We start from the raw sequence: 441,245 nt of genomic DNA on the forward strand, positions 1-441,245 counted from the left end.
CACCGAGCTTTATCAATTATAGTTGCGCCCCTTCTCCCCTTCTTACTTTTTAATCGCTCCCACTGGGTCACAGGAAGAGATGAGAAGGACAAAATATGTTTCCATAGACACAATACCTACATCTTTTCTTGTTTATTCTTTGTTACCTACCTATCTTTTTAAAGCCATTTGCATTAAGGTGAAGAAAAACATCGTGAGGGAACCTGCATGCCTAAGTTTTCCTTCTCAATTAAACCACGCTTATTCTGAGAAAAGCTCGAACCCTACAGTGAACTGTTAAAGAGTTTAAAAAAAAAAATTACTATGTTTACAAATTTTGTAAAACTTTAATTGTTTATTGAGTATCGCTGTAAGACATACCAATAGTTCCTTATATATAACAATTACATTAAAAGCATCACGATACACCGCTCTTCCATGCTCTGAGATGAAACTGAGGGGTACCGCTAGTAGGTACCTAGTTCATTAAATAAAAATTAAATAATTTTAGCTTGGCTGTGGGTGTACGATTACCTATAATATTGAAATAATTTATTGTTTACCTAGATAAACCGTAGGTATAAGATCACCATAAAAAGCAAATGAAACTTTTAAGGGTAATTTACGTGTTCAATGTGAAACCGGTTGGAGCAAGCTTTGTTAAATAAACTTTATTTTGGTAACTTAATATTCGAAGCAACTTTAACGCCACTTAACGTATTACAGAAAATCTAAGGTTTAAGAAATATTTAATGCCATCTAGCGATACCTTTTAGAATTACATTGTGACCTCGAGTCGAATAATCTCAACTCAACTCAAATTGTTTTGTAAATTAGACGAACGTCGGTGTGGCAAGATAAGTCACACAAAAATGGATAGACAGCGACGTTGTAGCAATGTACCCACTAAGTTCCACGAACTGTACATAGATGTCACTAAAACAACTTTTTACTTGTGGTAAAAAACAAATAAGTGCAGTCTATAAATGTTAAATTAACTAGTGTGACATTTAATTTTTTTACTACAGTGTGGTTATCCTCTCCCTAACAGAATGGATCCGCTTAGTATGTTTTAAATTTAACTACTAAAAATATTTTTTTTAGTCACTTCATTTATGTTGTGAATTCAGCGACGTCTAGCGAATTACCAAAGAACTAAGTTTTAAGAAACATATAATGCTATCTAGCGACATATTTGAGTACTACGTTGCGAGCTAACAGTAGAACGACTGCCACAAGCCTCGAAACTCGAACCTTGGTGTTGCGACATAATTCTCATAAAAGTGCATAGATGGCGCTGTATCAGAATACCCACTAAGTTCTTTCGACTGTAGATACATGTTAAACATATTACAAAGTTTGTTATCAAATAAAACAATATACCATCTATATAAAATTAAATAGGTAAGTGTTACTTTTGAAATTTTTACCACAGTATTATTTTCCTTTCTTAGGTACTTCTTGTGAATTACATTCAAATATTTATGAATATTTTGTTAAATAAAATAAAATAAAATAACTTTTGTTCGAAAAGTGTGAGCAATAAAGTAACACTAACGCGGAAAAACCATTTCAAAATAAAAATAAAGTGAAACGCAGTATTAGATGTATTTAACTATTTACCCATCTACTCGTACCTATAACTCGACAAATGCGTTCGTATATTACAGGAAAGTAGGAATCTCAAAAAGATAATTAGAAAACCAAGAAAGGCATCGCTAATTTACAAGTGTAGTATTTTTTTTAACAAGAGTTATTCCCTCAAAACATTTTTATTAACAAGAGATATTCGCTCAAAACACTGGCAAGTCTGAGTACACTCAACTTCGAGTGGCCGGCGAAATGAGCAAACCACTTAGACGTTATAACAAACCACTTTGAAAATATTAAAGCGAAGATATTTGAGCTTACTTGCTTCCTTGTACCTATGGAGATTTATTTCCAACGAATTGAAATATTCTAATCTACCTAGCTATATATTTAAACTTCCAGAAACATATAAATGACATGTGAGATGGTGATCACAAAATAGAAAAAAAACACGGCTAACTTTGTTGTGGGCTTCTTCTTAGACCAGGACACATTTGGAACCCTCGTAGCTTTAGTTTTAAGTTTACGAATGTGGTTATCGCCATCATCTCACTACCGTGTAATTCTTATGTACGCATCCTATCCATCCTAGGCCTACTTGAACAAAGATATTTTTGGCTTTGACTTTGACTTTGACTATACCTACTTAGCTAATGTTTTTAATAAAAAGTTTCGCACATATCTACATTTATACCTACAATCCAAAAATATCTGGTTCTAAAAAAAATCCGAAAAGAGTTTTGCAAAATTATTCACTTTACACATTTTAGGAACGTGATTTACATCATTGATAAATATATAAAAAAAACACAGTTTACTGTTATAGACGTTTTATCATAATAAAAAAAAATACTTATTCAATACTTTATATCAATAGTTTTAATATTTCAACTAATAGTTTTTAAAATAAAAACAAAATAGCAAACTATTAAAAAATAATTTTAAAAAATATCTAGTTTTGGAACGCATCGCTTACGGGGCGGTTCGGGGCATTGACCTTTTAGAGTTCAAAAGAGGTTTAATAACTATTATAATATTTATCAATCAGCCAGTACTTTTTCTTTCACAAGCACGGACGGGACGGCCTTAAATATTTTTAAAATAAAAAAAACATCAACCTAAAAATATTTCGAATTCGTAGCCATAGAAACGAAAAAAATCGTGAAAAATAATAGACGGCGTCCGAAAAAACGGAAGTTTGACGTGCGTGTGTTTTTTGTTGAAAAATAATTGAAATACAAACAATCAATGATGTTTTCCGACGAGGAAATAAAAGAGAGCAGTCTGATGCGGCCTGGAGATGAGATAATAAGGTCCGATGTTCATTTATTTTTTAAGATGAGCCTACCTGATTATTTGTTTTTAAAAAGGAATATTGTTTGTTAATAGATCAATCTTACTACCTACGTGCTTACAACAGATTTCCCAGTGGAATTTTTCAGTTCTAAATAGATTAGGTAGGTAATTGTAAATCTCAGTAGATTCAATTAGATTAATCTAGGTGGACTTCTACTTATAGGTAGGTATTTGCCAAGCTATGTTTCGCCGTATTTTCAATTTGTTTTTTAATTCAAAAGTTTAAAGAAATGTGCTTTATTTTTTCTGGCACTAGGTCCCATTCCGGCTATAAAAGAGGTGTTGTCTACACGGTCTGTGTCCAAGACATCGAGCACTCAAACAGATGGACAGATTGATCTTTTCTTTTGTATGGAGTGTTTAGTCAGTTTCTGAGCTAGTATTCATCATCAAAATCTTTAAAACCTTTTTATGATTCGCTGTTGGGAATTAAGTCAAGCTATAAACATTTTTTTTACTTCTTATCTAATCGATTTTAAACATCATCCACAGCCTATTAACGTCCCACAGCTGGGCACACGCCTCGTCTCTCATAGCAGACACGGTTTTAGGGCGCAGACCCACCACACTGCTCCAATGCGGGTTGTCGGGCTTTAACTACTATTACCACAATCAAGTGATAATATCCGTGACTGACGGTTGTAAGTGCTTTGCGAGGCACGAGGATTGTCACCGGCAATTTCCAAACTTATACATTTTTGCCCGACCCAGGATTCGAACCCAGGACCTCGTGATCGGTAGTGGAACTCGCTAACCACTAGACCGCCGAGGCAGCGATACATAATGGGCCTTTAAATCAACTGCCTATTTGTCTAGTCGATAACATGTTCAACTACGGTTTATGAGACAAAGTGTTCGATTCTCAGCCTTGTGCCTTCAGAGAGTACGTCCGTCAGTCCCACTTTTGATAATAGCCGCTTATTGCCCAGCAGTGAGACTGCTTACCTTAAAAGCGGTTACGTGTTCATCCCTACAGATGATTATCAGCTATCATACGAAATAATTTTGGCTGCAACCATTCAACAACCTCATACAGTACTGCAAAACTTCTTGACAACAAACAACAAATTGTTTGTGATTGGTTTAAATGCTTTGGTTTACATTTACAGCTTACAGACATTTATATTAAATCAATGGTTTACATCGATCAACATCATCATATCAACCCATTTGACGACGGACTGGAGCAATGGGCAGCACTTTAAAAAAAACAATCAATGTTTTTTAAGTTTTCGGGTGTTTATATTTATATTATAAGTATTTATGTACCCATAACAAGCTACGCTTACTATGGGGCTATATGGCGATGTGTGTTTTGTCGCAGTATATTTATTAATTATTAATATAATTACCAGCCCGGTATTAGGCACGAGTCCCAGAATAAGGAGTGATTTTAAGGCCGTAATCCACCACGCTGGCCCAGTACGGATTGTGGTTACATCGATAGTAACGTATTAAATAAATTGTTTACATAGACATGTTTCAATTTAACTTCCACTAGGAGACTGTGCGATCTAAAGTATATCAAGGTGTTTAACAAACAAAAATAATAGTAGTAACAAAAACAATATCATCATCATCATATCAACCGATAGACGTCTACTGCTGGACATAAATCTTTGGTAGGGAGTTCCAAATTCCACGGTTCTGAGCCGCTTGGATCCAGCGGCTACCTGCGACGCGCTTAATGTCGTCTATCGTTGGGGATCGACAAACCCCAACGTCCATCCTTTCTCCGAAGTATGTGCCCGGCCCATTGCCACTTCAACTTTGCGACTCGTTGAGCCATGTCGGTAACTCTAGTTATTCTTTGATCGCGTAGAGATACTCCAAGCATAGCTCTCTCCATCGCCCGCTGAGTGACTCTATTCCTTCTTATGAGGCCCATAGTTAACGACCATGTTTCAGAACCATAGGTCATGACTGGCAACGCGCACTGTTCGAAGACTTTCGTCTTCAATATATAAAATAATAAAACAATATAAAATCCCTACCGCTCCTGTTTTACTTTAATTCAATCCCTCAAATAAATGATTACTAAAGTAAGTAACCTATATTGTATCTCAATGTGGTGTTTTTTTTCAGCATCCGCGAAGTTTGCCTGATAGACAAGTATCACAAAAAATATTTAGAGCCTCTTCTTTCTAACTCTGGAAGGAATGATGTAGGTACCTCCCTAAATAAAACTCTATTTCACAATACTTATCACAATACGTTACATGAAAATCAAGCATACCTTACACGAAAAAACAATGTCACATTCCCGGAACGTACTTAGTGTTAAATTAAAAAGAAACTAGTAAATTTTTTTATAACTTTTATTATAACAAAAATAAGAGTACAATAAGTGTATTTAAAATTAAACAAGTAAATACGCGAGAGCGTTGCCATAACGGTGTAAGAGAGCGTTACGCCATTTTCCGTGACGGCACACAGGTCGATTTTACTGCCAAGGCGCACTGCTGCGCTTACACTTTGCGCATGTGGTGACGTCGTATCAAAATTGGGACCGAACTTGCTAACGTCATCTTTCATCAAATCACAATAGTCACTCAAGTCTTCAAGCTAAACAGCACCTGCACCCAAGCAACTTTTAAAAAAATACAAACATATACATTTACTAGGTACATAGAATAATATTTAAACAATCCTAAGTTGGTACATTTAGGTTTTTTTTTGTAGTTGGAGATGCCTCGTCTTTTCCGCGACGGTTTCTTCCCCGAAGGCGCTGAGCAGGCCAGGTTCGTGTGGACTGAGGAGGATGGAAACATCGCATCCTTGATTTCTGAACCAGGCTTCGGCACAACGGGACAAACGAGCTTCGGTAAAGATCTGGATGCGGCACTTTGTAAGGAAATGAAGGTACTATATGTGAAAGGACTTATACTTTTTATTCTGAATTTCTGTTTTGCCTCCTTCTTCGGTTTTCGTAGGGCGAGTTTTGGTCAAAATGAGCTACGAGTATCTTGCTTTAAAACGATTATTGATTACTGATTTCGCAATATACAAGCATATATTGCATATTCTACAATTTTTAACCGACTTAAAAAAGGAGGAGGTTTTCTCACTTGTAAGACTACAGCGCTGACCACTGCCAGGGAGGTCGTTAAACACAATTTAGGTGAACGTTAATCCCATAATTTCTCAGGCCTCATCACAATCTGATTGTAACACAAAAAACAATTATCTTAGTTACTTTTGTGGATTTTTAGGATTTTACTTACAAAATCGTATAGAAAGAAGGAACTTATAATAATAAATTACGTAAATATATATTTGACAGGAAGCCAACACCCTCTCGATATGCGAATCTAAAAATGGGCTGATATTTGAAAGGAAGACCTATGTGGAGCCCAGTCTTGTATCATCGACTTCTGCTGATGGACCGAGTTCTAGTTAGTAGCTTAATTTTAATAATTACAACGAAGAAACATCGGTTTAGATAAATTCCTTGCTTCTGTTAGGATACTCGTAGATGGATATGAACGTTTTGCTGATCACGCTGTCCCAGTACAACCCAAATTATGGCTGGTTATAATATTTAACCCAGATTTTGATCGCTGACACTCTGTGTCCATCAATCTGTGTTTTTTACTACACAGCCAACGATGCTCTTCAGACCAGCAATTCCATCGAAGCTGCTTGCTGACAGCAATAATAATAACCTACTTACTCGAATGAGCTCTTGACAAAAAAAACTCTTCTTTTCTCGAGGTTTTATTGAAACTCGAAAATAAATAGTTTTTAATAGAAGTTTATAAGAAACTAATACTTTGCCAAGATGTACTTACAATAAGTATGTTTTATTTGGCACAATTCACTTAAATGTCATTACGGCAATCATAGACAGGAGACGAAAATTTTATTCCCTGATTATATCCAACGGGATAAAATTTACTTTTCCACTGGCACGCACGGCAACAGAGCAGTGGCGTGCACTTCATACATGCACAAAAGCACTGCATACCCTAAAATTGAAATATAGCCCGTATAAGAGGAGGATTTTTTACATTTTATGCAATTTTCCTGCTGTATGCATACCCTGGCAAGAAACCCAGTGCACGCCAATGCAACAGAGGAAAAGATAAGTTACACCATTTAAATATATAGTTTGGAATATCCAAACAATATATTTTAAATGCGCACACGCTCGGAGGGTAGATAAAACTGAGAGAAGAACAGTACATTTTGTCATGTCCCGTGGATAAAATTTCTCCAGCTTATGCTAGCCGTGCAAACATATCGTCTAAAATACGCTCAGAGGAACTTCGAAATGCAATGAAAAGGAACATTTCTTGCAGGAGTGAGGCCTAATGAAAATTATTATGAATTTCAATGTACGACCTTCTGTATGTAGGTTAAAGATTGTAACTAAACGAAAAAACTGTTCATTCGTATAAAGGTACTGCCAACACACCGATAGGCCGCGCCACTTGCAAGGTGGACAAAACCGATCCACGTTCGAGGTACCACTATGTGAAGTTCGTCAACCGGCATGGAAGAACGGTGAAATTGTGGGAATGTGGGATATGTATGTATTCTGAATATACCCTATTACCCTATTATAGCGACCCTGCTCTCAAAGCAAGGAGGGTTTCAGAGCCATTACGCTGCTCAAATGCGGTTTAGCGGTTATTTTTTTTTATTCCACTACAAGTTCGCCCTTGACTGCAATTACACCGGGTAGTGAGTGATGATGCAGTCTAAGATGGTAGCGGGCTAACCTGTAAGGGAGTATTTCATACCCCCTAGTCGGTTTCTACGCGACTTCGCACCGGAACACTAAATCGCTTAGCGGCACGTCTTTGTCGGTGGTAACTAGCCACGGCCAAAGCCTCGCACCGGACAAACACCTCCACCACACACATAAGTGATAATAAACGGGACTTTTAAACCCAAAAAACAAAATCTCGTATTACTAGAATAAACTAGAATAGACTAAGAATTTTGACAGAAAACTTTGGTTAGTTGACTTGAGACCAACATAATATAGCTTTTATGTTCTTTTGCAAGTTAAATGCTTGACTGTGAGTTGTGACATCAGTTAATGCTAAAAAGGCTTACGATAGAAACACGAGCAAACTTTGGAACTCAGTTTAATTGAACTTCTGTCCTAAATTGTTTCTTAGGTTTTTTAATTATCTATCGTACTGAAAGTAGATCTTTGTCATAGGTTGTTAACTAGCTAGTAGCTGCAGCGAACCGATTAAGTACTTAATTGTAATAAAATTTAAATTTCAAATTAAAAAAAAACCCCATTTTTTTATATAGTGTACGTTATTCTACCAGTCAAGTATTTTCATTTTAATATTACCATATTTAAGGAGTTGTTAAACAAAATATATAAATCACTATTTCGGGGTGGCTGCCATCTTTGATTTGTAATTTATTTTAGTGTATCTACTAGTCTAGTCTAGTCTCGTAGTTTAGTCTCTACTAGTCAAAGCCTTTCATTTCATAGCCATATTGTAGGAGTTGTAAAATCCGCCATTTTGTGGCGGCTGCCATCTTGGACCTTTTTTCATGTAACGTATAATAATAAAATAATAATGAATAGGTAAGTTTATTAATCTCTATGTATCTAAGTAAGTATATGAAAATATAATAAGTAAGATAAAAATGTATATAACATTTTTATCTTTTACAAAATAATAATAAATACAATGCCACAACCGACATACACACACACAAGCACACACACACACACACACACACACACACACACACACACACACACACACACACACATTTATCAATTACATTTTTAATAGGTGGTCGGGACTTCCAACATCAGTACACCCTGATGCGTCACCTGCCAACTCACACGGATGAGAGGAACTTCCACTGTGATGCGTGCTCTAAGAGTTTCAGGCAACTGTCCACGCTAAGTCAGCATCGCGCCATACATTCCGCTGAGAGGCCGTACTCTTGTGAGGTAATACATACTGTACGCAGCCCATCGATCAAACGTCTCCATTCTCTAGGAGCTCAAAATAAAGCAGACACGTGGAAGAAGATACCATTGCACATAGGCTGGAATAAGGTCAAGTCGAAGGCACCCGTCCACGTGTGTCCGATCTTAAGCAAGATGGACCGTTTCAATCTGTTCCGACACTTATTCCCACAATTTCAGCCATTAAGTGTTCTCGCAATGCGTCCAATAGACGCCGGTGTAGAGAGAGCAAGAACCACGCAAATAATATAAACGACGATGATGCAGTCTGAGATGGAAAAACTACGGAAATAAAATCATATATATTTTACTTAATAGCCCAACTCTTGAGGAAGGTTATAAGCTTTATAACATCATGTAAGGACAGCAACATGAAAGAAGTCCTGAAAGCACGCTTAGCGAAACTGAGTAGCATGAGAGGGTGCGATGAGCCGTAGTATTTCGGATGAAAGGGAAAAAGTTACTTATCAGTTGTACGCGGAATAGAGGCCAAATCTTTTGTCTAGTCCACGCAGGTAATTGAAAATTAATACTTTGTTCATTAAAGTAAGACTTATTCTATTCAGATATGCAACAAAACATTTAACCGTGTGTCAACTCTTATATCCCATCGGAAGACGCACTCGGACCAGAAACCCTACAAGTGCAACATTTGTCCCAAAGGATTCCACCAAAAAGGTTGTCCTATTCATATCCTTTCCTTATTTACCCTATATCCAGATTATTTGATTAAAACATTTATATTATTAGTATTAATAGGTATCATTGAAAAATAGCTTGGTGCCCAGCCTTAGTTTACACAATTTTACACGAAATGTTGTACTTGCTTCTTATCCAACTCTTGTTTATCAGTATTGGTATATTTTATTAAAATATCACCATAAGTTTAGTAGTTAAATGAGCAAAATAATATAACATACATTAAAGTATAACGTAAGTTCTATTTTTATTTTGTCTCACACAAGAGTGGTCAGAAGACTAACTCTGGATCTGGGTCTAGAAATTAAGCAAATATTCTGTCAGAACTAAGGTTCACAGGTGCATTGAGATAAGAGGAACCAGATTCTTAAAGGCAAGCTGCGTGAAACATAATCCTTTCTAAAAACTGCTTCATGGCTTGTCTAGTGTTAACAAGTCTAACTAGGGCTATGCTTCGGGACAGATTCCCGAGTCGGATCAATAATTAGAATGCACTAAATACTTTGCCCAGCAATTCCCCGACTATGTTGACTTCACAATGAAAAATTGTTAACAATTATTCATTGTAAAGTCTACATTTACTGAGGGCGTTCCGGTGTGAGAGCGTAAAATACGTTGATATTACATTACCGGAGATCTTTTTGGTGTGGAGTATAAAGACTGAAGAAATTATAAAAAACACCAAAGAGATTCCTTTGCTTTTTGAAGAGTATTGCTATACTTTTCAAAAAGCAGTTGACATTAATATTCTGAGGATGACCATGAAGATTAATGAATTAGTATTTAACGGACTTTCGGCGTTTGAGTAGATTTGGCAGTAGCCTAGTTTTGGGGTGGGGCATATAAAGGCTAAAATGATTGATGATTTCAGGCAACCTGCGTAATCATCTGTTCACACATACCAACGAACGCCCCTATCGTTGCAACATTTGTATGAAGGGCTTCAATCAGCAATCAAATCTAGTTTGCCATAAACAAAAGGTAGGCAAGGTTTTCTCATCCGAATATCTTTAGCATAATTTATTTCATAGATCGTAACGGGTGATATCAACTTAATTTTAAATGCAAAAGTGTGTGTGTCTATTTATCAATTTTATATCTATCAAGACAAAGCCCAACAACTATCTAGTACTGTTCTTAATGAATGATACATTAATCGTGGAGACGCCTATGTATTAACAATACTTTTTATTTCAGGAAAACTTACGTTGTAAAAATGACTTCTTTCTATGCTTTGTTTTATTGAAATAACGGTTATATTTTAACGGTTTGCTTTTTCAGTATATGAGAGAATGAGGGGCATGCAAACCGAACCAGGCTACACTGTAGTAGATTATATTTACATTATTATTTTTTTTTTAACTTTGTCTGCGAACGTCAACAAAAGTGCAGCATAAGCATTACTATAACATCAATGCGGCATATTTTCAAAACGTTTTCTGAAGAACGTAGTGCTTCTTTAAATTCTGATCATCATCGTTTATCGCTTCAAGTTTGTACGTAATACAGGCACATCCGGATGACAACAGCGCAAACTCTGTAGTCGGTAGAAACAGAACGACACCTCTCGTTGCACCTCCACCAGCTCCACCTGCTCCAGAAATGAAACTTGAAAATTCTACAAGGTAAATGTTCTAGTTTTACTGTTACAATAATTTGTATTGATAGGTCAAACATCAACTATTTACACAAAGCATATAAATCCTCAGAGCAATTTTCAGTTAACTAGAGGTTCTTCCTCCGATCTTCTCCTCTCATCTCAGTTATAAGTACTATAGTTCTACAAAGAGACTAGACTTCGTCAAGCCTCACAATGGTTAATAGCTTAGTGAGTTGGACTTGAACTTCACCGCTTTCGGGTTGCCGTGTTCGAACACCAACATGCACCGCTACCTTTGTTGAGTTACGTGCGGTTTAAGCATTAAATATCACTGGTTTTAACGGTAAATAAAAACACCGTGAGGAAACCTGCACGCCTGATAATTCTCCGGAGCATTTCCAAAGACATCTAAAGTCCACTAATCCGCACTTGGCCAGCTTGTTAGACTCCGGCCTAAATCCTTCTCATTCTGAGACCCGTGTCTTGTAATGGGCTGGTAATAGAAAGATGATGATTATGGTGACTTCAAATATTAAATCCATGATATATTATGTAAATTAAGCTTAATTTTCTATACTCCGCGAAATCCAGGAGAATCTGTATAGTGTAATCCTTGTACTCCACACCAAACAGATCTTCGACAATGTTTCACCCGAAACCGGAGCATCAATCAATAATACAATTATTCATTGTGAAGTCAACATCTCCTGAGAATGCTTGCCGAAGATCTGTTTGGTGTGGAGTATAAGGATTGAAAAATTATAAATCACACTATACAGATTATCCTGCTTTTCGCGGAGTATAGCAAATGAAGCTTAATTTTCATAATATATGATATCGTGAAGCACATACGAAATAAAATGGTAAACAGCTGTTCTGCTTTCAGTACACAATCTGAACAATGTGAAGTTACGTCCTCAGTTGGACCATACTTACGACCAATAGAACGAGCATCGTACAACCAACCTCAATGGGAAATAAACGAAGACCAAGGAGAATTGTGGAACGAAGGCTTATGGGGAAGCAATGGCGTTATCGTTGACGCTATAAAGACTTATCATATGGGAGTGGCTATAGCGACCAGACAGACGCCATTTGCTTTGCTGAAGTCTGATAATGAAGCTCCAGTTCTTGTCAAAGTCGTTGATGCTAAACTTCCTGGTGGCAAACAGGTTAGTCTGACTCAGAACCAAGTTTTCTCACTGTTTCATTATATTGAAAGCTCTGCTTGTTGGAATTTTTAGTTACGGTAAAGCAAACGAAAAAGGTTTGTCAAGTTTAGTAACGAGTATTTCAGAAAAAATCCCATAATCGAGTTATTTTTTTTCCAGATGCTTGTGCCTGCAACAGCAGAGGACTTGAGAGTTGGCGGGAAAATAATTGTAGGAAACGATAAAATTTCTAATGAGCCTCCGGTAATTCTCTTAACTTTATAAAGTTAGAATGCTTTCGATAGTTTTAGACGTATCTCGTTGTAAGTCAATATAAAAGCTAGTTTAATAATTTGTTCCAAAATTTAAATTTTTTTTTGCAATACACACATCGCCATCTAGCTCCAAAGTAAGCGTAGCTTGTGTTATGGGTACTAAGATGACTGATGAATATTTTTCTGAATAATATACATAAATACTTAGAATATACATATAAACACCCAGACACTGAAAAACATTCATGCTCATCACACAAACATTTTCCAGTTGTGGGAATCGAACCCACGGCCTTGGGCTCAGAAATTAACCATTATGTTACGTATTACTCACGTACAATCACCTTATTATATTATTTACCTTATTTCTGCTATAGGACAACTTCTAAGTGCATACTTTCGCTCAGATTACTCGCTCGCTCAGATCGATTTTGCCTAACAAAGTTCGATTCTTTGAACGTATAATATATATAAAAAAATAATAACGATATTATAGTATTGCATATACAGGAGTACATTAACGGCTAGCATGGGAAAGATACATATTTCCATGGGGAAAAAAAAAAAGGTTTTTTTTAACAGTTTTATTATAGTCAACCGCCGATTGTCAACCATCGTACAGGGTAGACGTGCTGGAGCTATATCTATTGTATTGATTAAATATGATAGCTATCTAGCGTATTGGGGATGTCTGTGACTACAATATTATTATTTATGTTTTTCTTAAACAACTTTGTTGCGTAATATAGGAAACACAAAATGGCCGCCTTCTGCACATAAATATATTCATGTGCAGAAGGCGAAATCACTAAAAGTGATCTCTTGCAGGCTACCTTAACTAACAAAATAATATATATTCGTATTTTTTGCATATAATTAGCTTTTTAGCCGGATAATTTTGGGTATTTTTGATTTTAATTGCATTTCTCAGGAAGTAGACGTGAAATCCACACCAGATGCTAGTGGTGCCGTTCAGATTAGAGTGCCAGTAGTAGCGACTGTTGTCCCGAAGATCAGACCTGGTGGAAGACTCCTCTTGTCTGTAGAAGAACCACATTATGAATATCTCACTGCGATGTCGTCTAACGGTAAGTAATTCTTCAAAAAGTACCGAGTAGCTTATTATTTGTTCAACTACCAACATTCCGGAGAGTATGATATATTTTTTAAGTAATGGCATATCCTATCACTTTGTCGGTGAAAGAAATATAATAGAAAAATACGTTGTTTTTTAATTTTCTTGAGTGACTTGTACAGTTAAATCTAATGTATTCGACTTTCTGAGATGCTCTCTTGACACACACTAACACATACTGCGTCAAACACTCGCTTCTAAATAAAGCTGTAAAAAATGTGTGTTGCCATGTCACCTCATTATTACTCCTTATAACATAAACCTTATATAAAGATACAAATAACGTCTATAATTAAATGAAAATTTTTAGAGTATTTTATTTACAGGTGGGAAAGTAAAAGTAGGTCCATGTTCCAGCAATTCCTGTTCATCGTCTTCGATTCCTGCAACTTTGCCACGGCTGGAGCCCTTGAAACGTGTGGAAGTCAGTGGATTTGACGTTCCAGGCAGAGAACCGAACTTGACACCTGGTAAAAGGAAAATATATATAGACTACTGAATTATCTTTACGTATTATAAAAAAGTCGCTCCCCTAGTTTGTTTGCTTAGTTCCTATAAACTACAAGACTATAAAAAACGACACCCGTGGGAACCAAAATGTTGGTAACTCCTGGATTCTAATCTGTCTGGCTTATATATAGCATACATAGTACGTACAAAAATAACGATATGATAAATCATCATTATCAACCATTAAGTAGCCCAGTAGAGGGCATGGTTCTCCTCCTACAATGAGAAGGGCTGTCCCGTGTTTAGGCTGTCCACCACGCTGGCCTAGTCCGGATTGGTGGACTCCACACGCCTTTGAGAACATTATGGTGAACACTCAGGCATGCAGGTCTCCTACCGATATATTTCGTCGCCGTTGGAGCAAGTGATATTTTTAAGCCATAATGTTCTCAAAGGTGTGTGGATACCACCAAGCTGGCCTAGTCCGGATTGGTGGACTCCACACGCCTTTGAGAACATTATGGTGAACACTTAGGCATCTCCTACCGATATATTTCTTCGCCGTTGAAGCAAGTGATATTTTTATTACTTGACAAAAACATAGACTTAATTACACAAAATGACACTATACCCTTCATAACCTTAAACACAGAGGTGCCTGTGATTTGCCTTTTTGAAAAAAGAATATTTGATTTGATTTTAATTAGGTGCCGCGGGCTTCTGTGAGGCTGTAGCCTCTGTGGCTAATTCGAATGCAATGCTTTTTTTGTGAGCAGGTTTGTGTGCGATGCCGCCACCCGCCCCGTCTCCGCCCCTGGACTTCATTTCTCTTGATTTATTCGAATCAATGGGCACTCTACCCTTAGGTGAGATCGAGCATTTATTCAAATTGGTACAATAATTATAAATACTTTTTGACGAGCTCCCTGGCGCAACGGTGAGCGCTGTGAATTTTTGAAGTTAGCCCGCTACCATCTTAGACTGCATCATCACTTACGACCAGGTGAGATTGCAATCAAGGGCTAACTTGTAGTGGAATAAAAAAAATATCGCAGTCATTATAATTATCTCTTCAATGACAAAAAAATATTTTTATATAAATATGTTATTACTCACATCGCGATCTAGCCCCAAAGTGATCGTGGCTTATGTGTTATTGGTACTAAGATGACTGATTAATATTTTTATAAATAATATACAATATACATATTTACTTATAGTACTACTGTACTATGTCCAGTAGTGCAGATAAAAACCCAGACACTGAAAATCATTTGTATTCATCACACAAACATATTCCAGTTGTGTGAGTTGAACCCACAGCATTGGACTCAGAAAGCAGTGACTCTGCCCACTGCAGCAATCTGCCCTCAGTATAACATTTAAGTTTATGTTTTTATAATTTAACAAAATATCTTTGGAGAAATTCAAATATTGAAGATCTAAACTCATGTTTCATTCATATTGATTATATGAATTATTGTAAAGGCAATAACTATTTTCAGGTCCTCAAATAACAACTGTAGATAGCATCGACCAGTCACCGCCATCCGAAGATTCAGATGTATTTATTGGAAAATTTGAGGTAAGTGGCTTCAACAGTCTATCAACTAAAAATCCCAAACTCCTTTTTACCTGTTGTATCGTGGTTGACAACATCGATTTGATCTTTTTAGTAGTAAAATAGAGCTTTCGTGTTCGTCTGTGGAAGTACTATCCATGCTTCTTTCTGTCGCCAAGCATTCCTGTGTTCCGTTTTGAAGGGTGTTATTTCCGGTGTAATTTGCATATGAGGGTAAAAACCTACGCCTCAGGTTGCCATTACATTGGTGTCCATTGCATGTCCTGCAAAGTGTTACTCTGATTAAAAGCGATGAAACTCTGATTAGAAGCGAAGCTTCATGTCATCAGGTCGGCCATTTGGTTGGTCCAACAATTATTAGATACTGTTAATAAAATTATAAGTAATTTTTTTAGCTTTGGTTAAGTCTAATTATTGGATACTATTAATTAAATTTTAAGTAATTTTTTTAGCTTTGGAAAATACTTTTAATAATTCATCTACCAGCAGTCACTAACGACAAAATATTCACGAAATAGAATTTTAATTACCTATAAAATATAATAAAACTCGGTAACGGAGGGTCACCTATTAATTCAATATTCAAAATTTCTTAACTCATATAGGCCTATCACAGGCACTTATGAAGCGTTCATACATATATGTTTACATAATTGTAAGCAAACATAGTTGGCAAACAACTTAAACCTGTTCCAAACGCGCCGTGGTCTAAGAGCCCACAACAAACTTAGCCGGGTAATTAGTTTAAAAGTAAAGTTTAATTTTGAATTCCAGGAAAGTATCCCGCTGTCAGATTCCGACTAAAAATTACAAAACCTTGCATGCGCATGTTATAAGAATAATATAAATACATATATACCTGTGTTTTAAATATGAAAAAGTGTTGTATTCTCGTTTATATTCTATGTGTTAGTTTTAAGTAAAGTGTTTTCTAAATCGAATACAAGTTGGTGTTTTTTATTGGTTGATTTAATTGGTGCAGTTTTTTTAATAAAACTTTAACGGCGAAGGAAATCATCTTGAGGAAACCTGCATGCCTGAGAGTTCTACATAATGTTCTTAAAGGCGTGTGGAGTTCACCAATCCGCACTGGGCCGGCGTGGTGGACTACTGCCTTAATCCTTTGCATTGTGGGAGGAGACCCGTGTCACTACAGTAACCCGGTAATGGGATGATATGATGATGATAATGATTAATGAAAATTGTTATCATCACCAACCGGTCTACATTTTATCATAATTAAATAAGTATCCCATAGCTAACCATACCTAATAGCCACTATGGCACTCTCAATGGGTTTTTTTTGGGCTCTTGTTATCCAATTTCGAATGCAGATTCTGATGATGATGACTGTCACACCGGTGAGGGTATTTCTACACTCTTTTCACCATTTGCCATGACCAACTAGTGCGGTGAAATAGTCTGGAGTTGGAGCCGTGTTGGAGCAACGTGGTGGGTCTAAGCTATATATCCCTCTATCGAGAAGGCTTGCGTCCAGCAATGGCACACTTATTTACTAAGGATGATACTAATGCCTAGTTTGGTTTCATATGAAGACAAACTTATTATTATTAAAATAAATAATTATACTAACATAAATGTAATCTATTATTACATAGTGTCACTATCACCCGTAGGTAATACACCTCGCATCTTTGACAAAATTCCCAGAATGTTCAACAGTTTTTTCAACATCTTTAAATCAGTTTCTTTGCTTAATCGGTTACAGCTATCACACTAGGTTTGAAAAAAATAACAAAATATCAAGCGAATTATGCCTAAATCTAAAACTTAAAAAAGTAGCAAAAAACTTAACTTTATTTAAAAAATTATAGTCTTAGATAAAATGCGTGTCACTAACCAAATATAAATAACAAAGGATAACTTCTTCGTGTCTGTGTATTTATAAACAGTTTTTTCTTTGCTTTACTTTCATAACGAACACATAAAGGGCATGGTGCAGGACTCTTGCATCTAGGCTAAGATATATATATATTGTATCAGATCTTCATTGGATTGGGTATTATAATAGTTTTCTGCGCATTCTATTATTACATTTATGTAAGTATTTTTTCTATGAATTATCCAGCTATTTAAATCTCCCCTCCTGCAAGAAGGCAATTTCCTGTCCGCAGTGTAAATAAAACGATATTACTATGATGTAGTGATGACGTGCCTATTATATCGCTTTAATATCGCCGTCGTGTCTCTTTGTGATCGCCACGTGGACGGAAATAGGCGCTTTGGCTTTTTGGGGTCAGCAGTACAAGAAAATGTCAACAGATGGCGTTAGTAGACACCATACAAAACAAAGCTCGGAATAAGGTTTCATCATTTGAATTATACAAACGGAGGAAATAATATAAATGATTGAACTTATTATCTATTGAATTAACTATCAATAACGTATGAGGCGTTATTTTATTCTTAACATACTTCATAACAATAGTTCTGCGTATTCAAAACAGATGGCGTTAGTATACTCGCCAAACCGACTATAACTGTAGTACTACAGCGGCTAATAAAGAAGTGCAAAAATAATTTTATACAAACCATATATCATAATAGCTAAAGTGTATCTCTTTGATTTGTCTATAAATTATTGTTATTACGCCCAAAAGATTATAACTGATCACTTATCCTTACACTTTTATTATGGAAAACAAAGCACGAGATATAATAAAAAATTCATAAACAAATTATTGTAGTGGCATTATTGTACAATGTGCTAAGGGTTAACCTTAATATAGTATATAAAAATAGATATAAACCATTTGCAAAAAAACGGGCACCCAAAACTTTTCTTACTTACTTTTTAAAAACCTCTTAAGTTTCGATAGTTGTACACTATGGAAATCTCAAACAAACATTCTCACCCTGCCTTGAAGCGTATCGAAAATGCACCAGTATTTATATCAAAATACGCACGGATACTATATCATGAACATTGATTGTGAATCAAATATATTTTAATTATTTATTGAAAACTGTTTAATAATTAAACAAGAATTACCAGCATGTAAAATATCTGGGACATATAAAGTTATAAACTTCATTAAAATTCAAAATAATATATCAAAAGTGACAGTTAAATTAACCAACTATTTAAAATTACTGTAATATAAAACTACAAGAACTAAATCCATTTAAAATTTAATTCGAATAAGCTTTGTTGGCGTGGTGGGTCTAATATCTACATTTCCCCTTATCTAAGACATAATGCTCAGTAGTGGGAAATAACTTAGACTGATGTTTATTAATGACCATTGTAAACTTACTCATCCGCTTACCATTCGCTTACCATTCGCTAGTCAATGCATTTTAACACTAACAATTTTACAACAAAGGCTCAAACGAGACTCATTTCAAAATTACTGTAAACTCCATTTTCCAGACCGGTAATTCCATTCAAAACCGGTCAATTTACAACTAATTACATACGTGCTATAACCATTAACCGCACAAAAATATAAGAATTGCAGACGACATTACATTAACAAGTAGAATGCGACAATAAAATGCGAATTACGCGCGTCCAGTTTTTTACCAAAGGCCAACGCGTGTTAGCCACGTGCCTGAAAATATTAAAACTGGTGTTAGATCTGACACGCGGCCTTTCCCACCAATAAATAGAGAAATCTCCTGACAACCCTATTGAGTTAAACCATCAAAAACCCTTCATGGCAATTTGAACTTTGTCTTTACCAGCATTTATGTTACTTTTCTTTAACAACGTTGACAACTGAATAATTACTCGCTGTTATTTAAATTTGTGCTCTAATGTTGGGGTGCATGGTTGAAATTTAATTGATGTGTGTTAGAAAAATTAGGGTTGTCGTCAATGATCTAAATACCGCCCCCGACGGTTATCGAATAATGCTACGGCACGTGTGGGTCCGTTTTTTATCGAATTTTATTTTCGTGCGAATGCCGAAGTGGCGTCTGGTGCAGACTCAACCTTACAATGGTGAATAGCTATTGTGGGAACGACTTAAAAGATCTCCGATATAGAATATAGGCTTTTTTTGGTACAGAATTGATGGTGAAATTGCTTATTTACTAAGGTTTTTGGCGTGGAAAATTACAGACAATTTATGGTTAAAGGAGTTGCGTGGGCTAAAGATATTTCTTACATTAGTGATAACGTTAGAGAATGAATTATTACAAAATAATTTGGATCTATAAGTCATTTACTTCTTTCATATTAAATCCCGTTTACAGAAAACGGATTCGATATTGTTTATATTGTTATTTGTGTAAAAGTATTGTAAAAAATATTAACTATTTATGTAATTCCCTGTTCTTAAATAAAATAGGATATTCCGTCTATTTTAGGTATGACTTTACAAACACATCGGCTTTTTCAATAACTAATGAACATCTTTTTACCGTGGACTCTTCTCGATGACTGACTGAGCCGGTAGTATATCGAAGATTAAAGATAAAATTATGCTTTTTTTCATTGGAAATAAAAAAATCGGACCAACATGAGCCGTTACATACTCAGATAAAGATTACGTTACAGGTATGATTACGGATAAGATCAGCAATCGAAATCATCAAGTGTGTTATAACTTAAAATAACACATGCATAGCTTCTTTATCATTATCGCTATATCAAACCATTACCGGCTCACTACAAAGCATGGGTCTCCTCCCACAATGAGAAGGGGTTAAGGCCGTAGTCCACACGCTGGCCCAGTGCGGATTGGTGGACTACATACACCTTTGAGAACATTATGTAAAACTTTCAGGCATGCAGGATTCCTCACGATGTTTCCCTTCACCGTTGAAGCAAGTGATATTTTTATTACTTAAATCGCACGTAATTTAGAAAAGTTAGAAGTCCGAGTTGGGATTCGAACTCGGCCCCCCGAAAGAGAAGTCGAGCTCCTGCCCAATGCGCTATCACCGATTGTATATGATACAATGTAATAGGAAACTATTGCGAAAAACCTGGGACGATTAGAAATAAAATAATTGGAAGTTATCTATTTCTAATCGTATATTAACCTTTTGATTTCCTTATCCTAAGGTTGCCTGGAAGAGATCGCTACGAAGCGATAAGGCCGCCTTTTGTATTGTTCTTGTGTTTTTATTATTCTTCTGTATTTTTATTTGTGTGCAAATTAATAGTATAAATAAATAAATTAATTACAGTTTTTGCATTCCGTGCCATGTAATAATAATACCTATATAAGCATTAATTACTTACTAATCCCTTTACCCTGGCTAGCTAAGCTAACTCAAGATTTAAGTAACGAAATTCAGAAATGAATTCCATTTGTTGCTCAGTTTTTAGTTATACACTCCCTCACTCACTTTTTAGTTATTCACTAATTGTTGTCCAATTTTCCTGCGATATAATATATGATTTTTTTTTACTATGGTGGTATTTTTGTAAATTATATATTATTTGCTTTTTATTTAATTTAAACATATGTTCATTATCAAATAATTAATCTATGTACCTAAATAAAATCTTAAACGTCTTAGAAACCACCGCAACGAGGCATAGTGCCAAGATACTGGCAGGATCGCCCCTTTGAATTGCCAAACTAATTATTTATGCAAGGTAACTGCCAGCATAGGAACACCGGTAGTCTCTTTACCTTTTTGACAATTTCAAAAAAAAACGGCACAGAAAAGAAAATAAATAATTATAATAACAATTCTATAAATTACATAATTTCAAAGTCGATTTCCAATAAAAAGAAACCAGTTGAATACCAGCCAGATAGGAACAAACAAGACGTAACCAAAAACAATTTTAACATAATAACAACGTAGTACTATGTGTCAACAAAATAAACTATCAATTTCACTAAATATCATTCACAAACAAACATACACCCATAGAGACCCTAATCCCTCTCAAGGGTGCCCCTAAAATTCATATTTTGATTATGATATCAATGTCGCCCACTGCTTTTTATGTCCCTTTGTCCTTTAATACACGTATTAAACCATTAAAAGTCGTGTGCCGACATTATATTGCATTTCACACGTATAATATTGTATAATAGAATATTTTTTATTGATATAAATGTTTTTTATTCACTGAATGGCTTACTATATTTAATTATTGTCACTTTTTTGTGAAAAGTTGATAAGATATTTTGTTTTAATAAAGAATAACAAAATTTTAATATAGTTATAAAAGTAAAATTGTAGGTTGGCATCATACACAGCAACCAAACCAAGAAAGAATAGACGTCAAAGTTTGACCCCACAAAGTAAAATATACTTTAATACCTAGTTTTTACCCGCGTTTGTTTGTGTTATTCTCTGACCCCTAAACCACCAATATGCAAAACAACTTGTTGAGTCGACTCCATAAAAACCGTAAATGTATCCAAAATAAAAAGTAGCCTGTTAGCTATTTCAGACTATAATTTGAGTATCCATCCAAACTTTCGCATAAAATATAAATAAGAAAGCCAAATCAAAGCAAGCAAATTCCAACTCGTCTTTTTAAGCATAGAATTAGCTATGTTTTAATTTCTTGAATGGTAATTATCACTTGAATGCAGGTCTTTCAGTTTGTATTTTCGACTATAGACTCCAAACTCTCAGGTTCCTCCAGCACCCAGAACCTTGCGATCCAGATTTTAAATTCTAACCAACAAGCCAAGAATATAGTCTAGTTCTTATTAGTTAATTAGGAATACATAATATGCCAGGTGGATTACATTTAGAAGGTGCTGTAAGTTAAAGTCTGACAAAACTATTACGGCGTTATGCCACTATTATGAATAAGACCCTAGAATATTGGTTCCTAGATGTGATAGTAATTTTCGTACGATAATTAACGTTAAATCTAATGCACGTGTTTTGTTTTAGCAAATAGATATATTAGAAGGCCCGAGTTTGCAATAAGCAATGACGTCTATTCCATTGTATACTTGTGACAATAATTAACGATGTTCAGCAGCACGCCACGCGTAGGCCACACTTTGCGGATTATGCCAATTTGACACATCGCGCGGATGTCTTCATCGACGAGGATTTCGTTATTGTTACAATAATATGGTGTGACATTGGCATTATATTTTTAAAACAGTGTGGAGAATTGTAGGCCGCGTGTTTCTAGATAATTTTATCGTTTCATGTAAGTACATAGAGATCAATTTGGGGGCATCATCATTACCATATCAACTGATAGCAGTTCCCTGCTGGACATATCTAGGTATTTCGCAGGATGTCCGAATTGCAAGGTTTTGTACCATTTGCGACCCACGGCTCCCTGCGGCGCGCTTGATGTCCGGGGGTCTACCAACGCTGGGCATACCAGAATCCAACCCATACGGCATTCCAGCATCTTGGAATGATCTGGATATAAGAGGGAGGATGTTATCAGGATCCTTCTAAATTGCCAACCTCACCTGCCTGTGGTGCAGGCTGCAGAACCGATGAGGCTCTGGCGACCAACTGGTGGTAAATAGAGGGCTATAGAATTCTGAGCCAAATCAGTTTTATTAACCCCCGAAGACGGTGCCGTAAAATCTGTCTGTGGCATCAGAACGCCCGAATGGATTAAACGCTTTGATTTTGTGATTTTTCTTGGTGCAGTCGAGGGCGTTCTTAGCTATGTTTGACATTTTATTTTTCACAACTCCATCAATGTGGGTATCATATGAAAGAGTACAATAATGTTAATGTTTTTGAAAGTAAGGGGTTTTTTCCCCGCGTATTTACTTCCGGTTAGGATAGAGACTTAAAGTTTGGAACCTCCAGAATGTTCTAATACAAGTTGGCAAGCTTTTACTATTATTTTTACAGTTAAAGCAATCGTCTCCTTATTGAATACACTAATAAAAGGGGTAATAATAGTTATAACAAATCTTTTATTTGAGAAGAAAAAAACAACACATAGGAATTGACATATAGAGTACACGCTACACCAAAAACATATTCATGAGAACATAAACAATAAAAAAAAAAAGATTATTTAACTAAATAAAATTAAATAAGCAAACAAATATAATTCTATGTTAAGTAGACAAAACCAATAACCTTATTTACAGCTGGTATTGAAAACTTGATACAAAAACCCAATAACAAATCTTTGGGCTGTCTTTGGAACCGAACTCAGGATTACCACTGAAGCACTTTTTATTGTAACTAGCACATAGGCCAATTATACATTATTCTTCTCCATATTCTACATAGTGTATGTTGTGTCGTTTATCACATAGTTGTGATAGACGACACAATATACACTATGTAGAATATGTGTCGTTTATCACATAGTTGTGATAGACGACACAACATGTTTCCTTCTGTCATTCGCTTTTATTAGCAGCCATTTCACTATCTATTTATTTCACACGCATATCCTCTTTCACACAATCCATCTATCTTTTCTTTTATGTTTCTCTTCTAGTTTAACTTTCCATATATATTTTAACATTCTTCTGGTAACATTATCCTCTCCACATAAAGAAAGAAGAAAGAGATAAAGGTTACTTCTAATCTGTTGCTACCATTAAACTACATGTACATTATATATTAACTAGCTGACCCGCGCAACTTCGTCTGCACCAAATCGTTTTAATATCTTAAAAAAACCTAGAAACTAATTGTAGCGCTAACCACCAGGTCCATTTCCAAACTATGTTTTCATCCCGTTTCCCGGAAAAACTTATTGTTTATCGCGATAAAAAGTATGCTATATGTTGACCCAGAATACCAGCTACCACTATGCCAAATTTTATTTAAATCCGTTCAGTAGTTTTCACGTGATGCCCGGGCAGACAGAAAGACAGACAGACGGACAAAAATTAAATAAAAATCTGTTTTGGACTCAGTATCGATTATAAAGCATCCCCCGATCAAAATTTTCAAAATATATTAAATGTACAGAAATCTTCCAGTTACAGTTTTATTATAAGTATAGATAATTTAACTTTCACACAACAATTACAATTATACAATTATTAGTAGTAAAGCTTTTTGTTATAGAGCTAGTCCAGCAAAATACTAAGATTCTTTTTGTGGCTAAGCAGCATAGCTGTGCTCTTGACTGCAGTGTGTAATAGCAGGCATATGAGGCTTAAAACCTACGTCTCAAGTTAAAGGGCAAACATAGTGCGAAGCTTTGTGGGACGTGGTTTTTGGGTGGGCCATATGCTTAGTGCGTCAGTTATTACAAAACAAAACAGTCGCGCATACTTTTCTCTCTTCTTTCGTGGTTTATTCATAGACATGATTTTCGTTGCTAAAAACTAATAGCTATTAAAAAATTGCCTATATAATAAAAAATTATATAATCTGTTCATTTAACCCTAGAGTCTGTGATGATGCTACATAATAATGCAAAATGTTCGTACTTATAAAATAACATTTCGAAATTACACAAACTATTTTACCATAACAATATCCAACCAGAAAGCCAGGGGCGGACTTAAAAAATCAATTGTAGAGGAGACGGGGGCCAGATTGTACAGGCATATATCACGCATGGCCGGAGAGGCAAATTGCTCGCTAACCTGATTACAACTGCTAGTTCCACATTGTCTTTACCCCCCTTTTCCCCTCCTTGAAACCCCACGGTGCACTGGAATCGCGCTCCGGGTTTCTAGATATGGTAAAATCTATGTTATGATTATTTTAAGACTACCAAAAAGGTTGCACGTTACAGACGTTTTTATAATCTGAAAACTTTATCCAAATATATGACGTCTTTAATGTTCCTTTCTTCTCAATTTTCTCTTTTAATAGATAAGTACGATTATGTAAGGAAATCTTACTTATTTGACACCTTAATATACGTAGGAATTGTATTTTGGTTACCTTATATGCCTTTTTACCCCTACTATTTCATGGACGTAGCATCATGTTTCCATAACAATTTGGTAATAACGGTTCACGTTACCAAACGGAAAAAAACGCTAATCACTGTTTTTAGTTCTTAATGGTACGGTACATTCGTAATTTACTTCTAGCGGTTCACATTTAGGTCTTCATTAGATGGACAGTTTAACACAAATCGAATTTGCAGCAAACGATTAACAACCAATCGCGTTAATTAACCTTCCATCTGTAACCTTGCACAACTGCAATACAAATGTAAATTTTATCAATAAATTATTAATTGACAAGTCTTGCTCATAAAATGGATGCAATATTTAAAACGTGGAAGTGAGATAGAGTTTAAAAATGTTAAAACATCACTGTGATTCCAACTAAAAGTCAGTGTTGCATGGTTTTACAAGAATGTTTGAAATGGCATGTAGCACAAAGCTAAGATGGAACCTAACTTTACGCTTCGAATATTTAGGCATCGGAATCAAGTGTTCAAGAAGTGGAAGTACCGCATTAAAATAAAATTTCTGGCCATTCACTACAATCTCCCCTTTTGGTAGATAAGTTATGATACAATTTGAGATTGATTTGATGATTTTAGCCTATCAGGGGTATGGAAGTTACAATAAACGCATGCTTAATCGGTTTTTACGTAGCATCGAACCGGAACTTGTTATTGCTGAGAAGTGATAAAATACCACAATATCTCTGCTGGGGATCGAACCTGGGACCTGCCGATCGAATTTTATGAGACCACACCACTCTCCACCGCGCTAAACAGTCGATGATAAACAGAAAGTTAATTAAAATGTGTTCTCTCTTACTCTCTTTTAGTAGGAGACTCTTTGTTATTTATTTCAATTCAATTGCATCTTCTTCAAGTCTTTTCTAGCCCATAGTAATCTTTAATAGTAAATTGATAGATTTCTCTATAAATTCATTACGGCGACCACAATGGGGAAGCTTTTGGTAATTCAATTTCAACGTGGTCGGGGAGGGAATTGAATTTGCCTTCACTGAAATGACGTTTGGTTTTTATATCTTTATAATTAGAAATTTAATAAATATAGATTCTTCACCTTATATAGCCAGTGTTACGTTTCCTCCTAGATTTAGTTTTAAGTCTACGAATGTACGAGTTTATGTTATGTATATATAATATATGTATGAACGCTTCATAAGCGCCTGTGATAGGTCTACATGAATAAAACCGCTTTTAATTTGAATTTTGAACTTTCCTGGTATCGGAGTGGTTACCTAATTAACTGTCCTAATGATGACGCCATTATTATTGTCAACAACCAATTTATGGTCCCACCGTTGATGACGATGGTATGACGATGACGTTGAAGACGGTGATATAAGTCACGTTCGCTGAACTTAGTTAACAGTGGACTGTTTATTCTTTATTTACAGAAAAAACTTCAGTTAGTGTGCTCAGAAGCTTTACAATCTTATTCCTCCATTGTCATTCTGCAGATCGGCGAGACACCATTAGCGGTAACTTATGGGCCACCGCTTATAATAAAGGTCGATAAATGAAATCGTTTCAAAACGTTTTTTGTGCACTTTTCTATTACTTACCTGGTGCGGATTGTTCTGACGGCATTTGTATTTTATAATACTAGTATTAAAGTTTCTTCAATGCCAGAGTAAAAATGCATTTTTAGACAAGCGCGCTCCAACCTAATCCCAATTATTGCTTTCCATCAGGCATAATTGTTGCCAAATGCAAGCCTTTTATTTATAAAATAATGATCCCCATTGCTCGCATAGGTTTTAAGTTCCGTATTAATAAACCGATTTCGGAAGAAGAACAGGTTCTCAAGTACCGATCTATCTATGCTGAAGACAGAATTTAAAACCAGTTTTTAAGAGTCTGTCAGTTTATTCATACAATCCTTAGTCAACGAGTAGGTATCATAATAGCTTTACTAGTGATAAAGGCAGATCAACATAGCCCGAACCACAGATAAGAGGTAATGAGAGGTGAGGTTCCAAAGTTATACTGACCCAGTTAGCAATGCCCGGTACCTACCAAAGCGGATATATGCCTTTTTCAAATTAAGATTTTTCCTTACTTTAACTTCAGTGGACATACTTGTAGTTAAATCGGTTTCTGAAGATGTGTTTTTTAATCTTGAAGCGAGTCGCAGGAGGTACCCTTTGGTTGTTGATCTCTTTTACTTCCTGGAGACCTAGTACTCACATCATGTAGACCAAAAGCTTGCCAGACCCTTGATTACGCTGTATAGACCATTGAGGCCATCCTCATCAGTTATTCAGAAAGAAAGAGACAGGTCTAAGCCGTTTATAACAATAAACATTATGGTGAAATACTGGGAAAATGGCAACAATCCAAAAGGAAAGTAAGAACAAGAAGTCGTTGGGATAATAAAACTAGTGGCTACGTAATAACCATCAATTATTATGTACAGTCTCCCTTACGGTCTCGCTAACCCAATAAGGGTCGGCGAGTCTTTATGCAATAACTGGCTAATTTGATTTTTATTTTGATCTCGTTTATGTGGGACCCCTGATTGTCCCCGCGGGCTAGTTCATTTTGGCTGTCACTTGTTTTGTTTTTAGCCCCCGACGCAAAAACGACGGGGTGTTATAAGTTTGACGTGTGTGTGTTTGTAAGTGGTTGTAAGTGTGTGTCTGTCTGTCTGTGGCATCGCATTTCCCGAACGGATGAACCGATTTAGATTTTGTTTTTTTTTGTTTAAAAGGTGAATCAGTCAGGTATTCTTAGTTATGTTTGACGAAAATTGATAAAAGATGGCCGCCGCTACAAAATGTCGGATTTTATACTTTTTTACAACTTCCTTTAGTATGGGTATCATGGGCAGGGCTTTACTAGTAGAATACAAACAAGATTCCAATATATTATCTAAACTTAACGTAATGGAGTTAAATACTTGTACGAACTATACTTTTCTTATATTATAGTGACATTTGAAGTTATTTTTTATTAGTTATCGTGATAGGCCTATTTGAATGCATGTTATTCGAGCCCAATTATATAATACACGGAAAGGCGTTAACAATGATGATACGAAGCTTAATGTCGGAACGGTTGATACGGAATACGGTTGATTGAATTGGGCAAATCACACATATATCCGCCGCTCCAAGCAGTACGAAACCTTATATTCGCTTAATATTATTTTCATTTACAAACCTTAGATTGCTTAATCGTAGATGTACAATTCGTTACAGGGAAGCGTAGTTTCAAGAATAGATAATAATATAGGTTTATTGCTAACAAGATTTTTTTATACGCCAACTATAAAAAAATATTTAACTTCTAATTGGTGGCACAGAATGCAATGCGTCTTTCTGTCTAGTACAGTTAGTTGACGATAAAGTAAGATATGAAATCAATGGTCGGGTATGTTCTGTAAGTAAATTCAAATTAAAAAAAAAAATTGGTTGCCTGTAAAGTCGGTATACGGGAGAAAGTTTTACGTGACAACGACTTTTAGTGGTAAAATAATTTTAATGTGAATATTCATTCGTATAGTAGGAAGAAGGATGAAATAATAGTAACAATTTAAAACATTTATTTATACAAAGAATTATATTTAAAACATTAATTTATACAAAGAATCTCGCACTGAATTTATTTATTTATTAACAAAATTTTATTTTTACCTTTACACATACATACGTATTTATATACAAATATACATACAATAACTTGCAATACATTTGCGTACAATGAAACAGCGTTTACTACAAAGGGACGCGTGCCTTTCACTTTTTATGTCTGTCTCTCTCGCTCTTAGGCGGGCGCGTGCCTCTCACTCGCTCTCATTGTGAGCGCATAACGTGAGCGGAGCGTAACGCAGTTTCTTGAAGTGTCACCCGGCAAACCAATTTATAAGACGTTGTCACGTCAATATTGGTTAATAGTTTTAATCAATTCTCATCGTCATTCAAGCAAAATACACTTGTACACATGCTGTGTCAGTGTAGTGACTAGAACTTCGGCCAAAATTTTGGAGGAACCGAGTTCAATCCCCGTACTGTTCATATATTGTGAGATGGAGATAACAAAAAAAAACACCCGGCTAAGTTTGTTGTGGGCTTCTTCTTAGACCGGGACGCGTTTGGAACCCTCGTAGCTTTAGTTTTAAGTTTACGAATGTGGTTATCGCCATCATCTCACTACCGTGTAATTCTTATGTACGCATCAAAAGTGCCACCTGTGGGCCTACTTGAATAAAGATATTTTTGACTTTGACTTTGACTTTGACTATATCATGAGGAAACCTACACCACTATTCTCTATAATGTTCTCAAAGGCATGGGTATACTACCAATCCACACTTGACCAGCGTGGTGGACTACGCCCCAAACCCTTCTCATTCTGGATGGAGAATCATGCCCCGTAATAGACACGTGATGGATAAATAATAATGACCTATTCTCTATGAACACCACTCTTTTTTAAAATTAAAATTCATATTCTGTGTTTAATGCTTGTCTAAAAAGTTGATAGGTAAATGACTTTGTTGCATGTTAATTACGAGCAAAAAGCTAATTCAAAGAGCCAAACTTAAAAATCTAGCGACGCGACGTCGAAAATACCTGCCTTTGTTTCACAAAAATACTAACAAAGTATTCTTTGATAACGTTTTTGTATTTTTCACCTTCCGTGTGTTAAGCAATAACATCCTCTATCTGCTTTAATTATAAGGCTTTAACTTACTCGGCGCGCTTTTGACGTATTTCAAGAGCTTTGTGGAGAAATGAAAACATAATTATGTAAATAAAGATGTGGATACAAAAGGGCTCTTATTTGTGATATTTTGCTCTTTGCTTTCAGAAGTGTGTTCTTTGAATGCATTTGTCATATATGTAATTTTTTTTGTAAATATAACCGGTGACAGTTATTTTGTACATTGGCAGCCCTTTAAGCTGTCCAATCTACAGCATCTCTACTTAACATAGTGTAGAAAACTGAACAAAATATATTGTTATTGTTTAGTTATCTACACTATGGGCTTACAAGTAAAATTCACATAATTTTGGAATAGTTACGCAGAGTTTTGTCATACTTCAACTAGCAGAACCTTTCAAAACATCAGAGCGTGAAAAAACACTGCGTTACTATTCCGACGTTATGCCGAGTTCATTTTTAAGGCCATTTACATAAATAATAAGTCGTATCAATATAAGAAAAAAGTATTGAATGAATATAACATTAATATGTTTTTGATTGTCGTTTCTTGAAATTATTCTATGATCCTTAACGTCTGGAGCAAACGTAAATCCGTTTCAAGCCCAGGTTTAGCAAATTTACTAAATTTTAAATCCCCCGCTTTCTTGGGAAGCTCTATGCATATTTATTTCGTACGCACGGTCTTAACAAACTGCCGTACCTAGTATTCCTAACAATCATTTTTCATAAAATGGTAAAAATAACTTATAATACGTGTACAAAAATAACATCCTATTTTAGCTTTATTACTTCTATTCCAAAATATATTTTAGTACTGACGTATTCCGCATTGCTACTACTATCGTAGTAGTTCTGTTTAATTACAATTTTACTTCTGGTCCTTAACTTTACTTACTTAATAAATATCATCATTATCATCGTTATTATTATCGTTACGTTATCGACATCTTTGAGGTATGGCGATTTCTCATAATGTTAAACTAGAGGTTCGTGATTGAACTCTGTGTCTCCCAATTAGGAGGCCAAAATCTCAACCTCTCGGATATTGCCGACTCCTTATTCTTATTCTAGTGCTACTATTTACCCATCGTCCTCCGATGCAGTGTTTATAGAGCTGTCAACCAACTGGTTGCCTGGAAGATCCTCCAATTATTTTACTTCAATTGAAAATAATAATTGTATTGTCATTTTTGATATTATCTTCCCCATAGTATAAAAGTGTATTTTATTCATGCTAACGAAAATAGCTATTTCATCTGTAGCTATGGGTACTTCTTTTGGAGCCTTATGGAGTAGTTTTGTATTCATTTGGATTTTTTGTAACCATAGTTATCTTAAAAAAAATAGTTAGCATTCTTAACTATACTGATAGGATATTTCTAAAATAAAACGCGCGTAGTAGCAAGTAGCAACAAAGTATATTTTGCTTCGCTCAGTCCTCATTTATTTGACTTTGCGAAATCAAAATATAATTAAAGTCAAAATAAGTATAAATTCTTTTATAAGAAGTAGTAAAATTGTCTGTTAAAAAAACGCAGCAATTTTATAGAACCAGTGCGTGATATCTACTCCGTTGGGGCCTGAAACTGAATTCCCAACGAAGTCACGGAAGGGTTACGTCACTTGCGCGTGGCACCTTGTTTGAACAAAGGGGTTTTTTGGGGAAAATTGAGCCCCAAACCCGACGGGCTCTCCCGTTGACGCGCTGATTGGATTATTCGATTTGAATCTAGATCACTTCGATTATGGAATTTTGGAACGTATTTTATTGAGGTAACTTTAAAGCGTTACGACTTTGACCCAAATTGTTCAGTGCCTATGTATAGGATAAATTCGTCAAATAGTGCGTGCTGGCATGTTTTAGCTTGCTGTTAGTCAAATTTTTCCCGAAAATTCGATACTTAATCATTCAATTATTATCATTTAAGAGTTGTCATTAGCGGAAATCAAAAATAATATGCAAAGTGCAACAATTGTGACATAGCCTCAACAAAACCCACATTACTTCCGCCACACATTAAAATTCGAAATTGCCCGAACAATGGTCGTTACGTGATCGTTACGTAGGTACAATGAGACCCCACGCGGCCCTATTCTGGAAATTAAAAACGAAATTCGCATCGAAATCGTCGCGGATTCCGCACGAGCGGCCGCCGAAAATGGAAACTTAACAACCGCGGTAAATAACCACAAATCACCGCTTCCTAACACCCGAGGCGAGATTTAAATTCACGCGCGAATGTGGCCATTGGATTTTGTTGACTGTGTCCATTGTACGGCATGAACGACATTAGATTAAATCCTGTACCTACTAATCATCATCATCAATAGCAAATCCCTGCTGGACTCACCAATTGGAAGAGTGAGTGAGTCCAATTGGTGAGTTTACCCAGATGATGTTGCAGTAGATGGTTATAATAATAATAATCATTTATTGCAATAATATAATAAATATATATATATAAATATTGGTAGTAGTATCACAGAGGACGCTGCTACCCGTTCTTCGTTATATTCCCTCGGACGACACCCATGACAAAAGGAGGGGTGAATTGGACAAAATTCTGATCTACCGTACCACACGGGATACTCCAAGTTACAAACACAATCCATAATAAGGTTTACAAATAGAATAGAATATTTCTTTACAAACATGGTATTTAAACGATGGTAACCGAGTTCAGCGTTCCTCTCTGGGCAAGCACCGGCACGCACCTCAGACATTTCGGTGTTATCTTAAATCTCACTTGGTTAAATGGTCAATGAAAACGGTCAAGCAGCCGCGCTAGCGCTTAAACCGTTTGCATTCTGACAAGAGAACCTCGAGCTGTAGTGGGCCGGTACAGTTAGTGCCGCTTTGTCATCAAGCAATGGAAACGCACCGTACATACTCATCAAATCCAACATACGACCGTAGCATGCATTACGGTACACTGAATCAAAAAGACAGAGGGACTGAGCAATGACGTATTATTATTTTTAAATTCATACACCGCGTGTTTTCGGCCAGGAATATTTTTTCTTCGACTACCCTCAAGCGAATTTGTCACCTATTGCGTTATGTTAAAGTTTAATATAATACGTGTAGTTATATTAATAATGGAGGTAGTTTAGTTGTTAAATGACGTCATTGTTGCACTTGCGGCGTGGGTAGACGCGGTCGGTGCGTTTCGAATTAGCGGTTTTTAGAATTTGAATGAGGTACGTATCGAATTTTCCCTCCGTGTCGAAAGGGAGTCGAGATCTTTTGTATTGGTTAACTGAATGGGTAGATATTAATCCTTGATGAAGGAGCTGTGGATAATTGAACAGAAGTTATAATGATGTATGATTTTGTTTGGACCAGTGAATCTACTATAATAATAGTCAAAAGAGAATCATAAGAGTCAAATCTAATTTAATTATTCAATTCGACAGAAACATATCATCATGTTTTTATGAAGAGTTAGAACAGTGATAGCCTAGTGGTTACGGCTTCGTCTTCCATTTCGGGGGCACCTAGTTACTTTACGTGCTTTTTTAATATAAGCAGTTAAAGATCACTTGCTTTAACGGTGAAGGAAAACATCGTGAGGAAACTTTCGTGCCTGAGAGTTCTCCATAATGTTCTCAAGGGCGTGTGATTGTACTATATATAATTTGCCGGCGCGCGATACGACAGTATTCGGCGCGTCTCGGCTTGTGATACACGATGTATCAATTATAAATGTGAGTCGCATTATCATCTTTTATTTCGAGTACTCCCTGTGACACCCCAGGCATAGAGGGTATGCACAGGGTATGCAGATGATATAGAATGAATAAATTCTCAACAAGTCTAGCACTTGGCCAGCGTGGTAGACTGTGGCTTAAAACGGCAGAAGATTCGTGCCATGTTGTAGTAGTGAAGCTCTTTGTAGAGTACGCCTGGGGAAGTACTACCACAATTATTTCTGCCTCCAAGCCGCATTGTTGTGAGGCTGTGCTCCGGTCCGGGCGTGGATGCCGGGGTCATTACAGGCACATGGGATTTAACACCTCCTCGCCTCAGGTTGATTTACACAGTGCGGCACGTTTACATTTGAAATTCAAATTCAATTTCAAGTAGGCCTACTTTTTAAGCACTTTTGAAACGTCAAGAATGTATGTTTGTAGTGACTCCACCGTTTCGGAAAGCAGATTCTACCGAGAAGAGCCGGCAAGAAACTCAGTAGTTGCCCTTTTCCAAAATCAACATTTACAATCATTTTGCTATCTTGCGGGAGATGAGAGCGAGTCTGGCTGGCTTCCAATCTACCTTGTCATTGAGGAATTCATCAAATGTATAGTAACCTCGCTGTACTAGATGCGTTTTTACACATTTTTTAAATGTATGCATTGGTAGGTCAAGAATTTCCTTAGGAATCATGTTGTAAAAGCGTATATTCAACCCCACAAAGGAGTACTGCACCTTTCAGAGACGATATGCAGATATCACTAATTTATGTCCGTTTCTGGTAACGTTGCAGGACGTGTTCCTCGCATGCCCTGCAGTCGCCGTCGCCTATAAACAAGTGTCGCGTTGTTTATAGGCACTGGTTTTCCTCATACCTAAGTTTAGCTAAGATTAGTTAAGGGCGGCATCTGCTTGGTCCATCTATTATTACTATATAGAAATAAAATAAGCGGCCTACTTGACGACAACCGAATGGCGCAGTGGGCAGCGACCCTGCTTACTGAGTCCAAGGCGGTGGGTTCGATTCCCACAACTGGACAATATTTGTGTGCTGAACATGAATGTTTTTCAGTGCCTGGGTGTTTATCAATATATTATAAGTATGTATTATTCATAAAAATTATTCATTAGTTATCTTAGTACCCATAACACAAGCTACGCTTACTTTGGGACTAGATGGCGATGTGTGTATTGTCGTAGTATATTTATTTACTTACTACTACGGTAATAGGCTGATGATGGTGATGAATTAAAAACGTATTCGTATAGTTAACATATTAAGGCTGTTGTGTGGAATCCTCTTCAAAATTAAATGACGGCTTAGACCTCTTCGGCACAGTGATGAGCGCTGTGGATTTAAAAATATTAGGTTCCGGCTTCGAGCCCAGGTAGGGGTGATTTCGGAATTTACAATTTCTATTTGGTGGTTTGATGGGAGGCTACGGCCGTGGCTAGTTATCACTCTACCGGCAAATATATGCAGCCAATCAGATTCACAGATACATATCAACAAATGACAAACAAAATTACTAAGAACTTGGTCAAGTGCTAACTTGAAGTAGCAAAAAGGAAAAACTAATTTACAAATTAATAAATAGTAATAGTTAACATTACTAATAAAGTTATAGGATAAAGGTTTAAATAAGATTTTTAGTTAATATTTTAATATTAAAATATATTTATAGTACCTACCTGCCTAATTACTACCAATTTTCTACCTAATTATATTAAGGGAATTTTATTTATATGGAATATCTTGATTGATGAGTTATATATATATTGAGTAAGTAGGTGGGTGTTAATTAATTTCTTTAGATGTTACCTTTTGTCGACGGCACGGTGGTGTACGGTAAAATTCGTAAAAATTTATGATTACACCATAATAGTTTTAAGTCTACTTGTGAATTTTGGTTAATAAATTTATATATTATTATTATTATTATTAATGGTTTCATTATCAGAGATTTATAAGGATATTGTTTCTTTCGAAAACTTTGGCTTAAAGCTGATTCGAATAATATAGAACTCCGTAGAGCGCAGTGGACAAGGGGATTCAAATTAAATACTATTCACTGGCCCTACCCGGTATCGGACCCGGGACCTTGTGATCTGCAGTCGTACATGCTTACCACTAGACCAAAGAGGCCGATATTATGTACTGAGGTAACAAACTTTACCTGGTACATAAACTTAATACTCAAATTCCAAAACCGAGCGCGGTGCTCCCTGCAGCGACGTTCGCGCCATTACACTAACGCGGAAGTGACGTCATAATGTATGGGACCTACTTCCGGCGCGCGCGCACCGCATCCGCCGGCCAATGTCGCGGACATATCCGAACGCGATTTACTAGCTATTTGGAAAATATTGCGGTTAATGGACACAGTTAATGGGTATTTGGTTTAGTTTGATGATTACCATTACTTCTAGCGTTAATAGTGTTCGGGGGTAGTTTATTAACTTATTTATAGCCTCGCTGAATTACTACTTAGCTTACTAGGTTACAAATCTTATTTTCTCCAGGAGTCTCAGTTTAATGTGTTTAGTGTCGGGCCAAAAAATGTTAGTTATTAGGGTTTCCTGACAACAAATTTTCCTTACACTAGTACTAGAGGTAGGAGGTTGGCATTATCTAAAACCGTACTTAGGAGAGAACGTTAAGCGGCCTTCGGCCTCATTCAAAATTATTCATTCAACTTTTCAAGTCAACATCTCCTGAGGATGCCCCGGTTTCGGAGCGAAACGTGCGTAGAGGGTACATTGCCGAGGATATGTTTGGCGTGGAGTATAAAGATTGAAGAAATTATAAATTACACCATACAGATTCTCCTGCTGTTCGCGGAGTATAGAAAATTAAGCTTAATTTTCATAATAGTTACATTTGTGTTATTAATCGTTACAGCCATATTGAAACTGCATGCGAATGGCATTTATCTCTAAAATCACTAATTACTATGAAAACGTCATAGTCGTATAAAATCACTAAAGACTTGTCCCCAGTGATTGAACATTAAAAATCTGATGATTACGATGCATAATAAATCAACTCATTCTCCTTTTTTGTAATTATAGCTTACAACGTCCAGGTATACAATTCTAGGAATAGGATCTCAATTTTATTGCTTCACCAAATCTATCGAGAGCTTGGCCATTTTCGCTATCAGAATTAAACAATTAATAAAACATCTAACTAACTATCGTATATTTTATTATACACCAACAAAAGTTATATCAAGCGGAAATAAATTACATACTCTTTGAAAGAAAGAAACAAAAATCGTCTTTATTATCACACATTTGTGTAAAATGTTACATTTGTGTCATAAATTTGTTAAAGTAAAAATTTGTGACAAAAGAGCTGGCTCAGTATAGCTGCATACTCAAAAGGTAAAATACTGGTTTTCAACCAGCCCCATTATCTTCGTCGTCACTGAATCCTCGCGACTAAACAATAACAAAATAATCGTAAAAAAGGACAATAATATAGAATATGATATATAAACAAACGAGAGATATTTTTACATTAACACAAAGCTCTTGTAACCTTGATACCTCCATTGAATCTAGTTCCTCTTATTTTACGATTTTTCTATACGTTGCTATCACTACTATGCTAACTGACAAGTAAACAGAGTTGTTTAAACAATTTCAATAAAGATTTAATTTCAAATGTAAGTACATTCTCTCTTCTGGCTTCTGCTCTCATCCGTCGTGTTAATTGTTTAACGACAAACTGTATTTACACTAAAACTTACATCTTTATTTACACGTACAAATTGTAACAATAGGTATTTTATGTAATGGGATGAACATGTCAGCAAACGGGCTTAGGCCTGCCGTAGTTCATTAAGCAACAGTTAAATAAACATTGAAATATTATTGTATAACTGGTCGGCATTATGCATTATTGAATCACTATATTTACTCATTTTTAAATAGATGTTAAAACTTTTTAGTTTTTATTTCAAATATCTTTTGCGGTGGTTAGGCGGTCTGTACGTACCCTGTGTGCACGCCCCTAATGATGCCATCATCATACCAAAATGTCAACTTCATGCGTATCCGGCTTAATAAAAATATACTTGTTGAATCAACACTCATTTTTTATCATCGTTATAATTTATATCAATCCATTAACGGCCCACTACTGGGCATGGGTCTCCTCCTACAATGAGGACGGGCTAAGGTCTACCACGCTGGCCCTGTGCGGAATGGTGGACATTAGATATTTTGTCATAACTATACTAAAATCTAATATGATTTTAGTATGTCGTTAAGGAATATAATATATGTATATAAAAATCAATAGGGTGATGATAGAGGTTTTTGTAATGTAATTTTCCACAGATAAAATCAATACAAAATAACAAACAATTAAAAATACCTTGGCCAAAGAATTAGTTTGGCCATCCAAATTTACAGTTCCTAAGATGCTGGCAGCATTGCCAACTGTGCCTCGCTGCGGTGGTTTCGAATACGTTTTAGATTTTATTTAGTTTTACATAGTTTATTTCAGGTTATGTTTACAAAAGACATATGTAAATAAATAAAATAAAATATTAAAAATTAATTTAAACAATGTGTATTTGTCTGTTGTGCTGTTTATGTTGCATACTATCATCCAACAACCCTACTAGATTAAGAACGCTAATCAGTGAGGGTGCAAAACACCCCTTACCCTACACAAAAGGGCCAAGTGTTAAAAACACAATAAGATTCCAAAACTACCCCATTAAGTCACTTGAATAACCGATTGCTTATCAATTTTGTAAACTATCCTAGTTATAATAAGGGTCACAAAGTTTTACAGTGACGGTAAAGTTATGGTGGTCCCATTCTATAATTCGTAACGCCTTCAAAGTGTCATATCATTCATAGTGAATATAAATACATATTTTTCAATTGCATCATTTTATGATAGCGCTTTAAGAGTAATAAATACAGTAGGGGTGCAATTGGTACTTTATATTTAATGTTGTTAATATTCATTTCAAAAATTTAAGTACTTACATAAATTATTTTTGATAGTGCATGAGGATTTCCTACAAAACTATTATAATATTATAATAACCTAAAAGCATTTGTTTAAACTATGTATATTTAGTGAAGGAAAATTGTTAATGCTCAGGTACTTTTTTAAGCTGTAGGTTTAATATAACCGAGTAAGTCTGATAGTTATATAATACTGTATATTTTTAATTGATAATGCTGTATTCCATATTGTAAAAATATAAGCAAAACATAATTTCCACACCAATATTCTATCGGCGGCCGATTTGCGAATTTTTTAGCAACCCTGCTTTCTGAGCCCGTGGTTCGATTGGGCCCGTGGATCGCGGGCCGTGGCTTCGATTCCCACAACTGGAAAATGTTTGTGTGATGAGCATGAATGTTTGTCTGTGTTTGGGTGTTTATATGTATATTCTGAGTATTTATGTATATTGTTCATAAAAATATTCATCAGTCGTCTAAGTACCCATAACACAAGCTACGCTTACTTTGGGGCGGTGTGTGTATTGTCGTAGTATATTTATTTATTTATATATTTATTCTATATCTTACGTCTGCAAAAGTGCGAAGTGCATTATAATAAATAGTGTGTCTACAGAAAAGACGTATAAAATTAGATACGTAATTATTTTAAAACTTGCTTGATTTCTTGACCACACAGGGTTGAAACCTAAAATGAACAATTTTTACTAGATACATTATTGCACAACACTTTTTCTGCTTTTTATTTTCGAGTTAGTTTTTAACCGGATTGGTCGTTCTCTGAACCAATGAAAAAATTTGGTGGTTCTCTGGTGGATACCTCTCTTTATTTGTACATTATACTTATATGCCATAACATAAGTAGGGAAGCGATAGCTTGGAGCGGTGATAATCCAGTGAGTAGGACCTCGACTCCACTTTCGGGGTGCGGAGTTCGAATCCCAGCACGTACCTCTAAATTTTTTAAGTTATGTGCGTTTTAAGTAATTAAAATATCACTTTCTTCAACGGCGAAGGAAAACATCGTGAGGAAACCTGCATGCCTGAGAGTTGCATATAATGTTCTTAAAGGTGTGTGGAGTCCATCAATCCGCACTGGGCCAGCGTGGTGGACTAAGGCCTTAAATCCTTCTCATTGTGGGAGACCCGTGCCAAGAAGTGGTTGCCGGTAATGGGTTGATTTGAAGATACTATTATAAATATTTACATATATTTAGTATATATAAATATTTATAATAGTATATACGTATATATTTTTTTCATACTTAATATAGATCATCTTAATTATTAATAGTACGCACTTTAGAATTTAATTTATTTAAATTTTAATTCTAGATTTTAATTAATTACTGTTTTTTTTCTTTATTTATTAATTTTTTAAAATCTGAGTGTCTTTTATATTTATTATAAATATATATGTTTGTTTATATAACTATAAGTCTAAGAAAAAGGTATCTTACTAAATATCTATTTTTTTTTTAAGTCAATCTCTCAATTTTGTATATGTGTCCCCGACCTGAATAAAATATTTTTTTATTTTAGAGTGTAAATTTATGTATTGTTTTGTTGTAATTGCGATTTGCCGTTTCTTACGTGAATTTCTTTCGTTTAGGTAACCTGAAAGAGATCACTTTCATAGTTTTTCCTGTAATACGCAATAAAGAAATATAAATCAATAAATAAATAAGTAAATAAAAAATACTTATGGTAGCTATAATTTTACAGAAGTCGTGAGTCATGAGGTATGATAGATATGCAAAATTACCACTTTCACAGAAATTTCAAGGGTCATTATTTAAATTCTTCATTTGGTAATGTCTGGGCTATTTGAATGACAATACCATGTTCGGGCAGGGGTTTCGGGTAGACTGCCTACTTGTACCTTGAATAATGTATTAGTATATGAAATCTAATAGTAGTGCAAAAAGTTTTTTTATTTTTATTGATCAACTTAGAGTAAAACAATTACCGACGACTAGGTAACTCGCCTCGTCTCAAACCGCGCAGGGTTTATGTGACAAGGCATAATGATATTAATTTACTTATGAACCCTTGCTATACAAGTATTTTCGATGAAATGTAATTGATATGTAACCCACGCCAAATTATAACTTTCCATTACTAAGAGTCTCTGAGCAAGGAACGAAAGAACAGACTGACGTACGGACAGAATGCGCGACGTTAAAAGTTCCTTGTTTACTACGTAACCTTAAAAAAATCAAAACAACTATATTCACCGTTGCCGAATAAACCTAACTCTCTTTAATGGCCGCTTAAGACCACTGATTAATAATCCCCCAATAATTTAAATTGCGTGTTTAAAATGCGATACAAGCGTGTAAGAGATGGCATCCGTCCATCTATAACGGGTACGTTTCCGACATGCCACGTGGCCACTTTAAAATATATGGCCGTTACAGTAAAAGGGGGCAAAATAAATACTTTAAACCTTATTTTACTTTGAACTTACTGTACCCACGATTCCATACGTACTAACATGTATACAAGTATTTCAATATTGTTTAGTTTTACGAGAAAACTATTATATTCCTCCAATTATTATTATTATTTCTGAATTTTCTCTGGTGTGGTCTGGTGGAAGGCTTTGGCCGTGGCTGGTTACCACGCTACAGACAACGACGTGCCACTAAGTGATTTTTTGTTCCGGTGCGATGTCACGTAGAAACAGGGGTTAATGAGGGGTATGACTACCATACTCCCGAACAGGTTAGACTTCATCATCACTTACTACCAGGTAAGATTGCAGTCAAGGGCTAACTTTTAGTGGAATAAAAAAAATTTTTTATCGGGTTAACAAAAAAATAATTTTATATTATCATGTAAGCGTCTTAAAATTGACATAAATAGTAACATTTTAATTTTTAAGCGATTTGAATGAAACAATATATGTCAGGTGCAACTTACTGACTGGAAACCAAATTCAAATTGGTGTATCCATTGTGGAAATTACAGTCAACAAACGCTTAGATGGAATGTATGCTATGATTTGGTTCACAATCCCCATTGGGACAGCTTAAAATGTCTCAGCTATACGTAGATTTTAAATACACTAATTCATAGATTTTGGCCTATGCAAATATGATCACGTCCGAGTTTGGACAAAAACTCAAGTGGCCTCCTATACGTCGTCGCCGGGATCTGCATTTACTGTCGCTTCCGTACCTACTATGTGTCATTTCATTTAAAAACTCCTTCATACTTAAAAGAGATGTTTGTTTTTCTTGAAGGGCAATCCAGTCTGAGATCGTGTCGTGCCCTGACACTGAGTATGCCTTTCCACAAAACAAAATTTTATAAACATTTACCGTACAAACAATCGATTGTGGAATGCGCTTCCTATGAACATACGGCAGTCAAAGTCACTGTCGATATTTAAAAAAGCCGTTTAAAATAATTTATTTACTTTTATCTACGTATTTATTATATGTTAAATAGTAAATTATTAGTTTTTTTTTAATACATATTTATTATACGAGTATGTTAGATGCATTTGTATTTATTAGTATTTTTATTCGTATGTATTAATTTTATATTTTGTACCACCTGCAGTTTGTTCTCCTCTTTTTTTTCCTAATTCTAAGGTTGCCTGGCAGATATCGCTACTAAGCGATAAGGCCGCATTTTGTATTCTGCTTCTATTTTTATGTATGATTTTTTTCTTGTATAATTCTTTTACTTCATGTGGTGCACAAATAAAGAGTAATTATTATAATAGGTACGACACAAAATGATATCTACCTAAAGTGCCTAGTCTGAGATTTTTTACCTACGTCTTCTAACATCTTCTATCTGCATAAGTCTTTGGTCATCTAATCATCGACTATCTGCTTCCGGGGCCCGAGTTATATCCCATGTTTTTCTTTTTTTTTTGTTAACCTGGTTTTATATTTGTATGTGCAATAAAGACTTTTTCTTCTCCTCTATTCTTTCTAAATTTTGTGCAATTAAATAAACTTTGCTTTAAGGATGAGTAAAGACTTCGTGAGGAAACTTGCGTGACTGAGAGTTCCCCATATTATTTTTAATAGCATCTCTTCCACCAATCTGCGCTAGGCCAGCGTGGTAGACAATTACCCAAGCCATTCTCACTCTGGGAGGAGTACCGTGCTTGCAGTGCGCCAGTAATGGGTTGATACGATGTCGATGATTTTGGTGGAGATGAGGCTGAACAACCACGCCTCAGGCTGATGGAGACAAGGTGGCATTTTGTAGGACATGTTCCTCATATGCTCAGTAATTTCAAATACCTACCAAAGCTACTTTTTTATTTATTCCTTTAGAACCGTTCGTAGAAATAAGATTAATCGTAAGTTATCTGGTTTCTCGCAGGATTCAAGAAATCCACATGAAAAAAAAAATGGTTGCCAGAGATCGCTAATAAACAACAAGGCTACCTTTTGTTTCCCACTCCTATCTTTGTATTTCAGTTCTTTATTTCCTTAACTTGCAGTGGTGTACAAACAAAGAATAAAAAAAATAAGAAACTCCCGAGGACCTGTGGCGGGCATTTGTAAGCCTGTAAATGAAGAAACACTTGTAAATCACGGAATGGGAAACAACGAGTTCTCGCAGACTAATCCGCGGGGTAAAAGTAAAAAAAAAAATGGACAAGAATCTTTTCATTTCGTACAATAATGCCCCGACAGAATGGCAAAAGTACAATACGATTGAAACGCAGTGGAGCGCGCGACGCCGCGCGATGGGCATTGTATTATTCCTAGTATTATGGCCGCCATTGTTATTAAAATGGCTGGATTATTAAGCAATGATGGAAAATGGGGGTGTTTGAGATGTGGAAATTAATGTTTGACATAACATTTTCGCAGTATTTAACTAGAATACTCCCTGTTCGTTTATCCTAAAAAACGCAAACGGCCATATAAATAAAATGAAAGAGTCTTCCTGTGACACTGGTTTATAAATACCAATGTATAATAATAAATAATTAATAATCATTTATTTCAGACGTTTCCATCCATAGATTGTTAGTATATTAGTAACAATTCTTCCTTAACCAATAAGTTAGTATAAATTAGTTTAAATAATAAAAAAATAAACAATACTACACTCGCCCGATTGCTAGAGTGGCATAGTATATGGCAGTCGAATCCGGCAGCAAATACCTTAAGAATGCCGTTTTTGCTGGTACGTAAACGCTGTAGGAGAGTGGCTGCTTTGTTACGCATTATGGGAAAAAGTTCATTTGTTGCTGCATCTGCGAACTGCTCATACACACTCTTTTTGTCTGGTGGGAAGCTTCAACCGGAGCTACCTTCTACTTTCCACCTCACTGATAAAGACGTGATGTGCCACCAAGCAATTTAGGTTTCGGTATGTTGTTCTGCAGATACCCATGTACCTTTAGGCTTAATATTACTGCTATACCTAACCCCTAACAGGTTAGCCCGCTAAGTACCAACTAAAACTGCATGATCAATTAACTCCAAGTCAGATTGCAATCAAAAGCTTGTAGTGGAAAAATAATCGCTGCGGCCACACGTGGCATGAACAAATGAAAGCCAGGCTAATGTTCATTTTTAAAATGTTCGGATTTAATTTATATAAGTATTTATATAACCTAAACTTGGTTAATATTTATTGCTTATAAGCTTTCTTCCTTTCTTATTTACCATATCCCTGAGTCACATCCTAACACTTCATTGTCTATGTTTTAAATTACAAATAAACATTCTTTTTTTTAAACTCCTCGCTACTTTACCCCGTGCACTTCGATAATGAAAACAAAGCATTGACACTTCTACTTATTTTTTATAAAAAAATTGCATTAAAAGTTTATTGGCATCCTAAAAAGGTTTCTAAAATTGTCCATCAAGCCGGACCATGTAAAAAGAAACTCTTAAACCATAACAGATGTTCACACTGCGCGATTCAACGCAACTGATGCGATTTCCTATCACACTTCGTTACACGCAGCGCAAATTATAATGAAATTGGATTCGCGGCTACAATATTAATCTTATTTTCTATTAATTTATTCTACGTGATCGCAAAGAAGTCGGTCTCGCTATATATCTTCCTTATTGCTGCTGATCGCATTTTATTTCCTTCACTGCCTTGGACCTTGTGAGAAACCAGATTAGTACTTAAGATTAAGCTTATTTCTATAAACAGCTCGAAAAAAAAAAAATTAGTAGGCTTTGGTAGATAATTGAAATACCTTTTTGTTGCTTTTTTTATTAACTTTAACTTCGTTATCCTGTATGTAATCTGTGACCGGAGTATGAAAATTTTATCTTAAATAAAAATAGGTTTAATGTTATTATGTACAAATCTTTCTTTTTCGTTATACCGTTTATCACTCAAAAGTAAGTTTTATTTCATATAGCCTCCTTATTTAGTAGTTAGCATGATTGAATGCTCACCTGGTTTGATTACTGATCGGTCTATAAATAATTAGGTATCAGGTTTTTCTTACAAAAAAGACTTTTGTAAGAAAAACCTGCAAATTGGTATTGACTTTACCTCGGATAGCACGTTGAGCTGTCTAGTGAATCCTAGATATAACAACTAATGTGGGATAATGTTTAAGCCCATCAACCCGCATTAAGGCAGCATGGAGGGTGCAAGACATGATGATAATATCGAAACCTACCTAACTTATTTTCAAACTAGTAGGTTTTAGGTACCTCTACTTTTAGGTTTTAACTATTACTAGGTAGTCGTCTAACTAACAATGGTTGTTCATTAAGTCTGAAGCACCTAATTAGCGCTCCTAACGTATGAAAGCTGTAAAGAAAAAAGGAAAAATATCGGTGTGAGGAAATCAGAATGAGAAAGGAACAAATTTTCATAAACCTGTGAGTACTTTTGACTGACTTTAAAAGGGATCTCTCGAATAGTATAAAGAAAATAAAACTGACAACACGAAAAGGAAAAAAAGGAAAAGTTTAAAGGACTTAGATGCTGTTTTCTACTTTACGACGTAGTAACGTTTTCTATGTTCGGTTATCTATCAAAGAAAGATTTACAAAATTGTAAATAACATATTACAGAATAGAATATAACTTTATTATTCACTGTTTACACTTGGAAAGGCAATTGACAAGGCCTACAAAAGCATTCAAAACAGTATAGCCACAGTCGGGCGTACAACTACAGTTATAAATAAGTAAAAAAATTACAATGTAGAATCAATGTCAAAAACATATATATATATATATATATATATATATATATATATATGGTTATTAATAATAACTTTTGTATTAATAATTAATACAAAAGTGAAACAATCAAAATAAGAAAAAAAAAATCATTGTTATACAAATAAATTAAAACTAAACAGATTCTTATTTATTTTTTGGAAATTCATAGGGATGACTAGCAAAGTCAGCAGAATAACAGTCTTCACGTCAAAAGTTATCAAAAAAATTTAAAGAGTTATATGGCTTTAGCAATCAACCAATTATTAAAAACTGTTTTATTTTTGTATATTATGAGGTTCTAAAACGGGTAAAGAAATTTTCAGATTTTCAAGTAAAACAAAAATTTACATTTATTTAATATACCGTGGTGTGTCTTATTTTGATAGTAATGCAAGAAATATAGAACGATTGCACCCCGTAGGTTAAAAATTCACAGCCCCAGCTTGTTGCGATTTTTTTTACAAATGTGCAATTTTATATAAAAAATTATAATTCTTGAAAAGTTCAACCCACTGGTTTCTTGGATTCTGAAAGTATTATAATTGCCAATGTAAGGTTGGTTGTAACGCTTTCACGCAAAAACTACTTAACCGATCCTCATGAAACTATGTGCACAATATGTGCACAAAGTTGGAAAAAAGACTTGGAAATGTAAGAAGTAATATAGGATACTTTTTATGAGAGGGGATGAAAGTGTTTGACGATTTTACACCATGACTCCGACAAATTATAACCGATTTTATAATTATTTTTGTATTATAGAGGTTATAGTATGTATTACATTTTGCCCAAACTTTGTGTAGCTCTGGTTGGAGATAGAGGACAGAACTCCTCAGCGGAAACAGCAAACCCCTCATTTAAGGCTTAGCGATACTGAATACTTTACATTTTTAGAACTACAAATAAATTGAATGCCACATCAAAAAACAAAATCAAACGCAGACGAAGTCGCGGGCAACAGCTAGTATAATTTTTCCGTTTCTGGAACAGCGTGGTTAATTTTAGCCCTATATCTACCTATTTCGTATTAGCCTCCGGCTACAGGGCACGGGTTTTAGAATGAGGACAGGCCAGGGGCGGATTGGTGATACGGCGATTATGGAGAAGAATAAGGCATGTAGATTTCGTCGCGATATTTTCTTCACCGTTAAAGCAAGTGAAATTTATTAGAAACGCACAAAACTCTGAAAATATAGAGGTGCGTGCTGGGGGTCAAACTTGGTCTCCCCGGGACTGAGGCTGAAGTCTTAACCAATAGGCTACCGCTTGTTATAAATAATATTGTAATATTCCTTAATGAAAGATTTTTACGTTTTAACAGTCGTAAGATAATCATAATGAAATGTACAACACAGTTGAACTAATGTAACTTTGTTGGAACAAGAAGGGGTCGTTTCGGACTCTGTTGACGCAACCCATTACTGTGTTACGCAAACCAGCTTATGAATATGGTCCTAAGATGGGTTTAAAAACAGTTGAAGAAAAATTACGTGTAAGCTTAACCATGCAATATATTCCAATGTGCGAAACGTTGAAATCTTTAGATCGTAGTAAAAGAATACCAGGAGAAGTTATTTCGAAACCTAGAAAGATAGACGAACATTTCATTTAGAATCCACATCCAGACTGCCATTAACCTAAAATCCGACGACAATCTTTCAGCCAAATCCTTGCTAACTTGGAATCCGCATCTTACGGAATACCATCTGCATAGCAATCTTGAAAATGCATTCTAAGTAGGCGGGGCTCGAATCAGCCAATGTGCACTCAGGCGATATATAGTGCACCCACCTAAACTAGACCTACCTTTCCCCGCTATTTTCATACAAAATTGATGTAAAAGGAAAACTGCTTCGTATTTCCATAGTTCAACTTATAATGGTTAGGTTTAACGCCCCGCCCATCGGCTCGCTTGGCCGATTTTCCCGCACGCCAGACAGAGATGGTATATTAAATTAGAGGGATATGAACGCAGATTTTCTTAAAGATAGTTACCAGATATAGCGCGACATTGTGGGTAGGTATATAAGAAAGTACGACAATGTGTTGGTATGTAAATGAGGAGGTTATTTACGATTGGCCCGCTGGTTCCTCACGCAAATTGGCGTCAAGTCTGAAATATGTGGAAAGTTGAACGCGTGGTGGGTGTCGCGCCCTGATGCTGAAAATAAACGCGAATATGCCGTCACTTTTTATCTATCAATACACATTTATTTTTACACTTACTGCTTATTTATCGTATCATACCCGACAGGGTGTGAAATTATATCATACTAGCTGTTGCGCCCGACTTCGATCTACTTTCTTTTCGGTTAAATAAAATTACGGAGGAAACGTTTACATGGTGTAAGAAACGCATCATAATATTATGACTATATCCAGACCTTCTACTCGGGCTTGCATAATTATTTCAGCGAAAATTATGCTGTGAAGCCATGCAAACCTTACAATGGCCATATTTTTTAAATCTTACACCAATGTTTCAATAAAATAAATTCCCCATGTCAATTTTCAGGATGTGTTTCAATTTTTAAACTATATATTTGCTAAATTTCAGCATAGTGCGGTATGTAAGCTAAACATACAAACAAACAGACGCGCTTTAATAATATACGTATGGAAATACGCACTAACTATACCTAAATATATAGCAAACGTGTACTTTTTACGTCTAATACGTATCCTTAATTCCTAATATATGATATGAAAATACGAAAGTAGCTGTTCTCCGGTAAATTATGGACAAAACAACAAAATATCATATCCAGGATACTGCTAATCCTTATACAGTATTTTATTTGAAGACTTTAATTAAACTTAACTTTGACGGCCGATTGGCGCAGTGGGCAGCGACCCTGCTTTCTGAGTCCAAGGCCGTGGGTTCGATTCCCACAACTAGAAACTGTTTGTGTGATGAACATGATTGTTTTTCAGTGTCTGGGTATTTATCTGTATATTATAAGTATTTATATGTATTATATTCATAAAGATATTCAACAGCTATCTTAGTACCCATAACACAAGCTACGCTTACTTTGGGGCTAGATGGTGATGTGTGTATTGTCGTAGTATATTTATTTATATTTATAACTTAATTGCGAAGTGGCATCAAATTCATTCGCTCAATAGCATGTCGAGCTTTACATCAATCCTGTACGAACATATCTCAAGTAAAAGTATCTTATATCACCAGTAATTCGTCCTCTGCTGCCACGTAAAGAAAACAACAAACACACTGTCGCATTTAAAATATTAGTCGAAGCAGACATTATATACAGAGTATAAAAATATATTTCTTGATACATTTTTCTCTTTTCTTTTGTCAAGTGTATATTTTTAATAAACCTTCTCTTTTGTGGAACAATACTCAGTTATTCTAATTAACAGTTAACTAAATTTAAAAAGACTGCTATGTATGTTTTAGTTTCACTTATGTATTTATTAATGAGAAAAATAAATATAAATATGTTTGGGTCCTCTTTTTATATGATTTGTGGATATATATTTTTAATATAAAATTAATATGATTTAGTCTTTTTTTTGTTGTAAATAATTCACGATGTTTTCTCCTTTTGTATCTAATCCAGTTACCTATTGTTCGATGATAAAAGATCATCATCAGCATCATATCAAGCCATAACCGGAACACTACCGGGCACGGGTCTCCTCCTACAATGAGAAGTTCTTATGCCGAAGTCCATCTCGCTAGCCTAGTGCGGATTGGTGGAATCCACCCCGCTTTGAGAACATTATGAAGAACTCCCAGATACCCAGGTTTCCGCACAGTGATATCTTTCACCGTTAAAGCAAGTAATATTTTAATTGCTTATAATACACATAACTTAGAGATGCGTGCTGGGATTCGAACTCGGCCCCCCGAAAGTGTAGCTAAAGCGCATCCACTAGGCTATCACCGATAGTAGATCGTTAGACATAAATAGTAACAGTCTATCAATTACCTACTGTTAACAACATTCACCCCTTTCTCGATTGCCAAAATGTGCGTTGGATAGAGCGGCGTCATGTATCCTGCGTTTGGCAACGCCGTCGACTAAACATTGTGCGTTTGACAAGAATAACAACCGCACTGGTTCACGCATCACAGGTTTCGTTTGCTCATACATTGAACCCACGATTTTGTATTATATATGTATAGTACAGCGCGAAATGCATTTTATATTAGAACACTTTGTTGCATACAGGGAAATAATACATGTTACGCAAGGAAAAAATTAAACAAGTGTGTAAAGGCGCTCTTATTGCAATAGCCATCACTCATACACAAACTTTTACAAAAATTACTGGCTAAGTTGCTTAAGAATATATTTAATAAACATAAAAATTTTACTGGTCTATAATATAAAACACGTATAAATACATACTTTAGAAGAATACACCTATAAACTTTTAGCAATAGATGATTTGAGATTTTTACGTTCGTAACAAGTAAAGTCTAGTTTCACGAAACCCAATATTTCGGTTACCAATTTTAATTCTCAATAGTGCGTCCTCAAATAAATATATCGGCTTAAATTTTACAGCAGTTAGTTGCGTTTAATGCGAATACTTAATGCATTTATCTATAATTGAAAACTACCTCCTTAATATCAACATTTCGAGTGCCCGCATTAAAATATATTCACATTGAAATTCTCCCTATTGCTTTTAAAAATATTCACGTACCTACGTCCGGAAAAAAAAATCTTTCGTATAAAAGTCGACCCCATAGTGCTGTAATCAGAGAACCGGAAAAATCATGCCTGCCCGGCCCGTTACAGCCTGTATATACATTTGTATGTATGTTTGTATATTTGTTCCCACATTTACATGTTTCAGAGGGAGAAAATAGTGCGGCTTATGGTACAGGCCAGTGAAAAGTGCAATTAAAAATTTGATCTTTAAGCACTGCCTGCAACTGCATTTTAATTTTCTCGTTCGAAGTTAATTTGTATAAAACTAGCTTACTAGTTATTTTACGCGGCTTCACGCTTATAAAATTATTAACCTTCAATAACGTTTAATGTATAGCGATATCTGCTATCGCCATTAGTAAAGTAATTTTAGATTTGGCCGTGTATCAACAAACGATGTATTCTTTATGAATTATATTGAGTCCATATTGGAAAGGTATGCCGGTCTCTAGAGAGACAATAATATAGCTGTTAATTTGTAATTGTCTGGTTCTTGCAAAGACTGATGGAATCTAGCAGGGACGTCGGAGAGTATGCACAGGGTACGCAGATTATATAAAATGAAGAAAATATAAAATGGATATGCATTGTAAGAGTTATAAAAAGTGTACCATTAATTATTTATAACTTGTACTGGAGATTTTCTTTATTTTATATCATCTGCATACCCTGTTCATACCCTCTATGCACGCCGCTGGATTCTAGAAAAAGTCGTAAGTTAGAAAAGGAGTTTTTTATATGATAAAAGACATGTTGGCATGATATTAGTAGTTAATACATCCTAATGAACGCATCTCTCTCAGATTCTAGTATGTTCTCTGTACGTATATCATGGACTTTCGCAACGCATTGCCTGTTTCTATACATCTGTAATACGTAGCTTCCAAAATTAGGTTTTGGCTCGTCCAGTGGTTTTGAAGTGTATTTCGATTCCAATTCCGTGCATGCGGCGTCCGAGCCGAGTAGATGCAGACTGTCCGCACTTTGCATCGCAGACGTGCGTCGCCTGTCGAATGAATCACCACTTGTGAACACCTACGCATTAACTAGACCTGACCTAAGTTGTTTTAACTACTTACGACACTACCCTACTCTCCACTTTAGAACACAAGCCTACGCTTTCATAGGAGAAAGATTGAAAATTACAATGAAAAAGTTTAATGACACCAATAATAAAGCTGGTTTGGTACATAATATATTAGGGATTTTTTTTTAACGAGTTGGTAAGTTTCAAAGAATTGAATAAAATAAAATAGAATAGAATAGAATAGAAAAACTTTATTGCAACACAACACAATAGGAAAAACACAGGGAAAACAGTAGTAGTACTTAGTGCTAGGGCTACAGATTATTATCACATGTTTAAAGCCTTCTCTGTTACATTTGTAAAAGATAACACTTCTTGTACGAAACTGTCTCAACTTAAGTTACGAAATGTATTTTGTAAACAATTAAGTTTCAAAATCACAATAGGAAGCTAAAACAACTCATTCCCAGCCTTCTGTGCTTTTTAAGTTTTTAACTCTTCGTTTGAGTTATGGACATAGGGTAATCTTATACGGTATACCTATAAGATAAGTCAAGAAAACAGCCTTAAAGGCACCTATAAATGTTAACACGTTCGTTTTTGATGACCTCCTTGACGCCGTCGTGAGCGCTGTAGTCTTATAAGTAAGAGGTCCTGGGTTCAATCCCCCGCAGCGGCAATTCAGGTGTTTATAATTTCTAATTTTTTTCTGGTATGGTCTGGTAATAGGCTTCGGCCGCTAGTAGTCGTTTGGCTCGTTACCACCCTACTGACAAAAATGAACGATACGATCTCGCGTAGAAACCAATCCTGTGTAATGAATGTTATATAACACAGGTTATACAGGTTAGCCTGCGACCATCATATACTATTTTATATACTACGACAATCGACTCATCGCCATCTAGCCCCAAAGTAAGCGTAGCTTGTGTTATGCGTACTAAGATAGCTGTTGAATATTTTTATGAATATAAATATAAAAAAAAATACTTATAAAATACAGATATACACCCAGGCACTGAAAAACAATCATGTTCATCACACAAACATTTTCCAGTTGTGGGAATCGAACCCACGGCCTAGGGCTCAGAAACCAGGGTCGCTGCCCACTGCGCCAGTCGGCCGTATAAATCATAAAGCGCATCATGTCTTAAAAAAAGACACCATGTCTATGCATCCTTAAGCCAACAACCAATCTGTTGACCGCAGGACACGTATTTTATGGTGTTGTGCGCTCGCAAGAGCCATTGTGAAACGCTCCAGACTCCATGGCTCCTCTATGGTTAATGGAAAAGCCTATGCTAATGTGTGGGATAATCACGGATGATATGAGAGTAATCCTGTTGATTATCTCTATTAACGTTATTACAATAACACGGAACTGTTGAGGCTGCGTTTTTATATTATTTTACTTCAAGTAGTTACTGTTTCTAAGTATTGTAACCAGATGGCGCTCTTTCGATTCCATAAAAATTGGAGTTAACTTTCACGCGATCGAATCAGTAAACTTAACTTACTAAACTAAACTTTCATTACTAACACCGGGCACTCCAATGGTAAGCGATGATGTAATCCAAGAGGTAGTAAAGTTACCTATTTTTTTTTATTGTAGTTTAGTAAAATTAGATAGCAAAGTGGTTGTGTTTACCAAACCGACATCTGTAGCATTTCCATTTTAGTAAAACCTGCTTACGTTATCTACTAACTACTGGAACATTTTTAGTTTGTAACACCCCAGCTATAGCTTGTATTTGTTTGATTGAACGTGCTAATCTCTGGAACTACCCGTCGGATTTGAAAGATATTTAATGCATCGTTTAACACAATTCTTGACCAAAATTTAAGCTACCTAACCAAACCTACCAAATAGTATGAGAAAGCACGGCTAGACGATGTGACGCGGTAGGTTCTAATATGAATATGTGAATAATTAACCTATATATTGTATCGCCAAACTTGTACTTTATATCACACGGTAAATGTAATCATGATACTATGCAAAACAAACACAAAATCACGATCTCAATACAAAATGCATGAGCCTCTTTAATTGGCTATTCTGTTCATTCAAAATTACATATTCACGCCCGAAGCGGACCGCGGTCAACATAACTAGTGTTGCTTGATACAAAGCAAACATTAGCTCAGCCATGCAATATTGTCAAGCACAGAGGCACTATGTCGTTACACTAACCTAACCTACATCCTGCCGATCTCCAATTTAAAATAAACTCTATTGTTTAAACATTAAAGTTACTATTTGATTGGTTAGTGCGATGGATTTAAGTCGTCTGTTCACTTGTATGTATTGTGTATGCATCCAACTGGCAAGTCGCAACGCACCGTTGGTTAGAAGCTATGACAAAGATTGGAGTTGGTTGCCTTTATTAATAAAAGCGTATAGCACCGTAAACTGACTACAGTCATCAAATCAACGTTCTGAATATACTCGTGACTGTGTTTTGCCTTTGTTTTGTGTATAAAGGGAAATGTGGATTAAAATCTAGTTTTAAAATTAGTTCATACCGCATTCGACATAGAGACTGAGTTGAGTCATTGGACTATAACTCCGTTGTAAGTAAATATAAGTAGAAGTTCAAGACAAAATACAGCCACGAAAATAGACTGGACCGGCTAAGTCTAGCGATTCAAAGAGGCAAAAGCGCCAGCCAGGTACCATGCCATAAGTGAACAGTTAGACGGCTTATATTTATTGTAAATATTAATTATAGTTTGTAATTATTATTTATTTAGAAAAACATATTTTTAAATATGGTTCAAACTAGACTGTAATAGATAATAAAACAGCATACGCCAAAAAAAACTTCGTTGGTCTAGTCACAGAATCACAGTTTTCCGGGTCGGGCCGAGATTTGTAACGTATTGGACCTTTCTACAAAAAAATACCAACCCGGAGTTAGAAAATTCGCGGTTCTCACCCCTGTGCCTCGCAGATCACGTTATCTAGGGGCCATTTATTACACACTAACATGGTGAAAAATATTATGAAAGCCCGCCATACCGCATTGAAGCAGCGTGGTGAGGCAATGCTCTATGAGAGCCTGCGATCAACAGTAAGACGTTAATAGGCTGATGATGATGTTGATGACTGCAACCGCATAATTCAGACACCTGCTTTAAGCATAATGCAATTGGGTACTGGCCTTCTCACATAAAAAAGGAATATAAAGAGTTTTTTTTATTGTGGCAAAAACAGTTAATACATAGAAGTAATACATATAAAACAATCTCATTTCCATTGCCGAAAATTAGTAGAAATTGGATGCATTGAGCAGAGCAGTAAGCAGTATGTGGTAAGAAAAAAGAATAGGTATCTACATAGTTATGAGAAACAGCAAGCTAGAAAAAGAGATAGTTAAGGATAAAGATAATTATGAGCGTACATCATAGGTTTTTTTAGAAGATGTAGTTTTGATTTTCTTTAAGATCTAAAAAATAGGTCCAAGTCAAAGTCAAAGTCAAATATTTCTTTATTTAAATAGGCACATAGATGGACTGTTTGGCGGTGAAAACAAATTTAGTTTACGATTGGGGCGAGTGGTAATAATGCAATCCACGCTGCTCCGATTCGTTATTTTTTTCTAGCTCCAAGGGTGCCTTTCAATTGGAGCTGTGAGTTTTAGCTAAGATGTCAGCGAGGTCAAACCTAGGTTACGAAACTATGTGATCGTTTCTACTAATGATAAGTTGTATAACGCTCTCAACCTTACATACTTTCCTCCCATACTTAGCAAACATCTCGATACAAAAAACTTAGCCTATTTAACTGCTTAAATAAGCTAAGCTATGGAAATAAAAGTTGCTTATTATATATCTGATATACATCCATAACTAACTGAACACGTCTCTGGTGGAGAATTAGAATAATGCCCCTTTTTCACTAAACCAAAGCATCGCCTACATCGCCGATGTCTACAGGAAAAAAACATTTCACCATCTCTTAGGTGATAACTATTGGTATGCCTAGGAATAACCTGAGATTAGGCTTTACTTATTAAGGATTTGCTTTGTTTGTCGTTAGTGAAAACGGCCAATACAGTTATTATTTTAACCATAACGTCATTGCAATTCGTATTTCTGCTGAGAGCGGGAAATAGTTAGGTGATTATATATTTATTTGATTTACTTATCAATGATTGATTTTATAAAACAAACGTTGCAAACAAACTATATATATTGAATGTAATTATTTAATGCAATAAACCAAATTTAAAACAGCCCTGTCGTCGGAAAGGAACTAGTAAAATTAAAATAAAACGCGAATTCAATTTCATCTTCATAAATGAGATTTACCTTAAATCCTGCCCAGTGAAAGGGCAGTAATAAGAAAAGACGCATTCAAATTGAACTATCCGTTTGAGCATACATACAAATAAACACAAAAAGTTGTGAATCTTAATATTATAATGTAGTCGCTAACATGCGCCTATATCATAATTCATCATATGGCGCATGTCAACGCCTATTCAGAATTTCTACGCCGTAGATAATTGAGTGTCAGTTATCCAAAACTAAATTGCTACGGCATGTCTACGCCGTAGACAATTTAGCTTCAATTTTGCAAAGGCCGGTGCATACTAACTAAACTTCAACTATTTTCCGACCGGAAAACAAGTTGCAGCTAACGTACCTTGCATAATGAAGTCAATTTAAAGCTACCTGTTCCCGGTCACCCCTTGCCCCGCTGAGCACGTTTCACGCCAACTAGGCACATGTGATCAGTCGCTCGACGTTTTACACTTTACGCGCATTAGGCCTACGATCGCCCCTTTGTCAGGGCATTGGCTCAAAATTGACTTATTTTTGCAAACATGGTTTTTTTCATTCAAACTACCTTATGAGTTTAGTGTTTAGGCTACATGGCAATGGATCGCAAGGTCCTTGGTTCAATTTTCAAATCGGGCCATAAGTTTAAGTTATCGGCTCTCTGAATTTGAATTCTCAGTAATAGTCCACAGTCAGGACGAATGTCCACGTGTGTCAGCACGTCCAGCCAGTTCCGTTAGTAAAGTTTTGACAAAGGCTTTGAAAGTATCAAAGATTTTAATCAAGTGTTTTGTTTGTTACAATTAAACATTTCTGACTTTAAACTTTGAGAAGCTTTGTTAAAGCAATAACTAAAAAATGATAGAACTTTTCAATACATAAACTTTTACTGATTAAGGAAAATCTCCAAGATGTCATCTGGTAGTATAAAGGTATAGTTTTTACTTCTGTATTTATTAGTTGTATACTTTGGATCTTAAGGAAGTAGAAGAGTTCAACACCAAGCATACAAAAAAATATTAACATTCAGGGCCGTTCTTTCGATCCGATATTATACGATATTACATATAACAGCGGTATAAAATACGTCACTCAAATGGGTTGTCCTGTGATTTCGTGACGAATGTTTCTCGCCAACCAAAACAAACATACGAGTAACGCCAGAGTCGGAGGCCGAAAACGGGTTTTTTGTCCCCAAGCTTCATCCTTCACCCCGGAGGATGCGGGCTGGGAACCAATGAAATAATCATATATTTTAAATATTACTCATGCTATAGCGCGGCGTAACCACTTGTTAGTAAAGTAAGGTAAAGAGCTGTTGTATAATTCACTTAAAATGAATAAACCAAAACACTCTTATTGCATTCCGAACAAAAGTACAGACAGAAAAAAAAGTTTGGTTTGGTGAGAGGCTTCGGCCATGGCTAGTTATCACCCTACCGACAAAGACGTGCCCCTAAAGAATTAAACGTTCCGGTAAGATGTCGCGTAGAAACCGTATAGGAGGTATGGGTTAAATATAACTGACATACTCCCTAACAGGTTATCATCTCTTACTACCAGGTGAGATTGCAGTCAAGGGCTAACTTGTAGTAGAACTTAAAAAACATGAACACGATTGCCAATACGCGTATTAAGTTATCTAGCCATTAAAAGAATAGAAATAATTAAAAAAACTAACGTTCTTAACAATAGGTACAAACAGTCGGTAGTCAGTTATCTATACTTGTATTAAAGTTGCGATTTTTTTCTATATTTGTACATGCTAACCTACGTTATTATAAGAAACTGAAAGTCAATACTTATAATAAAGCTTTACTTTTTTATATATTTAAATATGCTAGTCTCTGGACTACCAGTTGTATTCGAGAAATCTTTATTGAATTTGATGACCAAATTCTTGAGAAAGGTTAGACTATTCTGCACGACGCTACGACGACGTAGTAGCCTAATAAACGAAGTAATACCGCGGCCGGCGGTGCGACGCAGCGCATCTAGAATCTGGATATGCCTATCGTGTGGAATGGCGAGTAAAAGTTCGCTAAGGAAACATTTCCTAAATAACACGCGAGCGAAGTCTTATTATAAACGTTTTAGGAATAATCTTTGCTAAATATAATTTGAACACGCATAGCTCGCTTATAACAAGGCTGGAATGCCTCGGTGTTATCATAATAACATAATATACACGAAGCTCGTGCTCAACTCAATTATAGAAGTGGGCAGGCGATGACGGAATCAACCCGTCAGCGCGCATAAATCCAATCAACGGCAGCGGGCCAGAGAGACCCGTACGATGCTGCGAGTACGTATTTATGTGTAGCTGCAATATGCCCGATGCATTGATGCAGCATCATGTGTGGTAGGGTTGTACAAACAGACAAAGAATATCTCAAACCTCTGTATATTTCTTCAAATAGAATACTGGCGCAGGAAGCAGAAAGTTGATTAAAAGCTATACTTTTAAAAGATGTCGAGTATGTTTATTTTTGTTTGTTTATACGGACTAATCTCTGGAAATAGCCGTCGGCTAAGGGTCTTGAGAAAGACTATAGGCTACTCTATGCTTCATCACGCTACGGGACGCCAAAGCTTTTCTTAACAAACAAATTAACTGATCAGAGTTGTATACAAACGTATTATCAAGGAACCGTCGTATAAAAAAAACGCATATATATGTCTTTAGAAAATCTTTGATTTTTCTTGGCCTTAATATAAGATTTCTTTTGATTAGGAGAAAACCATACATCCAAGATCACTGAAAAACCAAGCATAGTTATTGGCAGGATCGGACGGAATTAGGTATAAAGGACCGATAGGATTAATGAACGAATACACTTTTATTGTACACCAAAGAAAAAAAATAGTTACAGAGATATAAATATCAAGAGAGTACAATTTGGTGGCCTTATCGCTACATAGCGATTTCTTCCAGGCAACCAATGGCGTAAAAGGAAAAAACATAGTAAAGAGGTAGGTGGTGCAAAAAATAAGATTTAAAATTATACGATATTACATATAAATACAAATAAAATATATAACATAAATACCTATATAAATATGTAACATATAACATCCTGAATTCTAGGATATTGAAGAAGTCTAAATTCTTAGACGTTTTGAACAAGAGAAGCAGATTTCATCTCCACTGGCATAAAAAATATTTAGGCGGCTGCGAATAAAATAATAATACCAACATTATCAATTAATAACACTATGCGAGCCTCGGGAGGTATGACGAAGGAGGGAGGTATCCAGAAGGAGAAAAAAAAATTAATTGGTTGTCTTGCGTTTTTTTACACTATATTGGTGGATTAATGTGTGTTATTTTTGGCCCTTAAATATTTTGTATACAAGTGGCAACCCTACCGCTGTGGAGGCAGGTACCGTGGCGAAGTCATTAGCAGTAATGGCTGATCCAGCGCGCCGTCAGATTTAGTGCGGTTATCCATACATCTGCATTATGTACTGCGAAGAGCATTGGCGTCTATGTACCTACATACCTACATACAGCTCCGTTAATAGAACTCTGCGGTGTTTTCGCTTGACTAAATATAATAATAATGTCATGTTGGATACAATATTATAGAAATTTACTTCATATAACTAATACACGTAATAAAATTCACAGCTTAAAATAGTAAGTGCTGATGCATGTTAAATGGTAGATTACTATAATAACGTAGGTGTGCAGGAAATGTTTAAAGGGACGCTTTGGCCGTTGCTTTTTACCTCCCTGCCGGCAGAGACGTGCTGCCAAGCGATTGAAAGTTTCGGTACGTTGCCGCATAGAACCATATGTATCAATCAGGTGAGATGCAGTGGAGTCAAGGACAAAATCTCAAATCGCTTCTTCTTCGAATATTTTGATGTTTTCTTTCCACCTCCTGAAAGACATTGGGGTAGCAATGACCACATAGAAAAACTTAATGCTATGTTTTCCGGTATAAGTTACTTGATACTCAAATGTCTTTATTAAAGCTATGTTAGCACATAGCTTGAATAAACGTAACCAAGGGTTTTCTACAGATCTCGTTATCTTTCATTTGATCACGTAGAGGACTATCTACGTGTGGAGTTCGTGTATGTGACGACGGCGCGGAGTGTAACGATAAAACTTTTTTTGTATTATTTTTGATTAAATAAATACATTTTAAAAAGGAAATTTATTGTATTACACCTTAAAACCGTGCCCCTGTTAAAAGACCCCGGATTGAGCAGCGTGGTGATCTTATTCTTTAAATCCTGGGCCACCGACTCGGAGGATCGTAGCCAGCTGTAGAATGTTGGAGACTGAGGATGATGAAGTGAAATTAAAAAATACGACAACTTCTCTTTCTTAGAAGAAGCATATTTAAATATGTGGCTTATACATAAACATCTTGAATAGGCAATTAATCTAAACAAGACCTCTAAAGAAGAAGTCCCGTTTTATAGCAAGTTTCAAACAGATACTTAATTGCCGTATACCCTCATTTTACAAGAAAAATATTACAATTCAAGAGGGGTGCATTTCCATACATCCGAAAGCCGGAGAGAGTTGGATAATGCAGGCAATAATAGTATTTCATTCGTGTCGTAAAAACTGAGTAAAATTCAACAAAGAACGACAATGGAAGGTCTTTTCAATGTCTTTTGTACCTATAAAATTAAAGAATTGTGTTTTGAATGGATCACTCACTATTCATAAATGGAACAACATAATATCATGTACTTATTCACTGTACAGTACCTAAAGAAAAAACAAACTTTAATATTTATTTATTTATGTAGGTCCCTTATTTGGCACTTTTAAAAACACTTCAAAAACCTTTTTTTATTCTTGTTGGGATTGGAGACATGTAGTTATCTAATTAACTGACTTAAATATTCTTATAAACAACCATAGACGTATTTTGAACTGGAACACTAGATTTCTTATATTTCGCCAAATTTTCGGTGGCATTTTATTGTTGGAAAAGGGGCATCGTATTTTATAAGTCTTAGTGAAAAATATGACTTAAAGAGGGTCGGGTGGATACATCCATACGTTCTAAAAATAGGGCGAATAGGGTAACGCGGCCATAACAGTACGTCATTTGCATTTTGTGTCACAAAATCTCCGCCAAATGTTGTGATCGAAGTGATTTCGTACTTTGTTATAAGTTCCAGGTTTATAGCAAAAGATGTATCAGTGCCAATATAATTTACAGACATGTTTGAAATTTGGAACATTTTTTATACACTTTATAGTGTTCTCGCGGTGTTGACACCAAATAAATAGGCTATATATAATTAATAGGTCTATTATCTACTGCTTGCTTACGTTTCATGAAATTATATTTATATATTAGCCTAATAAATATGCTTATGCAGTCGTAGGAGACCCTTACATATTTTTAATTTTAAGTTGTGTGTGTTTGGATTTATTATTAGATTTTTAAGATTTCAGTTTTTAGCCTGATTAGTCTAACCTATATTGTCTTAACTATTTTTAGCAACAGTGTTTGTATTGGATATTATGTCTAAGATACCATAATAAACAAAAAAATACACTACAGTAATATTTTTACCCGGATAATTTTAAACATAAAAAATACAACCGTATTGAAAACGGCCTCCTTTTTTGTAAATCTGTGAATAAAATGTTTTGTATAGTATGTGAGCTTTTTTATTCCAATTCAATATGGCGACTATATTTTGGTATAGACTACCGATATGGTATGGTATTTATGTATTTATATATATATTGTTCAATAAGTTTTTTTTATTCTGTATGTGCATTAAAGATTTTCTATCTATCTATTTAACTATACGGCTGCCACATATCAAAACACCGTTAAGATATTTTTTTTTCGAAAATAGCTTTTTTGCGTAATCCTTATTCCCATAACAAGCCCCATTGAGTTCTAAAGACACCTACTTTAAAATATTGATAAAATGGACATTTTCATATCTCTAAAAGATAAATATATACATTCTATATAAAAAACCTACTAAGCCGCTTTGATCATTTCAAAACCTAGTAAGTCCATTTAATAGTGCCCTTTTCTAAAGAAAATTGTTTTCACTGTTCGCAAGTCATGATTTTTACTTATTTTAAATAACATATTTTTAGAAAATAACCTTTACCTATATAATTCTAATAACTTATTCGTGCTCATGTTTCAATGTAAACTGTCGTGATATTAACATTGGGGTTCAAATATCACGAATGCCACCACTGTACCGCAAACCGCCAATTTGACTTGCAAGTGTGATCAAAGACGGGATAATTTTCTCCCTGCTTCGATATTTACGTGACGAACTATTTAGTAACGCCTGATATTACCTTTATATGTAACTGACGATTAATATATTACTCAAACTATTACTAAGTACTTCTCTGCTTAGTTGTAAAAAGAAAGTCTTTTTGTTGGGTTATCCTTCTCTTTTTAAGCAGCAAAAGAATAACGGATTGAGCGAGATTTAAGATTTGACATTTAAGATTTAAGAAAAAAATCGTTATGCATCCATGCGATTTGTTGGGTTCCGTCTGGCGTAGTTCGGATATTATCGCCATTCTTGTTTACATAATCGTGTTAGTTCAATGTGATTTTTTCCAGATAGTCAGTACAGTACAGAGGCCATAGCTTAGCAGTATTATTCTAATAGTTTTGGTTTTTTGTTTTAGAATTATATCCTTATTCTTCGGATATCAAGGAACGAAATATGATAACTGTTGCCAGTTCCACCAGGATTTTTTCAGGATAGAAAATTGGCGCTATTCTATTATAATAATAAAATTCATACCACACTCATGCCAAAATTATTTGTATTTGATTTTTAGTTTTTTTTTTTTTACCAATTCAATTAATAATTACCAAATTTTCGGCGTTTGAGGTCCAGATTTCAATTCGTGTCAGGGGCAATTTGGGAATATATAATTTCTTAATTTTCTCTAGTCAGATTAGGTGGGAGGCTTATGCCGTCGCTAGTTACCACGCGTACCCCTTTACCGACAAAGACATTCCGCTTAGCGATTTAGTGTTCACGTACGATGTCGCATATAAACCGTTTAGGGGTGTAGGTTTAATATAACTGCAATTCTCCCTAACAGGCAAGCTTCATCATATAGGTATTGCAGTCAAGTGCTAACTTGTAGTGGAATAAATCAATTAAAAAAACAAAATCAAAAATTTATTATTTGCAAACATTAAACGACCTCCGATGTTCCCACACTTACCCTGTACCTAGCTATCGGTGCGTGAACATACGCTGTCAGCAGCACTGTCAAAACCACGTCGCCCCGCGTGACTACCCGAACTCACAAACTATAATCCGGTCGCTGGAATGGGTTCCTGATGTCTGCCAGTTGGTATAAAGTAATAATAAATAGTTGACATAACCTCGTTACATTGTTTCAATGCTGTGTTCCGGTCTGAAGGGCGTGGTTTCCAGTATAATTACAGGCTTATGACGACACATATACTTTCGGCGGAACAAAATCGAATCCCAGCACGTACTTCTAACTTTTCTGAGTTATGTGCGTTGTTAGCAATTTAAACATCACTTGTTTCAACATCTTGAGGAAACCTTAACACCTGAGAGTTCTCTTTAACGTTCTCAAAGGCGTGTGGAGTCTACCAATCTGCACTGGGCCAGCGTGAAACCCGTGCCTTGTAGTGGGCCGGTCTCACTCTCTTTTTGTGCCTCTCCACTACTGGAGGTTGGCCGTCAGCTCAGCGAACTTCTCGCGGTCTTGTGCTAAGCGAAACAATGTTTCCACGCTTACAATATTGGTCGATTCACGGATGTTAGGCAACCATGACTTTTTGTCATGACTGGGCCGGTAATGGGTTTGAATGATGAGGCGCGTTGGATAATATGTCATGAGTAGTGTTGCTCTGTATATAAAAAAATCTGCTTTGTTGTGTTGTGTGTTGACGGCAGATAAAAATGTAGTTGTAAGCACCCCTCCTCTTCTCGCAGTGTTCTAGAAGGCGACTGAAAACTGGCAGCAGCTCTCTCCGTGTTACTACTACAATCTGTTACCATGCTATCACAAACCCGTCTGCCCAGCGTGGTGATTATTAGAAAACCTTCCTGTTGGAAGAGGCTTTTAGTCCAGCAGTGCACTTTTATTAGACAATTGATGAATTTAATGCAAAATTGTAAACAAATATTTTAAGTTGATAATTTTTCATTGGAATCATATTGAAAACGTTATAATTATAGTATTAAATGCATTTATTTTTTTAGTATTTCCAGTTGTAAGTTACGGCCCGTCAATAAACTATTATTTCATTACAGCAAGGTTACTATACAATTGATGAATTTCTTAATGACAAGGTTTGGAAGCATCCGGCTCCGTTTTCATCTCTCACAACATAGAAAAAATAATTGTAAAATATAAATTGTTGATACTCGAAAAGAGCAACTGCTGTGTTTTTTGCCGGCTTCTTCTCGGTAGAATTTGCCGTCCGAACCGGTAGTAAATTCACTTCACACAGACAGACTTGACGTTTCAAAAGTGCTTATATTAAGCCATCGATAAAGCGATAAAGCCATCATATAGTTATATCTATATAAGTTATAGTTATATAACATGTTCTATTGTGTTTATTTTTTCTATATGTTGTCTGTGGTGTGCCATAAAACGTTTTTTCTTTAGTTTTTTTTAGTCCAATACAAGAAAAGACCTGCTGGACATTAATTTGACATAAAACCGCGGGAATCCCTAAAGAGCTAAGTCCAGCATTGGAAGTCCTTGAATTAAGATGATGATGAAAATAACTCTAAGTAATTTGCAAGCCGGTTCAATCCCCAGCCGTCCATATCAATCAATATTCGATTAATCAGACGCAGGACGCGCGCGCGCAACCGCGCGGAAAATCTTACAAAAAACCGAGGGCGAGCGGGGAACGAACTTACGCACTAGTGATTTAGGCGCAGAATAAGAGTGCTATGGAGTGGCTGTGTTGTCAGGTCATTCATCTCATAGTTTTTGTTGAATTTCTCTTACTATAGACGTGAAAAGTTATTTCGCTTTGTTGCAAATCTACATACCAAGAACCCGATTAAGTTATGTGCCTAAGTATACCTGCTTGTATTCTCTTCCTAAACTACTAATATAAGCATTAGTAGCAAAATAACTAATCTATATGATGCATATACATTCTTAGATATATATATTTTTTTAAACAATTCCTTGTTTTGTAAAAAGAATATATAGAAGAATTGGTTTTAGATTCCCGATTTCAAGGCAGTTAAATTTTAATTTTTTTCGTAAATTTAATGTAACGTTATAACTTATGCCAGTTTAAGATTAAAATATGGAACCTTAATACATTCATAAGTTTTTTAAAAGTACTCATTTGATTGAAAAATTTTGAGAAGTCAATGATTATTATTTACATTCACAACCCGCGCCATTGAAGAAATATTTTATCGCCGGTTATTACCTACTATTTAATAAAATAATGTAATTTTTGCTATGTTAGTTGGCGCTACATAAATATTTGTACTAACAAGGCGACTCTATTATTTTTAGCACATTATTGAGAGAAGGGTAGCTTGTCGATAACAGAGAACTATAAATCATTGCGAGCAAATGTCTTGTCGTTGGTTGCAGATTTGCCTGCCCCGCCCTTGCGCGGTGCCTACTTACAAGCGTTTAGTTGAATTATTGATTAATTGTAAATTAGGTGAAATGTTAAAAGTCTACTTGGCAAAGTCAACTACTGTGACTAACGTTATAGGAGAGCATAGATTTAGGATGCTTTAAACAATAACAGACGCGGTGAAAGTAAACGTAAAAAAAATATAATTATCACTTCAGTAGAATTACAATCTGTGTAACCAGTTTTAAAAACACACAAAAAGAAAAATTCTAGACCGATTGAGATTCAAAGTAGGTCACAAACTTACCAACCAGGTTACGTAGAACAATTACAAAACGTTCAATACCAGGTAAAAAATTTACAACGATATATCGCCGAAATTGTATTTGAGAATTAATTAAACGGACCAACAGGGCGTATGAATTTACGGGCTGGCGTGGAACAGACAGACATGCCGGCACGCGTGACGTCACACGGCGTAACATATTAAATTATTTGGGGATGCCGAAACCGTAATTTGAGATGTTACTTGACTTTTGAGTTACGGAGTAGATGTATTGTTACGGCGTATATTACTTTGAACATTCCCCTAAATGTAGCGCTGTCCTTTTCACACTGTAGCCCCTGGAATAGGATAGCGGTATTTTTAGAAGTGTCAATTTAAATATTTGGTTTAGAAATGTATGTACATCAGAATTGTAACTTAAATTTTTTGATTTTCGCTACAAGTTCTAGAAATAAAAGAAAAATAGAAACAAAGATAGAAGCTGTGATAGCCCAGTGGGTAGGTGCTCGACTTCACTTTCGGGGGACCTAGTTCGAATCCCAGCACGCACTTCTAACTTTTCATAGTTATGAGCGTTTTAGGTAATTAAAATATCACTTGCTTCAACGGTGAAGGCAAAACATCGTGAGGAAACCTGCATGCCTGAGAGTTCTCCATAATTTTCTCAAAGTTGTGTGGAGACCACCAATCAGCACTGGGCCAACGTGGTGGACTACGGCCTTAACTCCTTCTCACTGTGGGAGGAGACCAGTGCCAGGGCACGGTAATGATTGATATGATGATGATGATATAGATAAAAGAAGAGGCTATCTTATAGATTTGTAAGATTCGCAATAATACCATTCCAGTAGTACATCTTTTTACTGAGACACCACACAGACATGTTCAAAATATTTTTGTAAGTTTTTGTATATTTTCTATAGTCTTTGTAGTTTGTAGTCTTTGTCAAATGTTTATTACCGACCAGTATCTCTCACATAATCAGAATTATGTTTTGAAGACAACTCAACGATCTGGTTTCTTTTATTAAACAAAATGGCTACAATCCATATTATATTAAATTAAGGGCCAAGCTAAGCCCTCTTGAGCCCTTACAATTTGTGAAGGGAACTTCAATTTGCGTTCAGAATTGTCTCATGTTGTATTTTGAATGGATTCAATAAGGATAAAACATTATGTAATAAAACATTTATATTAATTATATGTAGGTTAAAAAAAACATTTTTTTTAATTTATACTGATACTATGATCGTTCGGTCTCTTGTAGAAATATCTCGATCTATAAACAACTCCCTACAAGACATGATATTCCACTTGGTGAACAAATAACTGCTTACTAAATCTTTATATGACACGTGGCCGATCCTTCGAGGTCCAGATAACCTTGCTCAAAGAAAAAAACTGATAAACGGTAACTCCGTACTAACGTAACTTCATATTATACTTTCATAAATAACGTTATCTAAATACAAACATTCGAAATTAACACTATTTGCCTTACAGATAAACACGCTGCTATCTTAGACTGCATTAATACTACAATTAATACGTGTGTCATTAGGCGATAATGCGATAATGCAGTAAAGGGAAAACTTTTAGTGGAATAAAAGCAAAAGCAAACCGCTTAAGGCAAAAATACGGGACAGATTTCAAGATAAAATTTGGCACAGAGATATAAAGAATATAGCTTACTTTTGGGGAGTTATATTATAGGGAAGAAAAGTTTCTTCGGGATTTCGAAAACCTGAATATATTATCTTATCATAACATTTAAAAAAACCCGCTGTAATAAAACACATTTATTACAGCGGGGTGACCATGCAATTAATGAATTTTAAAATTTATTCATTTATTAGCTTTTCAAGGGAAAGGAACAGTACTATAACACATAAGAGTAGTCAGCTCTGTTCTCATTCCCGCAGATAGAAAAATGATTCCAAATGTTGTGAAGTTGAAAAAAAACAAACACTGAAATTTTTGCCGGCTTCTTCTGTGCTTCTATTGATATGGTAATGATGATGCCCCCAAATTGATCTCTATTTACATAAATTTCGATTAATTATTTAAGTGCTGCATAACTAACTTTTAGTTGTCGTAGATTAAGTAAAAATACCTAATCTTTTATGACATATTTCCAAACACTAATCGAGCTAAAGTGACTGTTTCCGTAAAGTAAAAAAAATATACCTACTAGTTCAGTTTGTAGGGCATAGAAATTGCGAGAACATTTTTAAATGAGATCTTTCGCTTTATAGTTATTTTTTTTTTTGCTCATTACTATAGCGGTTTCCCGTTTTTTTGCCTTTTTCCGGTGAACGAGATAAAAAATGAAGATGAACTGGCGAGGTGCAGAGTAAATACGGGGTCAGCTAGTGAAGTCCGAAATACAGCATATCGATGAAAGTTATGTAATCAAAAAATAGGAAGCGATATATATTTTGGAAATCGAATCATCATTATCCTCGCTTAAAACGGTGGGCATCAATTGTAGGCATGCTTTTCATGTAGGAATTTTAAATTCTAGTCTCAAGCGGCTTAAATTTTAAGCCGACTCTTGTGTGACCTCGTGAGAAACAGAAGTCAAAATATCGAACTTATATAAATATGACTCGATAAGTTGTTAAAAATATACTTTTATTTGAACTTGTAACTAGCATTACGAAACTATATTAGAAGTTTTATTTTATATCAGGAATTAATATTTTATTGGGACTCAAACTTAACTAGCAAACTTATTATAAGTATTAATATTTGTACAGAATTGTTAATTTGTTGTTATCTTATTTAACTAGCTTATATAGCTTTGTAAAGAAAAAAAATTTCAAAAAAAAATGTTATTTGGTATTTTCAGATATACAGAAAATTTGTAGGTACATTTTCCTAAAACAAAAGTAGATAGACACTACACAATGCTTTAAAATTTATTTGTTTAGATCACACAATGAAGTTATGAGACCTGTTAGATTTCCATTGCACATATTAAGTACATTAATATTTTCATCTCACAGCCATTGCCAATTGAAATATATACCGTAAACCCAAAATTTTAGTTACCGTAACCGCTATTAAATAAGTAGTAATGTTATTTTTTATTAAGTTTTTATGAAATGGAACATCGATAGCTTAGTCCAACCCTACCACCGGCCGCAGACCGCACGGGCCGATAAGCACGAAAAGTCACTCCCAGCAAATATATTAGAATATACATTACCCTACGTGACTTTAGCGAAATGAATAGCTCGCCTTCTACGCGTATATTTGATCTACCTTTATGTAGACTACATTTCTATGTAGGTACCTTTTTATGTAGGATTTCACGTAAGCCATGTAAATTGAATAGCTGGCCCACATACGATATTTAATATTTTATGGACTTTTTAAATTGAATGGGATTTTTATGCAGACCTGGTTTTCATACGTGAAACTGGAGACCATTCGGTTCAGTATTTAGAGTGTAAGAAGAGGCAGTAGGTGTGATCTTTTGTTGCATGCATTTTAATGTATTATGACTTTATATTTTATATATTTCCATGCAATATGTTAAAAGACGACGGCATATGCGTATGGAGTAAGAGTCCAATGCGTGTTTTTCTTTGGGAATTTGACCGAGTATTGACCTGCCATTCTTTACTCAATAAATGGGCTATCTACCGCAATATCGTATTCGGAGTCTCCGAGGGTATCACAACATCAAACATGCAAACTCTTTAGTTTTATAATAGTGTTAGATTATAAAACAAAGTATGGAGTTTTATTTATCTTCAAGGCTAGAGTGAATAGGCTTTTTCTAGGCAAGCGTGCTCCAACCTAGACCTCATCATTGCTTTCTAACGGGCATGATTGTCGTCAAACGCTGGCCTATCGTTAATAAAAAAAAAAAAAAGTTACGTGAACGCATAGCTTCATCATCATCGGTACATTAACGCCCAACTGCAAGGATCAGGACTTCTTTCTCATAGGGCTGAGAGTTATAAAGAATAACCTATCAGGCTGTTCCAATGATACCCGTACTGACGGACAGTGCACAAGATTATTGACCAGAGTAGGCATAAAGCATTAAAATGGCTTAAAATGGAAAAATCCTCTTCCTATTCGAGTTATATGAAATTTTAAGGGTAGGCAGTGCATTTGTGGATATATAAAATGCACGCCATGGCAGGGCTTTACGTGCTCTCCATGGCATAGAGGTAAACACCAGCAACTTTTATACAACGGGCTGATACTGAGATTTTTTAATAGAAATATCCAATACCCTGTATGTTCTTAAGACTGTTTCGAACCCAAAACCTCGAGACCTACAGCTGATCTTGCCACAAGGAGGCAGTCCATGATATTTATCACGATGGACACAGGGCGGCGCTTTTGGACAAGTTCCTTGCATGCTCTGCGAAATGTTTAACTAACCATCAGGTCTGTCAATTATTACTGTAAAAAAACAAATGAAATACTATTATTATTATTAGTATGTATGTTTTACTTACCCAGACAAACGATAAATCTTGGAGAAATATATTTCCAAAGTAAGAGAAGGCAAGTCATTGAATTGCGCGTGACTTAAAGCCAGGGAAGCTTAGGGAAGCTGGATATATAGCCACCTCCACCACCTACACCACCTGTGTAGAAGAAACAGACAGACACTTTTCACAAAATCACATCACTTTTAAAACTAGACTAGCTAATCTATTTTTGGTTAAACTTTAAAGAAGTTAAGCCACCAGATGTCAACACAGAACTGATACTCAATATCTCCAACCATCCCTTATATAAGACGTGTTCCCGCTGAAGCTGAAACCTTCAGCCAAGCCGAAATTTTGCATCACTGGGTGCGCCAGAGTGGGTACGCCCCTATACCCTTCAGTGAACGCATTTTATCATTCGTGTTAATATAAGTTAACATACCTCGTTTATACCTCAAGTTCATTATATGGGAGATATACAAGTAAGTACAGTAAGAAGAAATTTGATTTTTTTGTTTACTTAATGTCTAAGTTGCCATTATTGAAATTGGCCTTCAAAAGGTGTAGTGTAAGTGCATGTGTACATTTAATTTTTCAATTTTTTTTTGATAGTTAAACGTTTTTAAATTTGTATGGGGCAATCTTGAATCAGAATTTCAAATTTGTATTACTTACGAAATTTTAAGAGGTAAATAAATAAATAAATATACTATGACAATACACACATCGCCATCTAGCCCCAAACTAAGCGTAGCCTGTGGTACTAAGATGAATGATGAATAATTTTTAATGAATAATATACATAAATACTTATAATATACAGATAAACACCCAGACACTAAATGAAATTCATGTTCATAACACATACATTTTCCAGTCGTGGGAATCGAACCAACATATCGATTTCGGAATTTTATTAGGTATAACCAAGGATAGAGCTTGGGTGGAACACATATCTAACAGGGATAAACTTTACTCTTTAGATTATTACGTTTTAACATTCATGTTTGTTATCAGAGTTAGAGTATAGAAACAATTATTAAAAAAAAAATACAACTTACACGTAGCTGTATTTTAAAAGGCAGGAACGTTTATAAGTTGGCAAATAACATAAATGAAAAACAATGAGATTTCAATTATTTTTTTTTAGTTTTATAAAGATTACACAACCTTGGTATGAAAGCAATGAAAAAATTTATGAACTCGCAAACTTTTATTTGGCTTCATTCCAACATTCATTTTCTCTACATGCAGGCTACACTGGTAGTCCTGTTTCACTAGCCACATAATACACTCGTAAATATAACGGTTTTCCAAATATATAGATAACACATGACCGCAATATACCTGACGAAATCATGTCTAACAAAGTAACAACTCAATTATACTGATGATACTGATATCCAATATTATTAATCATTATTTTTTTAACAGTCCATTGCAGGACTAAATATTTCTTCCAAGGGGAGGGTTTGCCTATAATCACCACCAAGCATACGTGTTGTTGATCGCAAAAGATAAATAAATAAACATACTACGACAAAACACGTATCGCCATCTGGCCCCAAGTCCCAAAATAAACATAGCTTGTGTTTTGGGTACTAAAATGAATGATTAATATTTTTATGAATGATATAGGTACATAAATACTTATAAAATACAGATAAACATGATGAATGAACATGAATATTTTGATGATGATGATCATTTCTTGTGCTTTTTGTCATTTGATGTTTGTCCAGTCTATTCTTAAACTGATTCAGTTATACTGCAGTCACTACATCTTCAGGCAAGACATACCACATTTGTACAACTCTATTGCTAATAAAGTGCTGGGAAGGATTAGACGATGCCTGCTGTAATCCAAGTTTGAGACCATAGCCTCCTAATCTGGGGTTACTCTTTTGTTGTTAATTATTAGGTTTGCAAAAATGTAATGTACTTCTGTTGTGCGGACAGAAGTACTGAGTGGGCGAATATAATTGAGCAAAGCGATAAATAAAGTGGTTTTTACGCTGACTAAAATGTTCAAAAGGATAGCACAGTTTTTAGACTTTTCATTGTCAGCTGTCAATTTCATTTCATTGTCAGCTGATGTAGTATTTGGCAATCAATTTGGGTTGTCCTTTATTAAAGTAATATTACGATCCCTCGGGATTATTACTTTTTGCTGGATGAAAATTATGATGTCATTTTCTGTGGGCCTGACTGCGCCCACAGAAAATGACATCATAATTGATCATAGCGTGAATTAAGTAGGAACCGAGACAGCTCAAAGTAATAATAAGCGGTGCACACGGCAAGTTGGGGTCCAAAGGGGCTGGAATGGCCATCTCGCACCGGTAATCGCAGCGACGACGAGGTGGACAGATGTGATCAAGCGAGTATCAAAGTCAAAGTCAAAGTCAAAAATATCTTTATTCAAGTAGGTGGCACTTTTGATGCGTACATAAGAATTACACGGTAGTGAGATGATGGCGATAACCACATTCGTAAACTTAAAACTAAAGCTACGAGGGTTCTAAACGCGTCCTGGTCTAAGAAGAAGCCCACAACAAACTTAGCAGGGTGTTTTTTTTTTGTTGTCACCATCTCACAATGTCATTTTAAATTATTAGAAGAGCAACCTGGTTAGAGCAATAATTTACACCCAAGCTTTTTTATCGATTACGTAGTCCTTTATACTAATATAGGACTTTTCAATAAGCTTACGTTTAATACAAACTTTGAACTTTTTAAGAGACATCTCCAAGATGTCAATTGGTAGTTTATTGTAGAATTGTATGCAATTTCCTTTAAACGAATTATGAATTTTATGTAACCACTGCATTCATGTTGCACAAAACCGTGGTATTTGTAAGTGCTGGACATCGGTCTTTTGTAGGGATACAAAATACCGATTTCCAGCAGGACTTCCATTGGTTGAAATGATGATAGTTATGATGACAACATATTTGCAAAATTGAATGATGAATGATTGGGTAGCTAAGGCGTGAAAGCGTAAAATAACAAACAAACAATTAACTCACATTCGCATTTATAATCTAAGTTAGGACGATATTAATGTGTTTGCAAACTGAACAAAATTTCACAGCAGATTTGGCAAAGACCTGTTACTCGTCAGCTTAATGCAATAAGTCGAAATTACATACAAGTTTACTAGCCCGTGAGCATCGCACGACTCGAGACGGATTCATCAAGCACTAGTTCGCAAATACTTGAGCAGTTAGCTCGTATTAGTACAGGGCAACACGATTACTCAATACCACACCATTATGAACTTAAATTATGAGCGAATAAAGCTTATTTTGTAGTGAGGTGGCCTCATTCGTGGTAAGGAGTCCGGGTCGATAGTGAAACAGGCGTAAGAATCGTCTTTAGAACTTTGCCGTAACTTTGGAAGCTACATTATAGCTTATAGCAGTTCTAGTAGGTACATCAAATACGAGCATTAAAATAAAGTTAAGTAAAAAAAAGTAAACTTATTGCTTAGTGGGATATCTAAATACTAATAATATTGTGTAGAGTTAAGTTTTTTTGTTTGTTTTTACCCACAATGGGCTCCGACAATACTGGACGGATTTTAGGCTTTTTTTCGCCAAAAGGAAGCTAAACTGCTATTTAATTTAATATAAAAAAAAAAAACTGGAAACCCTTAAAAAAATTGTTTACGTATAAAATTCATAACTTGGCGTGCGCAGCGAAAACTATTGAAAAATAACAGTAGTAGTTTATGCTTAAAGTAATTATTATTACCTACAAAAATGTCTGCGGGAATATTTCTGTCAATCACAGTTAAAAAGCAATAGCAGGTTTTCTGTTTTCTAAAATTGTATCTATCGAAATAAACAGCTTTATCACCAAGGGTATAGTATACAGCAGTAAAATGCTTTTAAATTCATTCCAATCGGACATTTAATGTAGAAATTATCGCGAGTTTAAAAAGTTTAAGGACTAGGTCCACCCAAACCAAAAAAGGTTATTTATAGAGGTACACTAAATTGGAAAAAAGCTCTTTTTAGAAACTAAACCCGATTTTTTTACAAGAGTACACAACTTAAAAATATGCTTTTGAAACTAAAACAAACGCGGATGGAGTCGCGGGCAACAGCTAGTAAGCTAATATTTGTTACTTTGGTAGAGGTAAAAGCTGCTCTACGAACACCAAGTCACTTACGTACCTACTAGCATCCAGAGTGCCTAGTGGTAGGTTTTCGACCTACCCGATCGCGTAAAAGTTAATTGAACCGAATGAGCGAAAACAAGTTACAATACTGAAAAAAAAAATGTCAGTAGATGTCGCTGTTTCGATTTCATACAAACCAGTTCCAATGTATGATGAAGAAAGCTTCATAGCACATAGGAACTACTTAAGAATTCCATAATAGTACATTTCTTTTTTTCGTATCTTTTTAGTAACCCTCTCCAGACTTCAAAACATTCTTGGCAACCATAAGCACATTACGAATGGCATCTCAAATACTCGGCGACATCTTGGGGGAAACTTTGTGGTCTGTTTTGGCTATATAGCGACGTTATTTGACATAACCCGCCAAAACTTTGTCGTTGTTGTCGGGATTTACGATTTATTGTTACCTATAGATATGGCAAATTCAGACTCAGTTATAGGCCCTAAAGTCAGGGTTTTCCTATAAGTTAGGGTATTTCTGCTCGTTAGGTACTTATATGTTACAAAAAAAAATTAATTTAAAAAATGAGCCTACATTGCACACAATACAAAAATAGAGAAAAAAGAAGTACCGTGACTTATTTTACGAATCAGTGCAATAATTAAGTTAAGAGTTGAATTGAACATATGGTTAGCGGTGATAGCTCAGTGGTTAGGACTTCAGCTTTACTTTCGTGACCGAGTTTGATTCCCAGGACGCACATCTAACTGTAAGTTATGTGCGTTTCAAGCAATTCAAATATCCCTTGCTTCAAAGGTGAAGGAAAACATCGTGAGGAGACCTGCACACCTGAGAGTTCTCCATAGTGTTCTCAAAGGCGTGCGGAGTCCTCACTAGGCCAGCGTGGTGGACTACGGCCCTTCTTATTGTGGGAAGTGATCCATGCCCTATAGTGGGCCGGTAAGAGATTGATGTGATTATAATGATGATGATAATGACGCCTGCAATCACACAACATACTAGCCTAGAAGACGCCAATTATTTTTATACTCTCAAGTACCTACATTTACAGTACACGTGCACACAATCGTAAAGACACGCTATTTCCAATAATAACGAATTTTACCGAACAACAAATGTGTACTCATAAAATAATATTTTATATATTCGTTGGGTGTAAAAGAAATACGTAAAACAGCGTTAGGGTTATTCGTTCGAGAAACAGCCTATAATATTTCCGCGGTTGGTGTCTATCGTTACAGATTAAATTTTCACCTTCAGCTAACTGAAAAAAATCCATTACTTCCGCCAGATGTCACCAAAATCAAATGTCAGCGGAACAGAAACGGCATGGAGAAACCTTCTTTAACTCACACATTTAACTGTTTGTATTTTTTGGTAAAATAAAATAAATATTTTTTTTTCGAACTGATCTTTAATTTATTAGTTCTGACATTGATTTTGCATAGACCATTTGTCTATTACCCCTATTTTATTATTTTATCATCAAAAACTAACAGACTCATGAATATGAAAACACTGTTCATATTATTTATTAGTTTGTTTAATAATTTACCTTATTTTAACTTATATGTTATTTAAATTAGTTTAACAAAATAAACAATCAATTTTGTACGACATTTTATAAATAAATACCTATCCATTCTTTTTTTATGTACTTTTTGTGGTGTTCAATAAAAGTATATTTATTCATTCATACATTTTACAAAAGTCTCATCTCTAGGACTATGCTGACTTAAGTAGGTATGTGTAGGGAAATATTCATAGAAGTACCGAAAGTATAGTAAGTAAAGTATCGAATTGTTATATTAAAATGCCCCTCCATTGCTTTGTCTTCTGAGCGTATCACAGAAAACAAAGTTTTTTTAATCCATCTAGACAGACAGACAGACATTAATCAACGTCGATCAGGAGCAGACGTCGGAGGAAAAATGGAATATCACGTGATTGAAGAGGGTTAGCTCCCATTGTCTTGTGAGCATAATTAAGTGTTTATTGATTGATTTTTTTGCTTTTGATTTGGATTGTTTTGATATTCATTTTTATAAGTTTAATGCCAGAATAATCTAATCTAATTATTATCTATATGCTCATAAGTATTTATGTATGATTGAGTATATATTAGTTTATTATTTAATTTTTATTTGTTATAGATTTCTTATTCGTGCAATTTTGTTTATGTATTTGTATTTAGCCATTTCAATGTAGGTTTATAATAATTTTACACCACCTGTCCGCTCTCGCTCGTCTTGTCCTAATGCCTGGCAGAGGTCGCTACTAAGCGATAAGGCCGCCTTTTGTATTCTACTTCTATCTTCGTATTTGTATCGTTTTTTTTCCTAACTTCATAGTGGTGTACAAATAAAGAGTTAAATAAAAATAAATCTTTTTATAAATAAAAGAGTTGCTATTCGTTAGTATCAGTAAAGCGAGAACGAATAGAAGTAATAGGTCTTGAAATATTTGTGGAAGTTTAGGGAAGGTATAAGGTAACTGTTGCAATAATACTAAAAATAATAATATATATAATTCTTCTGTACGTATGTTTGTGACCTGAACATTCTCAGTCCTCTTTAACAGCTGACCGATTTTGATGTAATTTTATATGTATATTTCAAGGGGTTTCTGGTTAGTTTGAAAAACGATTAAAAGCGCCACCTAACGGGCGTAGGATGCGCTGCTTTAGCGGGCAGGAGGACGTCTGCTAGGTTCACTAGTACATAAAAGATATTTTATTAAAACCCGGTTTATATTTGGACAGCTGATTGGCGCCGTAAGCAGAGACCCGGCTTTCTGAGTCCAAGGCCGTGGGTTTGATTCCTACAACTGGAAAATGTTTGTGCGATGAACATGAATGTTTTTCAGTGTGTGGGTTTTTAAATGTAGATTAAAAGTATGTATGTAGTATATTATATTAATTATAGTCTGTATATTATTCATAAAAATATTCGTCATTCGTCATACGTACTACGCTTACTGTGGGGCTGTGTGTATTGTCGTAGTATATTTACTTATTATTAATTATACTAGCGTACCCAGCCCGCCGAGCTAGATGTTGCTTTATTTTATTAAAACAATAAACTTACATCATTAAATTTTTAATTTAAGTCTCATAATATATTAAATCATTTATTTCTCTCCGTATTAATTATCTTCTATCCTCTTCTCGAGCGGGTGAAGATCGTTATCTAGTTCAAAAATAGGAATGCTCCGATCGTCACCAAACTTTCCAGGATTACTTGCCAAGTCAATCCGGAGATTCCCTGAAAGTTTCATTGTAATCGGTCCAGCCGTTTCGGAGCCTATACGGAACATACCCACACACTTTCTCTATATGTAGATAGATAGATTGATTGAATATTAATCAATTACAGCGGTGACAGCCTGATGCTTCGGCTTCAATTTCGGGGGACCGGGTTCGATGCCCGGCACACATGATAATATATTTCTGGCATTAAGTTAAAATGGATATAATTCCGTGACTTCAAGAAAGCATACATATAAAAACTTTTAAGTCAGTTGAAAGTACCTCTAGGTATTAGTACCTACCTAATAAAAATATTGCTGCTAGGCTGATTCTGCTGACAAGAAGCCAGCAAAAAACCCAGCAGTTTTTTATAAGAACATAAAATGTAGCCAAGTATAATATCAAAGCTAATCTTTGTCAGATTATCATTAATTAATCCAATTTCCGAGCGCAAACCGCATTAATCATTCAATCTGAAGTCACCTCTTTAAGGAAATTAACATTACCACGGAATCCACGGGAGACACAACGAACATAAAATTCAATCTAAAATTCTAATTACCCGGGCGTTGGAATTAAAACTGGTTCCGCGCAAAATCAACAAAATAAGAGACAAACAACCTTTGCATATTTCGCTATTAATAATTAGGAATCCTCTATAGCGAGAAATGTAATTTATTCCGATTTTCAGGTTCGAAAATCTGGAACGACTGATGGAGAAAATGCGGGAAATTTGACTGTGTATTTTAGAATCTTAGTTTTACGTAGCTTTATTTTATGGTTATATGCGGACATTATAATGTAATTAAGACACCCTATAACTGCAATGATTTCTGTAAGAGTTTATACGGTGTCCATGAAAATCAACTTTAAAGTCCTATTATAGTATAAAGGACTACGTAAACGATAAAAAAGCTTGGTTGTTTATATTATTGCTCTAACCAGGTTGCTCTTCTAATAATTTAAAATGACATTGTGAGATGGTGATAACAAAAAAATATATAAAAAACACCCGGCTAAGTTTGTTGTGGGCTTCTTCTTAGACCGGGACGCGTTTGGAACCCTCGTAGCTTTAGTTTTAAGTTTACGAATGTGGTTATCGCCATCATCTCACTACCGTGTAATTCTTATGTACGCATCAAAAGTGCCACCTGTGGGCCTACTTGAATAAAGATATTTTTGACTTTGACTTTGACTTTGACAACTAAACATAGTAGTTAGATTTAAATCATCTTCCATTCTTAAATTTAATCAAAAAGGTTGTACGATATTTTTGTACTAAAAATAATTATTTCTTAACATAACTATTGCGAAAAATAGTTGTACCAATTTATTAACAGGTTATATAATTTTGTGTATTACACTGTATCTTAATAACACTACATATTTTATGTTTTTCTTATTTTACTGTTACTTTTCTTTGTTGTTGATTCATTATGATATTGTACTGGTAATAATAGTTTTTAATAATACCTATGTTTTTTTATGTAATAAATGATTGAGTTATATAAAATATATATTATATGGGTTTGCGTAAATAAGCACCTAGTGAAGGTTACGCCTTTGGTTATCAGTAATAGATTGCATGTATGATGCAATATACTTGTGCTTATTTAAAGTACATTCATTCATTCATAGATCAATACTATCTAAGAAATTATTACAGTACATAGTGGTATACCTGCTAGATTTACCATATTAGCTATATGGAACCGATTAAATAAAACGTTTACAAGGTAATATATAATAAGGTAAGGAATGTATAATAATATAATAAACTTATTCCCCCGGGTCCCAAAGTCGGCAATCCTTTCAGTAAATCTCTTAATGCGATCTATTCAGTGCGCGGGCGCAGTGGCGCGTGCGGTAGACGACAAGTCGAATACGTAAGGAGCTTCAGTAGAGAGGTGGCGTGCTTTCTCTTCGTAATTGAAGTATTTGACGTAAAAATCATCAAAATATTTTATTCTTCTCTTACTTATTTCACCAAAGGAAATTTTGTTAAATAAGACATTGTCACGGTGTAGGAATAATGTTGAATTTTGTGGTTACGGTTTGATATTAAGTACTGAGGGTTTTCCAACCTATCTGATCTAATGTAAGCTGGTGGGATTTAACGATAAACCACAGGTAAATATAATAACAATTATGTAAACAAATATGTATGAACGCTTCATAAGTGCCTGTGATAGGCCTACATGTATAAAGAAATTTTGAATTTAAATTTGAATTTGATAACCATCGCGACCGCGCATTTTCACCAGTGGCGGAGTTTTGATTTTGATGTTTTTGATTTTTAAAGTGATTTAGGACATGTTTAAATTAAATTAGCCTTATTTGACCAATGGAATACCTTATTTAGAAATGAGAGTGCGTCGCAAACCCGATCGCTCACTCGCAAGGCCACCATGTAAGGTTGGTCGTTAAAGCTAAATAAGACGACATTACATCACGATAGTTTAGTATGTTCTGGCTCAAGAATATGTTGCTTAGAATGTTTTATATTTAACTAACATCTCTACACTACACAGTGGACAGCTTGAATTGAACCTGAGGCGTGACATTTGGTTAAATTTACGATGCCCCTCCTAAACGACAAATGAAAGGTAGATTTATCCTTACAAACCGGTGACTCTACCAGTCACTTTACGGTAAAGTACGAAAAGTATTTATAGCCTACTTGAAGTAAACGAAATTTTGCATCTACTCAGTTTAAGTGTATATAGTACCATCGCTTCAAGCAGTAATACTTCAAGAATAACAATCCTTGTTATTGGGACAATCATGTATATCATATAAAACTGACACTTTAAAATACTAATTTAAGCGATAGTAGTAAGCCCCAGGTTTTTAATACAGCATTTGAATCTGCAAAAATACTTTTAATCATCATCATCATACTTTAACTTATAAAATAATACTTGATTAATATTTATAAAATGTTATTTTATAAGTATTTATCAGATTAAATAGTATCGTAGACATGGGAAATGTATTTCTATACTTTACTAAAATTCTTTATAAATTATTCATGTTAAATGTTCCTGCGGTAAGGTAAATGCAAATGTCACGAAAGGCTAATAAAATCTCCGTAGAATGCTTGGTAGCGCAGAGCTACGAAGCCAACTTCTGGTTCAGGACACTGATAATAATCGTATTAGTTTGAATCTGAATTTTAACTTGCTTGTATTAAAATCAAGCCTAATGAATTTTATCCATTTTATAATAATTATTATTAATTTGGTAGAGTAAAAGGTGGCGATTGGCGAAGGATGACGATTCTGTCAGAGTTCAAAGACCTCAAAATATCAGGATCACGGATTCTCTATCACATACCGATAGTAACAAATTCAAACTTTTTAAGGACATGTTAGCGTTTGTTTTTCTAATTATGCATTAATTCCACTATATCTTTAGCTCTACACACTATTAGCGGATTGTGCTTTTCAGTCAATGTGGATTTATTAAAATAATGATTATAAAAATATATTATTTCATCCTTCTGAAACGGTATTTTGTTATGTATGTAAGGTTCAATGGTACCCAACCAATGTCCTTTTTTTTCCTTTTTTTGTTCCTTTTCTTCCGACAAAATTCTCCACGATACTAAAATGCGAGTCATACGCACTCCATTTCTTTTTTAACTTGTAAACGGAAGTAGAAATACATAAAAAGAATGCCAATTTGACGTCAAATAATATGTATAAAGAATCATTTACATATTCTTTGACGACATAAAGTATCAGAGCTCTGATTTTAACTTTAAGACTATCTCTCGAATCAAGGCATAAACTATTCAGTGACGGTATTTCCGAACACCGCATGTGCAAGGCGTGTTAGGAGTTAAGAACTGATGCAGAATGACACGCACTTGAAACTTTGCACGTATGTCGAATATTTTATTAAGTAATTCAATGAGCTGTTATTACATCCTATAATTGATATGTTTATAATACTGTTTAATAATTTACGATATCCGTAGAAGAACCAGGGTAACCTACATAGCTCAAAGAGTCACGAAGCAAACGGGGCTAAGGCGGGTCACATAACTCGAAAAACCGATGGACAATATAATGTTTTGTCTCTTGCCGGTGCTAGCCCAGCAGGGGGTCGCTGGGAGCTGCTGGACCAAAGCGGCACAAGCTGCGGCTAAAGAACTCCCCACAGAAGACCTATGTCCAGTTGTGGAAGTCCATCGGCCGGCATTAAAAGTGGTAAATGCCGCCATGTAATATAAAAGTAGGTACCTATATTAGAATAGAAGGGATAGTTGTAGATTTCTCTATTAAAAAAACCAAAGTTATTAATATAATATAACACTGAAAGAGCAAGAACCAAAATACAAACACGTGGACCACGCCAGATGTCTCGCAATCACGTCATATATTTGTAAATGTTACAGCAACTCCGTATAGATGCATCTGAAATCAAATCGCGGAGCAGCGACGCGAGAGGGCGCGACGTGACGACTTCCGCCCTCTGAGGGAACCGCACGTTTGCCATTTCATTTATTTTATACCTACTTATATAACATTATCGCAGCTTCATTATATAGTCTTGTCTACAAGTTTATTGCAAAATATACTATTCTGTTCCTGTGCAAAATAAAAATTAAAAGACAATTTTGCCCATTATGCTGTTCCTAAATCGCTATACTAAACTTCATACGTCTAAAAGTTGTGTTACCTTTTTCCAGGTGGTACCAGTGTCAAAAGCCAGCAGTACTTTTTGTTAATGGGAGATGAGTGTTTATAGCACAACTCAACTATTAGACCACAGCACAACGGAAAACAGAAATATGGACACACAAATATGAACGATTTAAAAATTAAAATATGTATCACACACACACACACACACACACACACACACACACACACACACACTCGCACACACACATACACACACACAAACCCATATACATACTCACACATACTCACACACATACATACACACATACTCTCACACACACACATACTCACACACACACACACATAGATATGAATAAGTCGATACTAATGTAACTTACTTTTGTTTCTCCCGGCGATTTAATAAAATTTTAGAGCACAATAGCTGCTATTGCAGCTTAACTATAATTCATAGTTAGATATATTCTCTCGCGAAGTTTGTGTATTATCAATACTTTGCTCAGAGCACGCAAAGTAATGAATTTTATAGGCAATATTTTTCTACTTTCAGTTACATTATCGCTTTTCTCTTAAGGATCTCCTTTTTTTTTGAAAATGAATTATAGCCTATGTTACTTCGTGATAATTTAGCTTTCATTTGTCGAAGAAGTGGTTTAAATCGGTTCTGTACTTTCGGACACTATTCGGTACAAACAAACAAACCAAAAAATCTTTCCCCTTTATTATATAAGTACGTTTTCCAGTCAATGCTCATATCAAACCATATCACATCCTACCACGGTTCACAAATAAATCCAGAACGTATTATAATAGAAATCCGAACAATAATACCGATGTGGTGGTGCACCCACCACCCGGGACACAAAAAATAGGATTTATCCCACCGTGATGACAATTCGAGCCAAATCATCCATCCACATGAGAATCGGAACCTCATTTCTTTTTAAACAGCAGTGGCGGAGCGGCCACCGTGAATGAGAACTCTTTAGACATCGTGAATGTTTTTTTTTTATTTATTGCAGGCTTTTTTTTATACCTCTAAAGTGAACCCTTGACTGCAAGCTCATCTGGTGTAAGTTATGATACAGGTTAAGATGATAACGGCTTAATCTGTTACGTAGTATAGCAGTTTCATTAAAACTATACCCCTAATCTGTTTCTACGCGACATCGCACCGGATCGCTTAGCAGTACGTCTTTAAGTATCTTGCAGTGGCAGACCTAAGTGCCTTTAAATACCTACTAGAATATGAAGAATGATAATTTGAGGTTTGTTTGTCCTACAATTAAGCAGCAACAGAGAAACTAAGAGCAACTTATTAAGGTCTCAGGCAGCCAAGAGCGCTTCCTTAACAGCCTTGAGGGTTAGTTTATGAACGGCTATGTTGGCGTTACTCTTACTGACGTTACTTTGTGGTCTACTCGCGACATGACTTCACCGTCAAAGACGGGCTTCCTTAGTTAACAGACCGAAGATAATGATGATACAACTAACAACACCATGACATTAAGATAAGGTTGATTGATATGTTTATATATTATATATATATGATATGGTTGATTTTAAATAGCGTGACACGGGCGTAGCGCTTTGACGTTAGAGGACGATTTTTACCGCAAGCCGCAACAATATAGGACCATCCATAAATTGTGTACTACGTGTATTTATTCTTTTTTATTTTATTTTTATCGGTTTGATCGTAACAAAATATTATATATGTATACCAATCTTTTATATTATTTTAATTATTTTTACACATTTTTCTCTTATTTTTTTTAATTATATAATACTTTTAAATTGTATTTTATTTTACCCATAGTTTTTAAGCGTCGCTCTGTCAGTGCCTACCGTCCAAACGTCACGTCTGGCTTCACGGAATATCAGCGCTGTGTCTTTAACAGGCACTGCAAACATGTTGAGTAAAGACCATTTTGGGATATTGGAATTAAAAAAAAAAATTGCGTTTAGATAAGGTACCGATTTACGTACCGATTCCGTTCAGTGAGTACAAAACATGGCTACATGAACAAACACAAAGGGAGCATTCCCAACTTTGGGCCAATGCAAAAGATTGTAAACAAACCAAAATAGCTTTCCCTAACCTAAACCATCATCTTACTAACAAACTACTCCGCCTGGATGGAAGCAAACTTAGGAAGGTGGTGGGACTCATAACAGGACATAGCTCCTTAAACAAACATCTTTCCATTATAGTGGAGGTGGAGTACTGGAGTGCACGGGCGTGGCAGAGCAACGCGAAATCTACCTGGGATCACCAGCCACTATCCCAGAAGTCCTCAGCAACCTGGGCGGCATGCTGGGATTCTGGAACGAGCTTGGATGGCTGGAGCAACACTGGGAAATTTCACGTACAACAAGCGAAGCGCTTACGTGCGGAAACTGCCCAGAAGAAGAAGAAGAAGAAGAAGGTACCAATTTTATTTCGATTTTTGTCCCAGTTCGCGGCCTTCGTTGTCTCATAAACAATTTCCTTGGCAGCGGATCTGGTATATTCGCTTAGAAATATAATTTAATCCGAACACAATAGTCGCATTGGGAGGCGGTCTGCGTAAACGATCGGGGACTACTTTATACCGACCTAGGAAAAAAAATTACCCAAAGATAGACATACTTACATATTAGTTTTAAGTTTACGAATGTGGTTATCGCCATCATCTCACTACCGTGTAATTCTTATGTACGCATCAAAAGTGCCACCTGTGGGCCTACTTGAATAAAGATATTTTTGACTTTGACTTTATTATAAATTCTTGGATCCCCTGGCGCAGTGATCCTATGAGTGGGAGGTCCCGGTTTCGATTCCCGGCTGGAGCTATATGAGACTTATTATTTCACATTTTATTTGATGGGAGGTGATTTGGTAACTGGTAACTTACTAGCTAGGAGTCTCCCGGTTACCAAGTTCCGATACTATGTCTCCTAGACACCGCTAACCCGGTATTGGTTAAATTTAACAGCCGTAACACTTACATCTTAGACTACACTTACCATCAAGTGAGATTGCAGTCAAGAGCTAATTTGTAGTGGAATACAAAAAAAATGTGGGTATGTATTTTTTTACATATTCAGTCCACCCACAACACAAACCTTGACAAAATTTGCCACAGAGATAGTATACATAAAGGATACTTGTTCAATTAAAATAAGAAGTCTTTTTCTCTAAATAAAGGAATACATATTTTACTGATACAAAGCCCACATCCTGAAGACAGACACTACAAGACTTATAATCCCGGAATGACAACTAGAAATCTTTTTCGCAGGATTAAAATTGAAGATTATGCTACTCTTGAACTTGAAACTCCATGCCAACTAATATATAATATATCACCTGCTCCAATATATTACAAAATTGTGTTTTCTAGACCTCACTAACATGATAAAATCTTAGCAAGAAAAATAAGAGTTCGAGGAAAGGTTAAAAAAAATCAGACGACATCTTCCAATTGTAAGAAGCGCAATAGGATTTCAGATAAGCATGGTTTGTATTCAGCGAACTTGCCAGACCTCAACAAGGATTGATAAAATGGAATAAACGGACACGCCACTTCATCTCATCTCACTCTTCACTTTAACCGTTACAGAACTCAACACACCTTTGAAAGTTTCCTTTGTTAGAGTGCACTATATTTTATCTCAATGATTGAATCAATGTTTGGGAAGGCACTGGCCCCTAAGATACGGGATTTCCTAGTTTAGGGCTCAGGATTCCAAAGAGTTATTGTACTTATTATAGAGTTATTCTAATAAATATTTTCTAAATTTAATTTCATAAATTAGGTATATATTTTTCATTTTATTCCTCATATTAATATTATTAAAGTGAAATCGTATTCATTGTGAAATTTTATTAGCGTATATTCATTGTTTTCCAATCATCAAATTTCAATGGCTCGCAATTTCATTAAATGCGCGTCCATGTTCTATTTTTAAAATTATCTGTATTGAAACTGGGAAAGAACCAATGAAAACCTAAAAAATACGTATTCCGCCTGAAAAATCATAAATTTATTAATTTATATATATACCTATTATTTCCGTCTTACATTATTACAATGTCGTGTCTACCTAAAATCGCTAGCACGCAACTAGACAGAAAATTTAATTACTCTCGCGATTAAATTTCTCGCATGTTTAATTGCTTACTGAAAAGCTCTGATTAACGTTTGTTTTATTAATGACTAGCTGAACCCTTTGCTGTTAGTCTGCTATTAAATAAAATATATTAAAATCATATCTACCTTGAGTACATAAAGTCAATCAAACGGCTTTTTTTTGAGTTTTGCGAATAATAACTTACGAAAGCTAAATTCTTTTAAACTAAGATAGACTAGTGTGTAAGGCAGACGTTGCCCCGAAACAAAAATCCTGGAATAAGGAGTTCAGTTTCATACGCACGTACAGAAGTATCCATATTCATGCTTATATTTATTTATTTATATTATAATTTCAAAAGTACTGCTTATTCAGGCTCAGTGGGCAGCGACCCTGCTTTCTAAGTACAAGGCCGTGGGTTCGATTCCCACAACTGGAAAATGCTTGTGTGATGAAAATGAACATTTTTCAGTGTCTGGGTGTTTATCTGTATATTATAAGTATTTATGAGTATTATATTCATAAAATATTCATCAGTTATCTTAGTACCCATCACACAAGCTACGCTTACTTTGGGCCTAGATTACGATGTGTGTATTGTCGTAGTATATTTATTTATTTATTTATATTATAATTTCAAAAGTGCTGCTTGTTTGCCTGTTACCTTTGATCAGGTCAACCACTTCATCGATTTTGATGAAATTTTGCACACTTATGGCTTGCATCCTGGATTGACATAATTATAATTATTATCCTGGAAAAACACCCAGGCAAAGTTTCTTGGGAATAAAAAAACCTTTCCTTACCTAGGCAGGGCTTCACAGCTAAACCATCTTGGCAAGATTTAGATTCCAATCTCAAGACAGGCATATTATAATAAAAATATTCAGCCATGACATTTTTTCTTTAGACTTTCTTTGAAGCAATTTTAGTTGTAGCAAGTCGGATAAAAATGTTATTGCGGTTTAAATAGAAAACGAAAACATCATGTTTTTAAAGTACAAAAATATCTATTATAAATATCCCATCCAATAATTTTCCCACAGCCTAGGAGAAGCGCACGTGACGCTGTCACGGCTTTCGTTCACCAGCTTCACATATAAACCGGTATATAACCAACATATGACCGAATGTGACTTGGCGTATTGTCATCGCACAATAGAAGATAATATTTTGATCCGGTAGGGTTCGCAAACCGTAATCGCCCCTAAACACAGCCTGAATTCATATCAGTAAGCTGGAGTTCTAAGAGGGTTTTATATGAATTCTCAATATTGAGTACATTCTTCACTCGGTTTGACGGCCGATTGGCGCAGTGGGCAGCGACCCTGCTTTCTGAGGCCGAGGTCGTGGATTCGATTTCCACAACTGGAAAATGTTTGTGTGATGAACACAGTTTTTCAGTGTCTGGGTGTGTATATGTGTATGATAAGTTTTTATGTATATTATGCATTAACACATTCATCAGTCATCTTAGTACTCAAACACAAGCTACGCTTACTTTGGGGCTAGATGTGTGGTTTTCGTAGTATATTTATTTACTTATTTATTTATCTCAGTGACTAACTCAGTGTGTTTGTTTGTTTATCTTTGTTTTAACCCTAACTAAGCAACCGATCGACTTGAGTTTTGGCATAGAGTTAGTTTAGAGGACGGATAGTAACATAAGCTACTTTTATCGGTTCCCACGGGACTTATAAAATTCTGTAACAAACGCGATTGAAGAACGCGGGCGTCAGCTAGCGTAATATCTTATAGTCGTTGAAACTTTTAAGTATGACATACATGACAATTTTTTTTACAAATAGCTACCATCCCGGAAACATGAAATATAGTGTTACAGGGATCCTCGAAAACGAACGCGAGAGAAATACCAAAACAATAGCAGTAGAAGTCGCGTCCAACAGTCACTTATTCCAGGTTCATATCACTCAAACACTAGGTTTAGGTTATTTCTTAAAACTATATTCTCCAGAGAATATACTGCTCACTTACAAGATAACTTAGAAGTAATAAAATTATTATTATTTTAAACGGTTACTCGGTGATAATTAATTAGCGAAAAGATTACAAATTTTGAATCTGTGAACAAAAATCTTTTGGTAGATTTAGTTACAGTGCAACTATATTTTAATATTAAATCTCAAACTGAATAGTTTTGCTTCAAGTCAGTTCGTGTCTTAGCTACTTAATTTGTTTTTTTTTTGGTGCAAAATATGTATATGATCTAGTTTTAAAAGTGATTTGAGTAAACCACTATTCATTTAAAAGTGTTATTTATAAAATATAAATAGTTAATCATCTTATTATGTAAGATGACATAACTTATACCTACTTACCTATTACGTAACCACCATGCTTAGACGTATCGGAGCAATTAAGTTTATTGCGACGCCGGCAGCCCTTTGATGTCACTTCGTCTTTGAATATAGCGATATAGCGTTTTAAGGGAATCTTTGAGTTTAGTAATAAATAGCTCCGGCAATTAATGGCATTTGGGTCGCGGGTTTCCTGAGAAAGCCTTCACATGTCTAATATGTCCTAAATTAAACTCACCTGCTAATTAAAATGTATCTCTATAGACTCCAGAAAGTACCAAAAGTATGTATATCATAATTAGTCATTATTAAAGTCATTAGTCATAGCCTTATCAAATCAATCAGTGGAGCTCCACTTCAGTCTTTTGTAGGTACAATATTCAAGGCCTTGTGCCATTTGCTTACAGGGTCTCCCTGGAAGCAAATGCAAAAGCAACCCGGCAAGGCGCTTGATGTCATATACGGTAGTGCTTTCCAGTGCGGGGTTGTTAGATTAGCACCTTGGAATGTCAACCTTAATCCATAGATATCTTAATAAAAGTCATGAATTCCATGGTCATTCAATTTCACGACTGTTTAATTCTTCAATGGTTTTTCTACGGATCTCCTGATTTCTGAATAAAGTAGGCATAGCTCTCTCCATCATCCACTGAGTGACTGAGCATTTTAAAACGGCTTTTGCCATACCCGCTTTTGTCCTGTTAGTAATGCAAACAACTACTTTGACTTTTCATTTGCAGAATAATCAATCATTACGTACCAATATAACCATTTCTTTAAAGGCCAATTTGCGCAGTTGCTAAGATGACTATCTTAGTACCCATAACACAAGCTACGCTTACTTTGGGACTAGCTGGCGATGTGTGTATTGTCGCGGTATATTTATTTATTTAAAGTCGTGAACATAGGGTTTGCTAAAATATAAAGTTGTTACTATATTACAAAGTCACACAATTTGTATCAGATTTTTAGTATTTCGGTAGCGGAATCTTATAAAAGGGTTTCTTCAGATTCCAACACCGTACGGCAGTAATTACGTGCTAATTACGGCCTCCACGCGAGCGTGAGCGAAGCCTTCCGTGCTATATATTCCAATTAGGTGTGATTCGTGTAAACGAATTTCAAAATACAGGACAGTAACCGGGATCGACGACTGTAACCCACGTTTAAGTTTAAGCTTTAGTTTTAAGTTTACGAATGTAGTAATCGCCATCACTACTCACTGCTATGTACACTTTTTTATATATAATCAACTGATGACCCGGGATAGTTCACTGCTCCCATCTTCTCTTTTATTCATTTTTTATGATTTATATTTGAGGATAATTATTTATTTTATATATTTTGTTTAATATTTAATCTATTATATTACTATTATTATTATTGTAGTTATTTATTTGTCTTTAGTTACAAATATTGTTTTTTTATATATTATATGTATATATTTAATTATATGTAACGAAATATGTATTTTATATATGCACCACCTTACTTTTTTCTGTAACTGTTTTTTATCTTCGCCATTGGTTGCCTAGAAGAAATCGCTATGTAGCGATAAGGCCGCCATATTGTATACGTTGTTTTGTTATACTTTTCTTTTTGTTGTATGTACTTTTTGTGGTGTGCAATAAAAGTATATTTATTCATTCATTCATTCATAATTAACGCATCAAAAGTGTCATCTACGTGCATATTTGAATAATGAAATATTTGACTTTGACTCAACGTGCTCTCACTGTCACGGGGGTGGATATATTTATTTATTTTTTCTTTGATCCATACTTGAACATACAAACCATTACACCAACGTCGCAGAAACGATACGCACGTTCTTCTCCGTTCTCTGACTATGTTACCTTTGTCAAATTGACAGTCTTGGAAATAAATAATAATAAATAAATAAATAAATATAAATGTAGTAAAATGTAAGAAAACATAATAAATATTATTTGTGCTGCCGCTGGGACTACGCGGTTTGGAACTTCTTTTTAATAGTCGATAGTACCTGTCAGTTGCGTGCACTTCATACTCGCACAAAAGCAATACCTACCCTAATCTTGTGTAACTCAAAAAGGGGCAGGATTTTTTGCCATTTTCCTTCTTTATGCATCCCTGGTCATAAACCCCGTGTACGCCACTGGTACCTCTATATTCATCTTCATTGAAATAAGAACACACAGAATCCTTTTCAGCTATTATTAATCGTATTGCAAAAACAGTGAAAACGACCCAAGCACGTCTCACTTTACAACCGCGGAATTTTGCTAGTTCAAAAAAATTTTCCCATTTTCCTATTTTATGGTGAACGACTTAAAACATTTGACGTAAAATCAACAAGCAAGTGATAATTTCAATTAGGCGTAGGCTTTATGTTTTGTCTTTCAATCTTCTGACATTGAAAGACAAAACATAAAGACATAAATGACTGTCAACTGCAAAATGCAGTTTGTTCGAGTAACCAATCCAAAGTGAAGCGGGTTTTGTTGCTTCAATATTAATCGTGTACACGGCTTTTATGTTCTTAATTGTCCATATTACCTCAAATTTATTATTTATTATTATTATTAAACTCTTTATTTGTATACCACAAAATTAACATATATACAAAATATAATAAAAACAGAAACATAAAGAAAGAAGTAGAATACAAAAGGCGGCTTTATCGCTTAATAACGATCTCTGCCAGGCAACCTTTGAATTAGGAAGAACGAAGAGGAGAATAGACTGCTGGTGGTAAAAAAAAATTAAAATACATACATGCAAATAACTACATACTAATACACAAACTAGTGTAGTATAGAGTGTGGAGAGCCCGTCCAAGATATTCTTAGTATAAGTCTATAAGCCCAAATCTCGAAAGCTTCCAGTTTCTAGAAATGGATGAGGCCATGTCCAGGATTTTAGTCAGTGCGGTTATATTAAAATATTGTTTCTTAAACTATAAAAGCAATGCCCGTTTTCACTAAACCTAGGTATCGCCTAAATCGAATGCCTAATGATTAAGGTGATGCGTTTACAAAAAAACGTTTCACAATTCTTAGGTGATAACTATTGATTGGTAAACGGTTGATGTATGTATAGGGATCTCCTCAGGTTAGGCGCTACTTATTTAGGCATTGCTTTGTTCGTCGTTGGCGAGAACAGGAATAAACTGTAGTCAGTTCCCTCGGAGTACCGACAACACTCTTAGGCAACTGCCTACCTACTCGGTACTAATTATCACGCTCTTTACGCATATGTTATCAAAGGCGACTGCTTCCAAGTGCCTCCAATGGCACTTTGCTTTGTCTTTGAAACACATGTAACTTTCGTAGTTTTAATATAAGATAGTCCTAATTATAACGTAAAGCAAAAGCACTTCTGTTGGAGCGATATGAAAATCCGATAAGAGGCAATTTTGCGAATGTAAAACACTGTAATAACTCTATTAAAGCAATCGTTTGAGAACCTACCTGTAACTACTCGTATGTCAGAAGATTGAAAGACAAAACATAAAGCCTACGCCTAATTGAAATTATTAACTTGCTGGTAATTTAGAAATAGCAATTATGTGTTGGGGAGACTTGAGGCAATGTTGTTCGTAGTATTTAATGTCTACTTTTGTCGATTCAGTTCTTTATTTGAATATTTTGTAAATATATTTAAACGCACACACATACACACACACACAAATTGCATAAATTTTATTTAAATACTAAGCATATATTTACTGATTCCAATAAAGACTTACCTATTAACAAAAGTGCAGTGATTTTTAAATTATAAGATTATAAGTGACGGTTTCATTGATCGGGAAAAAGTTGTATTTGGGTTACCTTTGTTATTCTCTTAACCCTGAACTATACTGAACTATACTAAGTGTCGATTTCTTGCTCTGTCAAAAGTAATCTGTCTATCGCACGGAAACAATACTTTTCTCTGAGATAAAAAGCCCACTTGCCTACGTCCTATTCCAATCTATAATCAATCTATGTGCTAAATTCAGCCGTTCGGTCGCGATTAATTGACAAACATCCATCCAAACTTTCGCATTTATAATATAAGTAAAAACTAGATTTTGCTCGCGACTTCGTACGCGTAGGTATACTAATTTTATTATAAAGCGGATAGAATTTTTGTTTGTTTGTACTCCATAGACTAGTCATTCTAATCGGACACTTAATATAACTAAATGTAACATTTTAGAGCACTTCGCTTGATTTCGTCCGTCCACCTAGCCAGGGCATTACTGACGCGACGCTGCGTAAGTTTAATTTCGTAGCAATTTTTCTTTTGTGATTTCAAAGCACACCCACATATTGAAGAAACACCTACATATTTCAGGTACCTACTTATCGTTCGGCTAAGGATAGTACATCCTATGGATTTTAAATATATCGTCGGAAACTTATTTCCTAGGCAATATTTCCGAGTGGTCGCGCGGCAAATTTCTCATCAGGCGCAATCTGATGATCGCGATCGCTGGCTCGTGTGATCGCTCTCCCTGCACTTGGTAATTGCAGCGTTCGCTCGCTGAGAATTTATCGGAAATAGCTATTAAATAAGGGCTCCATCCGAATAAGGTGCAGGTTTAAAGATAACTTCGACGTATCATTATGCTAACATATGGGCATAAGAATATTTATTTCACGACGACACATATTGGCACAACGGTGAGGGCTGTGAATTCAAGCAGAAGGTCCCGGTTTCGATTCCCCGCAGGGGCAATTTGGGAATTCATAACGAACTTTCTCTGGTCCGGTGGGAGGCTTTGGTCGTGGCTAGTTACCACCCTTGTGATAAGCCATCCCCATCCATGTGATAAATAATGTTGAAGTAAACGGTTGATGTATGCCTAGGAATCCCCTTAGATTAGGCGTTACTTATTTACGCATTGCCTTAATCGTCGTTTACATAACTACTTGCAGTATTTATTTATTTATTTACTTATTCCCATCTTACATTTTTGTAATTACAGGAAAAAGTTGTCCTAATACGACAATGCAGCATGTTATGTAAATTTTAATAATATATATAACTATAGTGTATATGATAAAATCTTAACTTTGTTGCACTGATGGGTTGTAGATTCGATAGATAATTTAATCCCTGAAACCTACACTGTAGGAAAAGGGACCTAGTAGTAACCAATAACCAGTTAAAATCGATAAAACATACCTAAATAGTATTTGTTGAGTTTAAAAAAGAACCACTACTAAATACTTACACTAATTAATTTGTCTTACTAGAATCTCTTTCCAACCGCTGGTAATGCATAAGAAATAGACAGATTTGACGTATTGTTAACTGTAGTTCTTATAAAGTACTGACTGACCATAAATGACATTAAAGAATTTCCTTTTCTTTGGTTGATAAATTGTACCTATCTACTAGGGACGCAGAAGCGAGTCTGCGAAGTCTGTCGACTCCATTATGACACCTAACCAAGCGCCTGAACAAAAATGGTTTACAGTTGCACTATTTCAGACATTTGCAATCGGCCATTAATTAAAGGTTTATTGGGAATAATTATTACTTTTACCTTTTAACTCTTTTTTACTTTGTTAAAAAGGTTAATTGCTGTATTCAAATGAAATAATTTAGCTTCTGTACTTAACTAATCGTGAGTAAGCCAGTTAAAAAACCATTAGCTTATTCGGTGCGAATCGGTAATCTGTAACTTTTACGTATATTCGCACACTAAAAATAAAATTATCTAGTAACTACCATAGTAACTACCTATTCGTTTTTTTTTTAGTTTTCCTAATCCTTAGGTTGCCTGGCAGAGATCGCTACTTAGCGATAAGGCCGCCTTTTGTATCCTACTACATTCTTCATGTGTTCGTTCTTTTTTTTTCTCGTTTTTCTGAGTGGTGTACAAATAAAGAGTATAAATAAATAAATAAATAGTAGTTTTTTTTTTAACTACACCGCCTTGTGTTTGGCTATTATAATGCCTGGTGGAAAGCAATGATGAGGTTTAAGTTAGAGCTTGCCAAGAAAATACCTATTTACTCTGCCCTTGGAGGCTTCCCAAACATTAGCGGTAAGTATCAGAAACGTGGATAAAAAGCGCCTCGCCACCGTTCACGGCGTCTCGCTATTCTATGGTAGAATGATGCCCGAGGAACTAGATTATGAATTTCTAAAGTAAATGCAATAGAAAACCGATAAACAGATAACATGACGCCGCAAATAAATAAGTTAACCTGTATTTGCCCAACCCTGAAGTAAGCTGAATTTCTGACTTATCCCTATCCCTAGTAATATTATAAATTTGAATGTAAGTTTGTTTGTTACGCTTTCTCGCGAAAACTACTGAAACGCTCTTCATGAAATTATATACATATTCTTGGAGGTACCTATTAGAAATAACATAGTATTCTTTTTATTGGAGAAAAAAAAATACGTAAGATAAAAAAATGTTTGTGTAGACTATATAGACTATATATATATTACATTACGCTGCCTCCAAAAATTACGCGGGCGAAGCCGCGGGGCATATTTAGTAAGATTATAAATTATTGATAACAGATGGGAAAAAAATGGAAATAAACTAACGTAATTTTTTAAAGATAAAGAGTATACGTAGTCTAACTGGGGCTACTCTTACCTTAGTGTTGGAGTACGTGTCCAGAAATACCTTAGCGTTGAGTTTCAGTGGAAAAACTTATGGATTACCAAAATTGCTTCTCTCTATACTCATCGGGCTAGCTTAGTTCATTTCAAACTAACAAATTAAATAAACTCTTTCTAAAACCTTATAAATTAATTACCCAGCGAATTAAGTACCAGCCCAACGCCATCTATCGTGTAAGACTAATCGAGCGTGATGCGGGCGGGATTAATAAATGATGCTTAAAACTCAACCTTTTTTCGGCTGAGCTAATGGCGCACGAGTAAATAGCAGCTTTTTATAGCGGCTAAATGTGCCACGAGATTTATTGTCGGACTTTTGGTTGACTTTTGAATAAATTACATGAAAATAAGCACAATGTAACAATGGTTATTTGTTATATCCGATGTTTCATAACTTACTAAACTTTACGATTCATCTTTTTACTCGTGGGTCGCTTGTTAAGGATTACAAGACCCTGGGTTCGATCTCCGGGTCGGACTCAAGATGGTTTATATTTTTTAGAAATTGTCGTTGTAAACTGAGGATTTATTCTTATGAAAAAATGTACTTCCCAAGAAATTCTTTTGATTCCTACCCATTAAAACTCCCTTGGTAGGCACCCTCAGCACAAGGGAGCTTCGTGGATTATTATGTTAGAGTTCTGTTCGGAGACTAAGGTAATTTTTTTTTAATAAATATACTACGACAATACACACATCACCATCTAGCCCCAAAGTAAGCGTAGCTTGTATTATGGGTACTAAGATAGCTGATGAATTCTTTTACGAATATAATTTACAAAAATTCTTATATATACTGATACACACACTGAAAAACATTCACGTTCCTCACACAAATATTTTACTAGTTGTGGGAATCGAACCCACGGCCTTGAACGTAGAAAGCAGGGTCGCTGCCCATTACACCAACCGGCTGTCAATTAGACAACAATAAATTTAGACTACATTTTGATAAAACACATTTCGAATAACCACAGACTATAATGATTCTCGTCTATTGTGTTGTTGAAAAACAATAGCTACAAGCACTGACGTATTCCTTATTATGTCCGTGCCCCGTGGCTACAAGTGAAAAAGTTATATTAGTTATAAGTTATTCTGTATAGTGTAGGAGTAACAGCAAATAATAGCAATATAGTAGGTATAAACGAAGCGACGTTGTTATTAATACACTATAAATCAACATCAGCCGCGGCAAAACCTCATCATCAACATTTCAACAAATGAACCTCCACTGCTGGACATAGGTATTTTTGTAGGGAGTTCAAAATTCCACGGTTCCGCTTGAATCTAGCAGTTCCCGGCGACTCGCTTGATATCCGTCCACCTCTTCGGGGGGCCAACGACACTGCGTTTATCGGTGCGAGGTCGCCATTCCAGCACCTTTAGACCCAAAAGTCAATCGGTTTTCCGAGCTATATGCCCCGCCCGTACTTAAGCTTCTTTGAGCTTTGCCGGTAACTCTGTTCTTCTACGAATCTCCTCATTCCTGATTTGATTTTCTTGCCGGCTTCTTCTCGGTAGAATCTGCCTTCCAAACCGGTGGTAGAGTCACTACAAACAGACAGACTTGACATTTCGCAAGTGCTTATATTATGCCTACTTGAAATAAATGAATTTTGAATTTTGATCACGTAGTGTAGAGCTATGCTTTATGTATATCAAGCATAGCTCTCTACATTGTCCACTGAGTGACAGTGAGCCTTCTTATGAGCCCCATAGTTAGCAGCCATGTTTCAGATTATAATCATAGGTCAGATTTAGAGGTCTCTCACTCTCATAGGAGAGATGGTTTTAGAGCATAGACATATCACACAAATCCAGTGCGGGTTGATGGGCTTAAACGATTATTGTGACAAGTTAGTCATAATAACGTTATTACGCTTAACGTGCTCTCCGAGAAACGGGGGTGGACACAGCCAATATCCAGGCTGATTCTGAAAATCCTTTAAAAGAAATAAACATTCATCATTTTCATCATTCTCAACCTATTACTGGCCCTACAAGGCACGGGTCTCCTTTCAGAATGAGAAGGTTTATGCCGTAGTCCACCATGCTGGACAAGTGCGGATAGGTGGACTTCACAATTATTTGAGAGCGTTCTGTGACCAACAGGCTATCACCGCTTGTAGTCCCTTCTGTAGTCGAATAAAAAAAACACATGTCGCTTCGCTTCGACTTCGCGCCAGTGTGAATTGAGCTTTACAGGGTAAATACTACAAGCCAAAGCCTTCCACTACCATTCTCGCATAATAATACACAAAAAAATATTTTTATATATTTAATTATTTATTATAATCATAGGTATGTACATTCGTTTGGATATCAACTACTATAGTATAGAATAGCTTTACTAATATAAATAAAAGATAGTTAGGTACACAACCAATATATTTTTTTTCTATATATATATATAATAATTAGGTACTTAGAAGCGAGTTTCAAAGATTTAAATAGTTGAAATATTAAAAAGCATGCGACTTTCAGAAGATAGAGCTATTGGAGGAAAATATAGATTGCAGATTATGAGCTTGATTGTGCTTTTGCTGTGAGCATGAGCGAACTCAGGGTGGGTATTGACTGCAGTGAAGGCTAGATTGACCAAGATGAAATCCAAGATAAGTACCTATATTGTACATATAAAATAAGTACTTTTTTATTTCTATAAAAACGAAAAAAGAGCTTCCAATAAAACAATTGAAAAAAATTACACTACATCCCAATAAAAAAAAACTTGGTACGCACAAGGCAACTTTAGATTTATATCGATGGCTCAAGGATAATAATATTTTCGTGGGCTCGAGCAGATGGCGCGGCTAACTGCGTAAACATGGTCGAGCACTTTCCCACTGTATTTAAATAACGTCCTTATCCAATACAAATAGATTTGTTATTAGTATGCAACAAGAAACATAAGTTCGGAGGGCGAAAGCGCTTCGGTGATGGTATGTAGTGTTGTACACTTAAAAATTTTATTGAAAAAAAGACTATCTTTACGGTGCGAACATAACTCGGCCATGCTCGCGCAGTTAGAACACAGCCTACTGTAACCTTTTATTATGAAATGAATTTACACAATATAAATATATAAAAAAGTACACGTTAACTATATCATGAACTTCATTATGACGGCAGTGAATTTTTTGTCTCTTGCAAATCACAATTTATATAACAAACCAGATCATATTACTGCGATTTATATACTAATTATTCCTATTATATAATATGCAATATGTATCCTAAAACTCTTTGGTTCATTTTTAATATTTGTTTTATAAAATATCTTCTACATATTATAGCTACCTTATGAAATGAGTATGACGATCATAATTCCTACATAAATATTTATATTTTTTTTATATTTTAGGCGATAAAATTGTTCCTAATACAAACCATATTTGTTTGAGTATATTAATTGTTAACAAAAATTCTAACATATTTTTATTGTGTTAAAGTTATTATATTGGTCGGATTTTAAAAACAAAATATTTGGTTTTTCGTAACAACTAAATTATTATTGAAAAAAATACTAACCATGTTACGTTACCTTGTTATAGTGAGTTGATAATTCAAAAATATTTATTAATTCTTTAATTTTGTTTAGCGTAAAAATATTTTTTTAAATAAGCAAATTCTATTATTTTTTGATACAAAAAAGAAAAGTCGTTATGTAGTACCTACAATTGGCGCATCTTACCTGTATTATTGCAATTTGGCACAATTCGTATTTGCATCGATATTATATTAATATAATAATGATAATATAATTATATTATAGATATTATAATCTACATTATATTAATCAACATCAATAGATACAATTTATAAATTTTATATTATTGAAAACCTCATATACCACTTCAACATTATTATTACATATAAAAGCTGTGCTACATATAATTTAAATATAATATAAGCAGAAGGACAAAGAACTTTAATAAAAGAACAAAGTCATTCGAATATTGTTTTACTCTTATCACATGGATTACAAAAATTCCAACTAAATTCAGACTTTATTCACAGAATTAAAAATATAAAAAGCAAAAATATACTCCTAGATAACAATTTAATTAACAGAATTACAATTTTGAAAACATTTTTATTTTTTGAGCAAATTTTAAACGGATGAGAGCAATTTTGGCGCGTGTGTACAATTTAAAAAGCATAACGTGCTCAATTCGGCGATTCATAATAATTAGTCTCATTTCTAATGACCGTTTGATGATACTGATATGAAAACTGTAAATTAAATGTCTATTTAAATTCATCTTATAATCATTCAGCATCTGACATTAAAAAAATTATACTTTAAATGAACCGTCCAACTAAGCCTTGATATACTTACTTAATCTGCATTTTTTTTCAATCTAGACTCATTGATATTTATAATAAAAACATCACTAGTGCTTCAATATAACTCATACAAACAATAATTATACGTGTGTGCAAAACGTTGTTTTTGTCATTAAGACAATGTACGCAACGAACATCAGCTTTCAGTATTATTATTTTAATGAGTAAAATAACATGAGTACGTCTTAAAGAAGTACAAACAACAAAAAAATCATCACATGAGAAGCGCCTATTACTGCAATAACGAAAAGCACGGATAGTACCTAATGAAATAGCTAAACGATTTTAACAATTTGCTGTACGAGTTATTGTGTTAAAAATTACTATCCGATATCCGTACAAAGATTGATTTTAGGAATTAAAGGAATAACATACTAGCAAATATTATTCGTGGTACTCCTATTAAAATATTTATAGGTATTATATAGAATCTCCAGATAAAACGGAGTTTTTTTTTTTAATATGGTCGTTATTATTATTGAATATTAATATAACAATGGTATGATATGTTTTATGTACTATACGTTAAACGAACAATTCATGGTCATAAGATGTGGTCATATTAACAACTCATTGTATTTACGCTCTAGGCATTCTTTAATAAACCTACATACAACAATACGACATTGATATAATGGTAACGTATAATACGATATTTTATACAGACTATAATATTAGGCCAATATTATATTATGACTATAATATTCTAATATTCGGCCAATATTGTTAACCAATAATTTTACAACAAAGCCAAAAGTAACTGGGTTTATTTTATAGAACGCCTTAATTTAAATATTTCCTAATAATACCATTATTAAAATACTAGTGTATGCCCGTGATTTTGTCAGTGAAATGTTATAAATGTCATAGTGATTGAATATGTCTCTACACTATACTTGCTATTCAGAGGTTTTTGGCTTGAACTAGCAGTTACATATTCGACACGAATCTTCAGTGTACATTTACCTATAACATAATAATTACAATATTTAGGTACTTTTAATAAAAAAAATACATCAAAATAACTGCAATAAATGAACCAATTCCTTGTCTAGAAATATATCGAAGCGTACCTTCTTTTAAAACAAAAATATACAATAAAACTACTATAAATATAACAGCCGCTAGAATTTTACTATTCCATAGTAAAGTCCCCATTTACCTAACTATAGTAAAAAATTTAAAAAATGTAAACAAGGTTACGGTTCTTAAAAGCAGTGTCAAAATTTCATTATTTGTAACGTTTTTCGTATAAATACATCAGACGCAACACTCACTGAATTGACGAAGCTAAAAATGTACATCTTTAAACATAGAACATATTATCCCTTACTTATTGAAACTTAAATTTTTCCCCTCACTATTTCGTATCAGAAAAAGATGACTCTTTTAGACCTATCAAATTATAACAGTTTAAACAATGTGTCACTATCATATTATTTCACTTTTTTCTACAAGAATTACAACACCGAAACACTAAAATTTTCTTATTTTTTAAACATTTATTGGCTCACTATTATTGGTAGTATAAGTGATTTTTTCAATAATCACAGTATCTCAGCAACACGTTCTTAATTTAAAACTTAGTTCAACACCTAAATTCACAGTGATTTAGTTTCGGAAGACAAGTAATCTTCTTTAGTCATTTTTTTAGGCCTGAGATATTTATCATATTAATTTTAATTACACATTGATAGCTAAACAATTAAAAGCAAGACGACGAAAATCTTTAAATATTCCTTGTTTAAATAATAATATATTTTTATGGAATTATGCCACTCTTTAGTTTTTACTATCAACAGATCACTGTTCAATAATGCTCTGAATAACATATTATTGCATTGTCATTATTTAAGATATTGATAATTGTATCTTTTTACTGTATTAGTTTATATCAAATATTTAACATTTTTGAGAAAAAATAATAACTAATGAATATTTAACTGATTTTTCATTTTGTATTTCGAAAATGAAAGCTTTAATTTCACAAGATACACCAGCTAAATATTTAACTATTATTATGCAATCAATTTTATGCTTATCCATTTTATTACACACTATATAAAAAGATTCACCAATAGTTATTTGAAATATTTAGTTACAACAAAGCACGAATTTTTAGAAGTATTTTTGCTATAACATCTAATAACTTATTGTTATATCATAAACATTTTCCTACAAAGTAGAAATACGCGTATTATTTCACCAACACATTGAAACATTCTAATCCTATTTATGTCGATATATCAGTTGATAAGACCAGCATTAGAAAATAAATGCGCAAACGAAACTTTTGTTTCTGTTTTATTTTAAATATTTTTCAATAGCAGTCCAACAAAATTCAGTGAACGTTACCTTTGCTTTCACAATTCTTCAGTAGAAGCTATCGGAGCTTTGAGGAGCGGTGTCCTGGGGCTTTTAGAACCGTCAGAGTTCTTGGAAGACTGGAAATCTTCATTAGATAACGAGGCTGGAATAGGGGCGATTTTCAACTGGTGACCATTTAATTTGATCTCTGTTATGGAATGTGATCTGCCATGGTTGACATTAGGTTTCTCTTTATTGCTTGCGGTTATGGGTTCGTGTGTGGGTGTCTTAGCTACGGTTAGAGGGACGCGGACTCTGTTCGCTTGTTCTCGTAACGCCATTTGATAAGCAACTTCGAAGGCTTCTCCCAGTGTGAGAATAACTTCTGTCGCTTGATCCTGAAAATAAATGAAATTATTTAAAACTCTAGAAACGTAGCTAACAAAACATGCAATGTCAGCAAATCAAATAAACATATTATTCAATTTGCTAACAATCAATATTTATAAATTTATTAGATTTATTACATCTTTATAATAGGTATCTTTTAGTAAAATGTCTAGTGCCAGAAGAAAAATAAAGAAATTATTTCAGTTGAAAATGACGTTATCGAAATTCAAATTAGAATTACGTGAATCTGAGTTTTTCATAGGGATATAGGTTTGTGTCGCTATCGTTCTCGCATTCTTTTTTTTTATAATTCATAAAGATAAATTATTTAGGGAGCCATTATCACTTACAGAAGCATGATAGATAGGCTGGCTATTTTTTGAGCTTTGAGGAGCGGTGAAAAATAGAGGTGAAATAATTACTGCCAACTGCTAAATTACTAACAGTTTGTTCGAGAAACCTTTCTAAAGTGGAGTGGTTTTTGATTGTTCACTAATAGGTTGCAGTCTTCCAAGAACTCTGACGGTTCTAAAAGCCACAGGATACCGCTCCTCAAAGCTCTGATAGCTTCTACGGAAGAATTCTTCAATATTGGTTTATGTAATTTCTTAATTCTGTGTGTACAACCTAATCCTATAACCCAAATGTTTTCTTGCAATTGTACCTGCATGTTATGTGTATTATCGACGGAGAACGTGGACAACAGCTAGTAATTATATTTATAAACTTAAACAAACAATTATGCTATTCAAAGGCGGTCTTTTTGCTAAAGAAATATCTTAAAGATAACCGTTGCTAAGCTTAGCTAAGCGTAGCTAAAAATCTTAGAGCAAACATTTTTTTTTTTAGATATATATTATAAATATTTATTTCTTATAAATATTTACGAAATAAATATTTGTTTTATTTTGTTAAGTGTTCTATGCACACGTGTGCGTCTTTCCCCTGAATCAAATATCATTTTACTCACCATAGTAGCAACCCTGAAGACATGACAATAATGGCTTTTGGTTGTATGGTCCTTCGTGATGTACGCAAAGTGTGTGAGGTCATCTGCATCTTGGCACGCGCAGTGGATGTTTCGAATTTCATGCTCGCAGACTAACTCCTAGTGGAAAAAGAACCTGGTTATATGCTTCAATTAACAGTAAACATAAAACAGCAGGGCTAGTCTCCTAGTACAATAGTTGTGTTCCAGTGGTCGGTTACGAATGACACACAAAATATATCTACATATTACTAATAAAATAAGTTCATTCGGGAAATACGATGCCTCAGACACACACACACACACACACACGCACAAATATATACACACACACCCACACACACACACACACATACACACACATACACATACACACACAGACTCACAACACACACACCGCCGTTTTTGCATCGGAGGTAAAAAATTTAGTACCAATAAACAATTACCACACTAGATGAGCCAGTAACGTTTTCCGTTTTTTCATTTTTTTTTAAATCCCACTACAAGTTAGCCTTACACTGAAATCTAACCTGGTGTTAAGTGACGATGCAGTTTAAGAAAGTAACGAGCTAACCTGTAAACCTATTTTCAAGCAGGTGTGTCGTTACGTTATTACTTACAATAAAACTTGCAATAAATTTGTACAAGAAAGTTACTTTTTTTATAACAGATAACGCAGTTTTATACTTTTACAGTGATTATTTTTCATTTATTATTGCTTATAATATAAAATAAATTTCATTTCATTACATAAATCAAGTCACATCCATCATGTCACATACATTTAAACACTTACACACACACACCCATTAACACACATTCATGCTGATGTGATTTTTAGCATATTTTTTAACTGCACCTATAACTTAATGGTCACATTTAAGATTTGTAATCTAGAATTCGCCTTACTTTAGTATTATGATAAACCCATAACCAAACTAATTTGTAATGCTGTTTTATTACTAATAAATCAATAAATTACAAAACAAGGTATTCGATTTGAAAATTAATTAAATATATTAGTTAAATAGTAATAACTTTATTAGTTAAATAGTAAATTCTTAGAACCACTGACGTAATATAAGAACCGAGCATGATAAAATAGTTCTATAAATACTTTGATACAATTTTACCAAATTGAAAAATATTTCTTCAACAACAACGTCGGAAAATCATTACAAAAGTCAAAAGAAAAACGTCGGAAAATCATAACCAAAATTTTTCACTTCATATATCTACATATTACTAATAAAATAAGTTCATTCGGGAAATACGATGCCTCAGACACACACACACACACACACACACACACGCACAAATATATACACACACACCCACACACACACACACACATACACACACATACACATACACACACAGACTCACAACACACACACCGCCGTTTTTGCGTCGGAGGTAAAAAATTTAGTACCAATAAACAATTACCACACTAGATGAGCCAGTAACGTTTTCCGTTTTTTCATTTTTTTTTAAATCCCACTACAAGTTAGCCTTACACTGAAATCTAACCTGGTGTTAAGTGACGATGCAGTTTAAGAAAGTAACGAGCTAACCTGTAAACCTATTTTCAAGCAGGTGTGTCGTTACGTTATTACTTACAATAAAACTTGCAATAAATTTGTACAAGAAAGTTACTTTTTTTATAACAGATAACGCAGTTTTATACTTTTACAGTGATTATTTTTCATTTATTATTGCTTATAATATAAAATAAATTTCATTTCATTACATAAATCAAGTCACATCCATCATGTCACATACATTTAAACACTTACACACACACACACACCCATTAACACACATTCATGCTGATGTGATTTTTAGCATATTTTTTAACTGCACCTATAACTTAATGGTCACATTTAAGATTTGTAATCTAGAATTCGCCTTACTTTAGTATTATGATAAACCCATAACCAAACTAATTTGTAATGCTGTTTTATTACTAATAAATCAATAAATTACAAAACAAGGTATTCGATTTGAAAATTAATTAAATATATTAGTTAAATAGTAATAACTTTATTAGTTAAATAGTAAATTCTTAGAACCACTGACGTAATATAAGAACCGAGCATGATAAAATAGTTCTATAAATACTTTGATACAATTTTACCAAATTGAAAAATATTTCTTCAACAACAACGTCGGAAAATCATTACAAAAGTCAAAAGAAAAACGTCGGAAAATCATAACCAAAATTTTTCACTTTTGTTTCACAGAAGCGTGCTGCTAATTATCTAACCTAACTAACCGTGAAGGGTTCTGACATGAAATTCGTCGAAAAATAAATAAAAAAACAATCCTTCCTCCGTAAGAAACACAAAGGATAGGCGAATGGTCCGATGAAGTGTGAACGATGCTCCATAATTAAAAATCAAATAGGCAAAGTCAGGGGTTTCGCAAAGTCAAGGGAGTCACCGGTAGGGATTTACCCCTTATACGCTTGATTAAATTTCAAAGAATAACCTTTCTTTCTACAAAGGAATATTCGAGGAATATAAAATAGGAGAAAAATATCTGTGGAATTATGTGCTGAAGAGACTTTTTGATAAAAGAGAGTTTAACAAAAATATCTTACTAGGTTTACCCCGCGAGTTCACTTGCATTTAAAAATGTTATTAACATCGTGTCCCAAAAATTGGTCATGACGTCTGGTGAGCCCTAGAGCTAATTTAGTCCAACGGATAAGTCTAGCAATTCAAAGGGGCAATAGCGCCAGCATTTTGCTTATATTTATTGTAAATAAATTAATAATTTTAGTTTGTAATTATTATTACTTATAATTACTTATAGTCTGATTTTTAACTTAGATGAAAATTAATTTTACAATAAATCGTAATTAAATATGATAATTATCAAAATAAACCTGCAATGGTAAAAAAAACATAGCCATTACGAAGTGATGTTATAGCTATATAGCTTTTTGCAACATCCGTTCAATAGTTTCAAACCTTGACCTATCAAAAATTAAGGATAACATGATTTTATTATATAATCATTAATAAGCTTACCCTAGTGATAGTATTTAGGAACTTGACGCCTCGGTAGCTTATAGAAAGGATTATATCAGGAGAGTCTCGTGGTTCTTTGGCAGATTTCTTCAACTTCTGAATCGATTTCTTCGTAGATTCTGTCCCTCGAAGTTCTTTCACAACCGTTGATCCTAGATACTGTTGAAGAAAGATTAGAGTGCACTCAATGTTTGTATGTCCCCCTTGGTATAAAGCAGTCTAGAATCACAGACCTGTGTATGACTTACCCAACGGTAAGTCATACACAGGTCTGACGAAAGTGTTCTACACTGAGCTATCGTGTAATACGTTCAAGGTCAGCCTTAATGGCCTCAACAGTAAGGGTAACTACATATCCTCTGTCACGACGATGTCGGCTTTAACCACGAGATCAAAGGCGTCGGACAACTGTATTTCTTCGTTATACTGTGCTTAGGATACTCCAAAAGTCTTACCAAAAACATAGAGTCCTGGCGATGTGGGATATCGAAATTATTTAACAACTTTATTTGAAATTCTAATAAGGGGAATCTCCATTTTATTCCCAATGTTTTACAACTATGCAACAGTTGTTTCGATCTGCCGTTGTATGTTAGATGTTTAACATCAAAAACAGTGATTACGATTATAACTCACGTTAGCAACATAAGTTACAGCACCGGTAACCAGTACGAAAGGCTGATGCTTCCACTGCGTCTTCAGAGCCCCAGGTACTCCTACAAGTAGCTCCGACGGCGCCCTGATCTCCAGATCTGAGGGTCTAGGTGGCTGAGGAGCTGGTCTGTTTTTCTTACTACGTTTCAGGGTCTCGCCTCCAGGAGGCGCGAGCGTTGGAACGACGGGTGGTGGAACGGGTTTCAGATTTTCAGACGGTGGTAATTTTTCTTTGATTTCTTCCTTCAATTGTTGGATATTGCTTTTCTAAAACAAATAATTTAAGCTATAAAATGCTTTAAGAACCTATTTACCGGTTGTCGGGATTTAAGATTCCGGTTGCTATCCCATGCTAGTGATATTAGCCGTAAAAAATTGGAAAGCTTTGGCTTTACGTGGTATCTGAGAAACGGTGGTGGACAGCGCCTATTTTCTAACACTGGCAGTGGCAGTTTCGACTTCGGTAATGACTAAAGTCACTAGTAGTCGAAATATATAAAAAGAGACGAATCATATAGAAACTGCGAAATATTATCATAAAGTCATTTGTTGTGCGATAACTCTATCGGAACGAAAAAGTATAAACACGTGGTGTCATTGAAAAAACGGTAAGGAAATATAGCTTCATAATCAAAAGACCTATAGGTACACTTATACTTACATTCACGTAGCTCTATATAGGTGGTTTATGTATGCTTTTCAAAGGTATAGCCGAGACCTTTTTTTAATTTCACACGTCGCTAACCCTGTATGGGTAATTAGTGCTCAATTCGTCTATTCAGAGCGCTATTCATACCGAGTGAGCCACTCTACCTTGGCTGCACAGCCCTAACTACTGGTACCGTGAGTATGTAGCAGTACATAGGATTTCATGAATGGATTATATATTTTTAAAGGAATTTTATTACTTGAATACTTGCTATTTATTTATGTTTATTTTAAAATTATAACTATAGTGAGTGGTGCTAAAAAATTCAGCTGTACTCGCGCTCCAGTTTTGTCGTTATACGTCTTTATTTTTAGCTATTATTGTTTTTAAAAATAGTATATTAGTCGTGATGCAAAACTAACTAGAGAAAGAAGCATGGCTTAAATCTAAATAAAATATGAAAAGTATACTAAAAGTAACTACAGATATATCAAACAAGTGAGTAATCAAATATTGTAAAAAAATATATATATATATTTTGTTTTATTCTTGCTATGCATCGAGCAAATAGTAGCAACTAGCGAGACCAAAATCCATTACACGTTGAAGTTTATCGCATCAGAAGTTTATCTATCGAAAGCACACGTCCCATACTTTACGGGTAGGTATATGAATACAACCACCCCGAATTTTCTATAATTTTTACCACAACAAAGCTCTCTCACTTATACATATTAATAATATTGATATGTATTTATATCTCTCTTGATATGTATTTATATCTCTGTAACTACTTTTTTTCTTTGGTGTACAATAAAAGTGTATTCATTCATTCATGCATTCATTCATTGTTAGTTAAAAAAACCTTGAGTTCGGTGTATTGAGAAAATAGTAACGACTAAACTAAAGGAAATCTTCATCGCACTAGAAGATTATTGTATTGAAAAATAGGTCACAGGTACATCCGATATATTATTACGACTACCTGAGTAGCTAGCTTAACTTCCCATCGCTCTTATTACTATTAAATGATACTCAGCTATATCAAAATATACTAAACCTACGTTTAGCTCACCCTCGTCACTATAAAGAAGATATCCTTCTTGAAATTACCAGAGGAAGTCTTTGAAAATTGAAATCAAAAACGAGGTGCCTGATTGCAGCACTGAGTTAAAATAGGTAGTCATAAAAATGAACATGATAATTATGTTCATTATCAATCCAACGCAGGTCACTTCTCAGAATGATATAAGCCGCAATTAACCACGCTTGCAAAGTGCGTATTGGTAGACTTCACACTCCACTGTGGAGAACTCTTAAGCATGCAGGTTTCCTCACGATGTTTTCCATCATCGTTGAAGTAATTGCTTAAAAACGCAAGTATCCCCGGAAAGCCAAATATGCAATGCAATTTAATTATTTATTTGCAATATTATTTGAATGCTTTCAGGGGAAAAGTGAATAGGCATTTCTAGGCCAGCGCGCCGCAACTTAGACCGCATCATTGCTTTACATCAGGTATGATTATTATTTTTATTTAAATAACATTTTTGTTTTACAGAACTAGGGATTAACATATATTTTTGCAAAGTGGTAATTTAGGGTTCAGAATAATATTGGTATACACATCTAAATTTCACGCGACAACTACTGGTAAAATATAATCTCGAGTCCGATGCATCGAGCAAATAGTAGCGACTAAGCGAAACCAAAATCCGTTCTCCTATTGAAGTTCATCGCAACGGAAGATCATTCTATTGAAAGCACACAACCCATACATCACGAGTACCTAACCTACGTTCCCTAACTTCTCTACCATTTTTTATCACCGTCAAATGACACTCGTCAAATTAGTTGACACTGTCAATTATATTCCTTTTGTGCCGCTGTAGAGGCTTAATTAAAATTTCACGCTCGTCGTACAACACGTTTTTACTTCAGCCTTTTTGTTTTACACTTCTGAAGTGTGAACTTTGAATCGGTACGCGTTGTTTTCTTTTCAGGCACTGCTGGGCACTTTTTGATTTAATTAGCGCTCTTTTTGTGTAGCTCCTTTGTGACTGTTTTTTTTTTGTGATTCGATAGGTTATTATTTTTGATGTACGGCGTACTGAGCTTTATTAACATTTCACAGGTATCAGAAATTACGCGACGAATGTCAAAGGGATGCAAATTACAGACAAGAAGCAAAAGCAAATAATATTTATTTGTTTCAAGTAGAAAATATACCACTTCAGGAACGTCAAGTCTGTCTGTTTGTAGAGACTCTAATAACGGTTCGAAAAGCAACTTCTACGGAGAAGAAGCCGGAATCAGCTGTTTAGATAATGAAATGCTCTGTTGCCGTATTTAGTTTGTTTTAAATAACTTATATCTCGGCTGTCCTTTTGTACAATTTAGGACTAACTGTATTTTAGGTTCCAAAAGACCAATTTAGATCAAAGACAGAGCTGTATATTAGTCACACTACATGCTTTTTAACCGCGAAACATGTCGTCCAAATCGGGATCGTTGGTTTATGCGTGATGCAAAAACAAGCATAAACTTATATTTAAAATAGTAAGGGAAAAAAGATTACCGAAGCAGCATGATCTCGTTTGGACCCTTCATGTTTTAAAACGCACGTGTCTTTAATCTCACCGTCACTTAAAGTTTATTAAAAGTCCATCGGCGCATAAGCCCCGTGTTGAAGCGATCCCCTAAATTGCTCATTTCGCGCTAATCAACGTGTATCCAGGCAACACCCCAGGTGTGGTGACAGCTTAACGCAGGTGGGATGGGATGGATGGCATACACGATGTTAGAGACAAATTACCTTCAAATTGTTATAAGACGTATATTTTACGGTGTTTTTGATTGATTGTGCCGAACTTATACCATTCAGGAGAAAATGGTTTATTGGGCATACTTGGTGTTACTTGTTATAACACGTATTTTTTATCTATATTGTGCCCAAATTATACCATTCACGAGAAGAAGAAACTAAAATTAGTTTTAGAGGACTACCCTCGAAAACTATTTTAATACTATGTGTTGCCATCGTCCACCTTTATTGCAGTTTTCTACAAATCCCGTGGAAACAGTTTGTTTTCCTGAGAAAAAAAGTAGCCTAACGTTACGCTGAGTCCTTTTAATTAAAGCTATACCAAAAATCAAGTTGATTTGTTGCTTCGTTAGGGCGTGAAGGAAGGACATACAAACAAATAAAAAGGCAAGCGCATTTTCGTATTTATAATATTATTAAAACTTAGTAAGGATTGTGTTTACTAGAAGAACTACTTGCATAAAAGTTGTCTTTTTTATTCCTCTACAAGTTAACCCTTGACTGCAAGCCCACCTGATGAATAGTTATGATGCATTCTTAGATGGTAATTTAAAATTTCGAAATTTCAAAATTAATTCATTTATTTGAAGTAGGTAGGTAATTAGTAATATAAGCACTTTTGAAACGTCAAGTCTGTCTGTGTGTAGTGACTCTACCAATAATTGGCTAACCTGTTATGTGGGAATTATATGAATGCCATACTGCTATCGGTTACTACTTGATATTGTACCGGAACGCTAAATGGCTTGGCAGCACATCTTTGTTGGTAATATGCCAAGCCTTCCACCAGACCAGAACAGAGAAATTGTGAAATTTTGAATTCCGAATCTGTCCCTGTCGCAGGTTTGGTGGACCCCCGATAAGACGGACGGATAACATCAAGCAAATCGCAGGTAGTCACAAACAAATTGTGTCCTGCAGTGCACGACGTCAATTGGTTGAACTGGTAACTCTCACAGCCAGGGATCGAATCCGGAACCCAGGAACTCATAAAGCCACAGCGCTCACTACAGCGCCAGGGAGATCGTCGCATCACTTATTTTAAATACCTGCCCGAGAATACTTTAATTCGAATTAACAAATTATCTCGCAACTTAATCAAAAAGCCATCAGCTTATGAACGTTTCATATTGCTCGTGTCGCGTTAATTAAGACTCGTATCCCGGCAACACCCCGAGCGTGGTAGGTGCTTAACAGATTTTAATATTGGCGTTGTAATAATAATGAGTCGACATTAGGCAGTTAACTGTAGAGCGGTGATAGCCTAGCGGGTAAAACATACGCTTTCCTTTCGTGGAGACAGTGTTCGAGCCCTGGCACAAACCACTGACTTTTCGGAGTTATGTGCGTTTTTAATTTAAAAAATAAATATAATTTGCTTAAGCGGTGAAGGATAACATCGTGAGGAAACCTGCATACCTGAGTGTTCTCAAAGGTGTGTGGAGTCCAACAGTCCGCACTGGGCCAGTGCGATGGACTACGGTCTTAACCTCATCTCATTGTGGGAGGAGACTCATGCCCTGTTGTGGGCCGGTAATGGGTTGATATGATGATGGTGATGATTAAAAAAAATACCCTTGCCATTTGAAAGTTTATATTTTTGGCAGAGCGAATTTAGTTGAGGTAAATTTCATTACAATTGCAAGTGGTCGCTCAATGACAAATAGTGTGTTTTGGAACCTTGGACTTAAGAGCTGATTGAAGTCTTAGTAGAGTCATCAGTTTTCTTGTTCCAGATTCTCAAAACATAACTCGTAACAATTTTATTATATTCTGGTAATTTAATGATGTTATCGTGTTTTATATATTTATAATAATGTAGTCTTTGTGAGACAAAATATTACTCTTTATAAACAAAAAGCTGATATTGACAATCGACTAACCAGAAACGGACATAAATTAGTGATATCTGCATATCGTCTGCGAAAGGTACAGAACTCATTTGTGGGGTTGACTATACGCTTTTACAATATGATTCCTAAGGTAATTCTTGACCTACCAATACATACATATAAAAAATGTGTAAAAACACATCTAATACAGCGAGGTTACTATACATTTGATGATTTCCTTAATGACAAGGAAGATTGGAAGCAGCCAGCGCTCTCATCTCCCGCAAGATAAAAAAATGATTGTAAATGTTGATGTTGGAAAAGAGCCACTACTGAGTTTCTTGCCGGCTCTTCTCGGTAGAATCTGCTTTCCGAACCGGTGGTAGAGTCACTACAAACATATGTATGTTTGTAACAACTTGACGTTTCAAAAGTGCTGATAAAGTAAGCCTACTTGAAATAAATGAATTTTGAATTTTAAAATTTTGTTTACTTCTTAAAATCACAGTACTTTATTTTTTTTGTTTTCATTTACAAGGGTTTTAACGTTTAGCAGATGCTTTTTAATCTATGGATTTGACAGGGATCTGATCAGGGATCAAAAGTTTCGTACATGCAAAAATGCACTGCCTACCCTAAAATGTTTGTATAACTCATACATGCGAAGAATTTTCCCATTTTATGGCATCTTCCTGCTTTATGCATACCCTGGTCAAAAACCCTGTGCACGCCATTGCCGTCACTGGACTATTTATTTAATGATTGTTTGTGGTGTAGAATCTGCAATCGTTTTATCTTTCAAAGAGGTTATATATAAATAAAAAATTGCATTCAATTGAAAAGGACAACCTCAAGGGTGTCGTTATTTTTTATTCCACATAATTTGATACACGATTAAGCGCATTTATATCCATTTGACGTGCATGTGAACACGATTGGCCATTGAATTCATTTCAAACAGGACGTCCCTTCCCCGTATTATTATGAGTGCGTGTAATGACGTCCGCTTTGTATCGAATCGTAATAGTAAATTAATATAATAAAAATGTGTTAGATATCAATCAACTTGCAAGTGAGTCTTTTAAACGCCTTCCAAAAGAGGAGATTATCAATTTAACGTGTATAAAATTTCTGGAAAAGTTACTTCGCAAATCCGTGAAATTGGATCATATTTGGAAGTTTTTTAAAATCATACTTTTATTGGTTAAAATCAGTGATTTTGGCTGCCGATTGGCAGTTTGCAGCGACCCTGCTTTCTGAGTGCCGTGGGTTCGATTCCCACTACTGGAAAATATTTGTGTGATGAGCATGAATGTTTTTCAGTGTCTGGGTGTTTATATGTATATTCTAAGTATTTATATTTATTATTCATAAAAATATTCATCTGTCATTCTTGTACCCATAACACAAGCTATGCTTACTTTGGGGCTATATGGCGATGTGTGTATTGTCGTAGTATATTTAATTTTTCCAAACGTAAAGGACATTTTGCAGATGACCTACCATGGCGTTAATAACCTAAGAACAATGAAATATAGTTGAGAAATGAGACTATATAATTTTTAGATAGAATAGCGGTGATTTAACAAAGTAAAAAATTTGGTCTTTCGTGAGCAGAACTGTATTAAATCAATGATCAACATAATTTAAGCAAAGAGTGTAGAATATAAGAACTGCTTTATTTTTTACGTAAGAAATATCAAATGGTTCCGATACGACTTAAATCCAATCAGCGCCTCCTTTAGATTTAAGTTAACACGCTCTTCCAACGCCTCAATGACAGCACTGTCATTTGCTCTAGAAGTGGTCATGTACCTTATCGTAACGAAGCTTTTATTTGCGTACACAAAGATAGCGATTTCAGTAGATCTTTGTTGTTCAGCAGAAATGCGGAGAAAACAGATCCATGTGTAACAATGGCATTGGCAGGTCAAACTAGTAGCCATCAACACCTAAGCACTCGAATAAAACCTGAGGAAGCTGCATTGGCCAGCGGAATTCCCGTAAGTCGGGAGCGTAGGTAGAAAACCGAAGTGATATCAAAGGAAACGGCTCTATACACAAATAGCATACACTGATAATCACCAGAAGACCTATGCTTGTTTAAACCATATAGTCTGTCAGTCGATTAAGAGATCTTTCCTTCTGAGTTACAAACATAAAAGGAAAGATACTATACTTATATCTAACCGAAAACCTATTGTAAGACTTGTTTGCATTGTTCTTAACTCTATTCCGAAAAGATTAGAGATAAGAACTATGTGCTACAACAACCTCAATTGATTAGTAGTCAACATGTTCAACTAAGGATCCCAAGATCCCAGGTTCGATGCTCAGTTTGAGCTACAAGTATTCGGCACCAATACTTGTAGCTCAAACCGGGGAGAAAGTAAAGTAACGATAATTATTATCACTAGCAGATTTTAATAAATATCGAAAGCCAATAAAACGAGACATGACCATAATCCAACAGGTAATTTACTACAACAATTCAGGCCCACCTGTATACATATAGTGTATTTTCCCTATTCATAATAGTTTATAGCGAAAACATAACCAATATATTGTCTCATTTTTCAAATAGGTCATCACATTAATATAGTATCAATGTAGATCTATCTTCAAATTATTGTAATGAAAGATTAGCTAAGTAAGCTAACGATGTTGATGAGACATACTCGACCATTGTCCTTCAAGCGATTGCCAATTCTAGCTAAATGGCACGATACATATTCCAGACATGCGGTAGGTTCTACACGTACGGGTTCCGATACACGCATGCTTATAGGTAGGTTTATTGCTTCCCAGACAGGCTCGACGTAGTATTGCGTATATCGCGTAACCGCAGTAAAAACCGTTACAATGAATCTAAGGATTTAGGGATATTAAAGCATTCGGACCCCGGGCTAAAACATTGGATACTTCGTTTAAAAACTTCAGTATAACAACTCTAAGTGCTATTAGGATTAATTAAGCCTTGTGCAGGAGAAAGATTTTTTTTTATTGTTCTATAGTTTTCTTTTAATTCTTTTTTGTGTTTTCTTATCTATTCAAGTAGCCAGTTATGTGTAAAAAGAACAAACTCTCGTTAATTTTTAAAATACGATCTGTTATTTTACGTATCGTAAGATGACTCCGTAAAACAATCTTCAACTCCAATAGTTTTAAGCTTCTTATCATAAGTGAGCCGGAAGCCATAGTGACTGCTATCCTACTACTAATCCGCTTTTTAAACCCGATTACACAATAGATAATTTGTTTGAGTCTAATTTACAGCCAGTTGAAAACTAACGGTCAAAACTACACAAAAGAGTTCTGATACTACACAGTAAATTATTAATGTTTAAACTTTTAGAATTTATATCAATTACATTATTATTCACCGAGGACCTAACACACTTGCTAACGTAACTTTTGCTTACAACAATATATTGATTTAGCTTTAACTATCACATAAATATTATTTCCTTCTTGGATAACTTTCTGGATAATTTCAATTTTAAATAATTCGGTTTTCAATAAGCATATAATCTTAGTTTAAAATAAGCTTTAGCACTTACCAGATTATTGAGATCAGCATTAATATCTTCAATGTTATTCGCAGGACCATTCTGTTCACCGGAAACCGAACAAAGTATTCTCTTTCTGTGCCCGGCTTTATTAATTTCTAAAACTGCAGTCAACTCGACCTCCCATATTCTTCTTACTCTATCCATATCTATATATAAATGTCTTCTAAACGTATCACTATATTGTTCTAGGTTTATTGTTCTTAACCAATCATCTACTGACTCGTTTTGGTTTTTACTTATATTATTATTGTTATGGTTATTGCTTATTTCTGCTATTTTAAGAGGTAAATGTTTCGCCGACTCCAATAATTTTTGTCTATCGTTTTCTTCTATTCCCATTTCTCGTAGATCAACTTCGTTTAAGATACCGTTCTGGAAATGAAATGACTGTTAATATTGAGGTTTTTAAAGATATTGACAAAAAGTTGTTACATTATTAACAGTAATACTTAATGGGTATGTAAAGTTATGAAAGAAAAATTCTCATTACATATATCCGTTACAGAAATGTTATTTATCCATTGAGTAAAACTAAATCTCATAAGATATCAATAATGACTTTAAGAAGGTAAAGATAATGTACGAATTTAGTTTAAAGAAATTGATTTTATTTAAGAAGTTTAGCTTGAATTAAATGAAATAGATAAAGAACGTACAATAAAATCGATGTCATCGAAACCGCTCTCCACGAAGAGAGATTCATAATCGTGCATTCCAAGTCCTGATAGCCAGAGTCCTAAACTTGAAGCTACCGAATGATTAAGGCTGGACTCAGAACAGCTGAGACCGAGTCTTGAAGTGAACTCCTGCTCCAATTCCGAGACGAAAACTGATTCCCGGACAAGTTTGCTGCCGAATGAGGCCATTATCTCGGAGATTTTAGCCCACTCCTCCTGTCAGACAAAAGAAAAAAAATTACAACCAATGCTTTATGTACCTAACGACCTTTCTGGAGCTATCTTCTGAGTTCGATTCCTGTCGAGAAAGTTTTGGAATTAATTTTTATTTTTTTATTTTTATTTATACACTTTATTTGTAAACTACAAATAGTAAAAAAAAAAACAATGCACACAACAAAAATAAACTTAAAAAGTAGGATACAAAGGGCGGCCTTATCGCTTAGTAGCGATCTCTTCCAGGCAACCTTAGGATTAGGAAAACCAAGGGAAACCGATTGGTGGGGTGTATTATTATTATATACATACTTACGAACAATTACACACTAATACTTATCAAGATTACACACATAAAATATTAATAATAATAAATATAAAAAAATAATAAACTAATATATACTAAAACATACTTAAATATGAGTAAGAGTTAATCACTGTCGTCTTTATTGTTCAAGATAATGGGCTTTAACAGCATTTTTGAATATGTCTAGTGACCTTGACTGTCGTATGCTTATTGGGAGTGCATTCCACAGTTCAGTAGCTTGAACAATGAATGAATGCTTATAAAACTTAGTTTTATGAAACGGCATGCTCAAAGTCAGCGTACGACAAGAACGTATATCTGACTGCACTCCAAGAAAATTAAATTTCTCCTTTAGGTAAGAGGGAGTTTTAGGGTTAAATAACACACAGTACAGAAGCGACAGAACATGCAGATCCCGGCGACGACGAATAGGGAGCCACTTAAGCTTTAGTCTAAATTCAGATACATGATCATATTTGCGTAAGCCAAATATGAACCGAATAGCGAGATTTTGAAGACGCTCAAGTTTGTTCAGTTGGTCCTCGGTCAGGTTAAGATAGCTTGCGTCCGCATAATCAAGAATAGAGAGAATAAGAGAATGTGCCAACATAACTTTGGTCGGAATTGGAATAACAGAACGCAGGCGACGCAATGACCTAATAGTCGCAAACATCCTCCTACTCAATACGTTGACATGCACAGACCATGATAGTTGTTTATCAAGATGTAAGCCTAGATCTTTAACAGTATCACAGTAGGGAATAGTGACACCGTTGTATACAACAGGAGGGAGATTCTGCCAATCAACTCTAACACCCAATCCCGGGCTGCCAATAATGATAGCCTGAGATTTTACAGGGTTAACCTTAAGTCCATACTGCCTGCTCCACTCAGAAATGTTAGATAAATCACTATTAACTGCAGAAACAGTAGGACCAAGATTTCCAAGGGTAGAGTGACGATATATTTGAATATCATCTGCATACATGTGATAGAGAGAAGAAATACGATGAGTAATTGAGTTAATGAAAATAGCAAAGAGTAGAGGAGACAACACGCCACCCTGAGGTACCCCAGCCGCAACATCACACCAGGACGATGAGGACTCTTTAATGTTGTTGTTGACGACCATTGAGGTAACTCCGAAACCATTCTAACACCGATGGAGATATGTTAATCGAGCGCAGGAGACTCAACAGGATGTCATAATCTACTGTATTAAAAGCATTACTAAAGTCAAGTAAAGTCAGTACTGTGAGTTCCTTGTTATCCATCGCCCTTCGAATATCATCGGTAACTTTTACTAGTGCTGTAACCGTACTATGACCAGGGCGAAAGCCAGACTGCAAAGGACTAAGAATACAGTTTTTATTAAGGAAAAGACTAAGTTGCTGGTATACTAGTTTCTCAAGGACTTTTGAAATAAACGGCAAAATTGAAATCGGACGAAAATCGGAGAAAGATGCAGGGTTGGCCTTTTTAGGAAGAGGGATAATTTGAGCCTTTTTCCAGGCTTCGGGAAATTTGCTAGTCATGATAGAATGATTTAGAATATGAGTTAAGACAGAGGAAACAACATCAAGAATAGGAATGATCATATTACGGCTAATGCAGTCAGTACCAACAGCATTCGAGGTGATGGACAGTATGCTCTTCTTAACATCACATTCAGTGAAAGTCTTGAAGGTAAAGGGCAAAAAGTCTGGAGTTGCGTACGAAGAGAGAATACTAAGGGTACGATCTTTATCGATGCTATCCATTGTATCGGAAGTAGAGAAATGTTTATTGAGGAGCTCGATATCAATGTTGACGGAAGTCTTATGGGATGATTTACCAACTCCAAGTGACTCAAGAAATTTCCACGTTTTGGCTGTATCACCATTTTCAACTGACTTATGGATGTGGCGTCGTTGAGCATCTCTACACAATGTATTACAGCGATTCCGTGCTTTATGGTATTTTGAACGGTTTGTTTCGGAATTTAATACTTTATATTTGAATTTTGCAGAGTTCTTTTTAAGCATAGAAATTTTAATCTCTTCTGACAACCACGGGGCTGGTAAGTGCTTCATTTTAACAGGCCTTACCGGAGCATGTGTATCATAGAGTTTGGTGAGCAGTGTGTTAAATATATCAACCTTGCGATCAATAGAGTTAACATCCGCTATAGCAGCCCAATCCAAATGTCTGGCATCATCACAAAGACGATCCTTGTCAATTCCTCCAAAGTTACGCTGCAGAAATATTCTCGATTTTGCTTTAGGAGGACGTATTTTATAGGAAACGTAAATCAAATCGTGATATGAGAACGCATCAGCAGGGCATTGACCATGCTTGAGGACGAATTCAGGAGAAGAAACTATAATTAAGTCAAGAAGAGAGGGCGTACAGCCGGGAGAGTAATGCGTTGCAGCAAGGGGCAGGACAGAAAGACTACAAGATTCCACCGAAGTCAGTAATTTCTTGCTACGATAGTCGTCTTTGAGTAAGCACGTATTAAAATCTCCCATAATTATAGAGTGGCTATACGAGGGGACTTCTTTCTCTAACAAGGTTTCAAGAGAATGAAAGTAATTAGAAATAGTGGGCGGGCAGTAGAATACCCCGAGAAGGATTTTCGTTTGGGATAGGAGAACTTCGACCAGTAAGTGCTCAGCCGTATCGGGAGGAGGTGGTTGAGCAGACGAACTAACAACAGAAAAAGGAATATAAGATCGCAAATAGATCGCTACTCCACCACCTCCCCTACCAACACGATCATTGCGGATTAACCGAAAACCTGGTAGAGAATAGGAAGTTGAAGGTAAACAAGTTTTAAGCCAAGTTTCAGAAACTAAGATGGCATGTAAATTACGAGAATCAAAAGACGCAAGCATATCAGGAAAATGAGCCGGGATGCTTTGTGCATTAATATGTATGACATTAAAGGTTTTCAGGCAATCTGAGAAATAAGAATCAATAGTAAGGTTAAGTGGAAGGAGAGATGTACTGTGGAAACTATCAAAACTAGATGACACAGACAGAAAAAGATCACTATCTATACTGTTTGACGACATAAGTAATAAAATATAAATAATATAAATAAACTAAATATACTTAAAAAAAAAAAAATAAAAAAAACAAAAGTTTTGTATAAATATACTAGTGTTGCCCAATCCGCCAGCTGCTCAGGAAAGAATAAAAACAGAGTATAGAATATTTACACATAAACAAATAAAACACATGAAATAAAAAAAAAACAGTAACGAATTAAAAAAAAAAAAACGACCAGTGTGCTGCGGGCTTAACATGATAAGTAAATTTCCGAACGAGCTGTCAAATGTCAGACTAACAGAACATTGAGAAAAACTTCTGTCAGTGTCAATTGTCATTAGACGCCAGATTAAAATCGAAGCATATCAGAAAATAACATTCATATACATTCAATTAAGATCATAAAACAAATACAGAATACAACTTACAACAAACAGCACACTGACAAGAAAAGTAAAACAATTGTTCACGGCAGCTATTAATAAATAATCTAATTTGTTTATAGTCCATCATGGTACACTTACTAACTAAAGTAGTGTAATTCCAAAATATTATTAATCTTGCTATCTTGCTATAATAGGAAAAAAACATTAAAAGTTTGGTGCTAATGTTTTGTTAAGAGATTCCAGCATAGATTAAATAAAATATTCATGGCGTAAATTGGTCCTCAAATTGAACCTCAGTTTAAGAAAACAAAGAACTATGACATGTACTCGTAGTTCGATTTCTCTGTAAGTTTTGTCTGTACTACCCTCACATCACAAAAGTAGGTAAATTATGCTGGTAATGTAATGGGTGATATATTTAAACCAAAACAAGTAACGATTTTCTAAACATCTGTGCACAAACAGAAATAATGAAATCAAAACTGACTAAATTGAAGTGGAGACAAAGAAACATTGACTTACCTAACTGTACTACAGTTATAATAAGGCTACAGTATAAAATATAAGTAACAATGAAAATATAAGCTGATTAGGCTTAATGCTAGTGTATTAACATAACCCATTAAAATTTAAACATTCCATAACTTACACAGTATAGCACGGCGATAGAGTACCAAATACTTGAATTTAAACCATTTGAATTTAAATCGTGAACAATAAAATCTCTTAACAATGGTGGTGCCAGCCAGGCCAACAGTCCCCGAGTGTCTTGGACGCCTCGAAGAATACATCGTTAGGTTTCCACGCGTCGTTGACTCACAATTCGTTAAAGGTAGCCCGTTTTTCGTTTCCGGTGTATTATCCTATACCTTCAACCAGGAAAACCGCAAAGTTTTCGAGACAGACATGGTACGAATGTCGTTTACTAATTACAAGGTGCACGTCTTAAGAGCACACTTATCGTTCACTTGAGCAATAATTTTAATCGCCTAAGATGTATTTTCTTAAAAAGCGGTAAAGCGGTGATAACTTAAAGGTTAGGGCTTCGGCTCCCTTTAACTTTAAACGTCATAAGTGACATTTGAAAACAAAGATCGCAAGATTTACGAACGACTGAAAGATACGAAATAGATCGACCGGACAGGTTCTATTTCGTATCTTTTTCATAAACTCCTTTGAATTGAACAATGTTTTAAATTATCCGCTTTAATGTGACAGATACATACCGAGAAATGATATTGTAAAAGCAAACGTATATAGTAAGTGGATAAGCAGATGCTCGCGAAGTTATTTGCATCGACAGGTGTGTTCATATCGTATGTGCACCTTGAGGTTTTAGTATTTGCAAATTAATTTACAAGACAATAATTAAAATGTAATTTCGATGTAATTATACTGAGAGTAATTAAAATGGTGCTGTATCAATTTTAATATTCTTTTAATGTACCTAAAGGATAAGTAACTTTGATTTGCCGAATATCCCCAGGTACGAATAACCTGGGGATATTCGGTAAATCAAATCTGTTTATATATTTAAAAGTCGTCTGAAGAATAACCTCTTATCTCGCTAAGTTTATATAAGTATGTTTATCAACATATATGTAATTTCAGTTTATGGATGTTTATTTGATTGTATATAATCTCAATATTTATGATGATTGATTAAAGGATATTTTTTAATAAATATTATGCATGTATTTAGGGTATAAATGTAATTTTATGGATGTAAATTGTATGTTTTAAAATTTATAAATCGGTTTTCTTTTCTTTCCTTTTTTATCTTTATCCGTGCACCAACAACCAGTTCATCTTTGTTATCTCAACCATTAGTGGTTGGCTGGAAGAGATCACTACCATAAGGCTGCCCTTACGCTCACAAGTTTTGTTTCCTGTACCTATTCTTTTTTATTTGCTGATATAATGTAATTTATTTTTTATTATCTTTATCCTTACTAATATTATAGATGCGAAAGTGTGTTTGTTTGTATTTCCTGGCGCTCGGCCCTAACTAGAAACAAATCAACTTGATTTTTGGCTTCTTTTATTTCAGGAATACAAGCGATTCCCACGGGATTTGTAAAGAACCGAAATAAACGCGGACGTAAGCGTAGGCAGCAACTAGTTACTTTAATAAGGAATGAGCATACGATATTTTAGGGTTCCATACACGAACGGTTCCGCCGAAACTCTATTACCAAGCCTTCCGTCTATCTGTCCGTCTATCCGTTCATCCCTCAGAAGACATTTCATGGATAGTATAAGTAGGTAGAGAGTTGAAATTTTGAAAGTTGAAAGAATGTGTATTTCTATTGCCACTATAACAAAAAAACAACAATACTCCAGATTTCAAAATAACATTTTAATTAAAAGTTTTTCGTCTTAGCTTCTATTTTTAGGTAGGAACGTTTTTGTAGCATAGATCTCTTTTTTACCTTCAAACTAAGGCCACAAACACAGTATGCTATTGTTATCATTAGAAATGACAGGTTTTCAGTGGTTTCTGTGTCACGGCTGGCCTATCACCCTTCGGCATTGAATTGCAATGAACAGTCTTTATTATCCATTACAATTTAAAGTACCGACACACGTCCCGACTCTTTCAAATCCCATCTTAACACCGTAAACTATGATATCCCTATCAATTAAGCAATTATTTGTTTGAATCATTATAAATAAGTGTAGGTGACATTATATATATACAATTATCAATAGCATTTTCTCCTACTGCTTTGGTTGCCTGGAAGAGATAGCTACATAGCAATGAATTGTAGCCGCCAAATTGTACCTTCTACCTTAATACTCTATTGAATGAATGAATGAATACGCTTTTATTGTACACCAAAGAAAAAAGTAATTACAGAGATATAAACATAGCGCAAGGGAGTACAATTTGGTGGCCTTGTTGCTACATAGCGATTTCTTCCAGGCAACCAAAGGCGTAAAAGGAAAAAACATAGAAAAGAGGTAGGTGGTGCAATAAATAAGGTATAATATAATATTTATATATGTAACATTTAAATACAAATAAGATTTGAACATAGTTGAAATAACATTACCCATAATTAATATATTCTACTAAATATCATATACAAAAAAAAATATCTCTGATGTATTTATATCTCTGTGGTGTACAATAAAAGTGAATTCATTCAATCATGCATTGACTAAAAATTTTACGAAACAGTCTTTTTTTTTTATAACTATAATATGATGCAATAGTTTTTATACACGGCAAGCCAAGTTTGATTAACTGAAAATTTGTTTCCTCAAAGAGGTATTTTGTCGTTAACAAATTTACAACAGTGTGTCTGTTGTAAATTTGTTAACGACGATTTTGAAGTTATGCTGTTTATTTAAAGTCGCCTTATATTTTTCCGAATGGATTTGCAACTTCAGCACGCCTAGCATGGGCAGGAGACAATTATATCCCCGGGGAAAGGATAAAGATTTATCTTCGCCGATAGCTGTATAAAATCTTAGAGCACAAGTATTAAAAACATTAAGCGAAAACTCAAAGAATACTTTTTAGCGAAGTTAGTCGGCTGACTCTTTTTTATCTCGTATAGTTTATGTTCATTTATTTCGGTACTTACTACTTTTAAAAATTAAAATTTACAGGCTTACTTAGTTCCTATCGTTCTACAATGTAGCAGTATGTTTTTCCCACAGCTGGTTTTATTCTTCTAATTAACACCTTAGGTAATCGTTGCAGATAGGCACCGAGGACAAATCTCTGCGGTTTTTTCGGTGCTTTTATACTAACCATTTTATTGTAATTGTTTTATTTGATAAATAAAAAAAATATATTATATAATATATAAATATCCAAATAATATATATGTAACAATGAACGGGGTAAACTTCTCCTATTCCATGTTCACGGGCTTTAGGAGGTGGACACGTCAATTATATCCCTTGTATATTATCGGGGGATATAATTTTTATCTCCTGCCCGTGCTAGCCCTGCTGATAAATTAAGCCAATGATATACTCAAATGTTTTCTTTTGTAAAAACTAAGGACTTTTTTTATAGTTAATAATTGATAGACCTAATTTTAAGAGGGAACCCGTCGCTCGCCTATAAACGGATCAACATTTCGCAGGGCAAGATAGGAATACATCCTGCAAAGTGTGTATCGTACTCTTTGTTCAACTACCTGAAGCGTAGCTGAACATCATGTGCCCGGCACCCACGCCCGGATCCGAACACAGCATTAGCTCTTGACGTACAATAATTCTAGAAGTATCGATGTCAAACAAATCCCGATGTGATAATTTGGGCTGATACTGATTTCAATTCTACACCATCCATTCAACCTATAAGGAAATCTAAAAATGGATTGCAGGTGTACTAATAGTGACCAATAATAGTAATCACTTCCTTCTTAAGGTAGAAACATACTCAACATACTATCGCGTCTGTCTGTCTTTGCTGTTACAAACATTTCATTTGTACCTAGTTTGTTTCTATCTTTACTGTAACACATTATTAGTTGCACAAATGATTAATTTGCGTTAACCTCCCGTTACTGAGCAAAGGCCCACTCTCTTATAGGAGAGATAGTTTATAAACCCACCTCGCTGATTTAAGCAGTTTGGTGGGCTTTATCAAATACCGTACGTACGAGGAGTTACTATGTGATCTAAACAGAAAACTCCAACTTCTGATAATTCTTGGCCCGACCTGGTAACCGAGTCCAAAACCTCGTGATCAGTTGTTGAACTTGCTAAATAAAACGAGGCAGTTTAAACGGATCGTATAGTAACACCATAACTATGACGCAGGTGTTCTAACAGGCTGTAACCGCTAATTTCCATTGCTTCCTGCCTTTGTAGAGTTTCATGGACATTCAGATAAATTGCACATCTGCATAATGCAGGTGAGGTTAAAAAATACGATAAAATAAACTAAGTGATTCACAAATGAAAATTATAAAACGTTCCTTGCATCAACAAATAACATTTTAACAGATATACGAATGGTTTTATTATCTTCAACAATAAAGAAGTTAAAATAGCTGTTTATCTTCTAACTAGCCCCGCAGAGTTCTTTGCTAAAAGTTTTTTTTATCTCTCGCAAACAGAATTTACCCTGCGTCCTTTGTACCTACTCTGGATAATGTGTTTGAAAATTTCATGATAATCGGCTAAGTAATTATGGCGTGATGGCGTTTTTACAAAGAAATAAACTCACGTTTGCATTTTAAATATAATTGTGCATTAATAAATTTATATTGAAAATTATTCATTATTATCTTATTATTGTTCCACACCTTACCTTACCTTACCTAGCCGATAAAGAATGACTGTTTTCGTTTTGCAAGGTTTATACGATACTTATTTTAAATTAATAAATTGATTTAGTTTATAACTTTATTTTATTGTTTTAACTTTGTTTCAACAATAAAATATAGTTATAAACTAAATCAATACTAATTAATAATATAATTACGAATTAAATAAATAAATTTAGAAAAAACCTAAAGCGAGCGTGAGTGACGCGTTACAGTGGCGATATCAATCAATGTGCAAGGCATTCATTCAATGAAAAGAAATTTTTCTGTTTTTCAAATGTAACTGTAGGAATTTAACCTGAAAGTCAACATCAAGGTAAATAATATCTTTATTCAAGTAGCCCCATATATGGCCCATATATGTCAAAGTCAAAGTCAAAGTCAAAAATATCTTTATTCAAGTAGGCCCACAGGTGGCACTTTTGATGCGTACATAAGAACCACACGGTAGTGAGATGATGGCGATAACCACATTCGTAAACTTAAAACTAAAGCTACGAGGGTTCCAAACGCGTCCTGGTCTAAGAAGAAGCCCACAACAAACTTAGCCGGGTGTTTTTTTTTTTTTTGTTGTCACCATCTCACAATGTCATTTTAAATTATTAGAAGAGCAACCTGGTTAGAGCAATAATTTACACCCAAGCTTTTTTATCGTTTACGTGTAAGTGTTTTTTATGGCACTTATGATGCGTGCATCCTATTAATGTCCTGTATAAATGAAATGGCTGAAGATGTAAGGCGATAAAATTCATCTTTAAATTAAACTTGAAGAATGATGTAGGAACTGTGAAATTATTTAAGAAAAAGTTACCTGTTCATCAAAAGGACTAAGTATTGACAGCGACTTATCCCCGCTCTGCGTCGAACTGGTCGTGTTACTTCTTCTCCTAACTTCTTCTTCGACCCCGTTCGTTCTTTCTGTATTCGTTCCATTGCTGCTTATGTTACTACTGTTCACTTTTGCCGGTTCTGTCGGAGACGCGTCGTAAACTGATTTAAGTTTTCGTAACGTCTTCGGCCTCTCGGCTGGCATTGGCCGGAGACCGATACCGTCGAGAGTGGTAGTAGAGCCTTTGAAGAGGCCTGTGGACAAAGGAAAAAGAATTAAAAAAAATATACTAGTATATAAATATACTACGATAATACACACTGAAAAACATTCATGTTCATCATACAAACATTTTCCAGAATCAAACACGCGGCCTTGGATTAGAAAGCAGGGTTGATGCTCACTGCACCAGTCGGCTGTCAAAGTAAAAGATTTATTTTCCACATTGTCAATATTTGTGTAAGAGACATCTTTATTGCCGAACGGATCAAATTTCAAGAGTAAACTTCATGATCATCAGTAGTCCACGGGTAGGCGCTGACGCTGACTAGACGAATTGCTGATCGCAGTAAAAGGTAGTATCAACACACACTACGCTGTTACCCATTCTCCGTTATATTCATTCTCCGTTATATTCAACTTGCGGGAAGACAACTATATTTCAGTATCAGTCTTATTTCTTAAAGACTTGACTTGAATATGATGGAGATGTCAATTTGGAGGTATTATATAATATTTCGCGGTTTACAATTCCGATGTTATACTTAATTTATACTTAACTTAATTAGTAAGTTATCGTATCTTTGTAATGACAATAAAAAGTTTAACGCTATTAGAACTGTAAAATGAGAGAGTAGTAATTATAGCCCGTCGACCACCATTCATTGGTTCAGCGTATAGACCCAGTATTGAAAGACTCAAAATGATTGTTATGATAATAGACGACTCCAAAGCTCTCGTAGCCATAGCTCGCGATAGCCATCATCTCTAATAGCATTTAAAATTTTATTTTTTATATATGTAACATGTAAGTAAATCCGACCCTTCGGCAGGACGGAAGTTATGTGGGACTCCCTTTCTAAAGAGGGTATACCCGAACTAAAAACTCCCACGTCATGGCCCTCCTGTCGGTTTGGTTGGACGCCCGATGTTGAATACTTTTCGGACGAGGTCAATTGGACATAAATAAGATGTGGTTTAATGATGATACCTATAGGTAATTTTACAGCATTTAATGCTTAACCTGCTTTTATATATATATATATATACATATATATATAAATACAATATAATATATATAACCTTAAGTTATTGATATATACGTAAGCCTTGTAAGTAAGTGTAATAATGACGATCTAGCTAAAGTGGATACAATCTGCAAGAAATAGAACGAACTTCTTACAATCAGATGGGTAGGTAGGTATAATTCTGACGATATATTGTGCGACAGATAATTTTGTCGTTAACTTTATCAGCGATGTGAATATGGGACAGGAATAAATAACCTAAAGACACTACACTATTTAGTTGCTTCGGAGAATTATATTTATGTAGTACCTAGAGGTGGAAGCGGTTCTAAGTTATTTGCGTTTAATGCAATTAAAATATCACTTGCTTCAACGGTAAAGGAAAACATCGTGAAAGTTCTCTATAATGTTCTACCACACGCGCCCAGCGTGATGGACTACGGTCTAAATTGGGTTGATCTGATGATGATGATGTTAGTACCTAATAGTCGATGGACCAATCAGATGGTCCATAAATTAACCAATCAACACGTCCTGCAATATGCCGCCCTGTGTCCATCAACCAGACGCGTAGGTGTTAAGTCCAGGGTTGCTAGATCGATTCTTCCTGTTATCTGGATCAATAACCGATTTTTCGGGATTTAGGGCTTTGGTCGGGAGAAATAAAAAAATAAGTTAATAATATTACTTATACATAATATATTAAGCAAACAAACATATTTTTGCATTGCACTGTAGATATAAGAAAAAAAAAATTTGGTAGGTATTTGTAACACATAAGATAAGAACCGAATGAGCATGTTTATTGTTTTTGTTCTTGCCATAAGTATTTGTCATTTTTTTTTGTGTGCTGTTTGCACATTTTGCTTTGACGATAATGTGAACTTAAAATTATCGAACTTGTTTTTCGGGAGATTATTTGCTTTGTCGGGAGTCGGGAGGACATACAAAAATTCGGGAGAATCCCGCCAATTCCCGACCGTCTCGCAACACTAGTTAAGTCCCATGTGCCTGTTATTATACCGGCAAACACGTCCTTCAGACCGGTACAGATCAATGCTGCTTAACTACAGTAACAAGCATGGTAATAGTGATAGTAGTTTGTTTTAGCTGTCACGAACAGCTGTAGAGAGCTGAAGAAAATATCAAATTAATATAATGATGACGTCACATCTACCATTAAGCCTTATGCCTGTAACTGCAGTCCGGAACACAAAATAAAAACAATGCTTCTTAACGGAATAAACAAGGTGGTAGTACTTTCCCGGTCGATCTCATTCACTAAAAGTTCTACTACTACTTCTACTCGTTTTATAATATACCTACTATTAGCGGTTTCAGCTGCTTTTTATACCCTCCTAAATACAATCAATTCTCTTACTCGCAATCTTATAAACAATTTTGTACCACCCATTACAAGTTCACATAAGATTAGCTCGGTAGCTAACATGCAAACTCTTAGTCCCTTTATATTATATTATTAATATGAGTATATATAATTTCTATAGACGTTGATTGATTACTAAACAAGTGAAATCCCGTAATTCACTGAACAACGATGTCACGGGCGGTAATTATTGGTAATTTGAGCCACCGCAATTTGTCAATCATAAACTTGTAATAATCTAAACCATTTATTGTGACATCGGCATAAGAGGAGATAGATTTTTGATGTTGTACTTTTTCGACGTAGTACTAACTAATTCTCCATTCGAACAAAAACCTTAAATCCGTTCGTGCGCAACAAAGCCACACAAACGCACGCACACACACACACACACACATACATACACACACACACACACACACATACATACACACACACACACACACACACACAGACACTTTAAAGTTATAACACCTCGTCGTTTTTACGTCGAGGAATGCCTGTAAATCAATACTTGAAATAAATGAATTTGATATAACCCTAGTCCATATTATAAAGAGGTCACGTTTGTGAGTTTGTGACGTTGTAAGGGGTAATCTAAAGGAACCGATTCTCAAAATTGTTGCACCAATAGAAAGCTACGTTATTGTAGAGTGTGGCTATATGTTAAATTGCAAACTGAAAACCTTGGGAGTCGGATTTACAAAGTAAGTCGGAGAAAAAACGGTCGATCGAAATCTTTTCTTACGAACGCTGTCTCAACTATGAGACATATATGATTTATTTCTATGGAAATGTTGTAGAGCTTGATAATGCCTAAAAAAAGTCCGCAATAGCATGTGTATAACTATTATATAATATAAAATTGAAAGTCCTGATTGACTGATATATTAACGCGCCGTCTACACCGCTGCAGCTAGAATCTTAAAATTTTGACAGAAAGTTCACTTAGAAAAGGTTTTCTGAAAATCTCACCCCAAGGGAGCTTAATAGGTACACGGATGAAGTCACGGGGCACTGCTAGTAAATATAACTATATTTTACAAAACACTATGGTTTTCTCAAGTCATATCCATCGCTGATGCAACGTCAAAATGTTTGACATTAATGTGTCGATAATGATCTTTAAATGTGACATTTGCAAGCCTCAAGTTACAGTACAGTTACAAATGTGATTTTAATGCGAATTCGTGTAGATACATACAACATAACATTTACATAACGTCAGGTCTAAGTTAACATAGCTTGGATATGAACCATAGGCTATAGCTTATGTACCAAGATGTTAATCTTAGAAATGAAAACTGAACAGATACTCGTAGTATAAAGTTTCCATTCACAAAAAGAAGACAACAAAGATTAAATGAAAAAAAAAAAGACAGCAAGACAACAAATTAGTTGGGAGTGTTCTCGACTGTTTTTCATTGACCACAGCTAATTTTGGATAAAAACCAGTTCAAGATGGCCGCCGCCACAAAATGGCGAATTATATATTTTTTCACAACTCCGTCACTATAGGTATCACATGGAAGGTCTTGACTAGTAGAATAATGTACACTATATTGAAAGTCGGAAGATATTTCAATTACTACAGGACACGGGTCTCGGGACGGATTAGACCGTAGTCAATTAGGCTGCCAAATGCGTATTGGTAGATGCATGCACTTTCATCACAATGTTTTCCATGCCGTTGAAGCTAGTGATATTTAAATAAATAAATAAATTGCTTAAAACGCACATAACTCCAAAAAGTTAAAGTTAGGATTCCCCAGAAAGGGAAGTCGAAACCTTACCCGCTAGGCTATCACGGCTTCATTTGTGTTATTATAATATAATGTATCTAGTGATTGTAATCGAAATAAACCTAAAATTAATACAAGCATGCGTTCACCATAATAATAGCGCTGTCGATCTGTAAATTAGATCAACATGAAGGAATGCTTTGTTCAGCGCTCGAGGCGGAAACATATACAATTTGTACCAATTTAGGCTCAATAAAGCGTGTGATACCAACGTCAGCGGCCGGGTAAGAATTATTTCTATCATATCTCATCACTAGTTTTATATGTGGCCTCACCTTGAAAAATACATGATGACACTATGTGCATTTATTCTTCAAGTTTAATGTACAATTTTTCGATAGTATTGTTCATTTAATTTTCTCATTATATACATGTAAAATGAAATTTATCCCGCTAGAAAATATTTTTACCTGGCTAAGTTTGTTGTAGGCTTATCTGAGAGCTTTAGGATTATGTTGGTGAACGAAGTTATCACGATTCCCTTACAATTATGTAAACATATATGTACGAACGCTTCATAAGTGCCTTTGATAGGCCTACATGTATAAAGATTTTTTTATTTTGAATTTGAACTCTGCGTAAACGCGAAAAACTCAAATAAATACTTCTGTACGGATTTTCGTACTTTGTTTACTAATAGACGAATTGATTCATAAACAAGCTTTTATTTTTAATTTATTTAGATTTTAACGAATTGTCTAAATTATGATGATAATTGTTGAAAATATCTGAAAAAATCATGCAAAATAACAATGAATTGATCCGGCCCAGAAATCGAAACCGGGAACTCGTAGCACGTAGTTAATCTATACTAACAAGCAGACCAACGAAGTGCTAACAGGTAATTTACCTAATAGTGCAGAAATACGTAAGTTCTAATAATACAGAGTTCAGAACCCACTCGCATCCGCAGATGCCAAACAATTTAGGCCAATTTAGATCAGTATGCACCGTTATTAGCTTCAAAATCTGGGTAATGCATACCACATACTTGCGGGAGTTTGTTATGCAATATTTCAGTTATATTTTACGTGTTTGCATTTTCATTCAGGTCTTTCAGATGTGGTGTCAAGTTTGTTGATCTGTTTTAGGAATTACGTAATAAATCTTGAGTTGTTTCAAGGCCGAATCTGAATCTAATGTAACATTAAAAATAGTATACAAAAGTATACACCATATTCCTATTTATCTGTATAGTTTCTCTTTATGGTTCCTGGCATGCACTAATAAGAACTAATTAAGTCATTAAATATCACTTGCTTTCACTGTGTGTAGGTAAAGGAAAACATCGTGAGGCCTTAGAGTTAGGCCTGATGTTCTCAAAGTCCACCAATACACACTGGCCCTTCTCATTGTCAGTCTAAATACTGCAATTGTTAGCTAAATTCCTCTTTATTTTTTTTAATAACTTCAAGCCCAAATAATAATGAATCTCCAAGCCATTCATAGGCACGGATAGCTCTACATACTGATAAATGATATTTTAACCATAACAAACTCACTTTCACATCCAAGAGTACAAAATATGTACCTACTCGTTAGTAAAGCAAATATACCAGTAAAAGTGTATGTAGCAACTTCGCCAGTCGACAGGTCCCCGAACAATGGCCTATTGTGGTGGTTACGATGAACCGTGTCGTGACGGTAATCGGCCCTAAATAGACGTTATCAGGTCAATATTCATTTTTTCCTTTTCTACTATACAACTAGCCCTTGACCATAATCATACCAGAACTTCTAGTTTAGAGTAAACAAAAATCTGTGAATTAGTACCTATAACCAATTTCAAGTTATCCTTATAAACAATATTCATTTTTTTCATTTTCCAGGTACTGGCCCTTCGTTGCGATGAAGTTTGTGATTACTAATAGTGATAGCGCATTGGGTAGGAGCTGGTCGCACATCTAACGTTTCTAAGTAATGTGCTTTTTAAGTAATTAAAATATCACCACTTGCTTCAACGGTGAAGGAAGTGATATTATTATATATATTAATATATTACTGAAAGTTCTACATAATGTCCTCAGAGGTGTGTGGAGTCCACCAATCCGGACTGGGCCAGCGTGGTGGACTACGCCTTAAACCCTTCTCATTTTAAGAGGAGAACCGTGCTCTGTAGTGGGCCGGCAATGGGTTGACGTGATGATGATCTACTATTTTTTCAAAATGCTACTTTTGTTTTGGGGTCATGAAGTGTCACTTCTTCTGTCGAAAAAAGAGATGACTCGTTTTCTGGGCAATAGCCTGGCCATTCAGCACAGAGATGCAGTCAGCTTCACTTGTTATGAGGACCTTACCAAGAGTGCATCGTTTTACGAGCAACTTGCAGTTTATGTTATGTTTCATGTCATTTATAAGTTATGTTGTATATTTTAATTTTTTTCCACTTCAAGTTATCCGTTGACTGCAATCTCACCTGGTGGTAAGTGATAATGCAGTCTAAGACGGTAGCGAGCTAACTTGTTAGGGAGTATGGTAGTCATACCCCAATTCGGTTTCTACGCGACATCACACCAGAACACTAAATGGCTAAGCGGCACGTCTTTGTCGGTAGGGTGGTAACTAGCAACAGCAAAAGCCTCCCATACCATAGGAATTTTAATTTCAAAACAAAAACTAGAGACTTAACAAAAATGTTTCGGAGATAGAAATCGTATACGCTACTACGTTCTATAAATAGATGACATGTCAAAGTATATAATTGCATAGATTCATCGTTTACGGAAATATACACGCAAAATTACATTCAAATCGCTAAACGCCCTTGGGAGCATTATGGAGAAATCAAAGGCATGCAGGTTTTTTCACGTTTTCCTTTGCCGTCAAAACAAGTAATAGCCATGTTGGACGGCCGATTGGCGCATTGGGCAGCGACCCTGCTGAGTCCAAGGCCGTGGGGGCGATTCCCACAACTGGAAAATGTATGTGTGATGAACATGAATGTTTTTCAGTGTCTGGGTGTTTACATGTATATTATTATTGTATACATGCTTTAATGTATATTACTCATAAAAATATTCAACAGTTATCTTAGTACCCATAACACAAGCTACGCTTACCTTGGGACTAGATGGCGATGTGACGTAGTACATATATTTATTAATTTATTTAATTGCTTAAAATACTTTCCGAAAATTGAGAGGTGCGGGCCGGGACTACGTCTCCGTAAAGGGAGGCTTAAGTGTCCGATCACACAGACCAGCTCGGACCGGAGAGCAGATTTTGATAGCGATTTAAATAGAGTGTTGGATAGTTGAAATAAGGTTTATTTTTATATATCCACTCTTTTGTTATTAAGAATGCCGTAGAGCAAATACGCGATTAGGGTGAAAAAATAAAAGGAGCCGACCGGCTACGTATGATTTCTGATGACGCGCTCTTCCGCTCTCGCTCAGCCGAACAGCTCCGTTTGCGTACTCTATGTGCTCCAGCAGGTCTATGTGAAAAAAAGCTTGGTCGCTGCGGCCAGTTCCAACGCGCACCGGAGGTCTGTGTGAAAAGAAGAGCACCGTCCGATTCTGTCCGAGCCGGTCTGTGTGAACAGAACCTAAAGCGTAAACATTAGTCTATCACATTAGCTTTGGCATTAAGCACTAAAACATCAGCATTGACTAAGTATAAAAACTTAGCAGAGTACAGTACGCCCAGACAAGTTCCGTATTCGAAGCATGTGATACAAATTAGTTCTGCCGCTCAAGTTGCACATGTTTGTACAAGTGAGTGCATTAAGCTTCGTTAACGTTTTGCATTTTGTAATACAGAACCAACCGTGGCAGTGTTATTAGTCATAGAATATTGTGTCAATATACCAGCTTTGCGATCAAGATATCTTGGATTCACTTCCAGCAACATTAAAACCCTTAATATCATAGGAATCAATATAAAGGTACAAAATACATATATATTTCTTAAAACTTTTACTAGAATTAATATGCAGCCATATATTATGGCTTGCGAATTTCCTAAAAAAAAAATTACTTTACTTTTTTTTAATCCTATTAATACTGATTATTAAGGCCAAATAATGATTCTGTTTCATATTTTTTTTATTTCTTTATATTTTTATAGTAATAACTAGCTGTTGCCCGCCACTTCGTCTGCGTTTGATTTTGTTTTTAAAGTGTTCAGTATCGCTAAGCCTTAAATGAGGGGTTTGCTGCTGTCCCCTGATGAGTTATGTCCTCTATCTCCAACCACATTTATCAGATCTACACAAAGTTCGGGCAAAATTAAAAACATATAGCCTCTATAGTGCAAAAATATTTATTGAAATCGGTTATAATTTGTCGGAGTTATGGTGTAAAATCGTCAAACACTTTCCACCTCTCCCAAAGGAACCGAGCTTAATGTCGGGATAAAAAGTATCCTATATTACTTCTAACACTACCAAGAATGTGTTACAAAGTTTCATGAGGATCGGTTAAGTAGTTTTTGCGTGAAAAGCGAACCAACAAACTTACATTGGCATTTATAATATTAGTGGGGATTGCCGGGCCAAGCAAATCCTTATGGTATGTGGAAATCCATCGCCTATATACAGAGCCAACACTTCATAGCGCATGCAAGGAGCACGTACTGCAACAAGCTACCCAATTTGAGGCGTAGGTGTTAAGCCTCATGAGCCTGTAATTACACCGGAAACCACGCCCCTCAGACCGGAACACAGCATTGCAACAATGCTTCTTAGCGGCATATAATTCATGCCATAGAGTCTTAAATACATTTAATTTATAGGCATGTTTCGTTTACGTAATCATAACGTTTTCAACTAAGGCTTTGTCTTTTTTCGATTTATTTGAATGTTATTTTTGTTTGGTCCGAAGATATCGCTAAAGTTGCCGGCATAAACTGGATGCAAGTAGCCAAGGGTAGAGACCGGAGGTCATCTCTGGAGGAGGCCTTTACCACATGAGAGGGGTTCTTGCTAGAAGACATATAACACCAGATAATAATTATTAATTCTCTTTAATGCAATTTAGAACCACTTGTTATTTTTTTTCTGTTTATTTTTTATTTATTTTCTTTATATTTAATGTTTTCACGTAAAATCATAATATGTATCGCAATATTATCTATATATTGTAAGCAAGAATTATTTTTTTTTATTTTTTTTATTTGTTAAGACATTGGTTTTTAAAATAAATATAAGGTTTCAAGGTTACTCGTTTTGAAGGTCGAGTTATGAACGTGACAAGCAAAAGCCAATCACCGCAATTAGTGATCCGTACCTATACCTATAGTACCTACTCATATGGATGGCTTTGTTCACAACAAGTTACGACAAACAACTTGTTTGTTTAGTCTACGTATTATTTTGTGTGTTTGTTTATTAAAAAATAAGTTATACATCCATATCCAAAGATTGCATTTACACATTCGTTTCGGGAAAAGGAAATGCCTGGTTTTTTAAGATTGCATCATCGTTACTAATAAAGCGATCAAAAACAAAGCTATTGTAAACTGAAGATACGGCAATACTAAAATCTACTCACAATTTCCCATCAGTATACAAATCATTTAATATTCCAATGCACTTAACAGCCGTCATCTCTGCATTAGTCAGATTTATTTTGAGAAACACCGATTATATCATTCACACAATTTAAACATTTCCATAAAATTTCATATTTATTCTGTTACTGAACAACTTTCACACAATTCAGAACTGTAACTCCAATCTTTCACTTGTCACATCACTGTTTTGAAATTGATCGATTGTTTTATAAATATAAATGTATATATCGATGTTAGTGATGACACATTTGAAGTTTAAAAGAATATGTACGCTCGATTAGACGTCCGCGAGGACACTGTCGGCAAAATTGCAAGTGAAACAATATTGATAAGAAACCCGTACAACGACAAGTCAGTTATCGAGTCACTTTATTAATCTGAATCAATTTATTCATGGAGACAATTGTGAGACACTTTCAGTTGATGTTTGGACACGGGATTGCAGATTGGCCCAATGAATTTAAAGTACGTCGGACTGTCTATCAGAGGCGACTGTAGAGTTTTTATTTATTAGTTTAATTAAACAACTTTTTGCTGGACATTCCATTCGAATTCTTTCTTTATTAAATATTTTTGCGTTGCAGAACCATAGATTTCATCCGCTCTTTTGGTGCTGCGTAGTTTATACAATACCAGCTTATACCTAACTGCATATGAATCCACCTTGACTCTTCACCGACTTCCTTGTATTAATTTTAATATTATCTTTATGGACTCTTATAAGCAATTGTATCTGTTATTACAACGTGTCTTACCTAAATCGGATTTTGATAGACTTTTAATTACAGATAACTGTTACATCTATAACTGTCACTAATCTTAATACAAGAAGGCCGATCTTTTGATTTGATGAAAAAATCACTTTGATTCTATCAGAAGAGAGAAAATATAAATTAGATATTTAGATTGATGATATATTAGATTATATGCATGCCATTATTAGTATTTTTGAAGACGTACACCTTTCGAAAAGCTAGTAAATGTACTACTACTTTATTCTTTATTTATATGACAACGTCGTTTTCGAACCCAACCAATTGACACGTTTGTACTAAATTTGGACGTCATGGTATATAAATGCCACAAAGTAGCAGCTTCAAGCAATCATTCAATACGAAGGCATTAAATATAAGATATTCAGACCGAGATTTCCAAAGAGATGCTGGTTCAAATCCTGCCGAACCCGAAATTCTAATGCGTTTTGAATATTTGTAATTAATATTAGTGCCCAGGTCTAAATTAGTTTTAACACTACGCTTTATTAATTTTTTTGTTGTAGTAAAGCTTTTTTCGACAGAGTACGTCCGGAGAATTACAACTGGCATGCTTATTTCTGCCAAGCAGCATTGCTGTGTTCCGCTTTGAAAACCTAGTTGCCGATGTAGTTACGGGCCGTAGTTAATATGAGGCTTAAAACCTACGCCTGAGGATGGACATATGGCGGTATGCAGGTCGTATTCCTTGCATGCTCTCTGTTTCTCTGTTTATAGGTTTTGCATTTACCATCAGTGGTTCATCTGTTTGATATTCGATACTATGTAAAGGTTTGGAATAGAAAAGTTCACTAGTTGACCTACCAATGATTAGTTTCAGATTTACATATAAATTAAAAAATAAAATAACTTGTACGTACGATAACGTTATTACGACCATTAATCAACTGGCCCGGGTTATCATCCGACTTCGTCGTGTCAGTTGAACGGATAAACTAATTATAATAGCTATTAATAACGACTTTACATTTTTTAGATTAGTTCTTGTTTACTATGAAAGAACGCGTTTTAATGGTAGGTAGTGAGTTACTCGTTAATGGCAAGTATTAGTAACTGAGGTTGTGGTGGGAAAGAAACTGCCTCCATTTATCGACTTCGTGGTCTGTCTCACGGTACGATCTTTAATAAAAAAATTAGCTTTTTAATAGCTCTGCTACGAATATCCCTTTTAGACAATAGCAGCTACTGTTAAGAAATCTCTTATAACAGTAAGTACAGTTTAACTTCTAAGTAGTTAGTTAGTTATTAATTTAATGATTTGTTTATGTATTTTGGTGTTCTTTTTCTGTACCTTATCTTCTTTTTTTGATTGTTTGTTTCCTGCTGCTACAAGTTGGTTGCTGGAACGTTTATAAGAAATATGGGTATGGAACTGCCTCAATTGTTTAATGGTAAGCATGTTCGACTTTATCATCGCTTGGTCTTTAATAAACTTTAAAGCCCGCCAAGGCCTTACTTAGAAGCAGGGTGGAGGGTCTAAGCTTCACGTCTCTCTTTCCTATAAAGTCGAATTCGGTCCCCCGACAGCGTAGCCGAAGTTGTAACCACTAGACTATGATAGGTTACATTTATGATTCACATACTCGTAACAAAACCATTATTTTTTGCCAAACGCTTAGCTACACAGGCCCGTTTAACAGCATGTGTTTTCGATTAATGTGATCATATCCACCGTAGGAATGCCCGACGGATGCAGCTTTGACGTAAATGCTGATGTATTAGATGCAGAAGGGCCCGATGATGGAAGGAGGTACGACGAGAAATAGGAGACGGTTATTAACATTAAACCGACTTCAAATAGTCCCCTTACGTAATTTTGTCATAGGCATTTTGGCTAATCGTATCATGTAAAGCTGGATTTTCTTAGGCAGTGTATAAAAGATGCAATCTATCGTTTAATATATTAACTTTTTCTAGCCATTATTTTTTATATCAAATTTGATGTGATAAAACTCGTATTGTTTACTCTAAGTGAACTCTACCAAGGTTGGAATTGCAATTCCTATACAGGGAAAGGAATTACAAACAACTAGTTTGGTTAAATGTCTGTCATTCAGCTATTGAGTTCTGATAAGCTCTGCCCTTGGCTTCTTCTACGTTAACTGTACCTACCAACCGACACATTCATCACTTTTATAATATTGACGTTTATATATCTTTATATATATATTTCTTGTGTGCGTGTGTATGTCACTGAACTCCTCCTAGACGGCTGGACCGATTTAAATTAATTTTTCGGTATGCGTTTGGGTGGCACCCTGGATGGTTTAGATTCACAAATCAGCCCGACAGATGGCGCTGGGGTCAGCTAGTATTATATATAGATTTTATGTACTGCATTAAACAAACTTACTTAGTTGTTATTTTATCAATATTTGGGTGTTCAAACACCAAGGTCAATGCCATTTAAATAGTATCTTTAACTTTTTATCGCTTAGTATTAGATAATATCAACCTCAGTAAATATCATAAATGGTTTGACTCTTGTGAATCTGATTCTATCTGAAGTATTTTGACTAAGAAGCGATGATAGTCTAAAAAGCTTCTTACACCCTTTCAATAAATCATTGGAAAATACCTGAAACAATTATTTTACGTATAATATGCGAGTGCGTATGAACGTGTGTTAATTATTGTTTTAATATAATAATAATTATCTAAGAACAAAAATTTAAAGCAGCTTATGGTATGGTTGTCAATGAGTATCTACTTTTATTTGGCACAGTCATTACTCTAAAACTATCGATCTCAGAAAAAAAAATAGTTTTTTTTTTAATTATTATGAAAATAATACTCGATCCGCTCAGTAGCAACTAAACTTAGTTTATAGGCTGCCAACCTGCATTTGTCTCTCATATTAAGCTGATCATTCAGATCATCAGACTAAATATGTGTAAGTGGACGGGTGGGTCGAACTCTAAAATAACATCGACTTACATAAAAAAACGTTTGTAACGTTACACGGGATTCTTAAACATAAAACCGTCAAACATTGTTGCCAGATCAAATAAAAAACCTAATTCATCTACACCAGAATAATCAAACGTATTTAAGAGAGGATAAGGTTTTTTTCGAGTTGTAGGGTTGAAAAGAAATTAAGATATCGGTAGATGTAACATAATAGTTCCAGCGTGGTTACTGTTTTTGTTCTTTTAAAAATCGCGATATATAATATTGTTAGGAACCTGTTGCGGTTCCCTTTTTTTGGAAAAACGGATACCGTGGCTTTACGGCTCAGTAATTCAGAATAGAATGGTAGACAATGAAAATAATATTAATTTTAGACCCGATTTATAACTGATAACATAGTTAAAACTGTAAATATTAAATAAAACAAAATGTAAGACCTAGCCTAAGAATCCAAATTCCATCCCAGGCTACATTCTTTCAAGCCAGCTTATCTAAATAACTCCAGCATCGTATAAAGATCGACTCTAAAAACATTAGTATTTCGCAAAGTACTTATCCTGTATACGTCTCACTCGCTCGAATCTCAGATACAGACTGAGCGATGCGCTCTACTACTCTACTCTACCTTTTATGATTAGAGTTAAATCAAAATCGGTTCATCCGTTTGACAGTTACACCGATAGGATGTACACGAGTTAAACTTGTAGGTTATGGCCCTTGCTGTGTGTCGATGTTTAATAATATTATAATGATCTAAAAGTAGATAATGAATAGAAATGGTACATAATTTTAGTAGTCGGAAAACTTATTTAGCGAGAGTTTCAGAACATTTTCCTCAAAGTCATAAAGTAAAACGAATCTGCGTTGTTTTTACTAGAAAGACTTATTTGTGAAGATATGTTTTCTGGTCGATAAGAGGGCTTGGTTTTGAAGTTTGCAATGATGATTGTTTGATAGGGAAAACCCGATGAGATACTGGTTATGATTTAAAATTATCATTCTTTAAACATAACCCGTGCGTCACAATTTTAAGCGTTGTAAAAAGTTACGCAGGTATTAGGTTATCACCGTTTTATAACAATGCGTTAATAAGAAAACACCTGAACAAAAGCCTCCAGAGGCTACAACTATTTGTAGCCTCTGGAGGCTTTTGTTCAGGTGTCTTTTGTGCCTTTTATCAGTTTCATTGTTATAACTTTGTTCTATAACAAAGTTATAACAATGAAACTGATAAAAGGTATAAAATAACGTACTGAAAACTCTTGATTGCTAAACATATTCTGCCCTCTCCCGAATGCAGGTTGGCGGTCTTTTAAAGCTTTCCATCAATCAAATTATAATATCCAGTACCTTCGATGACTTACCGTGCTCTCTGAGGCAGTGAACAACGCCACTTATATTAGGAACAATTTTTTGCTCAACCCGGATTTGAACATGCTAACCACTAGACAGATGAGGCTTCATAAGTAAAACCCTTCGCCTGTAGATATGGGTTATCTGAATTATCGAAATTACGAGATTTTGATAACTTGTTACACTTATCCTTAAGTTTTATGCGAAATTTTGCAGAATCATCAGATAACGAAATCATCGCATCGAATGACGTTGACTCAGCGACTCCGAGTAAATGAGTCATGCGTTACTCATACGCGGTAAAAAACTAAACATTTGATAATGTCGCATTTTATTACGAAATGACCTTGCGCTGTGTACGATAGACGCTTTAATGATAATTGCGTAAACACAGCCATAACAATGTGTTGATAAACGCATAATTCGAATTGCGCATTATTTTTAATATATTGTTTTGTTATTGCATTTTCTTTAGGTACTACCATATCTTAAATTTAAGAATTTGTTGAAAAAATGGCTATTGTTTTTCATTTAATTTCTGCATTCTATGACCTTGTTATCAATCACACATTTTATTTCATTTATAAATTTCTTTATATTTAAATATGCAAAGATCAAAAGTCACACAGCCGCACAGAGAGAAATAGGCATATGCCTATTTCTAGACTTAATAAAACTGTTTTCCTATTTCTTAATAATTTATTCACTTGTATTTATTTTTTAATTAATTATTATTTAATATTCGATTTATTATACCTTTGGTGCCAAATCTATAAGACAGGTATAGAATTAATTCTTATTTTCTTTTTTTAAATAATACATTCACCAATTACTCAAACACAAATAGAATGCAGCCTTTTAGTATTAAAAATAAAGTACCGATGGTGCAAAGCTCTCATTTCATAAACCAAAATGTAGGACTTTTTTTATCCATCGCCGTGTGAAATAATATAGTTTTCATCTCACCAAATCGTAACGTGAACCTTATTACATCGGCATAAGTCTCATAATCTAAACAAGTGTATCTTTTTTTTAAAGTCCCGTTTTTAATACCAAAAGAGTTTTTTAGAGGTTAAAAATAGTGCGCATTTCATCTAATAATGATATGATGATTAATTAACGTTTAAATTGATCAAATTATTCATAATTCATAATGACTTAAGTTTTTTATTACTTATAATAGAGGCTGTATGCAGCAAACGATACTGGCTGTATGTAGGCTTACCTTGGCATACGAAAAAAACCGTCGCGCCATTTTCTGTAATTAATATTTTGTTAATATTTTCCCTTTGTGGTTTATTATTAATAATTTAAAATATCCAGTTCAACTTGGAAAGCAGAGCAATAATATATTTCATTCCACCGGGAATAATAATCGAGGCACAAATAAGTGATAACTTGTTTCCACCAAAAAATAATAAAAAAGCAAAAAAGGGCCAGTTATTTTCTGAGAAAGTTTTTCGAAAAGTTGTCTGTTTATTCCCCGCAATTGTGATGAAAAACGTCGTATGAAACGCGTATGCATTGATCGTCAAGCTGAAAGCATACTCGTAACATAAACTACTATAAGACGTCAAATTTGACACTCACACCTGTTAAGATTTGCCAACTCATCTTACATTAAATAACAAGATTTGCAGTTACTGAGGAGCGGGGAAAAATAATGATTTACCTTGTTCCATTTTTTAAACATGTGATACATGTACGTAGATAAATAATATAGATTTGGTCAAGGTTTATGTGACATGCTGTTACTTTATTGTATCAAGATGTTATCAGATGAAATAAAAGCCTGAATAACTATACTTGCGTTTTATGTGGTAGACAAGTATGGGATATTAACAATACAAAAAGTGTCGTAAAGATTGTCGAGCGTTTTCACAGAATGTATTTTTTATTAATGTAATGATTTTTTATATAAAGCATCTAATTCTTTGGGTAGGAGGTCCTTATAAAATTTTCCAAATAAACTCTGCAATACAAATTGCAGGGTTTTTGTATCACGTTTTCAGCTCTGGAGTACAAAAAAAGAAATAAAAGAAAATAATAATTGTGGAAGGCTTGATGTCAATTGTTTTAACAATTTAATTTTAACAATTTGATTAGATATTGGTAAATGTAGATTAATTATGCAAATATCTTTAAAAGCACATGTAGATATTTTATACTTATACTTATATTTAAAAATGAAAACACTACAAAAATTTAACAATGGAGTTTCAATGGCATATAATTAAACGTCAAATAACCTAAATACCTAAGTATTTAATAGTCGTTACGATTCTCGTCGGTAAGAAGAATGAATTGTGAATTTTGTACTACAAAGCAGCCGGTATTTAAATACAGAATTCCCATGCATAAATCACGTATTACCCTAGTTGTAAAAATATTCGTGTCAAAAAGATTAAAAAAAAGCATCGAATGCAGCACTTTCTTATTCAAACGCTGTTAATAACTCTAAAATACAATAATAAATCTTTTGATTGCGTTTTGTTTGTGCTGTAAATATGAGACGCTAGCAATAAAATTGCGTTCACCATATACGGGACAAAGAAGGTTCGATGACTTTATGACAATTCGGTTCCATTATTAAATACGATACTCATGATCTAAGCTTTTTATGTTTTTATTTTTATTTGATTAACGCTGCGACTGTAATCTCACCTGATAGTTAGTGTCGACTCAGTCCATTATGGTAGCCCGCTAATTAGGTAGTAGGTATATGTAAGGCTTTTTTCTTTTCCTTTGCTGGGTTCCCTTGCAGAGATCGCTTTTTAGCGATAAGGCCGCCCATTGTTTCTTTGTGTTATATGCTGTGTCTACTATGAAGTGTATCTTCATTTCATTTTACTATATTTTTATATGAAATTATATGATGTTTGTAATGTCTTATGTAATACCAGCTTTACCCGCAGCTGTAATATTCGCGACTACCTATTGTCTCTACTTTCATATTTAATGTCATAATCTCAATGTGTTTGTGTGAAAAAAGAAAAATCTGAGTTTTTAGATTTTTCTTTTTTTTTTACAGTTTTTTTTTAATTACTTAGGTTTTATAGGATAAAAAGAATGCGTATATTATTCTAAGAATTAAGCTTAATAACATCAAAATCCATTCAGACATTTTAAAATGAAAGCCTACAAAAATTTATTACGCCATAGGTAATTTACCAATTTATTATAACTTATCGCGTTTCATGAAGCTGAAGTCATCAAGAAGGACTTACCAATAAACAAACAAACACACTTTCGCATTAGTAGGGATGATACATAAATATAATATTGTAAAGCCAACAAATTCCCAAGTAATATTTTGTATACTTTATTCTAGGAAAGTAGGTAATTTAAATTCTCAGCGCAGCTTTTTAAAAGCTCTCCCGGCTAAAGCATAGGCAAGTAGACTTTTACGTTAGAACTCGTAAAAGCCTATTCTATTGAAAGCTCTAATATTTTTACGAGGTAAAATTTTACTGTCCCAGTTTACCATTTCCAGCTTACCGCGACGATGTTATAGGTAAATAGGTCATGAGACTAAAGCATTTATTAAAATTGTGCTATACCTTAGGAAGTTTTACTCGATTTTTTGATCAGCTGTTGGTTATAAAATGACAAGATTACTGCTGCACCAAGAAAAACCAAAAGTCGCATGTTTTTTTTCAAATTGAGTTAATACAAATTCGTTATACTTATATGTTCATGATGATATTTTTAAGAACCAGCCTTTGGTGATTGTGATACTTTAAAATTACTCGTTTATTTGCCTTTTTTCACGGGCTAACTTGAAAATGAAATCAAAGTAAACTCAACACATTTCTTTATTCAAATAGACCTATAGATAATAAACTTAGCAGAGAGAGTTTAGAAAGAAAAATTTTATACAGGTAATAGTTTTAGCAACATACTTATTAAAAATATAAAGGTATTATGAAATTACAGAAGTACTCATTGGGCATACTTCGTAATGGCAGTTTTCAACATCGGTATAATAAAAGTGCCTCAATTAAAGATTATTCTTTCGAAACTCATCCTCACTGGAATCTGCATGTGTTAAGAAAGTTAGACCATGTATTTGAGTGTAAACGCTTCGTTATATCTTTAACTTATGTTAACATACGTGCGTGTAAAAAAACCTAAGTACAATTGATTTCAGCACATTATACTGGCCTTTGACATATCTTTGTTTCATTACAAATTAACTCTCAAATGTAATATTGCTTGACGGCAAGTTTTTGTCGGTAGGGTGGTAACTAGCCACGACCAAAGCTTGGCACTACAGCGGACCAAAGAACATAAACTCCAGAATTGCATCTGCCGGGGATTAAACTCTTGTCGTCCTATTTATAAGACCTCGGTTGCGCTCACCTCTGCGGCTTAGGGTCAGTAAAATTGTACAATTCGAAGTCAAAGTCCAATATTTCTATACTGTAATATTCGACTAGGCCTACGAAATAGGTTAATACGTAATAGGCTTATAAGGAAGTCCTGTTTATGCTTACCTAAATACGATTTTTATACGGTAGGGAGATAATAGTAATAAATAATAAATATACTGCGACAATACACACATCGCCATCTAGTCTCAAATTAAGCGTAGCTTGTGTTATGGGTACTAAAATAGCTGATGAATATTTTTATAAATATAATACACATTAATACTTATACTATACAGATAAACATCCAGCACTGAAAAACATTCATGTTCATCACACAAACATTTTCCAGTTGTGGGAATCAGACCCACCGCGTTGGACTCAGAAAGCAGGTTCGTTGCCCACTGCGCCAGTCGGCCGGCGTAATAGTAATAACTATATTTATATGAACTTAAAATTTGAAATATTAAAATCGTCTGGCAATGGAAACGCACAATAAAGTCGTTGCACCGACCCTGCAGAGCCACCTGCTAACCTTGTGATACCATAATTCGCTTGCAGTTAGCGCATGGGCGTCTAACTTTGTTTACCGACTGCAATACGAATAGTTTGTGATTTAAAACAAATTTTCTTTAACCTCCCAGACACTGTGGTTAGCCCACATCTTATAAGTGGCCTCCTGGGTTCAACCCCTGTAGGGGCAAAAAAGAAATTTAAAACTTCACAATTGTTCCTAGTTCGTCTTTGACCGTGGCTAGTTACTACTCTATGGACAAAGACGAGCTGCTATGCGATCTAGCGTTCCAGTACGATGCTGCTAAGAAACCTATTAGTGAAGTGTCAGTTCAATTGTAATGATATATACCATACGAAATGTAGGGTAAAGATATGTATATATCTATCCGTTTCAAGAGACCGTTGACAGCTAGTGAAGTTTGTGAAATGCTATTAAAGGATAAGTAGATAGAAAGTTTCTGCTGAACTCTAGTAGCTGTCTATCTACTAAATAAGTAAGTCAGTAGATAGATAGGAATCAGAGGTGAGCAGTAACTTTCTATCTATCCTTTGAAACCATCTCCTATCATCTCCTACTGCATCATTACTTACCACCAGGTAATATTCCTCCTAAATTTCCTCAAAGGTATATTAGTTACTATGTCCCACTAATTCATTCGCCTACTACTTATATAACCTCTATAGTACAAAAAATATTATTTAAATCGGTTATAATTTGTCGGAGTTATGGTGTAAAATCGTCAAACACTTTCATCCCCTCTCCCAAAGGAACCGAGCTTAATATCCTATATTTAGTATATTAGAAGTATCTAACACTTCCAAGAATATGTGTACAAAGTTTCATGAGGATCGGTTAGGTAGTTTTTGCGTGAAATCGTAACAAACAAACTTACATTGACATTTATAATATTAGTAGTTATAGGGATTACCGGTCCACTACAGGGCACAGGTCTCCTCTCAGGAGAAGAGCCGTAGTCCACCACGCTGGAGGGCTACGGATAAGTACGAGTAAGTATAGATAAACAAGCATGTACGGCATGCAAGTTTACTCAAGATGTTTTCTTTCACCGGAAAAGCAAGTGATATTTAAATAGCTTAAATTTAAAGTATTGAATTAAAGTTTAAAACGTTTTACGGACACCCTAAAGGTTTAGATGATTTTATTTGAAACCATTCTTTTTCTAAGAAACCCGACAATTTTAGAACCATTGTACAAAACAATGGAGAGCTTGAGACCTCTTAAAAAGTTCTTATTGTTGCATATTTAGTTTGTCTAGCACTCCGCGAAGGGGTTTCTCGAGTTTTTATGAAAGGCGTTCTTATGTTTTTACAATGAGCACCTACCTTAGTAATAATCCTTTTGTCTTAGCCAAGTAATAATTTTTTATTTTATTTAAAAGCTTAGTTGGACGTCTCCATTATAATATTGATGCTCAGCCAATTCGTAACCCACTGTTGGACACTAGGATTAAGAGCTTTGTCCCAATGATAGACCTATAAGCGGCCATGTTTCGCAGTCATCGCATAAAATATATCCTAATATAAAATCATTGTTAGTCAAGTGATGTTTATATTTAATGGTCTTAGAAAATATAAATTACGGGGATCACGGATTTGATCCCCACTTATAGACCACAGCACTTTTCACTGCACCAGTGGTGTGGTGGTGCTTTCAATACTAATAATATAAATGTAAAAGTTTCTGTTTGTTTGTAATACCTATATTATGTTTGGCTCAACTAAAATAAGCACATATTTAGATTGCAATCTAGTGACAGGTATAGAACAATTTCATCATCATCATCATATCAACCCATTACAGGCACACAACAGGGCACGAGTTACCTCCCACATTGAGAAGGGGTTAAGGTCCAGCACGCTGGCGCAGTGTGGATTGGTGGACTCCACACACCTTTAAGAACATTACTGAGAACTCTTCGTCATGCAAGTTTCCTCACGATGTTTTCCTTTACCGTTGAAGCAAGTGATATTTTAATACTCTTCCTCAGAAAACTAACAGTTTTAAAACCCGTGATAAATGCAGACGAAGTCGTAGGCAACAGCAGCTAGCTAATTATTAATATTATCAAATGATAATAGTTTATAACGCACGTTTTAATGCAATAAATGCTTGTAAATTTTAGTTTAGTCACGTTTTTCATTTAGTCCGCATAATTTTGAAGAGAAATTTTGTAGCCTTCAATTCGTAGCTCCCATAGTAAACGACTTTCTCCATAAAAACATTTCATATGAAGAGTTGAATTCTCTGTGAGATCTACAAAGTTACAGCGTACCTAGATTTACACGAGTAGGTTCAAATTGGACGTAGTTGGAATTAGAAGTAAATAGAACGTTTGGTGAAGTTTGAGTAAGCATCGATAAAACACAGGCACTTATTTTTCATTTTACTTACGGCTAAGTCTAGCAATTTAAAGGGGCAATAGCGCCAGCATTTTGGGTACCATGTGTGATACCATAAGTGAACAGTTAGACGGCTTATATTTATTGTAAATATTAATTTTAGTTTGTAATTATTATGACTTATAATTTAAAGTCTGATTTTGAATAGAGAAAGTTACGTTTAATAAATTACTGATAAAAAAATTTAAAACCTCGTTTAAGGGCAACATACAATTTTTTATTTCCGTTTAGCCTTATTTCGCACTTCGAAAATATAAATACGGAAACTTATTTACTGGTGGTTTTGGCCGTGGCTAGTTTCCACCACAGATGACAAAGACGTGTCGCTATGTTATGTGCCAGTAAACTGCCACGAAGAAACCTATTAGGGTCATAGGTTTAAAAATAGATCAGAAACGCTTGGCTTCTTACCAACGAGTTTAGACCTCAAAAGAACGAACCGTTATAAAATAACTTCTGGTTCATAAATCATTTAAGAATAGCCACACCTTTTCACTAATGCCCAAGTAAAAATGTAACCCACAGTTTCCAAACGTGACCTTCTAAACTCTAGTACCATGCAGACGCGAAGGGCCAAACGAAAGTGATTTCTAATCATCGATAGAACCTTGTATCGCGAGACGCAACATTTATATTTAAGCGAATATTCATTTATATGAATAGGCGCGGCCCGGCCTGGGCTCGCGCTGGAGCTGCCTGGCTCTCAACGTGGCGGAGCGCGTGCACAAGCGCCGCATACACATACAGGTGCCACTACAGTGCCGTTGCTGTGCCCCTGGTAGTCCCAAGTCTGCTATTGCTGTTGCGACTCAATTTATTTGCCTCAGTCAAACATAGACTATTTTTCCCCAGGAAAATCAATGTTTCACACGGGATTTGTAAAAAAACCATAATAAACGCGGACGAAGAATACAGGCATTATATTTATTTATTATGACCGTTTTTTATTTTTTTTTGGTTAGTACAATTTTTTTATTGATAGACCACTGAAATATAATATAATAATGTCAAGGGTGCCTGGCAACTGCAATTTTCGTATTATTTAGTCTTTGTCATTTTCCTCCATCTTACATCCATAGTTAATATTTTATTGACATATCGAAATGCACAATTTATCTTGTGCCTAATAATTTGAAACCTTAATTTTATAGTATAAACATATTCATTCCCAATATCATGTACAACAAATGGGCAACTGTTGGAAATAGATCTGTTACAGAGATTTCGAAATGAAAGGACTTAGACCGCTTGTACCTATACACCGGCTTCCCTTGACTTCCCCATGCATCTAGTGGGAGGGTCTGCCAATGCTGCGTTTACTGGTATCGAATGGCCATTCTAGCCCCGTATTATCACCATCATAATCAACCCTTTGCAGCCGGGCTATTTTAATTGCTTAAATTTAAACGCCAAAAACTCCGAAAAGAATGTTGGCACATGGCTCTAGACGAAAAAGTAAAAAGCACTAGTGCGAAAATACTATCTTTCCGAGCGATATGCAACCCTAAAAGTAACCTACCACTTTAAGACAACCTGTATTAAAAATATTATTACTCAAATCATATCTGACGGTGATAATGGTATACGTAATGGAATATTGCATCTAGCATGCTTGCATAGTCAGTATTGTGATACGTGACATTTACCAAGTCACCTAAAGTTTATCATTTACTTTCAAGAATAAAGAAACCACTTCTTCATGAATAAAGAAATAATTGAGAGTAAGCATTCCATACGAATAATGACGTACTTTTTGGTGTGGTTTAGGATTGTAATTTTTTTGTGTTTTTAAAACCGACAGAATGAATTTTTTTTTTGGTTACCATGAGTAGGTACATAGAAGATACCTATGCGGTTTAAATCTATATACCTAACTTAAGGATCATCCACAGTGGAAACCAGTCGTCATTGTGATCTAAGTAGGCAAACAATTCAGATGAGATGAACACAAAATCCATTTTGAATAAAACAGTAAGTATCTGATCAAACTTTTTACTTGTGTGTAAAGTTGACAAATACCGTAAAACACTATTTATGTGCATGTTCCGTTCATCAATGGAGGAATACCGGATGTTGCAGGTACTCTGCTTCCGTTTCGTGCATTCAAATCTGGAACGACAGGAAGTACGTTGTACCTTCTTCGTGATTTATTGGTTTTGATTGGATTCATAGTTTTTATATAGGTGAAACGACATGGGTGACTAATGATTTCAGATCACTCAGTATTTTATTTTACTAGCTGAACGTGGTCACGCTTCGCTGTAAGTTAGCCTGAAACCCAAAAAGATTAGCAACCGGCTAAGTTTAAGTTTGATTTGCAAACGAAGGGTTCTGCACCAAATTGTAGTATTAAACAATACATTGTAAATTGTAATTGAATTTATTAAGATCATGCATAAATAAAAAACAGAACATTTTTTCATATGGGGTATTGTCATTATTGTATTTTGTGCAAAATGTTGCCTCCATCCATTTTGCTGGTATGCCTTACATAGGTAATAATCTTTTTTTTGTTAATCCCTAAGGAAAGGGTTTTTACCCGGGATAAAAGTCTATATCCATCTTCAAGCTATCTCTATATACAAAATTCTGTATAGATCGGGGCCCTGGTTAAACCAAAAATAGTTAGAAAACAACTAAACATACTTTGGTATTTATTAATTTTAAACTAAAAATCAAATCACGGCTACTAGTAGAAAACTTTATTAACTATAATAACAATATTAGGAAAAGCATGAATATAACTAGAAGGGTAACGTATCAAAAAGTTATTGTCAAAAGAGCAAATAAGTATTACGGAAAACGAACGACTAACTATCTTGTACCAAGACTAATTATTGGCTGCTTTTACAACTTAGGGATTCGATCACCGAAAAAAATATAAAGAAAGTTTTCAAAAAGTATTTCCATAAATTGGAAGAATATTGATATCGTATTCTGGGAGCAACCTGTATAAGCCTATGCGCCGCTTGACAGCTGGCATGGCGGGCGGTGGGATTGCATTATATGATGCGGTATCTCGATCTTCTGGCGGCGTATTTATTCACCTACCCGCTTAAATGTAAAATTTTGTTTAACAGCCTCTAAGCTTGTGCAATGTCCATACAAACACAATGAAGTTTCAGGACATCAATTCACCTGTGTATACCTAACTATGATTGTAAGAAAGAAATAAATAAAAAATAATAATATTAGTTTGGCTTTAATCAAGATGGGTAAACATCTCAAGAGCGTGTGTTTACTACTTGATGACCTTCAACTGTTAAAGAAAATAATTATCTAACGCATAGTTTAGAATAGGTATGAACATAATTGCAAATAGGAATATTATCTTTTAAATGTATATACCTACTTTACGGGCTCTTTTGAATAATCAAGAAGCAGTGGCGTGCATATCCGGTTTGAACAGGATATGCAGATGATATAAAATGAAGGAAATCTCCGGTAAGAGTTATCAAAACTTAAGGGTAGGCTTTTTATGTCGCCTTTTATAGCAAATTAAGCTTAATTTTGATAATTTTGTAACTCGTACTGGAGATTTTTGAATTTCATATCATCTACCCGTTTAGTGCATACCCTGTGCATGCCCTCAATGCACGCCACTTTCGAGAAGGTAGGTCGACGACCTTATGTCTGTCTGTTGTGACTCCACCACTCGTTTTGAAATTAGATACAACAGATAATAACGCAAGTAAGTCGACAAAGCACCCAGTAAAAACTAAAGATACCAATAGGTATTTTCATTTTAAATTTATTTAAAAACATACTTGTTTAGACAAATGTTATATTTAATTCAAAACAAACCGTATCCCCTTGTAATAATGACAACTTTCAATGTTTAATGGCAACAAAGGATTTTTTCAATTCAAGACACTTTGTAGGTACGCGACGTATTCCCATTATTTATTTCGTGGTATTAAAACACAATGGCCATACAATTTTACACATTTAAGAAGTTTATTGTGACACAAATGTGTCTCGTATTTTAGTTGTGTATCAAATTCAGAAGGGTTTTAATTTAACTGTCCTTTATAAGTCGTGTATTGTATTTTGAAACAGATAAATATCAAAAATGTTACTTTAATGCCATTTTATTTAGTAAAGGCGGAGTTTGCTGTTGAATTAATGTTTACCAAAGGCTATCCCCCGATGATATCCACTCACAGGGTATAAGAATTACTTGTCCAGCTGCCAAAGAACAGATAAAGGGGTAAGGATAGGTTTGCACCCGTTTGGTTTGTTTTGGATAAGTATACCTTACCTAGAACTAGAACAAATTATACCTAATTTTATAATAAAATACCTATACCTATAAAAAATGTAAGCTTATTCAATGTATTAAAAACTACATTAACTTCTTATATATTAAGTAATACCAAAAAATTTTAAAACGAATACATTCAATGAGTGGATATTAGTAAAATTGAATTTAGCTTAGTCTAATGGCGAAGTGTATTCATTTATTATACAAAACTTAATTTTCTATAATAAATGAATACACTTCATTAAACATTTCGCCATATGAAAAATGTAAACTCATTCAATGTATTCAAAACTAAATAAACTTCTTATATATTAAGTAATACCAATAAATTTGAAGACGAATACATTCAATGAGTAGATAATAGTAAAATTGAATTTAGCTTAGTCTAATGGCGAAGTGTTTTCATTTATTATAGAAAATTAAGTTTTCTATGTAAGTGACTTAGGTCTTTTTATGGGAATAACTGTCTTTATACCTAAACCTAAACGTATATTATTTCCAACATGCTCGCAGAGTAAAATAAGGTTTTAGCCACTGTCTGTAAAAAAAGGTTTTAGATTTATCTTCAACGCAGCTCAATTACATAATCAGAAGATCCTTGGCTCAATTCCATGATTGGGGTAAACATTGCACGTATCTTTAATATTAGCTCATATTATGTACCGACTCCTCAATAAGTCTGTAAATTTTTGTTGTGAACTTGTGTGGGTATATAATGTTGTTGTCACTATTTATACCATTATCAAGGTAAAGACAACGCTTTGAAAACACCTCCTCGAGCAGGTTTATAAACAAAATAATCAGCTTACCCATTTGCCCCTCCGATGGCTCGTAATCCGGAATTTTGAAGACAACACAAGCTTTTCACCAAATTTCAAAAAATCACTAAGTATTTTGTTCTTATTAATTCATGAACAGTTATTAAAGTAGGTGGGTATAATTGATCACAGTCTTACATTTGCACTCATTTTGAACATAACGCTAATGGGAAAAATCACATCGCTAATAAAACAAATGTTTACTAAGTTTTGACGAAACTTAAGTTAAAAGCAGCCCACGATTAACAGAAACATTAAAGGTATCCTTTTTATCAAAATTACCTACTTAAAGCAAATATTACTAAGCTGAGTATTAATAAGCAAAGTATGGAAGTATGGAAGTTACATATTATATATTATGTATTTTGTAGAATTTTGTGTGCGTGAAGTCTGAGCAAGTCACGCCTGAAAAACTTAACTGATTTCAATGAATTAAAACATACCTACATACTCATACATACATAGTGTATACCATCATATCATAGACTAAACGCATACTTTTTACTCTGCACAAAAGGTTTTATAGAATATCTGTGGCGGAAGAACAAATATTAAAAATATTACCTACCTACCTATAATAGTTCATTGTACCTACCTATTTACAATGGTTCATACATGGTTAATTTAACTTTAAAGTTAAATGTAGAACATGATCTAGTTTACGTTAGGGTTAGCTGTTATAAAAATGCGCAAAAGTCTTTAAGCTATAAGCACTCAAGCAATAACAATAACTGAAGGCATCGTCCGCCACTCCAGAGTTCACTGTTCGAGAATAGAACCCGTTCTAAATATAAACCGGCCGTTAGCGATGCACCGCGGGAACTGGCGTGCTAAATTAAAACTTATTTTTAAATTTCGAATCCCTGTCTTTTTGTCACGTTCAAGGTCGGATCTCCGTCAACGGGCACATTCGAAATGAGAACGAAGCACGAAGTGATATTTTTATTTAGGCATGGTCCATTCAAAAAGACTATATTGAGTGGGAGCAAACGTTATTTTAACAAAAATCTATATAAAATAATTTTATTGCAGACTATACTATCTAAAATAAAATATGTTTAGGTAGCCAAAGAAATAACGAAACGTTAATGATAATTCAGTAGGACCTAACTGCGATCTTAAGATGAAAAGCGACGATTTAACCTATGCTCTTTATCAGTTTATTCGCGAAACTTATCGTAGTGCCACGGTTAAACCCTTAATAATATTTCGGCTGATACTACGTTAAGTGTAAACTTTGCCTTATTTCTTTTTTTATAACTCAAACATCTGGCAAAGGCACCGGTTCTGTAAGGATTTGTTTGACTATTAAATTGGGAATTGTTTTCATAATGGTTTTTAAATGCCAGAAATGGTCATTTAGTTTAATTTGTTCTCATTTGTACTCCATGCTAACCTTGGGCGACGATTAAGGAGCGTGTGGGAGTTTAAATTAAATAATAGGCCTGATTGCTACCAAGTACATTACAAACGCTTCTGTAGGTTTGTACGTCAACACATAGGTAGACAGGTACGGGATAGACAGAACTAAAATGAATAAAAATCAAATAGGTAGGTCAAAATCCTGAAACTTAGAGTTAACAAATTCATTCTATTTATTTTTTCACTCACTATTATTTTCAAGAATTTAGTATTTTTTAAATGATATTCTAAGTACAACCTCCCTCGATGACGCAACGGTGGGCGCTGTGAATTTAAGTAGGAGGTCCCGGGTTTGATTCTCGGCAGGTGAAATTTGGGAATTTAAAATTTTTGAGTTTTCTGGTTTCGGCCGTGACTAGTTACCACCCTACCGACAAAGACGTGCCGCTAAGCGATTTAGTATGCCGGTGCGATGTCACGTAGAAACCGATTAGGGTTATGACTACCATACTCCCTAACAGGTTAGCCCGATACCATTATAGACTGCGTAATCACTTACTACCAGGTGACAGTCAAGGGCTAACATGTAGTGGAATAAAAAAAACTTAAATATCTATTCACAAGAAAGCATACCTTTTCATTTATTCATACTTATAATATAAACGCAAGTGTGTCTGCTTATTTTTTTTTTTGCCTTTTTTTCAGTTTAGCCCAAACTTGGATTTCACAAAATTTTGCACATATTACATTTAGAGCCCAGAAAAAAAAACGGATACCGCTGCCGAAACAGGCGAGGACGAAATCGCAGGAAACAGCCAGTTATCTATTAATTGCGGGGGTAAATAGACAATAGAACCACATAAAACTGTGATTCTTGGACTACATTCAAATAAAAGTTAAAATAGTCACTTTGAAATTCCAAACCAATATAAACGTGACGGAAACGCAATCTAATCTAGAGGGAATTTTAAGTCCAAATATATTTCTATCCTGTTGACAGACTGACAAATTGGTATTCCAAAATCCCCTCACGAAATTCTATTTCAAGTCCAATGTATTTGTTAATACGGGTAAGTAGGTGGATGCCGACTTTGAACTAAGTCATTTCATCATAAATATCACCATCTGACCCGTTGCTGTACACAGATCTTATGTGGCAAGTTCCAAATTTCAAAGACTTGTATTGCCGTTTGCGTTCAGCAGTTCTCTGCGATTCGTTTGATGCTGTCCGTTCACCTAGTTGGGGATCTACCAGCGCTGTGTTTAGGTTTAAAGACTCTCAAAAGAAACAAAAGAGAGATAATCAAAAGAAAGAATCCCATAACAAACGGTTTCAACTAATGAGAAATTTAAAATAAACATAAATAAGCGGCAATATATTATATAGTTAGTGTAGTGTAGTTCTATATATTCCCTACTGATAAAAATTTAAATAATGACTCTGACTTATTCCAATTCAATCATACCCTCATACCTATCTTACTAGTTAGGTACCCTGATAGCTATGGCGAAACCAAGGAAACCTCACGTACCTACGAGTTGACGTGCAAAATGACCAATTACAAGCGCGCCGATCGGAGTACAAGGCTTGTGATTGGTTGCAAGCAGGACACAAATAAATACGACACTGCGTAAACTGGCTAGGCGTCTTGATTATATATATATGCATTTGTTTTCAAGTTTTCATTTCTGTAACATTTTAGTTTATGCAAGCCTCTGAAGGACTTCAGAATAAATATTATCTATCATGTTAAGTACCAAATTTCTACCTCATTACAAAAAAAAACGTGTGTGTACTTATGTACACGCGTTAGAAGTTATATTCCTTTGGCGTAAAGAGATAAAATTTTGAAACTTTTCAAAAATTTAATCTTTCCCCTTATTCTACGTTTGTAGAAAAAGGTATTTACTACATTCAAAGTTTTATTATAACGCAATATCAGTTAGTGAAATAAAGTTTATTTAAAAATTACAAAAAAATATTTCTATATAAAAATATTTAAGAAATGGACATAATAAACATAATTAAATTTGGAATACTGCGCCCGCAGACTTTGACAATTGAAAGTGTTATAGCTAACTTGTGTGGGTGTGGGTTTTTTGTGACGGTGTGCGCGCGCATCGTAAAATTTTCTCTCATAATTTTTCCCTAAAGCGCCAAAAGAAGTATAACTTCAAAAAAAATAGCAGTTCGCTGAAATTGTAATTTGGTAAGAGCAGCATTTTAATATACTGCGAAGGTATCGGTCATTTTCTGATATACGAAGGTAGCCGGTGCACAAGTTTTATTCTGAAGAAAAGACATAAAGTAAGTCGGTACTTATTATAAAATAAACTATAGGTAGATAAGTTTACTCGTGTAATAATGTTCGTAACAATGAGTAGAACTAAATAATCTAACAGACCACAAATAAAACACTCCGTATCCCAAACCCACATGTTTTTTTTTTCATTTTTATAACAAGGATATTGTTATCCGTGCCATTTGTAAACAAAACACAGACACAGGCCATTAAATTTCCAAAGCCGGCCACGTGTGCCCCAAAATTATAGCAGCTGCTTTGTGTCAAATAAATTCATCCTTATCAGTCCCGTATGAAGGTCAGTATTTCTGTTTATGGTGTAAAAACTTCGTAAACACATTGAGATACCACAATTACTTTAACTGAAGCACACTGTCGATTTTCGTTGAAGGATTATGAATGTTTTTAAGCCCGTGCTACTAATTGTTTTCTACATGGCATCGTATCGGAACATTGATTCAATGTGTTACTATGGAAGGTCACACTGCATAACTGTTTGACTTTGCCGATAGGGACTAGGTATTTTAGAAAAGACGCGAGACTCTTTCTCGCGTCCTTTCGATACGATGCAGCCTCTTACTAAACAAAAAAGTAGGCAAAATTTTAATCCAAATATTTTTTGTATCACTCATGCGGGGAAAGTAGTATCTTGACGCTCGTTGTTGCGGTTGAAAAAGAACCGTTTGCCCATTTTAAAATTTGAGTGCGACAAGTTTATTTGTCGCACGTAAATTATTCTTGGCACTCGCAAATTTAGATAAAATTGCTAAAATAAAAAAAAAATAATAACAAAAAAAAACACAATCGACATATTAAAACTGAATTGAGGTTGACGCGTCTGACAGTTTATTTTATTAATAAATAAAGTTGTAATTAAATTAAAATTAGTTTAAAAACTTTCCCCGCATGAGTAATACAAAATAGTATGTGCGACTAGTGCGACGTTGTCGCACTTGTTGCACAATATACTATTGACAAACCTTAATTGAGGGGACTCTAACAATTTTTATTGACAACCTCCCTGGCGCCACGATAAGCGCTATGACTTTAAATAGGAGGTCCCAGGTTCGATTCCCGGCAGGGACAATTTGGGATTTTGTAATTTCTGAATTTTCTCTGGTATGGTCTGACGGGAGGCTTTGGCCGCGGCTAGTTACGACCCTACCGACAAAGACGTGCCGCTAAGCGATTTCGTGTTCCAGTGCGATATCACGTATAAACCAATCAGGGGTATGACCTCCATACTCCCTAACAGGTTAGCCCGCTACCGTCTTAGACTGCATCATCACTTACCACGTGTGTGAGTGTTACTGCAGTCAAGGGCTAACTATATATATAAAAATGTTACGTTGGTTTGTGTACGCTTCAAAAACTCAAAAAGTTCTGCACTGATCGAGCTGTAATTTTAGCATGATATATATTACGCATCAAGGATTGTTTTTATCTATTTTTCTCAACCATTTAATCACAATTTGCCACAGCGAAGCGTGGCAGGGTACAACTGGTTATTAATAATATTCCTAAAATATGAAATATATATGAGGAAATCAAAACGGAAAGAAACAGGAAGCATAATCGACCACCAACGTTCCCAATGTTTTTAGAATAAGCAATACTAATCAAGTGTTTTCTTAAGTGGTGCTTATGTTAGTAAGGAATGTTTGGGAAGCCACCCACTTAGTATCTGTTTGTTTTCTTGTACCTCGACTAGCTCAAGCTTCAACTTAACTTGAGGTTTTTGATTTGAATGATTAGACAATCACAAACTATTTTGAGATAATCTGTATTCATCTTTATTTTAAGAGCACATTGACTTCGCTAATACTAAAAACCTATTTGGTATAGAAAAGGTACTCAGGCTGTTTAAGGTGCGAGTTGCTGAATTATCTCTTTATAAATAGTAGTAATAGCTACGTGAATGGAAGAACAATGATTTGATTTTAGACGTGAACCGACGATACCCTTCAGACAGACATAAATTGAGTACTGGACTCTGGACTGAAACTGGACCAGTTAAACGAGAAAATATTATATTGGCGTTGACAAATCAAAAAGGACGATAAGTTTATCGGCCTTTTCGTTTTGTTTCGGGAGTGTGAGTTTAACATCTTTTGCACAATAGGAGGGCAATTTGAAAGCATAAATCCGAATTTTAAAAAAGTAACTAATGATTGAAATAAAATCTGTTTCACTTATATGAAAATAAGAAAATTCGACGCGGATGAAGTCGTTGAAATGTAATCAGAAGACAAGCAAGGTATAAAAGACCTACAATGTATAAATGTGTATAATTCTCACGAAAGAAATTGCAAGATTAAAATAAGTGACATGTAACTTGAGCATCGTGAAGAAACATTGCAGACCAGTTTGTTACGAACATTTAACCTTTTTATTAACGCCTTGTGTTGTCCTCACTCCAAATGGCCTAAAATAAAACCAAAAGACGCACGCAAGGATAATAAAAACTGCCCAGAGTTCACCGTTAAGTACTGGCAGCAAAAAACAGTAAATGCAATTGTTGACTAATACGCGCTACTAGCCACAACTTTAATTTTATCTTCAGCAATTAACAGTACTTTTTTTGAAAGACAAAATTAATGACGTTATTCAGTGGTAACGACCCAGGAAAGCAATATCTAGACGAAGTTTAAACGGGAAGGTCATCTTCGAGTACTATGAAACGAAGTACTATGAAACGAATTTACAATTTACATTAGAGTGTGCATGACCTACTTATTTTACGTTAAGAGGTCTAAGCTTTAAACACTATTTTCACTCGATTCGTTAAGTACGCACTATGCTCGAAATGCTCCAACATTTCGCGCGGTCTCTTTTTTTAATAATATGATTGCTCAGCACCAACAAATTGATATATTTAAAATAAGTTTAGCTAAGTTCCTAAATTATATTCGGACAAATGAACTAATATTTTTGTAATGACGATCGACGGCCGATTGGCGCAGTTTGCAGCGACCCTGCTTTCTGAGTCCAAGGCCGTGGGTTCGATTCCCACAACTGGAAAATGTTTGTGTGATGAGCGTGAATGTTTTTCAGTGTCTGGGTGTTTACATCTATATTCTAAGTATTTATGTATATTATATATAAAATATATTCATCAGTCATCTTAGTACCCATAACACAAGCTACGCTTACTTTGGGGCTAGATGGCGATGTGTGTATTGTCGTAGTATATTTATTTATTTATTTATTTATTTTAATGTATATCTGTAACTGACTTAGTATACGTTTTGGCTAGCTGTAAGTATACTAAGGATATTCATAAATAAATAAATAAATAAATAAAAATCGAACATAGAAAGTTATGGTATAATAAATATATATTGAGACAGGCAAAGTCTGACTGCGTGCGAAGTTGCAGGCAAAGGGCTGTGGAGTTGGAAATCCCTACAAAAGACCTACGCCCAGCAGTTGTATTTTCATCGGTTGAATTGATTATGATGATGAGGATTATGTGTAACTTTGGGCAATGGCCATTTTGTAAAATAACACTTGAGGTCTTCATATAACAACAACTGTTAAAATTTACTTGACTATTGCTTGAAATCATTCACACGATATTGGCTCTGTATCATGACACATGACAAACAGTACAAAGAATTAAGATTTTTTTATTTTGTAAATAGTGTTGCATGCTATCTGTACATTTAATTGGCCAGGACCTATTAACGGGACGCCTGCGCTCGCGCACGACTCTTATTAGCATGTTTGATGTTACGCAAACCGGACAGCGGGCCCTCGATATTCGGTTTCAGGGCTCAAAAACCAATACGTCTGATAACCTACTGGAACATATTACTGAGAATTATTTATTCTTGCATGGGGCTTAGTTTCACATCTACTTTTTACACATATTATGACTGTTTCTTAACGCCCGCGTAGACTATAACTCTATTATGAGCAATTCTATCAACTCTTTTTGGGTTATGTGTGGACAATAAGTGGTAAAAGATATACTCGCTTGCGAACAGTTGGCAGTTTAAGCTTTCTGGTACTGCCAACAGTTTCGTTTGGATCCCTGATATATTTTTTTTTAAATGTTTACAGTGGCATAAATATCAACAATATATGAATCTTTGACAGTCAACCCTAGGTTAAGGCGCCACTTGCCAGGCGACTAGTCGCTCTAATACGCCTACTCCTAAATCGTTGGCTGTAATCGGTAGAATAACTTAATCACTGGAAATACTCCAACTTATACAATAGCTGAAAACGTGTTCGAAATAAGTTCGTTTAAAGGACTTTGAATGTTGTAGTCCAAAATTCCAAATAGGTACAGTAACAATTCTCGGATAGAATTAATGAACAGCATAGTAAGTTTAACAATTAACAAAATAAATAATAAATCAATATGACACGAAAATACACACATCGCCCTCTAGCCCCAAAGTGAGTATAGCTTGTGTTGTTGCTACAAAGATACTACTGATGAATATTTTAATGAATAATATACATAAATACTTACTACATACAGCTAAACATCCAGAGACTGCAAAACTTCCATTCTTCACTCACACAATTTCATAAAAAAAATTCCAATTGTGGGAATCGAACCCACAGACTCAGAAAGTCAAAAAACCATCACTACCCACTGCGCCTAGCGGCCGTCAAAAAATTGTCGAGTTATTCCAGATTCTAGCAGTAACAATTTACACTGAAATAGGGATTAACTAGACTAACCCCAAATTCAGTTCACGGGCTTAGTCATAATCTCGTTACAGCGTGACTGTCTGACTTGGAACTTAACTGGACTCGTGCGTAACTATGACATGAACAAATTCAGATCACGAAAATGAAAACACTAAATCTACGTAAATTTTATTCACAGCGCTACCAATAAAGTTGGCCTAATTTAACAAACGTGTACTTCAGACGCGTGTAACGACACAAAAAGAGAACCTGCGCAGGCGCCGAGACGCCACGCTTATTTATCTTGCGCTTGGAATTCCTCGTAAAAGCGCAATGCAACGCCAATCAGTGCTTACAAGATTTATAATCGTCCATGCTTTCTTTACGTCGTATTGGACATGAAATAAACCAAAAGGTTTGGATCTGAGAACCTTATTGTTGCATTATAACATTTTGGTACTTATTCAAAAAAATGGTCTGTTAACAGGGCAACGATAAGCAACGCATGCAAGTAACATGTCCTGCCAAGTGCCGCCCTGTGTCCTTCAACTAGAGCAATAGGTGTTGCCTCATGTACCTGTGAATACCCTTCATACCGTAAAATTATGTTAGACAACTTCTAAAATAGACAATAATTTGGTGAATTACGGTCTAACCTAGCACAACAGCAAGCTTAGACGATTCAAAACCTTGAGCCAAAATTAAAATGGTTTGTTTTCTTTGTTTTGATACCTACTCTAAACAAATCCTTTTCATTCTAGTCTTCTCGATGATAGCTCATTTTGAAATGAAAATTTTCAAATGTCAAGTCGTGCGTTAAATTTATTTTATTTTATTTATTTATTTATTTGGTATACGCACTACACTATAACATAAATAGAATAATTAAAAACTAAACTAAATTAAAAAAAAACTTACATCAAATATAAAAAAGCAACAAGTACAAAAAAAAAAAAAAAAGAGGAAAATGAGAAAGGTTTATAAGATTTATAATTGAACAAGATGCTAGGTGGTGATTTCTTAAAACAAAGTTGTGTCGTAAAATATGTATGATTTAGCAAACCATTACGTGAATTAGTATAGGATTTAACAGGCAAAATAAGCCAGTTGCTTGACTTAATAGGTAGAATCATTACCAACAGACATACTTGCCGTTTCAAATGGTCTTATTAGTTATTAGTGCAATTATAATTAAAATAAATTATCTTGAATTTGAATTTAATATTATGAGCGACTTAATCTAATTGTATGTAACAATTAAATAAAACTAAAACGGTCATTTTTTGCCAACACCTTAAAAGTGAGAGCTTTTGAACTAGTTCACTAACATACGCTGCTGAAACGTTATAACCAAATAAATAAAAATGCCCAATGACACCACTTTGTCCAATTAATTGCTCTTCCAGAAACAGAATTTCAAAAAAGTCAACAATACTATCTATGGTATTAGTGATATCTACTACTGTACTACATTAGCTAAGATTTCAAAAATATTTTGAATTCAGATTATTGTTAAAATATTAATATATGATAGAACGTGTTAAAATTACGTTTGAAAATTATTTCACCAGCATATTAAAGATTAAGATGGAATCATCTTATTCTAATAGAGCTTAAGGTAATTGAACTTCTAAAAGTGGATATAAACAGTCGACTTACAAGAAATGGTCATAAATTAGTGACATCTGCATATCGTCTGCGAAAGGTGCAGAAGTCATTTGTGGGATTGAGTATACGCTTTTATAATATGATTCCTAAGGTGATTTTGGACCTGCCAATGCACAAGTTTAAAGAATTTGTTAAAACACATTTATTAGAGCGAGGTTACTATACAATTGATGAATTTTTTAATGACAAGGTTGCTTGGAAGCATCCGGCTCCGCTTTCAGCTCTCACAAGATAGAAAAATGAATGTTAAAATACAAAATGTAAATTGTTGATGTTGGAAAAGAGCAACTGCTGAGTTTCTTGCCGGCTTCTTCTCGGTAGAATCTGCCTTCCGAACCGGTGGTAGAGTCACTACACACGGACAGACTTGACGTTTCAAAAGTGCTTGTATTAGGCCTACTTGAAATAAATGAATTTTGAATTTTGAATTTTTGAATTTTAAATAGGATCCATCTCACCGGAATTACATTTTACTGCAATTAAAGTATGTACTTTTAAATGACTAGGACAAAAGTATCTCCATAAAGGAAAAACAGGATTACATAAGTTATTCAAGCGCCTCTACTACCATAAAACGCCAAACCACTATAAATATAGCCAACACCTCGTAGCAACCTACCGTGCGTTCCGAAGACGTCAACGGTCAACGAGAAATTGCGTCACATACTTTTGCTACTATTTGCATAACAACTTTTATTGCTCTAAAAAACACTACAAGTGGATATAGTAGAGACATGAAGTTGAACCTGCCAAATTATTAATCATTCCATGAAGAAAGTATTAGATCAATTAATTATTTCGGAAAAATCAAGTTCTTTAGGATCTGTATCCTAAAGAACTTGAAATCTCCGAAAGTTCATTTTTTATTAGCTATGTCTTAGGTTTTTGTAACAAGTACGTTTATAGATTTCTTAAAACGTTTCTTTGTTAAATTTACTGTTACTGTTGTAGTTTTCTTAATTAGTACGAGACTATAGCCTGTAAAAACTATTCCTGCAGAAGTGAGAATAACGATATTGTTTAAACTGTACATAGAGAAGAGCATGCATTCCTCACAATTGTCATTAATTGTAGTAATCAAGCAATTGTCAGTAGGATTACACTGCTGATATTAATGTTCATTACAACGTATCTAATGTTTTAAGGAAAACTAGACCTTAGAAGGACGTGTATAAAGACGTAATTTACATGGATAAGCCAAAACAAGTAGTATGTAGTAGTATAAGTAAATAGTCATCTAACAGTGCATGACCTTCTAAGAAATAATAACTTTTGCTTTTGTGAAATTTTTTGCTTAACAGAGTCGGTACTTTTCGTCTGAGGGTACTGTTTATTGTAGGTAAAACATGGATATTTTCAGCATCAACGTACTGTTATTGTCCAAATTTTATTAAGGCATCTTGAATTACCTACGAAGTAAAATATTTGTCACAATTATTGTATTTCATGTTTTTGTATGATGAGGAATTACAAAGGGTTATAGAATATTCCAACGCATTTAAAAAATACATAAGTCAATCGAGTTGCCAGAACATATTAATAATAATTGTAGCAATTATTATTTCGAGTATTTTTATTTAAATTAACAAAGTGGATGCTATATGTTTTGTTTAACACACTTATGAGGACGATTACATTTTAATGGGATTTGATTGAATTAATAAAATTGAAGCCCAAATCTTATTAAGAGAGAGTAACAAGCATGACTAATCTCATTTCATGATATTATTAATGCTCCTCTCATTGACAAAAGCGGGTCATAGCTGAAGGTCATTGCGTTGATGATATCACATTATAATAATATGAGGCCTCTAAAACTATTAAACAATGAACCATTAAAAGAATCAAAGGGATGCCATCGTTAGCATTTTAAAATATTTACCTTGGTTCAAAGAAGTTTTATATTTAAACTACCCTAAAATTTTTAACTCTGTGATATTTCTTAAAACCTTTTCTCAGCAAATATAACTTAGAAATATTTTCCAAATTCGTATAATTTTGGTAAAAGATTTTTTTCTCATTGGACTGTGCTGTTTATACGACAGTTATCAGTGATGAATTATCATAATTCATCACCATTCAATAAAAATTGGTAGGTACATTATTATTTTGTATCGAGCTGATATGTCACCACCGTATAGAAACTGTATCAGGGATCCGGTTTACCTATGTTTCTCTTCCAAACTTAAGAGATCAGATTACGCATTTACATACTACCTAAATGGTTATTTTTATAAACCTTACCACACCACACACTTTAAATATTATAACAATATGCTAGTGAGAATAATGCTCTTATTTAGTTCCACTTTAATAATGTAATGAATCACATCATCAAAACACGCAAGTTTAATATGACCTTTAGTGCCATAATTTCAAGTTATTAACCTTTTTTTACTAAATTAGTTTAAATATATTAGGTTTGAGACATGGAACATTTTAAAAGTAGATATAATAATGTTATATAACTCTCGTGTGCTGTAGTGAAAAATATTAGTTGTGGTGAATGCAATTATTATGCTACGCGTCAAAGCTGAAGATATAAACACAAAAGTAAATCACACAAAATCAAATCAAATCACTTTAAGTAATCAGGTAACCGCAAAAGTTTAAATAATAAATAAATATAAACACAAAAGTAAATCACATCAAATCAAATCAACTCACTTTAAGTAATAAGTAATAAACTGATCAAAGTTAAGTTATCAAATGACATCAAATCAAATCACAACAAATCAAAAACACCTGAGCTTTGACAAATGAATAACGAAATAATTCAAATCCTGTGTTCCATAAATAGTTGTAGAGTTAAATGATGTTGTATATGACCATAAAGTAATGAAAGATGGACTTTTTGCTTGCATATGTTAATTTGCGCTAATCTGGCCGCAAAAACTGGTTGACTCAAAAACTAAGTAGTAAAAAAAATAAACGTGATTCACGAATCATGATAATTGTGTGACAACATACTTTTTTGCGTCAATGACATTGTTTCTAAAGAATAGAATAAATAGGTGACCCTACGCAACTACACGATGAAAATTGAAACAGTCTACAGAAGAATATGTCATAATATTTGTTTTTAATTTTTTTTCTCTTACTCCATTGAGACTGCAACCTCAGTAATGATGCAGTCTAATATGGTAACGGGCTAATCTGTTAGTGGTATGACTGTTAGTTATATTAAACCCATGCCCTAAATCAGTTAATTCAGTGTACCTGGTTTCTATACGTCAACGTACCGGAAAGCTAAATTGCTTAGCAGCCCATCTTTATCTGTAGGGTGGTAACTACCGCCTGTGGACACGAGCACAAGATCCGTTTTTAAAAATAATCACAACTGCACTTACTCCACAGATTAGTTAGAGAATAATTATACAATAGCGTTATTGGTTCTTATTAAATACAAATATAAACAAACTGATTATTTGTTGTTATGGCAGAAATACTTATGTGATAAAAATTAACACTGCCAGAAAGGAGATATAAAATAATTAGACCGTTATAGTAACCGAAAATTCTTATGCTAGTATTTGTGCTTGTAAAATGGAACGCAAAATTTAGTTATACTAATAGATAACGTAGTTGTGGATATTACTTTGTAGCCCATAAGTTACACTGTAGCAGAAAAAAATGAAAAATTTTCTTACATTAATACCTCAAAAAATGTAAATAGACCCTAGTTTTCAACGAATAGATAATACTGGGGCCCATGTAAACAAATATCATACCGTTATCGCGTGGTAAAAAAAAGGCCCTTCGGATGTTTGCGCGCTACCTGGCGATGCGTTTGTTAGCATCCGCTGGCGAAACCCTGATAACGTTGCCTCACTGGGCCGAGAAAATAATGTAAATATGGCGTAACATACAACGAACGCCTATTGAGAAATTTATGGCTGAAGATTACGAGCAACATTGGATTTCGCGTTCCTAGAGAGCAGTTAAATTATTATGTACTTCCTACAATTTTCCCGCACTAACTAAATTAACAGTCAAGCTGTAAGTCTCTGAAGATACAAATATTTTAAATTTGATGAGGATCAAACTTCAAAACTTTAAATGGCAATCATTGCGATCTCACCTACTAATGAGTAATTTCCACCATCAGTCCAATAATAAAAACGCGTTAATCTCTAGAGGATATGGGTATGAGAACTGCTAAAATGGGATATCCCGGATTCTAACACTAATTCCCTTGGCGTTTAAAAAGTGCTTTAAGAGCATGCCTAGAATTATTAAATGGAATTCATGATAAAGGAATACTTAATCGGATTAAACAATAACAAAACATGGTTATCGAACCTGTGATACGGGTTGGAACTCATAATAAATGATAACGAAACAACTACAATGTGCTTCTGTATGTGGGTGTAACTATCGGCTAGCTGATAGTAAATACCTAATATTATTATATTAGGTACTATAATATTATTGAATATGTAATACGCAATATAATTATGAACTCATCTCCATCAGATTATATCTAAAAGCTATGTTCTTATGTTTTGCTCAAACCAGATATAGTCGAAATTGTAGACAAGACATACCTAATACACACGGCCCAGTTAGTTGGGTCTTGTTTCGTATAACAGGTAAATCCACAAATTCTTCTAAAATGTGTAGGCCGCAGGAATCTCTGAGATTATTTCATCTAAGATCCCTAAGTGCCTTAATTAGTGGTAGCCTTTAGGTCTAGTGCTAGTGACCAGTGATATCTTATACCTCCTGAAAGTACCACCTATTACATAGACAAGCGACAACAAATGAGTCGCTGAATACAAGCAGCAAAAGAACAGGCAATTATAATACTCCTACAAAATATTTTGGACTATCATTGCATATGTATAATACAAAATTCTACTTCAACGATTTTCGATGACCAAAATTGGTTTGCAACCGCAATAGTAAAGAAACTTCCCGGTTTATGTATCTTACAGCTCATAACGCTGAGTTCTAGTAGTGACTTCAGCGATACACAGAATAAAATAACATTAATTTACTGTTTAACATTAGTAACAGTTTATCACTTTCTTCGACTTCTACCCAATGGTCGCCGTGTATCTGGTTACAAAGACAATCACTCATAATACAATGTTATTAGACTCGCTTGTCATTTTTCTGCTGATAAAGAGAGTGCCTTCCGAGTTCCGTTTGTATTTAAATGTCTTTCATTGTCTAGATATTTTGACAGGCATTTTCAAATAGCTCCTTCCGTGTATGGCGTTGAATATTTTTAATCATTTTACTTACATTATTTTCATCTACGATAGAGCTGGTGGGCATATGAAAATCTCTCACCTACGAGACCCTGTGTCCATCTGTGACTCGTGTACAACAGAGTTGCACTTTAAAAAAAGAATATTTGTTAGCCAGTTAAATAAGTAGCTTGTTATTTAGTATGTGACGTGAAATTTAATTTATTTGTATATTCGTCAGGATTTTTTTTCAATTCCCGTTTTTTGCAAATCTGTTCCAGGAAGCTTAAAAAACTGACTTTTCATGAGTCATGAAACTTCACAAAACATTTTACTAAGCGGGTCGAGTCGTAGTCTTTAAGTCATCGCCCCAAAGAGATTTAATTTAAAACAGTTGCGGCTCAGCTTATGTTTCCTTTTATAGAAATGTGAGTTTTTGCTAATATACTAGTCACAGTGAATGCTTAAGATGTTTATCTAGAATTACATACAGTCATATAATATTGTTCAAGCAATTATGGCAATGAAAGTTACTTGTATTCTTTAATAAAAACCACGTTGTTAATTTTTGTTTAGCTTTCATTTTTATTTTATTATTTTAGGTTCTAAATAATATGAAAATATGCACATCACGACTTATAATACAGGAACTGCCTTCTTTTTTGATAGAAGAGAAGATTTGAGAGATTTGACCCACAACGTTGCTCGAAATTCTGATCAGCTTAACAAACAATTTGCTCTTCAAGGCACTCGAGTGAACTAATGAAATTGAATTCTTGAATCTCCACCTCAATTGCTTTTGTACCTGTTAGAATTTGATCAACAAACAAAAATCACATAATTATTTACATATTCCTAAACCATAAACACGGTTGGTTCTCTAAAAACTTTTGATTTGTGACTTCGTATTAATAAAATCATCGGGTCTTTTCACTTTGCATAATAAAGACATTATTTTGCAATTAATATGACCTCGCCGTGAGTGAGCCCAAATCCATTTTTTGTAATTCAATAACAAAATATAAATCCGTTATCGCAATACTCCTGCCTTATAAAGTATCGAAATGTTAAAGATCATAAGCCAATCAATATAATTACGCAAGCTTATTAAGTTGTCATTGCACGTCATGGTTTTATAGGAAACATGGATAAGATTCGATGAGATCGACCCTTAATCAGTATTCATTCATTGCTTGACTTAATTTTTTTTTATAAGATATCATTAAGAATTATTGAAATTATACTAGATATCTATATTCCAAGCAAATAATATGGTGAAGTTTGATGATCAGCGCAAAACTTCTCCCAATACCATGCTTTAAGAATTAAGAATGATAGTCAAACTGGATGTTAAAAGGGCCTTAAAACAATTATTTTTTATTCCACTTTAAGTTAAGCCTCGACGGCAATCTCATTTGATGGTAAATGATGAAGCAGTCTAAGTAGGTGGCGGGTTAATCCCCAGGTTAGCCTGTAGTTATAATAAACCCATACCCTAAAACGGTTTTAACGAATGACAAATTCCTAAATTACCCATCCATTGAAACTCCGATTATAAGACCACATTACTCGCCACGGCGTCAGGGTGATCGCTACAACTACACACTAAAAATTTAAACTGTGAGAACTAAAACTGTCTAAAAGTAGTTTCCTTCATTGTCTTATGACCGCAGATAACCCAGCTTTTTAGGTTTACGACGCACCGTTTTAAGTACGTTGTTTGGCAAATTTTATTACCACAGTTCTACTAGAAATATGATCAAACAATGTACAAAATTAGTTCAAACTATTCTGCGATTCTTGTACTACTCGCCACTACAGTCTCATAATTATATTTTTTGCTACCCGGCCCCAGCTGAGGGTTTCCAAATTAATCGTTGCCATCCGGCAGTTCTCGAAAGCCGGAAGTTGTTTTGATAACGCTAAGGAACAGGGTATCAACCGTTAAGGTGCCTTGAAGTTTTTCTTGGATGCCGAGATAATATTCAAAGGATCTATATGCGTTGGTTATGAGGTAACATAATCGCCATTCTCGTTAGATATGAAATCTAATAGTACGGGTCCGTTTCACTAATCAATTGGAAGATAATTTTTGTACTCTTGCTAAGAACACGTAACTGCCTCTGCACATAGCTGTCCTGAACTCAATCCCTGGATGGGGCCAGTCTTCACATATAGGGCTTTTCTATCAAGAAAGTCTTAGTACCATCTCACCTATGCCCTGTGAATCTTTACGACGTTGAAATCTTTACAATATGCTTATTAAAAACGTTTTGATACCTCAGTATCTAATTTGATGTACGAAAGTGCAGACGAAGAAATTCAATGTTAAACATAAACAAGCGTGAGCGGGTAACATGATTGACATCGACCATTTTTCTAAATACTAAAAAAAAAATATTTGTAATAATTCCGGCTCACTTAAGTGACCTCACTTAAGCGGTCATGGCGCGGGTTAGCCAAATATTAGTTTGAACAATAACCTAAACAAATATTGGCTAAGATAAATACTGATTCATATTCCTAAAGTAAATATGTTTCATTAATAATGGATAATACTGAATGAATTATTGGGCATCATACACCTAAATATTACTATAACCTAGATATAAACCAGTGCCAGGGCTTATAAAAAGGGGTAAGTAAAGTTTTGCTTTTTAGAATTCTGTTTACTTTTAAATCGAAAAGTTATAAGTTCTTAAGTTAAAAAAACGAAGATTACAATACGCAGGACTAGTTTCGAAGTTGCTGAATCAGGGAGGGAAAGAAAAATTAACGTCAGAAACATAAGAAAACGTAGGATATCGTGAAAAATTCAAGAAGGAAGAAGACTTCGTGGATTGCCTATTAGATAATGGACTGGTGCATAAGCATGGCATTTTGTTACACGAATGCATACACTACTGTCTATTGGCTAAAATACTAGGCAGCATGCTAAAATGTTGAGAAATGATAATCATTCAAGTTTTATGATTCAAGTTATACACTGAAACCATTTGATAAATTGATAAGTATGTATTCAAAAGATTTGAAACAGCGTTCAGGAGTTATTGAGAAGGATCAGCATTAAGGATTCGAAAATTCAGAAATGATGTAAATTCAAAAAGGTATAAAGCAAAAATAAATATATGTAGAAAGTTTAATTGAGAGTAATAATGGATGGAATGGATGTTCTTAATTATACTTGATATTAGGTGCGAAGTAAAATCATTTTAGTATTTCCACTCAGATAATCTATGCAAGTAACCCTAAAAGAATATTATCATAATCATTACAACACAAACAAGTTATTGATAGTTGATAATAAATATATTAACATCTATGCGCGTTAAACGGCTGCCAATGTCGAAAAAATACACAATCATCTATCCGAAACTCTGAGTCAATGATTGTGATGATTATAGTCACTGTACTTACAAGGTAAAGATAATAAGTGACTACAAATTAGGAAGCTTCTGTTTTGAAGACTTCAAAGAAGGAGGAAGTTCTTAATTAAAACCATTCTCCGCACAATATTAGATTAGCTTTCATTACTGACTTTGTATGTTACAGTCGTACGAATAGTTATAATAAAATATTATTAATAAAAGTTTTATAAGATTGATAACCCTTCTTAAACAAAATTCTCATGTTATTTACATGAACGTTGTTCATATTCTATTCTATAAATCTTCAAACCTCGGTCAAACGTAACAAAACTTTCGTACGATTAGTAAGTAGCGTTTATTACAAACTTAAGCTTTGGTAAAATAATGACATTTTATTCATAATCTGTGGGTTACCTTTTGGTTAAGAATGTTAAATAATCCACTATCACTCTTATCTCTACAATATAGAGAAAATACACAAAAATGACTACCGATTGCGATAGCAGACCGCTTATGAAAAAAACGTCCGGTATATTATTCACTACTTGTTAATGAACTGTTGATAACACTAGTAATAACTATTTGATCACAAAAAGAGGGATTTTCTTTAACGATCGATACTCTACGCGTCGCAGTACGATCGATGCGCAAGAACAACTGACGGAGAAAACAGAAAAACATGCCATGCGCCGGCGCATGTAGGTATAACCAGACCAATTTAGAAGAACGCCTCTCCAGAACAATTTGTTTAATGCGAAGCTATTTTCTCTGGGGAGGGTAAACTAGTGTTTATTCACCGTGTAAGTTGTAACCAGTATATTTTTAGTTAAAGACAGGGGCAGGTAACATCGTCTAGGGCCAAGGGCTTCAATTACTTTATGAGCGATGAGATTTACTGGAAGAACTTTTTGTCATATTTATTTTTAAATCTTCATCATAGAGAGAAGAGTTCTTTGTATTTTATATATCTGCTTGTGTCATAGTGACGCAAATGAATGCATATTTTTTTAAATTAGCTATTCCAAAAAATTAGGGATAGCACATTGAATTTTTATGTAGGTACTATGCAGTAGTGATAAAGTTTATCTAGGCAAGCGAATCTTTATACCACTCGATGAGACTCTACAGTCCAACTGAAGACGTAATTTTTAAAAGGAAACATGTAACCGATGTTGTATATCGAAGAAATATGCCCTTTTTGAAATTTATTTTAATGTTAAAAACCCATACATTTTGCAAAACATCTATTAACGTAGGTTTTAAAACAATAAAATATTAATATTTGATTTAATCCCTTGGGATAACAACAAAAGCAATAATTTGGAAAAGGGCACTCGCATTCTGTGTTATTAGGAGATGTGCCTTTTCCGAAATTATTTCTGTATACGCTATGACGAACATGCAGGGAATCCCGTAAAACACTTTTTTTGTGTTAAAAATGTGTTGTTAGCTAAATATGCGAGATGTGCCCTTTTTTTAAATGCATATTTAACTAATTCTAAAATTTGAACAAGAAATCCAGCGCAATCAAATTAGACATTCGACCTTAGAAGCGTGGTAAAATTCAATTTCCTGCAGCAAATAAGCTTTTGAACACTAATTTGTCGTCCATATTATCTGCAGCATTTTACTGTTCAGGTTTCGTACATTTGTTCAATTTGTTACTACTGATGTAACCAATCTATCACTTTGAAATTTGTATGCAGAAAGATTTTGCTAGATTTTCGTTCACTGAAAATCTTGTAAGTACATGACAAGTACAAGCCGCTGTTTATATTATGGTTCCCTTTACAAAACGAATGGCTACAAACTGCAGGTCAATGTTTTATTCTAAAGCACAGGTGGTTTGCCTTGAATGGCATTTGATTGAATAATTTGACGCGCATTATTCAGTAGTCTCGAGATATGACTATATTTTATTATACGACCTCTATTCGACTCGTTTTTTGCATAACAGAATCGTTTTCTATTATTTTTTATCTGTCACAACCGTCATTCTTAGCCATTTACAGATTAAAACTAATTAAAATATTCTACCTTATTTTAAGCCGTTGAAATTAATTAAGTATAATACTTTTAAAGTCAATAGAGTCACGTAACTGTGAATTAATTAGATTTAAATAATTAATAACTTAACTGTGAACTAGTTCCCGTTTTTGTTTGAGTATAATGGATTTTGACAAGTTAGTCAAATTAATGCTTAATTAAAAAACCGTAAACGTTAAATAATATAGTATTAATTAATTGTTTAGTATATTTTATATTCAAAGGAAGTCAGACAGTATGACTCCAGCAATAATAGGGTTATTTATATACCTACCTGAGTACATACTAGAACACCTACTCGTACCTTCTATGAAAAGTAAGTATAACTAATACTCGATTTAGAGAAATTTATATTTGTGAAAGTTGTGTTAGTTACACTATTTCTAACTCAAGAACGGCTGGACCATTTTTTTATGATATTTGATTTTTTGGATTCCTCTTAGACCGGAATAGGATATTCAGTATTAAAATGAATGAATACACTTTTATTGTACACCACAGAGAAAATTTACAGAGATACAAATACAACAGCACAATAAGGTAGAACGTACAATTTGAAAATATAACATTCATAAAAAAATATTCCTGTACGAAGTTCGCCGGGACAGCTAGTACATTATAAAAGAAAGTTGTGTTAGTTACACCATTTATAACTCAAGAACGGCTGGACCAATTTATATGATATTTGATTATTTGGATTCCTCTTGACGGGAATAGGATAATAAATTTTAAAATATAACATTCACAAAAAAATTACCCACGGTACGAAGTTCGCCGGGACAGCAAGTTGTAAATCAATTCAAACCCTAAAGTATGGATTTGAATTCAATTAAAGAAAATAATCCATACTAATACTATAAATGCGAAAGTATCGGTTTGTTAGTTTTTTACCTTTGTTCGGTTCTACTACTCCATCAATCTTTATGCAATTTTGCAAAAAAATAGCTTCCATCCTTGAAACGTGCCATAAGATACCTTTTATCCCTAAAAGGATCATGGCAACTTTCTCAGACAAAAAAAAACCCTAAATAACAAAAGCAATTTACGCTAAAGCTAAGCTAAATTCTGCATAGATATAGCTTTTATCCACGCGGATAGGATACTTTTATCCAGGGAAAACTTACGGTTCCAGCTCGATTTAAATAACTGAAACAATCGATATCGATATCCAATGATGATGAAATCTACAGCTAAGCTATGGTATTTAATGCATAAAGTATTGTTCTTTGTTATAATTGTAGAACAATCGTTTTTAATTTGAATGAATATCTACTTACCTTAGCTTAGATCCTTCCCTTTCCAAAATACGTTTTTAAAAACTTACGGTTTTTTTAAATTGTATAATTGTTTAGGTTCATCACAGTTTGCTATTTTTTTGTTTCATTCGCATTTTCTGTCAGTTATCGACCACTGAGACACAATAGCAATGTCAAAATTTAGTTATTGGATAACCAAAAGCCTAAACGCACTAAATAAATCAATCATTGATCTATTTCTGGCGAGGATCAATAACACGGAAGGCGTTGAACGCGCGGAGCACGCGCAGCCCCAAGTGTCAAAGTAATTGACCTGGTATGATTAGTCACTTCACTTGTTGACAGCTGGTCTAGCCAAATTTTATGCCTACTAAGAATCCATATGAATATTGTTAATTCTAGCGGTTGCTAAAGTTTATTTAGGGTTTTTTTAGAAATCCTTAACTTACAGGATAACGTATCCTATGGTCGTCTTCAGGATGCAAACAATTTCTATACCAAATTTAACGACAATAAGTTAAGCAGCCAAGCCATACATTAACGATGACTCCACGGGAAAAACAATGAATGTCTGTATTTTTTTGGGAAACTAGCCTTAATGCCACCTCTATGTGTATTCTTTTATATATTAAACCGAGCCAGATTTTAAATAGACGAAGAATGTGATAAGAGTTCGATCCAATATTTTTTTTAAGTATCTCAGATACTTACTTCGACGGTGAAGGAAAACATCGTGCATGCCCTGAGAGTTCTACATTATGTTTTAAAGGTATGTGGAGTCCACCAATCCACACTGGGCCAGCGTGGCAACAATTACGGCCTTCACCCGTTCTCATTGTGGGAGGCATGCCCTGTCGTGGGCTGGTAATAGGTCGATATGGTGATTTCAGATAATTATTTACTAGCAGCTTCTTCGGGATAAATATTATCCTATGCCTGTTTCCAGGATGCAAGCTACACGTGTGCCAGATTTGTATGGATTATTAACCAGCAGTTGTCGCGACTTAGTCCGCTATTATAATATTTCGATTTATTTAATGGGTAAAAAATAAAATATTTGATGCAACGCCTCTGGCCGGTGGCAAAGTCTGGCAAGCCCTGGCCATATTTCATAATAAATCCTTAAGGCGCTGTTGGCAATCTTACTATGTTGCCAAGTGAACGCGAAACCTTTTTTTTTACTTTTTTAGGGAAATTAACTAGCTACTGACGTACTTCATTAAATATCAAAATTTGATATCCCTGAATATACCCTTAGCTATTGTCAACACCGGTAAATTAGGGATGACATCGGATAAAGTAGCGAGTGTTAACAAGCAATTTGTACACGCGGATGGATGACCAAACCGTTATCTGTCATAATATGTAATGTTGCCAAGTGTCGAAATTAAGCTTGCTGAGTCAGAGCGAACCCTTTTTTTACTTTTATAGTATAGGAAATGAACTAGTGACATTTTGGCATCGCAGTTGAAGGGCCGACGCCGAGGTGACGCGACGACAGCGGTGCGTCAACGACTCGACGCTCAGACGACGGGGATTGAACGGCCTACTTAATTATATTATTCTTGTACGTTAGGCTGCCCGCACACAGTCAATATTATTGAATTTTTTTTTTTCTCAAAACTAAAGTTTTTAGAAAGCGCCACGCTTCCGTTTTCTATTATTAACAATATGCAGAATCTTGTCAATAATGGCGACATGTGTGCGGGCAGCCTTACGATAGTGCATACAATTATCCGGTCCGTTTTACTTATCGGATATTTAGCTCTACTGGTTTAATTTTTGTAATAACTATTAATATTAAAGTTGTTAAAGATTTTTTTTAATACTCGTATAGCCGTTGATCAAATACTTAGGTACTGATATTAATTTATTTAACTTAATTGATAGTGATATCCCGTTATCCGGATTTATAGAGGTAATAATGTTGTATGATTTACAGAAGTAGTAATGTATAAAATAATCAGATGGCCCATCTGATGGTCAGTGCAAAACCATCGCCTATAGCAACACTGTTGCTTAGCGGCAGAAATAAGGGCCTGTGAACGCCACGATCTTGCGTCGTTGACGCGCGTTTTAGAAATGTGTGGCAACGCGGGCACGTTTTATCCTACACGCGCGTTACCATCGCATTTGTACCGATTCAAACGCATATAACGCGTTGTGAGCTGTTTTTCGACCAATGAGCATTGTTATTTTCTAAAGTTGTGCAGGTACAGTCTAGTGGCTGAATTGTTTTTCTTCGAATATAACTTACATTTAATAATTATTGTAAGCCCGCCAACCCGCATTTGAACAGCGTAGTGGTACTATGCTATTGCTCTAATACCATCTCTTTTATGAGACAGAAGAACTGGGCCCGGGAGTCATGATTAAACACATTATAATCTAATAGTTACGTGCCACTGTAATGTTAAAAAATTTACGAAATTCTATTAATTTTAATTAGTCTTTTTTTCTTACGAAAATATTTAAACTTTACCCTTCAATCACCTTGACGTTTATTTGTTGTCGTTCAATTAATTGGGTTAATTATTTAAAATTTGGTGAATTAAACTTTTCCGCTCACTTTCAAAACAATAAAAACGTATTTTATTGATCAATTAATTAATTTAATTAATAACTATTATGTATCTGAGCAGCGGCGATAGCGTAGTGGATAAGACCTCGTATCATCAACATCATCATCATCACACCGAAGTCCACTGCTGGACATAGAGGCTTTTTTAGGGAGTTCCAAATTCCACGATCCTGGGCCGCTTGCTTCCAGCGGCACCCAGCGACTCGTTTGATGTCGTCTGTCCACCTCGTTGGGGGCAACCAACGCTGCGTTCACCTGTGCGGGGTCGCCATTCCAGCACCTCGGTACCCCAACGTCCATCGGTTCTCCGAGCTATGTGCGCCGCCGCCCAATTCCACTTCAGCTTTGCGTCTCGCTGAGCTATGTCGGTAACTCTGGTTCTACTACCTTCATCAGATGCCCTGATTTGATCACGTAGAGATACTCCCAACATTGCTCTCTCCCTCCCTCATTGGACTCCCTACCGGGGGAACCGAATTCAATTCTTGGCACGCACCTGTAACTTGTCGGAGTTATGTACGTTTCTATAACGGTGAAGGAAAAAGTCTTGAGGAAACCTGCATGCCTGAGTGTTCGAGTTAAGTCTACCAAACCGCACTTATGCAGCGTTTAGTACTACGATTTAAGTCATTCTCATTGCGAGAGGAGACCCGTTCGCTGTAGTCACCATCATCCCATTGCCGGCCCACTACAGGGCACAGGTCTCCAGAATGGAAAGGATTTAGGCCGTAGTCTAACCACACTGGCCACGTTGGATTGGTAGATTTCACACGCCGTTGAGAACATTACGGAGAACTCTCAGGCATCTGATTTCCTTACGATGTTTTTCCTTAACCATTTGGTTGGTTTGCTTTGGTTGGAGGTCTGTGCTAGGATTCGAACTCGGCCCCTGAAAGTGAATTCGAGCTCCTACCGACTGGTTTACCATCGCTTCGGTCTCATGTGCCTGTAATTACACCGGCAACCACGCCCTGCAGACCGGAACAAAGCATTGAAATAAACATGGCGATAGTACTTTCCCCTTGAGCAGACGAGCTCTTTCGCAAAAAGCTCTACTACTACTGAAAAGCATACAAATCATAGAAGGTTAAGACGAGGCTACTATTACGAAGTCACAGTCAGACACATCAATTTTATTTACTTGTATAGACACGATACGATGGACTGGCATTTTCAATTTTAATTAATTAACTCTTCCACAATTACAGTCGCTTTTATTGATTGCAATTAAATTACAAAACACGTTTCGCTGTGGTGATAAAATTATTGTCAGACATTCCGCAATGAAGGGCCGGCGCAAGTTCCTTTATTTAATTGCATCAAGTTTTTGTCACTTGCGCATTGAGTATTTCGTTTTTATTCGTGTTCGCTGACGATATTGACAACACCTTGCTTTAGAATGTGCGCCACGAGAGAGATATTATGTCTACCCATGATTTCGTCTAACTCTATCGAAAAAATACGACTAACGGGTAGTGATAATTATATCGTGACGCGCATGCTAGCGCTACAGGGCACTGTTTAGCTAAAGTGTTTATTGCCAAATTAGCATTAGCACCAAACTGGCGCCAACGTTGGCAATTTGGTGTCGAATTTTGAAAATGTGAATAACAATACAAAATAAATGTTAACCCATACTTATTTGCGAATCATTCAAAAGTTGCCGTGCATTAAGAGTACCTATGTCTACCCCTTATTTCGTCTAACTCTATAGAAAAAATACGAGTAACGGGTAGCGATAATTATCTCGTAGCGAGCATTCTAGCCCTACAGGACACTGTTTGCCTAACGTGCTTATTGCCAAATTAGCATTAGCGCAAATACTGGCGCGCCAGGCAGTTTGGTGTCGATTATTGGAAATGTTAATAACAATACAAAAGAAATGTTAATTGATACTTATTTGCGATTCATTCAATTGTTGCCGTGCATTAAGAGTACCTACCTAAATACGTTAAATTGCATTACTGTGCAATTCCGCCTATTTTTTATGTCATTCACAACAAATTATGATAGGCAGGAGGTTTTGTAAAAGCTCTGAAAGCAACTTTGAAATTAGACATCTTATACATAGGCTGTGCGCAAAATACCCAACAGTTATCTCCATCATGTAACGCGTGTTCCAAGCAACGTAAGCAATGTTTTGTATGTCATTACAAGTTAGCCCCAAACGAATGGTGATAAGTGATGGTACTCTAAGTAGCGTATTAATGAACACGCTACTTAGAGTATACCATAACTTGTGGTGTGTAGCAGTTTTATTGAACCCCTAATCGGTTTCTACGCGATATCGTACCGGATCAATAATGATAACTGAAGAAACCGAAACCGAAACCGAAGCCGAAGCAGACCAGACCAGAGAATATTTAGAAATCATAAATTCCTATATTGCCCCCACCAGGGATGTAACCCAAGCCCTTTAAAACCACAAATCTTATATTATTTCGGAAATAGAAAACCGGAACCAAAAGTTTAAAGTTCACAAAGAACATTGCTATACTCCGCGAAAAGCAGGAGAATCTGTACGGTTCAATTTATAACTTCCTCAATTTTTATTCTCCACACCAACCAGATCTTCGGCAATCTACTCTCTCTACGCACGTTTCCTCAGGAGATGTTGGCTTTACAGTGAAGAATTGCTGGATTATTTGCGTCGGAGCGAAACGTGCGTTGAGAAGTACACTGCGGAGGATCTGTTTGATGTGAAGTATAAAGATTGAGGAAATTACGTATTACAACGTACAGATTCTCCTGCTTTTCGACGGGTATAACAAATTAAGCTTATAGTTCATTATACTTATATCATGAATTTCCGAAAATTCCGCCTCTACCTAATAGTTTGAAGTTCATTACAAGCAGTGCTGTATGAACATAAAAGCCTTTGTCCCTGCTCCGATGCAAGGGGGGTATAGCTGAAACCCACAGCACCGTATCAATACGGGTCGCCGGGCGCTTTATGTACACGTAAAGCCAACTACCATGACCTAGTGTAAGTCACACTCTGTTGACAGAGTCGCGACAGTGCGACGTCGGGACAAAAGCGATAAACTTACGCTAGGTTCACCATGTCTTCATTAAAATAGCAGGTCACCGTGGTTTAGACCGCTTAGAATTAATTACTATCGTCGCTTATCTAGTCACACCGCGCAAATCTAATAATATACACAGAAAAAGACGCTAAAGTCGTAGATGGGGTATCTACGGCCACCGAACTACCCTCTGATTTTATTTACCATGGTCCATGGTATATATCTGTACTCGTGATCTTACTGGGCTAGGGGATCATAATAGTTATCGTTTATGGCGCTGCTTCAATGTGGATTGTTTGCCAGACTAATTATTGGATTACACACAAAGTTAACTGACTTATCATGACTTTTATTAAATAAATAAATAAATATACTGCGACAATACATACATCGCCATCTAGCCCCAAAGTAAGCGTAGCTTGTGTTATGGGTACTAAGATGACTGATGAATATTTTTATGAATAATATACATAAATAATAGCAATATACATATAAACACCCAGACACTGAAAAACATTCATGCTCATCACACAACATTTTCCAGTAGTGGGAATCGAACCCACGGCCCTGGACTCAGAAAGCAGGGTCGCTGCAAACTGCGCCAATCGGCCGTCTATTACGCGGCAATGGGGCAGAAGATCGATGTTTTTTTTTCAAAGAAGTAATAAAGATGTTATATTCCATATTTTTGTCTCAGTATATAAAATCCACGCTTGCAAGAAGATATTACAGGTTATTTAAGGTATTATAAGGTACACAATACTACTAATGTCGAAAGTCTGTATATTAGTGTGTATATTTGTAACTCCTTCACGCCAATACTACGGAACCAATTTGACTGAAATGGATATAGATTATACCCTGCATTAAAGCATAGGCTACTCTTTACCCCGGAAATATTCATAGTTCTCGCTCGATTTTTGGTAAGCTGAATTAAATATCGGTGAATCATAACTTTAGCCACCTATAGTTTCCCATAACAAACTTCCAAAAAAATTGATTTATACCACGTGCGTCCCGCGGTGTTGCCCACAGTGAATAAGTCTATACAAGTGATTGCAATAAAAAAAAACAAAATTGTCCCAGAAAACCCGTGATATTGGTAACCCTAACTAAGACCCGTTGTGCATTAAATTGTCCTTATTGTTATGCACTTAAGGACGTCTGGGTGATAAAGAAATTGTTTAAATTATAAAAAAAAGAAACAAGGTAACCAAAAATACCAAATCACCCGATTTGGATAAAGGAAAAGTACGCGCCCCTATAAAATGATGTAGGTTGTTTCTTAGCTTTTTGTGCCCATATACTTCCTCAGTTAGTAAGAGTATTGACCCACCACGCTGCTCCATTGCGGTTTGGCGCGCTTTAAGAACAACTACCACACGTCAGTGATTACAACCGGGAACGACTGGTTGTAATCGTAATCGTTGCAATCGTAGAGTGCTCTCGGTTGCACGGGGGTTGACAGTTGACACCGCAAATTTTCTAACTCCAGGCTTGTAATGATATTTTTTAACAGGCAAAAGACAATACTTAACAACTTTAACCGGCTTTCGAACCCAGGCCCCGGCCCCAGGAAACAAACAAAACTTATGACGTCACAATAAATATAACAGTCCAAAAAGGACAAAGCGACGCGCGAGCGAATGGCGGGCGCCAAAGCGTCGCGTCACCGATTTGCGGCCTTCTTATTGTCCTCACACGTCTCACGCTTTAACGCAGCGTTACAGATGGGCAGCAACAGTTACAAAGAGTGCGGTGATGTTCTAAATTCAAACTGCTCGACAATCCCACATTTTTAATCTATATCATCATTGTCAAAACATTACCGGCCAACTAAAGGTAAAGTACCTTTGCTCCGTCAGTATAAGAAGGGTTTTGGCTGTAGTCCACAACATTTGGTAAACTTCACTCGTCTTTGAGAACATTATGGAGAATTCTTAGATGTTTTACGTCACCGTAAAAGCAAGTGATATTTTATTGCTCTAAAAGAAGTAAACCGCCGAATACAACTCTGGTGGCCAGCGTTATGGATCTGAAACGTGGTCGCTTACTATTGGCCTCATAAGAAAGCTCAGAGTCACTCAGCAGGCGATGGAAAGAGCTATGTTGAGCTCTTCGTGATAAAATGAGAAATAAGGACACGTAGAAGAACTAGAGTTACCGGCATAGCTCAGCGAGCCGCAATGCTGAAGTCTAAAACTAAAACATAGCTCAGAGAACCGATTGACGTTGGTGTTCCAAGGTGCTGGAATGGTCGCCCCGCATATATAAACTCATCGTTGGTCGGCCCCGAACGAGGTGGACAGACGACATCAAACGAGCCGCAGGGAGCCGCTGGAAACAAGGTGGATTTTGGAACTCCCTACAAAAGATCTATGTCCAGCATTGGATTTTAATCGGTTTTAGTGATGATGATAATGATGATTTCGTTTAAAGTTTAAACGCCCATCGATTTTACTACGTAGGTTCCTCCGTGGTATTTATAAGCGGATGGGAAGCTTTGCGGTGGACCAGCTAATATGTTTCAACGTGTAAATCGCAGCTATGAGGAAGCCGCGGTTTGTGAGGTGAGGTTTAAGTATCCTATAGCGTTCAAAACATTGGCTCGTATAACATAATATTATACTAACCACCTTGAATTTTAAGATACACGAAACTAAAATGCTGTCCTAGAGGCGGTGATTGCGGTGGAAATGTAGATCAAAAATTATTTTTATTTATGTATGTCGTTTTTTTTTAATTTTTTTGTGTTGTTCTTTTTTTATATTATGTATTTTAATTAGTGTAATTGGCTTGGACCGTTCTTATCTAATAATAAATAAATAAATTATATTAAATCATATTAGGGGCCACATTTAAGGGCCATCCGTCGCAGCGATCTATTGCAAGCGGACGTGGAACGATAAGTTAATGCGAAAAAAATGCCTCAGTTATTTCTGAAGATAGCATATTTATATTATTTTGTATTAGTCGGGCTTTGTGAAAAAAAAACTAGTACATCTTATTTGCTGGCTTTCTTATTCGTACCGCCAAGCAGCAGCTGAGTTCCGGTCTGAATTGCGTGCTTAAAACCTACGTCTCAGATTGGTGGATACTGCCCGGAATTTTGTAGAAAGAGTTCCTTGCGCGACCTACGAAATGTTGCTCTGTTTCTGCTTAGTTGGTGTTGCTTAACGTTGTGTTATTTGTCGCTGACACCAATAACTCGAGCATGTAGCCTTAGGTTATTATGACAAAGATTACTACTTAGTACAAATAAAGAGTATAAAGAGTTTATACGACTTACTCGAGTATAGGTACTTGCAGGACAAAAACGCCAAAAATTGCATGCAATTTCCGAAATCCTAGAATATGGACATTTGACAGGCGCAATCTTCATAATAGCAACGGATCACCCCGTATATGGAGACCTTTAAAAATATAATTCAGACACACGATCATACGCACACACAATGTGTAGGTATAAATGCAATTTAAAATCATTAATCAGGTAATCATTCTGGCGCTACGGTGCCACTACCAGACACACACACACACACACACAAACAGTCACGTGAAACTTATATCACCCTCTCTTTTTTTTGCATCGGGCGTTAATAAAATCTATTAAGGCATATTAAAGTTATATGATAGAACAACAAAGAAACTCACATGTACCTACATACATCTTAATATATATAAATCTCCTGTCACGATGTTTGTCCGCGATGGACTCCTAAACTACTTAACCGATTTTAAATTAAATTGGCACACCGTGAGCAGCCTGGTCCAACTTAAGAGATAGGATAGCTTAGATATTTAATTATAGTCGCAATTTTATTTTATTGCAAGTTATTTGTCTATAATTAATTGACAGTCACATGTTATATATATACTACTATACTCATTCAAGGCTTAGCGATACTGAATACTTTAAAAACAATATCAAACGCTGACGAAGTCGCGGGCAACAGCTAGTGATCTATAAAAACATAATGATATTTTGCGTTTCTAAAATGTAGATAAGTTGCTTGCATAAAAAAAAGCAATAGGTACAACATAAACACTAAAAAATTCGCTTTCTAAAACAAAAAGTTTACGTAGCTTACCGCGTAATCAATCAAACTATTATGGTGGAACTATTATACTTACTTTCACATTTTTTACCAATAAAAAACTACATTGTTTCAAATGGTAATAGATCTATTGCCATGATTTATTACACTAGGGTGTCTATCTTCTATAACTTTGAAGGCTTTGTCCTGAAGTACAGAGAACCCACAGCCCAAACAGCTAAACGTTTTATATTAACAGATGGTTATTCTTTAAGCGTGCCCGGCAGTGAAGGCAGATCAGAATACAGTTGTCACCACACCTCCCCTTTCCGCGGTTGTCGTACGAGGCGACTAAAAGACAATATAATGGAGACTGAGTAGCAGCATTCTCTGTGCTACGACTATTATCTATTGCGATCACCACGACGTCTGATCAGCCTGGTGATGATAAGCAAACCCTCCTTTTGGGAGAGTCCGCTGCTGGATTAGTCCAGCTTGGACTTTAATAAGCTATTAATGATAATGATAAGACACCGTCGAAATCATTGGACACAATTATGACATATTAAACAATCTATAACTTTTTGCTAAAGTTAGATATACAAGACGGAATAATATACTCGTATGCGTACTACCTAAATTTTGACTTCATAGAATCTTAAGGATTCCACGATACCAAAATTCATGGCGACTATACTGTGCGGTTACATAAATAAATATAAAATATCATTTTAGTACTTCGTTCGTTTTCTCTGCAATCAACTAGACATAAATCCTAATGTTACGAAGCACGTGAAATAGCCATAACCTAAATAGTAATAAAGTTATCGCAGACTGCCTCATGCTTCGATCATTAGATATTTAACTTGATATCGATGGGTTAAATTATTCAACGTGCAGCGCCCAGTTATGTCACCCTATTAATGTTTCTAGCCCACTGATTGGCACAGGCTTCATCTTTCATACTTATCAGGTGGGGAATTAGAAATTTCACCCACCACGCTGCAACAGTGCCGGTTGGCGGGCTTTAACAACTACGACACGATAATGCTCACAAGAGCTCTACGGCGCGGAGGACAACGCCATTTTACCTACTCCAGGCGATACCACGATTTTCTAAACGAGATAGAAACCCAACAGCAACTTTACAATTTTTGGCCGACCCAGGAATCCAACCCGGAACCTATAGTCGATTATGCTAACTACTAAACCACTTGTTTCAACTTTGTTATATATATATATATATATACTCTTGTATTGACACATTAATTATATATTAATATATATATATATATATATACTAGCTGTTGCCCGCGACTTCGTCTGCGTTTGATATTGTTTTTAAAGTATTCAGTATCGCTAAGCCTTAAATGAGTATAGTTGTATATACATATAACATGTGACTGTCAATTAATTATAGACAAATAATTTGCAATAAAATAAAATTGCGACTATAATTAAAGATCTAAGCTATCCTATCTCTTAAGTTGGACCAGACTGCTCACGGTGTGTCAATTTAATTTGAAATCGGTTAAGTTGTTTAGGAGTCCATCGCGGACAAACATCGTGACAGGAGATTTATATATATTAAGATATATATATAATTAATATGTGTGGTGTATAGTAAAATATAATTATCATTGATTTGAGTTAAATTGAGATTATTTCGACGTGTTTATCTAAGAAAGAAGAATATAATGATGGAGCTGACGCAGACGGACGCAGTGGTGAGCGGAGCTGTCTAGTTCGATCCCCGACTTGTAATTTGGGGATTTATAATTTCAAATAGGTTTGGTAGGTCTTGTCGGGCTTCAGCCGTAGCTATGGCCATCCGTCTGACAAAAACGTGCTGCCAAGAGATCTGGAGTGATAACACGATAACGCTTAAAAACCATTTAAGAGTCTAGGTGTAATGTTATAACTGTCATACCTTTAACGAGTTAACTTCACTTGCAATCGAAGAGTCCTTTTTGAGTATGGAAATACTTGAGCATCGGAGGAAAATGGATCTTATTAGTATTGTACTAAAGCTCAAATTAGCCTAAATTCTTTATATGGAGAGAGGGGCGTCTTGGCAAAAATTACGCAATATTTTTTGAATTTTTTATGAATCTAGTTGCAATTAATTGCTGGTGTGTCTCATGAATAAATTATTAAATAAATAAAAATCTTGAACAACGATAATGATCTATATATACACCTATAATTGCTTATTGTAATGGCACTAGACAGAATTTGTAATTCTAACACATAATTGATTTTTTTATGAACGTAGTTGCAATTAATTGCTGGTGTGTCTTATGAATAAATAAATTATGAAAGAAATAAAAATCTTACGACATCTCACCAGAGGGGAGGGAGGGACAGAAATTTTAAAAAAAAACCTCACGTAATTTATGGTAAGTTAAGATGAAGGCAAGTTAAGTACGGCGTAAGGCGATTACGTTTATTTTATAGCCTTATAGCTAATACTTAGCGGTAAATATGATAGCTACGAGATTGATTGCCAATAAAAACGGTAATTGGCTCTTACAATAGAACTAAATGGCAATTTTGTAAGGTTTAAGATGTAAGGGCCGGACATTGACCCATATTTGTAGGACGGACGGACAGAAGTTTTGTTTGTAAGTATGTAAACTTTCATTCAATGTTTATATTATGTGTTAACGTATTCAAAGTATCCACAGAAAAGCAATTCACATGTAGATACGTGAATTACGTTGCGAAAAGAAACAAAATTTACGGTGAAATTTGTGAAATCGTAAACCATGACATGTCACTTGTATTTTTTTTATGGTCCAAACAGATGGGCCACTTGATGGTACATAAATAAATAAATAAATATACTACGACAATACACACATCGCTATCTAGTCCCAAACTAAACGTAGCTTGTGACTATATTATTATATATAACTGATGAATATTTTTTATGAATAATATACATAAATGCTTATAATGTATAGATAAACACCAAGACATTGTAAAACGGTCATGTTCATCAAACAAATACTGTCCTGCTGTGGAAATCGAACCCACGGCCTTGGACTCAGAAAGCAGGCCCACTGCGCCAATCGGCCGTATGGAAAGCCATCGCCTATAAATAGAGTAACACTTATCTGGCGTATAAGAAATGCTGCTTAGAAGATTGAATAGAGATTGTCAAAGTGAAAGTCAAAGTCAAAAATATCTTTATTCAAGTAGGCACTTTTGATGCGTACATAAGAATTACACGGTAGTTAGTGAGATGATGGCGATAACCACATTCGTAAACTAAAGCTAAAGCTACGAGACTTCCAAACGTGTCCTGGTCTAAATAGAAGCCCACAACAAACTTAGCCGGGTGTTTTTTTTTGTTATCACCATCTCACAATGTTATTTAAAATTATTAAAAGAGCAACCTAGTTAGTGCAATAATTCACAACCAAGCTTTTTTATCGATTACGTAGTCCTTTATTCATTATATACGTTTAATACAAACTTTGAACTTAGACAAGGATTAACTTGTGAATAGTAAAATAGAATAAAATAAGAAATTCGCAGCAAAAATAAACAATTTCGACGTGTTGCGGGTGAGTTTCTGAGATTAGGGCTTTTAAACAAACCAAAAAACAAAGTTTTCAACTTCTTTACTAGAGTAGGTATAGATTTGCAATGTGTGATATCTCTTGACAAATCACAGGACAAATTGATTTCGCTAATACGAATTTGACCACTTAAAACGGTTTCTATGATCAAAAATACACTGAACGTGTCTAAAATGTAATGTAATGGAAAGTTTAATTAAACCTCTTTTCAATTAAAATACTCAATAGTTTGGTCACCCAATCAAAAAAAAAATGTTACAACTAGGGCTAGCACGGGCGGGGGATAAAAATTATATCCCCTGACAAGGGATATAATTAACGTTACCCACCTGCTAAATCACTGGAACATGGAATAGGAGAAGTTTACCCCGTTTATCAATACACATATATTATTTGGATATTATTTCCACTTGTGCGCCATTGCTCTGAGAGTTAAAGCTGTGGGAGAAGATAAATTTATATCCTTTCCCCGCGGATGTAATTGTCTCCTGCCCATGCTAGCCGTGCAGTTGGTTTAATTATATCCCGTCAGGAGACATAATCGGTGGATACAATTTTTGTCACCTGCCTGTGGGGCTGGGCTAGCCCTGCAGATGGCCCATCTTGCCAATCACTACTTAAAAAAAAGGAAAATAATGTTTCAAAATTGTCTACTAACAGCTCCCTGGCTATTTGCTCGCCGCAAACATTGACATTTTAATATAGCTAACTAAGTTCATAACTGAGGCTGGATTTTCCGAAATTTTCAGCGTTTCCACTGTTTCCCCTGTAAATATCGCTACACCGAACTGCCGCACTGCAAACAGAAAGCAGTCGAAATCCTCGCGACGAAATAATCCACCAATATTTGCACAAATCGCCGTAACATTTCATTTTTAGGCGAGTATTTTTGATTTCGGTTTGAAAATGTGTTTGGTTTATCTATTCGTGCAGTCTTTATTTCGAAGTTGAGCTAGGTACATACTTATCGATTTAAAACAGTTTTTATACTTTTTTTTATATTTAACTGGAACGCGTCCACATGACACAGTTCTCCTTTTCTAAGTCGATTAAGAAGAGAAGATACTAAAGTTTTGAAGACCTGCCTAATGCACTAGTGAGCACTTTTCGTCGTCTCAGTGGCGTGCACTTTATACGGACATATACATTTCCCGGACAAAGTCAGTCACCCACCTAGTCCTATAGAGATAAACCGCAAAGTATTCAAAAAATAAAAAATCCCGAATTTAATAAAGCAAAGCGCAATTCTAAGGTGAGAATTTTCCATTTTCCAGTTTACTTTTGTCGTTCAAGTAAATACGGCTAAAGCGAAATGTAAACAGAAAACAAGCAGAAAACAGACGAAAATCCCAACAGATATAATTGTAGGTACTTAGTACCACAGTTTGATAATCGTACAGTTCGGTAATGGTCTTGCATCGTTTTGACTTCGTTGCCAATCTTAGTGGTTTTAAAAGATGGAAATTTCAGACAATGTTATTTGGAGTAGTACAATATTTGATAACTCAAAAAATATTTATAGTTTTGGAAATATACCTATGACAAAATTGTACATCGTGTTAATGAAGTTTCTACCTTTTTGGTGTACACGGTCCGATCACTTTTGGTAAGTTGAATGAAGATACTTATATACTTCTATAGCCGCATATCCTGAGTAATATAAGCAAAATTAACTTTCATCTTATTTTCAAAATATCTGCATTGAATAAAACATACATACATACATAATGCAGAGAGACCGATAGTGCAGTGGTATTTGTTGAAGTCAAAGTGTTCGGGGTATATTATTACTACCACTTACCCGCAAAAGGGACATCGCACACGTACTCCTCCACGCAGTTGTCAGTGTTGCCACTGCGGTCGGTGGCGCCACTGGCGACAGACACTGCAGACGGCGCGCGCAGCAAACAAACCTCAGTCTCCGTTTGGCTGTCGCGCACCATGGATCTCCGCTTGTACTCCTGTTGATTAAAAACTCTTCTTACTCTTTGTTTCATCTATAGATGCTTAAGGAAACCCACCTACATTAATACAAATATTATACTTAATTCGAGGCATACATTTATCAAAGTCATTTTTCGCATGAATTTAGTTGAAAAACCGGAAACATTTTTCCGGTTCTTCAAACTAATTTTTAACATTATCTCTGTAAAAATTGCATGATTCTCAAACGAGAAAACATAAATTATTTAGTTAGTGACTTATTTTTTTGCCTTAAGACGTTGAATGTGTAACTTAAACTTGTGTGTAATGCATTATGCTATTCATAATTTAAAAAATAATTATGCATCTTGTGCACCCACCTTATAGTTTGAGACGCGCCGCAGCGGCTGAGACCTTATCACTGTTGCGATTACCCAAATTAGCAAAAGATAGATATTTAATAATGAACAGCTTTCTAACAACTGACATAGTGTTTTTAACTTATGTATTAAAACCGGCAATGTATTTGCTATCATAGATCGGACAGATTGAAGTGCGATCAAAAAGTCATCATACTGAATGGTCAACGGACATTCGATAAATAATTTACATCACAGTATCATATGCATTTAATGGGCAGATTTCAATAACTACCTACAACCCGATCCCTTCACTCTAGCGGAGTTTTGCGTCATCTAGCTGTTATGGCAAATCATTCTCCACGGTTATGGAATATAAATTGGCGGCCTCATTCCGTGAGTGATAATACTTCTCTGGATGTCTTCAAGAGAAGATGGCATTATGAACGTGTACAATAAAGAATAAAAAAATTTAAGTACAGTACTTAGGTACATTAATAAAATACCTACTTTTTACTTCTATCTATTGTCATCAAAATTAAATTATAAGTTCTCGACTTGACCACGACTATGTGACCCCCCCCTGGCGCCAAAGCTGGATCCGCCCTTGAGTGCATCTTACGTAGTGTTTATGTTCTCTTTGCAGTTTTCATCCAACTGCAACTCGTATAGGTCATATCGGCTTGTTGTTATTAACCGACTTGCAAAAAAGGCGGACGTTCTTAATTTTTTTTTGGGATAAAGTAATTAAAAGATCGTTGATTTACCTTTAGGTACCTTATACATATAATTACCGAGTACTTACCACTGTTTTGTATCATTCTTTATATACTATACATTCTTCCTACTGCTGGCCACATGTCTGATCTTAGAGCATAAACCCACCGAGCCGCTCCATAACGGGTTGGCGGTCTTTAACGATAATTATCACGTGTTAGTGATAATTATCTTTGAGGCACTATAATAGAACATGTATTTTATGAACTTGAAGATGAGATCCTGTTGTATCACTTCACATTTGCGCGTGGGAAATATATCTTGAAGTTTATTTTAAGCGGCAGGTCATAGCGACGTATTCCACCCTTTTTTGGGGGAACTAAAGAAGTATTAAATGCCTAAATATTATTATTGTTATTATCCTTATAAGATAAATAAATATAAAACAGCTAAGCACTTTTGCTATTAAAGTTGAATAGGCTTTCATAATTTTCGCACGAATTAATAAATAATGAAACAAGTAGAAGAACCAGAGTTAGTTTACAAGCGTCAGATAAGTTTTGTGAAACTATTGGAAAAGGCCAGGCCAGAGCACGGACGGTAACCAGCACACTGGAAAACGCAACAGGTGTTGGGAAATCGCGCATTAGTGGAAAAGATAACATCAAACGAATCAAAGTGTTATTACTCTAACCAGGTTGCTTGTTAAAAATTTTCAAATGATAATGTGACATGGTGATAACAAAAAGAATACCTGGCTAAGTTTTTTGTGGGCTTTCCTAGACCAGGGCGCGTTTGAAACCCTCGTAACTTTAGTTTTAAGTTTACGAATGCAGTTATCGCCATCACTAATCACTACTATGAACACATTTTGTATGTAATCAACTAATCAAAGGTGCCATCTATGTGCCTCTATGAATAATGAAATATTTGACTTTGACTTTATGCGAGATTACATTTACTGTGGAAGTCTGGAAGCCCACCTGTCAGAATAACGAGTTTTGGCATGGATTATTTTTATGCAAAAATTTTTAGGGTTCCGACTAAGAGGGTCTGCCCATAATCACCACGCTTGGCAGACGAGTCTGTGATCCCAGTAGATGTTAGTAGTAAAACAGAGGACGCTGCTACCCTCTCTCTGTTATATTCCAATTATTAACTGGAGCAATTCTAATTTGGCACCATATAAAACGTACGCTGTAAAATTAGGCATAGGTCGGCAACCAAGTCCAATGGCTTTCGTATATACGTTGTATAGCTGGTATTTAGTTATACAATATGTTTTCTCTATGTACGATCAGTAATTAAACATTCAAAATCGGAGGGGCCACGGGCCCTTAGTGAAACATAAATTTCTCTATAGTTGGGTTTCCAATTTTGAAATTTTATTTTATACTTTATTTTTTGGCAAGAACAAAATCTTATATCTTTAAACGAGCAATTCTTGTATATTATATAATTATAATCTCGGAATCGGCTCCAATGTTTTCATTAAATTTAGTATATAGGTTTCGGGGGCGATAAATCGATCTAGCTAGAATTTTAGGAAAGATTTTTAATAAGATTTTTAGGAAATGTCATTTTATTTGTTTTCCGGAAATAACCGATTTGGTGCAACGAAGTTGCACGGGTCTGCTAGTGTACAATTAATTTATATATAACTAGCGGGCCCCAGCACCATCTGTCGGGCTGATTTGTGAATCTAAACCATCCAGGGTGCCACCCAAACGCATACCTAAAAAAACATTCAAATCGGTCCAGCCGTTTAAGAGGAGTTTAGTGACATACACACGTACACAAGAAATATATATATATAAGATTTATCAAAATAAGTCATTGAGTTTTAGAAACAACCCGCTATTTTAGCGTCCGGGTGGCGTGCTCACTTTAATGTACTTAGTTTTTAAACATACGATAATGTATCTAAATATATATTTAATCTATTTGGAAATCATATACCCGCCATTCTGAACGATAGGTACCTTCGAAAAAAAACTCACGGGGGTAAGAATTTAGTATTTTGCGCTTAATTTTATATTTTCTACAAACTCGTACAAATTCATAAAAGCGTATACAGAGATCCTGATTTCCAGATCCTATTACATATAGCGTAACGGTACAGAACCAGCTGAAGACAGGAATCCCACGATTGAGCCTGTTTTGTACTTATTATCATCATTATCAACCCATTCCCAGCCCACTACAGGGCACGGGTCTCCTCCTAGAATGAGAAGGGTATATAGCGCAGTCAAACACGCTGGCCCAGTAAGGATCAGTGGACTTAACCCAACCTTGAGAACATTATGAAGAGCTCTCAGGTCTGGTCTGGTCAGGTTTCCTAGCGATGTTTTCCTCTAGCCTTAAAGCAAGCACATTTAATTGCTTAAAACGCACATAGCTTCGGAAAAAATAAAAAGGTGCGTGCCAAGATTAGCAGTCGGGCCCCCCGAAAATGAAGCTGAAGTCCTACCAACTATCACCGTTTTTTTAAATATAGTACTTGTACATCGTTACAAATTTCATTAGCGGACGTCTTGTTTATCAGTATCAGTCGTCGTCTACCAGTAAACAAGATGTCCGCTAAAACATTCAAAATTACAATTGCTATGAAATTTTATTCAGGTGCTACATTAAAATGTTCTGGCGCGCAGCGCGCGGTTGAATTAATAAAGCGCGATAAATAGACCGAATAGGAATATCATAAAAAAGAGCTTAGTAATTACTTAATTGTTTTCATTACATTTGATTTTTCTCGAACGTTAATTGTTTTTACAAAAAAAAAAGCTGTCGAGTAATATATAAAAAAGGGATAAAAAAACAAGTTAATGTAAACTTTACAGGAAAATTAAGTCTCTAACTAGCATAGTTTTTTAGATCAGCAATAACCCTCTACAATCAAAGTAAATTTTATTCACTAAGTGATCTGTTAATTCCGTTTATTTTTAGTTTTGTTATTCATATTGAAAATGGCATCCAAACTCTTTTATATGGGATAAAAACAAATTCAGAATTTAAAAGAAGAAGTCGGTCAGACGAGCGACTTCAGCAATAATCGTAACATTATAATTCTATAATTTTTAATCTAAATCAATAAATAATGTATTTATGTATACATAAAAATGAATAATAAATAAATATAAAAAAGACAATTCTAGCAAAAATAAGGTTCAACATAAGAAAAACAACAAACAAAAAGTACAATAGACATTTATTGTAATAATCTTAGTAAAAATAAAAATAGTACAAGTAAAAGCCTTAAAATAAAAAATGCTAAATTAATAAGAACTAATAATTATTATTTATCTTTCATCTTATATATTTTCAACAACGGTAAATAAATTCCAAATCCTATCAGACAAAATATTAACACTCCAATTGGTAAACAGCACAATGGTAGGAGCAAAACAGACGCTAGACAAAACCGTCGTGAGTAAACTAGACAAGACAGTCTTATTATTGTCTAGTGAATGCATTCTCCGGTTTGGTAAGCTAATGAAATAAATCTCTAATAGTTGATACTGTCATGTTGGTAATATAATCTACACCTAAAAATGTAACTGTGTATTATTTGTACCATTATTTTATATATTGGATAGAAGCAGGCGTTACTTTGCGGAATTCCATGATATATTATGACAATTAAGCTAAATTTGATCTCCTCCGCGAAAAGCGCGAAAAGCAGGATAATATGTACGGTTAATTGTTAACAATTATTAATTGTAAAGTTAACATCTCCTGAGAATGCTCTGGTTTTCGAGCGAAACGTGTATAAAGATTAAAAAAATATAAATTCCAACATAGAGATTCTCCTGCTTTTCGCAATTTAAGCTTAATTTTCATAATGTGTTTCATAGCTTAATTTTCGCATTTTATATCGTTGTTGCACGAAGCATTATTATCAACACAGAAGAAAAATCAGTAATTTTTAATAAATATAGCTAAAATGTATTATGAATTAACCAAAATATCGTTTTAATTTGTCCGAAAAAATGTTTCAGATCGATAAAATAACAAAAAACTTTGTTGGCGGAAATAAAGGCTGGTACTCGTTAAGATAAAAATATTTTTCCACAGTTACTGTTGCGTATTTTAGTTTCTGAAACTGAAAATCTTACCTTAGAGGCTCATTTGTAAATAAATTATTTGAATAAATAACTCATTAAAATAAGAAAAATAAGAAAATAACGTTCGTAAAACATACAAATGATTGTTCCTGAGATACAGAAATAATGTAATATTACTCATTCTTAGTAAGAAATAATGATTGATCTGACTGTAAATTTATTAAACCACATTACTGACCAAGAAGCCGTCAAAGGTATAACTACTATTCTAAACTTAGAATTAAATAGTTGCTTCTCATCGCAAGCAATTCCTATAAGATAGGACTTTCTTAGAAGCATTGGATAAAGTCGTACATTTTGGCGAATAATTGAGCACATATTTGAAATTCTTAGTTTATTTGGCCACTTTTTTTTTAAATCTTAGCTCTAATGTTAGGCCCCTGTAATACCTATTAACAACTTCATTTTAACTGTTTATTCTTCTTCCAAGGCATCTGTGGTTAGGTTACTGGTCAGAAATCAGTTATGACAAGGATGGTGAAAAACGATCTTAACAAGAAAAAACATAAAGTAAAGTAAAAAATGCAGTAGCAAATGTTTTAAAAGGAATATATACGATTTCATTTCAAGCAAGCAATTGAATATAAAATTATAACTTATATGATAATGTTCCAGCAACTCATATGCTAACAACTTCTTTTAGATAATTTATTCTAGCACCTTATACAAACTTACTGTCTAATACTAATAAAATGATCTATATACAAAAGCAAAGAAGGTAGGTAAAATATTTCATCTAACATAGCACCATACGGTAAGACTAATGGAAAATCACAATCACCTGAAGTGGTATTTTTAAGTCTTATACCTCTCCCACACTAATGTTTGATTCCGGCAGGAATGGAGACCGATACTTCGTTACTATCATAACAAACTCATTGTAATTCCTAAAGAACTAATATGGTATCAACGTAGTTTTTTAAACTTAAGAAACAACAAGCTTTCTTTTTATAATTCGAAAAGAAAGTGTATTTTCGTTAAATACTTTAGACTTGCAGTAAACTCCTAAAACAATAGTTTAATACTTAGTTTTTGATTTATGGATTGTGAAATTAACAATTCAGCCCAATTGGGTTCAGCTTAAACCTGATTTTACAATCGATAAATAACCTGAGAAACTAATATAACAGATTTCCTGCATAGCAAATATTAAAAGTAAACTTTATTTATCAGTAAAAGATTATTCGATTAAAATTGGCTTTTATTTCGAATATGGGATGCCATCTGAAGTTAAAGATCACAAGGATAAATCTAATAACAGTAGGTTTTTAAGAAAGCATTACGAAAATATGTATATAATAAAAACTAAATTACTTTAGCTATAGATTACATCATACAGATTTTTCTCTTTCTGAAGTTGTACAGGTAAAGCTTGGTGTTCCTTATATTCTTCTCTACTTACTTTAAATTGCTTTTGTCTTTGACTTCCACAAAGTCAAAGGCAAAGCAATTTTATATGTCAGATAAGCTTCATCTTTCAAATAACATAAATGTGTCACTATGGCCAATTTTTTTTTTATCTAACATTTATACATAGTTAACATTTAACGCTAACCTAGAGTGAGTTACTACGCAAAAGTCTAGAAATTCAAGATTTATTTTATAGCTTTTCGAGAGTTCTGACCAAATCTCGGAATTTTGCAGCTTTGTGGGAAAGGCCTTATTATTAAACAATCAACTATTAACAACATCGCCTTGCGATTTCTTTCTAATTCTAATCTCTTCTACGACCTCCATTATTAGCTGAAATTAATATAGAAAAACAAATAAATTTAAATGGCGTAAAAAAAAACAGAAATAGGTTATAATCTAGCGTGCACATGCATGGCTTACATTAATTCAATAGTGACACAGGCCACTACCATTTCGAAACTTAAAAATATAACAAAAAAAATATACTGCCCGAAGGCAGTATATTTTTTAATAAAGTAGTCTCTGTAACTATAAATTATATGCAAATTATATCATCGCTTTATGGATGGATATTAGTTCCCATGCATGAAAAATTGCGGTAGAATTAGTAATCTTAAAAGACCTGCGAAATTGTGACCTTGAATTTTAGCAAAGAAAGATACACTGTAAGACTAAACCTCTATTTAATACCTGAGATGCCACCCTAAAATAAGTGAGCTTACTCTCTTTGCCATCAGTGCAGACAAAGGTAACAGTGGTAGATTTAAGACCTTTATACACCGTAGCGACTAGCAGCTAAAATTAAACATTGAATCGTAAGCTTTCTGAACGTATGAAGTAAATCTCACTTTTTTATTTTCGTGCCAGTATACTACGAGTAGACGACAGGTTGACCACACAGATGACGACAGAGTTCAAAAAACATCAAATCACACGACTAACGAATATATACGATTTCATTTCAAGCAAGCAATTGAATATAAAATTATAACTTATATGATAATGTTCCAGCAACTCATATGCTAACAACTTCTTTTAGATAATTTATTCTAGCACCTTATACAAACTTACTGTCTAATACTAATAAAATGATCTATATACAAAAGCAAAGAAGGTAGGTAAAATATTTCATCTAACATAGCACCATACGGTAAGACTAATGGAAAATCACAATCACCTGAAGTGGTATTTTTAAGTCTTATACCTCTCCCACACTAATGTTTGATTCCGGCAGGAATGGAGACCGATACTTCGTTACTATCATAACAAACTCATTGTAATTCCTAAAGAACTAATATGGTATCAACGTAGTTTTTTAAACTTAAGAAACAACAAGCTTTCTTTTTATAATTCGAAAAGAAAGTGTATTTTCGTTAAATACTTTAGACTTGCAGTAAACTCCTAAAACAATAGTTTAATACTTAGTTTTTGATTTATGGATTGTGAAATTAACAATTCAGCCCAATTGGGTTCAGCTTAAACCTGATTTTACAATCGATAAATAACCTGAGAAACTAATATAACAGATTTCCTGCATAGCAAATATTAAAAGTAAACTTTATTTATCAGTAAAAGATTATTCGATTAAAATTGGCTTTTATTTCGAATATGGGATGCCATCTGAAGTTAAAGATCACAAGGATAAATCTAATAACAGTAGGTTTTTAAGAAAGCATTACGAAAATATGTATATAATAAAAACTAAATTACTTTAGCTATAGATTACATCATACAGATTTTTCTCTTTCTGAAGTTGTACAGGTAAAGCTTGGTGTTCCTTATATTCTTCTCTACTTACTTTAAATTGCTTTTGTCTTTGACTTCCACAAAGTCAAAGGCAAAGCAATTTTATATGTCAGATAAGCTTCATCTTTCAAATAACATAAATGTGTCACTATGGCCAATTTTTTTTTTATCTAACATTTATACATAGTTAACATTTAACGCTAACCTAGAGTGAGTTACTACGCAAAAGTCTAGAAATTCAAGATTTATTTTATAGCTTTTCGAGAGTTCTGACCAAATCTCGGAATTTTGCAGCTTTGTGGGAAAGGCCTTATTATTAAACAATCAACTATTAACAACATCGCCTTGCGATTTCTTTCTAATTCTAATCTCTTCTACGACCTCCATTATTAGCTGAAATTAATATAGAAAAACAAATAAATTTAAATGGCGTAAAAAAAAACAGAAATAGGTTATAATCTAGCGTGCACATGCATGGCTTACATTAATTCAATAGTGACACAGGCCACTACCATTTCGAAACTTAAAAATATAACAAAAAAAATATACTGCCCGAAGGCAGTATATTTTTTAATAAAGTAGTCTCTGTAACTATAAATTATATGCAAATTATATCATCGCTTTATGGATGGATATTAGTTCCCATGCATGAAAAATTGCGGTAGAATTAGTAATCTTAAAAGACCTGCGAAATTGTGACCTTGAATTTTAGCAAAGAAAGATACACTGTAAGACTAAACCTCTATTTAATACCTGAGATGCCACCCTAAAATAAGTGAGCTTACTCTCTTTGCCATCAGTGCAGACAAAGGTAACAGTGGTAGATTTAAGACCTTTATACACCGTAGCGACTAGCAGCTAAAATTAAACATTGAATCGTAAGCTTTCTGAACGTATGAAGTAAATCTCACTTTTTTATTTTCGTGCCAGTATACTACGAGTAGACGACAGGTTGACCACACAGATGACGACAGAGTTCAAAAAACATCAAATCACACGACTAACGCTCACATTTCAATGCCTTAATTTGAGTCTAGTTGTGTTAAGTCTATATGATATGAGATATTAAAATATTGACAAAGTTCTTCGGTTATACTATAAAGTAGTTAAAATGTGATTTGCAAATGCGTGCGTAAATTGTATAATCGTTTTCGAGTATGCAAACACTATAACGTCAATTTATTTTAATTTTACAAATTGTTTTAATTTTAATTTTACAAACATTCCAATAGGCAGATTGGCTCTAGAAATGTATATGAAGTTAAACTATAGAAAAAGTTAAATAAAGTGTATTTTACTCTGACGTTGCAGTTTTTACACACCCGAGAACGATTTTGAGAGTGGTAATCTAAGGATGTAGATCAGAATTTCGCACATCTATTTTAGAAAATGCTATAACAACAGACAAACAAAAATTGATAATAGCGTGCCATTACAAAATCTTCAATCAGGACTAACCTGACTCAACGGCCTGATTCTTTCGTGTATGCTGTTTTCCGCTTGCTTCGCAGAAGGAGGCGGATGATCTGGTGTTGGGGGCTGTTCGTAGTGCGTTGGCGACAAAGGAATGTCTACCCTGGACCCTGAAGAGTACCGCTCACATTCGCTTGGACTATTCATCGACTGATCGTCTAGCAAACTTTCCATGGAAGACCTCTCTTGGTTCGAGTACTTTCTGACTCTCTTGTCGGCCATTCTGGCTTCGAAATTCTCGTGTTGGGGACCGAATGTGTTCCTTCTCAACTTTCTACGAGGATTCTGTTCTTTTATGACGACATTTTCGTACATAGCCGTGATGGCTACGGGTTGAGTGCGGTTCTTCAAACTCGGTCGAGGGTTTGGCACTGGTATAGCTCTGGGCGAATTGTGATTCTCTTCGTATTCTGAATAAGAGAGTTTACTATCGACGTATTGGTCCACGGAGCGGCCGTGTTTAAGGTAATGCTTAGAATCCTGTAACAAAGGGATTACTCTGTATTTTCCTATTTTATTAATGCTGTTCAGCGTACCTCCACTTACATCTACGAGTAAAACGCTCTACTCGGCAGTCCCCGGTATATGCTTGCTCTAACGCCGTGTATATAAGGAAGATAACGAATTAAAGAACTCTTTGTTAAAATCTCCCAACTATGTTAGGGTGTTGTATGAATTATCTTATGCCCTTTATGCATTTTATCCATATCATGACGATACGGAAATTAAAACTTTATTAACAATCGTCACAATTCTAAAAATAGTGATATCCTTATACTATAAAGCAGTATATTTAGACCTATCAATTCAGTTAAGTTCAGTGATATTGCCAGAATTAGCACCAATCACGTGAACTGTTTTTAGCAAAGTTGAGGAAAACTTCCACAGTCGAGATTTCAAACGGGACACGATCAACATTGTAGTACCGAAACCGTTATAAAACATGATCTATTTTTAATCCTTTTCGTAACATTTTGTGGATCAAAGTCGAATTTCTGGGAAATAGGAGGACAAGAGGAAAAACAGAAATATTTCCTTAACTCACTGATATTACCAGAACTATCACAAGGAAAATAGAAAATAAATGAATTATATATGACTAAAGTTTTGAATTACGCGCATTATGTCACATAATTTTTACCCTGTGTTGTGTTTGACTTTCTTATTTTTCCGTCATTTCGTTAAATGAATGAGTGAATTATCTATCCACTGTCTTATTATTTTAATTTGTTTAATAACTACTTCCTATTATAATTACTAGTAATAAATATCACAAATAGATTTGTGGTATGATTTCGGGCTAATACCTACCTGTATTTCGTCCAGGTCATCCTGACTCCGAGCATGAGCTCTCAGCTCATAACTGTAGCCGGAGGATGGAGAATTGACGTGGGTTGGGGACACTGACAGATTTCTCCTGGGAGGCTTCTTGGGAGGGGTGGGCTGCGGAAAAATAGGCATTTGAGGGCTATACGTCTAAAAGTAGAACTAAGCAGAACATTATAAACATATGGATCTAACTACAAATGTATACTAGAACATTTAGAGATTTTATCGTAATTAAATAAGCGTTGCATTTCCTCTATGGTGCCTAAACTTTATAGATTTCTTCCAGTTTGAGTAAAGTATTGCAAAACCTTATATTGTACCTGTTCAGTTACCCTAATGCTAACGATTTAGCATTTTTAAAGGTTTTACGTTTAAAAGCGAAATAATTTTAATAGGCTGCTGCATCACATTATGTTCATATTTAATACAGCGGCGTTTTAAACTAGGTACCTACTACGTAGTGGACAAAACTAAATATTTAATCCTATTTTTTTTTATTTACGTATACACTTTATTTTTTTTGTGGTGTACAAAACACCACAAAAAAAATAAAAAAATTAACAGTACAAGAGGTAAATTAAAACGTAGGATACTAACTAAAGTTTTCCTACTATACTTCTATGGTTATCAAATCATCGCTTCTTCTACCTGCCTATCTATCTGCTAATATTTATGAAGATTATATTTTATAAAAAGGTTTCGATTCAGTTAAATATAAGCACATAGGTGAATACGGATATTAAACGATAGGACGAAATTCGCCAACACACTAGTACCTACATTGTAACTAAGACTCTTTACAATATTTACTCAAAGTCCAAATCATACATAGTTATTCGGAGTCCTTTACAGTAAAAGCTGCAACGCTGTGGAATGCATTACCTGATGATATTCGACGCTCTAAATCCATTGCGATTTTTAAAATTCGTGTAAGGAGCCACTATTTGTCACTATAAACATGTTAATATTATAAGTATATGTATGTGTATTTATGCATAAATATTAATATATATTATATTTATATAAATATTTATATATATTATTACATTTATAAATTTATTTAATTATTTATGTTTATTTTTTTTTAATATAGAATTGCGATTTCCCGTTTCTCATTGTCTTATTCCATTAGTTAAGGTAGCCTGGAAGAGATAACTTTTAGTGATTTTAGGTCGCCTTTTGCATATAATGTATGTTAACGTAAGTGTTCCTGTGTGTGTTTCTTCTATTATGCAATAAAGTGGTTTTAATGAAATAAATAAATTGAACGGTTTTCAAAAAAATATAGCATGAACGCAAAATTTAACTAAACTGTGTGTCTATTTACAGCATGCCTCGGTATCGCCACAGAGTCGATATAAGGCCTAAAATCGGCATTGTTAAATAGAGTCGTTTTAAAAATAATGAAATAAGAACTCGTGTTATATTAGTAAAACGATGAGCAGAATAAATTAATAAGTTGTAGTAGTTGATAATTTTAAATTTGAATGAAACGGTTTGTTTATTTTTAACAGGCTTCGGTGTTGCCACAGAGCCGATAAAAGGCCTGTAATTTAATAAAATTAAATAAATAGGAAACCATCTTTATACTATTTTATACGAGTACAACTAAGAGGCCACCCGCAGGACAATTTTATGGGTAAGTGGGTAATTTTAAAATTGAATGAAACGGTGCGTCTATTTTCAGCAGACCTCAATGTCGCCGAGTCGAGATAAGTGCTCGCAATTGCGTAATTGTGGATTTGAACGATTGCGAAGAACAATTTATGAGTATTGTGGTCTAAAAAAAAGAATAATACTTATTTATACTACACCTTTTTTTTTGTTCAAAAACGAGATTTAAATTACCATTGATACTGTCATAATAATATTCAATTTTCCTTCCATTCCTTTTATCACAATTTTAATATCTACCTGCTAAGTACAAGCCTCCTGATTCGCGTTCACTTCATACATTCTAAGCCTGCAAGGTAAAACACCCTTTGTACGCCACTGTCCGCACTACTAGGGCTAACAGGCCCGATTGCCATAAGGCCGCCTTTTGTATCCAACTTTAAGTGTCCTCTTGCTGTGTCCATTTTTTTTCCTTTTCTGGTGTATAAATAAAAATAAATAAATAACATGCAAGACGGGATAACTATGTCTACCATTTCCCGCCCTATTTCTAAGAGTTTAGACGAGTTAATGGTATGTAGACATAATTATACCGGTGCGTTCATACTAACCCTGCGGAAAGAGTATGGATTTCACACGACACCGAAAACCGTAAAACCGATTACATTCATAATAAGCTCTCTAAGTTTCAGGATAATCCGCACACAAATCCGCTCTCCTTCTAAACTTGGACCTAATAGATATCCCAAGCGGTCCAAGTAATTTAATATCGAGTCGCGGATGAAGTCTAAATTGGTAGCAGCCGGTCATTGAATGGACAATTTTCTACATAATAGCTTGTTAGACATTATACCCCGCACATAGAATTTCTCTTAACTCATTCTGATGAGAGACAGAAGCATAGACAACTGACAAGTGTTGACCCGCCTACAGTGTCCCTAATAAAACCATATTACAAATTAAGTTTGTGAATATGATCTTAACTTGACTAGAGAAACTACCCGATCCGGCCATAACAGCCATCAAAAGGACAACCAAAATTATTTAGTAAGAATGTTACGAGAAATCAATTTCCTATTATAGAAATTTGAAAAATCAACAACTTATATAACGATACGAGTATGTACTGTGTATTAGTTGAACTGGTAGCTGTCATTGTCAAACTGTCCACGAAATTAATGAATGACAATGGACGAGGGAATGACATAAGAACAATGAATGAGGAATAACAATCTGATTTGGCAAAAATCGAGTTACAGTCTGTGTGGGTACACGCGCTATTCAAGAATAGATTGACAACATGGGAATGAATAGTAGAGCAATGGTGGGTCCATTACTTATTCTTAGGGAAAATTTCCACAACTTAACGCAAGAAACATTAGTTAAAGTCAAAGTCAAATATTTCTTTGTTCAAAGAGTGAGTGATCTTGGGCTTGGTCTTTTTCGGAATTTAAATCTAAATACGAGTATATCCGGTAACATAATTAAACATCCACACACAGTGATACTGACTATGTAACTAATGTTATCGTTATCCCAAGGTTTACATTATTAGATCGCCATCTATAAATATTGTAAGTATTCTGAGTAAATTCTCATACAATATTACCATTATTTTTCAATTGCTTCCTAATTTTCTTTTTTCCTAAACCAACGTAGTATTGTGATATTTATGCGGCGATAACTTTTTGGTTAGCAGTATTTACAGCGTTATTTACGCATTGGCTAAAATCACGAGATCCTCACACCACCCACAATGTAGCTTGTAAATAAGTTGGTAGCTCAGTTTTAGAAATGGCACGATTTTTATGTGATCATAATTTTAACCTTTTCATCAATCATTATAGTTTAATAATAAACATACGAGGTAAAAGGTCTAGACAAGAACGTACTTGAGTTTTATTTGAATGGTTTCAGAGCTTATATTTAAAAACACTCGTTCTTAGTCCGATATTACCTTTAACATTTTATATACTTAACTGAATTTTGCATGGGAGACTTTGTGACAGTCTGACGGAAATAAAGCAAATTGTTAAATCAAAATTACAATAAGTAATTATATCAACGAGAAAATATCTATATATAGTAATGATGGCCGGCTGGCGCAGTGGGCAGCGACCCTGCTTTCTGAGTCCAAGGCCGTGGGTTCGATTCCCACAACTGGAAAATGTTTGTGTGATGAGCAATAAGTGTTTTTCAGTGTCTGGGTGTTTATATGTATTTTCTAAGTATTTATGTATATATAATTCATAAAAATATTCATCAGTCATCTTAGTACCCATAACACAAGCTACGCTTACTTTGGGGCTAGGTGGCGATGTGTGTATTGTCGTAGTATATTTATTTTATTTTTATTTTATCTCTCTCAGAGCTACACTGACCTACATACTAACGATAAACACAAAATTACAATCTAGTAACATTATCCAGCACATCTGGCCAGTAATGTCGATGAAGCAATTCTGAACCAGAATCATTCCGCATTATGATAATTTGTTATGTTGTTAAAATCACACTGCTATAAATTCTTACATTTTCCCTACATTTGACGCAAGTCTTCGTATCCTGATATATAATAATTATGACCATATCCTTATATCTATCTATATATATATATATATATATATATATATATATATATATATATATACATATAAAAGAGAAAGTGTGTGGGTATGTTCCGTATAGGCTCCGAAACAGCTGGACCGATTTCAATGAAACTTTCAGGGAATCTCCGGATTGACCTGGCGAGTAATTCGGAGTTTGGTGACGATCGGAGCACTCCTAGTTTTGAACTGTCGAACTGTCAGAAACAGCTTTTATTTACTATGATGATATTCTATTGTTGGGAGTACGTGGGTGTAGATAATGATCTTTACCCGGTCGAGAAGAGAATAGAAGAGAATGAATACGAAGAGAAATACATGATTTAATATATTATGAGACTTAAATTAAAAATTTAATGATGTAAGTTTTTTGTTTAAATAAAATAAAGTAAAATCTAGCCGGGCGAAGCGGGCTGGGTACGCTAGTATATTTATATATTAGGGCATTAAACGATTTTTTTATCCAATGCAGAAACTACAGTGTTCAAACGATAAAACAAAATAGCAAACTCTTTTAGCAAAAATAGGTAGATCATATTATACAACGTGTAAATGAAAACCGAAATAAAAATTCACAGGCTTTAGAGGTACGTTATTTCCTAATCTAATTGTTTTTAAACTAACTACTGCCATCGTTTTTACTGAAAGAAATCAGGATACAGCCCTAACATCACATGCAAACTTAAAATCATGTTACTCCTGTCACTTTAGGTATTAGGTACAATTGCGTAGGGTAAGTACTATGCGCGTGTTAGGAAATAGGGAATTACAGCACTTTATCTATGATAAACCCGATGATTATATTAAATATATCAACAAATCATAGTTTGTATACTCATTGATGATGTATTGAAAATAGAATAATGGACTTTATTAGACTGTCAAATAAAAGTATAGGATCTATGGCGGGAGACGCGAGTTTGACAAGTTAGATTGGCGGCAAAGAAAAAGTTAGGACGGATTTAAAGTAATGAATTGAGAAAAGGAGATTAAGTAAAGTATTGTGGATAGAACGTTACAAATTGGGAATAGATGATTTATAATGGAAACGATATACTTAAGGAAATATTGTTGTGGCAAAACAAGAGTCGTATATACTGGTGATGGTGTTGAGATAAGTTGTTAAAAGTTGTTGGTACTTACTATGGTTGTACTTGATGTTGCATCAGATAAGTATATCTCATCCTTTGGTTTATTTAGGTATCATATATGGAGCCCTAGCATAACTTTATACCGACAGTTTATGTAGCAGAGGTTGCTCTATACAAACAACTTGTTCCAAAAGTCCTGATGTTATAAGTGATAATAGTAGTTATGTTCGACCTGTCTTATATGTCTTGTATCAAAGGGCCTAGCGTTATTACATATGACAATGTTGTAATTGTGTTTATAAGTTGTTTTAATTGATTGAATAAAAGAGCAACGGTAGAGTTTCTTGCCAGTGGTCTTCTCTGCCGAAGACAGCATTCCGAACTGGTAGTAGAGTCATTCGAAGGTAACAAGTAATATGAATTATAGAGAAGCCTAATATACAGTATTAGAGTCAGTCTAGTTTTTTATTTCACTCCTTGGGAAGTCAGGTTTATAGAGTACCAACCCACAACACTGCTCTAAAGCAGGTTGGTGGGCTTTAATGATGTCTTTTATAAAATGAATACTTTAATATGAGAAACTAGGTATTTAGCTTCAATAATACTGTTAATTAATGAAAGATCTAAGTGCCATCCTGAACATTGTTGGTATTGAAGTGAATATCTGAATACCTTGGCCTCCATTCTTTATATTTTTTAGCACGCGCGTCTGTCTATTACCTTGAATAGGGTGGCATAACTAAATATTTAAAATGTTTTAAATTCGTTTGTTTGGAAAAATAAAAGTTCTTTAGATTTAATATAGGTGATTCCTTATGAAATATACTTTTGCATCCTTCAAAATTATTTCTTAATTCGGTTACATGTTGTATACAGGTGAGCTTACTTTTTCAAAACCTATTTCAGGGTAATTAATTCTAATCCTATCCTATAAATGCGAAAGTGTGTTTGTCTGTTTGTCCTTCCTGCACGTCCTAACTAAGCAACCAATCGACTGGCTTCACGGTTCCCAGCGAATTTGTAGAAAAACGGTAAAGAACGAATAAAGAAGAACGCGGGCAAAAGATAGTTATTTTTGATATATAACAGTATTTCTTGCAGTCCCCATTCCAGCTAGTTTCGTGTAGAAATCGATTAGGTTTATGAGTACCATACTCCCTAACAGGTAAGCCCGCTACCATCTTAGAGTGCATCCTCACATACCACCAAATTTTTTTTTTATTATACCACTTGTAGTGGAATAATAAAAAAAAAATACAAAAATCCAGAATTTTAACCGACGATCTCGGAAATGTAATCATTGTAGGGACAGTGGTTTACCGCCATCGCTTGGTGTATTATTCTAAAATGGCAGTTTTTACAACACACCTTGACATCCTGATTTAAGGTAATTATGCTAAAGTCAAAAGAATAGATAATAATAAATTAGATGTTAGTAAGCCCCCCTAATGTATAGTTTTCGCACTAGCGAACACACCTTAAAACCGTGGCTGGCAGTTCGCCAAATATACCAGTACATGTTATCCTATTTGCGTAGATTTAAAATGTTTAGTTAACAAAGAGCAACAATTTCCGAAGAAATGGCGAGAAATCATAAAACGTACCTTTATTTAAACCTTCTGGTTATGATTACTGGGGGTAAGATAATAATACAAGGTAACCTCAATTTGGTTTAGTATAGGACTAATATATCGGATAATATTTCAAAGTTTAAAATTGATTCTATAGTTTCATAAGCACTTTAAGAAATAGGCCTGGCACTATAAAGATTTTTTAGGTAGGAATATAAGTTCGAAAGCACGCATCGTTATAATAGGTAATATACTTTTCTAATGTTTATACCTACTTAAGTGAGATTTATTGTTAACTTCGACCAGAACTTCACCAAATCTATATCTATGGGAATATGACCACCCTGAGGTCACACCCCATAAAAAAAGCATGTTTAATGGTCAAACCAAAAAAAATATGCGTGATTATCGAAGAAATATATCTGCTTTGGCACAATTTGAGAACCTCCACTTTATACAGAGGAAGGTAGGTACAAAAGCAGTACCTATGTAATTTACTCTCGTAATATTTTGCGCGATATAAAAGGCGGTGAACCTTTTAGCTCACTCTTAAAAGGTTGATGATTCAAACGGTTCATTTTATGTTTCAACGCCTAAAGCATTGCAATTTATTCAGTATGCAACATGCGTGTATTCTAATCCAGATTTGACAGACTTCCTGTTTTTACATTGCACGGTTGCCATCTGACTTCCGCAACGTTAAAGGTAAAGTGTGTCAGAATTATTTTCCAAAAGGCTTTCACAATTTTAAAGTTTTGTGAGTTTGACACGTTAAACCAACGTTTTGAAAGTTAAACCATTGATTCCAGTCAGTATCACTAACATCTGATAATAATTATAAATAAATATATTACGACAATACACACACCGCCATCTAGCCCCAAAGTAAGCGTAGCTGGTGTTATGGGTACTAAGATGACTGATGAATAATTTTATGAATAACATACATATATACTTAGAATATACATATAAACACCCAGACACTGAAAAACATTCATGCTCATCACACAAACATTTTCCAGTTGCGGGAATCGAACCCACGGCCTAGAACTCAGAAAGCAGGGTCGCTGCTCACTGCGCCAATCGGCAATTGTTACTTAAGAGATTTATTTCGCTTCTCCCGCAAAACTTGTTGAGTCACGTCAACTGAATTCGATAAAAGCGAGACATCATCGACATCAAAGTATAATATGGAATAAAGTTGAATAAAATATTGAAACCAAAAAATTGCAATAAACAGTAATAATAATCAATTAGGATCAAAGAAATTATATCAATACGACATCAGTAGTTGTTACTCCCGATTCATGAATTCTAATTGTATGGGAAATGCCAATGTCAGCGGTAAATGAAATGGGGGATGTAACGGAATTACCCGGTGATGGTGGGAAAAACAAGCGTAGTTAAAAGAAATAAAGAATTGCAGTTGGTAGAAGTTTAAAAGATGGTTCTGATCTCTTACAGCTAATTATGAGAAGAAGTAATTGTTACAAAAGGTAAGTAAAACAAATAACCAGTATTATTGACAAGAGCCGCTGTAACGTACTTTCTTACAAGGTATGGACTTACATCATCCAAACCATGCTTAACCATGTCAATGTCAGCGGTAAATAAAATGGGGGATGTAACGGAATTACCCGGTGATGGTGGGAAAGACAAGCGAGGTTAAAAGAAATAAAGAATTAAAGTTGGTAGAAGTTTAAAAGATGGTTCTGATCTCTTACAGCTAATTATGAGAAGAAGTAATTGTTACAAAAGGTAAGTAAAACAAATAACCAGTATTATTGACAAGAGCCGCTGTAACGTACTTTCTTACAAGGTATGGACTTACATCATCCAAACCATGCTTAACCATGTCAATGTCAGCGGTAAATAAAATGGGGGATGTAACGGAATAACCCGGTGATGGTGGGAAAAACAAGCGTAGTTGAAAGAAATAAAGAATTGCAGTTGGTAGAAGTTTAAAAGATGTTTCTGATCTCTTACAGCTAATTATGAGAAGAAGTAATTGTTACAAAAGGTAAGTAAAACAAATAACCAGTATTATTGACAAGTCGTTGTAACGTACTTTCTTACAAGTATGGACTTACATCATCCAAACCATGCTTACCTACCTAGTGGGTAACTAACAATATCGAGGTTCAAAGTAAATAAAATACTTCTAAATATATGTTATTTTTGTGAGCCTAACCCAAAATTTGTAATAATTATGATCATCATCATCATTATCAAACCATTACCGACCTACTACAGGGCACGGGTTTCCTCTGACAAGTGCGGAGCCCGTCGTCCCCACGCTGGCCAAGGGCAGATTGGTAGAATTCACAAACCTTTGAGAACGTTATAGATAAATGTAATGGGTTGATATGATGGTGATGATACGGTAAGATATAGATCTTAAATTCTATCGGAGAAGGTCTTAGATTCTAGAAATAGTTCCAAAAAGCTCATAATAACATAATTTTGAACTAACTGTTTCTTATCTTTAATCTATGCCACATTGTTTGACGTATCAGCCGTATGGGAAATTGCGAAACTACGAAATTGGGTTATTAAGCCCTTGACACGTTCTTATTGTTTGCTTATATTATTGCTTCCAATTTAGATTTTTACGATGGCAGCACTCTCTCAATGTCCTTGATAAATATTTTATACATGGTGTTATTGAATGTGAAATTGTTTCCGTGATAATACAATCTACTAGTTACTGGTAAAGAGATGATAGCCTAGTCTGCCGTGCTAATGAAAAAGTCGACTTATTTTACTAAATCTGAGTTTCAGACTTGTCCTGCATCTTCTACATACAATTCAGTAGATACGTCATACCAGCTTTTGTACTAGCTCACCCCATACCAAAAGCTTGAAATAAGAAGTCAAGAGACCATATAATATTTGGACCGCACAAAAAAAATCCACCTGGTTTCTCATGAGAGAAGTTCTCGTGGCTTTGGAGTTTGTGGAGAAATTCTTAATAACACTTACTTTATCATGATCTATTATAGCATCCATTCGTCCACGTTTATTACGGTTTTTTACGAATCCCATGGAAACCGTTTGTTTTCCTGGGATAAAATGCAGCCTACATTACACCTCGTCCTTTCCACATACTCTATGCAAAAATACAAGTCTATTTGGTTGCTTATTAAAGGCGTGCAAGAAGGACAAATAAACAGAGAGGCATGACGACCAAAACATTTAGGAATGACGACCTTGGTAAAAGATCATTGGAATTAAATGACACACTATCTATGGTCCCCCATCTGAACGGATGAACTTTGAACCTTTTTGGCTTTGTAATACTTCACTGTTAATCAAAACACATTGAAACATACAACATATATAAAGGCTTCGTGGGTTGGTATGTTCGAATGCAGATCATGAGGACCTGGGATCGGTTCACTAATTGACAAATTGTTAACTATTGTGTTTGCTATAAATATATTCTTGATCATCGTCATCAAATCAACCCTTTCCTGGTCCACTACAGAGCATGGGTCTACACTCAGAATAAGAAGGATTTAGGCCTTAGTCCACATCGCTGGCCAAATTCGGATTTGTAGACTTCACACGCCATTGAGAACGTCACAGAGAACTCAAAAAAGTCAGAGACAAGCAAGCGTTATTTTTATTAATTAAATTAATAACTCCAAAAATTTTCAGGCTTCAGTTTTCTTTCGGAGAGATCGAACTCGGTCCCACGGACAGGGAACTTAAGCCATAACCTCTAGGCTATCACCGCTTTCCTCGATAGCAGTCAGTCACTTAATACACTAATGCCCGTTTTCACTCAACCTAGGCATCGCTTAAATCGAATGCCTAATGATTGAAGAAGTATTGGTGAACGGTTGATGTATGCGTAAGAATCTTCTTAGATTAGGCGCTACTTATTCGTTGTTAGAGAAAACGGGCATAAGCCGTTGGAGCTTGGTTATTATCACGAACGTGTAGTAATAATCGTTAAAGATCGCCAACCATTAGAGCAACTCTTCGTTCTAGTTCTAGTTCTAGTTCTAGCGAAGATGAAATGGCAAGTGTCGGAAAACCGTTGGACGTCGTGGTCCAAGGGTACTGGAATGGCGACCCTGCACCGGTAAAGCTGAGCTGCTTCGGTTTAGCTGATCAACCCCCAACGAGGTATTCAGTCAACAAGCGAGTCGCTGGAAGCCGCTGGAAAGCGATAGACCTATAGCTATCCAGCAGTGAACGTCAATCGGTAGAAGTGATGAAAATGATGATGCATCATTGAACAAATTATATTTATTCAGGGTAACCAGTCTATGAGAAATGATCCGAACGTTACAAAGGTGTAGGTATAAAGTTTTATTAGTAGCTTTATCATGAATACTTACAATAAATTAATCCTGGATACATTCCTCCCAGTATGATAACATTTAACAACACACAGCAGAACATTCCCACAACTATAGGCTATTTTTATCACTAAAACTGCACACACGCACGACAATATAGTCACTTACGACACTAGTTAATTTAAGACGCGAAAGCACGCCTCGGTATACGCGGCGATACTGACTGACTGACTTCCTAATTCTTCGCTCGTGACGATTTAAATTCTAGAGCCCATGTGGGCACCGTGTTATGATTACGGGTAACGGATTAATTTATTAGATGCGGACAATCATGGCTATTCTAATGAACGCTGTGCTCGTCGACGAGATCATTGCCGAGACTTTTTGATGACTATCCTAGTCCTACCCATCTTTTTGAGCCTTACAACTAAGCTCCTTTTCTCACCCCTGATACAATTAAAATTATATAGCCGATGTCGACAGTGTTATTATCACAGATTACATATTACTTTATTAGATGTGGACAACCAGGAATATTCCGATAAGTGCTATGCTCATCGACGAATCATACTTATCTTTATGGCATTTGGCCAGGCTTCCTTTTTTCTGACTTGTAAGGATTTTGACTCTAGAACCCATGTGAGCACGGTGTTATAATTACGGGTAATGGATTTCTATAGGTTATTCTTATGAACTCTGCGCTTGTCGACGAGTTCACTATTGAGATGCCTTTGATGATTATAAATGCTATACAAGGTGTATTGTGGCCACGCCTTTTTCACCCTCGTGAGAATTTAAATTGTCCATGTGGGCACGGTGTTTCAAATTTCGGGTAATTTATTAAGTTTATTCTGATAAACGCTGTGCTGCGCTGTGTTCAGCTGCAACTAGTCACCAGTTAACCATTCAGCGATTTAGGATGTTAATTACATGGGGCCTCATAGCTATAAATTATTATTTATGCATTCTAAAGACTAGTAGACTGTGAAGTTGGAGTTAAGACAAATATATCAAAGATCAAGAATTTTTTAAGAATGAAATATTTATATTTTTATTTGAGCGTTTAAACCGGGAATGCGGCTATAGAGAATAGAATTCCTCTTCTTTAGGCCCAGCATGAACAAAATTACAAATTACCGGCCGGCAGATTGCTGAACACGTATTTTATCACGTCGAAGTGTATGGATCAGAAAAATTCATTCGTCAATATTTGGTGTGTGTGTTTAAAAGTATATTAAGCATGAATTTCAACATTATTCATATTTGTCGTTTCCACTCTTGTTAGTCGTCGACATCATACTGTGACTAAACGACATAAATTAATTCCAATTAAAAATTCATTTATTTCAAGTAGGCCTAACATAAGGACTTCTGATTTTGTTTTCAACTCTGTCTGTTTGTAGTGACTCTACCACCGGTTCAAATGGTTTATATAAGATTTTACCTACAAGAAGCCGGCAAAAAACTTGAGCAATTGCTCATTTCCAACTTCAACATTATACAACAATCACTTTTCTATCTTCCAAGCTCGACACTGACTTTTCACTCTTTCGCTTAGCGGCACGACTTTTCGGTGGAAAGGTAAATAGCCACTACAGAAGCCACCCACCGTACCAAAACAGAGGATATTCACTTTCCATTTATATTAATTACCCAGGTAGTCGTCTAAAAGTAGGTATTGGGACTTAACATTCATAAATAAATTTTAAAGCATGGTGTGTATGAGGATTTTTAGCTTTTACCCAACTATGGTTATGGGTATTATTGCAAAATTCCGGTGGATGTAAGTTTAAGGTAGCTTACTCCTATAAGAGAAGACCTACGATCAGAAGTGGGATATTCTCAGCCTATTAGCAGAGGATGAGGATGATGATTTGAATATCTCTAGCTGACCGGCAGACCGCGTTAAGTCTAGTGAACCTCCATCAATTTAGTCATATCCAAAAACCTCGCAGCCTCGTAGGCTTCCCTGATATTATTATAGATAACTATTAATATACTATCTATTAAATACAACAAAGTACAAAGTTGAGACTTCGTTTGTTCCCAATACACAGCTTTGCAGCGGCTTCACAGCTTAAATAATTTTGGCGAAACTTAGCATAGACATAGTTTGCATCATGGAGACGGCCATTAATAATTTTATCCCGAAAAACTAACTAAAGTTTATTAGTTTTTCGGAATAAAAAAAGAATAAAAATAAGAATATGTAAAACAATTATATATATTACTGGCAATACATGTTACACGTCAACATTTAATTATATCCTAATTGTAACACTTATTAATTAAATATTAGATTTTTTACAAACTACATTAACGCATTTATAATGTAGCTTGTAAACAGTCTTAATATACTTATAATTGTTATATCCTATGCTATTACCTATTTAATATTTCCGTAGCTAATAACACCCATTGCAATTATCATCTATTCACTCGGAGCGTAAAAGTTCAAATCCCATTTTTCTGCTATAACATGGTTGCACGACGAAAATAGTTTATGATTTGTCAGTTAATTGGATAGAGCTAAACCATTGTGTAACATCCGCCGCGTAACTAAGTATAACGTCGAGTGGCTAAGCACACATGCCACATGTGGGAAAAAGTCCGACGAGAAACATTCTCACGACATTTAAATTAACATTTATAGCCATGCATTGTTTAATGTTTTCATGAAAAAATTCACGGGTGTTTGTTTTTAACGCCCGACGCTAAAACTGTGTGTCTGTCTGTGGCATCGTATGTTACGAACGGATAAACGAATTTTTAGTTTTATTTTTCTGGTTGAAAGGTGAATTAGTCGGGAGTGTTCTTAGCTATATTTCACGAAAATCGGTCTATTACTTCTATTATCTACTGGGTCACTGGGTCAGAGTCCCGCGTCGATCCAAATCTCTCCTATGAAATAGAAGGCAGTGGGACGATTATAAGGACGATTTTGATGACGACCGCTATGTTTGTTATAGTCAAAGAAAGCCAAACCTAATACCAACTAAAATAAGGCTTATCTTACAAATTCTACGCCTTTACAATATGTTAAATTGTCACGGAACATTCCGTTACTAAATCTAGTTTGTGGTTAACTTTAGAGGTTTAATTTTTCAAGACACAGTAGTAAGATGTAATTGGTTGGTTAGTGGCGGAATTTTCGTCATGAAAATAAGTTACTTAATGAATCTATATACGGGATGTATATTACCAACTTTAAATCTTTGAAAAATTGATTTATAATCACACAATTATAAATCAATTTTTAAACAATTTTAAATCAGAGAGAAAAATAATCAATACTGGAATTATTGAAAAAAGTTGTTAGAAAATAAAGCATGTATGGAATTTCTAGTAATAACTAGAACTTAGAACTTTCATGCTTTTCATGGAAAATTACGTAACTATCGGTATTTAAATTCTATAAGGGGTTCGAAGATGGCGGCTAGTTATAGGCCACCGTCCATACAAATTTGAGTACGCTTACATCCCTATCCCTATCCCTACTAATATTATAAATGTCAATGTAAGTTTGTTTGTTACGCTTTGACGCGAAAACTACTTAACCGATCCTCATGAAACTTTGTAAACATATTGTTGGAAGTGTTAGAAGTAATATAGGATTATTTTTATTGTTTATTGTTTATTGTTATTAGGTACACAAAACAGGTAATAACTAAAAGTAGATCTAAATATAAGTAATAACAAGTTTTGTTCTAAGCTACAACCCAAAGTATGTGTACACCAACTTGGAATTAAATTAAACAGAAAGTAAAGATAAAATTAAAGTTGAAACAAAAAAGAAACACTTAAATAATAAGCAGTTACACCAACAAAACTTTTATCAACTTCAAGTTTAACTATTTTTAAATCGAGATTAATACGGAGCAAGATAGTGCACCACTAGCGCCATGTTGACAATTTTTATCCCGACATTAAGCTCGGTTCCTTTGGGAGAGGGGATGAAAGTGTTTTACGATTTTACACCATAACTCCGACAAATCATAACCGATTTAAATAATTATTTTTGTACTATAGTGGTTATATGTGTTAAAAATTGACCAAACTGTGGTTTGAGATAAAGGACAGAACTCCTCAGCGGACAGCAGCAAACCCCTCATTTAGGGCTTAGCGATACTGAATACTTTATGTTTTTTTAGAACTACAACTAAATTGAATGACACATCAATAAACAAAATCAAACGCAGACGAAGTCGCGGGCAACAGCTAGTCAAGTATAAACAAGAACTTTAAGAGCATCAGAAAAAAAAATTGTAGGGATATGAAAAGTGACTTACCGAAACCTTGCTATATTCATGTTGATGCGCTAAGTGCAGCGGCGCACAGCTTGACGTCGCGCTCGAGATGCTGAGCGCGTCACCCTCACTCGTGCCTTCAGCCTCGTCCCACCGCCGCCGCCCCGACCCGCTGCGAACACCCCCGACCACCCCCGAACCACGCTCAAGCGAAGCATCAAGCGACACGTCACAACCCTCTCCCGGAACACCGCTGTCTCCACCACAATCCGACGACGAACTCTCCGAATCTACGCTTATTCCACTCTCGAATTTAGAGGATGAAGATTCAAATTTAGTAGAACCATATTCCTCTTCAATTACACTAGCGTCTTCAGTCTCGTTCCCCGAACGATTTGCAAATCTAAAGGAACTGCTTTGTATCCACGGGCGTTTGGTCGTGCTAACGTCAGATTTAACCGTCTCCGCGTCGGAAATGTCGTCGTCGGAATGCACTGTGGTATCCGATTCATCTGACGATGATTCTTCCAAACAAGTTTTAAATGATATATCGGAAGCCATTGTGATGTTAGAGTTACATGATTGTAATGACCAATGGCCAGAGTGTTCCGAGTTCGATTTGTGTAATAGCGAAGTATCAGAAGCACAGGATGTGTTAGCGCCAGTCGATGTTGAATTAGAACCTAAGGAAATTACTTCAGATATATCTTTAATAGAGTAAGGTCGCCCAGTTGATGTCAGAGACGAATGTGGTGACATTGGAACGTAATATGTGGGACTATCTAAACCTCTCAGTTTACTATCTGTATTACAATTTGCCTTATTTCTTTTCTCAATTTCGTTTATATTAACTACTGCATAGGGTTCTTCTAAATTTGCAGGCACAGATTTGTTTTTTTGTAAACCACTTTTTTGTACTGTCGAAGAAGGAGAAATCTCTAACGTTATGTCAGGCGTGGAAATACTTTTCTTTATGGCTGAGAATTTTACGACCAGTTCCGTTGGAATTTCTCGTCTACTAGCGTGCAGCGAACATGTCTCCGAATCACAAAAACAACGAAATGAAGAAGAAACTAATTCTATTTTATTAACAAAGGTATCCATGTCTATCGATACCTTTTCTTCCACTTCTTCCTTGCTATGAATATCTAACAAGTCTTCTGCACTAGTGTGATGTTTAGGAGGTCTTGGTCGACAGAAGCATATAGCCGTTTCAAAGTAGCTGTCTCTCATATTATTGGGTACTTTAGTAAAAGGTGCTACGTCACTATAAAGTGTGTCTCTATTAAAAATATAAATAAATTCTTGAACAGTAGGAGCCTTGTAAATACAGTGTCCGGTACCACGTATATGATAGCTCGCCAAAGTATCTTTTAGAAATGAATCGTCCCGTTTTGGGAAGTTTTTAATAGAGTTTCTATCGATTTCAATATTTGTAAATGTTTTGTGCCTAAATAGCACTTTTTTCTTAACCTTATCGGAATTTTTGTTTGGCAGTGTTCCTACCATTGATGCATATATTGACTTTTCATCAATTTCAGCACTACAATCAACATTTTCTATGGCACTAACTTCCGTTGTATCCGAAAACTCGGAGGCGTTAGAATGAGTTCGGTAAATACTAGATTTACTAGATTCTTTTCTATGCACCAGTTTTTGACCATGGCGAAAAGATTTAGATTTTTCTGAGAGCAGAATGTCTTCTAGGTTAGATTCATCAATCATAGAATCTGAAGACATAGTAGATGTCCTACTATTGTTAGTTGATGAATTATTTGATTCTGCTTTTACCATAAAACTTCTTTTGGGTGGTTCAGGAGCTTTTAATTCAGGTTGAATTAATACATTTTCATACAATACTTTTTTCTCTGGTTCTTTGATAACTGATTTTGTTGGAATGTAGGTTCTGGCGGCAGGAGTTGGACGACTAATGCAATTTTTTTCTGGTTTTATATTTTCATATATCGTATTTTCACTATTAAATGTATTTGCTAAATTAGAGCGTGGCGATGGCTTTGGGCTTAATGCAGGTTTATTTTCTCTGCAGTTAATATCAGGCGTATTTTCTGAAGTAAACTCATAAGATTCATAGCATTCATTTACTAAATTAGCCGAATCTAAAGAAACGTTTGAAGTTACAGAGATCCTATTATCTCTTTTTCTTGGTTCAAAAATCCTATGCTTTGTATTGTAGTTTATAGCTTCTGACAAGGGTTTCATTTTTTTCTTGCTGCTGCCATAATCGGAGTCTTCATTTACTAAACTTTCGGCAATTGCATCATCACTGAGCTCATTATTTTCCGAAATATTTGGCAAAGACGTTTTAAATCCTGGACAGCTTCTATTACTTCTATTAACAGTCGAATCTCTATTCAACGTACCTAATCTATCTAATGAAATAGTATCAAATTCGTCATTGCAGGGTATGTCGCCTGATTCCTCCTTCTTCGAGAGTATTTTAAAAAATTTGCTATTTCCGATGTGCAATGCGTGTGCATTTGGTTTATTATCTGAAGGTTTTAACATTCCAACGACATTCGACTCTAACCCTTGATTAGATATGTTAGGAGCGGAGTTAAACTTTGCTTTGAGGCCCAAGCATTTTGAAGCAAGCTTTTTAACGAAACTTTGGGATGAATTTTTTGTTACAAAAGATGAAGAAGGTGTTAATAGGCTATGATTTATTTTATTGTTTTTCTGGGTCTGTGGGGCTTTCCTGTAAAACACATAAAGCAACAAAAATGTAAATTTTTTTTTTTATTTTAACATTAAATTTGTTAATATTTAGTTACACTACCCGCCACCGAAATTATTTATAATATTTTTCAATTTATAACAAATAAAATATGTATAAAGTTATCACGAGGAAGTATCCCAATCAAGTAAAAGTTGTGTAAACTGATTAATTTTCTTTGCGAAAACATTTTTTATCCTGTCAGATTTTCCAGTTCGTTTTGTAGAGGTATCTTTCTCAGAAGGCTCAAAGATCAAATCTATCTGTTCATTAGAATTTTTTAAAATTGACTCGTCCGAACTATTTGCTACATCGACCTGATTAAAATTTTCACAACTATAGTAAATCTCACATGATTTTACTTCTTTGCGTTTGCGATGACAAAAACAAGGCAGCCGGTCAAATTTTAGTTTATTCTCAAATGGATACTCATGATTGCGCATCCCCTCAGGTTTCAATTCATAAATTGAATAATAAAGAGAATTATTCTCATGAATACAGCCAATAGATCCTCTAAAATGGCAACCTGAAGAGACCCCTTCAGATACTGGATTTTTAAAAATAGGATTTTGTATCATATCTACGTATAAGGATCCACTAGAGTATGATAAATTACTTTTCCGATTTGTGTCTGATTTTTTGGTTCCTCCAGGTAATGATATACCTACCTTAGGAGAATTCATGCACGTATATATTTCAGAAAAAGATTTTCTAGCATATTTTTCATTAGTTAAGCGTTTTTCCCCCACACCTTCGTAAATATTTTCACGAATTAGCTTCATATCATCCGGTATATTTGCATAAAGTGATCCTAATTCATGTTTGGGAATTTTAGGTTTTGGTGCCGGCTTAGGCTTCTTTTTGTGGTTACCATTGAATCCCTTAGTAATTTGTTCAAAATACGAAGGTTCTGCTATAAGTGAGGGCATATTTTGATATATATCGGCTTGATCGTTTGTATTTGACTGTTTAGAGCGCCATAAATTATAAAATAAATTAATGTAATTATGGGCGTTGGAGTACTTTGGATATTCAAAATGAGGCTCATTTTGCTCAGAGCTTTTGTCTGTATTCGTATAGCTTAAGTGGTTTGGATTATTAGTTTGTAGTGATTTGCGAATCCAATTTTCGGTGGCTATAATGTTTGCATTAGACACGCGTTTTATGTCACTTATATTTATGTTAGGTGAAGCATTTGCAGTATTAGATAGCCTTTCAAACGCCATTTCATTATCAGTACACCTGTAATTGGAACAGTCAACATTATAGTATTTTGAAAACCTTTGTTATAATGAGAATTCCCGAGTACGACTGAAATCAGGTAAAAAAAATAGAAGGGGCAAAAACACGTTTAAATTCTGTGTTAGTTTATTTTCATTTGATTGTGCCCATAACAGTCCTCAAAGGACGGTAGTCTTTCTCGTGTCATACAAACTTGTACCTGACCGTCTCTAGACAAAATCAAAGGAACGGAAGATTTTAATGAGGCTCGCATCGACAGTTTTTGTTTCGCATATCTATAGAATGAAGAGTCCACGTTCTTTTTTTAATAAAAAAAGCATTGCAATTGTTTTACCCGTATTTTTTTATGTTTAGAACATGATACTCAACAATAAGTATATAATTTACGAAAGAAATCAAAAGGAATTTAAAAAAATTCCATTTGATTTTTGTTCTTTGTTTTTTATTTGTTTGCGAATAACAAGATTTTAAAATTGTTTATATGAATATTTTATGGGTATTTGAGGCACCGTTCGAAATTCTATTGAAAAAGTCAGAAAAGCCGTTTACCAAGATAGCAATCAAGAGTTCAAAGGTAGCGCGCCGTGTGTCATAATTGAGACGCTCGCTCTCCAATTAAAAGTGAATGTTTAGATCCTCTTGTGAAGAGCATCTTTAGAGTAATTACAGAGAGAGATTCCTTTGCGATCCCCTTCATGGTAAGGACTTTTAGAGAAACCGCAATCCGTCTAGTTATTTGAATACGTTTACCATTAAAGAGCATACACAATCTGAGTTAGGGGTAGAAACATGCAGTGTTAGTGGGTTAAAAGCAAACAAATATGCTACTAAAAATTACGCGTTGTTACGTATTTTGATAAATATTACACTGCAGGTTGAAATTCACACAATTTAATTACTCGCAACTGCACCTTTTTAAAGTACAGTGATGCGTTAGAAAGATGTTGCCGATACTGTTAAGAAACTAAAAGGTAACTAACTACTAGGTAGGTCAATTTTCTGGTGCAATTACTAAAAACTATTGACTTTAAATGGGATGTTTAATACAACCCAATTAATGCAGGGGACACAGTAAGGGGGGTCGCAATATTTTAAAGACGTAAATTTAGTTTAGGTAAAGCCTTTTTTTTTAAACTTGTAAAACTTATGGAAGTTTTTGTGACATAGAACGAAGTCGCTGGAAGGCATTGCAATTGTACTTTGTAATAAGTAGAATATGACTCACATTCCGGGCATATACGGGTAGCTGGTGGGACTGCTGTCTTGTATTGAGTATGGTCTTGGTTCTTCTTCACTTTCGTAGGTTTTCCTCGAAGAACTTTTAAATTCTGTAAAACGAATCTTCATCACTTTTTGTTTTTAAATAAGTAAATAAATTAGTCCACCAATCTGCACTGGGACAGCGTGGTGGACTACGGCGTTAACCGTGGGTCGGTAATGGATTGATATGACGATGGTCGTGATGAAATAAAAAACATCAATGAAATGTTCTTATTTTACTTTGTACTCTATGTATATCAAGATTTTTTTTTGTAAATTGTAGATTGTCACAGGCGATCTAATTCCTTCACACTTTATGCTCTCTCTTTATTGTCCCCGCGAACATGCTCATGACAAAGGAATAGGATCGAAACTAGTCGGGCAATCTCCGACAAAAATTCACGTGAGTTCAGCCGTGTGTCCGTATTATCCGTATATTTTACCGCGTTTGGTGTTAGAAATTCAACTATGATTAGACGTTTAAATCACCCGCAATTATTGAAATGTGTCTAATTTAAAAGATTGCAAACATGGAAAACTGAATTGGATCACCCTTTACAACATCTATGCACTAGAACATAAAAAACCGCCTAATTACGAGTCGGGCTCGCTCTCGAAGGGTTCCATACATAAACATAAATCTATAAACACGGCAAAACAAAAAACGGTAGTAAGTTAAATTAAATACAAACTTTATTATAATTCAATTATTTAATTTTAAAGTCAATATATAAATAAAAAATTGTTGCATGCTTGATTATTGAATGTATTGTTGTTTTAGTATTTTTTTTTAAAGTAAGAAATATACAACGTGTAAATAAAAACTGAAATAATACTTTACAGGCTTTAGAGGAACATTATGTAATGTCTCTGAGACTTATCTGTGAAACCGAAAACCTTATAGTTTTTGAGTAAACCACTGCCGTAGTTTTAACTGATAAAAAGTCAGATATACCCCTAACATCACATGCAAATCATTTTTACACGTTTATGAAATATTGTTATGCACCCATCAATATTTTTTTCGTAATTCAATACAACGTGTAACTACACGTTGTATAACTAAATATTTGTTGCATTCTGGACTATTGAATTTATTGTATTTTTGGTAAAGCGGCAGCAGAAATATAAAACCTGTGAAAATTTCAACTCTCTTAATTATCAAGGTTCATGAGATACAGCTTTGTGACAGACGGGCAGACAGGCAGACAGACAGACAGTCAGACAGACATAGCGTATAGCTAAGTAAAACGTCCCGTTTTACCCTTTGGGTACGGAACCCTAAAACACAGTTTTAATTCGCACACAACTAGCGCCAAACAAGACTTTAAAGAGCATGAGATATGAAATACGAACTTTGAATTCAGTACTTACCTCTGATTGCACGTCTGACTCGCCTCGTCGCCTCTTCTGAATAATCTGCAAGTAGTTCTTCCACGGTCTTGTCTCTACCATCTACTTCGTTCAGGTCTGCACCTGCTTCTAATAGTATTCTCACTACTGAAGCTTTGCCAAAGCAAGCGGCTTCGTGAAGGGGGGTACCAGAGTTTGTGCGTATGTTGGGATCTATTCCCGCTGCGAGTAGGACTTGTACTACCTCCCTGTTAAAAAAATGACAATTCAAATTTCAAATTCCAAATTTCTTTATTTATGTGGGCCTGTGGGCCATAAATGTATACATAATTGTAAATTGGGGGGTGGTGATAACTTAGTTCGCCAACTTAAACCTAAAGCTACGAGGGTTCCAAAGACGTCTATCTCAATTTAGCGTTCCTGTAAGATGTCGCGTAAAAACCGATAAGGGGTATGGTTTTTATATAATTGCTATTCTCTTAACGGTTTAGCCTTTTAGCACCTTAGACTGCAAAATTTACCGGCAGATGGGATTGCAGACAAAAGCTAACACGCAGTGGAGTAAAAAACAAAAGTATAGGTATGTTTTGTGTTACTACCATCAATCAATCAGTATCAACAAATATCTCCATGTCACAAATCAATCCACTGAATATGTATGTTCGAGAGTAACGAATCAAGCTGTCGCTGCATATTTATAGGTTTTTCACGCGTTTTCATATTCCTTTTAATGGACATTGTATTAATGTTTCACGGAATAAAAGGATATGAATAAAATACCTTTTATATATTGGTCCTTTTTATTGAAAAGTATACACTAAACCCACCCACCTGCATTGGAGCAGCGTGGTAGGTCTTAAACCCTTTCTATGTGAGAGTAGGACGTTAATAGAATTCAAAATTCAAAATTCAAAATTCATTTATTTCAAGTAGGCCTAATACAAGCACTTTTGAAACGTCAAGTCTGTCCGTGTGTAGTGACTCTACCACCATCATAATAGACTGAAGGTGATTGTGATCGTGTGATACTTAGTAGGACAGCTTAGGCGGGATTCTAGCAAAAATTGTATTTGTCGTAAAACCAAGTCTAGCGTGGCTTCATGTCGTTATAATTTTTATACGCGACATCGTACCGGAACGCTAAATTTTTTAGCGGCACGTTTTTGTCGGTAAGGTGGTAACTAGCCACAGTCAAAGCCTCCCACCAGACAGGAGAACAGAAAAATTAGGAATTAAACATTTCTCAAACTTTCCCTGCCACCTAGCACTTATCGCTACATGCTCACCACTATGAAGTCGTCAGAAGAGAGTCTAGAAGTAAGCGCCTAAACTAAATTCCACCGCCAAAGTTACAAAATTACGCAACCTAGTTTTATACATGTAAATAATAGACAATCTCTTTTCTCTGATATCCGCCGCGTGCACAATAATCTGAGGCAAATCCGCAAACAAACACCTCAAATTATTGTGTTACCAGAACGCTTCATAACTTGGCGGCACGACTTTCTCGGTAGGGCGCGACGGCCTTAGCCACGACCAAAGCCTCCCACCAGACCACACCAGAGAAAAATCGAAAATTATAGATATATTCAAAATTTTCTCTGCCGCTGATCGAGCCGTTGACCTCCCGCTAACCGCTACAAGCTCCCCACTGCGCCAGGAAGGTCTTGAGAAGACCGCCAGGGAGTAAGCGCATAAACTAAATTCCACCGCAAAAGTTACCAAATTACGCATCCCAGCATCATAAATGTGAATAATAGACAATCTCTGACACCCCGCTCGCACAATAATTTGAGGCAAATCCGCAAACGAGGGTACACCGAAGCGTTATAACGAACGAACGAATATGAATACGCAATGCGTGTGTACACGCCTTTACATTAGCATATATTAATATTCAACAATAAATAGTTGCGCCGCTTGTTACAGTACGAAAGGTTGTTCAATGGGCTTATTTACTTGGTTATTGCATTGAGTGATGACGGTATGTAGGTGAGTACAGAGTTGGTGTTTTTAGGTTTCCGTAGGTATAATAACTGTGACTTTGTCCGGCCGTCCGTCACAATCAAATATTACACAGTAAATAGTTGCGCCGCTTATTAGGTACGAAAGGCTGTCTAATGGGCTTATTTACTTGATGACGGTAGGTAGGTAGGTACAGGATTGATGTTTAGTTGATTTAATAAAGCTTTGAGCCTCATACGAAGGCTCTGAGTCACTCAGCGGGCGATCGCGGAGTATCTCGTAGAGTGGGAGTATCTCGTAGAGAGGGTGTATCTCTACGAGATCAGAAATGAATCCGTAGAAGAACCAGAGTTACCGACATAGCTCAGCGAGTCGCAAAGCGGAAGTGGAAATGGTCGAGGCACATAACTCGAAGAACCGATGGACTTTATGTTTCCAAGGTGCTGAAATAAATAACAGATAAACGCAGCGTTGGTCGGCCCCCAACGAGGTGGACAGACGATATCAAACGAGTCGCTGGGACTCTGAGAGCCACTGGAAACAAGCGGCCCAGGACAGTAGATTTTGGAACTCCCTACAAAAGACCTATGTCCAGCAGTGAGTCAAACGGTTGAAGTGATGATGATGATGATGAAATAAATCTATCGACAATACCGTATACTAATAGGTATTCTAAATGCGAAAGTGTGTTTGTACGTTTGTCCTTCCTTCACCCCTTAACTAAGCAAACAATCGACTTAATTTTTGGCACAGAGTTAGTTGAAAGGACGGAGAGTAACACAGGCTACCTTTTATTCCAAGAAAACATACAGTTCCCTCGGGATAAATAAAAAACCGTAATAAAAGCGGACGAAGAACGCGGACAACAGCTAGTAATATTATGAATTCGAAAGTATGTTTGTTTGTACTTGCTTCACGCCCTAACTAAGCAGCCAATCGACAGGTATAGTTGAAAAGAAGATGGATAGTATCATATCATAGGCTACTTTTAGGCCTGGCAGAATATCAAATTCCCAATGGTCATATTTCTGGGTCAAATTTTAAGCTTCATAAAGACACATTTAAATTGCGGTGATAGCCCAGTGGATGGGACTTCGACTTCACTTTCGGCGAGCCGAGTTCGAATCCCAGAACGCACCTATAACTTTTATAAGATATGTGCGTTTAAAGCGATTAAAATATCACTTGCTTCAACGGTGAAGGGAAACATCGTGAGGAAACTCGAAAGCCTGAGTGTGCGCCATAAAGTTCTTATAAGTGGGTGGAGTCCAACAATCCGCACTGGGCCATGGCTTCCTTTCATTATATGGTAATGGGTCGATATGATGAAACACACATTATCGTTTTACTTTCATATTTTTGGAGTACGGATCATCAATGGCCTATATTCGACTATGTTATCTTAAAAGCCTCTTCCACGCCGGGGGACGAATTGATAATAGCAGTTGATTAGTGTAGCACACAGGACGCTGCCTGTTCTTCGTTTTATTCCATTAAGTCGCCTCGTACGAGACCCTAGGGTAGAGGAATATGGTATCCTGACCCGTTATCCCCACACAGTTTAAGGGAGTCAATTATCTCCCCGGAGAAAGGATACAAATTTATCTTCTCCACAGATTTATCAACTCTCAGAGCAGTGGCGCACAAGTGGAAATAGTATCTCCAATTCCATATTCCCGTGCTTTAGCAGGTGGACAAGTCAATTATATCCCTTATTATTTATTGGATATAATTTTGGATATAATTTTTTGTCGTCTGCCTGTGCTAGATCTGCTGTAGGCCAGAGAACTTTATGACTTTATAAATTTGGCATTAGACAGTAGTGGAGATCTTAGCTCGTAGCTCCGATGATGGAATGTTCAGAATTGAACAAATCCTCAAAATAACTCTACGAACGCCCCAAACAAGCTTCTGTTCTAAATTTATCAATTATAAGCAAATTTTAATTAAATTGTGGAAAAACTCACACATGTCCATTCTTGGCGGCTCTATGAAGAGGTGTGGAATAAAATTTGTGTACCCTCCAGTTAGGGTACTTATATTGGTGCACCAACGTTGGATGTGTAGCAAGCAAATGTTTCACGGTGGGCAACCTGGTAACAAAGATTTTAGGATTAAAATACATAGTTCTCCTAATTTCTTCCAACACTCAATATGTTTTTTTTTTTTTAATTATTGGCGGACTAAGCATGATGGCTCACCTGATTGTGTGTGGAAAATCATTGATTATAAACACAACACTTTCCAGGCAGTGGCGTGCATAGAGGGTATGCACAGGGTATGCAGATGATCAGTGGCGTGCACTTCATACATTCACAAAAGCACTGCCTACCCTAATATTGATACATAACTCGTATAGGAGGAGAATTTTGGCTCATTTATGCAATTTTAATGGTGTATGCATACCCTGGTAAGAAACCCAGTGCACGCCACTGCAGATGATATAAAATGAAGAAAATCTCCAGTAAGAATTTTTAAAATTTAAGGATAGCCTTTGTAAGAGTTATAAAAAGACTACCCTTAAGTATTTATAACTTTTACTGGTGTTTTTGTTCATTTTATACCATATGCATACCCTGAGCATACCCTCTATGCACGCCACTTTTCCCAGGGCATGCAAGGAACATGTCCTCGAAAGTGCCGGCCCGTCAACCTGAGGGGTAGATTTAAGTTTCATATGCCTACCACCTGACCGGCAACCACGCTCTTAAAGCCGGAACAAAGCATTGCAACAATGCTGCTTGCGGCAGAAATTAGCATGATGGCAGGACTTACCCGGACGAGCAAAAATCTCTACTATTACAAAATAGCTTAGCTTAATTAGTGATCATATTTATAGATGGTGTTCGAGAGCATCCCCTTTTCCAAATGACCTTCTAAACCTACTTACATAAAATGTATTGAGACTTGTGTATTTAAAGCTTTATAAGTGTACCTATTTAATATATAACAATTATTAAGTATTCATAGTTTTTAATTTTAAAATCTTAGAAACAAACGTCGCATAACGTTGGAATAGTTATATCATTGTTTGTCACAATCCAACTTACAGCAACTTTCAAAAATCAGTACTTAGAGAACTAATAAACGCCAGAATTCACAAACTAACAACCGAGGATAAATTTTGTTAACTAAGCTGACCAGCGAGACGTAATCTTTATAATATACTCCACACAACCGCGTAAAGACCAAAGCGAAGTTGTACAAACTACCTCTAAGTGGGTAAAATCTAATTTCTAAAGACTGCGCTCTCAAAGAGATAGTTTGATACACAAGTCTTAAGATAAATTATTTACACTTCGCGTATTTTATGAGATTAGGTATATGCAAAACCTCAATGTTTATCTAATTATATCAGAATTCACATAAAACGAAATACCACACAGCTTTTAAGAGTTTTCCCTTTAATTTATATCCTAGTTATTTATCTTTAACACTTTGCAAAGACTCATCATGGTCATCCCTATCCATTGATAATAATAATAACTTTATGGCCATGCTCTATTATTATTTTAGATATAGTTACAGAAACAAAATACAATATTAGGTAACATAACAATAAGGCTATTGGTCGCCAACTCAGCATTATACTGTACTTTGATTGGCAACAATGCTCAGCATTGATTTTCAGTTTGCTCCAGCATCAAACTGAACTGTCAACTGCGCTTGCGGTATTCAGTGCTATGCAACCTACTTTATTATATGAAACGACAATACATCATAATATTTAAAAAAAACATTTATAAAATAAAAATTAAAACGTAGTGAAAAAAACATCAATTAAAGCGTAAATAAATTTAGAACCATTAGTAGCATTAGTAGAACCTTAGCGTTTACGTTGCCACAATGCTATTTATTTTTGTCACATTTCATAATATACCATGTTATTTGTCCAACAATCAATTATATCAATTTATGTATATCTTGGACGCCATATTATGACGCGGCCACGTTGATTCGTTTTTTAAAGTTATGCAAAGACACTTCAGCTCTGCTATCCTCTAGTTGAACCACAATCATTATCACCTTTATCAAACCAATACCGGTCCAATACATGGCACGGGTCTCCTCTAAGAATAAGACCAAGTGTGGGTTCGTAAACTTCAAGGAAAGGCTTGTTTATTTTGCGTACAATAGTTGAGGTATGTTATTCACGGAGGTATCGTTTAATTTTATTTTATATATTTATTTACAGATTTTTACATACTTTACAGTGAATTAAAGTTTGTCGGCAGTAGCTCTCGTGGACCTTTAGGCATTATTTACTCGTACTTAACTTAATTTTATACTGAGGTTATTATATTGCTACATACTTCCACACATGTTATTTTAAGGAATACAATCTTACCTGCCATATTGCGCAGCCAGGTCCAGAGCTGATTCGTCTTTAACGTTTCGCAAAGACACGTCAGCTCCCCTATCCACTAGTTGAGCCACGACTTTCACGGAACCATACTGTGCTGCCATTATTAATGGCGTTTCAAGGTCCGCTGTCTGTACAAGAAAATAATGTAACTTAATACTGATTTGTCTTGAACTTAATTTGTATGTCACCTGCAGTTATTTATTTATTCTTCTCTTTATTGCAGAACCATAAATCCGCTAACAAAAGACGGACGTACTTAATGCTTTAAATAAAACCTTTTATATCAGCCAACCTTTGGGCGTGCGTGAAAAACGAGTGGCCAAAAAAATCTGACGATACATTTTATTTTTACGATAGTTTATTGTAAAATCTTTTCTCAGCGGATGCCTACTCTCTACCTAAAAGGCTTAAATAGTTACTTACATATTTTGTGACTCTTTAATAGGTGGTTTTGAGACATTAAGTCCGTCTGGGATGGGATGTTTTTTTATATTCTTATACGTTTGGGAATCGGGTAGGTATAACTCCATCATAATTTGTAAAACTCCTTTTTTTCGGGAATGGTTATGTTTTAAGTGGTCCCATTTAAATTCCATCTTCATTTGAAGATTCGTATCGGAGACAGACAACTCTTCAAAAAATTACAGCAAATTAACCGAGATTGCTACTCTCGCATAAATATGCATTGTTTATTCAAATTCAAATTCAAAATTCAAAATTCATTTATTTCAAGTAGGCCTAATATAAGCACTTTTGAAACGTCAAGTCTGTCTGTTTGTAGTGATTCTACCACCGGTTCGGAAGGCAGATTCTACCGAGAAGAAGCCGGCAAGAAACTCAGCAGTTGCTCTTTTCCAACATCAACAATTTACATTTTGCATTTTAACATTCATTTTTCTATCTTGTGAGAGCTGAAAGCGGAGCCGGATGCTTCCAAGCAACCTTGTCAGTAAAAAATTCATCAATTGTTGTTTACGCAGTAACATCATAAATGTACACTCGAAACACTTACACGCAGACGTATACAGTATATCGTACTTTTTATATCATAGTTAGTAGTAGTTGGACATATTTTCGCGACTGTTAGCTAGTTATAAAAAAATTAATCACTAAAATATTTATATTTATTTAAAAAATATTAATGAATTAAATGTTGCCGTATTCAAAAAAAATATTTATACTTTTTGAAGTTATACTTCTTTTGGCGCGTTAGGGAAAAATAATGAGAGTAAATATTTACAATGCGCGTGCAATCCGTCGCAAAAAACCGACACCCTGAAGTTAGCTATAAGGTTTAACAGTGTACACTTTCAAATGTCAAAGTCTGCGGGCGCATTTCGGTGATTCAATTGATTCAATTGTACGTAAATCTCAAATTTTAATGTTTGTAGTCCGATAATGAGTCTAATAGTATTCCAAATTTAATTACGTTTATTATGTCCATTTCTTTAATTATATAGAAATATTTTTTTTGTGATATTTAAATAAACTATATTTAACTAATTGATATTGTATTATAATAAAACTTTTAATGTATTGAATACCTTTTTCTACAAACGTAGAATAAGGCGTAATTTGAAATTTTTTAATATCTTTTATCTCGTTACGCCAAAGGAGTATAACTTCTAACGCGTGTACGTAAGTTTTTTTTTTTACTTTTTGGTTTTTACATTTACTTCAGAAGTCGCTGTTTATTGTTATTATATCTTGTTTATTACACTTATTCACTTACCACTAAATCTATATTTACAGGTGGGTTGTGAGCTAGTAACATGGTGACAATGGCTGAGTCACCCTTCCACGCCGCCAGGTGGAGGGGAGAAGCTCCCGTTTTGTCTAGAACAGCCGGCGACGCGCCAGCTGATAGGAGAAGTCGGACTACCTCTCTGAAACAAAATATAAAAGATATATATATTTCGATATGATCATTATCATTATTACAGCCCATTATAGTCCACGCTGTACCAATACAGGTTAGAGGGCTCCTGTTCTGGGTTCAAATCCCGGATCGGGCCACAATAACACTATTGAATTTTTGTATCTAAATCTTCTTAGCACCAGTACAGATATTCGGCTCAACCACTTATCCGAGCTTAATGTAATTTAGCACATGTTTATATAAAAGCTAGAAGACGGACGTAAATATACTTTCTATCCCGCAGGATTTAAAAATAGCCGCAGCTAAACCTTAAAGAAAGTTTGCAAATGGGTAGCTTGCATCATAGCGGAACTATAAAAAAAATAAAAACAACTGTGGATTTCAGTGGGAGGCCAGGGTACGATAGGCAAGGTAATTTTTGGGAATTTCCTCTGGTCTAGTCTAGTGGCTTCGGCCGTGACTAGTACCACACTACAGACAAAAACGAGCTACCAAGCAATTTAGCGTTCCGGTACGACGCCGTGCAGAAACCATAGCGCCCTAGGGGTATGGGTTAGCCCTTACCATCAGAAGAGATTTTAGTCTAGGGCTAACTTGTACTATGTCTAAAGAAAAAATAGCTACTGTAAATAAGTCTTCTAAAAAAAAACTTACGTGTGACCATTTAAACATGCATGGTGAAGCGGAGTGTATCCATTGTCATCTTGCACATTGAGACCGCATTTTCTTAAACTGGAACAAAGAAAAGAAAATAAATTTATAAATATTTGGTCCGAAAGAAAAAAAAAACATTTGGCACGCAGTCGGTAGGATTCGAACCTACGCTCCCAGAGGGAATCTGATTTCTAGTCAGACGCCTTAACCGCTCGGCCACGACTGCTTTCATGTGAGTTGGCTAAAACTACATTATATACAATAACGAATTAAGAATCTGCTATTGCCGGCCGCAATTTTTTTTTTGATATAACTATTAACAGTAGGCAAATTACATTGAAACCACTCATGAATTGTGTATTAAGAACTTCTTTTGTTAGTTTGATTACCTATGTCACTTATTGAGCGTACAAAGTAACTATACATGTATTTTCAGCATAAATAGACATTTTTCAAACATTTATATAAGAAACTTTTAACTTATAGAGAGACATCTCAAAGAATTCATTAATTAGCAATTTTATGTAGCCTAGTAAACTGCACGAGTTAATTTTTTCTTATAATGTTCATATTGTTACAGTCCATTTTCTTTTTAAATTTTGTTATATTTTTATGGACATAAATAAAATTTTCAAATATGTACTGACTATGAACGGTCATTATTTTAACATCTTCAAATTTATCCCTTAATGACTCTCTTGGGCCCATTTTATACATAGCATAATTACCCAATAAAAATATATATGATAATTACTTATCTATTTCAAAGTATTAATATATATATATATATATAGACTGAATATGTATTAATCGCTCATAAATCATTACATGAATGTGGTTTTCCTTAACTAATAGTTAGCAACATGTGTCAGGCACTTAGAAGGATAATGAAAATTATTTAGTGCCTTTAACGCAACTTTTGTGATATGATTATCGTGTTATATGTTTGGGTGGGTTTAATAGAACTGCCATATCCCTAATAGGTTAGCTGCTTTAAACTCTGCATTAATTTACCACCAAGACTGCGTCTCTGCAGTCTGGGGCTAACTTGTAGTAGCATACAAAATAAATCAACTATCTAACGACTGCATTTCGTTCAGATCTCTACGATAACTGACGATTGAGTCTAGATGTGAAGATGATGAATCTACTGTGTTATTGTAATAAAGCAGAAGTATCAGAACGTTTTCATCGAAAGGTTTTTTTTTGTTAATTTACTATATTTAATTTATTGTGAAATGTTTCAACATCTGCCAAGGTGCCTAGGTTACTAGGTAATAAAACAATAATAAGTAACAAATTTCCATATCCAGATTTACTTGGATTTTTAAATATATAATACCAATTGGATACTCAATGTGTCATTAGACATTACTTATGTGATTCCAAGTAATAATCAAGGCCAACAACAGTTGAGCGTGTGCTTTGCTAAATTAACATTTATTGGTTTGATTTTAAGGTCACATTTTCTAAACACTTTATACAAGACTTTATTGATAGTATAAAGACTAACGATGCATTATAGGTATCACGCTGAGTTAATTGAAGCCAACGTGTTATTTTTCTCCGATTTCAAGAACATGGAGGAGTACTCAATTCGTTGCGTTCCTATTTACCTATAGACATTTCTCAGAAACCTCCATAGCACGGGCGCAGTGGTGACCAGAGAAAATATAAATTCGCCTGCAATTTGGGAATTTACATTTTCTCTGATCTTGCCCAGTTGCTGGAGGCTTCGGCCATGGCTACTAACCACCCTACCGACAAGACGTCCCTCCAAGCGATTTAGCGTTCCGGGACGAGTCTGTGCAGAAACTTCAGGGTTCAATATAACTGTCCAACAATAGATTAGTCCATTGCTATGTTAGACTGCGTCATCAGTTACCATCAGGTGGGATTGCACTAAAGAGCTAACTAGTAGCAGAACAAAAAAAAACAACCTCTCTAGTGCAATGTTGTTAGAGGTCCCGAGGGAACAGGCAATATGGGAATTTATAATCTGTGAAGTACTGGTCCCAGAAAAGAATTTGTCAAAGAATTCTCCACTATCTGTCTCTGTTCTTCAAAGTTTAGGTAAATATGCTCCTATTCCGATCACTAGATAAATATTATTGATCGAAGATGACAAGTATTCTATGGAGATATCCACAGTCTAAGGTTTTTCCTACATAGTCTTATAGCCAGTGGCTTTTTTTGGAGAATATATCAAATATTCTAACCAAATTTTTGAGGACTACCTTCGCCTATTCGTTAAAACGCTTTAAATTAGTTATGCGTCTCCACAAGCGGTTACTGTAGTTTTTCTACGGATTTTCTCATTGCTGGTCTATTAGAAATAGTTAAATGACTCTAAATCGTTCCCCTCGCTAATAGGGCACAAAATCCAATGTCAATGCTCTAGAAAAAAACTGTAAGTGTCAAAATCAGGAAACAATTACTTTTATTACACTAGGTACAAATTAGCTGTCTACAACAAACGCGATGATCTCAGAAACTACTACTGGCCCGATTAGAAAAAATCTTTTAGTGTTGGATATCCCTTCAGGCTATCCAAGCAAAGCCCCAATGAAGAAATTTTCAAAATCGGGTTTTTTTTCTTTCGAGAACTTCCGCTGCGTGCGCTGCGTAAACGGTTAAAGTTTCGATAAAATCATCTATGACGAAGCATATCTTTTAAGGTTGACTTATACGAGGACGAAGTCGCAAGGGACCGCTAGTAGGTTTATACGCGGCATTTTAACGACTAGGTATTTTCGCCCGAGCCTTACACCAGCAGGGCTAGCACGGCCAGGAGATAAAAATTATATCCCCCGATTATATCCCCTGACAAGGGATATAATTAACGTGCCCGCCTGCTAAATCACTGGAATATGGAATAGGAGAAGTTTACCCCCGTTTTTAAATACACATAATATGTTATATGGATATCATTTCCACTTGTGCGCCAGTGCTCGGAGAGTTGATAAAGCTGTGGGAGAAGATGAATTTATATCCTTACCCCGGGGATATAATTGTCTCCTGCCCATGCTAGCCGTGCAGACAAAATACCTACCAACAATAATTTCAAAATAATTTGATTAAAAATTAGTATATTAAGTAGAACTCGTTGTTTTTCAATTAAAACGAAATGAACAGCAATATGCTATAAACATACTCGATGTATACTTATAGCTCGTTTTTTTTCCAAACAAAAAAGCGAATTCAACATACGGAAGAGTATTTTAACAAGTCCTGTTTGCGTATTTACCAGTGCGTAAAGTTTTAACAGTTCCCTAACTACATAGAATTTATTTATTATGCATAAGATATATTTCCGCATCTTATACTTACTTTATCAACTTAAACCTTAATTATCATTGAACTGGACTTAACTTAACAAAACTTGCCCCGTGGTCCGTCACCACGGGAGGATTATATATAAATAAATAAATATACTACGAAAATACACACATCGCCATCTAGTCCCCAAAGTAAGCGCAGCTTGTGTTATAGGAACTATGATAACTGAAGTATAATTTGATGAATAATATATACAAATACTTATTATATACATAGAGACACCCAGACAATGAAAAACATTCATGTTCATCACGCAATTTACAGTTGTGGGAATCGAACTTCAAGCAGGGTCGCTGCCCACTGCGCCAATCGGCCGTCCAAATGAATGGATGAATAAGATCAGAATACAGCTGTCACCTACCCAGTGGCGTGCATAGAGGGTATGCACAGGGTATGCAAATGATATAAAATGAAGAAAATTTCCAGTAAGAGCTATAAATACTTAAGGGTAGACTTTTTATAACTCTTACAATGCCTATCCTTGGGTCTTTTAAAACTCATACTGGAGATTTTCTTCTTTTTATATCATCTGCATACCCTGAGCATACCCTCTATGCACGCTACTGCACCCACCCCTCCTCTTCCAGCGGGTGCCGTACAAGGCAACTAAGGAAAGAAAGAAAGAAAATAAATCTAGTCATACGTTAAGTGTTACAAACACTACCTACCTGAGTAGCACCAGACAGAAAGGGTGTACAACTCAGCTTATTATCTAACTTATCACGTTTAAGACTTATTGTAAAAGTAGGTACCTATAAACCTAACTAATCTTAATATTATTGTACTTATTACGATTTAAATATCAGGTTATGTGTGGGTACCTACTATTACTCACGTTTTGGATCTATATAAATTCTATTTCACATATTTCATTTTACAGAATGAGTTTAGAATCAGAATGATTGAGCTAATTCACCAAGCTTATCTGGGTAACAAAAATAAAAACATTTATGCATGTAATAGAATATGCGTGAAATTAGAACTATAATCATCATAATCAAAGTCAGCCTATTTAGATCCCACCGCTGGACTTAAGGTTCTTTCTATTTTAGGATATAGACCTACAACTGTGCTCCAAAGCGAGTTGGTGGGCTTTAGCGGCTATAGTCATTGAAGGATAACAAACGATGCTTTTCGAGACAAAATACTCACTCCAGGCTGGTCCATACTTAGTATTCTAAGGTCTATCAGATAACTTCCCAGTTCAGACCTCGTGATACGCAGGTACCTTAATGTGCTAAACACTGTACCAACGAGGGAGATAAATATTAGTATGGTATCCAAGTTTGGCATATAAAGCCATGCATACGGACGTTTGCTTTTCAAGATAAAATTAATATTAAATAATACCTTACTAATCGATCCATACTAAAATAATAAGTGCTAAAGTGGGCCTGTTTATTTATTTGTCACCCACTTATGTTCATCTCAACCACTGTACCGGTCGTGGCGAAAATTGGCACACAAATAGGTTTACAAAACACCGAAACACCGTTCCAACGGGATTAAAAAACTAAACTTTGATACCGAAGTACAAGTACGTTGACAAAATTATGCAGAGATATCGTGCATCCTAGAGACATACATAGGATACTATTTAGTCTGAGAAGAAAAAAAACAACAATAAGACCATGAATTTACTGCCAAGAGCTAGTAGTAGTAGAGTAGTGTTTATATTAAGAGAACAACTTGACTATTTTGTTGTTGTTTTGTTTGCAAAGGAGTGAAAAATCAGAATGCTGTAGTAGATAACAAGTACTTACCTATCGTAATCGAATATTTTCTCTTTGATTTTCTTTTTAGCTTTCACACAATTCCTGTAGATGTGGTATTTCGCATCGCACATACTGCTACACACATCGAAACCGCTAAAGCAAGTCACATTTTTATTGAGATTACTCATGTTACGGAATTTAGAGACATCATTTGTTTAATTTGATATTTAATACAAATTTAGACTTTTTGATTGAAATCTTCGAACAAAACTGAAATAATCGGGAGAAACATTCAACGACAGCTCGGTCAATAATAATCAAACAGTATCATGACCACACGGCCAAAATATTTACTATTGTAACTATATATCTATTTTTCAATCACAAACATCACAAAATTAATCGCTTCCAATACAATTACTTGTGTTCTTTTGAAGTATATTTAAAATAATGCTTTTGGTACTTGTCACAAAGTCTCATGTATAATTCATGACACACATTCGATATCTGTTTTTGCTAAGAAATGGAACACTTTTAATAAAACACTACGATAGTAACATATTAAATAAATGGAAACAGTCGTCTTATCTACACGTATTTAAAACAATGTTTTTGACACAAAGCCTAAATATTTTTTGTAACCACATTCTATGACAGTTCCTTAGTCACTGCGTTATATCGGTATGAGTCACAGGAGATTCCCATCTCGTAAACTGGTTTGTCGGTGCACCTATCCAACAATTTTACGTACAGAAAGGTACCTATTAACAAGTAGACGGATAGGCAGGGCAATATTTAATGAAGCCGGACCGTAATGCAAAGTGTCGATAATAAAGATAAGATAATAATACAAGTAGTTCAAGGAAATTAAGGGTATTAATTGCAAATGTTATTAATATATGCGATTTAAGAAATAATTGTGATAGACTATCAACATCATCATTGTCGACCCATTACCGGTACATTACAGAGCACGTAGTCCACCACACTGGACAATTGCGGATTGGTGGACTTCACATGCCTTTGTGAACGTTATGGAGAACTCTTATGCATACAGGTTACCTGACGATGTTTGACTTGACCTTTAAAGCGAGTGATATTTTTATTAAAATAAATAAATAAAAAATAAATATACTACGACAATACACACAGCGCTACCTAGCCCCAAAGTAAGCATAGCTTGTGTTATGGGTACTAAGATGACTGATGAATATTTTTATGAATTATATATAAATAAATACTTAGAAAATACATATAAACACCCAGACACTGAAAAACACTTATCTTCTTTCTTTCTTATCTTATCTTTATTGCTTATTATATAGTTGGAGGTGGCGGAGATCGAAGTCCCCCCCGGGTGAGCCTAACCCGAATCGATAGGCTATCAAAATAAGATAAAGGCTACATAACCTAGCCACTATTATCCATACTAATTTTACAAATGCGAAAGTAACGCTGTTTGTTTGTTACTTTTAAAGCATAGGCATCAGTCAAAGGCGTGCACTTGATACATGTACAAAAGCACTGCATATCCTAACATTGATATATTATATAACTCGTATAGGAGGAGAATTTGTGCCGTTTTATGCAATTTTCCTGGTTTCCATACCCTGGTAAGAAACCCAGTGCACGCCACTGGCATTAGTTCATAAAATATTTTATCCACATCTAGCCCCTTAAGGAGTAAAAAGGGGTTATCACTTTGTATGGAACTCCTATGTATTCAAAGTTAGAGACGTTTTTTGGATATCACCTTTTAAGGATGATAAAATAGGAGATAAAATTATCTACTGATGTTTTTTATTACTCAGTCTACAAACCTGAAATTTTGAAAAAAGGTTGTTTCTAAAATATACATCAGTTAATATAATATTTTATTTGAAGGGGTAGAACAGGGGTTGGAAGTTAGAGATACCAACATTTCATTGTTGTAGTATATTTATTTATTCATTTAATTATTATTTAATATATTAAAATAACTATTAACGCCAAAATGAGTCTTTCGGTCTGTTTGTAGCCATCTACAAATGAAGCGGTGATAGCGCACTGGGCAGGAACTCGACTTTCCTTTCGGGGAGCCGAGTTCAAATCCCAACACGCACCTCTAACTTTTCTAAGTTATGTGCGTTTTAAGCAATTAAAATAACACTTGCTTCAACGGTGAAGGAAACCTGCATGCCTGAGAGTTCTACATAATGTTCTCGAAGGTGTGTGGAGTCCACCGATCCGCACTAGGCCAGCGTGGTGGACTACGGCCTTAACCCCTTCTCATTGTGGGAGGAGACCCGTGCTCTGTAGTGGGCCGGTATGGGTTGATATGATGATGATGATGATGCAGCCAGAAGCCGCATAAACTTTTGAACTGATCTTAAGGACATTTGAAAATTTCAAATGTCCTTAAGATCAGTTTAGCCGTTAGCTTTCTTTCTGGACTATGCATATGATTTTCCGAGGGATTTTTTGAGACTACTACTATAACGCAAACGAAGTTGCGGGCATCTGCATTAATCACCCTGGGTGCCCATCTGATGTTATAATATAAACTTGAGAGTATGTATTCCTTTCGGATTGTAACTGATTATCTGGGGAATCACACTCACACAATCTAAGGATTGTGTATTAACAGGGCAAATCGAAATTTTATTGCGGACGAAGTCGGAGACAACAGCTATCTTGTCTATATTATAATGCAAGAGCTCGCTATAGACAAAAATAAATAAATTATATGGAACCAACTAGATTTTAAAAATAAGCCATGCCTCTCGCTCGTTACACAACATATCGTTCTAGATTATATTCTAACTTCCATATCTTTGATTTTTCCACAGAGCAAGTAATTTCATAATAAGTACCATGAAATGAAAAGGCCAGTAGGGTTACGCGGAAATTTTCAAATAATAATCGATTAATGCTTTTATTATTCACATAGACTTGGTAGGAGCTATGGAATAGGAAGGATTTAACTGTATGCTCTTTGTACATATCACAAACCGGATATCATCATCAACCGGAGCTTTATGATATCCCATTGCTGGGCACAGAACTCTCTCAGAGTAGGCTATTCTTTTTTATGTACTTTTTGTGGTGTGCAATAGAAGTATATTCATTCATTCATTATGTAGAGCTATAAAGTTGTTATGTATTACCATTCACGCTTTTCAAATGTTAGCTAAACTTTAACGATCATTTTTAAATCAAATGATAAATTATAATAACTGGGACTGCTCTCTAAGGCAGGATACCTAATGCACCTACTACTTAAATCTCCTTACTCAAGGCTACTTAAATAATAATAATACTCAAATAAATATTTCTTACGACGCAAAATAAGGTTGTCCCGATCTACTAGGACCTCAAGAACAATATAGGTACTTACTTGAAAAGTACGTAATTGAACATGCTAGCAACTACACCAACAAGGTAGTTAACCCCGTACCCCGTGATATGGCATTATTAGGACTGGACAACAGGATCTCAAATAAAATCCAAAACCTCAACAATGCGTTCAATTTCGGGACGGTTCATTGTAAACTAAACATTTAAACAACACCGTAACAGGTAAACAGTAAACAAGCAAAGCAAACAAGTTCAATAAACCGACAACTAGCGTCCGATATAATCTGTACAAACTGAGTAGAAATGTCAACATTATGTAACGCCTCAGTAATACTCGGAATTGATGGATACCAAGAACGATTTTTTCTAGTAAAATATGGCTTCTGTAAACGGCTTTAATTTGATCTCTTCGGCAATGTGAATCTATTAGAAGTAACATTGCAAAGTAATATTCCCAATACCTATTACAATATTCAGATTATGGTAATTTCAATATTCAGATAACAATAGTTCCGTTTTACATTGTAGACTAAAACAAAATTGCTAAACTCAATAGTCCTTAGATAGTCTAAACGTTGACTATCTTAGCAAGTTTTATTCTCTTATCGCATAGGCGACGCGTCTAAAACTTTGCCACAGCACACAAAATAGCGAAACCACATAACTGAATATTTAAGAAGAAAAATAACAGTTCCATTCCTATAATACGCTTTATCAAGGAAGGAGGATTTCATTTGTGCAGCAGTTACAAGGAGATTATACTGTACCATTAGTAGGTACTAGGTTCTATATACATAAGTAAACTCGCAAACTCGAAGTAGTGTTCAAGTATGGAAACACTGGAACGTCAGAGTAAAATGGAACATATTTCGATTGTTTCAACGCTCAAATTCGACCACAATACTACATCTATGACTTTTGGCGGAACGTTTATAAAATACATATGTATCGTACAGAATTTGCTAATCTAAATCGAGTGTTATTTGGTGCATTTTGCAATGGCGGTATAATGTCTCGATATGCGAAAGCGACTCTACATCTGCGAGCGTCCAAATCTTACACTGGGCATTAAATTGCTTAACACCACTTTTGCTCCCTCAACTTCCAGAAGTATCTTTGAACAACACACTACTAATACTACTAATAATTAAACAACCTAGATAACTGTTACAAGCTCCATCCAGATTACTAATATAATCGGTCACCAATGCTTAGTATAGTTCCGTTCACTTACTTATTAAACATAAGATTTTTTAAACAAATGTACCAACCCATAACACAGCCTAAGTTTCCAGAGAACAATGGACTCACTGCTGCACTGTAATCGGAACTTCATGTCAACAAACTAATACCGCAGGTCACAGTTCTAACACTTGTTTATACTGCAAGTATTAGGCTGTGACTAATCGCGCGGTAACTGGTAATGGACGTCGAACCGTTAAATGTCACTTTTCTCCATATCAGTTAAACGAATTCTTGTACAAATATTGGTCCGAAATATTTACAAGAGCGGTACACCGTTCCGTGGCGACTATCGCAGAGACTCGAACCACAAATGACTAACATAGGAAAACGAGCGCCGAAGTGATTCATCAGGCAACAGGTTGGAAGATGGTAACTTTTTATTGCGGTATTTTCGCTCGTAACTGTTGTTTTGGGGCATTTGAGCCGGTAGTCTAATGAGACTTTGTGAATTAGATACTTTCTTGGTATCTACTTGTAGTTTTGTTACAAAGCGTCTAATGCAATACTAATGATGAGTTGTAAAAGTTGCATAGACTTAGTTAATTATTATTGACTAGGTCAATATTGATAAACTAAGGTAGATATATAATAAAAGATTATATTTATTAAAAGGTTTGTGTTTAGTATAAAAAGGTACCAGAAAAAGGGGAAGTTCACCAATGAGATAATAAATATTTTTATATTTTATATATTTTTTTATTTAGATAGTCCCCCTGATGATAGGTGGAAAACTATCGCCATCAAGGAAAACTTTCTGAAAAGTGCCACCTTGCTTGCTTCAATGCTGAGCTGGCACCTTTTTTCTAGGTTGGGCCACACATAACATACGTGGTGTCTTTAATACTGTAATGTGTTGCGCAATGTAAAAAAAATATTTTTGTCTGTCCTTCTTTTCTATCTTTCTTTTCATTGTCCATCAACATGAGGCGTAGACCGTGTTATATCTCATGTGCCTGCAAAGAGCCCTCCCTTCCAACTGTAACACACCATTGCAACAACCTTGCTTAGCGGCAGAAACAAGCATGGCAGTAGTAATTCCCCGGACGAGCTCTCAGATAAATAAAATATAATATATATACTGCGACAGTACACACTAAGATCACTGACGAATATTTCTTTATGAATAATGTGCATAAATAATCATAATATATTTAAATATTTAAAACACCCAGAAACTGAAAAACATTTATTTTCATCACACAATCGTTTTCCAGTTGTGGGAATTGAACCCACGGCCTCAGAAAGCAGGGCCGCTGCCCACCGCGCCAATCGGCCGTCAAATCCAGACGGACCAAACCAAGGGTCTATTAATCGCCCCTACATAAATGGAAGCCAAAACTCAGAAAAGTGTAGAGAAGTATTAGCAACACACGATTCGGAACTACCAGTCTGCTAAGACTAAAATGACTAAGACGAAAATTAATAATATGCAGTAGGCTAACGAAGCCAGACTCTAAAAACTATTACTTTTCGTATGTCTATTCAATCTACATGTGCCTCGATTTCGCAGTATCTATTAGGATAGCATAGACACACCTGGATAAGGCTTTTGGGTACAAACCACATATTTTTATTTATTTCCATTACGTCGGTTAAACAACGGTGACCTAGTAAACTCTAGTTAAGCAAGCCTGTTTATTTCCCTTCAATAACACCCGGTTATAAGTTTATTCATCATCCGCAGCCTATTCACATCCTACTGCTGGGCACATTCCTTATCTCTCATAGGAGAGTTGATTTAAGATCATAGACCCAATACGCTGCTAAAATGCGGATTGGTGGGCTTATTACAAAGTCAGTGATAATAATCGAGAATAACTCAGAGGCATAATAACTAATATTTATAACTCAGGGCTGACACCGCCAATTTACTAAGTCCGGGCTGATACTGATAATTTTACACCATGCCTTGTTAGGTATACTGTTAATTACTGGCCCGAGATTGGAACCCAGGACCTCATGATCCGAACACGCTAACCACTAGACCAGCGAGGCAATTAAATGTTTTCACATATTGCGAACCGATCTTCTCCATACACTCCATTTTAGCGGTAGAACATTCGTCGCCAACCGCTTCCGGATGTCGGATAGCAAACGCTCTGTATAATCTCACTGGCCTATCGCAAATCGGAATAATAAGCATAGTCAAAAATAACAGTAAGACGATTGTGGGACAGTTAACGACTCTCAATAATAGCTTTAGTTTTGCTCGTAAACGCTAAACTTTTTGAATCCAGTTTAGCATAGGTATATATCAGTGGCGTGGGTTTCTTAACAGGGTATGCATACAGTAAAAGGATTACAAAAAAGGTGCCAAAAGTCCTTCTCCTATACGAGTTATATATCAAGTTTAGGGCAGACAGTGCATTTGTGCATGTACGAAGTGAACGCCACTGATATCTATCTACGAGTATATAGCAGATATCCAAACTGCATAGTATTGAGATGCTTATTTTATTTATTTATTTGTACAAGTTTATTGCATTGCAAAGTCATCATCATCCGCGTAACGTTATCCGATGTATGTATAGCATATATCGGATAACGTTACACGGTGCGTTATCTCCTTTATTTCTCAATGAGTTATTTAACAAAAAGGTTATTGTATCTGAACAAGGGTAACCTACATGTGTAAAGTCGTGTGTCACGAAATATTATAAGAATTAAACAATACTATAACCTCGACGCTCTCGTTCCCTCCGTGACCGAGGCCGTTTGCACCCTTTATCATCATCATCTTCATCATCTTGATTTCTTCTCAATTTTTTTTAGTGAAAGTACCTACCTGATAAATAATAACTGACGGACCAAGCAGATGGCCCACCTGATGTTAAGTGGAAAACCTTTGCCTATAAGCAGGGCAACACTTCACGTCTTGTAAATGCCGCTCTGCGTCGATCAACCTGGCGCGTAGGTTTTAGGCCTCATGAGCCTGTAATTACACCTTGCTGATCTCAGCAATGCTTCTTGGCTGCAGAAATAAGCATAGCGGTACTTCCCCAGACGAACTTTGCGATAAAAAGCTCTAGGTACTAATATAAAAAGGAATCAACAAGTTCGAAGAAAGGTGACGATAAGTAAACCAAAGAACAACCAGCTTATGTCCAACCCTCGTAGTTAAAAATTTCCGAAATTATCACCATATTCAAGAGAATATGGTATGGTGGTTTTTTTCATTGTAGTAAGAACTACAATGAAAAAAATATTATATATGACGAATTTAAAGCGCCTTCTACACATAATGAGTTCGATTTTCAAAAGAATAGCATCTTTAATTCTGCTTTATAATCACAATAATATTTGTAATACAGTTATTTAAATCTATAAATAAAATAGTAATATTCATCCCTCTTATAGGAAGTCCCTGCCTCATTAATTCCAACGCTTAAAGTCAAGTGCACGCTTGCATACAGAGGTGTTTTATGTCGGTTAATACAATATAGGTATGGTGGGTTCAATGCCCCTTCTTACCATCGATTCCCTTCTGGCCCGCAGCCAAACACTTGACTTTAATGGCCTAAGGTATACTTCCTTAAATAGATAACGATTATTCGCCGCCATCTCGATATTTCTCCCTTGACTCCATTCGTTAGGTTAGGCCGCGTGTTCACACTTCACGATTAAATAATATATAATTTATGTAGTATTTCAATTATTGATAAAATGCGGCCGGTGAAACAGAGAAGCAAAGTTTTGGATGGCATTTATTGCTTAAAAAAAGGAACAATAGTAAAAAAAAAGAAAAGAGAATGACTGACTCAAAAATTATTGATGAAACAAAAACAATGTACTTCAAGTTTAAAGTAATCATTATTTCTTTTTACGTCAGTGAGCATTATCAACAAAAAAGTCCGCGAGTTAAGTCACAATAACCGCTTTTTGCTATAATTTGTCAATGAAAACACGGGTACAATCTAAAGATGATGACATTCCTATCATGAATAGTTTTATAAATATGATTGATTATGTACCTGCAAATTTCTTTTTAAGATACTCAATTTAACCTATCGTTTAGAAGATACGACGGGTTTAGAAATACTGAAAGCAAGAAAAATACCGCAGGCCGCCTGGCCACGTATATTAATATAGTTTTGAAATAAAACCGGACCCAGTAGGTGGCGCTGCATTTAGTTTCTAGGTTTTTATAAGATTTTAAACCGGTAATTACCGATTTGGTGCAGATGAAGTTGCACGGGACAGTCAGTCTTTATAATATCTTATTGATTGATTATTAAACAATTTAAGACTAATGATAAACCTAAAGTTTATGATTCTACAAAACATCAACAATACGGGACATTCTCCATTCAAAAGAGTTAGTTTCTCAGATAAAAGGCCTAGTTTGTTTGTTTGCATTTTATTAATAACTGAACCGACGTTGTCGAAATTTAGCATGTCTCATAGAAATAAGAATACTGGTGCGCATCACGCATGTTAGCCCTACTGGACATATATAGATTTAAAAAAACCTATTGCAATCAATTTTGGGGCAACAGATAGATAGATAGATAAATTCTTTATTGCACACAATTTATAATATAAATTGAAAACATAAATACAAGAAGAATAACAATGCGCAAAGGCGGTCTTATCGCTTTAAGCGATCTCCTCCAGACAACCCTTAACAGTTAGTTATATTGGCAGAAAATTAAATTAAAATAATTTTATTAGTGCATCGATGTAGCTACTTATTTTCATCAGCTTTTGGCGAGGTGAGTTTTGTATAAATACTCGTAACATTTCATTTAAAACCTGATTTCAACATTGCGCTGACCTTCTTGACTGCAGTCTGAGGTCAAGTGTATGATACAGTGTTGTGAATGCGACCGTCCATCAAAATCAGCTAACAAGAGCCGACCCAAAGTATTAAAATAGATAGTACGTATACAAAACTAACAATATTACAATATATATATTGTGTACCAGAGAATTGCAAAAAAATGCAAGTTCGCATATTATACTATTAAATATATATATAATCAGTTTGAAGTAGCTCTACTTTAAACTGATTATATATATTTTGTTTTTCTTTTTTTTTGAGATTGCATTGCCGGTGGTTAAAATTATTTATCATTCGAGATTCAGCTTCACATGAATCTAAGCATATAGAGAGTAAAACCCTTGAATGCAATCGGTATACGAGTTCAACTGATTTGTGTTCTTTGTATAATCCAGCTGCTGAAAAAATGCGTCGTCTAGACATCAGTGAATTAGTTGACATAAGTTGTTGCTAATAAGTTGTAACAGCGCAGAATGTATTCAAAAAATAATAGATATAGTCTTTATTGATAAGCATTCGTTATTTGGGTCAATAAATGTAAAAATATTTTTACCATCATGCAACTCCACTTCAAAAACATCGTGCATTCAATCACCTTTATTTTAAGTATATAAATACGACGCGGACTCGCGGTGTGCACGAGCCCTTAAGAGTTGCGAAATAGTCGCTTTGTATGGAATTGTTTTTGTCTGGTTAGAATAATTGTACCTATTGTTTTGTTTTAATTATCGAATCTAATCACGTAGCTTTAGTGGTTTAGTGGGAACCGGTCTCGTATCGTTGTGGTAAAATTGAATTTTGCAAATATCTCTTAATATTGATTTAATTAATATTCAACTTTACTGTTAATTTATTTATATCCAAAAAGCAGTTACTCATGACTTAATTTTTAAATCATTTTCTGCTATCGACATCGAAAACTGTCGCAGGCAGTATTGATGCATTGACAAAAATAGCGAGATGTCATGTAAGCGATAATTCAGTTTGTTCATCGTCATTTTAACTAAGGGACATCAGGTATTTTTAAAGGATATTATAAGAATTTCTACACTCCAAGGTTTTGTCTTCAGTGTTTTTTTTCGCCTACGACTCTTTCGATGTACGTTATCCGGTGCGGGCTTCTTAATGACATCCCTTGATGCCCAACTTTGATCGATTCTTAAAGCCAATTCAGCTTCGCAGCTTATTCAGCTGTTCTTCTACGAATCTCCTTATTTATTGATTTTATCGCGTAGAGATACTCCAAGCATAGCTCTTCATCTAATCTTCACTTTTTCTTTTGAGGCCTATAGTTGGCGACCATATTTGGTCAGATTAGCTCTAACACGACGTAAATCTAAAAGGACCACTGTAATGAGACTATTTTGCATCACCCCGAAAATATCGTAAATTGTAACCACTTTTTCATGGAATTGAGAATTTTCTAAATTGGATAAAGTCTACATTGGATAAAGCATTGGCCATTCCTGGTCGTAAAGGCAGATTTTGAGGCGCTCGTCTTAAGGTCTGCTGGGTGTATAAAAAATTGGTTCTCACGTGTTTAGAAAGTTGTACAATGAGTTGTTAGCATACTTTTTTTTATGTTTATAAACGAGCGCTTGACTGCAACCACAGCTGATGGTAAGCGATGATGCAGCCTAAGGTGGAGCGCGCTTGCCTAGAAGATGCCTCTTGATTTGAAGGTATTCATATTGTAGGCACTGGGGAAAATGGAAGCTGGAAGGGCATACTGCCTTGTTAAAGTATAATAAGATAATGAGGTCTGAAGAACTTCTCGGTGGGGTGTGGGGTGTGGACTACGCGAGTTTTACAACTGTTACTACCAGTACTAGTGGCGTGCACTTCCCACGTATGCGTTAAAGCATTGCTTATACTTATAAGTTAGCAAAACCCAAGTTTGTGATACCCGAATGTGTAAAACCAGACTTTGTAAAACCCGAGTTTGTAAACTTGGAAAATAATTTTTCCTTTTGTTATCGGTTTGTACCCGTGTTAAACCCTTTGTGATAAATATTCTTCAATACTGCCAAAAGCCTTCTATCTTATGAGATAGGATGCATATGCCTAGCAGTAGACTGTAATTAGGCTGAGGATAATAACAATGAAAAAGCCTGGGGACCATTGTGGATAAACTTATTTCTTGGACACGATGGATTTACGTCACAGAGGTTTACAATAGGGAATGTAAAACATTCCCTGTTAATAATATCTGTGTTAGTTTGTTTTCCTGTTTTCGAAATAATAGTAACACAATGCTTTATGACGTAGATAGATCACGTAGGCAAATTACTGTGCATTAATTAGGTATGAGTTTAAAGTTAAAACCGGCAATGAGGATTATTCTGAACGCCACTAGTTACTTTGCGTAAAATAAGGAAAAATGTAACTCCTACTATGTATATATAATATACTATGACTCAAATGTGGATACCTACCTACCCACTAAATGGAAATACCTACTTACCTCGTTGCCTTTTTGACAGTAGGTATATAATACTTATTTCGGATTATAGACGATTTTTAGGCTAAAAAAACCTATGCTACTTTCAATTATTCTACATATAGATAAAATAATTTGGACATCTTTCGGATTCGATTGACGACATCGTCCATTTCGGGAAGAATAATTTATTTATTGGCTATTGAATATTCACATACCTACCAACCTGAAAATATTGATTATTCATCATCATCATCATCCTCATCATCAACCGATTACCAGGCCACTACAGGGCACGGGTCTCGTCTCAGAATGGGAAGGGAAATTATAAAGGTGCTGTTGGTGATTTAGCTTTTTAGACCAGCAAACGAACATTTCTGCTTTGGCACCAATCTTCAAAGCATAACCAGATCATAATCAGATCATTATCTGTCATACGCTTAAAAACTAAGTTATCAGCAGAGGTCTCCGCTGCCGGTGATGAATAATACCTGCTTACTTAGATATGCAATCTTCAAGTAGCTAAACTAAGATTTGTTATTCTCTGTCCTCGCTTTGCATGAATACTCTAATTGGTAATTGTCTCCCAGATCTCTTTATTCGTTGTGCTCGTTAAGGAATTGATAGAAGGCCTTTCATCACACATTAAAGTTGCGTACCTATTATGTTCAACCTCTCAAGATAACATCAATAAGCACGTAAACATACAAAAACTTGTCCGCTACTATCAGTACAGCATTTTGATAACGTGGAGACGTAAACGAACTGTATATTAATCGCAAGGAAATAGCTTTTCATTCATTAATTCTATTGTAATATGTAAAATTATGCTTACCTAAAGTTCGTAAATGGACCACTCCTTTTGGTGAGGATTCCTATTATTTTCTCGACGGTCCACTTGTCGCCAGCTCGCGCCGCGTTCAATAAATCCTGGCCCTTTCCCATGGCCCATTTAATCGTATGTACCACTCACAAAAACAACACAAACTTCAATCATTGCAATTTTTTACACTAGATTTCACTACACACTAACTACAACTTCATTGATCGGACCGCCATATTTAGTAGACTGTGGGCCATAGACGTGAGTGCGCTCTAGCGGCCGGTGAAGGAATCGATACGGAGTTCATGACATTCGAATTTCAAACATCTAGTAGCTTTTGTAAATTGTTGTTTATATTAATTACAGAATAATCTATTGCTATAAAATAACATTAATTGTTCTATTTTTGTAAATTTAGACAACTTAAATAACTTTATTGAAATTAAGTTTGAAGCTTGAGCAATAGGTTAAGAAGATGAGGCTGTTTCGCTCACTCACGTCATTTTGTGTATAGCTGCAGTTCTCTCGCTTACTCAACATTCATTCATTAATCGACCGAGTAGTCACGCTTTCATTAATTCGGTCATTCAATACTCGATAGTCTTTTGTTTTTTTACGGAATGTCTTATGAAATGTCAAACAGTCAACTGTCAAAGTACCTACTACCTACTTTATCTAATAAAAAATCATTGTTTTTCTTCTATTAATTACGGTTCAGTGTGCTATGTTTTTGTGATACACTATTGTAAAACTGATCGTTACCGATGTTTCGAGCAATAACAGCGGTACATTACAGCTGTCAAATTGAACAGCAGTGCGAGCAGCTGATTTTTGACGGGCGAAATAAAATTTGAGTTAATCAATTACTAACCAGTGATATCTGCAATCTACGTGTTTGTTTACGTAGAAATGAAGGCGTGACACAATAATTAATAAGTCAGTCACACTAATAAATAAGATAGAATAATAATGCTCTCTAATATGTTAAAATTCATCATTTTGCATTTGCTTCTACTATTTATATTAGCTGACACAGCAAGTTCTCAGAGTGAGTGATTGATTTTATTAATTTTAAATTTGGAACTTTGTCGCAGCTGACAATGTTTTTAAATAACTATTGAAACTGCATAATACATACTATTTATTTTTAAAGATAATAGAGCATACCTTTTCCCCACAAATAAATAATAATTTGTCGAGTTGTAGATTTTACTTTACACTTGACAGCAATTCGCTATTCGATACTTATGTAAACAAGTTTAAACCCAAATAACTCATGTTCACGCACACAACACCTACTAAAAATTAAAAAGGTCCTATATTTATAATGTTGAAATTGTAAATTATGAAATATTAGGGGGTTTGATCATATTTGTATGACAATGCCTTATTATAAATTACACTACTGCACATAGGCCTCCTCTGGTATAAAGAGAAATAGGACTTGGACCCAAAAATTAACATTCTACTCCATTCCACATAAAAAGTCTGGTAACCAACTGACTCTTACGAACAAATATATTCAAGTATTAGTGATAAGATCTATGACTCACAAGTAGAGTTAAGTGCTGTGGTCCTTTAAGGTCCTGGGTGAGATCACCGGGAAAATGGGAATTCATAATTTCTGAATTATCAGCCAGCATTGATTTAGTATTCCGATATGATGCTGCCTAGAAACCAATCATATATATGGAGATATCTTATGATAAATATTTTAGTACAATTGCCATAACCCCACGACAGGTTAACCCAATACTATCTTGGACCACTTCATTACAACCATTTCAGATTGCAGTCAAATATAACAACCTTACAAATTAGGACACTCATTGAACAAAAAATAGGTCATTGTAGCTGTTGCACTGATACTATAGAGCATACTTCCTAGCTAACTGTCATTACATAAGCCTTTCTACAGTCTGAGGAGAAATTCAAGCGTCCTGACCCCTCCTCCTCAGCGTGAGAGCTCCAGCAATCGGTTGGGGTGGATAGTAGTCGTCCGGGAGGTATACATACGGCGTCCGGGCTTTCTGCGATCCCAACAAGATAGACAAACTGTAGTGGTATTAGTTTGGTTAGCCCCCTTTAGACGGGGAGTCCCACATAACCTCCGTCCTGCCCATGTTCGGAAGTGGCAATAAAGCTTTTCACCCTGCCAAAAAAAAAAACATACATCCTTAAAAAGGTCCCAGAGTAAGATTCACCGATGCGATTCTAATTGAACATCGCCATATTTAGTTCTGTACCAATAATTACAATATTTTATGATAACTTTTTTTTTCAGATGTGAGTGTAATATTACCATTAAACAAAACAATATCATGGGAAAACAAGGAACTCTACAGTGACTTTTTCAATCTCAACTCAACTTCAACTTTGCAAGTTGACTTTGCTTACTTAAATAAAAATGTTTCTTACATCATTTTCCAAGTGCACAGTCACTTATATAACATCACTTTATATAATAACACATATACCACAGGCTCGTATGTATCGGGTAGTAATTTAGGCATGTACAGTAGTGTTAAACCAAAGTTAGACACATTCTTTATTTATAACCCCAACCTGATTAATTTGAGGCTGTTTATTTCTGTGTTTGGATATGGAGTAGCAGGTAATGTAAAAAATAATATTTATATTTCACTTGTATATGAAAACTGTTTCAACTCAAAACCTATTTTGAGGTAACCTTTTTATGATCCCTGAATTGTTATTCTGCAGGGAAAAATCCTGCAGAACTGTGCTTTTGAAAGGTCATCCTCAAATTTTCTTTCTAATTCTTTAATTCTTCTTAACAATTATGTGTAGCATTATGTTTTTATATATTTTTTAAAAAGAGCTGTTTTGTGTTGAAACAGTTTTGATGTAGAGGTGTGAATTATTGTTTTATTATATTAATTAGAAAGTATATCTTTCCATTAAAGAATTGTCAGTGATCACAATAACTTTAAGATTCTCTGTCTTACCAAAAGATGCATTCCTTTCGCCCAGCGGACGCTCAATCATTTGAAGCGCAAGATCGAGCGAGCGACTTCTGATAAGTCGCGGGCAAGACGCAAACTTAAACGCCGCGCCATTAAGACACAGGTCGGACGCAGCGGCTTGGTACTCGCTTTTATATGTGGCATTAAATACAGCATCCAGAATGAATCTTAGTAGTTCATACTAGAAACCTGGATTAATAATGATTTGTGTAAGGTGATAGGAAAATTTAAATCGAATCAAAAAATTCAAAATTCAAAATTCATTTATTTCAAGTAGGCCTAATACAAGCACTTTTGAAACGTCAAGATTTGAAATCAAATAATAATATACAACTGACCAAATTGTAAATACACAACTGTTTGTAATTTGAAAAAGTTAGATGTTACAGAGGATATTACAATAGGTTACATATTGTAATATCCTCTGTCACATCTAACTTTTTTTCATCTAATTTTTTTTTCACCAACTTGTTGTTTGAACTGACTGCAACATCATTTTAGGACTCACCTAAAGAAGTTAAGATTTTGATTGTTCCTATAATGGCTAGATTATTTATTATTTGTAGACCCAATACCTGGTGGTTGTAACATGGAATTCCTCTTACCGATATCCCCATTCATGCAAACAAAATACACCAAAGACTATGTATTAGTCGATGCAGCTGCAGCTAAAGATATATCAGATACCACATGCAATTCAATGGATAAGGCTTATGTGCTTTTTTACCAACTGTACCTGCCAGAGAGGCATTATGATGCTGATAACTATTTCGATGGTCTGAGAAAAATGATGACCATAGAGGCTATTACAGAGTTTGGGGAATATGTAAGTGGATTGATTTTTATTTTTTAAAAGCCCATAATGAAAACCTTAAAACATTCCAACTAATCGTGTAGATCGGGACCGAACCTCAACTACAAATGCTGTAAGTTGTTGAAGACTTGGGTAGTCCGAAGAATCCGGAGGTCAGCATCAAGATACCTCATATACTAGTTTTGGCAATTTCCTTTAGATTAATTAGTAATTGTTTTGTAAAACGAAGTTTTTCGGTAATTCTTTCACCTTTAAGGCAATTATGCTCTGGAACCATATGCCTGCTGAAATCCGTGGAAGTAGTTCCCTTCCGATATTTAAGAGTCGTCTGAAGGACTACTACCTCTCTTTGGGTGATGGAATTTGAAGTACATTCTTTATATTTCTTTCTTTTAAATTATGTATTAAAATCTACTTATAGATATTGTTTTTTATATATTTATATATATGATGTATATTTTATATTTATATATTACGTATATTTATTTAAATTATGTATGTATTTGTATCTTTACATTTTGGTATTTATGTATATCTATCACAATGAGAAGGGATCAAGGCCGTAGTCCACCACGCTGGACTAGTGCGGATTGGTGGACAAATCCCTTCTCATTGTGGGAGGAGAACCGTGCCCTGTAGTGGGCCGTTAATGGGTTGATATGATGATGTATACTTATCTATCAACACTCTTGGCACCATCCCGTTCTCTTGCTGTAAGTTCTATCTACAAAGGTTGCCTGTAAGAGATTGCTTGCAGCAATAAGGCCGCCTTTGCATGTCTACATTGTGTACTGTATACTCCCTACTGTTTCTTTTCCTGTATGTTATACGTGCAATAAAGTGTTTCTTCTTCTTAATTATATCTTAAGGATTGGCCCAACCGCGTCGTATGACTTTCGGTCTAGTCTACATGCCACGTGCGACCAATCAAAAGTGTCTTGCTAAAACGGGTACGTGAACGCCTTGGTCGCACGCAAAATGCAAACTATAACGCAATTTCGACGTCATCGGATGGCCTCCGCTTTAGCGATAGGGTTAAATAATAAATTTTGCAGTATTGTTATTTGTCAGGGCATTTGTAGATACCGCAGAGTGGCGATCGTTTACGCCGCATGCTAAGTGCGTATCCCGGTACAGGCGCTGTGTACGTAGCCATTGCGTTCAGTGCGTCGAATACGAGCTCGTATTCTGTGTACGTCCCCACCACATCATACGCTTGTGCGCCTCTGGATGATGACGGCTGCGAAATACTGGGTAAGAAGAAAATGTTCTATTTGACTGTCGCAATTTCGTCGTAGAATGGTTTAAGGATAGTATGACATTAAAAAAAACTTCATAAAAAGGCCCTTGCAGCCGTTTTTTGGTAACAGAATCTTCGTGGCTTCAGAATCTTTTGGAAATTTCATAAGGATAGTACTTATTGCGTTAGAAATCAACGCTCTTTTGTTTTTTTGTACTTTTCATTTATTTTGCCAAACAAATCTTTGTGGTATCATTCATACCTATATTTATAATACTGATATGGATGACACCGAACAGATTTTTTGCGGAAGAGTGTCTTCCGTTCGTTTCAACTACTGCACCTATTTTAATGAAATTAGAGGAAAAGGGGAATATATAACGTGAATTCTGGAGATAGGTACTTTATCCCCGAAAGCATATCCCGCAGGATTTCAAAGAATGTCCTTTGTTACCTATGCATAGATTGTATCCTCAATAAGATACTTTTTTATAACGTAAAAACGAAGGGTTCCCGCGGAATTTTAAATAACCGAAACAAATGCAAATGATTTGCAAACGATTTTAATGTTGTTTTATGCGCATCACCACCCAGATTCTTTGAAATACGCCCCCTACGCACGTTTCTATAGTTACAGATAATACATACCTACCTATTTAATTGACGACGTCGTCGTCGAAACGATGAATTGAAATAGGAGGTCCTGGGTTCAAATCCGTTCAGGGGCAATTTGGGAATATATATAGGAGACTTTACCCAAGCTAGTTATCACGGTACTACCTTAGCGACAAAGACGTGCCGCTAAGCGAGTAAGTGTTCCGGTGCGATTTGGCGTGGAAACATATAAGGGGGTATTGTTGCAATACTCCCTAGGTTAGCCCGCTACCATCTCAGATAGTATCATCATTTACAACCAGGTGAGATTGCAGTCAGGAGCTAACTTTTAGACGAATCAAAAAAACAAATATAAAATATACAGGTATAGTATACAGAGATTTCATTGGTGAGCGCGGATTATAGTAACATATAACATGTAATGATTTATTGCAATAAAGTTGGGTTATCTATTTCAATATTTATTGTGTTAACTTTAAATCATAACCATTTCACTACCCTTAGGTTTAAGTTGACGCGCAATTTTTTTTCGCATAACGGTTTGATTTATTTTATTTAAGCGTTATGTGTGAGAAGAGTATACAAGGGAGGATATTTTAATAAGGTATTATTTCAGATGACTCCCTCTCGCAATTGATTTGTGCCTCGCTGATTTTCTTCGGTCTATTTGTGTGCTATTTTGGGCACAGGTTCTTCAAGACCGAAATGTTCCTCATAGGATTGTTAAGCGGTGCTATCATCACCTACATTTTAATTACCCTTATTGCTGATTTGGATCGCCCTGGTAAGAATTATTTACTAAGAAACTTTCCTTCCACATCTTTAATCTAAGTAACGCAGATAAAGTGGAGATACCATGCCTTATTAAGCCTGTTACATTGAGAGCTAGTCCGCACTGCGGATAAAATCCGTGCTATTATTTCTGGCTTCTGGTAACTTTTTAAAACATGTATATTAAATAACAAGATAATTTTTTTTTTATCAATAGCAGCAATAAATTTTATACTACTTATACTAAAACACTTATGTATTGCCATCGTTATTACAAATAATACATTAACAAATCATGTTATATGTTTTATACACAACAAATAATATATCTATCTGCTATCTATCTATATATATATATATATATATATATATATATATATATATAAAAGAGAAAGTGTGTGGGTATGTTCCGTATAGGCTCCGAAACGGCTGGACCGATTTCAATAAAACTTTACGGGAATCTCCGGATTGACCTGGCGAGTAATCCTGTAAAGTTTGGTGATTATCGGATTACTCCTATTTTTGAACTGTCAAACTGTCAAATACAGCTTTTATTTACTATGATGATATTCTATTGTTGGGTGTACATGGGTGTAGATAATGATCCTCATCTGCTCGAGAAGAGAATAGAAGAGAATGAATACGGAGAGAAATAAATGATTTAATATATTATGAGACTTAAATTACAAATTTAATGATGTAAGCTTATTGTTTAAATAAAATAAAGCAAAAACTAGCCCGGCGAAGCGGGCTGGGTACGCTAGTTTCTTATATAAAAATCGTTTGTCATATTGCGTGTTGAGGCATTTTTGCGGGGCTTAAGTTTGTAAACTTAAGTTTCAAAATGCAAAATATATACTTATATGAATTTTATTGGTTATTTGGTGGCAAATTTCTACAATCTGGTATCTGGTATCAACTAAGACACAAGTAGCCTGCTGATATGGTATTTACATAGTTTGGTATTTTCGAATCGCATTCTTCAGGAAATATTGCAGCGTTATTTTTTTGATTGTTTAACTTGTAAGTGAACAACTGAGGCTATTCTGGGAGTTTTCCGCATTATATCTTTATTTTTAGCTCTACTAGGGGCGTCGGTGTTATCAGGAATGTGTTTTGGAGCTATTTGGCTGTCATTTTGGTGGTTTTATGGTATGCCACTGTTCACCGTGCTGTTATCAACGCTGAATGTCGGCTTTTTGTTTTCGGCGATTATTTATTTCGGCTTACCAGGTAAGCAAGCATTAAGATGTTAAGTATGAGTTAAAATAAATTCTACATGTAAAAAAAAATCTACTTGTAAGAAAATACCTCACTGCTGTATTTCTCGTGATATTTTTATTACAACTAAGAGAACGGAAACAGTGTGTGCTTACCCTTTATAGAAAATAGGGTTAAACCAGAGACTTCTTTGACTTGAAGAGCATGCATAATCATATATCTGAAGTTCTGAGGTCCCACAGCTGGGCACAAGCCTCGTCTCTCGCAGGAGTAACGGTTTTAGAGCATAGATCCACCACGCTGCCCCGATGCACATGTGTGGGCTTTATCGATTTTTACCACAATTAAGTGATAATAATAGGGACCGACTTAACGTACTTTCCGAAGCACGGGACTACTATAGGTATAAATTATTTAAACAATACTGTATGCTTCTAGGTGGTCTCTTAGCCCTTCAATCAGATCTGAACTTTTGGACGCTGTTCATATCTGTGATGCTACTCACCTCCCTATTGCTAGTGTCGATGACATTTCTCTCGAACATTCTGTGCTGTGCTATACTGGGGGCGTACGCGACTATATACCCTATGGACTACTACTTTGGGTCCAATTTGAAGTACATAATAATTAACACATTGAGAAGAGCCACGGTACCGCAGTTCAATAAGGCCGTATTGTCACCACCATTTGAATGGAGAGGTAAGTTTTTCGATAAAATATGATTGTGGTGTTATGGTGGTACCTACCGAACTTATGCAACTTTTTATCTGAACAAAGCAAAACTCATTCTGAGTTTTTTTAATGTTATACATAAAATTCTCGTGTAAAGGTCGAACTCCTTCGAAACGGCTCGACCGGGTTTTATGAATTTCTTTCATACCGCTAGGTTATTTATCTAGATTATTTGGACAAACAGATTTTTTTATTTTTTATTTTTTGGTTTATCAAACACCTTTAACCCTATTGGAAAGTGACGCTGTCCGTATGTTACCAAGGTTAAGAGAAATAAACATACTAAGTGGTTATAAAAAATACGCAGTGACAACCATAGTGTCCACTGTGTTTACACTTAAAGTCATGTGTGTGGGGCATAGATTACTATTGAAATAGAAAAATATTGCCCTCGTTATCGACCACGTATCTACTTAGTTCATGAACTAAGTGCCTAGTCTAAGTAACAGCTTAACTAAGTCTAACTAACAGCCTGGTCTTGTGAGCATGCTCAGGCCAGGCTGTTCTTTTATGTATACTTATTTGTTATTTAAAATTAGGTGGTAATTACAATATATACTATACAATATGTTCTTATTATTTTTAAAATGTTTTCAAAACATTATTAAAATCACGAAATGATTGTTTACATTGTATTAAGACATAAGCAAACATGGAGTTTAAGAACATACAAACCACCTGTGCTGTGGTAGAGGCAATTTGGGAATTTATAATTTCTGACTTTTCTCTGGTCAGTTACCACTCTACCGACAAAGAAGTACCGACCCAGCGCGTGTACGTTTCGGTACGATTTTTATATAGGCGTCATAACCCTAACAGTTTAGCACGCTACCATCTTAGATTGCATCATCACTTGCCAAGTGAGATTACAGTCGAGGGCTAACTTGTAGTGGAACGAAAAAAACGTATTTTTTTATTTTCACAGACGCATTAATGACCTTGCTGTGGCTCGCACTGGCTATCACCGGATTCCTGTTCCAACATTTCCACAACCGTGGCAGGCCACCGTTCCCCCCACCTCCCCGCAGTGTCAGACCTAGGATGCCAGGATCCACCTACTACGGCTCTTCGGTGACAACTGGAAGGCGGTATGTAAAAGAAGTTATACTTTTATAATATACCTATTTTGCACTAGAAGTAATGAAAAAAATCTTGCATTAATATTAAGACAATAAATAAAAAATAGACCGTTCTATCTATGGTCGTTCCTTCATCACTGAAGATCGTGGTCCTGGTGAGATCTCAACTTCGCGTTGGTAAACTGTCTCCATCGACTTCTGTTGGAGTTCTATACTAACGGTACGTTAATATACAAATGATTTCATTTTTCAGATACGGTGTCGTTATAAGGCCAACAGTCGCTCGCGTACAAACCGAAAGGACTCCTTTGTTGGCATAAAAATATCCAAAATATGATTTGTCTTTACGATACAAAATATAATATTATAAAGCCAATCATCATTTACGCCTACTTAATAGCAAGCTAAAGCCGCATTCACATTGTGCGAGTTCTTGCGCGCAGATATGATCATTTAGCGACACAATTTTATTTATAGTATTTTTTATTACAACTTATCCTAAAATTCAACGATGAGCAAGCATTAGAGGGTTACCTGCTGAAAAGTGAAAAAAAAACTCTATTTTTTATAAAAAATCATCGATAACCTACAAAAATCCACTGCTGGACTTAATTCAAACGTTGAATTTGCCCATAACCACTACGCTAGGCAGATGGATTGGTGATCGCAGTAGATGGTAGTAATAGCGCAGACGACGCTGCTGCCACTTCCTCGTTATATATGATTACTGATTAAAGAATATATGTTTATGCTAACATAACTTAGCACTGTCCACTATTTCAATCTCTTCCTAACCTTTGTTATCTGGTTTTATCGCATCCTTAGCAATGAGAACCATTTTTATATATACGCCTACATTTTATAATATGCAGTCTTACAGTTTTCTGTGGTGTGTAATAAAATGTTTACATATAATAATAAATATTTGCGTGCAAGTAACTTGCATTACATTTCATATTTACAAAGCTCGCACCTCGCAAAGCTTTACTTGCAAGTGTTTGCGCCAGGCGGACAAGTGCGCGCGAAGTTTATTAGTCACCTACAATCACTTACACACATTACACACACTTGCACGCAATTAACATTTACCTGATTTGCCAACAAGTAACAAGCATTCTGCTGTTTACATACATCAAACTTGCGCGCAAAAAACTGCCGCAATGTCAGTGCGGCTTAATTAATATACTCTAAAATACTATTTAAACATATCTAGTTAACCGTATAATTAAGTATTTAACCCATTTTATCAGGGTGATTTTAATAATTGACAATATTTATTACTTGTTAGATCATTCATTTTTAAGTTAAAATATATTTCATGTTAATTTTAATTTGCACTGTATGTCAAAGAAAGGCTATGAAGGGGTATTTTTTAGCATCTACTTTGATCCATTTTAAAAGCTCGTAAGAATCAGCACAGTAACGAATTTGCGACTTTAATTCAAGTTGTATTAAGTCTATTTTAAGTTACATATGACGTTGCAGTGTTTCGATACTCGAAAACAACTAGTGCGAGCATGCAAATCTTACACTAAGGGTCAGGATTCCAGTGTCACACGCATCGTCATTCGTCACCCCAATTCACGTGAACCACGTTCTCCACGAACCGCCACGTTTCAAATTAAATTTTCGTAATATGTTCGAATCCTAGGAATAAAAATTATGATCCTGGAACAAAACGGCAACGATAAAAATAATACTGATTTAAAGCTATAGTGTTTAGTCCCAGGTTTCAAATATTGGGACAATAAAATGTTGAGATTTCAGAAATGTTTTTCTAGGCAAAAACTGAAATTTTATTTGGATCAACACGCGTGGCTTCACGTTGGCGAATAAGGCGTATTCATTCAAATGTATAGGTATCCGGCAGTGGCGTGCATCTCATAGATGCAAATAAGCGGTGCATACCCTGACCTCAGGGCCTCTCAGACCATAAGGACGACCTAAAATTTAAAGATTAAAAAAAAATTAAACAATTAATAGAAAACTATAAAAGCGCCTTCTAGTTAAAACCGGCCGCACTTCTATGTTAATCAATGGACAAGTCCCGTGTCATGGTTTAGAACTAAAATAGACAAACTGCGTAATGTAAAATATTTCGATTATATTTTAATTTTGAATTGTAAACAGTATCCCTAAATAAAAAGTAACGCTTGAAATATAATTTAAATCTCATAATATTAGCTAGGGTTTTCACGATTAAGTCGGGTAAATCGCTTATTCGTCGCTCGAATTAATGCGCCGCGCCGCCGCGGTCTCCATAGATGCACGGCGATTGAATGCATCTGTCGTTACTAGGAAGTTCTGGTGTGTAATGATATAATCGCGTGCGTGCTTACACAATATTTGGCTCTTTCTATGTGTGCCAGTTTTCCAGGTTTCCAGTATAGGGATTCTCTTGTGTGCAAATCTTGAAAGCACTGCTTACGGAAATTAGAAATCCAAATGTATGCTTTGTTTTTTTATAAGCACATTTAATTTGCTTTGTTTGTTATTGTTTTAAACGGCAATAATTATTTTTTGTAATTAAAAAATTTATCAATGAATTTCATTACATTCAAGGTCTTATTAATTTGTAAGTACCTAATTTATTCAAAAAGTATATTAAAATAACCAAATTAAAAGTTGCCGAATTATGTTAAATAAATAATTAACGTTTACCAGGTGCCATTGGTAACTGATGAAGTAATATTATTTTTATTTATTGTGCAAATGACAACTTTTAATAGCATTTGTGTAGGTACTAAGAAAATATTACGGACATATTTTGACTATGATATTCTCATTATTTCTGTCGATTGCTAAGCGCCATTATCGTTTACCTTTTTCCTTCTGTCATAACAACTTGTATTCACTGGATTAGAATTAAATACTGTTTTTTTCGTTTGCTGTACGGTTGTTTGTAAATAGTTACAATTATTATTGTTAACATTAACCTTTGTGACAGTGTACTGTTTGTAAATGATTTTAAGGAATATTCTTAGTGTAAGAAAGTTCTTATGTTCGGCGTGTGATCTGATGGTTCAGTGTGCTTGGAAAATGTAGGTAAGTTTAGAGCTAATTCTTAACTAACGTTTTATTGAGATTATTCGTAAAGGAAGGAATGCACCTACAAGGAGCGGCACGTAAAAAGAGCTCTGACTGACTTACATAAACAGGCGAATAGCAGTGATCAGTTTTTTGTTTCATTATTTATTTATAATAATAATTATGTTTGTTTATTGTTTACACTAAAATAACATTATTTAATGTAATTATAACAATGGCAGACAATTTTAAAAACTCGCTGGTCGGTCGTCTCAGAGCTTACTATACTGGACATAGGAGATAATGAGAAGATCTACATGGGTATCACAAAAAAAAGTTAGGTTAGGTACCTACTCACAAATAAAATTATACAGTAACATCAAAATAGCATGTTCAGTACCTATTTTTTTTAATGCATACTCTGACCAAAAACCCTATGCACGCCACTGGTATCCGGTTTCCATATGACTTATGTATGAAGTGTTATTATAGGTAGAAATTGTGTGTAAGAATATTTTTTGTAATTTTCGTTAAAAATATGAAACTTTACTGGTCTCTAAACCGTTGGCTTCTATTTAGGTAAAGCACGTTTGTTATGCACAATATTTGTTACCGCCTGGAAATTAAAAACATGGCTTAATTTTGGTATTTTTATAGTTTTAGTTTTCATGCCTCACGAGTTGCGACGAATATCTCACTAAATACCTTGGTATCGAATTTGTAATGTGTCCAATAACGAAATGTTACGATCTCCTCTCACTCGAATGTGCAACCGCCGTTGTGATCGGATATCGTATATTAAGATGAACCGTGCAGAATTTTCGTTTGTGTCGGAAAGTTGATTTTTTACTGCCTGCCTGTACTGAGGGTAGCGGGGCGGTACGGCATAGGAAAATAAAGGAGATAAAAATGATATCACCGATTATATTCCTGTGACAAAGTACGGCAACAGGAAATAGGAGAAGTTTCTCCCGTCTATTATTACGCCATATTAGTGCTCCAATGCGCCATAGAGTTGTCGAATCTGTGGGAGAAGTCACAATATTATACATTCCCAGGGGAGCAAATTGTCTGGTGATCACTTGTGCGCTGCAATAGATACTTATAACTAGACACAGATCTGGTCTTCTCAGCTCCACTCAAATAAAAACACTTGCCAGTTTTCACTGTTCTTCTCTGCTCTACTTGGGCCAGCTCCGTATTAGTCGAATCGCAGGATTCCAACGACTCGCGTAAAGCGAAGATCACACTAAGAGTATACTATTGGAGCTGGCTGTTAAAGCCGGGCTTAGTGGGTATTAAGTAGGTAAAGTCACATACACCTACCTATCCGCTGGGATTCCCCAGTGGCTTAAAAAAGAAACTTGCAACGCTGTAGCGTTCAAGTGTGCGACCAATCACAAGGCTTGCTTTAACAGCCGCGTCTTGTTATTGGTAGCACGCATGATGTGAATTTGAACGCTGAAGAACTCGTTTTTGTATTGTCAGATACCGCGTCGTGAGGTCCCATTCACACTATTTGAAAAGCGTTTGCTCGTCGAGAGTGTGGATATATTTATAACCATCTGCAGGGCTAGCACTGGCAGGAGACAAAAATTATATCCCCCGATTATATCCACGGCACGGGAACACGGAATAGGAGAAGTTTACCCCTGTTTATTATTACACTTATATTATTTGGATATTATTTCCAATTGTGCGTAAGTGCTCCGAGAATTGATAAAGCTGTGTGGTTAATAATTATTTATCCTTTACCCGGGGATATAATTGTCTCCTGCCCATGATGCTAGTCTTGATGTAGCTTATACCTAAGAAACTTAACCGTCTAAGCAAAATATTGTTTCCGATATTTAATTAAGTTGAATATGATGGTGACATGAAAGTAAATGTACTCGCACATTTAGTAAGAACGTAGGTATAATTACATAAGGCCCAACTAAATGTGCGCATACCATGAGAAGACTGTTTGTATGTGATTGTTAGATTTATTCCAGTTTACACCTTTTTTAAGCTTATTTAATAAAGATTCGTTTTAAATAAACATCTTCTTTATATTGCATGCAATATTCCTGAAATACGTTTATTAGATTTCAATAGCCTTGCCGTAAATTCACTAGCAATCTTGTTGGAACACCTATAATATACCCTCAGAATCCTTGTATCGTATATCATTAGAAAAAATAAGTTGAAATGAAATGAAGCACATGAACTATTCCAGATAGTATGTCTCTGCCAAATTTCAGCCAAATCGGTGCATTCGCTATGACGTTAAAGCGTAATAAACATCCATCCATCCATCCATATATACATACATCCATCCATCCATACATCCCTCACAAACTTTCGCATTTATAGTATTAGTAGGATATACGCATACATTCGATCGTTGTCCCATAATATGCCTTGCGCCTTGCTGTTATCTGTGAAGATTTATGTCCTTTATCTCCGAAAACATTCACCAGATCTTCATTAAAATTAAATATACATAAAATAACACATGCTTGGTAGTATACACTTTCAAATAAAAACAAAATTATTAAAATCTGTTAAATTTGGACCAATTTAACGGAGCTATAAAGAAAAATTTATAAAAATTTCCTACCATTTCCCGGAGGAAAACTAATGTTTATTGGGATGAAAATTATCCTATAAGTATAGTGATATTAGCTACCACCATACCAAATTTTATTTAGGCCCGTTCAGAAGTTTTCACGTGATGCCCGGACAGACAGACACAATAATTAAATAAAAATCTGTTTTGGACTCAGTATCGATTATAAAGTATCCCCCGGTATCAAAATTTTCAAAATATATTAGATGTACAGAAATATTCTAGTTACAGTTTAATATACCTAATTATAGAATTATATTATTTTAATTGAAAATTAATATTACTTTAAAACATGCAAGGCTGAGTAAGGTTGTAAGGTGCACATATTATTTTTTAATAATCCCAGTATTTAAATATATTGTGATTCTTACGTACCTACCTACTATTTTATTAAGTTTAAAAAATTTTTAACCTTTGAACTATACTATACTAGATACGAGAAATCTTCTGTTATTCGTTGAGATCCTTCATACATAATTAGAATACTTACCTTGTTCCCCAAAAATATATAGGTACATGAACAACGACGAAATATTCTTACCTACTGTTTTAATAAATACCTACTATGATTTTGATTACTTTACTCATATTTTGGAGTTGGTTAAAACAAATATAATAGGTTTCCCAAGGTATTTATTAATCGCTACGATCCAAAATATTTTATAATGCAGGCATTTTCAGGTAAATAGTAGGTACTTAATTTTTTTTTATTTAAATCTTTATTTATTTGGGACTTTTTTCCAACACCCAGGCCACATGCCAGGCCTATCATCGCTTAATTAACTGTGTAAAGTACAAACAACTTAATTATTATATTAATACCTACTTTAACAGAAACGTAACAGATATAATCTGTTATTGCTGCCTACGCAAAAATATCTCAACAGACCTGAAACTTTTTGTGGTCGGTTGAGAAAGAAGGCTCGTTAGAGCACCTACGTCAAATTGTTGATGTTGTATCTCCGCATAACATCTAGTCGCTCAAAATTGTATCTGCTACATTCCACCAGTACATTACCGCTGGACATTAACGTACCGCAAATATCGCAGTTGGCAGAAAGTAGGTACATAAAGTGAAATCAAACTAATATGTAAGAGATTGCTATTATAAGTTCGAAAGGCTCACGAGAGTACGTTTTTAGTATGTGTACGTACATTTTTTTATAATTTCCTACAAAAATACATCAGAAGAAATCACAAAACCATGGCCTATATAAATTGGATTTAATTGGATTTCGATAAGCAAACGTACACAAATTAACGCGGAAAAAAATGTTTGCGAAATCAAAGTTTACTCTCATACATACCACATGTCTGAAACATGGGAGATTAGAGCATTCAAATCAAATGCAGTTGTCCCATCCCGTATAATCAATGGGTTCAGAGGGGGCATACAGACTCATCTAAACCAATTATAAGCATTGATAATCGCCGATTGTTGTTTACTTTGAAGGGACGAGTAATATTCTAAGTCTATTTGAATGCTAAAAGTATTCTATTTGGTCAACTAAATACATCTTTTTTTGTTTAGCGCTGGAAAATGCATTAACGCATCTCTCCCGGGGACAGGTAAGAAATTATATAACCGGTTAACGGAAGGGTATGTGGGACTCGCTGACTCTTGGTCAGAATACTCTACTGGGTACTGGGTGGGTGGGTTTAGTAAAACCCAGCGGGACCGTTGACGCCATACAGAGACACAGAATCGTTTTCGCATGCTACTGTGGCATCCCTACGTTAAACCTGCATCCGTGGAACTCTGTTTACGGAGAGCCTATCCTTCAATTTTAATTTAATAATGAAACAAGTGAACGTCGCTAACAGACTCAAATCTATTTAATAGAATAAAGCGTAGCGTTACTAGTTTCTAAATAGAAATACTTCTATTATTTTTATACATCATAACAACAATGTATCTATACTAGGCCTATTTATATTTGTACCTATTCGAAAAGTGTCCTCAGAAACAATTATTCAATTAAGTTAGATATATCCTCACCATTTGAGTAGGAACCTACTAGTAATTTTACCAAAGAGTTTTGAGTTCGCCAAACTGCCATCCTGCACTCTGTTTTGTTCTGCACTCACTTCTACCAGAAAAGAGACCTCTGCATAGCAATGGGACGTTTAACTTACTTACTAACTACTTACTTAAGGCTTATTAAGTTACGAGTATGATGATAATTCATCATCATTTCAACCGACTACAGATCATAGGCCGGCCCACTACAGATCACAGGTCTACTTCCAGAATGAGAAGGGGTTAGAGCTGTCTACCACGCTGGCCCAATGCGGATTGGTGAACTCCATACACCTTTGAGAATATTATGGCATCATATGACTCTCAGACATGCAGATTTCCTCACGATGAGTCCTTCACCGATAAAGCAAGTGATATTTTAACTGCTTAGAACGCAAATAACTTAGAAAAGTTGGAGGTGCGTGCTGGGATACGAATTCGCCCGCCCGAAAGTGAAAGAAGTCCTGCCCACTGGGCTATCACCGCTCTTATTGATGATAATTACCTAAGCATAGCATATTGGAAAATGTATGTTTTGGTATGTACCTACCTACTTATTTATATATTTTTGTTATATCTTGGTTGTCTAGATAAATTATTATAAAATTAATAAGTCAGATATCTGGCTAATTGCGTTTTTAATTTCTTCAGGCCTACTAAAGCTATTTTGATAAAATTGGAAAAGTGCCTCATTATCCAAGAGTGACTTTTAAGAATTTAGAGGATTTCTTTAGTGAAGAGTAAAGATTGCTTCGAGTTAAGTAGATACCTACGTAGAAAAAATCTACTGGTATTTCGATGGGTAGGTATATATGTTTTCTTAAGGATTTTAAAGGAGACCAAATTTCAGAACAGTCAAAAAAAACCATCTGTTAATCTGAATGTATCACTCTTACTATACTAACTATTCAATTTGCATTACTATTACTCTGTATCAACCTTTCAATAAACTCTAATAAATTGTAATCGTAAATTAGTTTACAATCTCTATTATGAATACAAAACAACACTCTATCGTCCGTGCCGACTTACCAAGCTGCCCCATTCAAGAGAGGCATACGCAACAAAATCGAGATCAGTATAATGCCTACAACATTAATCCTATCCCATTGTTCGCCCCTGCAATATAGGGGGACAATGCACCGCCTTAAACCCCAAGTATAAAGTGCCAACACGCAAAATTAATACGCACCGCCCAAATAGAGTTAACGGCATAATTTTCTTTGCAACGCTAAGCACGCAATAATGCCTTTTCTCCGAAAAAAAATAGAGTTTTAAACTCTACTGTCTTTGTCAAATATCTTTATTCGTTGAACACAACCGTCCACGGAGTGGCATAGAAATAGAACTACGACTTAGGAGGGCTGTCCCAAAATAAATTAGCATAATAGCCAGGATTAAGAAGAAGAAAGTATATGTAGGTCACATATTAATTTTTTACCTTTTGCGTAAGCGTAGGGCTTCGGCTGCCCGGCACGCGCCTCGTAACTTTTCGAGAGTTATGTGCGTTTTTCATTTCAGCAATTAAATATCACTTGCTTTAACGGTGAAGGAAAACATCATGAGGTAACCTGCATGCCCTAGAGTTTTCCTAACGTTCTCAACGGCGTGTGAAGTCCATCAATCCGCACTTGGCTAGCGTGGTGGACTGCATAGTCAATAATCATCGCTTTAATAAAACTAACGGTTCCCGGGGATTTTTGTGAAAAACCTAAGAAAAAACGCGGACGAAGACACGGACAAAAGTTTTACCTATACCTACTCTATTATTTTTATTTTTTTATAACGCAAGTAATTTTTTTTTTAGTTTAAAAAAAATTAAATAACCCAATAAGAGCTTTTCTATAATGTATTGTTTGAATTAATGTAAATATTGTTTGGACGATAAGATAGTAAGAAAAAATTATAGTCTGTTTCACGGAATTTGTATAGAGACGCCAGTATGTGACTTCCTGACGCAGTTGTGAGCCCCGTGGGTTTAAGCGAGAGGTTCCGGGTACGATTTCCGGCAGCGGTAGTTTTATTTTTATTTCCCTTTTTGCTTCGGCTGATCTGGTGGGAGGCTTCGGCCGTGTCTACCACCCCACCGACAAAACCGTGCCGCTTTAGCGTTCCTGTTCGATGTCCCGTTGATGCCAATTATACCTATAGGTTTAATATTACTGTTTTACCTCCCTAACAGGTTAGCCCGTTACCATATTAGACTACATTATCACACTCAGGCAGTGGCGTGCACTGGGTTTCTTACCAGGGTATGCAAACAGCAGAAAAATTGCATAAAATGGCCAAAATCCTCCTCCTATACGACCTATATATAAATTTTAGGGAATGCAGTGCTTCTGTGCATGTATGAAGTGCACGCCACTGCACTCAGGTGATATTGCAGTCGAAGGCTAACTTGTAGTGGAATAAAAACAAAAAAAGGAAGGCAAGGGAGATTTTTATAGAGGGCCTTCTATAATCGATAGGGAAGACAAAACTGTTTTTTTTTTTTAATTTTTGACTGCCTGTCTCTATGTATCTTTGTCGCCTTCCATTTTCTGCGAGATTTCCAGGTTCTGCCCTCCCCTGGCCACCCCTTGGTACGCCCGTGGGCACCGTTATCAATAACTGTAATAAGAGTCCAAGACCTACTTCGTCTTGAGTCGAAGGAGTAAGAACAGACAATTTTTTGTACGAACCGGAAGGTTTTCGCTGCTGCCATGCTAGGCTTAGAATTCACGCACTGTTGAATAAACCAACGCCATCTATTGAAGAGTTATAATTTTCTTACCCATTTCAGTGTTCCGATCAACGCATGCTTTTATGGCGACAAAAGGATGACAAATTTGAAACCTCCCCATGACTCTCTTACTATTTTTATTGTATTGTAGGTAGTTACATTACCAGAACAATAATGCAAACAACGGTGTTTTATCAAAGGTATACCTGCTATGAGGGCAATACCGCGGTAGCAAGGTGCTAAGTTATCTTACAGTTACTAACAGTTTTATATTATACACCTTGTCGTCCCTAAAATAAAGATTATAACACTGAAAAAAAACGGTAACAATATTAAAATAATGATGCTTAAAGCGGTGGTAGTAAGCCACCTGTGGTGATAGGCCGGGCACGGAGCTCAAACTTGAGAACCAGTCTTCACCGTCATCAATACAGAATAGATAAGACCAAATGGTCTTCTACCTGCAAAGTTGTAGGGTGTAAGTAACATTTTTTATTTAGGTACCTACTTTGCATACATGTTTAGCTCCATTGGCCATACCTCCCTCCTATGAGTTATTTTGAAGACTCGAAGAACACACGAAGTTTAGTCAGATAGGGGAAAATGAGTCAAAAAGACACACATAGCTAAAAGTTAGTAATAAAAAGGCGACAAAGGCCCAACTTTGGGACGTGGGAAAAAATATAATAAAATATTTTGTAAATCATTTTGCAAAACTATTATTTGTTGTGTTGAGGAGTTATAGTTTTCTTACCCATTTCAGTGTTCCGATCAACGCATGCTTTTGTGTCGACAAAAGGATGACGTGTTTGACACCTCCCCATGTCGATCATCATCTTATATGCGATATAGATAGCAATAATCCACGTAGAAGTAGGTAATTTATTTAAAAATGGGGTGCGTATTAAAACAATGTAGTAATGGTTAATGCGATATTTATTAATAAATTTCACTGTAACCTCCTCAATCTATATGCACTTATAATCGAATAATAATTTATTTTACACTTATCTATGTTCAAACTAAATACATTACACACCTACGCCAACTTCCATATTGCATTTCAATGAAAATATAATATTATAGCATTTTTACAATGTATCCAAATATCAGAAATTGTGCTGTAACACTAAAACATAATTAATATAGTCTATTTTGTATACAATTCAATATTCAAATTTCGAATTATGTTCCCAAATATTTCACAACTGTTAAAAAATAAATACCTAACTAGTACCTACCTAGATTTTAATCACAGCAACATCTTAATTTATCCCAATAAATAACATAAATTAATTCGTTTCGAGGTGTACTATTGTAATTATCGAACATAACACATTACAAATACATACAAATAAGGGTTTATTCAGACATAACGGGGTCAGGGTTTTGGCAAACGAAACGAAACCGAAACGTGGCACTCGTGAGGGACTTGGTTCTGTTCACAAACTTGAATATCAGCATAAATATTCGTCTTGATCCCGCCCTGTAGGTGGACGTCGCGTGTTCCCAGTAGGAAAATAATATAGATATATTTTTATATTATAAAATCTACCTACTTATAAAATATCCTACTTGAAGTAAGGATAGAATTCTTTTTTCAGATTACATTTTCTTGGTAAAAATCGATTTTTCAATAAATTTGCTAAACAGCCATATTAATGTACCTAAATACAGTAAAAAAACAGGATGAAATAAAACGCATGGCAAACAAAGCAGTTCAACGGAATACAGTGACGTCAGAGTAACTTTTATTTTTGACAATCTTATAATGGCTTACTTCATGGCATAGTCTGGAACATATAATGGCAAGACACCCATGATATACGGTTAAGTTGTAAAAAACGTAACTTACAAACATTTTTTTTTCTTTCCGACTTAATACTAACGAGGCCCTGACCCTGACCCTGACATGTATGGCAAACCGCGAGTCTATTAATTTATATTTATGATACAAATATACAAACACGCTTCGTTTGTACCTATGACAAAAAAATTGCTGTCCCTTTGCAGGGGTGGAAAACAAATCGCCGTAACGAAGCTTATTGCTACGTTTTTCTCTATGGCATTAATATTTTGCACCCCCATTGCATACATCAAAGAAATAAAAGGGTTGAACTCGCAAAGGGCGTGGAACACTCAATTATTACAAACGTTGGCACTAACAATTTACATTTAATTTCATGTCGAGACGTAAAACGAACTGCAGAGGAGTCGACTTCCTCTACTCACCAATAGATGGCGCTTTAATATATATTTACAGCGCTTCCATTATTTTCTCTAACTTAATCGATCATACACAATGAAGCATGCTGCAAAAATGCACACTAGTTCATCAGCAAGCAAATAAGTAGGTATAACGAACGTATGTATATTGTATTTATTGTAGCAGCGCAACATAGCTCAAAGTGTACGACCATACTTACACCTACTTTTGAACATCATCAGTTGCTTAGCCGTTTTAAATACAAAAACTATACATAAATAAATACGTTGCACCATGGAACACTGATAAATAACCACTGGGTATTGTATTGCATAAAATAATCACTATTTTTTTACAGTTCGACTGTTTATGACACAGAGTTGTTCTCTTGCATATCTCCCGCCAAAACAGCGCTATCATGACCGGCTGTCATGTTAAGAGCGTTCATAGACAAGTGGGAGTCGGCGTAGTTGTGCGCTATATCGCCGCTAGATGGCAACTCCGGTACATTGGTCGGGTTCTCAGGCATCGAGAGCAGTCGATGCGGGAACCCGAATAGCTGAGATCACTGAAGCCGTCCCCAGTAATTCGACGCGAGGTCCGGCCCCTGCGAAGGTATTTGCACGGGGACGCTTACACCCGCCGATATCACACCTACGAAAGAGGGGAAGCAACATTATTAAACAGTATTTAATTTGAATACTTTTGCACACTTCCCAAAACTTAATTGAAGTTCTTAAATGGAATTCTAATATGTATACAATGTTACGAAGTGCTTTATTAATGCAGACCAACATTTTCTCATTCCACTATAAAAAGTATTATATATATATATTTTTTTTTATTAACGATAGGCCAACGCTTGACGACAATCATGCCCGTTAGAAAGCAAAGATGAGGTTTAGGTTAGTATGTGTGTTCCTTTAACAAACATAATAAGTAGATGATATAAAATAACTGCCATGTTCCATAAAAACTACTTCGTTAACATTTCAAAAAACACCTGGACTTTATTACTCATCATTTATCATCATGAACCCATGAATTACAGGGCCTCCCCTCATAGAAATGGGATAGGTTTGGCCGTAGTCCACCACGTCTATAAATAACATGAGACCTCACAGCCGTACAGGTTTACTCACTTTTATTACCACTTCAAGTTACGTGATGATGCAGCCTAAGATGAGCAGGCTAACCTGTTAGGTGTTTGGCAGTTATATCAACCCCATACTTTTAATCTGTTTCTAAATGGCATCGTCTCGTTGCGCTTAATCGTTTTGCGATACGTCTTTGTCGCTAAGGTTGTGACCGTACATCTTCCATCATCTTTAAAACAAAAGTTATTTTCGCAGTAGTACTAGAAGGCACCAGACACATTTTTATTAAGTTGCCCATCCCCGTGACTCAGAGAGTAGAAAGTACTACTCAAAGACTCAGAGAGTAGAAAGTACTACTAAAAGACTCAAAGATTAGTATGCGAAAGGGGGCCTAACACACTGACGATGATCCCATAATGATAACGACCTTATTAGAATAATTAACAATTTGGTTTTTCTTGCAGTAATAATATGAAGTACCGACTGTACCGACCTAGACAGCTGTTATCTAAATTATAACCTAAGTAGATAAGTTTTGTGTGAGGTATAGATTGTAGAGGCGTGAACTTTTAAGGACAATCCATTTAAATACTTACCTAACCCAGTTAGTTAAGCAGACATTTAGCAAGCGGGTGTGCTAATGAAATTACCCATAATTTTAGTCAATTGAATTACAATTAACTTTTTATTTAATTTAAAGAAACCAGCCTACTTAAGCATCTATAGGTTTCGGTATCTGTGCGAATACTTGACATTACCAAGTTATTAGGAAAGCAAATTCCGTGAGCTGAAATCCTTCAACATTGTATTATAAGTATTCGGCTAATCCGTACATGCCTAGATAGGTATTATAAATGGACACCCACAGCTAATAATGCTTGTTCATTCGCATATGGATAGCTTCATGACTGTATATTATAACAGGCGAACCTACGTCCAGATACACAGATTGTGTGTAATAAACTGAATGCAATCGGAATCCTATTAGACATATTAGGGCTGAGTATTGATACATGACGTTAATAGGTTTCGCATTAGATTATGGAATATGAGGAAATTTGACCGAGACGTAGGTAAATTGTTCGTAATATTATAATATCAAGTATTTTGTAACTTTTGATGAAAATTTCTTATTTTGTTAATTTCAACACGCACGGTTCTAAGCAATATTAATTTATTTATTTGAAGGAGTGCTATTTGACCAAAGTAGAAATAAAGAGCTCTGCAGAGCTATACCTATAGCTCAATGAGTCGTGAAGTTAAATATAAAGTTAAACTTTTTGGATGGATTGAAGTCTTAAAATTCTGAAATGATTGCCGTTCACTAGAAAAAAAAGCAGCAGAGAGATTTGGAAAAAATACGCATAGACAATAACGTTTCTATGTTAAAGTACATATAAACCTTGGAAACCACGTCGCAGAAATGTGTACTACATGTACACATTTCTGCGTGTACATGTAGTACACATTTCTGCGACGAGTAAATAAAAAAATATTGAAAATAAATTAGCATAAAAAATATTTATGATATTATCTACAAATTTATCGAAGCATACCTAACATCATCACCAGTGTGTGTATCTTTCTAAAGAATAGGTACCAACGATTAAAAAAAAAATCGAGAAAACCTTTGTATTTTTGGTACTTATAAGTAATTTTATTTCATTTTTAATATTGGAAACCTAAGACGTAAACAACATGTGCCTACGTGTATTAAATTGTTATTATCAATATTTGTCATTTACGATATCCATAGCATGATGACAATATTGCAAGCATACGTAGAGATAACACGATTGTGTATTATGAACTGAATGCAATCTGAATCCCATTAGGGCATATTGCTGACTGATACATGATGTTAATATCGTAGGTAGGTATTAGATTTTGGCTTGTGATGGAATTTGATTGATGCTTATGATTTAGCAACCTTGTGCACACTGTTGTTCATAACATGTGTTATAAAGATATAATTTTATTGATTTGTTAATTTGATAACTAACTCTGCATCTTATTTATAAAAACTAACTCGTTGGTTGGTAGGAGCGACGGGGTATTATACCTAAGTATGAAGAGTCTGTGTATGTATGTGTGTCTGAGTGTAGGTCTGTGGCATCGTATTTTCTGATCGCATGAAACGAATATGATTTTGTTTTTAATGTGAATTAGCTGGCTAGCATTCTTAACTATCTCTGACGAAAATTGGTCCAAGATGGCTGCCACCTCAAATTGGCAGATATTTTTTTTAAAACTCCCTCATTATGGGTATCAAATTACAGAGCTTGACTAGCAGAGTACTATACACTATAAATTTTTTTCAAAACTCACTTAATATGTCACATCAAATCAATAGGCTTGACTAGAAAAATAATACATACCTACTATGTAAAAAATCGGGGGTTTTAAAATTTTATATTTGTATATTAGTAATATTTTAACTAAGAACACAAACGGTAAACATCTTGCTTAAACCACACTAACATTTATTAACTAATCGCCCTCTTTTGAATTACTGTTAAATAATAATGTCATGTTCTTAAACTAAAATTGAATCGATTCTATCCGTGCAAAATAGACTATTACTTTCAACATCGTTTACTATGAACATGGGTGAGGCTATCACCTTATTTATAACCGTCTGGCTTCACTACATAATTCTATATTTTACCCCTACCGCGTGCGAGCTCGCGATAACATTTTCCGTTCCGTCGTGAAGGGGTACCGTTTACATTCATTACACGATATTATCGCCTTTAAACAGCCCCGCCGAGACTCGTTTAGTCAATGGTCTGTGTCTATGACCGCCCTCTTGTTTATGATATACGTTGAGATGTTGAGTTTATTGCTACATATTTCCTAAAATAGTTACCTATTTTCTTATAAGTGTAACGCATATAGGTAAGATAGTAAATTACAAAAAATTAACCACATTCATCTGATTTAACAGGTGCTTTTCCTTTTTCCGTCTCTGTACCCGATAAATTAAGTTTTTAACCTTTTTGAAGGTATACTACTTCTAGCGCGTTAGGGTAAAATGGTGAGAGTAAATTTTTACTATGCGCGCTTTGACTTTCAATAATTCCAACAATTCCTTTTTTCTGTTGTTAGTGTTGTTTTTTCTACAAACATAGAGTAAGGCGAATGATAATATTTTTGAAAAGATTTTTATCTTGTTACGCCAAAGAAGTATAAATTCTAACGCGTGTACATAAGTACACACATATTTTTTTTTGTTTTGGGGGGGAATCGGGTGTTATGTGGGATTTTCACCCATTAATTGTAAAGAACTTCGGTGGCCATTCTCGGCATATATTTGGGAGGCTCCGGGACCTCCTAAGAACGCACGCAATTCCGTCTGATCAAGTTTTTAACCCTAAAATTATCTGTTTTTGTCATTGAACTATCTTACGTATCCTACAATTAGGGTTTTATGGAAACGGTAATGTATAATTTGGTAATTTATCTCATAGGAACTATATGTTTAACTTATACTAAATGTTGTTCGCTTGCCAAATAGTAAAAAAAATGAAAATATTTTCGTTACGTAAAAGATGATTCAATTATTAGTGTTTGTAATGAGAGCGCTAAAGTTTTTAGAATGGTAAAAGACTGACGTTCAAATGCGAAAAGTGGAACAAATCCGTATTATTTAATGCCGCACGAAGCTGGAAATGCACCCGTCGAAAGAGCGTAAAAGAGTAAATGAAACGAGAGCGTGCATTTTGAATTGTGAAAAACTCTTTTGTTTGCCGCTACTGCTGAAAACTCTGCAGTGGAACAATGCGAACGCCCCAAACAACAATAATTCATACCGCTTTCCGCCACCTACGGCTAAAAATGTCCGCCACATGATATATAATATCAAGTGGAAAAGTTATAGCTTTTTAAAACAATGGAAACGCCAGCGCCCCGCGGTTTGTTCTTTTTCTGAATACTAATAAATCTACGATGTTTATGTTTCTTTTTACCGTTTTGGCTGCGAACATCGTAAAAATATATTCAAAGACCCACATGTGTTCCGTTGTTAATTTCCACAATGACATTGTACAAATACATAGAGTATCTGCGTTTATTCAATTCTGCCGTTTGTTAACAAAAGAATTCGATATTCAAAATCAATTTAAAAGCCATTTGTAAGGAACAGACAACGGCAAATCCAATCGAGGCGCGCGCTCCTATTTTTTCCACTTTTTCCTCTTATTTTTTTGTTTCCCCGTCATGTCGCGGTCTTGTGAGCCAGACGCCCCTTGCTCTTGAGTCAGCGTTTTTTACATTTTATTACGAAGTTGGTAAATATTTTTCAAGGCTTGATTTCGCCGATTTTGTAACGTTTTCAAGCAAACCGTACACATTTTACTTGTAGTCTTTTGAATTGAATTCGCTTTTAATCTCCAAATGCGTTGCAATTCCTTTTGAATTAAATTTCTTAAAGGGATGTACTTTGCCTTTAATGCAAAGGGCGTACGCCTTAATTATATCTTATTTATGTTATTACAGTTTTCTTTCATGTTGCTCTTAAAAGAGCTTACACTTTCAAATGATTTATACTGTAACCAGATTCAAATCAAGATAAAAGTTTAATAAAGATCTCTATTGTAATAATTTATTATCTACTTTTACTTCTATTAGGTACCTACTGTAACTATAACAAAGTGAGTGTACGTTATTGAAGAACTAATTACAATATAACATTCTTATTCTTTTTTAAAACAGGGATGTTGTTTAAAGTTGACTACTTTGCAAGGCAAGGCCAACGAGAAAAGCTATGGAATGTAATTTTTTTTTATTACAAATGAAAGAAAGGACAGATGTACTACCTGTCCTTTCCTTCGCGCAGTCCAACCTAGGGACACACGTTGGTCTGTTTTAATGAAGCACTATCGAAAAGTGACCCTAAAAAAATCTCATCATCATCACCCTAAGCCTATAAACGTCCTACTGTAGGGAAAAGACCTCACAGAAAGAACGAGATATACTTGGAGCTTAGACCGACCACGCTATTTAATGCGAGATGGCGGGCTGTGTGGTTACCATCACATGTAAGATATAACTACTGAGAAGACGAGGGCTTTGCGTCACTTCATGGCGCGGTGGAAACTGGCAATTTCTTAGCGTTGTGCTACACAGTCAGAAAACTCATTAGCTTACTAAAGAATTATCTGGATCAAATGTATGGACCTTAATAAAAAATTCAGCTGCTGTATTATTCAAAAAACGACTTGAATTATTTTACACAACGTTGCATATTTATGTAAATATGTGTAGCCGTAGTTTTCGAGGTTCAGCTATAAATATATAAACAAGGTTTAAACTTACCAGTACTACCTGCCGTTTGTGGTTGTGAGTAGGCAGCGTGCTGCTGATGTGCGGCAGGTGCTCTGGAGTACCCCCCACTGCCAAGCACGTCTCCAAACATGTACGGGTACCCGCTGTCCCGTTGTTGCAGACATGACGATGACAAACCGCCCGACATCGAACTGTCAAAAAAGTTAGGCACTGTTACTATTGGCGGGAATAAGAAAAGAAAAAGTCTATCGTCTATGGTTTATACTTAAACTATAATGTATGAAATGATTCACTCGTGGTTTTTTCTGTTAAAATTATCGTCCTTTTAACTAAAAGACAGCGATCAAATTCCATTTGTCCCACTCAGTGGCGTGCATAGAGGGTATGCACAGGGTATGCAGATGATATAAAATGAAGAAAATATCCAGTACGAGTCATAAAAAAACTTAAGGATAGGCATTGCAAAAGTTATAAAAAACCTACCCTTAAGTATTCATAACTCGTACTGGAGATTATCTTTATTATGTATCATCTGCATACCCTGTGCATACCCTCTATTCACGCCACTGCAGTTTCATTAAGTTTTGGATAGTCACAATTTTAAATAGCTTTCCTTAAGATTTTAACTATCAAATGCTAATGTTTTTTTTTTATTTCGACTGGTAGTTACAGTAAGGTAGAACGTATTACAATTAAACAAAAAAATAAAATGTGCAGCTTTATCATTAAATAAAAAAACACAATTACTTTGGTGCAAACGGACAAAGCCAGAAAATCATAAAAACGTCACGTAGCCTTTATTAGTTAAGTACTACCTACAAATTGCAATATCAATAAGTTACATGATAAAGTTTTAAACTAAACCGAAAGAGGTAGTCACTCAACTTTACTAAGTTCACTAAGTAATTTGCCTCGACAAAGGGTAAAGCCCGTAGATTCACTATTAAAAATCAATCCAAGTGGAAAGTCGGCGACCTTCGGCGTTCAACTTCGGAGAGTCTCGGTGCAGTGGCGGGAAACGCAAGGAGACGTGATCTTTGCCGCTCGAGTTCTCATAGTTTGATTAGTCTTTCCACTTGATAATAGATGGCGTAAAGACACTTATATGTTTCTCTACTTTGCGTTTTCGCCTTCGGAAAGATTTGATTGATATTATTATTTATCTAAGCTTTTAAAAAACTTATTTTGCATATTGTAGACATATTATCATATCAACACAGGGATTAAATTACCTAGTTACTATTATAGGTTTGCAAATAGGTAGTTAAAATCATTGAAGGCGTTATTAAATGATAAAAGTAATAAAACGAAATAACTCCAACGTCCAAATTTGATTGCCTATTTTAATAGCTAGCCTTCTAAAAGTTTTGATTAATAATACTTAAAAGCAACTCATTAAGCAGGTAGAGAGTTGGGCACACCTCTCCGTTGGCATTATTATAGTAAAGAGAGTATATTTTTGTGTACGTATCGCGTATGATTACAATGGTTTGTGTTATGGCACTCCAGTGTTACGAAATAATCTGGAACATCTCTCCGCTGGAGCTGGTAACTTCCTAAAGAGAGTTGTTTCTGCCGATGGGCTATTTAATGGCACCAGAACTATTCGTCCCTCGGGGAGAATTTCAATCAACTCTCTTCTTCTCAAGTTTTTTTTTAAATTAAGAATTTTTTTAATGATGTCTCCCGTGGTAGATCTCAATAGCTTCATAAAGAACTTTAGCTACGTGAAAAAAGAGCAGAAGAGCTGATAAGTTGAGAAGAGATAGATAGCCATATTATCTCAGATAGCTGTGCAACTTCTTTCTAATAGCTGTGCAACATAATTGGAATCAAGAAAGATGTTTCCTATACGTACGTAGATAACGTAACGATAGATTAAGAGCTGTATATGGAATTGAAGTTACTGTCAAGAGTTTAGTGGGTGAAGTGAGCGGAGATATACCTTGACTCCATTTTGTTTTTGGAATAAAAGAAGAGAGCTGTTTCTTGATGTGTCACACCCTTGATGGTCAATCTAAAGCTGAAGTAACGAAGTCACTGTCACATCAGTGGAGAAGGAGGGAAAATTCTCGCTTGGCTACAAACTCTAATAGGGTCGTTTCTGACCTAAACGGAGTCCAAGTTATCAATAACTCTAGAGCTGTATATTGGTAAAACAGCACGTGACTTGAGTGGAGAAACAAAGCAATCTTTACATTGCCTGTGTAACTTCAGGCAGTTATTTCTTACCTATACGTATCCCCCATGGTAGCGATGGGTTGAGGTATGGGGCTGTACATAGAATTGAAGCCTCCGTTGAGGGGTAAGCGTGCGGGCGGCGCGGGGGGAGAAGCGGGTGCGTCTCTTCTTTGGCTGCGCAACTTTTCTTCACGGCGCCATTTCGCGCGTCGGTTAGAAAACCAGACCTGTTGATAAAAGAAAAATATTTTAAATTATTAATAATATTAGTTAAGCACATTAATTTTAATTTTATTTAGATACCTTACAGATCCAGAGATTAAGGATGAAAATATTTTTGTTTAGTCAGTGAAAAAAAAAGGTAAATAGCCCAAAACTCCACAGCCTTAAAAGGTAGGTAATTATAGAAAGTAAGTTCTATCATAATAATATAAATAACTGCGGAAGTTTCCCTCAACGAACTACGATTCATCCAAGATGAGATCCAGTGAAAATAGCAATTAATTGGACCGTAGACAATATTGTGACATTGAACTGCGTGGAACGGAACGCTATCCGGAAGCAGCGCTCACGTGCGCGTCACTTCCGCCGACATGGCGTCTGCAATATGGCGCCCTTTCCCGCGCTTTCCAAAGGCGGGATTCGTCGAGTAACGTTGAATACTGATATTTATTATTATTAAATATGCCAAGTTGTATTTGCGATAAATCTTATAGTATGGAGTACCCAGATATTTTCTTTACTAAAATGTTTTAAGAAACTTGCTGGAGTAAATTCACAGTATTACAGTCGGGCTAAATCTTTGATTGCAACACTATGGTTACGTGCCTTTATTATAAAAGCGAAAGTGTGAAATTCGATTAATCATTGTTTACCTAGGTCTATTTTACTACTAGATATAATATGGCCAACAGGGTTTGGGCACATAGATAGTTTGTATTCCGCAAAAGGTAGGTTACTTTTTATCTTGGAAAAACAGAACATTTCGTAGATTACCTAATAAAAATAATCCTTGGTATGAAGTTTGGTATACTTAGTTCTCGCAAAATAAGTAGACCGATTTGAAATTGCAACACGACGGTTTGGATAGGTACGAGTGCGAATAAACAACGCCCACATCCGATTTGCGACCACTGACTCTGTTTTGCTACAGTTTTTCATATTAAAATTCTCGTTTTGTGATCTCTGTTTAGTATGTTGTGGACTTATTCTTTGTCCAGAACGGATTTGGCACCCTAGTTATGCAGATATAAAAATACAACGAGGGAAAATAAAAAAGTAGGCAGCCACGGAGGCCGTGCGAGGTAATGTATCATAATATTATTATTCTGGCCTCCCAACAAAATTTTCTATTGCCGGCTATATTTTATTCGGTCCCTCGCAAAAACCCACGCAAAGGGTCCGGCTAAAGCTGAATGCACACTATTGAAGTTTGAAGTGCTGCGGAATATGCGTTATTTTGTTGAGGCATGAAATCCTTATTAGTTAATTGCATCTGTAAGTTATATTACAACACGAGCTGTAATTCTGCCTGCTTATAGCGCGTGTGTACCTAGTTATAAAACTTTATGAAACAAAAAAACATTTGTTAATTTGTTAATCCCTGATTTACTCGCTCACGAAATATTAATATAAGCATTTTCGGTGTAATACTGTTCCACTGATGAGCACTGACCTCTTTTCTCATAGGACTCCCTCTTTAGGATTAGGAGGTTGGACTACAGCGCTAGTTAAAAACGGTTCTAGGTCTTAACATGCTCTCCGAGGCGAGGGGCTCACAAAAACCCATTTTCTAAGGCCGTACAATGAAGTTAACTATAATAATTTTTGCATGGAAAAAGCGCACGTCCAACAACTTTTGGCCAACTCGGGAATCAAATCTAGAGAGACAAGACGAGATGTAAAACATTTTATAGCCAATAAAACTAACATGAATCGTAAATTTGATGTGAAATCCTCACTAGGTATGGATACAAGTTTATTTTTGCTGCTAACGTAATTTAATCATAAACTAAATAACAAAACCCTCAGAGCCAATTACATAAAAGCACACATTCCCGATGTGAACGAGTCCCACCGCTACATTACAGTAAAATATTATGACATTTCTCCTTTTTTCCCATTCTGTCCATAGATATTTTCTCTTGACAGTGATGACAGCCCGTTTCCCGCCTCTCTGTCACTCCCCGTTGCCCTTTTATAAATTGTTAGCCTACCCTCACTCGGGACGGAATACCCGTAATATAACTGTGGGGCCCTCGACGAATGGGATTTAACATAATTCCCTTATTTTGCCGACAACTGTGTGACTGTTATGTCTAATTTTAGTAAGTGAATGCACACTTCTTTTACTCCAGAATCAACTACCTACATATCTAAATCATAAATAATAAATAAATAAATATACTACGACAATACTCACATTGCCATGTAGCCCGAAAGTAAGCGTGGCTTGTGTAAGGAGTACTAAGATGGCTGATGAATATTTTTATTAATTATATACATAAATCTAAGTATTTAAATACATATTAACACCCAGACACTGAAAAAAAAATTCACGCTCATCACACAAACATTTTCCAGCAGTGGGAATCGAACCCACGGCTTTGGGCTCAGAAAGCAGGGTCGCTGCAAACTGCACCAATCGGCCGTCAATCATGTTATTATATCGATTCTTGATCACCAGCTGATAAGCGACCCACTGCTGGGTATAGGCTCCTCTACAGAAGGTTCTAGAGCGTACAATATCTATAATTATATATATTGGTATGCTCGAGATCGTTTTTACGAACGCTTAAGTTTTTAAAGATACCCAAAAGCCATTAACAAAAGAATCTACCACCTATTCAAGTAGCAGATCGTTAATATATACTAAAAATAATATGATTGAAGTGTCTGCCTCTTATTAAGCTCATTGATTATACATATTTGAATGATAGCACAACCAAATACCTAAAAAAACATGATTTTTTCCATACACTTGTTTTGTCTGTCTGTTTGTCTGGGCTAACTTTATTGAAGGCTCAACCTATTTTGCTGAAACTTTAACGCTGTCACAGAAGATTTCGCAACATTTACATTATTTTGATAGATTTTTATTTTCTGTGAAGAACAGATGTGTCAATACTATGATCATCGCATAATATTAAACTTTACTAGTTATACCCTGAAAAGGAATTTATTATTGGAGGAAAATATTATTGTTAGGCATGGCCGTTAGAATATAACGTTCTCTAAGTATAATTTTATGTAGGTTTCTATATATAACAAGAAGAAATATCACTTCAGCACCGCAAAATCACCACTTTACACAAAAGAGTTTAAACACTAATCCCTGTGCCTATTGCAATAGGTTTCAAATTGGCGTGTTTTCGTGTAAAAAGGTTTTGTTCGACGGGTGCCAATTTTTCAAAACATCCCCTCCTACGCAAAGGCTCCCCTCCTTGCTATAGGCCGCGGGATCGATACCCAACCCCAGTTATGTTGGCTATGATTTGCGGGAAATATTATGGATAAATATTATGAGTCCAGGACTCAGGAGCTTGGAAAAATATCGGTGCTACTTCTGTGTTTTCCTTCGAAACTTTTGCCCCTTTTTGATGTGAAATATCGAATGCGGCTGCTCGCGTTGTGATACATCTGCGTGTATCTCCTAGCTTAGTTCTTGGAATAAACTATTCGCCATCTCAACTGTTAAGATTAAACAAAAAATTGTAAAAATTGAGGTTTAAATTAATTGGTTTGTTAATTAAGGAATAACTACTTAAATAAGGAATAAGTATTTTACTAAAAAAAATGTGTACGATTTCGTCATATTTTGCATTATTTTTTAGGGGAAACCTACCCTTTAGGAAAACGTCTTTATTTATTTTTTAAATGGTGGGATTCTCTAAATCCCTCTCGCCTTTGAGAGGGCTTTGGAGCATCTGTGCCCAGAAGTGGGACATTAATATGAGCTGAGGATGGTGATGAATGATGATGATAATGATCTTATGCTTATAACAACCGAGACCGATTGGTTAACATGTTGGTTTAAAGCTATATCTATTAACAAAAGAAAAGAGTATGTCATTCCTTGATATTATGATAGTTCTCTTACTCTAACTGTAAGCTGCTAAAAGTTTGGTTTTACTGCTAGTTATAGATTTATCTACAAAAATCAAAACGTGTGACTCCCCTACCGCTCGCCATTTCGACACAGCCTTGAACCCCAGGGCGCCACGTGGTGCCGTCCGTCCGAATACAAAACGATCTTCCTCGAAAGCCTCCCGCAAATACTACAACAACGAGCCCTAGCACCGTGCGGTAGAGTCCAATTCACCTTGAAATATGCACACCGAATTCCCATTCAGGGTTGGTGCGTTCAAATTGGATTTTTTGTGTAATCTTGTTTGAACTGTTACGTAGTTGGGCGAATCGAACGAGATAGAGTGGGCTCCTTTTTATTATTATTTTGAAGATTTCGTAATCTTTTGCGAATATTGTAAGTTTGATAAAATTGCTTTTAATGTTCTATCAAGGAACCAGGTGGATTAGAAGCTACCAGATTTTTCTAGTACAGAAAAATAACGAAGTTAATTATTCAAGATTTTATATAACCACCATCGGCTTCAAGTTTGTACCCAGGCTTTACGGTTTAGTGGATACTACGTATAGTTATGCATACTATTGCCCATAAACTTTTAAGACACTAAAATAAGAAAAAATATTGATAAACTAAAATTACAAGTTCGGTAAATTTACTCTCTATCTTATTTGTTGTAAGATTGAAAACTTATAAGAAATTTATGAAACGCTAAAAGTTCGAAGAGTAAGCTCAAAATAAAATACTTTCTTTTTCAAAGATTATTTGAAATACGACTGAGTCAGAGACAAGATTTATTTTTTGAGTAAGAACTATACCTTCTACTATGATCGGCCAATGATTACAGTTGCATACGAATGAGTGCAATTATGTAGGCTTATGAATGTTTATTTTCATCCAGTAAGTAACAATTTTATTATTACATCATAACAGCATTGGTTAACAATGTATTTTCTGTTAATTGATTAAATTTAGAGTGGCAATGTAATAAAACATAATATAATTATGCGTCAATCATAATCACCATTATATTTAGTCTTTTAATTTCCCAACCGCTCAGTCGATACATAATAGGTAGGTTGTATAGTAGGTAGGTAGGTAGGTAGGCTTTCACTGGTGTCGGAGAGAGGTATTCAGAGCTTCAACTCCCACGGTGCTCTTACTTTGGTTGGCAGACTCCATTGATTAATAACTTAATGATCGATTAGCCAAGTAAATGCTTCAATTCCATTAATAAAAAACGAAAGAAAGAATTACAAGCAAAAATTAAACGTACAACATGTTATTAAATTTCAACAATAGAGATGCAATTTTTTTTTGTTTTTCTATTTCCTTTTGTCGCCAGCCCTACGGCACTTGTTGACCGTACGAGCGCCCTCCCGAATGTTAACTAACAGCCGACGAGATGTTAATGTTGAAGCTTAGCCTCGACGCTGGAAACAATGTCGCCGACGTTTCCTTTTGCATTTTTACAGCAAAAAAGTTGAAAAAGTTCACGGCCCTGACGAAAATTTTTCATTTTTTTGCATAGAGACGGAAGTCAAATTTTAAAAGACAATGGTATGTTTCTCGCTGGTAGTCCGCTTGTGTTGCATAGTTTATTAAGCGTGAAAATATATGAATGAATGAATGGACGAAATAATGAACAAATGAATGATGAAATATAAGTAAACACTTTCATTGCATACATAAAAAATACAAATACAATAGAGCACGCAAACGTTACAATGTTCTGTTGATAGGTAAGTAGAAAATTAATGTAGCACGTAATGTACAATCCAAGATCATTTATAAAAAATATATCATTTAAAAAAATATATATTGTAATATAAACGAAGTTTAAATAAAATAAAATCCTAGTCAAATGCCTCTACAAAGTAAAGATACGAATATAGTGTGGTAGGATAGTGTTTAGTCATGCTACGAATAGAGAAAATCCTTCTCTTGTTTTGAACGCCGGTTAAAAATTTAAAATGTTCGTACCGAACAGATTTACACGATAAAATGATAAATTAAATAAAATTCAAAACGACGTTCTTTAAAACTAATTCGATTTAGCCACCCGGGTTAAGTGCTTTGAAAATAGTTAAAAGGTTGCAAGGCGAAATTGCATTAAGCCGTTATAAAAGTTGCCAAGTTTCCGTGCCCGGTGATAAATGGTATTTTAAACTGTTGGCAACATCGACTGTGGCGACTTGCTAAGTGAAACGGTTATTCTATAGCATACGCTGATGCACATGAACAACTAGCGTTCTCCCGCGACTGTGCCCGCGTACTACCTTACAATATAGAAATATTAGAAAGAGAAACCATTCCATCATACGAGTACATTGTTTTGGTGTAACTTTAACTTCGCATAAGAAGCTCAGAAAAGTAGTATTTATTCCGTTTTGCAACATTTTGTATTGATGCTCCGCTCGTTTTGGTCTTAGTGTGATTTTATAAGCTTTCCTCGATAAATGTTCTATCTAACACAATTTCTGTTTTTTAATTTTCACCCGTAAGTAGTTCCAGAGATTATCGAGTTCAACCAAACAAACTCTTCAGATTTATAATGTTAGTATAGATAATAATATGTGAAAGTTAGTGAAGATATTTGGCTTATTGGATTTGAAGGCAAGCCGACTACGGCATAATAAATAGGTATCTTTTTCAGGAAGATAGTTCGGTTCCGAGCAAAACAGAATTTTCACTTGTCACAATTATTTGTTTAAATTTCTAACAAAGCACTTAATCCCATATTCCAACCCAAGTTTTAAACAACCCAAGTTTATGTTTATTGCCAGACAATACTGACAAAAATCTAGACTGCTTAGGCAGAGTTGCTCGTTTATTCAGGAAAGTTTTAGGCTATATTTTTAACTTTATTAAAAATAACATGATTTGAGCCGCAAAGAACTTCTTCTTATGTAAAATTAAATCTATTCTTCTGACGTAAAATTAAAAATTGATTTCAAGAATGATGTTTAAATTATTATGCTTCTATTTTCAAATAATAAATATCTTAATACATATAAATCTCCTGTCACGATGTTTGTCCGCGATGGACTCCTAAACTACTTAACCGATTTTAAATTAAATTGGCACACCGTGAGCAGTCTGGTCCAACTTAAGAGATAGGATAGCTTAGATCTTTAATTATAGTCGCAATTTTATTTTATTGCAAATTATTTGTCTATAATTGACAGTCACATGTTTTATATATATATACTACTATACTCATTTAAGGCTTAGCGATACTGAATAATTTAAAAACAAAATCAACCGCAGACGAAGTCGCGGGCAACAGCTAGTTTATTATAAAACTCTATTACAAGCTCGACGGCCGATTGGCGCAGTTTGCAGCGACCCTGCTTTCTGAGCCCAAGGCAGAGGGTTCGATTCCCACTTCTGGAAAATGTTTGTGTGATGTCCATGAATGTTTTTCCGTGTCTGGGTGTTTATATGTATTTTCTAAGTATTTATGTATTTAATTCATAAATAATGTTCATCAGGCATCTTAATACCCATAACACAAGCTACGCTTACTTTGGGGCTAGATGGCGATGTGTGTATTGTCGTAGTATATTTATTTATTTATAAAAAAAATATTATAAAAAAGCTTCAAGGCAGCTTCACAGGATATATATATATGGCTATCCTTCCTTTGGCTATTTCAATGTATTTATACATTATGTCATAATGTTGTGTAATGTAAGTAAGTAATGATTACGCCACAACTCCCTCTCGTGTTTGTATTTCCAATTAAACATTTCAGCTACCTACCCTCTTTTAATTACATACATGACCGCTGCTTAATACATATTGAAACACAAACAGGGAAAGATGAAAAATTCAAACAATAAAAACATGTTTAACATATTGCTAGCATAATATTTGTTGAAGCTATAGCCGTAATGTACTCGCTATACAGAATACTCGTACGCGCGTATGGCGGGGTTATATATTACCCTTGTTTTTTTAGTCTGTTTGCTAAAGACGCATCTATATGCGGCCCGCGCCTATGTAAACATACAGTGTAAACAGGCCCTTATGAACGCATCCACCGACCGCTTTATAAAGTACCCTAGTCTATGTTCTACCATTTTATTTTAAATTCGAACCATCATGACCTGATTTTGAATTTCAAAAAGTATTTAATTTAAATGTAGGTAACGAAGTATATTTCTAATGATCCGCTTCTGAAGTTACCTGTTATATTTAACGAACTTTTGGTCGAGTTATCGTCCATTTTTGTTTTAGTTTTTTTCAAACCCGAGGAAATAGTTTTATTAGGATTACAATTATATCTGCTACCAGAATGCGAACTATACCTATTGTGACATAATATATACAATATTTTTTCAATGTCGGTTGTATTGTTATTCTGTAATAGATATCAACGTAGTTGCAGTCACTGGGTGACATCCGGGATAAAAAAATGTCTCATATCCAGCTCCAGGATGCAAGCTATCACTGTACCGAATTTCATCGGTATAGTATTTGAGCTGAGCATAGGGAACAAACAAATAAACAAACAAACTTTTACTTGTATAATATAAGTATGGATCATTCAGATTCTAATAATAACTTCGATTTTTGTGAAAATCCGGCATAGATTTCATATTCATTCGCTCTTTTGGAGTCATCTTAGAGTTTTTCGTAAATCTATGACTATCAGTGGCGTGCACAGGTTTTTTGACCAGGGTATGCATAAAACCGGTGCATGGCATAAAATGGAAAAATTCCCCTCCAATACGACTTATATAAAATAATTTGGGTATGCAGCGCTTTTGTGCATGTATGGAATGCACGCCACTGATGACTATCATATGATAGTGATACTATTATCAATCTTATGATTTTGCAAAGATTCTTCCCCTGATAGCCTTTTTATTTATGTTTTTTGTTAAACGGTTTAACAATAACAAGCCGAGATACTCACGTAAGTGCATGGTTAAAACAGGACTTATTAAACCAACTTTCCACAGTTGCAAAACTTTGTAGGTGTTCATAGGTAATATAGGCATAGACAATTTAGTCGCTATACCGCAAAGTTCACTAAATTTGATACTTATTGCCCGGATCCGTGAATGGAAATTTCTAGATTCCTGGCAAGTACCTAAGAATGCGATACTTACCATAATTAACAAATCTGAAATGAGAACTTAAAGAAAAACCCCGCTAAAGCTAGCGGCCATACCTACATAAAACCTTTTTTATGACAATTTGGCTTTGCTCTCAAATTTTTTGTTCCATTATATAATTTAGACTTACCTGTAGTTTATGTTAAACCTTTTTGTGATAGAAAACACAACATACATATTTTAGGGCTACAACCGCCTTACATTGTCTGTGATGTTGTGCGTTGGTGGTATAAAAAGTACTTGATTAAAACTCTGCATAAGATTATATATATCAAACCTTTTTCGTGTTAAACCTTTTTACGTGTTAGTAATTCGATAGACAATACAGGCTACAGCCACTTTACTTTGTTGGTGTTAGTATTTGAGGCATAGACAATACAGCCACCTTACCGCGATGTAAACTGGAGTTTATTTTACCTGGATACGTGCCTCAGGTAATCCAATCTTTTCGGCCAGCCGCTCCCGCGCGAACACGTCCGGGTAGTGCGTGCGCTCGAACTCTGTGGACATCCGTTGCAAAATTAAATTTCGAATTGGATCGTTCCAAATTTGAATGGCGGGGCTGTTTGGATTCGATTTGTGACTTTGAAATCGATTTGAGTGTTCTCTTTTTAAACTCGCTTTACAGCCTTTGATTATCAATATATAACTAGAACAACACAGTTTACAGAACATTACAGATTTTAACTTTTTGAAATTAAATGAAAACAAAATATCTTTTGAATATGCCAATTTTTATTATTTGTAGTGGGTATAAAATCCTGTAAATAGCAAAACATATCCCACTGATTTTACAATTTTACAATCTGTAACATTAATTAGTTTAAGATTCAGATGGAAAGTTTATTATTACACTCAGAATTGAGAACATACGGAACCGACTGTGTAAACGACTATATTGCATCAAAAAACACTCTACAGGAGTGTTTCAGAACAGGGCGTTAGTCACTTCATTCAATGTGGCAGTTGAGTTGTTCGAAACCTTTACCTACCATAGAATAGAGAAAATAGGAAAAATTTGTTAGCTAGTAACATTTCGCGGGTGTGAAGTTTTCACTGTTCAATGAGGGTTCTGAATGTTCTTGATTCTGTGTCATTACATTGAGATGGGAGTTGGTAAACAGCCAAAATAGAGACATAAATAATAATCTAAAAGAAATAGAAGAGAAAATGCGAATGGCAATAACGAAAGCAATAAGACTACTACAAACAAACAAACAACAAAAACTGAGATTAACACGGCCTCCGATAATTGGGCCGTGCCACCGGTCGAGAGCTGGCCAAACATGCGGGACAATATTTATTTATTTACTAATAACTTGTTATTGCAAACAATAAATAAGATGAAAGGGACGTCAAATTGGTTTATGAAGGCTCGGGGGAGCGCTTATGGTTCCTGCGAGTCGGGCTATAGACTCTTAACTCTGATTTGTGTTTGTATTGGGATCAGAAAAGAGAGTTGTTTGTGTACTCTTAAAAATGGAGTCGTTAAAATAGGAGTTACAGAAAAACGAAAGAGATTTCAATACGTTATTCAAAGTGAATAATTTGTCCTCCGTTTTTTGTATTTTAAAAATATTAACCACCCATTTAGAATAAAAATAATATATAACTTCAAAATCGCCTCAGAAGTAACTTTTATGAAAATGGTAACAGTAATGAAATGGAGAAGATGTAAAGGAAAGTAATATATAGAAAAATACAGAAGCAAAGAGGTAGAAGAAAGAAATAAAATGCTGCGTTGCGTTTAAATCTACAAAATGCTTAAAAAAACGATGAATATTTACCAAAATTACGTTATGTCTCATTTCGGTAACGTTATGGTCGCATATGGTAGAGACAGTTAATTGGGCTAAGCCGGAAAACCCAGTTAGTTACGCAATAGAAGAGTGGTTGGTTCTAGTGACTTTTGCATCTTGAGTTTATTATTTATATTTGGAATCAGCGAATATAGGCGCGTTTAACTTTCTGGAGTTAGGAAGTTGGCGGTGTCAGCCCGCGTGCCTCGGAGAGCACGTAAAGCCGCCCCGGTTATTTGGATTTTATCGTGGTTATAGTCGTTAAGGCCCACCAACCCGCATTGGAGCAGCGTGGTGTGTCTATACTCTAAACCATCTCTCCGTCTCAGCAGTGACACGACGTACGATGATAACGTAAGGAAAATATAATTACCTTTCTCAAGGCTATCTATCTGGTCATTGGTGAAGGAGGTTCGGTTCCGCTGCAGTTTTCTTTTCAATCGTAGCCTCATCTGCGAGTCCTCGTCTCCAGATGACGCGTGCTCGCTGTTTCCATCTGACCCAGCTTCCGATTGTAAGGTATCTAGAGGACAAGATATGTTTGTTATTTGATGCTTTGGTTTAACATCGTAACTGAATGTATAAATAAATAAATAATAATATACTACGACAATACACACATCGGCATCGAGTCCACAAGTAAGCGTAGCTTGTCTTATCGGTACATATACTAACTCCTATTTAAGTATATATGGTATGCTAAAGTATATATTAGTATATATATTTTTTATATTTATCAATAGTATTGTTGTATGTGTGTAGTCCGGTTTATGTATTAGTATGTAGTTATGTGTGTTTTAAACAGTGTGCCCCACCTTTTTGTTTTTCTTTTTAAGTTTCCTAAACCTAAGGTTGCCTGGGTGTGATCGCTCTTAGCGATAAGGCCGCCTTTTGTATCCTACTATATACTTGAAGTGTTTGTTCTGAATTTATATGTGGTGTAAAAATAAAAAGTATAAATAAATAAATATCTATAATATACTTCTACTGTAACTAAACAGTTAGTTTCAGTAGATCGATAAATACCTACAGATTGTCGCTGTTTAGTTTTGACGAACATCAGCGCTGTGGTTTAAGTTTAAGGTCCCGGGTTCGATTCCCGGCAGAAATTTATAATCATCAATTCTGGTGTATTCCTGTGGTAGGCTTCGGCCGTGGCTAGTTACCATCCTACCGACAAAGACATGCCGCAAAGCGATTTAGCGTTCCGGTACGATGTCGCGTGGAAAGCGATAAGAGTTTTGGGTTTAATGTAACTGCAATACCCTCTAATAGTATGGTGAGATTGCATTCAAGGGCTAATTCGTAGTAGAATAAAAAATGTAAACACTTCATAACTTTCACTCGATGATAACTATCATAAAACACCGCGCCATTTGCAAAATAACTTTAAAACCATTAAAGCGTTGACTATTAACAAATGTATTTGAGGGGGTCGAGCTCTTTATCATAAACTATCAACACAGTACTCGAAAAACGTCATCGACTATCGCTGCGATGCATCAGCGCAATTGCACAATTGCGCCCCAGAAATTGCACACAAAAAAAATACCAGTCATCCTGACCCACACTTTCCAACCCCTACTTTACCACTAAAGGTCCCTATAGACTAGTCGTTCCCCCAAATTAGGGTGATGTCAAAATTAAACGTTACTCGTAATGTTGTCGACATGCCCTCAGCTAATTGATTAATTTGCTTTATGGTCGGACCACTTGAGTCGGGTTCGATTCCCGAGTCGGTAATGGCTGTACGGTTAGCTGAGCCCGCTCAATGGCCGGCCTGTTACGCAATCTGTCACATTTTTCTGATGATACGCCGTTAGGATGTGGGCGGGAGGCTTCCTAATTTCCTTAATGGATGTCTATTTGACCTTTTCGCATTCTCGGAAATAATATCCGAGTATGAATTCGTATCAGTTATCTTAAATTATTTGTAGCTGTACTTATTCAGCTCTGAAATTATTTAATACTAGCTTCTGCCCGCGACTTCGTCTGTTTCGACTTTAGAATTAGGAAAGCTTCCTCGGGAACTACTGGAGGAATCGGGATAAAAGCCTATGTTATTTTCAATATCAAAGGCATAAGTACCAAATTTCATACAAATCCGTTTAGCCGTTTTTGCGTTATTGAGTGACAAACAAACACTTTCACATTTATCATATTAGTAGGATCATGTTATCACTACTAATATTTGTAATAAAGAAGAAAGATTTATTTGTTTGTTTTTTCTTTTACCATCCGAAAGCTATTACATCCAAAGGTGTATTTACATATATTTAATTTCAGTAATCGTAATAGTATTTGTAAAACAAGCCAGAAAAAGGTATGCGATCTGGTTTATCCGCGTGCGCTGTCTTAGTAGTCATACAGAAATACTATGTTCTACTAAAATCCTGGTGTTTAGTAGATTTCAAAAAGTCTTATAAATATAACACAAAAGCGCATTTAATGCCGAAATTTAAAAAAAAAAAAAAAGTGTGGTTTTTAAATTGTTGTCTTATGGCATAAAGTATTAATTCTTACCAAAAATAGTTAGTTTGTTACCCAGACAATCTAATGTAGATTAACGTTATGGTTAATATATATATATAAATATATGTTTATATATATATATATATATTTATATATATGTTATTTGGTTGTATACTTTAGGAGATAAATAAAAAATATATATTGAGGGACGCTCGGGTAGGTATCCGTGTAAACGATAAAAAAGTTACGTTAAGTCATTTAACACGGTTGAAACCGACAGGAACAGCTAGTCATTGTTAAAAATACCTTGAAAATCTCTACGCTCTAAATCTCTCTCTCCTACGTGAAATTAAGCCTATGTTCAGCACCAAGATACTAATAAGCTAATAATGATCCACTTAGATAAAGTATAAGTCAGTATTGCTTTTTAAAATCCTAAAATGATACCAGAAACGCTTAAAACATCTTCATTTTATGTACTATTTATTCAACCAAAGCCGCCTTTTTTCGAAATGTTCGCCAATTCGTAGCGCTTATCTCGGCACTCATAATCGCATTCGACGTACAAACTTTCACGTCGCGTGTACATGATTGATGTACACTCGAAACACGGTCGTTCCGATCGGTTGACAATTTTGATTGATCACGCGCCGCGCGGTGTGCGTGAGCCCTTATTTAGCCCGTTTCTAATGAGATCGCTCGGTGTGTGTTATGCATTTTAATTTTGTGTAGGTAGGCTCTGTAATCTCAAATATTACCAGGTATTGTGTAAATTTTATCTCTGTCTACTTTTACTTTATTACAACTGCTTTCGGCACCGGCCTGGTACAAAGACGGGTTCCTCAGGATTATTGACCTTGTACTCTTTCACATTCTCATCGTAACAGACTCGAGTAGAATGAATGAATCAAATAATAAAATAAAAAAATAAATATACTACGACAATACACACATCGCCATCTAGCCTCAAAGTAAGCGCAGCTTGGGTAAGGGGACTAAGATAACTGATGAATATTTTTATTAATAATTTACATAAATACTTATAAAATACAAATAAACACCCAGACACTGAAAAACATTTATGTTTATCATACAAACATTTTCCAGTTGTGGGAATCGAACCCACAGGCTTGACTTAGAAAGCAGGGTCGCTGCCCACTACGCCAATCGGCCGTCAAATTAAAGCGAGGGAAAAAAGTTTAATTCAATACCATATGAACAAGAATGAAGCAGTGTTGCAGCGCTTTGGGAAATATGCAAGATTCTTTTCACTGTAAACAGAATGAAGTAACAGTATCTAGGTCATATCTTTAGTGTTACCAAGTATGATCTTCTACAACTGATTATCTATGGAAAGATAAAAGGCAAATGGGGTGTAGGAAGGATGAGAACATCCTAGCTGAAAACCATTGGCTGAGGATCTGACAGAGATCGCTACTCAGCGATAAGGCCACCCTTTGTATTCTGCTTCTGTCTTTGTTTTTCTATACTGCTTTTCTTCCTTCAACTTGTAGTGAGTGAGTCAAATAAAGAAATGAACAGAAGCTAATTTAATGAAAGCACCCAGTCACATTCCACAGCTAGAAACCAAGGCTGCCAAAATAGTAGCTGACCTTCGTTAGTATAGGCACTTTAAGAAGAACGGATCAACACATAAAGAACAACTTAAAAGACGATGTAGACGACGCAGGTAACAAACAATAGCAACTACAAATAAATACCTAGTGTAAGAATGAAGGAATGAACAATTAATAAACTTGTATTGTAGACTGTAGCCGAGAAGAAACTAGAAAAAATCAACTAAGAAGTCGCTAAGTTCAACCGATTTGAATGAACAATACACTTTTATTAATAGTACTTAAACATATGAAACGACTACTGCATGCATTCATTTTCGTTACGTGTTCTAACTTTAAGTCTTATTTACAGCCCCACTTCACTTAATTTATAAAGGAAAGCAAGTGATGCCTCACTAGTCTACTTTAACCAGGTACAAGATGAGATTATAGTTTTTTTAAATTATTGAAGCTGGGCTAATAGCTCTGGCTGCAAAATGTAGTATCCACGATCTTGAAATCGCGACATGACCGGATTCGATTTCATCTGCTAAGTAACAGTTTGCAATTTAAAAAAATTAATATAACCAAAATGCCTGGTAATTTTCATATATTCTAATATTTTAATAAGTAACTAAGAAAAACGTATTACAATTTTCGTTACAGGTAATTTTGACATTTTATTCTAAGTATCTAGAAATTTTGCTACAACCATTTAGTTAGAAAAATTATGGTCGAGAGTAACTAACATTTATATATATTTTGCTGTGAACTGCATAGATTATTATTGTTTTTTCAACCTCTCAATAGTATAGCAGTGCTCATTAAAATTACGCGTGTAAGTTCCATTTGGCAATGACCTTATATATTTCACCAAAATTATTTTAGTATTACCATTGTAAAATGTCAGAGTTAGTCTATTTAAGTTTAAAATTTAAAAATTGAATAGGAAACAAGTGACAACCCTGCTTTTTATTACCAGTAGGTACTTTAGCCTGCCAACGCTTTATGAAAACAGAGTATAAAAATGAATATTTTCCCCATTCACAATCCAACCTTTTATTATTTATCATCGGCGGACGGAACATAAAGGAAAGGAATTCATTAAAAAAAACCTTTCGCGGCAGCACTTAGCCGCAATCCCACCAATAACAACCTACAAATGATCGGAGGAGAATTTCCACAGAGTATAGACAGGCGGGGCGTAACACGGAAAAATACCTAAGAGAAAATAATAGTAGTAAGAAAATAAGAACGAAATAAAATGTTGTCGGGGGCTGCCATTGATATACATAAAACACGCATAGTACATCTCAAAACTCAAACTCTATTTGAGATGTATGCTCGTTACAATAAGAGTTAAACTAAATTCCAGCTGAATTATGGCTATAGGGATGATACGGCCTAATTATAAAAACGCGAATCATCAAAAATGTACGTTGCTAAACCAACACAAGCGATTGCTTTCATCCAAATCAGTAACTAGGTGGGTGTATAAATTGGAGGTCGATTTGAATTTTCAAAAATACTTCAGTGCCTTAGAGATCTCCTTATGCCCATAATGCTTCTTATCATCACTAAAAACCTGCAATTAAAGAGTTGCAGTACGCTACCTAAGTCCACTAACTCGCAATAGAGCAGAGCGGTGTACTAGCTAATTTACAGCGGCCATAGCGTTTATGTGCTGAGCTGCGTTGTGTGGGTGTAAGTGATTCTTTATGGAGCCAAAAATGAGACTTCTTTATGGAGCTTCTCAACGGTAGTCAAAGCGACTAAACTAACGCTTATGCGATCCGTTATTTACGTCACTGAATCTTGTACCTCAAGATAATTTAATATTCTATTCTTTTTATTTTGCAAAAGTGGCTTGTATATTATTTATCAATGAATAATGGATTCATAATATTTATTAATTAATTACCTTAATTACTTACTTCTTTTTATTTTGTTGGTCTTTGCTTACTCTATTTTTTTTTCTTTATTTGAATTTATTAGTTTGATTTAAAGAAGAAATAGTTTAAGACGGTAACATTTCTAAGGCACTGTGTATCTTTGGTTCTATCAATAGTTATGTCAATGGGGGCGGTGGAAAAAATTTGAGAAAATAAGCACAAAGGGTGAGCGAAGAAAGTCGGGAATCGGAGAGATAAAGCGGATCGGAGTTATCGAGGCTCACGGGGCGCCAGGGCCGCTCGGGGTGCCAGCGACTCGCGTGGCGAAGGTGGGGGTGTAATCGGCGACTGCTGCCGCGCGATTATGTGAGATCGATACTGTCGCTCGGGCGAGTCGCCGCGAACGCCCGGCCAAGTTTAAAGCGATGGACGACTTCGATAGTAAAAAAAAAAACTATAGTAACACCTTCTTGGTCACAATTTGTATCAACGACTTCCTTCTGGTTGGTTTAGATTTTTAAAACCCGCGGTAATCATTTATCTTCCTGGAAGAAGCGTAGTTATGTTAAGCTCAAAAAACCAAAGCATTTCGGATGACATGTGTTGCCAGTGATGTCATTGAGCTGTGTGAGGTTCAACAACACAGAGCTTTACCATATCGTATCTCTGTGAGACCAAACCATGAAAATGGCAATTGGTTGAAGAAGCAGTTTAACTAAGATATCCCAATGAGTTATAAAACTGAAGTGGGTATAGCACGAAATCGAAGTATCAACTGATATTTAAATTCCTGTCTCATACGAGACGAGAACAAATACACAGCAACGGCATGTCAAAGTAATACATTTTTCTGATTAAAATTATCTTATTTTTTTACATGCCTCTATGTCTTACAACTTACGCCATGCGCCTTTCCGCACCTCGAACCTTGCGGCCGGACAATAGGCGACTCGCATAATTCGACACGCTTCCGTCAATCTCCAAACTGAAGTCTCTAACAGATTTTAATATACCACCGCTGAGCAAACCCTACATTTTAAATGTAACTAAAGATATCTACATGTTTTTAAATCTTTCATTCTAGACTGTTTTTTATTAGATACTAACCAGTTGCCCGCATTTTTTAAGTTTTAAAAATCCCTCTGGAACTCTTTTATTTTAGTATGCAAGCTATATATGTTTTAAATTTATTTAAGATCAATGCAATATTCAAAATGATTGAGAAACAAGTAAACGATTGACATAAAGAAAAAAAATTTAACACACAACTAAACAATCGTCATAAAGGATTTTAACATGGCCTTTGCAAGAAGTGACAAAGGCTTCTTTATAGCGCTGGAAAAAGTGGAACACAGTAATTCTGTGTGGGCTTCTTCGTCACACAGAATACCGTGTTCTAGTAAAATATTTGCAACAGTACAGGGCAACATACTTGATGTACAATTTATAGCAAATTAATGACTCGTACGACCACTTTTCCGCCCGTCCTAATAAACCATTATTATCAACAACTCACCACACTATCCCGACCCTTCCGAAAGCGAGATTCATCTCGCATTCTATACATTCGCGGCGTTTCAAAACAGGAGGCGGGGGTCACTCCATCTGGTTGTTTGTAATCAACATCTTTCCCCAGCAGGGTCATCTAAATTACTTAGTATTGGGGTAGATAAGGTTTAGTTTTTATTATTGTGTGCTCGACTGTGTCAATTGATGTCTCGTAATGCGCGTAGGGTCGTTGGGGAGGCTGGGCAGAGATGGGGTAAACGATACTCGATATTCTGCGGTAATTGCTGGTTGGTGATAATTGTGTTTTTGTTTCGACAGTAATGTGAGAGTCTATGGCGGTGATAGCCTAGATATTTTGTAAGCTTATAGAGTGCGGTGAGGTGGAAACCAGTTGTCAATTTATAGCTGAGTGCCTCTACGCGCTTATAAGATGGGAACTACAAGGTGAGGATAGAATAAGTGCAGAAGTCCTAGCAAACTTCTCTTTAGGGGGTAAGGTTCACTAAAGAGACAGGTAGGCCAGCTTATAGAAAAGTCCTATTATAGTATGAAGGATTACGTGAACGATAAAATAGTGTGTGAATTATTGCTTCAACCAGGTTGATTCTTAATGGTATTAAAAGAAGATATTCTTATATATTTAGATTATATTCTTTTTGCTATCACCATGTGAGATGGTGATAGCAAAAAGAACATCCGGCTAAGTTTTTTGTGGACGTCTTACCAATGCTTGTTTGGAACCCTCGTAGCTTTAATTTAAATTTACGTATGTAGTTATCGCCATCACATCACTACTGTGTATGACGGCCGAATTATTTATAAAAAACTGAGCTTCAAAAGCTGCACAAGAATTTTAATACTGCGGTCAAGACACGCGTTTTAATGCATAGCCGAAACAGTCCGTCCTGCGTCTGGGGTGACGTGCAGATTTGCGTTCTTCTTACGACCAATGACAAGACTTTCGCCCAAACTGACACGTTTTTAAGGGTCGTTACTTTTTACGCCACTTTTGACGCTTAAGTATGGCATTTGCTTAATTAAATATGTCTAAAATAACGACATTTTTAGACATAATGTCTTTTATCATGAATTTGTATTAATAAATATAGGTAGGTACATAGACTTAAAAAAATGTAATTAAGATTTAGCGCATATTTAATTTTGAAAAGTAAATAGCTGTTGGTTTTCCGAAATAAACAAATAAATAGATACAAGCGAGTAATAAAAATTAAGATGGAATTTTTTAACGTACGCCAATCGGTCGATACCTTTTTTCGCGCGAAACGGAATTCATCGGCCATTTTGTTGCGTTTTATTCCCGTTGTGTGCACCCCGAGAACATTGGCCGTGCCCGCCGATCCGTTAACCGACTGAATATTAAAAATTCGTAGGCTATTGCGTGTAATGACGAAAACCGTAACGTCGCTGCAATTTCTATGTTATTGTTTCACCAGAGAAAAGAACAATGAGTGTGGAATGGAAATTGCTGAAAAATTTTCTACAATAGTAAATTACTGTCCAGACCTGAAATCAAACAATTGACGGATTCAATATTGTAAGGGCGAGAGACTGTTTTTCAAAATTGATTCAAAAAATGGGTTGTTGAGGATGTCCAAAACAAGGCCGTTTTTTCCAATTCCTTGTTCAATTCTTAAATTTTGATAAAGAAATGACATGAAAATAACAAATGTCCTACATCTAAGACACGGATTTTCTGTTAATATAGGTGGCATAAAACATAGAACCAGCAATTTTTATTATTGTCGTGTTCGAATTTACACGTTTGTTACGAACTGAAAGTAGTCGATTGATAATATTTTTTTAAATAAAGAAGCCTACAGCCTTCACTTATTTTAATTTATTTATTCATACTCTTTATTTTCACACCACATCATGTTCAGAAAAACAAAAAGAAATAACAGACAGTTAAGTACGTAGTAGTAGGATTATAATTAGTTCCCACTGCTGGACTTAATATTATAAATTCTAAAGGGTGTGTATTGGTTTGCTACCGTTGGTTTTGATCATTTGGTTTGATTCACCCGTTCAACCGATCGTGATAAAATATGGCACGCATGTATCTTGGATCCTGGAGATGGACAAACGATTATATCTCTCCTGGAAAGGCTGCTTAAAATATGAAATCTGCGGGATTTAAAAAAAACGCATTTGTAACGCATGGCTTGACCGTTTGGCTAAATTTTTAATAAAAATATTTTGCATCCTGGGGATCGTTATAGGATACATTCTACACAAGGAAACTAAAGGGTTCCTGCTGGATTGTTGACTAAAAATAATCGCGAAGTAGTTAAAGTCGCGGGAAGTAGTTAGTAATAATTAAAAACCTACGACTAATACTGGGAAATATACCCAATGATGCATTCAAATTGATGTCGCCACGGAAACAATTGTATCGAAATCACCATTCATACTGAGCTCATTCACTTACACAAAAGTCAAAATTTGTATGGAAAAATGTTTAAGGTTTGTGAAACACAAGAATAAAAAAGTATAAAGCACCCCTCCCCTTCGCAGTTGTTACGTTATCGCTTATAACAAAACTATCGATTACACTCTACTTCACTCGCACTCGATTTGAGTAGATGAGTGAAACAATAGCAATTTAATTGGGCCCTCACTCACAATTGAGTTAAAATTCAAAGGCACTCATAGTGACGTGTTAAAAAGTTAATAGGTTTTGCGCTCCGTTTGTTTCGATGGTTTCAAATCGAGATTGCGGTTTCAATTACAAATTAGGGAAATTAGTGTTGCATCTGCATTTTAGAGTGCAATTATAGTTGTTTTTTTATATAAATGTATAAAAGGACGAGGTTCCCAGTTTTAAGTAGGTTTTGTCGATGCTCAAGTAGGATTCAAATTCAGGAATGCTCAACAGTGTTCTTGGATTTCCGGCTTCGAAAAATGTGCCTATTAGATTTATTATGCAAAACCACAGAAATAAAACAAAACTTTTTAAGCACTTACTACAGTTTTAAATAAGTAAGCATCAAAACTTTCTAAACGAATAAGTCTTGACTTTATCTTTGATAGAAAATGTCTGTTTTCTCTCCTCAATAATTTTGTTCCATATAAAAATCAGGATATAAGTAGTTACCTTCTGAAGCTTACTTATAAAATACACAAAAGATAAAAGGTAAAATACACTTCTAAATAATTATTTGACCGCAAATACCGCAGTTGAATTTTTCGTAAATATTTATTCAAAATAGTTATGAATACCAGCGATATTTGTCGTATTGCGGCAACTCAAATAATTGCACAAATTGCTCGTGCACACCGGGTTAGAATATAAACAGTCGACGTGGCGGTCGGTCAACTAGCGACCGCTAAATCGTACACAAATTGACTTCGATGTTGGAGAATAAACACGTTGAGTAGCTTATCTATTTTTTATTAACCTAATGGTTATTTTGATTATTTTGTTTTTTACAATACAAACGTAAATTTAACCTTGGTACGTCTAAAAACGACTACCGCATAAAGCTTAATGGTAATAATCGTAAAAATGTATTAGAAAAAGAAAACGTCAATTTAAGTAGTAGATTCACGTTTGTAAATACATAAATCACAAAAAACACTTTCCGTTCATGCATACAAAATTCTTCTTTATGCTAGGTATATTTAGGTGAACGGAAACCACTGTTTACGCACTTGTGCATAAATTTTAAGTTAAGAGGTAAGGGAATATACGAAAATACTATGATTGGAATCTGTGATACTACGTGAAAGTTGTATAATGTAGAAAAGTGCTTATAAACTTGAAAAAATTGAATTTTGAATTTTACTTTAAATAAAATCTGAGGGTAGGCACATAATTTCGCCAAGTAAAACTGGTGTAAGAAGGAAAACGTTAAAATCCAAGTCACGCGCGGCCGGTGGCGGTGGAGTGTGGAGTGCGATGTCAAAGTGCATAGAGCAGAACGTGTCCTCATTTGTAACCGGGACGCCTTTATGTGGACTTTTATTCTTCCTGCTGCTGCTGCTTCCTTATTCTTTAAATATTAAATGAAACTAGCTCTCTCCTACGAATTTGTCCTTTTTCCTGCAAGTTTATATTATGTTTCCGTCTCCGTCCGAGTAAATTTTCAGTAAGACTTATAAATACTTAAGGATGGCTTTTTATAATCTTAAAATGCCTATCCTTAAGTTTTTTATAACTGGAGATTTTTTCATTTTATATTATCTGCATACCCTGTGCGTACCCTCTATGCACGTCACTGGTTCCCTAGCTTTACTTATTAAAATATAAATCCTGTGCAATTTTCACACACGGCAGAAGTGAGTTATGAAATGTATCCTACTAGAAATTGAGGTTGATTATCAGGAGTAATCGATAAATGTAAGGTGTTAAAGGTAATTGGTAACTAAAAGATTGAAAATAAACCAAAGAATTTGTAGAAAAATCTTGAACGCATTCCTAATGTTAGTAACGTTCGAGATCAAATCTATCTTATATTTAACATAGTTTCCTAACTCAGAGCTGGTTCTGAGAACTTTTGACAAGAGAACCCAATAGCTAAAATTTTTGGTCCAACATAGAAAACTTTACTATATCTCCTTTCTTACTAATCTTGTTATTAATTAAGAAAAAGATAACCATTATATCGCATTTGTATTTTTATATCCAACTATATTTCATACTGTTGTATTTTCATTTATCTATTTGTAAAGAGAGTCGGTGCAAATCAAGTTCTCGACAGTTTTCAGCAATTATGTTAAACGCGTGGTTGCAATCGGTCCCCTTTGCTGAGCTATTTCCATGCAGTTTATCGTTAAACAAGCCACTTTACAGCGTTTAAGCGTCTTTACAGATAAATACTTAAAGCTTTCGCACACTGATAAATAAAGATAGAAAAGCTGAGGTATGAATTGGTCTAGATATCTAATTTACTTACTGTCACTGTGAGATAGTGATAACAGAAATCGGGTATATTTGTCATCACTATCTTACGGTAATATGTATATTACATTATTACACTGATTATGTATACAGGTATATTCAGATATGTTAAGATCGTGAAGGAACAGTAGTTAGCTTAAGTTATGATCCAGTTACCAAAGTGCTCCTAAAAGTTTCAAAAAATGTATGTACGCATTTAAAGTGCCTTATAGTAGGTATAATTGACTAATGAAAGTTATAAATTTTATTATCAGTTTTATCAGTTTGACCGCCCAAAAAAGTAGGTATGTCATAGAGTTTCTTTATTACACCACAATTTCTAAACACCTTAAGAGATTGGTATATATGGGGTGATCTGCACATCATCCCGGGTGACAGTGGATATAGCTTTTTTTTAAAAGTCAATATGGCGGCTGTGTGGCGGCAAAAAATTGGTGCAGTGTGTGACATTCGAGTTTCTATTATTTATTTTATTACGTGCTTGTTATCTTTCTAGTTAGTAGTACCTATATACGCCAAATCCGATGAGCTTATACATGACAAGCCCACGATTTTAACCACGTTTATTTCGTGTTTTTAACAATCCCACAGGATCCATTTATCTTCTCGAGATAACATTTTTGACAAAAAAACCTACTTTTGACAAACAACTAAAAAAGCAAGAAATAAATATTTTCTAAATAATATACAATAAATTACTTTGGGTTATTATATTTTTTTTAAACTTTCGGGAACGTTTACCCGTTTCTGTTCGAGGATAAATTGTGGTCATGGATACTTATCCGCCGAATTGGATCGAGATCAGTCAAAACAAATAACTAACGAAAATAATCTCGCATTATAATATAAGTATGGGTTGTGGCTAAGTTTCCATACCTAAAATTTATCAAAACGGAAAAGGCGTCTCTAATCCGCATGTAATAAAGCGTCACCGAACATCACACAAGATACAAAGAGGCATAATCTTGCAGGCCACAAAGACGGAGAACACCGCACTAGTATCTACCCATCCCCTTCCTTTCGTTTCCACCCTCCGCTCAAGTATATACGTAGGGCTATCTATCTTTTAATATTAGGCATGAAATTTTGTAAAAGCGAGTAATTAAAAAAGTTGAAAATTTGACTGCCAACAACTTGGCAATAGTTTGGGAAGAACCCCGGAATCATTATTAAGAAAGCCGTTCGCCATAGCTGTAATAATAATAATAATAATAATAATAATATTTATTTCCAAAAATCTTAAGTCTAAACAATATAGTAAAAACATTTCTTATTTTATAGGATGGGGCATCCATGAAATCTTAAAAAATTATATTACTACAAGCTTCTGAAGCTAAACTAAGAAACCTTGTATTTCAGCTTAAGTGCCTTCACCCCCTAGGGTTTTTGATTATTTTTAGCTCAAATATTAAACATGCAGTTATAATTACTTAATAATAATAGGAATATACTAACGGGCTAATTGATTCATAATTTTTGTAAAAGGTTGATTATAAATATGTTATATACTACTTGTTCCTCTCTATAAAAAATTAATAAATATAAAGGTGTATGTCTGTTGTTTGTGTGTGTGTGTGTGATGTAGTGAAGAGAGGGTGTGTATTGCTGTATTCATTAATGAGAATGAATGTGTGTAAAGGGTACTTTGTAAATAAAGTTGTTAGTAAATAAATTAAATTTTAACAGAAAATGGGTGCCCTTTTTATTTTAAAATAGTAAGTAGGTTTTCAGTATCGACATATGATAAACTCTTTAAATATGCAGTTATGGCTTTTTTACAATTTATTTTGTTGAGAGGGTAGATGTTCGTTGACTCATTTATTTTGTTATACAAATGAGGTCCCAGGAAAGAAAAGAATTTTTTAATAAATGATGTGTTTGATAATTGTGATGTTTTTACTACGGTATGTTTTCTGCGTTTATTAAGATGGACAGTATCATACGTAAGTTCAGCATGTTGCTTTAGTAAGACACTTAATATAAACAATTTCCTTACTGAGAGAACTAATGTAATGTGCTGTGTAACGTAATGTAATGTGCTGTAATGTAATGTGTGTCATTTATTTCAAGAATGCTTATACTTTGGTAGAGTCACTACAGTCAGTCAAAAATTAAGCATTTTTGAAACTGACTGACTGTAGTGACTCTACCATCGGTTTGAAAGGCTTCTTAAGGGTTGAGTAAAAGGTTTTCTTCTCTACCGAGAAGAAGCCGGCAAGAAACTCAACCTCTTTTCAAATATCAACAACTTACGATTTAAAATTAATTTTTCTATCTTGTGAGTACCGGTGGTACCGGTGTCTGAACCTTTATAAGGTCCATTCATCAAAAATATGTGTAGACTCTTGAGTAATAAGTCTATTTCAATAAAGAAGTTCTTGTTTTTTATATAAACGTTGAATATAGATATATTAAATCCAAACCCCGTAATAAAATTCATGAAAAGCAGAAAGCATAATAAAATCTATGAGATAAAAATAGGTACGCAATGATAGAGTTTCTACGAGAACTTTATCATTCAACTTTCAGACAATTCCCAAATCAATCGGTTTTAAAAGTTACCTCGCGTCAAAGTTGAAATAGGTAAGAAGGTAAAAGAGATAGGAAAAATAATTTCAAAACGGCAATACTCGAATAATTATTTTGTAAAGTAAAATTTATTTTACTAACGATATTGATTTACTTATGATATTGCCGATGCAAAAGTGTCTCATATCCGGGTCTCTTAACTTGTGGGCGTAACTTTATTTCATGACTAGTAAGGTAATCTTATAGTACCTTCTTAACCCAGAAAAAAACAGACTATACTTAATTAAAATAAGATGCATTTAAAGATTATTATCATAAATATTTTTTTTCTATAAACTTCTAGATACAAAACGCATTATGGCCATTTTACGACCTCTATAGCTCATATGATTTTTAAAGAATTCAAATGCGGTATAATTTTGATTTTATTTATGAATTGGCAAATTCAAATTAAAAACTTCTTTATTCACGTAGGTCTATCACAGGCACTTATGAAGTGTTCATACATATAATATGTTTACATAATTGTAAGGGGATGGTCATAACTTCGTTCGCGAACTTAAACCTAAAGCTACGAGGATTCCAAACGCGCTCTGTCTAAGAAGAGCCCACAACAAACTTAGCCGGGTAATTTTTTTTGTTATCACCATCTCACAGTAAATTTATATTACGCTATGAAGCTAGAGCTATTCAGACCCAAGCTTTTTATCGTTTAAGTAATCCTTAACGTTATAATAGGATTTTTCTGTAAGCTTACGTTTTATATAAACTTTGAACTTATTGGCAGCCCTAGGTCTCAGGCTTCTAGATCGTAGCTCAAAGCGAGTGGGGAAAAAGGACATCGCTGTCATGTCATGACCTCTATTAGGTGTCTGACACTACGTTGTACCTACGGACCATTAACTCATGCCTCAGCCCGCATTCCAAAATTTAGTTTAGATTTATAGTGCCAAGGTTGTTTATTATATACATATACATATACATATGCGGATATAATAATTTCAATTTCCATGAGAACTTAAGGAAAAGAAATAACAGAAGGTATTTTATTGAAATATACTATATTACAAACGCTTTGCCGTGATAAATAATTTTGGACATTCTGATAAAAGTGAGAAAAGCTAAGTAAGGTACGTAAGTAGAACTCGGCAGAAATGTTCGTTTGTCCTTCCTTTGCGCAAACAAATAGATTTTTGACATGGAGTTACTTGGAAGAAAGGAGAGTAATATATGAAACTTTTCATCTCACCACAAAAACGGTTCCCACAGGATTTGTACAAAAACTGTAATAAACGCGGACAAAGAACACGGGCAAATCTAAAAAAGCTTACCTCTTTTATGTTCTTCGGTGGTCGGCCGGTTCAATTGGGGGGGTAAGGGAGCCGGCAGCGTTGGTGCGGTCGGTGCGGTTGGAAGACCGGGGTACCACCAACCCGTGGCCGCTTGGCCGTTGAACATTCTTAACTTCTCATACACGCTGTCGTTCTGCGCTGATGCTGCTTGCTCCTTCTGTGAGGCCAGGTTCCTTAATACGCGGTTGATTGAGGACACCTATAACAATAAGTACTTTTAGCAAAACGGAGACTGCTGTCAACAAAACCACCATCACTCACTTAAATGTCTCACTCTCTTGTCAAAGGTTACTTCATACAAACGTTTCCTGAAAGGGATTGCTTGCAGCAATTAGGACGCCTTTGCATGGCTACATTATAATTTTTGCTATTTTGTGTTATCAGTAGGTATTCTTTTAGTAGTTGATTATTCTTCCATTATAGACCCTAGTGTTTTTATGAAGTCAATAAACTTCACTTTGGAATAGCGTAAATCTGACAATTTAATACATAACCATATTAGGAGTTTCGTATAGAGAATCGAATCCGATCTGCTAAAAAATCTATAACATACTTTTTGAAACGATTTTAGAATTCTTATTGGTATGAAAATTCTTATTTATATTATTATAGTTCGTATAGGTAAAAAAAAACTAATTCGAAAAACAAAAAGATTAAATTGTATCTTCTCCTATAATACACACAATCAAATTGTGTGTATTATAGGAGAATTATCAATAAGTTTTTAAATAGTTTATTTTAGGTTATAGTTATGTATCAAATTGTCTCAATAATAAATTACTAAATAATAAAACGTTCAAGAGAAACTTTGATCCCCACCATCCAAAGCTCTATTTAGGGTAGAAACGATTTACTATGAGATAGACACTCTCGTTCAAATCTCTGCCGAACTAAATAACTATCTAATAGGAAACAAATTGCAAAACGCCCCGCCCTTTTAACTTCCAAGCACGTGTAATTTAAAATTTAATATGATTACTAAATTCCAATCGGGAGCCTCAAAGGGACACAGATTAGGGCCCCACCACCCTACACCCCTTCAGGGCCTAAAAACCCCAATTTCATCTACTTTCGCCGAAAAAGCACGCATGCGTAAAAACCTAACCCACACAAATATAACCCTATGTTATACGTATGTCCATTTAAGGCGTCTATAGATATGCTGACGAGTCGGCTACCGACACGTCTATCAAACACAATATATCAACATAAACCGAGATTAAATAGTAACCTTACATCTATGTTTTGCTTGGTTACTATAAAAAAAAAACATACGAGTACGAACAATTATTTCATCAAATAAATAAAAGAAATAATACAACAATGCAAACTATCATCATGATCATCATCATTCATCTTTGGGGCTAAATGGCGATGTATTTACTCTCGTAATATATTTTTTTATTTAAGAGCTTTCCCTCCTTAACTTGGACTATGAACGCGGGTTGACAGGTTTAATTTCACATATTGGACAATGACTTAACCTGCTCTCCGAGGACCTCAATCTTCATAATAAAACTTCAAAATTCCACCAGAGAGTAGTCTCTTTATCAAAAATTTGGAGATATAAAAATGCAAGAGGAAAATCTATTCGAAAAAAACAATGATACCGTTCAACCAAAGGTGATAAAAAAATGCCAATAAAGTCGGAGGTTAAATCAGATTGACTAGACACACAAACTACCGATCGAAATAAGCAAATAAAAAATACAATGCCCTAAAAGAGACTTCAAAGTTGGATTATGTGTAGATACTTTATATATGTTTGCCCATTTTAACACGTACAATCCTGTTTGTACATACTTATATACATAGACAGTGCCGCGGGGCGTCCCTAGATAATAATATCTATCTGTTTTCTTGTTGCTATTGGCAACCGGGGAAATGTATTTTTCCGCGTGATGGGGTGAGGCTGCAAAATCGTAAATGTGTTCACAGTTTTCGAGATATTGCGTCCATAATCGATTTTCTTCAGGCAGTTAGTTATAAGGTTTTTGTTGCAAGTCTTGGACTTTTAGTGAGTACAATGAAATTCTTTTTGTTTGAATGGAGCGAGATAAAAAAATTATTTACTTTTGTTAAACCTATTTCAAGTAACATTTGTTCCTTAAAAGATTATAAATTAGCGACTGATGCAGATGAAATTCAGCACATGTGAGTAGAATGTATAATTTAAACTACGGCGGTAGTGGTTTACATCGCGGCTTCCCTTACCGAGTTCGATACCCGGCGCACACCTTACTAACTTTCCGGAGTTATGTACGTTTTCAACGATTTAACATCACTTGTTATAACGGTAAATAAAAACACCTTGCGGAAATCGACATGCCTCAGCTTTTCATAATGTTCTCACACATAGTAGGAAAGTCCACCAATACGCACTCGGCCAGCGTGGTGGACACCAATACGACCTGAGCCCTTCTCATTCTTACAGGAGACCCGTGCCATGTAGTGGGTCAGTATTGGCTTGATAACTATGCAGTTAGGCTTGTACCCTAGGAAAATTATTATATTTGTGTCATAACCAATCTTCTTTTATTATGTCTGAAGCTTTCTCCGCAATCATTATGCCAACCATAATTGCATTACATAAATGCATTTGTATTTCCTCTAACTATTACTGGCATTATGGATGCGTCGATTACTCTAAGATTTCTGATGCCAATCACTCTTAATCTAGGATCAACAACTGCTTCTTTATCCCACTCTGGTCCCATTTTACAGGTACCTGCAGGATGATAAATAGTTGTTGTATATTGTATAAGTAGACAAGCAAAATATTCATACGTTCCCCATACACTTCTCTACATCCCTTTACTGGTTCTCTACGTAGAATACTTTTAAAATTTATCCCGGATAAGCACTAGGCTTACATTCCCGGGGGATTTAAAAACATCGTCATAACACATGCAACACATCTAGGTAGGTAAAAGATTTTTTTCAGAAAAACCCCAGTAAAAACTTTTTGGTCAAAAGTTCGAAGTTCATTTATTTCAAGGCGCAGTTTATAAGCACTTTTGAAACGTCAAGTCAGTTAGTCAACTTCCACTGAGACGAGCCGGCAAGAAACTCAGCAGATTGCTTGTTTTTCAACATAATTTTACAGTTTACAATGAAAAAATATATATACAATAAATTTTCCATCTTGTGAGAGATCGGGTCCCGGTAGAACCCAGGACCTAATGATCCACAGTCAATCATGCTAACCACTAAACCAACGAGGCGATTACACAAACAAGACCATCTTACCAAATTTAACGAGTAACCACAATACACCATTACCAAAAACACCAACAATCGTATTGTATCTAAAAGTGCGTTAGTAAAAATGAAAACTAAATGAAAAAGCATTGTTTGAGCTTTTAAATCCCAAAGTTTAAAGTACATATGTGTAGATTTAAGCCAGGCACCTGTACATTACCTTCCATTAGCGTTACACGGATTAAGGGAACGGGTAACACCGACCGATAGTTTGCATTTACCAGTATTTGAAACATTTTACGTGTAAAACTAAATACACGGTGCATTTTAGAACAGCGTAACATTTAGGTTTTATACTTCACTGGCTTTTGTCCGCCGCTTCGCTCATTTGAAATTAGTTCTATTTATATAAATTAGGCGATGAATTTCTAGAAATCCTTTCTTAGCGGACGCCTTTACGTACGTTATCTGTATCAAGTGGTTTCAGTTTTGCGTTATTAGAGCAGACAGTCAGTCACTTTTTTCTTTTATTTTATGTACAGACACCGGCTTCCTCGTATGTATGCCCACTAATGTTATATAAGAGATACGACAGTTGCTGCTAGAAAAATCGACAGACCAACAAAACTAAAAATATACAACGTTTAGATAGTCATAAATTGAAATCATATAGGTATATTAATGCAGATATCATTTATTAGTAATGGGACTCAATCTCATTTGCATTCCAATAAGAAATTAATTATAATACGTAAAAAAACCATAACTACATAATATATCATACAAGACCATGTTAATTTAAATTCAATTTTCCATGTAGAGAAATCAATCTGTATTTGTAATTGAAACATCGAAAAAAAATAGTCGTTCCAAATTTAAAAGAGCCAATAAGTTAGGTGCATTTACAACACGCTCTGTAACTGACAGCTTACCGGCCAATCAGATAGCGAGATTAAAGTGGCGGGTTCCTATTAGAATTTCAAAGGATTTATTTTGTTTGTCGTTCCGAACGAGAGGTTTATTTTTTTAAATGCAGCTTGTAAGGACAGTTTTTTTATCTGTATACCGATAAGATACCTATATGTTTAATAGAAACTTGTTTTTTAGGATAGAAATAAATCGATTGTTTACGTAAATTTTTAGAAATGCAGATATTTTCACACAACAATAGCACCTATGCATATCTCCTTGATTTATCCCGAATTCTTTTTTTTTATTGAACTAGTGTTTTTAGAAATCACCCTCAAAGAAAATAAATTTAAAATCCTCAAATATCTTATTTATGTTCTTTTCCCTTAGGTATTTTTACCCCATGGGGCAAGGTGGTGAGTTTAATGCCCCAAAACTATGAGGAGCGAAATCCCGGCGGGGAATAGAAAGCGACTTTAAGAACTTAAAACAACGTTAAATATCGGAAGTAGGAAGGTACATTAAAGTACCTATACCCGCCATCTTAAGGAAAAAGTTCATTACATATTATTTTATTTAACTTAATATAAAAACGTGACATTATTAACAAACGTAATTATTCGTTGGTCGCCAAAAAGAAATTAGACCGAATTCTGCGATGTTCTTTATTTACGTGTTTACATGTAATTATTTTTGTACAGCCACTGCCCAAACGGCTGAATGAGAACGTTGAGATTTGAGAGACCTACTACCTAAAGAATTTGATATTACAACCCCTAAATGGGTAAAAATTTGCAAAAAAGTATCATTTCTTCAAGTTAAAACCATGAAACCTAATTCGGGCTTTTGATTGAATAATAGTTTCACAATTTTTAAATATATCACCCCCGAGAGTTAATTAGGGCACTCGCCCGCCTATGACCCACGGGAAAATTTCGCAATCTCAAGACATATCAAAAATTATACGTAGACGATGTTGCTTGAATCTAATGCTTTTAGTATGAAAAATAATTACACATGTACTGAAAAATATTTATTTATTTATTTGGTTCCAAATATTTTGCTTGCATCAAAAAAGCTATAGAAGTTTGTTTGAATAAATTAAGTTTCGACTGTAACTCAGACTGAAAGAAACAGCTTTATCGTTTGTTACTTTACCTAAAACTTAGGAAGGTGAGCAAAAAAGTTTGATTTTTATAATATCTCGTTTCCTCCGTGTTGGTTCTTACGCTCTTTTGGAACCGCAGGGTCCGAATCAGTAATCATCGATGTGTGTAAAGGGACCGTTCAGTTTTAGGCGCGGGGCTCGAACGCGATTTCAAATTTGAAGTGGGGATCGCGAGGGCCTTAAAAATAAATATGTGGCCATCAGAGTTAATTATTATTATTTCAGGGTTCCGTACGTCTTAACCCGCGAAATAAGGAGGCGTAGTTTCTATCAGGGGGTTTTGTGCCTTGGCCGGATGCATATACCTATATCTCGTTTTCGTCGTGTCTTGCAGGTACATTGTCATCAATAGGCCTCACGCCTCTCAAAAGTAAAAAAAAACACCATCACACCAAAATTTCGCTAGATGCTAAAAATAAACTTTGTTACCTGTATACGACATAAAAGTACAACATTCATTCATTCATACTTTTTATGCCTGAAAAATAAACAGTCAGAAATCATCAACAGCCAGTTATGGTCCTCTGCTGGATTGAAGGCCTCACCAACCCTCCCAGACGGGTTGCTGATCGCAGTAGATAGAAGAAGCAGCACAGAGGACTTTGTTGCCCTTCCTTGGTCGCCTCGTACGACACCCGCGAAATAGCAGTAAACTGAACTAAAAAACAATCCCTTTTATAAACGTTGATGTAGTGGCGGGCAACAGCTATTAGGGCTATAAAGTAAAACATTGATCAGACACGCTCTGACTCAAAGTATATCGTACTAATAAATTATTGCATAAAGGTTCAAGTAGGTGTATCAAACAAGTTCAATGACCCGAACGCGCCTAAACTCAAATGACATTAGGCGCTGTACCGTCGTGGCCTTTCATAAGCTTAATTATAATTCAATATTAATAATGTGTGAAGTCAAGCCTAAAATCCCACTACCGAATATGGCCTGAAACCAGATCCTTCACGCGTTCACCTGACGGGTGTACACTAGGCGACACGCGTACTTAAAGGTGAAATCTCAGCATACGAAAAGCGGTTTTATTTTAAGTTTCAGTAGATATACCTATTTGTCTAAAAATGTAAAGGAAGTGTTATTTTTGAAATATCTGTATATACTATAGTATCTGTGTATTTAGTAGTAGTGTTTTGTGACAGGGCTCGTCCGGGGAAGAACTACCACCACGCTTATTTCTGCTGCTGCATTGTTGCATTGCTGCTTGGCAGCAGGAACCTACACCTTAGGCTCAACACTTACGCCTCAGGTTGAAGGAAACCGGGCGGCACGTTGCAGGACGTGTTCCTAGCATGCATGCATCACATATGCCATCTGCTTGGTCTAAATTATTACTAGAAAAAGTAAAAAAAACCTCTAGCACTGAGTAAGGATAGTCGTCATACAGACAACCAATGGTACTGTCTTAACGGGGAAATCTTGTGGTGAGTGCGGACCGTGAAAGAACCTTACTGTCTTCAGTGGCAAGGGACCTTTTTAAATTCAAATTCAAATTCATTTATTTAAAGTAGGCCTACTTTATAAGCACTTTTGAAAAGTCAAGTATGTATGTTTTTAGTGACTCTACCACCGGTTCAGAAAGCAGATTCTACCGAGAAGAGCCGGCAAGATACTCAGTAAGTAGTTGCTCTTTTCCAACATCAACATTTACAATCATTTTTCTATCTTGCGGGAGATGAGAGCGAGGCTGGCTGCTTCCAATCTAACTTGACGGTAATGATTAAAGTACCAAGCAGATCGCCTACCTATCTTATAAATCAGCATCTGATTTAGTCTGCATGGAATTTGATTTTAACATATCGAATTTAAGTCAAATCAATTTAGCCATCGTGACACGAAGGAATAATAAATACCCAAACTATCACGTTTATATCATGATTGATATTATAGCATGATTATGCCTACCTACTTTCGTTCAATTTTAATAACCACGATGCGAAAAAATGCTTGCAAATAGTAAACCATTAGATTAATCTCAATAGGAAGTTATTATACGTATCTACATTAAAATATTATTAAAAGTAGAATGTGATATAAGAAAATAAGAGCAAAGATAACAATCTTAGTGTGAGGGAACGTATCAAGTTTCGCGATTCAACATGACGTGCGCACGCGCAACGAAAGCTATCCCCGCTTGACAACGCAGGATGTTCTAACGCACGACGTACATTGACGTTTCAGTGTGAGCCCCGGATATTCGGGGCACAGATAATCTATTGCATTGATAATGTTCAGTTAAGTGCACGACATTTTTTTATAACTCTTCGTCAAGTTCGCCACATTATTTATGGCAATAAAGTCTTAGCTGCACAATCTAAATAAAGAGTTGTATATGCTTTTGAGAAAAGCTAGGAGAAATATCTAGTAGACGGATTTAGCTTTCCTGTTTGTATTCTTTAATAGTTATTATGTGTTTTATTTTTTTGTATTTAACATATATACGCTTCGACGCTTCTTCATACAATCATTGTAAATCTTACGTCAATATAAATCCACAGAAGGTAATATTGTTAAAACTTAAAACAAAGATATTTTTTGGAAGGGATAAATTAGACATCACTAAATCTACGAGTCTTTCGATATAAATACAGCGAAATAGAAATTTTCGATCTAAGCAATTTAAATGTCACTTGCTTAACGGAGGATAAAAACATCGTTAGGAAAACCTGCATGCCTGAGAGTTCTCTATAATGTTTTCGACAGCGTGTGATTTCTACCAATCCGCATTTGGCCAGCGGCTAAAACCCTTGTAATTCTGAGAGGAGACCAGTGCCCTGTAGTAGGCCGTTACTGGGTTGATGATGATGAAAAATTCAATAACAAGGAAATCAAGCCACTGCTTCGTTTATATTACCCTAGCGTTATGACGACTCTACCTGCAGGATTTGCTATCTTCTGGGAGATGCCTGGATTGTATGGATATACCTACAATCCAGTTCCTGGGGTGGGTATTTCAAGCTACTTTCGTAGAAGAGAATATGAGAAAAGAACAATAATTTATTTAAAATCGTGTCAAACTAGGTCAAAAGAGGGCAGCGACAATTACTGGGGGTTCTTATGACACTAAACTACAAACAGGTACAAAATTACTCTTAACATAGAGTTTTATTATATAGGCAACGAAATTTAACGTACTTACATATTGATTTCGTATTTTGCTATGTATATGTATTCTTCATTGTTTTTTTATAATATTTTTGTAAAATTTCGAGGGGTAAAATGTTTTTATAACGACATACGGATCGACTCTGTTGCCAGATTTTATTCTCTAGTATGCTTGGTTGGTATTAAGCTTTAATAGACAATTATATAAATACTATTTATTTTTTTGTGTTCAAAACAGCTTAATATAAATTAACTCCATGCTTTGAATAGCGCGCAATGGATCGTGAGTAATTCCTTAGGGTTGGGTTATAGATCATTCTTACGCGGCGCGCGGGCGTTTTCACGTCATTTTGACATTGACAGGTGTCACTAGGGATGCGCGCACGCACGTCATTGCGTCGAGACACAACGATAGATCATACGATAGTGGTGTACCCGTGTTGGTGGTCTCAGATAATACGTTAGAACAAAAGCTTAACTATCGAACCGATCACGTTTTTATCATCGGCTTTGTTAATTAAATTGAATGTTAAATGGACAAAAGATAGGTCCCTAATTATGCGCGTTTTTAGTTACGTAAAAAATGATGTCATCATTCGGAAGGTGTGTAATGCAATCAGGTTTATGGCGGCCATTTTGCCAATTTCTATGGCGCAGCGGTTATTAATGTGGTCTTAAAACATCGTTCCTTTTTCGATCCCCGGCAGAGAAAATATAGGAATATATTATTTCTGAATATTCTCCGGTCTTTTAGCCGTAGTCCACCGCGCTGGCTAGGTGTGAATTGGTTAGTCTATAAGCCTTTAAGCTAAGGTATGGCTTAAACTCTTAGGCATGATAGTTTGCTCATAATGTTTTCCTTCACAGTTAAAACCAGTGTATTTCAAATGCTTTAATTAAATTGTTAAGTGCAATCATGTGATACTTATTAACTAACATGCACTTTAGATTTAAACAAATATATGTTATCGGATGATGTAGCTAAGTTGCGCAACCTAACGTCATTCAACATCAAACCGACACAGACGCACAAAAGCCATTACATTCCACCAGAGGGGCACATCCCTCGGGATTAGAATTACTATTACCTACATTGGCATTATCTATAAACATTTTAACGTACACGCTTAACCCGCGGAGACCCAGGTTCGATTCCCCTGTGAAAAGCGGTTGGGGTGCGGTCGGAAGGGGGTTTTGGCAATTCTCTTAGGACTGCGTAGAGGGATTGGGTCGGTCTTTGTGTTGAGTTGATTATCGGTTTAAACTGTTTCAGTATAAAACGAGAGGTTAAGATTTTTAACCGACTACCGGAGGGTTATCTTTCTTCCTATTTATAGTTATTTAAAACGATAGCTTTTTGTATTAATATAGGTATGTTTCTTTTGTTACCTATTCAGATTTATGGATAGAGTTTTGTATTAAGGTTGTGTTCCTTTAATTTATCTAGGTTGGTAAACTGCCTGTTTGGTCTAGTGGTAAGCATGTGTGGCTAAAGATGACGGGGTTTTGGGTTCGATCTCCGGGTCATGTCAATGTAATAATTATTTGATAGTGCCTGTTTGGGTTCTTCTATCATGAATTTCTTAGTATGGAAATTGGCGGAAATTTTTCCCCGTGCTTCGGAGAGCACGTTGATCGAATCGGTCTTGTCGGATCTGACGAACCATCGAACTATGAGAGTTATAGTACAGAAAGTGAAATGAAATGAATGAAAATGAAACCTTTGTTTCCGCAAACACTTGTGCCCTTCAATATCACGCGTATTGGGAAATTCTCTAGTGATTATCGTAACGTGAATCTGGTTTGGTGGGAGGTCTCAGCTGTAGTTAGTTACCACGCTGCTGACATGAGACGAGCCAAGTACTCTAGCATTCCGACACAATGCCGCGCAAAAACCGATTTGGTCGGATTTGAATTAAAAGTTTGTTGCTACAAGTTGGTTCGCAAAGTAGACTGTCCTTTGACGGCTGCGCAAAATGGAGAATTAAAATTAAACAACGCAGTAATTAGCAAACAAATGGAACAGGTATTGTGTGCCATTACACAAATTGATCATTGTTTTGTGGCAAGCATCCATTTGCGTACCAAATAGATTTTCATTATGTTAATAATTGGTTTGATGAAAAATTTCATGAAAGCAAACCATATTTCGATACTAATATTATAAATGGCGAAGCGTGTTTATTGTTATGATCGAATTAGCCACTGCACCCTACCGGACAATATGTTGTATGTAGATTAAGATTATCTGGATATGGTCATAACATAACATTGCTTTAACGGTGTAGGAAAACATCGTGAGAAAACCTGCAGTGATATTCACAATGCCCTCAGAGGCGTCTGAACTCTACTCTGCATTTGGTCATTTGGTTGACTAAGTAGGAATACATCGTAATTCTTTCTTTCTAAAAAAGGTAACATCTCATGTTACCTTTTTTAGAAGCGAGCATCTTCGGATGTTAGCTAATGGGTTTTATTTTTGTGACAAATTTTGTCTTCGCTTTCCTCGCAATAGGTACACCTGTATATTCTTGTACCTGTAGCTTCTTCCAATGATGTATTATGAAAATTAAGCTTAATTTGCTATACTCCGCAAAAAGTAGGAGAATCTGTATGGTGTAATTCATAATTTATTACAAGAAGATACAGGTGTAGGTACTTATTCTGAGGAAAGCGAAGACAAAATTTGTCTCAAAAATAAAACCCATTAGTTAAAATCCGAAGATGCTCGCTTCTTAAAAAAGGTAACATCTTAATTACGATGTAATTCGAGTGATCCAGTTACAGCGGTGCGTGTAAACGAAAACGAAACTCCGTAGGGCTACATAATACCAAATACCTACGTGACACGAAGCCTCCAAAATGCGCCGCAGTAGCGTTTTGGCGGTGTCCGGTTCCCGCACCAGTGCTCGATCGAGCACGCCACAAATTAAAAATACTAAATTAAGTGTGTTTTAATTTTAAATTTTTGTCCTTTGATTTTGGTGACTTACTGAGTTAAAGGTGAATTTTAAAATTTTTCGTCATCTTGTCCTTATTGAATTTTATATTTTATAAATACTAAATATTACACATATATTTCACATATATTACACATATATTATTGAAAAAAAGTATATGATTCTTATGAAATCGTTAATCGTCTCAATAAAATAATTTTTATTAATACATAACTATAACCTAAAATAAACTATTTAAAAACTAAATAAAATCTAAAACGTCCTCGAAAGCACCGCAGCGAGGCACAGTTCCTAAGATGCTGGCAGCATTGCCCCTTTGGATGGCCAAACTAATTCGTTGGCCAAGGTAACTGCCCGCTCTAGGATCACCGGTAGACTCGATAACCCTTTTCGATAATTCTTTGAAAAGGGCTCTTGCCTCCGGACCCCACGGTCCCAAAGTCTCTACTCCAAAAGGCACAAAAATGAAGCTGCTATCCAGGTTTTCATATTTACGCCTCTTGGCCTGCTCGGCACTGGAAGCAGCCGCACCTACCATTGACGAAGTGGCCTGGATGTGTGATGCAGCTAGGGGATCAACACAAGTTGCATCCCACAGAAGTGACCTTCCAAGCCTCCAAGGTATGAGCGTCATACCATCAGGTCTCTTGCCATCGCTCCGCGCCAAACCAATAGGTTCTAAATAATAAAAATAATAATAATTCTAAATAATACTAAGTCCAAAAAACTAAGAACCCAGTTTTTATCTTTAATTAATTAATTATTAATGCATGCTAAAAAAACATTTTCATTGCAGTTGCATTAAAGCACAACAAAAAAACCTACTGATTTCTACTAACTTAAGAACTGAAAATGTCAATCAAACCTAAGGATTAATATATAACAATGACAAAGATATGATCGTGTGTGAACATTGTGTAATTTATACAATTCAAACCTCTCGATCTCATGGCTGAAAATTCCAACATTTCCATACATATCTGGACTTAACCATCAATTCCTATGCTGTCATAAGCAGTTGGTGGTAAAAGAGGGCAGATGTATGCACACGGTGTGCGAGTGAGCGGGATAAATTATGTTTGTGTACTCAGGCGTAAAACGCGGCATTATAGCGATGGCAGCTGAAAGAAAAGTGACGTAAGTCGCGAATACATCCCAAAAGTGTTGTAACTGTCACCCTTCATTCCTGTCCGGTTATATACCAATCGTACCTATATATAATTCTCATAACTTTCAATCGTATTCTTTAATAACTGCAGTAAGTCAGTTCATTTAATTTTGTTGTGTAAGTATTTTATTCCCGACAAACTTATTCCTTTTTAAAGTTTTGAGCTTTTATAATACCTATTAAGTACTTTATACTTTTAAATGATTACAAACGTACAGTTATCATTTAAATGTAGAACCTACTAAACCTTCCTACCACATAAACTATCCACCTACTACAAAAACGCGACTTTGCGTCGAAAATCTGCTATCCCACAAGAGCAAAAGAAACCCGTCAAAAATTCTATGTCGTTATCAAGTAAAACCAAATTAAATTCTATTTCGTTTAACGTGATCGAGTTACAAATATAATGAAGACATATTTAGGTAAATAATATACATAAATGTTGACATTTCATAAAAGTGCAATAAATTTCGTATGTCAGATAGACTTTCATAAGTTTAATTTTATGGAAAACATATAAAAAATTAGTAGATAAATATTAAAAAATAGGTTAAAATTATGGACGGCCTCACTGCGCAGGGCGATTTATACAAACTATAAGAATTATAGTGTTTTGCCTATTGTTTTACTAAAGTACGTGAGTATAAAGTTTATTACTATAGGTAAATATTCACTCACTAATATAATCCCAGTTATGCGCATGCAATTTGAAAACAATTTTTAAGTGCCTACTGCGCAGGTTGACACGTCAGAGATCTTTTTACTATGGCAGGTATACGCGCAATGTTTTATTAATTTGTTTTATATTATAATAATATATATACATAAACATTATTATGCACATAAATAAGAATACTTATCTAAATTTATAAATAAGTATTTTTATTAATGTTGGTTGTAAAACACTGAAAAACTTAAACAAAATAAGATTAAATAGTTTAATACTTTGATAAAAGAAATTAGATTTGATAATTTTTGCATTTTAATAAGTTATCCGTCTATTTATATATCGGGTTTAGCACCTAACTACATACGTACATTTATGAAAGTATAAAAAATCTTAAAATATAATGAATTGATAACTTTGCCTTAACTTTCTGGAAATTTAATTGCTGTAGGTATGTACCTGTTTAATTATAAAAATTCTACAGACGAAATAATTAAAAACCGTCTTAATGTGATAAAATAAGTAAGAACATTTGAAACACACACTTTATTGCAAGTTTTAGTATTCCTTCAATTATCTACCCTAAAGATTGAAAATCTTTGTAAAGTATGGTTCATTAATGATTTTTTAAGGCAATTTCTGAATTTTCTGCAAAACTTCAGAAGCTACCGATTCGCCTTCACAGGAATACTCACGTGTTATTCCTTTTATGTTATTATTTTCTGATGCTTGATATTATATCAATGTAACAGCTTTTGAGGTTGATAATGCTTTAGAACTTTGACCCGGGTATGAAATTAGATAACAGTGTCAGTAAAGCCATTAATCTCAAGAAGGTTATTTTCATCTTTCCAACGATACCTATGCTAAGTTAAACTACGTCCATCTCTGTAAATAGCAGTAACACGGTAAATTAATAGACATAAAAAAATGTGCTTTATTTCATTTTTTTTTTCTAAAATAAGTGTCCCGTTGTCACAGTGTAAGAAGCTATATCTGTTCCAGATTACGTCAAGGTCGTTTTAGTTATGCATTTTTATTATACTCACAGGCAAATAAATGGGACTAAACTAGGTATAGTGTCGGAAAAGCTAAAGCAATATGAAAATAAAGGTCGCCCCAAAGAAAAATAAAACTGTCACTTACGCCACTCTACCGCGGCGTCATCATCGATTGTTCCACGTATTTTTGTCTCGCAACGCGGTAAGAAACATCACGCCCATTCGACCGTTATGACTAGACTACGCAACTCGCAATAAATACCTATCCCTTTCTAACACACGTGCCAGTGCATCTTTCATCGCCAATGCCCATTGGGCCGTGCGTGCGACAGTCATAAAAATAGCCCCTTCACGAATCTACAAGGTAAGAGGGATGAACGAGGCATTCCAATTTTCCCTCTTGTTATGGCTATATAGGTATTTTTGTGGAGGTGTTTGTGTGTGATTTATAGATAGTACTTATGTATAGGTAGGGGCAGTAGGTATTATGGTATAATACATTTTATTTTTAAATTTACTTTCATAAATTATTTAAATACCTTTTTGTTTACACACTTTCAAATAGGAACCCTACCTACTTTAATTTTAATTTTAAATATTTCGAGGTAAGTGGGTAGTAAAGATGTAAACGGGTCGATTAGGATAGGCATCAAACTCAGTCTGTGGGTTAGTGGTTGACATGTATGACCTCAGATCGCGATATCCAGGCTTCGATTTCCGGGTTTTTAAGATATTGGCTTGTTAGGTTTTGGGTAATTGGGGGTGTCTACCCCGAATCTTAACATGTTACAAAATAGCCGAGTATTTTGTAAAACGCATTATTACAATAGTGAAGCCCACAAACCCTCATTGCAGTAGAATGGCGAGTCTATGCTCTAAAAGCTTTTCTCATTGGAAAGAAAGCCTGTGCCCAGAAGTGGGACGTTTAAAAACCAATGATGATAAGGCATTGAGCAGGCAGGCAGATAATATAAGATTGATCCTTTCCCAATACGAGTTAAAGAACACTTTAGAATTTTCACTTCACTTCACTTTACATGTCCACTACGAATAGTCTTCCGAATGGCTGCACAGATTCTGACAAGCAAGATGGCAGCTGCACTACGAGTGATCTCGGTTCAGTTTTATTCCAGAAATCTACCCCATTTTGGGTATTTGGAAATTGCATGAAAGTCCTAAGTATAAAGCACCGGGAAATTTTTTAGTATCACGGTAAATCAAAAATTACTCGCGGGCGAAGTCGAGAGGAAAGGATTGTACCTAATAATTTTATTTATCTAATTTATAGATAGAGCTCTGTCCCCCACGAAAAAATCCTCTAGTCTATGTTTTGACATGTGCCCAAAGAAATCGTTGCCATGACGGACTAATTGTTGCGTACTTTGCAACTACTATTCGCTAATAGCTTTATGTTTTATAAAGCTATTGTTAGTAAGACTCCTATCGCAAACATACGACAAGAAACTCTGCTACAAAAACCTTTTTGCAAACTATAATTGGCATACTCAATTTTAGGATACTCCCAATCATAACACAACAATATACCAAAAATCCGCGGCTTTGTCACAAAATGTTTACACTCGTTCACAATACGATGCCGAGTTCTGACATGATTAACAGAAAAATTGGTGCTATCGATGGGAAAAAAACTCTTTTGAATGTTTTTTGCTCACGGCAGATGTCGCTCGCATACGTCGGACTCGATTACCGAACGTGTCACGCGAAAATAGCTTTATTTGAGATATGATAGTTTACGTTGGGACCGCGGTTTGGCTTTTGTGCATGTGTGCGTAGAGCACAACTAAAATTGATTTCCGTTTTGTTCTGTTGCCTCCTTTTTTGGGTTATAGATTGCGGAAACCGAATTAAATGTACGTCGAATGTTTAAAGTAACTTAAAAAAAATTTACGAAGCCTTAATAGCTTAGCGGTATTTACAGTGCACAGGTCACCACGCTGGCCTAGTGTGGATTGGTGGACTTCACACGCCTTCGAGAACATTATAAATAAATAAAATAAAAAAATAAATATACTAAGACAATACACACATCGCCACCTAGCCCCAAAGCAAGCGTAGCTTGTGCTATGGTTACTAAGATGACTGATGAATATTTTTATGAATAATATACTTAGAATATACATATAAACACCCAGACACTGATAAACATTCATGCTCATAACACCAACATTTTCCAGTTGTGGGAATCGAACCCACGCCCTTGGACTCAGAAAGCAGGGTCGCTGCAAACTGCGCCAATCGGCCGTCAAATTAGGGAAAGTTCTCAGGCATTCCGGTTTCCATGTTTTTGTTCACCGTTAACGCAAGTGATAGTGAAGTGCTTAAAACATACTAAACTTAGAAAAGTTTGAGGTGCGGGGGTTCGAACCCAGCCTCCCGAAAGTGAAGCTTCCCTTTCAGAGAAGTGAATTCAATCCCTCTTGATCCATTGCTGAATATGCTAATCACTAGACGAAAGGGCAGTTTATAGATATACGCGTTCGAATTGGCAACATCCTAAGTTACATCAATTCAGAACGCAGTTTAACGTAGATCCATGAGCAGTAAGGTAAATAAATCACCGAGAAATTTCGGATAGTTTAAGTTAATAAAATTGAAAGAATTTATGATCTCCCAGGCAATAATAGTGACCGATTTGTATTGACAATGAATATACAAAGACGCCCGAATCCGAGATATTATGAAGTGTCGTCAGAATGGATGGTATTATGGACTGTGTAGCTTGAATGGTTCTCGAAAAGGGACCCCCTGGACAATAGGATCGGGCCTCGGGCATATGGTCGAAAATTTTATGAAATTTCAAAAATTGGATTAAGACTGTTGATGTCGAGTGCCCAACAACTGTTTGGGTCTAGCAGAATATATTGTTTGAATATATTTTGACACGGGCAATGTGTCTCCCGCATATCTATTGACGAATTTAATTATGTTATGCATTACGTGAGTTATTTTTGAAAATAACTTATTTAAAAGCACCCAGTGTAAGAAGCGGGTAATCTAGTGGTTAAGAATCGGCTTTCCTTTCGTTGAGACCGAATTCGAGCACCGGCACTCTGACTTTTCGGGGCTATGTGCGTTTTTTTATTTAAACAATTTAAATTAACAATTAAACGGTGAAGGAAAACATCGTGAGGAAACCTGCATGCCTTAGAGTTCTCCATAATGTGCTCAACGGTGTGTGAAGTCCACCAATTCGCAATGGGCCAGCGTGGTGGACTGCGGCTTATATCATCTCATTCTAAGAAGTGCCCGGTAGTGGGCCAGTAATGGTTTGATGATGATGATGAGTGTAAAAAGAGGGGTGTTTTTCGGTCGGTCTGTGGTATCCTATCATCTGGAATTATGTAAAAATATTTTTTAAAGATAGGTACCGTCAGTGGCGTGCATAGAGGGTATGCACAGGGTATGCAGATGATATGAAATGAAGAAAATCTCCAGTACGAGTTATAAATACTCAAGGGTAGGCTTTTTATAACTCTTACAATGCCTATCCTTAAGTTTCTTATAACTCGTACTACAGATTTTCTTCATTCTATAGCATCTGCATACCCTGTGCATACCCTCTATGCACGCCACTGGGTACCGTTATAGTAACGTGGTACATTTAAGCTTTCTCTCTGAAGATTGAAAATTACATGTTCACCGATAAAGATGAAGATGATGATGACGATTAATGTGAATTTAATAAATAAGAATGTGTCTACTTATCTAAAAACTACTACTGTTTAAACATGTAAAAGTAAGAGTTTACGACCCCTGCATCCATAGCAGTGTGTTTTTCAATTAATAATTATTTACACTACTCACAGAATTAAGATCATACAGAACCCTCATACAGTCGTTATTGCATGCAATCAATTATGTCCAAATACAGTGAAAACGCCCCGCGCACGTCTCACTTCACACCCGCGGAATATAGCTTACAAAATTTTCACATTTCCCCATTTTACGGTAAACGTTTAGAATATTAGTGGTAAAATAATTATTGTCAACTGCCAAACGAAACGCAGTTACTGACCGCCTGTTCGAGAAACACTACTTAAGTGGAGTGGTTTTTGATGCTACAATATAAGTCGTGTATTTTACGTAGCATACGTTGATTGAACAAAGTATCTACCCTCATTTCACTATTGAATCAATATCTTACTATAAAGGAACATGAAATGCAAATAATAATTATATATGTAAAATTACCAATACCAATGGTATAGCTACTTAGTTGAATCATTGGGTTTTATTTAAGTATCTAAAGGAATTTTATTTATTTATGTGAAATAACATAAACAAGAAAAGACAAGGAAACACTTTATGAGATCTCTAATGGCGGCAGTTGGGGAGTAATGCCCGATGTCATTAACGACGAACGCGGCGATACCTAAATAAGTAACGCTAAGAAGATTCTAAGATCTAAGATCCATGAATTCATTAACCGTTCACCAATAGTTATCACCTAAAAGTTGGTGAAACGATCTTTGACATTGCCTAAATAATGATGCATAGGATGTAGGCGGTGCCATCAGTGGTGTGCATAGAGGGTATGCCCAGGGTATGCAAAGGATATAAAATGAAGAAAATCCCGAGTACGAGCTATAAATACTTAAGGGTAGGGTTTTTATAACTCTTACAATGCCTATCCTTAAGTATTTTATAACTCTTATCGGAGATTTTCTTCGTTTTATATCATCTGCATACCCTGTGCATATCCTCTATGCACGCCACTGGATGCATTGGTTTAGTGAAAAACGGCATAAGAGAGGGAAGGAGAATAGGTACAGAGAATAAATAAAAAAGAAAAATTTGGAAAATCCAAAAGTGCACGCCTCATCATCTCATTCCACTCAACACTCCAATTTTGTTTTTAATTTTTTTAATTTTTTTACTGTTTCTTAATTTTTTTATTATTAGCATTTATTAATAGTCAATGAAGTAAATAGAATTAAAAAAAAAAAAACAATCAAGATTTTGCGCCATTCTCGACGTAAAGCAACACGACAGCTCGCAAGCATTGTGAACGAACCCAATTTTCATACTTGACACACTAAAGACTAAAATTTTTTTGGTTTTCTATTAATTGTTATTAAACGTCAACGTATTACCCAGAGATTTTCAATATCAAACAGCCAGCTGCGATTTAAAAATAAACTTCGATACGTTAATTTTTACGGTCGTAAGAGTGCCAGTTCGTCAGTGCCAGTCCATACGGACTGACATCCGGACGTACTCGAATATTTAAATTTTTTTTTTTACTTTAAACAAAATAATTGTTTTTTAAAAATATCAAAAACGCTTAAACGAATTTTTTTTCTTGATATATATATATTACTAGCTCTTACCCGCGACTTCGTCTGCGTTTGATTTTGTTTTTAAAGTATTCAGTATCGCTAAGCCTTAAATGAGTATAGTAGTATATATATAAAACATGTGACTGTAAATTAATTATAGACAAATAATTTGCAATAAAATAAAATTGCGACTATAATTAAAGATCGATATCCTATCTCTTAAGTTGTACCAGACTGCTCACGGTGTGCCAATTTAATATAAAATCGGTTAAGTAGTTTAGGAGTCCACCGCGGACAAACATCGTGACAGGAGATTTATATATATTAAGATGATAATATTATCCTATAAGTGCAATGTGAGAAAAATACAGTCATTTTTAGTTTCGAAAAGTCCTTGCCTTCATTTATCGGGAGTATACCATCACTTCATCGCTTTGCTTATGAGGCGTGCAGTAGGACCTATGCAATGTTGGTTACTTAGTAATTTGTTAGTATACTCACGCTAGGAATATTATCGTTATTGCACACGTTTTCGCTGAGCAGGCGGTCCCGGATCTCCCAGGCGAAGATTGAAGGACACTCCCGCTTATAGTCGGCTATTTTCTGAACCACCGGGGTCGTTGCTACCCGAGGCTTGGAACCGCCGATCGCGCGGGGCTTTATGGACCCCGTCTCGTAGTACCTGCCGACAAAACACCCATTGCAGACACGTGGTAAAGGAAAATAGTAAATAAATAAAATGAATAAATAAGTATACAACGACAATGCACACATCGCCATCTAGCCGAAAAGTAAGCGAAATTCGTGTTTCGGGTGCTAAGATGATTGACTTTTTTAGTTCTAGTTAGCTCATATAAGTTCAAACATACGAGCATGCACTTACGAGTATTTAATACTTTCAATTCGTATGAATTATACTCACGTATGTTCCGTTTACTTTTGAAAACAGCCGACCCACTTGTATGGCATTAGCTCACAATTACGAATATAATCCCAAACTATCCCCTTATTTCGAGTACCTATACAAATATATTTAGCCAACCCATTACACATCCCTGTAAAATAATAATTACGCTAAAATGAACTTTAGCGTGTACAAAATAAGATAAAGGAAAATTTTGTTGAAAGCATTCCCAATGTTGTCATGATAGAGGATGTACTTCAAGTGACGGTATTGTTGCCATCGACATGTGTCGATATTTGCTGCGAATGTCGATGGGGAAGATACGATTGTCGAAATGGGTTCGTCGATATTTAAGAAATATTGGCGTTTTATTGTAAGGGGGTTCAAAGTACGTATTTATTAGTGTCAAGAGTGATTGATAGGAGTTTTCTTCACGTTTTCTCGAAGGTTCGTCATGTCGAACGTTCAGGTGATACGATGGAATGATCTGTTGTTTAGATGGTGGGTAGTTTTCTATGGATTCTTCTTCTAATCCTTATGATATGGGCTCATAGCTTCGAGAATATACGAAAGCTGGGATCTTAAGGTATGGCAATAACATTGGTATACCCCTAACCAGGTTACATGAGGAGCATCCGTTGAAATTATAATTTTGATTACATCAAAAATTCTATTGAAATTTGAATTTATTTTCAGAAGGCTAACAGTTTTATAAGCTCATTTGCAACGTTATATTTTTATTGAATACCACTTGTTCGCCAGGCCGATTTTACCGAGAAGAAAAAAGAAACTCAGCAGTTGCTCTGCATTCAATATATAATCACTACAAGTTAATAGTGACAGTCACGGATACAAACCGACCAATCATTTCGATCAACCGTGAATGTTTTAACGGCCGACTGGCACAGCGACCAGCTTTCTGAGTCTAAGGCCGTAGGTTCGATTCCCACTACTAAAAAATGTTTATGTGATGAATATGGATGTTTTTCAATGTCTGTGTGTTTATCAGTATGAAATACTTTTATTGCACACCCCAAAAGTACATAAAAAGAAAAGTATAACAAAACTACGTATACCTACAATTTGGCGGCAAAGTATATAATAAGTATTTATGTATATTATTCATTAACATATTCGCAGTCATCTTAGTATCCATAACACAAGCTACGCTCGCTTTGGAGCTAGATGGCGATGTATGTATTGTTGTAGAAAAAAAAACTGATTGATTCCATGCAATCGGCCGATTGGCGCAGTTTGCAGCGACCCTGCTTTCTGAGACCAAGGCCGTGGGTTCGATTCCCACCAGGAGTGTCTGGGTGTTTATATGTCTATTCTAAGTATTTATGTATATTATTTATAAAAAATATTCATCAGTCATCTTAGTACCCATAACACAAGCTACGCTTAAATTGGGGCTAGATGGCAATGTGTGGTTTGTCGTAGTATATTTATTTAGTATTTATTTATTTATTTATTAATCTTGAAACTAAGAAATTATCGCCCTGTTTCTAAATATTTAAAATAGCAATAGTTGCATATAAACAATCCTGGCCAATATTTTCAGTTGCAAAAATAAACGTGGGTTCATAGTGTCAACACTGTGTGATAAACCTGTCTATATCCTTCACCGTAGTTAAAATTGAGTTAAAAAATAAATCAAAACTAATGCCATAGTCCTTAAACTCTATAGCATCTGTACCCTGTGACCCCAAGGCCCCAGGCGAAAACGATTACGCACAGCCCGAAGCGCCTCTTGACAGTAATAACCATTTAATGGTACTCCACAATAAAGTAAACATTATTCTATCGACAGATGACATGTTTTCGATAGTGACTGTTTATTTGGGAGTTTAGCGCTGGTACAGTTTTTTAATATGTCACCAGTTGTTTATTGCGAGGCGTAACGGCTTTTACTTTTTTTCGATAGCTTCGGTATCCACGTGCCGATATAAAAACGGCTGAGAGCGAATAGGTCTCTTGAGAGGATCTCGTACCTATATGGTGTGCTGTAACAAATGTAATATTAATGAATGATTTTCGAATAAATCCTATACATTCCGGACGCTCCCGCGGATAGAGATTTAAAAGAGTAGGTATAACATTTTAACAGAATATTTTTTTTTTGTGTAGATATACGAGTATGTTCTAGTAACCCATTTAATAAACTTTAGCATTGATGATAATTAGTTATTCGAATCGCATTTGTACTAAAAGGATTTCCGCTCCTCCCCATCTCCGAAGGCCAACACGAGATAAATAAATCTTATTTCGCTTAACGCCTATGTCTAGCGATTAAAAGTGGCAATAGCGCCAGCATTTTGGGTAGGTACCATGCCCATAAGTGAACACTAGACGTTTTTTATTTGTGGTAAATATGAATGTTATTTATTGTTTATAGAGTTTTATAATAATAAATAAATATGTTTTTATTACCAAATACATAAGAGTAAGATTAACTATAAAAAAGTATGGATGAAATCTGTTAAGTTTTGTGTAAAAAGAAACTTCGAAGTGGCTTCCTAAATCCCTTTTTTAGTTATACCTTTTATCTAGCCTTCTTGTTGACATCATTCGACCTATATCACACTACGATAGGTACTAAAGTACCTAAAGAATATTCAATTGTTATTCAATTTTTAACGGTAAAGCTCGTTCAATGCATATTAAATAACGTTAAAACGCCAGGGGTCAGAGATTTGATGTAGATAGTCGCTCACAGCGGGTGATATCAGTTCAACACTTATCAGATATTAGGTTTGACTTTGAAGTGGTTGTTTGTATTTGGTTCACTGTTTAAGCTACTGACGACTATTATTTTTTTTTTGTTAAGAGTAAGATGAAGCGTTGATAGTTCAGTGGGTCGGACTTCGACTTTACTATCGGGGGAGCGAGTACGAATCTCAGCCCGCACCTCTAACTTTTCTAAGTTATGTGTATTGAGCAATTGAAATATCACTTGCTGCAACGGTGAAGGGAAACATCGTGAGGAAACTGCATGCCTGAGAGTTCTACATAATGTTCTCAAAGGTGTGAGGAGTCCACCAATCCATACTGGGCCAGCGTGGTGGACTACGGCCTTAACCCCTTCTTATTGTGGGACGAGACCCGTGCTCTGTAGTGGGCCAGCAATGGGTTGATATATACTTTATACCCTATACCTTAACTGCTTCAGTGTTCTGGTTGTAAACATGTTTGACTACGGATTTCTAGGGGCCGAATTCTTTTTCCGAGCCAGCCAAAAATAATATTGCACCGCACGTAACTTCGTCGATCGTTCCAGAATATAATCACTAAAGTAATCGCCCACAAATTGCAGAAGGTTTGCAAAACTCAAATTTATTTAAAGCTTCTCTAAAATAATCTAATACCAACATTAGAGAGTTTGTTTGATTGTTTACTGCGATGATCTCAGAAAGTAGTGGTCCGATGTGAAAATTTATTTTAGTGTTCGATAGCTGATTTATCAAGGAAGGCTAAAGCTATATACCTATCATTACGCTAAGACCAATAGGAGCAGCTATTGGTCTGCCCCGATATTGAAATATTTTTCATTGGTTAGCACCAATGAAGAATATTTCAAAATCGGGGTTTTTTATTTTTCCTTTTGTGAGCTTCTCCTGCGTGCGCTGCGTGAACGGTTATAATAACGAAAGAATCATGTTTGACAAAGTTATGCTTCTTAAAAAGTTCTAAAAAAAAGGAAGCGACAGCATAATATGACTATCTCTTAAGGTTGACTTATACGCGGACAATGTCGCGAGGGACCGCTTGTGAGTTATATTACTTTGAATATCAAACTAAGCTACAGCGAAGCGTGACCTGGTTCAGCTAGATTATTAAAATAATGTATTGTCAATGACACAACTGGATAAAAAAGAGCCCCAGCTCAGTTCAGGGTTTAACTTTATTTTTTGGTTCCTACACCATCTTATACTAAACATCAAGTTCTAATACTAAAATTACTTGGTTGTAGTTACCAAAATAAATTGTAAAGGACACTCCAGTGGCGTCGTTAACCAGATCTGATTAAAATCACCTAAAACTCTAAGGGTGTTATTTATAAACCCGGCATAGCGTCGCAATAGTTATAAGCAGTTATTTGTCACACTGCATCTGACAGCACCTTTCAAATGTCTGAAATATTGAAAAAATACTGTATAACTATTCCGTAGGTATGCCACGTTTATTATAAAGGCCCTTAAAGACTGCTAGCGCTTTTTTAACGTAAAACATTAGCACACGGAAAATGAAGCAGATTTTGAAGCTAAAGCTTGGCGTAAATACGTCAGTAGCTAATTCAGTGCAGTGAAAGTAAATATTTTCTAACAAGTATAATATTATTGTTAAGGTTAGTAAATTTTAAATATGTATATTTTTACTTACTGCATATTATTCCAGGATAATCTGGGACAAAAGAGACAACGTATCAGTTATTGCACTTTTCATCAATATTTCAAAAATAAGGAAAATTCTCAAAAGGACATAAATGTTCCCGAAATTTGAGACAATTTATATACAAAGTGTATATTTATTATTGAGGTAGTTAGCGTTGTTTTCATAAGAATATCCTGTTCTCAAAATATTCATTAGATATATTCAAAATATTTTCCAACTTAATTAAAAAGTTACTTTTCGTTGTAATTAAATTGTAAGTAAAAATATACATGAAATTATTTCTAAAATACTTTTTAGATTGTGGTGTATGGTCTTTTTAGACTGTAAAAATTTTAAGGTAGTTATCATGAATATAAATAAAATTCGATACTTTCTTTATTGAAATATATATAAAATATATAAATTGTGACTCCCACATCCAAACTAGCCCTGATCACAAGAAATACTAGAAACGCCTTACTTTACATACAGCACTGTCAAGATACTTGTATTTTGTACTGTCAATAAAAATATTTACTAAATCCTACAGCTCATTGTAATTATGAAGACACTATAATATGATAATTATATGAAATTTTGTATACACTTTAAGTTTTGATTTCCGTTGAAGCTCTGCTACACATAAAAAGGTAAACATTTTTTGATTAAATTCGTTTAAAGATACCAAGTAAAGGACCACATAACATGACGTTGCAATTCAGAAATTTACTCAAAATGTTTTTTTTTATTTAATATCTGATTGTTTTGTACGTGCCGTAGTTTGTAGTCTAGAGAAAACAAACGTCTTTAACAACAACCAGTCAACGGTTTTGGTAACGTAAATGGTTAATATAAATGCTATACCTACCTCTAACAAGTTAGCCCCTACAATCTTGAATGCACCACTTGCCACTATATGAAATTGCAGTCAAGGGTTAAATTGTAAATAGGTGACATTTTTTTCATTTCAGGACGTATGCCGAATTATTATAAAAAAAGGATTTAAGATTTAACAATTTTTTATTAATAAGAAACTTTTAGCTAATACAAAAGGTTTGTGGCTATCGGTGATACAAATCATTTTTAAAATATCGGTTGTAGTTTTCGAGTGGGAATGAAAAAATAAATACCTAAATTATAAAACAGACTTTTTGATATACCTGCTATTGCTATAACTGAGTCCCAGACTTCACCTGCGTATCTTACGCTTTTTCTTACCGTTTTTAGGTTCAAAAAAAACGTTTCCAGATGCCAGACTAGTTTGAAACTCAGTTTTAGCACAATGACAAAATGTCTTATTCCTTATCAAGGCAGAATTACCCGGGTTCCCCGGCCCGAGCGTCTAATCTGTTTGAGAAATCAGGACAGCCTGATAGCGGGACGTTAGGTCACGTCACCTATGTCAAACTCTAGCCTGTAAACGTCATACTGTTGTTCAGTTGCTAGCGCAACAATTACAAACAAACAAATACGTCCGCATCTATAATATCAGTAGGGATTGTAATCCCACATTTCTTTATCGTAAAGTGTTAACTAAAAAGAAATCAACCGCGGCTGCGAAATGCGAGTGCATTTCCCACACACCCCTAAAATTCTTATCGTGCCAATTACGTAAAGGGTTCCGTTCCTTAGGGCCTCGCAAAGGGCAAGCGTGGCGGGAATCCTAATTAAGGTGCCCTCCTGCCAAGCTTGCTGTTCACATTTGATTTTAGCTCTCCGCTGTTTTTCTACTGAATTTGCCGTTTACTTTTACTCTTTTTAATCGTGTTTGGGAACGCCTTTAAGGTTCTTATCGGGATCTATAAGTAATACAAATAATTATGTAAAATGTATCTTTTGATACATTTTACATAATTATTTGTATTTGTGAATTATTTAAATAAGAGGATTGGAATACTAAGTGGTCGACTACAAATCTTGAAAACGGCCTAAAAGTTCTAAACTGAACTAACCTCAGATAAGTAGTAGTACGGGGACAGCGAATCTATACTTTTTGCAGCACTTTATTTATTGCTTCGGATTTAAGAGTCGGTAACTTTGTAAAAAAATTGAAAAATGGTAGTATTTTGGTTGATTCTGACAATTTATCTCATAGAGCATACTTAGCTGCCAGTTCTATTGTCGTAACGTGATCTTGAAAGCCCGCCAATCCTTATTGTAGAAGTTTGATGGGTCAAAGCTATTCATGTCTCTATCTTATAATCATTAGTCCAGTTCCCAGCAATGGGACATCAATAAACTGATAATAGGATTAAGTATATAGATTCAGTAAAATATATCTTGCGCAATACACTACATGCATTATTTCACCAATCAATACCTCAAGAGCAAACATTGCAAAATAATAACAGCCCCAAACAAAAATCACTTTCCTACAAGATCTCTTGAAGTGCAAGTGCCAGCAGGGGCGCCAATTACTGGCAAATATTATTATTTTCCCTTTATTACGTTTATTTAGGGGCGGTCGTGGGACAGCCCTGAAAGGCACACCCTGTATTAAAAGTCTAGTCGCTTTGATTGACGTCTTTTAGATTTCTTTATTGTCCCAAATTGACTTTTGGTCTTTTGTTCGCGTCAGTGCGTTTAATGGAAAAAAAAGTTCCAAAAAGAAAACATTGAATTATAAATTTTATATTTCTAATAAATAACGTTATGCTTAAAAGCATCACAATTTTATTTGTTGACTAGGCTTGCTGTCTCGCTTAATAATGGACTTAGATTACCGATTACGTTTGTGTTTAGTGCAAAATTTTACGATTTCAAGCATAGACCTAGTTTATAAGCACTTTTAAAATGTTAACTCTGTCTTTTAGTAAAGACTCTAAAACCAAGTTCGGAAAGCAGGTTAATCAGAGAAGAAATCGCTAAAAAACTTATCAACAAAATAATCCGCTCATTCCAACATCAAATTTATTATTTATTTATTTATTTAACTCTTTATTTGTACACCACAATGAAGTTATTATATTAAATATGAAAAAAAATTGCAGGTTTGCATTCTATATAGGCTTACCAAACCGCTTTAGAACAGCGTGGTAAAACCTGTGGATCTAAATCCCTATCTCTTATGAGAAAAAAATCTTTGACCAGCATTTGACCGTGAATAGGTTGATTACGACGATAATTCTACGAATCACCTAGGGATACCTAGGGATTTAAAACATCAGCTCTTGAAACAAAATGTAATTAAATACAATAAACTAATTCAGTTGTGAAAGCAGTAGGATTGAGCGTTTCAATAAACACTCGACTGTGGAGGGCTAAAATCCTCCGCGATATCAAACCGATAAAATCGCAATCAAACGTTAAAGGATATAAACTCCCCAAAATTAGTAGGCACCCCACTGTCAGCGCCCGATGTCGATTCCCACCTTATACCCGCTGCGCACACTTCATTCATACAAAAACAATGCACGACTATGGGAATGCAAACTTTTTGTATTGATTAATTCATTGAAATTCCTCAATTCCTTACTTCACATTGTTCACGCCTTTGTACAATTCCTCGGGAGGTATTATGGGAACGTCACCAATTTGCTCGCGTGGCCCAACTATGACCTCAACGTAGATTCTTAGTCTTGGACAATCGGGAACCAAAGCGACAATCGATTCTTTGGGCTTTTGTTATACCAACAATGGGTTTTGTGCTAAATAATTCATTTATTCGCGTAATATTACTCGATTTAATTGTTATGGGCGCCCTTTAGTTAATACTGTTAGACTTCGGATTTGACACTAAAGAATTGGATTAGTTAGTAGTTGCTTTAAATGGGACTCAGTATTGTTACAAAGTGGATTTGAATTTACTTGCCTTGAAGTAGTTTAAGAAATAACCTTCGCTAAAATATGTTCCTTTTATTACTGGCATGCTGTTGTTTTGCCTGTTTCTATTTCTGGAATATTTATTGAGTGATCTTTTGTATTCCCGTTCCTTTCCTTTTCTAAGCTCTTTTTCATATTCGACGATAGTTTATTGGGTGACCTCGAAAATGTAATTTTAGCGTAAAATTTATTAAAAAAAATGCACTTTCAGAAATGATTATTTTTCTAACCTCGCCGACTATTATCCCGTATAGAATTTAATGATTACAAACGATATTTAAATACTTTTAGAATTTTTAGATATACGTACCTACAGTTTTTAAATTAAATACATTGCCTAATTTTATTATGGGACATTGATTGACATTATTTATTCATTTAATTAGTAGAGTATTGAACAATTTACTAACCTGAAGAATGTTTTTGGAAACAGCAGCAGAAAAAACTCCGATCACCACAACGGACGATCCTAGATATTCTAAGGGTTCTAACAGCATTATTACTCATAAAGGTCACCTCGCTAACATGATAAATAATTATTTATTAAACTAATTGGCCTTCCAAAAGGTAGATTCGTGAAAAATAAGTTAGTTATTCACATATATTGGATGGTTAATCATTTCAAACACAAAGTGACATGGATAAGCGAAATTGTTAGCACTGTAGGATAACATTATTCGATCAAGAATAAAGTATTAATAGCATTTATTTCAGTAGTTCGTTAATTTAATCAGCAATTCAGAAACCCTAAGCAATCAATAGCGCATTATAAGTACTAAAATGTCCTTACACTTTTACTTCTAATTTAACTATTATTACGAACGTCGTAATAATAGTTAAATTAGAAGTAAAATACATTTTCCACTAATAAATATAGTTTTTTTTAATGTAAAATTGACTAAGGCTTTGCGACTTTATGCTAGATGCAAAGCTAAGATGATGTCTAGGTTGGGACGCGCTTCTCTATAAACTGCGATACTTCGCAGGGTATGCACGGAACACGTCCTACAAAAAGCAACCCTGTGTCCATCGGTCTAAGGCGTAGGTTTTAAGCCTCAAGTGCCCGCAGTAACACCAGCAGCCACACCCTTCAAAACCCTTAACAAAAACCTCTACTCTTACTTAATGTATCTATTTTGTAAGTTGATTTTCATTCAATATACTTAATTTTTTTATAGTAAACTAAAGTTGTTGTCGATTATTTATTTTGATAGCGGCAATTTGTATACGTTATGTGAAAATTTCAACTCTCTACCTAACGGACGGAAAGCGGTGGCTTAGTAACAGCTGGTTTGGTTTGGTTACGGTACCCTTAAAGTGAGTATTGCTACTGACCTGCCTAGTATCTTGGACACGCAGCCGTTCGAGACCTGCAGGATCCTGCTAATGTCGCACGGCCGCGCTCCCGAGTGCGCCAACTCCACGATCTTCTGCCTCGTGGAGTCGGGCAGTGGCCTCCCGTTGACGTATACCCCTCCGAGCTGGTTGATGCCGCTGTGGCCAGCTGATGAGCACCCGAAGAGGGCGCCACCGCCCATAGCCGCACTATGCATCAGCTCATCTGTAGGGAAATATGGGACTTCTAAATCAAACTTTATACCGTATATATATTTATATAAATTTAATATTTATGTTTATATATGTCTATTTATTTTCGAATATATATGTATATATAATTGCTCCCACAATTAAATCCCAATCTCTTGCAGCTATTCCTTCAGCCAGAAGTTGCCTGTAAGAGATTGCTCGCAGCAATAAGGCCGCATTTGCATGCCTACAATTCTTGTTCTTTTGTTTATAATTTATTTTATGTAGATTTTGATGTTTGTGTGCAATAAAATATATCTTCTTTTTCTTCTTCATCAAACTTATCTAGTATAGGCTAGCGTACTGTGTTTTTCAGTCTTGATGTATGTGGGCCCGGTGGCCTACGGTAATACTACGCCTTTTTGTCAAATATAAGGTCTTTGTTGTTAAATCAGGTTTTCGGCTATGATTTAGACGAGTTTTCGATTTCTATGAAAATTTAATTTCTCCGTAGTCGGGTTTCAGTTTTTGAACTTGAATTTTATCGGTTGTTTTGATTCTCCTTTTACGCAGAATTGGAAAAATGGATCGACGATTTGTTTGCAAGGAGATTAGATTTTGTGTTCGGAACTACTGGAACTAATATTATTAATGCAAAAGTGTGTCTGTTTGTTTATTTGTTACCTTGACCGGGTCAAATCATTGTTTATCTCGCACGTCCGAAGGTTGGCTGGTAGACGTGTTTTAGCGTTAAGTCCGCCTTTTGTAAACCTTTTTTTTTTGGTTGAGCAATAAAGTGAATAAATAAAATAAAATATAAAACTTACTAAGCATATCTTAGTAATTAGGTATATATTATTTTTGAAGTTATACTTCTTTTGGCGCGTTAGGGAAAAATTATGAGAGTAAATTTTAACAATAATATATTTTAACGATAAGGTTTGACATTGTACACTTTTAAGTGTCAAAGTCTGCGGGCGCATTCGGGTGATTTAATTGATTCAACTGTACATAAATTTCAAATTTTAATATTGGTCTCCGATAATGAGTCTAATAGTATTCCAAATTTAATTATGTTTGTTATGTCCATTTCTTTAATTACATTGAATTTTTTTTTTTGTGGGATTTAAGTAAAGTTTCTTTTACTTAGTGAGATTTAAGTAAACTGTATAGAACTGATATTGCGTTATAATAAAACTTTCAATGTATTAAATACCTTTTTCTAGAAACGTAGAATAAGGCGAAAGATAAAATTTTTGAAAAGATTTTAAATTTGTATCTTGTTACGCCAAAGGTGTATGTATAACTTCTAATGAGTGTACATAAGTACACACATTTATTTTTTTTAATTAAATGACTTAATTTTATTAAAATAGCTCTTACATATAGTATCTGCAAATCAGCGTTAAAGTAAACTTTTGGATCTTTTTCTGTTGAAAATTTCAACTCTCTACATATTACGGTTCATGACGTACAACACCCTAATAGACAGACGGACGGACGGATGGATATAAGGACACCGGAAGCTAAGTAATGTAGCGTCCAATGGCACACTGCAGTTACGGTACCCTAAAATTGAGTTTGCGCTTCATATATAAATTGCAATTACACGATAAGTTTTACAACCAAAGGAATGGTACAAGAATATGATAGTAAATTCAAAATTCAACAAAGTACGAATATAAGAACGTACTATTATAAAATAATATGCACTAAAGTGGGCTCGAAATTCTTTGGAATTCTTAACAAATAGAAATTTTAAAAAAAACACCCGCAAATCTTTACTACAGGTACTCATCTCTGCATAAAAAACAAGAATAGGCGTAGGTTCCACCATGGATTTAAAAAATAACCCGTTAAAATGTAATCCGCTTTGCGAAAATAAAAAAGCCCCACTCTCGATACAAAAAAAGGGTTCGCGGCACGAGAAAGACCACAAATTATTATCTAATCCCCGAAGACGCGATGCTGAAGTACAGCATCCTTTGTAACATACGGCGATTATTAAAAAAAGTTTTTTTGTACTACGAAAACCTTCGATGAGATAATACCTGATAAAAAAGCCTTTTTTAACCCGCGACGACAAGAGTGGTGTTATAAGTTTGACCGCTTTGTATGTGTCTGTGTTTCTGTGTGTCTGTAGCATCCTGGGCCTCAAAAGTGCCACAAAAGCCTTTAAAAAAATATGTTCTGCTATTTGCACGGGCTTACCCAGCTTCTGGTCCAGGGTGGGAAAATGAGATCTTTTTGAGTTAGATCGTCTATAATCGTCAGTGAAGCAAAAACTGTGATTCTTTTTATTTTTGTCTATCTATCAGCATCTTGGCCGCCATACATTTTTAAGAGATTTCCAGGGTCGCCTTTGGCTGTTTATCTGGTGGGAGGCTGCTGCCGTGGCTAGATACCGACAAAGACGTGTCAAGCTATTTAGAGTTCCGGAACGATGTCACGTAGAAACCGATAAATTGTATGGTTTTAATATAAGTGCCATTCTCCTAACAGGTTAGCCTGCGACCATTTTGATTACTAATTTATTTATTCAATTTTTTTTATTTATGAAATCAGCCGGAAGCCAAACTATAAAAAGGGTGTCAAATGTTAACATGTCGTGCACAAAAAAAAATCTCTCCTCTGGCTCGCTTTGTGGCCGAAATTTGGAATAGACATAGCCTAAACCTATCCCAAATGTCGTAACATTTTTTGCGAGGAAAAAAGTATTGATACATTACTATAACCGCATTCAACGCTCACCAAGTCTCGGGTAGAAAAGTTAGTTTATCGTAATTCGTTACTTAATAATAAAATAAAAATAAAATAAAATAGCCTTTAATTCCAAAACGTCATTTCATACACACTAATAGACATTTATACTTTTAAATTTAATAAACATTAATATATTGAATTGTTCGGTTAGGTATGGTTTTACAATAATATTGAATTAAAATTATGTACTTAAAAAAAGTCAAGGAAATTCGTTACTTATTTGCAAAAAAAATAAACGACCTCATCTTAAACTTACCAATGTAGAGAGATTATGCAAACTCTACGCCATACTTCACATTCGTTTTGCACACCGAATTAACCCCGCAAAATTACAGATGGCATTTCCTAACAGTTGCTGCTAATAATTATAGCTACGTCGGGGTTTTTCACGCCAATACGTCTGAATGGTCGTATTAGATCAGAGTCGCTCAGCCGTTTATCGATAGATAATTCCTTTTTTTTCCACCCCCGACATATAGAAAGCACGCCTCGCGGTAAAAAGTGAACAATTGGGTGCAATTTGCCCGCAAATTTGGGGCAGCCCTTGATTAAGAAAAGGGTGGGGTAAAAAGTTCATTGTTTTGGCCCTTTTTGTGGTCGCTCATAATATTGGACGCGTGTTTGGAATGCCAATGCTTGGTCGCTTTATGAATTTTCTTTTTCTGGTAGCCGTGAAAGGGTGACTAACGAGGAATATTTTGCCCATAACTAGAGGTACATCATGAAAATAGCATGGTAGTTTGGAAGGTTTTTTTTATAATTTCAAAGATATGGAATAAGTGTATTATGAATTTTTTGAAACGGTGATAGCCTAGAGGGCTCGAATTATTTTTCGCGGGACCGACTCTAAATTTACTCTTACTACTTACGCACGCAACTCATTTTTATGTATTTAAAATATAGCTTGCTTCACGGTGAAGGAAAACATCGTGAGGAAACCGACATCCCTGATTGTTCTTAAAGAAGTGTGGAGTCCACCAATCCTCACTGGGCCAGAATGGTCTACTACGGCCTTAACCCTTTTTTTATTTTTATTTTATTATAAATAAATAAAAATAAATATACTACGACAATACACACATCGCCATCTAGCCCCAAAGTAAGCGTAGCTTGTGTTATGGTTTAGTACAAACTAAGATAGCTGATGAATATTTTTTTTTTAATGAATAAAATACACATAAATACTTATAATATACAGATAAACACCCAGACACTAAAAAAACTTCAAGTTCATCACACAAACATTTTCCAGCTGTGGGAATCGAACCCACGACCTTCGAATCAGAAAGCAGGGTGCGGCCCACTCGGCCGTCAATTATGGGAGGAGACTCATGCCCTGCAGTGGGCTGGTTATGGGTCGATATGATGATGAAAATGGTGCATGGAATCGGGCATCCTAAGTCTAGCGGTAAGTATTTTTCACTATAGATTACGTGGCCATGTTTTGTGTCAAAAATTGAATTAACTACCCATAAATAGAAAGGTAACCGGGAACTTAACTATGTAGAGTTTTCTAACCACACACAACTTACAATTGTTCCCGGCTATGAATACTAAAATGTGATAATAATCCTTAGAGCGTGGCGGTGCTAATGTCCAAATCCTCTAACAATTTTTGACCAGGGAATCAAACCTAGTACCTCGCCATTCGTATTGCAACAGGCTGCCAATGAGACAACGCGGCGTTAATCGTTAAATGTAAAAAAAAAACCAAAAAGTCACGAATAATGGCGGCCGCGAGACAATAATTCTTCTGCGCGCGCAGTCAATATTAATTATAGCCACCGTTCGCCAATTACGTGACGTATTTTCGCGCCAAAACGTTATTAATAGTACCTCTTAGGCGTCACCGTTGGCCCCGTGCTAACAAGCAAGCTGTTAAAAGAACAATGGACAATTGCTGTGGTACGCCCTACGCTGTGTGTGGGTGGGTTAAGGGAGAAGAGAAAAGTCTAAGTGCACAGTCGCTTCTACCGTCAAATTATATTCGAATAAACTCAACTTTATCTATTTTCGTTTTAATTACGAGTATATGTTCCAATATAATCATCAGACTAAAAAGCCAACATTCAACAGGTAGGTATGTCCCATATAGCATGTAGGCATAGATAAGTTATGAAACTATTGTGGCAAAAACTATTAAAATGGGTGTATGGAGTTCATGTTTTGTTTTAATTTTCATGTACATTGAAGGACACGAAAATAATATCGCGTCTGGTATTGTTTAAGAGAAATGTGAAGTGCCTGAGAAATTTACGAAGCTGAGGGTACGTAGAGTCCATACATTATGCTAGCTTTTATATATTAAAAAAACGAGCTGATTTTTTTACCTTTTAAAGTTACTTAGGTGCTACATGGTAACTTTTTTATTGTAAGAAAGATAGCCCAATTGGCTATGCGCTAAATTTAGGTACCGTTGGAAAATATTAAACTTAATTGTATATTCATTGTCTGTGTATTTTTTTATATTAGCTTCAATATAAGTCATGAGCGTCCGCTAAGTAACACCACCTGCAATCAAAAGTATGGCACACCCTACTTTTGATTGCTTATTGATGATAATTAATTAATTTTATTGATTCGAAAACACTTGAGACAGTAAAAGCCTTGACAGTAAAAGTCTATATTTCTGACTGGATTAGCCGGTGAACTAAACATAATAAACCAAACTTCATTTCACTTAAAAAATGTATGCTTCAGAAACTGAAGACAGAATTTCCTGTCATCTGTAAGCTTATTTAATTAAGAATGACCTATATATTTAATGCATGGTGTCAATCTTTCGGACTTGCTGTAAATCCTGTTAAGTAATCGTGTTTGGTAATCGCAGATACAATAAATTCAAGTCTGCTTATAAATCGTCAGTAAATGTATAGTTTGAAAGATGTATTTATGCTAATAAAGTAATTATTACAATAAATTGTAAATAAGATTGGATTAAAAAGATGTCACATCTTTTCTTGCATTCTACTTCTTACGTTATAAGCCCTTTCGAAGTGGTAGCAGATTAAAAATATGATATTATCAAGTGAATAGTTAGTAAACCTTTAACAACAGGAGCAACAGTCAAATTGTTTAAAAAAAATTGAATCTTAATTTACTTTAAAGTCTTATTAGTACGGCAGGGTTACATCATGTTCTGAAGAACCCGCAGAAATTCAAAACACGCACGGCAATTGTTTTTTTACATATAGATTTTATATACCTTCATTCATCCCCTGTTGTAAACAATAGTTACAAAACCTAGCCCGCTCCCGCCTATGCCGTGTACCACAGACACGTTGCAGGCACAAGTGCGCGTGTCGTGAGGGAGTGTTTTAATTTCAGAGGTGCAATTTATTCGAGCGATTTATTTTTAATCCCCGTTTTTATAGCCGCCACTCTATAAATTTATGTGTTATAGTTGTAGTTATTTTTATAAATTAAGCCCCACAGTGCTTGACGCGTTTTAATGTTATTTAAAATGTAAACGTATACCTATCTATTTTGTCTGTAATATTATTATATTATAGTCAGTGGCGTGCACAGGGTTTTTGACCCGAGTATGCATAAAGCAGGAAGATGCCACATAAGGAAAAAATCCTACGCATACAAACCTTTCAGGGTGGGCAGTGCTTTTGTGCATGTATGAAGTGCACGCCACTGATTATAGTCTCTAGGTAAATTTCTTTCTGCTTAGTATCTAGATAATGCTGTGTTTGAAAACAAAATGTGTAAATTGATTGGATAAAAAGTTTTATTATGTTAATAATTGATGGATGGTTATTAGAAAACAAAGCTTTTAAACAGAGCAACACGTCGCAGGATGTGCTAGGAACACGTCGTTCAAAATGCCGCCCTGTGTCCATATACCTGAGGCGCAAGAGTGAAATGTGAAATGCCTGAAATTACACGGGCAAGTGGTAAATACACTCTTAAGACCAGATTACAGCAATGCTTCTTGATGGCAGAAATAACGACTTATAGCGGTGATAGCTCTAACATTTCGGCCTCCGTTTCGTGGGGACCGCAAGCCACTTCTCTTTTCAGCTACGTGCATCCCTACTAATATTATAAATGTCAATGTATGTTACTTTGTTACGCTTTTACGCAAAAACTACTTAACCGATCCTCATGAAACTTTTTCCACATATTCTCGGAGGTGTTAGAAGTAATATAGGATACTTTTTATCCCGACATTAAGCTCGGTTCCTTTGGGAGAGAGGATGAAAGTGTTTGACGATTTTACACCATAACTCCGACAAATTATAACCGTTTTTAATAATTATTTTTGTACTATAGAGGTTATAATATGTGTTTAATTTTTCCAAAACTTTGTGCATATCTGATGAATGTTGTTGGAGATATAGGACAGAACTCCTCAGCGGACAGCAGCAAACCCCTCATTTAAGTCTTAGCGACACTGAATACTTGAATGCCAACTGAATGCCACATCAAAAAACAAAATGAAACGCAGACGAAGTCGCGGGCAACAGCTAGTTATTATATATAACTTGCTTTCATATACTTAACGGTATATAAAAACATAGTAAGAAAACCTGCTTGCCTGAGTGGTCTACGTAACTCTTTCTAAAGGCGTGTGAAGTCTACCAATCCACACTTGGCCAGCGAGATGAACTACGGCTAAATCCCTTATAATTCTCAGAGGAGATCCGGGCCCCGTGGTCTGGTAATGCGTTGGTATTAATGAAGGCTTTTATAAAGCAGACGGAGAGAAGGAATTGAGATAAAGGTCCATATTCCACGGTCTTATGTAGCCTGTTTCCAGCCTCTACTTGCTACTCATTTCCCGACCTAATGGAAGGTCTACCAGAGCTGTATTTTCTGCTGTGGGGTAATCCCATGCACTTTGTCCAACGTCCGTCGATTCTTTGCGCTACACGTCACGCCTATTGCCACTTGAACTTACGATATTTAAAAGAGCAGTTAAGGGCCATTATATTGTTAACGACTATTAATAGTACGTATATACTTACTCATTTATTGTATGTTATAGTATTTAAATATGTAAGTGTTGTTATTATATATATTAGTTAATTTTTATATTTATTTATTAATTATATTATTTACTTTTTATCTTTTTGCGTACACTAGTTTATGTATTAGCATGTAGTTATTCGCATGTATGTATTTTAATATTTGTACCACCAGCAGTCTATTCTCCTCTTCATTTTTTTTTTCCTAATTCTAAGTTTGCCTGGCAGAGATCGCTATTAAGCGATAAGGCCGCCTTTTGTATTACTACTTCTTTCGATATGTTTCTGTTTTTGTTATATTTTAAATATGTTAATGTTGTGGTATACAAATAAAGAGTTTAATAATAATAAATTCGTAACTCGTTTGGCTCTATCCGTTTTTCCGGCTTTTCTAAAGGATATCCTTATATCTATCTCGTTTCAGATACTCCAAGACTAAATCTCTCAATCGAAAAAACCTTTTCTAAATTCTAAACTTTTTTTATGTTTATAGACGGGCGCTTGACTGCAATTACACCTGATGGTAAACGATGTTGCAGCCTAAGGTGGAGCGCGCTAGCCTAGAAGCTGCCTGAATCTGAGATCGAAGATGTCTGAATTAATAACTTCAGCATCTTTGATTACGAATCACGGAAACCTGTAATCATCTTTAATAAAATGCATGGTTCTATTACTAATTTTGTAATTATGAGAGAAGAAGCACAAGAAAAACTATTGTTATAATTTTATTTATTTTGCTAACCTTCATTAAATTGTAATCCTACTTAATTACGACTAAGTAAATGTTCAGATTTCATATATCCATACTTAAGTTAATTATTATATTGTTAAGAAATAAATGCATACGTTATTACATAATTAACAATTAAAATATTACAAAAACATTTCGTCGCCCAGGTCTATACGTTACCTACCCATAAAATAACCAAACTTAAGTCGCCTGTTTGATATTAAATGGGGGCATTTATATTCATTTAAATACAAAAAGGAAACATTAATTGCATTAGCATTAATCAAACACTTACTATATAGTAAATAAGCTATTTAACTAAGGGTCGACCCTTCACAGGCACACCTGGTGTCACAGACAGACAACCAACCCCCCACTTAATGCCCTTCTTATTATTATTTTGTATCTGTTTTTGAATTGCTTTAATCTGTGGGGGAAGTTTAATTGTTGGTCCGCCATTTTGGATGCACCAAATCCCGTTTGGATTAAACTTTTGAATGCTTCTCCTAGCACCTTTAATGGTGACCGTTATTTTTTGTAATATTTTGGCGAATTAAATTTTAAATTTAATTGGACTGATGTCCTAACAATTGCTGATGTCAATAATTAAAATAATTAATTAATTAAGTATTTGGGAAGTTGCTAAATATTCCTGGCAATAAATAAAGTTGCACTCTTTCAATATGGTTTTTTCTTTTTCTATAATTTCGTTCTGTAAACTAAATAATCATGTTACTAGTTTGAAGCGTTATATCTGGCTAACTTAGTGAAAAATCCTTATTTTAGAGTTCTAAAACATAGAAACATAGGTATTAAGCCTCATGTGCCTATAATAGCACCGGCATCCGAGCCTGAATAGAACAGTTGCTTAGCGGTAACTTCCAGGACGAGCTCTGTCACAAAATGCTCTACCACTACTTTTAAAATAAGAACCTTCTTATTTGTTTTTTTAAGCTAACAGCGATTTAACACCAAGGGGTTGAAATATAGCAAATTTCAAAATCTTTCTCAAGAAGGGCTATCAGTCGAAAAGGGCTGTCCAAATTCGACTAGTTGCTCCAAGAGATTACCGCAAAAATCGGCAAAAAACCTCTTCAGTTCCATTATAATTATAGTTCTATAAACTGGTTTAAAACATTCAATTAAGAAAATTCAGAATCCTCATTCATATTATATGTTAGTTAGTATGCAGTGTATTGTGTCCAAAAACAGTGAAAACGCCCGCGCACTTACTCACTTTATACGGAATGTTGCTAGCTCACAAAAACTTTCCCATTTTCCCATTCTTGTAAACGTTTAGAACATTATAAGTAAAATATTTACTGTCAATTGCTAAATGGCATAAAGTGACTAACCGTTCGTTCGAGAAACCATTCCAAAGTGGAGTGGTTTTTGATGCCTCAATATTAGTCGTGTACACGTTTTCTGTGTATTCTTAATTCTGTGGTTTAAAAATGAATTATCAAGATTCTATATCCCATAAAACGAAATTCCACAAGCCGCGTATAAGTAATGCGTTATATCTCATTCTTCAGCGTTTTGTCAATGGTGTATTTTTTCTCAGCTCTCGTAAAGGGGGCGGGGTACACGTCACTCGCCATAAATAATGGCATGGCAAAACAAACGGCGGCTTGAATGGGTCACATAAAATACGATTTAGGAAAAATGTGCACATATTTTACTTTGTGCTATTTTATTTCGATGCTCACGAACTTTAAATAGAATTATCAAAAATGTAGTTTTTGAACGACATTTTTGATAATTCTAGTGTTATGGCGTTTCTTTTTTACCGTATTAGCAGCAGAACTACGCCTAAAAGATAAATAATTCACATGAGAGCCCCATTGAAGTTTAGCATCCAACGTAATTCCTAGAAATGCTGTTGTATACACCAGTACCTCATTATTAAGTGGTAGGTACTGTGATTTTCACATGTTTAACATTTGGTAAAGTGAATTTTTCACAGAAATCAGTTCTAAGTGAACTACTTAATTGCGCCCCTCGGCTTTACCCGCTTCTATAGTCCACCAATCCGATTGTTCGATGCTTGTATAGTACTGGAGATTTTCTTCATTATATATCATCTGCATACCCTGTGCAAATCCTCTATGCACGCCACTGTTTGTGGGCCTCTGGACTGCATACAATAATAGCTGTATAAGGGTTCCGTATGTTCTTAATTCTCGGGTTACAAGTATAGATAGATACCAATTTGTTCAATAAAAATGTGTTGAGTTTTAACTATCCACTTAACTTTAAGCACAAACATTAACTAAATCGATGTGAATAATCTTTCAAAAATAAATCCTCTTGAAGCATGTGGGGACCAAACTCATCAAAAATGAAACGGTTGAGCGAGCGAGCCACTGAGAACGTAGTGTTAAACTATATACATATTCTTAGTAAACTGTCACTATCCGAAAAAAAAGATCTAATTTTGGTGGGCTTTTTTTCTTGTTGCAATCATTATAACATAAGAATTGTCATTATTACGCTCTCAACGGAATTATCCAATATTCATTTCCCCATACTTCCAATACGTATCTTACAAAACACAAAGGAGCTCCGCGAACCTAGTGCTTAATCATTAAAATTCACCCAGCGGCGTAACAAAGCAACGTCTGTTTATCTCCCTCTTACCGTCGATTTTACGCTCTATTTGTCTCTATCTGCCGCCTAATGTGACAAGATTGTCGCATGCTCCGTTTAGCCGGGTATAATTATATTTTGTTGGCAAGCAGCGAGAACGCTTAGAGAATCTGTATTCGGAGATAAATGCTTAGTGTGTTCCAAACGGAGGTACGTATCCAGTATTTCGAAATGAGGGTATACCTACGTGTTTTTATGGAGATAAGGTTCTAGAATGTTCATATCGATTGTTAATATGACATGCATTGTCTAATCGATTGTATATTTTAAAAGAAGATAATAGGAAATAATTGATATTGGTACAATAATATTATGTTAAATAAAATTATATAATCGCCTTATTTACAGTAATTTTTAAAATAATTTAATTGGCTGTGCAATCATTTAATACCTACTATAATAGATTTATTAACTTGACGATCTTTAATAGTAACTTACTATTGTGACATCATTGTATTTGTGTTTATTATAAGGGTCAAACTGTTTTTATTGCTACGCCCTGACAATGAAGCCTGACTGGCCTAATAAAATAAATAAATAAATAAATATCCTTATTTTCATTTGCATCGAGCTTAACCCTTACTAATATTATAAATGCGAAAATGTGTTTGTTGGTTTGTCTTTCCGTTACGCCGTAACTAAGCACCCAATCAACTTGATTGGAATAGATTTAATTGAAAGGATTCAGGTAAGTTGAGCAGTGTTACATAGGCTACTTTGACGGCCGATGGGCGCAGTTTACAGCGACCCTGCTTTCTGAGCCCAAGGCCGTGGGTGCGATTCTCACTACTGGCAAATGTTTGTGCGATGAGCATTAATGTTTTTCAGTGTCTGGGCTTTTATCTGTATATATTATAAGTATTTATGTATATCTATTTCATAAAAATATTCATCAGTCATCTACCCATAGCACAAGCTACGCTTATTCTGGGGCTAGATGGCGATGTGTGTATTGTCGTAGTATATTTATTTATTTTACTTTTCATGCCGGGAAAAAAACGGTTCCTATGGTGTTTGTAAAAAAAAACCATAATAAAAGTGGACGAAGAATGTGGGCATGAGCTAGTTTGGGACAGCTTTACTATTCGTATCATCATTATCCACGGCCACGGCCCTGGGCCACTTGCCTCTTGCGGCTCCCAGCGATTCGCCTGATGTCATCTGTCCACCTCTTTGGGGGCCGACCTACGCTGCAATTACCGGTGCGGGGTCGTCATTCCAGCACCTTAAGACCCCAAATTATTCGTATAGAAAGATTAAATCACTTTTGAATTGAGTCACTAGTTTTTTAAAGAATATGGTAACCATTTTTTAATGAACAAAATATAAAAACATGCACACAAGTTTTAAAGCGTTGCATTGTAATACAGTCGAGTAGCTACCATTTTTATGTACATAATTATTATAATTTTTTTACGATTTTGTTTCTATCTACTGATTTTGGATACACATTACCGATTCATGGCACAAATCTACGGATTTCAATAAACACTGACAATTCTATCGTTTTTACATTTTGACTTTCAAGACGACTGGCGTGGGTAAAAATGTCTAAAAACTTTATAAATAACTGTTGTGAAAATAACGCTTGCTTGAATTAATTACCGAAGTGTTCTTGAATTATGTAAACCGGTGGTAATTAGGTATACAGACATAATTATTATTTATTTAAATTCATATCCAAACTCAAAATACCGCAAAATATGTAATACCTATACGGCTTTAACACCTACACCTGAATGTTATTATCTTAGGTAATTAGTCGTTCTCTGTAGGGCCTCCATCAGTTAGATATTCCCGGATTCTTTCTTTTTTAGAACATTTGTCGATCGTGTGACAAGCTATTAGGAGGAAAGAATAATAATTGTTTTATGTTATTAAAGCTCAAGGGAATTCTACACTGCGTACTCTCACAAATCCTCCCGTATCTCTGTGTAAAAATTAATCCAGAACAGTTGTTTTTAGTTGTTCAGGCGTCAGTAACAAACATCCATCCATCCGTTCACATTTACAATAGTTGCAAGGTATAACAGCAATAGAAGCTTTTTTTATTTTATGAATTCCATTAAAGATTTATTGATTTGAAATAATATTTAATTTTATATCATGATCCCTAGCAGAATTAATACACTGTTTACAGTCTTCTCTCCCATACGGAAATGGAATATAGAGTTTTGACTTTTGAAGCTGCTCCGATGGACTTTTACGTTCTTATCACTTACTCATATGACCTTTTAAGTTTTGGTCCAATATATGTTTAGAACCCACAACATCGTAATCCGTATGTCATACCGATTAGGAACCGAGCTAGTTTGCGCAAACAACCAACTATAATTATTATTAATTTATATATTTCAGAGGTGTGTATTGTCGGAGAATATTTATATTATTCTCATGTCGCTTTTGGACATAGCTCTGAGACAGACAGGGGTGATTCCTTGTTTTGGCCGTGTGCTGACGGTAGATTGGCATAGGTACAGTTGTCACCACCCCGTCTTCTTCCCGTGGGTGTCGTAATGAGTGACTGGGCGAATATTACGGAGCGTCCTCTGTGCTACTACTACCATCTACTGCGATCACCAACTCGTCTGTCCAGCGTGGTGTTATAGGCAAACCATCCCGTTTGGAGAGGCCTTTAGTGCAGCAGTGGACTTCAATACGATATACATGATTCTTTGTTTTGACTTGCTTTTCTCGATTTTTTAATTTTAACAGTCACCCTACTTCATAACGAATTAGACGTTTGCATAAACACACGTCACAATTATGATTTTTCAAACATTTGAGATTGAATTAGATAAAACGCATTTGATTCGCATATAACTACTTTTTAACTGACTTCTTAATTCAAGGTTATCAATTCGAGAATCTGTTTTTAGCGATAGTATCTTTCTCCTTATTTAAACCGATTTAACTAGCTGTTGCCCGCGTTCACCGTCCGCGATTATTACGGTTTTCTACTAATCCCGTGCGAACCTGGGGGTTCCGTGCGTAGGTTTTCCGGGGCAAAAATAGCTCCGTCCTTTAAACTAACTCTATACCAAAAATCAACTCGATTGGTACCTAGGGCGCAGTGGCGCGCATAGAAGGTATGCACAGGGTATGCAGATGATATAAAATGAAGAAATCTCTAGTACGAGTTAAAAATACTCAAGGGTAGGATTTTTATAACTATTACATTGCCTATCCTTAGGTTTTTTATAACACGTACTGGAGATTTTCTTTATTTTATATCATTTGCATACCCTGTGCATACCTTCTATGCACGCCACTGCTAGGGCGTAGGGTATGGCTAGACAAACAAACCTACTTTTACATTTATAATATTAGCATAGATTCTCTATCAAACCTGAACAGATTTAAAAGTTATTTGTTTGTGAAGGTTTACCATCTAGTGGGTTTTTTTGATTTTATGGATGTAAAAAGAAAACCATTTTGAAAATAGAAAATGGAACTCCTCAAGGAGTTCAAGTAGATCATCATCTCCATATCAACCGCAGTAGTAGTAGTCAGTAGAGCTTTTTGTGACGGAGCTCGTCCGTAAAAGTAATACCGCCATGCTTATTTCTGCCGCCGAGCAGCATTGCAGTGTTCCGGTCTGAAGGTCTGTACTTGCAGGCACCTGAGGTTTCACACCTTTGCCTCAGGTGATGGACACAGGGCGGCCATCCATAGAGCGAATTCCTTGCATGCCCTACGAAATGTTGCTTGGCTGTAAATACAGGCGCCACTTACGGTCAGGTGGGTCATCTGCTAGGTCGGTCAGTAAGACAAAAAAAAGCGATGTCCGCTATGGACATGGTCTTTTGTAGTAGTTTTCAATTCACTCACTGCGAGATGTTGGATGTCATCTGTCCACCAAGCTGAAGGGTCTGCGAAAATTGCGGTGTCGCCATTTCAGAACTTTGGGACCCCTGCATCTTTGACCTAGGCCATCGTCTATGTCAACAGTAATGGCTTAACTGATTCCTTCTTAAAAAAAAAATGTTTTGAATTTAAATTTCTCCCAATTTTCATGACCGATTTACGTGATTATTTCATTATTGGATTGGTGGGTCGCTCGAAATTGTTTTTAATAGGTAATTGCTTAAAAGCTCAAAAATTTTGTCATCTTCAAATTGTGTATACCTAATGTGAATCTCACAATAAACCAACCAGTAAATAATTGCTGTTTAAAGTTTCGCAAGCTCTTTCGTTGCACTTTTCATAAGCACTCTTGGAATAGGTAGGACAATAGGCAATACGTCATAGAGGCCGGGGTTTCAAATTCCGCTTTAGCTTGCAAGTCCTACCCTCTTATAATCCGCGACTTTATAAGAGGGTGGTCAAAAGTTTAACGTCATTGTCTTACGTATAATTAAGTATAAACATTTTTTTTGCACGTATGTCAGTTTTTTGCCGCGCTGAAATTTTGTTTTATTTAAAGTTACTTCTATATTATAACTGAAATCAGACCGAACTCAAACTCTAGACCGAGTATCTTTTAGTGATCTTTTTAAGGTTAAAGGAAGTTAAAGTTAAGTTCTATCAATGTTAGTAAGTGGTGCAATGTATTTAAATGTATTTACTTTTTAGTTGGTACACTATTTTTCATGGAAATCAGTTTTTTTTTTTTTTAAGTTATATCTTGTGTTTGGTTCCTTTCCAAATAAACTTGTTTCTTATATGTTATAATATCAAGACTGTTAGATAGTGGTAGGTTTATAGATATACAATTTATAACAAGTGATTGAAGTTGATAAAAGCAGTTCACATTGCTGGAAACACGAGGTTAACTTCGATCAAGTTTATTTTGACAATTGTGGCATCTTGAATAACTTCATAACTTTGCTTTCTAGCTCAGCCTGAGAGCTCAGCTGTGGGAATGGCTAGAATACCAGTTCAATTTAAAAGTGTGCAACTTGGTTATTCGCGGGATAGCTTATATCAATAACCGTTTATCATCCAACAAAATTTAACATAATACGTATATCTTTTAATCAAAGAATTAAGATTATATAGAAACCTCGTTTAGCCATTATTGCATGCAGTGCATTGAGTACAAAACAGTGGCAACGCCCTACGCGCGTCTCACTTCACACCAGCGGAAAGTTGCTAGTTCACAAATTTTTCCTATTGTCCCGATTTTATGGTAAACGTTTCCAACATTAGAGGTAAAAAAAGTTACTGTCAAGAATATTGGATAGAAGATTCTTATCGTGAATTGATTCCATTTTCTTTCTCCTGTCTGGTCTGGTCTTTTGTAACGTTTAATTTTATTTTAATGTTATCTCACTAAAGGGTATTTTTTTTTTGACTTGACATCTTATATCTCAGAACCAAATAGAGATTTTTTTTCAAGACAGATTTGAGCTTATAAAATAAGCGCGACCGTGGCGTGCACCTACTATTATGAAAAAAAAAATCGTACAGGCTCGGTACTAAAATATACCTTTGAACTATTTGTTATATAGAACTACAGAATTGTGACAGTAAAATGTAGTGTAAACAAAATTTCAACATTCCAATATTACTGAGCAACAATAGCCTTGTGATAAGAGCTTCAGCCATCTTTCCGTAGAGACCAAGTTTAATCCCCGGAAAACACCTCTTACTTTTCGGAGTTATGCGCGTTTTTAATTTAAGCAATTAAAATAAGACATGCTTTAACGCTGAAAAAATACATATATAAAAACACCTGTTATGCCTGGGAGTTCCGCATAATGTTCGCAATGGTGTATGAAGTCTACAAATCCGTGGACAGTGTGGTGGACGACGGCCTAAACCCTTCTCATTTAATATCATTAACAGTGTTGGCAGGTAAAACCGCGGTAAAAGCAAGATTAACTTCATTTACAAGTTATCACAATAGACTGGGAGACGGTGGAAACAAGTATCCCAAAGTTTGAAACTTTCGTCAACAAGCCAAACTTACAGGCTTGTTACTGTTACTTTGAAAGAAAAATTACGTACCAGCTCCTCTCTATTCCTGTTTCTATTGTCTGGAGCGGCTTTATGTTTATAAACGTAACAATGAGGATGCTACCACATAAATCGGTAGATCACCGATCGATGCCATTGATGCAATTGAAACATCGTCAATCGTCAGTTGAAGAGCGCTGCCCCTTCAGACCGAAACTCAGCAATAGGTACTGCTCGGCGGAAAAAATTAGCATGGCGTAGTGGGTATTTCCCCGGACTAGATCGGCCTGTTGTTCTGTATGATGCAGTTAACTATTTTAGTTAACCGGATTAATTAAAAATTTATTTTAAATCATCATCATATTAACCCATTACCGGCTCACTACAGGGCACGGGTCTACTCCCACAGTGAGAAGGGTTAGGCCGTAGTCCACCACGCTGGCCCAGTGCGGATTGATGGACTCCACACACCTTTCAGAACATTATGTAGATCTCTCAGGCATGCAGGTTTCCTCACGATATTTTCCTTCACCGTTGAAGCAAGTGATATTTCAATTACTTAAATCGAACATAACTTGAAAAGTTAGCGCTGGGATTCGAACTCGGCCCCTGGAAAGCGAAGTCGAGCCTACCCAATGCGCTATCACCGCCTATTTAACGATGTACTGTCTTTATATATATGCCAAGACAGTCCATACCGTTGCATTGTTTGAATCTGGCACCAACGAGCGACTTGACCTGTTAGTGTTTTGTTACTCGCAAAATACGCAAGTTAATTGTCTAGAAGGACATTCAGTAGCAAAATATGCTAATTTCTAAAGACGACCTCTTTTCTAGCTATTTATCAGTTTATAAACAAAACGGTTATGTTACTTATAGTATTCTTTATAGAATTATCATCATTGGCACTTCAGCTATAGCGTGGTTAAATCATGTACACCAAACAGATCTTCGGAAATGTACTGAGCATTCTCAGGAGATCAAGAAATCAATTTGTCTTTCAATTCAGCCAAATTGCTGTCGCTCTTATTATTACTAAGTAGTAGATACGGATATCCACGGTGCGTTTGAAATCACGTTATAATTTTACACTCATCCTGAAAAAAACTGTAAACCTACAATTGAATACGTGTACACAAGTTAAGTATTATACAATAAATGATTATTCTGATGATAAAGTAAAATAAAGATGAAATCTCCGCTGTCATCTGCACATAAGATGGAGTAAATCATCTTCATCGTAATTCTAAGATAATTAACGTCCCACTACTGCGCACTGGACTTTCTTATAGAGGAGAGATTTTAAGAGTTTAAACCCACCACACTGCTAAAATGTGGATTGGTGGGCTTTAACGATTATTACAATATTGTTAATGATGAAATACGGGACGGAAGGCTTGCTCTCCGTTACGGTAATTAGGTATATGAATACACTTTCATAAGATAATTGAAAAGAGCAAATACTGAGTTGAGAATAATTCTTCTAGATGTAAACTGCTTTTTGAATCGGTGGTAAAGTCACGACGTCTAATCTTGTTCTAGTTTTAAAAGAGTCTATATTGGAAACCTTCTTGAAATAAACGGTTTTTGTATTTATATGGTTTCATCAACAACCTAAAGTCCCATTGCTGGATACAAGGCTTCTCTCGTTTGAGGGAGGGATATAAAGCTTAATCCCAACACGCTGCTCCAAAGCGGATTGGTGGGTTATTAATGTAATAAATAATAAAAAATTGTACTAACAATATTGGACTTCTGTGTCTGAAAATAAAATGATTTATAATATTAGGTACTATTTATTATTTATACAGTTAAACTTAATAATAATATAGATTTATTGTTAAATTGTGATAGCTTCTGGATAAGCGAGGTTCCACCATAGACTGCACCTTCACTTTTTTACAAGGTTCTTATCAATTAGTAGATTTACTTTCTAGAAATACCTAACTTAATTTTGAATTTGAATCAAACGAGTGACGTGTCTATAGACACAAATTGCAATTTGTTTCCAAAGATTTTAGTCCTCTATTAAAAGACAGGTAAGCCGGGAAAGTGATAGAGTCACTACAAACAGACAGACTTGACGTTTCAAAAGTGCATTAGGCCTACTTGAAATAAGTGAATTTTCTAGCTATGAAACCTATGTGCCTTAAAGTCAAAATTAAGGCGCACTAAGAAAGAAGAAGAGTAATAAAGTGGGCTAGTTACCTTTGTGCGGCATCTTCCAGAAGGCTTCGGCCGCCGTGGTGGGTTCCCGCGGCGGCGCCACCAAGCCCCCCACCAGCGTGGTGGCGGCGTGTGCGGGCGCCGGCGCCGCCCGCCCCCACCCGCCGTGCAGCGCCACCCCGCTGCCTTCACACCCACCTCCTAACCCCCTATAGCTGACAATCTTTACGGCGTTACTTGACCCCTTAACTGACAATCTCTATCTTACTATCCCCCAACTGAGCTAAACCTAACCCCCTATGGCTGACAATCTTTACAGCGTCACTTAAACCTCTTAACTGACAATCTCTATCTGACTATCCCGCAACCTAGCTAAACTTTACCCCCTTGTCTGATAATCTATCTATTTGGCTGTTGTTTAATCTTACCTAACACATTCCCCTACAGCTATGGCAATTTGACCCTGATAACAGATTGGTACCTTCTTCACTAAAAGCAAAAGATTTTTTAAAAATCACCCCAATATTATGTGATCTAAAACTCTATGTACTATTTCAAACCCAGATATTGCCAGAAATATTTTCGCTAACTTTGCCGAATCAGCTTCATAACGAGCCCCTCAATTTTTAAATGTCCCCAAATGATGTTTCTTTATTAAATAAAACGTGGCCCCAGCTTGATTCTTCGCACATATGGACCCCACCCGACCTGCAAAAGAAAGATCCACGATCAAGAAATTTGTTGACCTCAAACTTCAAAGCGGCATTAGACAATCGCATCATCAATTACAATCAAGCCTCTCTTTGAATGCCGCCTCTCTCTTTCATACTTCCGACTTTCACGTACGAGTGAAGGAGTCCAGCGCTAATTGGTAGATGATTTTGCTGAATTGTGTTAGGAGATCGAGAGAGCGCCATCTATTGTTGCATAGTACAAATAGCTGCGTTGCGTTCGTGAGGCGATAATGATCTATGGGTTGGAGTAATGAAGTAAGATGGGAGCCGATACAGTCGGTTGCTTGTACCACCCATCATGTTAGCATCCGAACGGTAGTCGGGCCCGTGTGTCAGTCTGTCGGGAGGTTTTTATTTTGTTATTTGACAGAGATGTTGCGTGCAGGTCATGGGAGCACGATGAGAGGCATTCGTTAGGGTTCCGTAAATCTGCAGGAACTTTCACGAATTCTGGTACCACTAATAAGATAATAGTTCAAGCAAAAAAACAATGACTAAATTTAAGGAATCCCTGAAGGGTCACTTTCAGTTGCATCTAATACAGGAATTTATTTGAGGAATCTTTCAAATTAGAGGAAAAATTCAAAAATGTTTTTTCATGTAGTTATCACAGGCTCTTATGAAGAGTTCATACATTTAACAAGTTACAACGAATGTTAGGTGACGCTGATAACTGCATTCGTTAACTTCAAACTAAAGTTCCTTGATCACACTCCCTGATCTAAGAGCCAATAAAAAAATTAGTCAGGTTTTTTTTTTGATATCACCATCTCACAGTCTAGTTAATGTTTACCTATGACGTTAGAGCAATTCATACCCTATATTTTTTGTGTAATTTACATGTTATCCTTAAAATTATAATAGGAAAATTATTATAAATTGATCTGGGAAAAGCTCTGTAGACGATTTAAAGTTCTACTCAAAAGGCAGACTTAGACGTTATTTGTAAATGCAAGATATTTTTTACGAACTTTCACACAGACACCTATCAAATTTTTATAAAAATAACGTTCTCGTAACACAACTTAAAAGATCCTGCCTTTCTTGGTTATTTAAAGTCCTATATAAGTCATAATATTTTCTATAATAATTTCGACAACGAAAAATGAAGCTGAAAGAAACCTATTTCTTAATTTCATTATCAAGTTCGTAACATGCTCTACAATAATTTCAGTATAGATAACAATAACTTGTAGGTTCTGTGATTTATTATCATCAAAGGTAATCAAAAAATATTCTAAAAAACTAAAATAATTTTTAAATTTGACTGCCCCACAGTGACCCTGCTTTCGGAGTCCATGGCCGTGGGTTCGATTCCCGCAACTGGAAAAGGTTTTTGTGATGACCATGTTCATCAATCCACAAGTTTTTCAGTGTCAGGGTTTATATCTGTATATTAATTATTTATGTATATTATTCATAAAAATATTCATCTGTCATCTTAGTACCCATAAAACAAGCTACGCTTACTTTGGGGCTAGATGGCGATGTGTGTATTGTCGAAGTATATTTATTATTATTGTGATATTATCTCAGATCATTTCGAATGCAAGCTGTTTGTTAATTAAATTATCAAGTTTGTAACACGCTTCACAATAGTAAAATAGATTAAAGGTTCTGTGATTTATCAATGGTCATCATAAAATATTCTAAGAACCTAAAATAATGACAACTGTACGGAACTCTTAATTTATGCATACTAGTCACACTTGCCCAACCTTTTCATGTGGTTGTACCGCTATTTGTTGTAACAACTCATACGCTTATAAAGGTTGGTATCACCAGGTATCTCAGAGATCCGTATCAATTGACAGCCGTTTTTTAGCAACACAACCGGGATTTGTTATGAGTTTGTACGATTGTTGATCCTGTGAACAAAATGGAGGTAAGGTAAGGTATTGGAACTGCAAGCTAGCAAGTCCACGTGAATCTGCCTCGGTTGTTAAATATATATTTATTGATTTTCAATTAGGGGACTTTCATTGCCATAAATAATTTACTAATATGAGTTTGCTTACTAACATAACTAAAAAAAGCACAACGTATACAATATTTACGAGTAGGTAAACAGGATTATGTATGGTATTTAAATCTGGAAATACATTGCTTGTCTTCTTCACCATCAACATTGGTACACTTTGAGAACGTTTTGGAGAACTCAAAAGCATGCAGGTTTCTCCCGATATTTTCCTTCATCGATAACGTACGTGATATTTTAATTGCTTTATAAAACGCACATAGCTCCGAAATGTCAGAGATGCGTCGTTATCGAACTTATTCCAACTGAAACGGTGTCTGAAGCCCTAACCGCTAGGCTATCAGCGCATGGGACCTGTTTCTTGACTTACATTTTGATAACTTTGTGACATCAGAGTGTGTTACGAATTTAATGTAACTGAGAATCGACAACCGTGGTTAAAAATTTGCTCGCTGGAAATCGTAGTCGTTATCAATAGTATCGAAATAATATAACGTCAAAGTAAAATACACCTAATACTCCGCATTTTGAAGTCGTATATTCTGTGCTAATCAAATTTATTTTACAAAAAATCTGCTGGGTACGCTGTATGGGAATGCAAACGAATTCAATCTTTAAAATAAAGCTAATTAGTTCAATTTTACTCTATCTTGAAACTGTTACGATATTTGAAAACGACTATACAATTGCGACTTTGCGAGTTTTGCAAATTTTTTAGTAAGAATACAGCATTAATAAAATATTATAATATTAAAAAATAAATATTCTAGACATTGTTAGTATATCTGCAAGGAAAGCGTCAACAATCGTAACGTTATATTTCTAAACGACGCTAGTAAGCCAAGCCCCTCAACGGCTTCTAATCCGTCAACGAATTACTTTAGTAGGCATACTTCAAACCAAGGGAAAAACTCGCGATTCGGCGGCCAAATACCTCCCAAGAGAGGACTCGTAGCATTATAACTAAATCAAATCCAATATCAATCGCATTATAAAAGTCACAGGTACACCCAATATAGGGACACGTATTTGATCTTTTCAAGTTCCAATCGACTTCCACTTTGATATTTCCCCTCTGGATGTAAGGTACAATGGGCCAAGTCTAAGGGTCGCCAAATTGAAGACTCACTTTGAATCTAGTCAAAGCGAATGCGTAAAGTGGATGCCGTCTAACATGAAAAGTCTGTAAGTATCCGCGGACATTTAGGGTGGGAGTCCATGAAATGAGAGAGGCGATATAGCAGAACTTTCCTATTTTTTTTCCATAGTAATAAATGTTGGACCAAGCAGATGGCCAACCTGATGGCAAGTGGATAACTTTCGCTTAAAAATAGTGCATACTTCACAAAGTATACAAGTAACACGCCCTGCAACATGCGGCCCTGTGTTCATCAATTTGAGGCTTAGGTTTATAAAAATTAAAAATATGAATATCATAAGAAGGCTAAGAACTACAAAGCGGACGCTTGATAGAGCTATACATGGATTATATGTGATACAATCAGAAATGATCAGATCCGTTGAAGAAACAGAGCACCCGATATCAATGAGTCGCGAAGCTGTAGTAGCACATAGCTCACATAACCGATGACCTTAGTTGAGGTGCTAAAATGGAGCGTTCATTCCATTGATTGTCATAATGATGGTGTTTAAAATGGTGTTTATGCAAGGACTTTGTTGACCCCACTTGACCTCAAATGTAAACACAGCTGATTTAAATTTTTAATCGCCAATTTATTAATTAAACTTTGTACAGTTACTTAGTGCTTTGATTGCAGGAAAATGTTGGGGTTTTTATATCATGAAAAACTAAGTCCACACGATGTCGATACATAAAAAAGATTGCTACGTTATCTCGTAGCGATGGAATGACTTGACTTAAACTTACCTACTACTATTCTAAAATTTATCACGATTGACTGGAAAGCAGAGGTTAACATCGATGGTTATTGTTACAACATTAATTGTAACCCAGTGAATTATTAGCTGTATATTTTATTATATATTATCGCCGAACGATGCTGATTAAAGCTTATTGCAAATAATAATACATGCACTGTTGCTGCTTAAAACTAAATCCAGTTTAAAAAATATAGCTTTAGCCTGAAGACGTACCCACGTAACTAAAAAAACGACGACGCAGCAGTCAGATGCCCACATGAGCACATTTTAAATTATTTATTAACTGTAACTGTTTAAGTGCAACTATATTTTCAATATAGCGCTGCGCCAAGCTGGAACAACGGCCTAACAATAGTGGAGCTTCTGTGGCGATTTTAATAACTTAGTAGTACAAGCGACACTGACATTTAATTACTGATGCTTAAAGTCTAGTTTGCTGTGGACACGGCCAATTGATTTCGTATTGAAGATTTGAATAATTGAGACTGGGAAGTTGGGAATTGTATAAACTATTCAACGCCTGCGCTATAAGTGATATTCTATCGGTAAACATTTGTTTTTAGGGTTCCGTTACTAAAATGGTGAAACGAACCAAACGAAACTCGGTGGACTTTGTCCGCCTGTTACATCTTTATATGTCGGCGTTTTAAGTTTGATTATCTACGAATACTATCGACTAGATTAAAATAGTTATAGTGGCTAAAATGCTTGTTACAAATATAAATTTCATTTTATTACAAAAGGCGCAAAAACGAGTGAGTAGAAATTATGAAATAGGATTACTACATTTTACATGACCTAGCATAGTTTGAAAGGATGAAGTCCTAAAAGAAATAAAAATACCATTACCCCATTGTCTTCTTAGTTTGAAAACCGAAAATAATTGATTATTGTAATATAATAAAAAAATATTTTTTTATGAATGTTGCTACAATTATTTGGTGGTGTGTCTTATGAATAAATTGATAAATAAAAAACTTATATATTTGTCAATATGAGATCCACATCTAATGTATGTTTCTTAGATTATTTATTTATTATCAGCTATGTGTAGCTTAACGTCTAGTTGTGTATACAGGATACCACACAATTATTTAGAAAGCAGCAGTAACCCTTTCCTAGAAACTGGTTATGTAGTTTTATGTTTGCGAAGTTTTCGATCAATTTTTATTTCACCATATAACTTTAAGGTAATATTTTGTTTTAATAAGGAACCCTCAATAAGCGAAACTGATTCGCACTTTTCCTTTTTTTATAGAGAATGTTTTGTGAATAAATTTTATAATGAATCGTGAGGGTTTATTATTTGGTTTGTGTTCTTATAAAAATAAAAATAATTCGTAAAGTTTGAGTCGAACTTGCGTGAACAAGGTTACGTACCTACTATAATTAAATCTTACACGTCCAGTAAAAATGTAAATCTTCTGTTACCATTACGAGGAATGAAAACTTTAACAAAAATTTAATATTCGATTTAATTTATAAAGTAGGTAAGTAAATTGACGATTCGAAAAAATCTCTACGTAAATAACTTAATAAAATCGACTTTTATGTTCCTAACAATGCAACTAACTGGGAATCGAATCCGGCACTGACCAAATAACCGTCATAATGTATTACCATAAGCCTTTCTTTTCACTCATCTCAAGCCTCGGCCCACCATACAACCGTAATGGATCACGGCCAGTCAAACGTCGCTTTATCTCACCGATCGCCGGCCCCTTTATACTTATCGGCTGGATCGAGTTACGGAATGTATAAAAACTTGTTTCTAATTTACTAATTAGATGTGTAGACCAGTTGTGCACAGAGAGTGCATGCATATGCGAAAATATTTTACGTCGTAACGTCGATTTGGCGCGGAGATCTTGCCATTTTCATACAAAAATACTTGGAAGTTGAACTCTTTCACTGCTCTAGCCTTAGTTCAAAATTTGCTCGCTCGCAATCGAGCGGTCGTTTTCTAGAAAGGCAATATATGATATCGGAGTCAAATTGATCTTATTTGCATTGCATTAAAGCTAAAATTTGCCCAGATTTCTTTAGCTCGGCCTTTTGACAGAAGTTTTGTGAGACAAACATCAGAAGTACAGGATTCGCGACTGTAAACCGCGTGACTGATTAATTAGACGAACCACATCAAAAGAGTCGCAAGGATATTATGAAAATTAAGCTATGGTGTAATTTATAATTACTTCAATCTGTATACTCCACACCAAACAGATCCTCGGCAATGTACCCTCTACGCACGTTTCGCTCCGAAACCGAACCATCCTCAGGAGATGTTGACTTTACATTGAATAATTGTTAAGTTAAAGAATATAAAGTCGCAAGGAGTCAAATACCGTGGATTTTATCGACTAACCTGTAAGAGATATGGAAGTTTATCCCATATTCCTGATCGGTTTCTACGTGACATCGTAAAGGTACGCCCAATCACGCCTGCTCTATACTCTACTCTAATAGCTACGTTTAAAAGCTTTCTTCACCAGACCAGACCAGAGAATATTGAAAAATCATAATGTCCCATATATCGAAACCGGGATCTTTCACTTAAATATACAGCGCTGACCGCGCAACGAAGGAAGGAATATCTTCTTGCCCAGCAGTGGACTTGTATGAATCCATATTTAAATAAAAATATTTAATCACTTGTGAGTGAAAAGTGAAAGTATAGTTTAAGTACACATTACTCTGTGTCAGAAAATGACGTTCTTTACAGTGTAGATAATGTTAATTTTTCGTAATTAGTACGTTAATTAGAATGTTACGCTTCGAAATGTGACGAATCACTCACCTGCAAGTGAGCATTGCCGCCATTTCATAGTAATGACACTCTAAATAAACATTTGCTAAACTTTTGATTTGATTAAGATGGGATTAGATTTTTTAATTAATTGTTATTCTTCTTCTTCTGAAGCGGTGATAGCGCAGCGGGTTTGGGCTCGACTTCACTTTCGGGGGGCCGAGTTCGAATCCCAGCACACACTTCTAACTTTTCTAAGTTATGTGCGTTTTATGTAGATAAAAATAACACTTGCTTCGACGGTGTAGGAAAACATCATGAGGAAACTTGCATGCCTCTGAGTTCTACATACCGTTCTCAAAGATATGTGGAGTCCACCAATCCGCACTGAGTCAGCTTTTATATGGAATTTAGGTTATTCAATTGTATTTTTCATACTTTTCTTATAAAAGTTTGTTTTGGTGACATTTATTTCAATAAATTCATTTTAAGCAATTGATGCTAGACTGCCTCGTAGTCTAGTGGTTAGCATGTTTAACTACGGATCTCGAGGTCCTGAGTTCGAATCCCGGGTAAGGTATTATATCTTTTCTGTTAAAAAAGAAGAGAAGTATTTACTAAATCAATATACTAAGACAATACACACATCGCCATCCAGAACCAAAGTAAGCGTAGCTTGTGTTATGCGTACTAAGATGGCTGAGGAATATTTTTATAAATAATCCTATAACCCTAATTAAAATAAATATTAAGTACCTAATGATATATTTATCTTATATGGGTATATGTATAATATATGTGCACCAGCAAGCTATTTTCTGTATTTGTTTTCTTCGCAATTGGTTCAGAAATCGCTATGAAGCGATAACGCCGCCAAATTGTATACGTTGTTTTATTATACTTTTTTTTTATGTACTTTTTGTCGTGTGCAATAAAAGTATATTCATTCATTAATTCATTCATAAATATTTATAATATTAGTATCTAGACACCTAAAAAAAATTCATGTTCATCACACAAACATTTTCCAGTTGTGGGAATCGAACCCACGGCCTTGGACTCAGAAAGCAGGGTCGCTGCCCACAGCGCCAAAGGGCCGACAAAAGTAGGGTTTTCACAAGCAGGTGGGACGTCTCGTTTTGAAGCAAAACGCGATATTATAATTAATAAACGTATAAGTTATGTTAGCATTATCTATACCAGTGATTTTTTTTTCCACCAAAACTAGGCGAGGTAGCTTAGCGGCGTCAAAGTTACGATAAAATGTGAATAGTTTTTGTTACCTGTGGTATAAATAAATAATATAATAAATAAATATACTTCGACAATACACACATCGCCATCTAGCCCCAAAGTAAGCGTAGCTTGTGTTATAGGTACTAAGATGCTGTTGATTTTTTTTTATGAATTTGATACACATAAATACTTATAATCATGTGCATCACTAAAATTATTTTCCAGTTGTGAGAAAAGTTAGAGTTGCTTGCCGGGGATCGAACTCGGTACCCCTGAAATAGGCTTAGCTTAGCTTAGCTTGCATAATTATAGTAGAGCCATGTAAGAGGCGTAGGTAGAGGTATATACAGATATTTTGGACATATCACTCGCCGCGGAAACGAGAGCATTGAAAAGTTGATAGTGGTTGGAAATGTAGAAGGCAAACGTCCCCGTGGCAGATCTCCAACCCGGTGGTCAGATCAACTGAGAGAAACTGGTGCCCGTACCTTCTATAACGCAATACAAATGGCCAAAGACAGGACCCGATGGAGAGAGATCTTGTATGACAAGATTACTCGCCATACCAGTGATCACGATCCTCAGTCATGAGGGAGCGACTAAAGAGAGAGAGAGCATAGAGGGTATGCAGATGATATAGAATGAAGAAAATCACCAGTACGAGTTATAAAAAACTTAAGGATAGGCATTGTAAGAGTTCTAAAACTTTACTTGTAACTCGTTTTAAACTAACTTTACTTGTAAACGTTATTTGTAACTCGTACTGGATATTTTCATCATTTTGTATCATCTGCATACCCTGTGCATACCCTCTATGCACGCCGCTGGGTATATATGCTATTATTTATAAAAAAATTAAACCCAAATTTGGTCTGATCGTGCATCTAGTAAGAATCATTTGATAACTTCCCTAGTGCAGCGGTTAGAGGTGTTTTAAGTGAAAGGTCCCAGGTCCCGGCAGCGAAAATTTGGGAGTTTATTATTCCTAAATTTTCTCTGCTCTGGGTTGGTCGTGGCTATTTTGCGGTACAAAAACGAGCCGCTAAGCGATTTAGCGTTCCCGTACTATGTCGCGTAGAAACCGATTAGGGGTATAGGTATGATATAACATCCTTACTTCCAACGGGTTAGCCCTTTACCATAGACTGCACCGTCACTTGTCAGCAGGTGAGCTTGCAGTCAACGGCTAATTTGTAGTGGAATAAATAAAAAGCAACTAAAGCTACGGCTCAAAAAAAGCTAATAATAATTCAAGAAAGTAGTGAAACTACTTCACCGCGTTTTAACCATTTTACAAATGTTGAAAAAAAATCAGTTTACCCCCAAGTGGCCGGGCGAGCACGTCAAAGGGAAAACTTCGGGGCACTGGAGTTTGGAATTTTAAATTCCTCTTCCGCCAAGATAATGTTGGCTTTTCGATAACTTAAGGGCCTACCTTTGGAAGAAGGAAATCTTAATTCATTGCATTGTTGACGATAATGCAAGTGCAAGAAAAACGTCATCGTCATCATCATCCGCAGCCTATTTACGTACCACTGCGGCGTCATCTCATGAAACACGGTTTTAGAGCGTAAACACACCACGCTGCTTCAATTTGGGTTGGCGGGCTTTAACGTCTATTGTCAAAAGGAAGTAATATAAACTGAGACCGTAAGCTTTACGTGCTCTCCGAGGCTTGGGGGGTTTGAAACCACAATTCTTGACTCGACCTGGGATTCGAACCCAGGAGACTTCGTAATATGTGTTTGATCATGGTAAGCACTAGGCCAACAAAAGGTTACAATAATAAAATAAATAAAAATAATACGACAATACACATCGCTATCTAGCCTCAAAGTAAGCGTAGCTTGTGTTATGAGTACTAAGATAACTAATGAATATTTTTATGAACAATATAGATACACAATAACACCCAGACACTAAAAAGATTTATTTTCATCTCATTTTCCAGCTGTAGGATTCGAACCCACAGCCTTGGATTCAGAAAGCAGAGTCACGGCCGACTGCGCCATTCGGTCGACAGAAGATTAAATTGAATGATTATTTGCAAATATATATTTATATAAAAAAAATATAATAGGGTTTAAATGAGATTAAAACTTAAACCTAATTTTCAGAATTTAGAAATTTACATGAATGATAATAATGCTAGCGGAAATCAATGCGTGTAATTTTATACACAAAACTTTAAACTAAATTATTGTCAGGTCTGAAGTAACATCCATTATCATGTCAAGGTGTAACTTTTAAACTAAAGATAAAAAGTTAACCCAGTTTTAAAGTACCTATAGGGTTAGCAAACACTGCCAGGCAAACACCTCCTCTAGAGCATGACCCACCACGCTTCTCAAATACTGGATGGCGGGCTTTAACGTGCTCTCCGTGGCAGTTTCCTAACTACACTTTGGTACTGCAATTTTTACCTTGCAAAACCAAATACCTAGTAATTTTTTAGCCCAAACTAGGAATCGAACTTAGGACCTCCCGATTCGTAGCAGTTAACATATTGTACCTAATATCAACAACAATGAATTATGAATTTGAATTTGAATTTTGAATGACTAGTCAAATATCCCAAGTGTACTCCTCCCAGCACATGTGGATTTAATGCTGCGAATCCACTGAAGCTGCTATACTATTTTTTTATTACTAATAGGTACTCTCTTTTTCTAACTCGTCTTGTGTTACAGTAAATTTATAAAGTGGGTAAATATTTTACCTTTTATAGTTATCAACTATAAATTCATGTTTGCCAGATATTTTATTAAATTGATTAGTATTTTTACAAATCGGATTAAAAACCAACGTTCATGACATTGAGTTGGTGGGTATTTTTATATAAATACGACTGCTTTTTCATCGATACACTTCAGTCCATATAGGACTGAAGTGTATCGATGCAAAGATACCTCCCGGTGTATTATTCGTTATCACTTGTTAAGTGAACAATATCTCAAAACTTCCAGCGTAACAAATATTTCAAATATACTTAAAAAAATCCAGTACCCACATTAGTAAGTATGAATAAAAAAAAAATATATAGATTTTGTATATGATAGAAAATAATAATGAAAATATTATATGGAAAACCAATTGAGAAAGAAATTGTGCGGATGATTTAAAAGTTACTTTGTAAGTAAGTAGGTATATTTTTATAAACTTTTGGCTTTGACAATATTCCTATAAAGAATATATATAGTCAAAGTGAAATCTTCTGGTAAGTCGATACGTCTTACGACGTTATCAAGCGATCCCAAGTTCAATATCCGGTTAAGGGATAAAATTTACAGGTATTTTGTTTTCAGTAATTCTCAGTACTTATCAGCCTGGAGTTTGAAAATTTGCTTTATTCGCGTACCTCGGACAGCATTCTATAAGTTGTCAGTACCGGTTCTTAACACTAACATATATGTGGTAAAGCCCACCAACCTTCATTGGAACAGCGTGGAAAACTTAAGCTCCATTTCCTTCCCCTTTGCTCTCCTTATGAGAGAGGAGACCTGTGCCCACCAGTGGACCATTTAAGCTGAGGATGATACGTCATACGTCGGTTTATAAAAAGATTCTTAGCAACGCATCCTCGTAAAGTTTTTATGGAAAGTCGACCTAATGCTTTATAAAATGTAAGTAAGCGAATGCTTAAAAAACCTCGGTTTCTAAGTGGTCGTCTGAGCTCGCTAAAGGGAAAACTCTTGGAGCTTGTGAAATTTAAAATTCCAGTTCGCCATGATAATGTTTGTCGATAACTTGTACGTTTATACACTCCCGTTCGGTTAATTTTCTAGAAAACTTTACTATAAACGTATAAGTATTATACATAAAAGTTTAATTCACTAAACTAAACTTTTACGCAAGTAATGTGTTTTCAAAATATTGTTTACCTACAATTTGCATGTTAGCAAGCTTATCAAATCAAACTTTCTTTTTTAAAATTTGTTTTTTTATTTTTAGACAATTTTACTATATGTTTCAAAAAAAACATTAACGGTCTAAGAAGCAACCCAAAGCAAAGTCAGTCGTATATTTGTTGAAGTACTCATAAAACTAGAAGCTACCTACTTTTAGTTTATTTCTTATTTGTTAAAGTGTTATCTCGCCGTCATAATGGTACACTGAATGGGCAATATTTATGAAAGTACTGGTACCTTCTTTCCAATTTTCTGTTTGAAAAACGACAGTAGGTTAAATAATATGTACTTTTACGCCTGATTTAATTCAGCCCTAATAACTGTTTAAGGATAAATACGCAAGCATCAATGAGAGTAGAAACTTTATACTATCGCGGTCGGTTCATTTTCTGGCAAACTCTACTATTTATTTGAATTATTCTAAGCTTTAAGAAAATATTGTATTTTTGTTATATTATTTACACAGTGTAGTTATTTTGAATAGAAGCAGGTACTTAAATATAGTAAAATACAGGTCACTGTTTAAAAAGAGAAACCGAAATTAGCTCAAATAGGACAATCTGCTGAGTTTCTTGCCGGCTCTTCTCAGTGGAATTGAAACAGACTGACTTGACGTTTCAAAAGCGCTTATAAACTAGGCCTACTTAAAAAAAAAGAGTTTAATTTTTTTAGCTTTACTTATGACAATTAAACCTGTAAAATAATTACATACTGAAAACTGTATCCTCAGATTCAATGTAAAAACATTGCAACTGATCAGCATTGGTATTTGATTGATCTAATAAAAATGGGAGGTCTCATGTTCGATCCCAGCAAGGGTAATTTAGGAATTTATAACTGTTGATTTTTTCTGTTCTGGTTTTGTAAGAGGTTTCGGTCGTAGCTAGTTACGAAACTACCGACAAAGGCGCGCTAAGTGATTTTACTGTTCAGTACGATACCGCATATAAACCGAGCAGGGGTATGGGGTATTAATATAACTGCCATACTGCCTTACAGGGGTTAGCCCGCTGCCATGTTAGACAGCATCCTCAGTTACCACCAGGTGAGATTACAGTCAAGGGATAACTAGTAGTCGAATTAAAAAGAAGACGGATAAACTACAAACTCACCCAGGTAAATCCGTAGACACCGGGTTATCGGGTCGTGTCGGACAGGATGCCTCTTGCTGTTTAACACAATTTACACGACCCGGGGAGGACAGAAGCTAGCCGTAGCGCATAGCGAGGCACATGAGGTCGGGGAATATTTTCTCCCGGGACGAGCTCTACATGCGCTGTACGAGAGAGGCACCGTTGCGTTCTTAGGAGTTCCCGGAGCCTCACGATATGTGCCGGGGATGGTCACCGAGGGGGTTTAGAGGGAAAAAATCTCACATAACCCGATCTTTCCTGAGGTCGGGTGTCTTTCAAGATTTTAAACAAAAATAAAAAAAGGTAAATAAATATAAATATACTGTGACATTACACACATCGCCATCTAGCCCCAAAGTAAGCGTAGCTTCTGTTATGGGTACTAAGATGACTGATCAATATTTTTATGAATAATATACATGAATACTTAGAAAATACATATAAACACCCAGACACTGGAAAACATTAATGCTCATCACACAAATATTTTCCAGTTGTGGGAATCGAACCCACGGCCTTTGACTCAGGAAGCAGGGTCGCTGTCCACTGCGCCAATCGACCGTCAAACTCGTAGACCCCGTTTCATCTGCTCAATATAATAGTATCACACCCAAACGAAAGATAAGATTTATAGAGTCTCGAGCTCGCCGCATTAAGATCGAATGTCTGGATCCGACACAGCTCATTAGCTCGCTCTGATTCTACTAGCTACTAGCAGGTGCGTTTACCTTCCAGTATAAATACCTATCTTCTAGCTTCAACTTATCTTTTTAGTGTGATATCTTTAGTTATTGGTCCGTACTTTCGTAGTTGTTTGAGAAGCTGAGCGTTCAAAACTGAGAGTCAAACAATATATTTAGTTCTTTTATTCAATCTATGAAAGCAAATGGTTGCCCGCTGTACACGTTTAAGTAAATTTTTTCTTGAAAGAAAGTTATAAAAAAAATCATAAGCTTCCAGATAATATTATTGCCAATATGCAGAATGTTGTTAATAATATTGAAGTGTGCACGGGAAACCTTACAACAAAGTTCTGTTGCGTATTTATTAAGAAAGTGGTCACCGACTGCTTTCTGTGTCCAAGGCCGTGGGTTCCCGATTCCCGCAGCTGGAAAATGTTTGTATGAAGAATATGAATGATTTTCAGTGTCTGGGTGTTTGAGTGTGTATACATATATATGTATATTATAAGTATTTTATGTATATTATTCAACTGGCATCTTAGTACCTACCCATAAAACAAGCTACGCCTACTTTGGGGCAAGATGGCGATGAACCTATTGTCGTGGTATATTTATTTATTTATAAAATGATGATTATTTTCATATAAAAAAAGTGTTACCTATACGTCGTGGAACATAGTGTCCTAATCATAAGATTACCTGCGTAAATCGTTACTAAGCGATAAGGCTGCCTTTCTAATTTTATTTCTAAATTTAAATAATAAAAAAAAAATATATGAGGATTGTGGTGTTGAATATAAATAAAAAAAGAAGTAACAATAATAGGGTCCTTAATAAGAGACAACGAAAAACAATTAGAAAAACACACAAGTCGATAGGTATTTTTTTTTAAAATAGGCATTGCGTATTATTTAACTTTAAAGTAAAAAAAAACAAAAAAACAGATACAGATTAGAAAGTCGAATTTGATGGGGGTTGTTTTCTAAAATATGAACTAACTATCAACTCATCAATAAATAGTTAAAAACTATATGTGAATTCAAGAGTGAGACAGTCTAAAAACTGTATTCCTCGTTAAACGAGAGTACGAGATCTCTCAAGTATTGAATCGTCTGGATCCGCCACACATCATTAGCTCGCTTTGATTCAACTCGTTACTCGCAGGTGCCGCTAATGTCTCTGAGTGGAATCCATTTTGCTTATCGCGTCAATACGTCATCTTTTTTTTAGAAAATAGTCTCTATGCAATTGCGTACAATAAGTAGCTTGTTTTCAATGAACTCCCAAATTGAAGATATATTAAACATTAGCTTTAAAAATCCTACAATAGTTTTTCATTAATTTAGATTTTTCGTTAATTAATGACGATTTTGTCCTTATTTATATTGTACCTAAATTACGCTATTACTATCTTCAGATATACGGATGAATTTGGTAGCTAAGACTGTTATAAAACATTAACTAAGTAATGAATTAAAAACCATATGTGCATTCAAAAAGCAGTCTAAAAACAGTATAACCCGTAAAACGAGTACGAGATCTCTTAAGTATTGAATCGTCTGGATCCGCCACAACTCATTAGCTCGCTTTGATTCAACTCGTTACTCGCAGGTGCCGCTAATGTCTTTAAGTGGAATCCATTTTGCTTCTCGTGTCGATACTTTTTTTTTTAAAGAAAATACTCGTCTTGTTTTATTTTATTTTGAAAAGCTACGAAGTAGTACAGGATAAGTTTATTATGAGTTTTACTATTAACTCCCTGTACATATATCTCAAGAAGTTAGAAGTTTGTATTAAAAATAAGCATCAAAGAAAATTATCTTAAACCGAGTATGAAATGTGAATGTGTTTTCTTATCAGTTTAAGAAGATAACGTAAGATTATTTTTTCTAAAAGAAGTTCCGACTAAGTTCTAAAAGGGCTAACCTACTTTGCCGACAGTTTTAAATAAAAATGTCAGACATTCGATCTGTCTTGTAATTACGAATTTTGCGTTGAGTTTAAAACTAGCGCTGTCATATTATGACTTTGTATAACAGCTGGTTAACAAATTTTCGGAAACATTACTGAATACTGGAAGTATACGTTAAGAATCTTTAGTTTTTAAATTAGTAATTATAATAACGACCTTGGCCTCATAATAATCTACAAAAAACAATGTTAATCTATGATTCAAAAGAGCATGTCTTTTCCCTATTTGAATACTATTTCCCTATTTGAATAATTATCTTAATTATAATATAATTAAATCTCTAGCTCAATTACCATAGGCACTGGCATCTATTGTAAAGAATACAAAAAAGTTTCATTTCATGGCTAAGCATTGAATTAAAAAAAAACTAGTTCAAAAAGAGTGTTTACATTGAGTTAGACACTTTCCTTTTCAATTCGATTTCAAAGAAATGAAACCGATATATCCTACGGATAAGATAATAATTTGTATCTTAGGATGTTTGTTATTTCTTCAAGAAACAACGACTGGACCTATTTGGCTGAAATTTCGACCGAAAATAACCTTTACCCTAAACTAGTAAATTCTAATGTTTTCGCAGGTAAGTACAAATCGCGAGCATATTAAATTTATCTTTAATAGCAATTTAAAAGCATCGTATGGTTCACTGATACGTCAATTAATAAAAAGTCAAGGTATATTTACATGGTACAATCACGTCGAAGTTAATGCTGAAGTTCTCTATTTAAATTCAAGTGTCTATTATTTGAATCAAAATGAGAATACGGGGAATTACCTACCCAAAAATATAAGCAATGCACCAGCAGCGCTCGTCTCTACATTCGTCATCAAAGTGCAACAGTCTAGCTCTTGTCATTATTTGGTATTCGAAATTTGAAAAGCAGCATCAAAGTATAAAGCACGCTACACACGTGCCTTCCAAACACAAAACATAATATAGGCACCTACGTGAAGGGCTCTCTCGCTAAGTTGCAAACGTCAAAGCGCGTCCTTTTCACTGCGTTTTAAATAAAAAAAAACAGAAATGTACTTTCTATATAATTAACAGTGATGTAGCTCGGTGCTTTGAATCGTCGAGTGTCATAATGCTCGTTTGATGTTTTTTCTCTATTCAACAATCTGATTATGTGAGCGAAATACCTACGTCAGCGTCTTTTACAATTTCAAGACCCGCTTTTCGCGTTTAATGTTCGAAGATTGTACCTATGTAATTAAATACCTCGTTTGTCTAATGGTAACCGTGTTCAACTACAGATTCTAAGACCTTAGTTCGGTTCTCAAAGGTTTTTCTGCTAAGAAATCAATGCTGAAAATTGATATTGCAGAGCATGTTATGCCATCAGCCCCAGCTGTTACCACTAACATTTTAACATGATCGTTGAAGCCCGCCAACCCGCATTGAAGCAGCGTGGTGGGTCTATGCTCTTTTTACTCTTCACCTATGAACGGGAAGTATCTTGCCCAATAGTGTGCAGTTATTGGACTGAGGATTATGATGATGATGATGAATTAAATACTATCATTTTAGGTAACTTCGCTGTGATTAAATGTATCTTTCATAAACAACAGAATATTTAATTTCATAGGTTTTCTTGTACCAACTTAATGAAAATGTCTTTGGCAATGAAATTTATGTAAAATTAAAAAAAAGCGTTTTTCGTATTTTCAGCTCTGTGTCATAATAATAAACAAGTTACTTCACTCGACTCTACATAATAATTGTAAACAAAAAAACTATTTGATTTGTTTTGTTGCTGTATTATAAACTTTATTAAACCCACTAAGTATATTTTGTTGATTGCGAAATAAGGGCCTTATTTAAAGCCTGGTTTGCTGCTACATGTAATTATTTAAAATTTTGACATATGTCAAAATGTCGTTATTTATGCTGTGGAGCAGGGACACCCCTGTAGGAGAGCCCGATTTTTACCCCATAGGAAAATCAATCAATCAATAGCCTAGAACATTCCACTGCTGGACTCTCCCAACGGGTTGGTTTTTCCATAATAACCACGCTGGGCAGACGGTTTGGTGACTGTGGTCGGTAGTGGTAGAACAGAGGATGCTACCCGTATTCCGTTACATTCCTTTACCCACTGTGTAAAGCGACAAAGAAATATAAAAACATTATCTTTGTCTAAGTAAAGTAGATAGATAGATCGATAAAGTCTGTATTGCAAAAAATTAAAATTGATAACAAGAAATAACAAAAACAATAAAAAAATATATATAAGATGCGCAAAGGCAGTCTTATCGCTCCAAGCGATCTCCTCCAGAAAACCCTTTATGGTAGAAAATTAGGTTAGGGAAAACGGGATAGATAGAAAAACGCAACCGGTGATACAATTAAATTAAATACATATAATTGTAATACATACATACATATAAATATATAATATGTATATAAACAAAAGAACATACATGCACTATATCAAATTAGATAAATAAAATTATTTTGGTCGATTTTTAAATATGTTAACTGTCTGTGACTGTCATGTATCTCTCGGCAATTCATTCCACAGATTTACCACTTTTACAGTAAATGAGTTACCATACGCCATCGAACGACTGGCCGGACCTGCAACCTGTTATCATCTTTAGCCCGTAAAGTACCTAAGACAAAGACCAAAAGTAGAATAGACAAAACACTTTATTGTCTATACCAGAATTAAGGTAACAATACCTTTTTAACAAGTAGTTTGGATATTAATAGAAATAAATAACACAGTGCGGTGAGTTTTAATTTAACCCGGAGCCGGTGTGACGGAAACCGTCAGCAAAATAATTATATGTAAATGATTTTATGCTTTTCATCAGCCCAATCGTTTGGAAAGCGAAATTGATTAGATTGAGTTGTCAGAAACAATTAAAAGTACATATAGATTTTATAATTGTGTATATCGTAATTAAATTTGTCGATTTGATTATGCAAAATTGACGCAAATTACAAATCTGTATTGGTTTTTTTGGCCCATAATTATAGAATCTGCTCGTTATAGGTTAGGTTTAAAATAGATTAATACTCCTTACTTTAAATAGAAATCATGTGCGTTAATAAAAAAAAACACAATTTCGCATTGAAAACTGGCGATTACATGCAGTAGAGATCGAAACTTATTTTACAACCTCTAGAACCGATTTCCATTATTTGTCACCTGTCGTAATTTCCTGCCTATCCTTGAGAAAAAATCCTACGCACGCCACTTATAGTATGAAAAAATTGAAGCTACATTTCATTAATTTCAAGTTCATAAATTTCTATAATGTAGGTTCGCTTAACAAAATGGTTTTAGTACCTAAAGTCTTGAACAAAAAGTTGTTGAATCTCACTACCTGGATATTAATGCCTAACAAAAACAGTTCTAGACAACAAAAGTGTGTTTGTCATACTCACTTTCCTGAAATGTTATGTTATCGAGGCGAAGTTTAGTACCGTATTTTTTAAAAGGCGTTTATTCATAAGAAACACAACCGCGTATATATATATGTTTCTTGCAGTTTATAGGAAATTATGCTATCTCAATTACAATTAATAATATATCGCACGAAGAAGAAGAAGAAAAAGATATCGCACATAATTAAATTGCAATATAAAAAATACCAAAAGACTAAAAATAAATAGTACTTTTTCTACTATCTATACATTGTAAACTCTTTCATAGCGCGGTTCAAGTCGATAAATCAATCTGTTATTGTGTATTCAATTTCAATACAACACCTCCGAGCTACTTCAGCCCGGTGAATAAAATAAAATAACACACCAAATGATGAGTTCTAATGATATCATTGCTTAGGAATTAGAGTCCTACTTCAAAGACATTCAAAATTAAAAAAAAAAACAACTATGGCAAAAACACTTTCAACGAACGTTAAAAAAAGTTTTTAATTCCTCTTTGTTTATTATTTAAGAAATATGCCAATACATTTTTTTTTTCTCAGTTTTAACATAGAAGAAACGAAGTAAGTTGATTTCATGTTTTGGACAACAATGTAAATAACAATTATAAATTTTTACAATAAACTGCTCACGAACTCAATTAAAAATGGAGATTTAAATATCCTTTACAAAGTACAGTTTTTTAAAACGGACCGTTAAAAAGAAACAATACGTATTCAACCGGTACTGCCGATACTAAAACAAAAAAAAATTAAATATAATAAGCGAGATACATCGAAAGCTTTTTACTTTAAAAAGGCTCTATCTTAATCCTTATTAAGCCTCATCGTCAAGGGTGAGAGGCTATTGAGACGAAAGAGGTGTTATTTTGAGCCCATCGGGGATTATTTTAACTTTTTTTCGTCTCAACAAACTTTAACCCGTAATACAGAAGGCGGTTTTATAATAAACTTAAGAAGATTATAACCTACACAAATTGATTTTATTTACTTAAAGAATGATATTAAATTTGGGCTTTTTAACTCAAGTAAAAATAACCCTATGACGTGGTTTTAAAACGAATATACAAAGCGAAACGAGTATAAGATATATTTTTATATCAATCATTTTAAATACAAATATTAAAACTATAATCACTATTGTTTCTTTGTCGACGTTAAATAACTGTCACTTTTAATTGTGGAACACGGTTTAGGTTGATGGTAAACGGTCCCTTGACATTACGCCTGAATCTTTTACTACCGTGTAATGACAGTATGTGAGAAGCTGGTACAGCTACGACTGTCAATGGTTATGTCTCTTTTGTCAAAAAATATGTCATTAATAGGTGAAAAAATTGTCATACGCACCCTTGTTACATAATGGTGTTGTCAGCACTTGAGCAGCTTTTGAAATATAAATAATAGTTCCGCGACAATGGTAGCAACTTTGTCGGCGCATGAATTGGCGTCGATTTATTGATTTTACGATGACTTTTTTGTAACGTTTGTCGGGTGACATGGTACTTAACACACAAGGGAAAAACATGTTTCAATTTTGTGTACTATTTGTATTAAATTTAAGTATGTTATGAGAAAAAATTAAAATAAAAACGCCTAGGCATTAAAAAATACTTTTTGTACTTTAGATAAAATCTTGTTTTTTTATGAAAAAAAATATCGAGGTTGAGTACATATACTCAATAGAACTTAGGAATATAATTCTAGGTACTTTAAAAAAGTTTGACTTTTTTAATATTTTTTAAAATTTTTTTTTTTGCTGGAATATGTGTTTAGGTTTTCACTAATTTTAATAAATGACACATATCCTGTCAAGATTGGTGTACAAAAAAATAATAAAATTGAATTTATTATTTTTTTAAATGAAATGAATGTGTTTTTCAATAGAAGTAGAATATATTTCCCTTTTCTGGCCTATTGGTGTTTGTATTAAAAATAATAGATTTTTAGAAACACAATATCTTCCTATATATTTTTTTTTAAAATAAATAGCATTTTTTTAAATATACATAACACGATTTATTTTTAATTTAGTGACTAAGATGATTTATGGAACACAAACATTAAAACATGCCACTAATAAGTTGCTCAGATGTTTTTCATGAAAAATGATTATTTCGATCTATAGGTACATTTGTATTTTTCTGTTCCTATTGAAACCAAACGTAAAAAGAAATTTCAAAGTGTACACATTTTAGCAAATTGGAACCCGCATCACTGTCACCCATTGTGCTCCAAGTATCGCTTACCGCAGAAATTATTTGAATTATTTGCCACAATACATAGAGATCTCTATTTAACGAAATTACAAAATTTTCGGACACAACCGTTCACAATAGATCCTCATACGTTTCGGTATACATCAAAGACGTATTGTTACGTTTTTTTTGGTCCCATTTTGTAGATGTTTTACGCGTTCTATCGGTAGCTAAAATATATTTATTATATTGACACTTAATGCCCCTTTAAATTTCTATATATAAAAATGTGCTCTTGAAAGTTTATTGAGATAAAACAAAAAAATCTTAACATTTTTTGTCTATAAAAAATGAGGTGTTTAATTTTTTTAATTTATTATTTATCGAAGTTATACAAAAAAAAAATTATTTCATAAAGGTACGTAACTACACAAGGGAAGATAGATTAGATTTATTTAATTTTTATTTAAATTTGAAATTAGTCGCAGTACCTACCTACTAAATCATTTAACGACGACCTACTACTGAATTGTGTGAAATAGGTATGAACATTGTTTACATACAATAAGTACATAATTTGGGCATTAAATGCTATCCCATATACCCATTTAATTAATGTTAAAACTAAAAATAAAGTTTTTAACAAAAGAAACTATCACATTACAAATTGACAATCGCAAAAAACCTAACAATAAGCATAAATGTTTACTATTACAAATTATCTTCAACAATGGACGTGAGGTCCAAGATTCGATTACTGATCACAAAGTCCCGCATCAGGAATTTGCGCCAAACAAAAATATCAAATTACAAGTCGGGATCAAATATGATAGAGACGTTTAAAACAGGTAGAGGTTTTATTATTTTTTTCTGAAGACGGCTACTTGGATATTAGGTTTTATATTATTTTTGACACGTTTTTGTATTTTTATTAATGAGTCTTAATTTTTTTATAGTTGAGAAGGGTAAGTTAGTTATATGATACTTTAATAATATAGAAAATTAAAAAAACGACTGCTATATGCCTACCTTTACCTAGATTTTTGAGTCTCTTAAAACTATAAGATTTTGATTATGGAATAGAGACTGAGAGAAATAATTGAGAAGTATTTTACTCCAGGTTCTGGTAACTCTTTATAGAGGAAACATAAGCGTACTCTATAAAGAAACCTAAAGGAGGTATCTAAAGATTGGTTGAATTCAAACGCCTTGTTAAATAAAATTCACATTAAAAAAATGAAATAACTAACATTATTATATTATTTTTTTAACCCTTAATTAGCCCATAAAAATATTCGATTTTTAAAATGATGGGTTTTCCAACAGCTTGTCAGGTTTTAGTTTATAAATTATTGGACTATCATCATATATTATTTTTATTTTATGTAAGAAAAACATAAATACGCACGTTCTGTAAGTCTGATTAGTTTGGTATGTAAGATATTAGTATGGCATGCTAAAAATGTAGATTTGCATTCCATACAAATGATCATTGAAGTTTTTATTTTAAGATTAGTTATCGTATGTCATTCAGTGTACCAAAAAATTTTACGAAGTAGGTAAAAAAGGCTTTTATATCTGTACCTACTTATATAATAAGAAAATATAAAAAGGTAGACAGGCTTGCAGTGAGTCCAGAATCGACCTACCTAAATCGATGCGTCGGTAACGTTGAGTAGAACACAAAAACAGTCGCTAACACCAAAATAACACTAAAACTAAACACAGTCCGGAAATCAATTGAACCGTTCGAGCGCGTGCCTATTCTTTAATTTGACAAGTTTCTGAACCCGGCCGAGGGCCAGTGTACCGCGAAATCATCGAATGCCCTAAGTATTGGTGAGGCCGTTCGAAAGCTACGAACCGTTTCCGATGTCACGGCTCGCTTACGACTGGCCGAGCCATCTGATTCCAAGTCAGCCGTGTGAGCATCAGAGGGGCGGGGCCTAGAGGGGCCGTGTAGCCCGTGTGTAGGCACCCTAGGGTGGGTGCGCACACAGACACAGCCTTACACTACACACACATGCGTACCTGTGTAACAATTCACGCCCACATAAAAGCGGTTTGCAGTGTGGCGTTTCAGTCGCGGGCATGCTGTATGATTCGATGTTCGAATTTGGATTTCAAGTTTTTCGAATAGAAAAGTTCGTTTGCGTTTTCGGTTCAGGTTTGGTTTATAGGAAAGCACCGGCGTATTCAGTAACGTACGGGCGCAAGTTGTAATATCCTTATGGGAACGCAACAAAAGTTTTCCACGGTTATTAACGGAAGTTTGTCTCTGTATTTTTAGTAAAGATGGTCGTAAAGTTTTGTAACGCGAGTTTCTAGTTGGAGAAATATGCAGTTGTTTTACAGGCAACTGTATTTTGTTATTTATTAAGTCAGTGTACCTACGTTTCCCATTTTAGAATTGTTGTAATAAATTTTAAACTCGTTTACGCACCTACAGGTAGTTTTGTAAATTAATTTTGCTGACTTAGTGTGCAAACTTTGATCGAAATTTACTCTACCAAATGTAGAGGCGTTTTTTGTTGTAGATTTATTATTTAGTTACACTTTGTACTAAGAAAACCAACCTAGTATTGTCCTGCTATGGTAATAAATAAATTATTCATTCCTCAGAAACTATGATAAAAAGTTTATAAACATGTTTGGATGAACATATTTTGTTTTCTACTCAAGCTTAAATTACTTATCAATTTAATTGAAATTTGGCTTTTACTTAGGTATTCTGGGAATTTTTTCTGATCATTCGGTAATATATCTACCGTATATAGCTTAAAGCAAAGGTGACATATCAATCCAAATAAGTTCCTATATGGATTACCTTGACATTATTTGGTAGTATTTTCGTTAAGTAGATATGTAATAGGGGGTCGTAACTATATAATATTTAGCTCAAGTAGGTAGGTGTTTTATGTTGGAAAAGTACTAAAAGCTGGGTATTTCAGACCGCGGCCGCTCGTAAACGGTTAGGTTTTACAGCCCACCCGTCTTGGGGTTATTATATCCTTACCAAGCAAGAAAGGATGTTAAATTTTTACATCTTACGGGATGAATGTCATTTCTGGAATATTTTAGGCGAGTATAAACCTACCTACCTACAGTTGAGGAAACGAGGTTTAATATCTCAAGGGGCCACGATGTCTGAGGCCCGATCACCGTTAAAATAAAAAGAGATCAAGCACGTTAAACGCAGTTTGCGCGTCAGACTATATTCAAAGCTTTACATTAGAAAGTATAAAAGTCGTTTTATTAAACTTGGTTTCCAAAGCGAACGGTGTACTTATGCAATAAATGCATTAGCTATGCTACAACTTTTGCTACAAATCTACTAAGGTAAACTAATTACTAATTTGCAAGTGAGTTATTGATTGTTTGGTCTGTTATCGTTTTCGAAGTTGGTTTTAGTAGGTATATAGTATATAGTTAAATAGCTACTTTAAAAATTTCGCAATATTAATTAACTAGGATGACATCTTAAAATAATTATAATGATAAATGGAAACAGTAATTAGTTGGATACCATCAAAAAGTCACCGACGAATGCTTTGTAACCTAAAATAAACAAAAACCTCTTTCAAATGCTGCTTCACAACAAGAAAAGTAAGATAATTAAAAAAAAAACTCATTGCAAAGTTTATAAACAGAATAAAACACAACACACACTGCAATAACATAACATAATAATAACATCAGTTGCGTCACACAATTAGTTACATAAATCATACAATATAAAGTTAGTCTCTTAAGGAGCTGTCTTCCAGATACATTAGGATATAAATTATATGAAATGCTTAGTCAAATTAAGGGAGAAATATTATCATCATCATCCCGAGCCTATTAATGTCACGCGTAGATTAAAGATTTTCAACCAACCTCCAAGTCAAGTCAACTTAATATTTTTTTATTCAAACAGACCATTAGATGTAATTTTTGACATTACATAAAACAAATGGTAGTGAGAAGATGTGGATAACTACGTTCTTAAACTTAAAACTAGAGCTACGAGGGTTTCAAGCGCCATGGTCTAGGAAGCCTACAAGACAGCATGTTACTCAAATACGGATTAGCGGGCTAGCAATAAAAAAAAAGAAAAACACAATGTTAATTAAACAACACGACATCTCAACAAAATAATGACATCAGTAACAAGTTGCGTCACACACAATTAGTTCCATAATCATAACGGCCGCCCGCCAAAGCTGTATAACCTAAAATCAACAAAAACCTCTTTCGCACGCTGCGTCACAACAATGGCCGACACGCGGCGAACGTCACGCCGCTCAGCGCTGAATGAGGTAGCCCTAAATTATACTGGGACTCATTTCACGCTCGCTCTTACTTATTGTGAGATCCGACGATTCCGTGTCACGGTATTTCGTCACGACTGGTTATCCCGGCTGGATTGATTCGTAACTTTTTTCAACGCAAAGGTCAAATTTGCTTTGCAGTTCGTACCCAAGCGGATTTTTGCGTTCAACGAGATTCACAATTTTCACAATCTCTCGTAGGCGAATTGTATTAAGAATTTACAAGAGCGAGGACGTGGCGTTGCACTATGTTTTGCTTCTATGGACCGAGAACATGATAATAAGATGACAGAAATAGCAGAGTCCTCCTTCAATCCTCATTATCAACAGTCCACTGCTGGATTGGCCTCTGCCAACGGGAGGGCTTGGCCGCAATAATTACGCTGGGCAGACAGGTCGCTCATTGCAGTACTAGTCAGTGGCGTGCCTTGAGGGTATGCACAGGGTATGCAGATAATTTAAAGTGTAGAAAATCTCCTTTTATAACTCTTACAATGCCTATCTTTAGTAGTAGTAGTAGTAGTATAAGTCTTTTATAACTCGTACTGGAGATTTTCTTAATTTTATATCATCTGCATACCCTGTGCATACCCTCTATGCACGCCACTGGTACTAGTAAGTAGTAAGCAAGTAATAGCATAGAGGGCGCTGCTCAAACTTTGTACTCAAACAATGTATAGGTAAGAAATTCCTCCTAAACTGAATCTTAACTTTTTTCATCGCAAAGGTCAAACCGCGTTTACGTTACACCCAAAGCTCCAAACAGATTTCACGTGCGATACAATGCACAACTTTCAGAACACGTCTCAAGTCAACCATCAAAAATCGTTTTCCACAATGGGGCTAAAAAATAAATAATGGACCTTTTTCTCGTATAAAGAAAGTGTTTGTGTAAGAACAATCGGGTACACCGCAGCGGGACATCGAGATACGCGGGTATTTTCTTTAGATTTTTTTTTTTATATTTGCACTCATACCTACCTTTAGTTGAATAGTTTGATCCTTAATTTACGCATCGCTAGATTTATTCTGTAGTTTCGCAGTTTGTATGGGATTGTTCTTGGCTCGGTTTTGTAACATTGCGTAAATGTAGGTTTTTGTTCGGTCGCTTTTATTTGGCTCGTAAGTCTGTATTCTAAAGAATTGATTAGATCCCATTGTGTGAGTTTAAGTAATGAAGTTCTTTATGTCGCATAATCTTACGACATTACCAGCTATATTACTAATAAATGTTACGTGGATTTTGCCAATTAATAGTTGCAAATAGTACAAATATTATATACATTAATGCAAGCGGTCATAGCCTAGTGGGCGGGACCTCGGCTTTAGTTTCGTGTGGCCGAGTTCGTATCCCGGCACGCACCTCTACTCAACTTTTCTAAGTTATGTGTGTTTTATGAATTAAATATCACTTGCTTTAACGGTTCTCCATAATGCTTCAAAGACGTGTGAAGTTTACCAATCTTTAGACCCGGAAATCATTAATTTTATTAGTAATATTTATTATTTCTCATAAGTATCTACGTGTACAAACAAATTTACCTGTTATTAATAGGTATATAAATATAAACTTACAAGAGAACACATATCGAACTTAAAAGATAACATTACCTTATTACTGTTCTACTCTGACTTAAATGTGAAGCCATCTTACACTGCATCATTACTTAACACCAGGTGAGTTATCAGACAAGGGTTAACCAGTAGTAGAATAAAAAAATATCTAGATATAGCAAATTGCACGGTTTCAGGAAGACGCCGAATCGCACGCCAAATTGGCCACAGAGCGATCTAATCTGTAATCTATCACTGGAAAGATTCTCATCCTTTTTTAATGCGAACGCTGCAGCCCAAGTCATAAGCTTTAACATCGAAGCTGACTTCACACGTTTACATTGGCTGAACTCGGCTACGCATGGCTATGGCTAAGCCTGTAGGGCTAGCATGTGTGCCACGAAATAAGTATCTGTACACGAGACGATGTCATGGATGGGTAGACATAAATTTCAAGTGGTGCGATAGTGGAAACTTAGGGTTAAAAAGTTTTTATTGTTCTTTAAGTTAGGTCTTGAATGCGATCTCATCTGTTAGTAAGTCTTGATACAAACAAAGAGATCCGCGGTTATTCCACCAATCATAACATTCACTGTTGACGACAGTCAGGTCGTAAAATTATACCAAAACCAAGCATCCCCAGAACATGTTGATCTTACAATGAATAATTATCTTATTGACTTAGCAAAAGGGTACATTTCAGAGGATCTGTTTGATGTGGAGTATAAAGATATTGCACGGTGCAAATTTACCTAGTTTTCGCGGATCATACTAAATTAATCTTAATTTTATTTGAAAAGCGAGCTGTATTCATTAGTACTAACCCATAATCGACGGCCGATTGGCGCAGTTTGCAGCGATCCTGCTTTGAGTCCAAGGCCGTGGGTTCGATTCCCGCAACTGGAAATTGTTCGTGTGATGAAAATGAATGTGTTTCTGTGTCCCAGACACAGAAACACATTCATGCTCATCACGTTTATATGTATATTCTAAGTATTTATGTATATTATTTATAAAAATATTCAACAGTCATCTAAGTACCCATAACACAAGCTACGCTTACTTAGGGGCTGGATGGCGATGTGTGTATTGTCGTAGTATATTTATTTATTTATGAGTTTCAGCCGTAGTCCACGCGTTGTCCCCGTAGACGTACGAATCAGTAGAATTCACAAAATAATCAAAATTCAAAATTCATTTATTTCAAGTAGGCCTACTTTATAAGCACAATTGTATCGTAAACCGTGTATTTTTATAGTGACTCTAAATGTGGTATATTATGTAAAGTAAATGTGAGTAGGTACTCAAATAATAATGTTTGTATATACCGGCGTGAATGACAAATAAATCAGCATTGCATCAGCTAGCGTGTTTCACTACAGGTGCCAGCGGTGGGGAACGCAACCTTAGCGAAATGTTGTTGTTTAACAACATCGCTCGATCTTACAACTTGGGCCCCGCAGTGTATCGGCACGCACAAAGCATGGTAGGGATGCTGCGAGCCGCCAGTGATGCGTGTAAGACGATGCAGCTGTGCGGCGAGGCTAAACATCGGCAACCTTTAAAACACACAGACGTTGCTAATTTCGCTATTATACCTAGGTATAAGCTACTTACGTATTTTGTTTAAGCGAACTTCATACTTACGTAGATAGGTATATTGGGGTGGTAAGTTACGGACTACGGTAATGAACAAAATAACAGAACCAGTCGCGGCAGTCAAACAATGATTGTGATGAATGTTGATTGTTATACTAGTATTGTATTTCTGAAGCGCTGATAGCCCAATGGGTTGGAATTCCACTTAATTTTCGCGGGGCCGAATTCGAATCCCAGCACGCACTTCTATCTTTTATAAGTTATGAGCGTTTTAAGTAATAAAAATATCGCTTGCTTGAACGGTGAAGGGAAATATGGCGAGGAAACCTGCATGCCCAAGAGTTCGATAATGTCCTCAAACGTTGGTGGAGTCCACTAATTCGCGCTGGGCCAGCGTGGTGGACGGCGGCCTTAACCCCTTCTCATTGTGGGTAGAGACCTGTGCCCTGTAGTGGGCTGGTAATGGGTTGATATGATGATGATTGTATTTCTGAATTTCTGGGGTCTGGTCTGGTGACTTGGATAAAAGATTGTTATTCTTCTTTAAGTTTGGTCTTTACTGCAATCTCACCTGATAGTAACCGATGATGCAGGCTAAGATGGTAACTGGCACCGTTAGGGGTATAGCAGTTATATTCAATCCAACAGTAAGTAAGTACCCCCAATCGGTTTCTACAAGACATTGTATTGCGCCGTCAAAACACCAAAACTAGTGATTTTTCGTTTGGGAGCTACAATGCCAAGGATAGACAAGCAGATACACAAGATAAATTCAAAGCAACCCCTCTTTTTTAAGTCGGGAGCTATAAACAAATTTGCTACACTTAAATTAATGACTTTCTTTAACTGAGAAGAGACTAGATAGATATATTAAACTGCAGTTTTTCATATTCGTTTGCTAGGTAAACATGCCTACAAATTAAAAGCCTTGTAGCAAAACGATGGCGGATTAATATTATTAATATTTATTAATGATATGTACCCTTCGCCGCCATTGGCGATGAATTTGTAAACAAAGACCTGAATATATAATGCGAGATGCATCTGATGATTGCAAGGGTGAATATTATGACCACAGACAAAAGGTAAAAGGTAGATGTGGCCTAGAGTTACACAAAGGTTTCAAATTGAAAGTGAGGTGTCGTGCAAGACACTCCAGACATTAACTAAGTAAAAGAATCAAAGCTGTATTTTTTCGTTTTAATTAAAAATGTTAAAACTATGTTAAAAACTACTATAACTATTTATGACGTAGTAGAAGGACGCACAAGCAACGTTGCTGTGTTCCGTTGGTGTGGTTGCCGGTGTTAATACAGGTTGTCGAGGCCTAACGCCTACAGCTCTGTTTGATGGTGTTTCTTGCATGCCCAGTAAAGTGTTAAAAGCGATAGTTTTCCACCGAAAATAACTAACTCTAAACATCAATAACTAATTACTTTCCTACTCTGAATTACGCCTATCTTGGTTTCTATCTAACTGTCGTTTTTGTCGTGTCGTTTGTAACCAAATAAGGGAATTAAAGGAGGCTCATATAAACCCATTACCGGCCTACTACAGGGCACGGGTCTCCTTCCACAATGAGAAGAGTTTTGGCTGTAGTCCACCACACCACGCTGGCCCAGTGCGTTTTGGTGGACTCCACACGCCTTTGAAAACATTATGGAGAAATTCCGTTAAAGCAAGTAATATTTAAATTGCTTAAAACGCACATAACTTAGAAAAGATAAAGGTGCGTGCTGGCATTCGAACCCGGTCCTCTAAAAGTAAAGTCGAAGTCCTATCCACTGGGCTATCACCACTCTCCCGGTAAATACGGTTAGTGAGCACTATTTTATAATAAACCAACAGTTTTATTTGTATCCAAATCAAATTTTATTGAATTTGAAACTTCGCTTCAATTATGCTAGTGATTTATGGGACTGATTGTGAAAATTGGGTACCTACCTATCTATGCTTTTTTTCTTAACTAGGTATTTAAATGATTGCAAGCCGTTTGATTATTTGCCTACTTTCGGGTAGGTGTGGAGGAGAGAGCGAATCCGTCTACCATTTTCCTTTAGTCTGTGTTCATAATGTTCTCAAATTATGAACACAATAATATTTGTAGAGAGCAACACTCAATGTATTCCTGTAAAATTTACATAGGTACGGAATTAACTTAATTATACAAACTTAAATAACCTGTCTATAGATTATTTATGTAGATATTATCAGAGACTACTACCCAAATATTATCTGTAGCTGGAAGGTGAAGGAACTAAGTATGCAGGAAACTTCAGTTTTTTATCTTGGAGAGATTCAAAGACTATTTATTTCAAGAGACTTAGCATTTTTAAGTCTCGTCGAAAGATAAGTAGTATTTATAATTGGGCTTAAATAAAACAACCACCAAAAAAATTCTGACATTAAGTTTTCACCGAATAGTAGTACCTACCTATATTATCGAAAAAATATTCGAATACCCATAAAAAACCCCAACACCCATAAAAGTAGTTAGCGAATGGCCTGCATTGGAATTATGCACTTGGAATTATCAAACTCACGTTTGACAAGTACCTACCTACTATTATAAAATCCACGTGCATTGAACTTAGTTTTAATATGATTTGGACGGCCGATGACGCAATGAGCAGCGACCCTGGTCTCTGAGTCCAAGGCCGTGGGTTCGTTTCCCACTGTTGGAAAATGTCTGTGTGATGAACATGAATGTTTTTCAGTGTCTCGGTGTTTATCTGTATTTTATAAGTACTCGTATGTATGTTCTTCATAAAAATATTCATCATAACACAAGATATACTTTAATTTTGGTCTAGATGGCGATGCGTGTATTGTCGTAGTATATTTATTTACTATTATTTATTTAATTACATTAAAATTAAAATGAGGTTTTAATTTTTGTACTCATTAACTATTTTTGGAAATAATAATTCAAATGAACAATAAAATAAAATCCTTTGAGTATTCTCGGCATATATATAAAAGCAAGCCAATTATTTAAAAATAAAAAAGTTTTACCAAACTGACACAGCTGGGCATTAAACCCCCTAGCACTAGTAGGTAACTAAGGTGTCACTGAGCTGCTTCTTGCTATTTCTAAAAAAAAAAAAGAGATAGTAGGTACCCACAGGAAAAGCTTTACGCATAATTCAAACCATTAGTAGATATTAAAGAAAAGAATAAAAAAGATACTATAGTGTTGCCATCAACAAAAAAAGGTGATGTAATCAAAGCCCGTATTTGAAATGAGAACAACGCTTTTAAATGTTTGAAAAAGTTAAAAAGACGTTCCATTTTCAAAATGTGCGGAGCTCCGAGCTTTCCCCTTCGGTGGAAAACAACGCACACAAACGCATTCGTTGTACTGGCATTTTCATTTGTGTGCAATATAAGTTTTAGCACTGTTTTTAATCAGACTAAACGCAAAGTTTTATTTTATACTTATCAATGATATTTTTACATGATTTATTTTTGTTACCTATCTACAAACTTGGAAAAAAAAGAGGGACAAAATGCAATAAAATGTTATGAACAGATAAACAATACAAACAATATTCCGAACTAATTCCCATAATTTCAGCTCCTTACATTTCAGCAAAAAAATATATAAATAAATCGAACAGTGCCCGATATTAAAACAACACGATGCATCATATTTCCCTCGATGTATAAACACGCACTTTGCTATCTCACTCTAATGAGTAGTTTTTCACGATACGTCTGTCTCTGTCTACGTGGGGCGTGTTCTGTCCGCTGATTGGTAGAGGGGAGAATGGCGTTTGGTTACCCGACGGCAACCTCCCGACGGCATTTTCCCGACGGTAGGCGTTCGGAAATCGAAAATTGTAGCCGTGGATGAAATTCTTTGGTCTTTATTATAAACGGTCATTCTATTCAGTTCGGAAAATGTGTCACTTAAAGTAATTAAAAATGGTTTTGGATCTTGAGAAACCGAAATTGTTAAGATCTTTCTTAGAAGCAGTTTTTCCGGTTATATACGATTGTGTATATTCATGTTTTATCATGTGTGTCAGTAATTATTAGTATTCTTAATTAATTTGCTTTAATTTAGGCAGGAAATTAAGTAAACTTAAAGTTGTTAAGATTATAAATCTGCCAAGTTGTTCCGCAGGCAGGTAGGTAGGTACGTTGTATTTTACAAATTTTTCATTTACAATATTATAATACTTTTAAGTTAGCTCTGTTTTAGTTTGAGTCTAGAGAAATCTATTTAAAAAGATTTCAATTGAGTTTTTTTTAATAGGAATTAGGATCATAAATTTTAGTAGGTACCTATGTGAGATTTATACAAGGAATTTTATTATTTACATTATGAAATCCACCAGTGCAGAAGAAAAACTAAACTTAAGGTCCTCGCTGAGACTTAGAAAATGTTATTTTTAAAAGGTATCCTTAATTTGTTACAATAAGTGCCCGACCACGCAATCGAACTCAGGGCCCTGTGATCACTAATTTAACACGCTAACCACTAGACTAACGAGGTACTTACAAGTACCTATTCTGTGCCATTTATCCCATGGCTCTCAATAAATTGACACCACACCTATCATAGTTGAGTGCGCGTACGCAGAACAACCACTCGTTCGTGAGACCGTGTAATTGAGTGCACACTGCGTGCACACACAAGCATACACTGATATTTTTTTTTGTCACCGTTGACAGCTTCCTGTTGACCATGATCTCATGTTATTAAGGTAAGAGACGATGCAGCGTAATGAGCCGAGAAAAAACTTTTTTAAACACTTAATTCGAAGATATTTTTTTATGCATCGTACCGAATAAAGAGTGTTGAATGAAATGTAATAATAGTAAGGAATTTTAAATCATATTAACCATGATCTCGTGTTCCAAAGTTGAGAGACGATTCTGCCTTCTTAATGAGTCGAAAAAAAATGATACTTTACTTGGAACAAGATTTTTCCTTTATCACACAATAAGCGGATATTCGTCCGTTTTTAAATGACAAAAAGTACATTGTCAAATAAAAGTAGTATGAGTGAGTATAATTTTTAAAGTTTTGCTTTTCTTTTTTTAATATCACTGATAACAGGTTCCTGTTTGCCATGATCTCGTATCTACTGTATAAATGCAAGAGACTTTTGTTGTGAAACATTTTTTAAGAAAAAAAAAAATTTTTTTTAGCTCATCAGGTAGCATCGTCAACTTTACGAGGATTCGTTTATGAGAATTTTTTTTAATACAAAAGTATAATTAAATAATATTTATACTTTAACGTAGATCGTGCAAAGCAATGAAGTTTCTACTTTGTACTCAACAAGATTTTTGCCATTATTGCCAAAATAAAACAGATAGGTAGGTAAACTATCTGTTTTATTTTTTACATACTTACCTACGCAGCTGAGTTGTTTAAATTAATTATTTAAGCAGCATGGGTTTATTTGCCTTTAAGATGAAGTTGTCATTATAAAGAACACACATTCAAAGGGTACCGATTTAAGTGCAATATTTATATACATTCCGAAGTTGACACTTGGATGAACCTACCTCTATATAGGTAAATGAACTTTACATTCGATAAAGCTATAAATTATCTTAGCTACACATTCCAAGTAAAGTTCTTTTCACTTAAAAAGAGCACTGATGGGTTTGAGGTGGGAGACTTCCGGCAAAGCTGGCTACAACCCTTCCAATAAAGACCAAGCGATAAAGCGTGCCTTACGTTCTTAATTGGGATATTAACTGGTTAAATATACCAAACTGCCACACACCTAACAGGTTATCCTGAATGTTTTGAAAAATGAATTTATTCACGTGCAATTTGTTACTTTGCTCGATACGTGAAGTTTACCTATATATTCCATTTTTATTCGAAATAGAAATTGTGTCATTCTCAGAAGATTTCGCATTACAATGAGAAACAATGCTGAAAAAACAATAAACAAAAATAATAAATTATAATCAATTCAGATTAAAATTATCAAAACACAAAACTTTTTCTGCAATACCAAAAAAGAACATGCGTGACATATTTATTAATATACCTACATAAAAAAACAAAAAGTCTTCTTAAAATCTTTTATTAAAGCTCATGTGATCAAAGAACGGAATATACAACAATAAGAATGCATTTTATCAAAACAATTAATAATATAAAGCATCTAGATTTAGAATACCTAATAGGTATGTAATATATAAAACACTATAAACACAGAACAGTATTTTTTTGATACTAGTGATACGCAATCAACTACAGACGTTCATAAGGGAATACTAACGCATGGGACGGTAGGATATTATTATTTTCTTTGTCTGTAACGCCCAATCCCTATTCTTGTATAGACTGTAAATAAATGTAACTTTTGGGGAATCTATGGGCTATGATATAACGTTTAATATAACACCAGTGCGGCCGTTTGCATGCGATACACACTTAATTACACTCGTTCATGAGTGACTACGTACGCGCACTCGTTCAATGACGCGCCGAGACGTGGTGGTTGTGACGAGCGATCTCATATTATTATGTTGTATCTATATCACACGATACTTTATTATATCGTACATATTTGTTTTTTTTTTTACAACCATAAGTTAGACTGCAATCTCATCTGATGGTATTTGATTTAGCAGTCAAAGTCGGTTTTGGGTATGGCAGTTATATTTCTATTACATAGTACCGTAACGCTAAATTTCTTGGCGACACATCTAATTAGTTAGGATGGTCACTAACCACTCCCAGAATACTATTACTACATAGCAAGTTTTTAGAGATTTATAGGCTATCATATACATTACGATAGGTCATACATTAAGGTATACCTAAATGCCTCCGAATCCCGAGTGCAGCCGGTTGCATGTGATACGCACTCAATTACACTCGTTCATGAGTGACTGAACAACTGCGCACGCGCATTCGTCTATGACGACGCGGTCTGTTTTGTATAGATGTTAAACAATACCTATTTGTTACTGTATCAACCAGGTAGGTACTTATCTGCAGTGTTCAAGCTATCGATTACTTTGCGAAAAAACATTGTAAGTGATTATTGGGTAAAAGTAATATGTATTAGTGCCGTAAGTGGGTCATGGCATTATTAAAATGGATTTTTTTAGGCTCAGGATAATATGTTAAACTGAAAAATCACTCACTTTATTTTAAAAAGTTTGATTTGTTTTTTTTAATAAAAAGCGTAGGTACCCATCACACTGCTCCAATGTGGGTAATCGCGTTTACTCACTTATCTATTTTTATCACATTTTATTTATAAAGACTGGAGTGGAGATTATATTTATTAGAAGTAAATTTTACTATCTTCTAATAAATATAATCTCCAGAGAAATAGAAGAGGCATTTACGTTGTTACGGGACATTAAATAAGCTGTGATGATAATAAATAACTTATGTAAAAGTAGCCTTAAAAATTAACATTACTTTATCTATTTATAGGAAGGAAATGTCTGTGACGATATCTTGAGAATCGAAACAAAATCACACTTCCCTAAGAGCATTACGGAGAACATTTATAATCGGCTAAATATCGAATTGTTCCAGCCATTGTTTGGAGGGTTTAAACCTTCGGAACCCTCGAGAATTGGTTTCGGGAGTTTTAAGCCTACCGCCTTCGGAAAAACTACTTCGTCGCACAGGAAAAGTCTCTCAAAAACGTAGTGAATTAAAGTCGTTTTTCCTTTGAGAGGGTCAACTAAAATAATTCCTGAAAAGTGAAAGCTTTCCTACGCAAGGTATTTAGGTTTAAACTCCTATTGAAAGAGGTGAAAGTTTGAGGGTGGTCTTGTTGTTGTATTATGGACTTTAAATGATAGGTTTTAGATGGTATTTTTGTTTGGTTGTTGCTAGTGTTGAGAAGATTGTGCAGCAACGAGTCTACACACAGGGTGTAATTGTATCGGGGATCAGGATCGACCCGCGTGTTTTAGTGATGGGGCGATGTCGATAATAACACGAAGATTGCGCAAGCGATATTGACCTTTAGTGATGGTCGAAAATAAAAAAGAGTAGGTACCTAATTGTAACAAATAATAGTTTTGTTTCATTTCTAACACTTGATTAATTATTATTAACCTAACCATTCACATTTTTATCGAAGAACTATCTAATCATAATCAACATATGAAAATTTATTTTACTAGGCTCCAAGACTTTACTGTAATGTTTTTAAATATGTTAAGCCAATATTACCACTGTAATTGCAATTCAAAATTCAGCATTCCACTTCAACAACCTAAATTCATTGTGACAAGTAGGCGTACTTTATAAGCACACCCGGTTTGGAAGGCAGGATCTGCCAAAAAGATGCTGTTAAAAAGCAGTACTCTTTCCCAACAGCATTTTACAGTTTAAAAGGTACGTACGGCCTACTTCCAAGCAGCTTTTGCCTGATTGGTTACAGTCCACACTCCACAATGAAGTAAGTACATTGATGTATTTGAAATAAATATACATTGTTTAAATTGGGGCGAAGGTAATTCTTATATTAATCTTTACTTTTCTCAGTCGATATGCAGATACTTACTTAAGTAACACTACTTTCGTTAAACCAACATAAAGCTAGATAACTCTTAAGCAGGTCATATCTGCATTTACTTACTCAAATCAGAAATTGTATTTTGTAAAGAAAGGATTCTTCAGATACAGATCTCTGATTGAAGGCTTTGGCCGTGGCTAGTTACCCCTAATGACAAAGACATTCCGCCCAGCAATTCAGCGTTTCTATGCTGCGTAGAACCCGATTAGGGGAATGGTTTTAATATAACTGCAATACTCCTAACAGGTTAGCCCATTAACAACTAAGACTGCATCAGCACTCACCACCTGGTGATACTCAAGTAAAGCGACTTATAGTAGAATGAAAAAAGACGAATAAAGGTCAAAACCCCATGCACATAATTCTGTCGATAACTTCATATCGGCGTGTTGTTACATCACTATTTCTATAAAGGGGTCCGCTCCGCGGTAAGCCAAGGGCGAGATGGGGCGGATATTTATTGTTGTATTCGTTTTATTTTTTATTTGTTTCGCCATTGTTATAATTGCTATTTGGTGCTTAATGATCGCTCTGTTAGTTTGGGCTCACCTACTAAAACTGATGTCTCTTTTTAGCCCCTCGCAAAAATGAATGACATGTATTGTGCACTACAGAACCGTTTATATCCCGTGGTCCCTCCGAGAAATAAAAGGCTGCCAAATTAAAAATCTATGAAGTCATAATACAGTCTTATTAAACTATTTACCTAGCCTGGCTATAACATATCTATGACATCTTGGAGAGGTCTCTTAAAAAGTTCAATGTTTGTATTAAGCATATAGAAAAGTCCTATTATAGTATAAAGGACTACGTAATGGATAAAAAAGCTTGGGTGTAAATTATTGCTCTAACCAGGTTGCTCTTCTAATAATTTTAAAAGACATTGTGAGATGGTGATAACAAAAAAAAACACCCGGCTAAGTTTGTTGTGGGCTTCTTCTTAGACCAGGACGCGTTTGGAACCCTCGTAGCCATCATCTCACTACCGTGTAATTCTTATGTACGCATCAAAAGTGCCACCTATGGGGCCTACTTGAATAAAGATATTTTTGACTTTGACTTTAACTATAGGTTCTGCTACAGCAGGGCAGCTAGCATAGGCAGGAGACAAAAATTAAATCCCCCGATTATATCTCCCGACAAGGGATACAATAAAAGTGTCCACCTGTTAAAGCACGAGAACATGAAATAGGAGACGGGGGTACCGTTTATTAATACGAATATCGTATATTTATTTTTATTATAGGATATTTTTTTTTTTTTTTTTTTTTATTAAATTATTATAACTATTATTATTATTATTTTTTCACTTTATATACTTAAAATTAAGGATAAATATGAAACTATGTAAATGTATGAAGAAATAAAAGGCTTTTTTATTTATTTATTTATTTATTTGCGCACAAGTGGAAATAATATCTATTTCCACTTGTGCGCCAGTGCTCTGAGAGTTGATAAAGCTATGGGAGAAGATGATTTTTTATCCTTTTCCGGGGAGATAATGTCTCCTGACAATCTATCAACTCTCAGAGTACTGGAGTCCTAGCCGTGCTGGAGGCATAAACGAAGGGCTAGCATGGGCAGGAGGGAAAAGCTCATTATCATCAAATCCATTACCGGCCCACTACAGAGAACGGGTTTCCTCTCATACAGCCGTCGTCTACCACCCCGAACCAGTGTGGATTGGAAAGCATACGCCTTTGCTTATAGAAAAGTCCTATTATAGTATTAAGGACTACGTCAACGATAATAATGCTTGGGTGTAAATTATTGCTCTAACCAGGTTGCTTCTTTAATTAGTTTTTAAAGGACAATGTGAGATGGTGATAACAAAAAAAAAACAAACGGCTAAGTTTGTTGTGGGCTTCTTCTTAGACCAGGGCGCGTTTGGAACCCTCGTAGCTTTAGTTTTAAGTTGACGAATTTATTCATCGCCATCAACTCACTCCTATGTCATATTTTACATGTAATGTACGCATCAAAAGTGCCATCTATGTGCCTATTTGAAAACAGAAATATTAGACTTTGACTTTGACTTTGACTTTGCGCACATTATGTAGAACTCTCATTGAAGCAAGTGATATTTTTAATTTTTTAAAGACCACTGGGCTATCACCGCTTCTCTATTAAGTCTATTAATTCTATGGTTACATGTTTAACATGAAAAAATACCTCGTTGAACTTAGTAGTGAGCATGTTCGACTACGGATCGTATGAGTTCGATTCCCGGGTCGTGCCAAAACTATAAAGAGGGATTTTAGGATTTTGGAACAGCGTGGAGAGTTTGAATCTCTAAACCACTTTTTCCTTTATAATAGGAAGCCTGCGCCCAAAAATAATGAACAATTATTTCTACATACTTAACCAGCTGTATTTTTTTTTTACTGAAATGGTCATAGATACATGTGTTAAAAGGTTAAGATGATTTAACTTAAAAGGGAAGGAAGATAAAAATTAGTTGTTCAAAAAAACTAAAAAAACTAAACTACTTAATATCTATCTTTAAGTTTAGTTTATTAATAAAAGTGTGATTTTTAGTCCTTCTTACGCTATTATTTTTATTAGAGCAAAATTAATCGGTAGGTAGCAAAATTTAAAAATAGAATATTCTTTTCCAATTAGTCTATAGTCATCGGCCCCAGATATACTTATCTACAAAGTTTTACCGAAGTCAGACCGTTTGAAGAGGGTAAAAATCAAGTCCAAAGGAGTGGGTAAAAAACATACAAACATACAGGTGAAGCTAATAAAAAGCATTATATCATATAGATTTACTAAACAAAATTACGTCCTTAATTACCGAGATGAAAAACTTCAAGTAAACTGATTGTACAGGTTTTCAAACAGTTTAATATAGTTGCAAATTTCTTTCGAAGTATTTACTATCAGTTGTTATCCTTGATGGAATTTAAGCAATCTGGAACTAGTAACGACATCTATATTTCCAGGGCAATGACTAGGATTTTCCCTCAACAATCAAGAGGGCACGGGAGGTAAATAAAAAAGGGTTCTAGGTCCCATAGGGTTCAACGTAAAACGCCGTCGACCTTTTGCTACCCTCCGAAAGATGTCGTTGTTATTTACGTACCTATTTATATCCGGAACAAAGGTAGTTTTTAATAATACCTATTCCCAATTTATTTATAATATATTTATAATATGTCTTTAAGAGAAAAATTTAAAGAAGCTAAAATTATGACGGTGCAATCGATACATATTCGAAAATATTAGAAGTAAAAATAAATTTGTAGTGCAGTTCAATAGGGTGCATAAAATTAGTAATTCATTTAAAGGTAATTTAATTGTTTATAATTTAAAATTGTAATAATTTAAAATTATATATAATTTTATAACAAATAACCAGATGAAGTCCTTGAGATGTCTCTCAATAAGTTCAAAGTTTATATAAAAGGTCAGCTTATAGAAATATCCTATTAAGTATAATATTAAGGATTACCTGTATGATAAAATAGCGTGGGTATGAATTGCTAAAACTTCATAGCTCAACATTAACTAGATTGTGATCCCAGTAGTGTGGTGTGTCCCCAGTAGAGCTAGTTCGTGGTTAATTAATAACCACGAATTAGCTCTACTGGAGACGACATAGGGTACTTTTTACCCTAAGAATAAAGGGATCCCGCGAGAAAAATCTAAGTAAACGAGGTCAACAGCTAGTTCTACATAAAAAAAATAAAAAAATTCCGCAGTCGAGATTGTAAGACTTAGCGGCGGCCTCGCTCCTTTATGTTAAATATATACATTGTAACTTGCCAAATTCTGAATACATACACCTTTTTTACTCAACGCAACATTAAAGAATTATAGATCTAGAAGGATTTACCACCAATAACATGTTTTTTGTCAAAACAAACGCAACTTTTCATTGTCGGCGATGCTTTGAGTTTTGTGTCGGTGCGTTTGGCGCACCGCGGATGCGCTTGCGTAACAAAGCAATGCGATTTTAATCCGAGTATTGTGTAAGTAGAACAAGTGTTATGTGTGTAAACAGATAATTTGTGTACGGACCGCGCCGCGTTATCCGTACATTAAAGTAGTAAGTTTATAGTTCGTTATAGTTGATTGTAGGTAGAAGTAGTAAGTGAGTTAGTTGAAAGCCCGTTACTTGAGGGTGCGTTTATTACACTATTTTGGTATGTTGGTTAAAATCTGTAGCCGAAACCGCAACAATGCAATGTGCAATGTCAGCATTATAGCAGTAGTAGAGTAGTAGTTTTTTAATAGTTTTTTTTATAGACAAAGTAGGTGGGCCATTTAATGGTAGGTAGAAAACCATCGTCTATAACCAGTCCTTCTTCTTAACTTCCCATCATCCCGATGGGAAGTTAAGAAGAAGACAACACGCCCATCAGACCGGAACACAGCAATGCGACTGGCGGCAGAAAAAACATGGCCGTCGTACTTCCCCGGATGAGCTCTGTTACAAAAAGCTCAACTGCTACAAGAAAATCACTTCAACCATTATGACGCAAATAAGTAGGTAACAAACAGTGGCGTGCACTCCATTTATGCACAAAAGCACTGCCAACCCTAACATTGATAATATAACTCGAATAGGGAGGACAATTGGTGCCGTTTTATGCAATTTTCCTGGTGTATGCATACCCTGGTAAGAAACCCAATGTACGCCACTGGTAACAAATATCCAAAGATCCAAACTTTCACACTTTTAATATTAGTGAAATATGCGTTAGTATTGAATCAAACTATTTTACTGAATTTACGTTTCAAATTCCCAAAACATAAAACTAAGTAATTAACCATCTGTCTTGTCGGGTATCGGTATACAATCACTATAATCCTACCCCGTCGCCTGAGGTATTATTAAGATGGGGGGGGAGGGGAGGGGGGTATAAAGAAATCCTATTTTCATAGTTCACTTCACCCACCGCCGTAATTTGGTGAGCACGCATCGCTGCATTGGGCTCCTGTTTTAAAATTAGGATTTGAGTTCTTGATACTTGATATTTTATATGCGAAAGTGTAATTGTTTGTTTGTTTGCTACTCCTTTTGAGCAACCAATCAACTTTACTTTTGGCCTAGAGTTAGTTCAGTCGTAAGTCGAGTAGAAAGGGTCGAAAGTAACATTTTCATCCCAGGTAAACTAACGGTTCCCACAGGAATTGTAAGAAAACCGTCAAAAACGCGGAGGAAGTACGCGGGCAGCAGCTAATTTATAATAATAGTAAAAAGTTATGGGTATTAGATAAAACCACGCGCTAATTATTGTACTGAGTTTTACTAATGCACCTTGTGGTTCTATTTTTATTTTAAAATTTTGCGGTCGTCCAAGATTTACAATTAAGCTTAATTTGCTCATAATCCATATTTGAAAATCCAGAAAAATGTGCATGGCGCAATTATTAATTTCGTCAATCTTTATACACCACACGACGAAGAACTTTTAAAATGCACGTTCTGCTCCGACACCGAAGCGACCTCAAGAGAAGTTGGATTTATATAAGACAGTTGTTAGGAAAACTGTCATCAAAGATTTTAGCATTTTGTCGATCTCCCTGGCGATGTGGTAAACGTGGTCTTATAAATCTTTCGATACCGGAAATCTTCGTTTTCCGATACGGGATTGCCATTCCAGCCCCTTAAATTTAACTTCAAGACTCGCTTAGTTAAAGAGTAGCTTTAGTATATCTTCACTCAATGAAACTAAAGAGTTTATTTTGTTTTTTATATTATACTAGCGGACCCGCACGACTTCGTCCGCGAATGAGCCGACTTAAAAATATATTCGTCTGTCATCGCGGACTGTTTTAACAATTCCGACAATTCCGATATAATTACTACAAATTTCCGACGTTTGGCGTTTACCGTTCGCGCATCGCACGTATCAGAAAAGTATCGCATCTCTCGAAAAGTGTATTTTTTGCAGTTTTTGCCCGAGATTCCAATAGAAATGAATCCTAGTTAGATCGATTTATCGCCCCCAAACCCCATGTATACTAAATTTCATGAAAATCGTTGAAGCCGATTCGGAGATTCCAATTATATATATATTTATTTATCGATTAAACACGAATAAAATGTCATTTTCTAAAAATGAATCCAAGTTAGATCGATTTATCGCCCCCGAAACCCCATGGATATTAAATTTCATGAAAATCGTTGGAGCCTATTCAGAGATTCCAATTATATATATACAAGAATTGCTCGTTTAAAGATATAAGATTTATAATTAATATTAAGTGATGGACCAAGCAGATGGACCACTTGATGGTAAGTGGAAAACCATCGCCTATAAACAGAGTAAAACTTCGTAGGGCATACCAGGAATACAGACATTGCAACAATGCTTCTTTCCTATAGAAATAAGCATAGCAGTGGTACTTCCCCGGACGTGGTCCGTCTCAAGAAGCTACTACAAAACTTATACTTCACTCACAAACTTTTACTAGGAAACTCATATTAGGGGCTCTGTTATATGAACTTTTCCTACAACTATCAAGACTGCTTGAATCTCGCTATAACGTAAAGATGTTTACAAAGTTATTTCATATTTTCAATTCGTGCAGACGGCGCGGTGTGGGAAGGAGATTTGTTTTCTGGCTATAATAGAGTTAGGGTTTACGGCTATATTTGTTTTACTATTGTTAATGTGAATGCTTCGATAATCACGATAAATAAAGTAACATATATTTGTATCGGCAACTACACACTTAATTTAACATTTGCTTAATGTAGGTACCTTCCCAATTTCGACGCATGAAAAGAGAAGCATTATAAGTTTCACCGATTGTCTGTGTGACAGTGTGCTTATGGCATTATAGCACTTACGCGGATTGACCAATTTGAATGAGATTTCTTGCTGGTGAATTCCTTAGATATGCTTAACGGCTATAGGATTCCTATGCGCTGAGGATGTCCTTAAAGAATAATGGGTCAATTTTGATGCGGGTTTCATATTACATATAAAATTATCTACATCATCTTATAAACCCATTACCAGCCCACTATAGGGCACGAGTCACCTGTCACAGTGAGGAGGGGTTGAGGTCATAGTCCACCACGCTAGCCCAGTACGGATTGGTGGACACACACCTTTGGGAACAGTATGGATAACTCTCACGCATGCTGGTTTCTTTACTATGTTTTGCAAGTGATATTTTAATTGCTTTACAAAAGTTAGAGTTGCGTGCTGGGATTCGAACTCGGCCCCCCGAAAATGAAGTCGAAGTCCTAACCACTGGGTTATCACCGCTTTTTTTCTATTCAAGTTTATAAGTGCCTACTCAAATATTTTAATGTTGTAGCCCTCATTTTGTTCTTGTACCTAACCTACGCCCTTGACTGCAAACTCACCTGGTGGTAAGTAATGATGTCTATGATGGTAGCGGGCTAACCTGTTAGGGAGTATGGTAGGCATACCCCTAATCGATATATACACGACATTGCATCGGAACACTAAATCGCTTAGCGGCACGTCTTTGTCGGTAGGGTGGTATCTAGACAAAGCCTCCCACCAGAGCAGACCAGAGAAAATTCAGAAATTATATATTCATTGATAGCACAGAAATATTCCCGAATTGCCCCTGCCGGGAATCGAACCCGGGACCTTCTTTTTAAACATATTCTTCTAAGGTAAGCTACCAAGAAGAGAGTATAAGGATCTTTTGAAGAGTGAAGTTTATCTGTTGAAACATTACCACCTGGCTCGGAACGCAGATTTCAGAGAAGTTCTCTTTTTTAAGGTTTAACCTTACCTTCTGTGTAACCTTAAAAAGAGAACTTCTGTGTTTCTCCATAGCTACTTCTTCTTAGTGAAATCTGCGTTCTGGTAATGTTTCGACAGATAAACTTCACTCTTCAAAAGATTAAAAAACAACGTTTTTAAATAATTATCTTATTAATACATTCTATTATACATTTTGCACGCCTCATAAGCGAAGCGTTGAGGTTGTGCTCTACTCTCGACATTTCAAAAAAAGCAGTTTTCTCGAAACTGAAATTGATTTTTTGTTATTTATATTGCACTTACAGGTTAATTTGAGTACACTAATATTAAGTCAAATAATTTGTCAGGCACATAAAATACATTTCAATAACAATTTTTTTGTTTAACATAGTAAATAATAACATAAAACATAATCTTTTCTGTATATAATAATCGTCCGTGTATGGACGGGTGTATGTGGCATCAAAATTGGTCGAAAAAATGATCGTACCGGAATAATTTTTTTTTAATTATCTAAAGTAACACACGACATAATTTCTTAGTTAATATGAGCGTTCAATTCACTGTCGTTACATTTCCATGTAATTATTCTAGCTAATATTAATTGTAACTTTCAATGTGCAATCATTATGACATTCCCGTGTCTTGTTTACAAAAAATGAATAATAATTAATATGAAAAAAAAAATTGTAATGAGCATTGAAAGTTTCAGTTAAAAAAATTTCAATTTTATAGTGAAAAAAATGAGATAATGAGGCGTGCACTTTTGGATTTTCCAAATTTTTTAAATTTATTCTAAGGCAGAAAAGAACACCTTTGAAATCTTGATAAAAAAGCATATTCTTAACCTCACTTTCGAGAGACTACTAAACTGCGCAAACGATGTAACGATGCAATTAAGTTCATGCAATACTAGTATTAGGTTAATTTAATAAATAAAATAAATAAATATACTACGACAATGCGAACATCGCCATCTAGTCCCAAAGTATGCGTAGCTTGTGTTATGGGTACTAAGATAACTGACGAATATTTTTTATTGAATAATATACATGAATACTTATAATATATAGATAAACACCCAGACACTTAAAAACATTTATGTTCTTCGCACAAATATTGTCCGGTTGTGGGAATCGACGGCCTTGGACTCAGAAAGCAGCCCACTGCGCCAATCGGCCGTCAAAATAATAGTATGTAATAATAACGGTTTATGAATAATTTATGTAATGCACATAGAGTCGCGACTGCTTATGTTCACAGTTAATACGCTACACTACTTTGAGATGTCATCTTGAAATTCCCGCATCCGATCATCCGATAATCATCGTCATCGGGAGCCAATTACCCATGAATAATTATTTTTGAAAATATAATACGCGCTTCCCGTCCATTTGTCGTCATTTTATGATTTTACAATAACTGGTAAACGTCTGTCCCATGGCCTCGTTTGTCTATTCGTGCGATCGAGCGAATAATCGATAATAACCGACAACGGATGCCAACAACTTTGGTAAATACTCACGTATAGGCATAATTCGATGTCGAACCTCCAAATATTTATATATAATTATATATATATATATATATAAATGTAAGCAAACATATACTCGAGTACAAGAACCTACGCGACGCAAACGCACACACGCACAATCATACACTTAATCATCGAGACAACACTGTCGACTGTAATACAGGCTTTTACCTTAATCAGGGACACTACATTTTAAATTGCACAATTACATACATTTATCACATACAATATAAGATGTGAGGTACGCTTTCGGTTGTATAATCATTATAATTACTTTACTTTACTTAACATGTATATGTACCTATCTATAATAAATAAATAAAATAAATATTTTGGTAGTATTAAGTAGAATAAAAAAATATGGTGGAGATTCTCAATTTACTGTATTTTATATGTATTTCTTAAGCTGCAATCATCATTCGCATATACTGGACTACTCCACTGCTGAACTAAAGCCCTCTACGCCACTCTACTACGCTGGACAGACTGGATGGTGATCGCAATAGATGATAGTAGTATCACAGAGGATTCTGGTTTCTGTTCTCATTATATTCCATGATTCTGCATTATATTCCATGGCCTTATACTTCGCGCGTCGAGCGAAGAGGACGGTTAATTGTGTTAACAATAATAATAAGAATTATTATATATAATTTGCAAAAATGTTTGGGCAATATCAAGATGTTAGTAAACAATGCAGTATTCTCATCCGCAGTCACCACACGGCACATTTATTTTAGCTTAGCGTACTTTTAAGTCCTCCTAGTTATCTGATACTTATTTTAACCAAAAATATATCGAGAAAACTCTCGACTTGACTTAGAATAAATTTCACATGATCAAATCTGCAGACATTAAGGACTAAGGTAGCAGTGGCCTGTTATAAAAAACTTAAGGATAGGCGTTGTTAGAGTTATAAAAAGCCTACCCTCAAGTATTTATAGCTCGTACTTGAGATTTTCTTCATTTTATATCATCTGCATAACCTGTGTACACCCTCTACGCATGCCACTGGCAGCCAGAATTACCGACATAGCTATACGAGTTGCAAAGCCAAAATGGCATTAGGATGGCATGATACGGAGAAACGTTATAATCTCAAGCTGCTAGAGTAGAAAATGCAGCAACGGAAGACCCAGGTTGGTTGGATTTAAGATGTTTGAGTTTTTTCCAAGCCTCAATAGAAAAAATAGAAAATTAGAAATACTAGTAGGTAGTGTGGAACAAACCATATTTTGCTTGCTTTGGTTGTGATGATGATATGTGTAGCTGAGAATTATACCTAAGAGTTGGAAACTTATTGGGATGTGATATCATTACCCGCCAATCATCATTGGTGCAAGCTAATGCAAGTTGTAACGTGGTGAGTTTAAACTCTTATGTTATGAGACTTACCTAACATAAGAGTTTAAGCATTAGAGAGCATATGTCCCACTGCCTCTATCTCTTTATAGGGGCAGTGGGGCACTTATAATAATGGTGATATCTTAAAAGAAAGTGACGTAGGTAGTCGCATCGCCAGGATTAACAAACATATGAACAACGAACTTAATGGAAGATAAGAAATTAATAAATTAATTAGCTACAGCTTAAAAACTTATTTTGGATTTGGGACATATCTTTATAAGACCGATTTAAATACCTCAAATTGTTTTAAATAAGCTGAATTAATTGCAAAACAACATTCAATTACGTATCAAGACAGATGATACTTCCAAGAAGACGGGAGCAACGCACGCATCCATACGCCGACCGCCGACCCGCGCGCCCGCGCGGATACTGTCACAATTTGACGTTTCACTTGACGTGACGCGTTCTTTATTCAAACGGCCCGCTTTTTATTTTTTATTTCTTTATCTCCAACTCGATCTGGACTCCAGCATTTTTAAAGTCACACTTATAATCAAAGTGCAAAAGGTTTTATATCGGTTAATAACATCAGCATATGGGTTATAAATGTTATAATTTTTAATCGGCCGCTATCTGGGTAACCTGTTGTGGGGGATTTCGTTTCGTTTCGTGCATCAGACGCGATGAATGCATAATTAAGTGGAAGCCTTTTTTATAATTTCGTTAATCTGAGAAGGGCGCATCACTCGTTACGCCACAATACTATACATCACGTTTAAATTTTGCATTCAGAATGAGCTCCTGATTTGACAAGAGTTAAGACCACGGACAGTATATACAGACCGCATGATCTTACTGAAGTTGCGCATGTACCCAAATTGTAAAATGTATCTTATTTATGTAATTTACTACAATGAAGCTTTATTACGGCTACGGAAATATTACAGTTGCATGGACAGAGTTATCGACAAGGATATACAACGTGTACACGAAAACCGAAATAATACTTCAGAGGCTTTAGAGGCGTGCACTTCATAAATGCACAAATGCACTGCCTACCCTAAAATTTTCATACAACTTGTATAGAAGGAGAGTTTTTAAATTTTACGCGATCTTTTTTCTTTATGCTTACTCTGGTTACAGCCCTTACGAGCGCCACTGGAGGTACATTATTTACTGTCTGTAAGACTTATCTGTGAAAGCGAAACGCTAATGGTTTGTGAGTTAACCAATGCCATAGTTTTTACTGAAAGATATCACATAAAGCCAATCAAGTCACTCCTGTCACTTTATTAGGTACGCGTCGCATAGCGTGGTAATATGCACGTTTCGGTCTTTTATCTTCAATAGGGTTGTCATAAGTAAACACTTAGAATGTTTAGAATTAGTTTGTATGGAAAAATAAATATACTTCTTTTGATTTAATATTTATACAGGACGCCTTATGAAATATACTTATGTACCCTTCAACAGTATTTCGTAATTCCGTTACACGTTGTATATGCATTGCATCAGCCGCAAAATATGATAATCATCGTCCTGTTAAATTCCCACTGCCGGACACGACGTGTCTATCTAGAACTTATTTCTGAACGGGCACTGTTCACTCCTGTTCCCTCACAACCATACCGTCAACTCGATGAAAGTAAAACTGACATCTTGGATCCCGCTGACGTTACCCGTCGCGATCAAAATTTAAACACAAGACGCTTCATAAAAAAGTATATATATTTTTTTACTTACTCGACCTGTGCAACCCGATCTCCAAAATTCACTTGCTACCAAGTTTATTATTTGATACTCAGAGGGAATTATATATTTTTTATTTTGATTTTTTATCGCTTTTTAGCCCCTTTGGGTCGTCGGCACTTCTTTGGCGTGTTTTCTAATACCCGCTTAGGGTTTGTCGGTGTTTGCTGAAAGCTATCAATAGTTTGGGTTATAGAGGTTTTGTAGATAAGTTATTATGTTTAATAATGCTTTAGTTTTTTTCGTGAGAATTATTGGATCGTACATATGCATTAAATTGATTTTTTGCATAAATTAGATATCATCCTTTTATTTATAATACCTTTATAGAGACTCATTATTAATTTGTATTTGTAATTCGAATGTACATGTTTAAAAGTATGTAGGACACATTCTATGTCCGTGGACTTCATAAAAATGCTTAAATCAACAACTTTAAATACCAGGATGCATATCTATTACTTTGTTTTTGTAAACCTCTGTACAGAGATAATAATAAAATCGGTTGCATATTCTTTGGAAATGGACATAGGATACTTACTCTCTATCCCGGAGTAACATATAAAGGGAAAGCTCTCGCAAATTAATGTATTAAAAAATAAAATTACAAACATTTTACGGCTAATCTTTGCCATAGTTTGAATCTTGCAGTTAAGAGTTACTATTCAGACAAGGAAGTTAAAAGGTTCCCAAAGAAAATAATTTTAAAAAAGGCGATTTAAATGAAATCATCGAAAAACATGAAGGTACTCTGCATTTGTCATTCCCAGTCAGAAGGTACGTAGACCGTTCTCCCACTAGAAATTTGAATTTGGAAAAAAATATCCTTCTTTTTGACTTTTATAATATAGTCCTGCTTCCTCGAACTGTAGTGTACAGATTAGGTTTTCGTTAATTCTATAGCTTTCACTGAGGACTGTTGGCCCTAGAATTTGGAAATCCCTATAAAATAACCATGTCTTGTTGACGTCCATCGGTTGAGATCACTGACCTCTATTATTACCCCTGAAAAGGCTGCTTCGCTGACTCTTTGTTTTTGTCTTTGGCTGGTCTGAGGCTAAGGAATGTTTTTCTTTTACTTATTAAGAAGACTCATAGTACCTACTTAAGTGACTAGTAGACAAAACTTTATTCTAGTCTTTCAAAAAATTTAGTTTTCTAGGCTTGGTATTACAAGAAAAGTATAAAGAGACAGTTATTTTTAAACCCAAATATGCATGTTGGCCGTTCATCTTTCAAATCACACAGGAATATTTCTCACTAATTGTAATTTAAACTATCTTTATCGGGTTTATCTTTTTGGCGGGACGTCGCCCGGTGGTCCTCGTCCCGACTGACACTTTCCGAAGGAACAAATTGTCAAAATGTCGACCTATCATGACAACTTTACAAACTTACATATAACACTCCAAATAAGCTTAAAGCATCCCTATTGCACCGTCATAAGACTCTTTGAATTTAGCGTTGCATTGTCTTCAAACATATTTTAGATAAACACATTATTTGCGCTTAATCCAAGCAAAAAATATCCTTATTCCAATGTAATTAGAATTGTTGTAAGTGATATTTTAATGTGGTGAATAATATTTTGAAGATGAGTAACGACAAAAAGTCCCGAGATGCTGAGATAAGGTTGCATATAAAATTTTATTTACAACCTTGGATTTACGCTTTTGTAAGATTTATTTTTGTAAATTTTTTAAACCAGCGCTGGTTACTTAATACCTAATTTTTTATACTTTTTTAGCTCACGATTAAAACCAGCAAAAGTTTATTTTGATATATCGTTTAGTGCATCTCAGGTCAACTTTTTTAGTAATCAGGTTTTCTACCTCTATTCATCTAGGTACCTATTTAGATATAAATAGGTACCTAGATGTTTCATAGATGCCATAATGTAATAATAAATATTTTATAAAAGGTATAATTTTCATCCCCCTATTTCAACACCTTACCATGCATTATTTTCATTTATTATTATTTATAACTCGGACTGGTATGGCAAAGGTCAGTTACTTAACGACGGGATGGTACCGACTCAGAATTTATTGGCAAAGTCGGTGTCTAAATATACTACCGCCACTAGACCGCTGAGGCAATACTCGAGCATATTAAGGAATTAAAAAATTCTAACCTAAAACCTCACATTCATAAGCACTCACTATTGTGTTTATTGCAAATGAATAAAAATATTAATTTATTAAAAGTAAAATAAAAGTCATCATCTATATCTCCATATAAAAGTTGTATGTAGGTAAGTACATAGAACATACCTACCTTCTAAGTTTTTTGCAATTTTAATTCCATCTCATATAGAAGTCACTTGTTTATTATAAAACAACTTAACTCCGTAAAGAGCAGTATTAACTTGGCTTAAATAAAACCTTTTTTTATTGTCACTGATAAAGAAGAGTTGCCTACTCAACATTTTTTACTTTAAGAAATTTGTAACAATAAACAATTATAGATATTAGACACATAAGCCCAATGTATAAGCTAAAAGCTTAAAAAAAATATTAAACTCAAGTATTTAAGTAACACTATAACGGTTAGGTAAAACCTTTAAGTACTCCAGCCTTGAGCAGTTACAATTCGTAGAAAACTTTTTAAGCAAACAGCATATAAACAACCGACTATTATGAACTTGAGGATTATGTTAATGACATTCTTTTGTTCACTAATTCCATACTAATAATAATACCCTGCGACGAGAACGCAGCCTTTCTACGATTAGGGTTCGTCAACAAGCAATCAAAAACCCTTATGCTAAGGCGATACCAAAGCGTAAACTTGCGTGCACGGTGACGTGGAATTGCGTAAAGCGAATGACCAATCCCAAAAACCGCTAGTTTAAAGCACTTAAAATTCTTGCACGCTGCCGAGGACGCGTGTTAAGTGCCTTGAATTGAGCTATATAAATACTTCAGTTAATATAGAGAAACACGACCTGCATTGGAATTGTACAATTATTGGAGTTTAATGTTAACAGTGTTTACTTATTATTTCAAAACCATGCCAATTTTAGTGCGTTAGCTAAAAAATATAAGCAACTATTCAAAGTAACAGCTGTATTTCAAAATTTAGAAAAATAAATTAAAGTTTAAATCCAAAGTTGTACCCACAATTTTATATGCAAGCTTATCTCAATATACCTAATCTTTCTATGTTTTCAACGCTCGTAAATAATTCTTCTCTCTCTATCGTAGGGAAGAAACGTTTCGCCATTTTCTGGGTGGTATGTGGAAATTACTGATCAGAAGAGATCAGAATAAGTACTGAAACCCAGAAGAACCAGTGTTCCTTATCAATAACTAACCCTCTACCCTAACCCTAGCCCTCCCTCGGTCCTCCTACCCTCAAAATCTTGAAGCCTCGTGAATTAGTCTGTACACGTACCTAATAGCAAAAAATGTTATGTTTTCCTTGGATGAAAGTTGAGAGTAACATAGGTTATGTTACCCTCCATCCTTTCAACAATCTCTGTGCCAAACAACAAGTTGATTTGTTGCTTATCTCCAAGACTTTCGTATTTAGAATATTAGTTTATATCCCATCTTTCTTTGTGACACGTTAAAGTGAAGGCCACTCACATCAAGAGCTTGTCGCAAGCTTATCGCAGACTTTGACGCCGCTATGGAAGCACGAAAACCATCCGTATGTTTTAATAATTAGTAGCTAAAGAAAAGTAAAGTAAAGGCACATACAGAACCATAAACTTACGAGTACACTTGGCACTTATATTGTTACTTACTATACGTCCTACCTGTTATCAGAGCATCTAAATAAAAAAAGTGAGACTGTCGAAAAGGAAAGGTTTTACAGAAGTGAGCCAGTTTAACAATTAACAATTAACTTGTGGCCAATAAGTTTTGACAAAAGCGAGTTAATATGCCGTGCGGCCAACGCTACCGGGCGGTCCGGCCAAAAAAATAGTTATGACAATATATCAAACGATGAGTGATCGTTGAAAACGCGATAATAATCACGAACTAGTTAGGAATTTTATCTGCATAGATTGCTATGTTATAAAATTGACACTGCTTCCTTCTTCCTTATTACTATAGCTTGGAGCAATAAGTTTTATTTTTAACATTTAACAAGTAACCACGGATCACTCATGGCTGCTGAAGACAGCGCCACTCACGCATAAGTAGAAGAGTAACAAAAAAATAAAAAGTAAAAAATATGCATAACCATATCACGTGAATCGTGAGCTGGCACTTATTCAGAGCAAAAGTCGCGTAAAGAACCTTCGCTCCTAAATTTTCCAATACTAACCTAGGCCAATTCTCACCTATTAACCGAATGACTAGACTCGACTCTGAATGAAAAGAACAGTTCAACAATGATGCTTAGCGACAGGAAAGCATGGCGATAGGCTTCCCCGGACGAGATCCGTCACAAAAAGCCCTACTAGCCCCTAAAAGTATTATTAATTGTATGTTCTTGACAAATTATAAATGATTACATATTAAATCAATCCTATTCCTACTAATATTATAAATGTTAATGTAAGTTTGTTTGTTACGCTTTCACGCAAAAACTACTTAACCGATCCTCATGAAATTTTGTACACTTATTCTTGGAAGTATTAGAAGTAATATAGGATACTTTTTATCGCGACATTAAGCTCGGTTCTTTTAGGAGAGGGGATGAAAGTGTTTGACGATTTTACAACATAAATCCGACAAATTATATCCGATTTAAATAATTATTTTTGTACTATAGAGGTTATAATATGTGTTTAATTTTGCCCAAACTTTTTGTAGATCTTATGAATGTGGTTGGAGATTGAGGACAGAACTCCTCAGCGGACAGCAGCAAACCCCTCATTTAAGACTTAGCGATACTGAGTACTTTAAATTTTTTTAGAACTACAACTAAATTTAATTCCACATCTGAAAACAAAATTAAACGCAGACGAAGTCGCGGGCAATAGCTAGTGACATATAAATAACAAACAACAACTTACGACACTGACGACTTTTGACGACCTCCGTGGCGCAACGGTGAGCGCAGTGATATTAAGCAGGAGGTCCCAGGTTTGATTCTCGCCAGGGGCAATTTGGGAATTTATAATTTTCTCTGGTCTGGTCTGGTGGGAGGCTTCGGCCGTCGCTATTTACCACCCTACAGTTGAGTTCCGGTGCGATGTCGCGTAGATACCGTTTAGAGGTATGCCTAGCATACTTCCTAACAGGCGAGCTACCACCTTAGACTACATCATCACTTACCACCAAGTGAGTTTGCAGTCAAGGAAAGGAGGACTTGTATTTGAATAAAAATAAGAAGTTACACTTCTTTGCATAACAAGATAAAAATCTTTTCAAATCTTTCGTCTTATTCTACGTTTGTGGAAAAAGCGACACTAAGAATAAAAATAAATATTATAACGCATTATTTAATTAAATATCACAAATAAATACATATCAGTAATACAGTTGTCAGTTCTCACGCTAACGTACGTAGATACGAATACGTCCATACTTTTACTTTGTTCGTAGCTTTTTTGAAAAAGATAAAATATTGACTATAGCTAACTTCAGGGTGCAGGTTTTTTGTGACGGTGAGGGCGCGTGCGGTGTGGGTAAAAATTTACTCTCATCATTTTCATCACTTCAAATACATATATATAATGTTGGTAATTACATGACATCTCACCATTTCGGACAGTCGACATGTGCTGCCATCTCTGGAAAAATCATGAGAAACACCGATGTCGATAACAATATCTCGTTTAACGCGGCACGTCGGTGTCTATTAACAAAGTTTCTATTACATCAGGCTAAGCGTTAAACGGTTCGACCAGGGTGTTGCGAACAATTCAGTTAAATACTGAGATCAGTGAGCAAATAGGTTGGTTTTACCACGCTCGGGCGACGCTTTCTGGCGGCTGGGCCACGTCTTTATCCACCAGTGGTTCTAAAAGTATCATGAATAACTGTTTCAAGTAAATCACATTCACTGTACCAAGTATATCACTTGCTTCAACGGTGAAGGAAAACTTCGCGAGGAAACTTATGCAGGTTTCCTCGCCTGAGAGTTCCCATAATGTATTTAAAGGAGTATGAAGTCCACCAATCTACACTGGGCCAGCGTGGTGAATTACGGTCTGAACCCTTCTCATTGTGGGAGGAGATCCGTGCCCTAAGTTGGGCCGGTAATGGGCTGATATGAAGAGCGAGCTATGCAAGTAGCGTTTTGAGGATTTCGTACCCTGGGAGGAAAAGTAAAATTATTTGTTTGATATAATTTAAGAAAATTCATTGTAGATAGTTATCAAAAACTTAATCCTAAGAATTGTCTAAAATTTTAAGTTCGAATCAACAAGGCGTTTGCATATCTGAGTATATGATATTAGTTTTAACTAGCTGTTACCCACGACTTCGTCCGCTTTTGTTTTTGTTTCAAATCAGTCTATTAAGTTGTGTATTCTTGTAAAAAAAAAACGGGTGTATTTTTTTAAATAGAGTTAGTAACGTTAGTTTTGTTGTCCTTATTTTTTTAATTTCACGATGATATAAAACATTTTTCTAAAATAAACGTAACCTAAGTTAGTCCCTTTTAAATCAGCTACCTGCCAATAAAAGTACCGTCTAAATAGGTCCAGCCATTTGAGATTAGTCGGAACAAACAGACAGACAGACAGACAAAATTCTAAAAAAAAAAAAAAAGTTATATTAGTGTATGTACCGTACATATTCACGTGGATGTAGTAAAAAACGGTTATTTCTATATAACAAACAGACACTCAAATTTAATTAAACTTAGAAAAGTTACGTGGACGCTGAGATTCGAATTCAGTTTAGCCGAAAATGTAGCCCAAGTCCTAACCACGAGGCTTTCACCGCTTTGTTTATTTTCTTTAATTAATAACTCTTATACCTAGGTAACTACAATAAGTCAGAGCGGTGTAAATCGATCCTCTAGGCTAACTGCACACCCATTGTCATCGCCGAGTAAACAGTTGTCCACGCTCGACGGAGCTTTCCGCTGACTTAATATTATTTATCTATACTTTTATCTCCAACGGTTCCGAAAGCTTTAACCATTATAATAAATTAATGTTATTATCACTCAAGTGAGACGGAGTTCCAAATTTTCCCTCGGTTTACTTAACCGTAGTTAACCGTACACTTTGACATGCTGCAACACATTAATTAGTACCTAATCTGTGGTATTTTATTGCGCACGTTTTCAACTACTTTGCTCGAATACAAATTTTGATAAGTCTCATACAAACTTTCATAGTACAACATAACACACCCGTCCATTCCTCGAATTCTTATTGGTAGCGTAGCGTGAAGTAATGCTCGCGCAACGCGCAAGGTTTTGAGTGTGAGTTTTTTACCTAAATAGCGCCTACTAGTGGCAATAATTTTCACAGTATTTTCACTAGATGGCGCTCTTTTAATTTCATACAAATCGTAGTTAACTTTCACTCGATACTTATTGTAAATTTGTAAGCCGCCTTACGCAAACAAGCTCCAAATGGGTTCGAAACTAATCCAAAATCCACATCAGTTCAAATTATTTTAACGTAATTAAAGGCTTATATCAAAAATAATAAAGATACACTAACGAGCAGAACAAAGCGATGTTCCAATAAATTATTAAAACCAAAGTTGAAAATCGGTTCGAGTGAATCGATTATGCGATAACGATTATTATTCGATTATAGGAACGTCCGCGTCCCGCTTCGACACCTCATCGAGCAGACCCCGATCCATCATAATCGGAGAATGGTACTCAAAGTTTGCATCAGAAACATTTTGTAGGTCGTCGCTTCAGTGCTTATTTGTCCAAACCACTAATTTACTTCTCTATGCTCGATCTCCAAATAAAAGCTTAAGTGATCAACCTTAAATAAAAATATCAAAATTACTAAAACTTAGGTTTAGATTTTATTTTATTTTAGATAATGAAAGATAGAAAATGTCATTGAAATGTAGCTTTTGTTTTTTTTTTATTTCATTTCTTTATTTATTAGTCATGAACAAAAATTAACCTATTCACTAAAACAAAACTAAATAAATCTAAAATGTCATCGAAACCACCGCAATGAGGCATAGTGCCCAAGATGCTGGCAGCGGTGTGCCCCTTTGAATGGCCAAAATACAAAAAAAAATGGGAAAAAAATTTAAACTAAAAAATCGGTAGTTTCGCCATCTAGCCCCAAAGTAGCTTGTGTTATTTATTTAACACTAACAACATGCATGTTACACCTTTTGTAAATAAAGCACACACACAAACACATGGACTGATATGCAGATATTAGGTCGGTGGATCAATGCTATCATTGACAAAGCGTCAGAAATCAATTGAAAAGCTAGGTATAAACCTGTATTATAGGAGACAGTACTCTCCTTATAAACATAGCTCGTTTAAAACAATGTAACAAACAACCATTCATAATACTAGTATGGTTGAACGTAAACTTTGAGAAGGCATAAGCTCACGGGCGGTCGCGCGACATCGTTGCGGCTAATTATCGATAGACCGATACACGACGATTATTCCGAATAATTAGTTTGACCTCACTCGCTCTGATTGATGTATCCAGCCATAGCAAGGGAGTTTTATACATTTGTTTCTGGTGTAAACACGGCGCGTAATAATTTAACTAATTTTAAGCATCGTACTGCCTTGGGAGTTTATAACATTACTAGCTTTTACCAGCGGCTTCGCTCGTGTGCTAATTTGAAAAACTTTAGGAGGAATGGGTCAACGATCATGAGTAGCATACAGTGCGAGTGAGCGTTAGCGTAAGCTTATCTTCCCATAGAAACTTTGAATGAATGAATGAATGAATACACTTTTATTGTACACCACATAAACATAACAAATTAACAGTAAAAATTTAACAAAAGGTATACAACTTTGTCTTTTTCTGGGATAAAAAGTAGCCAATACCATTCTACAGTAAAACACAAAACTACAAAAACTATCTCTAAGCCAAAAATCACGTAAAGCCATTGCTCTTTTGCTGCGTGATTGAACAACAAAATGTATGCGTAAGCGTGTCTTACCACAGGAACTGTCAATTTTTAATAATAATAATAAAATAAAAAATTTGTTGTCTGTAAAGTCGGCTTACTGACGTTAGTTGAACGTGACAACGTCGTAAGAAAATACTGATGGAATGGTTGCATTTTTCAAAATAAAATTTTAATTTTATTTGTTTGATAGATATTATCGTTGCTATAAACAATGGACACCACATTCACATTTCACTGCACTTCATCCTTACCGAAAACATGTAAATGTATTATTGTATAGAAGCTGTCCACGCGGACGCATCGCTCACTCAAGTAGGAGAGAGACAGATGTCGAACGCGGAGGCCGACTGTGCCTCTTTGTCGCTCGTTCCGCGCTCTCGCTTGCACTTCAAGCCTTGAATGGAACGCCTCAGAGCGAGGTAACGCCGCATACGTCATGTTTTGCGTGCAGCCGGCTCCATCGAATTATAAGACGTTGTCACGTCAAGAACGTAAGCATCTTGATCTAGCTCACGAGGTTACCGCCATGTGGCACGTTGAGTCAACTCAAACCATGCTCTCAAATCCTTCAACTAACTCTATGCCAAAAATTAGAGCGAAAAAGAAGGGCAAACAAACTAACAAACGGTTGCATTCATAATATTAGTAAGGAGTCCAAGTGTAATTCTGGGGCTAAAAATTTATAAGTTTAAACAATGTTTTAAAATACATTTATTACTTTATAAATCATGAATTTCTTAATGACAAGGTAGCTTGAAACACAGCTAAGCTCTCATCTTCCGCAATATAGAAAAATGATTGTAAAGAGCAATCAGAACTAGCTCTAATTTGTTATAATGTTGCCGTTGAATGAATTAGCTACTTTATTAGCCTAGTAAACTGCACAACGAGTTTATTTTTGCTATAATATATTTTCTGTGCCTTTGATCAGTAGTCGAACGAGGCAGCAGCAATAGGCAAATGAATAAACTGCCTATATGTCTATACGTAATGCGTGCCACAGTCAGACACAAAACTTAATACGCAAACGCATTCTTGTCCCCCCGTCGACTGGTAGCAGAGGTCAAATTGTAATTTAATTAATCCTACACATGTAAACTATTTGCTTTCCTTATACTTGTATCCCAGAGCCAAGAACAATTTGATACGATGCTTTGATGAAGAATAACTAATTTGAAACATAGTCGTTAACTATGGCCTCATAAAAAGGCTCAGAGTCACTCAGCGGGCGATGGAGAGAGCTATGCTCGGAGTATCACTACGCGATCAAATCAGAAATGTGGAGATTCAAAGAAGAACCAGAGTTACCGACATAGTTTAACGAGTCGCGAAGCTGAAGTGGTAATGTAGCATAGTTCGGAGAAAGGATGGACGTTGCGGTTCAAAGGTGCTGGAATGGCAGCCCAGAACTGGTAAGCGCAGCGTTGGTCGACCCCCGACGAGGTGGACAGATGACATTAAGCGCGTCGCAGGTAGCCGAACTCCCTACAAAAGACCTATACCCAGTATAGGACGTCTATCGGTTGATATGATGATGATGATGAACTAATTTGTAAATAGTCTCTAAAAATAAGTTTAAAAAATAAATCAAGTTAGCTTCATGAATAAACTCTACTGTTGACACCTTTCGATGAAATTGAATGAAATATTGTTTTGCTAAATAAGTTGTTTAGGATATAAAATTCCAACATATTCTGCTGATACATGAACATGCAAAATTTAAACTATAAATTATATAAATTAAATTATATTAGTTATAATCTTAACTGTAATCAATTATATTTAATAATGTTCTGAGATTCATAGTGTCATATTAAATCATTATATTACTTATTATTATGTATATCACAATTTTAATGGCAGTTTTAATTTTATTATATCATTTACTATACTTGAAATTTTTAGTTATTTAAATTTTTTAGTTATTTTTGGATTACCTACTTTTAGTAGGTAATTCAAAAATAACTAAAAAGTTTATGTATGGTTGAATTACCTTATTTTAGTAGGTAATTAAAAAATAGCTTGTTTAAAAAAATATAACGCTTGTTTAAAACTACCTCCTCCATTAAGTACGCAGGCACATCCTGAATTCTCGCGTCCCACGAAGATGAGTGATTGATGATAAGCATAGTTTATTATGCGGTTACAATTATTATTAACATATAATCCTGGGGTCAGAGAGTGAACTTAACTATCTTCTGCTTTCTGAGTCCAAGGCCGTGGGTTCGATTCCCACTACTGGAAAATGTTTGTGTGATGAGCATGAATGTTTGTCAGTGTCTGGGTGTTTATATGTATATTGCTATTATTTATGTATATTATTCATAAAAATATTCATCAGTCATCTTAGTACCCATAACACAAGCTACGCTTACTTTGGGGCTAGATGGCGATGTGTGTATTGTCGCAGTATATTTATTTTATTATTTATTTATTATTCTGCCTTAAAAAATAATTATTGCTTGATACCTTATATCCTAGGACACGGTGATTTACGGTGATTTCCACGACACAGGGTCATCCTAGTGTGAAAATCACATACTTTATCTGAACTCTTTTGCTTACTTTTTATGTGTTGGTTTGAAATAAATATATAAATAACTGTTTTACTGTGCATGGAAATATGGTGCAGTAATATCATATGCCTATATTCACGGTATCAGCAGCATTCTGCTTTTCCAATCATTTCTTGCACTACGGTTTTTTGGGAAATAACATTTGTTCGCAAGCAAAACAGTGGGAGATTAGACAAGAAGTAGTCAGTAGACTGAAAAGTTTTGTGCACTGTCGCAAATACCCGGGTCTTTCGGTATTCTATAACTTTTCGACTTATATTTACTATCGAACTGAAAAGCATTGTAAGAATTTCCTCCTTTGAGCTTGACTTCACCATCGGGGGCCGAGTTCAAATCCCAGCACGCACCTCTAACTTTTCCAAGTTATGTGCGTTTTAAGTAATTAAAATATCACTTGCTTCAACGGTGAAGTAAAACCTCGTTAGGAAACATGCCTGAGAGTTCAGCATAATGTTCTCATAGGTGTGTGGAGTCCACCAATCCGCACTGGGCCAGCATGGTGGACTACAGCCTTAACCACTTCTCATTGTGGGAGGAGACCCATGCACTGTAGTGGGCTGGCAATGGGTTGATGTGATGATGAGGATGAATGTGAACAGCTAATCTAAAGCTCTAACAATGTTATTTATTTTTCCATACATAAAATATCTATGTACCATTTGACGGTCGATTTGTGCAGTAGGCAGTGACGCTGCTTTCTGAGTCCAAGGCCATGGATTCGATTCTCACAACTGGAAAAAGTTTGTGTGATGAACATTAATGTTTTTCAGTGACTCAGTGTTTATCTATATAATATAAGTATTCATGTATATTATTTAAAAACTTTATTCATCAGTTATCATAGTAGCTATAACACAAGCTAAGCTTACTTTGGGACTAAAATTCAAAATTCATTTATTTCAAGTAGACCACTTTTGAAACGTCAAGTCTGTCTGTGTGTAGTGACTCTACCACGCTAGATGACGATGTGTTATATTTGTGAATATATTTATTTATTTGTCTAAGAATATTCGTGGAAATCAAATTATATCTTTTAATATGCAATTCAAATAATGTACTTTTAACTGTTGAGAATCTATTATATTCGTATAATTATAATATATTAATTATTATATACAGAGGTAATAATATCTTCAAGAAATGTGTCTGTATTAGTGTAACAATTAGGCAAAAAAAAAATGCAAAAAAAAACAGTTTTTAAAAAATTTAAATAAAAGAATTAAAATAAAACACTATAAACATAAAACAAACTCGATTACGATTAAGTAAATATGTTTTCGATTAGCCATTGACAGGTGCGTCCATTTATCAAAGTGTTAAATGAAACAGTAGCTATAGGCTACTAAGTCGTGATTTTTTATTTATTAAGTTCAATGACCCGCACACTTGTAGCATTTTATTTAGATGATTTTATATAATGGTTATTATTATTCCATGAATCAGAATGGTTTATCATCCAAATAAAATAAAAAATCGTCAGTACAATATATTTTGTCAGCACCCATTGTTACTTGTTCCTAAAAGATTAGTAGGTACTTTTGTAAACTTACCTACTTAGTCATATGAGCTGGTAGACTGGACTTGATGTTTTAAGGTCTTAAATTCTGGGCTATTGATTTTTACTTAACAAATGTTTCGTTAGAAACATTTGTTTTAAAATATTAATAATTTAGATTTAAAATAAATGACTTGGGTCTATTTCACTCTCACTACTCTTATTCTTGAAAGTGATAAAATAACTTCCGAACCACTAAAAAGAAATATTTTTTTAAAAGAATATAATTCGTGTTTATAAAATTAAAACAAATTGTGTCTTTACCGTTTATTTAATCAGGAATATTCACACCCCAGCCGTACCACACTTATGCTTCGACTTTTTGGGATCACACCTAAAATGGGAATGGGAATCAATACAAGAGGTTGTATTCTCCCACCTAACTATACTACAAATTTCAATAAAGCATGCTAATGCTTAGAAACAAAATCTTCAAAGCGGCAAAGTTTTTGGCACTTAAGCCAGTAGTCCGAATTAAAAAAAAAACAACAAGTGTAAGTAACACAACTGGACATAGAAGGCGGATGGTGGTCATGGCAAAGCAATACATTAACAACAATAAGCTTTTCGGCGGCTTACAAACAAACAAACCATTTATGCTCTAGTGCATATCCATTACACGCAACAATGTATAAGGCCAGATTAAAATATCTCCTTGGAAGTGGCGGCTGTCGAGATCGATGCCTTTGCCTTGTTAAAAAAAAGTCGGCGCCGAAATTTTAAATTAAGTTCTATTTGCCGCCGGATTTAAATTCGGAATACCTACTCAACCACTGAAGACATGGCTGTAGGGTAATATATATTTGCCTTTTTTCTACGGGAAAGAATAAAGAAAAAAAAAAAGAAAAGTGAAGGAAGGATTGTCAAAAAAGTCTTTTTATTATGTCTGTTTGGTAACGTTCGATAGATTTGAATTGAATCGAATGTTGGCACCGAATATGTGGTTTGCACCATTGAATTTTATTTACGATCTGGCAACTCCGAATCTCGGCGAGCCTGATGGGAAATGTGACATTATTCTTTAACTGATTAAGATTGTAGGTGATAGGATAACAGCCTACCTACGCCCGAAGTTGATGGACACAGGGATGCACTTTGTACAACGTGTTCTTTCCATGTTTTGCGAAGAGTTGCTCTGTTAATACGCGATGGTTTTTCATTTACAATGAGGCGGGACATCGGCATGGTCCGTCAATGATTACTTAAAAAAAAAATGTGTCTTTAAAGGACACATACGGAGGAGGAGGCCATCATGCATCATGGAGGAATTCTGCATGATGGCTGATGATGATGACAGCTGCACTGAAGCCAGCTCCCTCGTCACCCAAGTTTAAGTATTAATAAGTATCCCAAAATGTATCTTTTAACAAATGTGTGACAATAAAGATAATATTCAGGACGGCCGATTGGCGCAGTGGGCAGCGACCCTGCTTTCTGAGTCCAAGGCTGTAGATTCGATTTCCATAACTGGAAAATGTTTGTGTGACGAACATGAAAGGTTTTAAATGTGTGAGGTTTTATCTGTATATTATAAGTATTTAAATATATATATTACTAGCTGTTGCCCGCGACTTCGTCTGCGTTTGATTTTGTTTTTAAAGTATTCAGTATCGCTAAGCCTTAAATGATTATAGTAGTAGTATATATATATATATATATATATAACATGTGACTGTCAATTAATTATATACAAATAATTTGCAATAAAATAAAATTGCGACTATAATTAAAGATCTAAGCTATCCTATCTCTTAAGTTGGACCAGACTGCTCACGGTGTGCCCATTTAATTCAAAATCGGTTAAGTAGTTTAGGAGTCCATCGCGGACAAACATCGTGACAGGAGATTTATATATATTAAGATATAAAAGAGAAAGAGTGTGGGTATGTTCCGTATAGGCTGGACCGATTTCAATGAAACTTTCAGGGAATCTCCGGATTGACCTGGCGAGTAATACTGTAAAGTTTGGTGACGATCGGAGCACTCCTATTTTTGAACTGTCAAACTATCAAATACAGCTTTTATTTACTATGATGATATTCTATTGTTGGGTGTACATGGGTGTAGATAATGATCTTCACCCGCTCGAGATGAGAATAGAAGAGAAATAAATGATTTAATATATTATGAGACTTAAATTAAAAATTTAATGATGTAAGTTTATATATTAAATCTAGCCTGGCGAAGCGGGCTGGGTACGCTAGTTATATATAGAAATATTCATTATTAATCATAGTACCGATAATACAAGCTATCTCTTTGGGTCTAGATGGCGATGTGTGTATTGTCGTAGTATATTTATTTATTTATTTGTATTCTTGTAAATGGTTTCAAATAAAATTAAGACTCGTTAATTTTATTTTTAAATTTTACGATTATGTGTAACAGTGTTCCATAGACACATACGTGCACCAAGCTGTCTTTCTAGAAGTTCAAACGGGTTAGTAAACGCTGATGTTCCTTGACTCTTAACGGATAAACAGGCTGAGGATAAAAATGATGAAATTCCTGTAACAGCGCCCTCTGCTCGAATGAAATCAAAATTACCGAGCGATTCGATATTCAAACAAGATGCGTCCGTTATCGGTCGATCAAACGCGCCGCTCGCTTTGTGACGCCGCCGCTACCACGCACCCTGCTCGTTACGAGATGTTCAATTGATAATTAGGCTCACATTACCACTACGATACTTTCTACTCAAAGAAATTCTTTATAAGAAAAAAGCAGCGAATCAGTCGCTTTTGTGTTAGATTGTTTGTGTGTTGAGTTTCGATTTTCCTTTGAAAGCCCGCTGTAAGTTCGTTTAATTATAAAACTCTTTCTTTTGAATAGCTACCTACTTACTTAAACTTAGGCACTTCCATTGTTCATTGAACTTTGGAACTCAAAGTTATTTAACTTTGCTTTTTCGGAAGGACACTTGCCGATAACCACCTAAGGGGTTGCTACGGCGTCACCGGGGGAGTGGGGCGAGCGCGAAAGCTCGCCATGAGAAGAGCCCCAGGGCTCGACGTATCGGGGGGAGTATGGGAGACGTCGACCCGAGGGTGCCTCCTGCGAGGACTCGGACCTCGGCTCGGTTCGACGTTAATCTGACTGTTGGTGGACTTTTGGACTAATCATTGTTTAGTCCGAACGCCCCCATGACCGTGGTAAGGATCCACGTCCGGATGACGTCAGAAATCGGGGCCCTCGTCTTCGCCGGCGAAGACGCTGTGTATGTTGCGTGTGTGTGTGTTGTTGGGACACGTTGTCGGTTGTTATTTTATCGTCAGGGTCGTCAAGGACATGCTTCGGACGTCGCCGCTTAAGCTCGACGTCGGGGACGGGGGTGTAAGTGGACGCCTCGACCACTAGGGGGTTGGGGTAACTTTGCAAATAATCGAACATATAAATAGGTACGACTAAATAGGCTGTATGGTCCGAAGGCATTGCCTGTCCTCAAAAAGACAAATGAAAAAAACTACGCTTTATGGTCTCCAGTCATTGCCTGTCCGAGACAAATGAAAAAACCACACTAGGTCCCATAAATTGATTTCGCAGTGCATTTTAGATGATGTCACTTAAGTAATAAGTTTATCTCTTCCCGATTTCCTCATTTAGCAGCATCATGCAAGACACTCACTCTTTCAGCCAGCGATGAAAATAGCTATATTTTCATCGCTGGCTGAGAGACTCGTGAGTTTTCATAACAGTTTCACATAGTTTTCGACCTTGTTTCGAATCAATGTGTAAGGAATGAATAACAACTTTTCAAAACTAGTATCTTATAGCGTATTAAGTCACATACCTGATTTTACTCTAACTATTTTTGTAGCAAAGACAATGTCGGCTTTAAAAGACTACCTTCGATTCCGGGTTCAGCGTGGTCTTGGCCAAATGATTGCAAATTTAACGACTCACCAACGAATTGAACGAAAGACCTATGTTTAGCGTAGCGTAGCGTAGCGTAGCGTATACGTCTCAAGCTAAGCGCACATACTTTATAATATGCCAATATCCAAAAAAAGCAAATGAATTCCTAGCTTTCAAAGAATGTGTCCGAAATTCGGCAACCGTGGTTCGGCACCGCCTCAAAGGGGATAATGTGCGGATTATCCCACAAAGCGGGAAAACCTCCCAAGACGAGTGGCGAATAGACATCACCTATTGTTGCAGAATGTCTGATAGATGCCGATGGAAAATTAAAGTTGTAGTAGTCGCTATAAGTAAGACACAAAATGCATTTAAAATGTACAACATAAATTCATGATTGAAGGCCGCTTGGCGCAGTAGGCAGTGACCCTGCGTTCTAAGTCCAAGGCCGTGGATTCGATTCCCAACACTGTAAGATGTTTGTGTGGTGAACATGAATATATTTCAGTGTCTGGGTGTTTATCTGTTTATTATAAGTATTTATGTATATTAATCATAAATTATTCATCAGTTATCTTAGTACCCATAACACGAGCTACGATTACTTTGGGGCTAGATGGCGATGTGTGTATTGTCGTAAAACATTTTTATTTTATAAATTTATAACATTTTATATTAATTTATTTATCATTATCAACCGAAGCGGTAATGGCGAATTAGGCAGAAGCTCGACTTCCGTGTAGGGGGGCCGAGTTCGAGTCCCAGCACACACCTCTCACTTTCTAAGTTATTTGCGTTAAAAGTTATTAAAATATCATTGCTTCAACGGTGAAGGAAAACATTGTGAGGAAATCCATGGATTGAAATGTGGATTCCACCAATCCGCACTAGGCCAGCGTGGTGGACTACGGTCTTAACCCGTTCTCATTGTACGAGGAGTCAGGAGACCCGTGCTCTATAGTGGTATAATTGGTTTCTTAGCGGCATCATGTCCAGACCACCAAGTCATTTAGGTACAGCTTAGCAATTGGTATCAAAAATTACTACTTCCCGAAAAATTTAGCAAAAGCGAAATTCCATTTAGTTTGCATTCAGCATTATCTATCACGTACAAACTTAATCAGTACAAACTAAGTTAAGGAATAATGGAAAAGTTTGAGGAATTATTTCACATTCCCCATCCGACTCGCTGGGAGTCGGCGGTGTCAGGTCGGACAGACGTGACAGCGGCGGTTGAGGTCTCACGTCGGGACCTCACTCTATACGTACTTTGTACCGAACACAAAAAAATAACATCTCGCGGTCGCATTTAAAACTCTGTGAAGCGATGAGGTGATAACTGATAACCTCCCTTACGGAAGGTGAGACCGATTTCGATCCCCGGCTCGTATACCTGACTTTTAGGAGTTATGTGAGTTCTTAATTTTAAAGTTTTTTTTTTTATTCCACTACAAGTTAGCCCTTGACTACAAACTCACCTGATGGTAAGTTAAAGTGTGAGTGTAGATGCAGTCTAGGAAGGTAGCGGGCTAAATCGTTTAGCGGCACGTTTTTGACAGTAAGATGGTAACTTGACTAGTTACCGGCCAAAGCCTCCTACAAGACGAGACCAGAGAAAATTCAAAAATTCTTAATTGTTAAATTGCCCCAGGACTCGAAACGTCCCGGAAAAAACATCGCCAGCAAACTGGGGGTTTTTCACAATGTTCTTAGAGACGTGTGAAGTCTAACAATCCGTACTCGGCCAGCGTGGTGGACTACCTTAGCCCTTGTCATTCTGTGGGGAGACCCGTGTCCTGTTGTGGCCTGTAATGGGTGGATGATGGTGATAAATTCTACGACTAGGCTGTCCGATCACCTTCCCGCATCCGCCGCTTAATTCGCGTAAATTTGCACGCGAACGGGGATTGGACGCCTTAATAATAATAATATAAAGTTTTTTTTTTCATTTGAGGCATATAAACCCATATATCAGCTTTTATATACAAATAAATCTATAATTAAATGTATACATTAAAACTTACATCTGACTGAAATAGTTAATAAACTTATTTCAGATGTCATAGGTTCTTATTTTATTTTTTGTTCCAGTCTCGATGAACAGACAGCCAATAGTCTGAAATAGGACTCGGCATACCCTCACAGACGAAACTAAGTATTCTATTGTTAGAGTTCCTAATTCTTTCCCAAAAGGAGCTCTAACAATACAATAAAAGTCAGGCACTCCCAATTCGGCGAACATTGTCGAAGCGCTGCAATACCGCGGTAGGCCCTTAAGAGAAACATTTGAATTTTAAGAGAAAAGTAACAGTCAAATCCCTTATACTAAGGCACTGCGACGATAATTTCTCGAAAAGATTTATCCAAAAGTGAGAGACATTTTTCAAATTAGATAACATAATCGACTGCAACTGCAAATTTGAGCGTGGTTTACATACCCTATAAATAAAGACGCTACACACAAATTTAACATTAGGTATATAACTTAAATACACCTACTTAAGTCCAGTCGGAAGGGTGATTACGTAAATCCCGAGATTTTTGCTGACAAACGTCACTTGCATACAAAAGTGACATTTGATATCAAAAATTGCAAGATTTAAGAATCCTCGCGATCAAAAACTTCTTACATAAACCCTATTTAATGCGGAGCACAGATAAATTCATCATCGTTAAAAAATGATATTTTAAACAATAAATATTTTTTGTGCTGTCGGTACCTGCGCACACGCAAGTGCCCAGAAGCCGCATACGACGTGCACAGCGTGGGGCCAATCCGTAGATCATCTCTCTGCCTTCCTACAATCACCTCTCCGCTACTTGATCAACTGGGCCTTTTGATTGCACCTAGCTACTATGTACAAGATTATAATTAAGATAACAGACTTTTCTTGTTTTATTTTCGCGTACAGCTCAACGAAAAACAAGGTATCTTATTCCTGAGTTTGTCATGAAGTCTACCTGGTTCTACATGTATACTACCTTAGCAATATAATAAATTTAATCGCCAACGCACATTCAGTATTCCAGGACAGAGCATTTTGTCTTTACCCAATGTAAATGCCCTGTTTTCTGAGACACAGTCTCAACTAGTTCGGAGAACAGGTACACTTTTTATCTGTGAAAAATAAAACTTTATTTTATGTGTTATGTTTAAGTACTTTTGTTTTTGTTTTGTTTTTCGTTATGACAAAGCATTTTTTTTTTCAAATTCATATATAATATTATGTAATAAGTGGTAACAAGATAAATATTCCCGAGTTGATCTGATCCCGAAATTTGTATCGTGTAAAGTGTTGTAATTTCTTCTTTTACAATCTTGTTAGAGTGGTCAAGTTAGAACGGCAAGGACGCGACGTGCCGCTAAGTGATTAAGCGTTCCGGTAAGAAAGTTTTTTTTTTCTTCCACTACAAATTAGTCCTTGACTACAATCTCAGCTGGCGGTAAGTTATAACACAGTCTAGATGGAAGCGGATTAACGTGTTTGGGTTATGGCTGTTATTCTAATCCATACTTACCCCTAATCGGTTTCTACGCGACATCTTTTCGGAAAGCTATATCGCTTAGTGGCACATCTTTATCGCCAGGGTAGCTACGGCCGGAGCCCCGAGAACAGACAGAGCAGACCAGAGAAAATTCAGAAATTATAAATTCCCTAATTGTCACTGCCAGGGATCGAATGCCGGGGCCTACAACTTTAGACCACAGCACTCACCGCCGCCGTCCAATTATGGATTTAATATACCTGCGGTTGTTGTATAAGTCAACGATGTTAACATCTTACGACTGTAACATCACTTTCCAGCAGGTGAGACTTCAGTCAAGGGCTAGACTGAAGTAGAAAAAAGAGATGCTTTTTTCACGAGCTTTGGCCACTTCTCCCTACTAGCAGACAGTCTGGCACAATTATGCAAGGGGCCCCAGCAGATTTGAGATTTGATCAGTCTATCGTAAAATATGCGACTGCGGCTCTGCCCTAAACAACAAAGCATTCTAAGTAGTCGTACCTATTCTCGTTATAATTTACTTTGGGAAAATATAAAAATGCCCTGCACTCACCAATATTATGGATCAATGGATAGGTATTGAAACTATATTTTTCTTCACACAGTAATTATTAGAATTTGATTATAGAAAGCCGACAAGATGTCCACTGGTTCAGCAATTATACAACGTGTAACGGAATTACGAAATACTGTTAAAGGGTGCATGAGTATATTTCATAAGGAATCACCCTGTAAAAGTATTAAATCAAAAGAAGCATATTTATTTTTCCATACAATAAAAAAATCAATACATTCCAAGTGTTTCTGACAACCCTATTGAAGATTAGAGACTTGCACGTGTAGTACCTACGCTACGCGACGCGTACCTAATAAAGTGACAGAAGTCACTTTATTTTATTATCGCATGTGATGTTAGGGCTGTATTTGCTTTTTTGCTTCTTTCAGTAAAAACTATGGCAATGGTTTACTCAAAAACTATTAGCGTTTCGGTTTCACAGATTAGTCTCAGAGACAGTAAATAATGTACCTCTAAAGCCTCTGAAGTATTATTTCGGGTTTCATGTACACGTTGTATAACTCGTAAGAAGCTATGCTACCTGGCCTCGTGTACTGTATCGTATGGTACTATTTTGTCTGCTACTGCTATTGTGCCACCAACTTATGCCGCTGCACGAAAAGGAACTATCATTCCTAGTCGTACCACCGATGCCGGATGATACTTCACTTAGTTTATCTTTAGATCTAATATCTAAATTTAATCTAAAGAAAAAAAAACTTTTTACTATACCATATATTATTCTTGAAAATACGTGTTGTTATAGTTATTTTATGGTGTATATATTTTTACTTTGCTTGCAACAAGTGCACTAAGAATAACTATTTAACTAGCAACTCAAAATGTTTTACTAAAATCCTTTATTTCTCGAGTTGATATTTATTTATATATCTTTCTAAGCGCCTTTGGTTAAGCGCACGTTCCAATCATTTCACTTTTTAAGGTACATCTGGTTTAAGACCTTAATTTTCTTTTTCTGTGATAACTCAGCATCGGTTACGGTGTTTCTCTTATATTACTAAAGATTGTAATCTTAATAACTTATAATATTTCAGAAGAAACACCAAAAGTTGATGATTAGGATATTTCAAAGTTACTAAGATTGTCATCATTCTTCATGAATTATTTTTTCCAGCATTTTTCTACGCTTTCCACAAGTGTAAAAAATGTAATTCATACTTAGCTCTTCTTGGGAGTATCTGGTTCCAGACTTTTGTCTTTAACTTTCTTTTCCATTTCCATTAGTATTCCCCGGTTATTAGTTTTACGGAAAAATCCAGCTTTATTGGCAGAGCTTAGTTTGTCAAAGCGTTTTGTTGACTGACTTCCTGCATCAAACTTTTCATCCCTTTTCTTCGTCAGCCAATTCACATTTACGGATGGTCTCTTAAAAAATGCCTGTCGTTGTTTTGCATTGGGTACGGTAAATATTCGGTGATATATTATTTGGTTTCTATTAGCTCTCAAATCATTGGCTAATACTTTATTCCTTGTATCGACGTGATTGTGCGGTGTAATATCATAGACCTCTGGCTTTACAAGCTCTCGTTTAGAAGCGAAACTCTTTCGAGATATGCATGTCACTTCCAATTCTAGTAGGCTTTTCTCTATTTCTAGTTTTTTTTTTGAATTTTTTTTATCCCTATTGACAATTCCATGAAATATTCTTGGTGGAGTAGTAAACAGTTTGTTTTGTACAGTCAATTCCGTAATTCTTCTTGTATTTCTAAAGATGGACATCTTAATTGCAATATTTTAGAAGAATCCCGAAAGTTAGTGATAGTGGATATTTAAAAGCTTAAAATTGTAAAAGTTGTGACCGATATCGTACCTTGTGTATGTGTGGTAACGTAACTTGTGGTTATTGACGATGGTAACATATTAAAAATGGTTATTTACACAGCTATTTATATATTCATTCTGAGATGCCAACATCACACCCAAAGAGTACAAAAGTAGTACAAATACATAAATGTTACTCAAAACCTTGTTTATGGTAGACTATGGATGAATGAGCTACTATAAGTCAATTCAATTCTTGTTTATGTAATATAAGTCTGAGAAGTCTTTATCACACTTGGACGCTTTTATTTTCATCTTCCATTGTCAAATTTACTTCTACAAGTCTATAATGGTCTATGTTCTATAATCTTTCCTTAGTTGCTAAGCTATAAAATATTGGCATATAGGGCGTATTTACACTAATTTGGCCAAATAAAAAGAAGAAAAACTCTTATATTGCAAGCTCTACTTATTTAATAATCTTTTTTATAGATCAATTTAACACGCAAAATACGTTATCTAAAATTCTTGCATGAAATTTTCCAAGAGTTAGCGATTCAACTTAATTTTTATTACAGCTGTAGAACATATATATCTATAGCGCAACAACAACACTATCACGCTTTTTTATTAAATAAAACATATTTTCTTATTATCACTGTTATTCATTTATATTTGTTAGCATTTTTTATATTAAGTATTATTAATTCGAATTTATTAAAATTTATTTTTTATTTATTAATTTGGTTTTCTATATAAAACCTGTTTTTTATAGTTTTTAAAACTATTATTAGTTTTCACTTTTCAGTTTGGTTTATTTATAAATGCGTGTTTTTTGTCATTTTTATAACTGTTATTTAATCTATTCTACTACCGATTCCTTGATAACTATAACTGTTATTATTTTCCAAATTACTGATTTTAGAAGCCAAAAAATTTTTATGCTTTGAATTGTCATCGGTTCTCAATATCTACAAAGTTTAATTGAAATCAGACTGTTTGAAGAGGGTCAATATCAAGTCCAAAGTAGTCGTTTACAAACATACATACAGGTGAAGCTAATATAAAGCGTGTAAAAAGCAGTGTATACTAATTTTATATCATATGATATTATAAAGGAAAGAATTGTAAAGGCTGTTTAAAATGTTAATCATCCTCAGACCTCCCGCCACTGAGCACAGATTCCTTTCATAGCTGATTTTTGTGGGAATAGACCTACCAGCCTACCACACTGCCTGGTGACTGCCATGTTTTAACTGTTAACTAATACATGTAAAAGATAATAAACGGCACAGATTTTTTTAAAAAATATATAGACAAGTGCTTGACTGAAATCACACCTGATGGTAAGTGATAATGCAGCCAAGATGAAGCGCGCTTGCCTAGAAGATGCCTCTTCACTCTTGATTTGAAGGTACCCAGATTATAGGTATCGGGGAAGACGGAAGCTGGGAGGGCATTCCAGGTGGCTTAACGTCGTCTCCGAGTTACGAGGGTAGCCACTGAGGAGTTGAAAAAATGTTTTTTTTTTAAACTGCAAGCTGTCACTGAGAATTTTAACAGAAACCCAATACATATCCAAAAAGGATTCGCTCGATTTTGTCAAATATTTTTCTTTTTCAAAAGAGTGGTCTATAGTTTAAAATTTTGTCGATTAACACTCATACCATTTTATTAAGATTTTATAACAAAGTTTTCCGAACAAAATTATATAAAATCCAAGTACATTTATATTATTTCTCCTCTTTACGCGTCAGATCTCCTGACTTTGCATCCTTTAGCTTCTTCTTAATCTTCTCCAATTGCTCTCTTTGCTTGTTAAAGAAGAATTGTTCTTCTTGTGCAGCCCCAAACTGGCCTAATCCTCCACCGGATTCTCTAACAGAGCCACCAGCACCTCCTCCTTTTCCAGCCCCTGATCCAGGAACTCCAGTTGGACTAGAGTAAGTAATGTTGCTGACCAGACATTTTGTAATAACTTTCATCCATGGGTCACGACCGAATTTGTCCGCAAAAATTGAAATCAGATTTCTTTTCATCAATATCGAGTTCGATTGGAGCATTAAATTTTCACAGAGCATTTTTATTTGTTTTACAATTAAATATTTTCATAAGATTATTTTATTTGACGTTTGATTTGTCGTCCGCGATGTCACTTGTTTATTTTTTATTGCGTGCGAGAAAACAGCCAGTGATCTGATATTATATATTTTTTCCCTCCCAACAAAAATTATTCATCTCTAAATTGCTAAATGATAATCGAATAAATTTAATCTTTGCTAAAACTCATTACGATTAAAAAGGATATTTAGAATCGAAGGCCAATTTCGCCAATCATCCAAGCTTGAAAATAGCTCGTATGATTGCGAAAACTCGTCTTAGATTCCAAATATCCGGTCCCATAAACCAATCCGTGATAAATTGTAAACCGCACTAAAATGCGTTGAAACGATCTAGATGAAGTTTTGTAATAAAAAAATAAGTTTTCTTACATCTATAAATTTAAGTAAGCGTTGAAATGTAAATTAACAGTTTCACTTTTAAAAAATAATTACATTTGTCTCAGTTAATTGTGCTCTATGAGTAATTATTTGTTTTGACTAATTATTATTCCGATGTTATAAATATGAGCGAATGCTGAGCCTTTTTCAGTTAGTGTAATGGTGTAGTTATATCAGATACGAGTTAAGATATGGGTAAATTTAAGGTTGGTATGACCTTAAATATTAAATACGGTTTTGATTGTGGAGATGGTTAATGATTGCGTTGTGCAGCCAACCATCGAGAACAAACAACCATCATGAGATGGTTGGGCAGCCTAGGATGAAGCAGTGTGTTAATCCGAAAGTTATAAGTCAATTGATTGAATCTATCATGCTCCTAATCATCAACTAAGGTTACAACTTAGTGTAATAACCGGAACGGTACGTACATACGTGGCGGTATGGCTGACGAGACTTTTTTTTTATGTGCTAAAATTTCATGGATAATTTCACGTTTCCGGGAGATACAATGGGTACGAGTCGTTATAGCTAATCCTCAAACTTACCAACTAACAACATTGCTATGAGAACTCTCGCTCTCGCAAACTACTGCGAATCCGGCGATAAATGTCTGTAAATGTTACCCCCGCTTAAGCACTACGTGGCCACTGGCCAGCCTCTCCCAACTATGTGTAATAATAGCACGCCACCCATCTTGAGGACCAAACTACGGGTATTGAATAACCCAGGAGATAAAAATTATATTCCCCCGATTATATCCCCGTTAATATTCCCGATTATATCCCCTGACAGGGGATATAATGAACGTGTCCACCTGCTAGAGCACGGGAAGATGGAATAGGTGAAATTTACTCCCGTTTATTATTACACACTAGCTGACCCGTGCAACTTCGTCTGCACCAAATGGGCTATTACCGGAAAACACAAATAAAATGACATTTTCTTAAAATGAATCCTAGCTAGATCGATTTATCGCCCTCGAAAACCCCTTGTTCTTTCATGAAAATCCGAGCCGATTCCGAGATACGAATTATATCTATATATACAAGAATTGCTCGTTTAAAGATATATTATTTGGATATTGTTTCCATTTGTGCGACAATGCTCTGAGAGTTGAAAAAGCTGCGGGAGAAAATACGTTTTTATCCTTTTCCCGGGGAGATAATTGTCTCCTACCCATGCAAGCCGAGCAGTAAGAGAAGCGAAAAAACCCCCCTCTCATGACCTTAAATCGCCGATCAGTCAGTAATTATATTTTTTGATAATTCTAACATGAGCTGGTCATCAGATTAATGCCTTCATTATTAATCTGAACCACAGATCGTTATATGCACTTTAATCATATTTTATCTTTACAGATCATATTTTCTGTGTGTCTCATTGTACTATCTTTCCATGTCAGGTAATCTATTTAATTTATTTTATAATATTCACCACTACTTTACACTAATAATAGGTAAATGAACCTTTATTCCACAGGAAATCACAATTAAGAAGCCTTGAAGATGATAAATCAGGCAATAAGATCTCAAGACTAGAAAATATAGAAGATTGGAATACAGAAAAATGTGTTTGTTTTCCGCAAACGGCCACAGAAAGGCTAGTCTCGCAATATTTTACACCTAATGATGAACAAGAAAGACTGGTTGTTTACTTTTATAAGAGTAAACTATCTAACAAGTTAAATGCTTATATACCAAATTGGAAAAAGCAAACCCTATTTCCAGATTTGACATTAAACCTAGGTGATAAATTTGAATCAATTGTACCCGAAGGAATTAGTGATCTATTAAGCAGTGTGTTTTTTAATAAAACTTTAGAAGATGTAGATGTTATCCCAGAAAATGAAGGTACTGAAAATATAATCAATGCACCATATTTTGAAATATTAAATACTCCTTCATCTGATAACCAACACGAAAACGATAATTTGGCCTCGCCTACATACTCTAACCCAATCATTTTAGTTCATAATTTTCTGAATAAAACAAATGTACCTAATAACACTTATGCAGATCAACAAGAATATAATAATGAACCTTGGCATGAAGATTTTGATCCAGTCAGTTCAGTGGAGGGCCCTCCAGATGAAATAAAAATAAATTCTAATACATACAAAAACAAACAAGAAAATGATAATGATGTTTTTCCTGCAGACTTTGATCCAATTACTTTAGTGCACATTTTTCCAGATAAAACAAATGCACCTGTTAATAGTTATGCAAATCAAAAAAATAATAATAATGAAGTTTGGTATCAAGACTTTAATCCAAGCTCTTTGGTAGAGCGCCCTCCAGACGAAATAAAAATACCGACTAATACTTATAATAATAAACAAGAAATTGATAACGATGCTCTTCTTACCAACTTAGGTTCAACTACTTTAATGCATGTTCTTCCAGGCAAAATAAATCTACATGATAAAACTTATGCATATAACCAAGAAAATGATACCTATGCTTTTCTCTCAGATTTTGATCCAATTACTTCAGTGCACATTGTTCCTGATAAAACGAATGTACCTGATAAAATTTATACAAATCAACAAGAAAATAATAATGAAGCATGGCATCAAGACTTTAATCCAAGCTCTTTAGTGGAGCGCCCTCCAAACGAAATAAAAATACCTACTAATACTTACAAAAAAAACCAAGAAAATGGTAATGATGTTCTTCCTACCGACTTTGATCCAATTACTTTAGTGCATATTCTTCCAGATGAAATAAATGTACCTGATAAATCTTATGCAAATAACCAAGACAGTGGTATTGGTACTTCGGCCAAAGGCTTGAATCTAATCAATTTGGCAAAGCATACTCCAGATGAAATAACTATATTGGATAATCTTAATAAACCTGGAGAAAATGACAAAAACACACTGATAACATCACCTAAAGCTCTTCCCCAATCACATAACAACAATCTAAACCAAAATTTTAATTTACCATTTTGGCAACCAAATCATTCGACAAAAGGTACACTTATTGATACTAATGGATCAAATATGCCAATAGATGCATTGCCCGGTTTGGGAGGACTAGTTAAATATATACCTTTAAAATCTCAAAATCCTGGTGTATTTGGTATTATGAGTCAAAGTAGACCCACTGATTCAAAGTCCATTGAATATTTGTCTAGCAAATATGATCATCCAATATTTAATAGTTGGCTTAGTAAACAGAGGCTAAGCATACTCTCAAATAGACCTTTTATGTCTAATGCAATTAATTTTCATTTACTAAGGAGACTTTTAATTAAAGCTTTGTATGAAAATGGTATTCACCTTTCCAGTGATGGCGACTTACACGATTCAAATGGAAACATTTTAACGTTGGCAAATCTAGAACTACGTCCTATTTTATTGAGTGATCCTCTGGTATTTGAAAAGCTTATAGCTAGTAAGAAATGCGTAATACCATATAATATCCCATATTTAGAAGCTATTATTGTGACTTTGGTTTATCCACCAAGAATTCTAGCAATAATACCTTTGGGCTTGAGAAATGATTTTATTTCTTCATCACAAGGCAGTATAACTCCAAACTTGTGTAGACAACCAACATGTCACGAAGCTATCCGTTCAGGTTTGCCTGAGAAAGAAGAGTTAACAAAAGAATTAAATGAAAAACTTACTAATGAAGAAAACAATGAATATTTATACGAATCTAAAGAAAGGCTTGGGGAACCTACAGAAAATTCAAACGACAGAAAAGCTAGGAATAATTATCCCTATATGTCTGCTGATATTAATGTACCAATGCAAGTAAGATCTACGACAGAAGTTGTTACGTTTCCGAAAGATAACCATACAGGTTATTCTGAAAATATAAAGCCAACTAGCCAAAAGAGAGCCACGAAACACACGAGACACAAAAGATCCGGCGAATTAGTTAAAGAAATAGAATCTATTTATGCAAACGATGCCATTACTAATCATCCAAGGGACCAGCTAAAACATGTAGGGCAAATTATATTCTTCGGTGAAGGAAAGAATTTGGAAAACAGAAAATCTTTAGAAGATTATGACGTTTTACAGGAACCTGAACAAAAGCCTGAAGAAGATGATGATGAAATGTTGACGATAAGGATAGTCGGTGGAAACCCAGCTACTAGTAGTGGCACGCCAGTTAGCAGTAAGGGTAGATCAGGGTGGGGTCCTTAAAATCAGGATGATTAAAGAAATAAATTGTTCAAAATTATGGTCTTTTCTTGCACCTGAAAATAATATACTTTAAATAAAACTGCTACTGGAAGATTTCTGTACATTTAATAAATTTTTTAAATTTTGACCGGGGGATGCTTATAATCGATACTGAGTCCAAAACTGATTTTTATTTTATTTTCGTCCGTCTGTCTTTCTGTCGGTCTGTCTGTCCGGGCATCACGTGAAAACTACTAAACGGATTTAAAAAAAATTGGTATAGTGGTAGTTGATATTCCGGGTCAACATATAGGATACTTTTTATACCCGATAAGTTTTCTCCGGTAAATGGTATAATAATTTTTAACAATTTTAAATTTTTTTACTTCATAGCTCCGTTAAATTTTAACCGAATTTAATAATTCTTTTTTTATTTGAAGGTGTATACTATGAAGCATGTATTGTATTATTTTAATGAAAATCTAATAAATGTGGTCGGAGATAAAGGACATAACCCTTCACAGATAACAGCAAGTCGCAAGGCATATGGGACAACGATCGAATGCATGCGTACCATCCTACTAATATTATAAATGCGAAAGTTTGTGACGATGGATGTATTGGTGTACATATATATGGATGGATGTATCATCTAAAATAATGACAACTTACTAACTCAGTATACAACGTAAAAAATAAGTACAGAGCTAGCCACGATGATTATTATGTTAGCATCAGATCTATTCTAGCTTCTCAATTGACTCATACGCGGACGAAGTCGCGAGAGTCCGCTAGTATGATAATAAAATCGTGTAGTACTAGGTGAAACTTCCCTAGAAGATGGCTATTCACTCTCGATTTAGTAAAAGTGTATGGTGAAAGTTTATTGGAATCCAGCATTCTGGATCATTGTGTTATTAGAAACATAGCAAAGCGAAGCGTGTTGTAGAAGTTTGCGTCCATGAAATTTTAACAACATAAGTCGATAAGTAGGTTCCGTTTATTTATATAATATGTTACTAAATTCACTGATATGCATTATAATGAATTTTTCAACCGATTTAAAAAAGGAGGAGGTGCTCAATTCGAATGTTTTTAATTTTATTTTGTATATTTAGATAATTTTTTTTGTATCCTCAGAGGCATTCTCCTCCATTTCAATTTCGTAAAGATCTATTGGAGAAATCGAGAGAACTCTTCAAATATTTTAGGCACATCTATTTGAGTATTTTTAAGGTTAGGTACCTGTGAATTTTCTTTCGAAAAACACCATTTGTTGGTGAATGATGAAAATGGTTATGAAGACCACGGATGGCCACCCGAACAATATAATATTAAGTAACTACAACATTCCTCTGCCATTAACTCCCCGGCTTCGTTAAAAGCAGTTTATTGCGAAAGGTAGGTATTATGGATAGATATTTTTGGCTTTAAGAACATAGAGCAAACCATACAACTAAAAAGCGAGAAAACAATTGTGACAAAAAAAAACGACCGGTTTTAAACCAGTAAAAAGCAAGAAATAAATATTTTCTTTCCTACAACATTTTTAAGTATCTACGTACCTAGTAATTTTCTACAATTTACTTGGCCGGTGCAAAGTAAAATGTAGAAAATTACTAGATACTTTTCTTGATACTATATAAAAGGGCACCGTATACAAGGTATACAATATTGTTCCTTTATCTTAGCACACACGCACCTCTAACTTTTCTAAGTTATGTGCGTTTGAAGTAATAAAAATATCACTTGCTTCAACGGTGAAGGAAAACCTGCATCCCTGAGAGTTCTACATAGTGTTCTCAAAGGTGTGTGGAGTCTACCAATCACTGGGCCAGCGTGGTGGACTACAGCCTTAACCCTTTCTCAATGTAGGAGGAGACCCGTGCCCTGTAATGGGCCGGTAACGGGTTGATTTGATGATGACGATTACAGGAAATGTATGCTAAATAACTCTTTAGGTGTAGGTACAGTATGATATGAAAGATATTATGTAGGTTCATTCATCATGACCATCATCAATTCAACCAATTAACGTCCACTGCTGGACATAGTTCTTTTGATCTCCTAATTTCTGACCTGATCGAGTAGAGATACACCTAGCATAGCTCTGTCTATCGCCCGCTGATCATTTCAACGCACAATGATCGTTTTTGGGCACAATGCACTGCATGTAGTTATGGCTGAATGAGGGTTCTTAATTCCGTGGTAGTAACTTTAAAAATAAATAAATATACTACGACACATCGTCATCTAGCCCCAATTTAAGCGTAGCTTGTGTTATGGGTGCTAAGATGACTGATGAATGTTTTTTAAAAATAATATACATACATACTTAGAATATATATATAAACACTCAGACACTGAAAAACATTCATGCTCATGACACAAACATGGTCCAGTTGTGGGAATCGAACCCACGGCCTTGGACTCAGAAAGCAGGGTCGCTGCAAACTGCGTTAATCGGCCGTCAAAATGTATTGGAAGCCATGTTATACCTAATTTAAAAAAAAACAAAAGGGGAAATGAATGATAACGTTGAAATGTAAGACGTAATGTAACGCTGTTTAATTAAAGTACTTTATTGGTGTAATGGGATGCAATCAATAAGTAAACAAAATACCTACTTAGTCATAATTATTTTAAATTTTACATTTGTAATTGTTGTTTACGATAAAAAAGTAGGTATGTGGTGTAACACACATTCATGGCTTAACCCACTATCTATATATTTATTCTAGTAATCTCACCTGAAATGTTGATGCAGTCTAAAATGGTAGCTGGCTTACTTGTTAGGGAGTATGGTAGACGTACCCCTAATCAGTTTCCACGCGACATCGCACCGGAGCATTAGTTCGCTTAGCGGCAGGAAATGAACAAATATTGCCTTTATTCTTTGTACTTTTGTCACATAAAACCAACAAATTACCTAAAAGAAAAGCTGATGTTTTGTATATAATATATAGGCAACTCATTTCACTTTGCACCCGTCGAATTGAGAACTTAGAAAGTTTTGCGTTTCTTTGTACCAAAATCAAAACTTAAGTTAGGCATTTTGGTTTAAATGGGTAATTAATACTTATTTTTATGTGACTTTAGCCTGCGACTTGATCCGCGTTTGTTTAGGTTTTTAAAGAATCGTAGGTATGAACAGTTCAGTGGAATGTGTGTTCCTACCTACATACCTACTATAAAGCAGCATTAAGTCTTAAATCTGTGGCTTTCTTCTGTTTGCTGAGGAGTTGTGAGGTATGATATTTACTACATCACAATATTTGCGCAGAGCTAAGCTGATGACGACCTGATGAGCTAAACTGATGACAACCTACGCAGTTGGGATTTTCAAAATAATTATAAATACATTGCCGCTCCCTCTATGTACAGTA

General features: G+C 35.2%; 5 protein-coding genes and 1 non-coding gene across 6 annotated transcripts; 3 read left to right on the forward strand and 3 right to left on the reverse strand.

Annotated features, from left to right (window-relative positions):
• Window positions 1-2,817: 2,817 nt before the first annotated feature.
• Window positions 2,818-16,604, forward strand: LOC120625041. The gene is made up of 16 exons (XM_039891953.1): window positions 2,818-2,882; window positions 5,011-5,089; window positions 5,608-5,787; window positions 6,209-6,320; window positions 7,328-7,456; window positions 8,697-8,860; window positions 9,445-9,556; window positions 10,449-10,558; window positions 11,087-11,202; window positions 12,064-12,349; window positions 12,509-12,573; window positions 13,519-13,691; window positions 14,065-14,208; window positions 14,965-15,054; window positions 15,694-15,773; window positions 16,545-16,604. Exons 1-16 carry the CDS (start codon window positions 2,818-2,820, stop codon window positions 16,572-16,574), a joined length of 1,935 nt encoding a protein of 644 aa, XP_039747887.1. The 3' UTR covers window positions 16,575-16,604.
• An 82,823-nt stretch (window positions 16,605-99,427) lies between these two features.
• On the reverse strand, window positions 99,428-251,391 carry LOC120624931. Its single transcript, XM_039891756.1, has 18 exons — window positions 251,032-251,391; window positions 233,342-233,413; window positions 232,541-232,694; window positions 230,791-230,936; window positions 228,410-228,535; window positions 224,499-224,725; window positions 223,090-223,192; window positions 217,931-220,604; window positions 202,432-202,563; window positions 201,106-201,600; window positions 191,167-191,326; window positions 126,897-127,168; window positions 116,829-117,065; window positions 116,161-116,544; window positions 107,278-107,562; window positions 106,642-106,800; window positions 103,589-103,726; window positions 99,428-102,626 (listed from the first exon to the last, which is right to left on the reverse strand). The coding sequence occupies exons 1-18, from the start codon at window positions 251,139-251,141 to the stop codon at window positions 102,285-102,287; spliced, it is 6,216 nt and encodes a 2,071-aa protein (XP_039747690.1). The 5' UTR covers window positions 251,142-251,391; the 3' UTR covers window positions 99,428-102,284.
• Trnas-aga lies at window positions 233,486-233,567 on the reverse strand. Its single transcript has one exon. It is a non-coding gene; the product is annotated as a tRNA-Ser (tRNA).
• A 282-nt stretch (window positions 251,392-251,673) lies between the features above and the next one.
• Window positions 251,674-261,235, forward strand: LOC120625258 (transmembrane 7 superfamily member 3-like). Its single transcript, XM_039892265.1, has 9 exons — window positions 251,674-252,067; window positions 253,304-253,633; window positions 254,570-254,829; window positions 255,900-256,071; window positions 257,289-257,456; window positions 258,524-258,676; window positions 259,103-259,363; window positions 260,322-260,484; window positions 260,729-261,235. The coding sequence occupies exons 1-9, from the start codon at window positions 251,989-251,991 to the stop codon at window positions 260,793-260,795; spliced, it is 1,653 nt and encodes a 550-aa protein (XP_039748199.1). The 5' UTR covers window positions 251,674-251,988; the 3' UTR covers window positions 260,796-261,235.
• Window positions 261,236-273,550: 12,315 nt separating this feature from the next.
• LOC120625074 (paired box protein Pax-6) lies at window positions 273,551-358,258 on the reverse strand. Its single transcript, XM_039891989.1, has 10 exons — window positions 358,211-358,258; window positions 338,792-339,017; window positions 333,644-333,664; window positions 328,858-329,038; window positions 308,845-309,064; window positions 293,008-293,157; window positions 291,253-291,335; window positions 281,677-281,852; window positions 279,475-279,635; window positions 273,551-273,715 (listed from the first exon to the last, which is right to left on the reverse strand). The coding sequence occupies exons 1-10, from the start codon at window positions 358,221-358,223 to the stop codon at window positions 273,627-273,629; spliced, it is 1,320 nt and encodes a 439-aa protein (XP_039747923.1). The 5' UTR covers window positions 358,224-358,258; the 3' UTR covers window positions 273,551-273,626.
• Window positions 358,259-435,158: 76,900 nt separating this feature from the next.
• LOC120625113 lies at window positions 435,159-437,917 on the forward strand. Its single transcript, XM_039892045.1, has one exon. It carries the CDS (start codon window positions 436,105-436,107, stop codon window positions 437,878-437,880), a length of 1,776 nt encoding a protein of 591 aa, XP_039747979.1. The 5' UTR covers window positions 435,159-436,104; the 3' UTR covers window positions 437,881-437,917.
• The last annotated feature ends 3,328 nt before the right edge of the window (window positions 437,918-441,245 follow it).

The sequence above is a fragment of the Pararge aegeria genome, chromosome 7 (genome assembly GCF_905163445.1).
Source record: "Pararge aegeria chromosome 7, ilParAegt1.1, whole genome shotgun sequence".
NCBI lineage: Eukaryota > Metazoa > Arthropoda > Insecta > Lepidoptera > Nymphalidae > Pararge > Pararge aegeria.

Bases quoted from the DNA above. Each gene is read 5' to 3' on its own strand.
- LOC120625041 (XM_039891953.1), top strand. From the start codon at position 2,818: ATGATGTTTTCCGACGAGGAAATAAAAGAGAGCAGTCTGATGCGGCCT. The intron at 5,788-6,208 runs GTACTATATGTG...TATATTTGACAG, and splicing joins CACTTTGTAAGGAAATGAAG to GAAGCCAACACCCTCTCGAT. The intron at 15,774-16,544 runs GTAAGTGGCTTC...TTTGAATTCCAG, and splicing joins TATTTATTGGAAAATTTGAG to GAAAGTATCCCGCTGTCAGA.
- LOC120624931 (XM_039891756.1), bottom strand. From the start codon at position 251,141: ATGGGAAAGGGCCAGGATTTATTGAACGCGGCGCGAGCTGGCGACAAG. The intron at 232,695-233,341 runs GTAAGTTTTTTT...ATTTTGTTTCAG, and splicing joins GCATGTTTAAATGGTCACAC to AGAGGTAGTCCGACTTCTCC. The intron at 116,545-116,828 runs GTACGTTCTTTA...TTTCATTTCCAG, and splicing joins TCGATGACATCGATTTTATT to AACGGTATCTTAAACGAAGT.
- LOC120625258 (XM_039892265.1), top strand. From the start codon at position 251,989: ATGCTCTCTAATATGTTAAAATTCATCATTTTGCATTTGCTTCTACTA. The intron at 252,068-253,303 runs GTGAGTGATTGA...TTTTTTTTTCAG, and splicing joins TGACACAGCAAGTTCTCAGA to ATGTGAGTGTAATATTACCA. The intron at 259,364-260,321 runs GTAAGTTTTTCG...TTATTTTCACAG, and splicing joins ACCACCATTTGAATGGAGAG to ACGCATTAATGACCTTGCTG.
- LOC120625074 (XM_039891989.1), bottom strand. The intron at 333,665-338,791 runs GTCAGTAGCAAT...CTTTTGTCCCAG, and splicing joins GTGTCCAAGATACTAGGCAG to ATTATCCTGGAATAATATGC. The intron at 273,716-279,474 runs GTAAGTTTAAAC...CCTCTTTCGTAG, and splicing joins ACAAACGGCAGGTAGTACTG to GTGTGATATCGGCGGGTGTA.
- LOC120625113 (XM_039892045.1), top strand. From the start codon at position 436,105: ATGCATGTTCTTCCAGGCAAAATAAATCTACATGATAAAACTTATGCA.